This window comes from Hemicordylus capensis, chromosome 6, assembly GCF_027244095.1.
Source record: "Hemicordylus capensis ecotype Gifberg chromosome 6, rHemCap1.1.pri, whole genome shotgun sequence".
NCBI classification, from domain to species: Eukaryota; Metazoa; Chordata; class Lepidosauria; order Squamata; family Cordylidae; genus Hemicordylus; species Hemicordylus capensis.
Window position 1 is genome coordinate 150,948,181 of NC_069662.1, and position 492,113 is coordinate 151,440,293.

Consider the following 492,113-nt stretch of genomic DNA (forward strand, 5'->3'; position numbering starts at 1 on the left):
TGGTTCCCCCCCAGGAATTTTTTCAGTTACTGTCCTTTTAACAAGTCTATCTCTATTAGCGTAGCTTCTCTGGTCTGTATATATATGTGTGTGTGTATGGAGAGATCTTGACAGAGATTCATTGAGAGAAGTCATACAGCCACCAAGAATCCAATTTGTGTTTGGACTTGCTGTGTATGAATTCTCTCAATGAATCCCTATGAAGATCTCTCCAAACACACACACACACATATATACAGACAAGAGAAGCTACTCTGATAGAGATAGACTTGTTAAAAGGACAGTAACTGAAAAAATTCCAGGGGGGGACACCATAAACCCCACCGGCTTGGGGCTGCCTGGGGAGAGTTGTGGTACAACCCACTGTGCCCCCAGACCTACTTTGGGGTGCCCTGGCACCCCCGCAAAGGGGGGAATGGGGCTGCCTCAAATGCCCATTCTTCCCTATGGGAAGAATGCAAAAATTGGAAAAAAAATTCAAAAATTCATTAAAATCACAGAGGTGTCTGATTGCTTTGGGGTTCGGTGGGTGTTTGTCAGCCCTGGGTGCCACCCACCCACGCTGGTCTTGTGCCCCTAGGTACTCTACAAAGGAAGTAATGGGCCAGTTCGAGTTCCCATTATACCCTATGTAGAACCTTTTAGAACCATTTCGAACTTGGTTCAAATTTGAACCGAACCGGGGGGGGCGGTTTCCGAGCAAAACCAAAACCAAACCTACCCACCCTGGCTCAAAGCGAACCAAACAGGCCAAGCTGGTTTTGTGCACATCCCTATTTGCAGATGGATTTCACACCTCCCTTTAGTCTTCTTTTCTTCAAGCTAAACATACCCAGCAACTTCAACCATTTCTCATAGGACTTGGTTCCCTGGCCTCTCACCATCCTTGTGGCCCTTCTCGGAACCAGTTGACACGTATCAATGGCTTATGTACCATACAGCACCCCACCGATCCAAGAATGGGGCACCTTCACTGGCTCTGTCTGATTCCAAGCCACATCCATACTGTCACCAAACTCAGGGAGGCTCTGTGGAGACCAAGAATCATGTCAGCACTGAAGCAATGCCTCCCCATTAGGAATACAAATGCAAATACGACAAATATTTATATACTACTTTTCAACAACAGTTCCCAAAGCAGTTTACATCAATATAAACGAATGAATGAATGAATGAATGAAACTAAAATACAATAAAATTAAATGGCTCCCTGTCCCCAAAAGGCTCACAATCTATAAAAAGAAACATCAGAGAAACACCCAGCAACAACCACTAGAGGAGTGCTGTGGTGGGGATGGAGAGGGCCAGGTGCTCTCCCCCGGCTAAATAAAGAGAACCACCATTTTAAAAAGGTGCCTCTTTGCTCAGTTAGCAAGGGATACTACCTAGCTGGGGGAGATGTGTAGCTTCAAGTGCTGACATGATTCTTAGTGGCCATGGAGCCAATCTGAAGCTTGGAAACAGCATGGACACGGCTTATAATTGGACAGAACCAGTGCAAGCACCATACCTTTGGATCAATGGGGTGCTGTTTTCTTTTAAGAAAATGTGGTGCCTGGAAGGGATCAGAAGAGCTTACACCAGTTCAGTCCTATCATAATGGACACTTGTCCCGTGTGGTTTCTCTCAAAGGCATCCTTTCTGGATTCTTTTGTCCTAGTTGTGACCAGATCTCTTGTTTCCCCTTTTATAAATATTTCAGCTCATTTATGAGGAGCTACAGAGCCAACGTGCCAGTAATGTTTTAATAACTCAGAAGTGCTTACATAACCCCACTCTTTTTAAAACAAAAAGCAAATTAGGCAATTAGCTCAGCTGGCTGGGTGCCTCTCTGCTCCTGTAGCCAGCCAGAGTACAAATGCCGAGTATGAAGCAGGATTATAAAATGATAAAGGCGGCGGAAATTTTTACAGTCCTGGTTGAAGATAATAGATATGTTTTGATGAGAGGCAAAGTAGAGGTTTCATTGTTTTCCTAGAGATCAGGTTCACACTCGTATTGTTCATCTTAAATGGGCTTTCAGCACCAAAATTAACCATCTGTGTAGTGGATCACTTAGATCAGTAGTTTTCTGTTTTCAGAATTACAGGCCGATTAGCTTAACATCCATTCCAGGCAAATTGATGGAAAGCATCCTCAGGGATAAGATTTTAAAGCACATAGAACCTCCAGCACATAGAACCAGGCTACTCTGTTGAGGAGCGGGTGAGGAACCGTGGGCAGGGAGGTGGAGTGGCTGTGGTCTATAAGAATAACCTTTCCCTTATCAGGATCCCTGTTAGAGTGTCGGACCATATCGAATGTGTGTAATTAAGTCTGGGGACCAGGGATAGAGGGATAGACTGGGACTTCTGTTGGTGTACCAAACTGGCCCACTGCTCAACAGAGTCCCTAACTGAGCTGACGGACTTGGTCTCAGACTTGGGGTTGGAGTCCCTCAGGCTTGTGGTGTGGTGGGACTTCAATGTTCACTTTGTGACCAATTTGTCCAGGGTGGCTCAGGAGTTCATAGTTGCCATGACAACTATGGGCCTATCCAAGTGGTCTCGGGGCTGACACACATTGCTGGTCACACGCTTGATTTGGTGTTTCACTCTGATCACAGGGACACAGGAAGCTGCCATATACTGAGTCAGACCATTGGTCTATCTAGCTCAGTATTGTCTTTACAGACTGGCAGTGGCTTCTCCAAGGTTGCAGGCTGGAATCTCTCTCTCAGCCCTATCTTGGAGAAGCCAGGGAGGGAACTTGAAACTTTCTGCTCTGTCCAGAGCAGCTCCATCCCCTGAGAGGAATATCTTACAGTGCTCATACTTCTAGTCTCCCTTTCATATGCAACCAGGGCTGACCTTGCTTAGCTAAGGGGACAAGTCATGCTTGCTACCACAAGACCAGCTCTCCTCTCCTGGGTGGTGTTCCGTGGGTGGGGAATCCTGTGATCTCCCCATTGTCATGGACGGATCACCATCTGGTTAAGATTGGACTCACAATCACTTCCCTCCTTCGCAGGGGCGAGGGACCTATTAGGATGATCTGCCCGGGAAGGTTATTGGATCCAATAGGATTTCAAGAAGCCTTGAGGGGATTTAGTGTCGGCTCTGCTGGTGATCCTGTTGATGCCGTGGTGGAGAATTGGAACAACAAACTCACTGGGGCAGTAGACATGATTGCTCCTAAGCGTCCTCTCCAGCCCACTTCAAAATTGGCCCCTTGGTATACAGAAGAACTACAGGGGCTGAAGCGAGGAGGTAGGCAACTGGAGCACAAGTGGAGAAAGACTTGGCTTGAATCTGGCAGATTGCAACATAAAGCTCATTTGAAGACCTATGCTCAGGCGATACGTGCGGCAAAGAAGCAATTCTTTTCTGCCTGTATTGCATCCGCAAGTTCACGTCCGGCGGAGTTGTTCAGGGTTGTGAGAGGGCTAGTGAGTGCCCCTCCTCCCTTGAATCAGAATCTGGAATCATTGATGATTACCTGCTGTGATGTGTTTAATGAATTCTTTGTGGGGGAAATCTCTCGTATTAGGGCCGATTTAGACTCCATCTCCACAATTACTTCAGTGTCTGATGTGGAGATATCCAGCGACTCCTCTTGTGTGATTAGGTTGGATCAGTTCCAGTTTGTGACTCCTGAGGATGTGGACAAGCTGATTGGAATGGTGCAGCCTACCACCTGTTCTCTTGACCCTTGCCCAACATGGCTTATATTATCTGGAAGGGGGGTTGTTGTACAAGGCCTGGTAGAGATTATAAATGCATCTCTGAGGGAAGGTAGGATGCCTCCTTGTCTTTAGGAGGAAATTATTAGACAGCTTCTGACGAAGCCTACCTTGGATCCCTCGCACTTGAGCAACTACAGGCCTGTCTCCAACCTTCCGTGGCTGGGCAAGGTAATTGAGAGGGTGGTGACCTCCCAGCTCCAGACAGTCTTGGATGAAACTGCTTATCTAGACCCATTCAAACTGGCTTTTGGGCTGGCTATGGGGTGGAGACTGCCTTGGTCAGCCTGATGGATGATCTCCAATTGGGAATGGACAGAGGAAGTGTGACTCTGTTGGTCCTTCTGGACCTCTCTGTGGCTTTCGATACTATTGACCATAGTATCCTTCTGGAGTGTCTGAGGGGGTTGGGAATTGGAGGCACTGCTCTGCAGTGGTTCCGCTCCTACCTCTAGGGCAGGTTCCAGAGGGTGTCCCTTGGAGACTGCCGTTCTTCAAAATCTGAACTCTTTTATGGTGTGCCTCAGGGCTCCATTTTGTCTCCAATGTTGTTCAACATCTACATAAAACCGCTGGGAGAGATCATCAGAAGATTTGGTGCAGGGTGCTATCAGTATGCTGATGACACCCAGAGGATTATGGGAAGTGTTATAGCACACATAGGGGCAGCCCTTTCATGGAGCAAGGTGAGGCAGTAATCTTAGGTGGCTGGTTATTGGAGTGACAGAGGAAGATTGCAATGTCCCTTTCCATCACCACTGGAGCAGTTCTTTGGGACAGAGCTGGCTATTGCAAACTTTGCACCAAGTGTCTGAGGAGGAGAGCTGGTCTTCTGCTAGCAAGCATGAATTGTACCCTTTGCTAAGCAGGGTCCACCCTGGTTTTCATTTGAATGGGAGACTGCATGTGTGAGTGCTGTAAGATATTCCCCTTCCGGAATGGGGCAGCTCTAGGGAAAGCATCTGCATGTCTGGGTGCAGAAGGTTCCAACCTCCCTCTTTGGCAAGATAGGTCTGAGCGAGACTCTTGCCTGCACCCTTGAGAAGCCGTTGCCAGTCTGTGTAGACAATGCTGAGCTAGATGGACCAAGGGTCTGACTCAGTATAAAGCAGCTTCTTCCTATGTCTTCCCTCTTTGCAATGCTTGCAAGAAGCTCAATTTCAGACCAGAGTCTCTCCCAGCTCTATCTGGAGATTGCAGGGATTGAATCTGGGACCTCCCACATACAAAGAAGATGCTCTGTTACTGACCTACGGTCTCATCTCCTTCAATTTGCGGAGGTGTAGAGTTTCTTTAGTTAATTTGTGTCTCCCTCCCATCTACAATCCCAGGCACATATGGACATTAATAAACAATTAAACTTCATGGGATTGTACATATGGCTGCATCAAGGATCTTCTTTGTGCAGTGTTTGATCAACATGTAGGAGGACATTTGTGTATCAGTAAAATACTGCACAAAAGCAATCACAATGCAAATTGCACAATTACATGAAGATTGATTTTTGGAAGAATTTTTTTCACAATGCATCTGTAATAGGGGTGGGGGAGAGACAAGCAGAGTAAAACAACTGTAAATGGTGGCAAACTGTACATGCTGCAATTCCAGCATTAATTGTAGAAATCTTCCTACTTAAACTGAAAGTAAGCGGGTGGGGGGAGGGGGATGAAATTCAGGCCAGAGTGTACCATGGGAACCTTAAAGTAACAGAATGAGGGAAATTGTGTTTGTTTCTTCATTCATTCATTCATTCATTCATTCCTTACATTTTTATACGAAGCATGTCAGCTTTTGAACGTGAGAGACTGAACACCAGGAGCAGGGCCTTATCAGGGGTGGCCACATAGTACTTGTATTCAAAACACACTTGTTCAGCCCATCTACATTAAAAAGTGAGCGCAATATAAACTGTGGCAAAGAAAATGTGTCATGACTAAGTCCCATTGAAATTAAAGGGACTTAAATTAATCACAATTTCAATTTTAATGCTTCAACAATATGTATTTTAAAATAACCACAACAGGGGGAAAAAGCAAACCAAATTTGCCTCAGAGTAAGACATCAAAACACTGCTTGCTTTTGCTTATTTTTCCCTACTAAAATGTACAGCACAGTACCGGGAGTTCTTTCAAGTCCATACTCATAATGATTTAAAAGACACACAAACACACACACACACACACACCAAAATCCGCTTGACAAAGAGAAAAAATGAATAACAGTAAAAATGAAAAGACATTTTAAAAGGGGGGGAAAGAAAATGCAGAGTCAGAGCATACGGCTTGCCAGTATGAATGGAATTAGAGTAATCATTTGGATAGGTTAGAGGCCAAAGATAAAAGCATAATAGATTCCCAGAAAAAATTAGATTACTGTAAGCTATTAGAAATTAAAAACCTGTATAAATCACACTGGTACAATAAATGGTATTTGGATAATAGCATTTGACTGATTAAATTAGATTTCAGTTTGTGGAAAGCTTCTGGAAGAAAGAGAAATGCAGTCGAATTAAATAAACCTTGATTCCTACCTCCATTCCTCCAGTACAAACAATTCCTGTTGTTAAAAGTAAAGTGTGCCTTCAAGTCAGGGTTGACTCCTGGTGACCACAGAGCCCTGTGGTTGTCTTTGGTAGAATACAGCAGTGGCGGCCCATGGACGTGCCTTGGTGGGGGGGGGGGCAAGAGGCAGCTTTAAGAGGAAAGTAATTTGGGACTCACCTCTGCCACCGCAGCATTGCGGCTCCGAATATTGTTCAGGTGCCGCTGCAGCGGAGGTGAGTCCCGAATTACTTTACTCTTAAAGCTGCGTCCCCCTGCCCGCCCCAGAGGTGCGTTCGTGCGCCACCACTGCAATACAGGAGGGGCTTACCGTTGCCATTTCCCACGCAGTATGGGAGGATGCCTTTCAGCATCTTCCTAGATCGCATAGTCTAGGAAACATACCAGTGGGGGATTCGAACTGGCAACCTCTGGCTTGCTAGTCACGTCGTTTCCCGCTGCGCCAGCCATGCATAATTTATGAAGGCTTTGCACAAGTAATGATGCATGTTTTGTTACTTTGTTAGTGCTAACTATCCTTGTAAAGATTATCAAGGATTGAGCCAGATGCAGTACAAAATGAATAGTAGATCACATGACATAACTGTCCACGAATTGTTCCACTTTAGGCAGCAAAAAGAGTTGAGGATTGAATGGTTTACAGACAGACAGACAGATGTTTATCAATATCATATATCTAGATTGTATATCTATATCATATATCAATTTATATATCAATTTCTGGGGGGGAAACTGGAAATGTTATAATCTTTATGCAGATATGTCGGTTTCACATAAATCTGAAGGGGAGAAACCGTAAGGGGGGAGGAAAAACCCTCCACAACTGCCCCGATGTGACTCAGTGGAACAGAATGTTCATGGACTCTGAGGGCAGTTAACAGCCAGCCAGATGGGCAGAGCTAATGTAACTCAGTGGCTGTGGGGAAGGGCTTCAACAAAAAGCACAAGCAGTTTCTCAGCCTTAAGAATGCTTCCTCAAGACAGACAAAACCTCTTTTGCTTCTGAGGGGGAAAGTGTCTAAAATGTTCAACATGCTCAGGCCTATAGGCTCAGGGAACACATACCAGAGATGCACTGCAACATTTGCTGAGAGTCCAAACTTGTATGAAATAAAACCACAGACAATGACATACAAGCCACAGAAAGAAAATTCCGTGTTGCCCTGCAGAGAGTGTGGGCCAATGTGTCTAACCTTCACAGAACCACTACAGGGCTCTAGCCCCTGGTGGCGCAGTGGTAAAACTGCCGCCCTGTAACCAGAAGGTTACAAGTTCGATCCTGACCAGGGGCTCAAGGTTGACTCAGCCTTTCATCCTTCCGAGGTCGGTAAAATGAGTACCCAGAATGTTGGGGGCAATATGCTAAATCATTGTAAACAGCTTAGAGAGCTCCAGCTATAGAGCGGTATATAAATGTAAGTGCTATTGCTATTGCTAGAGTGGGGGCTGCCCATCCTAGCCGGCCTAATGCCAAGACTCTGCCATAGCAGCAGCACCCAGTAGCCATTCCAGTGATTCCAGGGAGCTTAGCCTGGCAGTGTAGATCGACCCAAGGCAGATCTCCCTGAGCCGTTCAGTCTCTAGAGCAGGCCTGCTCAACTTAGGCCACCCAGCTGTTTTTGGACTACAACTCCCATAATTCTCAGCTACAGCAGCCAATAGCCAGGGATTATGGGAATTGTAGGCCAACATCTGCAGGAGGGCTGAATTTGGGCAGGCCTGCTCTAGAGAGTTACCCTGTCCGACCTAAGGCCAAACACTTACCTGAAGGCTCACCTGCCTCAGATGTTATTCCCAACTGCACTATACCTGCCACAATGTGACCAAGAAATGGTTGAAACTGCTTGCTCACTATTCACTATCAGTCCAGTCCAGAGTAGGTGAAAAAGGATGCTCACCAAAAACCAATCAGGTGAGCGCCCCCCAAATTCCTACCCGACCCCAAAAGGTGACCAGTTCGAGCCCAGACTGTACTTTAGGGAGGGAGGGCGGGTGACTTCTCAGAGCGGACTGAAGATAGGCGGCATTGAAGCCAGCTGCCCAGCTCTGCCCCTGGCACGGGCCTTCTGGCCAATGAGAAGCCAGGATGCCTCGTGCTTCTTGCAGGGGGCTGGGCAAACTGGCCACGCAGCCCAACAGGGCTTCAAGCAGCGTGATTCTTACTATACTTTGCCCACATGGAGGCACCGTAAAGATTTTCTCAGTCACCCAAATGTTATGTGCAGTCTCTGAATAAGCTGGGCTCTCATTTGAGCTTTGTCCATTGCAGGAAACTAAAGTCAAGGGTGCCTGCATATGTGAGATTTAAAGTGTACTAGATCAGTTTCAAATGTGACTGTGGCCCAATTCAGACATTATGCTGCAAGAGTGTACAGATGTCTGTACATTCATACATGTGTTTGTGTGAATGCCTGTGTGGTGTTTTTGGTTAATCCATTCATTGACCCAAGCCAGCTTTTGAATGGTGCTTTATTACTTATATTCCAGTCTTGGAGTAGAGGCAGAGCTAACAAATAGCCAGCAGCAAGAGCACTGAAAGCTTTTAAACCATTAATGACAAATATAAAAACAATATAAAACAGTTAGCATTCATAAAACAGGTAAAAAAATCTCATGTACAATGGAGAGGTCTAGTTACGGTTGCTGCCAACTCGTTTGGTGGCAACTCAGGACAGGGCCTTCTCTGAGGCTGCCCCAGGGCTTTGGAATACATTCCCTGCTGAAATAAGAGCATCTCCTTCTCTGATTGTTTTTAGGAGGACCCTGAAGACATACCCATTTTCCAAGGCTTTTAAATGAAATTGAAATTTTAATATGTTTTTACTCATATTGAAGCATATTAAGGTAGCAAGTCATAATTAGATTAAGGTAGATAAGTCATGCTTGTGGTAGCAAGCATGACTTATTCCCTTAGCTAAGCAGGGTCCACCCTGGTTACATATGAATGGGAGACTAGAAGTGTGAGCACTGTAAGATATTCCCCTCAGGGGGTGCTGCTGCTCTGGGAAGAGCGGAAGATTCCAAGTTTCTTCCCTGGCATCTCCAAGATAGGGCTGAGAGAAATTCCTGCCTGCAACCTTGGAGAAGCTGCTTCTGTTTTCAGTCTGTGAAAACAATACTGAGCTAGATAGAGCAATGATCTGACTCAGTATATGACAGTTTCCTATGTTCCTATCAAGATGTTTTACCTGTTTTATGAATTTTAACTGTTTTAAATTGTTTTTGTATTTGTTATATTTTAACTTGTACACCGTCTTGTCCTTGCATACTACAACTCTTTCCCCGGGATTCGTTTTAAAAGTAAACCTGGATACAGGCCCTCCTGTATCCAGGAGGATACATGGTATCCTGCATGGTACAGATATGCGTTCAGCATCATATGTAAATGACTGTACCTGTGCACAAATCTGTACCTGTGTACACTGTACACTCATTGTAAGAATGTTGAACATAATGTGTGAATGGGCCTTATATAAAACCAACTTGGCCAGAAAAGGCATTCAGATTACAGATATTTCTCTTCCGTGTCCTGTTCCACCGCAACAATGAGCTAATAATTGTAGGACTACCATGAGAGGGCATGGATGAGGATTTCAGGGTCAAACAAGATGCTACTTTAAGCATCTGATTGGTTCTTGTGTGCTTGATTTTATTATTTGCTAAAGAGCAGTTGTGGGGGTGGGGGTAGACCTGATTCAAACTGGAACCAAAGAGAGGGTGTCTTTAATCCTCTGCACCCAGAATTGTACGAATTCAAATTACTCCCCATGGTTGCTATTTAGGGGGGGGAAACTCCAAGCAACAAAGCAAGCACAGCAGGGTGCTTAAATGTGCTTAAAATAATGTGTATGTTGACCTTCGCAACATGTGGAAATACCCACAATCCTTTTCTTCTGTGTACAATCCTTCTTTTGATGAGATAGTAAACATTTCCTTTTAGTAAGCTGCTTATACTTAAATAAAATAATTGGAGGGGAATAGCATAGTCGATCTACCCCCCTCCCCCCCCCAAAAATACTTCTTCATTTGTAATCTCATTAAGTCACATGAACAGCTGCACCAAGTTGTTATGGCAACTGGAATTTTGAAAGTAAATTAAATTTTGCTACAAGGTGTTATTAAGATCAGGTATGGATGGCCTTGCATAATAATAGGGCCTCATTGTTCAGAGAGGATACTTATTTTCCTCACACAGCTGTGTGACATTCGGTCACTGCTTCAAAATGTCACTTGGTGCTTCTGAATGTTTCAGTGATGCTTCTATAGAATTTCTTTATAAAAGTTCTAAAGTGTTTGGGGTTTTTTTTTCCATTCAAGAAAATGGCAGTCCTAAAATTATTATTTCTCTTGATACTTAATCCAGGAGATCTCCATGGAGAGGAGAGCTGATCTTGTAGTGACAAGCATGAATTGTCCCCTTTGCTAAGCAGGGTAAGCCCTGGCTTGCATTTGGATGGGTGACTACATGTAAGCACTATCTGCAGTTACTCTCTTTAGGGCAGGGCAGCTAAGCTTCAGCCATTCTGCAGATGTTTGTTTGTTCGATTTATATACCGCCCTTCCAAAATGGCTCAGGGTGGTTTACAAGAGAATAAAAACAATTAAAACCAGTTGACAATTAAAATCAAAACTATAAAAACAGAATAAAACCAATTAAACATTCAGACAGCTAAAAACCCTGGAAAACCAGGGCAAGCATTTAAAACAATTTAAAACAGTGTACAGCAGTTTAAAAACCCTGGAAGACCAGGCCAAACAGAAAGGTTTTAAGGGCTCTCTTGAAAGACAGTAATGAAGTGAGTAACGACAGTAATGAAATGAGGAGAGCTGGTCCTGTGGTAGCAAGCATGACTCGTCCCCTTAGCTAAGCAGGGTCCACCCTGGTTGCATATGAATGGGAGACTTGATGTGTAGGGCACTGTAAGATATTTCCCTTAGGGGATGGAGCCGCTCTGGGAAGAGCATCTAGGTTCCATGTTCCCTCCCTGACAGCATCTCCAAGATAAGGCTGAGAGAGATTCCTGACTGCAACCTTGGAGAAGCTGCTGCCAGTCTGTGTAGACAATACTGAGCTAGATGGACAAATGGTCTGATTCAGTATATGGCAGCTTCCTTTGTTCCTATGTTGAACTCAAATGATGGATTGGGATTTCTGCCAGGAGTGCATTCCATAGCCCCGGAGCAACTACAAAGAAGGCCCACCTCTGAGTTGCCACCAGATGAATTGGTGGTAACTGGAGACTGACCTTCTCAGATGACCTTAACGTGTGATGGGGATCATGCAGAAGAAGGCGCTTTCTAAGATGTTGGCCAAAAACTCCCATAATCCCTGGCTATTGGACACTGTGGCTGGGGATTATGGGAGTTATAGTCCAAAAAACAGCTGGGGGGGCCAAGCTGAGTAGGCCTGCTTTAGGGGATGCGGCTGTGGCTGAGTGATAGAGCATCTGCATGGCATGCAGAAGTTTCCAGGCTCAATCCCCGTCATCTTCAGGCAGGGTTGGGAAAGATTCCTGCCTGGAAGATGTCCAGAGAGTCTCTGCCAGTCCATGTAGGCAATACTGACCTTGAGGGATCAAGACTCTGAGCTCGAGGGACCAATGGTCTCACTCGGTATAAGGCAGCTTCTTATAGTCTTATGATCAAAGCGTCATCCTGTCTTGACAGCAGAAACTAGAGCCGAATCAAAACTTTTGGGTCGAACTTGTTGCCTCAATTCAGTTCAATTCTTTATTATGATCAATTGACAAGCAGGAGACAGGAAAAGACAACATTCAAATCATAGATGTTACAGAGCATCAACTTGTTGGCTCAAGATGGGAAGCTTGGGGAATTCTCCACCTCCCACAAAGCTGCACCTCGTCACCTTTTCTGCACCCATTCTCAGGACCACCTAGACAACATCTATCTATATTATTAATTCTCCAAGATGGGCCATGCATGGGGATGTGGTAGAAAGGAGGCGATTGGCTGACAGAGTTTGCAAGCAGAAGCACCTGATTGGGCAGTGGGGATTCCATATGCAGATAGGGAGGATGAGCTTGTGGCACTGTGGTGATTGGGCAGTGGGGATTCCCTATGCAGATAAGGAGGAGGAACCTATGATGGTTAAGGTCAGTTGGAATGCAATTGTTATGTTCTTGATTGTAGAGGAGAGGAATGTACATATATAAAAGGATAGCAGGCAGGGGTCTGAAAAAATACGGGTTGTGAGGGTGGAAGGAGCCCCTTCAGGAGAAGGAGGCTGCTGTTGTGTGGATTAGATGAGGAAACAAGACGAACAAAATCTGTTAACTCAGGGAGGGAGGGAGGGAGAGAAAAAATATGAAGGGAGGGGAAAGAAAGAGTGGGGAAGAGTGAGTGGAGGAGAGAGAAAGGGAGGAAAAGAAGGGAAGGGAAGAGAGACGGAAGGAAGGGTGAAGGACAGGCCTGAACCTGTCAGCAGCCTGAGGGGAATGAGCAGCCATGGCAGCTCCAGTAGCAAGGAAGGGCCCAGTCAACCACTGCTGCTGTTTGGGGCTACTGAGGCCATTGTCAGAGGGAGGCAGGCAGGCAAGGGATGGGCCCGGGCCTTTCAGCGGCCTGAGGGGAACGAGCGGCCATGGTGGTGGCAGCAGCAAGGGACTGCCCGGTCAACCACTGCTACTGATCCTGGGGGGCAGCAATGCTGCAGCCACGACCAAGAAGGGTGAGGGGGATGGAAGCAATGGGATGGAGGAGGAGCAGAGTGCAGCTCAGGTGAGGGTGGGAAGATCTCTGAGGTGTGGGGAGCAATCAAGTACTAGCGCGCAGATGCTCTGGAGCGTGCAAGAGTGCCAGCATCAAAGCGGAGAGAAATAATGGTGGCGGTCAGGATGCAGAGGTGGAGGGCCGGCAGGCGAAGCCCCTCTGGCCAGAAGAGGTGGGTGGACGGTGGGCGAAGCCCTGTCGGTCAGGGAGATGAGGCGGTGGTTGGGAGAAATAATGGTGGCGGCAAGGAGGTGGGCAGACAGTGGGCAAAGCCCTACCAGCCAGGAAGAGGAGATGGGAGGCGGCGGCGGGATGGCCTGGCCCTGGCCCACCTAATATGTGAATGCCAATGGGGAGAGCTGGTGGGGGGAGAGCGAGCGAGTGTGCTTCATGGGGAGAGCAAGCTGTGTGGGGAGAGCGAGTGAGCGAGCGAGCTGCGGGGGGAGAGAAGCGAGTGTGCTTCGTGGGGAGAGTGAGCTGTGTGGGGAGAGCGAGTGAGCAAGCTGCGGGGAGAGAGCGAGTGAGCTGTGGGGGGGGGGAGGGAGTGAGCGAGCGAGAGAGCTGCGGGTGGAGAACGAGCGAGAGCACTGCCGGGGGATGCCACAGGCTCAGTGCACAACTGTATAGATGCTCTGTGCAGGGTCAGCTAGTTGTTTCTTATATCCCGTAGCTGCTTTCATTCAGGCATCTTCTGGGTAGAAAGTTGAACTTGCACTAAAAAAGAGTCATCTTCATTCAACACCAAAGTAAATCAGAGCCCATTCTCGTGATCGCTGGAGAGGGCTTGAGGGCGGGTGGCAGGGAAGACAGCAGAAGCTCGTCTTCCCTGCAGACAATCCGGCAGGTCATGGTGTGTGGATTGTGCGCCCAGATGATCCGCTGCTGCCCCAGGCAGCACGGTGGTGTGGGGTCAGGAAGAAATGCTCCTGGCCTCCAGAAATCCCACAGTGCATGTGCATGGTCCATTGTGCGGATCACCCTGGTGAGGGCTGGAAGCCCACTGCTGTGCCATCGCTGGCTGGGAGCAGCTGGTGCTCGCACACAAGCAGTTAACCTAAGTTAAGGGTGCACTCATGCCCTTAAACCCAACTAAATGGCAGACTCTGTGGGTGGGTTTGCCACCTCTCAGCTTCCACTGGTTCTCACATACAGCCAAGCATGGGCTTAGCAGCCCTAGCCTGGTCTTGGCTGCTTGTGAGAACAGCCTCAAAAGGACATTGGGGTAGACCACATTCTGTCTTTGTGAAAAGCTAGCATGCCAGGGAAAATATTATAGTTTAGCCATACTCATGTAGTTTTCTACATTCCAGGCATTTCTTTTTATTGGAGAGCATTCAAAGATGTTATTTCTCTATCAACATTCTGAAGTGGAATAGGGGAGAAGGGACTGGTGACATTTCTGAATGTGCTTTTGTCTACTGACTGACCTCATCCACACAATCATTAGAATCTAGGTTTAATGTGAGTTACTTACATTAGCATGATTGTGTGAACCCATACCAAGGTGGGAATCTCAGATTCATCTTGGGGCATAAACCACCTTGGCATGAGTTCACGCAATCACATGAATAACAGTAACACACATTAAAACTAGATTTGAATGATTGTATGATCAAGGTCAGTGGAAGAAGGCTATAGCATATAGTACATTTAGTAATTGGAAGAAGGCTATAGCATATAGTACATTTACTTGAAAGAAATAACAGGTTTAGCTCTAGGATTTCAATAACAATAGGATTTTAATATCAATAAGTGTCCACTGCTTGACATGTTCAGCATGTTCATTTCTACAAATTGTTGATCCTCCCTCCCTCCCTCCCTCCCTTGTTGTTAAAACAGAGAAGACTGAGGTGGACTTCAAAGCAGCAAGGATAGATGCTTGGGCAGATTTTTAATTATCAAAAAGGTATGGCAGAGTGCCTGCAGATCTCTGGAATGCAAAGCCATAGGCTTCTGCCAAGATCCTTTCATGTAACTTTGCCATTGTTGGGTTTTTCCCCCTAAGGATGTGCAAACTGATTCATCCATGAATCGATTTGGGTTGAATTGGGGGTGATTCAATGATTCTCCCTTGAATCGAATCATCCTGAAAGAAAGGAGCCAGATTCGGGGTAGAATAGAATCTGGGAAAATAGGCATCAAACTGGTGCTTCTTTCTGGTAGAGCTGGTTTACCAATTGAGATCAGTGGGTAGATCAGCCCACTGCTCTGGACTTAGCACGTCAGCCCTCCTTGAGAGTAGGGATGTGCGAGCCAGCTTGGAAGGTCAGCGGAAAACCAGGATTAGGAAGATCAGCCTTCCGCTCCTGATTTAGCATGTCTGCCCGCCTTGGAGAGTAAGGATGCATGAACCAGCTTGGAATCGAGCTGGCTTGCACTTGAGCCAGCTCAGCTCGAAGGCTCACCCTCAAACGGAACTGGAGGGGAGTCAGTCCAAAGGCAAGTCGAGCCAATGTCAAGCCAATGGGGCTCATTGGACTGGGGACTATTGGCAGTTCTTTTTAAAACAACCCTTTATTTTTGAATTTTGCTCTCTCTTTGTACTTTTAGATAACATAATCAAGTCAATTTAACACAAAAAATGGAAAAGAAATGAACGAAATGATGGATGGAGAATATCATTCCAGTGTACAGCTCGGAATGTAACATCTGAGAAAATAATAGTGATGCCAAAAAAAAAAAAAAAAATACAAGGAATGCTGCAATTTACCCCTTCAGACACCTCATTTGCATGTAATGTGAAACCATGGGTCCATGGGTCCATTCCACTCCCCACCACACCCTGCACTCTCAGCAAGATAACAGGGAGGAGGTGGCTCTTGCATGAAGGACGACCTGCACAACCAGTCACAGCCAGAGAGAGGGAGGAGCTTTCTCCCTCAGCTCCGGTCACAGGGAATGCAGCCTGCGGTTCCAAATCTGGATGTAATGCAGGCTGCGATCAACCTTGGGTTGGGGTGATAAAATGCACTACAACCTGAGGGTTCAGCCTGGAGTTCCAAAAAGAAAAGCTTGGGTCACTTGCCTCATGGAACCAGAATTTCCTGCATTCAGACATACAAGTTTGGCAACCTCTGGCTGCTTAAACTCTGGTTTCACATTACATGCAAATGTGGCCAATGTGTCTATTAGGTATTAGTAGAATTCAGCCTTATTAGCTTCCCACAGAATGTTTCAAAAGCATCTGTAAATGTCAAAAAATAACACACACACACACACCAAAAGCTCTGGAGAACATGGGTCAGCCATGAGCCAAGATATTTTTCTGTAGCAAGTAGACCTCCAGTAAGTAGCCCTCCAGTATTTAGTTTATTGTTTATTCCAGCAACTAGTTTTTAGGGTACTGATATGATTCCACACCTCTGACATCTGCAATTTAGCTGCAGTCAGTGGGAGATTCTCTCACATCACCCTTATGAACTCTCTGTGCAGGCCTAGATACAGAGGAAGCTAAGAGGACAGGTGCTAGGGTTGGTCCATTCTATCCCAATACACTCTCTAGGGATGTGCAAGGAACTGTTTGGCACTCCATTCTAAGAGCGCTGAACCAGTCCCATCGAGTGGCATTTGAGCCAGTTCAAAGGTGTGTGTGTGGGGGGATAACTTTAAGGGCAGGGGAGGGTGCTCTTACCCCTCCTACCATGTTTCCACCACCGGCATGTGCATACGCACACCGGGAATTTCTGGTCACTTATGGTCTAAGGAAGTAACGGGGCAGCGGGGAGGTACACTGCCACCCTGCCAGATCATTTGAATACACAGTGTTGTCAGGAGAAACATGGTGGGAGGGGTAAGAGCACCATCCCCTGCCCTTTAAGTTATCCACCACCCCCACCTTCAGACATTTCCATGTACATCCCTAACACTCACTCAAACAGAGTTACAGATTTAGCTTAGTCGTATAAGAATTCCACTGTGGGCAGCTTCATACAACCACTGACAAGTCCAATGCCCCATGCTTGGGAAAATGTCAATAACTGAGAGCATGAGCTCCCAGTATGTTGTGGGAACCCATTCAAGTTCAGTTCCCAAACCATTCTCCCACCATTCTCCCAACTTTCTCCACCCAACTTCATCCAAGTGAGTGGAGAATGTCAGGCAAAAGTCGGTAGAATGTCAGGCAGACAGCCCAGGAACTACTTAGGTGCGTTCACATGACATACCCAATATTTCCTGATGTTTTCCTGGGCACTGGACATGCCAGCACTTGTGTGAAGTGTATTATATCAAGTAAAATGTGGGTCAGCTACACCCTCATAAGAGATCAGAAGTCTTAAAAATAAGTTTAGACTTCATCCACGCACCACAAATAATCAAGTTATAGGAGTTAACGATGCAATATTTTGATTTTGCAGAATATATAGTCTTGGCAGGGGGTGAATGAGCTTTTCTAACAAGGTCACCAGAATCATTTGAATATTTCTAGCAGCTATTGCACTTACACCTAGAGAAGGAAATAGATGAAGCTATTTAGGGCAGCCTAATGAGAATGAAAATGTATGCCTTCTTTACTAACTGTTTCAAAAGCGAACCCCTGGAATCCATTCCGTGAGGCCAAGAGAGGACAATTATGAAACAGTGGCAGCGTTGATATTTTTAGACAATTCTGGTTTGTCAGATATTATTTTAAAACTTGATGCAAGCATTGCCTTGATAAAAGGCGGTGGTGGCAGGGAGGGGACCAACACACTTGAATTTATTGTCGCTAGAGGCTATGCAGTTTTGGACTTTCCACAATCTCAGTTTATCAGCAGGGTGAAGGAATATTATGTTGCTAAATTGGAATTTAAAAAGGAACATATTATGCCTTAATGACAATGGGCATTACTGGCTACTTTCTAATCATTTTTAAAATATATGCATATTTCTGGTTTAAGTCCTTTCATTTGGAAATGTTCATATATACGAGATACGTTTCCTTCCAACCTCATCTAATGCCATACGATGGGACAGCCCATTAGCTGTTGTGTTGTGCAGGCTGACATCTCTTATCTACTGAGAGGTGTCAGAACGTTGAGACAGTTAGGCAGTGCGATCCAGCGTCCATGGTACTTTGGGCTGTGAACTCTTCAGATCGTATAAGCGAAGGTGTCGTGTCTGTATGTGTGCAAAGAAGATTTGTTGGAGAAAAGATCTGAGCTGATGGGCATGTCCTTAGAAAGAGCAAAGGCCTCTACAATACACCTCAGCAAACTGAATCAGTGGCTGGCTTCCTAACAAAATGTTTGCTGGAGAATGTCATGTTGGTGCACAGTGGTCGCAATTCCAACTTGTGCGAAGTTCAGCGATTGTGTTCCAGACTAGTGTTGCACTACCTCAAGCATACTTGTGCAACAATTCTGCAACTGTGGTACACCTCCTCTGCTTTAAAGGGAACTGTTTCACAAGAGCACTAGAGCGCAAGAGTGCAATTTCTCAAATTCCCAGTTGTTGTGCAACTATGCAATCTCCTTTCTTGCACAAGTGCTTCATTAGGGTTCTAGCCAAATTCTCCTGGTATCTAATCTTCAAGGGTGATGGGAACCTGGGAATCTGGCAGCTATGTACCTTGCGCCTTGCAACTCCAGGGCTTTTCTCAGGCAACTATTGGCTTGATCTTTCCTAAACTGCAGCAGCAGCACCCAGATAATGGCCAGTGAGGGGTATTGCCTCTCATCTATCTGGATAAACCAAGGAATCTAGGAAGCCTTTAGTAGCTAATGCTTGAGGTTTGGTGCCTCCGTCTGAGTAACTTGTCAGACCAGGCAGATACTCTAGAGATCTCCTAGATAACTTCACCTCAGACTGCTGGAAACCTGCCTGCCTGCCTGAATCCGGCTACATCTCCTGATTTTGGAACCAGGAGTATTCCTGTATGCAGCTCTTGGCTGGCATGCCAAAGTATATGGGAGGGATTTTGAACACTCCAAGCCACCACACTGAAGTCCATTGTCAGTAAAGCACTCTGAGAACAATAACTCAATGAGTAGGTCTGCCCTTGAGACTGGGAGCTCAACAGTGGAACCAGAATCGGCATTGCTTTGCTTTGTTTTGCTTTTTACTTTACTTTACTTTCCAGCTGTCCAAGACCCGCCCCCCTCCCATATGTTCTGAGACAGATCTAAATTAGGAATCTGCTCCTTTAAATTCCTCCTACCCCTCAGCTGAGGGTCGGGGCTTGAGCATTAAGTCACCCTGCCTTGCTGTTGAGGAATCGAGGTGCTGTGTTGAGCCCAGCCCCGCTATAGAAGTTACATCCATCCCCCTGGGAGCTTGTACTGGGAGCTGTCCCAGGTCCTGCACAGCCTACTCCACTGCTGGGCTCTCATCACATCTCAAAGTCTCCTTCATGCCTTGTCCAGAATCTGCATGTCTCCCATTTGCCTTGCAGCTTGGTTACAGGACTGAAACTGCCTTAGTCTACCTAATGGATGGCCTGTGTGGTGGACAGACAGTGGGATAGACAGTCCTGTTGATTCTCCTGGATCCTTCAGAGACATTAGATATCATCAACCATGGTAGCCTGGTGGTACATGTCATGGACGTAGGACTTCTTTTGCCACTAAGCCAGTCCTTTCTCTGGGATTGATCCCATAATGTGGTGCTGGGGGACTTCTGTTCCACACGTCTATGGGATGTATCAGGAGTGGCGCACCTAGGTAATTTTGGCACCTGGACTGCCCCCACTGAGAGGCCCCCCCATAAAAAAGAAATCGTGGGGGGGGCTTCCTGCCACCACCCCACCACTGCCCTGCTGCACCAAACCTTCAATATTTTCCATAATTTTAGCCACCATGTGTGGGTGGAGCTTCCCTCCCATGGTGGCGGCAGCAGCAGTGAAGACCAGTAGACCACCACGGACCTTCAGCGGACCTTCACTGCAGACCTTCAGTGGAGACCAGTAAGACCAGTGGAGACCAGTGGGACCTGGCAGTGGAGACCAGTGGAGTGGGCAGTGGAGCTTCCCTCCCATGGTGGCGGCAGCGGCAGTGGCAGAGGCAGTGGAACAGCCACTGGGCCTGTCCATCCTGCCCCGCGGCCCTTGAGAACTGTGAGGTGCTCCAGCATGCCTGCGAGGTTGGAATAGATCACCGCAAGCCCGTGATGCCACCATGAGGTGGGGGGAGGCCTGCTCAGCTCACCCCAGCCACACACATAGCGGTTAAAATTATGGAAAATATTGGAGGTTCAGCATGGCAGGGCAGAGGCAGGGTGGGCACGGAGTGGCAGCAGAAGGCCCCCCTGGACATTTGGAGCCTCCACAGACCTTGGAGGCCACTGGCTGGGTCCCCAAAATCCAGGGGTCAGAGTGCCTCTGTGTGTCAGGGATCCATCTTGTCCCCCTGTGCTATTTAACAGGACAGGACATTGCTGAGTAAGATGATGTGGAGGTTTGGGCTGAAGTGTCACCAATAGGCTGAGGACACCCAGTTCTACCTCTAGTTCCTAACGCTGAATCCTAGGAAGGCAGTGGAAAACTTAACTGGTGCTTGGAGATGGGAGACAATGAGGCACTTCACATGACTGGTGTAGGGCGCCAGACAGGGTTTGTGCGGGGACAGTGGGCTTAGCCCGCTCTCCCCACATATGAGCAATCACTTGCTGCTGGGCAGCTGCATCAGCTGCTCAGACAACCAGCTGCTCCGGTCGGGTGCTCCTGCGCCCGGCCGCAGCTCCATTTGGAGCTCTGGGGGAAGGGCGAAGGGGAGTGCCTCCAAACCCCAGGAAGTGGTGCCTTCCTTGGGTCCCCTCTCCCCCCGCCCCGAGTGTGTCAGGCAGCCACGGCTGACACACGATCAAAAGAATGAGGTTAACAGAGTGCTCGCTGCGTTAACCTCATTTAGGGGTAGGGTTTTTTTAGGCGGGCTAGCTGCCAGAGAACCACCAGGCTTGCCCACGGACCTGGTAGTTCTCATGATTGCTCAAAACCAGGCTGGGCTCCAGTAGCCCGGTTTTGAGCAATCGCAGAGGCGTAACTATGGGGGGGCGGGGGGCACGTGCCCCGGGCGCCATCTTTTCTGGTCACGTGGGGGGCGCCGCCATGACCATTTTTAAAATTTTTTTTTAATTTTTTGTTAATACAAATGTTTCCTGCTCAGTGCAGCAGCGCTGCAGCAGTCAAGGGAACGTGTCAGTGCCCCCTTCCCCACAAGCGGTCCCTTCCGTGCCGCCTGCGCCCCCCCCCCATTGCTTTGCTGGCGCCTGGTGGCCAGTCAGTGGCCTGGCTTGGCGGCGGCGGGCGCTTGTGAGGAAAAACCTAAGTATAATGTAGTATGTTGGGGGGGCGGTGGGGGGGGCGTGGTGGGGGGCGCCATTTCAGTGCTTGCCCCGTGCGCCGTTTTCCCTAGTTACGCCTCTGAGCAATCGTGTCAATAGCTTCCCTGTGGTTTGAAATGGAGGTGTCCCTTTCATTTTAGATAGGGTTATGCTTCCCGTGAAAATTAAAATGCACTGGATCTGAATTTGCCCCTGGGTGCCCAGGTGAATGCTATGTCCAAGAGTGTTTTTCTGAAGGGGAAAGACTGTTACTCAGTGGGAAAGCATCTGCTTTGCATGCAGAAGGTCCTGAGTTTCATCCCTGGCATCTCTAGCTAGGTCTGGGATCAGTTCTTGTCATTAATATCATGTTTGTTTGTTTGACTTATTGATTGATATACCACCCCTCCAAAATGGCGCCGATTTGATGGGAATCTGAGCTTCCTGCACAACATATGTCCCCACAGAGCATGTCGTGTGAACTGAGGAAAATGCTAGCAACCTCTGGTTGGCAACATGACAATCTGAGATCAATCTGACATTTCTAATCATGGTCTGAAGTTGGTTTGATGTTCTTGGGCTGACACGTTGACACTCGGAATTCTCTCACATTTCCCTGTTTCATACAACACGTTTTGCAGGAACACACATGCAGCAGGAATCTCAGATTCCTGCTACATGAACATTACATTAACTGTGAGAACGAGGCCAGTATTTTGTAGCCAAAACAATAGCAGACTCCCGTTTTATTTTGTGGTGTAGGGCAAAGATGTGCCTTAGTAGATAAATATTTGCAGTAACCCAAGAACCTGTTTGGCTCAAGTGAAACAATTTTCAGCGGCATTAATTTCTGTATCTTTGTTCGCTTATGCATTTAACTACTGAAATCAGATGAAAAGGGAAATGTTTCTTCTCTCTCTCTCTCTCCCACAAATGTAATTGATGCACTACCAATAAACTCTTCTGTTCCTGGCTGTTATGTTCCATAGCTAGATGAGTGTTCAATAAATGGAGCAACAGAATGCTATTAGTATTAAGTGGCTAATAAAGAAAGAGTTATAGAAGCATGTTAATAATCTTGGTGCATGGTGAGGGGGCTGTGGGAGCAGAGGAGGAATGGATGTTCCTTATTAGCAAGCGGGCTAAAACATGACTTCCAAGAATATTGGATTGTTTCACAGAAGTAAGAGCCTCACTGTGGTTGACGCTTTACTGGGAAATGGATAGAGTGATCAGTGGCTTAATTAGCCTGAACGTCATCTATCTGAACTGCTTACAACTACAGAAGAAATTAGAGCCCAGAGTAGAAGGCGCTCCAAATGGATTGGCAAGGGATTTCTGGGATGACACGGCACACGTGCTGTTTTTCTGCCTAAGATGCTAGCAAAGTGGGGATTCAGACAACCCCTTGTGCCTAGTCTGCAATCGGTTACATGTTACTGTGGCAAGTAACATGTGAGAGCCAGCATAGCTTAGTGGTTAGAGTGTTGGACTAGGACCAGGAAGACTGGCATTTGATCCCCATTCAACAATGAAACTCAGTGGGTGACTCTGGGCCAGTCATGTGTCTCTCAGACTAACCTACTTCATAGGGTTGTTGTGAGGATAAAAATAACCATGTGCACCTCTCTGAACTCCTCAGAGGAAGAGCAGGATATAAATGTAAAAAAAGAAAAGGTAAAAGTAAATACAGCAGAGTCACTAGTTGCTGCCACAGGATAGGGGTTTATGTTGTTACAGATGGTTTTAAACGAGGTTTAGACAAAATCATGGAGGATAGGGCTATCAATGGCCAGAGCTGACCTTACTAGGGCAGGGCAAGCAAGACCAGGGGTGTATCTAGGGTGGGGCAGGCAGGGCACGTGCTCCGGGCGCCACTTGAAGGGGGCGACATGTTGTAAAACTTAAAAAAAAAATAAAAAATGGCTGCCGAAAACAAAATGGCCACCGTGCATGCTCAAATGGCCTCTGTGAGGCCCTAGGTCATGCCAGGCCTTGCAGAGGCCATTTGAGCATGTGCGGTGGCCATTTTGTTTTCAGTGGCCCTTTTAAAAAAAAAAGATTATTTTTAAAATTGGCCACCGCACATGCTCAAATGGTACCTGTGAGGCCCTAGAGGCCAGTGGGGTGAGGAGGAAACTTTGCAAAAAAACCCAAAAAACCCCACAGACTTTAGGAAGCCCCCCAAAGTGGCTACAGGTTAAATATTTTTTTTAATTGTACACATATTCAGATTGGCACTATGTACAGAGAATCAGGGCTTGTGAATACTGAGCTGACGCTTATGAGCTAGGATTGTATTCATTTGCTCTTACTTTGCTTCTTGTGATAAGTGAGTTAAATGTGATGTCTTGCTAATATGGCTATTAATGGTGAATTTGTCTTTGAATCAGTGTGAAATCCTTAATATTAAGGCCCACTGGGAGTTTCTTGCTCTCTTTCTCTCATTTTAACTGTCTTTCTGAAAGACTAGAATATATTCCAAGCAGTGACACAGTTTACTCTGCATATCCTTTAATTATTTTCAGAGTATCTGGGGAAAGCCAAATTCTCCATTTATTTTTAAAACTTATGTAATAGTGATGCTACGATGCATAGTAGAGAATTAGACAGGCACTTCTGTTTAGTTTTCCAAGTACACCTCCACATAGTATTTGGGTATTTCATGAGCCCCAGCATACTGAAATTTGTAGTTTTCCAGCATTTTTTTGGTCTGGCTACATCCACTGTTAAATAGTTTTTGAAATATTAAAAGATTAAGGAGCCTGACTTGTATTTTTCAGCCGATATTATGGTAAAGTTATCTCAAAGATGAGTGTCAGATGCTTGGACAGGGGGCGCAATTTCAGTGCTTGCCCTAGGCGCTATTTTCCCTAGATATGCCTCTGAGCAAGACAGCCACCCCAGGCCCCCACATGGCTGATTTGCCCCAAGCCCTGTCCCCACCAGGGAAATCTAAGGACAGTCCTGTCAATGGCTATAAACCTTAGTAGCTACAAACAAATACAGATACGACAAACATTTATATACCACTTTTCAACAAAGTTCCCAAAGCAGTTTAGATACAAACAAACATACATACATACATACATACAGCTGGCTCCCTGTCCCCAAAGGGCTCACAATCTAAAAAGAAACATAAGATAGACACCCGCAACAGCCACTGGAGGGATCCTGTGCTGGGAATGGAGAGGGCCAGTTGCTTTCCCCCTGCTCAATCAAGAGAATCATTACTTTTAAAAGACGCCTCTTTGCTCATTTAGCAGGGAGTCAATATATTCTTATGTTCTGGCTACTGTCGCTGTTTCTGTGAGGTGTGAAGCTGCAAATGTCCAGCAACTAAATGTCCAGCAAATGGCTTAGGTCCGAGTTATCTCAGAGAGCGCCTTCTTCTTCATGATCCCCACCGCACATTAAGGTCATCTGAGGAGGCCCATCTCCAGTTGCCACCGGTTCGTCTGGTGGCGATGCAGAGGCGGGCTTTCTCTGGAGCTGCTCCTGGGCTGTGGAAGGCACTCCCGGCAGAAATTCGCAATTTGAGATCATTACTGGCCTTCAGGAGAGCCCTTCAGACCTGTTTGGCCTGGCCTTCCAGGGTTTTTAAATGACTGACAAACTGTTTTAAATTGCTTTAAATTGGTGCCCTGATTTCCAGGGTTTTTAGCTGTTTACCGTAATTGGTTTTATTGTGTTTTAAGAGTTTGATTTTAATTGTTAACTTGTTTTAATTGTTTAATCATGCTGTAAACCGCCCGGAGCCATTGTGGAAGGGCAGTATAAAAATCAAACAAACAAACAATTGGGTGAGGGGTGTTTGATACCCACCTCAGCCCAACGTTCTTAACCAACATTTGAAGTTGGCTTGATAATGTCAGGCTCAGGTGGGTAACAGGCATTGTCCACCTGACATTTCTGACTTCTCAAGTCACAGAAACAGCCACAGGAGTGGAGTAGGCACATCCAGTGGCAACCAGTGGCTCTCCCATGCTTACTTACTTGCCACTGTGACATGTGAAGCAACCCCATGTGATATGAAATTCATAAGGAACTGAGCTGTCCTCTTTGATGGACTTTGATGTGCTATTAAAGGTAAAGTGTGCTGTCAAGTCGATTTCGACTCCTGGCGCCCACAGGGCCCTGTTGTTGTCTTTGGTAGAATACAGGAGGGGTTTACCATTGCCTCCTCCCACGCAGCCTGAGATGATGCCTTGCAGCATCTTCCTAGATTGCTGCTGCCTGATATAGTACCACCGGGGATTCGAACCGGCAACCTTGTGCTTGTTAGTCAAGCATTTCCCAGCTGCACCACTTAAGGTGTAGGTCAATGCTATTACCTGTCATGAATTGCTCTTCAGTCTACCTTGCTTAGCTGGGCTGCAGAAGCAGAGGGGTGGGCTGTGGAGGCCTGACCCCTTCAGGACAATTCAGGCTTCTTAAATGTTCTGCTTTCAGTAACGTCTGCATTTTAAAAAAAAATTGAAGCCTCTAGGTTAGTGGCTCCCAACCAAAGTTCCTCCAGATGTTGCTGAACTACAACTGCCAGCATCCCCAGCCTGTAGCATTCTTTAAATATCTGAAAGATGTCACATGGAACAGGGCAAGGACTGGTTATCTGCTGCCCCAGAGGGTAGAAGTCTAGAGCTTATGAACTTAAGTTAAAGGCTAGTAGACCTGAGATGAACCATAGGAGAAATTTTTTAATAGTATGAGTTGCAGGAGGAGAGTGGGCTGTCCCTTGCTGGAGATCTTCAAGCAGAGATCTTGGGGAGGAGAGCTGCTGGTCTTGTGGTAGCAAGCATGAATTGTCCCCTTAGCTAAGCAGGGTCTACCCTGGTTTGTACTGCAATGGGAGACTCCATGTGTGAACACTGTAAGACATTGCCTTTAGGGATGAGTCTGCTCTGGGAAAAGCATCTGCATGCTTGCATGCAGAAGTTCCCTCCCTGGCATCTCCAAGATAGGGCCAAGAGAGACTGCAGAGAAGCTGCTGCCAGTCTGTGTAGACAATACTGAGCTAGCTGGACCAATGGTCTGACTCGGTAGAAGGCAGCTTCCTATGTTCATATAATATACAGAGGCTAGGCAGCCATTTCTGAGGATGCTGCAACTCTGGATTTCCTGCACTGGGAAAGTTGGTCTGCATGGCCCCACACCGCCCCAACTCTACATAACTGGAAACTGGTATGATAGTCAGTATGATATAATGGTTAGAGTGCTGTACCAACACAGGGGAGACCCGAATTCAAATCCCTATTCAGCCATGAAATTGACATGGGCCAGCCTAACCTATGTCACACTGGTTGTTGTGAGGCTAAACTTAACCATATGCACCACTCTGGGCTCCTTGGAGGAAGCGCTGAATATAAGTGTAAAATCCATCAATAATTCTATTCCCTATTAATATGTGACTAATTGTTATTGTGTGACTAACTTCTGGTGAGAATGCAGATTTGGGTAAGTATCTGAAGGCACATTTGGCCAGAATACATATTCCATTTGAAGCAATAAAACACAGTTTAATTCAATCATCCTCACTAAAGTGCACCTTTGTTATGTATCTGAATGTGCATTTGAGTGATGCCATCATTTTCCAATCCACCAAGTGTGTACAATCCTTGGTGGATCAGGGCACCTATTTCTGCAAAAGCATGGTTGTGGAATAATTCTTCTTCTTCTTCTTCTTCTTCTTCTTCTTCTTCTTCTTCTTCTTCTTCTTCTTCTTCTTCTTCTTCTTCTTCTTCTTCCTCTACCTTTTCCTCAATTGATATTTATTTATATACCGCTCTTCAACCAAAGTTCTCAAAGTGGTTTACACAGAAAAATTAATAATACATAATTAAGATGGTCTCCTGTCCCCAAAAGGTTCACAATCTAAAAAGCAACGTAAGGTAGACACCAGCAACAGCCACTGGAGAGATGCTGTGCTGGGGTTGGATAGGGCCAGTTGCTCTCCCCCTGCTCAATAAAGAGAATCACCACTTTAAAAGGTGTCTCTTTGTTCAGTTAGCAGGGGTAAAAATCTTGCCATGACTGAGTCCTACACATGAGCTCTAATGGTTATTTCTGCAACAAAATCAACTGCAAAACTTAAATCAAATGCGAGAATTATCATTCACACCCAGAATTATTTTTAAAGCCGATAAAAAAGACCAAACACTTTTTGTCATTTTTGCAAAAATATTCCATTTGACACCACTTACATTTCCATCAGGAGCAAATTCTCGACAATGCCAAACAGAGCAGAACATGTTGACATTCTCTGAATATTTATAAAAGGGAAACTTGAGCAAATAAGGCCCACCAATATATGTGGGACCCGAGATGAGCAAGATTGACATAATGTGATTGATTCACTTGTCAGAGGTCTGCCTTGGCTCTGGAAAATGAGAACTTTGTCTTAAGTCCATTACCAAAACAAGTATTTCTTATACAAAATCCTCTTACATTCTGTATGATTTTTTTTTAAAGGCAATCTATCACAGAAATTGATTGTGGTATGCTCTGGAATACATCTGTATGGTAACTCCCCATGCGATTGATTTAGTACTACTTTGGTGAAGTAGAAGCATAAAAAGATGGGGATAGAGCTCATACTTTGCATGCAGAAGGTCCCAGATTCAATCCCTGGCATCTCCAGGTAGAGCTGGAGAAGACCCCTGTCTGAAACCCTGGAGGGCTGCGGCCAGTCAGAGTAGACAAGACGGAGCTACTTGGACCAGTGGTCTACCTCAGGACAAAGCAGCTTCCTTAGGGAGACAGGAACCTGCCTTATACAGAGTCAGACCATTGGTCCATCTTTCCCAGTATTGTCTACCCAGATGCCAGTGGCATCTCCAAGGTTGCTGGCAGGAATCTCTCTCAGGCCTATCTTGGGGAGGGAACTTCTTCATGCAAACATGCAGGTGCTCTTCCCAGAGCGGCCCCACACCCTAAGGCAGGGGTGGGGAACCTTGGCCCTCCAGTTGTTTTTGAACTACAACAACTCCCACCATCCCCAGCCACAATAATCGTGGCTGGAGATGATGGGAGTTGTAGTTCAAAAACAGCTGGAGGGCCAAGGTTCCCCACCCCTGCCCTAAGGGGAATATCTTATACTGCTCACACATGCAGGGGTCATTAACATGACTGGGCAGGCCGGGGAGCAGGCAAGCAGGGGGAAGGCGGCGTGAATCCTACCGTCCCCGCAGACGATCCAGTTGCTGAGAATACGGACGCCAGGCAGTGTGGAGCTCCTGAGGACAGGATGACATGTCCCAGCCTCCAGGTATCCCACAATGTACCGCATGCCGAGTGTGATGCATTGGAGGATTCTCCCAAAAGAGTTCCCATCTCTGTGTCTCCTCCAGCTAAATGCAGCCTGAGAAAACACACAATTCAGGAGCCTGGGTTAATGGAGCACTGGTGTCTTTAACCCAGGTTAAAAGCCCAGCTAAAAAAGCAGTCTAGGTGGCACTGCCCCGCCGAGATCAGGCCCGATTCCGGAGGTTCTCACGTGCAGCCTAACCCAAGCTGGACTTCCCCAGCCTGGGTTAGGTTGCAGGTGAGAATAGCCTTGTAGTCTCCCATTTGATGCAAACCAGGGCAAACCCTGCTTAGCAAAGGGGAGAATTCATTCTTGCTCAGTTCAATTCCATTCAGTCATTGGCCAGAACAATATATGCATACAGTAACAATAAACTAATCCAGGTATTCATAAACCTCATGAAATCTAACTGTACAGGTATACAGGTACTCTCTTACAACGAATTCTAATGGCAACAAGGCAAAACTTAGCGATTGCATAAGTGATTTTGTTATTGCTGTCTGATAAAAGAAAGGGAAAATAGTGCCGTCAAGTCAGAGTCAACTCCTGGTGACCACAGAGCCATGTGGTTTTCTTGGTAGAATACAGGAGGAATTTACTATTGCCATCTCCCGCGCAGTTTGAGACAATGTCTTTCAGCACCTTCCTATATCACTGCTGCCTGATATAGGTATCTCTCATATTCTGTGAAACACACCAGCGGGGGGTTGAACCAACAGCCTCCTACTCTCTAGACAGGTTGCTTCCCCGCTGTGCTATTAGGTGGCTTGATAAAAGATAACTGATATAGAATTCATCCAGGCAATTCATCTTTGCTACCACAAGACCAGCTCTCCTCTCGTACCTATGAAGAATACCTCAGGATATATCTCTTAGGGTTTTGTAGATTTAGATAGATAGGTCTTTCCAGCTGATAGCTAAATTGAACTTCCGTGTTAGGAGATAGTATACCAGATGCTAGGAACATCCAACTGGGAAGGGTCTTCGTGCTGTGCTATTCTATAGCTAACTCAGTGGGAATTCCATCTCACCTTAATAAACTACAAAGGCATTTGCATCCAGTAAAGATTTTGCGTAGAGCGACACTTAGAAGAATCTCAGCAGGTTGATTGACACCCGATGCATTTGCTTAAGTTTCATCCATCATGCAAATGCCCTTAGGGTATATCTTCACTAGACTTTTTACCTCCACTTAATTGACTGCCAAATAACTCAGACACTCCTCAAATATTTGAGCCAGGATACACAACATTTTATCATTCACCCTGGGGATCAGCCGGGAGCAAACACTTGAGTAATAACCAGGCCAGCCTTTACAAAGGGCAAAACTACTTAGCAAGCGGTTAACCTGAGGCCAAGCTGAACTGCAGACAAACAGAGATTTATGCAATTCTCAGGCTGAGAATGTCGGAGCGAGTGTCAGAAATATGAACGGAAGCCAACCCACTTGGCTGTGATTTATCCTTCTTTCGCACCTCTTGCAGACTCCCTTATGTAATAAGGTGACTTTGACACCTGCATACACAGCCTTCATTTGCACTCATAAATTACAACAGGATTTTTAACGCAGGTGTTTATCGGTGTAAGTGCTCTCAAAAGAGGAACATCCACAGCTCACCAATGAACAGAGCTGGCCCATGAGATTTTGCTCTCAGAAGCACCAAATAATGCTCCGCCCTCAGGGGTAACTCTAGAGTTCTATTTATTATGGCTGGGAATGATGGGAGTTGTAGTTCAGCAACTGCTGGAGGGCCAGCTTTGTCCACACCTGCACTAGAACAACTAGTTTGAAGGATCAAAGAGGTGGCACAAAATGTTATTGGGGAGTGAGGATTTTGCTGTACATTACATACTTCTAGAGGTAAGGTAATTGACATTGATAGGTTACTTACCTTACTAATGTCTTGCTACTCTCCCTGCCCACCCTTCTCTCTCCTTTCTCTTGTTTTCTATCAAAATCAAATCCACAATCCCACAGTCCTACCTTAGATATATGAATGCCTAAATCAGGGTAATTAGTATCTGTGGTTAGATAGCAACGGTTAGATAGCAACTCCCTCTCTCCACTGGCATGGGTGCTCTTCCGCAAGGATGCAGTGATTTTCTTTGATCTCCCCTTGCTCCAAAAGTGCTCTTTGACTCAAAGAAACCTGTCTCTGAGGGATGCATAGCCCTCAAGGACATGTTTCTGTCATCAAAGTGTGCTTCCAAAGCACACGCACAACATTAGTCAGAATGTCATTCACTGAGTCCGAGTTCAACACTTTTAGGTTTGCTAATGAATTCTAACTTGGTTTGACTATATTTTTGTAGGGGGTCTTTTCCTGTCCTTTTCTTAGTAAAAGTCCATCCTGAATGAAGGCCCAGTAGCAAAACTGTGGATCAAGGAAGACAAATGTGACCCTTTTGAAATGAACCAGCTTTGAACCATAAGAACATAAGAACAGCCCTGCTGGACCAGGCCCAAGGCCATCTAGTCCAGCATCCTGTTTCTCACAGTGGCCCACCAGATGCTGCTGGAAGCCACAGGTAGGAGTTAAGGGCATGCCCTCTCTCCTGCTGTTACTCCCTGCAACTGGTACTCAGAGGCATCCTGCCTTTGAGGCTGGAGGTGGACTTTAGCCATCCAACTAGTAGCCATTGATAGACCTCTCCTCCATAAAGTTATCCAAACCCCTCTTAAAGCCATCCAGGTTGTTGGCTGTCACCATATCTTGTGGCAGAGATGTTGTTGATTAAACCACATCTCGTGGTTTAATCAACCAGCTTTGATGAAAGCTTATTTGAAAATTTTCTATTTATTTCTTTATTACTTCAGTTGTCAAGTTGCTGGGAAACGGGTGCTTTTTATTGGTTTGCACATTTTATGGCTTGTGAAAGAATCATCTTTGATCTTTCACAGTTTCCAGGTTTATTGTTATGGTAAAGTCTGTTTATTGCCTTTTAGCATATTTCTAAAAGTCAGAGGTAGGTGGGTAATCTAATCCATACAAGTCACCTTTCTCTTGCTTTCCCTCCCTGTCTCTCTTTAAGACAACCTTCAGCTATAATTGGTGTTTAAGTCCAGTTTTGGTGAAGTACTATGATAAAGCCGCCACAAAAAGGTTAGACAGAACAATTACACAATCAACACTAAGATAATTGTACACAGATATTCCTTCTCTCATTATATTATCATAATGACCCTGTGAGGTAGGCTGGGCTGAGACGTTGACCAATTTCACACAGAATGTAGTTCCTGAGATTACCGCAAGCAGGTCTTGTGGTAGCAAGCATGAATTGTTCCCTTTGCTAAGCAGGGCCCACCCTGGTTTGCATTTGAATGGGAGACTCCATGGGAGCACTTTAAGATATTCCCGTCAGGGGATGGGGCTGTTCTGGGAAGAGCATCTGCCTGCTTGCAGGCAGAAGGTTCCAAGTTCCCTCCCAGGCAGCATCTCCAAGAAAAGGCTGAGAGAGACTCCTGCCTGCAACCTTGGAGAAGCCGCTGCCAGTCTGTGTGTAGACTATACTGAGTGAGATGGACCAATGGTAGAAGGCAGCTTCTTATGTTTCTACACATGAGTCCTACTTTTATTTTGTTTGTTTGTTTGTTTGTTTGTTTGTTTGAAATATTTCTATACCTCCCCAAACTTGCGTCTCTGGGCGTTTTACAATTGGGACAAAGCCCCACTGAGTTCAGTAGGACTTACCTCGAGTCCGCATTCATAAAGTTGTAGTGTACATCTGCATTTCTAGGCACACTTTCCTGGAAAGAAACCTCAATGACTACAAGGAATACAGGTCTATCAATGGCTACTAGTCTGGTGGCTATAGGCCACCTTCAGCCTCAGAGGGACGATACCTCTCAATACCAGTTGCGGGGGAGCAACCACAGGAGAGAGAACATGCCCTCACCTCTTGCCTGTGAGTGTCCCAGAAGCATCTGGTGAGCCACTGTGTGAAACAGGATGCTGGACTAGATAGACCTTGGGTGTGATCCAGCTGGGCTGTTCTTATAATTGAATATCAGACTGCAATTGACTTTATTACCCTCCTTCCTGTCTTCTGTCACAAGGAGTATCCGCCACCCTTTGTGGGTGTCAATCCGAAATGCTCTGGTTGAGCAACTGAGGAGCAAGCTCTGTAGGATTAGGTATCCTTGACTTCTTGTGGCAGAACCCCCCAAATCATCGCATCTATCTACGGAGAGGTGTGGCTTCTGGGGTGGGTGTGGCTATGGGGACTGACATCAAGAAGACATGCACCTCTGAATTTGTGACTACACTACTGTTTATAACTGAGTGAGGAACCCCAGCTCTCCCCTGCCCCAGCACAACATTCAAACTACTGCACTTCAGCTGTTTTTGATAAGATGTCTGATATTTAACACAAAGTGATGGTATCACTTCTAGACAAATGTATTATCAGATCAATCCCATGCAGCACACACTTGACTTTCCTGGAAAGAAACCTCAATGAATACAGCAAACATGTGCAGGATTGTGTTGCTATAATAGATTCCCTGTATTTTAAATAGGAAAAATACAACAGAACAAGATAATCCTATCCAAAAGAGATAGCTCCCTTTGAAAGGGATGCCGAGTCTTTCATTTGTTCGATATCTTCCAGAAATGCCACACCCTTTAAAGAAAACCGATTTCCCATATCTATCAAACACAGGATTTTCTCCCCTGTGCTGCTAAGAAATATAATTCCATTATCCAGCCATGTCTATCCAGAAGGAACTTCCCTTCCCTTGCGGTGAAATTTAAAATGGATGTTTCGTCACTTTAAGACAGATATTTTTGCAGCTAGAATACCTTGCATGGTCAGAACTGTTTTCATATTTCTGTGCTTTTATTATCATGTATTTCTATGACATTTTTGTAAAGCGTCTTGGGAACATGGTTGAAGGTGATATATATAAATGTGCCACATAAAAAAAAAGTCAAAACCCATAAAGCAGAAAAAGCACAAAGGAGCACAGAAGAGCATATTAGCATAAATAAATCACTCCTGACAAAATGGCCTGTTACCCCTGGACATCTTAGCTCATGTGGGGAAGTGGCTGGGCAACGGCTCAGCAGGCAGAAAGTCCCAGGTTCAGTTCCTGATGTCTCCAGGTAGGGGTAGGAGAAATGTCTTCCTGAAAGCCTGGGGAGTTGCTGCCAGTCAGAGTAGACAATACTGAGCCAGTGGTCTGACTTGGTAGATGGCAGCTTCCAATGTCTCGTTCTTTTTACTAGAATGCTGGCTTTCATCTGGAAAAGGGCAAAGGAAGCCATTATCAGCTCCTCGGAGGAAGGACGGGATTTAATAAGATGGAATCAAACACCAAGCCATCTAATGGCGCAGCGGGGAAATGACTTGCCTAGCAAGAGGTTGCTGGTTCAAATCCCCGCTAGTAATCCCCGCTAGGGAGACTATGGGAAACACCTATATCAGGCAGCGGCAATATAGAACGATGCTGAAAGGCAACATCTCACACTGCGTGGGAGGAGGCAATGGTAACCCCCTCCTGTATTCTACCAAAATAAAACAACATGGTTCTGTGGTCGCCAGGAATCGACACTGACTTGAGGGCACAACTTTACCTTTACCTTTAATCAAACACTATTGTTCCAACTTCCAGTTAAATTCCTGCATGAAATGATGGGGTGGAGGGGTAGACTAGAAGACCTTGAAGTTCCCTTCCAACTCTAATATTAGGAACAAGGAACATAGGAAGCTACCTTCTACCGAGTCAGACCGTTGGTCCATCTAGCTCAGTATTGTCTACCCAGACTGGCAGCAGCTTCTCTAAAGTTACAGGCAGGAGTCTCTCTCAGCCCTATCTTGGAGATGCTGCCAGGGAGGGAAGTTGGAACCTTCTGCATGCAGATGCTCTTCCCAGAGAGGCCCCATCCCCTAAGGGGAATATCTTACAGTGCTCACAAGTTATCTCCCATTCAAATGCAAACCAGAGTGGGCCCTGCTTAGCAAAGAGGACAATTCAGGCTTGCTAGCACAAGGCCAGCTCACAGAAAGATTCTGTGATTCTGTGAAATGAAACTACTACTACGTACTGAATTAAAATCAAATTAAAGATGGTATTGTGTGTACAAGAATGGAAAACAAAGTTGCCCATCCAAGAATTTGGTCCCCTCACTTCTCAGTTTGTTGAATTCTGGCATTTATTACTGCTGTGCAGCAAGGAATGCCACAATTCAATGAAAAAGGCCTGCACACCATTGCTACCATTTGCATCAGTATAGATCTTCCCAAAGAGTCATTTCCTCCCCCCACCTTTTTCAAATAAAGTGCTTAAAAGGATGATTAATGCAGTTGTGAAATGAGCTAGATTAATTAAGTCAGTTATGTCAAGATAATACAGCATTTTTTCAGTGCATTTGACAGCATAATTTAGACTCTGTTCGTTCCCAGATGAAAAAAGAAGACAGTGAGGTATATACTTTTGACAGTGGATTAGTATGTATTTTAAGAAAATTAACAGTGACTATGACTGAACAGTGAAGATTGCACCAGCAGCTACAATCGTGGACTAGGATAATGAGTGCTTTGCTTTGCAGGTGGAAGTTTCATGGGTCCAGAATGTCCCAACACAAGCCCCGGGGAGATGTAACACTGAACCAGTGGTGTAGTGATGTTGGCAGTGGCCTGTGGCCTTCTGTCACCAGTTGCCAGCCACTGGCCTCCACTTCTCTCTGAAGCAGGCTGCATCCCTTTGCAAGCCACAGAGCATTTTAATTACTGTCTCTCCCTGATTTATGAACACCCAATTTACAAACGACCCATACTTACAAACACAGCTCCATAACATATTAAATTTATGAAGTCCTCAACTTACAAACGCCAACCCGCACTTACAAACAAGCTGTCCCTCATAGAACTATATGTATTCTGAGTTATGAGCATCCAAGTTAGAACACAACCTATTTGTAAGTTGGGGACTGCCTGTACCTCACTGCCCCATTGCAAACCCATCCCAGGGTAACGGGCTGGGAAGTGATGACATTATACCATAGCCAGGCCACAGAAGCCAACAGAGGCCAGTGGCAAGTGGCGGGGCTGGCAGGTGGGGAGCCTGAGACGGCAGAAGTGGTTAGTGGGGCTGAGGCAAATGGGGCCTGCATCAGCTTCTCCCCCCCACCCGCAGTGTTTCCCTCCCCCTATGGGGTCACCAGAGGCCCATGTGCACAGCATGCAGCCACTCAGTGGTAGATCCACCCCTGCACTGAACCAAGGTTAGTGTTCCTTAACCATGGTTATGCATTACATCTTGCGATCTAAGCAGGGTGGAGGATTGACTACAAACCAGAACTTGGCCAAGTTGCAACACAGGCCACAATGGCGGACATGCCATTCAGTCAGACTATAAGTGGAGGACCAGAGGCAATTGGCATGGCTGGGGCCAGGCTGACTGTCAGACACCAGAAGGGTTACGGTTCAGGCCTCTGTGTATGTGCGGAGGCCATTTTCATTACCTCTGCGCATGCGGACTTCCGGGCTGTAGCAGGCCCAGGCTGATCTTCAGGAGGCCGGCAGGGGGTTTGGAGGAGCCCCTGCTGCCGCTTCCACCACCAATGTCTCTGACACCACCTGCAAGGCCAAGGTACTAAGTACCCTTTCTCTGGAGCCCCCCCCCATCTTAGTATAGGGAATTCCCCTTTACAAGTGTATCCCCCAAACTGATTGAAACCAGTTCTTCTAGAACCAGGGCTGGTGTGGTTCAAACTCGGACCGGCCAAACAGGTTCGCACATCCCTACTTCCCAGTCATAGTCCAACACTGTAATCACTACACCACATCATTCTTGATGCTCGCTATGCAACAGACATTCCCTTAGGACTAAGACCGGCCTTTTCTCTTTGTGAAGTGCCATGTTCAGAAAGGAAAAGAGTTAATCTGCAGCACCACTCTGCAAAAACACAGTAATAATACCCAGACCTCAACATATATATATGTGGTAACTGTGGCTAAATCATAGCATAGCTACAGCGTATTTGGATTGGCCTTTAATGAGCGAGAGTTAACATAAACGGCCTATCCAGAGAGTTCAAAGCAGGGCTACCTAGTAAACTTGAGCACTCAGATGTACGAACAGCTGTAATCTATAGCCGCACGGCCCATTCCATTACAGTCTTGTGTTACAGTTTCATAATCTGGAATGGTTTACAGATGTAGCTTTAATGTGGTAAGTGTGTGGAGTTTATACGTGTGCATTAGAGCACATTAACGGCAACTAATATAATGATACGAGTGAAGCCGCTGCTACAACATATCACAGAAAGTACACCTGTGTGTATAATTTTGTTTTAATGGAGTTCCATATGATTTATTGTGCTTTGCAGAAGTTAAAATATCCGAGGCCATTTCAAAAGCTTCTGCCTCTTTTGAAAAGAAACCCAAACTATTTTATGTCAGTGCACGGCCGTGACGGGATGGATCTAGCTGGAAGGAAGGAAGGTTGTCTGGTCCAAAGAAATGGTCTTGGATCTCTTGACCAGTGTTTAAATCCCAGATGGTCCATCAAGTCAGGACCAGGTCAGATGGCACTTTCTATAGTCCCCTTACACATGGGGAGGAGAAAGAGGGAGTGCATCTTCTGTTCCTGCCCACCTGAGACATCTCTGGGTGTCCCTGCAGAAAACTAACAATCTAATATAGGGGTACACAAACCAGGCTTTCTAGCTGTTGCTGACCCACAACTCCCATCACCCCCAGCGACAATAAATTACAGCTGGGAATGATGGGAGTTGTAGTTTAGCAGCAGCTGGAGAGCCAAGGTTGACTAAAGGTAAAGTGTGCCATTGGGTCAGTGTTGACTCCTGGCAACCACAGAGCCCTGTGTTTGTCTTTGGTAGAATACAGGAGGGGTTTACCATTGCCATCTCCCATGCAGGAAGGAAATTTAGCTAGGCCAAGATCATGGTTGTCAGCAATGGTGAAAAGTCCATCCGTCTCATGCTGCAGGAATGCTAGCAAATGGACACACAAGTAAGGTCAACATAAAGGTAAAGTGTGCTTTTAATAGTCTTCACTAGGAAGACTATTGGTCACTTGGTTGTGCCATTGAGATGGTGTGTCAACTCCTAGCGACCACAGAGCCATGTGGAACCAGTTAGAGCAGAACTGCACAACTTCAGCCCTCCAGCTATTGTTGGACTATAACTCCCATCATCCCTGACTCTTGGCCCTATAGCTACAGTCCCCACCATCCCTAGCAAACCTGTCCTCCTTTCAGACAATGCCCCCCAAATTACAACCAAGCTACAACACAAATCCAAGCACTTAAACAAACATAATTCCCTGACATGTCTGCCCCACTATCGCCCTAAACTGGTCCCTATCCTTCCTACTTACTCCTAGGAAAGGAGGTCCCATTTCCTTAACTAGGAAAGCTGTTGGACTCCCTTCCCCCTCAGCAGCTTCTGAACAAGCCCTCTGAGAGGCCTCCAGGGAAGAATTGACTCCAGAGCAGAAACTCTTCAAACTCCTCTGTTGGCTGTTGTCCAGTAAACTCTGCCCCTCACTCTGGATTGGTCTTTTAGTTTTAATTTTCCCAGGCTTTCTTCCTTTTTAGGAAAGGCCCAGCCTCCAACTAGTTACTCTAGTGATGTCTAGTCCTCCTCTAAAGCTTACTATCACTACACCCTGGCCAAGCTTGGTGTACTGGGAAACCAGAGGTCCCTTCACCTCCGGTTTCCTAACCTGAGCATCCAAATTTGGGGAACTGGAGTTTATGGGGGGTGGGGGAAAGTGACCCATGGTTTCCTTTGCCAAACTCCACTCTGAACCCTCGGTCAGTGGAGTTTCACCACCACAAACTTCATTTCTGCAGTGCCAGCACTATGTTCGAAAGCTGGCACAGGAGTTTGGGCCCCATGAAAGTGGAGTTCAGAGAGCAAGCTCCTCTATCACTCTGGCCTGACTGGCTGTGTGAGCTGTCCTTCTGTCAAGAAGAAAGCCCACAAAGCCCGCTCCCCTGCCTCTCTGCAGGCTCACTGATTTCAGAGAGGCCCATCTCCCCATGTCAAAATGTGGATGGGAGACCGAGGAAAGAGAGGTGCTGAACCTACATCTGAACCCGGCCCCCCTCTCTGGATGATGCTGACTAGGGGTTTGCACAAAACCAGGTTGCCGGGTTTGATTCGAGTCCAGACCAGATGTGAATTGGACCAGACATGTTCGGCTTCGTGCACCCCCAAACACCACATGGTTCAGTTCAGGTTTGGGGGAATTATAATTATAATTTTTTAAAACTTAAAAAATAAAGATAATATTACTCACCACCATTTCCAAAGGTTTCGCCTCCCCCCGCTGGCTTCCATTAAGTTCCGAAAAGCCCATTTGGATGGTTTTCGAACCATTTCGAGCCTCACGTCCTTGGCCACGGCCATTTTGATGCCCACTGTGCATGCACAACAGGCTGAAGACCATCCAAACTGGGCTTTTTGGAACTTAATGGAGAGGGGAATCTCTGGAGACACCTCCCCACGCACCCATGGCTGCAGTCAAGCCCCTGGAGCAGCGGCGGTGAGTATTCTTTCTTTCTTTTTCAAGTTAATTTAATGATGATGATGAAGATGAACCCCCAAACCTGAAGCAGGGGTTGTTCAATCCATGATCAGGACAAACAGGGATTCAGTTTGGGGGTGGTATGGTATCGAACCACCAAACTGGCCCTGTTCAATGTCAAACGGGTTCAATACCAAGCCTGTTCGCACATACCTAATGTTGACCAAGGATCACAGAACATGCAAGGGCTCTATAGATGAATGAGTACTCCCTTGGAACCCAATAAACAAAATAATATTACACATGGGGACCCAAAGTTATGGAAGGTAAGACAAGCAATGGGCATGAGGGATACAGAAATGCCAAAGGCAGGAAGTACATGAAAGGAGAAACTAGGAAAGCAAGGTTAAAAATCACATTGAGTACAGGACTAGAAGGCATTCTGTTCTGTTGGCAAGAAGGGAGCGAAAGAGCAAACCTGATCTCAGAACTGAGGTTGCCATCTCAAACATATGCCCAAGGCCAATCTAGTCCAGCATCCTGTTTCCCACAGTGGCCCAACAGATGCAACTGGGAAGCCCACAGGCAGAAGCTGACGGCATCTCCTCTCTCCTGTTCTTGCTGCCCTACAACTGGTATTCAGAGGCATTCTGCTTCTGAACCTGGAGGTAGAGAAGAGGGCTATAATATGTGTGAGTCAGATATTTATTGTGTTTTATATAATAACTAGCTGACCCTGCAGAGAGCATTTGTGCAGTCTTGCACTGAGCCTGTGGCATCCCACCCCCACAACTCTCTTGCTCGCTCTCACTGTCCCCCAACTCTCTTGCTTGCTCTTGCCACCCCCCACAACGCTCTCACTCACTCTCGCCACCACCCACAACTCTCTCGTTTGCTCCCGCCGCCCCCACAATGCTCTCATTCACTCTCTCCACCCCCGCAACTCTCTCGCTCACTCTTGCTGCCCCCACAACTCTCTCACTCACTCTCGCTCACTCTCGTTGCCCCGCAACTCTCTCACCCACTCTTGCCACCCCCTACAACGCTCTCGCTCGCTCTCGCCACCCCCACAACATTCTCGCTCGCTCTTGCCGTCCCCGTAACTCTCTTGCCCTCTCTCACTACCCCACAACTCTCTTGCCTGCTCTAACCACCCCCACAACTCTCTTGCTCGCTCTCGCCACCCCCACAACGCTCTCACTCGCTCTCGCCACCCACACAACTCTCTCACTTGCTCTTGCTGCCCCCACAATGCTCTTGCTTTCTGTCACCACCCCCTGCAACTTTCTTGCTCGCTCTTGCTACCCCTGCAACTCTCTCTCCCGCTCTCGCTGCCCCCACAACTCTCTCGCTTGCTCTCACTGCCGCCACAATGCTCTCGCTGTGCCCCACAATGCTCTCGCCCCCCCACAACTCTCTCGCTTGCTCTCGCCTCCCCCACAACTCTCTCGCTCGCTCTTGCCGCCCCCACAGCACTCTCACATGCTCTCGCCACCCCCACAGCTCTCTTGCTCGCTCTCACCACCCCCTACAACTATCACACTCACTCTCGCCACCCCCCACAACTCTCTCACTCGCTCTTGCCACCCCTACAACCCCATGGCGCAGCTCAGCCAACCGCCTGCCGCCCCAACAGCCAACTGTCCAGTTCCTGAAGCCGCCCCCAGCCTCTGAGCTCCCTGCTGCTTCACAGTGCCCCCGAACCAACTGTCAAACTGCTTTCCAGCCGCCCCGCAAAACTCCCTGCTGCTCCGGAACTCTCTCCCCCTCTGTCAGCCAATCGCCTCCTTTCTACCACGTCGCCACGCATGGCCTGTCTTGGAGAATTAATAATATAGATGCTCGCCAAGTCGTTGGGACACACTGAGCTAAAAGCTTTGGAGAAAGCTCCACTTATAATTATAATAGCCATGATTAAAGGAGAAAATTGGGTGTATTGGCTAAGAAACCATAAATCAAACTGAAACCAATGATGTGGTCACCAATAGCATGCTGTCTCTTTAAAATGATAGGAGATACCTTTTCTATGGTTCTCATTTATAGGTACTTCCGTGTTTCAAAAATTACACATGGGACTATTTTGGCAATTAACTACTTTAAAATGCCTTTCTGGATCTCTTTTTAAAGACAGAGGTGGAACAGAAACTCTACTGCAGAGCAAAGGTGCATAAAGTCAAACACATTTTGAGTGATTTCTGCGTTTGCCGCACTGTAGAACTTATTTGATTTTTACCTCTTTCAAAGCGATTTCTTCTTGTTCACTTTTAAATGCTTGTTAAAATGTAGTCTTTAATTGCCCGTGAAATGCTTTTAAAATGTTGACTTGTTTTTAGCAATAAATTACTGCTTCCAAATAATCAAACTGTTAATTAGGAAGGCACGTGGGGGAGGGGGAGAACACTTTTCAGTGGTCCCAAATCTCGCTGCATCACTTGGCAGAGGCAGAAGGCTGGAATAAATTGGTTAAAAGAAGAAATGTGGCTAAAAAGCGATTGACACTGAGGTAGAACCAGAGAAAACACTGAAGACAGGAGTCCAATTCAGACGTTAGGTGAAAGACATGTGTTTGTGTGAATGACTGTACCTGTGTTCATTTAAAAAGTGAACCTGGATACAGACCCTTTGAAAGCATGGTAAAGATATGAAGTGTACTTCTGTACCTGTGTTCAATGTAACATGTGAATGACTGTACCTGTGTACAGATCTGTACCTGTATACACTCATTGTACAAATATTCAAGATAATGGTGTGAATGGGCCTAGGGCCACCACAGAAAATGGTAGCCCTCTGTGTGAAATTCACTGCCCTTTTCTGATAAGGTTTAGGCAGCCATGTTAGACCCATCAGGAGAGGAAGGAGGCCAGAGGCAGCCTGGGTTCTGCCGCCATGGCCCCCTAGCCCCGCCCCTTGCGTCTGATGACGGATGCAGGGAGCATTTAGCAATCCCCCCCTGCATCTGACATCAGACATGGGGGCGTAGTTTAGCTCCCAAACAGGGCCATGCATCTGGGAGTTAAATCGGCCAGTACTGAGTTCACAGTACGGCCGTAGCAACTCCCCAAGAAACTCTCCCTGAAAACGTAGCGCGAGCTAATCTAACTCCCAAACAGAGGCGTGCAGCTCTGTTCGGGAGCTAAATCAGCCCACCCCCACCCCCCCACATCTGATGTCAGATGTGGGGGGCATGTCTGGTGCACGAGATACAGCCTCTGAGGGGCAGCGGCTGGGGTTCTTTGAACCTGTCTGCTCAATGGTGGCCCCACCCCCGAGACCCATTCACATGTTATGTTCAAACTCATATAATGAGTGTACTGTGTACACACCTACAGATCCGTACGCAGGTACAGTCATTCACATGTTATGCTGAATCCAGGTACAGAAATACACTTCCTATCTGTACCTTGTATTTGAGGGCCTATCTCCAGGTTCACTTTTAAAATGAATACAGGTATAATCATTCACACAAACAGGTGTACAGACATCTGTATACTTGTACAGCATAATATCTGAAATGGGCTTTTGTCTTCCTAGAGAGGAGGCAGAACCCCCAAATGGGAAGGGTTTAGACGCCAGTTTTCTGGCATCTGTACCTTCCAGGGTCAATTTGAGATGGGACCTACATCCCTAGAGTCCAGGCCAGTATAAAATTTCTGTGCTGCTGCAAAGCTGTTGAATAGTGTCCTGGGTATCTGGGGACCCCTGTAAGTCTTCATTCAAAACAATTACGACTTACGACAATTACGACCTTATTATTAGCAGCTGAAATAATGTGCAACATTCTGTGCACCTTACAACAGAACGTTCATGCAGTTGTGAAAGAGCACCATTGGATTCACACCTCTCACTGGTCTCTCAGGTTGAGGCGGTGGCCAGGGGTGCTTTCTGTCAGCTTCGGCTGATACGCCAGCTGCGCATGTTTCTCGAGATCAATGACCTCAAAACTGTGGTACATCTGTTGGTAACCTCCAGACTTGACTTCTGTAATGAGCTCTACGTGGGGCTGCCTTTGTACGTAGTCCGGAAACTCCAGTTGGTTCAGAACGCGCAGCCAGGTTGGTCTCTGGGTCATTTCGGAGAGACCATGTTACTCCTTTATTGATGAAGTTACACTGGCTGCCAATAGGTTCCCGGACAAAATACAAAGTGCTAGTAATAACATACAAAGCCCTAAACGGCTTAGGCCCTGGGTATCTAAGAGAGATGATGATGATGATGATGATGATGATGATGATGATGATGATGATATCGATTTCTACACCGCCCTTCCAAAAATAGCTCAGGGCGGTTTACAAAGAAAAACAATAAATAAATAAGATGGCTCCCTGTCCCCAAAGGGCCCACATTCTAAAACGAAACATCAGATAGACACCAGCAGCAGTCACTGGAAGTACTGTGCTGGGTGTGGATAGGGCCAGTTACTCTCCCCCTGCTAAATAAAGAGAATCACCATGGTAAAAGGTGCCTCTTTGCCTAGTTAGCAGGGGTAAATGAGCCCCACCGCCCACTGAGGTCATCTGAGGAGGTCCATCTCCAGTTACCGCCAACTCATTTGGTGGCTACACAGAGACGGGCCTTCTCGGTCGCTGCCCCAAGATTGTGCAATGTGCTCTCTGCTGAGATACGATCCTCCTCATCTCTGGCAATTTTCAAAAAACACCTGATAACCCACTTTTTCACCCAAGCTTTCTCAGCTTCCTAAATTTTTGGGGTTTTAATATCTGATTTATTTTAAAATTAAAAACCCGATTTTGGGGTTTTTAATCACTGTAATTGTTTAATTGTTGTTTTAAAATGTTTTAAAATTGTTAATTGTTATATTGTTTCTAATTTGCTTTAGCTCTTTACTGTTTTAGTGGTTTGTTTTAATTGTAAACTGCCCTAATCCATTTTGGAAGGGTGTTATACAAATCAAATCAAATCAAATCAATCAATCAATCAATAATGTGTGAACAACATCTGTATAATGTGTGAACAACAACTGTGCATATTGTACATACAACAACTGTGCATATTGTATACACATACAGAGCTGAATGCATGTACAATTATAGTCAGAATATGCATTCAGATCTGTATGTGTGCACAATATGCACAGATTCTACATACACTGAACATAATAAAGGAATAGGGAGAATATGTTGTTAGGGCTTCTGGTAAGCATGTGTGAGCTGGCTCAATTTGAACTGCAGTTCGAATTGAACCAGCCCGGTTTGACCAGCTCAAGTTCAAACTCAACCAGCCCCCCAAATGGGTGGTGCCAGTCTGAGTTTGAACTGATTTACTGGATCTACTAGTAAACGGCAGGAGGGCTTCCCTAAGGCTAGAGAGGGGCAGGAGGGGAGTCAGGGGTACATAACCCAATTTTGGGTGGTGGTGGTGGCGGCTGTCCCCAACCCCTCCGGCCTTCCCCAGAGTAGCCTGGACAGGCTCATTCTAGTGACCTCCGCGCATGCGCATGCAGAACCAAAACAGAATTGTTAAATTGAACCTTTCTTTTTTTGGAAATGAAGCTCTAACACAAGATACAAGTCCCCATGTGGGACACACCAGACAGAGTTCTTTGGGGTGAAGAACTCTTGAAAAAAGAAATGACTACATCCTTATCTATGGTTGTGATTGATCCACCACCTGTTCCATAGCAGTGGTGGCAGCCACAGAACAAAGGCTTTGGCCATCAAGGGCTTCGAATAACTTTTGATATGAGCTTGTCTAGTTTTCTTGCCTTGCATTTTTTATTCCATCCAAAATCATTCCTGGCACCCAAGGTGGTGATGATGACTGTGATGAATGAAGCTGAATGCTGACAAATGGCAGGTAATTAAGAACAGAAGGGGGAAATCTGAATTTCTCACACATACTCAGTTTCAAATGAAGTGTGGCCATCTAGGGTGATGTAACTGGCTCTTTTTTTTTTTTTTTTTTGGCAGAAAACTGGTATGTAAAGATTTTTAAAATTCACTGCAATATTAAAGATAAAAAGGTGAGGGAGACTAAAGTTACAAATGCTGCTGATTGATTGATCGATCGATTGATTTCTACGGCTGGTCTATGGCTTAGTTTACATCAAGGTCAAACAGAAGCAGACTGAATCCTGCCATCTTCTACCTAGAGTCAGGGGCGTAGCTAGAACCAAGTGGATGGGTTCAAAGAACCTGGGGCCCCAAGCTCCTGAGGGTCCCCAGCTCCACCCCTTCCTATTTTCTTCAATATCTCCCTCACTCCAAGGGGCTGCCGAGGAGAGGGGCAAACATGGGGCCCCTCTCCCCTTACTACGCCCCTGCCTAGAGTTCATTCTAGCTGGCTGGATTCTGTGGAAACCATCCACACTCTTGCAAAATCTTGCAATTTTGTGGCCCTTCTACATTGCCCTCCAGTGACTGTTGCTGGTGTCTATCTTATGTTTCTTTTTAGATTGTGAGCCCTTTGGGGATAGGGATCCATCTTATTTATTTATTTTTTCTCTGTGTAAACTGCCCTGAGCCATTTTTGGAAGGGCGGTATAGAAATCGAATGAATGAATGAATGAATGAATGAATGAATGAATATCCTTAATTAAAATTAAGGGGGACACGATGCACCAGGGTAAGGGAGACATTGGCACTGCCATTGCCCGCACTGCACATGGAAGTATGCATGGAAGTGCTGTGTACACTTCCAGCCTCAGAGGCAAGATGCCACTGAATGCCAGTTGCAGTGGAGCAACAGCAGGAGAGAGGGCATGTGCTCACCTCTTGCCTGGCTGTGGGCTTCTCGGAGACCTCTGGTGGGCCACTGTGGGAAACAGGATGCTGGACTACATGGGCCTGATCCAGCAGGGCTGTTGTTATGTTCTTATGAAGTAGTGCCACCACTGTCATGGCTGGCAGCTCTTCAAGCTGTGTCCTCAGAGGCACTGTTAGGTACAGATCTGGGGACCCAAGTCCATGTGCCCACTCTCCTCAAAGGTCCCATGATGTTCCCCAGGGGAAAAGAGGTAAAATTTTAGATTTCCAGAATGACTTTGTCTAGAATCCTGAAACTTGGCACAGATTTAAGACAGGTCATTGGGACTCTGTGTATTAATTTTGAATCAGATTAGTCAATCCGTTGATTTTTAATGGGTTTTTGAATTCTTAATGTCCGTCCCCCCCCAAAAAAAATTCCTATATTTGGCTTGTTTGATGGCAGAAAATTACAAAGAACTTCCGGAACTGAATCCCCCTCCCCTTGATTCTGCCCTTTGCCTTCATAAAAAAAAGTGCATGCCCCCCTTTTTGCCCAACACTTTACATTTCCAGAATGGCTGGGCTTAGAGTTCTGAAATTGGGCATACATTATTTCAAGGATATTGGTCAATGTTGTGATTTTTAATTAATTTTTCCCTACTGCAGTTAAGCTGCCAGAAAGCGTTATCTCCATCCACAGAGCACTTCACACCTAGTGAAAGTAGAGCTAACTGTTACAGCCGAATAAACAAGCAACAATTCATTCATTCATTCATTCATTCATTTACAAATGCACCATGCTCAAGTTAGTTTGTGATCCAAAAGGTCTGCATAAGAACTGTGAAGCAAGGGGCATGTGCTGTGGTTTTAATTATTTTTCCTTTCAAATGCACTATATGTCCAAGTTTATTTTAAGAACATAAGAACATCAGCTGGATCAGGCCCAAGGCCCATCTAGTCCAGCATCCTTCCCAGAGTAGGCTTCAAACTGACACGCAAGTATGCTTCAAACTGCACCTTAGCACCACCTGGATGTTCTTGCCCCTCTCAGCCTTCTTAGTGCTGCCACCACCCTGGTAGCTTATCTTCAGGCAGCCACAGATCACCTTGGGGAAGAAGGCTCGAAGGACGGGCAGGGCAGGACTCTGAGAAGTGGCCAGCCACGTCCCACTCATTTAACTGCTGTGCCAAACCGCAGCCACAAGCTCGCCCCTCAGAAGGGACTAGTGGGCCCTGAAAGCCAGTCACGGCTGACTTCAGTGGGTAGGGGAAGAAGCCACTAACCCACGGCAAAGAAGCACTTCCCGGCTTAGAGGATATCATGCTTAGCATGTCATGCTGAAAGGTCATGAATCTGGCTTGTGGTAGCAAGCATGATTTGTCCACTTAGCTAAGCAGGGTCTGTCCTGGTTGCATATGAATGGGAGACTTGATGTGTGAGCACTTGTGGAACCCTCTGCCACAGGATGTGGTGACAGCCAACAACCTGGATGGCTTTAAGAGGGGTTTGGATGACTTCATGGAGGAGATGTCTATCAATGGCTACTAGTCAGAGGGCTGTGGGCCACCTCCAGCCTCAAGGGTGTGCCTCTGAGTACCAGTTGCAGGGGAATAATGGCAGGAGGGCACGCCCTCAACTCCTGCCTGTGGCTTCCAGTGGCATCTGGTGGGCCACTGTGCGAAACAGGATGCTGGACTAGATGGGCCTTGAGCCTGATCCAGCAGAGCTGTTCTTATGTTCTTATGTTCACTATAAAATATTCCCCTTAGGGAATGGAGCCGCTCTGGGAAGAGCAGAAGGTTTCAGGTTCCCTCCCTGGCTTCTCCAAGATAGGACAAGATTTATTTTTATTTTTTATAGGACAAGATTTTTTTATTGAACCAACGAACTACCAAAGCATACAGTACGTTGACAAAGCACAATTATATACAAAGTGGTTGATTGTACATCATATATCTACAAAGATTTACACACAAGGATTTGGAAACCCACAAGGTTATGAAGTATATGCAGATAGGGCTGAGAGAGATTTTTGCCTGCGACTTTGGAGAAGCCGCTGCCAGTCTGTGTAGACAATACTGAGCTAGATGGACCTATGGTCTGACTCAGTATATGGCAGCTTCCTATGTTCCTATGTTCCTGTTATTTGTGCAACAAAATAAGGAAATGGAAGCCTAGAACATGCCAAAGATATCCCTTATATTTTATTTGTCAACACTGGCATGTCAAAGAACAAGAGAAAACAGTTGGATATTTCCCAGCCCAACCTGGAGATGCCAGGGATTGAACCTCTGGACTTCCTTCTGCATGCAAAACATGTTTCCTTACTGCGTGACAGTCCTTACCCTAGTCTGAGGTCAGAACAAGGAAGTGAGGGCATTCTCCCTCATTAAGCCCAGGGAGTATACTCCTATCTGAACACCACCTAATTCTGTGCTGGATTGAATGAATGAATGAATGAATAACTAGAGTGCAAAAGGCATAGTAATCCTTTTGAATACATTCCATTCATTTCATTTGAGCCTTTGCAAGAGATGTTCCCTGTGAGCTATTGATTGATTGATTCTATATCCTGTACTTCAGCAAGCCTGGCAGGGTATAGAATAAAAAATGGCTTACAACCAGGCCAACACTAAGATATTAGAGATACATGGTTGTCAGTATGGCAATGGCAGCAGCAGCAGCAGCAGTAGTAGTAGTAGTAGTAGTTTATTTTCGGTCACTGACCAGAAAAATATAGCTACATAAAAGCCAGAAAAAACATTAAAAAGAGAAGAAAAAAACTCAGGACAGATTATAGTAATAGCTGTCTTCACTAGATAGTACTGTTTGACCATTCATAACATGGCCTTACAAATTCTACTGGCAATTAGGCAGAACATGGTGACTATATAAGAAATCTTGTCATCGTGATCCAATAAAAGATGACATACATAGAAATCATCAGAACAGCACAGGAAAAAATGACAAATGTGGGGTATGTTATGCACTACGAATGTCCCTGTAAAAACTACAATATGCACACATGCGCAGTTGTTTTGATAGCACCTGAGTTGCAGGGACAGAATCTCTCTGCAAATAGGACTTTGTTAAATCAGCCTTTGAGCACAACAGTGTGCAAAACATTAAACCGAGCCTGAGTAAATACCCTGCAATACTTTGCGATTGTGATCTGACTGATGTATCTAACAGGGCATGTACTTGAGATTTGGTTACCTAACACTGCTCTTGGGATAAGGGCAAAGGCAGCTCAAGACCACTGTGAACCTGAGGTGGGTAACAAATGCTGCCCTGTGCACATATTCTACACCCCACCCCATTTTAAACCATGGGGCAGGAAGGCATCTTGTTGCCTCCCTGGTGCCCCATAACCTGCTGCCTGAGGCGACAGTCTCACATTGCCTTGTGGATAGACTGCCTTTGCTGTACGGCGGTCCCTTCTTGACCCCGGCAATGGGTGAGATAGTCCAGATTCTAAGCTCTTCTCTACCGAAGCAGGGCTGTGAAGGAGCTGCAGAAGGACTTGGAGGCAGAAGGATGTGGCGGCAAGTTTTGGGGGGTTGTTTTTTCAAATTTAAATTGTTTTTATGCTTACCACCTCTTGGGGAGTTGTCCCGGGCAGTGGGGGTACACGGAGGTTTCCCCTCCCCTGCTGTCCTCCCTTATTTAAGAAATCAGCCCTTCGGCCGCTCTTCAGCCGCCCTTTGGCCTCTCCCCCTTGGCACGGTAGCCATTTTGGAGGCAGCAGGCACGGCACAGGCACGGCGGCCTCCAAAATAGCCATGGTACTGAGGGGGAAAGGCCGAAGAGTGGCCAAAGGGCTGATTTCTTAAATAAGGGAGGACCGGGGGGGAGCATAGTGGTTAGAGTGCTGGACTAGAACTGGGAAGAGCCAAGTTCAAATCCTCATTCAGCCATAGGAAAATAGGAAACTGCCATATACTGAGTCAGACCATTGGTCTATCTAGCTCGGTATTGTCTTCACAGACTGGCAGCGGCTTTTCCAAGGTTGCAGGCAGGAGTCTCTCTCAGCCCTGTCTTGGGGAAAGCCAGGGAGGGAACTTGGAAGCTTCTGCTCTTCCCAGAGTGGCTCCATCCCCTGAGGGGAATATCTTACAGTGCTCACACATCAAGTCTCCCATTCAGATGCAACCAGGGCAGACCCTGCTTAGCTATGGGGACAAGTCATGCTTGCTACCACAAGACCAGCTCTCCTCTCCTGGAGAGCCATGAAACTCACTGGGCGACTCTAGGCCAGCCACGTATCTCTCAGCCTAACCTACCTCACAGGGTTGTTGTGAGGATAAAAATAATCATGTGCACCACTCTGAGCTCCTTGGAGAAAGAGCGGGATATAAATGTAAAATAAATAAAATAAATAAATTTCCAAAAGACTGCTCATGAGTAACTTAGTGTAGATGTGAGCCAGTGATTGTGGCAGCCTGTTTCCCTAACTGCAACACTTAAATTTTTGTTTTTATGTATATATGTGAATGCACGCACACATATACTAACTCCATGTACCTGAGCTGAAATTTGTGACAGATGAATATGCTTGTTTTAAAAAACTGCGAACTCCTGTCCTACCTGACTGAAGCTAAGACAATAGAGAAAGAAAGCAGTGAAATCCACTTTTTTCATTTTCACTGGGGCTGCAAGATACGGCTATGAAATGAGTGAGTGGTTTTCCCCCCACCTTCCCTTGCAGCTCTCGAGCTGAGCAGTAATTAATATGAAAAATTAGCTTTCTTGAGCAATGTCTTGTTACAGCCATTTTGTGTCTCTGTCTCCGTGTGCTTCATTTTACAGTCAATGTCTTTCATTGTTTCTAGAACAGAACTTCACGCTGGGAGTGAAGACAAGGAAAGGTAAGGTTCAGGCCTTTTAACGACGCTGCACAATACTAAACTACGCTCTGTTTTGCTTTGTCAACCTCATGCTTCCGTAATGAGAGGGAAAACACACACACAGGACTGGTACATTCTGAACCATGGGTGCAGATAACAGGCCAAGATTTCAGAATCGAATTGTTCAACACTGAATGCTTCATCGGGGTTTCTGCCAGCCTCCCCCTGCAAACTGCCTTTGAAACAGCAAGAGAGTATCCTCCTATCTTTATGTTGATCAAGCATGATGATCAAACAAACTGATTTGTCCCGCAGGCCTGGAGAAACAACAGCTTTGGGGAGGCAAGGTTAACTATTTACTAAGAAGAAACTAAGCAGGAGGTCAATAGCAAAGGCCGGAGTTTCAAAGCAATTTAATCCTCTGCATTTCACCCTGTTGCCTTTGTCTCAAAGAGATTCAGGATCAAAATCAAGCAAAGAGTTCCCAGGTCATTGTTTGTCTCCTCCCTGCTGTATTGACTTCATATGTCATTCTACAATTCATTCAGAGTTCACACGCAGTCTAGGAGGGCTTGTAACTCAGTGATAGAGTACATGCTTTGAATACAGATGGTTCGGGGTTTAATCCCCACATTTCCATTTTAAGGTGAAGTCAGGGAGCAGGGCTGGGAAAGACCTTAGAGAATTGCTGCCAGGCTGGGCAGACCATCAGGCTTCTAGGACTGATGGTCAGACTCGGCACAAACCTGGAAGGTGTAAGGGGGTTGGTGTGACTGCTGCCAAAATCAGCAGCCCCATGCCATCTCTTTCTTCTTCCCTTGGTAACATGTAGAGAAACAAAACGGTCTGACTCTAGAACCTGTTTAGGGAAGCAAACGGGTCGCAAAGAACATGATTAGGGGAGTGAGGATTTTGCAATACATGAAATACATACAGTATTTATCTCACGGGCTCGCGACGATCTTGACGTCATGGGCTTGTGATGATCTATTCGAACTGTGCAGGCATGCCTTGCAGTTTTCAAGGGCCACTGGGCTGGATGGACAGGCCCAGCAGCCGCTCTGCCCACCGCCATGGCACAGGGGTGGGGGGCGGGAGGCCGGCTCGGCTCACCCCACACACCCCGGCTGTGCACATGGCAGCTAAAATTACAGAAGAGCGGTAGTTTGGTGTGGTGGGGCAGTGGCAGAGCAGGGTGGCAGCAGGAGGCCCCCCGGTCATTTGGAGGGCCCCCCTGGACCTTGGAGGCCATGGACCAGGGCTCCAAGGTCTGGGGATAAGACCGCCTCTGGTCCAAGTCCAGGGCAGCCCAACAGGGACAAGCTCCTGACTTCCTCCCATCTTGGAGCTGGGAAGCAGAAGAAGAGTTGACCCCCATAGTTGCACTGGGCCTTGGAGGACCTCCATAGCTCGGCAGAATAACACAGTCAAAATCCGCCCCCCTCTCATCTCTCAATCTCTCTTTTTCTCTATCTGGGGAGAGTCAAGGGCAAGCCTAAATTTGGGCTGGCTACAATACAAGCCAAAATGTATAAGATTCCAGCACAAAGGTATCTCTGCAGTTTAAGGTATGTGTTAAAGAGTCTTGTGTTTGTTTGTGTGTCTGTGTATTCAAACTGTATGTATAAATAGGAAAATCTTGAAGAATCTGACATGAAAATGAATGAGTAGAACTGTCAGCTACTTAAAGGTTGGGTTTTTTTTAGTTGATTCACGGTCTGCCTTTTAATTGATTAATTGACTGGTTCATAGAGTAAATGAAATACATTTGCATGTTGCCTTATCCTTGCCGATTAATCAGTGGCCCTACCAATTAATCCGATTAAAGCTCACAGGCCCATTAATCAGACCCATCAAAGTGCCTGCCTCTATCACGCTGTTTGTCTTCTTCTCTGGAAGGAATCTCTTGGTCACTGACCCAGGGACTGGAGCTGTATATTCTGCTTCCTGAGTCTGCTCTGTAAGATGAGGTGAGAGACATCCCAGCTACATACACACGCAATCCTGTTCAGGTGGCCTGATCCAGTCTGAACATGCTTGACTGAGATTCATATTTTAATCAAGTGAATTCCCCAAGACATTTGCCATAAGCAGTTTGCTCTCCTCAGAACTTCAATTAAAGCCCAGCCAAACCGTTTTATGTGAAGGGGGCTGGGGGTAGGGAAAGAACCATAAAACATATAATGAGCCTAATGAAGATGCATTGCTGCTCTTTGGGGGATTTACATCAACAGTTTTCTACAATTTGTTGAGGCATGTGGAGCTGAAATGACAGCAGATTCCCTCCGGAGAAATTGCTCGAAATCAGGCAATCCTTCTGGGCAACAGATGAAGAGAAATGGGAGGCCAGCCAATTATCTCTAGATTCTCCACAACCCAGTCTGCTAGGCTTATGTTATGTTTGAAAGACACCGGAGTGCCCTTTGAGGATTCATTCCTACCCAGAACTAAAGATTTGTGTATTTACAAATATCTGTTAGCCATCTTTCCAAGGCTCAGGGTAGCTTACACTAACTGATAAGACAGGTCAAAAGTTAAACCACAGATGAATATAAGAAGCCGCCTTATCCTGAATCAGGTCATTGGTCCACCTAGCTCAGAATTGTCCACTCTGACTGGAGGCAGCTCTCCAGAGTTTCAGACAGGAGTCACAGGAACATAGGAAGCTGCCTTACCCTGCATCTGATCATTGGTCCATCTAGCTCCGTATTGCCTTGTCTACCGTGACTGGCAGTGGCTCTCCAAGGTTGCAGGGAAGAGTTTCTTCTAGGCCTGGAGATGCTGCCAAGGATTTAATTGGAACCTTCTGCATGCAAAGAAGATGCTTTTCCACTGAGCTGTGGCCTCATCCCCTAAGGTGAATATTTTCTAATTTAGAAAAAAGACGACTGCGGGGAGACATGATAGAGGTCTATAAAATCATGCATGGTGTGGAGAAAGTGGATAGAGAGAAATTCTTCTCCCTCTCACATAGCACTAGAACCAGGGGTCATTCCATGAAATTGATTGCCAGGAAATCTAGGACCCCCAAACGGAAGTACTTTTTCACACAACGCATAATCCACTTGTGGAATTCTCTGCCACGAGATGTGGAGACAGCCAACAACCTGGACGGCTTTAAGAGGGATTTGGATAACTTCATGGAGGAGAGGTCTATCAATGGCAACTAGTCGGAGGGCTAAAGGCTACCTCCAGCCTCAAAGGCAGGATGCCTCTGAGTACCAGTAACAGGGGGAGTAACAGCAGGGGAGTAACAGCAGGAGAGAGGGTATGCCCTCAGCTCCTGCCTGTAGGCTGCCAGCGGCATCTGGTGGGCCACTGTGCTAAACAGGATGCTGGACTAGATGGGCCTTGGGCCTGATCCAGCAGGACTGTTCTTATGTTCTTATGCACCGACATGTAATCTTCCATCTAAATTCATGCTAGTTACCAGAAGACCAGCTCCCCTCCCCAAGACCTACCTGAAAATGCAGGGATCGGAAGCTGGGATCTTCTACATGGAACATATGCTCCACGACTGGAGTATGGACTATAGCCCTAAATAGCTTAAGCCCAGGGTATTTAAGAGAATGTCTTATTCGCCATGAACCCCACCACCCACTGAGATCATCTGTCTTCAGTTGCCATCAGCTCGTCTGGCAGCTAGTCGGGGACAGGCCTTCTCTGTTGCTGTCCCAAGGCTTTGGAACACTCTTCCTGTTGAAATAAGAGCTTCTCCATCTCTGACAACTTTTAAAAGGGCAGTTAAGACACATCTGTTCACCCAGGCTTTAATAAGATTTACAGCTTTAGTAGTTTTTAACATTGGTTTAAATTTAAAATCATTGTAATGTTTTAAACCTTTTTATTTTGTCTTGTTTTATTGTAAGCTGCCCAGAGATGTAAGTTTTGGGTGGTATACAAATATGTCAAAATATAAAAATAATGATAGACTGTTCCTTCCCCCACCCTGCAAATGAATCTGACATCTACTGAGTCAGACCAGTAGTCCATCTCGGTGAGTACTGTCTTCATTGACTGAGTGACAGCAGCTTTCTATGGTTTCAGGCAGGGGTCTTTCCTATGGAGATGCCAGGGGTGGAACCTGGGGCCTTCTACATAGAGAGTATGTTCTCTGCCACTGAGCTATGGACCCATCCCTTCCCTGCTACCTTGGCAGATGTAAGGGCACTAACCTCATCTGTACATTGGCACTAACTGTAATTATGTTTGCCTGAGTGCTTCCTAGGGCTGATAATAATCTGGCCCAACCTGTTTCATTGGCATGCCTGGCTAGAGGTTGCTGACTCATGGAAGATAGGCAGATTCTGCACAAATGTCAACAATTCCCAATGTGTCCTTACTGTTGTTGCCCACAGCGAAGATTCATCCAGCATCTGGGCATTTCCTTCAAGTTGACTGATCTTTTCAGGCTTGGTGGTGTTAGTCCTTCAAAATATGGCTCAAGGACATTCAGTACTTGACTGAATGGCAGTCCTTGACATTCAGCTTGCACTGGCTTGGTGATGGAGCCCAATAAGCTATGCTGCCAGTCTTCTGCTCAGGTACTGAGCAGGATCTATTGCCAGGGATTCTCAACGTTGGGTCCCCAGATGTTACTGGACTTCAACTCCCATAAATCTCAACCTGGGGATTATGGGAGTTGAAGTCCAATAACATCTGGGGACCCAACATTGAGAATCCCTGGATTAGACAGATGTATATGGGGATGGGGCTCCCCTATAGGACCTCATAGTTGCTTTGAGGAGAAGGGCCGGCCCACATCCATGGACTGAGTGATGGCCCTGTCCCCAGGCAGATGGGGAAGAGTGACATGACCCATTGGTGGCTTGGACTTACCTTCCTCCCATTTTCCCCAGCAGGCAGGATTAGTGGGAGGCAAGGGTCACTACTGACTTCACTCACCTCCTCTTTTGCTGTTCACCATTCCTCCTGCTGCACTTGCTGTATTGGAAAAGGAAAGGGAAACAAAGCTGGAAAGGAAGTGGAGGAGACAGAGCGGTGAACTATTGGCTAGAGTGTTGCTCCTAGACACTCTAGCCCAGGCCTGCTCAACTTTGCCCCCCCCCCGCCGCCCCGCTGTTTTTGGATTAGAACTCCCATAATCCCCAGCTACAGTGGCCAATAGCCAGGGATTATGGAAGTTATAGGCCAACATCTGCAGGTGAGCTGAAGTTGAGCAGCCCTGCTCTAGCTCATGGACTGAGTGTTGCCCATGGACACTCTAGCCCATACCACTCACTGTGCACAGTAAGAGGTAGCCCATATCCTAGCAGTGTCACTACCACAGTGTCATACCACCATGTCACTACCACAGTGAGTGGTAACCTATACCTCTCACTGTGGGTGATTGTTGCCACATCACTGTGGGCAATAGTAAGGACACATAGGGAATAGCGACACTCTAGCCTACAACTCTCCTCTTCTCCACACTTACTCCTCTTCTCCATTCCCCTCTTCTTTTGCAAATCTAGCAAGTGGGGACAGGGGGAGGGACGGCCCTTTGGTGCTGGTGCACTGTTGGGGAAAGGGGGAACTTTGCACTACACGCCTCTGGGTAAGCGGACTGGTACTTGGCACTCTGTTTCAGTCACTGGAAGGTCTTGGGCCACTCTCATAACAAACAGTGACAGTTCTTTGGATCACTATCATAGCCTACAGGAAAAGGGAAAATGTAGGAAAACGAAACTTTTGTCAAAAGGAAGGCAGTCCATACTTTGACAGGGACAAGAAGAGTGCATGAGTCAGCTGACAAAAGGAAATGTATGATGAAGCAAGATCCGTTATCAACAATCATCGATCCACTCTGCAGGTGAGAATGGACCACTAAGCCTAATAATTGCTAGTGCTATTGTTGAGTAGCAAAAGCAGACACGGCAGCTAGTGCTGAGTCAATATTAGCAGACTAAATGGAATTTAGAGCCGCAGGAGGTAAAAAAAAAAAATGCAGTGTCTAAAACAGGCCTACGGGGACCTTGGTACTATTTCTTTTTATCCCCCCCCCCCCACTTTTGGTCTCTCCAGCCATCTCTTCCACATAGTAAACAAGGGAACAGAAAAAGGACACAGCCGGCTCCTCTTGCCCTACGAGAACAACAAGGTACCAAGTGTCTGGCATGACCACGTGGTCCCCACAGACAGTTGTGAATGGCGGCTAACAGGAAATAGCTTTGTTTTCGAAAACAGAATAGCTCATGGTCCTATTGCTTTGGTCCCCGGGACAGAAATAGTTCTCAGCTGATGTAATGTGCTTCATTTCCATTCATCTCTATCCAGTCCTACAACAGATTTTGTTAACCCCTTCCTGGACCACTGCTGCTTTGAAACCTTCCCCTCAAATGTAATCATGTTGTGGAAATACTTCACGCTCCCATCCTGTAGGCAAGGAGGAGGCTTTGTGTGAGCCCAGCAAAATGGCAACAGCACACTTAAAGAACTGTGAATCCTGCAAAGGCTGGGTCAAAATGGTGGGGTTATACAGTAGCCTGAAGCCCCAGCTCTACCTGGTTCTCAGGAAGAAGGCACCCAGTCGAAAGGAGGCACCTGAGCTGTGGCCTCCTCTCCTCCTGAGGTATGTCCTGAGGAGGTATGTCCTGAACAGCAGAGTGAGCCAAGCTCTATCTCTGCTCCTGGTCCCGGGGACAATGGAGACCATTCTAGGGACAGGATCAGAGCTCCACTAGGGGACACCAGGTCCTAAGACTCCAGAGCTCCCCTGAGGGGCTGACTAAAGGAGTGGTGACAATTCTCATTGCTCAGGGTCTTGAAGGATGTAGGGGCTTTCATCAGGACACATAGGGAATAAGGACACACAGGGAATAAGGACCCATCAGGGCTGGGGGTCTTGGCTGTGGCATGCTCCTCTGAGAGGGTCTCCTTTGGGCTGGGTTCTAGGAGAATCCTGGTAGCATCCCTGTGGACATCCACACCTACAGTATTAATGTGCAATGTGGCTATATGCACAGACGAGTCACATTATAATTGTCTCCTTTGGGTGAGTGTATTTACTAGACCTCAGCTTTAAGAGTCAGTTCACATTTAATGGTGCAGCAGGGAAATGACTTGACTACCAAGCCAGAGGTTGCCAGTTCGAATCCCTGCTGGTAAGTTTCCCAGACTATGGGAAGGAATCACCTATAGCGGGCAGCAGTGATATATGAAGATGCTGAAAGGCATCATCTCATACTGCACAGATGACGACAATGGTAAATCCCTACCAAAGACAACCAAGGGGCTCTGTGGTCGCCAGGAGTCAACACCGACTTGACGGCACACTTTACCTTTCACATAAAATACTTTCTTCTACATGTGAGCAGTCCTACCATCCCTGACTATCTATTTGCATGGGTCATGTAATATGTTCAACGGGCAAGTCTGGTTATAACTGACAATATGTCTCATGGTCCTGCATTTAAAAAATGCAGTTCTGGTCATTTTAACCACCCAATGTCAAACACCCAGTGACATGGGGATTACTCGAATGGAGATGGAGACCTTGTGCAGTTGGGTCTGTCATTATTTACTTATCATATTTCTTACCTGCCTTTCCTCCAGGGAGCACAGGGCAGTGTACAGGATTCTCCCCACCTCCACCATTGCATCTCCATAACAACTATGAGAGGTAGGTTAAGTTATGTCCTGTCTTGCTATCAGGAACCTGGAAGACAAGGCCAGGGGTGGAGAGCTGGTCTTGCATTAGTGAGCATGGAGTTTTTCTTTTGCTAATCAGGGTTCATCTTGGTTTTCATTTGGATGGGTAGCTACATGTGAGCACTGTCTGCTGTATGATGTTCCCCTTAGGAGATGGGGCCGTAGTTCAGTGGTGGACCATCTGCTTTACATACAGAAGGTCCCAGGTTCACTCCTTGGCATCTCCAGGTAGGGCTGGGAAAGACTCCAGCCTAGGACCTTAGAAAGCCATTGTCTGTCAGTGTAGACAATACTGGGCTAGATGGACCAATGTTTTGACTAAGCATAAGGCAGATTTTTCAAGGCAAGGCATCAGGGGGTTACAGAATACTGGATAGCTCCCAGTGTCCAACTTATTTCAGCAAGGGCTAGAGCTGAAATGAGGTCTTAAATACCTCCAAACTTGGACTATCCCTCCCAGGCTCCACCTCTCTATCTAGAGAGCAGAGAGGTTTAAAGGAGCAGTCTCTGGTCTGGAGTCTAATCCTCTTCTTCTGCTTCATCAAATGAATCAAATCTTTCTTGGCCCATTGCATGTGTATGGGCTTGGAGGAATGCAAGGTACTTGGTGTAGAAGAGGCCAGTTCAGTGGAGGGCTTGGGCTCAGGCTCATTGAGTGCCAGTTCTAGGGATGTGGACAAATTGATTTTTGTTATTCGACTGGAGTTCAAATTGAATCAGCTTGATTCAATTCAAGCACGAATCTGCTGCCCTCAAATCTGGGTCAATTTGTTTTGAATTTGATTTGATTTAAATTTGAATTGATTCAGCCACATTTGTAAGGGCTAGGAGGCACCAAAATGGGTTGGATGGAAGGGCCCCATGGCTGCCAACTGCCACCCAGACCCCAAAGGAATCGGGCAAAGGGGTGAATTTTCAGGATGTGTTGTGGATTCTCAGTTGTGAAATGACCTATGAAGAAGTCATTTCACAACCGAGAATCTATTAAAAAACAAAAATCCTTAAAATTCACCCCTGGCAGTGATGGCAGAAGCTCTGAGAGGACAAATTAGAGATCGCTGGGGACAAAACGGAGGCTCGAATCGCTGAATCGATTCAAGTTCTAATCGAAGGTTTATTTGATTCAAAGTCAAATCTGGTAATCAACCTCAAGGGAGGTTTGGTTTGAGGTCGATTGCCCAGATTTGAGTCAAATCAATTCGGCCATGAATCAATCCGCACATCCCTAGCCAGTTCCAGGATCTCACAGCAGGTAGGCTTATGCGCCAGACTGATGATAGGGCTGGGGGCTCTGCCCCATTCTGCCTGCAGCTGCAGCTGCCTGTACCACAACCCATGTAATACTGTAGCGTCCCTTAACCCCCAGCAGTGGCTTTTTGAAAGGGTTGTCATTGGAACAAAGGAAACTGCCTTCTACCGAGTCAGACCACTCGTCTTTCTAGCTCAGTATTACCTACACTGATTGGCAGCAGTTCTCCAGTGTTTCAGGCAGGAGGCTTTCTCAGTGCTACCTGGAGATTTCAGGGATTGAACCTAGGATCTTCTGCATGCAAAACAGATGCTCTTAGCCATTATATTTTGGAACCAACATTTAGCAACAGAAAGACGCAATCCTTTTCTATTGATGTGCTAACTGTATTAAAATAATTTTTAAAAATGTTTTAAATTAAACACAATTCCTAGTCTCTTTGCTGCCTTATTTGTATTATTAATCTTATACATCATTTTATACCACTTTTCAGAGTGTTAATTTATCTTTCTTCATATCTCATTTATCCTCACAATGATATTGTGGAGGTGTTTAGGTACAGCAATTGCTAACAGAGGTAATTCAGTAGGAGTCCAGAGGTTATTTTTGGCTCTAGTGGCAGCTTCCCTTTCAGGACAAATGCCGTTCAGAGGTTTTTGTTGATACCATACCAGGGGGAAATGACTTCAAATCTTACCCGGTGGGTCCAGCCTTTTTGTTCAAGCCCTCCTTCCCCTTCTTTGCCCCTGAGTTCCATTTCCATTAGCTCTGCCCACCTGGTTGTCTGTTAAGTGCCCTCTTGAGTTTGTGAACATTCCACTCCATTGAGTTACATTGGGGCAGTTTGGCCAGGGCCTGGGGTGGGGGTGGGGTTGCCTATTAGGTATTTTCCAACCTTTATGAGAGGTTGCCCTGCAATGCAACTCCTTCCTGGCTGTTTACAAATTGAAAGAGGGGAGAATATGACATGGGAGGCATTTTTAGCATCCACCCTATCTCTGCTATAATGTGTGGGGTTTGGTCTTTATTAGCCCTAATCCTCCTGACTGTTGTATCTTTTATACAAATTGTATCTTTTATACAGCTCTCTTGCACTCCTGCAGTCTTTGAGTGCACAGGGTTAAGTATGGCCATTCCTAATTTCAAAATTAGCCTGACTGGATAGTGGCTATTAAAAGCATCAAGCTAGTAATTTTGGTTGTATTGATTAGTTTAATGACATCTTTAGTGGGGGGGGGGGATATCTTGAAAACTACAATATCAGTTAATATGAAATATCACCGTCCATAGCACAGCAGTGGCTAATATTTCACTAAGGTCCAATTACTCCTTCAGAAATAAGGAAGTGAGGAGATAACTCTCTTTGTGGGATTTTCTTTAAATTGACCCACAATTTAAGGGGGTCATTTTTAAATAAATGAGCAAGGCTCGTATGAAATCTCTCAATCACAATGCGGCACACACTGAAATCCCAAGACAAGTGTAGCGGTGGCACACTCTGATGATGTCATCATGCTGCACCTCAGTGCTCAGTTGAACTGGGTGATGCAGTGCCTTTATATGGCATTTCATATTGTTCTGGAAGAAAATTATTGTGTTTTGACAAACTGTTTAGTTTATTGGACCAGCATTACTTTGAGTGACTGGATTTGGACTGAATGGCAATGTTTGCCTATGTTGTCTTCAGTCTGGATTATATTTGTAGCACATGATCGTTATTTTATTGGAGGGCTTTAGTGTTTGCATTTTTAACAATATTAAGAATTTCAAAATTTGTGTGTGTGTTGTTGTTTTTTTGGAAGACATTTTAACTGAAAAATAACACACACACACAAATTAATTATGTGCAACACAGGTACTGGAGATACAAAAGCAAACTGCTGTGTTTAACCCTAAATATTTACTTGTCTTTAATTGAATGGCAGTTCTCTCAGTTAAATATGTCATTGTTCATCAAGTGAGCTTTAACTTATTAATTCAATTAAATCTGCGTAATTGTGCATATAACTAGAACAAGCATTTTGAAGGGAAAGGATATTTTCATGGGCTGACATGCAGAGCAAGGAGGCACCAGTGCAGCAAGAGGGCATCTTGACAGAACTTCCCAACCAATTGCACCAGTTCAGTGGGGCAGTGGCAATTCTTGACACCCTTCCCTTCCCCTGAAAAATATGTCCCTGGGGGTTGAATGGCCCTTGGGGCACATTTTCAAGTGGCACAGAGGGCTTCCTGGGTGCAGTTTGGGGACTTCTGTAAGGCTGCTCTCTTGCCGCACCTTCCTTTCTTTGAGCTGTATGCCAACTTAGATGATGTAAGTATATGTTGTAGCTATTTGAAAAGAGGTATCCTCCTGCCTCTCCTGCAGAGGAGAGAATGCCTCTTTTAAGATGGCACTTGCCACCTGCAGTTTTGAGAAATATTTATATTAAAAATAACTAAGACTTCTAATGCGCTGCCCAATTAATTGAGGATGGCTTTCTTAGTCAATTTAAAAAGATTTTAAATTGATCAGTCTAACCCATGAATCAATTAAAGGCTGCAGCCCTAATGACCAGGCTTCTCTCTCAATGTAGCAATTAGCTTTTACATGTCAGAATGCATTGTTATTTTCCTATTTTGAAACAGGTAGTGCCAACGTCTGCTCTTAGAACAGCTGTTCAGTCTGCAATTAAAGGTAAAGTGTATCTTTTTTATTATGACTTATTTTCAGATGAATCGTATAATACATAGCAGGTGAATTCCTTAGCTCATGTCTTTTTTCTTGTAACTTTATTATTTCCTTCCTCTTCTCCATCCCATAATTATTTTATCATTCATGTATCGTTGGTCCCAACACTTCCCCCCAACTCAGTAATATTGATATTGGCTTGTAAATCTGTTCTGGGCTGTCCCACTTCATGGGACCCACATTATCAAATGCTCCTTCATGGTGGGGGGTGGGATTACCCACACATTGGGCCAGTTCAAATTATACTTTACCCCTCCAAAGTGGCCCACATGATTCAGAAGGGGGACCCACTGAGACTATCCTGATCCTGATCCTTCTCCCTTTCCCAGACATCCTTCCAGTGAAGGGGCTGGAGGAGGCAGAGTTCATTCAAACTGCTTCTCTATTTACAAGCCAAATACTAGTATAAACTGGCATTTAGATTACGTTGTAGGGCATGTTTCAGAAATGTGGGACAAACAACAACAACAACATTGTGCAACCAGACAGGGAACCTCTCCTTGGGTTTTGGAGAAACATTTGGGACAACCCTGTTGATTATAACAAGAATGCAGAATGGATTTTTAAAAGCTGAGGGGAAATTGGATGGAACCAAAATGGATGACTTTATAATAACACCCCAACTGGTTGAAAACCAAGAAAAAAAGATTAAGACTTGGACAGCACTGGGAATGGATGAAGTACATGGCTTTTGGCTCAAACATCTGACCAGCTTACATAAAAGATTAGCCTAGCAACTGAATGATATTCTTGAAGGTGGAGAACTTGATGACTGGATGAAAACTGGCAAGACTTGTCTTCTTCAGAAAGACTATGAAAAAGGCACAGTACCAAGTAACTATAGGCCAATAACTTGCCTTCTAACAATGTTCAAGCTCATGACAGCAATTTTAGCAGATGCTGTGCAAGACCACCTAGAAAGGAATAGTATGTTACCAATAGAACAGAAGGGAAACTGTCGGAAAACAAGAGACACGAAAGATCAGCTTCTTATTGACAAAATGGTTTTGGAAAATAGTAAATGAAGGAAGACGAATCTAAATGTAGCTTGGATTGACTATAAGAAAGCATTCCACATTACCACATAACTGGGTTTTAAAATGCCTTGATATGACTGGAGTGAATGATAACATTAAAAACTTTGTAAAAAAAAAAAGACAATGAACACACGGAAGACTCATTTGCTAGTCAACAGAGAAGAAGTGGGAGAAGTTAACACCCAGAGAGGAATATTTCAAGGAGACTCATTGTTTGTTGCCTTTACTTTTTGTAATCTCCCTAATTCCACTATCCATTATCTTGAACAAAACAAACCATGGATACCAAACTTCATAAATATCAGTTGAGCTTTCCTACCTTCTTTATATAGATGATCTAAAGCTTTACAAAAAGTCACCATCCAAAATTTAGTCATTGCTCAATATGGTTAGAATTTATAGCCATGATGTTGCAATGGAGTTTGGACTGGACAAATGTGCTATATTAGCAATAAATCGAGGAAAAATGACAACTAGTGAAGGAATTGAGATGCCAAATGGAAACAGCATAAAAAATCTGTCACCTGAGGAAAGTTATAAGTATTTGGGCATCCTCCAAAGTGACAAGATCAAATATGCTGAAGTGAAGACCAAAGTTAGTAAGGAATATATCGGGTGAGTAAGAAAGACACTGAAATCCAAACTTAATGTTTGTAACACTATCAAAGCAATCAACACATGGGCAATTCCTGTAATTCGATATACAGCAGGTATTGTTGATTGGACACAAGCAGAACTGAATGCACTGGATTGGAAAACCAGGAAAATAATGACCACCAATCATGCCCTGCACCCAAAATATGATGTTGATAGGCTGTACCTGCCAAGAAATGAAGGTGGACATGGAATGTTGCAACTCAGCCTGTTAAAGGAGAAAAATGAGCATTGGCGGAATACATCAATGAAAGCCAAGAAGAAATGCTACAGGAAGTGAGTAAGTCAGGACTGTTGAAAATAAAGAAATCAGATGATGAATATTAAAAAAAGCAGATGAGGAATCGATGAGAAAACTGGCACAACAAACTATTGCACAGTCAATTCTTTAATGACATACAATCGAAAATCAACAATAGCACAACATGGCAATGGTTAAAGAAGGGGACACTGAAGAAAGAAATGGAAGGTCTCATTTTTGCAGCCCAGGAACAATCACTATGAACAAATGCTATAAAAGCATTTTATAGTACAAATACTACAATGACAGTACGAATACTACAATGCTATCTTTAATTTCTCCTTAGTTATCCTAGAACCTTGGAAAGGGCCTGATAATTAAAGTACAATATCCAGTCAATAACATCTGATGGCTGTGTGTAAATAGCATCATCATCATCATCATCATCATCATCATCGGATACCAAACATCTAAAACATCAAGTAACATCAAGTAAAAATAACAAAAACAGAAGGAATAGAACTGCCCAATGGAAGCAAGATCAAGAACCTGGAAGAGAAAGAACATTACAAATACTTGGGCATTCTCCAGGCTGATAACATCGCACACACTGAAGTTAAAAGAAAAATTGGAAGTGAATACATCAGGAGAGTTAGAAAAATCCTCAAGTCCAAACTCAATGGCGGGAACACCATACAAGTCATAAACACCTGGGCTATACCTGTTATCAGATACACTGCAGGAATAACAGACTGGACCCAGGCAGTGCTAGAGACGCTAGATCGTAAGACCAGGAAAATCATGACCATCAATCATGCTCTGCACCCCCACAGTGATGTAGATAGGCTATACCTCCCTTGCAGCTCAGGTGGAAGAGGAATGCTGCAAGTCCATCAAACAGAAGAGGAGGAGAAAAGAGGCCTTGAAGAATATATAAGGGACAGTGAAGAAGATGCACTTCAAATGGTCAAGAACGAGAAACTATTCAACACCAATGAAACAAAACAGGCCTACAAGAAAGAACAAGTAAAGAACCGAGCAGAAAAATGGAAAAATAAACCACTGCATGGTCAATATTTGCACAATATAAGTGGAAAATCAGACATCACCAAGACCTGGCAGTGGCTTAAGAATGGCAACTTGAAGAAAGAAACAGAGGGTTTAATACTGGCTGCACAAGAACAGGCACTAAGAACAAATGCAATAAGAGCAAAAGTAGAAAAATCAACCACAAACAGGAAGTGCCGCCTTTGTAAAGAAGCAGATGAAACCGTGGACCACCTAATCAGCTGTTGTAAAAAGATTGCACAGACTGACTACAAACAAAGGCATGACAAAGTAGCAGGGATGATACACTGGAACATCTGCAAAAAATACAAGCTACCTGTAGCCAAGAATTGGTGGGACCATAAAATCGAAAAAGTTGAAGAAAACGATGATGTAAAAATATTATGGGACTTCCGACTACAAACAGACAAACATCTGCCACACAATACACCAGATATAACTGTAGTTGAGAAGAAAGAAAAACTAGTGAAAATAATCGACATAGCAATACCAGGGTATAGCAGAATAGAAGAAAAAGAAATAGAAAAAATCACCAAATACAAAGATCTACAAATTGAAATTGAAAGGCTGTGGCAGAAAAAGACCAAAATAATCCCAGTGGTAATTGGCGCCCTGGGTGCAGTTCCAAAAGACCTTGAAGAGCACCTCAACACCATAGGGGCCACAGAAATCACCATCAACCAATTACAAAAAGCAGCTTTACTGGGAACAGCCTATATTCTGCGATGATATCTATAACAACAGCAACAACATTGACAAAATTCTGGCATCCCAGGTCCTTGGGAAGGACTCGAAGTCTGTATAAAACAAACCAGTCAATAACACCTGTCTGACTGTGTAAAATAATAATAAATAATAATAATTGGAGACCAAACATCTAAAACATCAAGTAAAATCAACCATCTGCTGTACATGGATGATCTGAAGTTGTATGGAAAGTCCCAGTCAGAAATTGAATCACTGCTAAACACTGTCCGTATATTCAGTAGCGATATAGCAATGGAGTTTGGACTAGACAAGTGTGCTGCATTAATAATGAACAGAGGGAAAATAACAAAAACAGAAGGAATAGAACTGCCCAATGGAAGCAACATCAAGGAAGCAACACCTGGGCTATACCTGTTATCAGATACACTGCAGGAATAACAGACTGGACCCAGGCAGAGCTAGATACGCTAGATCGTAAGACCAGGAAAATCATGACTATCAACCATGCTCTGCACCCCCGCAGTGATGTAGATAGGCTATACCTCCCTCATAGCTCAGGTGAAAGAGGAATGCTGCAAGTCCATCAAACAGTAGAGGAGGAGAAAAGAGGCCTTGAAGAATATATCAAGGACAGTGAAGAAGATGCACTTAATATGGTCAATAATGCGGAACTATTCAACACCAATGAAACAAAGCAGGCCTACAAAATTACAAAAAGCAGCTTTACTGGGAATAGCCTATATTCTGCAACGATATCTATAACAACAGCAACAACATTTACAATAAAATTCAGCCATCCAAGGTCCTTGGGAAGGACTCGATGTCTGTATAAAACAAACCAATCAATAACACCTGTCTGACTGTGTAAACAACAACAACAATAACAGCAACAAATAAATAAATAAACTTTGCTAGCTGCCCCATAACAATTTTATTGTGAACTGTCCAGAGACATATGTTTTGAGTGGTATACAAGTGTGTTAAATAAATACAATGGTTTAAAAAAAAATCCAACAAAAACACATGAAGTGAGAGAAACACATTTCAATAGAAAATTCAAAACCTTTATTTTTTAAAAATCAATTTTTAAAAGCCTGAGTGTACAGAAAAGTCTTCACCTGGCATCTAAAAGAACCAAGTGGCACCACCTGAGGCTTTTCAGCAGCATCGGAGGCAACTGGCAACAGTGAGTGGGGACTAAGGAGACCAACTGGCAGCAACAGCAGTGATGGGCAGGGGCCACGGGGGCCAATGGCAGGTGGGCAGGGGCAACCGGTGATGATGGTGCTGAGATGACAGTGGCAGTGAGTGGGGGCTACAGAAGCCAGTGGCAGAGAGGTGGGGGCTATGGAAAGTAGCCACCAAGAAATGTAGACACGGGCTACCACCAATCGCTAAAGGAACATACTGGGAGAACATCAGGACATCCAGGAAAATCAGATGATGGGTGTGTGCCAACATGTCCTTCTTAATCACATGGGCTGGTTCTTGTTCAAACTGGCCTATAGGCAACTAGCATATCCGGGAGACTCCTTGGATTAGAAGAGGGGTTCTTAGCACTGGGTCCCCCGATCTTGTTGACAGCTCCTGTCATCTCCAGCCACAATGGCCTAAGCCCATTGTGGCTGGGGATCAGTGTTCCCTCTAAGGCGTGCACATGTGCATGTGCTCACACATTTAAAAATGTCCGCTTAGTTAATTTTGGATCCCGCTCAGGCTGAATCAGGAAGGCCCCACTCTAAATGCACGTGTGCACACGCTGCCGTGTGATACTGCTGCCCAGAACAAAACTCATTCTACACACAGATGAAAAGAATTAGAGAGAACACTGCTGAGGATGATGGGAGTTGTAGGCCAACAGCATCTGGGTAACCAATGTTGGAAATCCCTAGGCTAGAACCCCTCTCCCTGATACTTAGCTTTCTGTGAAGGCGATGTGTTGCAGTCCAAAGTGATACCACCTCATCATCTCAATGAGAACTCAGCTTTTGCCTTTATAGGAAGTGAGACTGCTTCACTATTCTCGACCAGGGTATGTTTCAATTTAGTTCATCCATAGGAATTTGAAATAGCTTTTTGAAATCAGATGGCAAGATGGGGCACAGGGATGTGGTAGCAAGCCCTATAATGAGATATTGATTAGCTCAGCCTCCTCTAATCATAACCTTTGCAATAAATCATAAGGTGTTTTGTAATTAGGAAATCCATACTAAATAACAAAGGGACCGTTAGATTTGTCGCCTGGCCAAGAATGGAATAATGCTCATCAAGAGAGGCAATTTCAGAGGCTTTGCATGTATTTCTTTGAAGGCTCTGCGTTCTTCACTTGCCAATGTCTAAACATCATATGTAACAAATATTCCAGCATTGTATATGCCTCATACAGTCATTCATTGGGGCCTTTGGGGAGGGAGGGAGTCAACAGAAAGCACCCCACCATGTCAGCAACCATGTGTGCATGATGGGGTATCACCAAGCTCCTGGCAATGGAGAACATCCTCTCATTCTGGATGCTGGTTGGCAAGCACAAGAGGAACCATCTGGCAAACTCCACCAAGTCCAGCCAGACTTGGAGACGGGTTGCCCAAAACTGCATCAGCTCTGTCTCCCAGCTTGATACAGGCCCCTACAGTTAATGCAGCACATACTTCTCAGCACTACTACAGGGTTCGGTGGGCTCCCCCCATCCCCCTGGCAAGGAACCCCTCCACGAACCACCGGGTGGAATGTGGAGGCAGAACTGCTGACTCCCATGGACCTGCCAAGGACACCACTCTGCTGGACTTGGAAGCGGTGGTGGTGATGTTGCCAGGGGTGGGCTGCATGCTAGCAGTAGGCGCTCCAGCACCCTCCTCCTGGTTGCACCCCAGCCTCCTCTCCTCAGCTTGCCTCACCTCTGCAACCTGGAGGTCCCTCCACCTGGACAGTCAATAACACCTGCCTGACTGTGTAGATAGATAGATAGATAGATAGATAGATAGATAGATAGATAGATAGATAGATAGATTCAAACATGAATCAGACCTTTTATTCTAGGTGTGATTCGTTTTGAGTTTGAATCACCGATTTGAGCTCAGATCGATTCAATTCAAATCAATTTGCACATCCCTAATTTTGATATCTGTATATTTTCACTTCCCCACTCCCAAGGCTGATCTTAAGGTGCACAGTAGTGCACCTAGGTAATTTTGAGCCTGGACCTAAAGGCCTTTAGAGCATCCCCCCACCCCCGCTGCAAGTTAGGCATCATTTTTGAACATGTAGTTTCTTGAGGGCACAAACCACACCACCCAGGACAGACTAAACAGGTGGGGGGGGGGGTGGCAGGGGGTGTGGAGGCCTTGGACTTCAGCCCCGAAGTCCAGGGGTAAGAGCTCCTCTTAAAGTGCATTTAACAAAATCCATGTCAATGTCATTTTGAAGCAGTTAGGTCTGGATCATGCCAGTTTCACTCAAGAGATGCACTGAGGAATGACTTCTACATTTTTCTGGTGCATCTGGACAGAACGTTCCCCCTGTAGAATTGCCCTACAATGCCATGACATTGCATCCTATCCCTGGTCCATTACTGGGGAGGGGGTTTGTGGGAGTCACCATTCCGCCCCCGCCCCCCAGTAACGCACCAGGAAATGGATGCAATATTGTGATGTTGCTTCCTTATGAGGGGGTATTGTGGGGCAATTCTACAAGGAAAAGGACAGTGAGGCTATTCACACATGCATGCAAAACTGGGCCAGGGGAGCCCAGCCTGGTTGTGCATGTATGTGTGAACCAGCGGGAGCAGAGGGATCCCAATGATGCACCATGCTCTTGCGCTGTGCATCATGGTGTTTCCAGGGTCCTTCCTGCTGCAGGGGATCATCTGGGCGGGCACAAGGAGCATGCCCAGCACAGGAGGAGCAGTCATCTGTGGGGAAGGTAAGTCTAACCCGCCTCCCCCGTAGCCAGCTCTGGAACCCTTCTCACTGCTCATGAGAAGAGGTTCAGTGTTTAAAGATTCACCACAGCAGCTAACTGAAAGGGAGACAATTTTCATGCAGAAGATGAATGCTGGTTTCAGGTAAGGTCCCCCACCTACTGCACTGATGCATCAAATTGATCCAATATAGCAGCTCAGTTCCATAGGGACATAGGAAGCTGCCATATGCTGAGTCAGACCATTGGTCTATCTAGCTCAGTATTGTCTACACAGACTGGCAGTGGCTTCTTGCTCAGGAATCTCGCTCAGGAATCTCTCAGCCCTATCTTGGAGAAGCCAGGGAGGGAACTTGGAATCTTCTACTCTTCCCAGAGCATCTCCATCCCCTGAGGGGAATACCTTAAAGGGCTCACATGTAGTCTCCCATTCATATGCAAGCAGAGTAGACCCTGCTTAGCTAAGGGGACAAGTCATGCTTGCTACCACAAGACCAGCTCTCATCATCACGATGCAATAATTCCTCTTAAAACTTCATTATCAAACTCATCATCAAACATGATGCAATAATTACCAGTATTGGGTCAGAACCGATACCAATAATTTCCTTTACACATAGCCCTAGCAAGGAAGTTTGATCCAGAAATTTGGAATTTTGATAGTATTACAAATGGCACCTGAATTCTGCCTAAGCAGAAATGGAATAATTGGAAATGGGATTGCTGGTGTCGGCGATGTTAGCATTATAACAACATAGGAAGTGGTGGTTGTTGATTAGTTCTAATTATGGGGGTGTATTCTCCTTTGGGATGAGGCACATAACTCCTATTAATGGTAATGTGAACCACATTTGAGTGCATCTGGAGAGGAATGTTCCCAATGGAATTTATATGAATATGTCCCTCAGGAATAATACATTTGACAACTGCACCTATCAGAAGCTTAAAAAGCTAGCATGCCCAGTAATTAAGAAAGCACAACAGGCAAATTCCCATTTCAGAAGTCTGGCTTTTATTGTTACACATGTTCTTGGGAGCAAAGTCTTCTCAGCAGTTCCTCAGGTCATAAATGTTTAATTTTTAATCTATTTTTATCAGTTCTGTGTTAGGAAGTAGCTCCCACCCCAAAAGAATTTTTATAACTGCTTTTTATGTCTCTGAAGTTTCACAGTAATGGTGGCTAGTATTGAATTTTTTACACTATATTTACCCTTTTTTAAAAGAGAGAGAGAGAAAAAAGAAACAATATATATTTTTGAGGATGGATTCCCTTGTTCTTCAGAGTGGCTTCACACACTGGGAAGATACAATAGCTGTGAATCGCTGGTGTTTCCCACAGCAAAGATTTGGATGATTTACCCATGTCTTTATACACCAGTATACATTAGCTTAGGATCTCCAGCACATTCATATTTAGGGAGCACAGAGGAAGCTGCCTTATACTGAATGAGACCCTTGGTCCATCTAGCTGAGTATTGTCTACACTGACTGGCAGCAGCTCTCCAAGGTTTCAGGCAGGAGGATTCCCAGCCCTACATCTCCAGGTAGGGCTGGCATTGAACTTGAGACATTCTGCTTGTAAAGGAGATGCTCTTCCACTGAGTGATGTCATGGAGCCAGTGGGGGCTGAGGGGCTTGGGGGCTTCCTGGCCCTCAAAGTCCCAGGATGCCCTACACAAATATGTGGGGCATTCTGGAGAGACCCCCGAGGTTGGGAGGCTGGCTGCAGCCTGCTGGCCGGGGATCTACTTGTGTGTCGCTGCGCGCCGCCGCAGCACACAAGCAAAAGAACATGGTTAACTGAGTGCTCAACCTCATTTAAGGGTAGAGGGAATTACACGGCCTGGCTGCCTTGGAACCAGCGGGCTTGCCCACGAGTCTGGTGGTTCCCACGATCACTAGAAAGCAGGCTAGGCTCCCTTAGCCTGCTTTCTAGTGATCACAAGAATAGCTTCAATGAATCTCCCCTCCTCCTACCTTGACCTTTGCAAACATATGGCCGCTGATTGGGAGTATAACGTGGCTATACACATGTCTGTCACACCCTGGCTGGGGGCTCCTCTCATGCTGTTTCGGGTTGTGAGAAGAACAGCTTTACAGAGAAACTGTGAGATAACAACAACAACAACAACTAAATAAATGAGAACAACTTTAGGGGAGGAGAGCTGGTCTTGTGGTAGCAAGCATGACTTGTCCCCTTAGCTAAGCAGGGTCTGCCCTGGTTGCATCTGAATGGGAGACTTGATGGGTGAGCACTGGAAGAGATTCCCCTCAGGGGATGGAGCCACTCTGGGAAGAGCATATAGGTTCCAAGTTCCTTCCCTGGCATCTCCAAGATAGGGCTGAGAGAGATTCCTGCCTGCAACCTTGGAGAAGCCGCTGCCAGTCTGTGAAGACAATAGTGAGCTAGATAGACCAATGGTCTGACTCAGTATATGGCAGCTTCCTATGTAACTTTATTTGTTAGCTGCCCCGTAATAAATTGTTCTCTGGGCAGCTCACAACAGAAGATTAAAACATACCATAAAAATGCACATTAGATCATAACAGATTTTTAAAAGGTGAAAAGGAAATCGGTGAGGAACAAAGGATCTGACTCAGTACAAGACAGCGATACGCACAGGGGCGGAGCTATAATTGAGTGGCCATGTGCCAACAGAGGTGGAAATGGAGTTCCAGTGCATTGATCTTTTGCACCAACTATCCTAATGACCACTAGGGTCATTGGGAGTAGAAATAGTGAGTAAGGGTCTCCATAGCTGTTCTACCTGTCTCTATTTATTGTTGAATTTATTGTTGAATTTACTACTCTACTCTACTCTACTCTACACTATGACCCCTGATATGACTCTTCAGGTATTTCCTGCTGAGAGTCAGAATCCCTTCCTTTCCTCTTAGAGAGCAGATGGAAACATCTCTCTCTCCCCCTACCTATTCATTATGTAGTTCTTTAGATTAAGGATTAGGTCTTTCCTATCCAAAGGTGTACTTCACCGATAAATACTTAGTATTTAGTTCTACAAGAATTTCCATGTGTTTTCTCTAAATAGCTGCAACAACTAAACCATCCTCTGCATTCTACTCTGTAAGTGGAGTGGGTAGCTTCTTTAGTGCTCTGCTAATTAATCTGGGGGTAAAAATTACAACCCCAACAACCACAGCCGGGGGGGGGTGGCGGTGGGGGCTGCCCTTAAGAACTTGGGCCATTTGTCCCTCACTGGACATGTGCATGCAGTTCCCCATCTATCCAGGAAGAGGTGTGTGAAAGCCTGTTTCTATCCAGATCTCCTCCTAGCTGGATCCAGTTGTTTGTTCATGTTTAGCATGGGTCTCTCTTTCACATTGCTCTTTATAGTCAATGGTCTGTTTGAAGAGATTTAGTATTATCCTGGGGTAAACAGAGAGTTTATCTTGCCAGTCCTTTATCAGAGTCACAAAGGATGACATCATTTATTTCTGTTGAAGCCCTCTACAGTATTTAGTGGATTCAGGAAACCTAAACAATAGGTATCTCAGAAGGTATTTATCTTCTGTGGATCAAACGACTGTCTTCTCTTTTCCCTGACTGGCAACATTGTGTGACATATTTGTTAGCTAATTTCAGCATGAATGCAAAATAAACACTTGTTGAAAAATGAAAAATACAATATAGGGAATGGAAAATAAATGTGGGTGGTCTAACCCACATTTAGACCAGGAGAGGAGAGCTCGTCTTGTGGTAGCAAGCATGACATGTCCCCATTGCTAAGCAGGGTCTGCCCTGGTTGCATATAAATGGGAGACTAGAAGTGTGAGCACTGTAAGATATTCCCCTCAGGGGATGAAGCCGCTCTGGGAAGAGCAGAAGGTTTCAAGTTCCCTCCCTAGCTTCTCTAAGATAGGGCTGAGAGAGATTCCTGCCGGCAACCTTGGAGAAGCCGCTGCCAGTCTGTGAAGACAATATTGAGCTAGATAGACCTATGGTCTGACTCAGTATATGGCAGTTTCCTATGTTCCTAACCTACTGATGCACCTTTTAGGAACAGAAGAACAGAGGAAGCTGCCATATACTGAGTCAGACCCTTAGTCTATCTACCTCAGTATTGTCTACACAGACTGGCAGCAGCTTCTCCAAGGTTGCAGGCAGGAGTCTCTCTCAGCCCTGTCTTGGAGATGCTTCCAGGGAGGGAACCAAGCATGCAGGTGCTTTTCCCAGAGGGGCCCCATCCCCTGAAGGGAATATCTTATAGTGCTCATACATGTATCCTCCCATTCAAATGCAAGCCAGGGCAGACCCTGCTTAGCAAAGGGGCCAGTTCATGCTTGCTCCCACAAGACCAGCTCTCCACCCTTTGCTTGCTGATTAAAACAAGGAAAGGGAAAGGGGAGGTTAATTGTCTCCATGGTGGAACAATGGTGGTGAGCAAGAAGAGATCTCCTGGCTTTTCCAGCAGGCATTTGAGCTGGGTTTATGTGAGCTCTTTGGTTTGCATTTTTTTCTGCAGAGATGGTTTCTGGTTTTTTGATTACCTGTAGTTTGGCAGTGTGTGTGTGTTTTCTTTGTTTGTTATTCCTTCTGCCATTGATATTGTTAGCTACCTTGTGGGTTCCTGGACTAAATATAAAGTCCTTTGCCAAGATTAAATATATAAAGTTGTAAATAAATAAAATGATTTTCAAGGCGTACACAAGTATGGACCTGCAACAAAACGTTGCTGTATATCCCTGGTGTGCTTGTGTTACCTGAGCCTGCACCTAAGCACGGTGAGGGTTTTAGACTGTTTATTTAGAAAAACAGAAGGGGTTGTTGTGATTGTCTTGTGGGAATATTCTTCAAGAAGCTGAGAGAAGTCCTCCTTCCCCGCTTTTCACCAGTGAGTTCCATTATCTCCACCCACCTGCTTATCTGTTAATTGCACTCTGAGCCCACAAACATTCCATCCCATTGACTTACATGGGAGCAGTTGAGTACTTTTCCCCCCCTTTAGATTTTTTCTTCTCTCTCTCTCTCGCTCTCTCTCTCTCTTTCTGAACACTGACATATTTGCAAGCCACGCTTCCGGTACCTCCTCCCACTTGCTATCAGGCACTCCAACGATGTGTCCATAAGGATCATAATGTTTCCAGCCCTTTTGGAAATAACATATATAGATATTGATACATGCACACTGGCCCAATAACAGGAACCCTGATCCAAAACCATTCCTCCCTATAAGATTTTGGTAGTGCAGGTGTTCATTGACATTTGTGTCCAAGAAATGGAGGGCAGGGGGGAAGGTTAGCAATTTACTTCTGGTCAACTGGAAATTCTTGCCTTACATCTCGCAGTGAAACACACCATATGGGCCTCCCATTAGCATCTGACTCCTATTCTTTGCCACAATGGCCGCCCATTTGTGTTGGCAAAATACTAGTATCCCTTTCCCAATTAAAGGCCTTCAACTCCCCCCGCCCTCTCTCAATCAGGATCACAGAATGAACAATAGAACTGCAACACCTCACAATCTTATATTTGTTCCTCCCTTGAGTATGCACAGCTGGATGCAGTGCATTAGCTTCCGAAAAGGTGCTAGAAAATATTGGCTGTATGAGCGAGGCATGCCAACGCTCTATACAATGACACAACAGGCCCTCTTCTTTTAAAAACCAGTTTCCAAGGTTAGGCATTTAATAACGGCTCCGAGAGCGCGTTCAGCAATCTCGCCTGCTTTGTTCCTCGTCCTTGGTAAAATGGCCTCGTTGCTAAGAATGGCTGTCGCCCCCTGAGCTCCGCACATCCTTATTTAAGCATGCATTGTCTGTATAATAGAATAAAAGATTCCCTTCATGTGCATTTCTATGCGCTGTTACTTTGCATCCACGGCTCCACACCTGGGAGCAGCCAGAAAGCCTGCCTTTCTTGCAAATTATGAGCACACTGGGCAACCTCCCTGCTGAAATCAAAGGTAAATGTACCCACCAATTTCCAACAGAATGACATTAATTCCCATCTGACTCCATGATAGTGAGAAATGCAAGGTGCCTGGAAAGGAGTTATGGGTGGGGAGACATGAAAACTTCCGGATAAAAGCCATTACATTAAACTTAATTCTGATTTCTGCCATTGTATTGTTTCATGGGAGCATAGGAAGCGGCCTAGTCAGACCATTGGTCCATCTAGCTCAGAACCAGGGATTCTCAATGTTGGGTCCCCAGCTGTTTTTGGACTTCAACTCCCATAATCCCCAACCAAAGGCCACTGGGGATTATGGGAGATGAAATCCAAAAACAGCTGGGGACCCAACGTTGAGAATCCCTGGTCTACACAGACTGGCAGCAGCTTCTCTAAGGTTGTAGGCAGGAGTCTCTCTCAGTCTCAGCCCTATCTTGGAGATGCCAGGGAGGGAACCTGGAAGCTTCTGCATGCAAGCAAGCAAGCAGAGGCTCTTCCCAGAGGGGCCCCCATCCCCGAAGGGGAATATCTTACAGCAAACAGTTCTCACGTGTAGCCACACATCCAAAGGCAAACCAAGGCTAACCCTGCTTAGCAAAGGGGGCAATTCATGCTTGCTACCACAAGACCAGCTCTCATCCCTGAGGCCTCAAACTCACCACCTTGGGTGTATGGTTGTGTTTCATAAAACCATTTCAAGGACCGCTGGGATGTTCCCATCAACCTAGATTAAATTGGCTTGTATGAAGTCAGTCTTGTGTCCAGAATGCCAGACACTGGGCCTTGGAAACATAGCCTCATATGGTGATGGAGTTGTTGCTCAGTCGCAAAGCATCAGCTCTGCACGCGGGAGGTCCCAGGTTCCATCCCTGGCATCTCCAGGTCAGGCTGGGAAAGTCTCCTGAATGAAACCCTGGAGAGCTGCTGCCAGTCAGTGTAGACCAGGCCTGCTCAACCTAGCCCCCTCCCCAGCTGCTTTTGGACTACAACCCCCATAATCCCCAGCCGTAGTGGCCAATAGCCAGGGATTACATGAGTTAATGGCAAACCCCTCCTGTATTCTCCCAAAGAAACCACAGGGCTCTGTGGGTGCCAGGAGTCAAAATCGACTTGACGGCCCACTTTACCTTTAGGCCAACATCTGCAGGAGGGCCGAAGTTGAGCATCCCTGGTGTAGACAGTATTGAGCTTCATGAATAAATGGTTTGACTCGATATACGGCAGCCTCCTGTGTCCCTAATTAATAAATAAGATTGTCAAAGTTGTGCTGATCATTCAGCAGCAGCAAGATTGACATTTGCATACAAATGGAAAGACATCCATTGCCCGAGTAAAGAGGACTGGATACTTAAAGTGTTAGAGTTGGCAGAAATGGCAAAACTAACAGCATTATTAAGAAATAAATTTGAAGCATTTAAAAAAGGAGTGGGACCCTCTTCTTATTTACCTAAAAACATATTATAAAATGGATTTCTATCAGCCTTTTGAGTGGTAACAAAAATGTTTTTAAAATGCCCTAGAGCTGACTTTCGTATGATTTATCGGGGGGAGAACAATTAAATTACAGACAAGACTTGGGTATTGTAACTGATACTTGTTCTAATGATGAGATGGAAGTCCTCATGTTTTTTGCTTGTTTTGTTTGTTTGTTTGTTTGTTTGTTTGTTTTGTTTGTGGTTTTTTTTTTCTTTTTGTGTGTGCGTGTGTGTATCTTATGTTGTGAAAAATTGAATAAAAAGTATATTTTTAAAAAAAAGTTGTGCTGATCATCTGTTGGGGTGTCTGTTGAACCATTCACGAACTGCCCCCTGCTAACTGAGCAAAGGGGCACCTTTAAAAAGTGATCCTCTACAGTGAGCCGGGGGGAGAGCAACTGGCTCTATCCATCCCCAGCACAGCATCCCTCCAGTGGCTGTTGCTGGTGTCAGTCTTATGTTTCTGTTTTAGACTGTGAGCCCTTTGGGGACAGGAGTTGTTGTTGGAGGCGGTGGCAGGAGTCAGCCCAAACCAGCGCGTTCGGCCAGCTCTTCAGCCCGTTTGGGCCTTTCCCCTCCAGTGTAGCGGCCATTTTGGAGGTCGCCATGCCTGAGCAATTGGCCTCTGTGTGGCCTGGGTCAGCTCCTCCAAAGGGAGTAAGGTGTGTGTGTGTGTGTGTGTGTGTGTATATATATATATATATGTGTGTGTGTGTGTGTGTGTGTGTGTGTGTGTCCATGAAACCCCACCCCCACCCCACCGACCGAACTGGGAGTGGTGATGAAGGGCTGCTGGACAGAACTGGCTCGGTCTGGTTCGAGTTCGGTTTGGATTTGAACCAATCCGGGCCAGATGGTTCCATGCACATCCCTAACTGCAGGTTCAATGGACCTACTGTTTGCATCCAGTCCCCCTTCACACTCCCAGACTATCACAATCTGTAGTCTGGGAGACTGCAAAGGGGGGAGGAACTGGCTGTGAGGGCTTCCTCCAATGAAGGAAGACAGCCACGGCAGCCAACTGCATAGGAGAGAGGGATGAGCTTCCTTCCCTTAACTCCAGTTTGTGCAGCTTGCACAAACCAGACATCACATTGAAGCCTCCAGACCCTCAGTTTGCTAAGTATACCTTACTTCCAGCTGAAGGTTCATTCTGAAGTTTGGGGGAGGAATTGGAACGTGGTTGTGGTTCCGATAATTCAGAGGTCATGGTTGGTGAACCTGAGGTGAGGAAATAGGAAGCTGCCATATATTGAGATGCTCTTCTTCACATGACCTCAGGCAAGCTTGGGGAACACAGGCTCTCTAAGACAGATTGCTGCTGATGCACATCTGTATAGGTTCCTTGGCTGCAGGTTTCCTGCAGGTATCCTGCGAGGTATCCAGGTGGGGATGCGTCATCTCTAAGCTGTCAATTTCTAATAGACAAGGGATGAAAACAACTATCTCTCTTTTCTACCACTTAAACCTTACCTGCCATTTAAACCTTACCTGTATTACCAATACAGCCCGGCTTACTAATAGGAACATAGGAAGCTGCCATATACTGAATCAGACCATATGCCGTGGCTTCTCCAAGGTTGCAGGCAGGAATCTCTCTCAACCTTTGTTGGAGATATCAGGGAAGGACCTTGGAACCTAGATGCTCTTCCCAGAGCAGCTCCATCCCCTAAGGGGAATATCTTACAGTGCTCACACATCAAGTCTCCCATTCATATGCAACCAGGGCAGACCCTGCTTAGCAATGGGGACAAGTCATGCTTGCTACCACAAGACCAGCTCTCCTCTCCACAAGTCCAGCCCTTCCCATGACATCCGAAGGCAGCCTTCCTCTCCTCACCAGCAGGTGTTGCTGTTGCCATTACTGCTGCCACTCTAGGCAGATGGATCTTGGAAACTTCAAAGGCAACATATGTTGTTGACAGCACTGAGGGAACAGTACTGTATAAAGTCTTTTCCCTAGCCTCCTGCTGGTTGTCCTTGTTCAGCAAGTCTGCGTCATTGACCACAAAGAACTAGACCAGGGGTGCACAACTTCAGACCTCCAGCTGCTGTTGGACTACAACTCCCACCATCTCCAGCCACAGTGACCAGTAACTGGGAACCATGGGAGCTGTAGGCCAGCATCTCCAGGAGGGCCACAGTTTGAGATCTCCAAAGTATGGGAGGTTCATTCAACAGTATTTCTTTTGCCTTTTGTGTCCCATACATTGGTTGGGATCTTCTGCTGAACTGGCATCATCACTCTGTCCCCATTTGCCCTCGCACTTATGTCAGGGGGGAACCAAGAAGGCGTTGTAATGTCAGGTATGAGGTAATTTCCCCACATCTAATGAACTTCATTTGACCTAGCTTAAGCAGACCTAAATCAACCATTTACTCCATGAGACTTGGACCGTGTGAAGCGCTTGGATTCTTTCTTGTGCCCATATGTTTTCGTTTTATAAGGAAGCTTACAGCCTATAATGAGCCAAAAGAAAGAGGTAACGGCGGTGGAGCGGGGGGGAAGAAATCCCAAGCCATTCTAAGCCATATTGCCGCAACAGTAAATTTTTCAATCAACATTTATTTAAGAAATATGTAGACACTTCAGATGATGGGTGTACGCCAGTTATTAAAGTTGTCATCTGTTGACAAATGGGTTGTAATTATGGTATTTGCAGGAGCATTACACATATGTTGCTCTGACATTTCCAGTTTATATATAGATAGAGTGAGTGTGAGAGAGAGATGAATCTATATTCTGAAAGCAGAGCTGCATCTGTAGATTCAAATCAGCCCACAGCAGCCTCCAAGGGGGCTTATTTAAATAATAATGGGTTAATATGCCTTATGAATAACTATGAGGTAATAAAGAGAAGATGTTGGATTCTCCCTGAACAAAGGAGGCCTCTCGCAGGGGTACCTTTGGCGCTGGCATGAACCAGCCAAATTTGGGGAGGTGCCACATGGTAGTGGCCGCCATCCAGGTATCCTCTCACAGCCATCTCTGTCTCAGGAAATATCACCCCAGCAGTTCTGTTATTTACGAGCTTTCATTTACTGTGCCTACAGGAGCTTTCCCAAGAAGATTTTAACGAGCGTAACAAATAGTCCAAAGCTAAACCAAAGAGATGAAAAAGTTTCAGGCCTTGGATTATCAACTGATACATAGCCCTGCCCCACCGTGAAAGCTTGGAGTAGGGAAGCTAAAAACAAACAAACATGGGAAATGATGTAATCCTTATATCACCCAGGTAATCCCTGCCTTCCTATCTCACAGGGAAATAATGTAAGGGCTGGTGCCTGTGGTGATGTCAATCACTTAACAGAGCTGTTCTCACGAGCATTAATTAATTAATTTAATTAGTTGCTTCAATCAATTAATTAAATTGACTCAATTAATTGATTGAGGAGCCTCCTACCCAAGTTCGGTAGCTGAGCACACTCCTGTTTTCTGTGAATAACAAGCAAGGTAGGAAGAGAGAAAAGAAGGAGCTGGTGTGTGGAGGGCTTTTTCATCCTACCTGGTTAGATAGCTGGGTACAGTTGCTGGGTAGGATGGAGCCCTCCAGTTCAGCTGCTGCATAGCAGAAGATCACTCCCGACCCCTCCTACCTTGCTTTTTACTCACAGACATTGAGAAAATAGGAGCATGTGCAGCTCCTGAACTTAGGTAGGAGGCTTCTCCTCAGAGGCGTATCTAGGAAAAATAGTGCCTAGGGCAAGCACTGAAATTGCACCCCCTGTCCAAACATCTGACACCCATCTTTCAGATAGGTTTACCATAATATCAGCTGAAAAATACAAGTCAAGCTCATTAATCTTTTAATATTTCAAAAAATATTTCGCAGTGGACGTAGCCAGACCAAAAAATGCTGGGAAACTACAAATTTCAGTATGCTGGGGCTCATTAAATACCCAAATACTATGTGGAGGTGTACTTGGGAAACTAAACAGAAGTGCCTATCTAATTCTCTACTATGCATTGTAGCATCGCTATTACATAAGTTTTAAAAATAAATGGAGAATTTGGGTTTTCCCAGATACTCTGAAAATAATTAAAGGATATGCAGAGTAAACTGTGTCACTGCTAGGAATACATTCTAGTATTTCAGAAAGACAGTTAAAATGACAGAAAGAGAGCAAGAAACTCCCAGTGGGCCTTAATACTAAGGATTTCACACTGAGTCAAAGACAAACTCACCATTAATAGCCATATTATTAAGACATCACATTTAACTCACTTATCACAAGAAGCAAAGTAAGAGCAAATGAATATAATCCTAACTCATAAGCTTCAGCTCAGTATTCACAAGCACCCTGATTCTCTGTACATAGCGCCAATCTGAATATGTGTACAGTGATTTATATATATATTTTAAAAAAAATTACCTGTAGCCCCTTTGGGGGGGCTTCCCAAAGGCCGTGTGAGCATCTGCAAAGGTTCCTCCTCCCCCTGCTGGCTTCTAGGGCCTCACAGGGACCATTTGAGCATGTGTGGTGGCCATTTTTTAATTTTTTTTAAAAAAAAATGGCCACTGAAAACAAAATGGCCACTGCGCATGCCCAAATGGTCTCCGTGAGGCCTGGCATGGCCTAGGGCCTCACAGAGGCCATTTGAGCATGCACGGTGGCCATTTTGTTTTTGGCAGCCATTTTTTAAAAAAATATTTTTAAAAATGGTGCCCCCTCCCCTTCAAGTGGCGCCCAGGGCACATGCCCTGCCTGCCTTACCCTAGATACACCCCTGATTTTCCTACTTAATTAATGATTGTGAGATCCAGCCTATAGGCTGTTGAGTATGTTCTTATGGTAGAAGAGTGGCCCTGCACTGCCCCTTCTCCATTATGTAGATAATGAGGACATTCACTCAATCAGAACTGTATTCTACCTGGGTTTGGGAACTGTGTGTGCTTCAAATTTTCAGTTGTGTGGCAGCAAGTTAGGGGGAAATCTACCCAGGTTTTCCCCCTAACTTGCCTCCACACAATCATTTCTACCCAGGTTTTCCTCTTACCTAGCTTCCACATAACCAGAAACTGGGAGCACAAATGGCTCCCAAACCCGAGTAGAACAGTTTTTTATTGGGTGCAAACAGTTTTTTATTGGGTTCTTCGTTGGGTGCAAACCCTCCATGTGGACACACATGTGCATAACTGCTCTATTCACATTGTTATGCATGCAGACCATGTGCTCCACCACTGAGCCATTCTTGGTCTCTCAGTATTGATAGACTCTCTCTCTCTCTCCTTAGCGCTCCAGTTATCCCCCAGAGTTCACATTTCAGTGAGTCAGCATCCCTATTCAGACATTACACTTAACACTTGTCCAATGAGTGTATAGTGTACACAGGTACAGATGGGTGCACTGACCCTCTTTAGACACTAGCAAAGTAACCATGAGTGCCACATGGAGTGCTGAAAGAGGGGAGGGAGTCTGTGTTGTCACTCACCCCCTCCTACCACTTATGGTTACAGTGCCATTTGTGTGAAGGGAGAAGCACCGTAACCCTGATGGCCAGTGCTTCTGTGAGCGGCAACCTGGATCGCCCAAGGTTGCCGCTCATGGAAGCACTGGATCCACGGTTTCATGTTATATGCAGATTCAGCATTATGTTGAACACTTGTACAACACATGTACAATGTACACAGCAGGAAATCTACTGGACAGGAAGTCTACTGCTGTATGTGTTTTCAACATAATGTGTGAATAACTTTACCTGTGTACACCGTACATTTGAACTAGCATGGAACATAATGTGTGAATAAGGCTAGGCACAGATCTGTACAGCAGGTATAGTTGTTCACACAAATATATGTGTGCACAGACACTGGTACACTCACACACCTTCTATATATATATAATTCTCTAAGGCATACCTGTGGTTAATCCCGTGTGTGGCAGCAATCACGAGAGTTCGTGAGCAGAAGCACCGTGGTGATTGGACAGTGGAGATTCCATATGCAGATAGGCAGGAGGCGCCTGTGAGATCAGAAACACCATGGTGGTTGGGCAGTGGGGATTCCATATGCAGATAGGGAGGAGGAGCCTGTGGCACCATGGTGATTGGGCAGTGGGGATTCCATATGCAGATAGGGAGGAGGAGCCTGCAATGGTTAGGAACAGTTGGAATGCAACTGTTACTGGTCAGAGGATGTTCTTGATTTTAGAGGAATGGAATCTATATATACAAAAGGATAGTGGGCAGGGCTTTGTGAAGAGAGGTATTCTGAGGGAGGAAAGAGCCCCTTCAGGAGAAAGAGGCTGCTGTTGTGTGAATTAGATGAGGAAACAAGATGAACAAGAGCTGTTAACTCAGGTAGGGAGAAGGGGGAGGAGGAAAGGAAAACAGGAGAAGAGCAAGTGGAGGAGAGAGAAAGAGAGAAAAAGAAGGGAGGGAAAGAGAGAAAGAAGGAAGGACGAGGGACGGGCCCAAGCCTGGCAGTGGCCTGAGGGGAATGAGCAACCGTGGCGGTGCCTATTGGCAGCAAGGAAGGGCCCAGTGAACCACTGCTGCTCTTTGGGGCTACCGAAGCCATTGGAGAAGGGAGGCAGGCAGGCAAGGGATGTGCCTGCGCCTGTCAGCAGCCTGAGGGGAATAAGCAGCCATGGCAGTAGGGGCAGCAAGGAAGGGCCCAATCAACCTGATGCTGCTCCTCCTGTGGGGAGGAGCAGGAACGGGGCTCGGGTGCAGGTGTGGTGGTCTCTGGGCATAGGGGGCTGCAGCTTGGCCAATAGGCACCAGCAACACTGCAGCCGTGACCAAGAGTGGTGAGGGGGATGGAAGCAATGGGATGAAGGAGTAGGAGTAGGAGCAGGAGTGTGGCTCAGGTGAGGGTGAAGAGAACTCTGAGGTGAGGAGGGCTGTGGCAGGGGGTGAGAGGAGCAGTCAAGTACTAGTGTGCAGATGCTCTGCACAGGTTAAGCTGGTAATGTATTAATACTGCTACTGTCTTTCATGGAAGCTGGCCTATCATTATCTAAACCGTAGGCCTACATTTCACCTTATACTACACCAGTGGGTAGGCAACCTTTCATAGGAACATAGGCAGCTGCCATATACTGATTCAGACCATAGGTCCATCTTGCTCAGAATTGTCTACCCAGACTGGCAGTGGCTTCTCCAAGGTTGCAGGCAGGAATCTCTCTCAGCCCTATCTTGGAGAAGCCAGGGAAGGAACTTGGAACCTTGTATTCTTCCCAGAGCGTATCCATCCCCTGAGGGGAATATCTTTCAGTGCTCACACTTCTAGTCTCCCATTCATATGCAACCCTGCTTAGCTAAGAGGACAAGTCATACTTGCTACCACAACACCAGCTCTCTCACTTATTCTGGCTATTGTTGAACTAGGACTACCATCATCCTCAACTCCCATCATCATCAATTGTGGCTGGGGATGATGGGAGTTGTAGTTCAATACCCCTGCATGGCATTCTTGTATAGCTGGAATACAGAGGAGATATCACAAAGTCCTTCTTCCCTGTCCATTTGGATGAAGCAATGTAGCGCTATCACACATGAGTGTCTTAAAAGCGTGACTGGAAGCTTAGATATTTACAGTAGAAATAGTTTCAGTGCTTCCAGACTCTTCTTTCCCCCACCTCCCGACTCTCCACTTTAATGGTTCCCTTTTCATTATCTGGACAAATGGTTTCAATGAATACTATGGCTTTGAAATACAATCCGCTCCACTTATACTGCTCTGGCTTAATTTAGCCAGCTGTTGGGGCCATCCGAAAGCTAGAATTTATTCCCGCTTTCATTAGATTCCATGAAACAAGTTATCTGACTAAAAGCAATCTAAACACGGGGTATTAATAATGTCCAATAAAAGGTGTTTTCATAAGCAACCCTTCACATATTTTATAACCGACTATAGCGATGTCATGAGCTACAGTGCAAACCCGCTTCTTGCGACATGCCATGCACAGATCCAATTTTAAAGCGATCATTTACAAGCATTAATGTTGGCTGTTAAAACAATCTTGCGTCACTCGACTTGAGCTTGCCCGTGCTTTGAGCTGTGGCTCAGAATGGAGGATAAATTGGATTAGACTTCCCTTGATTGACAAACTCTTGGAACATATTGAAAACTCATTTTAGTGGTGACCAGCTCAGATTTATCATGTTTCGGTGACAAAAAATAAATAAATCATAACCACTCATGGTTTTCCACCAGCTTTTTAGAAAATGAATTTAAATTAGAGGTACAATTCTGTCTTCACTGTTCCTTCTTCCCCAAGATCAAAGGAAGTGAAAAGAAGTACTAGTAACTTTATATATACAGATGTTCAGTCCTGGGTCCTATTCCTTTTTATTGTAGACTCCTGGAATGTCTTCTGTGGAACCATTCATCTATGTATTTTCATTCCACTTTATTGAACTATAAAAGTAGCTAATCAAGAAATGCAACACCTATTATCTAGAGTGTTTTTATAGGTGTGCTTGGCTTGAACGAACACAATAATTTAGTTCCTATATTCTTCCCAACTGGTGTTGGATCTCATAAATTAAATGGCATCTGGCCTACATAAGGAGTTTCATGGGACGTTTCTAAGGGAAAGGAAATACCAAAGAATGCAACTTCACATATACATGTTTCTTAGGCACACAACTCCCTCTGGCATCTCAAGGCTAATCACTACTGCAGTCTGCTAACTGGCAGCCTGCATTAAAAAGTTGGCACTACCGAGTTTTCTAGAATGTGAAATGTTACTCCCCTCTGGTTAAGGTTGCCAATATTCAATTTTTGGTTAAAAACACAGACACACACACACCAAAAAAACCCTGGTATCTGAGTGAGACCTCCTGGGGGAAGACCACATAGCAGATCCAAGGCGGAGGCAGGAGTTGAGTCTATTACTGTATTTACTCTGAATTTAAGACTCCCCCCTTAAAAAGTAAAGGTTAAATGCAGGTTATAACTGTTGAGGGGTGTGAGGAGAAGCATTAAAATCCTCACACACCAGAGTATGCTCTGGTGGTAAAGACGTTCAGCCCAAGAGATTATCTAGAGACATTAGGATGAGTTCAAAAAACAAATAAAGATTTATTAAGAAACTAAAACATCACATACTAAGAGAGAGAGATTGAACAACATACCCAAACAGGCACTAGCCTTCAACAACTGAACTGTTCTAACTAAGAGCATAGGACGCTGCCTTATACCGAGTCAGACAATTGGTTCATGTAGCTCAGTATTGTTTACACAGACTGGCAGTGGCTTCTCCAAGGTTGCAGACAGGAATCTCTCTCAACCCTACATTGGAGGTGCCAGGGAGGAAAGTTGGAACCCAGGAGTGTACCTATAATTGAGCAGGTGGGTTCAAAGAACCTGGGGGCCCCAACTCCTGAGGGGCCCCCAGCTCCACCCCTACCTATTTTCTTCATTATCTCTCTCACTTCCATTGGAGCTAGGATCCTGGCAGCATCCGCTCTCAGCTGCAATGTCTCATAGTGACCACTGGGGGGCGTGTTTAGGGTCATGGATAAAAGTCCTGGACTCCTTCCCTCTTTGTTCTTCCAGTGTTAGTCTCCATTTTGTCTCTCCAGAGATTGTTTTGGTCTCTCTCTTCAGCCATGAGCTACAGCTGAAATTAATCTGCAGGCTCTTTCACATTTGTTTGTAACCTTTTCATTAAATACATCCTTGTAGTTCTTCAGTACTAAAGAACTGTCTGTGCTGTGCTGCTTTCTCATCAAAGTGGTTTTGCTTTGCAATTTAGGGACTAAACTGCCATTCTTCCCCTACAACTTCAAGGGGCCTCCAGGGAGAGGGGTGAACACAGGCCCCATCTCCCCTAGCTATGCCCCTGTTGGAACCTTCCGAATGCAAGCATGCAGATGTTCTCCCCAGAGAGGCCCCACCCCCCACCCCTAAGTGGAATATCTTACAGTGCTCAGACATGTAGTCTCCCATTCAAAGCAGGGTGGACCCTGCTTAGCAAAGGGTACAATTCATGATTGCTACCACAAGATCACCTCTGACTTCAACTGACCAAGACAGAGCTATTAACATCTCATCCTGTCTGTAGTGGCCAGAAGAGGATACTTGCTAAGAGCAATGCTTTAGAATTCTCAATTCTAAGAATAACTGCATTTACTCCAAAGGAACAGGACTCTGCATTTAAGATGAACTCCTGATTTCTTATATTAAAAAACTTGGGAAACACCTAATCTTGGATTCAGGTAAATACAGTATTTTGGCACGGATCCTAGCTGGAGCTCAGTAGGGTTTGGTGGATCTGCAGCAAAACTCAGAGGCTGACATCCTTTCAGACTGAGGGCAGAAATCTGACTTCCCGAAAATCTTCGTGGGTGTGCCACTCAAACCAGTCCAAGTCCAGTTTCCAAGGCTTCCATCAGCCATTCTCCACCCATTGGTAACCTATATGTGAAATTTAACAGAGAACGTTGGGCAAAAGTTGAGAAGAAGACTCAGGAACTGGACTTGGGCAAGTTCAGATGGCACATACTGTTGAGATCACTCCCTCCCTGGGAACTGGACCTCTTGGCAATCATGTGAAGCTGCCCTAAATTAAATTAATCAGTAGCACTGCTCTGGAGTTACTCTAAAGAGCTAATCAATTTCAATAGCACTGCTCAAGAGTATCTCAGTCTAGATGTCAGCCAGTGACCTTTTGGAGGATCTAGGGATAGGGACATAGGAACATAGGAAGCTCCTTTATACTGAGTCAGACCATTGGAACATCTAGCTCAGGAATGTCCACACTGACTGTCAGTGGCCCTCCAAGGTTTCAGGCAGGAGCCTTTCCCAGCCCTACCTGCAGGGGATTGCCAGGGACTGAACCTGGGACCTTCTGCAGGCAAGCAGATGCTCTTCCATTGAGTTACAGTCTCATCACCTAAGGGGACTATCTTACAGTGCTCACATGTCGTCTCCCATCCAAATGCATACCAAGGTGGACCCTGCTTAGTAAGGGGACAATTCATTCTTGATACCGCAAGATCAGCTCTTCTCTCAGTGCAGCATCTCTGTTCGCTAAGATGTGTAGCTGAAAATTGGCCTGGCCCCTTCTTTATCTGGCAACTGGCTCTAAGGACAAACAGCTAGATTGTTTTTTGGTTTTTCCCCCTGATCATTGGCAACCTAGCTATTTCTCAGTTTCATGTGCTGTATTTTCTTTAGTGCAGGAGTTCCCAGATCTGTGGTCCTCCAGATGTTCCTGAACTACTACTCCCATCATACACAGCCACAATAAATTATGGCTGGGGTGATGGGGCTTGTCGTTAAGCAACATCTCTCCCCTTCCCTTCTGTGTTAACAAGCTCAGGTTACATTGGAAGCAAGGAGAGGAGGAGGGAGGTGTGGGGTTTGGGATCTGTGGGGAGGAAAGGAAGGGAAAGCCAAGATTTCTCCCTCCCTGTTTCTCTCCCCATGGTGAGGGGGTGGAGGAAGCAAGCATGGGCAGTGGGGGCAAAGATCTGTCCAAACTGCAACACACTATGATGCATCAAATATGGGGCAAGGCTCCCTACAATGGAAAAATATGGCTACTTTCCTGCTGCGCATTTACAATGTTGTAGGTCAAAAACACAGCAACAAAATTCGAATCAAGGCATGGGAAATATGGACGGCATCCCCCTGAAAATGCAGCGACACCGATGTGGAAACATGGGCGATCCGGAGGGGCACTTAGCAGACACGTTGCGAGTACGTTGCAGCGTGTAATCTGGAAAATGCCCTGGAGAACCAAGGCTGCCTGCTAGGGATGTGCACGGAACCCGTTCGGCGCTCCTTTTCTGGAGCCGTTTCGAAATGCCGACGCTCCAGACGCTTCGGAGGCGGGGGTAGTTGCTTTAAGGCGTGGGGAGAGTGTCCTTACCTCCCCTGCCGTGTTTCCCCCACTGGTGCTGCTGACAAAACCACTGACTGGAAGTGCACGATGGGCATGCATGATGTGTACATGTGAGCCGGCCACTTTCAGTATTGCGTGGACTGGGGCAGCAAGAAGGTACTCAGCCACCCGGCGTCAGCGGTTTTGGCAGCAGCACTGGTGGGGGAAATGCAGCGGGGGAGGTAAGGACACCCTCCCCATGCCTTAAAGCAAACCCCCCCACCACCTCCCAGGAGTGCACGGAATCGGTTCTGTGCACATCCCTACTGCCTGCCCCTGAAGTAAGTCTTGTTTGTAAATGTTAACTGAAATGGCAAATCACACAGCCGGGCTGCAGACATAAAGCTGCTAATGTAGTGCGGCTGTTTTAAAGATTTTTAGACATAAATGTCTTGTGCCTGATGGATAATAAGTTAATTAAAAACACTATCCAGTTACTAAATTGTTAGATTATGAGCCTTCAGGGACCAGAACCTTTCTCTTTGTTTTCCACCAAAATTGCTGTTATCTAGCCTGAGCCTTTGGGACAGGCTTGCTATAAAGCAGAACAAATGAGTGAATAATAAATACAGGAAGGTAGCCAATGCTCACTGCCTGGGTTTCTGTTGCCCAATCCACTTCAGAACATCTTCAGCATCTATTCATTGGTAGGGGTTCCCAGTTGTTGACTACAACTCCCATCATCCCCAGCTGTGATGGCCTTTGGCTGGGGATGATGCAAGCTGTAGTCAACAGCATCTGTGAATCCCTGTTGCATGGTACCCTGGTCCTGAGCTACCACCATGAAAACAGTGGGGGTTCACTTCAGGCTGTAGAATTGTGTAAAGCATACGTGCTTCACTCTGGATACATCTTGGAGCTCTAGAAGGGCCCCCTATTGCCCTCAGACCCATTTAGGGTGTTCCAATAAGCTCTGGGCTGAATCTTTTGACCCTCCAAAGCAAAGTATGCCAATATGCAGTCCAAAATGATATAATCCAGAATGCTAGCACCTATAATATGAAACTGCATTATACTGAATCAGGCCATTGGTCCATCTAGGTAGTGTCTGGACTCCTGGTCCATCAGTATTATTTACACAGTAGCAGCTCTCCATGGTTTTAAACAAGGCTCTCTTCTGAACCCTAGCTAGAGGTGCCAGGGATTAAATCTTGGCCCTTGTGCATTATTATTTATTATTTTATTATTTATTCAATTTCTATACCGCCCTTCCAGAAATGGTTCAGGGCAGTTTACACAAAGGAATAATAAATAAATAAGATGGATCCCTGTCCCCAAAGGGCTCACAATCTAAAAAGAAACATAAGATAGACCAGTGGCTCTCAACGTTGGGTCTCCAGATGTTATTGGACTTCAACTCCCATAATCCCCAGTCCTAGTGGCCTTTGGATGGGGGTTATGGGAGTTGAAGTCCAATAACATCTGGGGACCCAACGTTGAGAGCCCCTGAGATAGACACTAGCAACAGTCACTGGAGGTACTGTGCTGGGGGTGGATAGGGCCTGTTACTCTCCCCCTGCTAAATAAAGAGGAGAGCTGGTCTTGTGGTAGCAAGCATGACTTGTCCCCCTAGCTAAGCAGGGTCCACCCTGGTTGCATTTGAATGAGAGACCACATGTGAGCACTGTAAGATATTCCCCTAAGGGGATGGATCCACTCTGGGAAGAGCAGAAGGTTTCAAGTTCCCTCTGTGGCTTCTCCAAGATAGGGCTGAGAGAGATTCCTGCCTGCAGCCTTGGAGAAGCTGCTGCCAGTCTGTGTAGACAATACTGTGCTAGATAGACCAATGGTCGGACTCAGTATACGGCAGCTTCCTATGTTCCTATGTTCTAAAGAGAATCACCACGTTAAAAGGTGCCTCTTTGCCAAGTTAGCAGGGGTTAGCAGGGTGCATCAAAACATATGCTCTACCACTGGATGATGACCACTCTGTTGCCTCTTATAATTGTTATTATATATTCTGTTTTAAGGGAGAAAAGTTGTCAAAAGTGGTTTACATAGCAAAAGGCAGGAGAAGATGGTTCCCTGTCCCAGAGGGGTTCACAATCTATAAAGAAACACAAGGGAGAGTCAGGCAGCAGCCGCTGGGAGAGACGTGATGCTCTTTAAATGGTTCTTTCAGTATAGCTCGAGGCTTTACCGTATATAATACGATTATCAAATGAATCATTTGTAAGCTTATTTCAGCATTTCCACAAAGGGGCTCTGCAACAGTCTGTCTAAAGGGATTGTAAAACTGATACTCCTGCTCAAATATGTTGTCTTTTTGAGCACCAAGGTGACTCTGAACATTCTCTCTCCCTCCCTCTCTCCCTCTCTCTCACTCGCACACAAACACACACACACACATCGGCAAAGAATAAAAGGGTATTGTGTAATTAATGTAGATAACTTCAACATTTTTGGTAAATGACAGCAAGCACCGTTCGAAGCAGACAGATGAAGAACAATGGGGAAATGCTGGAAACAGGAAATCTCTGCTAGAGACATTACTCTTGGTGGAGCTGATGATCCAGGTGCGGTCACATATTGACCAGGAAAGAGCTGTAAGCATTGTTGGAGAGAGAATAGGCAAATCCCAAAGCATTCATTCCCAGTATGCAGCTGTGGCATACAAGACAAACAAAGATTGTTCCAGCATCGAAGAGATACAATAGAAATCAAAAGGCAATCCATGTATGGTGGCTTCTAAGAATAACATTCTTTCATTTCATTTTTTTTTTAAACCATCCTAATGTCCCATTCAGATTTCTATGATTTATAAAGGTTTGCAGTATCTACAAAAGATCAGAAGCACACTGAAGCTTCAAAGACAGAAGAACAAGATGTTGAAATTTTGATTCAGTAACCTTCTAGGACATGGGGGGGGGGGGGCATTAGGTAACTCAGGACTTACTAATAGCTCAGGTTTATTGGAAGCATATCTCTGGGCTTTGGAGCTCAGTAGGGATGCGCAGAAACAGTTCTGTTCAAACCCAGTTTGAATAGAACTGGGCTGGTTCGACTGGTCCAATCTTGAACTGGACTGGCACCCAATAAAGGGGTGCCAGTCCAGGTTTGAACCAAACCAACCCCAGTCCTCATTGAAAAGGTTCAGAACTGGTTCTGCGGTATGAGGGGGTGTGATTATTAAGGGGAATCTGGTGAGGATTCCCCTTTACAAGCAAAGGGGGGAGCCCTGCCTTTAAAATGCTTCTTCTAATGGCAGCCAGGGGGCAGTGAGAAGGCACCTTACCATCACTGGCAGTGTCGAGGGCGGCTCCTCTAAAGTCCAGACTAGATCTGGTGCTCCAGCATAGCGCAGCTCTGGAAGCCGGAACCAGGCTCCACTGGAGCACCAAATCTGGTCCAGAATTTGAGAATTTTAGAGAAGCCTCCACTGGTGGTAAGGTGCCCTCCCTACACACACCCGGCCACCATGAAAAGAAGCATTTTAAAGGCAAGTTCCCCCCACTTTGCTTGTAAAGGGGAATCCTCACTGGATTCCCCTTTACAAGCATACCTCTCAAACTGAATTGAACCGGTTCAAAACCAGTTCAGCCTGGTTCAACCCTTGAACAGAACCAGGAGCCAGTTCGACTCAAACCAGCTCACGGACCGGTGGTCTGGTTCGAATTCAGTTTGAATTCAAATCAGACTGCTGGAATCGGTTCTGTGCACACTCCTAGTACTTCACTTCTGCCTCCCGTACTTTCCAGCCAAAACTGATTGGTTGGCTGTGTTAATGGAACTCAAAAGCTGACAGGAGGCAAAGATGTGCCATTGCTAATCTCTTTTTCTGTGAGTGCTCAGAGTTGCTGTAAATTCCTCACCCATTAATTTATTTCCAGTTCCTTCCCTCACAAAACAGCCTCTCTTTCTCCCCTCTTGTCCTGCAGCAAAATCATCCTGGAATTCTGGGATTTTGGTGTTAAATCCCTTACCCTGTCCATGTACATTTTTAGAAGCTGACATTTCTCAACTGGTCCCACATCCCCAAGCCACCATTATGTGATTGGCTCTTGTATCAATCCAAGCTGCTGTTTCATGCTGTAGCTTCCAAGGCTCTGGAGGAAGGAGGAGGAGGAGGAGGAGGAGGAGGAGGAAGAGGAGGAGGAGAAGAAGAAGAAGAAGAAGAAGAAGAACTTCCAGTATTCTGTCCAACTGATGAAATGTGGTTAGCCTACCAGCCATCTCTCTGTCTTTGAGGATCAAGCAATAGCTCAGTGGCAGTACATTTACTTAGCATGCAGAAGGTCCCCGATTCAATCCCTGGCATCTCCAAATAGGGCTAAACAAAATTCCTGCATTAAGCGCTGGAGAGCTGCTGCCAGTCAGAGTAGGCAGTACTCAGTTTTATTACCAGATGCTTCATACAAACGATGGGCAGGGGAGATCGGTGCCTTAATGTGGGCTTCTGGGAGGCATCTGGCTGACCACTTTAGGAAACAGGATATTGGAAGAGAGGGACCTTTGGTCTCATCCAGCAGGGCTTTCTTCCATTCTTAGGCAAGGAATGCATTAAGGGGGAGGGGAGGAGAATTCTCACAACCATAACTGTCCAGCACAAATTCTTTCTATCTATCTATCTATCTATCTATCTATCTATCTATCTATCTATCTATTATTTCTTGTTTACATAGTCAGACTGGTGTTATTGACTGGTTTGTTTTATCCAGACATTGAGTCCTTCCCAAGGACCTGGGATCGCTGAATTTTGTCCTCTCTAATAAAACGCATGGTGTCCGTCCGTGCCTGGCCTGTTCTGGGCATGCGTGCAGCGCATGCCCAGAACAGAGCAAGGGAGGCACGAACAGCAGGACCCGGCGGCCATGTTGGGGCCAGGAGAAGGAGAAGTGGCCACCGCCCACGCTGGGAGGAGAGTGCGGGCGAGGCGGCAGCGGAGCCGTGGCCACGGCCAGAGGTGGCGGTGGCCGCAGCGGGGCAACTGGCGGCGGGAGTGCGGGTGAGGTGGCGGTGGGGCCAGAAGCGGCCGCCACAAACAAAGGAGAGAGGCGCCAGGGGAAGAGGCGGCGGGGAAGCCAGCCAAGGTGGCGGCGGAGCCGCCGCTGAGGCCTGGCGCCACCGGTAAAGCCGGGTGGGGGGGAAACCTTGGGGCCCTAGCCCGATCCCACCATTCCTGTCGCCTCCCCATATTACTAAGGGCCAAATTGGCCCTAAAAAATGCCGCCGCGGACGACGACGCCGAACCGCCCTCCCAGCTGCCCGATCCCACCATTTCTACAGGAAAGAGGAGCTCGCTAGCAGAGCTCCTCTCTCTGCAAAAGCTCTTCTCAAACTGGCGCTTTGAGCGGAAAGGACACCCTTTCCGCTCAAAGCGCCAGTTTGAGAAGAGCCTTTGCAGAGAGAGAAGCTCTGCTAGCGAGCTCCTCTTTCCTGTAGAAATGGTGGGATCGGGCAGCTGGGAGGGCGGTTCGGCGGCGGGGGCCGAAGGCATTACTAGCGCCCGTTTTTCAACGGGCTAAAATTCACTTGTTATCAATATTTTTGTTGTTATAGATATTGTCGCAAAATATAGGCTGTTCCCAGTAAAGTTGCTTTTTGTAATTGGCTGATGGTGATTTCTGTGGCCTCTATGGTGTTGAGGTGCTCTTCAAGTTGTTTTGGAATAGCACCTAGGGCGCCAATTACTACTGGGATTGTTTTGGTCTTCTTCTGCCACAGCCTTTCAATTTCAATTTGTAGATCTTTGTATTTTGTTATTTTTTTCTGTTTCTTTTTCTTCTATTCTGCTGTCACCTGGCATTGCTATGTTGATTATTTTAACTTGTTTTTCTTTCTTTCTTCTTCTTATTATTATTATTTGCCATGCATGTGTATGTGAATTGAGAGCATGAATGAGAACTGAAGGCAGTGATGTATGGAATATCTGCAGCACTCAAGCTCAGCCCAGTATCTGCCGTCAGCAGAGCAAGCTATGTACAGAAAAAGATTTCATAGTAATTGGAAAAACAGGAAATAATGAAAAGGGCACCCCCAGGAAATGGATTTCCTCAAGGAAGGGAAATGTTGTGGGGTGTGGAGGAACAGTTTCTAAAACAACTGTTTGAACTTATGCCAAGGAAGGGTGGGGGAGAGATGAGTTCTCAGCTCAAGATGAGAATGAATGGATGTTAAAGGAATCAGAGACAATTTATTCACCACACAGGATAATTAAAGGATTCAGTTAATGTTTCAGGCAAAATTAAATGGTGTGCATTTCAGTGTGTGTGCAAAAGAGAGAGAGAGAGAGAGAGAGAGAGAGAGAGAGAGAGAGAGAGAGAGAGAGAGAGAGAGAATGGTAATTTTGCAATTGGCTGATTTCTGCTCACAGTAGTCCTTAGATATTTTTTGTCCTATCATAAAAAATTGATATGTACACTCTTCCACATGCGCCATAAACAATGACGCATTGACCTTCTGAAAGTTTAGTTAGAGGCAGAGGCAGGCAATAGGTTTACAAGAGATGAAGGTGATGGCATAGAGCCATCGGTAGCAATGTGTAACTCGTTTCTTTTGCTCCTCTGCTGTCACTGGCCAATACGGCCAATTTAGAGGAAATTTTTGTCTTGGTGTATTCTGTAACAAAAAAGAATCTTACACTACCTTATACTTCCTCCCGTGTCTCAAAAGGTCAGGCACTTGTACTGTGCTTTGATAGCCTGCAGATTTATTTAAATATTTGAAGTGGCCCTTAGCTGGCCACTGTCAGCTCTAAATTAAATCTAATTTAATATCCAGCAAGAAAGGGAAGATCAGATGTTGAATTCTCAGATTTAGTACTAGCTGCAGGGTTTGAGGATGCTGGGAGAGGCATTCTTGGGAAAGGCATACTCCACATGGTAACAAGGTGAGCATTGAAAATGGATCATTCTGAACCAGGGGCATTCCAAGACAGTTTGCAGCCTGCAGTGAAGGACAATACAATGACCCCATCTGTGGCTGGGTGTGCCTTTGGTGGTGGAGAGCTACTGCTTGCTACCTCCTGCACCCCTCCTCGTGCTGGCACCTGAAGCTACTGCCTCATCTTGCCTCATGGAAGGGCCGCTCTCTTCTGAAATTCTTATGTACTTCATGCAAGTTGAGAATGGCAGCACCATAGAGGTGGTGGATTATTTACCGGCCGAGGGACACCTAGAAATGGGACCCAACCAGCATGCGGAGAGGCTGTAGCTCAGTGGTAGAGCACATGTTTTGCATGCAGAAGTTCTCAGTTTCAGTCTCTGGAATGTCTAGGTAGGGTGAGAGAAAGACTCCTGTATGAGACAGTGGACAGCCACTGCCAGCCACTGCAGACCACGGCTGCACAACTTTGGCCCTCTTGCAGATGCTGGACTGCAAATCCCATTATCCCTGACTATTGGCCACCGTGGCTGGGGATGATGGCAGTCTTGGTCCACCAACAGCTGGACAGCTAAAGTTTTGCAGCCCTGGCTGAGAGAAGACTGATCTAGATGGTGTGATTTGGTGTGAGGCAGGTCCGTATGTTCATATGGAAAAACGTGCTCTTGCAACCCTCTGGGACTGACTTCATCAGGCCTTAATGCGCTCCATACCTAGATCAGCTAATAACTATGGCTGGGGTTTCCTCTTAAAGAAGTAAGATCTGGGCAGCAAGCCAAATCGCTGCACCTTTTCTACACTGCTTCCACCCATGCTCTCTGGTCCATTACGATATACTTTGTACTCCATCTGGATGTGACAGAATACCATAATTAACATCGCTAACAGCCTACATAATATCTAAGGTTAGAAACAAATTATTCTAATTTAGACATTATCCAAACAAGACACATATTTCTGTTGCACGCTTATTTCCCGAAGTTGTTGCGTGCATCCCAGAAAAATACACTGATTTCTAAAAATAAACCTCCATTAATGACAGAGGCATAAATTTGATTTTCAATGGCAGCCTCATTTCCATTAAAGGCTGTACCACTTAAGGAATATATCTAAAATTAGATAATTTATGGATTCCTTAACTTTCATTTGCATACTACTGTAACATGAATTTTAAAATATGTTTCTTCCTGGGTCTTGTACTCATAATGATAGGGGCTTACATCCTGTGCAGTGAGCTGTGCATCCAAGGTGGAGGTGGACTTGCTGCTTCAGTGGCACTCACCAGCCCATTGGTACTCCTACTGACAGCAGGTGAGGCTCCATGCAAATGATCCTGTGTGTCATCCACTGTAGTGCCCAACTCCCATAATTCTCAATGGAACTAGAGCACAGCTTCATTCACACAGAGCCTCACCCACCATTCCTAGGAGTGCCGAAGGGCTGGTGAGAGCTGTGGAAGAAGCAAGCTCACGTCCCTCTTGGATGCATGATTCACTGCACAGTATGTAAGCCCCTATCCTTATCATGAGAGGAGAGCTGGTCTTGTGGTAGCAAGCATGACTTGTCCCCTCAGTTAAGCAGGGTCCACCCTGGTTGCATATGAATGGGAGACTAGAAGTGTGAGCACTGGAAGATCTTCCCCTCAGGGGATGGAGCCACTCTGGGAAGAGCATCTAGGTTCCAGGTTCCCTCCTTGGCTTCTCCAAGATAGGGCTGAGAGAGATTCCTGCCTGCAGCCTTGGAGAAGCTGCTGCCAGTCTGTGAAGACTATACTGAGCTAGATAGACCAATGGTCTGACTCAGTATATGGCAGTTTCCTATGTTCCCATTAGTAAGCCGAGCTGTATTGGTAATACAGGTAAGGTTTAAATGGCAGGTAAGGTTTAAGTGGTAGAAAAGAGAGGCAGCTGTTTTCATCCCTTGTCTATTAGAAATGGACAGCTTAGAGATGACGCATCCCCACCTGGATACCTCGCAGGATACCTGCAGGAAACCTGCAGCCTAGGAACCTATACAGATGTGGATCAGCAGCAATCTGCCTCAGAGACCCTGTGTTCCCCAAGCTTGCCTGAGGTCCTCTGTGATGAAGAGCATCTCATGAGCCTTCCAAAGAAGAGGTGGCCAATACCTGACTCTGACCCAGAGTTCAGGGGCTCAGATTCACTCACTAAGGAATCTGATTCCAAAGTTCTGCCATTTGAACATTCAGAAAGCACACAGTGAAAAGGTGACTTCGCCACTTCAGAATGCATGTGAGGCATTACTTGCCTAAAAGTACCCCCACTTTTCAAAATCTCCTTGTACCCAGAAAACTAGCTTACCTCCTCACTCTGTAGAGCTGTATAGCATGCCAGTTCAGTCGGGATTAATTAGCATGATAACCAATTAAACCTTCAAGTGATGAATCAGCAAGGTAAATTTTAATCAGTGGGACTGAACTAAAGTGAAGCCATTCTAAATCCAGTGGTCTCCAAAATGATCTGTGTATCACCTTTAATTCTGAGAAATGAGTATGTTTTGGACCTCTCTCAAAACACCCGATCTCAGGGACACCCGGTGGAACTGACCAGGGGTAAGTGCAGGACAAACAAAAATTACTGTCACAGTTAGCAGCCAGGATTTGCTGCCATGAGATGATAGCCATAAGCCTAAAGGGCTTTCTAAAAGGATTCAACAACTTCATAGAGCTGAGGTATATCCTTGATGATCAGCCACGATCGCTAACTAGAACCTTCCTATTCAGAGGCAATACACAGTATGATTGAGATAGGGTTGCCATGTCCCCCGGAATTTAGAGTAGCCCCTGGATTTTGGCTCCTCCACCCGACTTCTAAATTCCACCTGGATTTACATGGATTTCAAATGCACTGCCCGGATTACCTGGATTTTACTCTGGATCCGATCACATGGGAGGTTAGAGAAGATGGGGAATGTATACAAATCTGCCTAAATAAATAAATAAATGCAAATTAGTTGCCTCATAATTTGCCTAATATGCAAATTAGGCCACCCGGATTTGGGAAGCTTGAATACGGCAACCCTAGTTTGAGAACACCAAATACTGGCTGAGCAGGGATCCACTGATAAAAGAATGCCCCGGTGCAGTGAGAGAGCAGCCTAACAGTTCTTCGGTACTTCCCAACTAACTATACCAGTGCAGTGGGCAAGAGGCAATTGCTGAAGTTGTACCCTGCCCCAAGAAGCCCTCTGTGCCACCTGAAAATATGTCCCCAAGGGCTGTGAAACCCTCAGGGACATATTTTCAGGTGGCACAGAGGGCTTCATGGGGAAGGGAAGGGTGTCACAAATTGTCACTTCCCTTCAGCACTGATGCAATTAGTTGAGGAGTTCTGTTAGGCTGCTCTCTCGCTGCACTGGTGCATCTTTGCTCTGTATATCAGTCACTGAGCACAAATAAGGTAGAGTTTGCCCTACTTATGAGCTTCCTGGAGATTTCCTGCAGATCACCACTGGAAACAGGACGGGCTGGTTTAAAGCACTACTTTAAAGTGGTATTAGGACCATGTAGAGGAGAGTTTGGACAGACCACCACCCATGCATTAAGGAATGGTGTGCTGGAGGAACACTGTTCACAGTGCACTGATGTAGTTATCACATGTGGCGGGCCAATCGGGCAAAGTATTGTCCAAACTGACCCAGGATGCTGAGCTTAATTTCAACCATTGTGGCTCATCTTATATTTTTTTTTCTGAAAGAGTTGGAAACATTATTATTCTTATGGATGCATGACTTGGGCACCTGAAGGTGAGAGGGAGACTTGGGGGTAAACTTCAGATATGTTCACTTCACAAAAATCTGTAAGAGAAAAGTAAAGGGGGTGGGGAGAGGAACTTCCCCAATGTAACTCAATGGAGAGGAATGTTCATGGATTCAGAGGGCACTTAACAGACAACCAGGTGGGTAGAACTCAGTGGTGAGGGAGGAGGGAAGCAGGCTTGAACAAAAAGAGTGAGAAGTCTCACTGCTTGAAGAATACTCCCTCAAGATAGTCACAACAGGATGAAAAGGAGCTGGGATGGAACACCAGTAGTCTCACTCCCAAACGCCACCTGCCCCCAGAAAGCAGAAAAATAAAATTTGCATATGAAGCAGGGACTCCTATCTTTGTTGCTAAGTTTTGTTTTTTCAACATGCTAAGACATAGGCTCAGGTAATACATGCTCACCAGGGATATACTGCAACATTTTCTTGCAGGTCCATGCTTGTCTTTATGTAATGTCAGGAATGAAATGAATGGGAATTATTCCATTTGCAGGCCGTCTGCCAATAAACATTTGGTACTGTACTTATTCGTAGCCCGTAGCTGGTTGGTCTGTTTCGTTGGTAACATGAAGTTTTCTTGATAGACAGTACTGTGCCATTCCATTACAGGACAAGGAGATAGTTATCAACCAATCATAGTTTAATAAAGTTTAATTAGAAATTAATGTATGTGATTCTGATCTTCAATATGCACGGCTATTTAGTTTTATTCATACAGCCCATTGGCTTATTAATTAAATACCCATAAAAGCCTCAGTTGTGAATTTTGGAGACCCGGATATTATTTATATCCAGATGCTGGTCAGTCAAGCCCGTAAATGCCCACAGATATGAATTTTGCTAGATGTATTTGGTTCATCTTTGATTCAAAGGAGGCTGTACATGAAAACCCTGCTCCAAATCCCATCTCAGCCCCTTCTCTGCAAATTGCTACAAGATAAAATGAAATGACTGCTTTTGTCTATATATTTAATTGAAAATGCAGAAACAACAGCAGCCGAAGAACTTCAAAATGTTTCCAGGTGCCCTGTTTTCATCAAAGTCAGTGCATGAAGCTTCTATTCTCTTTGTGTCTAATCTTCACTGATTGGATATGTGCAAAAAAGAAAAGAAAAATCCCCAACATCCACTCTTGCTCTTCTCAGACTTGTTTGGTGGCATGCTCATTGATGGTTCTTTCTTGAGGAAACAAAATAATACATATCCTTGTTTGTTGTTGTTTAAAAATAGAATTCAAAGTCAATAGCAATAACAGAGTTTGGGAAATAATTAGGAAGAGAAATGGCAACCCTCTCCACTCACAGCACTGGTTCATTTGGATTGGTAGAAAGGCAGCATGTGTGTGTGTGTGTGTGTGTGTGTGTGTGTGTGTGTGTATATATATATGGGATGGCTGAATTTTATTATCAATGTTGTTGCTGTTATTATTATAGATATCATCGCAGAATATAGGCTATTCCCAGTAAAGTTGCTTTTTGTAATTGACTGCTGGTGATTTCTGTGGCCCCTATGGTGCTGAGGTGCTCTTCAGGTTGTTTTGGAATTGCACCTGGGGTGCCACTGACCACTGGGATTATTTTGGTCTTCTTCTGCCACAGCCTTTCAATTTCTATTTGTAGAACTTTTTATTTGTGATTTTTTCTATTTCCTTTTCTTCTATTCTGCTATACCCTGGTATTGCTATGTTGATTATTTTGACTTGTTTTTCTTTCTTCTCGACTACAGTTATATCTGGTGTATTGTGTGGCAGATGTTTGTCTGTTTGCAGTCAGACGTCCCATAATATTTTTGCATCTTCATTTTCTACAACTTTTAAAATTTTATGGTCCCACCAATCTTTGGCTACAGGTAGCTTGTATTTTTTGCAGATTTTCCAGTGTATCATCCCTGCTACCTTGTCATGCCTTTGTTTGTAGTCAGTCTGTGCGATCTTTTTACAACAGCTGATTAGGTGGTCCACGGTTTCATCTGCTTCTTTACAAAGGCGGCACTTGCTGTTTGTCGTTGATTTTTCAACTTTTGCTCTTATTGCATTTGTTCTTAGTGCTTGTTCTTGTGCAGCCAGTATTAAACCCTCAGTTTCTTTCTTCAAGTTGCCATTCTTAAGCCATTGCCAGGACTTGGTGATGTCTGATTTTCCACTTATATTGTGGGTAAATTTCCACTTATATTGTGGGAAACCATGCAGTGGCTTATTTTTCCATTTTTCTGCTCGGTTCTTGACTTATTCTTTCTTCTAGGCCTGCTTTGTTTCATTGGCGTTGAATAGTTTCTCATTATTGACCATTTTAAGTGCATCTTCTTCACTGTCCTTGATATATTCTTCAAGGCCTCTTTTCTCCTCCTCTACTGTTTGATGGACTTGCAGCATTCCTCTTCCACCTGAGCTGCGAGGGAGGTATAGCCTACCTACATCACTGCGGGGGTGTAGCGCATGATTGATGGTCATGATTTTCCTGGTCTTACGATCTAGCGTCTCTAGCTCTGCCTGGGTCCAGTCTATTTTTCCTGCAGTGTATCTGATAACAGGTATCGCCCAGGTGTTTATGGCTTGTATGGTGTTCCCACCATTGAGTTTGGACTTGAGGATTTTTCTAACTCTCCTGATGTATTCACTTCCCATTTTTCTTTTAATTTCAGTGTGTGCGATGTTATCAGCCTGGAGAATGCCCAAGTATTTGTAATGTTCTTTCTCTTCCAGGTTCTTGATCTTGCTTCCTTTGGGCAGTTCTATTCCTTCTGTTTTGTTATTTTCCCTTTGTTCATTATTAATGCAGCACACTTGTCTAGTCCAAACTCCATTGCTATATCGCTACTGAATATACAGACAGTGTTTAGCAGTGATTCAATTTCTGACTGGGACTTTCCATACAACTTAAGAACGTCCATGTACAGCAGATGGTTTATTTTACTTGATGTTTTAGATGTTTGGTATCCGAGGCCTATTTTGTTTAGTATTTGTGAAAGTGGAGTCATGGCGATTACAAACAACAGAGGAGATAGTGAGTCCCCGTGGAAAATGCCTCTTCTAATGCTCACCTGTCCAAGTGTCTCGCTTGTAGTCAATCCATGCAACACTTATATTTGTTTTTCTTCTCTTGCAATTTTCTAAAATCATTTTGTCAATCAGCAGCTGGTCTTTTGTGCCTCTGGCATTCGGGCAATTTCCTTTCTGTTCAACTGGAAGCTGTTTGTTAGTTAATAAGTGTTGCATCACTTCATCTGCTATTATTCCAGTTAATAATTTGAACATGGTTGGCAGGCAGGTTATCAGTCTATAATTACCTGGATCTGCACCTTTTGCTGGGTCTTTCATTATGAGATGAGTTTTCCCAGTTGTTAGCCATTGTTCAATATCACCTCCTTGCAAAATGAGATTGAACTGTTTTGATAGTTGTTTATGTTAGGTGTTTAAGCCAAAAGCCATGCAGTTCATCGTCGCCTGGTGCAGTCCAATTTTTAATTTTCTTTGCTCTTTCACTTATTAATTCTGGTGTTATTATTAGATCTCGCATTTGTTGGTTACATTTTTCAACCTCTTTCACCCAGGCTACTTTTTTATTATAGTCTATTGGATTGTCCCATAATTTCCCCCAGAATTGCACTGTTTCTTCTTTATTTGGTGTTTCTACGTTTCTTGTAGTTTCTCCTTCAATAAATAATATTTGGCATAGGGTTTGTTGATGGGCAGTCAAGCCTATGGTGCCACCAGCCGGACAGCCCTGAGCTGGTGCAGTGCAATAGCCTTAAAAAAACACAACATGTCAACAGCAGCATCGGTGGTGTGGAAACCACCCACAGGTCACTGTGTGGAATGTGGCCCATGGATACTAGAAACATCATTGCATATCATTCTTGTTTTCATACATATATACTGCTTTCCAGTGTTAAATTGTTAGCATGGGCAAACATGAATCTGAGACCCTGTGGAGAGGAAAGCTACTGGGTTTAAAAGAATCCTTTATTGATTGTAAAGAAAAGCAACTGAAGGTATGTGATGTTTTATTATTTTTATTTATTTTAAATAAAATTTTATTTATTTAAAATATGTATATCCTGCCCCTCCAGTACAATACTGCTGCTCGGTGTGGCTCACAATAGTCAAACAATAAAAGTAATATACAATTTAACACAATAAAACAAATAAAACACAGAAGTCATTCACACAGTCAAAAACTAGGTTCTACCTGGGCTTGGGAGCTGTGTGTGCTCCCAAATTCCAGTTGTGTGGAAACAAGGTAGGAGGAAAACCTGGGTAGTTGTTCCTCCAACCTTGCTTCCACGGCTTTTCCTCTTACCTTGCTTCCATACAATAAAGAATTGAGAGCACACAAAGCTCCCAAACCCGGGAAGAACACAGATTTTGATTGTGTGAATGACCTCTCTATGTAGAATAAAAAGCATTAAAACAAACTGAATTAAGATTAAAAACCCATCAGGCTATGGGGACGTGATAGGAGGTCCGTCTCCAGTTACTGCCAACTCATTTGGTGGCTACACAGAGACAGGCCTTCTCGGTCGCTGCCCCGAGATTGTGGAATGCGCTCCCTGCTGAGATACGATCCTCCCCATCTCTGGCAATTTTCAAAAAAACACCTGAAAACCCATCTTTTCACTCAAGCTTTCTCAGCTTCCTAAATTTGGGGGGTTTTAATAACTGGTTTATTTTAAAATTAAAAACCCCATTTCGGGATTTTGATCACTGTAATTGTTTAATTGTTTTAAAATGTTTTTAAATTGTTAATTGTTATGTTGTTTTTTCATTTGTTTTAGTTCTTTACTGTTTTAGCGGTTTGTTTTAATTGTAAACCGCCCTGAGCCATTTTGGAAGGGCGGTATACAAATCAAATCAAATCAAATCAATCAATCAATAATATGGAAAATAAAAGAATGGGTGAGGAAAGAATAAGCTCTCCCTTCGTACTGCCTCCTCTGTTGCTTCTCTGCTCATGGTCTCCCTCACCTGAAACAGCTTTTCCTATCCTAAAATGGCCACCAGGCTGGTGTTACACACATTTCAGTGTGTAGCCTACAGTTTGGGCTTCTGTGATTGGGCAAAACAGGCACATTGGAGATCTTTTCTCCTTGCACCCTTTGTACTTTCTCCACTAATTTACTCTCGAGGCAAAATAGCTGACATAGCACTTCATGCTCCAAAAAGCACACTGGAGAAACCTATCTTCCAGCATAGATCTGCACCATTGCCTTCTCCCTGCAATGCAAATATATAAATTTATTTGTTCTCCTCAACGTGCTCAAAAAAACTGTTTCTGTTTCAGGTAGCATTGTTCCCAAGCCCATTAAATCATTTCAGCTTGAGACGACTGATGTGTTATATTTTTCTAGTGCCCTACATTGTCAGTGTTATTCACTGTGGGAGAGAGCTAAAAATAAACATGTACTTTAGCTCCTAGATAGTGTGTTGATTCTGTTCTTCAACAAGGAAAACAGAGAGAACTGTGACAAAGTGGAGTTTTTCATTCTCCCTCCCTGCCAGGTGAAAGCAATAAAAGAATAATCAGGAAGATGCTTTGTAAACCAAAGGTGCTCATCTGTGTTATTATTTTAAAATAATACTGATGAAATTGCTTTATGGTGGCAGCAGCTGACAAACAGCTAGACTTGAGGAAGATACTTCTGTTTAATATTAGAGTTGCCACAGAATCTCACCTGGAGCAAAAATTGAGATCAACTTGCAGTTTCCTCCTAGGCAAAACATCTGAGGAATGTGAAAAGTGTTGGAGATGAACTTCCAGTGCATCGACCTTTTGCACCAACTGTCCTAATGACCACTAGAGGCATTGGGAGTAGAGACAGTGAGTCAGGGTCTCCCTATCTGTCCCTGCTCTATGACCCCTGAACTGACTCTGCAGCACTTCCTGTGCTGAGTCACAATCCTTCCTTTCCTCCTAGAGAGCAGATGGAAACATCTCTCTCCCTCTCCTTACCTATCCATTATGTAGTCCTTTAGATTAGAGATAGGTCTTTCCTATCTAGGTGTATTTTACCAATAAATATTTAGTGTTTAGTCATACAAGGATCTCCATGTGTTTTTTCTAAATAGCTTCAATATCCAAACCATCCTCTGCTACCTACTCTGTAACTGGAGTGTGTGCTCATTCCATAGTGCTCTGCTGTTTTACTTATTGTGGGTAAAAATCAACAACCGCTAACAAAAAAACCTCTAACTTTTTAAAAAAAGAGTTTTAACAAGATCAATGGAATTGCTCATTTGTATATTTTGAAGCTGCCACAAAGTCGGTTCCACCTAAACCAAAATTCAAGGTGACTTTGTAATTCAAGGTGAATTTGTAGCTTCAACTTATGTGAAACCTCTGAAGATCCACTTGTGGTACACTCTGCCACAGGATGTGGTGACAGCCAACAACCTGGATGGCTTTAAGAGGGGTTTGGATGACTTCATGGAGGAGAGGTCTATTATCGGCTACTAGCCAGAGGGCTGTGGGCCACCTCCAGCCTCAAGGGCAGGGTGCCTCTGAGTACCAGTTGCAGGGGAGTAATGGCAGGAAAGAGGGCACACCCTCAACTCCTGTCTGTGGCTTCCAGTGGCATCTGGTGGGCCACTGTGCGAAACAGGATGCTGGACTAGATGGGCCATGGGCCTGATCCAGCAGGGCTGTTCTTATGTTCTTATGTTCTAATAATCTCAATGGAAGCCTAAAGAGTTTCTATAAGACATGTGGCATTTCTTTGGGAGGGTTAGGAGGAAAAACAGAACCTAACAGAACCTCCCAACTAACTACATCAGTGCAGTGGAGAGGTGGCAGTTTTTGATGCCCTCACTTTTTTCTAGGAAGCCCTCTGTGCCATCTGAAAATACATCCCCAAGGGTTGCACAACCCTCAGCGACATATTTTCGGGTGGCACAGAGGGCTTCCTGGGGAAGAGGAGGGTATAAAAATGTCTGCTTCCCCACTGCACCAGTGCAGTTAGTTAGGAAGTTCTGTTGGGTGCTCTCTTGCTGGACTGGTGCATTCTTGTTCTATATGTCAGCCCCAAATACGTCATACGTCAGATTGATTTTATGGTGTTTTCTGCTATCCTCTCTAATAAAACGCTTGGTGTCCTTCCATGGACGGACACCAAGCGTGCGTTCGTGCCTGCCTGTTCTGGGCATGTGCGAAGCGCATGCCCAGAACAGAGCAAGGGAGCCACGAACAGCAGGACCCGGCGACCATCTTGGGTGGCCAGAAACGGCCGCCCCGAAGAAGCCGGGAATGCGGGGGAGGGGGAGACTGGCAGCAAGGCATCAGCATTAGCGGCGGCAAGGGCATTAGCGGCAGCATTAGCGGCGGCAAGGGACCGAACGGCAGGACCCGTCGACCATCTTGGGCGGCCAGAAACGGCTGCCCCGAAGAAGCCGGGAATGCGGGGGAGGGGGAGACTGGCCGAGGCGGCAGCAGAACCGCCGCCTCGGCCATGAGCTGCGGCAGGACGAGACGGCCAGAAGCAGCCGAACCAAATAAGCCGGGGGCAATGGTGGCGGGGGAAACAAAGAAAACAAAACAGAGAACGGGGAAGCCGGGCGAGGGGGCGGCGAAGCCGCCACCGAGGCCTGGCTGCACCGCAGCTCCCGCACACCCTGCTGCCCAAAATCACCTTCCCCACTCACCCCCCCCCCCCCGCCCTCCCTGCTGCCCAAAACCACCTTCCCCACTCCCCCCCAAAGGATTCAGGGCCAAAATCGCCCATGAGAAGGCCGCCGCCCCCGACTACCGCCCTCCTGCCCACCCAGCTGCTCAAACCCACCTTACCCGCTCCAGCCCGCATCAATCGGGCGGAAAAAAAAAATCCACAAAGAAGAAGTGAGGAGCTCACAAAAAGAGCTCCTCCCTGTGCTAAGCCAATGCCCAAACTGCCGCAATGGACGCCTATTGCGTCCTTCGCGTCCATAGCAACAGTATGGGCAGCAGCATAGCACAGGGAGGAACTCTTTTCACGAGCTCCACACTTCTTCTTTGTGGTTTCCCCCCCCCACCCAATTGATGCCGGGAATGTGAGGCGGGGGCGGGAGCGGCCCGGACCAGACCGGCAGCGTGGCCACGGAGGCGCTGGCGAGGGGGGAGGGCAAGAGGGGGTGGGGGTGGGCCCGGAGCACTTACTAGCGCCCGTTATTTAACGGGCCTGAAAACACTAGTATGTTATAAGTGAGCTGTATGGTTAGTTGTATTGGGCTGAGATACATATAATATTCAGCAATCTTACAACCTTTGGTCTAAATAGAGAGTTAAGATGCTGTATATTTTTCACTTGTGCTCTAAAAAGTATGGAAATGGCAAGTTAAGGTGTCCATGAGCTGGTCTTGTGAGCTGATCTTATGGTAGCAAGCATGAATTGTCCTCTTTATTAAGCAGGGTCCACCCTGCTTGCATTTGAATGGGAGACTATGTGTGAGCCCTTTAAGATATTCCCCTTAGGGGATGGGGCCTCTCTGGGAAGATTACCTGTATGCTTGCATGCAGAAGGTTCCAAGTTCCGCGCTTGCTTCTCCAAGGCAGGGCTGAGAGAGACTCCTGTCTGAAACCTTGGAGAAGCCACTGCCAGTCTGTGTAGACAGTACTGAGCTAGATGGACCAATGGTCTGAATCGGTATATGGCAGCTTCCTATGTCCCTAACCACCGCATCATATAAGCTGTAAAGACTTTGTTTAGTCTGATATATTTATATGCTGGTTTAGAAATGAAGCTCCATGGACCCACACTTTCCCGTGGTCTTTCAGCTGGACATTGGGCTGGGGAGGGATGCAGCCAGGCTGAAATTCAAAGGTGCAACTAACCCTAAATGTGCTCTCCGCTCTGTTTTTATATTAATGGGTTGTGTCTAAAGGTTCTCTTCTTCTAGAGATGGAGTCCTTGCTCCAGAGAAATATTCTGTTTGTTTAAAAGATTTTGGCTACAAGCCACTAAGGCTCTCCACACGAGGAATGTGGAGAGCCTAAAAGGGTTTTGCAGGGAAAGCGGGCTTGACCCGCTCTCCCCGCAGACAAGCAGGGAGTCCGCCCTGGGTGGCCGGATTGGCCGCCCACACAATTACCGGCTCCATCACAGAGCCGGTTAGGGCGGTAGGGTTCAGGCGCCTCTTGGTCTCCGGAGGTCCCAGCTTGCCCCACACAAGTGCACAGGGCATTCTGGGGACCCCCCTGCGGAACTGCAGCACAGTGACACATGGTCAGGGAAATGGGCTTAGCAGAGCATGCACTCTGCTAATCTTGTTTGGGGGGCGTTTAAGCGGGCTCGCCCCCAAGAGCTGCATGGCTCCCATTGCAGCACACGGACAGCTGAAACTGGGCTGAGCCCCCTTAGCCTGGTTTCGGCTGGTTGTGAGAATATCCTCACTATCTTCCTCTAACAGTGAATCAATCTTGCCTCTCCCTGCTCACCTGTCTGCGCAGGCATTACGATTGCTGCAAAACTTCACCTTCTCCACCTGGGAAAGGAAATACCTAGCTTTCTATTTCCTGAGACACGAGGAAGTCACACCATTTTGTGTCACGGCCCATCCTCAGTTAGGTAGAAAGGGCCCTTTCACACTTGAGGAACACAGGAAGGAGTTGGTCCTGACTGTTTAGTTATGCTGCCACCAACCCTTGCGTCAAACCTTGCGGGGTTTGTTACGGAGCACCATTAAAGCCATGGCCAGGTGGAAATAGTTAAAGAGGAGATCCCACAAGATGAGTCCTCACTCAGTAAACTAATCAGAGCTTACCCTAACACACTTAGGGTAAGTGTGTTAGGTACTTAGTTAGGCTTATGAGGAGAACTAAAGGAAAACAAATATGACCATACAGGACAAATTCACTTCCCCTCAGTAGGGATTATAAAGGGCTACCAATAGTCAAACAGGCCTCAGGGCTCATCCCAGACATGACTGACTTCTCTCAGAAAGGCTTTTCTCTCCTCTGAGTTAATTGCCAGAATCACCTCCGAAAGGTAACCGCCAAAAGACAACCATTCCCCACCTCAGTTCTGTTTGGAGGACGGAACTTGACTCTTCATTGACAGCTCTCACTTTTCTGGGATTACAAAATCCCTGCTCTTACGTATTGCTATCTCGGGCACCTGCTTCCTGCATGGCACTTCTTTTTTTAGCCCAAGAAGCAGTAGCAATCCAAGCCCCTGTGGTGCCGAGGCAGGGGAGCCATATGCCACCTGCTCTCATGGTGGGCAAAGCACCGCAGAATTGCTTTCTCCACCCCTCTGTCCTTCCTTCTCTGTCCTTCCTTCCCTCCTTGCCCAGACAACAATGCCCTTCCCTTTCCTCTCTTTCCTTCCCCTCTTCTTGCCCAGCCCACTGCATCTCTCTTTCTCTCTTCCTAAGGGCCCTGTCAGATGCAGCACAGAGCCATTGGAAGCTTCTAACCAAGCTTCCGAAAACAAGCAGAGAATTCCCTCCCCAGATGATGGACAACAGCATGGTGCGGTTTGCTGCTGGCTGGTTTCTTTGGCCCCTTCCTGCGCCATGCGCCCAACCCCCTGAGAATCAAGTCTGGGGGTCGGTTTGGACGCAACGCAATGGAAAATTCAGCTGCGCTTAAAACAAATAAGCCAACTACGCAGCTTGGTTTCAAAGCTCGGTTTGCTTGGCCAAACTGAACCGTGGTTGAATTAGGGAGGCGAATTCAGACGGAAAAACAGAGAATATTCTAAATAATTCAATCAAGCTGCTGCATTGCATCTGAGATGCAATGAGAGCCAGCGTGGTGTAGTGGTTAGAGTGATGGACTAGGACCGGGGAGACCCGAGTTCAAATCCCCATTCAGCTTTGAAACTAGCTGGGTGACTCTGGGCCAGTCACTTCTCTCTCAGCCTAACCTACTTCACAGGGTTGTTGTGAAAGAGAAACTCAAGTATGTAGTATACCGCTCTGGGCTCCTTGGAGGAAGAGCGGGATATAAATGTAATAATAATAATAATAATAATAATAATCTGAACTGGAACAAGCTCTTGCCCTCTTCCTTCCTTTCTTCTTCCTTCCTTCTCACTCCCAGAGAGAGAGAGAGAGAGAGAGAGAGAGAAAGTGCCCAGCCCATCATGTCCCCAATTCCATACTTATTTCCCTACACCCAACAGCAGCATGAGCCGGAGCTGTTCTCTCTTTTCTCCACCACCCCCTCCTCTGCTCCTGCTCCAGTTTTGAAGAGCAATGGAAGGGGGCTGAAGATGGGAGTGTTTTCAGCTGAAGAGTAGAGTGCTATCCTACAACATCTCCACAAAGACCCTCTAGGCTAGCATTCTGCTGGCCTTATTGTACTTCTTTCTGCTCCCTTCACTGGCCTCTGCCTTTTTGCAGAGTGGGAGCGGAGTGGAGGAGGGCCATTTTGGAGTGAATAAATGAGAAAGGCAAGAAAGCCATAACCATCTTTGATTTGCTGATATGCCAGGGACAGACATTCATATATTTAAAAAGTCCACAACACAGGTGAGATCTCTAGCTTGATATTATTGTTTTTTGGTTTTTTTTGTTTGTTTGTTTGCAAATGCATCTAGACCAGTCGCGGTTCGTGAACTCTCCTCTGGGGGGGGAGTGGCTTCTTTAAGGTAAACGGAGCCGGTGCTCCGTGCTGCTCAGCAGCCCCCATGGCGGGGAATCGCCTCTGCCACTCACCTGGCCACTGGCAGGGGCCCGCCTCCGTGGGAGCCAGGTGAGTGGCGGAGGCAATTCCCCACCACGGGGGCTGCTGGGTGGCACAGAGCACCAGCTCCATTTACTTTAAAGAAGCCGCCCCCCACCCCACCCTGGGAGGCGCATTCACAAGCCACGCCTGATCTAGACTTCCTTTTGGAAAGAAGAGACATACATTTTTAAAACTAATAATATTCTCCATTGCTGCCCCTGGACTTTGTAGTCCAGTCCCTGTTGAAATAAGACCCTCCCCATCTCTAGCAACTTTTAAAAAGGCATTGAAGACACATTTATTCACCCAGGCTTTTAATTAGATTTTGAATTTTAATATTTTAATGTTGGGTTTTAAATTATTTTAATGTTAATGATTTTAATGTTTAAATGATTTTAATTGTAAAATGCCCAGAAACGCAAGTTTGGGGCAGTATAGAAATATGTTAATCAAACAAACAAGCAGATGAATAAATGAATGAATGAGTGAGTGAATATGCAACAAAGAGTGATGGAGAAGTGAGCAAGAACCAAACTAGACATGAACTGCGACTGGAACTCCCTGACCACATTTGCACGTAACACGAAACTGGAGGTCTCTTCACCTTCGGTTTCACAAACTGCACGTCTGAATGCGGGCAACCACAGCTAAAGCAAAAAGGTGGACCTACGGTTCCCCTCCCCGAACAGAGAATTGTACCTTTGTTTTGCACAAGGTTTTGTCCCCTCTAACTCTGGTTTAGCATTACACTCACCACAATTAGCATGTCCTCCAACCAACTCCTCCTTTGCTCCAGCTGCTATTGGCTGTGCAGGCTGTTCTTCATGAAAAAGGAAGAACAGCCAGGCCCACCACCACTCTGCAGTCTCGCTGACTGCAGAGAGGACTCTCTTCAGTATGTCCAAATGCAGATGGGAGAGCGGGAAGAGGAGGCCATGGCACCGCGAGTCAATTGGATCCGCAGTTCCACGTTACACCCAAAGGCGGCCCCTGTGTCTTTTTCTTTTTCAAAAAGCAGCTGCAGAGGGCTCAGTTCGGATCAGGGCTCTATTGCGAGGGAGAGGGATTTAAGCCACAAAGGGATTGATGCTTTCGTCCCAGACCAGTTCCCTGATCTAAATAGCTCCCTGAACCTGCTCTTAGTCATAGTGGGGGGAAATTATGAGCCCATAAGTGTTTCCTTCTGTGACTAATTTGGGGGGTGATTTGTATCAAGGCCACAGCAGAGGGGCTCCCATCTCCACCTCCCCATTCCTAATAGAAACCCCACTGCAGGTCCTGCTTGAAAAGGGGAAAGAAGACTACAGGAGTTCCAAACCCAAAATTCCCATGCCATCTCTCCAGTTGAACTGTAAAGGCCCAATGGCACACTGGGCTTGCAAGGGGGGTTCTTGTCACTCACAGGCTTCCTTGGTCTTAAACTCTCTGAACAGATTGGGTAAGTTACTGCCCCATTTTAGAGATGAGGGAATCTGAGGTTCAATGAATAATAGCTGCCAACTTTGTGGGTTTCTTGGAAGGAAGGACACGATAATGATAGTAAAAACACATATCAAAGTGAGGCTATATCCACCAATTGCTCCTTGTCCTGTTCTGTTTGGTTTTTAATCCTCCCTCATTTTCTCTCATTTGTCCCTCTTTAGTCCTAAGCAGCTTTTTTGTTTTCTCCCAACACAAATGTCCAAAGAACAGCTCAAGAACAAAAAGAGAGAGATGAGTTAGGTTTCTTGGCCCTATCAATCCCCAGCATAGCATCCCTCCAATGCTTGTTGCTGGTGTCTATCTTATGTTTCTTTTTTGAGATTGTGAGCCCTTTGGAGACAGGCAGCCATCTTATTTATTTATTAAATCTATGTAAACCACTTTGGGAACTTTTGTTGAAAAGCAGCATACAAATATTATTTGTTGTTTCCAAGTAATCAGGAAAAAACTCAGCTGGTACTGTTCCTGTGCCTTGAACAGAGACTTGATCTGCAGAAATCAGCAGGTATGGCATAAAGCTATAAGTGTATGAGCATAACTTATATAGGAGCACAGGAACCTGCTGTCCGCTGAGTCAAACCATTGGTCCATCTAGCTCAGTAGTGTCTACTTTGACAGTCAGCAGCTCTCCAAGGTTTCAGGCAGGAGTGTCTCCCAGCTAGAGTTGCCATGCCCCCTGGAATTTTGGGTTTCACCCGGATTTTAAGCATCTCATCCAGATTGCTTAGCCCACCCAGATTCACTCAGATTTTAGCTTTCATTTTTTAAAAAAGAAGAAGCTCTAGCCCTTGTAGAAGCAGAGTTATGCAGAGTTATGCAGTAAAACGTGCAGTCACTATTTTGCTCAAAAATCATTTTCAAGCCAGTTTACATAATATGCAAATTAGGCACCCAGATTTGGAAAGCCAGAATATGGCAGCCCTACTCCCAGCCCTATTTGGAGGTGCCAGAGATTGAACCTGGGACCTTCTGCATGTAAGATAGATGCTCTACCTCTGAGCTACAGCCCCATCCCCAATCCACAGCATAAAGACGTAAGTGTTTTCATCCATCTGCAAGAGACATATGGCAGAATCAGGCATTTCCTTGAGTGGAGATCTGCTGTCAGGGAAGGGATCAACTTGAAGGCTAGATGTAGCTTCACAAGCAGGTCCACTAGGGAAAGGAAGCATTCCAGTCTGTCATTCACTGCAGAGAAATTCAGGCATTTATGTATAGGCAGATCTACTCGCAAGTAAGCATGCTAGTCTGCTGTTACAAGAGGTAGATACTGGGACAATGCCTCTCTCAGGAGTTCTCAAACATGGGTCCCTCAATGTTCTTGAACTATAACTCTCATCATTCCCAGCCCCAATGTCCAAAGACCATGGGGCTGAGGATGATGGGAGTTTCTAGTCCAACAAGATCTGGGGATCCAAGTCTGAGAACCCCTGGCCTACCCACATATCCCTGCAAAGAATTTTTGCAGGGAAGTTAGTGGTGGTCTTTATTTTTATTTTTTAATGCACCCATTTATTAAGACATTTTCTTACTTCACTATAAATTATTACAGGGAGGGGGAAAATCTAACACCTAAAATGACCTCCCTGTAATATGTACACCATAGTACTTAATGTTGCTTTAATGAGGCATTGACTTTCCTGGAAGAAAACCCAAAAGCAGAACCGAATTCAAGGACACTTCACCGGGCCAGGTGTGCCCCACACCAGCTGATTCCAATGCTGATGTAGCTGTATCTACTAAACTAACGGCTACATCAGTAACCACTTATGTGGGCTAACCCTGCTATATCTAAAAATGCCACAAACCTCATTAAATTGTTCAAGATGTTCTTAAAATGCCATTTAAATACACTCTTCTCCACCTAGATGACTATGGAAAGGAAAACCCACGAAGAAGGATCCACATCAAAGGTGGATGTTATACAGGCTACTTTTTTGTTGTTGTTTGGTTTTATTTTTAGTCTCCATTCCCTAAACATTACAGAGAGAGGCTACCTTCTGCTTAGAACACTCTCTTGACAATTCACCTAGAATTCCAGCTCTTATGTACCAGCTTCCCGCAGCGCACAGGAAAGGTTGCTGTGACAGCTGTGTAGAAAAATAATTACTACAGCATTTCCCACTAGTGTTTCTAATGTGAGAGAAAGAGAAGTTGTTAGTGGGGGGGAGGGGGAGACACACAAGGCAAGGGAAAAGAAACACAAAAGTGTGTGTGTGTGTGAGAGAGAGAGAGAGAGAGAGAGAGAGAGAACTCTGATTTGTGAATACTGTAACATAACGTTACCCCTGCTAACTTGGTAAGGAGGCACCTTTTAACGTGGTGATTCTCTTTATTTAGCAGGAGGAGAGCAAGTGGACCTATCCACCCCCAGCACAATACCCCTTCAGTGACTGTTGCTGGTGTCTGTCTTATCTTTCTTTCTTAAATTGTGAGCCCTTTGGGGACAGGGAGCCATCTTATTTGTTTATAATTTCTCTTAAATTGCCCTGAGCCATTTTTGGAAGGGTGGTGTAGAAATCGAATAAATAATAATAAAGAAATCATAGTAACAACAACAACAACACCTAGGGTGCCAATTACCATAGAAAAAGACCAAAATAATCCCAGTGGTCATTGGCGCCCTAGGTGCAATTCCAAAACAACTTGAAGAGCACCTCAGCACCATAGGGGCCACAGAAATCACCATCAGCCAATTACAAAAAGCAGCTTTACTGGGAACAGCCTATATTCTGCGACGATATCTATAATAACCAACAGTATTGATGATAGAATTCAGCCATCCCAGGTCCTTGGGAAGGACTCGATGTCTGGATAAAACAAACCAGTCAATAACACCTGTCTGAAAGTGTAAACAAGAAATAATAATAATAATAAATAACAATAATGATTAATAATGAAAAACATGTAATGCATAATATTAATAACAGTGCATTCAAATTATGCACCAATATCCTTGTAATTACAGAATGATGATGCTTGACATTGATCATGATACCTACCTAGTATTATATAGAGCAGTCTTTCTCAGATATTATGTAGCCATACTCAAGGAAGCTAGCTTACTAGATCCTGCAGACCAAGAGACACATACATGTGCGGGCACACGCACACATTCCTGTAGGAATCTCATTAATCCCATTAATTCCATGGACCTGCCTGTCCAGCTGCTAAGTGCACCCACCCTGCACTGTTTTACTTATCGGCTTCCAGCATTCTCCTTTGACAGAGATCTTTGCAAGCCCTCAAAAGTACCCAGAAATGGAGTCTGTCTGTTTAGCTGTTGTGCTATTGTGTTACATGAGCCTGTGACTGGGCATGGCGAAAAAACAAAAACAAGCACTATAGAGTCCTTGCTGTAAATTGGGTCACTCTTCATGTGCAAGTTTTATTTTATTTTATGTTCTTCTGGGTTTGAGGGGGCAGAGGAGCTCAGTCCCAGCTCCTTTTCATTCAGCCCTAAACATTAACGTTAAGAAGCAGGGCTCTTCATTTTTGTGTAATTGCTACAGAGTGGGCTACAGCATGTTTCTTGATATGGTTATCCGGACCTCTAAAATGTTCCCATAAAGTTGAGGAGTTGTGAGGAAATTTCCTCAAAACGTGCCCAGCAGCACCTGGGAGGGCAATACTTCATAATATCAACTCCTTCCCCTTCAGAAACAGAGCAGGGTTACCTTACTGGTGAGGGGGCTACAGAATTTCAGCATCTTATTCTTTGGAGACGATTAGACATTTTTCCTCCTCAGAAGTAGAAGTACTTGTGACTGTCTTGAGTATTCTTCAAGATAAGAAATTACTCATTCTTCCCCCCAAATCCACCTTTCCTGCCCACCACCGAGTTCCACTAGCTCTGCCAACCTGCTTGTCTGTTAAACTGCACCATGGGCATGAACATTACATCCCATTGACTAACATGGGACCATTGAGGGCGGGGGGTGGCCACCTTAGGTTTTCTCTTCATATTTTGTTCAACACTGTCATATCTGTGGGTCACCACAAGTCTGCCACAACCTCCCACTTACCAGCAGGTGTTCTGGTTATCCAACTATAAAGATCCCAAATTTCAGCACTTTCAAAAAATATATATACACACACATGCGCTCGCTCGCTGTCTCGTTACATTTTTAGAGAAAGGAAGGATAAAAATGGTGCAAGAAAGAAGCTGTAAATTGCTTATTAAAGCTAAAGTGTGCTGTCAAGTTGGTTTTGACTCCTGGTAACCACAGAGCCCTGTGGTTGTCTTTGGTAGAATACAGGAGGGGTTTACCATTGCCTCCTCCCGTGCAGTATGAGATGATGCCTTTCAGCACCTTCCTATATCACTGCTGCCCGATATAGGTGTTTCCCATAGTCTGGGAAACATACCAGTGGGAATTTGAAATGGCAACCTCTGGCTTGATAATCAAGTCATTTCCCCACGGCGCCATTGGGGTGTGCAGATCGATAAACCGTCAAATTGATTCGGGTCAAATCAGGGGTGATTCATAGATTTGAGGGCCCAATAGAGGGTTAAGGAGAATCACAAGTGTGTGACAGCCAACAACCTGGACGGCTTTAAGAGGGGTTTGGATAACTTCATGGAGGAGAGGTCTGTCAACGGCTACTAGTCGGAGGGCTATAGGCCACCTCCAGCCTCAAAGGTAGGATGCCTCTGAGTACCTGTTGCAGGCGAGTAACAGCAGGAGAGAGGGCATGCCCTCAACTCCTGCCTCTAGGCTTCCAGCAGCATCTGGTGGGCCACTGTGTGAAACAGCATGCTGGACTAAGTGGGCCTTGGGCCTGATCCAGCAGGGCTGTTGCCAGAACCTAAGGGGTATACTCGTGAGTCAAATGGGCCGTAAGCCAGAATTTGGCTTTTTTAAAGTCAAATCTGGCCACTTATGTTCTTATGTTCACCCCCAATTTGACCGAAATCAATTAGAACATCATTTTGAGCCCCATTTTGCTGGGAAAACAGACCTCAAACTGGTGTTTCTTTCCATGGAGAGCTGGTATACCAATTGGGATCAGCGGGAAGACCAACCCTCTGCTCTGGACTTGTCATGTCAGTCTGCCTCGAAGGACAGGTCTACCCAGGTAGACCTGTCCTCTGAGGTGAGCTGACACAAAGTCTGGAGCGGAAGGCTGGTCTATCTGCCTATCCCAAAGGGTAGACCAGCTCTCCCTGGAAAAACAGGAGAGCTGGGCTACCAATTGCAATTAGTTGGTATACCAACCCTCTGCTCTGGCCTTGGCACATTAGCCTGCCTCAGGCTTACCCATCAATCCCAGTTGGTAGACAAGCTCTCCCCAGGAAAAAAAAAAGCACCATCCAGCAAAATGGGCTTCAAAATGGTGCATGAATCACTGAAACGATTTGGTTGATTTGGGGCTGATTCATCGAGGCAGCCAGCCATGCTGGCTGCTTCCGACAAATCAATCTGGGGGGGTCTACAATTGGATCCAACCTTGAATAGAATTGCAGATTTTGATCTGCACACCCCTATTGCTTATGTAATGTATGAAGTACTGCCCTTTGTCATCCCAAAACGATTGCCCATTAATAATGCCACATGACAGAGTTCTAGTATTATCATATGTGGATTATGAAGCTCCACATAAAAGAAGTGTGCACATTAGACTACAACTGCTACCAGTCCACTTGACAAAACCAACTTAATGTGTCTCTTATATTTTCTGCCAAAACCCACAGAATACTTGTTAAATGAACCTTACTTCATTTGTTCATATAACCGCACTATTTCTCTTTTGAAAAACAATGCTGGTGCCTAAAATGGAAAAAATAAAGAGATTAAAGTATGACATCGAAGCAGATTGAGTTTATCCCACCAGCGGCACTTAAAAGCCTTTCTTTGTTCAGTATCAGTGTGCTAGTTTCGGGTAGACACATTCCCTACGTATGAGGACAGGCAACATTCCCATGATTATAAATATGGCTAAAGGCAGGATCTTGTCATAATAAACACAAGAAACCTCTAATCTAAGTTATCTCTCTATACGCAGAAGATGGCCACAGCCCGGATGGCAATTAGCACACTGTGGTGTCTCCCAGCAATCCACAGCTTCCATTCGCCTCCCACATAAATGAAGTCATAATAAACAGCTGTGATATTTTATACACACAGCAAGCTGTGATAACATCAGTGCTTAGTGGTTACGTACGCTTTTTTTTACTCTCAGTCTTCTTCACATGTGTCAAGTCATTCATCCACCTGGCAACTCTGCACGGTGGGAATGATGTAGTCCAGTTTTTGAGGACTGAAAAATAAAATGAAGCATTGTCCATGGGTCCAATTTCCATTTGAGTCAGTGATAGGGGTGTGCATGGAAACGGCTGGTCCGGTCGAGTTCGGGTCCGAACCAGACCCAAACCAGACCGGGCCAGTTCGGTCCAGCACCCCTTTGAACACCCCCTAGTTCAGTTCTGTCCAGGGGTGTGTGTGGATTATTATTATTTTTAAATATATATATATATATACATCCCTATTTATTATTATTATTATTATTATTATTATTATTATTATTATTATTATTATTATTATTATTACATTTATATCCCGCTCTTCCTCCAAGGAGCCCAGAGCGGTGTACTACATATTTGAGTTTCTCTTTCACAACAACCCTGTGAAGTAGGTTAGGCTGAGAGAGAAGTGACTGGCCCAGAGTCACCCAGCTAGTTTCAAAGCTGAATGGGGATTTGAACTCGGGTCTCCCCGGTCCTAGTCCAGCACTTTAACCACTACACCACGCTGGGTCTCATCCCTCTGCGGGTGGGGTTCCTCCAAAGCGGCAGTGGGTCCACAGAGGTTCCCCCTCTCCCCACCAGCCTCCCTCCCTCCCTTCGACCGTTCCTCAGGCCCGTCTGGGCCTTCCCCCCACCCCCAGCATGGTGGCCATTTTGGAGGCTACCATGCCTACACAATGGGCCTCTGCATGGCCTGAATTTGTGTGTGTATTCTCACACATGAAAAAAATCTCTGTTGAGGTACCTGAATAGAAGGTTTCAGACAGAAAGGATATGCTTGTTTATAAAGGTTGGAAAAGGCATTGTTACATCAAATGAAGAGGAAGTCCATCTTCCATATCCAGTACAGATGGTGTACATCTCTTGTTTCTTTTTAGATTGTGAGCATTTGGGGATGGAGAGCCATTTTGTTTGTTTGTTTATATCTATGTAAACCGCTTTGGGCACTTTTGCTGAAAAGTGGTATATAAATATTCATCATCGGAATCATCGTATGTGGTGTTAGAAATTTCTGGTAAACAAGACTTGTATGGCTAATTGAAATGAAACACAGTAACAATATATGTGGTGTGTGTGTCTGCCACAGATAAATATTACTTTAGTGGATGACTGCCATCTTTTAATTTTTTTAGTAGGTCTACAGACTTAGGGTAAGTGCCATGTGAATCACGTAATGCGTTGGAAGCTAGTTTGGCTAGTGGATGTACCAAATTGGAAGCAGGCACTGTCTTCCCTAATGGCCGACAAATCTGAGACAAAACGTTTATGGGGCATATGGGAGCAAACACATGTGCTTCGCAGAGCTTGTGATATTTGGAACAGGTGTGGAGATGCTTATGATCATTACATAATTTCCAGTTTGCATAACCAATATTGAAAAGCTCATAATAAAAATAGAAATTAATGTTTTGTTTTTCCACATTGTCTGCACCAAGTGTCCTACAAAAATCATTGGGCCCTCAGGATAGGACAGGGGGAAAATCTAAAGTAATGTGTTATTGAGATGAAACTAATTTGTGTCTATGGTGGGGGGGAAGACTCCCAGTTTAAATTTGCTTGGGTTGAGGGATTTAAAAAAATATATTTTTTAAAAAATTTCTGGAATACATCGTTATAACAAAGAGACAGAAACAGGAGCAAGTGATCTAATACAAATATCTAATAACATGAACAATATTTATGAAACAATATATAAACTGCATTGCTCAAAGAAATCTCAGTTTAAAATAACAGATCTCTTCTTCTTCTTCTTCTTCTTCTTCTTCTTCTTCTTCTTCTTCTTCTTCTTTCAGAACCTTGGAAGCTACAGCATGAAACAGCAGCTTGGAGAGATGCAAGAGCCCTATTTGTTCAGCCCTATTTGGAGATGCCAGGGATTGAAACTGGGACCTTCTGCATGCTAAGTAAATGTACTGCCACTGACCTATTGCTTGATCCTCAAAGATTACTGGTAGGCTAATCACATTTCATCGGTTGGACAGAATACTGGAAGTTCTTCTTCTTCTTCTTCTTCTTCTTCTTCTTCTTCTTCTTCTTCTTCTTCTTCTTCTTCTTCTTCTTCTTCTTCTTCTTAATTCAATTCAGCCAAGGATATTAAAGGCATAAAAGTACTAAATCTCACAGTTTGGTGATGTCAAATAATGTGGTCAACCAGCAGACTCTGGCCTAGCCTATACCCTTTTCCAGGGCCTCAGGTGTACAGGGCAGGGGCTGTAGCACCCTGGATTCTGCTTCACTCTCCTCTGAGCTCTCCTGCTTCTCATTTGAGTCCTTGGGAGCAAGGGAATAGTCCTCCTCCCTGGCTGTCTTGGTTGGCTGTCTTCTAAGTGCTTCCCAGAAGGCTTGACAATAGCCCTGCCTCTCATGAGAATTCTTGTTGGGCTGTAAAAAGAGGAAGCACTGCTCATTCTGGTCTTGTTGCTGTGGCAGCCCTGCGGTATTCTGATGTGAGGTGCATCTCCTCTTTGGTGCAGGCTGACAGCCCCAGTTCACTAGCTTTGTCTGCAGTGCAAGTCCTGGACTGTGGACAAGAATGAAGATATTTTATCTGAATGATGAAATTTTTGTCAAATTTTGAATTTGTTTCTGCTCTAATTTCTTGGCTGTTCTGCGTTGGCTTCCTTTAAAATGTTGATGTATCACTGTTGTTCCAGTAATAAAATCTACTTCCCTATGAACTTTAACATCTGCCCTGTGAGGATTATGGAGTGGTTCACACATGTCATTTCTTCTATATAGAGAACATCCCTATTGCTGGGGTGGGTGGGTGGGTGTGTATATCATAACATGTGAAACATGGGCACATTTTTATTAGCCTTCTTTTGAGTAGGCTTATGAGATCACCCAGCATTTCGTGTGTGTCCCAATCCGTGTGTGTATCTCACCTCCATCAACTTTGCAATGCCTGGACCAATATGAACCAAACTGGGTACAGTTGTAGGTAGGGATGTGCACAAAACTGGTTTGCCCGGTTTGGTTTGAATTTGAACTGGGTTCGAACCAGGAGGGGGAGATTCCGTTTTGGTTTTGCTTGGGGGGGAAAAAACCCCGGTTCGGTTGGAATTCAAACCGGTTCAAACTGGTTCAAAACGAACCACCCCCAGTTTGGTTCAAATTTGAACGTGCAGCTCAAACCTGTTGGCTGGTTTGGTTCAAATTTGAACCATTGAACAGAACCGGTTCAAATTTGAACCAGTTCAAATTTGAACCAGTTTGCACATCCCTAGTTGTAGGGACACATGATAGGGATGGCTCAATGGCTTTGTTTGTGATGATGTGATCCACCCCAATTCAAGATGGTGTATAAACATTGTGGACTGCCTAACTGATTTGAACCAAATTTGGTACATTTGTAGTGACTGACACACAGGGACATCTCAATAGCATGGTTTGAGATGATCTCATCCACACCAATTCAAGACAGCAGACAAGTGAACAACTGAGGTGTAATTGGGCTAGCTTGTGAATCACCTAACCAATTTGATCCAAATTGGCTATAGGTGTAGGGACACATAGGGTCAGCTCAAGGGCATAGTTTGTAATGATATCATCTACCCTGATTCAAGATGGTGGACACACAACTTTTAAGGTGCAAGTGGGAACCAATTTAAACCAAATTTGGTACAACTGTAAGGATAGTGCAAAGACAGTAGGCAGTCTAGTTCTTACTAGAACAACTTGTTTTATATTTTATTCCATCTACTTCTACACAAACTCATTTTAAAAAATCCAGTCCCTGAATTGGATCCAACCCAAATCCGTTGGCTGCCAATTCAGGACTAAATTGACACGGATCAACCTCTATGCTGGTCTGGTTCAGATTCCAAAGCTTCATGCAGCCCTAAAAGGTAAGTAGGTAGGAAGGTAGGTAGGTAGAGTAGATAGGCAGGTAGATCAGCACTTCAACAAGCCAAGGTATCTCCATTTCAATCCCCACCCCACAATATGCAGAATATTCCAACCTGCCTTACAAAGATTCCATAAAAATTACTGTGCTAATTTCTGACCTTTGAACACTGACTGAATAAATTATATATGTACTGTATAAATTATCTGTATTATCAAGGAGAATGGATACTTCGCTCCCATGCTGCTTAGGATACAACAGATGGGAACAGAGACCCTCACCTCACCCTCCAAACCTCATCCTTTGTGTTTTTATCACAGGTGTAAAATATGCTAAAAATGCCTGCTATCATGTTTTGCTCTGCGTTTAGAAGTTACACTCTCACATTTTTTAAGAATCTTATAATCAGACTCAACCAAAAGCACTGATCATGGCTTGTGAAGAAAACTTGTGAACAGGAAATAGTGAAAAGCTAAATTATTAATACAGTTTCATTTGCTAGGTGTTTTTAGTACAGCTGAGTGAGTCTTGTTTCAAGCTGCTAATCACATAAGACCATTAGAAGCTGTAATATTCTTTGGGGGATGTGAAGATTTATCAGCCCTTGAAGAATGGAAGAGAAGCCCAGTCTGATTAAGGGATACTACTAGTAACATGCCTCAAGCTTCTCTGTATATCTTGGCCAAGCGCAAGCAGGATGTTTTTACTCATATTTTATACTGCAGTAGCTCCATTCAATTTACAACCATATGCTGAATATATTAAAACCATTAGGTCTTCAAAAACTACCTCCAAAATGCTGATGTCTCCCTTCCCCTTCTTTTGCCTTTCTGATGTATTTTCCCACTGCAAATGGTGTCATTCACTTTTGCCCAGTCAGCTACCCATTCTCACTCGCCCTCCCCACCGCTCACTCTCTCACCTCCTCCTTGCCGCTTGCTTGCTCACTCCTCGCTTACTCGCCCACTCACCCCCTCCCTCCCACTCGCCCGCTCCCACTGCTCATTCACCCGCTCCCAGTTGCTCACTCACCCACCCACCCCCACCCACTCACCCACTCCTCGCTGCTCACTCATCCACTCTCCCGCTCCCCTGCTCCCTGCCACTTGCTCGCCTGTCCACTCCCCGCCACTCGCTCACTCACTTACCCACTTGCATGCTCCCCACCCACTCCCCACCACTCACTCACTAGCCCCCTCCCTGCCTCTCACTTGCTCACCCCCTTCCCACAGCTCACTCGATCTCTCACTCCCTGTTTGCTCTGTCACTCATCCCCTCCCTGCCACACGCTCGCTCACTCACCTCTCCCCACTGCTCATCCCTCCCCTCCACTTGCCTCCTCACTGCTGCTCACCCCCTGCTGCTCGCCCCATCCCCATTGCTCACCCCTTCCTGCCACTTGCTCACTCACCCCCTCCCTGCTCACTCGCTTGCCCCCTCCCTGCTCATTCACACGCCCCCTCCTCACCCGCTCACTCACTCACCTCCTATTACTCCTCTTCCCAATCTGCATATGGAATCCCCACTGCCCAATCACCATGGTGCTTCTGTTCTGTTACCTTCGACTGGTAAAGCACTGTGTGGGTGGGGCTTGCCACATACGACTTTAGTGTATTATATAGAAATATGAACTTTATATACAGGTGAAACTCGGAAAATTAGAATATCGTGCAAAAGTCCATTAATTTCAGTAATGCAAATTAAAAGGTGAAACTGATATATGAGACAGACGCATTACATGCAAAGCGAGATAAGTCAAGCCTTAATTTGTTATAATTGTGATGATCATGGCGTACAGCTCATGAGAACCCCAAATCCACAATCTCAGAAAATTAGAATATTACATGGAACCAAGAAGACAAGGATTGAAGAATAGAACAATATCGGACCTCTGAAAAGTATACAGTGTACTGTTGTAGATTGGCCAGCAAACTCGCCTGACCTGACCCCATAGAGAATCTATGGGGCATTGCCAAGAGAAGGATGAGAGACATGAGACCAAACAATGCACAATTGCTGAAGGCCGCTAATGAAGCATCCTGGTCTTCCATAATACCTGATCAGTGGCACAGGCTGATAGCATCCATGCCACGCCGCATTGAGGCAGTAATTGCTGCAAAAGGGGCCCAAACCAAGTACTGAATACATATGCATGCTTATACTTTTCAGAGGTCCGATATTGTTCTATTCTTCAATCCTTGTCTTCTTGGTTCCATGTAATATTCTAATTTTCTGAGATTGTGGATTTGGGGTTTTCATGAGCTGTACGCCATGATCATCACAATTATAACAAATTAAGGCTTGACTTATCTCGCTTTGCATGTAATGCATCTGTCTCATATATCAGTTTCACCTTTTAATTTGCATTACTGAAATTAATGGACTTTTGCACGATATTCTAATTTTCCGAGTTTCACCTGTACAGCAGAATGGAATAGGCTTCTCTTTCTAGCAATGGACCATAGGGTGCTTTTTCACAGAGGTTTTATGGGGCCCAAGATATAGTCATTTTCTCTGAAGCCCCTTCCCTCTGAAAATATTCCCTAAGGGCTTGGTGGGTCTAAAGAGCAGTTTGGGAATGGGGTACACCCAATCCTCTTAGGAACAAAGGAAGTACCTTACACCAAGTCAGAACATTGGTCCATCTAGCTCAGTATTGCCTATACTGACTATCAGAGACTCTCCAAGTTTCCAGACAAGAGTCTCTCCCAGCCCTACCTGGTGATATCAGGGAGTGAAACTGGGACCTTTTGCATGCAACAGATGCTCTACCACTGAGCTATGGCTCCATCCCCTAAAGGGTTGTTTTTTTTTACAGCCGACAGCATTAGCATGTAGTCACCCATCCAAATATAAACCAGGAGGGCCTGCTTAGCAAGGGGGACAATTCATGCTTGCTAGGGGTGTGCACAAAACCAGTTTGCCTGGTTTGGTTCAAATATGAACCAGACTCGAACTGGACCAGGCATATACGACTTTGGTGCTGGGGGGTGTTTGGTCCAGTGCCGGACCGTCGAACCGAACAGGTTTGAGGTTGAACCTGTTCGACCTCAAACCTGTTTGCACACCCCTAGATGATGCCTGCAAAAAGGAAGCTGCCGCATAGTGTCGCTTGTAAGAATGGACAGTGAGGCTTTTTGTTATGGCCAGTACTGTGCTGGGGCAGCAGGGGGCAGTAGAAGAGCAATGGATGGGCAGGTAAGAACTGCCTCCCTCTGTTTAAAGCACCACCACCCTGGGCTGAAACGTTTCAGCTGGGGGAACTCAACTCGTTTTGGTGCCTTGAATTAGAGGTGCCAACACAATTTGTGCACACTCCTAATAAATTCCTGTTTCAAGGCCTCTCAAGGAGGAGACTAGCTCTCCTCCTTGAGAGACTTTGCATGAACAGACTCATTCATGGCACTACTAGTCAGGACACGGCCCACTCTGTACAGAGGCAGAGAGGCATAGGACGTTATCCTTGGTATACCAAGGATTGATGATATTCAGTTTATATACCGTTCTTCCTAAAATGGCTCAAGACGGTCTACTGTACATTAAAATCAACAAAACATAATAATAAACCATTTAAACCAGATTGAATCTCATTAAAATTAAAATTAAAACTAGATATCCTCAAAAGCCAGGTGGAAAGGATAGCTATTTAAGGCTCTCCTGAAGACCTCCAAGGAGAAGTTACAAGCATGTCCTTATTTCCATTGCTGAAATCTTGGCAGGTATGAATTTGGCCTTAGCTCACCTCTTGCTAGCACACAGCACTTCTCAAGTTCATCATATACATTAGACAGAACTCCAGGAACTCCAGCTGAATTGCTTACGTAACCCATTTGCAATTATGATGGATGGTGAAGAGACAGTTGCAGCAAACAGGAAACGAGTAACATTATGACACTTGAGCTGTTTGATTATTGCATGTTTCTGAGTGTGTGTGCATACCGCAAAGAGACATAATGCAGAGCTTTTATTCCTAATCAGCACAGGGTTTGTGGGTTGTTGTTTTTTTGCTGTAATTGAGCGAAAGAGTGGATTTTGGCAAGCTCTAATTCATAAAAGCAAAGCAGGAAATGGCTTCAGTGTCAGCTGAAGTGCCATTTACCTTATATGTCTGCATGAACCCGAGCACATGCAGTTGACACTCCAGCAAAGTCATTACAGTCCCCTGGAAGTTTTTCACACAGGAAGTTTTTCACACAGTTTTTCACAACTCGCATCTCCTCTGGCATTCATATATTGGCCAGACTTACCCCGAAGTCCCTGCAAGTTATCAGGGAGCAGTCCACACACAATTCTGGTTTTTCACTGCACATTACAGTGTAGCCCGATTGATATCCGAGCCTGGTAAAAAAAAAATCCACTATTTGCATCAGTTTTGGGGGACCAGTGGTTCTGCACCCCCCTCCCTCCGATCCCCTGTCCGCTTTTGGACATGTAGGTTGTTGGAAGTGAAGGACTTTGTGCTGTCTCATATTCTCAATGACAGAGGGGGACAGACTAGTGAGTCAGAGAGCTAGAGAGGTCAAGACATTGGCCATCCCTTCTCTACTGCTCTGACACTATCCCTTTGGTATGTAGATTGCTACTCTTAGGGACTAACTTCCTTCCTTCCTGCCCGCCACTTCCTCTTCCTCCTTTCCTTTCCCCTTTCTTCTCCCTTGCAACATGCAAGCTCCTCTCTCCCTGCACCATGTGTGCAGAGATGCATCCATGTGCATCCAGCTAGCTAGCTGGATTAGAGATCCTATCTCTCCACTTTCCTATCTAGAATGGAGTTCTCCAATAAAGACTCCTTATATTGATTTGAAACTATGAACTGGCTCCAAGTTTCTTTTGCTCTCAGCAAACACGCATGCCTGGGCAGACTCTGCTGTGTTTTGCCTCTGCGCACTCTGCTATATTAGAAGTGTATCTCTTACCAGAGAGAATTCCCAACACAGGTGAGCTGCCTCTCTGCATTCAGTGAGACTGCAGAGAGGTGGGGGAGCTGGCTGTGCGGGCTTCCTTCTTGACAGAAAGACAGCCCACACAGCCAATCAGGCCTGAATGAGGGAGGAGCTTCCTCCCTCAACTCCGGCTCCATGGGGATGAAACTGTGTGCCAGTTTCCTCTGGCCATTGATTTACTGTATAGGTTTCCACTAGCAAAAACACTACTGGTAGCATTCCCAACAGTCCTGTATTATACGGGAAGTCCCATATCTCAGGCAAAAATCTCTTGTCCCAGACGGGATGCTGTTTTCCCCATCTTATTGGCAGAGCCTGAGGCTCTTCCTCATCCCTCATTGTATTTGCATTGAGCCCTTTGAAGTCTGTGAAGTCCATAGTATAATGTAAAAGAAACAACAAAGTTCCCCAAAGAAGCCCCAGTTGCTTGGCAAACTTGCAGGAGCCATTGCCTGGTTTTATTTACATCTTGCAAGTTGCTAATTGTTTACTTATCAAATGTAAAAAGACTTAACAGACTCCTGCTAACTGACTCACCACTTCCGGCAGATAAAAAAGCCTTTCACTGAGGTTTTCAGTGGGGAAGGTGCGGGGATGTAATGTGTGTCTAAACCTGGGGGATTCTCTTAATTTGTCACCTGACACTTGCTCTATGTCTATGGGGTATGATCTGTGTGAACAAGAAGCTTTGTGAAATGATGGGGTTTGTTTTGATGTTGTTTTTACAAATGCATTGCTGCTGCTGCTACCACTACTATGGATATTTATATATTATTATTATTATTTCTTGTTTACACAGTCAGACTGGTGTTTTTGACTGGTTTGTTTTATCCAGACATCGAGTCCTTCCCAAGGACCTGGGATGGCTGAATTTTATTATTATTATTATTATTATTATTATTATTATTATTATTATTATTTTACATTTATATCCCACTCTTCCTCCAAGGAGCCCAAAGCAGTGTACTACATACTTGAGTTTCTCCTCACAACAACCCGGTGAAGTAGGTTAGGCTGAGAGAGAAGTGACTGGCCCAGAGTCACCTAGCTAGTATCATGGCTGAATGGGGATTTGAACTCGGGTCTCCCCGGTCCTAGTCCAGCATTCTAACCACTTCACCACGCTGGCTCTTCAACAAAATTCTCAAAGTGGTTTACAGAGAAAAATTAAAAAATACATAAATAAGATGGCTCCCTGTCCCCAAAGGGCTCACAATCTAAAAAGAATAAGAAGGCAGACACCAGCAACAGACACAGGAGGGATGCTGTGCTGGGGCTGGATACAGCCGGTTGCTCTCCCCTGGCTAAATCTTAGAGAATCACCGCTTTAAAAGGTGCCTCTTTGCTCAGTTAGCAGGGGTAGGCTAATTAGCAGGGGAAGCCTGCTACTCAGGCTTCTAGGATGATCCCACCCACATATGACCTCACCCCCAAGTCACCCCCCACCTGCCACACACACTTGTGTCCCATATTCAAGCAATGGAATTTTGGCAACCCTACCTACTTCCTTTCCAGGTAAGGATCTCCCAAGCTCTCCCCCACCCCCCGTAGAACAGCTGCAGTTGCGGAGATCTGAAAATGTAATTCTGTCCCCAACGGCCACATTGTTCATAGCTTGCTTTTCTAAAGTGCATGGAATGAGAATGCAAGAGGGAGCTTATTCCAGGTGTGCATGTGTCATTTTAGGTACGCAATAAGCGGAAACACTATTTTAAAGGAATTTTTAATTACAGAGGGCAGTAGCCACTTAACAGTGAAGATTAGGCCCACACTAGACAAGATCGCCTTGCACATGCTAGATTATTATATATATATATATAGTTCTGAGTATCTGGGGAGAGGGGCAAGGATCCAAATTGACATGGGGGAGGTGCAGGTATTATTTAGTTAGCAGAGACTGGTAGCTTCTGAACATGGAAGCTCCAGCTTGAAGTTTCAGTCTTGGGACTGGGCTCACCTCTGACCATTTAGATTTTTCGTAAATGCATGTTTCTGCTGTAGTTTTCTTTTTTTCTTCCCTTCCCACCCTTTCCCTTCTCCGATTTCAAATGGCACAGCAATGACCAGAATGGTCCTGGCATACACTCACACCCAAACCTATTTTATTCCTTTTACTCAAGCCGATATTTTCATATCCCTGCCACCAAGAACACGGCAACGGATTTCAAAAGCAAACAAACAGTGCGAGTCAGTGCACAACTTCTCGTGAGATTTCCTGGCATCTGCTGACTTTTGTGGGGGCGGGGGGAGTTGGAAGGGGAAAAAACCCTTGGAAAGCATAATACGACTTGAAAACAAGTTACACGCGTAACTCAGCAGGCAACAGAGAGTTCCATATATGGAATAACCTTCAAAACGTCCAGCCAAATTCTTTAGGTCAAGGCAACCCAGAGTTCCATTGCTATGATGTATCCAGAAAGTACAATTCGGCAGTTTCCAGTCTGTACAGCTGGAATATGCAAAAGAGGCTGCGTATAATAGTGCTCCTTTGCAGTTCTACATCATGAAAAATCAAAGCATGTTCTTCCTGCCATGGGCAGTTAGGGAAAGCAGAGAGAGTTGGTTACAGGATCAGCATGCATTTGCTTTCGCTCTCTCCCCCATGCCCCCCCCTTTTCAAACCCTTTATTGGTTCAGATATCTTTCTCGCTTTGAGCAAATTATTTTCTGAATGCAGTCGTCTTTGGGAACAGCCATTGGCACAGCAGCAGAGGCACTGTATACATACCGATCTTGTTATTTCTCATCTACTTTGGGCCCGACCCACCAGGAATTTATCTTTTGCTAACCACAGAGACTTTACAAATTCACCACACCATTTTGAGTGAAATATTTCCTGTTCACGGTTATATTTGTGGCACCAGGTTGTTCATACATAAACAGGAAGATACCTGTTTCTTATATTTGCAGTTGACAAGATTGGTAAACGTCTTTTTAGGGGGCAGGTCTGTAGCTCAGAGGCAGAGCATCTGCTTTGCATGCAGAAGGGCCTAGGTTCAATCCCTGGCAGCATTTGCAGGTAGGGCTGGGAAAGACTCCTGCCTGAAACCTTGGAGAGCTGCTGCCAGTCAGAGTAGACAGTACTGAACTAGATGGACCAATGAACTGACTCGGTATAAGGCAGCTTCCTCTGTTCCTATTTTCTATGACTGTACAGAGGTGGCAGGTAGCTCAAAAATGGGAGGGGGGGCACAAGCCCCATTCACCCTGAAAAGCTATTCCAATTGCACTGTTTTCATGGCCCCATTCACACCAAGCTCCACCTACCTACTTAACCCCAGCTCTGCCCATGGAAGCCCATGCTCTTAGCTATGATAGCTAAATGAATTTCTATGTTCAGAAGTGGCATATCTCTGAATACCAGATGTTGGAGACAAACAAGGGGAATTATGTTACCGTTATGATCTACTTATAATCACCCCAAGGACATTTGGCTGACCGCTTGCTGGAAAAAGAATGCTGGAAATAAGTAACTTGCTCAAGATCAGAAATTTCATAGGGGAAAGACCTGTTTTGCACACAGAAGGTCCCAAGATCAATCTCTTGACTCTCCAGGTAGGGCTGAGAAAGACTCCTTCTAGAAATCTGAGAGAGCCAGACCGTGTAGACTGTACCAACCCAGATGGACCACTGGTCTGACTCATTACAAGGCAGCTTCCTATATTCCTAGTACAAGACTGCCCTGCTCAATGTGAGGACCAGGGCAAGGAGTCAAATGGTTAAGCAAGGCAGATCAGGTCTTATCTGGTTTTGTTGATCAGGTAAGCCTTGGTCAGGTCAGGTCCAGGAAGGGTCAATATTGAGGTTAGGGCAGCTGGAGTGAGAGGAGAAGCTGGCAACATCCCAGGTTGAGCATCCACTCAAAAGACTGGGATGTTGTTTCAGCAACAGCTCCCTCAGACTGAAGCATTAATAATACAGAGACCCAGAACTCCTGCCTCAGGCTCCTCCCCTATCGTCCAGGGACTACAAAGGCCAGGACCTATTCCACAGGTCTCCAGTGAATGGTGTTGAGGCTCTCAGGGGCAGGCAAACTTGGCCCTCCAGCTTTTGTTTAACAACTCCCGTCTTCAGGGATGATGGGAGTTGTAGTTCAACAACAGCTGGAGGGCCAAGTTTGCCCACCCGTGTTCCAGGGAGTCCACTGAATCTGAGGACAAGGGCAATGGTGTATCCTTTGTACATGGCTGAGGTGGTAGATCCAAAGGGGTATGAGGCCCACTCTGTTGCCTCGTCTCCTGAACTCTTCATATCCAACCCTGGCAATGGTGACTGCAGGGTCAGATTCATGAGAAAGACAGAGGTGGGCTTGGAGACTCAAACACCCAACTGCTCTTTGACTCCACTTTTGCTGCTGCAATATCCATTTTACGGAAGGCAGACTGCTGAGGCTGAGAGATGAATGACTTGCTCAAGAGACCACAGATGAATATGCAGGTTAGGAATAGTTGTGGGAGGGGGGAAGCCCTCTTCTCTAAGAGCTGATGCATGTATATATTCACAGACACACATACAGGCAAAACATGTACGTACCTGTGATCTCAACCTCAAGAGGGTGACACCCCCCCCCCAAAAAAAACCCTACAAAAGCAAGCAGAGTCAGAGAAGGGGCATCCAGTTCTCAGCATAGCTGCTTTAAATCCACCCACACAAATCCACATGTGCCACAATTTCCTGTGAGGGCAAGATCTGAAAACAAGAGAAGAGAGGCAGGAAGCTGGCTCTACTGCTTCACTGAAAGGTCCGCCAGGGAGTTATTCACGCATGGCTTCCTGCCGCGGGGTATCAGAAGAGCTTAAATTCTTTAATTCAGATGTTTAATTTGGGGGATTAAATGGACCATTCACATAGGGTCAGCTCCTCTCCGCAATCCCTGCAGATCTTTTTCCTGTTTGTGTCCCCACAGCTTGCTCTGGGTTTTTTCTCCAACCAACCACATGCCCAGAAGAGGAGGAGAGAGATCTTTTTTGGTTGCGGGGTGGGGGTTAGTTTGACAGTTCGTTATGGAAGAACAGTTTGCCAAGCAGCCGGATCAAACAACAGAACGCTTAACTGAAGAACCTGCCTAAGCTGACCCATATCTGACTGCCTTCATCACCTCATCTTCCCACGCCCACCCCAGACCATTTAAGAGGCCATGTAAGTTTAAAGTAGAAATAATTGCTTTCTCTCTGTGATGAAGAAAAATGCAGGCTCGGGGTATCAGCTCAAACACAAAAAGCTCAGGTTATATCGAACCTGTCGTTTCCATTCTGCATATGTAACATCCATGCTTGCTTTTAACTCAGAAATGTCTCCCTCCATTGAATTTCACCACTCTGCCACAACCCCTTCCCAACAAGCACTCCCCATTGCAAATCAATCAGAGCAGACCATACCCAACACACCCTTCATTGAGTTTTGAAAAAAGCTGAATTACTGGCAATGGCCACTCCAAACATCAGGGGAGAAGTGGTGAGGCATACCAGAAAGCTCATTAAAAAAAGAAAAAAAGCTGCTGCAAATAGACGATTTTTTACCCGAGACATAATTCGGGCCAAGCTAGAATGCGCAGCAGTAATTCAGGGAAAAGTGGAGTTGGGTGTGTACTGGTCCCTGATAGCTCACACAGGGGTGGATTAATGCATAGGCAATAGAGGCACTTGCCTACGGTGGCAAATTTTGAGGGGCGGCAAAATTTTGGGAGTGGTGTGCAAGTAAAGGGCTTGGGTGGGGAAAAGTTAAATCTTCCTTTTCTACCTTTTAAAATCCTCCACTGCGCATCAGGATGGTGGAAGGATGGTGAGGGCATGGCGAGATGGTGGCAAGAACTTCTCTCATGGGCCTGCCTGCCTCTCAAATGACAGGTCAGGCTGTTTTGGGCCCATTTGGGGGCTCTCTTTGCATGGGAAAAGGATTTTTTTAAAAACCCACCACAAAGCCCTTTACTTATAAAGGGGAATCCTTGCCGGATTCCCCTGTACAAGAATAGCCACTGAGCCCCTCAAGCCAGGGTGGCAAAGTTTTGGTTGCCTACAGGCAGCAAAAAGCTTCATCCACCCCTGAGCTCACAGGGACTTCGGGGTTAATCCAGCTGAAATGTGGACTCGCAGCCTCCATTCCGGTGGGGATGCGATCTAAAAGCCATGTGTGTAAAAGCTCCAGGAGAAGGCAAAGGAGAAGATGAGGCACTCATGGTGCTCAAAGATGTTTGACAGTGGACAGCAAGCTCCACAGACTAGATGGTGCTGCAGTAGCTGCAATCCAGCTCAATTCTTGCCCAGCACTGTCTGACTCAAGGTAGATGAGATGGAAAGATAGCAGCACAAGCCCCCCATGTACCACCACTGGATCCAATGCAGAATGCCTCTATTCTCCCATCGTCAATATAAAGGAAAACAAAAGGCACAAAATATCATCAGGAGCAGGCCCGGTTAGAAGCCACTTATCATGTGGGGGGAAGGCAGGAGCCTACCTGCTTTCCCCCACACACACGATCCGAGCCCACAGAGGGCTCTGCCACTTGTTTACCCAGATGAGCAGCATGGCGGCAACGGGCATGGCGAGTGGGAGTTGGGGGAAAGATAGCTGGGCTACCAGATATCCCACAATGCACTACTCAAGCAGCACAGTGCAATGGGATATCTCCTGGCTGCCAGACCGCTGCTTCCCCTGGCCTCTATGCCCAAAATGGCTTCTGGCAGCCCAGGAGGCATTGCCGGCAGCCCAAGCACCCACAAGACTAGGCAGTGAGGAGGAGGCTCTCACGCATCCTCCTACCTCACATTTAGCTCGGGTTTCAAACCAGGGCTACTGGGGGGTGGACTGCCAGGATCAGGAGCGATCCTGCCACTGGTCCCCGTACAGATCCCTGGGGGACCCCACTTCCTACTTCTCTCCATTGTGAAAACTCTCCATTGATTCCTACCCTCTGTTTCCAATCCACACATGAACCTGTCCCCTTATCCCATGACTACCAACTTTACTCAAGAGCCTTTGGTGGGGAACTGTGTCAAAAGCTTTTTGGAAGTCCTAGTATACTATGTCAACCGGATCACCTTGGTCCACATGCCTGTTGACACTCTCAAAGAATTCCAAAAGATTAGTGAGGCAAGACTTGCCCTTGCAGAAGCCATGCAGTTTCTCCTTCAGCAAGGCCTGTTCTTCTATGTGTTTAACAATGTTGTCCTTAAGTATGCTTTCCATCACTTTACCCAGCACAGAAGTTAAGCTAACAGGCCTGTAGTTTCCCAGATCCCCACTTGATCCCTTTTTGAAAATTGGAGTTACATTAACTTAACTACTGTCCAGTCCTCTGGTACAGAGCCTAATTGTATAGACAAGTGGTTACATATTTTTGCTATGAGATCAACAGTTTCATTGAATTCCTTCAGAACTTGTGGGTAGATGCCACCTGGCCCTGGCAATTTGTTAAGTTTTAGTTTTTCAAGACAGTTTAGAACATCCTCTCTGGTCACCTCAAATTGGCCCAGTTCTTCAGACTCTGAGCCTGAGAAACTCAGTTCCAGGATGGATATATGGTCAGTATACTCCACCATGAAGAACCACCTTGGGATTGTTTTAATGAAAGGCAGTATACAAATTTAACAATAGATAAATAAATCAAAATAAAATGAAGAGAGATTGAAATAACTCATCCAGCTTCTCTGCAATCTCCTTATCCTCCTTAATCTTTTTCACACCCTCATCATTTAAGGGTTCAACTGCCTCCTTGGCAGATTTTCTCCTTCTGTTATATTTAAAGAGGTTTTTGTTATTCCCCTTGACACTTCTAGCTATATGCTCCTTAAACTCTCTTTTTGTATCCCTTATTGTCTCCTTGTATTTCCTTTGCCAAAATTTATGTTCCTTCCTGTTCTCTTCATTTGGGCAGGACATCCATTTTCTGAAGGAAGTCTTCCCTTTTATAGCTTCCCTGACTCTACTTGTTAGCCGCGCTGGTGTCCTCCTGAACTTGGTGGTACCTTTCCTCCTTCTTGGTATGCATTCCAACTGAGCTTCTATTATTGTGGTTTTAAATATGTTCCATGCTTTCTGGAGTGATTTGACCCTCCTGACTTTACCTTTCTGCTTCCTTTTTACCAGCGTCTTCATTTTTGACAAGTTTCCTCTTCTGAAATCCAACACATCTTCACCAATGAATATAACACTCTTCTGCAACTGAATATTTCAAATTTTCTGAGGATTTTCTTCCACTCTACATAGGCTTCTAAATCTCATGGAGCATGATTTTGGGCAGCAAAGTCTGTGTGTACAGACAATGAAAATGAACTGGTGTGCATTGTAGCGACACCTACTATGTGCATGAAGTGCACTTATACCATGGTAAAGTTCTGTATTTTTGTTTTTAAAAGCCCTAATGCTTACCAAAAGATGCATCCCATCCGTTCACTGAGGTTCAAATGAGGCTCATAATGCAGATTCACATCTCCATCCACAGCAGCAGCTTATGTGAACATTGTCTGTTTCCGGACATGGATCTCCCTTGTTCGCCTGCAGTGTTTGAGATTACCATAAAATCCTCCAAGTATCTCTGAGCAATGAAGGATTCCCACTAATGGCTTTGCATGTGGCTCTAAAAAGGTGTGAATGTGTCAGACCACTTTGGAAAAAGATCCAAAGAACTGAATGCTTAAGAAAGAAGCATCCGACTTCAATTTTCTGGCTGGAGAGGAAAAGCACAACCAATAAATCCTGCTGCAAGGTTTATGGGGACTTTGTACTGCAAGCAACCTCAAAGCTGGGAAATAAAGTTTGCTTCAGGATTAAGCCTCTAATCTTTGATTCTCATTAGACCAATAAAGTGGCTGATGGATACTGTGCTTGCACTATTAAATCCTGCATCTCAGCATTTCTTGCTGCATTCCCTAGAGGAGCCAAAGAAAAAGGAAAAAAGAAAGAGCATTTAGCCTGCATCAGAGAAGTTTTACTATAAACTTATATGGACCAAATTATTATTCCAAAAACTCAATGAAGTTTTAAATGTCACTACTCTGATGCTCCGGAACTCTGCTGAAGCCTGTCTCGAGGTTTCTCTAGCACATCTCACGTCTTCAATGAGTACCAGTTTGTTTCCGAGTTCCATCAAAAGGACTGGTACAGACCATGAAAGCTCTATATCAGCAGTCTTCACTACTTTTCAAGGAGGGGACACTTTGGAAAAAATCTTCAGTGCAAGGGCCATTGCCCACTGTACTGGCCTCCACACTGAATTGCGCTTTTGTCAGTGCTGGGAGGGCCATTTAAGAGAGTTAGAGCTCTCTCTTAAGAGCTGTATGGGCAAAGCATTGGGAAGGGCTACATTTGCCAGCACTTGGTGCATGCCTTCCAAGATGGTGCAGGGGCTCAAGAGGGCACCATTGTTGGGATTTTGCCATGGACATTGTCTCAGTTATTTGTGTGGGGCATGCTTGTATATATTTGGATGTGTGTGTACTGGCTTGGGGGTGGATTCACTGGCCACATTTGCACGTAAGATGAAACCGGAGTTGAAGGGGCCAGAGGTTCCACAGGTGTTATATCCAAATGCGTGCAACTGAGGTCCCACACGGCCATATACCTGTGGTTAAAATTTTCTGCCTCTGATCTGAACTCTTGGGTTGTAGTGAGTTCCATCACTGCAACCCGAGGTTGGAGGCAGCCAGCTTTCCTGTGTCCCCTTCAACCTAAATTCAAACAGAAAGGTTCTCCCTCTCTCTGCATAACAGACTGTTAGTCTGGTTATTGCTTTCTTAGCCTATGTTTAGTAAGTAATAAATGTCAAACTCTTGTTTCTCAGTTAAAGTTGTCTTCCTGTTCAATTACTAATAAAGGACAAGTAAGAAAAATGGTGAAAGGCATCATCTCATACTGTGTGGGATATGTAAATGGTAAACCCCTCCTGTATTCTACCAAAGACAACCACAGGGCTCTGTAATCTCCAGGAGTCGACACTGACTCGACAGCACAATTCACTTTGATTACTCTGCAACATTCATTTCCCTTCAAGGAGCCCCACCAGCAGTGGACAAAGTGCAGGATTGCATGGTGAGAAAGGTCATCTCTGCCTGGTGCCAGGAGGATTAGGGGTGTGCACAAAACTGGCTGGCCTGGTTTGGTTCGAGGCCAAACCAGCCTTGAACCCAATCAGGCCAGTTTGGTCCAACCCCCCCACCCCCGGCTTGGTTCGGGTTCAGGAGGTTTGCGAACCACAAACAAGTGTTTGTTTGTTTTAAAAAAAAGTTTACCTTTTACTCCCCTCGGGGGACTTCCTGGAGGCGGCAGGGGGGTGGTCCGTGGAGGTTCCCCCTCCCACCGCCAGCCTTCTAAATCACCCCTCAGCCCATTTTGGGCACTCTTTGCCCAGTTTTTGGCCTTCACCCAGCAGCCCAGCGGCCATGTTGGGGGCTATGCGCAGGTGCCCAGCCCCCAACATGGCCACCAGTCACTGGGTGAAGGCCGACAACTGGCTGAAGGGTGTCCAAAATGGGGCGAGGGTGATTTAGAAGGCTGGCAGGGGGAGGGGGAGCCTCCGCGGACCACCACCACCTTGCTGTCTCCAGGAACTCCCCCGAGGGGAGTAGAAGGTGTATGTGTATATATATATATATTACACACGTTTGTGGTCCATGAACCCCTGAACTTTGGGGAAGGTTTGGTCTGGGTCCAGACTGAACTGGGGGGTGGGTAGGTTCAAGGGTCGAACCATCGAACCCCCGAACCAAAACTTCGAACCTCAACCCCCTGAACCTGTTTGCACATCCCTAAGGAGGACTGTGAAGAGTATTCAGCTTTGGCTAAAGCTTCACACAGGCCCAGAAGCAATAACAATTAGTCAAGGAGCTACACATAGGGTTGATGGGGGCCACCGCTGGCCCCCAGACCTTACAATGAAGAACATTGCTCTAAATGTTCTGGGACTAAGAAGTGGTGATCAAATAATAAGATCCTATGGCCGAACTTGACAGAGTTTCCAGCTACTGCTGGCCATCTTGGCTCTTCTCTGGTGTGCTCTTGATATCTTCTCTGGTTGTTGGCGGCATTTCTCAGTGCTCAATAACCTGGCCACGAGTCCACTATGAGAAGAGGAATAAGCATGTATTCTAATGGATGCACTCATTTACAGTAACTGAGAGCCAAAGGACGTAATACATAATGTACGCACTGCAAACCTCTAGGGACCAGGCTGAATATCTGTGATTTGCCACTTCCCACATCCCCATCCCTAAGTAACGGGGGCCATACTCTTGCCCTTCCCTTTAAAAGCCCATGTCTCTCTCCTATTGGTGTTTCACTTTTGTATATATAACACATTTTCTTCCTGGTGAAAACAAGCTACTGCTCATTTGTTTTCCGTTTGGGCTGACACCCAAGTCAGTTTCACTTTGATCACATCCTAGGCCTGCCTGCTGTCAGAGGAAACAGTACACATTACCCTTTCTATTCAGGGGGCTCAAGAGCACCCATTATACATAAAACTCCATTGACAGAGATATGAGAAATGCCTGCAATGTTAGGAAGCAGACGGTGCCGCTCCTTGTGTGGTTTACGTCATGCACAGCACTTTATTAACTGCTTCCAAAGTTCAGAAACACGCAGATCCTTTTCTCAGGGTCCCACTTAAGAAGCCCGGCTTGATTTGGCAGTACATCCTGTGCTTTTCCTTCCCCTTGCCGTCTTCAAAAATGTGTTCTCATGGTGAAAGTGGTTCCATAACTTATTTCTCCTAGGGACACTGCTCACTTAAGGGAACAAAAATGAATGGGAAAGTTCTCGTGATCCACTTCTGGGTAGGAGGAGTGGCCAGGTTTAGGTATGGGAGCCCTGCATGCTTCTGATTGCTGGACCTGTCCTGAGAGTTCTACAAGCAAAGGAGGAGGAGGAGAATATGGTCATCTGTGAGCTGGGGGTGGAGGCAGGCAGCAGTGAGGAGCCCAGAACTTGTACCCAGCTCCAGAGTGACGGTGGAGGGAAAGCACCCTCCCCTCCTCCCACCTCCATACCCAGCTCACAGATGAGCATTTCCCCATCCTTCTGCCATGATTGCAGAATTCTCACAATCACCAATCAGGTGACAGGGCTATGGAAATGGAAGTAGCCCTACAGAGATGCCAAAAGACAAGAGCCTGACTGTTCTATAGCCTTTCCCCACACTGCAGGAGCTTGAGGGGAGGGTGTGATTTTCACTGCTCTCTCCTCTCTCCAGATGGAGTTTTTCACTCCAGGGTGCTTTCCAGGTTAACCCCTACAACAGTGTCACAATGTATCTGTGACGTGTGCTTCCGTACTTCCCGTGTTGCAACATCACAGTCCCAACGCTGTCCGCAGGGTGCCATTCACATTTTGGATGCCTTGTTTCAGATTTTATTGCTGCGATTTAGGGCTATAATGTTGTACGTCCATTGCAAAAAAGTAGCTATATTTTCCGTTGTAGATTCTGGGGATCATTTTCAATTCAATCCTGCCAAGCCAAAGCATCTAACCACGATTGTAGCGGGTAATCTGAAAAGCTCCCAGGAATATGTTCCTGACAGTTGCACAACCCTCAGGGACAGATTTTTGGAGTTAAAAACTCCATCTGAAGGAAAAGAGAGAAACAAAAATTGTGCCTGCCCCCTCTCTGTGCCTGCTGGTGCTTCAGGGGAAAACTTTAGAGCAGTTTCCACAGGGCAACTTCCATTTTTGTAGCCCTGTGGAGAATGTCAGCCAGTGGTACTAGAGGAACTTCTCATGGGCACTTACAGAAAAGCAGGCACACTGGCTGGACAGGCAAGTTGGTCCCCTATCCTGCCCATCTGACTGAGCAAGCTCTGGAGCATTATTTCCTTCCAGGATTGTGGGATTTGTCATTTTCTCTGGGAAGAGAGGCAAGCAGGCAGATTGGCCAGCCTGCCTCTCTGGCAAGGCTTACCCACCCCCACCCTTCACAAAGGGCTTTTCTTTTCTTTTTTGCTCGTAAAGGGAGAAGAAACTGGGAGGGGATGGGCAAGTCAGGACAACTATGTTTCATCAGGTTGTTAATGGTGACCAGACAGTTAAAGACAACACTAATTTAAACAGCAGTATAAAAGGCCTAGGAAAATAAAAAGATCTTTGCCTGGAGCAGGCAAGACAACAAGATGGGTGCCTGGCAAGCCTTCCTGAGGAGAGAGTTTCAGGAACAGGTCCCCAGAATGGAAAAGGCCCTTTCCCTGAGTGCCACCCTCTTCTCCTCAAATGGCAATGTCATGGACCAGCCACAGGCCATATTTTTCAACCCCACCAAGTGAACAGAACTGCTCAAAGCTCTATGGCTAGAGGCATGAAGTGGGGGCGGGTTGAGGGAAATAGATGTGTGAAGTCAAGATAACTGCTTGCTTAGAGACATGGCTGTAAATATCTCTGTGACTACCTAATTGTCTCTGAAGTAGCTGGCTGGTTTCTCCCCTTTGATATGTTTATTGCTCTTGATGTATATCAGAATAGCCCGGGTCAAGCTCGTTCCTTCATCGGAATTCACACCCTCCCTTTTTCTTTCTTCTTACCTTCCTTCCATCCCTGTTCTGTTTAATGGCAAAAAGATCACTCAAAAAGGAGATACAAGCGGCATTTTTCTGCTCAATGATATTTTGTTGTTATTGTTGTGGCACACTGGAGCTACCAGAGGGAGGGCCTCTGAGGGGTATAGACTGTGGTCGACAATATAGAAGAGGGGTACAAAGCAGGAGAGTGCTGGAAAAGTATAGGACCAGAAAGAGAGAATCCCTGCAGGAAGCAAGGGGGGAGATGAGTGTAGAATCCAAGGGAAAGAGTTGTGGTATGCAAGGACCAGGCAGTGGAGTGGAATCAGGAATATTAATAGTTTAATGAAACAGATATTATATACAGAGAAGCAAATGCAGACTGCTTTTTCAGTGCTCTTGCTGCTGGCTGTTAGTCTACTCCCAGACTGGAATACGAGTAACTAAAGCCCCATTCAAAAGCTGGCCTGGATTGAGGAATGGATTGACCAAAAACACCACAATGAGCCTCCTCACTTTGCCAAGCTGCAGGCTCTGGAGGGGCCCCCCCACTTTTTTGGAAGCTGCATACCCCGAAGCATCAAAGCATTGACAGCCCAGTGGTTGCCCTGGGACAATATGCAAAACAGACTCTGTTTTAATCTATCTTCATCTCCCCCACACACACTTTTTCAAAAAATTCCCTCATTATTTTCCCCATTTGGTTCTGGGTAGTTGGACTGTGAGCTGTGGCTAACAGTAATCATAAGCATAACGGCTTTTTATTATACACTTTCCTCTATTTCTTCTAAATAAATGCATGAAGGAATTTAGTGTTTGCTTCTTCCATTTCTCTCCACAATATGAACACAAGTGAAGCTGTTTCAGACCTCTAGTGTTTACGCAGAGCATGTGCAGACTGCTCTAGAAGATCTGGAGCACAACAGTGGTGGCACTCACAGGAGGACATCCAGGGATATAACCATGGCATTCTGTGGGTCAAGGTTATGTAGCATCTGGCTCTCTTTTGTGCTATTTTTGCTCACAGGAGGACATCCCGAGGCAGTCAGGATTTGCTCCGACGGATGAAAACCGTATTGCATGAGCCAGCCTTAATGGCTCAGTCTTCTGAGATATAGTCCGCCGTGCTAAGATGAGATAAATGGGGTTTTATCGCTTAATCTGATCCTCCTCTTCTTCTTGTGAGACTGGATAATAAATCAATGGGAATTTACCTGAGTCTGGATCCTGAACAAGAATTTGACAAGAACATTTCTTTCATTGCTTCTGTTTAAATCACTGTGGTGTATTACAGGAGTATTTTCAACGGTGCCTTTGACTGACCTCACAAAGCTTTTCAGCTGAATTCCCTTGTCAGATTCTGTTGTAATGAGCTTTTATAGAATCATTTCTTTCACGACTTGTTGCTTCTCCCCAATCTTCTTCCTTTTCTCCCCAGCCCCTGCCAAATCAGATGCTCTCCCTGGATTGTGGGCATGTTGCTAGGCAACCGCAATACCTTTCTTGTCCTCTCCTCTCGCTCCTGATACCTTTCAGTGGCTTTGGGTCAATGTTACTTCCCACTAAGCAGACCTGGCTGGATTATTCAGCAGGGGCAGGAGAGAGATTCAGCTTGCATCCAATGTGAGGATGCGGGCTAATGGCTAAGCACGAGGGGGACATCACCGGGGCAATGTGCCGTGGATGCACATCATACAGTGCGGTTATACAGGTTGGAAGAGAGTTAAAATGAGAGCTGATCTATGTGGGGTTGGGGGAAGGTGGAGCAAGTGATGGCAGGCATTGAGACCTTGAGGAACCACACTGTGTTAATCAAGGTCTAGATCTGAGACATAAACAGCTTCAAGGTAAAGTAAAGTGTGCGGTCGAGTCGGTGTCGACTCCTGGTAACCACAAAGCCCTGTGGTTTTTCTTTGGTAGAATACAGGAGGGGTTTACCATTGCCGCCTCCTGCACAGTATGAGTTGATGTCTTTCAGCACCTTCCTATATCACTGCTGCCCGATATAGGTATTTCCCAAAGTCTGGGAAACATACCAGTGGGGATTCGAACCGGCAACCTCTGGCATGCTAGTCAAGTCATTTCCCTGCTGTGCCATTAGGTGGCTGGGTATTTAAGAGAACATCTTAGGGACAAACATAGGAAGCTGCCATATACTGAGTCAGACCATTGGTCTATCTAGCTCAGTTTTGTCTGCCCAGACTGGCAACGGCTTCTCCAAGGTTGCAGGCAGGAATCTCTCTCAGCCCTATCTTGGAGATGCTGCCAGGAAGGGAAATTGGAACCTTCTGCTCTTCCCAGAGTGGCTTAATCCCCTGAGGGGAATCTCTTGCAGTGCTCACACATCAGGTCTCCCATTCATATGCACCCAGGGCAGACCCTGCTTAGCTAAGGGGACAAGTCATGCTTGCTACCACAAAACCAGCTCTCCTGCCAGGAGCCGGTCTCTTCTTCGCCATGAGCCCCATCGCCCATTGAGATGATCCGGAGAGGTCCATCTGCAGCTGCCACCAGCTCGTCTGGTGGCTCTGCAGGGGGTGGGTCTTCTCTGTGGCTGCCCCCAGACTCTGGAATGTGCTCCCTGCTGAGATCAGAGCCTCCCCATCTCTGACAGCTTTAAAAAGAATCCTTAAAGGACTTACCTTTTCACCCGAGCTTTTTAATTTAATTGTGGTTTTAAATTGTTCTCAGGTTTTTCATTTTTGTGTTTTAACTTTTTGTGGTGTTGTGAGCCGCCCGGAGATGGAAGTGTGGGGTGGCACACAAATTTGATAAATAAAATAAAATAAATATAAGCTACATTGGCCAGCTCCTAGAGATTTGGGAGAGAATATGAAATGGGGTGAGGAAAGCCTGTTGAAGAAGGAAGCACAAAATAGGGATTGCTCCCTTGGCTCAAGGGGGAGGTGGTTGTACAAAGGAGCTGCTACTACTTGTATACCACTTTTTGATGAAAAAAATTATCAAAAGTAGTTTACACTGATTGAGGAGGAGGGGGAAGAAGGGGAGGGGGAGGCAGTGGTGGTTCTCTGTCCCTAAAGGGATCATGGTCCAAGAAAGGATACACCAGCATAGAAGTGATGTTTTGGCCCATGCTGTTCTTTCACTCATCTCGTCTGCAGATGGCAAGTATCAGAAGGCCATGTGAGGAGGTACTGTCTGACCACCTCATTAGCAACGCATCAGCATGATCTTCTCCTGAATCAAATTAGGAACATAGGAAACTGCCTCATACTGAGTCAGGCCATTGGTCCATCTAACTCAGTATTGTCTACACTGACTGGCAGCAGCTCCCCAAGGTTACAGGCAGGTATATTTCCCAGCCCTCGCTGGAGATGCCAGAGAGTAAACCTAGGACTTTCTGTATGCATAGTAGATGTCCTACTACTGAACTGTGGCCCAATCCCCTACCGGGAATATCTTACAGCAGACAGCTCATATGTAGTCACCCATCCAAATGCAAACCAGGGTGGACCCTGCTTAGCAAAAGAGACAATTCTTGCTCACTTTTGCAAGACCAGCTCTTCTATCTGGTTTTCATGTTGGCCCTGGTTTTCAGACAGTTTCTCCCCTATTTCCGGTTTAGCAGTGACGTACTGATTGAGGCGCATGCAAGCTTCAGGACCCCCAAGGTAGCATTCTCAGAAATGTTACCTGTTCCACGTGCAAGTACAGTGAGACAGGCAGAGCTGAGGGGTTTCAATGCGTGGATGAGACGTTGGTGCCGGGAGGAGGGGTTTAGATTTGTTAGGCACTGGGACACATTTTGGGGCAAGCAAGGCCTGTACAAAAGGGACGGGCTGCACTTGAACCAAGATGGAACCAGACTGCTGGCGCTTAAAATCAAAAAGGTTGCAGAGCAGCTTTTAAAATGACACCTGGGGAACAGCCGATGGGAGCTGGGCAGTATCCCGTTTGGCAAAAGCAATCCTTTAAAGTGTGAGGCTGCAAAGAATTCAGATAAAACAGAAGAGGACAGAGCATAACCTGTGAGTCTGTGCCAGCAGGTCAAAGAGTCAAAAGAATAGCATACATCAGGGGAGAGATTCAGCGTATAGGTGCTTATATGCCAATGCCAGAAGCCTCCGAGCCAAGATGGGTGAGCTGGAGTGCTTGGTTGCTAACGCAGAAATAGATATAGTGGGCATAACAGAAACATGGTGGAACAGTGAGAACCGGTGGGACACTGTTATCCCTGGGTATAAACTCTATAGAAAGGACAGGGAGGGGCGCCTTGGAGGAGGGGTAGCACTGTATGTTAAAGAAGGGATAGAATCTAACAAGCTAGAAAACCTAGGTGGACTGGAGTCCTCCACAGAAACCCTGTGGGTGACTATACAAGGCCGGAAAGGGAACGTGCTACTGGGGATGTGCTATCGCCCTCCGGATCATAATGCCGACAGTGACTCTGGCAAAAGAAATGCAAGGTGACAATAAGGGAGCCAACAACCATGATGGCTTTAAGAGGGGTTTGGATGACTTCATGGAGGAGAGGTCTATCAATAGCTACTAGTTGGAGGGCTGTGGGCCACCTCCAGCCTCAAAGGCAGGATGCCTCTGAGTACCAGTTGCAGGGGAGTAATGGCAGGTGAGAGGGCATGCCCTCAACTCCTGTCTGTGGCTTCCAGCGGCATCTGGTGGGCCACTGTACGAAACAGGATACTGGACTAGATGGACCTTGGGCCTGATCCAGTAGGGCTGTTCTTATGTTCTTCCAGGTTCAGTTTGTCACCCCCAGAAAGGTTGAGAGGTTAAACATTACGATACGGAGTCAACGTAAGGTGCTGTGCTTTTGTTCCCCAGACACCAGCCCACATGTCAGGAAACAAGGGAAGGTTTGACATGAGAAGGCTTGTGAAACAATACAATTGGTCATTTAATTAAAAACTACCCGATCCTGATAGAAATGAGTCATCAACAAGGTTGCAGTTATAAGCAGAAAAATCAGATCATTTTATATTCTTTTGTTTTAGCAGCAGGTAATAAAGTAGCAGAAATGTTGGCTATTGAAGCCATAAAATATGGGGAACCACAAAGGATATTTTGTTAATTACTGACATTTCTCATTTTTACTGTAGTCTTCAGCATAACAAATTCCATACAACTCTCGTCTCAAATATCCTTTGTAACAACCCCACAACCCTGTGGAGAAGGTTATGCGGATGCTGGACCAGATGTTCTGATGCAAATCTGGGTCTGGGGTCTCCAGAACTCCACTGAGCAACTGAAAAGCACATCTGAAGGCAAGTAGCAGTAGGTGTGGGGGACGACGACGGCGGGGGGGCTGCTTCTCCCCACACCCTTTCCCTACCATTCACTTTTCTCCTCCAGATCACACCATCGCCTCCTCCCGCCCAACCACAGACACAGCACTTTTTAGATGATTGGAAGACCTGAGTTAAAAGTTAAAAGGAGTTTTAAAAAATAAAAAGAAAGAAAGAAATTGCAACACACACCCCAAACCCAACTGAAACGGGGCGAGGGGGGGCAGGTTCAAGCGGGTGCCAAACTGAATTGGCCCAGTCCGGGTCCAGTTAGGACTCAAACTGAACCGGACCAGCCGGTTCTGTGCACACCCTTACTTCCAGCCTCAGAGGCAGGATGCATCTGAATACCAGTTGCAGGGGAGTAATGGCAGGAGAGAGGATATGCCCTCAACTCCTGCCTGTAGGCTTCCAGTATCATCTGGTGGGCCAATGTGTAAAACAGGATGGTTTCACACCATCGGCCTGCTGGATCAGCCTTGGGCCTGGTACAGCAGAGCTGTTCTTACGTTTATGTTTGAGTTGCCAAAAGTAAGTTCCCACCAAATATCTATAGTTTGGCCCTGAGGGGAGTGGATTGGAATAGAGGAGAGCACAAAAATGACACCAGGGTCCAAAACAATTTGTAGACCAGGAGTTCTCAAACTTTGCCCCCCAGATGTTGTTGGCCTACAACTCCCATCATCTTCAGTGGACTAGCAGAAAACAAAGCCATGCTGGAGCCTGGCCCTGCTACTAAGACTGTTCCTCCTGCCCTCTGGTTTGCCTGCTTATCCAGCTTACCACAAGAGAGCCAGTATGAACTCCTGGTAACTGCTAACGGTGTAAAGAGGCACCTTTTAAAAGTGGTGATTCTCTTTATTTAGCAGGGGGAGAGCAACTGGCCACATCCAGCCCCGGAACAGCATCGCCCCAGTGGGCATCCTTATCTCCAAGGACAGAGTGGTGAGAGGGCCCAAGGCAACAGGCATGGGTGGCAGCCAAGGAGAGACGAAGGAAAGACTGCCAACGGGCAGGGACTCAGCACCAGTGGAGGAGGAGCAGAGCCCTGAAAAGACTGAAGGGGATAACATCAGCATGTGGGGATGTGTGTGGATCAGTAGAGGAGCCTGACCGCCAGTGGCCCCACTCACCCCGCCCCCTGCGTCTGACATCAGACATGGGGGGCGTGGTCTGGCTCCCAAATGGAGCCTCGCAGCTCCGTTTGGGAGTTGGGAGGGAGGGAGTCAGGCCAGCGCAGCGCTGGCCGCTTAACTCCCACAGGGGCCATGCAGCCCCTTCAGGGGTTAGACTTCTCCTGGTGCTGCGTTCGCAGCACAGCCAGGAGCAGCTATCCCCTCCCTTAAAGGCAGGGAAGAGCCGCTCCTGGCTGCGCCACGAATGCAGCGGCCCTTTAACTCTCGAATGGGGGACTGCGCGACCCCCGCTCGGGAGGTAAACCGGCACCCCCACGTTTGACGTCAGATGCGGGGGGAGTGTCGGGGCCATGAAGCGTGGCCCCTGATTGGGTGTGGCCCGGGTTCTTTGAACCCGTTGGCCCAATGGCAGCTCCGCCCCTGGTGGGGATAACATCAGCGGCATGCCTCCTGAAGTGAGGGGGTCTGAGCAGGAGGAGGGAGAAGGGGGAGAGGCATTGGCAACAGCTGTAAGGGGTAATCAATTACAGGTAATAAAGAAGGGCCTTGGCCCCATAACTGGGGGCGGGAGATGCATAGCCTGTGAGGAGGCATATAAGGAGCCAGCCAGGGATGAGAAGGAGCCAGGGATGAGAAGAAGAGTGTCTGCAGCCCCCATAGAAGGGCAGACACAAGGAACAAACAGCCTGGGATAGAGGAGGCACAGGGTAAAACTCAACCCCCTCCCTGTCCCTGCTCTGAGGCCGGACCCAGTAAGCCTAGCCAGGCTGGTTAAGGAGACAGGGACGTGTAGCCGGACACTTTCTTTTTAGATTGTAAGCCCTTTGGGACAGGGAGCCATCTGAATGAATGAATGAATGAATGAATTTGCTGTGTAAACTGCTTTGAGAACTTTTGTTGAAAAGCGGTGTATAAATATTCATAGTAGTAGTAGTAGTTGACCAGGAGTCCCCAACAGTGGGTCCCCAGATGATGTTGGACTACAATTCCTATCAGCCCCAGTTGCAATGACCGTTGACCATTGTGGCTGGAGATTATGGGAATTGTAGTACAACAACACGTGGAACCCATCACTGGAAACTCCTGCCTAGACATGATGTTTGGCAATGTCCATTCAGTTTGCTTTGCGACTGATCATGGGTTTGACTCTGGGTCATCCATCTTAAAATGGTGCAGCCATTTTTGGGGTGGCTTCCTTTGTAAAACTAATTGCTTGCACAAGTGGTTCACTCACAACAAAACATTGGAAAGGTTAATCACAGAAGACCACAGTAGTTACCTCCCTGTAGGATTGTCCATGGAGCTATTTCCATGTAGGTTGATTGGCAGAGTTGAGTTCCCAAAATTGGGTCTCCACCAAATGTCTAGTTTGGCCTTGATGAGAGCAGACCATGCAGATGGAGCCCTCTGGTCTGGGGACAGACCCCCGAGCAGGTCTGTGGCTGGAGCCAGGGACAATATCTGCGGTTTGGGGAGGAAACAAACCAGCACAAAAACTGTCCCCCTAAGTTGAGGTCAAGAGGGAAACGGACCTGAAACAAGGGGTGGGGCAGGGGGGAGTCTATTCCTCCGCCCCCCGATCAGCTGACAGGCCCACTTCCATATTTTAAAAAATCCGCATATTGAGTGCACCCCAGGGCTGAGCCAAAATGCTCTCCATTTCACCAGCACATTTGCAAGTGATGAAGGGCGAGAGTGGGTGTGTGGATGTCAGTGATTTTTCAGGAATAGGGAGCAAACTCTGGAGGTAAGGGCAAACTTTCCATTTGCCATGTAGCATCCCTCCTGGTAGCCAGGGCTGAGAAGCTTTTCCTGATGAGGAGTCCAGAATCCTCCACTCCTACAAATGACACTACATAGCATTGTTCTGAGTGGCTTTCTGGAGAAAATGGGAACTCCAAGCCACGAAAGGGGGAATGCTGTTTTCTCTCTCCCAGAATGCCCCTCAGAACAATGCTATGTGAAGACTTGTTATCTCTTGGAGAGGCATTGTGGGAGGGAAATGGTGGCTGCCCAGAGGACTGTTGCTGCCATCGTGGCAAAAGGTGAAGAGGCAGCAAAAAAAATGTAGGCCAGTTTTGTTCCCCTCTCCCACCCCCACACCCAAATTCATCCAAAAGTTCTCTTTGGAGAACTTTTGACCCAACCTTACAATGGAGGTAGCTGCTGCAGTCCTCCATAAATAGCTCTTCCAGCATTACACTCAGGGGCAGCCCTTCCATGAGGCAAGGTGAGGCGTTTGTCTCAAGCAGCAGATTATTGGAGCATCAGTAGTGGGGTGAGATGCCTTCCTATTCCACACATTTTAAAAAAGGAAAGAGGGGGAGAAGGGCGTGCATAACAGGAGAACATGTGGTACACCTCAGGTGCATAGAGGACTTGTGTCATCACTGATTACATGGTTCACATGAGTAACCACTTGTTTGAGTGATTATATTTGCACAGGAAACCCCAATTCATTAATATCTGCATGGTCTTAAGCCAATATTCTCTCCACTATAGGCACTGTTTGAACAAAGCAGACTATGACATGTGGTGAATGAGGGAACTGGTGTATGGCTCACAGAGAGAGAAAATCCAGCATGGCCCATAATCCATTCCTACAGAAATACATACACCTACAGAAAAAGAAATAAACATCCCTCTAAATCTCAAGATTCTTAGGATTCCGTCTACAACATCAAGGATCCTACAGGGAGATGAAAGATTTATAGAAAGACTGCAATAATTAAAGCTATAGAATACTGATTATAGCCTTGAACTATAATAGCACTGAAAGAAATTTATCAAGAACATGACAATCCCCCTTTAATCAGGGTCTTGATGGAGAAAGCCTGTGAAGCATAACTGATATTCTGAGATCAATATTCCAAGTATACTGCAACTGAGCAAGATAACTTGGTATGGTTTTGGGGGGAAATGATTGCTCACCTCCCCAAATTTTCATGTGATAATTATAAATCAATAGCAAATAAAGATTTGGTTCTGAAAGTAGATGCACAGTCCTCATTGCTACCAAACGTTCCACTCTCCCACTATCCCAGGCTTTTCAACTTTTGGTCCCCAGATGTTGATGGACTACAACTTCCATCATCCCCTGATGAGATGGACTCCAGCCATTGTGGCTACAGATAATGGGGTTTGTTGTCCATCATCTGGGGACCCAAAATTGTGAACCCTTAATGTAGATCAGGGTTTCATGGTTACGTTTTCCACTTCTTATCCTGGACATTGTCCATTGACATTCTCCATGGCACCTACAGTAGGTAAGGAAGGCGGCAGATGACAGGACTACAGAGGTAATGGGATGGCAGAGACATGATTGCCTTTTTCCTTACTTCAAAGAGAAATTTAAACGGCAATATCTAGTGTCCAAGATAAGGTTGTAGCAACCTTATTTTTGGTTCAAGTCCTGGAGGCTGTTTAGACAGCAGGCTTTATCGCAGGGTTACTGCGAGTTTGGGTCATAAAGAATACTCCGATGCAAAAAGAGGATTTGTTAAACCCTGGACATAAATCGGGCTAGGTTCCAATATGGAGGGGAAAACCCGAATCATGTGTGAAGTGCTCTCTGAAATATCACAGACTTTGGGGTAAATCTGGCCAATATGTGAATGCTCCCCCACCCTCCCAAAGTCACGGTAAAGTCGCCGTCTGAAAAAATCCCTGGCTGCCCCTACCAAATGGATGCCTGGTGGAGGGGATAACTAACACTATATATTTGGGCAAGTTGCATGAATTTGCCAGTCCAAGATGAAATGTATGCTCTCATAATGCTTCAGAGTGTGTGTGTGTGTGTGTGTGTGTGTGTGTGAAAGAGAGAGAAGCCTCATCCAGTCATTCTAAATAGGAGACTGTGCTCACTTACAGCCTCCGAAAATGGGGTGGAAGTCCCACCTGGCACCTCAATAACTCGCCCCTGCAAGGTAGGTCAGTCATGCTTTCAGACGTTTTCTGAAGTGGTGGAGGCTGTAAGCGTGATAGTGGTACTTCCATGTTCAGCAGACTCAGGAACCCACGTCAGCAAATCACAGAAGCTTAGAAGCCCTCTTTGGCCACGCTCACAATTACAAGGGAGGGATGGGGAGGTCCCACCCCACCACTATCACTCACCCCCTTGCAACCAACAAACACTCTTACGGCACTGTTTGTCTGAAGGGGAACCACCATAGGCATCTTCAACAGCCATTCTATGAGCTGCAACCTGGATTGACCTACAGCCTCCTTTTTATAAAATTCGAATGAAGCTATTGAGACTAGAGAGACTGAGGATTTAATCCATCTGTTTTATTCTTTTCTGAGCAGCTCAGTTATAGAAGTCTCTTCCTCCAGTTCCCCAAGACGACAGATGAAGACAACCAAGAATGAAAAAAGGTCCCTTCGAAATGCCAATTCATGAAGAAGCATGAGGTGGGGTGCTGCTGTTTAGACGTAGCTGTCCTTTTAGCAGGAAGATTCTTTCACTTGATACCCAGCGGGAGTGAAATATGTGTGTGTCTGAGGAAAGACTGGTGCTTGTACTGATAGAGGCAGGTTATTTAACTATAAATGAAAAGTGAGTTACAGATTATAATGCTTTTGTTACTGAAGTGGTTGATCAAAAATGACATTCAAGGGGGAATATTTATACTTGAAACATACAACCGTTTTCAGAACTCCATGTCAAATAAGGCCTCCTTCCAGGGGCGTAACTATAATACGGCAAGGGGAGACAGTTGTCTGGGGGCCCACTGTCTTGCCCCCCTCCAAGGAAAGTCACATGACTGACTCCCCCAGCTGTGCACCCGCCCGGGCTGCCTTCAGTTGTATTCATCCTCCAAAACTGATGTGGGTGTTAAGACCTGGAGCTACTAGAACAGCATGTCTTTCTCTAGTACCATTAAATGACTTGCATCATCCACAATTTACAAAACCTTTAAAAAAATAATTTAGGATGATGTTCTATTGTGGCACATAGGTGTGTGTGTGTGTGTGTGTGTGTGTGTGTGTGTGTGTGTACTTCAGTGAGGGGGGGCCCATTTTAAAATCTTGTCTCTTGGCCCACTCCAACCTTGCTATGCCCCTGCCTCCTTCATAAGTTGCCATAGCAGTGCAGGAGCTACTTTCTCCAAAATGACAAATACAAATATGAATACGACGAATATTTATATACCGCTTTTCAACCCAAGTTCCCAAAGTGGTTTACAAGGACAGAAATAAATAAAGATGGCTCCCTGTCCCCAAAGGGCTCACAATCTAAAAAAGAAACATAAGGTAGACACCAGCAACGGCCACTGGAGGGATGCTGTGCTGGGGATGGATAGGGCCAGTTGCTCTCCCCCAGCTCAAAAAAGAGCATCGCCACTTTTAAAATGTGCCTCTTGTCTTCGCTCAGTTAGCAGGGGGCCTTCTGCTAATTACAAACATAAAGTTCCAGAAGGTCAGTTTGGATGATACCCTCTACAAGCCCGCCCGGCATGCCATTTAAAAGCAAGAGCATTAATGGAGTTCAATGCCATGTACTCATATTCATTCATTCATCCATTCATTCAGTTTCTATACCGCCCTTCCAGAAATGGCTCAGGGTGGTTCACACAGAGAAATAATAAATAAATAAGATGGATCCCTGTCCCCAAAGGGCTCACAGTCTAAAAAGAAACATAAGATAGACACCAGCAACAGTCACTGGAGGTACAGTGCTGGGGGTGGATAGGGCCAGTTACTCTCCCCCTGCTAAATAAAGAGAATCACCATGGTAAAAGGTGCTTCTTTGCCAAGTTAGCAGGGGTATGGGGTTGGGGGGGACATCCAAACCAGGTAATCAGGGATGCTTCAGACATTTTGTCCCCCACATAAATATGTGGAGTGGAATAGCACACCAGACTGGGAGAGGAGCTGGTCTTGTGGTAGTGAACATGAATGATCCCCTTTGCTAAGCAGCATCTGCCTTGGTTTGCATGTGGATGGGAGATGAAAGCTGAGGGATGAAATATATTTCTGGCAGGGGGTGGGGTCCATAGCTCAGTGGAGGAGTATCTGCATGCTTGCATGCAGAAGGCCCCAGGCTCAATCCCTGGCATCTCTAGGTAGGGCTGGGAGAGACTCCTGCCTATAAGTCTTTCCCAGCCCTCCCTGGAGATGCCTAGGATTGAACCTGGGACCTTCTGCATGCAAAGCAGATGCTCTAGCACTGAGCTACGGCCTCATCCCCTAAGGGGAATCTCTTGCAGCAGGCAGGGCTCACATGTGGCCGCCCATCCAAATGCACACCAGGGCAGACCCTGCTTAGCAAAAGGGATGATTCATGCTCACTACTACAAGATCAACTCTTCTCCCTGGTTCCCGTATTAACATGGTAAAAGTCAACACAAGATTACGTTTCTCTGTCGTTGCCTGGTGGGCGTTCCCCCCCCCCGAAGATGCCCTCATGTGGTAAAATCTGGTACTAGTGCAGCATGGAGACAGTATTTGGTCTCTCTGACTTGGCAAATGCCAGACCTTCCCATGTGAGAAGGATGCAATTGGAAAATGATGGGGAAATGTCTTTACATTGTCATTTTATTTGTTTGTTTGTTTGTTCGGTTTTTAGACCGCCCTTACAAAATAGCTCAGGGCGGTTCACAAACATCAAAGACCCTTTAAAACAATTTAAGAGCATTGGAAGGCCAGGCCGAACAGGTAGGTCTTTAAGGTTCTCCTGAATTCCAATAAAGAATTCAAATTACGGCTGTCTGCAGGGAGCACATTCCACAGTCCAGGAGCGGCTACAGAGAAGGCCCGCCTCTGGGTCGCCACCAGATGATTTTACCATCTCAAAAATTCCATATGCAAATGGAGTGTGTGCTAACACCTCTGTTGTTCCTTTATATGTCCTGCCTTCCATCCCTTTGCTGATATTATTCCACACCACACACACATTAATCCTTTGCTCCACCTTAACACATCTCATCTCAGTGACCTGACATCTCATCTCAGTGCCTATACTTACTATCTTTTGCGTTCATCAAATCTTCTGCTCTTCTAAAAATTTGAATTGCATCATAATCTTAGTGTTTGAATCAGAAAACTATGTGAAAGCATTAGAGAATACCAAAAGAGGCTGGGAACTGCACACTATGACCACACCTTCAGTATTTTCATTCCTTCCAAGCCTTTCCTCAGTTATTCTCGGACAAACCGAACATGAGAAGTTCAAGCCACACAATGTGCGATTATGAATCACATCCTGCCTCTAAGCTGCTTTCCTCCCTCGAAAGTAAAAACCAAAGAGGACCACAAATCTTTGTGAATGGCGTTAATTACAGACTCACAGCAAACTTATGGAAACATTAGAGGATGAAGGAGAGAGTTAACAGCTAATTCAACAAACTAGTAAAACTTGAATGTGTGTTTTTAAGACCATTTATTCCCATTGATTTATTCCCATTGTGATGGGCACTTGTGGGGTTTTGATTAACTAAGGGCATATCCACTTGGAATTTTCTGCCCTTCTCCAGTAGCTAGCTAGCATTGCAGGAGGGAATGATCCATCTGGAAAGAAGGAATGCAGCTGTGCACATTACATAGCCTATAATGAGCTTGCAATGGCCTACACATAAGAAACATGGAAGTACTCACGGCCAACATGGGCTGAACCACTTGGTATGCATGTACCACCGAGCTAAGTGCTGAAACAGTGCATCTTGGTCCCCTATGTACAAATGGGATTAAACTTGCTTAAATTCAAGTAAACCAGTTTTAATTCAAATCAAATCAATCTTTATTGCAGTCTTTGACTGGCCTAAAGTAGTTTACATTCGAGCAGTATTGAAATGGCATTAAAACAGACTATGTCCAGAACTGTGAGTAAAGAAACTAAATTTTATACAGTTACTGTTAAAACTATGGTAAACTATCTTAAAACTGCAGTTAAAATGGATAGAATTAGCATAACAAAGGTAAAATGGGTGGAACTATATAGAAACTTTAAGTGGTCAAAATCTTACAATCTTGGCATCTTTAATCTTAAAACCCATAAAGCTGTAAATACTATAAAATGTTATATAGCTATAAAATGCTGTGGGAAATGCAAAGGCTGAACTTTAAGACCACGCACTTCTCGGCCTTTTGGCTAAGATCAAGTGTAGTGCCAGTTTTAATTGAGATGTAAACTGGATCAACTCTCAAGTTCTGCAGTGTGACATCTTTGCAGATCAGACTGCCATGGCGCATCGAAAGGGACAAATCACACACTTGTGCTGAGAACTGACCACATGACTAGCCGTTTGGCAAACATGTGTCAGGTTCAGAATGAATTGCAAGTATATGTAACTCTTTGGGGCCAATCAAGGGCTCTGTGAAAGTATCCTCAAGCAGGGGTGTAGCTATGAATGAGCGGATGGGTTCAAAGAACCCGGGCCGCCCAGGTCCACCCCTCCCTATTTTCTTCATTATCTCCCTCACTTCAAGGGGCCGCCGGGGAGAGAGGTGAACACTGGCTCCCGCTCCCCTAGCTATGCCCATGTCATCAAGGTTATACATAATGTTTAAAAGCAAAATATGTGCTTCTTTTAGGGGCTGTTTTACAAGAGCATAGCGGTCTCTTTAAAAGAAAAGCAAGATGTATATGATTCAAATAGAAGTAAGAAGGCATGACAGCCAACAGAACAGTTAAAATGATACAACTCTGGCTATTGATTTGGGCTGGGCCACATAAATGTTTCTGGCTGGTTTTTTTAATATAGTCCATTCAAACTCTTGACTTTGCTATATGAGAAATCAGTTTGGTGATGGTTTCTACACACCCTCCAAATTCTCAGCTAGCTTGCTGTAAACGTGGTGATCACAGTGACCACTGAATGTTTGGCATCTTCAGACAACTCATTTCGCAAAGGATTTCGCTGGTGTTGATATAGGTTGGGTTCCCGTGTAATATAGCAGTAAGTAAGTACGGAAAAGCCACTGGTTTCTGCTGGGTGTGCACTTCCACTGCTGCCGCCATTTCCATGTGATCAGAACCCGGGAATGCCGGGTGGAGAATGTTGGGTCCCTTCCATCAACCTATTTATAAGCAACATTTGTACCTAGCTGGACAAAGTCAGTCTCAGGTGGGTCGCCAACATTCTCCACCCAACATTTCTGAGTTCTAATGGAAATTCCCTGCTGGATCAGACCCAAGGCCTATCTTGTTTCACACAGTGGCCCAACAGATGACTCTGGGAAGCCCAAAGGCAAGAGGTGAGAGCATGCCCTCTCTCCTGCTGTTGCTCCCCAGCAACTGGTATTTAGAGGCATCTTGCCTCTGAAGCTGGAGGTGCCATATAGCCCTCAGACAAGTAGCCATTGATAGACCTCTCCTCCATGAATTTATCTAAACCCCTCTTAAAGCCATCCAGGCTGTTGGCTGTCACCACATCTTATGGCAGGCAATTCCATTGTGTGAAAAAGTACTTCCTTTTGTCGGTCCTAAATTTCTTGGCAGTTTCATGGGATGACCCCTAGTGTTATGCAAGAGGAAGAAAAATTTATCTCTGTCCACTTTCTCCACACCATGCATGATTTTATAGACCTCTATCATGTCTCTCCCGAGTCGTCTTGTTTCTAAACTAAACTGAAAAGCCCCAGCTGCTGTAGCCTTGCCTTGTAAGGAAGGTGCTCTAGACCCCAATCATCTTGGCAGGTGCCGGATTGTGTGCCAGACAGGAACCAGCGGCTCTTATTTATTTATATTTATTTATTTATCATATTTTTACACTGCCCAAAACTTACATCTCTGGGCAGTTTACAACAAGATTAAAAAGCAAAACATTAATTAAAAACAAAAACAAAAACAAATTTAAAAGCAAGCAATTTAAAACACAATTTACAATTTTAAAACAATATACTAAAAACAACATTTAAAACAATCAAAACAATATCAATTAAAAGCCTGGGTGAAGAAATGCATCTTTAAGGACTTTTTAAAGGATGTCAGAGATGGGGAGGCTCTTATTTCACTAGGGGGCAAATTCCAAAGCCTCAGGGCAGCAACGGAGAAGGCCCGTCCCTGAGTAGCCACCAAACGAGCCAGTGGCAATTGCAGACGGACCTCTCCTGATGATCTCAATGGGCTGTGGCTCTTCCATGCTTGGAACCATTACCTGGGAACCTAGCCATACTGAGAACCTTTGGGTTGTTTCTATACACACCTGCTAAACACAGTATCCTGTAAATAAGCCTACATGTTCTTCAGTCTCCTAAGTCCTCAATTCATCTCAGTGGACTTTGAGCAACACTCTGCAGAATCAGTGTTTGTTAAGCTGCACCTTTAGCCACTGCGAGATCCATGTGTTCTGCACTTTGCCCATTTGACAATGCATCTCTGCCATGACAGCATCCTACATTCATTAATAAAAAGTGACTGAATAAAAAAACTTATGATGCACATGTGCTCCGCGGTGATGATGAAGCTGTCAGGAACAACTAAGCAAAGGGAAGGAACCTATTTCATCATCAACCAGCCAACTGAGCCTCCTGGGGCAATAAGAAAACTGTTAGCAAACCACTTAGTTAACAAGCGAGGTGCAGGAAGAGCCAGGGGGCTTCCACACACACCCGCTTCTTTGTTCTGTTCTATTTTCTACCCAGGCTTATATTCTTCCATATACTTATGTGTAGTATAAACTAGAGACAATTAAATCTCTACCAAAAAGTCACTGGCCATGAGTTTGGGATTAAAATTACCGATATTTTGCAGTATGTTGGCTGCCTTGTAATAGACCATTTGCACAGTTTAACAAGAGCACTCTTGCACAAGATGCAAGAATTGTGCACACACTTTTGTGCAATAGCCAGCCTTTGGAACTAATGGTCATCTATTGTGCGACTGCATTTTTGCAATTAAGAACATAAGAAAAGCCCTGCTGGATCAGGCCCAAGGCTCATCTTGTCCACACAGTAGCCCAGCAGATGCCTCTGGGAAGCCCACAGGCAAGAGCTGAGGACATGTCTTCTCTCCTGCTGGTACTCCCCTGCAACTGGTATATAGAGGCATCTTGTAGGCGTGTGTACAGAACCGGCTGGCCCGGTTCAGTTCGAGTGCAAACTGCACTTGAACCTGACCAGACCAATTTGGCCGAGCCCCCCTTCAACCCCCCGCCCAGTTCGGTTCAGTCCAAGGGGGTTCACACATCTTTTTATAAAAAAAAGTTTCAAAAAATATTTATTACCTTTAGGCCCTTTGGGGGGCTTCCTAAAGGCCGTGTGTGTGTCCACAAAGGTTCCCCCTCCCCCCGCCAGCCTCGTTCATCACTGCTGCAGCCCGTTTAAGTCTTTTTTCAGCCCGTTCGGGCCTTGGTAAGCTGGCGTGGCAGCTATTTCCCCCGCCGTCATATGCAAATAGCCTCTGCAAGGCCTGGCACGATCCAGGGTTTGAGCAGTGGTGGGGGAAATGTCCACCGCGCCAGCTTACCTAGGCCTGAACGGACCAAAAAAAGACTTAAACTGCCTGCAGCAGTAATAAATAAGGGTGGCAGGGGGAGGGGGAACTTCAAGCCCCCCCCCCCGGAGGCCTTTAGGAAGCTCACCAAAGGAGCTAGAGGTAATAAATATTTTTTTGAATTTATTTATTTTTTTAATTGTGAACTGCCCGGGGAGGGGGTTTGGTCCTGGTCCGAATGGAACGGGGGGGTTGGTTCAACCCCCGAACCATCAAACCAAACCCCCGAACTCCTGACCAGTTCGTACATCCCTAGCATCTTGCCTCTGAGGCTGGAGGTGGCCTATAGCCTTCGGACTACTAACCATTGATAGACATGTACTCCATGAATTTATCTAAACCCCTCTTAAAGCAATCCAGGCTGTTGGCTGTCCTCACATCTTGCAGCAGACAATTCCATTCTGTTGTGTGGGAAAGTACTTCCTTTTGTCGGTCCTAAATTTCTTGGCAATCATTTTCATGGGTTGACCCCTCGTTCTAGTGTTATGCGAGAGGGAGAAAAAATTATTTCTATCAACACACAATTCTTGTGTGTTGCTCAAGAACGCTCTTTCACAAGTTGCAAAAATGGCACAAACTCATTTGTGAAATAGACAACCATTGGAGTGAATGGCTATCAACTGTACAATTGCATTCATGCAATGCTTGCATCTTGCATAAGAATGCTCTTTCACAGCTGTACAGAAGGTCCATTGCACGGCAAACAGAATGCTGTGCATGTCAGTCAGCATTTCACCCCTAGCGATGGGGGGGGGGGATACCATAGTGCAAATGATCACCCTTTTCCAGATTCTGCTCAGCACTCTTACTCCACTTTGCTGCTGCTTCAGTACTATTTCATTTCATTTTGCTTCACTTTAATTCATGTTTGTCCTTTCTTTCTGATGATTTTCCTTCTTCCTCAATTAGTAGCATGGTTGATCCTATCCAATCAGAATCCTCCTGTGAACAGCATGGCATCGTGACACTACATCATCTGAAGTCACCAGAGATCAGTAGATAAAGTCTCAGCCAATCAACAATGCCAGGTATGTGATGATATCACTGAAAAGCAAATGAGATGAGATTGAGGGCAAGCGATGGCAATTTAAATGGGCAGGCAAACCTTTGTGCACAGAGCGCTGAAAAATCACAGAAAACCAGGAAGGTAATTTTCAACATTATTGGAAATGTTCAGGAGCAATGGTGAATTGTTTCAGCTAAGCCCTAGATACAATGTAGATGCATTATTTATTGGATAGAGGTGCTTGTACTTTGAAGTACTAGATAAGGAACACCAAAACATGTTGGATCATTGCTCTTGAAATAATGCTCCAAAGGGGAGGGATAACTCTAGCTGCAGAAACCCCAGATTTTAGATCCCTTCATTCTTGATTCAGCAATGTGGAATACACAACTGAAAACATGAGAAGCATGTTCTTTTCCTTGGGTGCCTATAAGAACATGTGATACAGGAGGAGCTACTGAAGCACAGGAAAGGAAGGTGGTGGGTCCAGTGGCACCCCTTCCAGTGTTTCAAATCACATGTGATGCTGCCTCAGGAGCACCAATATGCTCACAGGTTTTGCACATGGAGTTGGTTAGGGATATAGGAAGCTGCCATATACCAAGTCAGACCATTGGTCCATCTAGCTCAGTATTGTCTACATAGACTGGCAGCGGCTTCTCCAAGGTTACAGGCAGGAGTCTCTCTCAGCCCCATCTTGGAGATGCCAGGGAGGGAACTTGAAACCTTCTGCATGCAAGCATGCAGGTGCTCTCCCCTTCCCAGGGTGACCCCTCCCCCTAAGGTCAATATCTTGCAGTGCTCACATGTGTAGTCTGTCCCCCATTCATATGCAACCAGGGTAGAACCTACTTAGCAAAGAGGACAGTTCATGCTTGCTACCACAAGACCAGCTCTTCTCCCATAATAATATTATATATCAGGGTTTCTTAACCTTGGGCCCCCAGATGTTGTTGGACTACAACTCCCAGAATCTTCAGCTGCAGTGGCTTTTGCTTGGGGATTATGGGAGTTGTAGTCCAACAACATCGGGGGGCCCAAGGTTAAAAACCGTGTTATATATTCCAATTATATATTAAATTAAATGCATGCGAGGGGCTTTGCAGTGCTGTCAGTCCCACAGGCCTGCCCTCTGTCAGGCATTATTAGAATGAGTTCAGACATGACAGCGACTTTTAAATGGGCTGCACAGCACCCCACCCCACCCCACCCCACCCGTTCTGACCATTCAAAAGATCAATGGGCTCAGAGGACCCACCGCTCAGCTCAGAGGCCACTTGCTGGCCATTTAACTGGGGTCCAACAGGAATGTCAGGATATGTTGGATTTCTGATGCGGCATGACTCAACCCAAACATTTGGGGGGCATGTCAGCCCTCCCCAAAATCCCTATGTTGGGTTGGAGAGGATCAGATCTGACATTTTAGGGGCTGCAGAGGCCTAATGAATGCTTACTTCAAAAGAGATGGCTGTTTCCCCTGTGTTCATAGTTCTGCTTTGATTATGCTGAGGCATCAAGCCAATGGAAAACATTTGCAACGTGTGCTTTTAAAATACTAGGCTTCTGAACCATGTAATCTTGAATGTATCCCCAAGCAGGACTTTGCACCTTCTCAAGTCTTGCCTTTGCTTAGCTACTAGGAATCGAATGCCACCCACTCCCACACCCACCCACAACCCCACGGATGTAGGAACACCAGAGGCGAAAATGGAGCTATGGCTGCATGTCCAGATTGGTGTATTACTCTCCAGTCAGTAGTAGCTGGTGCGGGCACCGCCAGTAGGGGGTGGTGGTGAGAGGCACCTTTAAGCATCAATTAGAAGATGCTTACCTCCACTAATGGCACAGCGGGGAAGCAACCTGCCTACAGAGCAGGAGGCTGTTGGTTCAAATCCCCACTGGCGTGTTTCCCAGAATATGGGAAACTCCTATATTGGGCAGCAGTGATATAGGAAGGTGCTGAAAGGCATCATCTCATATTGTGCGGGAGAAGGCAATGGTAAACCACTCCTGTATCCTACCAAGAAAACCACAGGGCTCTGTGGTTGCCAGGAGTCCACACCGACTCGATGGCACAACCTTTCCTTTCCTTCCCCTCCACTCCAGCAGCACCGCTCCGCTCAGCAGTTCCCGTGGTGGGGGATCTGCTCTGCCACTCACCTGGCTTCTGCTGAGCCAATCCCCTGCCAGCAGCCAGGTGAGTGCTGCTGGAGGTGAGGCAAGCACCATCTAATGTGTGCTTCAAGGTGCCTCTTGCTATCTGTCCACGCCCCCAGCATCTCCCGCACCGTCCGCTACTGCATCCGGTCTTAGGTCTGGTGTGATAGCCCTTAAGTGCATCTCATTAAACATCTAAATATCTGTTCCAGAAAGGGGGAAATCTGCTAACCAGCCACACATCCCCTGAGTGTTTGAAGGAACAAAGTAGCATCTAAATGAAAACACATTGTTGATTTGGAGATGTCAGTATTGATTTAGAGCAGAACTTTATTCTGGGCTGTCAAGATCCAGGCTAAACTCCCTTTTGCTTCTCCCCCCCCCCCGCCCACATTGTGTCCAGCGTTCCCATCAGTGTGGGATTGGGGCACAAGCTAAGCAAGCAACAGCTTAGAGGCAGAGCCTCATTTGATGCGGGACCTCTGGATAATAATGAATAATAAAGATAATAAAGAATAAAATAAACAATTTTCAAGTTTTAGGCAATGTATTTTCATTTAAAGATATTTCTAATGCAAGCAGACTTCTTTCAAGAACACTGTTTTTGTTTTATCACTTCTTTCATCGCATCTTTGCCGAGTAAAAATGAAGCTTTATCATTTCTGTTTTCACTGTCCTTTTTGTTAGAATAATATTTTTTGTAATGCTGCAGGGCTTTTTAAGTTTGGCGTAGTTAGGGACTCAGCACGCCATAATCCACCCTATATATGTGAGTAAGATCTTCCCCCACTCTCATCTGTCTCTAGTTTTCACACATACTGTGTACAGCACAAGCCATATATTGCTACATGACATCTGCTAATTATTTTTTTAATACATAATGCATGTCCTATTATTAGATGTGTTGCCCAGCTGTAGGTGTTCAGATAAATTGATTCACCAGCTGGCAGTCTCTGAATACTGTATTCCTTGGAAACAGTCCAGGTTTGGAGTGTGTGTGTGTGTGTGTGTGTGTAAATTTCTATAGGTCTGATGTATTTATAAAAAGGTGTAAGAAGCCATGGATTTTTTAGCGGGGGGGTGGGATCTCCCCTTAGTACAGCCATCCATTCAGAACAGCCCTGATTATAAAAACACAGCAAATACATTAAGTAAGAAATATATGAAAGAAACATTTGAAAGGATCAGGAGAGGCTGTAGCTAAGATGGGGATGGGTTATAGCTTAGTGGTAAAACACATGTTTTGCATGCAGACGGTTCAACCTCCAGGAGGCTTTTCAAACAGCAGGTTTTACTGCAGGTTTACCGCGATGCTCAAAAAGAGGATTTTTTTTAAAATCCAGGACAGAAATTGGGCTAGGCTCCAATACAGAGGGGAAAACCTGAATCGTGCATGAGGTGCTCTCTGAAATATCACATGGACTTCGGAGTAAATCTGGCAGATATGTGAATGCACACCCACCCTCCCAAAATAATGTTGTGATAGGGTTGCCATCTGAAAAAGCTCCAGGTAAGGCTAGAAAAGCCCCCTCCTTGAGACCCTGGAGAAATACTGCCAACCAGTGCAGAAGATACCACACTGATAGGAGTTGAGTTCAGAAGTGCAGGATAACCACAGTTATAGCTGGCCGAGGTTGTAACTGCCGTATGTCCACAGTTATGGGCCAAAGCTAACTCACCAAACTCCAGTTGGAACCTTCGGTTATCTCTAAGTTTTGCCCGACAACTGAGGTTTTGCCGCTAAAGCGTTATGCCCAAATGCTGACCGCAGTTATAACCGCGGGTTCATGCCTATTCCAAACTCCAGTCATAGAGGCAGTGGAGATGTGCCTCAGCAGTCAGGCAATAGGGAGGGGCTCCCCTCCCCTTCAGCCGGTGTTTGGCTGGCCACAGTTTGGTGAATGTCTGCGGCACGATTTGGAGTTAAGAACTGAAACCTCGGCCATGCTGAACTCCAGTTAACTTGTACATCTGAACTGGGCCCTAGTCTCTTTCGGTATAAAGCAGTTCTCATTAATGTTTTAAAATGGCTGCAACATAAGATCTTAAAAAAAAACAAAAAAAAAACCCTTTCAACTTTAAAAAAAATGTTGTAGAGTAACAAAAGCACTTTTGGTCACAACTGAACTGTCCATACTATCCATCATTAGTGTAGATAGCATTCCACACAGTTGATGTGATTTCATGTACCATGTGTTTTTATTTGATGTTTTAATGTTGTGTTGTGAGTCGCCAAGAGAACAATTTGTTATGGGGTGGCTAACAAACAAAGTTTTTTTTTAAAAAAAAACAACCCAAACCCTCTTTAGCTAATGTGTCCATTCTGTGACGTACACGTCTGTTTTTCAACGACTGTAATTTACCTCACATAACAATTATGTAGGCTCACATAACAGATCTGTAAGAGATCTGCCTGTGCTGCTGCACAAAGTAAGAACAACACCAACACCTACACACTGCTGCATTGGGGAGGGTCCCCCAGAATACAATTGGTCAAAATCAGACAACATATCCAAATGCCCCCCCCCAAGTCCCCCAGGGCCCACACATTGGGTGGGACAATGGTGCCATTTGGGTTCAGTTGTCTTTCACTTGCTTTGAGTTTGCAGCTGGGGCGGGGGGGGGGGGGCTCCCAGAATTCACAAGTGTAATTTCAATGGGATTTGATGACCCATCTGAATGCCCCTTAGCCCCGCCAGGGTATGCTCCAGCAGCAGTTCAGATCTGCTGTCATCCCCGCTTCACCGAGTAGCAGTGAACCAATCATTACCATCATTCTGTATTTCTGTTGATAGTGAAATATTAGCAACCTGCTTTTCACTTTGGTCACAGTAGTAGGGGAAAGTGTTGATAATGCACAACGGTGTTCCTAAAGGGTTGTTGACATATGTTATGCCTTATAAAGACTCATTTGCCTCTCATTGGTCTGCCTAGGTCAGCATTTTCCACACTGACAGCAGTTCTCTAGGTTTTCAGAGAGTGACCTTTTTGAGCTCTACCTAGAGATGTCAGGGGTTGAACCTGGAAGTCTGTTCATGTAAAGCATGCACTTCACCACTGACCGATGGCTTCATCCCCCAAACCAGCACAAATATGTACCCAAAGCTGCCTTTTATTGAGTTAGAACATTGGTCCGTATTGTACACGCTGACTAGAAACAGCACCCTCAGATTTCAGGCAGGGGTCTTTCCTAACCCTACCCGCAGATGCCAGGGACTGAAGCCAGCGTCTTTGATATGCAAAGCAGATAGCCCACCCCTAGACGGCAGCTCCTTCCTTCTGCCATTCCGTCCATGCATTACTTCTCAAATTCCTTTCAGTGTTTAAGGTTCTAGAGAGTAAAGTCACAGCCGAAGTGATTAGTTGCATTTTCTTTTGAAAGGTTCAACCCTTGTCTTTAATGTATAGGTTGCAGCTTATAGTACTTTCTGAGCTGATTTGGGGTGTGTGCGTGTGAAAGAGAGCGGGGAGGAGGGAGGGAGGGAGGGAGGCTTTGAATGTAATATGGAACTGCGGGTCCAATGGACCTGTGGTTCTGCACCCCACTCCCGCTCTCCCTCTCTGCAGTCTTGTTGACTGCAGAGAGGAGGGGGAACTGGCTGCTGGGGCTTCCTTGTTTCATGAAGGACAGCCCCAGCAGCCAATAGCAGCCGGAGCGAGGGAGGAGCTTCCTCCCTCAAATCTGGTTGCAGAAGGGAGAAACTGCAGTGCCAGTATTCGGATGTAATGCTGGCACCATGGAACTGGAAGTTCGGGCAACGGACCTCATTAAAAACCGGGGGAAATTGCAGATCCATTTCCTAAATCTAAACTGCGTTAGAATCATCATCAATTTTATTACGGCCATTGGCCAGCAGAAATAGGAGTAACAAATATACTCAATACAATGATCAATAAACAATGCTAAAACACAATAAAACAGAATACAATCACTCATAATACATTACTTAAAAACAACAGAGAGCTCTCGCAATTAAGCACGTAATAGGGACCTTAGCCTGATTGCAATGTAGAAAAATTTAGCTACAGTTGTTGTAATCCCGGGGCTTGAATCCGAGAGGCAGTAATATGTATAAAAGAGCTCACACCTTCCAGGAAATTTGAGTAACAGTGGGGAAATAAGTTCTTCTCTAGCATCCCGATATAAAGAGCAATATAGCAGTACATGGGTGACAGTTTCCAGAAGACCGACGTCACAAGGGCAGAAAACCTCAACAGGATGATCTTTAGCAAATCTCCGTTCCAAAAGAGAAGAGGGCAACACATCTGCGTTAGAATGTAGTTTCTGAAACCAGAGGAGCAGGGATCTCCGGTTTTGTGTTACGTGTGAATGGGGTGGGGGGGTAGAGATTGTTTTGCTTCATAGGGATATATTATTATTATATTGATATATTATTATCAATAATATATTTGCATAAACAGCTTGAATTTTCCCCTCAAACTTCTTGCTTGGGTTTACACAGGTTCTGCAAGCATGTTCTCTGAAGGCATAGACTCTTTAGCAGATACTTGCAATCAAGCTTTGTTAGCATTGATGATGATGATGATGATGATTAATAATGGTTTACACAGAAAAGTAAATAAAATGGCTCCCTATCCACAAAAGACTCACAATCTAAAAAGAAACACAAAGTAGACACCAGTGGACACCAGTAACGGCCACTGGAAGGACGTTGTGCTGGAGCTGGACAGGGCCAGTTGCTCTCCCCCTGTTAAATAGAAGACAATTGCCACTTTAAAAGGTGCCTCTTTGCTCCGTTAGCTGGGGTATGTTTATGACTGATATTGCTTTGATTCTGGAAAGAATGGAACTGATCGGTTTTTATTAACCTTTGCTTTTTGATATCACACAGGCACAAAATAAGAAATCATCCTAAATATACATGTTTGAAGCAAACCTCCATTGCATATAGTGGGACTTGCTTCCAATTAAAAGAATTTAGGATTTGAATGTGAGCTACATGGCCCGTTATGACAAATTTTGAAGCGTTTTATAGGAGTGTGTGAATCATTTAGGGGACTGTCGTGTGAGGATGTTCTGGCAAGCAAGGGCAATTTCTGACACAGAGTGTGGGCAGCCATTTTGCAGCTACTCTCTGCAACACTTTTCATATTTAGAAACAATGCACTTGGCTTACATAGGGACAGTCAGGATGCCATCTGTTGGCTGATGTGCTGCAGAATAATGGCATTAGCAGGGGGAAACTTAATAGCTTGAGATTAGTGTGGTATAGAGGAACTGCATCAGGCACTTTAAAGGCTTGTGCTACATAGAAGGGGGAAGGAAAATAAGCGGATTCAGATGCAGCCTAGAGGACAATAGGTCCCATCAATTGCCCCCTAAAGTCTAGGAATGGGGAAACCTCCCCACCATTTCTGCAGATATCTCCATCTTCCTACACACTGGCATCCCATGTTCAAAATATTCCTTTGCAAAAGCAGACATATGGCATTCACAATGCAATCCGATTCATTGGTGGACACTCCATGTGTGTTATTATCAGCAGCTGGCTTCATTGGGGCCGTAGCTCAGTGGTCGGGCATCTGTTTTGCTTGCAGAAGGTCCCATCTTCAATCCCTGGCAGCATCTCCATGTAGGGCTGGGAAAGACTCTTGCCTGAAGCCTTGGAGAACTGCTGCCGATATAAAGCAGTTTCCTATGCTCCACTGGCCATATAGTCCTAAAACACACACTAGGGACATAGGCAGCTGCCATATACCGAGTCAGACCACTGGTCCATTGAGCTCAGTATTGTCTACACATATGGGCAGCGGCTTCTCCAAGGTTAAAGGCAGGGGTCTCTCTCAGCCCTATCTTGAAGATGCCAGGTAGAGATGTGCGAACCGTTTCACCCCCAAACCTGTTCGATGTTGAACCGGTTCAGTTCGACAGTTTGGGGTCGAACCGCTCGGGGGGGGTCATGATTAAAAAAAATAAAAATACCTTCAGCCCCATTGGGGGGCTTCCTCTAGGCCATGGGGGGGGGGTCCATGAAGGTTCCCCCTCCCCCCTCCTGCCTCGGTAATCACCGCTGTGGCCTGTTCTGCCACTTTATTAGGCCATTTTCAACACCACCATGCATGCACAAATGCGAGGCCTGGCATGGCCCAGGGCCTCTCAGAGGCCATTTGCACATGCATGGTGGCCATTAAAAAAAACAAAACAAAACATCAGAAGCAGAAAATCATGACTCTTCACCTTTCCCTAATGATGTCAGTGATAAAGCACCCAGTTATTTTTACAGATTGGATCAATCATCAGGGATGTGCACAAACCAAGGTTCATGCACAGGTTCAGCGCCGAACTGGTCTGGAGGAGATCTGAACTGGTTCAGCGGCACTGGTGGGTGGGGGAGCAGTGAGTGGGATCATTACAGATGAGGAGAGCAGATTCTTACCTTCTCTCCACCACCCTATGCAGCTTCCTACCGCAGTGGTGCTCCTCCCAATAACCCACATGTGGCACCAGCACCTGCTTTCCTACGCGTGATAGGACTCCGGATCTAATGGAACTTTTGCTGGAGGCCCGGTCTACCCGCCGGGAAGAAGCCGGGTAGACCGGGCCTCCGGCGATCGGAGGCCCGGTCTACCCGGCTTCGGCAGGTAGACCAGGCCTCCGGCGAAAGTTCCATTAAGTCCTATCCATTAGTTCCATTAAGTCCTAGCGTGCGCCCAAGGCCCCAGTTGGGCCTGAGACTTTGGCAAGAGAGGAGCTCTGTTCGCGAGCTCCTCTCTTTTTTTGGCAAACAATGTGGTGAGCACTCGGGGGGGTGGCAGGTGGGAGGGAGGTGGGCGGGAGGGTGGCAGTAGCTTTCCTTTGCCCCTAATCCGCTCGTGGGGGGGCGGCGGAGGCGGCTGGGGCGGCTGGTTTCCAGTGCCCCAATTATACAATAGAATACGGGCGCTGGAGGGGGCAAAGAGGCGGGGGGGTAAGCAAGCCCTCCCTGCCCTAAAAGGAAGGCCCCCCTTCGGTGCTGGTCCGGACTGCTCCGGACCATGCACATCCCTAATTGGCGGGGTACCCATCCCCATGGCTTTCCTCCACTGAGCAATGCTGGCTTGTTACAGAGACTCAATGGCATGGCAATCTCGTGAGAAAGCAATCTGTGGGTGAAGGTGATGTTTTGCCATCAGGCATCAGTTGAGTTTTTGCTTGTCAATTCTTTCCCCTCCCCTCTGATGATCCTTCTCATGAGTTGTAAGGGGGTGTCCCCATGGCCTGGCACTCTCTTGAGCCTGGATTGGAATGCTGCTTCTCTCCCGCTACCACTTCTGAGCACTCCAACTGGAGCAATGCTGACCCTGGTGAAAGGTTCTGCTCATGAGTGAGCCTAGAGAGTGCAAACATCCCCATGGAGAAGGGGCTGGAGCCACCTTCCCCAACCTTTCAGTGGAAAAAAGAGAGAATTTGGCTGTTTGAGAATCCCTGCTTGGGGCTGCCTTTTAAACATGACCATCGACACACTTCCCCTGCAAAATGTTCCCCTTAGATGTTGCCACCTGGAGTATTTGTGCTTGTGAACATACATAATTATTGCTACCTTTTCAGGGAGCAAAGCACTTAGTGCCCGTTCAGTCATCCCATCCCCTTTCCCTCCTGCTTGCCAGGTGCAGGGAGCAAGGGACAGGGTGGGAAGAGGGGATGCCTCTTTATGACTGTGCCACTTGACAGGCTAGCAAACCTGTCAAGCAACGTGGCGGCATCCCTGTTGCTGGGCACCTCCATAGCTGTGAAGGTGACAGGAGGGGCAGGGCTGCTGTTCAGAGAGGTGGCCAGTGAGAGCCACAGAGTGCACAGAACAGTCAAGACCCTGGGTGCATTTGCGCCGTCGCCGGTATGATTGCAGTCTGGTAATTAGCACAGAACTGTGCTTATGGCAGCGTCTGGGTCTGGCGGCCAAACCAAAGGTCTCAGCGGCGAACCTTTGTGCAAACAAGGCAAACTGCAGGTTGCTTTTGGCCTGAAATCACAGATGTACTGGAGTTCCAACCTTTGCTCTGTTTAACTCCAGTTTGGTGTTACGTCTGAACCCGGCCAGGAAGTATGGCCAGACTGCACAACTCTGGCCCTCCAGCTACTGTTGGACTACAATGACCATAAACCCCAGCCACAGTGGCCAATAGCCAGGGATGACGGGAGTCCAGCAGCATCTGGAGGGCTGAAGTTGTGCAGAATAAGAAGTACACAAGTACGTAATGAGTGAAATACTAAAAGGATGTACAATGTAGCAAAATGATACCACTTGAATAACAAATACTGAATCCACTCAGTGTGAAGGATAAAATTGTAACATGAAAAATATTTGTGTTTGTACAGTGTATTTTTTTTTCATATTTCCATTTTAGTCCACACTGAGTGGATTCAGTATTGTTATTCATGTGGTGTCATTTGCTCCATTGTACATTCCTTTAGTATTTCACTTTAGAGAGTACTCGTTACATCCTTGTGTGCTTCTAAGCTCTGAAGTAAGGCATCAGAGCCTGACTGGAGGAGCACTGGTCTTGTGGTCGCAAGCATGAATTGTCCCCTTTGCTAAGCAGGGTCCACCCTGGTTTTCATTTGAATGGGAGACTACATGTGTGAGCACTGTAAGATATTCCCATTAGTGGATGGGGCCAAAGCTCAGTGGTAGAGCAGAAGGTTTCAAGCTCCCTCTCTGGCATCTTCAAGACAGGGCTAAGGGAGACTGCTGCCAGCTTGTGTAGACAATACTGAGCTAGATGAACCAATTGTCTGACTCAGTATGAGGCAACTTCCTATGTTCCTATGACTGATGAGTGCCCCATTTGAGACTCCAGGGCGTTATAGCAGTCTAATCCAGTAGGCAGGGCTATATGCGTATAGTTCCATTCAGTAAACTATAATGACACAAATGGGCTTCCTGGGAAAGGAAAGAGTCCTCCTTTGCATCTTTCTGGGAGGGGAAACAGGACTGGAATTTACTCCCTGCCAAAGAACTGACTGGTGCAAATGCAGTTTATTTGATAGTGCTGCCTGTGCAGCCATAAGTTTAGATGGGAGAACGTGTGTGTGTGTGTGTGTGTGTAAAATTCAGCCTGCAAAATGTGCCTTCTCTTTTAAAAAAACAAACAAAACAGTATGTCTTCAGAAAAGAGGTTGCATGTCTAACCTTCTCGCTTTCTGAATCAGTCAGCCATGGTGGTGGTGGTGGTGGTGATAAGGGATTTGTCTTCTAGGTCTGATTCCATTTCCTTTTTTGATCTCCAAACCCATCAGGTTAGCAGTTGCGGCTGGACAACGTAGAAATAGCATGGATTTTTTTAAAGGGAGGGGCGGGTTTGTACAATGTGGGTGCTTTTTTTGTGTGTCTTTTGAAGCTCATTAATTTTCTCTGTCTATGTGGATGCTTAACCCTGAGAGGTATGACTTGTCAACGGCGAGAGAAGAGCAGAAAACCCATGTGGCACCTGCCCCATGCATTTCCTTCCAATCAGCCCCATCTCCTTCCAGCCCCAGAGAAACAGTCCAGTTAAGTCTTACGAGTAAATTAGGCCCTCGCTGAGACCTTGATGCTCTAAGTAACACTGAGGACAGGCTAACGTGACATAATAGGGTTGCCATGGAAACAGGGATGTTCACCAGCAGCAGCATGACCATGGATCATTAATGCAGTGCTCCACTAAATGCAACCGAGTCCCTCTTCCCCATTATGCTGCAGCTATGATTTTTAAGAAGGTGCTGCCCTCTTTAGCTAGAGGCAAGGCAAGTGACATTACAAAAGAATCTGCCAGCAGCACCTATTCTAGGTCCGCAGTCCAAAGGAAAACAAAATCACCCACAGCTTTCTCCTGGATTGCTCTAATTTGTGCCAGAAGCAGGACTAATTGGCGGAACGCCACCTGGCACCATCTTCCTCTGAAGCCTTCCTGGAGCTCTGCAGTATCAGACACTTCCAAAAGCTGGGAGAATCTGATTGGTTTAGAAGCACATCTGGTGCTTGGAGGAAGCAAATTCAATGTCAACAATTATTCCAGGGGGTGCATACATGCACACATACATCACACAGAGAGTAAGAGCAAAATTGCACATTATAAGGAAACAAAATATGAGCTTGCCACTGATAATGGCGTCCCCATGTTATCACCCTCCAGCTCTGTGACATGGACATAAGCCTGATACCGTGTCACAACATTGCCAGAATGAGTGTTTCCCCACCCATATTCCATAGGAAGCTGCCTTATATCGAGTCAGACCTTTGTTCCATCAAGCTCAGTGTTGCCTATACAGATTGGCAACAGCATCTCCAAGGTTGCAGCCAGGAGTCTTTCTCAGCCCTATCTTGGAGAAACCAGGGAAGGAACTTGGAACCTTCTGCATACAAGCCTGCAGATGCTCTTTCCAGAGCGGCCCCATCCCCTAAGGGGAAGCTCTTGGAGTGCTCACATTTCATCTCCCATTCAAATGCAAGCCAGAGTGGACCCTGCTCAGCAAAGGGACAATTCATACTTACTACCACAAGACCAGCTCTTCTCCCTGATTCCACACCAACGGCTACCGCTAGTGATCATAACGGCTGCCGTTATGTGATTATAACTCATAATCTTAAGACACCAGGAGGGGAAATTTGACAAGGATGTTCATGTAACAAATAAGCCAGCCCTGACTGTCTGTGACTTTGTTAGGTGTTAGCAGAGAACCAGTGTGGTGTAGTGGTTAGAATGTTGGACTATGATCAAGTCGATCTAGGTTCAAATTGCCAGTGGGTGAACTTTGGCCCTTCACTCTTAGTGTAAGGGTTGCTGTGGGGATATAAAGGCAAGGCTATGCTGCCTGAGCTCCTTGGAGGAAAAGAAGAAGAACAATGTGATAAATAATATTCTCTAGTTGGTTCCTTTTCTGTCCCAGCTAGTCCTTCAGGGTGGGTAAAAACATTCAAAAATAAAATGCAGACAGTGGAAACAAAAATATGCAATTAAAACTTGCTTAATCCTGGCAGTTGCACATTCAATGAACGTTGACCCATAAGTCAACCAAACAAAACAAGTGGAGGCAAATGAAGTCCTAGAAGAAAATGATTCACTGAGATAGTGGATGTTTTGCAAGTCAGCTAAGTGAGGGGTACAGGCATACCCCTCATGGGGTACATTTGCACCCCAGCAGTATTTCAACCATGGAGGCCAAACCACGTATGCTTGTGACCTGTTAGGAACATAGGAAGCTGCCGTTTACCAAGTCAGAGCATTGGTCTATCTAGCTCAGTATTGTCTACACAGACTAGCAGCAGCTTCTCCAAGGTTGCAGGCAGGAATCTCTCTCAGACCTATCTTGGAGAAGCCAGGGAGGGAACTTGGAACTTCTGCTCTTCCCAGAGTGGCTCCATCCCTTAAGGGGAATATCTTGCAGTGCTCACACATCAAGTCTCCCATTCATATGTAACCAGGGTGAACCCTTCTTAACTAAGGGGACAAGTCATGCTTGCCACCACAAGACCAGCTCTCTTCTTTGCAGCTTTTGTTTACTGGTGTGTCAGTGGCAATGTCCAAAATGAACAAAAGTAAAGAATTAAAAACCAACAATTGAGGTACCTTTTGAACCTCTTGGTGTACAGAAATACCCCGTGACAGCCAGTGACATAGCCTTGCGAATCTTTATGCTGGATGTGCAGCAGGGGGAACTCCAGTATTAGTCTTTCATCTCCCCACGGCTAAGGGGCAGAGAACACGAGTCTGATGTTTGCCCAATGGATTATTTTGTCCCCTTTTGTCCCCTTAAAAGACTGTGATCCGTGCTATCTCTTGGGGCTGGAAGAAAGGGGGAGGAAGGCTCAGGGGCAGCCCAACATATTGCAGTGCCTGAAGCAAAGCTCAGAATGCTGCTTTGCTCCACACTCTTGGTGGTGATGACCAGCCTCCTTACAAAACCAACCCCGCAAGTGTGAAAGTGGTGCAGGTGATGGGGAAAGGGAAGGTTGCCAGCAGCCGCCTTTTCTCTCCTCATACTTCTGGCAAGCTTTGCATAGAGTGTGAGGAGAGGCACCTCTTGCAATGTTTTCATGAGTCGGATCGGTCCCAGAGAGCTGCTCCGATGGCGATGGTGGGGAGAATCTTGCAGCCCTCTTGATGCGCTCATAATCTGCCGCCTGAAGCAGCTGCCTCACCATGCCCCATGGATGGGCTACTCCTGGGAGGGAGGGCAGGAGAGAGAGGGAAGGAGGGAGGGAGGGAGGGAGGGAGAGAGAGAACGAGGGATAGAGGGAGAGGGGAGGGAGAGAGAGAAGGAGGGATAGAGGGAGAGGGAAGGGAGGGAGGAGGGAGGGAGGGAGAACATAAGAACAGTCCTGCTGGATCAGGCCCAAGGCCCATCTAGTCCAGCATCCTGTTTCACACAGTGGCCCACCAGATGCTGCTGGAAGCCACAGACAGGAGTTGAGGGTGTGCCCTCTCTCCTGCCATTAAGAGGAGAGGAAGGGAGACTTGCATAGGACAGTTGTAATTGCCCATTTGAGTTCTCAGCTCTTGCGACCAATTGCCAGAAAGGCTGGTCAACCAAGCTGCATTACAAGTGCCGTTGCCTGTTTGGTTCTGGCCATGTTATCACATCTCTTCAGGCTGGAATCCTGCAACCTCCAGCATTTGTATTCCACTTGGTTAGCAGCTGACCGCATAACTCTCCTAGCTCAGGCTTGGACATGCAACAGAGAATGATAAGACAGGATTCTATGATGGCAAAGTGGACTGGTGCGGAGGGGAAGAGATTACCTTTGGAATGGTGTCCACATTAATAATTCCTGCCAGTACAGCAACAGTTCAGTAGAAGAGCTTTTAGCCCAGCCCGCCTCTTTCTACTTGCATAGAGATGCTGATTTTTTTTAAGATGATATAAACATTGTGAACTCCTCCCACTTGCGGCCTGCAGTCCATTCTACCACAGCAGGTCTCAGCCGCACAGTTCACAGGGTTAGCTTTCTATTTTAAACTCATTTTCGGCATGAGCTCGAGACTAGAAAGTACTTCATATGCATTTCTCCCACTAGAACGACAATGCCATTTGTATGCATTTTAAAAACAGTTGTTTCTAAACTATTATTCCAGGGGACATGATTTCCTCGAAGGGTTATCACTGCCTTCCTCACCAGGCTCAGACAAAATTGTTCTAGCTGGTGTCACGCGAATTCAGAAGAACATACTGGCACCTAGTGGACAATGGTGGTATGACGTGGACAATGCTTTGCTGCTTTGAGCTTTAATTATAAGGAAGAAGCACTATCTACTTGTGGGGTGTCTCGTGAAATCCAGGCTTGACCCAAGAGATGTGGGTGTCTGGAATGAAGAATCAAAGCAGCACCTTCCTACCACTAAGGAACACTGTGTGGCGGAGATTGTACGGGTTTCTGCAGTATAGTGGCGATCACGTTTGCCTACCAGGCACATGGTCCCCTGTTTGACACCAGGCAGAAATAGCCAGTTTCTGAAGAGGGGCCATAGGTCAGTGCTAGAACACGGCATGTTTTACATGCAGAAGGTTACACATTCAATCCTGGACAACTCCAAGAATGGCTTGGAGAGCTGCTTGCAGTCAGGGTGGACAATACTGAGCTTGGTGGGCTTGGCTGGGAGTCACTATACATTGGCTTCATACGCCCATATCTGTCTTGCCTAAGGCCACTTCCATAAGGCCATGAAGTAAGAGATATTCCGCATTTTTTTTCCACACGTGCTCATCTAACTCCCGTACACATGCTGCTGCAGACTTCCGAGTTGCTTCCTGCTAATTAACAGGAGTTGCACCCCTGCGGACTAAGCAAAGAGGCATCTTTCAAAGTGGTGATTCTCTTATATTTAGCAGGGGGAGAGCAACTGGCCGTATCCATCCCCAGCATAGCATCCCTCCAGTGGCTGTTGCTGGTATGTTCCTTATGTTTCTTTTTAGCTTGTGAGTCCTTTGGGGACAGGGGACCATTTTCTTGATGGATTATTTATTTTTCTATATAAACCGGTATGAGAGCTTTGGTGGATGAGCGGAATATAAATATTGTAGTTGTAGTATCTCAATCTTGCTCTGTGCACATAGATTAAGCAGGGACCTCATGCATGCAGGTGCTCTTCCCAGACCGGCCCCATCCCCGAAGGGGAATATCTTACAGTGCTCACACATGCAGTCTCCCATTCAAATGCAAACCAGGGCAAGCCTGCTTAAGAACATAAGAACAGCTGGATCAGGCCCAAGGCCAATCTAGTCCAGCATCCTGTTTCACACAGTGGCCCACCAGATGCCACTGGAAGCCTACAGGCAGGAGTTGAGGACATGCCCTCTCTCCTGTTGTTACTCACCTGCAACTGGTACCCAGAGACATCCTGCCTCTGAGGCTGGAGGTGGCCTATAACCCTCCAACTAGTAACCGATGATAGACCTCTCTTCCATGAAGTTATCCAAACCCCTCTTAAAGCCATCCAAGTTGTAGCAAAGAGGACAATGCATGCTTGCTATCACAAGGCCAGCTCCTGGCCTTGTGGTAGCAGGGTCCGCCCTGGTTGCATATGAATGGGAGACTACATGTGTGAGCACTGTAAGATATTCCCCTCAGGGGATGGAGCCGCTTTGGGAAAAGCAGAAGGCTCCAAGGTCCCTCTCTGGCTTCTCTAAGAAAGGTCTGAGAGAGATTCCTGCCTGCAGCCTTGGAGAAGCCGCTGCCAGTCTGTGGAGACCATACTGAGCCAGCTAGACCAATGGTCTGACTCAGTATATAGCAGCTTCCTATGTTCCTATGAAGCTGGATACTCTGCATAGGGCCCCTTGGTACCATGTGGAGGTGACCATTCTTACTATGCTGCCCACAGGGCAAGGGGCATTCTTTAAGGAAAACGGAGCCCTCTTAAGCCTCTTAGAAGGTGTGCACAGAGTGCTGGGAAGTGTAGTCCTTCCCAGTGCTTCCCTCCTAGGGCTCTGAAGAGAGGGCTCCATCTCTCTTAGAGGGCCTTCCCAACACTGAGAAAAGAGCAGTACCGTGAAGAGGCCAGCACATTGGGAAATAGCTCTCACATTGAAGGGGTTGGGTTTGTTACATGAGCAAAGAGACACTGTTTTAAAGTGCTGATTTTCTTCATTTAGCAGGGGAAGAGCAACTGGCCCTATCCATCCCCAACACAGCATCCCTCTAGTGGCTGTTGCTGGTGTCTGTCTTCTATTTCTTTTTTAGCATACCCCGCTTTGGAACTTTTGTTGTAAAGCGGTATATAAATATTCATCATAAATAAACATTTGCTGTATTCATAGTTTAGTTGTGTTTTGTTTTGTTTTTTGTTTGTTTGTTTTTACCAAAGTAGCCCTCTCTTGAAAAATAGTGAAGATCACAGCCTTAGGGGATGGGCTATAACTCAGTGACAGAACATCTGCTCTGCATTCAGAAGATCCCAGGTTCAATCCCTGGCATCTCCAAACAGGGCTGAGAAAGTCTCTTGGGGAGTTGCTGCCAGTCAGTGTAAATAATACTGAGCTAAATGGGCCAATGGTCAGACTCAGTACAAGGCAGCTTCCAATAACCTCAGTGCATACGTTGCACTCAAGATGCCGCACAATCTGTTGTACTTCAGCACACAGCTGAATGCTACAAAGAAGCAAAGCTCCAACATCCATGGCTCACAAACATGGGGAACATTTTCCATTCCAAATATTTTGAAATTTGCTCTGCTTTTGACAAACCTTTCTACTTGCTTATTACTGACTGACTGGTTGACTAACTACTCTTATTTAGATACTGCTTTGCAAGGGGAAAGACTCTCCAAATTGTCTACAGACATCCCCAACCTGCGGCCCTCCAGATGTTGCTGAACTACAACTCCCGGCATACCCAGCCACAATAAATTGTGGCTAAGGATGCTGGGAGTTATAGTTCGGCAACATCTGGAGGGCCTCAGGTTGGGGAAGCCTGGTCTACACAGACAAGGAGTAATACAAAGATGGCTCCCTGTCCCCCTACGGCAATTTTCTTCACTGTAAGTCCCGGGAGCTAGTGGTGGCCCCCACCGTAGCCTAAGTGTGGTTCCCTGACTCATTGTTTATTGGGCCTGGGTGAAGCTTTGGCCAAAGCTGAATACTCTGCACAGTCTCCCTGGCACCATGCGGAAGTGATCGTTTTCACCATGCAGTGATGCACGTGCCCAGGCAGGGCAAGGGATGCAGAGCCCATTTGAGCCCCTGCACCATCTTGGAAGGAGAACTGGGAAGTTTAGCCCTTCCCAGAGGAACACAGGAACATAGGAAGCTGCCATATACTGAGTCAGACCATTGGTCCATCTAGTTCAGTCTTGTCTTCACAGACTGGCAGCGGCTTCTTCAAGGTTGCAGGCAGGAATCTCTTTCAGCCCTATCTTGGAGAAGCAGGGAGGGAACTTGAAACCTTCTGTTCTTCCCAGAGTGGCTCCATCCTCTGAGGGGAATATCTTGCAGTGCTCACACTTCTAGTCTCCCATTCATATGCAACCAGGGCAGACCCTGCTTAGCTATGGGGACAAGTCATGCTTGCTACCACAAGACCAGCTCAGAGTTCGAGAGCGAGAGGACTCTACCACTCTTAAAGCCCCAACCCCCGGACCGAGAAACGTGCAGTGCTGTGTGGAAATCAGCACAGTGGGAAATGCCTCTCACACTGATGGGTGTCCTGCCAAAGCAACCTCCCCTTGAAAAACAATGAAGTTCATCACCCGAAGGGCCCACAGCCCCAAAGGGAAACACCAGGTAGAGACCAGCCACAGCCCCTGGAAGAGAACTGGGCTGATGTTGAACAGGGCCAGTGAGAACCTGCTGTCAGTTGGTTTCCTAGGCAACTGTCTTGTATGGAATCATGGCACTGGCCTCCCAAGTCCAGTCAGAGGAGCTCTTACCCCTGGACTTTGGGGCCAAAGTCTAGGGCCTCCACACCCCCTGGGGCCCCCCAAATCCTCTTTAGTCTATCCTGGGTGGTGTGGTCACGGTGCCATGCCATGGGTCTGCACTGTGCCGGGGGGCTGAGTGAGATTGTGACCTGTGCCGGGTACTTTAGAGACTGGGGGGAGTGTTAAGTTGCATGTTGAAATGTTTCTGCTAATGCATATTTGCATAAATGGACCTGTTTTATATTCTTAGCCTTGTGAGTTCAGTTGTTGTTTGTGCCCTTAAAAACCCACATGTTTAAAATACTGTGTGTGTCATGGTATGTGTGTGTATGGGAGGGGGGCCTCCTCCAGCACGGAGGAGGGGCTTCCAAAGGCCTTTCGGTCCAGGCTCCAAAATTTACCTAGGTGCACCTCCGGTATTGACTATTCTGATTGACAAGGGGTTTGTGAAGGTCTTTGAAGCAGAAAGGTGCACAGAATGTGGTTCAGAATCCGAATCGGGGCACATCCATTTGAAACGGAGGGATTACACATTCCGACTCGGTATAAGCCCTTCCTATAGAGAGCTTCCTACGTTCTTCGGCTGAGATTTTGCATGGGTGCACTCAACAATTTGGCAACTGCACTTAGGGCTGACGGGGGCTGCCACTGGCCCCCAGGCCTTGCAATGAGGAACGCTGCCCTAAGGGGAGTATCTTCCAGTGCTCCCGTGCAGTCTCCCATCCAAATGCAGGCCATGGCGGGCCCCGCTTAGCAAAGGGGGCCATTCATGCCAGCGACCACAAGACCAGCTCTCCCCCACCCATGCCCACCGGTTTCCATGCTGACTATGCATAAGTGTTTCCGTGCTTTCTATGACAGCAGCCGCCGCGGCCGCCTGTGGAGAATCTTTGCATCAGGCCTCACTTAATTCCATTTCACGTTTGATTACACCGGCTTTTACTGTACTTACATATAGCAGGTGCCTGATTTATCATGTTCTATTGAGAGGAAAGTTCCTCCTCCTTTCAGCTTTAAGTAGCACTTACTGCTACAAGTCCCCGGCTCCTTACAGATGGAAGCACCCTGTCAGATCTAAGATTACATGATGGATTTGCCTCGAGTAACCTTTGCCTTAATAAATCCTTGGCAACCATAAGCTACGTGCCGCACTCCAGACCGGATCCTCTGTGGCTGAGTGACACAATCGTGTTGAAGCCACTGGCGGGGAGAGGGAAACAGTGGTCTACGCATGAAGACTTTACATTGTATGGCATCAACATAATGGCCAGAGGCTTTCATCATGTCATCTGGAAGCTATGCAAGCTTGGGAAAACAGAAACGTTTCGCATGTCTCAGCCACCCTTCGTAGAATCTAAATATTTAACTCGACTTCATTATGGAATGATTCACTGATTGATTCATTCGTTGCAGTGTTTGGGGAGCAAACTCATGGGACATAAACCAGAGCCTGCTGAAATGTCATGGTACGGAACCCTTTTGCCTCCGCTAGCTGGAAGGTTGTACTGTTTATCCAGAAAGGCTGACCTTGGTGATATGTCTCTTTCACCATTGGCCATTCCAATAAAAGGGGTCACTATATTTGCTCTGCGTCCATCATTTTCTGGCCCCAATCCAAACCCCATCGCAAAATCTACAGAGCCCAAAGGGTGACAGGAAGCATTTTTAGCAGGCTCTGTATTCAAGAATCCTAAAAAGGCCAATCTAATTATAGAAAGAAATCCAGTCTAATCAGCTGTCTTTATATTAATATAGCATCTGGAGGATTGCTTTTTTCCCCACAAGAACCTGCTCATATACTAAGATCATCTTCAGATGTCTTTCTCCAGGTGCCCTCACCTTCAGAGGTCAGGCATGTGACCTAGGAACACCAGGAGCTGCCTTATACCGAGTCAGACCATTGGGCCATTTAGCCTAGTATTGTCTAGCCTAGTATTATCAAGCCTAGTATTGTCTACACTAACTGGCAGCAACTTCTTCAAGGTTTCAAGCAAAAGTCTCTCCCAGCCCTACCTGGAGATGTCAGGGATTGACCCTGAGCCCTTCTCCATGCAAGTAGATGCTCTACTACAGAGATACAGTCGCATCCCCTAAGGGGAATATCTTACACTGTTGTCATCTCCCATCCCAATACAAACCAAGGCAGACCCTAATTTGCAAAGGGAACCATTCATGTCTCCTTGTCCTCCAAGTGGGCTGGTTCCAGATCAAAGGTTGTTTCATAGCCTGGGAACACCACGTAGCAAACACTAGATTGTTTTATTCCACATGTGTGAGCCTGCAAGGATGAGAGGGAAGAGAGCTGGTCTTGTGGTAGCAAGCATGATTTGTCCCCTTAAGCTAAGCAGGATCTGCCCTGGTTACATATGAAAGGGAGACTAGAAGTGTGAGCGCTGTTAAGATATTCCCCTCAGGGGATGGAGCCACTCTGGGAAGAGCATCTAGGCTCCAAGTTCCTTCCCTGGCACCTCCAATGTAGGGCTGAGAGAGATTCCTGCCTGCAACCTTGGAGAAGCCGCTGCCAGTCTGTGTAGACAATACTGAGCGAGATGGACCTATGGTCTGACTCAGTATATGGCAGCTTCCTATGTTCCTAAGGATGAAGCAGCAATCCCAGTTTATTAACTAATTAAGCTACAGTGGGTATCTGCACCTGAAGCTGAATGCAGCTTACTGGCCATGTATCGTGGGCTGACTGGTGCCTGAGGAGGGCCTGTTTCTTTAGCCCCTGGCAGGAATCGGTGCTAAAAAATGGAAACCCAAATGATCAGGGGGTGAGTGCAGCACCTTCCCTACAAGGTAAAGCTACAGAATTTGGAGCATTTCTGTTGAAATTTGTAATTACTAACAAAGGAAGCTACCCACTCCAGTTACAGAGTAGAGTGCAGAGTTTTGTTGCTGCCATTATCTAAAGAAAAGGCATGGAGATGGTTGTACAATCTAAACTAAATAGGTTTATTGATGAAGCTTCTCCCAGTGTTCCTAGTTGTCATTAGGATAGTTGGTGCAAAAGGTCAATGCACTGGAACTCCATCTCCAATGATTTCAGCTTAGGCGGGGGAAGATGCCCAAGCAGGAACATGACAGAGGTTTACAAAATGAAGCATGATGCAGAGAACATGGAGACAGAGATTTTCTGGCTCAACTATGCTTGAACTCAGAATCATCCACAGAAACTGATTGAAAGGTGATTCAGGGCAGAGAAAAGGAAGTATCTCTGCACACAATTTATTTATGACATTCGCTGCCACAAGACCTGCTGATGGCCCCTAGCTTAGATGGCTTTAAAGGGGATTTGGCAAATGAATAGAGATCTAGCAGAGGCAAGACTGGTCTTCAGGACCTCAGAAGTTGGAAGTGAAGGACTCAGCGCTGTCTCATGTCTCAGTGACAAAGGGGGACAAATTAGTGAGTCATAGGGCTAGAGGGGTCAAGACATTGATCATCCCTTCTCTACTGCTCTCACACTATCCCTTTGGTATGTAGATTGCTACTCTCAGGGACTTCCGTCCTTCCTGCTTCTTCCTCCTCTCTTTCTTCTCCCTTGCAACACACACGCTCCTCTCTCCCTGCACCATGTGTGCAAAGATGCAGAAACCATCCCTCTGCATCCAACTAGATAGATAGATTAGAGAGCCTATCTCTCCACTTTCCTATCTAGAATGGAGTTCACCAATAAAGACTCCTGTTATTGATTTGAAACTATGAACTGGCTCCAAGTTTCTTTTACTCTCAGCATACACACTTGCTTAGGCAGACTCCGCTGTGTTTTGCCTCTGCACACTGCTGTAATAGAAGGGTATCTCTTACCAGAGAGAATTCCCAACATCAGAGAGGTCACCAAGTGCAAGCTGACATGACACCAGCCAGAGGCAGACTTAGCCCTTGTGTATCTTTGAGCCCAAACCATTGCTGAATCTCTGCCTCCATGCTAAGATGTCCAGGTACACATCACTAAAAAAGAGGCCATGCATCACCCACAAAAGGGACAAAGAGAAAATTAGTGTCAAAAACATTTATTTTTATTTATTGATTTATTTGATTTCTATACCACCCTTCCAAAAATACCTCAGGGTGGATTACACAGAGAAATAATAAATAAATAAGATGGATCCCTGTCCCCAGAGGGCTCACAGTCTAACATAAGATCGACACCAGCAACAGTCACTGGAGGTACTGTCCTGGGGGTGGATAGGGCCAGTTACTCTCCCCCGGCTAAATAAAGAGAATCACCACAGTAAAAGGTGCCTCTTTGCCAAGTTAGCAAGGGTAATATTTCTTATTATTATTATTATTATTATTATTATTATTATTATTATTATTAATTCAATTTCTATACCGCCCTTCCAAAAATGGCTCAGGGCGGTTTACACAGAGAAATAATAAATAAATAAGATGGCTCCCTGTCCCCAAAGGGCTCACAATCTAAAAAGAAACACAAGACAGACACCAGCAACAGTCACGGGAGGTCCTGTGCTGGGGGTGGATAGGGCCAGTTACTCTCCCCCTGCTCGATAAAGAGAATCACCACGGTAAAAGGTGCCTAATATGACAAAGATTTGCATAAAAGTTGCATATGTTGATTTATATGCATGAAGGTAAATTTGGAAATAAGACCATTTGATACAGCTCACCACTGTAGGGAAGCCTATGGCCAGGTGACCAAGGCCTCCCCAGTCCTAGCCCAACATTCTAGCCACTACACAACACTACTTATGTAGCCATTGTAGTGTGCCTACTAACTAGGAACATGGGAAGCTACCTTATACCAAGTCAGACCATTGCTCCATGTAGCTCAGTACTGTCTACACAGACGGGCAGAGGCGTCTCCAAGGTTACAGGCAGGAGTCTCTCCCAGACTTATCTTGGAGATGCTGCCAGGGAGGGAACTTGATACCTTCTGCATGCAAGCAGGCAGGTGCTCTTCCCAGAGTGGCCCCATCTCCTAAGGGGAAATATCTTACAGTGCTCACACATGTAGTCTCCCATCCAAATACAAACCAGGGTGGACCCTGCTTAGCAAAGAGGACAATTCCCGCTATTTGTTTGTTTGTTTGTTACATATATATCCCGCTCTTCTTCCACCGAGCCCAGAGCAGTGTACATGGTTATGTTTATCCTCACAACAACCCTGTGAGGTAGGTTAGGCCGAGGGATACATGACTGGCCCAGAGTCACCCTAGGAGCTTCATGGCTGAATGGGGATTTGAACCCGGGTCTTCCTGGTCCTAGTCCAACACTCTAACCACTACACCCTCTTGGGTGACACTGACCCTCTTATGTTTAGACAGCAAGAACAGGGTTTTTATTGCGGCCGTGGAAGCCTGGTGCACTGTGTGTGCAAGGACCATCCACTGGGCAGGTAGAATATTTGGATTTCAGACAGTTTCATCCTACAGATTTAAAAAAAACAGGCACCTCTCTCCTTTTCCTCAACATTCACAGCTGACGGTAATCAATCCACCCCTTTCAGCAGAGTATGCCATAGGCGGGCTCACAAAACAGTTGAGCCAGAATCCTTGCACTGGAGATGAATGAGTCCCATTGATGTCAATGAGGATTCATTTGTCTTCATTCTAAGCATTCCAGTTTCGCTGGCAGAAAGGATCGCAGCCCTGGGGCCTTTTCAAAACACGAGCTCACCGAGAGGAAACATTCCAAAGAACTCCTGTGACCTCAGCCAAGGACGAGAGCGGCGAAGGGTTTGGAAGTTGCTTCAGCCAGTGGGTTGCCATTTCCACCTGCAAACTTTGGCTGGATGTGTTCCAAAGGACGGGAGTTTTGCTTCCAAGGTTCTTGGGGGACCTTTCTGGCTTCTAAGAGTCCTGCAGGGAGACAGGCTGTTTGCAGCATCAGGAGAATGATGTCAGCCTGAGCAGATATTTTGCAAGTCCTGATCTGAACCCATCAAAGGATACAAAGCTCATCTGGGCTTGCTGAGACTTACTTAAGGAGTCTCTCCCTTCATTGCTGGTGAAGGCAGGGCAGTTTCTATCTGGAGGATTGGACAGAGGCTTCTGGACTGAAAGCAGCCCCAGACTTTGCTTATGTATGTATGATTCCATTTCTCTCTCACCCTTCCTCCAGGGAGCTCCCTGAGTCAGCATGGTCTAGTGGTCAGAATGCCAGACTAGGACTGGGGTGGCCTGAGTTCAAATCCCATCAAGCCATAGAACTCAATGGGTGACTCCCGGCCAGTCACTTCTCTTCCCTCACATACCTCACAGGATTGTTGCAGGAATAAACATAATCATGTACACCACCCTGGGCTCCTTGGAAGAAGAACGGCAACAGTTCTGTGAGCTAGGTCAGGCTGGAAACAGGTCCAATGGACCTGCAGTTCTGCTCTCCTCTCCCACCCTCCGCTGTTCCATCCGCATTCGGATGAAGAAGATGGGAGGCTCTCTGCAGTCAGGGAGACTGCAGAGAGGAGGAGAAACTGGCTGTGTGGGCTTCCTTCTTGCATGAAGGACAGCCCACACAGCCAATCACAACTGGAGAGAGGGAGGAACTTCCTCCCTCAACTCCAGTTTCAGCCAGTCACCTGCAGTTCTGCATTAGGGTGTACTGCAGGTGGCTGGGAACTTCAGGTATGAGTGGTGAAACTCACTACCACCCAAGGTTTCAAACTGGAGTTTGGTGAGAAAAACTTCAGGACACTCTCTGTACGGAACTGGGGTTTCATGTATTTGGACCTCCAGCAGAGGTCAGGCAGCCGAGAGTCTGTTCATAGAGCCTAACTGGGAGGGTTATACCATAAACCTGAGGGCAAAGTCTTCCTTTGAAGAGGAGAGCTGGTCTTGCAGAAGCAAGCATGAATTGTTCCCCTTGCTAAACAGGGTCTGCCCTGGTTTGCATTTGAATGTGATTGCATTGAATGTGAGCGCTGTCTGCTGTGCAATATTCCCCTTTGTGGATGGGGCCATAGCTCAGTGGTAGAGCATCTACTTCGGATGCAGAAGGTCCCAGGTTCAATTCCTGGCATCTCCAGGTAGGGCTGGGGGAAACCACTGCGTGAAACCTTGGAGAACCACTGCTAGTCAGAGTGGGCAACACTGAGCTAGATAGACCAATGGTTTGTCTCAGAGTAAGGCAACTTCCTATCTTCCTATGCTTCACCTTCCCTCAGAGGCAGTTCCAGCATGAACTGAGAGTCCTCCTGTCTAGGTGAGTTCTCTATGAGCCCTGCAACTCCTTCCCCAAGCTCTGGATGAGTGGAGGTCTCAGAATAGAAATCACCCTATCTTGTAATGAAAGGACTCTCTGTAAACTCTGAGAACTGGGTTGATGTCCTGCTTTTCTGTCACAAGAGGAAGTGAATGCTCACCATGATAGAGTGCAGGTATTGCATGCAGAGGGCCCCAAATTCAACCCCTGCCATCTCCAGTTAAGAGGACTGCTGAGAGCAGAGCTGTGAGTTTCCTCTGCATGAACTGGAGAAAGCCATTGAAGGTCACAGCAATGGGTTAAAGGGAGTGATGATATGACTCAGTATAAAGGATTTTCCTATGTTCATATTGGATCACAGCTTCTTAATCTATGCACCCAGAAGCCCGAGGAGGAGGATCCATCAGCCACTTTACAAATTTGCTATTGCAGGTAACTGTGTAATGCTGGAGTACCCACAACAAACATGATTGCTGTGTAGAGCTTTCACACAACGCCTAATCAACTTGTGGAATTCTCTGCCACGAGATGTAGTGACAGTCAACAACCTGGATGGCTTTAAGAGGGGTTTGGATAACTTCATGGAGGAGAGGTCTATCATCGGCTACTAGTCAGAGGGCTACAGGCTGCCTCCAGCCTCAAAGGCAGGATGCCTCTGAGTACCTGTTGCCGGGGAGTAACAGCAGGAGAGAAGGCATGCCCTCAACTCCTGCCTGTGGCTTCCAGTAGCATCTGGTGGGCCACTGTGTGAAACAGGATGCTGGACTAGATGGGCTTTGGGCCTGATCCAGCAGGGCTGTTCTTATGTTCTTATTAGTGTTCTGAGTTGGTGTGCATAAAGGATTCCTACATGAGTGACACATTGAAAAAAAGAGGACAGGATTTGTATCCAGAAGTTTAAAATGCGTTATCTAGGTTGAAGGGAAACTCCTCCCAAATTGGGTCTGCTGCTACCATTGAAGGGTTTGGAGCTCCATGCGCACAACAGAGCAAATGATCACATGCTACTGAGCTCTATGCACCCAGTGGAGCATACACAAGGCTTTGAATTACAGAAGACCTGTCTTCTGGGGTAACAGCTAATATCTGTTTTTTTACTTTTTTTATAGCAGTCTTGCAGCAGTGTTATGCAAGGAGAGCACTGCTGGGAAGACTCTGGAGTGCAAACTGAAAGGGACAAGAATAAATGAGGTTATGAGTAAAGCCATTCAACTGTATGTATACTGGAGACAAAGAAATTGGCATGTTGCTAATCTGCATGGCCAAAGCTGCAGGTGCATCTGTGGGCTAGTAAACAGGGGTATACAGTTTTAAATATGTTAATATTAAGCATGCAAGATAAAAACCATACAAACAAAGCTTATATATAATAAAAGAGTCACTCTGACTACCTGAATGAGCAGTCCAAACCTTCTCTGGGAGAAAGCCTCTCCTCTTTACCTTTGTGCCTGAGGCATTAAAAGACTCCTTGAGGAGCTGCAGTGCATCCTAGGACTGTGAGGCTCAAAAGCACGGCCACTTTAAGCCATGCTTGGAGAATACATGAGAGTCCACACCTCTATATAAGGGCTCAATTGAGCACACGGCTTGTTGGAGCAACTTTTCTGTTGCCATGGAGCTGTCCATGGTAGGTCCTGCTTTCAGATCCTGGCTCGGAGGATTTGCTCTCCCCAGAGATTTATCTTGCAGTTGAGTCCCACTTACTGATTCCCACCCTGTCTGCCTCTTGCATTGTCTCAGCCAGTCCTCAGAGCATTTCATTCCGCATCCATTTGGCTACAAAAGAACTTGGTAGTTCACAGAAATGGAGGGAAGCAGAGAAGGCAGGTTATATCGTGCTTGTATTTTAAATCTTTTTAGTCAGATCTGTTTTTATATTCTAGCTTAATATTTTAATTGTGTAATTTTTATAGTTTTGTTTTAATTTTTCTGAGCCACCTTGAGATTGTTTTAATGAAAGGCGGTATACAAATTTAACAATTAAATAAATAAAAATAAATAAAAGGCAGGAGGGGGGAATCTGAGAGGTGAAGAAAAGCTGGGAGAGAGAAAAACGATAAAAAAGAGGAGAGTTTGACATAGCTAGGAGCTGCGGCAGTGTGAGGAATTACATATTGATTTGGAAAAAGCAGCAAAATCTTTGGCTTCAGGCCTCTAGTAAATTGTAGCAGAGGAAGAAAGAACCATTGCAGAAATGGCACATTGGAAAGCGGACTTGTTCCTTAAAAGCAATTAAGTCTTTTTCCCCCTTTCACATTGTCCTTATACATTAGAAATGACAATACAACAAATGTGATTGAGCAGAAAAAGCTGTAATGCAATCCTGCACTTCTGCTGCCAAACAAGGTGTAGGTGACAATATACTTCACAATGGTATAAAAACCAAATCCTTGAGTGAATTACTGTGTCTTAAATCCAATCATGCACCAGTCTCGCTTTATATATAAGCTTTTTGAGCAAACAGCAAGCTGCAACCAGGATATTAGAAGTGACTACTTTTTAATAACATGTCCTTTCTACTTCCCTCCACTGTGAACAGATGGAAGCAAAGCCAGGAGGCATGAGAATGATAATCCTGTAAACACTAATCTCAGATTCAGTTACAATGCAGCAATATACCTGGTGTAAGAGACTCTACTGAAGTTTCTCCAGTTCTTGTTTGAGCAGGGGTGCAGATCCTGTTGGGATGTTGCCATGGACATTGTCTCTGTTCTTTGTGTGGGGCATGCTTGTATATTTGAATGTGTCTGTGTACTGGCTTGGGGGTGGAGTCACTGTGTTTGTCTCCTCCTCACTTGTTTGTTTGTTTGTCTCCTCCTCACAGAGAGGTCCCCTCTCTCTGCATAAGAGACAGTTAGTTTATTATTTTCTTAGCCTGTGTTTAATTCGTAATAAGTATCAAACTCTTGTTTCTCAGTTAAAGTTGCTTCCTGTAATTTCTCTGCAACATTGGGTTATATGGGCCCGTTTGTGAAGCAATAAGTTGTGAGATAACAAAGAGTTTGTAGGCAGGAAAGCTAGACAAAATGACTACTTTTGCATCTGTGGGGGGACATCCTACTGTTGAACTGCTCAGTGAAACAAACTACAGAAAATGGACCTTCAAAGTGAAATTGTTGCTGAATACACATGGACTATCTTATGTTCTGGAGGAACAAAGAACAACAGAGAATAAAGATAAACAACAAGAATGGGATTCTGCAAACTAGCAAGTCATGGGACATATATCTCTGAGAGGTATCTCGGATCACTGCAAGTGATCAGAAATTTTAACATCTAGAAGATTAAAAATATAGCAAAATAGATGTAGGAAAGATTAAAAGAGGTCTTTTAACAAAGAACCATGAATTAAGTTTGTCTTATTCTGCAGTTGAGTAACAAAAGATTCAAAGAGGGAGAGAGTCTTCAGGAGCACATATGCTCATTTTGGGGAACATTTACAGAGTTGGAACTGCAAGAGATAAATATGCAAGAACCAACAAAAATTGGATTTTTGCTTAATACCTTGCCTAAAGAATATGATAATATTGTCATTTTTTTTTGCAAATTAAAGAAAATGTGACTTTGTGCTTTGTGCAGGAATGTTTGCAAGGGTTTAATTTGAAAAAGACAACAGAAAGGGAGGAATCCATTAAAAATCAAGCCTACAAAGTTGCTGATGGTGGGCAATGTTTTATATATGGAAGCACCTTGCATTTGAGGAATGCTTGTTCTAGTGAAGAGCAATGGGGATATTCTCAAGAGAGTAAAGGAAATAAGACTGAATTCCAGAAAAAAATGGACTTTCTAACAAACAAACTTGCCTATGCAAAAGTGAAAGCAATGAAAAGAGTGCTGTGAATGATGAAAAATTGTGTGCTGCAAAAGAAATCATCTTCAGGGTTGATGCAAGTCAAAGCAGAAACAAAATATATTTGGATAGTGGAGCTACTTCACATTTCTTAAATAATTTGCAATATATCTCTGAGATAAGCATGGAACACAAAAATCATATATACCTTGCTAATGGGAAGCAAATTTTTGCAGAAGGAAAAGGGATAGTTTATCTGAAGTGTAATCTTGGCGTAAGTAGAGTAAATGAAGTGTGTGATCCAGGGGCATACTATGTTCCAAGTTTGCAAAACAGTTTAACGAGTGTAAAAATAGCTACAAGGTATCAATGTAGAGTTCTCTTCAGAAGGGACCATTGCTTTATTTTCAAAGAAGGAAAGCTTCTAATGAAAAGTATGTTGGAAAATGATCAACTGTATAAAATGGATTGCAAAAGAGAGCGAGCTAATGTTGCAAGTGAGCATTCACACAAAGATTGCATGAGTCTTTGGCATTGTAGACTTGGGCATCCAAGCAAAGAATGCATTCCAAAATTAGTAAAAGAACAATTGGCAACAAACCTACAAATTAAACCATGCAAATCTGAAGTCAAATGTATTGAATGTGTTAAAGCAAAAGCAACAAGGGGCACATATTCATCAACCACAGAGAGGCAATCTAATGAGGTTTTGGATTCAATTCACAGTTATGTTTGTGGGCCTTTCCCAGTAAAGACACTAGGAAAGAATCTCTGTTTCCTGACTTTCATAGATGAATTTTCTTGCTATAGTTACACTTACCTACTCAAAGAGAAAAAAGAGGTGTTGCTAAAACAAATAATATGTGGATAGAGTAAGTAACAAATCTGGAAGAAAACCTAAGACTTTTTGCATTGATAATGGTGGGGAATATACTGGGAAAGATACTGGGCAATACTTAAAAGAACAAGGAAGTAAAACATGAGAGAACAATACCTTATACTCCAGAGCAAAATGGAGTGGCAGAGAGAAAGAACAATATTGCCTGAAATGTCTAGAAGTATGCTTCTTGACTTAGTTATGGAAAGCAGATACTGGGGAGATGCTGTAATGACTCCAACTTGTTTGCAGACTAGACTTCCAACTAAAACTAAAGGAGTAACACCCTTTGAACTGTGGAATGGGACAAGACCTAACTTAAAGCATATTAGAGCATTTGAATGCAAAGCATATGCATATACAGTATTGCTAAAGAACTAAGCAGAAAATTAGATTGCAGAAGGAAAATTCATAGGTTATGCACTGAATAGCAAGAGCTACAGAAAACTTGATCCTATCACAGACTATTAAACTGTGCAGGACTGTGAATTTTGATGAGAGGCAAAAGTCAGATGCCAATGTGATGTCTGACTGTGTCCTGAATTTCCCAGTAAGTGAAAAGGCTGAACAGCAACCACAGTAACAAAATGAACAAGTAATCATAGACTATGATATAACAGAGATACTCAATCAAGAAGGGGAGATTGAAACAGAACCAGAGAGATCCAATCAAGAAGGGGAGATTGAGATGGAACAAGGATGCTCAAGCAGAGTTAATAAAGGGATTCCACCTAAAAGATTATCACTGGAAGCCAGAAAGGAGAAAAATGCCAGAACCTACAGATTGGCACAAAACTGAAGGCACGTCAGATTCAGAGAGACAGAAACTGTTGAAATTGGATAAGGAAAAGATTGATTCACATCATAAAACAAAACATGGAATTCAAGAATGAGACTTGATTGTCGGCACCTGGAGCAGAGCCCCCTCAGATGATCTCATCAAGTGGGCAGCAACCTTTGGGAGCAGGCAGTCCCTCAGGTATTCTGGGCCCAAACCATCAAGGGCTTTAAAGGTCAAAACGGGCACTTTGAATTGGACCCGGAAACACACTGGTAACCAGTGCTGCTCTTTCAAAATAGGTGTGAAATGATAACATGGGGCAGCTCCAGATAGAATCCTAGCCACCTCATTTTGCACAAGCTGCAGTTTCCGGATATTATTCAAGGGCAGCCCCACATAGAGCGCACTACAGTAATCCAGCCGTGACGTGACTAAGGCATGAGTAACCGTGGCCAGATCTGCCTTCTCGAGAAAGGGACGCAGATGGCGCACTAGCCGAGAGAATGGGATCACATTCTTAATTGATGATGAAGGTACCACAGCAGTGTTCTTGTAGAACCAAGGTAGACAGATCCAGCTATGCATGTTTCTGTTATTTCTGATGTGCATGTTTCTGTTGTAAAGATTGCTTCACACATTATAATATTTCTGCCCAGAGATTAATAGTCTGGGAAATACATATTTACAGGCATTTGTGAAAGGCCTGTATAGGTTTTGCACACCATCAGTGCACTGGACAACCATAGCATGCAGAGGCTGCTTGATTTTTATTTAATTTATATAGTGCCATCTCTGTGCATTGTGCTTTACATAGAATGAGAAGACTGTTCCCTGCCTCAAGGGATTCACAGTCTTTAAAAAAAAAAAAGTCTCAAGGGAACCCAACAAAGAAAGGAAAAGGAAGTGGAGGCAGGAGAAAGCAGTGCTCAGTTCATGCGCTCATGGCACAACCCCTCTGTCATGAACCTGGATCTGGGAGCCTCGCGATGAGTGGGATGAGACAGACAGTTCAGGGGATGGGGCAGAATGAGAAGATCCTATGACCCAGATCCTGGGCAGTCCAAGCCAAGAAAACCAGGAGAACCAGTATCCCCACCACAGCATGAGTACATGGTCCTGCTGTCTTCATCCCTTGTCTTGCATGAGTCCCTCAAGGACTTGCCAGTCCAAGTAGAGGTCGCTCAGCATTGCTGCAGCAGCACATAGAAAATAGGACAAGGCTCCTTTAAAACCACAGAGCCTTCCTCAAAAAAGGGGTGGGGCCAATCCACTGTACCTGGGCAGTCACCCTAAAAACTGGCAGTCTGCTCCAAGCAGCACTGGAGTAGCCTCTCCTGATTTCCTGCTCAAACCATTTCAAGGTCCTCCTGTCTCTGTAACAGGGATTCTCAGAAATTGTTGACTACAACTCCCATTATCCCCAGCTGCAATAGCAGTTGGCTTTATGAGAGTTGTACTCAACAAATTATGGGATTATGGGAGTTGTAGTCAACAATTTCTGGGAATCCCTGTTAAAGGGAACACTGCTTCAGACTGTTTTTAAAAAGTGTCAAGACAGGAACTGGAAGGCCCTAGTTACACATTCCTCTAAGGGGAAGGAGGACCACACAGGTCATTTTTGTGGCCTCCATGGATGCATGGAGGCCCGAACCACACCACCGTCGCGTGGGTGGCCTGTGTTTTAAGAGCAATCTGGCTGGTGATTCAGCTGGGGATCAGGGTAGCGAGTGGCAGCAAGCCCAGTAATAGTCTTAAGCAATCTTTCTCACCATCCCCCCACTCCCACTCCCACTCCATGTAGAACCAGTTCACTTTGAACCAGACTTGGTCTGGTTCAATCACGGACTGAACTGGCCCTGGTTCAATTTACAATCGAACCACCGAACTGGCCCGGTTCGATGGGAACTGATTCTACATCAAATGGTTTGTACACAGCCCTAATTCAAGTTAAATGTGAACCTGGGTACAGGCCCTTCACATGCATGGCACAGATATGAAGTGCTCTTCCTGTAGTATGCTGTACCTGTGCTCAGCATAATGTGTGAATAACTGTACTTGTGTACAGATCTGTATCTGTGTTCACTGTACGTTGTACTGGTATTGAACATAATGTGTGAATAGGGCTCCTGTGAATATAGTACACTCATTTGGGCTTTGAACATAAGAGTTTTGATCAGTGTGCATACTCTAATGCCAACGACTTCACATTCACTGATTGCCAAAAGTGGTAATAGAAGGCATAAGCTTCAGTGCCTGGAATCAGAGAGGCCTCTAAGGGATGCTTTTCAAGGGTAGATTTTTATTGCTTCTCAGAGCAGCAAGGACATCGGAAGCAAAAGCAAAGCAGGCCCTGAAGAGTGTTCTATTCCCAGAATGCCCTGGTGCTGACCAGGGCAGACGGATGGCCATTCAACTCCTTTCAACCCCATGCTCATTCTATCCCCAGTCTCAGTGTCTGCTGATGCTGCTATAGTGCCTTGTTCAGACTCAGAGGCAAAAGTGCACTGCAAATGCATAAACATATCAAAATGAGACTGTATTAATCCCTGTTTTATTACATTGGCACTTCAAGCCGTGACTTGGGAAAGCACGCTAAGCCTGAGGTTTGGTTTCCAGACGGCTGGTTGTACATTAAATATATATCCCTATTTGACCAGGACCACTTACAAATGGTGCAGTTGACTTCGTGTCAACTTTACCTGACCCTTCTGGTGCCCTGTCTCAAAGTTTGGTTGACATAATTCATTCTGAGCCAGGTTATATTACCATTGTCTGGGTTTGGGGAGGGAGAGGTTGCCTGGTGCCATTTGACTCAGAAATTAAAAGGCTGTTTCTCTGATATTAAAACACCAGCTAGCCATAGATATAAGAGGGGGAAATGTATCAGCAAAAAACTAACGTCCTTTAAATATAAAACCCCACCTATATTTATGGGGTTTATCAGTGGCTGCAAATTCAATACAGGCAGTAACGTCTGAGCACTATCTCCTATACAACCAGATCTGGTACCCATAACTGTTAGTCCTCTCTTTTACATTTGTTTTAATCTCATGCTGGTCGCTGACTGAAATAAAGATTTATTATTAACTGTTAGGACATGGTCTCTCATGAAAATGCCCAGTTATTCATGAAGAATTACATGTCTTCCTTTTAATGGCAGCAACATCCATATTCCCTAAAACAGGGGTTCCCAACCTGTGGTCCTCCAGATGTTGATGAACGACAACTCTCGTGGCTGGGGATGATGGGAGTTGTTATTCAGCAACATCCGGAGGACCACAGGTAGGCAAACACCACCACCACCACCACCATCAATGCATCAAACCAATCTGGTGTGTTGGGTCGATTTGATGTTCCCAACCCACTGTGCATTGACCTTTGCTTAAATTTCTCCTCCAGTTTGACATTTCTCTCCTCCAGTTTGATGTTGGCATTTTGTCAGAATTCAAGAAGAAGAAGAAAAGTATTTCAGTATCAATGCCTGTCAATGCACTTACTCAGAATTGCATCCAGTTTTGATTTTTGTTTGTTTGATGCATAGCCTTAAAAACCTGCTATGAAATCTAACTGGGGTTACCTCTCTTAAATAAACAGAGTTTATTCTAGCGTCAACCTGTTGAGGATCTTCCACAGCACCGCATTGGTGGTGGTATGTTTTCTTTCCCCATGCCTGGACTTCTTTCTAAAAAAAAACTGCCACATCTTTTCTCTTTCCTATTTTAACAACTTAAAAAACTGAACTTTGCTCTGCTTTTCCTCCATTAAGATTTCCCTGCGTTTTAAAAAGCGAAGAAAAAGAGTCTATCAACTTGTTTTGAAAGGAGGAGGCAACAGTCTACTGAAGAGAGATTTCACCAAATGTGGGAGCTCCTGGTAATGGATAAGATATCATTACATTCAGTATTACAAGTTCAATGAAAATTCAACATAGAAAGGTCATTTTCTTGAGAGCTGGTTACCCATCTCTTGTTTTAAGAACATAAGAACAGCCCTGCTGGATCAGGCATCCTGCCTCATGCAGCAGCCAACCAGGCGGACTTGGGAAGCCCACAAGTGGGGGAAAGAGGGACACCACCCAGTCCCTTGGTGCTTCCTAGCATCTGGTGTCCAGGGGCATGCCCCCCTCTGATCTTTTAAGCCCATCTCTTAAATGACAAGCTTAAAGAAACATGGAGTTTTGGCCATCTCGTAGGCCTGCTTTGCTATTTAGATGCTCAGTTGAGCACTGCACTACACTAGATCAATTCAGTGTTTTGTGAGGTGCTTAATCATAAGACACTTTGTTCTGGGGTGCTTCTGGACTACTCTGGAACTAGTGGCAAACCTTCTACACCTGATCTTGGGAGAACTTGCTTAGCCTGCCCCCTGAAGAGGTGGTGGCAAAATATTATTTTAAAAATATAATTAGACTACTATCTGCTGAAATTGGCAGGTTTTTTTCTGATAAGTACTACGTGCGGAGTGCATTTGTGATTTCCTTTTGCTTGTCAGTGTGTCTCTGTGTGTTTTAACTCAGAGAGATGGCTGCATTACATTGGCGAGCAGTTCTCTGTGAGCATGCATGCTGTGTAAACAACAACAAAACAGGCTTGGTTGTGGGGTGTTTTTTTTGGCGGGGTGGGGTGGGGTTGCTGTTTTCCTAAATGAAAGCTACATCTGGACTAAAATGAAATCGTTGAGAAAGCTTGAAGAGGAAATTCTAAATATTGTGGGACTTGAGGGGAAATCAAAGGGCTTCTCAACAGGAGAGTGGAGTAGTGAGTCAGGCTTTAAACATATGTTTGATATTAAAGTCAGATGTATCGTCATTTTGCCCATGGAGACTCACTGAAGACGATGGGGCTAATAAGACAGCAGTTCGTATTTATAGAATTGCCAGCACTGCACATTCTCATTTGCCCAAGTCAGTTGACACAGCAAAGAATTCTACATCTGTGGACCAGCTATTCTTCTGGAACCTGTAAATGGAAAACGTGATTTTAAACTTTTAAGGGGTTGGTTTAATTGAGGTGGCCACTTTCTACTGGCATCAGTCAAGGATGTTGCAGACTCTACACCTTTGTGTTTGGCTGGACAACTAGGATAGGTTGTTTCAGACAGGCTATAGTTCTCTGATGAATTGGGCCCACCCACACATGGCTGTCAGCTTCTTTTTCATCTACAGCCCCAACCTGCTCTTTGAAATAATCAACATTTTGGGGAAGAAGGTTCTGGGTCTTGATATTCATATTTTCTTGTCCTGCAAAACTCTTATAGGCAGAATATTCTTATCTACTATACATGCACCAGGAAGTCCAAACAGTGTTGCTTTACTGATTAATGAGCTTACGGATTCATAGACTTCTGCCTGTGTCCATTTCTGTAGGTCTGCAGCCAGCAATTCAGAAACACATAGTATATGGCAGCTTCCTATGTTTCCTGAGTGACACCATTGGTCTATCTAGCTCAGTATTCTCTTCACAGACTGGCAGCGGCTTCTCCAAGGTTGCAGGCAGGAATCTTTCTCAGCCCTCTCTTGGAGAAGCCAGGGAGGGAACTTGAAACCTTCTGTTCTTCCCAGAGCGGCTCCACCCCCTGAAGGGAAGATCTTGCAGTGCTCACACATCAAGTCTCCCATTCAGATGCAACCAGGGCAGACCCTGCTTAGCTATGGGGACAAGTCATGCTTGCTACCACAAGACCAGCTCTCCTCTCCTAAACCAGCTCTCCTCTCCTAACACATATGGGGTATGCTCCGTAACCAAAGTTAACTAGGTTGCTTCAGCAGCGTAGAGGCAAAATCCCAAACTACAGAGCACAACAATGTTAGTTTCTATACATAAGGATTCCCCCCAACTTCCAAAAAGGATCATTCAGTCATGTGAGCCCACCCCCACTTCATTTTTTATCATCCAAGGCACTATTCAGATGACATGTACAACTGTACAGAGCGTACTGTACACTCAGACATGTTTTTGTGTGAATGACTATCTGTGTTTATTTTAAAAGTGAACCTGGGTACAGGAACCCTGCAAATGCATGCTACAGAACTGTAAATGTCCCCTGCTAACTGGGCAAAGAGGCACCTTTTACCATGGTGATTCTCATTATTTAGCAGGGGGAGAGTAGCTGGCCCTATCCACCCACAGCAAAGTACTTCCAGTGACTGTTGCTGGTGTGTGTCTTATGTTTCTTTTTAGAATGTGAGCCCTTTGGGGACAGGGAGCCATCTTATTTGTTTTATTTCTCTTTGTAAACCGCCCTGAGCCATTATTGGAAGGGAGGTATAGAAATCGAATTAATAATAATAAATAATAATAAAGCTTTACCTTTGTTCTAAATGCATGGGAGTGAAAAGCTGTACCTGTGTTCAGTATAACATATGAATGACTGTACCTGTGTACAAATCTGTACCTGTATACGCTGTAGACTTGTATGAGTGTTGAACACAGGTGGAATATTCAGCGAGTGCGAACATAGAGGGAACGCAGAGGGAACCGGATCCAAAAGTTCAGGGTTGGAGGAGGGGCCAGGCTGGCTTTGGGAGCTGTGTGTGCACCTAAAGACTGCTCAGCTCCTGAACTAGGGTAGGGTATCTGCTTCATCTAATGCTGATTGTGGGAACAGCCCTACCGTGTGAACAGGGCTCAGATGGAGGCTCATACGCTGTTTGTGAGAACTAGGCCTATGGTACATCTAATCATGGGTGGGTTGAGAGACACACTCTGAAGCGATCCTCACGATCGCTGCAGGAGTCTACTGCCTTTTGCAGGGAGGAAGCCCGAAAGCGCTTACCTCTCCACAGACGATCACTGCCTCCTCTCTGGGCGGCCGGATCAGCCGCCCACATGGCTGCCAGCTCCGTCATGGAGCCAGCGGGGTTTGCGGGGATCGGGGCCCGCGAGGCCCCCGGAAATTCCAGGATGCTCCATGCAAGAATCCTGGAGAACCCACCATGCCTGGGAGTCTACTCATGCGGTTAATGGAGCGCTTGCTCCGTTAACCTCATTTAAGGGTAGGGTGCTTTAGGCGGACTAGCCGACTTGGGCGCACCGGGCTCACCTGTGAGCCCGGTGGTTCCCACGATGCACGGAAAGTGGGCTAAGCTCCCTTAGCCCGCTTTCTGTGGATTGTGGGAATAGCCTCTCTCTTTCTCTCTCCCTCTCCTGCCCCCTTATCTATTTCTGCACCTGCGTCATTACACTGCCCAGCCTCTCTGTTCTTGAAGAGGAAGGACTTAGCCTGTGATGGTTTCTTAGCATCACATGATTTATTTCTCACCTGATTTGGCTGTTTGGGCTTCAAGGGGTCATAGCCCCTGGCCCTTGGGAGCGATGGATGCCACCCTTCAGAGCAGCAGCAAGGAGGCCGACCCTGTAGCACATTTTTCATTGGTTTGATATGTTCACAAAAAGTGCCCCGCAGATCTGCTCTTGTGCAGGCAAATCCTACACAGGGCTCTTTCCCTTCAAGCCGAGCTGCACGGCACCACCAGAGCGATCTGGGCAGAACCCACCCCCCTCTTAAGTTTCATTGCCGTTTGATGGTCGTCATGCGCCTGTTCTCACAATGCACAATTTTATGACTTGGAGGCAATAATGCGTTTGCTTTTATAGGAATCTCGTTGACCACAGGAGCTGGTCCCCAGAGCAAGGAGGTGGCTGATTCATAGCACTAAACATCCCAGACCATTACAAGCCATCATCAGCTCTCTCCTGCAATGGCCAAAAGAGAGAAAGGCTTCAGGGGATTTGGGGCGAGGGGAGACAAAAGGGAAGCAGTTATTTTGCAGACTGCTGTAAATTCAGTGCTATTGATTCTTCAAGGGCGGCAGGGGGGAGCACCCACACACAAATACACACAGTATGGGTTTCAAGCACGAAAAGCAGTTAAAAATACACAGCCGTGTTCCAAATATATTTTAACCAGTCTAATCTTGCTGGAGGTGTTGCTTTTTCTCATGCTTTTTGGAAATATTTTTGTTAAAACTCATATATTATAAGCATTCCAAGGATGATACAAGAGATAAATTTGTGTCAAGATGGGTACTGTCTCTCCAGTACTGGAATGCGAAAATGCAAAATTCTCTGCACCATATGAACTGTTTTCAACGTTGTGATTTGTGAATTGGGTGTTTTTTAATATTTCAAATAAAACCTCTGTGTGTGTGTGTGTGTGTGTGTGTGTGTGTGTGTGTGTACACACACATTATATGGGAGGAGAGCTGGTCTTGTGGTAAGTTCTGAATATTTAATTGTTGTTTTATGATGTATTTAATTGTTAATTATTGTTTTATGTTTTATAATTTTTGTTTTAATGATTAATTGATTTTAATGATGTTTTAATGTAAACCGCCCTGAGCCTTTTGGAAGGGCAGTATAAAAGTTTTAATAACAAGAAGAAGAAGAAGAAGAAGAAGAAGAAGAAGCATGGCTTGTCCCCTTAGCTAAGCAGGATCCACCCTGGTTGCATATGAATGGGAGACTTGATGTGTGAGCACTGTAAGATATTCCCCCTAGAGGATGGAGCTGCTCTGGGAAGAGCAGAAGTTTTCAAGTTCTCTCCCTGGCAGCTTCTCCAAGATAGGGCTGAGAGAGACTCCTTCCTGCAACCTTGGAGAAGCTGCTGCCAGTTTGTGAAGACAATACTGAGCTAGATAGACCAATGGTGTGTGTGTGTGTGTGTGTGTGTGTGTGTGTGTGTGTGTGTGTATACAGGTGAAACTCGGAAAATTAGAATATCGTGCAAAAGTCCATTAATTTCAGTAATGCAAATTAAAAGGTGAAACTGATATATGAGACAGACGCATTACATGCAAAGCGAGATAAGTCAAGCCTTAATTTGTTATAATTGTGATGATCATGGCGTACAGCTCATGAAAACCCCAAATCCACAATCCCAGAAAATTAGAATATTACATGGAACCAAGAAGACAAGGATTGTAGAATAGAACAATATCGGACCTCTGAAAAGTATAAGCATGCATATGTATTCAGTACTTGGTTTGGGCCCCTTTTGCAGCAATTACTGCCTCAATGCGGCGTGGCATGGATGCTATCAGCCTGTGGCACTGCTGAGGTGTTATGGAAGACCAGGATGCTTCAATAGTGGCCTTCAGCTCTTCTGCATTGTTTGGTCATGTCTCTCATCCTTCTCTTGGCAATGCCCCACAGATTCTCTATGGGGTCAGGTCAGGCGAGTTTGCTGGCCAGTCAAGCACAGTACACTGTATACTTTTCAGAGGTCCGATATTGTTCTATTCTTCAATCCTTGTCTTCTTGGTTCCATGTAATAGTCTAATTTTCTGGGATTGTGGATTTGGGGTTTTCATGAGCTGTACGCCATGATCATCACAATTATAACAAATTAAGGCTTGACTTATCTCGCTTTGCATGTAATGCGTCTGTCTCATATATCAGTTTCACCTTTTAATTTGCATTATTGAAATTAATGGACTTTTGCATGATATTCTAATTTTCCGAGTTTCACCTGTACACACACACACACACACACACACACACACACACACACACACACACACACACATATAAATCCCCACTGCACACTGAGGTCATCTGCAGAGGTCTGTCTTCTGCCGCTGTTGTGTCTGGTGGCAGCTTGGGACCGGTCTTTCTCTGTAGCTGCTCTTGTGCGTTGTGTCCCAGCATCCAGGAAATGCATCTTGCAACCCTGAAAAGGATTAAAATATCCCTGGATGTACCTCAGCCCTTTAGCAGGGTGTATTTATGTGCCTGGGACAGCACGGCCTGACGTTCCAATTCTCGAATTCATTTGTATTGGGAAGAGAGCGAAAGTAGGTCACTGTCACACAGTAAATGAATGAGCCGCATGGTAAAAGAAATCTATACTTTTCACTTGAGGGTAAGACAGGGAGATGATGGAATTGGGGGAGAGCGATTGGATTAATTCTGCCGATGTGCAGGGGCTGGTCATTATTCTTTGGGGGATCAATAGGAATGGAGTTAGGGGCTATTCTGAAGCACATTGTTACTTTCTAGGAGACGGTAGGCTATTTGGGTGGCACCAATCTGTTTTCAGAGGCCTGTAGTTTTATAGTACAGCTCTACATGTGCCTCTCTCTCACACAATAAGAATTCTTAGCATGGAGAATTCTTAGGAAGGTGTTTGGGAAGCTGCCTTATTCAGAGTCAGACCATTGTTCCTTCTAGTTCAGTATGGTCTTCGCTGACCGGCAAAGGCTCTCCAGGTTTCAGGCAGGAGTCTTTCCCAGCCCTACCTGCAGATGCTACCAGCCAGGGATTGAATCTAGGAGGACCCAGATGCTCTGCCACTCCATTCCCTCCAAAACACACCTGGGAACATAGGAAGCTGCCTTATATAGTGCAGAGTCAGACCACTGGCCCATCTAGCTCGGGATGATCTACATTGACTGGCAGGTCTTTCCTGCCCTATCTGGGAATTGAACCGGGGATGTTCTGTGTGCAAGGCATGGATTCTACCACTAGCTATGGCTGTCCTGCAAGACCCAAATGCTTGCATTCTATTTTTCAACAGGAGATGTGCCCAGTAGTGTTTGAATGCTACTGGAGACTGAATTATCCACATTTCTTCCTATGTCCCTCTCCTCCTTCATATACCCCCCTCCCACAGTATGACTGTTCAACACACACCTTTACCAGGGTAACAGTCATCAACCTGTGCATGTTAAATCATCTTTCCCCCCTTTTACGCCTAAATGCATGCGTGTTCTCTCTCTCTCTCTCTCTCTCTCTCTCTCTCTCTCTCTCTCTCTCTCTCTCTCTCTCTCTCTCACACACACACACACACACACACACCCCTGTATTAGTATCTGTTTCTTCAGAAGAGGCTTCAAGACTTTTATTTATTTTAGAGACAATTGTGGCTGGGGCTGGTGGGAGTTGTAGTCCAACTTCATCTGGGGACCTGTATTTGAGAACCCCTGGAAGAATCAGTTTGGTCATTCTTCTTCGCACCTTTCTCAGATTGACAGGATCTTTTGTTTTGTTTTGTTGAGGTGGGGTTCCCGTGCCAAGCATTTTGTGCCTGATGGCTTGTCATTGTATTACCCATATAACCCCTGAGTAGAATTTTGGCTATGTTGGGTATCTGTCTACAGAGTTTGGGTTTCACCTGCAGGACCAGGAAGCCATCCATAGTTGATGTTCATGGCTTGCTTTATAACCAACAGTTACCAGCAAAGAACCGAAGCATAAGTGATCCTGAAACTGGTTAATTCCAAACCACTCTTTGGAAGCCATTGCTGTAGCCTATGCCAGGCATGAGCAGCCTTTCCTGGTTTTGCTCAGTCACCTTTAACGACTACAGGAATCATTAGTAGTAGGAGATATGAATGATGAATGGTTCTCCATTTGCACAGAGACCAATAGAAAAGGCTGGTCAAATGCACTGCCCCAAAGAGGGTAGTAATTAACTTTCTTCCATTCATAGACAGCTGCCCAAATGAGGCCAATGGACCTACACAATAGTGGCTACTGTATGAGGGCTCCAGATATTCCACATCCTCTTGCCTTTGAAATTCCGTTCCCCCTTTTTCCTCACTTGTGGCTTGTCTTGCTGCTCTCTGCTGCCACCCAGCGTCCCTCGGAGCAGCTTGACACAAACACCATTTTGACAGTTTTGCTAAGTAGCCATGGAGAGGGCATACTGAAATCACCAGTAAGAAAGTCACAAATCATTGGCCAGCCCACTCAGCTCGACCTGACGAATGGCCAGCGTGCAGGCAGTGAGGCTCTCATTAATGCTGTGTCAGGGTGGGATGGGAGGGAGAGGAGCAGACAAATCTCCGAGCTGTACTCCTTTGGCACCCCTGTGCCCCTGCCATCCCCCCCCCGCCCTGTTAGGATGAGCCACTCCTGACTGATCATTCCAGCACTGAAAAGCTATCCCCTTGCATGGGTGAACTGTGCTGGTCTTCCTCACCAACTCACTTGCCCTGGGCTTGTAACCCCCTACCTAACCTTTTTCTTTCTGAGATGATATTTCACTTCCAGTGAATTAAATTACTGGGATTTATCTGGAAAATATGTCTGCCATTTTTGTTGGACCTTTTCGTTGACATAAAAAGTTGCAATGTTAAATAATAGATCATAACATGAAGCTGAGTATTTGCATTAAAAGGGGGTGGGGTTGTATGTTCACTGACTATCAGAGTGGTTTGTTAGTTGTGGCTCATTCACTTTCTCTCCTGGCCTTTTCCTCTCGCTATATAGCTTAGTGGAGTTATTATTTGTTGCCGTTTTATTCATTCATTCATTCATTCATTCATTCAATTTTTATACTGCCCTTCCGGAAAGGCTCAGGGTGGTTTACATTAAAACAAAACCAGGTTTTATTGATGCACTGCAGCGATACTATGTTGTGCAGTATCCTTGCACATTTTTGAGGCCATGGGCACGCAGTTGCCCAAGTGTTCTGCCACAAGGGCATCGTGGGTTTAGAATGCATGCAGATTAAGGAATTATGTTGTACATAACATCCCTAGTACATAGTCCGGCTATTCACATGTGCAGGCAAAACCAGGATAACGAAGCCCAGCCGGTTTTGCTGGCGCATATGAACTGGCTCCCGCTTAGGGAGTCTGCCTCTTAGCCTGGTTTTGGGTGCAAAGTTCCTCATCAAAGACTACTGAGAAAACTTAGCAGTTATGGGATAAGGGGACAAGTGGATTGCTAACTGGTTGAAAGACAGGAAACAGAGGGTAGGGATAAATGGAGAGTTTTCACAATGGAGGGAAGTAAGAAGTGGGGTCCCCCAGGGATCTGTACTGGGACTGGTGTTTTTTAATTTATTCATAAATGATCTAGAATTAGGGATAAGCAGCAAGGTGACCACATTTGCAGATGATACCAAACTCTTTCGGGTAATGAAATCCAAAATGGATTGTGATGAGCTCCAAAAGGATCTCTCCAAACTGGGGGAGTGGGCGACAAAGTGGCAAATGCGGTTCAGTGTTGGCAAGTGTAAAGTGATGAACATTGGGACAAAACCCCCCAACTTCAAGTATATGCTGATGGGATCTGAGCTGTCGGTGACGGACCAGGAGAGGGATCTTGGGGTCATGGTGGACAACTTGCTGAAAGTGTCAATGTGTGGCAGCTGTGAAAAAGGCCAGTTCCATGCGAGTGATCATTAGGAAGGGGTTTGAAAATAAAATAGCTAGTATTATAATATCCTTATACAAAACTATGGTGTGGCCACACCTGGAGTACTGCATACAATTCTGGTCACCGCATCGAAAAAAGGTCATTGTAGAATTGGAAAAGGTGCAGAAGAGGGCAACCAAGATGATCAGGGGCCTAAAACACCTTTCTTATGAGGCAAGGCTACAACACCTGGGGCAATTTAGTTTAGAAAAAAGGCGATTGTGGGGAGAAATGATAGAGGTCTATAAAATCATGCATGGTGTGGAGAAAGTGGATAGAGAGAAATTTTTCTCCCTCTCACATAACACTAGAACCAGTGGTCAGCCTATGAAATTGATTGCCGGGAAATCTAGGACCAACAAACGGGAGTACTTTTTCACACAACACATAATCAACTTGTGGAATTCCCTGCCACAAAATGTAGTGACAGCCAACAACCTGGATGGCTTTAAGAGGGGTTTGGATAACTTCATGGAGGAGAGGTCTATCAATGGCTACTAGTCGGAGGGCTTCCTCCAGCCTCAAAGGCAGAATGCCTCTGAGTACCAGTTGCAGGGGAGTAATGGCAGGAGAGAGGGCACGCCCTCAACTCCTGCCTGTGGCTTCCAGTGGCATCTGGTGGGCCACTGTGCGAGACAGGATGCTGGACTAGATGGGCCTTGGGCTTGATCCAGTGGGCTGTTCTTATGTTCTTATTGGTGCGAGGGCACCCAGAAACTTGATTGTGTCTCAGTGCCGCATCCCAGCCACTGACCCTCCACGTGGCAAGCAGTTTCTGGCAGTCGTCTGGGCGCATGATCCGCCACCCAGCAACGAAAAAGATCATCTCTGGGGGAGGTAAGCATTTCCAGGCTTCCTCTCCTCGCCCCTTTGAGCCCCTTCTCCTGATCATGAGGAAGGGCTCAGTATGTACTACTGCTGTGTGGTTTAGCCACAAGTTTATGTAGTCGTCTAGAGCTTTAGTCTATATACCACTGAATTACCCAGGAATAAACAGGAATTCCTCTCTCCCAGCCAATCCAGAGTAAGCAATTCTGCCCTTTGTTCTTAGTCGGTATCCCAGACTTATGGAGAGCAAAATGAGTGTACTCTCTGAACTATTTCATGGTTAGCAAAGCCACAGATCGTTTCTCCTAGCAATCATCTTTCCACAATTCATAACCTTCAATAATTCATCTCCTGGACTCTGATCTCTATTTGAACTGCAACCCTCTACAAGTGCACCTCCAAGAGTGAGTCATCATTGCATGTCCTGGATATAAAAATAAAGCTATTAAAACTATTGAGAAGTTGGATTGTCTTGAATGGCACTTACTGCAATCCCAGGATTGGTAGGCCACCAAGAGCACTGTTGCACAAATGCAAGAACTTGGTGAACTTAATTGTGCGATGGTGCCGCCACTGGAAGTAATGCCGTGGTACCAGCAAGCAACTCCATTTGCATCTTTCTGGTGTCTGAGCAACAGATCTCCTGCACAACTGTGTGCACATTGCCTTAAGACGCATACACAATGCTGAGTAGCATGTCAGCAATAATATTATTATGAATATTTATATGCCACTTTTCAACAACAACAAAAACTCAAAGCAGTTTACAAAGCAGAGGAAAGTTTTTTTTAAAGATAGGAGAAAGAATGAGAAAATTATTGCCTGCCCTAAAGGGCTCGTGAGCATGTGTAACACTACAGATTTGGAAAAAAGAATCGACACTTGCTCTATTTTAATGCTATTGACATAATGGGCACAATTTCCTGTAACACCAGAGTTACTTAGCTTTGAAAGGTACATCTGTGCTGTTAGTTCAGTATTTTCCCTTATATAGCATACAGTCTGAGATATGCTAGTAAGTATGTGGCCACTTCAGTAGTGGAGCATGAGCTTTGCATGGAGATGGTTCCAGTTTCAATCTCCTGACTTCTCCATTTAAAGAGATCTCAAATATTATGACCTCTGGGAACAGATGGGCCAATGGCTTGACTCCATTTAAGGCAGCTTCATATGGGCTGATACATCGAGTTGAAAGCCCTGCTTATCCTCAGACTATCTGGTTGACCCCCATTTCTCATCAGTGAACTGAAAATAACACAGTAGCTCACTGCTGTGTTTTGAGGACAAACAAGAAAAGTCTTCATGAACGTTGCCTGCTCAAAGAGTTTTGTGAATGATGAACACTCCCAAGAGCCAGGGTGGTGTAGCGGATAGAGTGCTGGACCATTCGCTTTCCATGCAGAAGGTCCCAGGTTTGGTCTCCGGCATCTCCAGGTAGGGCTGGAAGAGACCCACTACCTAAAGCCTTGGAGAGCTGCTGCTGGTCAGTGAGACTCACCTGAATGGGGTTTGCGGGGATTGCGGGCGTAGCTTACTCTCCCCGCAGTCGATCATTCTGGCTGCCCACACGACTGCAGGCTCCGTCACAGAGCTGGCAGGGGCTGTGGGGATCAGGGGCCATGTGGCCCCCAGAACTTCCAGGATGCCCCATGCGAGTGTGCGGGGCATTCTGGAGAGACCCCCCAGAGCCGGGAGGCTTCTTTCAGCCTCCCAGTGGGAGTCTCTCCTCATGTTTTGCCATGGCATGGAGCCGCGCCACAGCAACACACGATCAAATTGACGGGGTTAGAGGAGCACTTGCTCCGCTAACCTCATCTAAGGGGTGGGGGAATTAGGAGGGTTTGCTTCCGGGAGCCACGTGGCTCCCGTGGCAGCACATGATCCTCCCAAAGTGGGCTAGGCTCCCTTAGCCCACTTTTGGTGGATCGTGAGAATCTCCTCAGTGTAGACAATACTGAGCTAGATGGATCAATGGGCTGACTCAGCATAAGGTTCCCATGATCCTATGATGTGAGTTCAAGTGAGTTCACTAGGAGGTTTTGGGCCAGTCACTAGCCATGTTCAGGAGCTATGAAAGAGGGGACTCTGTAGGAAAATTGGTATATACGTATTTGTTGTAGTAGTAAATGCCTGGAGGGTCCCTGATAGACAAACCCCACTCCCACTGTGATGTGTTATAACCCCACCTCCACTCTTTGGGGAGATTCTCACGATCAACAAAAATCGGGCTAGCAGAGGCTAGCCTGATTTTTGTTGACTGTAAGAACCACCAGACTCGCAACCGAGCCCGGTGGTTCTTGAGCGGGTAACCCGCTCAAGAACCCCTGCTAAAAAGCAGGTTTGCGGAGTGAGTGCTCCAGCAAACCTGCATTTTACGATCGTGAGTAGCTGCAGCACGCCTTTGCACCGCACCTACTCATGAGTAGACCCCCAGCCGGGGGTCTCCCCAATATGCCCTGCGTGCTCACACGTGGCCCCCGCTCCCCCCACCGCTCCCCCCCAGCCGCGTGGCCCCCGCTCCCCCCACCGGCTCTGTCTCGGAGCTGGCCATCGTGTGGGCGGCCAATCTGGCCGCCCAGGGCTCCCTGCCCACTCGTGAGCGGGGAGAGCGGGCTTAGCCCGCTCTTCCCGCTCACCCGAGGAAACCGGGTCTCACTGATCATGAGACCCGGTCCTTTATGTTTGTTACTTTGGAGGAAGGCTGGCATACAAACGTAACGTAAGCCTTATATATCATATTATTATGAGGCTGTTCTCACGACCAGCCTAACCTAGCCTGGATCAGCCTGGTCTGGTTTAGGCGGGTTGTGAGAAAGGGTGGGATCTCTGCAGATCCTGACACTTCCCGCCCACCTAAACCTTCTAAACAACCCGGCTGTTAGCCAAGGTTAAGGGTACGCTCACACCCTTAATACACCGACAGTGTATTATGTGTCTCCTGGGGCTGAGTTCAACCTGAGGAGACACAGAGATGGGTGCATAGAGTGACCATCTGATGGGCCATCTGATGGGAGAATCTGATGGACCATCTGATGGACCATCTGATGGGAGAATCCCCCAAGGCAACGCGCGAGTCATGAGTTGCATTGTGGAATGCCCGAGGGCCGGAACCCTCTGGTCCTCTCCGTGCTTCACAGAGCAGGGCTGCTCGTGTGGGAGCACGGAGCTCTTTGGAGCCTTCCCCGCCCACCTGGTCTCGGTGATCATGAGAATTGCCGCAATACATAGTAACAATGGAGGAGGGTTCAAATATGCCCCACCTGAGCCCCACTCCCATTCCACATGATAAAGGAAAGATAGCTAGAATCTGGGACGTACCTGGTAGCTATTCTTCCTTGCCTCAGGGCATCTGGTGGGTGGTTATTTACTAGCCTGGATAAACAATCATCAGCTTATGCTCATTCAGACATCTTATATCTTATCCATTCCGATGAACTGAGACTATCCTAGGCAACCCAGCTGGCTTCTGATGCCGCAGTACGACTCGGTCATAAAGAAGAAAGTGAACATTAATATTATTCAGCAGCCAAATAGCAAAGCCATATTTATTTTTCACATCTAGAAGATCGGATGGGTGCAAGGAAATATGTTTTTAATATAAACTTGCAAATGGAATGACGGGTTAATATAGCAGACGGTGCATGCCATCTATTTATTTAGAGTCCTTTCATTCATATTTACAACTTGACACACAAGACTCTTTTTTAAAGAAATTTATGGGCAGCAGCTTGAGTTGCTACAGTGGTGTGGGTCAGGTTTAAATGAACAAGAGGGGAGCATTATAGGACTGTGTAATCTTAAACTGGCAAGAGAGGAGGCTTTTAAGAAAAACAATCACCACTTGCTTATCCATGAACATGCCACAGGCTAGTTCAGGCAGGAATGTTCACCCCTTGACTACAGCTTCCAAATGGTAGTTTGCAGGTAAGAATGAACCATCACCAATACCCAGGCTGTAACGGCCCCCCACCCCCACCCCCACCCCCACCCCCAGCAATCCATTTTGGAAGCTTGCAAAATTGATGGGTGTCCTTTAGCTTCTTTTAGTTCCTTTTGTTGAAGCTCTTTGTGGTTCTGGCTGCAAAATTTGTATTCATAGCCAGACGTGTATTTATAAATACAAAATTTGTATTTATCGTTTGGCATGCATGTATTTTCATTATACATGAGCGACAAATGCCCTTTAGGCCCTGTCCCTGCGATTGAGTATCTTTTATGCACTCTGGAGACCCATATGTTTAACTCGTATTCCTGCGATCCAGGCATTTTGCACTCTGGAGACCCATATGCCTTCATAACTGCCCTGAGCCATTTTGGAAGGGCAGTATACAAATCAAATCAATCAATAATAAATAAATAAATATCCAGGGCCTCTGCTCTCTGCACCCTGGAGTCCCATAGGCTTGGCTCATATCCCTGAGATCTAGTATGCTTAACTCACTGAGGGCCAAACTACACATTACAAATAATGTAATGGGGCCATAGCTCCATTGGGGATGGGGTCATAGTTCAGTGGCAGAGCATCTGCTTTGCACGCATAAGGTCCCGGGTTCAACCCCTGGTGGCATCTCCAGACAGGGGTGGGAAAGTCTCCTGCCTGAAACCTTGGAGGAACTTCTGCCAGTCCCTGCTAACTGAGCAAAGAGACTCCTTTTAAAGTGGTGATTCTCTTATATTTAGCAGGGGGAGAGCAACTGGCCCTATCCAGCCCCTGCACAGCATCCCTCCAGTGGCTGTTGCCGGGGTCTACCTTATGCTTCTGTTTAGATTGTGAGCCCTTTGGGGACAGGGAGCCACCTTATTTATGTATTATTTATTTTTCTATGTAAACCGCTTTGAGAATTGTGTTGAAGAGCGGTATGTAAATATTCGTCATCATAGTAGTAGTAGACGACAATACTGTGCTAGATGGACCAAGGGTCTGTCTCAGTATATGGCAGGTTCCCATTGTTCCTAAGAGGTGTGTGCTTTAAGACTGCAAATGCTGCTGGAAGCTCCCTGCTGTTGTAGTGGAACGCCCTCCAACAATAACACCCCCTAGAGAGGACGTGTCGCTCCGACACATCAGACTGACACAACCACACAGCCCTAGCAAACCTTGCACTGCCTCTCAGAATCCTCCTTCTAGTGTCTTCATGCTCTGCTCTCTCTTTGTTCTAGAGAAGGGCTGAGCCAGCAGCTCACTGTTCAGAATCTTGCTTCTTTGCCAATCAGAATCTGCCACTGTTCAGAATCTTGCAGGAGCCAATCACGGCTTCTGATGGGCTCCTGCAAACCTCACACCATCTTACAAGGTCTGGACATCCCATTTCGATGCTGGAGGTGGGTGAGTGCATAAAGAGAACGTGCCCACAGTTGGGCAAGAGCACTCTTGTACACAAAGTGAGAATTCACATGTGCAGTTGTGCCGTGGGCGACCATGACTCCCAATGGCTGTCTATCGTGCAATTGCGCTTGCATGCTCCTTGTGCTGTGTGCAAGAGAGCTCTTGCCCAACTGCGTGTGTGTTCTGTTCCAAGGCCGATGGAATGCTGTGCAGTCAGTCAGTCAATCAGAATTTGCAGTACTGGCTGGTGGCATGGTGTCTACCTGCCACACCACAAAATTCTCTTTCCTCCCCAGCCTCGCTAACTGTTTTCACTGAACATTTTATAACCTGCCTCCCCTGACTTCTGCAATCCCGCCCGCAAAATTTTGAGGCAGGCTCCAGGCCTGGAGAGAGAAGCAAGCCCAAAGGCCTGGAGAGCCCCCAAGTTATCTAACGTCTGCTCCGATCTAGACTATAGCACAGTCCTCACTCTGGATTGTTACGTCCAGTTCTCCGAGTGCTGAAACATGCCAAGGGAGTATCGCGACTTGGCTTCTGACTTCCGTTGAAGAGGAGATGGCTGGAGACTTATGGTGCCTTCGGTTTATGCTCACCAATGCACAAGCCGAGCAATGGATGGAATTAAAGGAAGCAGAGCATTTGCAGAAGGCAGAAATGGGCTACATTAGGGGTAGGCAAACTCGGCCCTCCAGTTGTTTTTGGATCCCCAGCCACAATTTATGGTGGTTGAGGAAGATGGGAGTTGCAGTTCAACAACAGCTGGAGGGCCAGGTTTGCCAACCCATGAGCTCTGTCAAGTTCCCAGAGAGATGGCCATGCAACCTAAAATACGGTGCTTGCCTTCTGCCTGGCGTATGTACTCCAGGCCCTTCCCAAAGATCAAAGTCTCTCTCACACCCAGCAGCTGCCTCCTAGGTGTTCTTTCTTTACCAGGGATTCCCAACCTTGGGCCATCAGATGTTGTTGGACTACAGCTCCCATCAGCCTTTGGCCCTGATGGCTGGGGATCATGGGAGCTGTAGTCCAGTGACATCTGGGAACCTCTGGCTGAGGGGAAAAGGAGGGGGGCAGGATGGTGTCACCTTCAGCCCCTCCCCTCAGGGGGATACATGAATTCTAAGACTCTACTTAGGATTCCCCCTCATGGCTTCCACTTCCTTTTTCATAGTCATGCAGAGCTATTAACAAAGCACTTAAGAGTCATCCAGTTGGCCTTTGACTAACAAAAGAGGATTGCCAAGCAGACCTTGCACAGTCTGTAACAATACAATTTAGCCTCAATGTTTCCTTCATGGAAATGGGCTTGCAACCCTTCTTAGCCTTCAAAGTATACTGTCCCCTCTACAGATCTGAACCCTGGCTGAAACAGACCAGCAATCACATGCTGGCCTCATTCACACAGTCGTCTGAATTTAGATTTAGGGAGATTGTTCTCACGAGCAACTAAGCCCAGGCTTAGGTAGCCAAGCCTGTGAGCACCGCTGGGATCTTGGCAGTGCTGCAGCACCAAACCCAGTGCCGAAGCCCGGCTTTTAGCCTGGGTTAGAGCATACCGTTAATCCAGTCTATGGGATCGTGTGTCAGCATGGGCTGCTTAAGAACATAAGAACAGCCCTGCTGGATCAGGCCCATGGCCCATCTAGTCCAGCATCCTGTTTCACACAGTGGCCCATCAGATGCCGCTGGAAGCCTACAGGCAGGAGTTGAAGGCATGCCCTCTCTCCTGCTGTTACTCCCCTGCAACTGCTACTCAGAGGCATCCTGCCTTTGAGGCTGGAGGTGGCCTATAGCCCTCTAACTAGTAGCCAATGATAGACCTCTCCTCCATGAAGTTATCCAAACCCCTCTTAAAGCCATCCAGGTTGTTGGCTGTCACCATATCTTGTAGCAGATAATTCCACAAGTTGATTGTGCTTTATGTGAACAAGTACTTCTGTTTGTTGGTCCTAAATTTCTTGGCAATCAATTTCATGGAATGACCCCTGGTTCTAGTATTGACCCCTGGTTCTAGGGAGAAGAATTTCTCTCTATCCACTCTCTCTACACTATGCATGGTTTTATAGACCTCTATCATATCTCCCTGTAGTAGTCTTTTTTCTAAACTAAAAAGCCCCAGGTGTTGTAGCTTTGCCTCATAAGGAAGGTGCTCTAGGCCCCTGATCATCTTGGTTGCCCTCTTCTGCACCTTTCCCACTTCTACAATGTCCTTCTTTAGATGTGGTGACCAGAATTGTACGCAGTACTCCAAGTGTGGCCACACCATAGTCTTGTATAAGGGCATTATAGTATTAGCCGTTTTATTTTCAATCTCCTTCCTAATGATCCCTAGCATGGAATTGGCCTTTTTCACAGCTTCCACACATTGAATCAACACTTTCAACAAGCTGTCCACCACAACCCCAAGATCCCTCTCCTACTTGCAACCTGCACTGACACAGAGATGAGTGCTTAGGGAATCCTCCAATGCACCATGCTCATGCCTCAGCCCCCAGAACACCGCGATGGTCACCACTGTGGAGATCATGTACGTGGTGGCACAGCTGGTGCCAGTCCAGATTTGTGGGGAACCCTGGCTTCCCCCACCCCCACCCACATGATCGTGTAAAAGGCCCCAATTCATGGTACCAACCTTTGCGTAATCGTGTGAACCCATGCCAAGGAGGGAATCTCGGGCTATAAATCACCTTGGCATGGGTTCACACAATCATGTCAATGTTGGTAACCCACATTAAACCTAGATTAGAATGACTGTATTAACTGGGTCATTATCTTACATCAGGGCTGCTCAACTTTGGCCCTCAAAAAGATGTTGGCTTACAACTCCCATAACCCTGGGTACTGGCCACTGTGGGTGGGAATTATGGGAGCTATAGTCCAAAAACATTGGGAGGCCCTAAGCTGAGCAGGCCTGCCTTACATCAGCACCTCAGGCACAGCTTTTTAATCATTTTACACATTCCGTTGTGAGTCATCCAGAGAGATTGAATGAGGTACATACATCGGTGAATTAGCCCCATAAAGGGAGCTTAGGGATCTATAATAGATAGCAAGCAGCCTCAAAGCAACACAAGTTTTGCCTGTACACTGGCCTCAGAACTGCAGCCTAGAGGACTTGCAGTGATTTAATAACGTTTGTTTATCAAAGTGAGCATCCCAGTCTGTAGAGCTGGGGGCTGTGGTCAGCTGATCGTGGCATAGCCAGTCATTACACACTCCACATTACGCAACTGACCATCACCACAGGCTCCGTGTAGCCTTCAGGGGGTGAGGCGAGAAGGTGATTCATGCCTATGTTTTGGAAGAGTCAAGGTTGGAACTAACATTTCCTGATTGCTAAATAAAGGGGGGCAAAACGCTGGCATGCTACAGCTTCAATAATTGTTCTGAGCTCCATCTTAAACAAAGCAAGGTTAATTTAATTTAAAACGGCAGAGAGGAAAATCTCTCTGGAAGGGAGGCAAAGGGAATCAACAGAAGATGTGAACAGAATACAATGTAAGCGGAGTGGAGCCCATGACAATCCCATCCAACCCATGTGAATCCTGGCGTTATTCTTTCTTGCTTGAACAGGATTAAGTTGGCTTACACTGTCATGGCATTTTGCCTTCCAGGCGTCAGGAAAAAAACTTTCTCCTGGATCCCAGCTGTACTGAGAGATGCATACTCTGGACTTGTTATCTAAGCACTGCCAATCAGGATACTGCCCTAATTCATACTGGTTAACTTTTGCAAAGCGAAGGCTGTAGACCTAGGCATACCTGTTTGAAAACAGTCTGCTCCGCTCACTGGGATTTGCTTCTTGGAAAACATGCAGAGAGAGAGGTCAGGCTGCCTCAGAGCAATCCGAAGGCCTGGTTCACACAAACATTTGAATCTAGGTGTCATGTGGGTTGCCAGGATTAGTGTGATACACCAGGGAAGGAATCTCAGATTCATCTCAGGCCATAAACCACCTTAGGCTGCTTCTCACGATGGGCAACTGGGTAGGACAAATGTGCACACTCCTGATTTTGGGTCACTTGCCAGCAACAACCCAGGTAGAAGAAGGAGAAGTGACTGTGTGGGAGGCGGGTGCAGGCTCTGATGGCATTTCTTCCACCTCGATAATGTGCTGCATAAAGGTGTTGAGTAGAACAGCAGCATCGGAGTCTGTGTCCAACTCCCATACAATCACTTCTTCCTCCTCCTCCCTAGGTTTTTGCAGGCAGATGGTCAAAGATCAGGACCACACAAAGCTCCCACAGGGGCGTAACTATAACAGGGCAAGGGGAGACAGTTGTCTGGGGGCCCACTGCCTTGGGGGTCCCCCAGAGGCAAGTCACATGACTGACTCCCCCGGTCGCACACCTGCCCGGGCTTACTATGCTTTTTATCACTATTCAGCCTCATTTAAGTTTTCTTTACTTTATGAGCTGTGCTTCAGTGAGGGGGGTGGGATTTTAAAATCTTGTCTCTGGGCCCACTCCAACCTTGCTACACCCCTGGCTGGGTAGGATGCCTGTCCTACCCAATGATCGATCGTATGAACTACCTGCTTGTAGCTAATGTTGGTAGCCCACATTAAACTAGATTCAAACAATTGTGAGAGCCAGGCCTAAGTAAATTCATCAATGTTTCCACATCTGGCACCATCACTTATTACTGAGAGACCTTGTAATAAAAGTAGGTTAAACATTTAAATATTTGAAACAAGACACTTTTAAAAATACTAACTGCAGCCAACTTGCTCCTAACCTTTTGTATGGCTTCTTGGGGAAGTGCCACTGGGATTAAACTCTGGGTTCCCTGTTTTTTCTCTCTCTCCCTGTTCAGTGCAGTCCCACGACTAAGGCCTACAGACACCGATAACATACTGCCAGCAAGATCCCCCACCACTCATTAAGGTCATCAGGAGGGGTCCGTCTTCGGGTGCCACTAGTTCATCTGGTTGGGTCCTGGGATCAGACCTTCTCAGCTGTCGCCCCTAGGTTGTTGAATGCGTTCCCCGTAGATATGTTATTTATTTATTTACCGTCCTTCCAAAAATGGATAAGAGGATTATCTTCCTTGGAGGCCTGCAGGAGAGTCTTAAAGAGTTAGAGTGCTGGACTAGGACCAGGGAGACCCGAGTTCAAATCCCTATTCAGCCATGAAACTAGCTGGGTGACTCTGGGCCAGTCACTTCTCTCTCAGCCTAACCTACTTCACAGGGTTCTTGTGAAAGAGAAACTTAAGTATGTAGCACACTGCTCTGGGCTCCTTGGAGGAAGAGCGGGATATAAATGTAAAAATAAATTTAAAATAAATAAAATCTTTTTAGCCTGGTATTGATTGATTGATTGATTGATTGACTGATTGTTAAATTTATATACTGCCTTTCATTAAAACAATCCCATGGTGGTTTACAGCAAAATTTAAAAACAAGATTGTAAAAAAGACACAATTAAAATATTAAGCTAAAAATATAAAGCAAATCTGATTAAAAATTTTAAAAAACAAGCATAAAAGCAATACAGAGTACAAAGAGCAGCAGCAGAGACAAAAAAGCCCGGGTAAAAAGCCACAATCTTTATGAAATCTAGATTGAATTTGAATGACTTTTAATCTGGTTTAAATGTTTTCTGATTTTAATTGTTTTATTATGAGTTTTTTTATTTTAGTGTAAACCAACCTGAGCTACTTTACGAAGGGTGGTATATAATCTGAATGGATGGATGCATGGATGGATGGATGGATGGAATATTGAGCTACCCAATAATCTCCAGGGCATCCCTTTCATGAAAAAAGGTGAGGTGGTCACCTCAGGCAGCTGATTAATTTGGGCACCTGCAGAGCAGCAAGATGTGCACACACACCCTGCTGCCACTGCCATGATGAGAGCACCTCTTTGGGACTGATCTGACCCTTGCAAGCTTTGCAAGCAGTGCCTCTCTTCACAATCTTTGCACAAGCAGTGAAGAGGAGACCGGTGGCAGCCTTCCCTCCTCCCTGCCCCTACTCCATTTTCAAAGCTTGCAAGGGTCAGTTTTGAAATGGGGGCTGACCCCCATCAGGGACGTGGGGCAAGGCAGCATTTGTAAAGACTCTTCGATATGTTTAACAATGTTGTCCTTAGGTATGCTTTCCATCAATTTACCCAGCACCGAAGTTAAGCTGACTGGCCTCTAATTTCCTGGACATCCAAGCCTGCGGACCCTCAGTTAGGTGAGTGAAACTCACTACAAACCAAGGGTTCATTCTGAGGTTTGGGGGCGAAATAAGAACAGGTATTGGGTCTGGGAACTGCGGTTCTGATAATTCTGACATCACAGGGGGCTAACCTGAGTTGAGTTGGCTTCAGGTTTCCTGTGATGTCTGAAGTTCGCCTTAATATCTGACTAGAGCTATTGATTCTGAAAGATTAAAATCCTAGTGAATACCACCTTTGATCAGCAGTTAACACCAGTTGAATTCTTGACCTCTTTAGTCAAACCTCCAAAAGAACATTTTACAGTAGGGATGTGCACAAAACCAAAAAGCCCGGTTCGGTTTGAGCCTAACCAGACGAGAGTCGAACCGGGTCTGGTCCATTTCTGTGCACACCCAAACAGCGTCTGGTTTCGCTCAAATTTCAGCCCAGTGTTGTTGTTGTTGTTGTTGTGTGTGTGTGTGTGTGTGTTTGGAGGGGGGGAGCGTCCGAGGCCGTACTGGTAAAGGGGAATCATTTATTAATTCCCCTGTACCAGTACAGGGGAATGGGGTATCAGGGGGCTCAAATAAAAAGAATTGGGGTGGGAGGAAAGTAAAATCTTATTTCAAAATTGCCAGTGGTCACAGGGGTGATTTGGGGTGGTGGAAGGGTCTCCCACCCCCACCAGGGCGGCAAGGCCCGGTTTGGGCCTCTGTGTGTGCACAGAGGTTAAAAAACATGGCCTCCTTGCATGCGCAGAAGCCATTTGCGTGATGTGGTCAAAATGTGGAACCAGTTTGCACATCCCTACTTTACAGTGCTTTTTGGAGATATTCAGAGATGGACTTTGGTGAATCTGAGATGGTGGTGTGGGGAACATAACTGTGAGGCAAACACCCAAATCACTTGAATCGGTGTCCTTATCATGTGAATGTCGGCATCTTTGCAATGTGTTGCAGGATTTTGTAGTGTTTGTGATAAATTTCTGTCCAGGACTGAATAAACTGCTCTGACATCAGAGCAGGACAGAGCAAGTGGAAGAGGCTATATCAGCAAATCTACTGCATGCAAAATATTACAACCTTGTACTCCATGTTAATTAATCTGGAATAATGGATATCCTGTGTTTCTGTATTCAGTCACTGATATGGGTTAGTACAGCAGTTCCCAACCTGTGATATTCCAGATGTTGCTGAACAACTCCCATTCCCCCCAGACCGAATAAATTGGCCAGCTCACTTCTTGGAAAGCCAACTTGCAAATAACGTCAGGATAGCAAGCTGCCGTGAAGCTGCAGCTGATAATTCAGAACAAAGTTTGGAGGGCTGTGTAGGTCCCAGCCTACACACTGAAAACCCTTCCAAATAGAAAATGCATCCCCTGCAACCTTCAGAATGATACCTCTTTGTCAGCTGGAGGGAAAGAATGCTACTGTCCACGGCGAATGGATTGAAGTTTTGAATGGAATGTCCCCGAATGTATGAACACTTTCTTGTTTCATCTTCAACGTGAGACCCAAGTGAAGGTCTCACACAGAATAGAGTTCATTATGTTCAGCAGCTTGTCTCTCCTATCTCCCATTAAAGCAAAGGACCCGCTTTCATGTCTCTTCCTAATGAAGACTTGCTACCTCTTGCTGCTTAATTATTAAAGGCACTGACTATTAAAGAGAGATTCTGTCAGATAGTTGGCTGAATCAGTCAAGGGAGGAAAATTCTCATTATTATTTCTGATCCATCTGGAAGGGAAATGAGAGAAGCAGAAGCTGGGAGGATGGCAGGGCCTGTTGCTAGTCGTTCTGTACCAAGAGTTGGGTTAACAGTCAAAACAGGAGTTCTCAGACTTGGGTCTCCAAATGTTGCTCGACTACAACTCACATCAACCCCTGGAGGAGAGCTGGTCTTGTGGCAGCAGGCATGAATTGTCCCCTTTGATATGCAGGGTCTGACTTGGTTTGCATTTGGGTGGGAGACGACATGTGTGCATTTTCATATTTTAAAGCCTTAGGATGTATGTCGCACATCCCGTGGTACGTGGCGCATCTTACGGGAGTTGTCCAGAGGAAAGAGGAGGAACGGAGTAGGCCTGAGTGGCAGATGGAGGGGCAGCTGCTGAGATCAGACCCGGTTCGACTCTAGTCCGGTTCGAACTAGAACCAGGTTTTCTGGTTTTGTGCACATCCCGTCTGTAAAATGTTCTTTTGGAGGGCTGGCTAGAGGGGTCAAGAATTAAACTGGTGTTAATTGGTTTTCAAAGGTGGTATTCACTGGGATTTTAATCTTTCAGAATCAATAGCTCTATTCAGACATTAAGGCCATCTTCGGACATCACAGGAAACCTGAGGCCAACTAATCTCAGGTTGGCCCCGTGATGTCCAAATTATCGCAACCGAGGTTCCTCAAACCAACCGCTGTACTTATTTTGCCCCCAAACCTCAGAATGAACCCTCGGTTTGTAGTGAGTTTCATTCACTTAACCGAGGGACCGGAGGCCTGGACGTGTTGTCTGGTTTGGGCAGATGGCCCAAACTGGAGTTAAGGGAGGAAGCTCCTCCTGCTGCTCAAAATCTAATGGCTGGTGCAGCTTCCTTACGAGGCAAGGCTACAATACCTGGACTCAGTGTTCCCTCTAAGGTGTGCGCACATACCTGCGCTCATAGGTTTTTTGCTGTTCGTTCAGTTAATCTTAGATCCCGCTCAAGTGGAATCAGGAAGGCCCCCTTCTGAATGCATGTGTGCACACACTGCCTTGATACTCCCACCCAGAACAAAACTCATTCCACACACAGATGAAAAATGTTAGAGAGAACACTGCCTGGACTTTTAAGTTTAGAAAAAATATGACTATGGGGAGACATGATAGAGGTCTATAAAATCATCCATGGTGTGGAGAGATTGGATAGAGAGAAGATTTTCTTTCTCTTGCATAACACTAGAACAAGGAGTCATCCCATGAAAATGATTGCCAAGAAATTTAGGACTGACAAAAGGAAGTACTTTTTCATACAAGACATAATTAGCCTACGGAATTCTCTGCCACAAGATGTGGTGACAGCCAACAGCCTGGATGGTTTTAAGATGGCTTAGATAAATTCATGCAGGACCTGGGAGCTATAGGGCTCCTCCATCCTAAGAGGCAAGATGCCTCTAGATAGCAGTTGCAGGGGAAGAACAGCAGGTGAGAGGAAAGAGATCCCAGATGCATCTGGTGGGCCATTGTGTGAAACAGGATGCTGGACTAGATAGGCCTTCAGCTTGATCCAGCATGGCTGTTCGTATATCCTGGAGTTGGCTGACATGTTTGTTACAGAGTGCTGTGACTGAAGGGGCTGTGATCTGTGAATGTGCCACTCTATGATCACTTGCTCAAAATGGCTTGAATGGGGCTTGCCCACCTCCTTCCCCCTTTTGGCCAATCAGAAGGCAGTTGTGTTGTAATAAGGTTTTCCTTTCTCCTGGCTGTGCAGTCCTTGTAGGACGGTTCTCCCAATTCTCAGTAGATGTCACCAATCCAAGCTCGCTGCTATAGTGTTGGCCCTTGTGCTGGGCTTGCAGAGCCCAATGGAAGCTCTGCTCATCCATTCAGCATGGGGTAAGAACTCTTTCCAGCCCCAAACCATCCCCTTCTGATCATGTGTAAGACCCCAACACATTGAACACATGTACGAGTGTACACAGGCATAGCTCTGAACACAGGTACAGTTATTTACATGTTAAGTTGAAAGCAGTATACTTCCTATCTGTACCATGCATTTGAGGAGTCTGTACCCAGGTTCACTTTAAAAACAAAGGCAGGTATGGTCATTCACACAAAACATGTACAAGTGCACAGACATGTGTACAAACGTACAACATAATGTCTGGACAGGTCTAGCGAGATTGGGAGTTTTTTTGGGGGGAGGGTGATTTACTATTTGCAGCTGATTTTATGCAGTTTCTTTTTAAACGTTTAGTTTAGAAAATACAGCAAAGTCCTGCATGAAATGTACAGTACAGAAATGTACACCTGATTTCACTTCCAACGGATGCTCTGCCTGAACATCATCCATACATGGCACAAATACTGTGCAGCCCGGATTCAGACATGATGAGGCACCCCCGAGAAAGCTGTTGCTTGCGTGAGCATTCCACATGGCTCTTGCCTCTTTGGTCTGCGTCGCACATGCAGCAGAACAAGGGCCCAGAATGGACGTCATCCATCCAGGCTGCACGTGGGGACCACGTTTCTTGCATTTGGCCACGGCAGGCCCACTAACGAGGCTGGACAAGATGGTGGGATGGTGCCAGCAGTGAATGGCCCTCCAGCCGCGTCTGCCAGCCTGCCGCCTCCCCCAATTTCAAACCACACCTGGTGGCAGCACATTGGTCACCCTCCTGGTGGTCCTCCTTTGTCCCACCTCCGGCATTTTCAAAAGCCAGAGAAAAAGAGAGCAGATGGTAGAGTGCAGAGATGGAGAGCAGGACAGTTATATAAGGGAGGTTCTTACAAGCTGGAGCCTCAGGACATCTTGGTTAGGTGGCCGGGATTCTTCATTACAAAGCCCAGGAGGCAGTGGTGGCCTGGGGATGGAGGTCCCGCAGAGCTACATAGGAACATAGGAAACTGCCATATACTGAGTCAGACCATTGGTCTATCTAGCTCAGTATTGTCTCTACACAGACTGGCAGCGGCTTCTCCAAGGTTGCAGGCAGGAATCTCTCTCAGCCCAGAAAGAAACCTTCAAGGAAACGGGACGGAACAGGTGCCCTCATACTAGGGAATTGGAACATTCCCCTTCTTGTAATCAGATTAGTAAACCTGTATGTCATTTATGCAATGCTCCTGCATAGGAATAGGGAGGGAAGATGCGACCAAGAGGTCCATGCAGATGAAACAGTAAATCTCTTCTGGAAAAGTTTGTATGGTTATGTGCAAAAAGACAAGAGTATCTCTTCTAAACAGCAATGGGACAAATTATGGAAATGGACATTGGACGTAACCCACCCACCCCTCCCGATTACCTGATGTGCCTTGTAATCCCCCATCCCTGAGTTACAGTACTACCTGAATATACTTCATAACCTTGTGGGTTTCCAAATCCTTGTGTGTAAATCTTTGTAGATATATCATGTACAAACAACCACTTTGTATATAATTGTGCTTTGGCAACGTACTGTATGCTTTGGTAGTTTGTTGGGTCAATAAAAAAATCTTGTCCTATAAAAAAAAAAAAATCTTGTCCTATCTTGGAGAAGCCAGGGAGGGAACTGGGAACCTTCTGCTCTTCCCAGAGCAGCTCCATCCCCTGAGGGGAATATCTTACAGTGTTCACACTTCTAGTCTCTAGTCTTCATATGCAACCAGGGCAGACCCTGCTTAGCTAAGGGGACCAGTCATGCCTGTTACCACAAGACCAGCTCTCTTCTCCCATAGAAGGGGAGGAACTATATCCCTCAGGCACTGCTCCCTGCACTCTCCAGCCTCCCCTGTGTCACTCCATGCCTGGTACCTGGATGCTCCCGAGATTCACTGCAGCCGCCCAGCTTTCCCCACGCCAGTGCTGGGACAGCTTTCCCAGGATCTCACCACCACCCCCCTACATGGGGCAGTTGCCCTGTGAATGGCTGCCTCCTCCTGGTGGGGAGGGGAATTCTGAAGTGGAATTCTGAAATTTCCAGCACACACAGCCCTGTTGGCTTCCAGCTTTCCTGCTTCTGCTTGTATTTTTTTAAAATGGTTTTTGGTGTTTTATGGTTTGTATTGCTTAACTGATTTTAAGGTTTTAAATGTGATTTTTATGGAGTTTTACTGTATTTCAACTTTTGAAGACCGCCTTGGGATGTCTTACAAAAAGCGGTGTAAAAACTGAACGAACAAATACAATTGTCCCTAAAAGCCTAAGTGCAACTTCCTAAATTGTTTTAATTATGTTAATGGCTTAATGGTTTTATATTGTGAACTGCCCAGGGACTTTTTTTGCATGGGGAGATATATAAATGTACTAACTAACTAAATAAGGCCTGTGCAGAGCCAAAGTCAAATACTTCACACGGCTCCCCGGCACTAGGGATGTGCACGGAACCGATTCAGAGACCCTTTATGGGCCTCCAAACCGGTTCGAACGACTGGTGGTTCCACCGGTTCGAAGGCGGGGGGTTGACTTTAAGGGCGGGGGAGGGTACACTTAGCCCTCCCTCCGCCCCCCCCCTCGCCAGCACCCCATTTGGAAAGGGACCTTTGGGGAGGCAGCATACCTCCCTGCTGCTCCGTTGCCTCCTCGGTCCCAATGTCACCGGAACGCTCATGAGCATGATGTGCGTGTAAGCGCGCCGACGCGTCGGGTACTTCTGGTGATGTTGGGACCGAGGAAGCAACGGGGAGGCAGGGAGGTATGCTGCCGCCCCAATGATCCCTTTTCAAATGGAGCACCGGTAGGGGGGAAGCAGAGGGAGAGGCAAGTGCATCCCCCCACCCTTAAAGTCAACCCACCACCACCTCAACCCGTCCGCCCCCCCCCCACCTTCGAACTTCCCCCGCCTGGTCCCATGCACATCCCTACCCGGCACCATGCAGAGACCATTATACCCACCATGCAACACTGCCCTTTCCACAGTGATGGTGGAGCTCCCTTCAGGGAAATGGAGCCTTCTGGAGCCCCGGCTCCATCTTGGAAGATGTACATGAAGAAGAAGTGCTGGGAAGGGTCTTCTCCCCCTGCGCTTTCCCCATGGAGCTGTGTCAGGAATGTGCTGAGAAGGACTACACTTCCCAGCAGCCCATGCACAACTTCTAAGATGGCACTGGGGCTGATTGACAGGGCTCTGTTTCTCTTAAAGCTTTCCTTCTCCGCCCCAAATACACCCACACATATGTAGCGCTTGGAAAAGCACAGCAACCCCAGAGCAGTGGAGTGGGAAATGGCTCGCACACTGAAAGGTTGTTGTTGTTGTTGTTGTTGTTGTTGTTTTTAAATCAGAGTGGCTCCCACTTTTTAAAATAGTGAACATTGCTGGCTTAGGCATTAAGGCTGCAGTGCCATTTTATTGCTCTTTCCTGGGAGGAAGCCCTGCTGAACTCAGAGGGATTTACTTCCAAATAAAGAAGCAGAGGCTCAAGCTGTTATCACTCCTTCTCCTATCACTCCTGACCTTTGGCCTTGAAGGAAACTAGTAAGCTAATCACATTTTCTTAATAAATATTAATTTAAAAATAGGAAACGGAAATTCATAATTTCAGGGAGCAGGTTAGGAACATAGGAAGCTGCCTTATACTGAGTCAGACCACTGGTCCATCTAGCTCAGTACTGTCTACCCAGACTGGCAGCGGCTTCTCCAAGACTGCAAGCAGGAGTCTCTCTCAGCCCTATCTTGGAGGTCCCAGGGAGGGAACTTGGAACCTTCATGCAAGCATGCTGAGATCAAAGTGCAAAGTGTCCCCCCACACACCTATCTGGGATTAGGGACTACTGCAAGAAAAGTCTTACAAAGGTGCATTTTACTTTAAGACAACAACATTTTTTAAGACAACAAAAATTTTTATTGAACCAACAAACTACCAAAGCATACAGTACATTACCAAAGTACAGTTATATACAGAGTGGTTGTTTGTACATCATATATACAAAGATTTACACACAAGGATTTGGTAACCAACAGTAAAAAGAAAAGTTATAAAGTATGTGCACTGTAACTGGGGGGGGGCGGATTTCAAGGCACATCAGGTAATGGTGGGGGGGGGGCGGGTTACGTCCGATGTCCATTTCCACAATTTGTCCCATTGCTGTTTAGAAGAGATACACTTGCCTTTCTGCACATAACCATACAGACTTTTCCAGAAGAAATTTACTGTCTTATCCACGTGAACCTCTCGGTCACATCTTCCCTCCCTGTTCCTATGCAGGAGCATTGCATAAATGACATACAGGTTTACTAACTTGATTACAAGAAGGGAAATGTTCCAATTCCCTAGTATGAGGGCACCCGTTCCATTCCGTTTCCTTGAGGGCTTCTTTCTGGGACCCCGAAAAGAGGTTCTATTGCTCAAACCCAAGGTTAGTTCTTCCCAAGTCTGTTTTTCCAAATCGGGCCACTCTTAACAGCTTGCTTACTCCCTGCCACACTCTTTTGGCTACCACACACTCTAGGGGCTACGGTTTAGACATCAGCAGTGCAATCTTGTGCATATTTACGCAGCAGCAATTTCTATTGTGTCCCATCATGATGTTTAGGCTTGCGGCCTCAGGGCTGCACCTCAAGCATACTTACTTATTAGGGAGTAAGTCTTAGTGAAGTCACCAGGACTGACTTCTGAGTAGACATGCAGAGGCTCTGTTGGGCCACACAAATATGAGGAATATTTATATACCCACTTTTCAACAAAAGTTCCCAAAGTGGTTTGCATAAATAAATAAGATGGCTCTCTGTCCCCAAAGGGCTCACAATCTAAGCAAACAAACACATAAGTCGATACCAGTAACAGCCGCTGGAGGGATGCTGTGCTGGGGATGGATAGGGCCAGTTGCTCTCCCCCTGCTCAATAAAGAGAATCACCACTTTTAAAAGGTGCCTCTTTGCTCAGTTGAACAAAGGCTGAACTGGTAGTGGTTAGAATGTTGGACTAGGAGTGGGAAGACCTGAGTTCGAATCCTCATTCAGTTATGAAACTCAGTGGGTGACTCTGGGCCAGTCATGCATCTCTCAGCCTAACCTACCTCACAGGGTTGTTGTGATGATAAACATAACCATGTACACTGCTTTAAGCTCCTCAGAGGAAGAGCGGGATATAAATGTAAAAAAAGTAAGAAAAGAAAAGAAAACAAACTCTTAGGCACTATGAGAATAGGGCTCATTTAATTCAATTTATTTTTATTTATTTTGTACATTTATATCCCCCTCTTCCTCAAAGAAGTCCAGAGCGGTGCACAAGGTGATGTTTATCCTCACAACAACCCTGTGAGGTAGGTTAGGCTGAGGGAAGATTGACTGCCCCAGAGTCACCCAGGGAGTTTCATGGCTGAACGGGGATTTGAAATCGCCTCTCCCCGACACTTTAACACACCACACTGGCTCAATGTGGTCCAATGGCACTCCCTTATTAATTCAGTGAGACTGAACTTCTGAGTAGACATTTTGGCTGGATTGAGCTGCTGCAAGCCTGCAACCCACATTCACAAGGGACAACGACGTTCTACGGAACGCACTGCGACTTACTTCTAAGTAGACCTGACTTGTGTGCTATAAAGCGAAACCTCTAAGCACACTTACCAGGGAGTAAGTTATATTGGAGTTACTGCGGCTTACTTCTGAGTAAACCCGTTTGCCGCCGTGCACGGGCAGCAGCTAAGCAGGCAGTATCTCCCAGCGGAGCTCTCTGAGCATGGACGGCCGAGTCTGCAACAGACGCTCGTCGCTTCTCCTCCAGCCCGGCAGGCGCTCCCCAGGACGGCGCCTGCAGTGCAGCCGGCAGCCCCTACGCGGCGCTCGAGGGAGGGACCTGCGCGCCGACTCCGTGGAGTCTTGCGCATGCGTGTCGGCGGAGGGGCCATTGCTTCAAGCTTTTCGTGGTGGTGGCCGCCGGGAAGGTCGCGTGGCTGGACCATGTGGGGCCGCTTTGCCGCTGCGGGGCGGCGGCTGGCGCTGAGGAGCCTCGGCCGGTGAGCAGCCGCTGGTGGGGCCGGGCGGGGAGGGCAAGGCCTAGGCTCGCTCACTTTAACCACGCCGCGCTTCTCCTCGGCACTCTGCACGTGCTCAGAGACCCCTTGTCATCAGCCCTCCCTCATCCCCCGCCTCCGTATCTTTGAGTCAGGAGCTTGGACGGATCGTCGTTTCGGGCCCCAGAGCTTAGGGCTGGAGTCGGGCCGCCCCCACCCTCCCCCTCCCAACAGTCCCTCATTAGCAAGGGATGCCCCTTATCTCAGCCCCAAACTGTCTGCCCCTTATTTATGCTCCCAAACTGTCTTCCTTCTTTTCAGCGAATGAGAAGGTTCTCATCTGAACTGTGGCTCAGATGATCAAGCTAGTTTATTTTCACTAACAATGAAATAAAAGTGGTGATCATGAGCAGTCTTCAAAGAAGCCTATCATCATGCAAAGAAATTCTCTCTTTCAATATGGCAGATGTGGGGTGATCGTTCAGGGCATGCTGCTGACTCACCACCTACTACTACTGCTACTACTTCAAATTCTGTCTCTCCCTCTGTGCTTTTAAAGCAGGCTTCCCCAAACTGCGGCCCTCCAGATGTTGCTGAACTACAACTCCCAGCATCCCTAGACATAATTTTTTGTGGCTGGGTATGCTGAAAGTTGTAGTTCAGCAACATCTGGAGGGCTGCAGTTTGGGGAAGCCTGTTTTAAAGGATCCTGCTGCTGTACACATTTCAACTCCTTTCTCTTCTTTCTCCCTACCAGAGTACTCTCAGGTGGTTCTGCCTCCCCCCCATATTGGGGACACTGACAAAAACATTAACAGCCATCTAAAGTAAAGTGTGCACTGAGTCAGTGTTGACTCCTGGCCATGTGGTTTTCTTTTGGTAGAATACAGGAAGGGTTTACCATTGCCTCCTCCCTCATAGTATGAGATGATGCCTTTCAGCATCTTCCTATATTGTTGCTGCCCGATATATGTACATATGTACTAATGGGGATTCAAACTGGCAACCTCTGGCTTGCTAGTGAAGTCATTTCCCCACTGCTCCATTAAGTGGCTTAACAGCCGTCTAGGATGAGTAATAATTTACCATTACCAAGATCATGACAATCATGTAAATGGTAACTAGTAGGAAGTGTTTGAGTGTGAAGCCAACAACGCTTCTCATTCTAGAAAACAAAATTTCACACCCCGTGGGGCTAACTGTGGTTATACCAATAAGCAGAGGAGAAGCTGTCTAAGCTGTAACTAGTTTTAAGTGGAAAGTGGTTAAAACACACACAGAACAGCACTGCTATTCAGGCTCCCAATTACCCCCACTTACAAACCGCCCACCCATGTAGGTGTCCCTTATTCAGGCAATGGGATGTTGGCAACGCTAGGCTGCAGGGTTTTGTGTGGAGGGAACCTCTGGGCATGTGGAAAGTGCCTTTCTCACTTGCTGTATGTGGGCTAGGAAAAGGGGGAGGCGCTCCCAAATTATGTTTTGAGCCCTGACACCCTCTCTTTCAATGCACAGCCTGTCCCCAAGCATGCCAACATTGCTTTCTTTCTTTGCAAGGTTGCTTCTAAAGTCTGGTCGCTTAGAGGGAGAAAGAAAAAGGCGCTGGGTGATTCGATTTATGCAGGCTGTTGTTTTGTGGCTTTCAGCTCTGCTGCAGCATCAAGATAGTCGCCACCCAAGGGGAGCTGAAGCCTGGCTTGTGTGTGTCTTCCCTCTGCACATGGTGGCCCCTGATAAACCTAGAGAGAACTTCCTGGTGTGTGTGTGTGTTGGGGAAGTTTTGTCCTTGGTGGAGTTATTTCTCTCTAGAAGTCTTGGTGGATGGGTTTTATGAAGCACTGGGGATGGAGATCTTGCTCTTTCCCAACCCCATTGCTTACTACTACTCCAAATATCTCTATACTGCTTTTCAACAAAAGTTCCAAAAAAGGTTCCAACAAAAAGCGGTTTACATAGAGAAATAAAAAATAAACAAAGATGGCTCCCTGTCCCCAAAGGGCTTACAAACAAAAAAAGAAACATAAGATCAGCAACAGCCACTGGAGGGATGCTGTGCTGGGGATGGATAAGGCCAATTGCTCTCCCCCTGCTCAGTAAAGAGCTCAGTAAAGACCATTTTGGAAGGGTGGTATATAAATCAAATACATACATACATACATAATAAAGAGAATCGCCACTTTTCAAAGTTGCCCCTCTGCTCAGTTAGCAGGGGAGACTATTGTTCAGAGACCCTGAGCCACCTCCTTCCAACTCCAGTGTTGCTCACGCTCTTTATGTTTCCATCAGATACTTGTTTGCTTGGTCAGTCATCAGTAGGCACATGATGCACCTACTTCCTCACTCTGGGCTCCTAACTCTGGGTGTTTGCTACATGGATCCTCCATGTTCAGAGGCAGTATACCACTGAATACCAGATGTGGGGGAGAAGTGGTGTTGAAAGGGCTGTTGCCTTCAAGCCCTGCTTGTGGACTTCCTGGAAGCATTTGATTGGATGCTGTGGGAAGCAAGATGCTGGACTATAGACAGAACCTTAGATTTATTCCAGCAGGGCTACTCTCATATCCTTTTGCTGTTGTCTGCATTGAGCTGCATAGTTTATGTAGGTATTGGGTAGATGTGTGTAAATGGCCTTGCTTGGTAGTCATAGGAGCAGACAGCTTTAGCTTCCCAGCTGTTGTTGAACTACAACACCCATCATTCCCAGTCACAATAAGATGATGGGAGTTGTAGTTCCACAGCAGCTGGAGACCCAAGGTTGCATATCCTTGGATTAAATGGTCATTAAGGCTATTCCAGCCCATGATGCTATATGCTGGAAGAAACATGATATCCTCCTTTTTTCTAGGCCTGCACCTAGAAAAAAGCTTCTTCATTCTAGAAGAGCTGGCTCTTAATGTTTTCCCCATCCCCAGCCCACCCCCAAGATCCTCAAGTATGTGGACCTCAGCCCCATTTATGTGATATATTTTTATAAGACTCCAGTAAAAATGACAACAGTTACTTCCAAGAACTTTCTGGCTCACCAGGGAGCAAATTGAATTCAGTGCAGCAAAGATTTTCCACAGGCCACCTGCACCTACCTCAGGGGCCCCCAGGGATCCTGGGTTAAGCACCCCTGCTCTTGAAACATTGCTTTGCCATCTTTCTTCCTAACCCATGCCTTCCTAATCTGAATTTGAGCAAAGAGGCACCTTTTTAAAAGTGGTGATTCTCTTATATTTAGCGGGGGGGGAGCAACTGGCCCTATCCAACCCCAACACAACACCCCTCCAGCGATTGTTTCTGGTGTCTGTCTTAGACTGTGAGCCCTTTGGGGACAGGGGGCCATCTTATTGATTTTTCTGTATAAACTGCTTTGAGCACTTCGTTGAAAAGTGGTATACAAATACCCATAGTAGTAATTTCCAGTTTACCGATAGCACCTGCTTATTCTCATGCATAGCAAGCTGCCTTATACTGAGTCAGACCATTGGTCCATCTGGCTCAGTATTGTCTACACTGACTGGCAGCAGCTTCTCCAAGGTGGTGTAAAGGCAGGAGTCTCTCCCAGCCCTATCTGGAGATGCTGCCAAGGAGGGAACCTGGGACCTCAGGTGCCCTTCCACTGAGCTATGGCCCCGTTCCCTAAGAGGAGCAGACCAAAGGAAGTACTTCTTTACACAACATGTAACCTATGGCATTTGCTGCTGCAGCCAGATGTGATGGCCACCAACCTGAATGGTTTTAAAAGGGGATTGGACAGATTTAAAAATGAAAAACTTATGCAGACTTTTAAAAAATAGGGAGTCTTTTAAAAAACCCTTAGGCAGACACAAACATAACATTGCCATTTTCCAAAAACGATTGTCCTTTGTGCTCTGGTGGCACTGCTTGTCATCGTGTTACTTATTCCATTTTTACCCTGCCTCCCTTCAGAGAGCTCAGGGTGGCCTCTATGGTCTCGCCACCCCTATTTTACCCCAACAGCCACCCTGTGTGGTAGGTTAAGCTGAGGTTCTGTGACTGGCCCAGGGCAACTCAGTCAGTGGTGTGGCTACTCTGGGATTTGAACTCGGGTCTCCCTGATTACAGTCCAGCACTCTAACCGCTACACCATGCTAGCTTTTAGACGACTGTCCTTGGATCTCTGGCATGGGGAATGTGCAGCAAGATCAGCGCCTATGTTTGTCCTTAGAGAAAGTGGCAGAGGGAAACTTGTTTACTGAATGCTTTTATATCCATTATTATTGACTTGAAGCAAACAAATATTGTCTTTTGTCTTTAAGTGTTTATAGTTCGAGATCCTTCAATCAAAGACTGTGGAGGTGGAAAAGCAGTGCTGCTAATGAAAGGGCACTACAGTACAAGGCTGGAGACCACATCCATGGATTCACAGTTAACCAGGTCCTGTCTTTTATTGCTGCCATCTGCAACTGTCACCCTCTACTTGGAGTTGTGGGCTGGGGTTCTCAACCAGTGTTCCCTGTAGTAGAGATTCCCAGGTATTGTTTACTACAACTCCCATCATTCCCAGCTGCAGTGGCCTTTGGCTGGGGATGGTGGGAGTTGTAGTCAACTGCTGGGAATCCCTGTTACAGGGAGCGTTGTTCTCAAACTTGGGTCCCCAGATGATGTTGGACTACAATTCTCGTCAGCTCCAGCCTCGATGACCAAAAGGTGTCACCCACTATCTAGTTACGGGTTTCTGGGGCTGTTCTCTAAGGTCGGGGTTCTCAAATGTGATGTTGGACTCCCATGAGTTGACTCCCAGATGATGTTGGATTCACATGAGTTGTTGTCTAACATCAACTTTGTTGTTAACATCAATGTTAACATCAACTTTGAGAATCCCTGCTCTGAAGCATCTGAAGACATTGGACCAGATGGGAGGTCTTTGTGCTTTTTACGTTCAGGAAGCCCTGAGGTCAGCATGCAGTTAGGTGTGTGCATGGAATGTTTGGCGTGGTTCAGTCCGAATTTGGGTCAAATTCAGACTGAACTGTGCCAAAGTGAACTGGTTCGGTCGAACCAATTGACTGGGCCAGTTGGTTTGACGAACCAGCTTGAACTGGTTTGCAGTTGAACCACTTGAACAAGTCACGAACTGGTTCTGCACATCCCTACATGCAACTGGCATCTTTCAGTAGGTTCTGGGACATGCTTCAGGCTGTGCAGTTAGCTCCTATAGAAGCCTGTTGGCCTTCACTGTGTGTTGCATGAACTGAGAGTGCACCACAGAGGATGCCCCGCACTGCCCTGTGGCTGAATAATGCAGGGGGAGATTGACAGCATGAAAGCAGACGCTCAGAGAAGCTTGTCAGCTATTCCTGGTCTTCTCCTTGAAGAACCTCAATGAGCTTCCAGTGAACCCTGAGTCCTCTGGAACAGTTTGGAAACAGCTGGCTTAAATGCCCCACCCCAGTGCTGGGATCTAGAGACCCTTCAAAGCTGGAAGAGAGATTAATGCAGCTTCCAAACATCTCCAAAGCCTGGTGTGAACTGAGGCTGGCTCTCTCCTGGGTCCTCTATGCAAGCCAGAGAACTCAGGGAGGGATAGAGTTGAGGATGACCACTTAACCACCGTGGCCAATAGCCGGGGGCGATGGGAGTTGTAGTCCAGCGTCTGCAGGAGGACCTAAGTTGTGCAGCCCTGCCTTACATAATCCCTGTCTACCAAGGCCAGCCAAGTGTTGTGGACCCCTGGGCTGGCCAAGGAGGAGCCAGAAGGGTCTCTTGCGTGGCCTGTGTTCTGATTCCTGGAGTAACATTTACAGCTAATGGAAAAGTACTGAAGTTGCTGGCAGTTCTGGTTTGAACTGATTGTGTACATTTAACAGCAGCTCTTGCTATGAGCTCTTTTCCTGGGGCGAGTAATTGTTCTTTCCATGTGAGTTGCTTACCGGATGCATACAGTTCGAGCCACTCTGTGAACACAGGCACACTTTTATTAGGCTGGGGGGGGGGGGGGCGGGATTGTTTATCCCAGGAAGGTCAATTTTAAGAGTTTTCTTTTGGAATGTTTTTCCCCACTTAAAGTTGATGCCTCCCTTGGAGGACTTGTTCAAAAATGTAGTTTAAGAAGTTTGCCAAGAGCTATTGCAGTGTGACTTTTGGTGCATGTCTGTGATGTTTAGGTCAAAATTTGGTTTCTTGTGGTTGCGTTTGCAGTGTTTGCTAAAACAGATTCATCCCATTAGCCAGTCTTATGATTGAACCTTCTGTGTGCAGAGCGTCTGCTCTGGCCCTCCCAGAGGTTTGTAGATCTTTATCTCCAATCACAAAATGCTTAGCGTTGATTTTCCTCTTAATTTCCCTTGTTTTGGTGGGCTTAATGCTGCAGGCTCCATAAATACTGTTTTATTGGATGCATCTGTTAGTGAATGGAGCATCTGTTAGCAAACATTAGCACAAGTTTATTAATAGCCTGGTCACCCCTCAGTGGTAAGGTTGGTCTCCAAGCACCTTGGTAGGAAAGCTTTTCTGAACTAGAAGAAAATGGTGGTTCTGTTTCCTTGCCGGCTGTCAGTGTGCCCCACATGACTAACATGGACATAATAAAAACTTAGCATGGACTCGTAACTTTGCTTGACTTATAGACAAGGCTATTAACAGGAAAGTGTGTATTTTTGTCTCAACACAGGTGACAGCTGTACCTGAGTTATTTCTAAGTACTGTTCAGCTCAGTCATGAAAAGACTGGGGCCAAGTATTTGCATGTGGCAAAAGAAGATTCCAATAATCTGTTCAGGTATATTTATTTACTTATTTATTCATCACATTTGTACACCGCCCCAAACCTTCAACTCTGGGAGGTGTACAATAACATAAAAGAAGTTAAAACACACAAAAATTAAAAACCTTAAAACAATTTAAAATTGCACTCAAATTAAATAGCTTGGGTGAAGAATAAGTATTTAGGTACTTTATAAAAGCTGTCAGAGATGGGAAAACTCTTAATCCAGCAGGGAGTGCATTCCTGGGTCTTGGGGAGACAGAGGTGTGTGTGTGGCCCTGTGTGGCTACCAGACAAGAGCTGGTGGCAACTGCAGACGAACCTCTCCGGATGATCTCAATGGGCGATGGGACTCATGGTGAAGAAGGCGTTCTCTTAAATGACAGCACTTCTAAGAATATGGCACTCTTAAGGATCTCTTGTTTTCTAAGCTTCTTGGTCTATGGGCCACCATGACCCTTGTAAACCTCTTGAGGACTTCTATGTGTCCTTTCTCTTCCTGTCTCGGCTGAATGGTGGGATACACATGCGATCAGTTTTGCTTGGTTTCAAGATAGTTTAACTTCTGAATAATAGTCTGTGAGTTAGGCCCACACATTTTGGCCATCAGTTCCATCTCAGGATGAATCCTCATAGTGCTTTTTGGCAACATCTGCCTCCCTAGAGGTGGAGGACAGGTGATAACCACAAAAAGCTTGTGAACATCCCCCAACCTGGAGGGGTGGGGTGTTCAAGGGAGTGCTGGACCGAATTGGTCTGGTTCGAGTTCAGTTCAGACTTGAACCAAACCGTGCCAACCAGTTTCATGCACATCCCTAACCTCAAGTAATGAGGCATTGTGCCTATGGGGAAAGGGGGATTAGGTTCCTGGAATGAATGAAAAGGGCAAAAAACGTCCAAAATAGAGTTGCCATGCCCCTCGGAATTTTGGGTTTCACCCAGATTTTAAGCATCTCACCCAGATTGCTTAGTCCACCCAGATTGTAGCTTGCTTTCTTTCTTTCTTTCTTTCTTTCTTTCTTTCTTTCTTTCTTTCTTTCTTTCTTTCTTTCTTTTAAAAAGCTAAGCTCTAGCCCTTGTAGAAGCAGAGTTATGCAGCAAAACGGGCAGTCACTATTCTGCTCAAAAATTATTTTCAAGCCAAATTACATAATATGCAAATTAGGCACCCGGATTTGGAAAGCCAGAATATGGCAGCCCTACTCCCAGCCCTATTTGGAGGTGCCAGGGATTGAACCTGGGACCTTCTGCATGTAAGATAGATGCTCTACCTCTGAGCTACAGCCCCATCCCCAATCCACAGCATAGAGACATAAGTGTTTTCACCCATCCACAGGAGACATGGGAGAGTCAGGCATTTCCTTGAGCAAAGATCTGCTGTCAGGGAAGGGATCAACTTGAAGGCTAGATGTAGCTTCAGAAGCAGGTCCACTAGGGGAAAGAAGCATGTGCAAATTAGGCACCCATATTTGGAAAGCCAGAATATGGCAACCCGAGTCCAAAACAAGGTGGAAAACGGGTGAAAAAACACCTTGCTCTGTGAGGTCTCCTTGTGTCATTCTTGAGCCATGCAATGCCCTCAAGCAGCGAAATCCCCCCACCCCCAACCATGAAAAAGCATGGAAAAAATGCCTTTTAAAAAACCAGCAGTGATCCACAAAATAGCTCCAGCTTACAAGTTGCTTAGAAATGCCTACAAAATTGTGGCAGGAAGTGACCGCAGGGTCACTTCCGGCCCTCTAGGAACTGGGGATACATGGGCTTTAACCCTTTAGTATCCGTGGAGAATGAAAGCATATGTCAATTAGACACCCGGAGATAGGCAAAAATGTGGATGGTGAGTCTGCAAATAGTGAGACCCTGTCTAAATAGTTGTAGTAGTAGTTCTGTATAGGAAACAGCTTTATACTGAGTTGGACCATTGGTCTATCTAGCTCAGTATTAACTCTACTGGCTAGAAGTGGCTCTCCAAGGTTTCAGACAGGAGTCTTTCTCAGTCCTACCTGAGATGCCGCCAGGGATTGAACCTGGGACCTTTTGCGTGCAGAACAAATGCTCTGTCTCTGAGCTACAGGCCCATCCCCATTCTGGCCCTGTCAAACTGATCTATCCTCCTTTACCTCTTTCCTCCACTCCCTTTCCTTTCCTTGCCTGTGGGTCACTTTGGGAGACTATTTTTGATATAGTTCTAGCATCACTTCACTCATTTGTGATATAGATCAGCTTTTAGCCTGTCTATGCATAGGTCGGAGTAAAACATGCTCCAGGGCTTTAGCAATGACAGCTTAGATGCCCTACGCAAAAGAATGTTGATTAAAACCCGATGAAACATTTGCTGCGCTCTGAGTTTGGCAAGTTTCTGGGGGTAGGGAGGAAACCACGCTGTTGTGAGCACCTTCCAGGCAGGCAACCGGGGCTTATTTCCTGGTGCAGAGTTACAGGAAGTACTGTCTGGGGCATTGGTTTGGCCCTGCCTTCCTTAGGGACTGGGCCTGTAACACAAATGCATGTGCTTAGCATGCTGAAAGGCCCAGGTTCAATCCCTGACATCTCCAGGTAGGGTTGGGAAAGACTCCTGTCTGAAACCTTGGAGAGGTTAGTTGCTGCTAGTTAAAAGTAGACAATACTGGGTTTGATGGACTGGTGGTCCAACTTGATGCAAGGCAACTTCCTATGTAACCCCATTCAGGGTTGACTCCAGTTGCTGAGGCCTGAGATCTGCAAAGTCTGGTTGTCGCAGCAGCAGATCAGAGGCTCTGGCAACACAGGAGAATTCTCTCCAAAATCCTGGGTCTGACCTGTGTTGTCACTACACGGATAGCAAATGATCCCTCTCTGTAGGATGACATTTTATTTCTAAACTCTAAACTAAGAGCCGTCTCCCCATTCCCCTTGACAGTGTTCAGTTCCGTACCACCCCCCTGGACGATACGGGTGTTCCCCATATTCTTGAGCACACTGTGCTCTGTGGTTCTCAGAAGTATCCTGTCAGAGACCCCTTCTTCAAAATGCTGAACAGATCACTCTCCACATTCATGAATGCGTTTACAGGTGCGTACAAGACAATAAAGAGCCTCCTGGGTTTTTACTGTGTGAACAGCAATATGTGTGATGAAATCCACAGTGTGTGTGTATTAACTGTGGTTGAACTGGGGCAGATGCACAGAATTAGCCTTCTGAAACATACTAAGACATCGACTGCTTGCCTTATTGGGCACTGAAATCTTTGGTGTAATGTTGAGGCCTTGGGAAAACTAGGATTTCCGGTAAACGAAATGCAGCCCTGTTTTGACATCCAGCCCTTTGGGACCCTTGTATTTTATGTATTTTATTTTTACATTTATATCCCGCTTTTCCTCCAAGGAACCCAGAGTGGTGTATGTGGTTATGTTTATCCTCACAACAACCCTGTGAGGTAGGTTGGGCTGAGAGATACATGACTGGCCCAGAGTTACCCAGTGAGTTTCATGGCTGAACGGGGATTTGAACTCTGGTCTCCCCGGTCCTAGTCCAACACTCGAACCACTACATCACTCTGGCTCTTGTAGAAAGCCATTCGTTCCTGCCTTAATGTCCAGTCAGTACACTCTTAGCTGTTCACTAATTAAAGTAAACTGACTCAGAAATGCAGGAGGATACTATTGCGGCAGCTTCTGGAAAGCTTTATTTAACTGTTTGCTTGGAGTTGGACTGAGATACAAGAGCCCTTTGGCCCAGAGTTGTGAAGACTATGCACCCCCTTTTTTAAATTTGAGGGACTATATTTAGTGGTGGGTCACATCCTTTTGTAGGTCCTAGATAAATCCCAGCATATTCTCCAATTAAAGCAGGGGTCCCAAGCTTGAATACCCAGATGTTGCTGGACTTCAGCTCCTAGGGACGATGGGAGTTGTAGTCCATCAACATCTGGCGAGCCAAGCTTGAGAATTTGAAGTTAAAGCATCTTGGGTAGTAGACCTGAGAAAGGCTCCTTTCCTAAGATCCCAAAGGGATGCTTGCAAACAGCATAGATAATATGGGCCTGGATGGTCCAGTGATTTGGTTGGTCATATGGGAGTTTCATACTGATAGCCAAAGACTTTTAGGGCCCAGAAGAATAAAAGCTCTAGTACACCTATAATTACAAATCAGTAATAGATGAGCCCCTGGTGGCGCAGTGGTAAAACTGCCGCCCTGTAACCAGAAGGTTACAAGTTCGATCCTGACCAGGGGCTCAAGGTTGACTCAGCCTTCCATCCTTCCGAGGTCGGTAAAATGAGTACCCAGAATGTTGGGGGCAATATGCTAAATCACTGTAAACCGCTTAGAGAGCTCCGGCTATAGAGCGGTATATAAATGTAAGTGCTATTGCTATTGCTAATACCTTGCAAGGTTCTGTCCATTAGTAGAGGTGTGAAACTCGGGAGCAAAACAGGTGGTGGTGGGGGGACACATTTCCCCCCAGAAAAAAATAAAAAGTTCATTTCCACTTTGTTCCCACCCTCCAGATTTCTCTCAGTTTCTTCCCCCCCCCCCCCAGGCCTTCACATCTCTATCCATGAGCGAGATGAAAATTGTAAAGTGCTGCACATAATACATGCACTATAGGAAGCATTAATATATGTGCATGTTTAAAAATGTATTTTCCATGCAGCTAGCGACTACACCCTGTACCCATTTTCCACCCAAAATCCTAAGGATTTTCAGAATCTTCTGTCTGTGTACCTGGATGCCGTGTTCTTCCCGTGTTTGAGACATCTGGATTTCTGGTAAGTCTTCCACATTTGGGTGCAGATATGCCCGTGATGGTTAAATCCCAAGGACGGTCAACAAGCATTGGCTGTGTCTTCATTTCATGCAGGCAGGAAGGCTGGAGGTTAGAGCACGAGAATCCAACGGACCCTCAGACACCATTAACCTTCAAAGGGATTGTATTTAACGAAATGAAGGGAGCATTTGTAAGTTCTTTTTCATGGCTTTGTTTGTTTTTGCTTATGGGAGCATACATTGTTAAACAAACTCAAAATTCACATTTTTGAACCTTTCCCATTACCCAGTGATGAGCTCTCAGATGGAACTGGATGGAATAGAAATGATTGAAGGGTAATCTTTTGAAAGCCTGGATTATCGGCACAGCGTTGCCAAGGCTTAGTTCTCACTGAGGTGCTAAATTTGTATCTGGGTTGTACAGCTACAGGTGGGGATCATATGACTGAGTTCCCCTCCATCCCCCAAAAGTGTCCGGTACACAGAAAACTAGTATATCATAAGGGGCAGGGTGTTAAAATGATGGTAGCTCAGTGAGAGACCATCCGCTTTGCATGCAGAAGGTACTAGGTTCAGTCCTGGCATCTCCAGGTAGGGCAGGGAAGAACTCCTGCCTGAAACCATGGAGAGCAGCTGCCAGTCAGTGTTGACAGTGCTAAGCTAGATGGACCAAGGGTCTGACTTGGTATATGGCAGAGTTTTATGTGCTTATAAGTAGGAATGATTTTCCCCACAGGGTGGAGATTTGGTGTTGCAGTAGGGAACGGGAATTGTCCCCTTTGTTAAGCAAGGTTCATCTTGGTTTGCATTTGGATGGTTGACTTCCTGGGATTCTCTCTGCCACAAGATATTCCCCCTGGGCTGTAGCTCAGTGGTAGCTCATCTGCTTGCATGCAGACAGTCCCAGTTTCAGTCCTGGCGTCTCCAGGTAGGGCTGGAAAAGTCACCTTCCCGAAAGACTTAGAGAGCCATTGCCAGTCAGTATAGAGAGCACTAAGCTAGATGGACGCAGCAGACGGCAGCTTTTGATGTTTGCTCAATCTGTGAGTCTCTGTCTGCAGTCCGAAGTGATACAGCCCAGACAGAGCTTAACGACTTCAATTGGAATTAGGCGTGAGTTCTGTACCCAGGTTGGAACTAAGTTACAGAACTCAGTTTATTTTAAATAGGCAGGCTAGAATAAACTGAGAACGGCGGGTTTGGATGTTAGCCCTGATCTCTGTTTCCTATAACCGAGAACGAAAGTGGACGCTTGTGGGAGCAGGGATTGCCTGCGCTCTCAAGACTCAGAGATGTCACATGGAGGCCGGCTTTAACTTTAGGCGAGGAGCTGGTCTTGCAGTAAAGAAAGGGAAGATTGTGCTGTCGAGTCAGTGTCGACTCCTGGCGCCCACAGAGCCATGTAGTTTTCTTGGTTGAATCCAGGAATGGCTTACCATTGCCTTCTCCCACGCAGTATGAGATGATGCCTTTCAGCACCTTCCTATATCGCTGCTGTCTGATATAGTAGTTTCCCATATTCTGGGAATCACACCAGCGGGGATTCGAACTAACAGCCTCCTGCTCTCTAGGAAGGTTGCCTCCTCGTTTTGCAGTAGGGAGCATGAATTGTCCCCTTTGCTAAGCAGGATATGCCTTGGTTTGCATTTGGATGGTAGACTACATGGGAGTGTTGTAAAATATTCTCTTTAGCAGGGTGGGGCCCTAAGAGCAGAAGGTCCTACATTCAATCCTTGGCTGCATTTCCAGGTAGGGCTGGGAAAGATGCCTGCCTGAAGCCTTGGAGAGCCACCGTGAGTCAGCGTAGACAATACTGCGGTAGACAGACCAATGGTCTGACTCGGTAAAAGGCAGCTTCCCGTATTCCTAACTGAGGCATTCCTTGTGACATCTAAACCAACCCTGTATTTAAGCTTCCTAAGCATGATTTGCCATAAAACTGGAATTTTGCTTGGATTGACCCTTTTATTAAAAAAAAATTATTTAAACCTGCATCCCCCCCCCCCCCCGCAATGAGGCAATGGTATGCCAGACATGTTCAGTAGTGTGACTCACCTGAGTCATACATTAAGGATTGTTTGGGTGTTACTTCTGTCAGCTTTGCATTTAGTAGTGATGACCTTGCATGGGTTGCTGAATCTCATAAGGGTATTTCTCTTAAGACAGACAATGAGAGAGTTTTCTCCCAGCACCTTCAGAACAAAATTCTCCCGGATCACACGTATGCAGTCGTGTCCGGGGGTGACCCACTGAAGATCCCCGATCTTTCCTGGGAACAGCTGAAACAGTTCCATGCCACGCATTATCATCCCAGCAATGCAAGGTACCAGGAATGCATTTTTAAAAAAACCTATTGCAGTGCTCACTGTAATGACCTTGGATTTGAACAGTGAAATGCAAACTCTGTTTTGGGAGCCAGCAAGGCAATCAGTGTGCTAACTTAAATGCATGGCATGCACACAAACTCTTTATGCTTCTGTTTCTGTTGAGTGGAAAGAGAGAGAGAGACGGTAGGTCATTGGCTAATCAGCTGCTTTGCATGCAGAAGGCCCCGAGTTCAACCCTGAGCATCTCCAGGTAGGCCTGGGAAAGATTCCCATCCAAAACACCAGAGAGCAGCTGCCAGTCGGCGTAGATGAATCTGACATATAAGAACAGCCCAGCTGGATGAGGCTCAGGGCCTATCTAGTCCAGCATCCCGTTCATACAGTAGCCCACCAGATGCCTCCAGGAAGCCCACAAGCAAGAGATGAGGGCATGCCCCCTCTCCTGCTGTTGCTCCCCAGCAACTGGTATTCAGAGGCATTGTGCCTCTGAGTCTGGAGATGGCCTGTAGCCACCAGACTAGTAGCCATTGATAGACCTGTCCTCCATGAATTTGTCTAAGCCCCTTTTAAAGCCACTCAAGCTGGTGGCCATCACCACATCCAGTGGCAAAGTATTCCACAGATTAATTATGTGCTGTGTGAAACAGTACTTGCTTTTGTTGGTCCTAAATTTCCCAACCTTCAGTTTCATGGGGTGACCCCTGGTTCCAGTGTTGTGAGAGAGGGAGAAAAAATTCTCTCTGTCTACCCTCTCCACTGCATGCATAGTTTTATACACTTTGATCATGTCTCCCCTTAGTTGCCTCTTTTCCAAGGTAAATAGCCCCAGATACTGTAGCCTTGCCTCTTAAGGAAGCTGCTCCAGGCCCCTGATCATCTTGGTTGCCCTCTTCTGCGCCTTTTCCAGTTCTACAATGTCCTTCTTTAGATGTGGTGACCAAAACTGTATGCATTACTCCAGATGTGGCCACACCATAGATTTGTATAAGGGCATTATAATATTAACATTTTTATATTCATTCCCCTTCCTAATGACTCTTAGCATGGAATTAGCCCTTTTCACAGCTGCTGTGCACTAAGTCAACCCTTTCAATGAGCTGTCCACCACAGACGCCATCTGTGTATATGTGAAGCTGGGGTTTTTCTCCCTAATGTGAATCACTTTACACTTGCTTACATTGAACTGCATTTGCCATTTTGTCACCCATTCACCCAGTTTGGAGAGATCTCTCTGGAGGTCCTCACAATCTTTTTTGTATCTTACTGCCGTAAATAGGTTAGTGTCATTTGCAAATCTGGCCACTTCGCTGCTTACCCCAACTTCTAGATTGTTTATGAATAAGTTAAAGAGCCCTGGTCCCAGTACTGACCCCTGTGGAACCCCACTTCCTATAGTAAAAACTGTCCATTTATTCTTACTCCTCTGTTTCCTGACCTTCAGCCAGTTACTGATCCACACATGAACCTGTCCTTTTATCCCATGACTGCTGAAAGCCTCAAGAGCATATATAGTGATGAAAATATGCAATATTTGGGATCTCATAATAATGTTGGTGAAATGGAAAGTTAACTGTTGCCCACTTCTTCAGTGTTCTGGAGCTATGCAGAATTATGGATATATTTCCTTTTCTAAACGCATCCTATTAGTAAGTTTCAGATAAACTTCAAGGCAGGTTAAACATGGGTCCCCACATGTTGTTGGACTACAACTCCCATCATCCCATTCTGCCTAATACATGCAAGCATGCTTTTTTGAATCCAGGTTTTTGCATGTTGAAAAAGCTGTTACTCTTGAATCAAATTACAGGTTCTTCACTTATGGTAACTTTCCACTGGAGCAACACTTGAAGCAAATCCAAGAGGAAGCATTGAGTAAATTTCAGAAAATTGAACCAAATACTGCTGTCCCACCGCAAAAACTCTGGGATCATCCCGTGAGTATTTATGTATCTGATGTTTGTTCTCTCTCACTTGTGCTTTCAACTGTAGGACGTATTGTCCTTTAATAGTTATCTGCAGGATATGTTTCAGTACAGGAGAACCTTGTTATTTGCAGGGGTACCATTCCTTGCCTACTACCGCAAGTAACGGAACCGCAAGGAACAAGGCATTATTCCTATGGAGAAAGAGGGGATAGGTTCCAGGCTGGAGGGGAAATGGCCAAAACCAGCCAAAAAACCCCTAAACCTTTAATTTGGCATGCTCCACAGGGTCTCCATGTGCCCAGGAATGCCCCCCAAAGGATGCAATGATTCCCCAAACTGCAAAAAATCGTGGGCAAAAGTCCATTTTTAAAAAGGTGCTATTAGAGCCTTACCTTGGTGGAAACCATGGCTTATTCCAGAATAGGAAAGGTCCCAGCTTCTGTCTCTGATCTCTCCAGTTGAAACTGTTTTGTAGCAGCAAAGGTAAAATGTGCTGTTGAGTCGGTGTCGACTCCTGGTGACCACAGAGCCTTGTGGTTTTCTTTGGTAGAATACAGGAGGGGTTTACCATTGCCTCCTCCCGTGCAGTATGAGATGGTGCCTTTCAGCATCTTCCTGTATCGCTGCTGCCCAATATAGGTGCCCCCCCACCCCGCGCGCCATAGTCTGGGATTGGTGATGGAAAAGGCCTCTGCTTGAGACCCTGGAGAGCTGCTGGCTGTCAGAGTAAACACTATTAGGCATGTGAGCCAGTGGCCTGACTTGGTACAAGACAACTCCGTGTGTTCTGTTTTGGCACTTTCCTCTGAAGTACCTGCCTGCTAGTACTGTACATGCAATAAATCAGAAATATCCATATTCCTGGGTATATTCCTCCCACATATTTTTGAAAGGGGCGAAAACGACTTGTATTTTACTGATTCGCTTGGTTTTCTCGTTTTCAGAGGGAACACCATGTGGCGTGTGGTACAGATGCATTTGCCACAGACCCTAAGAAGCAGACAGTGGTCAGCGTTGGCTACCTCCTGGCAGAGTATGTGGATGGGGAAACGATGAGTTAAGAAAAAGTAGCATCCTTCATGTCTCCTGCTGAGGATTGAGTTGGGAGCTCTTCCAGCAATGAGGGATCTTCATGTGTGTCACCGTACCCCTGTTCAGTGACTATGTTGTACCTGTGTTCAGATTTGCTTGTGCACTTGTACATGTTTTTGAGTGAAGGATTGCACCCTGCTCTCTGTTTAAAAGCAAACCTGGGTACCAGCCCCTCAAATGCAGGATAATAGTTGGGAAGCTGGTTTTGTGGTAGCAAGCATGAATTGTCCCTTTTGCTATGCAGAGCCCGCCTTGGTTTGCATTTGAATGGGAGATCACATGGGAGCAGTGTTCTCTCTGCGAGGGATTCCCAGGTTTTCACTACAACTCCCAGCATCCCCAGCTGCAAGAGCCTTTGGCTGAGGATTCTGGGAGTTGACGTCAACACCATCTGGGAATCTCTGTTAGAGGGAACACTACGTGTTAGCCCTATAAGAGATTCCCCTTAGGGGGATGGGGCTGCTCTGGGAAGAGCACCTGCATGCTTGCATGCACAAGATTCCCTGGCATCACCAAGATAGGGCTGGGAGAGACTCCCACCTGCAACCTTGGAAAAGCCATTGCCAGTCTGTGTAGACAATACTGAGCGAGATGGACCAATGGCCTGACTCAGTATAAGGCTGCTTCCTGTGTACCCTGGTGTTGACTTTCAGTTGATTCCTTTAGCAAGGGGGAAAGTATTGCTTTTTAAAATCAAAAGCACCAGAGTCTCGGGATATTGCAAAGATGGACACATTAGTGTGGCATAAGGTCATAGGCAAAGGCCATTCATCTAATCACATGGGTCAGCAACCTTGGCTCTCCAGCTGTTTTTAAACTACAACTCCCATCATTCCCAACCATAATTTATTGTGACTGGGGATGATGGGAGTTGAAGTTCAATGACAGCTGAAGTGCCAAGCTTGCCTACCCCTTGAGCCGAGAGAGACTCCTGCCTGCTGGGGATGTGCACAGAACCGATTCAAAGAACCAGTGGTTCCGCTGGTGCGAAGGCGGTTGGAGTCTCTCTTTAAGAGCAGGGGAGGGTGCACTTCCCCCTCCCGCCGCTTTCCCCCTGCCGGCGTCATGTGTTTTTCAAAGCCCATCGGGGCGGCAGCATACCTCTCTGCTGCCCCGTTGCCCCTGAATTCCGGATATGACCGGATGTCACCTGCACACATGCCGTGCACCGCTCAGGTGACTTCCAATCATATCCGGAATATAGGGGTCATGGGGCATCAGGGAGTTACGCTGCCGCCCCGATTGGCTTTGAAAAACATGGACTCCGGCGGGGGGAAATCAGCAGGAGGGGTAAGTGCACCCTCCCCCGCTCTTAAAGATAGACTGCCACTGCCTTCGAGACTCCCCACCGCGGTTCCATGCACATCCCTACTACCTGCAACCCTGGAGATGCCGCTGCCAGTCTGTGTAGACAATATTGAGCTAGATGGACCTATGGTCTGACAGCTTCTGCTTTTGTAGCCTTACCTTGATGGAGACCATGGCTCATTCCAGAATCGGAAAGGTCCCGGCTTCTAACACTTATAACTGTAACTGCATAGAGATCTATGCCTGTGCACACTGCACACAGATTGTACATGTGTTGGACATAACATATGGATAGGGCTCTAGTGTAACTGCCATCTCCACCTGAGCTGCGTATCCCACTGCAGGTTCTTAAAAGGTTAATTCTGGACCCCAAGAGCACAGAAGAGTGAGTTTGCAACTGTCATGGTGATGTTGTGCCTTTGATGGAATCCTGCTGTTCACTTTATCTCCTTTTCAGTAAGGATGAGCTCAGACAGGGGAGAGTAAGCCTCCAGAGGGCTAACAAGGGTTGAATTCACACTGTGACTTTTGTGTGGTGGCGGATGTGAAGCTACTACTGCCTGTCATCTGTTTTGGCATGCTCAGTCCTGCCAGTGATTTGCAAAAGGGTTACAAGTTCTGATTAGCTTCATTCCAGTCGAAAGACTTTCCCTAATGTGGTGCAGGTGATGAACAAAACTGCATGTTGGTGGTGACTCATGAGCAGACCTTTTCTGTGGAGGCTCCAAGAATGTGAGTGCTCCCTATAACGGATTCCCAGATGTTGTTGACTACAACTCCCAGCATCCCCAGCTGTAGTGGCCTTAGATTGGGTATAATGGGAGTTATAGTCAACTATATCTGGGAATCCTGATTATAGGGAACCCTAGAGAGAGTTCCCTGGCCTGGGAGATCCATTTTCCCTCCTCAATATTTCTCAGTATTTTGTTGTCTCTGTTTGGCTTATCAGCAACTTTCTGTTTGTTTATTTTCTGGCTCTCCTGTTGTTTTGGTTTCTCTGCTGCTCTTAAAATTTTGTTTTTTATGTTTATTTTATTGCCTTTTCTTATTCTTGTGAATTGCCCTGGACTTTCTGTTGATTGGAAAAGTGGAATATAGATTCCCTAAACAAAATGAAATGTGAAGTGAGTTCTCTTGCATGTTTAAAAAGAGGGGGGCAAGTATATGCACCTAACTAGATCATGTAGGTCAGGACAAGGGTGATGATTGCATTTCCCCAGGGTTTTGTTATATTCATTGTGAGTCTGTGTGTGTTGAATCCCTTTCTTTCTTTGTTTTAATTAGCATCACCGATACTTTTGAAACCTTCACACTGAACCTGTTGTCTTCACTCTTGGTTGGTGGCCCAAATTCTGCCTTTTATAAAGCTTTAATCGAGTCTGGTCTGGGTACAGACTTTTCACCAGATACTGGGTAAGTGTGTTGCTCTTCCCATCACCTAGAGCAGAGGTGTCCAACTGTAGCCTGCCAGCTGTTGCTGGACTACAACTCCCATCATCCCCAGTCACAGTGGCCAGTAGCCGGGGATGATGGGAACTGAAGGCCAAAATCAGCTGGCGGGCCACAGTTGGACACCCCTGACATAGAGGCAATGCTGATGTGTTCCTTCCTTAACAAAATACACATGGAAAGCATTGCCCAGGTACCTTGTTGAAGGCATCTAAACTGCTTTCCCATAGGGATCCCTCAAGACTTCAGCTGTGAAGCAGCTGCTATGTCAGGCTTCCCCTGTGTGAAAATTCTGTTTCAAGCACTGTTCCCTCTAAGGCGTGCACACGTGCACATTTTCTGATGTCAGCTCAGTTAATTTTAGATCCCACTCAGGTTGAATCAGGAAGGTTCTCACTCTGAATGCATATGCACGCACACTGCCTTGATACTGCCACCCAGAACAAAACTCATTCCTCAAACAGATGAAAAAAAATTATAGAGAGAACACTGGCTTCAAGTCAGGTCTACCCTCCCCTCCTCCCCTTCTGGTCCCACAACTTGAATTTATTTTGTCATTGATAATTACTTAATAGGAGGTCCATTCGCATATTATTTTCAGCATTCGTACAATGAGAATACAGTGTACACAGGTATAGTCATTCACATGTCATACTGAATCCAGGTTCACTTCTGTCTGTACCATGAATCTGAAGGGTCTGTATCCAGGTTCACTTTTAAAATGAACACAGGTGCAGTCATTCACACAAACACATGTGCAAGTGTACAAATATTTGTACACTCGTACAGCATAATGTCTGAATCGGGCCAGGGTCAAACCTCATTCTGCTTGTTAAGCTTCAGGCCCTATTCATTTGTTTGGAACTGAGATAAGTAGAAAATTTGGGGGGAGTCATGAGGGTATTGAGGTGGTGGAACATAACAAATAACTGAAATCAAGAGTCCTTGCAGAACTCCTCCTCATCCTTCATCAGAATAGTGCCTTCTTTCCCCTAAATTCTTGTGGTAAATGCACTAAAAGTGTGTTTCAGTGTCTTGAATTTAAAAGCTAATTTGTATCCAAACTTTCATTTTGGATGCTGAAGTTTTTCTTCCAGTGACCATGCTATCAATTCCTGTGTTCCTGGGCTTACTTTTTACCCTAGTGTCCTCTTCTGGGCTTTGCACTGCTTTTCTTTAGGGATGTGCTGGAAATGCGGTTCGAGCAGCAGTTTGGGTCCTGGTTGAGAGCGAGAGCTCTAAGAAGGAGAGGAGGTCCTTACCTGCTTTCCGCCACCCCATGCAGCTTCGTGATGGGGTGGTGCACAGTCTCATATCTCAGAAAGAAGGGTACTTAGAGGGAGGGTGTGTGAGTGAGTGTGCCTAGAGCAGGCCTGCTCAACTTCGGCCCTCCTGCAGATATTGGCCTACAACTCCCATAATCCCTGGCTATTGGCCCCTGTGGCTGGGGCTTATGGGAGTTGTAGTCCAAAAACAGCTGGGGGGCCTAAGTTGAGCAGGCCTGGCCTAGAGGGACTGTTTGTGCACGTACGTGTGTGGGATGGGAAGGGAAGGAGTGTACTAGAAGGACTCTGTGTGTGTGTTTTGCATCTATAGTGACACATAATAATGCACATGTGCACACACTGCCTTGATGCTGCCGCCCAGAAGAAAACCTAGTCTGCTCACTGATTTAAAATAAAATAAAATTAGAGGGAACAGTGCCCAGGAGGCAATGCTGCAAGGAGTGAAAATGTTTGCATTCCTCTCTTTGTGTTTCCTAGGTTTAATGGCTCCACAAAAGAAGCTTATTTCAGCGTAGGCCTTCAAGGGATTGCTGAGGAAAAGATTGAAACTGTGAAGCAAATTATTGCTAGAACCATTGATGAAGTTATTGAGTAAGTAAGCATTCTGAGTCACCCCACGCCATCACAAACTATTTAAATAGTGGGAAGTATTTTTTTTCCCCCTTTTCCTTTTTGAAATATGTGGGAATGGCACAAAATGTGGAATCTGAAAAAGTAATCCCATGGCGTGGTTGTTTTCAGAGCATGTTCTTTATTTAGAAATGTGTGCCCTACCTTTGGGTTAAATTGTCTCCAGGGCAACTTGGAGCATTACAAGAATAAAAAACAGCTGAAATTGTAGCTGAAATTGAAAAAGCAGCTGAAATTGGCGTCAGCGCAGTTACATTCTAAACCTTGCAGAGGCACATCTTTAAAAAAAAAGTTTAAAAAGCTTGAGTGTGCAAATCCGGTTTTGCCTGGTGCGAGCATGTTTGGTGAATAATGCCAGGCACTGCAACAGAAAAGGTCCTGCCTCTGATAGCCACCTGTCTAACGTCCAAAGTAGGCAGCCCCTGAACAAGAGCCTCAGCTGATTATCTTCGTACACATTTAGGTTTGTCCATATTTGTTACGGTTGCCTGGGTGCCTGTCCACTGGTCATGAGCGTTTTATAATCCAGTTTCTGCAAGGTTGTGCATCTTCTACACTCTCAGAATTCTGTGCCACAAAAAGCCAGATGATGCGACCTGAACAAATTGTGTGTGAAGGCAGCAGATTTGAGCCGCCTTGATTAATTGTGCCTACTTCCCCTGAGGAGTGAGAAGGAGGTATTGGGGGTATTTGAGTCCAATCCCCCACAACTGTTAGAAATCCTGCACAATCACCCTTCCTCTTCTCCATGCACTTTCAACCGCCTTAAGGGCTAGCGCATTAGGAAAAAGAAAACTGTAAATTAAGATTATTAGGAGGCAGAATTATATGGTTGGTACCGGTTTATGATGGCAGAATACTCACTGCCTTGAGCATGTGAAACTGTTCCTTGTCTTTTAAAAAATTATTGTATGCTATGCTTTTTATTACAGTTGAATATAAGATAAGATCTTAAAATATTAGTTGTTTTGTATTAGTGTTACAATATTAATTGTAACTATTAAATCTTACAACATTTGAACAATAACACAAATAGCTTAGAGACCTTAAAGTAAACACAAAGGAACAATAGTGCAGATAACAAATGCTAATGGCTGTGTACGTCAAACCAAATGACCATTATAGAATTTACAAAACTAATCAGCATAAAGACCAATCTCTCTGTAATCCATAATGGAACCATCCATCAAATCACATCAAACTATTTGTTCCTGCCTTTTTACATTGCCACAGTGTGCTTTTTCCCAATTGTTTTGCATTGTAATTTGCTGTGCTCTTGGAACAGAGTTAATAGCTTGGTTTGTTTTTCTCCCCAGAAATGGATTTGAGGAAGAAAGGATTGAAGCACTCCTCCACAAGATTGAAATCCAGATGAAGCATCAGTCAACTAGCTTTGGGCTTGCCTTAACATCAGTAAGCCTCTTTTTCAAGTGAATAGATATCTTGTTCAAATGAAAGTCTCTCTTGTTCAGAATTATGATAATTCTTAGACAGGCTTTGTTGTTCAGCCTTACCACAGCCCGGTGAATAGGTTGGTGGTAGTCTTGTGTAATCGGTGGAGAGTAAGAACACACATCTGGATGTGGGTCCAGTTAACTTTTAGAGCAACCCTTCCATATTCAGAAGAATCCTATTGTACAGCCCTCTTCAGGTGATAACACTTCAGGATAAACAAGGATGCCTGCAAGACTGAATGCTCCCCTCTACTAAAAAGGAATCCCTTGACTGTGAAAAGCTAGGACCCCAGGCAGGAAGGTGCTATTCTAACCTGCTTCCTAGTATGTTTTGTTTTCTGTATGCAGGCAACTTGCATGGAGGGGCTTTCAATAATGTACTCCCTCAGTCCTGAAGTGGTGCAGCCTCAGCAGAGCTATATATAAGAGCCCTGCTGGATCAGGCCCACGGCCTATCTAGTCCAGCATCCTGTTTCCCACAGTGGCCCACCAGATGCTTCTGGGAGCCCACAGGCAGGAGATGAAGGCATGCCCTCTCTCCTGCTGTTGCTCCCCTGTAGCCATCAAGACTAGCAGCCATTGATAGACCTGTCCTTGATGAAATTATCTTGTTGCATGCACGCAAACATGTTTGTGCCAGCACAGCACTAGTGCAGAACACAGGCTCCAGATTTAATGCCGTCGGCGAGTGCAGTGGCCTTGTGCTAGGCTCAGTGTCGTTGCACAAGCACAGCCTTAGGAGATCGGTGGTTACTGTGCTAGAGGGGTAGTTCTGTGCATGTGTGTGTGTGTGTGTGTGTGTGTGTGTGTGTGTGTGTGTGTGTGTGTGTCTTTATTCCCATTACTCTCTGTGCCCGAAAGTACCTGGCCTCCTGCTGGAATCACGAAGGCGACCCTGTTGACCTCCTGAAGATTGCTGACAAAGTGACTCGGTTCAGGCAGTGCCTCGAAGAGGATCCCCAGTTCCTTCAGCAAAAAGTGAAACAGTACTTCAAGGTAGGAATCACGCCTGTGCCGGACCTCTCAACTGCTGGCTTTCTGAAGCTCGGAATATAAAGGATATTCTCCTAGGAAAGGCAGAAATGGGGCATAGCAGAAATGTTCTCAAGGGAATGTAGGAAGTAGGGATGTGCATGAACCAGCTTGAGCAGCCATGGCTTGGGTTGGGATCAGTTACTTTAAAAACCAGGTAAGCAGTAGGGATGTGCATGGACCGTTTCGTACACATCTGGGGGAGCGGAGAGTGGTCACTTTAACTGGAGGAAGGCAGGTCTTACCTGATGCTCTGTTGCTCTCCCTCCCGCCGCCCCATTGCGGTGCTTGTTTTATCAAGCAGCTGGGCTGTCTGCTTGAAAAGGCCATGCTGCTCTGGTTGCATCGTATTGCTTTCATAGGGAAAGAAATGGCATCTGGGCATGTGCGGACGCCATCTTGAGTGGTCTGCAGCACCATGCAGATCACTCAAGATGGCGTCCGCACATGCCAAACGCCATTTCATTCCGACACTGCCCAAAGGCTGCTGGGAGCAGGGAACTGATGCAGCCGGAGCAGCGTGGCCTTTCCAAGCAGACAGCCCGGCTGCTTAAAACAAACCGTGCCACGCTGGGGCGGCGGCGGGAGGCAGAGGAGCAATGGAGAGGCAGGTGAGACCTGCCTTCCTCCAGTTAAAGTGACCGCTCCCCCAGATGTGCATGAAATGGTTTGTGCACAGAACTACTGCTTACCTGGCTTTTAAAGGAACCGGTCCCCATCCCGCCTAACCGGTTTGGATGCAGGCACCCGAGCCAGTTCAGTGCTTCCCTAAGGAGGTGTTGAACCAGGTCGGGCACATCCCTAGTAGGAAGTAGGGGTGTGTCCGAACCGGTCTGGAAGCCATTGTAAAGGCCTCCGGACTTTCCAGACCGGTTCGGATCTGGCTGGTCCGGGTCCGGGTGGGGGGGTTCCTTTAAGGGCGGGGAGGGTTTACTTACCCCCCCGCCACTTGCCCCCGTCCAGCGCGCGTATTTAATGTAATAATTGGGGCAGCAGGATACTTCCCTGCTGCCCCTTGTCCCTCTGCAATGCCCCAGCTTTGACTCACAGTTTTGAAAATAAATTACTGCTGCCCAGTGCCAATAATGAAGTTGAAGAAGAAGCCAGCCTCCACTTCGGCGCCTCTCCGCCCAGCGGCTCCCCCAGGAGCCGCCGCCGCCTCCCAGCAGCCACTGAGAGCCGCTCTGCCATGGAGGACGTGCTGCGGCAACCCTCACTTCCGGCTACCATGCGACTTTCCCCCACATACAGAGTGGCTGCATTCTGCCACTCTGTATGTGGGGGAAAGTCGCATGGTAGCCGGAAGTGAGGGTTGCCGCGGCGCGTCCTCCATGGCAGAGCGGCTCTCAGTGGCTGCTGGGAGGCGGCGGCGGCTCCTGGGGGAGCCGCTGGGCGGAGAGGCGCCGAAGTGGAGGCTGGCTTCTTCTTCAACTTCATTATTGGCACTGGGCAGCAGTAATTTATTTTCAAAACTGTGAGTCAAAGCTGGGGCATTGCAGAGGGACAAGGGGCAGCAGGGAAGTATCCTGCTGCCCCAATTATTACATTAAATATGCGCGCTGGACGGGGGCAAGTGGCGGGGGGGTAAGTAAACCCTCCCCGCCCTTAAAGGAACCCACCCCACAGTGCCGGACCGCAGCTCTGCGGTTCCGTGCACACCCCTAGTAGGAAGCTGCCTTATACTGAGTCAAGACTGTTGGTCCATCCAGCTCAGTATAATCTCTACATACTGGCAGTGGCTTCTTTCAGGCAGGAGGCTCTCCCAGCCCTACCAAGAGATGTCAGGGAGGGAACTTGGAACCTTCTGCATGCAAGCAGATGCTCTACCACTGAACTGGAGCCCCATGAGACGGGGCTCACCCATCCAAAATGCAAACCAAGGCAGACCCTGCTTAGCAAAGGGGGCCAGTTATGCTTGCCACCACAAGACCATCCTCCTGTGCCCGCATTCTGATCATCCACGGTTATATATATATATGGAAATAGATTCCATTTGTATCACAGCACATGATGTTTCTGTTTGGGCGAGACTGGTACTGTGTAGCATGCTGCTTCCTGACCCAGTTGTCTTAAGATGCATCCTGGGAGAAAGAGAGAAGAGTAGGGAGAGGAACATGGGCCACTCTTGGTGCTCAAGGCGGCCTGCATTGCACTGTGAATGGCTACTCTGCCTTGGTTTCCTTCTTGTGTTATGTTGGTGGTATGACTCGATCTGCTAAGCCTAGATGGGAACCTGCTGGTTATTTATCTGCACTTACCTTGCCCAAATACCCAGAAGTGTTTTTCAGAGCTAGGCACAGCGTCCTTCCATCAGCAGTCTTGCAGGGCACGTTTACTAAAACTCCGTTGGATGGTCGGATGTGCCCTTGCAGCCTAGGAGCAGTTGAATCTGTTCAGCATGTTTAGTTATGCCATTCCTTTTATATTGATTGTTGTGACAGATTTAGAACTCCGTTGCTATTACATTTTCCTGGCTGAGAAGATGAATTTCATGTTGCGCTCTTGCTCTCAGATAACGAGCTTGCGTTCACTCACAATGCAGCCAAATTCCGTGTGGCGGCGGTTCATACCCATCAACAGCTAACAGCTGTTAACCAGTAGCTATATGGTTAACTGTAGAGAAGCCTTTTTGGTGCCGGGGAGGTGGGGTTTATTATAGTAATGTATTATTGCTCTGTGTCTGATCTATCTGGTCGTAATAAACGGATTGATTGGCGGCATGGGACCTGTTACAGCTCCGTTGGTTCCTCTGCTGCTGGGCTACTGAAAGAAGCCCCGGGCCACGTGCAGAGAACCTCTTCCCCACGCCAGTGTTGAGGCTTGACACTGGCTTGCGGAAGAGCTGCTGCAAGGTTTCTTTCCACATGGCTGGCGATTCCCCATATGCCAGGCCTAGGAAGGAACGATGCAGCAGTTTCCATACTGTGGCAGCATAGAAGGGGGCCTTTTGTCTCTGTTACAACTAGAGATGCGAAGGCCTGGAAAAGAGTGGGGGTGGGGGGACCTGGTTTTCCCTTTTTCTGGGGGGAAAGGTTTTTCCTCTGATGGTGGCCAGCAGGGACTCCTAGGAAAGAAAATGGTTTTTTTCCTGATACGATACAATATTGTATCGGGTTTTCCCCAGGCCTTCACATTTCTAGTTACAGCTAGATTCTGGCTGTAAGGTGTTGCCCCATAGTGCATCGATTTATGTTCCCTCCCCCTCCTCTTGCATGTAAAGTTGGGCTCTGGAAACCAATTTGCTTTGGTAGTGAGGTAATGGGCACAGCAGTTAAAGGATATTTGGAGGAAAGAGATGTAATCCTTGTGCTGATTGGTTGTCTTCTTCCTCGGCATGGCTCTGGGCAAAAGGACAACCCTCACAGGCTGACTCTGTCCATGAGTCCTGATGGGGCTTTCTATGACAAGCAAGCGGCTCTGGAAGCAGCAAAGCTGAAAGAGAAGGCTGAGGCTCTTTCCGAAGACGAGAGGAAGCAAACTTATGAAAAAGGTTGGCGTTTTCTACACATTTTGGCTCTGTCTAAATAAAATTGTGTAGGACTTGGTTCAGACGCAGTGTGGGTCAGCACACACGCTTGCAGCAGAAAGCTGTTTCAGTGTGCAGTGGATGTTTGAAGGCTTCCTTTCCTTAGGGCCTTGTCCTCAGTTCTCCAGTAAAACATACTAAGCCGCCTCACTGGTCTGTCTAGCCAAGGATTTTCTACTCTGACTGGCAACAGCTCCCCAAAGTGTCAGAGAGAGAGAGAGAGAGAGAGAGAGAGAGAGAGAGAGAGAGAGAGAGAGAGTGAGTTATTTATTGAAAATATTTATACCCCGCCCCTCCAGTATGCTACTGCTCGGGGAAGCTCACAACATTAATAAAATAGATATAATGTAAAGTAAAAACTTAAAGCCTCTCTAAAAAGATGTGTCTTAAATTGTTTTTTAAAAACACTGATGGAGGGTGCATGGCGAAGTTGTTCTGGGAGGGCGTTCCACAGCCAAGGGGCCACAACTGAAAAGGCCCTGTCTCTAGTCCCTGCCAACTGGATCTCTTCCAGCTCTGCTATCAAATATCCTTTTAGCTGTGGAATTTGGGGGCTGAACCTGGAATTTCAGCATGCAAAGTACACACTCTTCAATGGAGCTAGCAATAGCAATAGCACTTACATTTATATACTGCTTTATAGCTGGAGCTCTCTAAGCGGTTTACAATGATTTAGCATATTGCCCCCAACATTCTGGGTACTCATTTTACCGACCTCGGAAGGATGGAAGGCTTAGTCAACCTTGAGCCCCTGGTCAGGATCGAACTTGTAACCTTCTGGTTACAGGGCGGCAGTTTTACCACTGCGCCACCAGGGGCTAGAGCCCTGTAGTGGTTCTGTGAAAGTTAGACACATTGGCCCACACTCTCTGCAGGGCAACACGGGCAGTTCAACACCGTCTGTGCCCCTGCATGGGTCTAAAACACTGCCCGTGGAGTTGTGAAACAGGGCTGTTTTGCTCTGACTTAATGTTGTACAATCACAGTTATGTTGTGCAGCTGCAATTGCACAGTTCTTAACCCTTATATATTTGCTATAATATAGCCAATGCTGCAACCAGAGTTAGACAAGTGAAACATATTTGCATAACCATTATGCATACAGAATGCTTTTATTCATAAGTGCGTTATTTTATTGTGCTTTTATTTTTATCGCATGCCATTCTGGTAGCTCTTTGGAAATGGCTTCTAAAGGGCTTCTAAATCCTTGAAGATCCTGATCAGATTCTTACCATGGCCGCAGAACTCTGCTCTGTTTTTCTTGCCTGAGGACTTGACTAACTGGAAAGCTTTGCCAGAAATGTCAAACAAAGACTCAACATTGTGCTTGTTTGCTAGGCTTGGAATTGATAGATCTGCAAAGCAAACCTCAAGACACATCCTGCCTTCCAGCCTTGAAAGTTTCGGATATTGAGCCTAAAATGACGTTTACGGAGCTGGAGACGTCACTTACAGGTTAGAATGAACAAAGACATAACAAAAATAAAATGCTGAGGTTGTGTGAAATGGAAAATGTGGAGTCTGCCTAGGCATTGATCTGTATCAGTATAGAAAACTAGTTATTTGGTTTGTAATACCAAAAATGTATTCCAAACCAAGAAAAACAGAAGCTGGACAAGGGTCAAACAGGGATTTTGGTATCGGAGTATCAAGAACCTTGTGTTGTAACGACAGCTCCTTCTAGGGCTTCAGGCTGCTGATCCAGCATTGAATTAAAGCCATATGAAAATGAAAGCAGATCTCAGTATAATTACAATGTAAAGTACAAACAGGTTCATAGAGGCTATAAGACTGTTCCATTCACTGCACAGAATGACATGGTAGACTGGGGTGGTAGAATTCTGGACTGTACCATTTCAGACTGTAAGTGTGGGGGCTGTCATATTTTGAATGCTTCCCCAATATATATTTTTAAAAGCTGTCTGCATGCAATAAATGTATAAGGAACTTTAGTATAGTCCTCTTTTCCATATGCTGGTTTGCCACATATGAAAAAGTGTGTGTGTGTGTGAGAGAGAGAGAGAGAGAGAGAGAGAGAGAGAGATTTAATTGTGGGAGTCCAGTCCCTTGCCAACCACGAGGGTTCAATTCCTGGAAAACTTCACTGTTGGAGAGCCATTGAAATAAATGGGAAACGGGGTTAGGGGAATCACGGTCGGAAAAAGACCAAAATAAACCCCAGATAAAACTAGAAAAAAATCTCCTGACCACTGAAAAAACCCCAAATTTCCAAAAAAAAATCTCACCAAAACGCAGATACTCAGGTTGCGGTTTGTGAGGCCTGCCACAATTTCCCAGATGCCGATACTCAAATCCGCGATTGGAAAACCCACGATTGGCGAGGGACGACCATATTCAAATATATATGGCCCCCATTGCCATATATTCATTGCCACAGCCTGAAATGGTGCATCTTGGAATTGTATCAGCACAGAAAAAGAAGCGCTGTCCTATTTGGGCATGGTCCAGAGGGACCTGTACTAAGAAGACATCAGGGCTTAGAAGCCCTGGTAAACTACAGTTCTCAGGGATCTTTGTGCTCAAAACTTCTGGCTGGTTAGACTTCTAGCATCGTGTTGAATGCCTAAGGAAGTATTCCCTCCTTCGCTGCCCTCTCCGCCAGTTGCTGCTATTGGAAGGCAAGTTTTTGGGAAAGGGAAGAGGGCAGGGCCAGAATGGGGCTAAACTGGCTTCTGAGCACAGTCAAAATTTGAAGGAATTTTGGTTGGATTGTATTAAGATCAGCATTTCTAATCTGTGCAGGATTAATAACTCTGCACCCAAACTCTGAAATTCAGCAATATCACTAGTCTCAATTAAGGGAACTGCAACTTGGTTTAGGGAGTGCTTCTGGCCAAGGTGTGGTTTTGTCCCTTTCAGCCGTGGGTTCTTACTGTTTTCTGAACTCCCTGTTCTGTAGCCGAGGGTGTCCCTGTCCAGTACTGTGCTCAGCCCACGAACGGCATGGTGTACTTCAGAGCAGTTTCCAGTCTGAATACCCTCCCGGAGGAACTCAGACCATATGTTCCTCTGTTCTGCAATGTCATAACCAAGTAAGTGAGGGTTTGTATTTTAGACCATCCAGCCAACCTTGGGAAGAGAGCAGAATACCTTTGATTCTTCCAGCAGCTCTTTCTATATAAAGAGGAGGTGAAAACTTAGATCAGGCGCAAAAGCAGTTTCTGGGAAATGCAGGGAAATTGCTGGGATTTGGAGCTGATTGAAATGCATATTGTGGATCTTGTTTGTTTTCATGGCATGACTGTCATGGTGACCAAAGTTGGGTTGTATCGCATGGGCAAGAGTGGAGCTAGTATTTTCTGGGTGGTCTGCTCCTGGGGCAAGCAGATTCAATTATGCAAATATAAGTGGCACAGAATATGCAAAGGTACTTCATTTGCATAGTGTTAGAGATTTGCAGAATTCCCTTTTGTGTGCCATTTGAATTGCGTTGGCAGAGCGTCTACAGGACTTGCCATTATGCAAAGGAGCCCAGTGGAAACCAAACTGTGCTCTCTCTGCCTTGCAGAATGGGATGTGGAGCTCTCAGTTACCGAGAACAAGCTCAAGAAATAGACCTAAAAACTGGCGGCCTTTCTGTCAGCCCGCACATCACTGCAGATGACTCCCATCTGGACATGTATGAGCAGGTAAGTTGATCACCAGTCGTCTTGCACTGCGGTTTGTGTGGGGCTGGAAGAGTGCAGGGGAAGAGCACCTGCTTTGCATGCAGAAGGTCCCAGGTTGCCTCCCTGGCCTCTCCAAGTGGGGTTGGAGTCTGGATGTCAGCCAGTGATCTGCTGATGTAGCTTTTTTCTCTTTCCGTGGCCAAGGCTGTCCAGCAGCTATGTAGGAAGAGGGAATGGGGGGTATATTCACTAGAGGGAGAAGAGGGCAGGGCTGGGCAAAGTTGGCTCTTCAACTCTGGTTGAAGTACAGCTTCGACAATAAGTTGGTATTGAGCTAGGGTATCAAGCCTCCTCCAGTTACCATATTTGTTTGGGTATCGAGGTTGCAAGTCTGTCATTGCAAGAGTTACTGGCGGGTGGGGTGGGGTGGCTGCCATGAACGAATATCTCACATGGAGTTATTTAGAGATCTGATTTTTTTTCCCGTCCTTAGGGTGTTCTCTTCTCTTCTCTGTGCCTGGATAGAAATCTGCCTGACCTGATGCACCTATGGACTGAAATATTCAACCAGTACAGTATATTTTGGGACATAATTCCGTTCTTTATTGCAGAGCTTAACCTCCCTAGAAGGGATCCCAAGGGGTGTTTTAAAAAACAAAAAACAAAACACAGGTCAAAACAGCCTGGATGGCTTTAAGATGGGTTTAGGTAAGCATGGAGGACAGGTCAACCAAGGGCTACGAGTCGGAGGGCTATTGGCCACTTCCAGCCTCGGTGGCAAGATGCCTCTAAATACCAGCTGCAGGGGAGCAACAGCAGGAGAGGGGACATGCCCTCAGCTCTTGCCTGTGGGCTTCTCAGAGGCATCTGCGGAGGTCATTGTATGAAACAGGATGTCGGACCTGATGAGTTGTGGCCCTGATCCAGCAGGGTTGTTCTTATTAGGGATGTGCACAGAACCGGCGGGGGGGGGAGTAATTTTAAGGGTGGGAGGGTGCACTTAAACGCCCCCGCCACGTTTCTCCCACCGGCGCTCTCTTAAAAACCAGTCTGGCAAGGCAGCGGCATACCTCTCTGCTGCCCAGTCCGTTCCTTGGACTGGAAGTAGCACACACGCCCGATGTGCATGGGCTCATGCCCGCGTTAGTTCCGGTCACTTCTGGTCTGAGGAGCGGACAGAGCGACGGGGAGGTATGCTGCCACCCCAGCAGACCAGTTTTTAAGTGAGTGCCAGTGGTGTGGGGGGGGTGTATGTGCACCCTCCCCCGCCCTTAAAGTTATCCCCCACCCCCGCCTTCAAACAGCCCGGTGTTCAAGCCTGTTCAGAGGCCCATAAAAAGGCTTCTGAACAGGTTCGTGCACATCCCTAGTTCTTATGTTTGTAGAGCAATACTGCACTCCTGTGCCATATCTATTTGAATTCAAATCAGTTTGTATAGGAATAACGCCAGCATAATTGTCTAGAGGTGACTCTCCCACCAATCAGTGGCCCTGAGCTGCCACCACATGTGATGTCCTCTAAATGAGACACTGCAACTTAGCATGTGGGAGTTCCCAAAGTCCCCGAAAGTCTGAAAAAAATCACAGTTTAAAAAACAAAACAAAAAACAAACCAGCCACAAAATGGCCTCCACCAAATGACAGCCTGAAGTCATTTCTGGCCACCCGCAGCTATGTGGAATTAACCCCTTTTCTGCTGTTTTCCCCTCACGTATACCGAGGTTGAGTGTCAGTAACCCCACCCATGGATATGCGAAACCGTTGATGCAGGATCCACCTATAGGGAGGCCCACCGGTAACTCCCACATGCTTTGATATTCAATAATTACATTCCAGCTTAGCTGCCTTTACAATCTCATGGTGGACTCTAATAGCCACCACACAAAACTTGGCAACCTTGTAGGTGATGTCTGCCTTCTTGTCCACTAAAAGAAAGGAGTAGTCCAGCATCAACTGGGGGCCCAAGGCTGAGAACCACTGGTCTGAGTCTTTCGGGGCTTTACTCCCATGACTTCTTTGTAAAGTGGGGCTTTTTTCCTTCTCTTACCCTCTCTTCTCGCTTTCTAGCCCCCATTTTGAAGATGAGGAACACTTCAAAGTCTTGGTCAAGATGACGGCTCAGGAGCTGTCGAATGGCATCCCTGATTCTGGGCACCTCTACGCCTCCATTCGAGCGAGCAGAACCCTGACGCCTGCAGGGGAGTTGCAGGAGATGTTTAATGGCATGGAGCAGGTGAAGTGGAAAGGGAGGAGGCTTTTTTTGCTGACTACTGAAGGCCCTTCTGATTCATGGGGGCTTAAGCTGCTGGTTTCTTCTGGGGAGCTGTCTCAAGGTCACTGGCCAGTCTACGCTGGCACTAATTTGACTGCATCTTTAATTCCCCCTAACATCCTGCTAGTGATCGTGGCAGTTCCTGGTACAGGAGGAGATTTAAATTAGAGTTTGGTGTCACATGTGGGGCTGCACAACTTTGGCCCTCCGGCTTTTTTTGGACTATAACTCCCATCACCCCCAGCCACGATGGCCAGTAGTCAGGGATTATGGGAGTTGTAGTCTAACACGTGCAGGTGGGCTGAAGTTGTGCATTCCTGGTGTAATGGTTAGTGTCTTGGACTTCGACGGGGTGAGCCTGGGTTAAAATCCGGCTTGGGGCATGAATCTCACTGAGTGAACTTTGGCTAGTCTGCCTTGCCTCACAGGGCTGATGTGAGGATAAAGGGCAGCCTCATTGTTCTTCCGCCACCCTGAGCTCTTTGGAGGAAGAGTGAGAGATCAATGTGGATAGCCATAATGCACAGGGGAATGTGATGGCAAACACTTTCAGCATCAGCCTTAGGGCTGTGCATGGACCGTTCAATGTAGAACCAGTTCTTACCAAACTGGGGCGGTTGAATTGTGGACCGAACTGGGACCAGTTTGGTTCGCGATCGAACTGAACCGAGCCCAGTTCAGGCGGACTGCTTCTACATCGAAGGGTGGGGATGGGTGGTAAGATCTTACCAGCTGGCGCTGCCACTCACCCCCTTCCTGTTGCTGCCGAAGCACATGCAGTTCCGTATTTACCAAGCCACCATGCAGGTAGCTGGGTAAATACAGATCTCCACATGCTACGTTCAGCAGCGCCAAGGAGAGGACAAGTGGCACTGCTGGAAGCCCGACAGTGAGGCAGGAGGGGAAAGCATAGAGCGCCCCCAGCCCAGGAACATTTGGTCCCCACCACCTCCTTCAGTTATAGCTAGGCCCCTGGATCTGGGTGTGTTTTACTACCACTACTATTACTACTACTATGGATATTTATATACCACCCTTCAACCAAAGTTCTCAAAGTGGTTTACATAGAAAAATAAAAAATACATAAGTAAGATGGTCCCCCGTCCCCAAAAGACTCACAGTCTAAAAAGAAACATAAGGTTGACACCAGCCACAGCCACGGGAGGGATGCTGTGCTGGGGTTGAATGGTTTTACTGTTTGCTTTTTACCCATTCTGTTCAGGTGAAGCTGATGAAGCGAATTGCCGAGATGTCGGATATTAGGCCAGTGTTGCGAAAATTGCCCCGCATCAAGAAACACCTATTAAATAGTGACAATTTGCGGTGAGACTGTTAACGTTTCTCTGATGCAGCCCTTGCATATTATTACCCCAGGATGTTCTTGGCTGGAGTTGATTGTTGTTGATTTCCAGATGTTGTTGACTACAAGTTGCATAATCCCCAAGCAAAAGCCACTGCAACTGGGGATTCTGGGAGTTGTAGTCAACAACATCTGGGAATCCCTCTTAGAGGGAACAGTGGTAGCATCCCAGATAAAAGGGTAAATAATCTCTGACCACTTCTCAAGCATTGAGAATAGCGGGTGTTTGAATGAGGATCGTGTGTGTTAGCAGTGTACAATTTAACACAGAATGTCAAGCAGATAAAGATTATTTGGAGGCAGAAGATTACAAGCAACTTGTTTCTTGCAAATGTCCCTGGCTGTCAGCCACTAGATGCATTTTGTTTTTGAATAGATGCTCGGTGAACGCCACACCTCAGCAGATGTCCAGTGCTGCAAAAGCCATAGAAAAGTTTATCAAGGGTATTGCCAGGAGTAAAAAGGAACGGAAGCCTATCCGTCCACATGTGATTGAGGTAAAGGGGGAGACTAAATTAACACACCGTATAAAATATTTTGATTGCCAGTTTGTTTTCTGTTCTTATGCAAATGAGAAACATAATTGACTTGTACATTTGGTAGCTTCCAGATATACAAATATTGCACACATTATGTTAAACTAGTGTATGTCTGACTGCCTTTTTACTAAGTTTTTGCTTCTCTGTGTTCCAAACAATACACTTCATATACCATCACTTTTGGTGGTTCAACCTGAAAATAAGAGAATTTGCACTGCAATTTATTACAGTTGCATGCATGTAGTTGTGATGGATGCTTCATTTATATAGGAAGCTGCCATATACTGAGTCAGACCGTTGGTCCATCTAACTCACTATTGTCCACACAGACTGGCAAAAGCTTCTCCAAGATTGCAGGCAAGAATCTCTCTCAGCCCTATCTTGGAGATGCCAGGGAGGGAACGTGTAACTTCCTTCATGCAAGCATGCAGATGCCCTTCCAGAGCAGCCCCATCTCTTAAGGGGAATATCTTACAGTGCTCACATATAGTCTCCCACAAATACAAGCCAGGGCAGACCTGCTTAGCAGAGGGGACAATTCATGCTTGCTACCACAAGACCAGCTCTCCTCCCCTCTAGAGGATTTTAAAATATTAAGCACCCATGGACAGGTAGGGAGAAGAGTGTTTAACTCCCTCCTGAAGTTGCTATTAGTCCTGCTGAGGGGAAAAATATGAGTACCTGCATAGGGCCTCTGTTTTACTTAGAGCAGCTAGTAATTTCTGGGGGGATGGGCATCTGCTCTGCATGCAGAAGGTCCCAGGTTCAGTACCTGGCATCTCCAAGTAGGGCTGGTAAAAATCCATCCGAAATCATGAAGGGCTGCTGCCGGTCAGTGTAGACCAAACTGAGCTAGAGGGACCAGTGGTCTGACTCCGTATAAGGCAGATTCCTGTGTTCCAAAAATGGTGCCTGTTTCAGGGGTGGAAGGGAAGTTTTTATGGATCTCCTACAGCTCATTTAAGGTCTGTATGTGGGGCAGGGGTTGCACGGAACTGCTCCAGGTGGTTCGGTTCGAGTTCGAAGTGGACTCGAACTGAATCGTCCAACGGTTCGGTTCATGCCCTAGAACCGGTTGAACCAGTTCGGCCCAGTTTGGGATGCTTGCATAAGGGGGTTCCCCTTTACAAGCATTGGGGGAACCCTAAGAGGTTGAAAATGTAGGGGAGGAATGGCAGTTCAGTCCCCAAATAGCAGAGCAAAACCAGTTTGCTGAGAAAGCAGCAAAGCAAGAGGTCTTGAGAACGTTCTTTAGTATTGAAGAACTACAAGAATTTATTTAAAGAAAAGGTTACAAACACATGTGAAAAAGCCTGCAGCTTAATTTCAGCTGTAGCTCAAGGCTGAAGAGAGAGAGACCAAAACAAATAGCTATCTCTGGAGAGACAAAATGGAGACTAACACTAGAATTACAAAATGGGGAGGAGTCCGGTACTTTTATCCATGAACCTAACTGCCCCCCCCGCCCGCCCCCATTACACACACGCACACACCAGTGCTCACTACGAGACATTGCAGCCGAGAGCTGATGCTGCCAGGGTCCTAACCCCAACAGAAAAATGGTGAGTGGGTGGGAGGCCCTTAGGCCCCACCGGCACTCTCCCGATCAGCACAGACTGGCGGAGGCCTGAACTGGGCCCCCACCAACTGATGCCAATGTGGGGGAGCGCTGGGGGAATGCCTAGAGGAGCCACCACTGGCCTGCTGCCCCAAGGTGACCTCCCGCCCACCTGCCTGCCGTTTTTCAACCTCTCAGGGTTCCCCTGATGCTTGTAAAGGGAAATCCTCACTAGATTCCCCTTTGCAAGCATCCTGAACTGTTTCGTCTTTTAACTCGGATCGGCCCTTTTTGAAGGGCTAGTTTGGTTCCAGCTTGAACCGGTCAAACCTGGTTCACACACCCTGAACGTGGGGTAAATATTAGGAGATTCAGTCGATGGATCTCACTTCTCTTTCTGCCATCACCATCACCTATGTTGTAATCCCCTTTGATACTGTCTGCACTGGGGTATCCGCAGCATTCATATTTGCTGAAGGTTATCTTGGGATTGCCCCTGACATGAGTGATGGCAAAGCACTGAGGCAGGGTGGTGGTTGGGGGCAAGAAATGCAGAGAAGACCGCTCAATTAACCAGGGAAACTGACTGGAGCTCTCGATGATTGTATTTCAAGAAAACCTCAGACCTCAAAACTGCTGGCAGTGAGGCCCTGACTTGCTCCCAGATCACCAGGAAGCTGATTACGGTGAGTAAGGTTATTTGGTTTAGGTTATCATTGCCAGTTTCTTGCCTTTAGATCAGGCATCCCCAAACTGCAGCCCTCCAGATGTTGCTGAACTACAACTCCCAGCATCCCTGGACACAATTTTTTGTGGTTGGGTATGCTGGAAGTTGTAGTTCAGCAACATCTGGAGGGCTGCAGTTTGGGGATACCTGCTTTAGATTAACTTTCCCTGCAAACACTACTCCTTTCGCACCATAGACAGTGGACTGAGCTTTATTCTGTGTTGCTCTTCCATAGTCCAGTACTCTGGGGCGCTCTCTGGTCCACTCACTAGGAGGCAGGTTCTTTGAAGACTTGCTGGGGTCTCAGAGCCAGTCTCTTTCCTGCCCCTTCTGTGAATGGATGCAGATTCACAATCTGGCCAAAGCGTTCTTTTATAGAGGTTTATCAACAGAACCCAGCTGTTAATAAATTCATCCTACCACTACATACCAAGGCAGCCCTACATAGAGTGCATTGCAGTAGTCCAATCTAGAGGTTACCAGCTGGTGTACCACTTTCAGGTCATTATCCTCCAGGAACAGGCAGAGTTTCGAATCAGTCACAGCTGGTAAAAAATGCTCCTGGCCACAGCTTCAACCTGAGGCACCATGGTGAGATCCAGATCCAAGAATACTCCCAAGCTACGAACCTGTTCTTTCTGGGAGAGTGTAACCTTGTCCAGAACTGCATGTTCTATCCTGTCTTGCAAATTATGACTCTCAACATTGAGCATCTCCGTTCTCCTTGGATTCAGTCAGCTTCAGTTTATTATCCCTCATCCAGCCCATTACTGCCTGTAGGCAGCCATTTAAGGGGCAGATGTCATTTCCTGATATTGATGATAGGGAGAAATAGATTTGGGTGTCATCCCGCATATTGATAACATCCAGCACCAAATCCCGTGATGACCTCACCTAACGGTTTCATGTTGATGTTAAAAAGCATTGGTGATAGAATGAAGCCCTGAGGGACTCCATATAGTAGCTCCTGTTTTTGAAGAGCAATTCTCACCAAGCTCCACCATCTGAAATCTACTTGAGACATAGGAGCAGAACCACTTTAAAACAGTGCATCCCTCAGGTGATCCGGAAGGATACCATGGTTGATGGTATTGAAAGCTGCTGAGAGATCCAAAAGAACAAGCAGAGTCACGCTCCCTCAGTCAGTTCCCTGGCGAAGGGCATCTGTGAGGCCAAACAAGGCTGTCTTATCCTCATAGCCCGCCCTAAAGTCAGTTTGAAATGGGTCTAGATAATCAGTTTCCTTCAAAACCACTTGAAGTCGGTCAGCCACCACCCTCCCAATCATCTTGTCTGACCATAGGAGGTTGGAGACTTGTGGCCTATAATTATCCATCACCAGGGGATCCAGAGCGGGCTTCTTAAGAAGAGGTCTAACCATTGCCTCATTCAGACAAGGTGGCCCTCCCTCAGTGAGGTAGTAATGGTATCAACTAGGCTTGCTCCAACAACCTCCCTGTAAGATGTCCTCAGCCATGTTGGACAAGGATCCACAGAACAGGTGGGAGGTTGTACCATTCCAAGCAGCTTGTCCACATCCTCAGGAGTCACACACTGAAACTGATTCAATCTAATCTTGCAAGAGGGATTGCTGGACACCTCCCTAACTGGCCCAGCAGAAATATTGAAGCCCGAATGCAAGAGAGTCAAAGAACTCATTTGATGCATCACAGTGAGATGTTTCTGCCCACCCTGCCTTGCTCAAAATGGGAGCCAGTGGATCTAATGGGATCACTTACCCATGGATTTTTTCCAATAGAATTCTTGTCTTTTGACATCCATTCAACCAGGTCTCCTAACCAACCTTTCAGACTCTAATGCTTTTGTTGTCCTATTGAATTCTAACCTTAAGCTTTAGTATTCTTTTTTTTTAATGAGAGAGATGAGAAATTCTTAATTCTTACTTTTTCTTCTCTCTCCTTCCCTTTTGGATGATTTAAGCTCTGCAAATGATCTAATTGGGCATTTGTAACAACCTTGCTCTTTTCCATTCTGTCAAAAAAGCTGGTGCAGAGTTGACCATTAAGAGTCCTGGACATTTAGAAAGCTCCTTGTGAGAAGAGGGTCCTGTTTGAGTGGGGAAAGTTGTCCTGCTCTGCTGGGCATTAGCTACTCAAACACGATGTGATTTTCCCTCCAGGATCCCACTTTCCAGCCATGTCAGATGAAAACCCATTTTCTGCTTCCCTTTCCTGTGAATTATATTGGCGAATGTGTTCGGACCGTTCCCTTCACGGCCCCAGACCACACAAGGTAGGAGAACATCAGGAGGTCAGTTCCAGATATATTTGGAAACACTTCAGAGAATGGCAGAACAGATCGAGTTGCAAGCAAAGGGGGACATATCACTGGCTGATATCCAGGCTAAATTAGTAAATGGGAGTCCCATTAAAATGAATGGGACCAATTGGTCATGTCTGACTTGTCCTATTACTTTCAATGGGCCTTCCACTGAGTCATGGCAAAGTCGTCCTATTAATTTCAATGGGACTTCTGCCAAGCAATTTAGCCAGGATGTCAAGCTCTGGTTGTGACAGTGCTGAGAACTGGGGCTGTGCATGGACCGGTCCAGAGCCCATTCTAAGGGCCTCCGGACCGGTCCGGACCTGGGGCCGGTGGATCTTTAAGGGTGGGGGAGGGTGTACTTACCCCTCCCATCGCTTTTGCCCCTCCAGCGCTCCCCGATTTGTAAGCATTTGGGCGGCAGGGTACCTTCCTGCCGCCTCTACCCCTGTTCTCGTCACAAGGCTTCAGAAGCCTTACTGCATGTGCGCATGTCACGTCCTGTGTTGCGGTTGTGTGCGCACGTGCAGTGAAGCTTTTGAAGCCTTTTGACAAGGAACAGAGGTAGGGGCGGCAGGAAGGTACCCTGCCGCCCCAAATGCTTACAAAACAGGGAGTGCTGGAGGGGCAAAAGCGGCGGGAGGGGTAATTACACCCTCCCCTGCCCTTAAAGATCCACCCTCCCCAGTGCTGGACTGCGGAGGTGCGGTTCTGTGCACACCCCTACTGAGAACTACCAAATGGAGGGGGGGTGGTTTAACCTATACCTTGTGGCTTTTGTGCCGTTTTGTTTGTTTAAGCAGCAAATTTCATCCTAGTCTCAGAGAATCTGAAAAACCATATGGAGGAAATGGATTTATACTATTGAGAGTTATTTAATAGATCATAATAAGAAATCTTACTGAAGCTCAATGTTTTTTCATTCAGATTTGCCATTCTCCTACAGCAGGGGTTCCCACCCTCAGGTCCCCAGCTCTTGTTCGACTATGACTCCCATCATCTCCTGCCATGCAACCACCATGGCAGGGGATAATGGGAGTTGTAGTCCAACTACCTCTGGGGTCCTGAGGTTGGGCACCCCTGTCCTACAGCTTTCATCTTTGGTCACCAAGCGTGGCCATGGAGATATTGGCGTTTCCAGGGCAAGCCCTTTTGTTAGTTGTTTCTTCTTTCTTTCAGCCTTCGCATCCTTGCCCGGTTAATGACTGCTAAATTTCTGCATACGGAAATTAGAGAGAAAGGGGGTGCTTATGGAGGTGGTGCTCGGCTGATGCTCAATGGCATCCTCAGCTTTTACTCTTACAGGTAACAATTGGATGGAATGCGGGGAGCAAATATGTGACATTACTGACTGTACGTTCTTTCCCTGACAGTCTGTTTTTCTGTAGACTGGCATTCTCTGTTCTTCTTAGAGTGCCCGATGACTAGGCTTGGAAATGGAAGTTTTGCCAAATATGGGAAGGGTAGCTTATCACTAGTTCTGTATAGGAGCACTCAGAACCACTGCTTTGAAATGGCAGAAAAGTTACATTTTAAAAAAGCACAGAGAGAGGGTGCTGGTGGGAGAGTCCCATAGCAGTACTTGCTTGCAGTGGAGGCCAGGATGTGAGTGTTGTGGGGCTTGTTTGGATGGGGCTCTGCTGAATGCACACATCTAGTGCCTAGGATAGTGTTTTTCAAGATTTTGAACTCCAGGGAACCCCTTCCTTATTGATGGTTCTGCTGAAGAACCCCCAAACAATTCTGGGGAGTGCTGAAGTGCACAGTCAGTTCTTAGTGACAAGAACGTCGCCTTCATCATGAGCCCCATCGCCCACCGAGATCATCTGGAGAGGTCCATCTGCAGTTGCCATCAGCTCGTCTGGTAGCTACTCAGAGACGGGCCTTCTCTGTGTCTGCCTCGAGACTCTGCAGTGCACTCCCTGCTGAAATAAGAGCCTCCCCATCTCTGACAGCTTTTAGAAAGTCTCTAAAGACACATTTATTCACCCACAGTTTTTAACTAGACTTGTGGTTTGCAGTTGTTTTAAGGTTTTAATTTCTGTTTTGATTCATTTTATGTTGCTGTAAACCGCCCAGAGATGGGGGTTTGGGGTGGTGTACAAATCGAATAAAATTAATAATAATGCGGAATGTTGGTCTGTCCTATTGCCCTGCATGAACTGACAATGCACTTTAGAACATGCCAAACATTTCTTTGTAGTAGCATGTCATACAAGGAGATTGTGGGTTGTGGATAAGCTGTTTACCAGGTAGCTTGCAGCCAGGATGGATCTTCACCATAGCAGAACCCCGGGGAGGGCTTCCTCGGAGCACAGTTCTAGAATTGTTAGGAAACACTTGTGGAAATTAGATTCCCCTCTGCTTCCCCTCAAGTTGGTCTTGTGGTAGAAGCATGAATTGTCCCCTTTGCTAAGCAGGGTCCAGCCTGTTTGTATTTGAATGGGAGACAACATTGAAAGGGAAGCCACTCTGGGAAGAACATCTGCGTGCAGAAGGTTCCAAGTTCCCTCCCTGGCATCTCCAAGATAGCGCTGAGAGAGACTCCCGCCTGCAACCTTGGAAAAGCCGCTGCCAGTCTGTGTAGACAATACTGAGCGAGATGGACCGATGGGCTGACTCAGTATAAGGCTCCTTCCTGTGTACCCTGGTGTTGACTTTCAGTTGATTCCTTCAGCAAGGGGGAAAGTATTGCTTTTTAAAATCAAAAGCACCAGAGTCTTGGGATATTGCAAAGATGGACACATTAGTGTGGCATAAGGTCATAGGCAAAGGCCGTTCATCTAATCACATGGGTCAGCAACCTTGGCTCTCCAGCTGTTTTTAAACTACAACTCCCATCATTCCCAGCCATAATATATTGTGACTGGGGATGATGGGAGTTGAAGTTCAGTGACAGCTGGAGAGCCAAGCTTGCCTACCCCTGATTTAGTCCATCACTTGAGCCCATCAGCCTCCAGAAATTGCTTGCTTAGGTTACTGTTCCATTGCTGGGTGTCTGCTGGTTTGCATGTATGGAGGTAAACCTGGAGAGTAACCATAGAACGGGGGAAAGTTATTTTTTAGTGGTGAAGTGTCAAACGTGCTGGCTATATAAAGTAGTCATCAACTACCTTGAATTTCAGGGATCCGAATTCTCTGGGTACTCTGGCTACCTTTGAAAAAGCTGCCGAATGGGCGAGGGCAGGCAAATTCACACAACAAGACATTGATGAAGCCAAGCTTGCTGTGTTTGCAGCTGTAGATGCTCCTGTTGCTCCATCTGACAAAGGTATGTTGTCTTACACCTACATAGCTCAGTGGAAGAGCTCTAAAGACTCCGATTCATAACAGTTGTTACTCCTACTTTGTAGGGATGGATAACTTCTTGTATGGGATCTCTGATGCGATGAAGCAGAGGTATCGGGAGCATCTTTTTGCAGTGTCCAGGGATCAACTGATCGATGCAGCCGACAAGTGAGTTTGTGTGCCTGGCTGAGAAGCGCAGGAATTCTGGAAACCTTTGCAAAATGGACAAGGGGAGAACGAGCATTTGCCACATGGCCCGTTTACTAGGATGTAAAGCTGGTTTAGTGCCATTTGAGAATTGAATCAGATTTCTCCTTCAAACCATCCCCCAAAATAATTAAGTGGAATCATGCCTGAGTGCATTCTGGTAGTTGCAGTTGAACTCTGGTGAAACTCGTAAGCCCAGAGTAAAATGTCGTTTCAGCTGCGGACTGGAGTAGCTGGACTCATACAAATGAACCACTTGTTTGGAACAGCAGTGGACAATGTATGGAAGAGTCTTCCCAACATTAAATGCAAGGAAGTCCCAAAGGCTTCAGATATAATGCTGAAAGTTGACATACAGAGCAAGGACCCACCAGTGCCACAAGAGAGCAGCCTAATAGAACTTCTCAACTAATTGCACCTGCATGGCAGAGAAGCAGCAATTTTTGATGCCTTCCCCAGGAAGCTCTCTGTGCCACCCAAAAATAGGTACCCGAGGGCTGAAGAACTCTCAGGGACATATTTTTCAGTGGCACAGGTGGCTTTATGGGGAAGGTGTTGGATTTCCACTTCCCTGCTGCACTGGTGTAGTTAGTTCTGTTAGGCTGCTCTCTCGCTGCATCTGTGCATTCTTGCTCTGTATGTCAGCTACTGTCTGAGCCGCCCTGCCTTTAGTGCCTAAAGGGGTGTGTAAGTGTCCAGCTGGCTGGGAAGGAAGCCTGACAGTGCTGCCTGTTGAGGAGCAGTGGAGAAGTCGAGCTCTACCCTTCTTTTTAGTCTATCCTTCACTTAATGTTCATTTTGGTGGAAAGGATGGCAAATATCCACTCCTTCCCTGACCCCATTCCCTTTTTGCAGTAGCTACAGCAGCAAGGGATATTGTGTGTGACCTTGCTTTTAAAGTGGCAGGATGTGATGTATAGCAGCATAACTAGCTGAAAGCCCAAGGGCTATAAAATAATTAAGTTTAGGAGCTCCAAGCCAGCCATTCTACATAGTATAGGGTCGGAATGTCCATCCTTTGTGGTAGGTGACAATTGTGTGCTGTTAAAGTATATAGAGGCTCCTGTGAGTCCAAATTGCCCACCCAGCCAGAGACTCCTCACTGCATGAGTCACTGCTCCATTCTTGCCTCTTTGAGAACATGAAAAGATCCCTGCAGGATCCTATCCAAGGCCTTTCTAGTTCAGCATCCTGTTTCCCAATGGCCAATCAGATGCCTCCTGGGAAGCTCCCAAGGAAGACACCAAAGAAAATAGCTCTCTCCTCCTGTTGCTTTGCTCCCTAGCAGCAACTGGTGCCTTCCAGTCAGCTTCCACTGGGGATTTTGGTTGGGCACCCTTACTGTGTTGCAGTGACCTTGTATTGGGCATGCTTAGGATGGGCTCTTCTGACTGTGGGTAGTGCTTTGACATCTCCCCCCTCCCCGGCCCAGTTTTAGGTTGTAACTGCGAAACATGCCTCAGCTGTCACATTTGGGAGAAACTGCACTGAGGCTTTAAAAAATCTCCATTCTCTGAACAGATTACACCTCCACATGCAAAGGCATAGAACAGACTTAACAATACACGATTTGTCTCTTTCAGATACCTTGCTGCTGGGAAGAGCACAAGAGGACTGGCTATTCTTGGGCCAGAGAACACAGACACTGCCAAAGACCCTTCATGGGTTATACGATAACGTGTGTTGGCAGCAGGGTAGAGAAGAAATCCAAGCAATCCATGCGACAAGCCCATATCGCTTTGGCGCTGCCTCCTCTACAAAACTGCGGCAACAATAAGGCGGCATTGTGGTGTGTCGCCTTGTTTGTGCCTGCAACAACGTTTATGGAAGAAAGATGGCACCAGCCAATGTCTGCCTTTCATTAAGCTAGCAGTTTCTCAAACTGAAGCTCCTGATTATGGTCCCAAAGCAGCCACAGCCATTGGATCACACCTGACACTTTAATAGTCTCTCAGTATTTTGTAGAAACTCAGGATTGAGCCTTCAGCTTGTCTACCTTCAATCATGTTCTTTTTTTTTTTTAAGGTAACTATGACATTGAAATTATTCTTTGCTCTTCCTTGAATGTTTTGTGCCATTAAATATTTCAGCCTCTGATTTAGTATCCTTGGTGGTTTGTCATGGAGCTTTTGATCCACATAGAGTAGGTCTCTGGCTGACGGCATTGTGTGTGTGACAGGAAGTCCCTGATTTTCCCTTACGTTGTGGGTTGGGGTCAGAAGGCACTGATGGAGGCAGTGTTTGGAATGTGACCAGATAATGGGAACACCTTTCCACAATTCACAGTGAGGACACATCTATCCAATTCTCTAAGGCAGGGACTCTCAACGTTGGCTCCTCAGATGTTATTGGACTTCAACTCCCATAATCCCCAACCAAAGGCCACTGGGAGGATCCCTGCTCTAGAGAATCCCTGCTCTAGAGAATCCCTGCTCTAAGGCATACCTGTGGCTAATCCCATGCATGGCAGCTCTCATGAGAGTTCGCGAGCAGCTGCGAGACAGCCACAGGTACACCAGTGGGGAGGAAAGGGAAAGCAGACTGGGAGGGGGGAGAATGGACTGGGGAAGGAGAGACAGGGAGGACTAGGGGCGCAGTTGCTCTGCACCAGGTCAGCTAATTTTTAGATATATTTTCTTCATCCCCATCCATTTTACCACACATGTCTGCTGTTTTAAACTTTCCCTCTGAGGATTCTCGCCATAGGAGGAAAGGCTGCTCTTCTGTTTGATGTTAAGTGTTCTCAAATCACAACAGCATGTGGTTCCAAAGACCAGGCCCACAATGCAGCTGGCGCTGATTTGATAATCTCACCATGAAATTAGTGTAACCTCAAGTGGGAGGGGACTCTTTTTAGCATTTGTAAATAACTGCACTATATTGGTACTGGTAGAATGAATTGCTAAGGACATTTCCAGTTATAGCCATTTATCCCATTAGACCTGATTGTTATCCCATCATACTAAAAGGAGCCCCAGTTATTTTGGCCTCAGGTTTCAGGGAGTAGTATTGCCCCATAAGCAACACTTTTCAAAGTCAGTCTACACCTACAGACAAGGCAACTGATAGAACAAATGAATCCAGACTCTGTAATATTGTATATTTTTATTCCACCTGGGTATACAGAAGATTCCTTTGACACAAAACTAAGCTTCTATCATATTTGCTCGTGTAAACACTACCTCTGGTAAAAGTACAAGAGATGAATAACATCACACTGAGTGCATAGAACCGGTTTGCACAGGTTATTTGTAAGGAACACATTTGGTAATTGGGTTTCTTTAAGTTAGGCATGAGGGTTTGTGTGTGGATTGTAAGTTTGTTTTTCTTTAGAAGCCTAAGACAATACCAGGTAGAGAACTTCTGTGATGGTTGCTTTTTTCACATAAAGTGCTGGTACAATAACTTAGATGTTACAAAAAGAAGCTGTAACGCGCATTCTAAAGCATTGACGAGACACAATGGAAAGCTATGACAACTTTTAACAATGTGACAACTGGGGATTGTCAACTCAAGCCTCGACTGAACTTGGTCTGTGCACATGCTCTAACTGGCCTGAATCAGAAATGTCATAGCTGGTCTTGTATTTGGCCAGAATTTTCATCAGGGGACGTAGCTTGAGCCACCACTGTTCCTTGGCGATTCGGTGCCTGTTGAAGACCAAAAGAGGGTGGGGGAGAGAAATGCCGTCAAGTTTAAGTGGATAGAAGCTTGATCCAAGCATGATCTTCAAGCATCTGAAGTTGTTACTAGACGTGAAGCAAAGAAGCAGTTACTGTCTTCAGATTACCCTTTGCCTGCTGCAGCTCTTCTACAGAGAGGGACAGGTCCATGCTCACTCTCCCGGTAAAAGTAATTACAGTCGTTTATACTGGGAGCTGTGAACTCAATACTCACTGGCCTATACAGTGTACATGTGCAATTTGTGAGCAGGTAGTTGTGCAACTGCAAGAATGGCACAAAATTACTCGTGGACATTCATTTCATGCAGTTCCTGTGACTACACAATTGCATGCTTGCAACACACATGTTCCGTGGTATTTGGGTCACTGTACTCCTTCTGTGAAAAGCGTTGCACGTTCTGTTTTTATTTCCCCTCATGAAAGCTGTTTAATGCAAGTCTACCTACTGTGTATCTTCCTATCAGACTGGATGGGCCCAATGGTCTGACATATCTACTGTGGTCAAAGTCTTGGGAAGAGGCCTTGCCCAGGCACTGATGTCAAAATGACAAGGGGCTACAAACAGAAGAACAGCCCTGCTGCATCAGGCCCAAGGCCTGCCTAGTCCAACATCCTGTTCCACACAGTGGTCCACCAGAAGCCTCCAAGAAGCCCACAGGCTGGGAGTGAGGGCTTGCCTGCTCTCCTGGAACTGCCTGAACTAGGGACCAATTTATATATGCAGAAAATACGCAGTGAGCTCTATCCCCTCACTTAAGGCCTGCCACTTTCCCAATGGTGCAGTTTACTATTATTTATTAGAAACATTCAATATACCGCCCACTCTGAAGACACACTCCTTACTAGCACCTTGGCAAAGACTGAACTGGTTGACTGTAAGAGATATTTTTCATCAGAGATGTATTCTGCATCCATAGCGAATCTTAGCCAATGGCAGCTTCTAATTTTTACCAGGCACTTAAGATGTAGTAGTAGTTTTTCTAATTTCTACGGCAATCTGATGTCAAGAGTCTTTTACATACACAAAATCAGTCTCGTCTTTCAGCTGGGCCACAGGCTGGAACAGAAGAGTCCTCCGGCGCATTCCCAAGAGACAGACAGATTCCTCAGTGTTGGCAAATATCTTTCCTTTAAAAAACACACACACAACCCATAACACTTATTTTAGATATGCAATAGCAATATAGCTCTATAGATCAACAGCAGAGTACTGTATGAAAAAACAGTGATTTCCTGACAGGACTTAGTCTAGTATGGTTACTGAAATATTACAATAAAGAATGGATGAATGTGAATTAGTGACTGGAACAGTGTTAGAACACACAATTTTGTTGTGTGTTTCGTCTTGGTAATTCGAATGCGAGAGATCATGGATACTTAGGCCACTGGCCCATTTTTTTTTGTTTTGTTAGAATATTCTGTCAATACAGGTAGCCCTCGTTATCCGTGGATGGGCAATATATACACCTGATCTTATCTGCGGTACGCGGTTTCAGGTATCCGCAGTTTTTGGAAGTGCTGTTCTGCCCTTACGTGCCCGTGGGTTTTGAGAGGAGATTGGAGGATGGTGGAGTGCTTTGGTCTTTGGGGTTTTTGTACTTCTAAAAGCCATATCGGGTAGCATTTGGAAGCCTTGAGTACCTTAAGGGACTTAGCCTTGAGAAACCTTAGGGAGCCTTATTGGAGGCATTTTCTGGAGCCTCTTGCAACATTGTGCTGCCCTTGTAAGATGCGAATTGTCACTTTTGTACATTTTTGTTGATGACATTTTATTTAATTTTTAAAAATCAAATTAAAAATTTGATAATTACAGAACTATATTGAATTTAAATTACAATTAAAAATCCAATCTACATTAAAAATTGATTTTAATTATCCATTGAAAATTGATGCTCACACACTCCTCTGTGTGTGTTTACTTGAAATAGATTTCATGTACTGCTGCCTCTTTGGCCAACCTACCAAACAAACAGGCCAGGGGCTTGTGCTGCTAAGTGCTGGACTTCAACTGTGGGGTGAGGAAGCTCCATGCTTATGCATTACTGGATGAGCTAGAGAGTGGGGAAGCTGAGGTGGCCAAAGCACTGCACAGTGCTCCGTCCTTATTTCTGCTTTTACCCTGTCACATTCAGTGATTTTTCATTCATTTTCCTGAGCTCTGGATTCCCATTGATTTAAGGTTTCATTATCCACAGTTGTAGGCCAGAATGGAACCCCCATGAATAACGAGGGTCACCTGTACTGCAGTAAAAACTGTACCTCAAAGTAGTTAAAATTGCAAAGGAATAACACACATTACCTTCCTCTGTGATCCAGGCAGCCACCAAGAAAAGACAAGAAAGGGAAAAATACTTGTAACTATGGCACTGTGATTTCCTTCCTATACTTCTACAAATCAGGGACTTGTTTTGTCGAATTCCAATATTGGTCACGAATTCTATCCACTTTGGCAGAAAAGCATTTTCAAATGCCAGAGAGTCGCGTATCAGCTGTCAGGATCAAATTTATGGCAGCCTGCAGCCCGATTCTATTGGGCGGAGTTGGGGGAGGACTTCTCTCCAAGTCTGTTTGCTTAGGACGATCGCTCTAATTCTCCTGAATTAGAACTATCATCCCAGGTAAGCAAAAGTGAAAAGGTAAAAAGAAACTGGAGAACTATGGGGCTTTTTATTTGCCTCTGTAGGAACTACATGAGTGTGGCCTGATATACAGAACAGTGAGGAACTACGGATGAATGCTTATACCTGTAAACAAGGAGTGGTTGATAAGGGCAAGTACACTGAAACAGCAGCACATGATCTCAGTCTTAAGCTTAGTCTTATCTAGCGGTCCCACTGATTCATTTTTTTAAAAGCCACAGCTTTGAACAATGTCATTATGGATATGGCCTAAATGGTTAATTGCAGCTTGTAGATTTATATTTTCTTTTAAGTAATTTCTACCTTGAGGAAGTTCAGATGACCAGGTGGGAAGGTTTGTTTAACTCACCTTCCTCCCCAGACAAGTGCTGGTGTTTTGCTGGGAGCATGGACCACGCTCCCAGATGATCATGCGGTGTCCTGCAGCTCTAGGCTCCCATCTCTATGTCTGCTGGGGCTAAACATAGCCCCAGTGAACACATGATGCCAGAGTCCGGGTTAAGGGCTCGCTCAAGCCCTTAACCCTGGCTAAGAGCTGGGTTTGGAAGCGGGGCTGGGCAGCACAGATCCTGACACTTCTCATGCACAGCCTAACCCAGGCTGGTCGTCCCTAGCCTGGATTAGGCTGCACGTGAGAACAGCCTCGTCTTTGGGCTTAAAGTGGGCCCACAGAGACTAGAACAATGCCATCTAAAAGCAATGAGCGCTGTTCAGGGTTACGTGTCCATAATGCTGCGCTGTGAGGATACTGCAGAGATCAAAGGAGGCACTGAGGTTGCACAAAAGTGAGGCAGTTACGAAAATAGCATCATTGCCCTGTTTATGCAACCCCAATGCTTCCTTTGATTTCTGTGGTATGGACACACAACGCTGCACAGGTGGTCAGCCAATTCAACCATCTTAAACCATTCAAATCCATGAAAACTTTACGATAGAAACAAAAATTTGCAGCAGAAATAAAAAATATGTTCCCTCAAGACTCCAATGGCTATAACATGCTTCCCAAAGACTAGCAGTGAGTCAACACGGCAGATGTGAGAAGGAAAAGTATTGCCCAACTGAGGTGCCATTACTGGAAGAGCCTGCTTCTAGTGGGTGTCAACCGCACTTCTAACCAAGAAGGCTCCTGCAGCAGCGTCCCATCCAAATCTCTTAGGAACTTGCACAGAGAAAGACTCTTCTCCCTGCTTGTTGAGAACCGCACAAAGAAGTAGGAGAATTCACAGATAAGGAAATTATCCATTCTCAAATACCTGCGACTCACACCATTTACAGGCTTTAAAGGATCAAAAACAGCACTCCGTTTCACCCTGAAATGAGCCAACAGCCAGTAACATTCTTGTAATACTGGTGTAATATGGTCCTGGGGACTATCACCAAATTGTAAATATGTCAAAATTCAAATGTTATTGAAGGTCCTCAAGGCCTTTAAATCTTCACTCCACTTCTAATGGCTCTCCATCTCACTGATACAGAGTTCTGTAGCTGCGCAGTTCTGATGATGAAGCAAATTCTAATTGCTTTCTGCAAATGCATACTGCCCCAGTGGCCAGTTTGTTGACTGAAGAACCTGGATTTGGGGGGGCAAGACAGAATTCCCAGGACCCAGCCTTCGGGATTACCAGAAAGCTAGAAGACAGACACACGGGACAACCATGGCCCGTATCAGAGATGTACAGATTTGGCCCTCCATCTGTTGTTGGACTACAATTCTCATCACCATCATCCCCGTGGCCAATAGTCAGGGATGATGGGAGTTGTAGTCCAACAACTCGAGGACTAAAGTTGTATAGCCCTGGCCTAATAGATTTATTTCACAGTTGTGACGATCTAAATGAAGGAACACCATCTGGGCGGACTGCATTACAGAAGCACTATAGTGTTACTGTAGTGTGTTACACATTCCTTTGGCTGTATGTCAATGCATCACAAACCTGTCAATCGTCTGTGGATGCTAGCATCTGATACGCTAAACAAAATAGGGCAATGCAAGATGCCACCAAGATGTGCTCACCTCTTCGATAGCATTCTTTCAGTTTATTAGAGATCCACAGCACAGCTTTTGCAGAAATTTTTGTCCCAAAGTTTCTGTCAAATGGAGAAGGGGCACCACCCTGTGAAATTCAACATTTAGTTAAAATAGTGAATTGAGATTGCAGGTTTTAGAGTGGAATCTGTTATTATGAGCTACAAACCATGCACAAGATATACCGTCTCATGATGCATTTAGGTCTAGACCTTGTCATGTGCGCCTAAACATACATAATAACTAGTGATCCAGGAGAAAAAGCTGCATCCAGCCAGTGCAATGGGGCCCAGATGAAAATCTACAAGTAGCTAACTGCTTCTGCACACAAATCTCCCATACGGGATCAGGATGATTACTTGAACAATTACTTTGTTGACAACAACATCTCTCATGCACCCTAACATATCTGTCCAACAGTTCATTCTTAGTTCCTTTTTATAGATGGAAAACAAGCCAAGGGCTAGCAGTTTGGTCCAGGCAGCCAGGAAGTTTATATCTGGCCAGGGACTGAAACTGAACTGATTGTCACACGCTCACTCACTCGCCCCATTTCAGTTTATTAGCCTTTTGATTCCAGTGCCAATATCCACATTTTTACTAACATTGCCAATGAACTGACATTACGTGCAATCAAATTCTTACTTTAGCACAGCTGCTTTGGGCAATTCTGTAGCATATGAATAAGCAAACAGGATATCACATAGTTGGGTAAACAATGGGGCTGCTTCCTACATCAGTGTCACTGGCATAAATCTTTTTATCTAGCTCTGGAACAGCAGCAGTGCCTGAGAATTGGAATTCAGTCCTCTCTGGTGATTAGTACTGTTAGCACAACAGCACTAACCCTCCAGTGTAGTCCCGAATGCTGGATGAAGAAACTGAGAACTGGGGAAGACCACGTGCACTGTGCTGCATGTGGTTCCCGGTCTAGCAGGAGACAAGCACACAGAAGACAGCTTCTACAGGAGGGCCTCGAAATCTGTGGATTTGTTATCCACAGGTTCGCATATCTGCAGTCGGGTAAAAGACACCTGACCTCAGCATATGTGGGGGGGAAAGTGGGGGGGGACAAGTCAACCTTGCATATCCATGGGTCAGGGTGGCCAGAAATGACTGTGGAGATAATTTCCGGCCGCCATTTTGTGTTTTGGAGCCTCAAAATGGCCCCGTTTTTAAGAAAAGAAAAATAGATGTTTTTTGGCCAATTTGGGGGCATTCCGGGGTGACTCAGGTGGAGCAGCAAAGCATGGCAGGGAGCTTTCACACACACACACACACACACACACACACACACACACACACACAGCTGATTTTTGGTAATTTTAGATGGTTTTCCTGATGAACATAACCCTCATCATCCAATAGACCCCAATGACTTGATATTCAGAGTTTCCGTATCTGCGGCTGCAACCGGGAACGGAACACCCGTGAATATTGACGTCCTCCTGTATATGCAAATTTTCTTCATTTTTGTATTTATATCCTGCTTTTCTTCTGAGGAGCCCAGAGCAGTGTTCATGGTTATGTTTATCCTCACAACAACCCTTTGAGGTAGGTTAGGTCAGGGTAACTATTCTAAGCCTCCAGTTCCAACATGCAGGTAAGCCCTGCTTACCTGCTGCATGTGACCCAACACGTTCTTTCTGCAGTCAAAGACTCCTTTGCCTTCCTCAGAATAGAGCTGGTAAATGAAGTCTGTCGTATAATTGTCATTGCAGTTTTCATTCCTGTAGAGCACAATAAACATAGTTCTAAAAATTCAAAGGGGACTTCAGATTCCCCCCCCCCCAATAAAGATCCTTTCAGTTGAGTAACACTCTTGATAAAGGTAAGAGCACTGCTGAAGAGAATTTATCAGTACAAAAATTTGTAGCTCAAAAGTGTAAGCAGGATTTAGTGCAAAAAAAAATAAATGGTTTCTAGCTGATATGTGTAGATATGGAAATGGGCATATGAGCATATCTAGGCACTTTGTATAGCTTATTGCTCCATCTAGCCCAGGATTGTATTTAATCTGACTGCAACTAGTTTTCACTGCCTCAAACAGAAGCCTTCATCAGTCTTGCTATCGATGATCCTGTAACAGGAAATGCCAAAGATTGAATCTGTGCAGTCACTCAACGATGACCCTTCTCAAGGAAGACGTCCTCTCTACTTCCTAAAAAAATTCTTTGACATGTCTCCTCACCCTACAAAGTACTGGCTGACATCCAGACCAATGTTTGCTGATGTGACAGAGTTCTCTGTTGTGTCTCGCAGGGGAAGAGTGATTTTCAGCAATCCTCCTGAAAATATATCTCTTAACTCTCAGGGACATACCTTTTAATGACACAGGTTGCTACAGAATGCCATAGATACTGAGAATAAGATCACCCTTCTTTCCTTTAGTCATTTGAGTCAATTCTGGCCTGGAAAATGATGGCCTTCTTACCTGGAAACGCTTACTTTAATGTTTGTGTTTTTCAGGATGTATTTCCTGATGTGGTTAGCTATCTGGTAGCTTTCTGTTCCTCAGACTTAAGGATTAGAGAAGGAATTTATATCTACAAGAAAGGGGTTAATTATATATCTGTGTTGTAATAATATATGAAAAGGAGGAACAATTTTATGCAACAAATTTTCTATTATGAGAGGACTGGAACCTTGACATAGTTCTCTAAGTTGTATTTTTTGCTTGAACATGAGAAATTTAATGATACAAGAGTTTAAACTCCCAGAGAGAAAATCAGGTTGCTTTTCAACACCTGACCAGACCGCAAGTTTGTAAGCATGATGGTGGAAGGATTGGATTGAAGCATATGGGCCTCGTAATTACTTTTCATGTTAACCTTTTGTAACACATTCTAATTTGATGTCTTATACTTTGCCCACATTTTATATGCTATACTAGGAGCTATATAAGTAAACTAGTATTTGTATAGAAAAATTTCTTTTGAGTTCTTATTTTGTATTGTCAGTACAATACTCTAGTGAACACAAACTTAAATGGTGGCATATTCTCTAAAATTTGAGCTTCGCACACTCTCCAGTTTTCTGATATAGCTTAAGGCCAATCTAGATTCTGAGGTGTGAGAAGTTAGAGGTAGTCCATGACACGAGGAAATGGGAGATACAGGGGTGTAGCTATAATTGAGTGGGTGGTTTCAAAGAACCCGGACCCCACCCCAGCTTCGGAGGACCCCCAGCTCCACCCCTCCCTATTTTCTTCATTATCTCCCTCACTCCGAGGAGCCGCCAGAGAGAGGGGTGAACACTGGCTCCCTCTCCTCCTAGTTACGCCCCCTGGGGAGATAGCAGAAAATCACGCCCTCCCTCGCATGATGGAAAATCTTGGTGTATTGATGAAGCATGAATCTAGATGTCAGCCATTGTTTCCAAGGATTTGCTTTTCAGGCCGGTGTGCTTCAGTGAACTGGTAACTTACCTCAGTACCAAACCACGCTGAATGCCAGTTTTCATCTTTGCAGTCAGATGCTCCACATTGGCCTATGAACAATAAGCATTTTTTTCCTTCAAAGTACATAAGCTTTCCCATTGCTAAATCTTTGCCTTGAAAATATCTTAAGGAGCATTCATTCTGTTATCAAACATTGCCGCCTTTGAAACTCAAGCCTATGCCCCAGTTTCATAGCCTTCCAGAATAACCTATATAAAGTTGGGATAGGTGGCTTCTTCGCATACAGGAGAACCCCCATGCTTGGGACTTCAAGCTCTGCCCGTATGTGGCACAATAAAGCCACCATGCTCACTAAATGGCTTTATGCAAGCCACTCCTTTTCCCCATCTCAACCATCTCCTCACATAGAGCCAATCACACTGGCCTCTCTTACAGGCGTATGTGAGCTGCTTTGAACACTTGAAATCAGTGTCCCCTCTAACAGAGAACAGAGCAGGCTCCAAGGAAAGAGCCTTTTTGTGGGCATTTGGGCAAGACAAATCAGTGGGTTTGAGCAACCTTTAGGGACACATTCCTGGCAGTGAACAAGGCTTTTGCGAAGAGGGGAGAGAAACAAACAAACATCGCCCTCCAATCCTCTTCCCCACATGCTGCACTGCAAGCTTAACACAGCTAGTTTACCAGCTCCACCCTGATAAGGCTGCTGAGAAGGTCAGCCAGGATATCCAACCATGATAAGATACTTTTTAAGGTGGTAGCTCTCTTATATTAACTGGACTGGGGAGGTGGGGGAAGCCAGCTGTCCCTATTCAGCCCAGCATTATGTCCCTTTCAGTGCCTCCTGCTGGTGTTCCTTTGTGTTTCTTTTTAGACTGTTAACAACAACAGCAGCACTACCCTTCACATCCTAAGACCCCAGGGCAGTTAACAAGATCTCCTTTGAAGACCTTTTTTTGCGTATAACTGAAAAAAGGAAATTAATCCAAAGGGTTTCTATAAAAGCAAATGTTTCGACCTTAACATGTCATCATTAGTGCTCGATGTTTCACTGTTTGAACCAATATTCTTATATAGTAAGCTCTTCCAGCCAAACACCTGAAATTAATAATACACAGTGGGGTGTGTGTGTGTGTATGTGTGTATAAAGAAGATAACAGAAACTTTCCTAACTCAGCGCTGACAAGGAGAAAGGGAGGGCAAAGAAGAGGTTCAGCAATACAGCCTTTAATGGCCAATATACTTCAAAATTTCTCTCAATTCCTCCTTCCCATTAATCTCACGTTTCAGTTTATCTATTTGCAATGCTTCCCTGGTTCTTCTTTTAAGTATGCAGTGTTCTAGATCCAGAGTGCACACTTTAAGTGGCACTGTTTTTCCATTATGCTTATCTCTCATATGTATTGATCAAGATAAAAATCAATTATAAAAGTTCAGTAAAAACAATAAATAAAACAAACATAGCTATGTCCTAAAAAGAAAGCCGGGGGCCATGGCCAAAAACCTGGATTAAAAAAAGGGGGGAGCAGTCTTCAGTTTCCTCTGAAATCCTGGGGGAAAGGGAGCTGTGTGGATCTCAACTATGTAAACTGCTTTTGTTGTTATTTTAAAGGGAAATGTTCTAAACAAACAATATAATTAAATATTATTCTTAATACTATTAAGTATAAATATTAATAATAATATTAATAATTACTTTCCTGTTAATCATAACAGTACAATGCTCTTTGATGGAGAAGGCTCACACGTGTACTGTAGCTCTAATCCATCAGTCAATGGAAATCAGTTGATATAACTGCAGACTAGTCCACAGACACTGAATATACATACTAATTGACAAGATACAGATGTAGGTTCTGGATACCTGGAGCTCCCGAATATCAAACTTCTCTTCGAAGATGTATGCAGCATCAGCTCCCGCAGCAAGGCCCCCCATATTTGCCAGGTACCCACAGTAGCCACCCATCGTCTCGATGATGAACACACGCCGCTTTGTCCCACTCGCTGATAGTTTGATTCTGTCGCAGGTCTAGCAAGGACAGTCCATTAGTAACTTGCAAATCAAAGGCTCGTCACATCTGAATGACAATGTTAAAGTCATCTGGGCTATAACTTCTCTGTCTGTCACATTGACAACTGTAATGTATCACAAAAATGAAAACCTGTTCTTTCAAAACACATCTTTCTTGGCTGTCCATAATATTAATATTAATATTAAACATGTGGATCTTGCTTATTCCATGGCACAACAGCACCTGGATTTTATGGGGTAAAGGTAAAGTGTGCCATCAAGTCAATTTTGACTCCTGGCGACCACAGAGCCCTGTGGTTTTCTTTTGGTAGAACAAAGGAGGGGTTTACCATTGTCTCCTCCTGCGCAGTATGAGATGATGCCTTTCAGCATCTTCCTATATCGCTGCTGCCCAATATAGGTGTTTCCCATGGTCTGGGAAACATACCAGCGGAAATTCGAACCGGCAACCTTCTGCTTATTAGTCAAGCATTTCTCTGCTGTGCCACAAAAATGAAAACCTATTCTTTCAAAACACATCTTTCTTGGCCTAACCATAATATTAAACAAGTGAATCTTGCTTATTCCGTGGCACAACAGCACCTGGAGTTCATGGGCTAATCTTTGAAAAATCAGATATGGGGGATTGTGTAAATCTCAGGGGTCAAATTAAGTGCCCTTCAGAGTCTAAGGCCACAATTCTGATTCATTCCTAGGGTGTTAACCGCACAAATGAAAAGGCTTCTGAAAACCAGAAACATTTATAGAATTTGTCTCTGCTGGATTCTGACACAACCTTTGAGGTCCTGCTGCACCAGATGCATCAAAATGGCAAAAATCGTTAATTTGGGGGAAAACATGAACAAAAAATATTCCCTTAATAAAGAGGACCTTAATTTTTTAAAAAAATTAGGATGCATGCACAAAATCCATTATGACATCTCACAATTCCTGCTGGAATTAAAAAGAACTGGAGGCCAACATATCAAAATAACAATGAAACTACACAAAGGGAATCCACTCGTTCCAATTGAAATCATCTCTTCTCTTCTCTTCTCCTAAAGACTGCAGATTTCTCAACATAGACGATATTTGATATTATGAAAGGCTTTGCTCTCTTACCTCTACAATGGCATTCAGGGCAGTGTCAGCACCGATACTGAAGTCAGTGCCAGGCACATTGTTGCTAATAGTAGCAGGCAACACACAGATAGGTATGCAAAATTCCTCAAAGCGGGACCGTGCTTCAGCTAACTGCAGGCAGCTCTCAAAGGCCTGAAGCAGTGCACAAGGAATGGTAAGCAACAGGCTTTGTGTCCATGCTTTGTACAATTTCTAGGCATTCTGCTAGTGGCTCCTTGTGTGTGGCAATGGAGAGTTTGGCTTTCCAATGGTGCAAAGGCCCCACAGTTCATGATTTTACAAAGGGGTGGTTGTTGTTTTTTCAATTTAATTCATAAGAGGTCACTGGATTTGCACTGGTGCAGAAGAATATCAAGAGGAGTGAGAAGTAGGGTGAAGTAAGTGAAAAGCAGAAAAACAGAGCTTAGCTGAGAAATGTGGCAAGTGGACTTGGTGGGAAAATAATTCTTCTCATACCCAACTGTACTGAAAGCTAAGGTACATTCTGAAATGTTGAGAAATATGCCCACAGCTAGGAGAGGTTGCCAGTAGCCTCGAATCCACAGATGCTGACACGACTTAATAGCTAAACATAATTTGTGGTCATCACTGACTGACCCCTTGCTGTTCGCAAGTTCTCTGCACATATCAAAGAAACTAAAAACAGAATGTTCATACATACAGAAGAACAAGCTAAACTGTAGAAGAGTCAGCATGGCTTCAGCAAGGGGAGTCTTGCCTCATCATCCTTGAGAAATCTTTGAGCATCAACAAGCACATAGATAGGCAAGACCCAGTAGAAATTATATATTTGGCCTTCCAAAAAGCTTTTGACAATGTCCATCACCAAAAGCTCTTGTGCCATTCTTAGCAGTCATAAGACAAGAGAATGGTCCCTGTTATGTTAAAACGAAAAGCAGCAGAGGAATAGACAGACAAACCACACAATGGATAGAAGCTCTAGGATCCAACTACTAGTTGAAACCCAGCTGAGTAGAAAGACACTTTTTGAAGTGGTTATCTAAATATATATTTCTCTTAGGCATACCCATCGCTAATTCCATGAGTGCCAGCTCTTGTGAGTTTGTGAGCAGCTGCCGGATAGCGATGGGGATGGGTGGGAGGGAAGAAAATGGCATCGGTGGCCAGGTCAGGGGCCCGGTGTGTGGGGAAAGATGTTGGCGGGAAGAAAAAACTGGTGTGGGCGGGCAGAGGAGGTGGCGGCAGGCAGGCGGGCAGAGGAGGTGGCAGCAAACTAGAGGCATAGATGCTCTGCGCCCAGCCCAGCTAGTTCTCTTATATTTTTCTCTCTCATTTCACATTTAGTGACTGAAGAGCTTCAAAAGCATCACCCCCAAATCAATGAATGAACAATAAAATGGAAAATTGCCCTCAATGTATGTGTCAAGTGATGCACATTGGGAGTAAAAAAAATAATCATAATTTCACATATACGCTAATTGAGATTGGTTATTACTTAGAAAAGAGATATTGGGGTCGTGATGAATAACTCAGTGAAAATGTTGACTAAGGGTACAGAACCTCTGGAAAAAGGCAAATTCTGTGCTAGGGATTATTAGGAAAAGGATTGAAAATAAAAATGGCCAGTAAGGTCTCACTGAAAGTTTATCTTTTGAAAAAAGGGGCCCTGGTCTCTTGAATGATCAGGTGGTGGCAGTGACTGAGTTTAGAAGGTTAAATGCTAACATATTACAAAACTCTACATAAACAAGATTTCCCTAAAATAACATGGAGTTTTTGTTAAATAAAAAATTCAAAATACACTTCAGATGCTATCAAAAGGTATTTGCAATGTTGAAGCTGGGTATTCATCCAGAAACAGTGTCTAGTTTTTCAAACTTCCTGTTTTCAGGGAATTATTTCTATGCGAACTTGTTTGCTGAGGACCCCTTGTGCATCTGCCATGGGATGCATGTAGATGGTAGAGGATTCTGGGGCATCTTTTGGAAACACAAGTCAGTTCACATGAGATGCAAGCCAAGCCGGTTAGGAACTGAGCGTGCTCTTTAGCATACACCCTATACTTCCCAGTGGTTGCGGAAGATTATCAGTGGCAAGCAAGTTGTATTTCAGGAAAAAGTGGTCTGCCATTATTGAAAACGACTTGACTGAAGCATAACAAACTCAAAAGCTAGTCACAATATTCCCCTAGTACTAAAGACATTAAGATAGTACAAGTACTCTATTAAAAGAAATCCAGAAACTATCATCTACCTACAGTCTACTCACTTAGCGGTATCTAAGTTTTAAGTATAATTTAAGAAAGGAAGAAGAAAAAGACTACTCTAGGTGAAAACATCTACAGATTCCAATGGGATTAAATGCGGTAAGAAAACCCATGAAGCAGAGATCAAGAAAAGAAAGCAGCATGCAAGAAAGCATAACTCACCTTAGTTTGGCTGTAAAAACTGAAATGCAGAACTTTATGTACCAGAGCCAGGAACAAGAGCCATGTACAGAACTATCTGAACATCAGCAAGGAAACGGAAGCTCTTTTGAGCTTTTCAGCTGTTGTCTCTTTTTACATCTAAAAAAAGGAGGCTGAGGTCTATGAACATTTATGCTACAACCACTGTGCCACAGGATTCTTTAAAGATGTACATTTCACTGTAATTCTTAAGAAAAGATCCAGACTGGAATCCATGCCCAGCAGCTGGGCACTTCCAGTGGAATTTTTACCATTTAAAACTTGAATAGCAGAATTCCATGCCAAGTTACAGAATATTTTTGAGACTCCCCTAGTTTGCCACAAGGAATGGAGAATTTGAGTTACCAGTAACAAAGTAACTAGGGATGTGCGGACCGGTCCGGAGGTTCGGGGGGTCTGGAGAGTAACCAAATCGCTGGACACATTCACAAATTTATTTAAAAATTTAAAATAAATGTAAAGTCCCTTTAGTCCCTTTGGGGGGCTTCCTGTATACCGCGGGGGTGGGATGTCTGCAAGGGTTCCCCTCCCACCCCCCCGCCGGCCTCTGAAGTCACCGCAGCGGCCGGGGAAATGGATCATTTTTGGCCCATTCGGGCCTCTGTAGTACACGGCAGTGGCCATTTGGGCTGCAGCCGCACATGCGCAAAGGACCCCTGCGAGCCATGGCATGACCCAGGGCCTTACAGAGGTCATTTGCTCATGCAAGGCAGCCATTTTGGAAAAACAAGATGGCTGCCACGCATGCGCAAATGACCTCTGTGAGGCCCTGGGTCATGCCAGGGCTTGCAGAGGTCACTTATGCATCCATGGCAGCGGCCAAAATGGCCATCACCGCACACTAAAGAAGCCCAAACAGGCCAAAAATGATCAGTTTCCCAGGCAACAGCGGTTACTTCAGAGGCCAGCGGGGGGGAGGGGAACCCTCACGGACCACCACCACCACCACCCCCCCGCGGCATACAGGAAGCCCCCCAAAGGGGCTAAAAGTACTTTAAATTAATTTTTTTTTAAAAAAAAATCATGAATGTGTCCGGACCTGGAGGGGGTCGATGGGGGCCAGATCAGATTTGGCCGGTCTGGTTAGAGTCCAGTCTGGACTCAAACCAAACCAGGCCAGCTGGTTCTGTGCACACCACTAAAAGTCACTACTTATATCAAATTTCAGTTACCCGTATCAAAGACATTACTCGTATCAAATTTGAGTTACCCGTATCAAAGTATCCTGGGGCATGCAGAATCTGTTATGCAGTTCTTTCTCAGTGATGCACTAACTCAGGAGTTCCCAACCTGTGGTACTCCAGATGTTGCTGCACAACAGATTTATTGTGGCTGGGGATTCTGGGAGTTGGAGTTCAGCTGCAGCTGGAGTACCACAAGTTGGGAACTCCTGCGCCAATTATTACTTCAGAAAATGTTAAAACGTTTTGTATTGTATTTTGTATTTTACATTGTATTTTTTGTTTGTTTTATGTATTTTTAATTGTGTGTTTCATTGTGAGCCGCCCAGAGAACAATTTTTTAGGGGTGGCTAACAAACAAATTTGTTAGTATTATTAAAATCCATCATGCCTAAATCCAAGCTGAATAAGCAGCTAAGGGTCAAAACGTGTTAGCAGGAATGCACCCTAAGAAGGAGTTTCTGAACAGACGCATCTCTTTTTCACCAAAAACAGTAATGTGGCGGGTGGAGGGAGGCAAATCCCAGTCAGGACTGTAGTGTATGGGGATGTTAATTCTTTCCCTTCAGATAAGTTTTCCAGGGAAAATCTCCGACACCCTCCCCCCCGCAAAACTGAGATTTGCCCCTGAAATAAAATAGGCAATTCAGGGGCATATTGTTGTGCTGATCTGGCAATTTTCTGCAGGAAAATGGTGCAAAGGAGAAGAGTTAACCTCCCTGTGTGCCACTATGTGAGATCACCCTTCACCACACAGCTACTTTTGGAGAGGAAAGGGCACTTTCAGTTGGAAGCAGGCCTCTTCAGCATCTGTTCTGTCCCTTTGTATATTTCTGAGGGGTTCCCCTCCTCCCCTCTCTTTGAAATAGTCTCTGAACTAGTGTCTTAATTAAATGGTACAATGGCCATTAATTTAAGGCATACAGGTTGGAAGTTTGATCAAAATATGGTGGCATTTTCTATCTTTGAGAATGATGTAAAAAGCTAGTGTTGTGGTTAACTAAAACCATTCACCTGCGCTGCTGTCATGTTACTTCAGATACCAAGCTAAGTCTGTCCTGTTCACCTGAGTTTTTAAAATGGAACTTTATTCTTGCTAATGCCTATTTTCTTTTAGGCTATTTGATCTGTTAGAGTGCATATTTTTATATTGCTCAAGACTGCATTTTATAAAACAGTAAACAAGTATGGTTAATATTTGTAAGCTGCCTTGAAGACTAAAATCGGTGCAAAGATGGGACAAAACAGCAGCCTTGCTGATTCAGGCCCCCACAAGGCCTATCTAGTCCAGCATCCTGTTTCATGCAGTGGCCCACCAGATGCCCCTGGGAAGCCCACAGGCAAGAGATGAAGGCATGCTCGCTCGCTCTCCTGCTGTTGCTCCCCTGCAGCTGGTATTCAGAGGCATTCTGCCTCTGTGCCTGCAAGCAGCCTATAGCCATATATAGACCTGTCCTCCATGAATTTGTCTAAGCCCCTTTTAAAGCCATCCAAGCTGGTGTCCACCACCTGTGACAGAGAATTCAATTGATTAAATATGTGCAGGGTGAAAAAGTACTGTACTTCCTTTTGTCAGTCCTAAATTTACTGGCAATCTGTTTTGTGAGATGACCAATCAGACAGAAGATAAACTTCTTCATGAATGAATGAATGAAGTAACTCATATAAGTGTCGTTTTCAAGTTATTTTCAACATTACCAAAGATTGGCTAATCAAATAACCATCTCTGTATGTTTCCAGCTAGTTCCTGCTGCTTGTTTCCTGGTTCTGGTTCAAGAAAGTCTCCAGCCATGTTCAACAGGTTAGTGTTAGTGGAACATGCAAACAGGATAGGAGAAACTTACATCAGTTATAGTGTTCAGAGCAGTGTCTGCACCAATGCTGAAATCAGAACCTGGTACATTGTTGGATACGGTTGCAGGAACCATAACCATGGGAATACATAACTCGTCATATTTCTCCCGGGCAGCGGAGAGTTCCAAAAGTCCCAGGTAGGCCTGATGGGCACATTGTAAGGTATGCAAAATTAGAGGGGACAAAAAGAGGAAAAGGCTTTAACAGCAGCAATATGAATAGGGATTTGGCTACCAACACACACACACACACACACAGGAGACAGGTGATAGTTTTGGTCAGAGTGTGATCATGTTTTGAAAGAGGGATTACTGCTCATCGTGTATGCTCAGCTCACTTACACCTCTGGTAAACAGGTTTTTGTTGTTGTTGTTGTGGGTTTTTTACATTCCTTCAAAAACCTTTTGACCAGAGGTGGCAGTAGGGCAACACAAATGTGTATGCAATCCATGGAAAGCAAAGCTTCTCTCATTTTCAATAATGTATCTTCCTCCAGCCACAGAGGAACACTAGGGAAGACTGGTCACAAAATATAACAATACGTATACAGAGACAAATTAAGTACCTTGAACAACATTGTAATTACTTTTAAGTATTTCTGTAAATTCTGCATAATAATACTATAAAGCACCACATCTCTTACCTTTCCCATTCATAAATGGATAATATCTGTTTTTCAACAACAGCTGAGTAATATATAGGTATATGGAACTCATGTTCACTAAAGTTGACGTTTAAACACCGAATGAGTATTCCTGAACAGTGGCTTAAAGATGTGGGAATTCTTATGGGATACATTCCATTTAAAGACATAACAAAACTCAATATACATTTCTAAGTGTGGAACTACACATACTAATACGCAACATATAAAACAACTTGTTTTGGGTCCACTTTGGTGCATTTCCCCATCCCCCCTCCACATCATTGGCTGCTGGACCTCAAGGAGGCTGCCATTTTTAGCTCCACTGAAACAACTGGGCAAGTGCACAGCAGCTGTGTTTGCAGATTGTATCCACAGTCAGTAGAGCTGATTCTGCAACTGCAGACATGTCCAGTCTTTGTGTATCTTTCACAGAATCCCTACTACAAAGTTATGCCTGTAGTCACAGAACAGGAGGTGCTAGAATTAGGACATCAGGCATTCGGAGAAGCAGGGGACAGGAAGCACAAACACTTTGTGCTTTCTGTTCCTCTCATGGCCAGATGTGCAATTGTCTTCTCCTCCAAAACATTTCACTAGGCTTGAGCCCAAAATGTTTCGGAGGCCATTATAGAGGCCTCCAAAATGTTTCGGCTACCGGGGCCGTTTCGGAGTTCCAGGGGTGGCAGGGGTGTTCCCTTAAGGGTGGGGGAGGGTGCACCTTACCCCACCCGCCGCATTTCCCCCGCCAGTGCTCCGTTAGATCAAAGCTCCTCGGGGCAGCAGCGTACCTCCCTGCCGCCCTCGTCAGCCGCAAGTGGCTGGAAGCACCGGGTGCGCATGCGCCCATCACGTGTGCACGGCAGACGGGCACATGTGCGCCCAGTACTTCCGGCCGATGAGGGCAACGGGGCGGCAGGGAGGTACACTGCCGTCTTGAGGGGTTTTGATCCAATGGAGCGCTGGTGGGGGAGATGCAGTGGGAGGGGTAAGTGCACCCTCCCCCACCCTTAAGGGAACACTCCTGCCACCTCTGGAACGGTTCTGGGCACATCCCTACATTTCACTACTGAGGTTATGGAGAAGCACAGAAACAGGGTGCATGTAGCACTCACTCTTTCTGTTGCTCCCCATACCTCCAAACCGCCACCCTTAGCCAAGATGGTAATCTACAACCCACCATTTCCATTGTTGCAGTGATGCTATCAGAACGTCAGCAAACCCAGTTCTTACGTAAGCAGTTTCGAAATGAGGGTTGCTAATGCAGAGTTCTGTGCAATTCAGCTCCAGCAGTTCTGGTTTTGAAAGGGGTCATACTTTCAGTGTGATCCTCTGCTCTTGCGTAGAGAAGCCAGCAGCACACAGGTTCTGCTGCCAATCTCCCAGTGTCACTGCAAGAGTGGTGGTGGTGGTGGGAGATCCCGCATTCCTTTCTTTCAATGTCAGGATTCCACACCACCATCACCGCCGCAATCTTCTCCATCTATGCTGTACCAATTGTTTCAGCCCTGCCACAAACACTGGAACACAAGATGGTGCCTTAAACTGAGGCGGACCAATGGTCCATCTGGCACAGAATTGTTCAATATAATTAAAGTCAGTGTCTCTCTAGGGTTTGAGAAAGGGTGTTTTCTGAATCCTACATGATATAGGCTTGGAGATTCTGCATGCCAAGCATGTGCTCTACCACTGAGCTATGAGCCATCCCCATATCTTTCTAGCTAAGGCCCCTTTCCAGGTAGGTGTTTTGCATGCAGAAGCGAATTTTTCTGGGCAGGGGTGGGTCGAAAACAGATTCAGCAGCCACCAACCCATTTCGTTCCCATTTAGGAAGGCTGCCAATACAAACCTGATGTTCTAATACCAGTATTGGCCAGCTAGTGGCTGGTTGGCTCAAGTTTTCCTGCAAAGGATGTTAACTAGTAACAACCCCTGCTAACTGAGCAAAGAGGCACCTTCTAAAAATGGTGATTCTCTTTATTTAGCAGGGGGAGAGCAACTGGCAGTATCCATCCCCAGCACAACATCCCTCCAGTGGCTGTTGCTGGAATCTGCCTTATGTTTCTTTTTAGATTGTGAGCCCTTTGAGGACAGGGGGCCATCTTATTTATGTATTTATTTTTCTATATAAACTTCTTTGAGAACTTTGGTTGGAGCGGTATATAAATATTAGTAGTAGTAGAACTATAACTTTGTGGTACATGTAATATCTTGCACTGTAGCAGCTATAGCTAAGAACGGGATTCATCTGCAATGAGAACTGGAATTGTCTTAAAGTGAGTCCAGGTACAATTCTTCTAATTGGCACACTACTCTTTCAATGAGACTTTTAACAGGGTGGAGCCTGGAGAACTGAATGGATAGGTTCGGATCACAAAGCCTTACTGTGCTTTACATCTGAAACTTAGCATTCTCCCTTTACAGTACAACTTATTTTAGTTGTTAGAGCTCAGCTTTCTACCGAGTAAAATTTACGGGAGAATAAATTAAAGTGACATACCTCAAATCCACCAATAACTAGGAGGGCACTGATGTTATAAGCACGCATCTGTTCTGCAATCTTCTCCAAAATTTTTGCAGGGAGTGTACTAAAATATTTCCAAAACGAAAGGCTCTTAGCAATGCACTCGGGGTACATTCTTAAAACAAGTCTTAATTTTTCACATTACTGGAAGTACTTTTCAAAATCTTCATTTTATAAAACTTGCTGAGGATTAAATCCAATAACTAATGTAGTATGCGTTAACATCACACTTTATATCTTGTTATAATGTACTCAACTATAGTGCCCGATGTGTTCCACAGTGCAAGGCAGGTGGTTCTGAATCGCCTGTGCCGCTGCAGGCATCCAAATAGGGACAGGGTTGTGTCCCTACTACTTACAGTTGCTCGATTTCATGTTGCAACACGAACTGTATTATTCTCAACACAAGTCATGTCGTAATGTGCAATCGCACACCGGTAGTAGCAGAACAGCCATGTTGTGCAGGGTGTGTGTCCACGCGCACACACTAGGTCAGACCAAAAGGGCCCATCTGCTAATAGCAGTTGAGTTACTTTCCATTATTTGTACATTCATGCCCTGATCTGTATGTGTGCATGTGTTTCTAAATTTATTTCAATGGAGTAATTTGAACATTTTAGGCTGGGGGCCCTGGTGGGGCAAGGAAACCATCTTCTCATTCCTTTTCCTATGCAAATGACTTTGAGATTTATTGTATGGAAGGAATACATAAATACTAATAAAAAATTGTCCAAGCAAGTGTAGGAAGTAGCTAAATTATCTTCCTGTTTCATGCCAGCTCCTCACTTTGCTACTGGAGTGCCATAGGTCCAGACCACCCAAGTGTCAACCAGATGACATAAATGATCAACCCTCTGTCTCCAGCAATGGTGTAATGGTTTTCCCTTCACCTGCTATCACATCAAGTCTGTGTGTACGTCTACACCATAAATTACTGATATATATTTCAACAACTATTCTTTCAATTTGCTGGAAGAGATACAATATACAATATTTTTACGTTACCGCTTTGTGCCAAGAATCGACCCGCCTTGGCCAGTCCAACCTCCAACATCTCCCCAGCTGATTTCTTTGATCTATAATTTGAAACCAAAATGAGGAAGATTAAGTGATTTTCCAATTATGCATCACTTGGAATATAAACAGTTGGATGTTTCTTCAGTAGATCAGCCTCACCAAGCATCAAACCTTGAGCAGTGTCCAGACCAACACTCTTGTTGCATTTATTTCAAGTCAATTTTGTCCCCCCAGTGTCTCAGTTCTATTCTTGTATTTTCTGTACATATGGACTGCCTCCTCCCAGAATTGTGGACTTGGGTTTTGTTTTGTTTTTTAATTGAAGAGAACTATCTCAAAACAGTGGGCATCAGCTGGTAACCTCCAGGCTTGACTACTGCAATGCACTCTACATGGGGCTGCCTTCAGAAGTTCAGAAACTTCAGTTAGTTCAAAATGCAGCAGCCAAACTGGGATAACCCAGAGAGACCATATTAAGCCTGTTTAAAAACAGTTGCACTGACTGCTGATATGTTTCCGGGCAAAATACAAAGTGCTGGTTATTACCTTTAAAGCCCTGAATGGCTAGGGTCTGGGCTACCTTAGAGAGTGCCTTCTTCTGTATGATCCCCATCGCACACTGAGGTCATCTGGAGAGGTCCGTCTCCGGTTACCACCAGTCCATCTGGAGGCGACTCAGAACTGGGCCTTCTCTATAGCTGCTCCTGGCCTTTAAGAGAGCCCTGAAAACATACTTGTTTGGCCTGGCCTTCCAAGGTTTTTAAATGGTTTTGAATTGTTTTAAAATTGTTTCTATATTGTTTTATATTGTTTTAAGCAGTGTGTTTGTTTCTATGTCTTTTTAAGCTTGTTATGCACCGCCCAGAGCCTTTGTATAGGGTGGTCTATAAATGTAAATAAATAAATAAATAAATGAGAACCTCAAATTTCCACAACGGAACCAAGTTACAACTGTGATTTAATGACTTTTCATCATATCGTTATCTAGCCTTATCTCCTGGTATTTCATACTCCTACAATTATTTCAGGACAGGCGAGTTGCCAAATCCAGCCTCCTGCCAAGGTCACCTAAAAGCTGCCTTCAGAACAACTATGTGGAGTTTGATATGGACAATTTCTCATGAAGTAACCAGGAACCAAACACTTTTAAATATAAATAAATACACACACACACAATTAATCATAGCCTCCTTGAGAAGATTGGGGGGGGGGGGTTAGAAGTACAATGTGAAAAGCACCTGCAATGCAAATAAAGAAGGTCCACTTTCTAGAAGAAAGAATATTTTTTGAGGAAAAAAATGAATACATTTATAAGCAGCCCTGCAAATAGCTACTAGCCTAGAGAATTATTTCTCTAGCGATCTGATAGGGTGCAGTTGTGCTGGAGAGGGAGGTGCAGCATACCCCTAGATCACATAACAACTTGATTAATTAGATTACAAGTTGTTGTCTTTTGTATTACAAGTTGCATGTGTTTGGCATTCTGGAGAAACGAATATTGGCTTCTCTCTAAATTCTACAAAATTTTTGCCCAAGGTAGAACCACCACTCTACCATATTTTCTGTTTTTCTTTTTTCTTTTTTAACTTTAGGTGAAATTTCAGTGAAAACTCTACCTCTGCTTGGCTTTAATCCTATTTTAGTACAAATTTTTATTTTAAAAACAAGAATTGTGTAAGCCACTTTGGGGGCCTGGTATTAAAACCTGACGGCCAGTTTTGATTTTTTTAAAGTACTTCCCATAGTACTATGTTAAAAGACAGTATTTGGAATACACTAACCTGCCCCCTAGAAAAGCCTTCAAAACCATCAGTGACAGCAAACATTTTGTGTCCTTCTGTTATACCGGTTCTTACTGCAGATCGGACCGCGGCATTCATCCCAGCTGCTGGAGCCCCTACATTTAAAATAGCGACATTGAAGTTACTCTGAAAGAGAAGAGAAAATATCCTTAGGTATATAAAAGCACATGGGATAGGAACAGTAGTATGATTTTTTCAAACCTGACAACCAATTGTGGACTCAAAGATATGTCAGCAGCCCACTCATTTTAGTTCAATAATATACTTACTCCAGATTTTAAGTAGGCAAATGTTAAAAAAGACAATAAAACCACTGGATAATTTTGAATTCCACTGCTCTACGTTTCTCTCTGAATGTTGTTCCCAATAGGGATTGCTTTGAAGAACCGGGGAAACTACTAACAACAACATTGTGCAGTAACTCTGAATGTTTAGTTCACTTTTTAAAAAAAATCAAAACTGACAAATACCTACAAATCTATAAAAAGAATACATGGCATGCCACTTACCTTCCAAAAGCATCACATTTTTATAAAACATAATGCACTGTGAACCAAGTAGCAGGTAACCCAAACACAGACTACTGCTCCAAGTTTGCATTGCACACATGAAGCCTGAAGGAATCAGTCTCAGCAGCATATCCAGATTAAAATGCCATGCATTGTATATAACCTAATTTAAAAAAAAACAAAAAAAAACCAAAGAACAACCTCCTGCATTAGCTTAGTGGAAAAAAACGTTCTCAGAATAGAGGATGCATTAAAAAAAAACCAATCATGATTTGCATGCAAAGTGTCTTTTGCAGTGTCATTTCCTTGGCCGTTGGAACCAATGCATGCAATGCTGCATGCCATTTGGCATTGGCTTAGAAATAATTACTTACTTATTGCCATAATACCTCAAGAAAAACTTATTTTTCCTGACCAAACATGGGCTAGAGCCCATTTTAGGGACTACTCTGTGGGGGGGGGGCGGTGAAGAAATGTTTTTTCTCGCCTCCACTGAGTCTGCCCAATGTAGGCCAGCAGAACTGTTTCATGTACCAAAGTCACTGCTTCACACAGGCCCCCACATGATGGGGGAAGAACCATCAGCAGCCCATTGTGACCAGATTGCTTATCACTTCACAGATAAAGTCGCTCGCATCCATGCCGATTTGGACTCCAGGATTTTCACAGTTCCAGGAGATGTGCCTCGGCAGCCATCTAGTCCAACTGTGATGGATTCTTTTCAGTTAGTGCAGCCTGAGGAAGTGGACAAGATCCTAGGCAGTGTGTGGGCAACTTCATACACACTGGACCCTTGCCCTTCATGGCTAGTAAATCTGCCAGGGAAGTAACAGGTAGGTGGTTGGTAAAGGTAAAGTTGTGCCGTCAAGTTGGTGTTGACTCCTGGTGACCAGAGCCCTGTGGTTGTCTTTGGTAGAATACAGGAGAGGTTTACTATTACCACCTCCCTCACAGTCTGAGATGATGCCTTTCAGCATCTTCCTAGATTGCTGCCGCCTGATATAGGTGTTTCCCATAGTCTGGGAAACATACCAGTGGGGATTCGAACCAGCAACCTCTTGCTCCCCAGGCGAGTTACTTCCCCACTGCGCCATTAGTTGGCTCAAGTAGTTGGAGCCAATTATTATTTCATTAAGGGCAAGTTGCCATTGAGCCTCAAGCAGAGGTGGTAAATCCACTGTTTAAAAAGCCCTCCCTTGATAACTATCAGCCTGCTTCAAATCTTCCTTTCTTAAGTAAGGTGATAGAGAGTGTGGTGTCTGTGCAGCTGCAAAGTGTATTGGATGGTATGGATTATCTAGACCCTTTTCAATCTGGCTTCTGCCCTGGGGCTTGGTACTGAAACTTGATTGCCCTGGTGGATGGACTACACCAGGAACTAGAAAGGGGGAGTGTGTCCCTGTTGGTTCTGCTGGATCTCTCAGCGGCATTTGATACAATCAACCATGGTATCCTTCTGGAACGCCTCTCAGGTATAGGGATTGGGGTGTGTTTGTGTGCATTTGAATGGTCCCAGTGCTGGGAGCCTTCTGCTCTCCATTGGTCAGTAGAAAGGCCAAACAGGATAGGATGAAGCAACCAGTTCTGGACAGGGTTGTACTTCCCTTGAAAGAGCAAGTGTGCAACTTTGGAGTGTTGCTGGACCCAGCTCCGCTTTGGGATGCTCAGGTGGAGGTGGTGGCCAGGAGTGCCTTTACACAGTTTTGGTTAGTGGGCCAGCTGAGTCCCTTTCTCGAGAAGAGAGATCTGGTCATTATTACTCATGCCTAAATCATGCTGGATTACAGCATTGTGCTTTACATGGGGCTGCCCTTGAAGAATATTCGGGAACTTCAGTTGGTGCTGAATCCAGCTGCCAGGGTTCTCTCTGGAACTGCTTGCTCAGAGCACATTTCATCTTTTTTGAAAGAGCTGCGCTGGCTGCCAATATGTTTCCAGATCCAATTCAAGGTGCTGGTTATTAACCTTTTAGCCTTTAACAGTTTGGGCCCTGGATACCTAAGGAAGGACCGCCTACTCGCAAGGGTTTCTGCCCACCCAACAAGCTCCTTAGGAGGGCCTTTGCTGTGTGTGCTAATGTTGAGCAAAGTGAAGATGTTGTGCACGTAGGACAGGGCCTTCTCTGTTGTTGCCCCCAGGCTCTGGAATGCTCTCCCAGTGAATGCCCACTCTGACATCTGTGGCTGCTTTTGAAGAGCATGTAAAAACCATTTTATTTGTTTAAGCTTTTACCGCTTAGGGGCTGCCAGGTCTCTCAGCTCTCTTGTTTCTCTTGTTTCTGGTGGTGGTGGTTTATGTGTGTGCTCTATGATTTTTATTGTTTAACTGATTTTAAGGTTTTATGTGTGATTCTTATGGAATTTCATTGTATTTTAACTTTTGTAAACTGCCTTAGGATGCTTTATGAAAGGTGGTATAAAAACTGAACAAACAAACAAACAAACATTTGGAAGTGCCCATGGGCTCTATCATCTGACAATAAATATCTTCAACGTTACAAGGTTGCCATCACATCACCAAGTTTTTCATCTGCTTTTCTACATTTGAGGTGCACTTCTTAAGCACCCTTGATGAATGCATGAAATGAATCTTCTGCAGTCACTGCATGACAAAGTTCAAACAATGCAAGTATTAAAATAATATGTTTTCTCTAGCCAACAACAATCTATTCCTAAGAATTCTGTGTTGCATTAAAACAATTTATGAATGTGACAGGTTTTGGTTTTTGCACACAGATGATATTTAATTTTCCTGGTCTACGGCCACCAAGAAGGCACTATATCTATTTAGCAACTCTGTATTCATAACAAAAGGTATAGCTCTGCTGTGCTAACAGGAACTATCACAATGAAATGTCTTTTCTGGTATGCACAGGTTCTCATGTACTAATGCGAACAGCTGAGACTTTGAATCCAGATCTAAACACTTCTCGGTGTCCAGGAAATGGACATGCAATTCTGGTTCCTTCGAGTCCAAAACGTATGCAGCTCTTCAAAGAGCTACCTTCTTCTTAGTGCAGTAATTACTAAATGTAGTTATATGGCCTGTGTACAAAGAATGCTGGACAGAACAATCAAGCTCCCTTTTTTGCTTTCAGATAAATTGCCATCACGAACTAGATGTCAAATTCCTGGCAAGCTGAGAAGCAAAACAAAGGGAAGGTGAGCATATGGAATGATGCAGCCATTTTCAGATTCTGAGTAGTTCATGAATCTTCTTTCAACTGAGAAAACCTGACTGCTGTTCCTCTTATGATATTTTTAATGCAACACCCCAGATCTTGTACTCTGTGAAGGTGGGGTGGCGTGTGTGTGTGTGTGTGTGTGTGTGTGTGTGTGTGTGTGTGTAGAGAGAAACACACATGTCTGACTTATCCTTAACTGAGAAAGGTCCCCCACATTTTTTTAAAATTTATGCAATTGGATCATGAATGGTCCAGATGTCAATCTCAAGGCTAAATTACATGTTACAGCCACCATGGAAAAATCACTTTTAAAATCAACCTACTTAAGTGTTGGTTAAGATAGGTCAAGCCACTATGGAACAGCTGATCTCATGTGCCTGGAGTATTTTATATATTTTTGTCCATGTTCGCAGAAGTGTCTGACAGGAAAAGTTTGCATTGGTATGGAGAAATCTGCCCCACTTGCATACTAAATAAACCTGGATGAAGAGCTCACCATATGGTAACAGTCAACACAGAACAATGATTAGGAGTCTCTATGTGGCTGTCGCACATGGACAAAGGGTGATTAATTATGGTCTGAGTGAAGAAATTGAATTAGAGTTCTGTGTGGGTCTAGCTGTATCAGGATGCAGAACTCTGGCATGCGGATGGAATGCTCACCCAAGCCCTCCCTCACCAAGAGCTGTTGCAGCCCTTGGCTTATCTCCAAACAAAAGATAAGGCAGTAAACGTCTGGGCTGTGCCACTTCAGAATGCAGGGCAGGGTCACATGACAATGCCCAACAGCCTGATCTTCCTGGCATCTAACTCTCTATGTGCACAGAACCTTTCCCCCCCAATATATGGAAAAGCATTCAATCACACAAACCCCCAGATTCAGTCTGCAATGGTACAGCCAGAAACAGTTTTCCAGTGTTTATACTTATTGACTTTTTATAACATAATTAAAGCAACTAACAATAATCAATAAAAATATCACAGGGCAACAACACTTCGCAATACAAATGGAGGCCATGTGCATGCCAGCGTTGTGTGCAGAGGCAGCTAGGAGACGCCCCGCCAGCTCGTGAAGATATCTGGGAGGAGCACCAGGATTATGGAAGTGGCAGAGAGTGGGAGGAGCAGGGGGTATGGACCTACTCTCCTCCTTGTTAAAGAGGCAGTGGAAGCCCTCATTTTAAAGGGATTGTGCTGGCAATTCAGACTCTGAATGGCATTTTGGCACATCCCTAGTACCCAGCAGCATCCAAAACCATAGCAAATGCCTTTAAAATGCCTTTGAGTGATTTTGTGCTTTGGAGCTCAAAAGATTTGCAAAGGTTCGATCTGCTCATTCTTCTTGATGACTTTTGGCAAATTCACAGGATTTTTTTTAGCAGTTTGGTTATCATTACCTCCTTTATTTTTAGGTCTTTTTGTGGTCACAGATCCCCTGACCCCATTTCCCATAGGGATGGGCCCGGACCAGTCCAGAGGCCATTGTAAATGCCTCCGGAGCGGTCCGGACCTGGGTGGTCCAGTTCGGGTGGGGGGTAGCTTTAAGAGTGGCGGGAGGGTTTACTTACCCCTCCCGCCGCTTTCCAGCTCTGGCGCCGTAATTGTAGGAGTAATTGGGGCGGCAGGATACCTCCCTGCTGCCCCTTCCCCCTGTTGCTGTAAAAAACTCCCAGGAGTCCTTTGCGCGCACTCGCACGTCACAGAGACATCATGCACGCGCTTCACGTCTCTGTGACGTGAGCGCGCAAAGGACTCCTGGGAGTTTTTTACAGCAACAGGGGGAAGGGGCAGCAGGGAGGTATCCTGCCGCCCCAATTACTCCTACAATTACGGCGCCAGAGCGGGAAAGTGGTGGGAGGGATAAGTAAACCCTCCCGCCGCTCTTAAAGCTACCCCCCACCCCAGCGCCGGACCGCAGTTTGGCGGTTCCGTGCACACCCCAAATTTCCCATAGACTTTAATGCCTCGCCAACTGCAAATCTGACAACGGCAAGGTTTTGTCAGAATGGAACCCTAGCAGTTGGCAAGGGATGACTGTAATCTAGTGCAGGAATGGCTGGAATTCTCATTAGCCTGCCAGTTTATCAAGAGAGAAGAGAGCAAAATAGCACATCTGCCCATGCTCACTCCACCGTTTTAAGTCACAGAATGCCACCCCTACTAAAGAGTCTGGTAGTATAACAGGCCAGGTCTGGCACAGAGCCCCTTCTGCCACTTGTTGCACGTAAAATGAGGAGGCCTCACAGCAAGGGGGTATTGTCCAAGAACCATGTCTGCCTATGCCAAGGCATATCAAAACGATGGAATTGAACATGAGGTGTATACAGTATTTCAACTGATTTCATCACTTGAAATACATGTTCATTTTCTTCTGCTTTTTTACCACCTATAAAAACTATAATAAAATTGGCACGTTTACATTTTCTAGAGGATTCTTAAACTTCACAGAGCTGACTCTCATGCATTCTAACCGGGCTTTACAAAGTCAGGCTTGGCATAAATCAAGATTGTGGCTAAACTGAAGAAAAGGGATTGAGCATTTGAGCCCGGAGCCAAGAAGTGCATAGTTTTAGGGTACACATCTAGCAAGTCTTATTGCCATGCAAAAATAATAATATAGCCTGCAAGCTTAACAAGCAAAATCTTGCTAAGGGCAATCATTTTGCAATTTTTTTTTGTTTTTTGTTTTTACATACACTACATGAGATACCATCCTGTTAAAGAAAACAGAAGAATGAAAAGTAACACTGCGGCTACAGACTTTTTCTACTTATCTAGCCATTAAACAAAATGAGTACATGCTTTTTTCTCAATATACATACTAGCACACTAACTTTAAGTTGATCCTCTACTGTCACTGTTCAGGAGTTTTAAACAAATCAGGCAACTGCAGTAATGTAAGTGTGATGAAAAGACACATGGGGACCCATTTTAATGAAATCTGCTTGCCACTGTGGTCCATGTATTTGCATTCCAAGTATCTACTGTGCCCCAATTTGCAAGTATAGGGCCAATCCATGTCACTGGAGCAATGCCGGAGCACCAGCTGGTTCCAGATGGCTTCAACAATGTATGAATTCAGGCCTATAAATTGCATTTTAACTGGAAGCCTGGCAGGTGTGCAAGTTCATTTGTTATGAAATAAAATATATATATACGTCATGAATATCAAAGCTCAACATATCACTGGTTATCATTGCTATCAGAGAGGCTAAGGTCTTTAAGAAAGGATCCTTTCATAATGAAGACCTGGCAGTACTTAAAGCAATCTAGTGTACAGTAGAACCTACACATTCACAGATCCACCATCTGCGGTTTCACATATCCACGGTGGGGTGATTGACACCAAGCCTTGGCATACACAATTAAAAACCAACAAAAAAGTTGTTAACTCCGCATATTCGCAGGTCTGAGGCAGCCGGAAATGACCGCAGAGGTAATTTCCTGCCACCATTTTATGGCTCGTTTCCATGGAAAAAATGGGGGAAATTCACTGGAAAAAACTCAAAAATTGGCGATTTCATACTTCAGGAGGCATTGCTGGAGGCCTGCAGAGCATGGTGGAGCACTTTATTTTGCTCATTCAATCCTTTTTTAAAACCAATTTTTGGGCCTCCGGGAACCTAACCCCCACAATCCCATTGCCCCAATAATCCAGTATTCGTGGTTTCCATTTCTACGGTAATAGTGGAGAACTATTACCGTGTATACTGTGGAACCCCCACGAATACTGAGGTTCTTCAGTATTGGCAAAAATTACATCACTGCCTATCATGCTTCAACTTGCTCTAAAACCCATGGTCAACCACACAGTAGCGAGTTTCTATGGAGATTGCTTTTCAAAATCCTGAATATTTTGCTCCCTTATATTTTGCTACGCAAGCAAGCAACAATGCAAGCCACAACTAGTATGGGCAGAAGGAATGATCAGACAACTCAGTGCTTATACAAGATGTACCTTGGGAAGCTCAGCAGCTAGCCTTTTGGTAGACAATAGCTTGTAGGTATTCAAGTTGTTCTCAAAACTCCTGTAGAAGAAAACAATGTTTTCAAAAACATTTTTAACACACTGATGCCATTTCAATATACCATTAAAATATGAGACTGGGTCTTTTTGTGTCTTAAAAAAACAAAGAGCATTTAACAGCTATGAACAATTACTTTAGCCATTCTTAAAGCTTTTATAGAAATTAAAAACAATTTTTAAAACAAGCTTTCTACCAAGACCTGGAAGGCCTTGGAAGGACTTGCTTGCCATTTCCTTTTGGACGGGCCTTGCATGAAAAGCATCCTAACTCTGTTTGCAGCTTTATAGCACAAAAATGATTACTGAACACTGAAAAGCAAAATGAACCCACAGCACTTTCACTACAAGTAGCATGCAAAAGAAAAAAAAAGGGGGGGGGGAAGGGCAAGTAAATTCCTGCTGTGTCTTAAAAGACTCTTGCAACTACCCGCAATGCATTCAGCACTGATGCCAAAGGCCCCTTGACTCTCAGGAATGTTTTTCAGAAGGAAGCTCTAGTAGCAGCAGTGAGAAGGGAGAGGCATGGGGAAACAGCTTGCACTTGTGCTGTTGCAAGAGCACCACCAGGAATGCGAGCCTATGGTTGTTTTTTTAAAAAGTCTCATAGAAAAAATCTTCACATCATTATTGGCTCCTGGGTTCAACAAGAGGATAGGCACTAGAGTGTTTATTTCCCTTTTACAGCACTTATTGTTTTGAACTAAAATAATGATAAAACTGCAAAAATGTAATACAGTGTCAAATAAATAGTGGAGTTCACCATAGAAATAGTGGAGTTCACCATACATGAAACTGTATTTCATTCTGGGCATGTCTATGGCATTCTAATGAAGGTGCAGTCGAAGCTTTGTTGACAATTTCATATATCTGTGAAATATGTGAAGAAGAGTAATCACTTACTTGTAAGGAAAAGAAGCAATGAATCTTTGCACATATTTCATATACATTTTATACTACTAACATCTCACATTCAGGAAAGGCAAAGAACCACCACTGATCTGCCTTTTAAGGGGATATTTCCGGAAGCACATTTGTTTTTCAGCAACTACCCCCACTATTGATATCCCCATACCATTCAAGCAAATTCTGTAATTGTGAAATCAATGCCGAAATTCTAATTTTAAACTCAGCAGAGATAATAACTGACAGCTCTTTTCTTCTCCAGTGGAGGGTTAGCCTACGAACAAAGTATCATAATGCAAGAGTTTTTTAAAAATGCATAGGCATTTGCCATCATGCCCATAGAAAGGGATTATAGTAAAGGAAATATATTTTGTTCGTGTTCTTTAGCCATGAAAGATAACCCCTAAATACAATTAGACAGGGTTCAACGGAAAGCAACACAGTACAGTCGCAGTCAACACAAAAAGGAAGAACAGTACGGCACCTTCCACGGAGTTGCACAGCATCAAGGAATCTTCTGTCATCCATGGCTTTCTGCACATCTTGGGTCTTTTGAAATTTAGAAAGTTACTTACATTAGTAAATCATACCTTCCTCCAGAGTTGGTTCCAAGACCACAAAGTAGTTCAATGAGTGACATGAAATAGGTGACAACAGCTGCAACCCTGCTCAAACATGCCACTTAAACTGAAATTATTCCAATGGAATTTAAGCAGCCTAATTCTGTCCTCAACTCCAGACATTTTAAAATACTTATTAGAGTTTGAGATTCAATGCTGCTGCTGCTGCTGCCTTGGATGTTCAAGTGCAAACAAAAGGTAGGACAGACATTTTCAAATACGCAGGGAACATAGGAAGCTGCCATATACTGAGTCAGACCATTGGTCTATCTAGCTCAGTATTGTCTTCACAGACTGGCAGCGGCTTCTCCCAGGCTGCAGGCAGGAATCTCTCTCAGCCCTATCTGGAGATGCCAGGAAGGGAACTTAGAACCTAGATGCTCTTCCCAGAGTGGCCCCACCAACTAAGGGGAATCTCTTCCAGTGCTCACACTTCTATTCTCCCTTTCATACGTAACCAGGGCAGACCCTGCTTAGCTAAGGGGACAAGTCATACTTGCTACCACAAGACCAGCTCTCCTCTCCAAAAGAAAGAGGAGAGAATGAATGGGAGAGAATGAAGAAGGAAAGAGGAAGCATGGGAGAGATTCATAGTCCTGTGTGATGCATGGTAAGACACGCATACAGAATGACCCAATCTAAAATTACAGTGCAACTTTCACACTTGTGATATGCAAGTCAAGCTAGCAAGAGAACAGCCACACAAATAAGCTCTTTTAAAGCAGCAGTTCCCAACAGGGGGTACTTGCACCTCTAGGAGTACTTGAAGGACTCCCAGGGGGTACTCAGAGTCCCCCTCCTGCCTTCCCATGCTCTAGCCACAGTCATCGTCCATCTGAGGATTGCCAGGTTGAAGCTTACACATCCTCAGCGATGAGTCCACTGCAAAAGGGGAGGGAGGAGAGTGAAGATCCTCCTCATTTGCTCATGACTGGCTAGCTACGTGCTAGAGCTGATGACTAGCAAGCCTCAGAAAATCAGCACTGAGTACTCCTATTGAAATTAATGGGACAAATGAACTTGTCCCATTAATTTCAATAAGACTGCTTACGAGCAACTTAGTGGGGATCTGAACCAGTGACTGTAGTGGTCTGTTTTCCTAACACTTCCATTTGTGTTTTTATGTACGTGTGTGCATACACACACACTTAAATGCTACACTTATAAGAACATAAGAACAGCCCTGATGGATCAGGCCCAAGGCCCATCTAGTCCAGCATCCCATTTCACACAGTGGCCCACCAAATGCCTCTGAGAAGCCCACAGGCAAGACCTGAGAGCATGCCATATTTCCTGCTGTTGTTCCCCTTCAACTGGTATTTGGAGACATCTTGTCTCTGAGGCTGGAAGTGGCCTTTAGCCACCAAACTAGTAGTCATTGATAGACGTGCCCTCCATGAATCTGTCCAAGCCCCTTTTAAAGCCATCCAAGCTAGTGGCCATCACCACATCCCGCGGCAGAGAACTCCACAGATTAATTATGCACTGTGTGTGGAAAAAGTACTTCCTTTGGTTGGTCTAAATTTCCTGGCCTTCAATTTAACGGGTTGACCCCTGGTTCTAGTGTTGTGAGGGAGGGAGAAAAAATTATCTCTGTCCATTCTCTCTACCCCATGCATACTCCAGTCCCTGGTTTATATCCAGATCAAGTTACTCATAAGAAGCCTTATTGAAATTAATGGGACAAGCCTACTTGTCCCATTTATTTTAATGGGAGTACTCATGAGTAATTTAGTCTGGATGTCAGTCAGTGACAGGAGCACACACATTCACAGTCTTTATGGGGTACCTAAGCTGAAGGTTTGTGACTTTCACAAGGGGTAGTCTTGTTTTAAAAAGGTTAGGAACCTGTTTTGAAGCATCTGGATTACAGATAGCATTCCTCCCCTTTTTTGCTGTTAAAGTCTGCTTGGCATTTGCTAAACCCAATTACCACCACTGAAAACATGATTAGTGTTCATTGTGCCCCATGTGCTCTTCTCAGTGTTCTGCTCACGTCACCCCTTGTAACAATAGGCTATTGACTGCCACCAGCCAAAGAGTATTAATGAACTAATACAATGGCCTCCTTTCTTTAACTCACCATCTGCACACACTCCATCAAAGGCAGGCGGACAGCTTGGTTTCCAGACAGGGACACAACACAAGCAGGAGTTTCAGGTGTGGCTTCTAGAAGGGCAAGGACAGCCTCGACTCCCATGCGGCTTGCCTGAAGGGGAGAGAGGGACTGGCAAGGCTATCCACATACAAGGTTTTGAAGATGATACAACCACTTTGATACCAATAAGCATCTACAGAATGTTCTTTTTTGTGTCAGTCTGATAAAACACAGGAAGAGAATACCTTACAATATTATGGCCACAAATATCCATGGCCTGCTTGCGGAACACATAGAAAGCCAAGGACTTATTTAGACCCATCACTTTTACATACAATGCCACAGTTGATCAAGAGTCTATGTATCTATATGGCCTCTGCTTCCATCATACCTGATAACCTCTTTATGCATGCTATACCCTGATCAGCCACTAGTTGTGCTGGAGAGGTGCATTTAGCAGGGAATACTGGAGTTGGGTCACAAGATCCACTTCCCAAAAATCCTGCTTTCAGACTCCATTGCCAGAGATGCGGCCCGTTAGGAAGTCTGCCTGATATTTTCCCCTGTAACATGTATTATTCATTCTCATTAGAGTCCTGTCCTCTCTCCAGGGAGTTTAGGGTGACACTTATAGCTTGCTCTCATTTTATCTTCACCATACCTTGGTTAGGCTAAGATAAAGTGATTGCTCCAAAGCCATCCAGTGAGCTCCATAGCCAATGAGGAATTTGAGCCCTAACCCTAACCCTCTAGCCTTCCCAACATCATCTTTCTTCATTACACCATAGTGGGGGTCAACAATATCTTCAAGGATGGCAATAAGTGTTGCCTAGTTCATCATCTTCATTCAGTACACTGCATAGTGTGTGATGAGAAACTATGCAACATCTATCAAGAACTATGAAACTGAACACTGATGCTGACTGGTTGGATTCACTCACCAATATCCTATCAAAAGCAGAAGGCGTGCCTCCTCTTTGCACGTGGCCAAGGATAGTTACACGAGTATCAAACCCTAGCCGCTTCACCACCAGCTGCAAGAAGGTCAAAGTATAAGTTAAAGAAAGCAAGTAGATTTATGATCGGCAACAGCCAGATTAGTATATCATTGTGCCTAGGCAATGAGTGGAAATCCTAGTTTAAACCTTTAAGAATACCTACAATACATAAAGCTTATGGAGGGATTCAGTTTCTTTGGTAGCAGTTTATTCAAATCTCCTTAACTCTAGAGTAAGCAAATTAATCTTTAGTTTCCCTACACTGTGGAAGACAACAGACAATTGTTTTTTTAAAGAACTGATGGTGGTAACGTTGCAAAACCAGTTTAGCCAGAAGCAATAGAGGAATAAAAACAAACCAGTGTGTATACCATGGACAATAATGGTGCAACTATATTATCTTCAACTCTCTGAAAACCTCTCATTTGTCTTCAATCTGAAATAATGTTGCTCTTTTAATTTAAAAATATACTTTTGGTAGAAATTACTTAATTGTAATGGAAGAAGATTACTTCCACACTAACAAAAGACACACTGATGACACACATCTTATAAAAAGCCAAGATCAAAATATGTACCACTGCAAGGAGGGGTGTAACATCATTTTAAAGTCCAGAGAAGAGGCTAGCCCTTTTCCACCCTGTCTGCCACAACCAAGCCTTCCCTCCCAGTTCCAGATCTAAAGAAACTTTCCTTTCCACTCAGTCAGACCCTGAAGGATTGCAGCCTTGCTTGCACATTCCTGAAGATACTGGCTTACTTCACTGGTCTTCCTTCCCAATTTGTACAAGAACCTCAAACTAGCAGTGGGGATCCAATATCTAACAGTGCAACTCACAAGTCTTTGAGAGAGAAAGAGACTGTGAGGCTATTCACACGATGGGACGAAATCGGGCTAGCAGACGCTAGCCCAATTTCATCCCATCATGTGAACCACCGGGTTCAGCTGCGAGCCTGGTGGTTCCTAAGCGGGTAACCCGCCTAACTACCCCTGCCCTTAAACCAGGTTTGCAGAGCGAGGGCTCCGCAAACCTGGTTTTAAAAACCATGAGTAGCTGCGGTGCGGCTCCGCACCATGGCTACTCATGTGGAGACCCCCGGAGGGGAGGCAAAAAGCCGCCTCCCGGCTCCGGGAGTCTCGCTAGCATGCCATGCACGCTCGTGCAGGGCATGCTGGAGCTTCCAGAGGACAATCGGCCCCCGCTCCCCCCAGCACCCGCCGGCTCCGTAATGGAGTCAGCAGTCATGTGGGCGGCCGCTTTGGCCACCCAGAGCAGACTGTCTGCTCATGTGCTGGGAGAGCAGGCTAAGGCTGCTCTCCCCACTCACCCTCCACAAGCAGGTCTCATTGATCATGAGACCCGCCTCTGTATATCCCTAAAGCAGCCCTTGGGATTGTACATGTTTGGGCCATGCTGCTCCCCTCCCCTACTTTCCTTGCCATGAATGAAAGGGAATGCCCAACTCAGGAGATCCCTCAGTTATGTGAATGAAGGACCTCTCCTAACCATGAATATTAGAACTACTACCAAAGTGTAATATCTGGAGCAAGGGGAGATCCTGCACTGAAGTAACTGCAGGGTCTTCTTGGTTGGCCTTTTGCTTCCAAAGGTAGGTAAAATTGAGGGAGTGGGGGAAGAGCAACTACAGGAAACTGAAGCCAACCCAAACTAACAGCCTACAGGAGGAGAGGAGAGTAGGGGCCAAACAGTCCTCGAGTGTTTACAATCATTTTTAAAGGCGTGGGTGTGTCAGCATCAGAAAGAAGGTTGAGTCAGGATCTGAGGTTGGCCACACCATTTTAGGAACACAGGAGGCTGCCTTCTATGGAGTCAGACCCTTGGTCCATCTAGCTCAGTATTGTCTACACAGACTGGCAGCAGCTTCTCCAAGGTTACAGGCAGGAGTCTCTCTCAATCCTATCTTGGATATCCTAGGGAGGGAATTTGGAACCTTCTGCATGCATGCAAGCAAGCAAGCAAGCAGATGATGCTCTTCCCAGAGTGGCCCCATCCTCTGAGGGGAATATCTTACAGTGCTCACATGTAGTCTCCCATTCAAATGCCAGCCAGGGCAGCACTGCTTAGCAAAGGGGGCAATGCATGCTTGCTGCCACAAGACCAGCTCTCCTGGCAGGGTGTACATTTTCCTCATTCTTGAAGATAGAGAAAAATAAAGAGTCACACTACCAAGGTGATTTTATGGCCTCAGTATTCATGTACACATACAGTTCTCTTACTCATCTTGGAACTATTTCCCAGCTAGCTCACAAGTGATGGGTTGTATCCTTTCTCAGCACTTCTGAGTCACTGTCTGGCTGAAACCCACAATTCAATTTAGCAGTTTGTTCCGACAAGCCTCAGTGATCTTCCTGTCAGAACTGCTGGGTATGTAGCACAGTTAATACCAAACCCCGTTCTTGGAATGGACTTACAAGGCTACTGATAAATAGACCACTGGGGGGCAGGGAGGATATATTTAAGTGGGCAAAAGAGATGATTTTACACGGAGCTTTCAACAGCAATAAGTAGAATTTTTTTAATATCTCCAGAAAAAAGGGGAAAGAAGCTTCACATACCAGCTCCAGCTAAGGAGGGAAATGACAGAGATGTGCAACAGTGAAGCCTGCCCATCATCCTGGCTGGCACCAAGTGATATATTTAACTCTTCCCATCCCAGAATTGCCACCTGCTCACACCCCAGGACAAAGGGTATGATGAACTAGATGTTCTGCCTTTACTTTTCAGGCTGAAAAAAATCAACCATTTGCAAAGCAGGGATGGGCCGAAAGTAGACAGTAGTCCACTGGTGGTCCATTTCTAGTAGATTCCCCAATGCTTGCTGGGTGTTGCCATTTTTGAAGAGCACTTAACTAGGTGGACCTGGAACTGATCCAGCAAAAATACAAGTAATCTCTTCAGTTATCCTGAGTCGACACTCTTGCTTGGCAGTACTTGGCTAACACAACTCAACCTTTATAACAAGTGAAGAAAGTCCACTCCTGTGGAGACAAATGTGCACCAGCTGCCTTCCAGTTTCTAATCAATGTAAGTTTCCAGCTTCTAAACAAATGTGAACTCATTTGAAGCTTTTTAGATGGATCACATTACTGAAACTGAGAGCCAGATGTTGCTTCCACCATTTGAAATCCATGAAAATTTCCAGAACAGCATCTCTAGGGACCAATGTTCAGAGAACAAATAAGTGTACAGGGAGGATCAATGGATGTTTCCCCATATATCCTATGAGCATGTTTCAAGACTCAGTATCAGGAATGTGAAAGCACTTTAAGTATCCATGTTCCTAACCTTAGTGTAAGATGAGATTGTGCGTCAGAGCCATTTTAGAGCTAAAGAAACTAGTATGGCTTCTGCAGTGTGAACGTAACAGCCAGCTGTTATGTACAAGATTATTAGTTGACTTTCCACAAGGACCATTAATTATTACTTATTACTGAACGGAGACAAACACTTAGAAATTGTGTTTCAACCACTCGTACAGGCTCCCTTGACTCAATTGTATCTAGGTCCCAACTGCCATCTAATTTTATTCTCTATGATTGTCTTTCTTCCAGTTTCAGGAAAGTCCTACATCTCACAATCACAAAAGGACATCTCTTACTCGCACATACTTCACATCCATACATAACAGCAGGCTTGATCAAATTCTGTATTCTGGAGGACCATTTAATTATCCTGCCAGTGTCCCAAGTATCAGGAATACATATTCTGGAGCACATGTGCTTAGGCCATTGTGCCACTGCATACAGAAGAGAGAGAACAATATAACAGGCCCCTTTTAAAGGGTGGCTTTCTTGTTTAGTAAAGGTAAAGCGTGCCGTCGGGTCAGTGTCAACTTCTGCTGACCACAGAGCCCTGTGGTTGTCTTTGGTAGAATACAGGAGGGGTTTACCATTGCTTCCTTCCATGCAGTATGAGATGATGCCTTTCAGCATCTTCCTATATAGCTGCTGCCTGATATAGGTGTTGGGAGGATAAATGTTTCTTATCCCAGCCCAGTCCAGCCTTCCTGTCATGTTTTTTTTTTTAGATTGTGAGTCTTTTTGGGAGAGGGAACTGTTTTTCTTGTAAGAGAAGAGCTTCAAGAGCTCCCCCCGCCCTTCTTTTCTGAAAAGCAACATATATATATTTTTAATATTTATCATCATCAGCAAATATAAATTCCATACACACACACACACACACACACACACACACACACACACACAAACATATATATACGCAGAGGCAATTTATATTTGCTGCTGTGTCTGTGCCTGTCCCCTATACATTCCCAAATGCTTTGAGCTATCTGGACCAAACTTGGCAAAGTGACTTCCTAGGACCCTTCGAGTAACATAGGGTACCCAGGAACCCCGAGAACCACCTCACACAGATAGGCAGATATACAACGGGTAGAGCCACAAAATCAATATGGATGCAATAACAAAAGAAACTCGTACCATAAGCCTGAGCAACACTGGGCACTTAAATACAGTATATCATAAATGCCTGGAAACAATTTGCTTCTCTGAGTGAAATTGTGGGTACACAGAATACTACATCTTGACTGACATTTGCAAAGGTCACCAGGGGAGAGATCAATTGCTTTGGGAGCCAGATGCACCCCACAAGCTACCATTCCAGAGAGAGACTGTAAAGACCAACAGCACCTTCAAAAACCTGGAAATATTAGCAACTGACCACCTCATGCTGAAAGCACTTTCAAGTATAGAGCTCTGTACCTCCTGGCACAATGAAGAGAAACTCTACTAAGCATTGCTTTAAGCGGCTTTGAGCGCTGAGATGATAGAGATGTTTTGGCGCTAAATGTACAGGGCCACATTCCTGCACAACCACCCAATTAGGCTTGCACAAACGTCTTCTGAGGCTTAATAAGCATTGCTAAAATATTCTACCCAACTGATACCTGTTCAGATGCTTGCATTCCTAGGGGTGCAAAATCACCCAAACAACAAAATCACCCAAACGAGACTCTTCTGTAGAAGTGGATCTCCACCTCTTTAACTTTTAAATATATGTGTGTTTTACGTGGCTAGGAGCTTTGAGCCACATTTTTAAAAACAGGGTTGTAATCCTACTTAAGGAGACTATACAACTGTTCTAGGACTCCAATATTAAGATGCATTGCAGCCCCTGAAAGAATTAAAATGTATTAAACAGTATCATGAAAATGAGAACAATATTCATAAAGGAATTATAAGGGCTTTCATGGAATGACAGCACTCAGTCACATATATCCTCAGGAGAAGATAGGGTTAACCGTTTGCTACTTACATCCTTAATTTGTTCTGAAGTTATAGCTTTGTTATGGGAATCAATAGCACCTTCTGCTACAATTATAATATTCAGCCTTTTCTTTCTTGCACGGTTCTAAGAGAAGAGAAACACAAGACAGACCATTAAAGTACTCCAAATACGGCAACTGAAGTGAACAGTTGAACATTTGGCTGTATCTAGAAAGTTTTGCAAAGTACTTCAACCACTAATTGTGCTCCAAGAGTTTAGGGGAGGGACACAAGTCTATCTGTGGACCCCTGCCCAATTACTATTAGCAATAGCAATAGCACTTACATTTATATACCATTCTATAGCCGGAGCTCTCTAAGCGGTTTACAATGATTTAGTATATTGCCCCCAACATTCTGGGTACTATTACTCTCTGCAAAATTGCAAAGACAAGTATCCAACACTCGTCAAAAGCACTCCCATGTTGGGTCAGCATGGGCCCATACTTTAAAATGGGAAAACATAGCAAGATGCATCGGCATGATATAAGTGTTGGGAAGGAAATGGAGGAGACCAGTCAATCTTCTAGCAGCCCACCTACTTATGGGCACTAGGAGATATGGTAGTGTGACACCTCTCTGGCGGTCGCTGCACTGGTTACCTATTTCTTCTGGGTCCAATTCAAAGTGCTGGTTCTCACCTTTAAAACCCTTCGGGCCTTAGTACCTGTTACCTTCAGGATCGCCTCTCTCTCCCAGTCCTGTGAGATCTTCTCAGGTTGCCCTTCTTTCGGTCCCTGGTCTTAAAGAGCGCCATAGTACTAGGGCCTGTGGAAGGGCTTTCTCTGTTGCTGCCCCCCTACTCTGGAACTCTCTTCTCCCCCAAATTCGATCTGCCTCCTCCATGTCCAGAGATGCAAGTAACCACTCAGAGACGCAAGTTTTGAATGGTATAAAAATATGGTAAATAAATAAATAAATAAATGTCAGCCTTTAAATCTTTATTGAAGACATTTCTTTTCTGCCAGGCGTTTGCCCTTTAAGTGTTGTATTTTTAAAAAAATCTTAGATGCTGTTCTTGCATCACCCTGAGTCTGTGGATTGGGTGGTATATTAGAATTTTTTTAAAAATTAAATTTAAATAAATAAATAAATAAATAAATAAATGAAATAAAAAAGTAAAGATGCTCACAATGAAGCACTGCCACGTAAACATCAGGTATGGGAGTGGGAGGAGGCATGGGCCATCTGAGTGTGTTTTCAGTGGCGGGGGGGGGGGCTTCACTCTGCACTATCCGCATGGAAAACATTGCCAAAAAGGACTTCTAAAGAATGTCAGGAGGCGTCTGTATTTCACAGGGGGAGAAAATGATACAGAATACATCCCTTGCTTCAGCTAATAACTGTCTCTCCGGACAACTTGCTTGACACGACTGAACATCTCAATAAGGAACCCGATAGGCTTTCAAGCAGCATGGGGCTCCCCAGGAGACCTCTACAATCCACTGCAGTAAAGGATTACCTCAGAAAGCTTCTCACACATGTGATCTTCCCATCCTTCCTCAGGTGGATATTCAGGAATAAAGACCCAATCTGCGCCACAGGCTAAGGCACTAACAAGAGCTAGGTACCTAGGAGAGAGTCGGAAAATCCAAATAAGCACTTGAACTATAAATGCCTGCAATTTTTACGAAATGTGATATTGTTAGATATGCATTAATGAAGGAAAAATACATACCCGCAATGCCGTCCCATCACCTCCAGGACAAAGGTCCTCTGATGGCTATCAAAATGACAAGAAAAATCAGTAACACCAGCACAGCACCTGGAAGTCTCATATTCAACTGACTGGCTTCAGTGAGGCCCTGATATAATAAAAACAGAAATGAAGGGCCAGAGCTAATCCTATTAGATGATAACTTCACACTAGAATGATTACTACTCAATAGAGTAACTTCTGTTAAAAGTCTCTCACACCTACAAGATACTACTGAAATGAATGAACGGCACAGAGACAAACACATTCCCCGCTGCGCCAAGAAGTAGCCATCCCATTATATGAGAAAAATATGATCTCTATTTCCCTTCTAAGCAGCAGATTTTAAAAGAACTTTGTAACTCCAGATCAGCTAAAAATACCATCTCTTGTACCTTTTACAAGAGAGACATGTTTAAAAGTCATTGCATACACTCACACACTACCCCCACCCACCCAGCCAGCCTTGGAATTTTAATTTGTAACTTCCTCCAAGTAGTTCAGAGAAGAGATTTTGCCTCACAATAGCCCTGTGGGATAAATTAGGCTGAGAAATTGCAGCTTGGACCCTTCAAGTAAGCCATCCGGAAATCTGCCTTCCCCACATCCAAGGCCACACTTTAGGTACTGTACCATACTAAATTATGTTATGTAAGAAAGACTGCACATGATTAGTCTTCAACAGATCATCTCATGAGGCCATCTTGCATGGAGCTTCTCTTTCAGAGGTGTGTTGGGTGGTCACTTGACAAAGAGCCTTTTCAGTGGCTGCCTCCACTCTACAGAACTTCCTTCCTCAGGAGAATAGATGGACTCAGTCTTTGGCGGTATTTGGTTGGCTTCCAAGACCTACCAATTCCAGGTGGGTTCCCCCCAGTTTGTTTAAGTCTTCTTTTACTTTTGTTTTCTAGCATATTTCTTGTTCATAGTTTGCTATTTTTACATTTTATTTGCAAGCCACCTTGGATTCCTTTGAATTTTTTTTTCTAAATACAGAAATATTAACTCAAATAGCAATTGCCATTCAGAGATGGTTGCTAACTGAGAAACTGCAAAATGAAGTTTCCATAAACAAATCTGAATCAACTTCCCCCCTGCTTTTTCCAGTGGTAAACATTAGACTACAACAACAATGAAAAGTATTTAATGCTACACCTGACTTAAGAGCAACTGATCCAAGGAAGACATGTTTGTTTTCCTTTCTGACATCTGTGTGCAGTTTTCATACCACTGCATGTGTCTGACGAGGTGAGAAATACCAGTCAAAGTGACAACAGGGCTCAGCTGCTGTTCCAAGGAATTTAGCAACACTTCCCAGAGCTCAAGTTCCCTCTGGGTACATAATGCTGAAGGCTTCAACTCTCTGCAGTTTGTGTTAGACTGACTTCAAAGGGATTCAAATGAACTGGCACTGCAGACAATATCCAAACAAACTTAAGCCGTAACTGGAATGCTTCTAAAAGTGACTCAGTGTATAAGTCTTGGTGAAAGCGTTAATGAGCATTACTACTGCCCAGAAAGACACATGGCTATGGCAACCTTGGAGGACAATCAGCAGCCCCCATGTTGAGGGAGGTAATAACCGTCCCACAAGGATCTCTCTCTCTCTCTCTCTCTCTCTCTCTCGCTAACTGAGCAAACAGACACCTTTTAAATGTGGTGATTCTCTTTACTGAGCAGGGGGAGAGCAACTGGACCTATCCATCCCTAGTACAGCATTCCTCCAATCGCTGTTGCTGGTGTCTGTCTTATGTTTCTTTTTAGATTGTCAGCCCTTTGGGGATAGGGAGCCATTTTATTTATTTATATCTATGTAAACTGCTTTGGGAACTTTTGTTGAAAGCGGTATATGAATATCCATCGTTGTTGGGTTTCTTTGCATTTGTCTGTGTTTTTCGGAGATGGAAGTGAACTGCATCAAATGCTACTTTAGGCAGAACGATATGCATCGTTAGACACAGGGTTGCCAGCAAAAACAGCAATGTATGTTGAATCCCTCCTCCCCTCTCTGTAGCATGTAGTTAGTTGTGGGAACATGATTTGTGAGGTCATCGCTCTGTGGTATTCACTTTGCCTCTGCTTCACATTATTGGCAACTGATGAGGCAATATAACATAGGCAGATTTGCTCAGAAGACCTGTGTGCAAATGACCTATCTTATAACTTTGACAAAAGGTTGAAACCCAACTTTGGTACACTTTAGTGCAGTTTTGTTTTGTTTTTAAATGAAAGCACTATGAATTTTAGCCTTTGATTCAGCTGTCAGTTTGTCATGTTAAAATAGAGGTTCTGTTTTTCCAGTGCACCCACTGAGATCAAAATACCTTTGAGCTGTGGTCATGATGGCATCCACAACTTCAATGATTCTGTGCAAGGCCGAGTCAGTACCGATAGTCATATCTGTGCCGCAGAAGTCATTGTCGATGGAGCCAACCATTCCCACAATATTGAGGTAAGCGTATTTCTTAACAGCCTCTTCTTCAATCTCACCTGCCAAAGAAGAGTCACAAAAGTGTACATGTGTTTAGTAAACATCCCTTTCCATTCTCACTTAAAAGTTACAACAACATAATTTTATAGTTATGCTACGGCATCCACTACAGTGGTATTATGGGTTGCCTGGACATGTGCATAGAGGACTATTCTAATCCCTAAAGTCTCATGGACGCTTTCCAAATTACACGCTACAACAGGGGCAAAATGTTTCAACTTGGCAGAATCGTACTGAAAACCATCCCCGGAAGCTCAAACTACTACAATGGGAAATTGCAGCTATTTTTCTGCAATGGACTTGCAACGTTGTAGCACTATAACGCAAAGATAAAATCCGAAATAAGGCATTGGAAAGGTGAACGGCACCTTGCTGTCAGTGCAGAGACGGTGGTGTCACAACTCAGGAAGTACAGAAGCACAATTTGCAGATCCATAGTGGCACTGTTGTAGGGTTTAATCTGGAAAGCACCATGGAGTCTAAAGTGCCTCCTAGTTCAAACATAGTAGTAACAGCTAGATGACTGTTGTAGTAACAGCTAAATTAATATTTCTATATCTTCCCCCTAGAAGACCAAGAAGGCAGTTTGAAGGTATTTTTGGATCCACAGCTGTATCTGGGTGTGCAGGTGGTTGTTATCCCTCCCGTCTAACCTTTGTCATCCCTCCCGTCACCAATTGCAACTCTACCTGGACTTGACTGACCTGGCTTAAGTGACTCATGCTCTTGTGACTCATGCGTCTAGGCTATGTAACATACTCTATGTGGGACTGCCTCTGAAGACAGTTCAGAAGTGGCAGTTCGTGCAGAACGTAGCTTCTAGCCTGTCCCATCCAAATTCAGGATGGCGAAGAAAGAGCAATCACTGATTTGGAAGCACCACTACTGTAGGGCTGCACTGCGTTGCCACACAGTACCAATAGGCTTGCTGCCAGATTTCTTCTCTTCCTCTCACTGGTCTGATGTCCTTAACAGGGATACTCCTATTATCTTTTCTGGTTTTAGTACTGGAAGGAAACACAGCTACTATCATGCTGTGATGGGCTTTCGCATGCCAGTGGAACACTGCATGATGGTGGTGATCAGTGACGGGCAGGGCCAGACGTGGAACATAATTCTAGGACAGTGAGAGATGGAAAGATGCAGGCAGACTTTGCTTCTTAGATGCCCACCTGGGAACAACCGCTATTTGCCCTAGACAAGCAGAAAGGGGCACATGGCAAGGCCCCATTTCAAACTCTTTACAACTCTGTGTCTACCTGCCATGCTAGAGCATATCAGGGCTTGTAAAGCACACTAATCCTTCTCCCAAGTACTTATTTCCTGGACCAGCAAGACATCTTCCCAGGACCAAGATTTTCATTTGTCCTGTGAAATGGATGTGAAAATATATATCTGTCACGCCGCAATCTAGTATTTTAGAACTATCAAAGAGGAGATGAGAAATGAGATGTTCTTTCTTAAGCATGATTAGTTTGGGAGAAGCTGCCCCTGTTTAATAATTATAGGGGGAGTTATTTGCCCAATTCTGTAAGCCCTCAAGCAGGAGCATCCAAGGCTTCGTTTTTTCACTTCAGTAAGCATCTTAGTAACTTGACAGCCTGGGGCCGAGTTTAAGAAATTCTACAAGGGGATGGACAAAGGCAACTGAAATTAGTACCACCAGCATTTCAGAGCCAATCTACACACTATGCAGTACGAGGTAGTAGAATTCTGGACTGTAGGAACATAGGAGCCTGCCATATACTGAATCAGACCACTGCTCTGTCTAGCTCAGTCTAGTCTTTGCAGACTGGCAGCAGCTTCTCCAAGGTTGCAGGCAGGAATCTCTCTCAGCCCTATCTTGGAGATGCTGCCAGGGAGAGAACTTGGAACCTTCTGATGCTCGTCCCAAAGTGGCTCCATCCCCTGAAGGGAATATCTTCCAGTGCTCACACATCAAGTCTCCCATTTAGATGCAACGAGGGCAGACCCTGCTTAGCTAAGGAGACAAGTCATGCTTGCTACCACAAGACCAGCTCTCCTCTGGTCTTCTACTACATCAGAATGTGGAGGTGGCAGGGCCATAGTTTTCAATGGTCGCCCACGTACGATTCTGTGTAGGAGAAAGTGCAGAAGAAATAACTCACCCCACAACATAAGGCCGATTCACATGCAGTATGGGTAAGAGAGAGAGGGGAGGCTAAACCTTGTGCCTGGCCTGCTATTTGTTCTTGTTCTAGAGCAGCAGTTGCTGCTGCTCAAATGAAAAACTGTAGAAGCCACATATGGCGTTTTTGGTTAATCCATTCCCAGATCCAGGCCAGCTTTTGAATGGTGCTTTAGTTACTTGTATTCCAGTCCTGGAGTAGAGGCAGAGCTAACGAATAGCCAGCAGCAAGAGCACTAAACAGCAGTCTGCACTTGCCTTTCTGTACATACTATCTGTCTCATTAAACCATTAATATTCCTGATGATTCAACTCCACTGTCTTGTGATTGCACAACTCTTTCCTCTGGATTCTACACCATGGCTAGCCCAATGTGCGAGGAGGGGCTGGGACCCCTCCTTGTTGCATGGAATGGCAGCAGTTTCAATGAAGGATTGGAGGAGGACGTAGTGGGAAGAAGGACTTTCCAGCAGGCTGTTTCCCCACTCGAACAGGCAGGCCTTCTAACTGGCCCTTCTGCATCACTTGCCTGGAGCTGAAGCACTCGGAGGCACTTTAGACTCCATGAGACATTGGGGGTTCGAGCTGCCCTCTGTGCACATATCCAGGTGACCATACACATTTAGCAGATGCACGGGAGAGATTTCGCCAACATTCCCAGTTTCTAAACTTCCTTGGTTGGTTTGGTCACCATTTGAAACGAAATACTGAGCTGGAACAACTGCTGCTCTGTTCATATAACTTGACAGTTTAATTGCACCTTGACCACATCCGGAAATGGCATTCTAGCAAAGCGAGACTATTTTTCAAGTTATTATTCACACATGCTCAGGAACACGGCCACTTACCATTGCGCGCCAACTCCTCTAACAGGCCACTCCACTCTTCGCGGAAAAGATTAGCACCTGTTAAACTGCCATCCCCACCAATCACGCAAAGGTTAGTGATTCCACACTTCACCAGATTGCAGGCCGCCTGCAGACGACCTTCCCGAGTTCGAAAAGCTTTGCAGCGTGCACTGCCAATAACTGTCCCTCCCTGAAAGGGGAAAGGATTAAGTTAAAGAAGTTAGCCTTCCAGATAAGCCCTGGGTATGAAACACTTTGGCTGCTAAAGATACTCCAACCTATTCCACCCCTCCTAACAGGGGCATAGCTATAATTGAGCAGATGGGTCCAAAGAACCCGGGGGGGCCAGCTCCACCCCTCCCTATTTTCTCCATTATGTCCCTCGCTCTGAGGAACCACCGAGGAGAGGGGTGAACACAGGGCCCCTCTCCACTAGCTAAGCCCCTGCCTCCCACATATTCAAGCTCAAGTCAAGGACAACTAGAAACTGAGCAACAGGATGCATAACAATTTCTTTCTCCCCTTCACATCTTGGCCAAAACGGGATTGAGAGTTCAGAGTTTCCAACCTTTAATCAAATTAAAATGTCCAGCACCTCCAAGAAGTAGGATTCCAAAGATGTAGAATCCCTCACGAACAAGGAAGGAATAGCTGTTATAATCCAAACAGCTGTTATCAGGTATGCAAAAATACTGGCTACACTCTAAGAGGATTTCCCCTATCAAATGTCTCACCTGAATTCACTATCCAGGCATGTTCTCTATTCAAGCAAGTCCAGTTCTTTTGTTCAGAACCATTGTCAAATCATTGTCAAAATCATTAATGGCCATTCCAGAAGTAATAGTACATCCTGAATGCATTCACACCTTCGTCCCCCAAACACAATATTAAGATTTTCCTGTAACGAGGGTACGTTTTTTGAGTAGAAAAGTGAAAGAAGTTGGACTAACATAGTTCTCTGTGCAGCTCTGATTTGCCCTCCTGCTATCTAGGTTCAACCCCATTTTAACTATGGAAACTCCACTCAGGAGATGTAGGATAAGTGTACCTCAAGCAATATTTTGTCTTTAAACTCCTCTCTGTCTTGTCTTGGCTCTTTTTCACCTGTGTTAATCTACCCACCCACACTGCTTTTGCATGAGAGTGCAGAGAACATTTTATTCTTGCTAGGTGTGTAACTGTGTGCTGTTTGTGTGCAAACCTCTGTTTAGAAGCAAAAAGGGCAGGATGTGAGACTGCCAAGAACCGATAGTTTGCACAAAGAATCTGAAGCAGTTAACCAATTTTTTGCTCTCTCTCAGTTAAGTGTATTTTATGTTTCTCATATATCTCTGTTAAACTCGGGAATCACTTTTTAGTCAATTTAGGAGTTTAGGATTTTTTCATTTAGGATTTTCAACTTAGGATTTTTAAACTCTCTTAACCCCTTAAATTCCTGCTATCTCAACGTTTAAGTCAATTACATGTCATTGCCTTTATTTTATACCTACGATTGTTGCCTAGAATTTAGTTTGTTTCCTTGATGCAACCTCTCTCTTATTCTTTATATGTTAAGTAAATTATTTGATTTAACTAAAGTTAGTGACTCGTGTCTCCACTCAGTCCATCCTGACACACAACCTCTTGCTTTGTTAAAAGTTCCCCAACCTGTGTCGGGGGGAAAACACACTATAACAAGATCTACCAAACTTCTTTGGAAAAATCTTCTCTACTCCCTTTAGCCCAAGGACAACTGGTCAGCAGTGAATCACCACACAGTAGAAGCATGTGGGCGAGCTGTGGCAGACTGCTTATGGCCTGTACATTTTTATGTTGCTATAACCAGACGCACTATTTAGTTAAACTAAGATGTTAACCAAAGCCATACACAAAAGCACACTTTTCTTTTGCCAGGCATGTACAAAGTCAAGAATGCTTGCACATATCAAATTTACTCTAGAGTTCAGTGATGAATTATTCCTTTTCTTCTAGTGATGTAATTAATGAGTAGTGCTAATTGATCATACTCCCACTGCTCTGGTAATAGCACGCCACAACCAAAATTATGGTTGAAAAACACTCCAGATACTTAATTTATTTAAAAGACTTTCATCCAGCTTACTTGGCTTACATATGGCACAACATGGCACAACATATACAGTCACTTGTTTGCCAAAAAATTTTTGATTTTCAATTTATTCAAATAATTAATCAAAGCACCCCTGCTAGTAGAAAGAGATCATCATCAAGGGCAACGTCCTTGAGAAACCACAATACACCAACTACAGTGAGCCACCCAGAGAATAAATGTTATGGGGTGCCTAATGAATAGTTACTTCTTCTATTACTGTAGGAGATAGTGCTATTCCACCCAAGAGTGGAATTCTTTAGTTCTGTTTCATCTAATATTATTGCACCACAGTTTCTCATATGTATTTATTTCAGCTGGAGTTGGTATTTCCTTTCTCCTCACCCTCAGGACTGCTACTGTGTATGCAAACATGATGAGATCAGAAACTTGGAGGAATCAGTGTGTCAGCTGAGTCATGTGAAACAGTGAATCCTTTGAATTAATTTTACAAACGATTTTTTAAAAACCCATCAATCCATTTGCTCAGTCTTTAATCATGTTAATTGTCCTTCACTGAATTTCTGCCACCTGTCAGAAGCAGCAAAAGAAAGTTTCTGTATACCAGAAAAGTGTAACAATAACAGAAAAATGTTATGAAACTTCCTTTTCAGAAAGAGTGCCAGTTGTTGATTTCACAATACTAATTCTTTTTGGAGGCTGGAAAGAAAATCAAAACTGTGCCCAAAGCTTGCCCTTGGAAGTCTGACACTTTTCTGTGGCACTAGGCTCTTCCAGTTTGGAAACATTTCTTGGCACTATTATAGTCATACGTGATGAGAGTCACAGCAGGCAGAGAAAAGGCATGGAATTTGCCTTCAAGAGGAGCACGGCTCAAACCAACACTAAAGCAGTTCTTAAAGCAAGCAGCCAACATAGACACAGTTTATAAAACTGACTCATACTAGGAGGATGGCACAAAAAGCAATAAGCAGAGACATTAAGCTCCAAAGCTCCATCAGTTGCCTTGTACAGAGATATTGCTCCATTTCTCTTCCCAGTGTGCGCATGGGAAGCAGAGAGAACAAGACAGCCTTGGCATGTGTGGGAAACCATATGCATACTGGAAATGCTGAAAAATGGCAGAAGGCAAGAATCCTAAACAGGCACATTTGGAACTTACTTTCAAATAAACATGTTTAGGACTGATGCATAGCACTGTCCAGTACAGGGTAGTCTGCTTAACTGTTTTGCTCGTAACCCTGATTCAAAGATATCTTAAAAACCAGTAAAGAATACTTGTATAAATGGGGGCACATGTGTGTTTAAATTCAGTACCTACCACTTGGAGGATGCTTGAAACACTTTCCCATGAAACTTCAACAATGTTTTCACCTCCATCAACCATACCTTGGTACCCCTGTGAAAAGATAAATACATTTTAGAAGCCGGACAGAAGATTAAAAATATGTTTCAGATAACATGTGAATATATGTTAAGTAGAGTATATGGGGAAATGCTTGACTAACAAGCAGAAGGTTGCTGGTTCGAATCCCTGCTGGTACTATATCGGGCAGCAGGGAAATAGGAAGGTGCTGAAAGGCGTCATCTCATACTATGCAGGAGGAGGCAATGGTGAACCCCTCCTGTATTCTACCAAAAGAAAACCACAGGGCTCTGTGGGCACCAGGAGTCAAAATCGACTTGAAGATAATTTACCTTTAGGAGTATGTTAACTCAAGTAAGACTGGCAGATTAGCATTTTCATGAGTTCACAGACAAGCTAGAAGCCAGAAGATCTGAAATGATTTATGTTTTCATGCTGCATGACCTAGCATTTGACTTTCTGGGATGATTTAAGCTAGATAATGCTACACAGTGTTGTGTAGTGGACAGTGTTGAACTTGGACTGGGGAAACCAGCGTTCAAATCCCTGCTTTAGCATTTCAAAATATGTTTACAGGAACTGATTTCATGTTTGCTGCACTGTGCAGCTTAGAGGGAGAATATTTCCATTTGTGGAACAACTCTAATTTGACCACAAAATGATCTTAAAGCACTCCGATACAGACAGATAACTGAGCAGAAACTTTCAGCATTGACCTTCCTGCAGAACATAAAAATTAGTGGCCACCCAGTTGCCAATGGCAACTAAAACCTGTCTGTTAGCAGTCACACCTTGCCATTGGCCACAGGTAAACACTTCAGTCAATATTCAGTTGGAGATACCCAGCCAAAGCCCATACTCTAACAACAGCAGTCGACTGCCCCCAAATACATGCTGTGTGGTTAAGAGTTTCAGCTGCCCACAAAATGCAGCAGCCATTGCTGGTGGCTGAAATTCTCAAGTCAGATCTCAAGTTTTCATTAATTTCTGCTCATAGATATTCAGACTTTTACAGAACCCTTGGATATATTAGATGATCAAGGAAACTCAGGGATGCCAACTTATCAGAAACAAACATCTTGCCTAAGAAAAACAGTCAGCATTACATAGCAGACTGAAGCACAGGCATTCTTCTTCCCATTCCCTCCACCACAGGAGGCACAGGCCTCTAGTTTTTCCTGTACTGGATTCCACAGAAAGACATGTCATTTTCATTATCTTCTACTTCACAGCTCTTTTGCTTCAAGAACATCTCCGTGGCCTCATGTGGTGCTCCATGACATGGTGCATCTATGCCACTCATGACCCTTCTTGAGTAGGAGCAAGGTTTTCCAAAGTGAAATACTACTGACAGTCACTCTCTGTCAAATATATTTTTCTTCTGGGCTTCCTCCAAATGAATGGAGGAAATCTTAATTGTGTCTTCCCAGTAACTCAGTACTTCAGCAGTTTGAGTGTTCGAAAAATTCCTGTAAGGGAAACATTGCCTACATTGGGCACGATAGCTGAATAATCATTGTGTATTCCCCACTTTGGGGTTGGGGATATTGGGCAACAACTGATATATTTTTAAATAATTAATTGATTGATTAAAATTTTATTATATACTGCCTCCTCCAAAGATTCTAGGCAGTGAACAATACCAAGAACAATTAAAATAAATAAAATATATTATTATTTATTAGTATTAAAGGGCAAACCCCTGGAGAAACAAGTGGGTCTTGAGAAGGGCCTTAAAAGCAGCCAGGGAGGGGGCTGAACGAATCTGGGGAGGGAAGCAGGAGGAGGATATAGTAGCAATACCTTTTGACCAGATATCCCACATATAACTTGATAAGAGGTTTGCTGCAGTATTTTAGGGACATTTTTATTTTGGAGAAGATCTGTTTTTATATAGAGTGCCAACGTCTCAATTGCTCTTATCCATGTTATTGCTTCACTGGTATGCAGTCCCTTTTCTGTATTACTCACAATTATCTGGTTTTACTACACTTCTCAGCACACATTACAGGAAGAACTCTTTAAGCATCCTCCACCAGGAATTGTTCAGGAAGAGAAACAGTTTCATCTTCCCTTCCCCATGCCAAGCAGTAGGAAAATACCACCCACACAAGCCGTACTAAATAAAGATTAGGAACATAGGAAGCTGCCATATACCAAGTCAGATGGTTGGTCTATCTAGCTCAGCATTGTCTTCACAGACAGGCAGTGGCTTCTCCAAGGTGGCAGGCAGGAGTCTCTCCCAGCCCTATCTTAAAGAAGCCAGTGAGGGAACTTGAAACTTTCTGCTCTTCCCAGAGTGGCTCCATCCCCTGAGGGGAATATCTTATAGTTCTCACACTTCTAGTCTCCCATCCATATGCAACCAGGGCAGACCCTGCTTAGCTAAGGGAACAAGTCATGCTTGCTACCACAAGACCAGCTCTCCTCCACAGTTTGCAATAGGAAGAGCATTGGTTGCAGCATAAGAAGACAAGAAACACAATGGGTTACAACTCAAGATGTATTTAGTTCAAATCTAACCTCCTCTATGGCCTCCCTGAGGTTTTGGAATACACACCCTGCTGGAATAACAACTTTGCCAACTCTGACAGCTTTTTAAAAGATTTGAAGACATCTTTTGACCAAGCTTCTAACTAAATTTGCAATTTTTTTAAAGTTAGCATTGTTTTAATTTTTATCACTGTTTTATATTTGTATGCAGGGATGTGCCCGGAGCTTTTCAGCACCACTTACGAGGAGGTGGACAGGTCCTATCTGCCCATCCTCCTAGCCCCCACCAGCCCGCCGTGGTGCTATTGTTACGGAAAGATTTCCGTGCAAGCGGCAGCTTGTGGGGACAGGACGCCAGCATCCCTCGCACAGCATCAGCACATAAATGCTGGCCCCACAAATGGCGCTTAAACATACGCCAATGCCATTTATGTGCTGACTCCACGCAAGGGATGCCGGGCGGGGGGGGGGGGCACATCCCATCATCGTAGTGCGGCATTTTAGAGGGGCAAGCAGCACAAACTGCCGCTTGCTCAGAAGTCTTTCCGTAGCAATAGCATTGTGGCGGGCCGGCGGGGGCTTGGAGGAGGGGCAGGTAGAACCTGCCCGCCTCCTCTTAAGGCAGGGATTCTCAACCTTGGGTCCCCAGATGTTGTTGGACTTCAACTCCCATAATCCCCAGCCCCAGTGGCCTTTGGTTGGGGATTGTGGGAGTTGAAGTCCAACGACATCTGGGGACCCAAGGTTGAGAACCTCTGTCTTAAGGGAACCCTTCGCCGTCCTTGGATGTGCACCAAACAATTTGGTGCACCTCCCTATTTTTATGTTGGATGTTACGATGTAATCACCTGGCGACAGGAGTTGGGGTGGTACATAAACCACAAACAAATATAAGACATAAGGATAACCGTTGCCAGAGGCTCACTAGGTGACTTTAGGCAAACCACTCTCAGCATCGGTCTTTCACCTGCAACAGGGAGATAAAAACAATGACCACACAACCGTGTTGCAAGGATTGTAAGACAGTGAGGGTCATTCACACAAGCAAAAACTGTGTCCTATCCGGGTTTGGGAGCTTTGTGTGTTTCCCATTTTTGGTTGCATGGGTCCAAACAACTAGGTAGGAGGTGGAGGAAGAAATGATGGTTTGTAATCAAGTTAGGTATACCCAGCGTTTCCTCCTGCCTTGAGTCCACACAATCACTTCTCCTTCCTCCTACCTAGTCGTTTGCACCCACACAACCAAGAACTGGGAACACACACAGCTCCCAAACCTAGGTAGCACAGTTTTCGCTTGTGTGAGTGATCTCAGTGTGTGTGGAATACTATGAACACACTAAAAGTAAAGTTGTGCCATGGAGTCAGTTTCAACTACTGGTGACCACAGAGCCCTGTGTTTTTCTTTGGTAGAATACAGGAGGGGTTTACCATTGCCCCCTCCCGTGCAATATGGGATGATGCCAAAAACACCCTAAAGCTGCATATAAATGCTAAGTGTAATGATTAATGCATATAACTCAAGGCACTGTAGATAGAAAAAATCTACAGTGCTCACAAATCTTGCTAAAAGCTCCAAGAAGAATTGCATAATAGTTATTTATATGGCTCTCTGACTAATTAAAGACATTTTAGTTGATTATCACTGTTCTGATCAAATGTAAATATAGCTCATATCACCAAAACCACAGTATTCAGGTCTTTTTGAGATAATTTACAATTTACTAGACCAGAAGTATCCCTCATTGCTGTTAGATAAAAATAATGACCTACCTCACAAGGCTGTTATAAGGATTGTAACAAGATAGCAAGATCATTAACACAAGTGATAACTGTGTCCTATCCAGGTTTGGGAACTGTGTGTGTTTCCAATATTTGGTTGTGTGGGTGTAAATAACTAGGTAGGAGATGGAGGAAGAAATGATCATGTGTAATCAAGTTACACACTTGAGTGCTGTTCCTCATCTTTATTGTTCCATTATAACATCATACCAGAACCAAAATATCCCCTTCACCTCTCAGCCTCACCAGTTAAAGTTCACAATATCGGACCTCTGAAAAGTATACAGTGTACTGTGCTTGATTGGCCAGCAAACTCACCTGACCTGACCCCATAGAGAATCTATGGGGCATTGCCAAGAGAAGGATGAGAGACATGAGACCAAACAATGCAGAAGAGCTGAAGGCAGCTAATGAAGCATCCTGGTCTTCCATAACACCTCAGCAGTGCCACAGGCTGATAGCATCCATGCCACGCCGCATTGAGGCAGTAATTGCTGCAAAAGGGGCCCAAACCAAGTACTGAATACATATGCATGCTTATACTTTTCAGAGGTCCGATATTGTTCTATTCTTCAATCCTTGTCTTCTTGGTTCCATGTAATATTCTAATTTTCTGAGATTGTGGATTTGGGGTTTTCACGAGCTGTACGCCATGATCATCACAATTATAACAAATTAAGGCTTGACTTTAATCGCTTTGCATGTAATGCGTCTGTCTCATATATCAGTTTCACCTTTTAATTTGCATTACTGAAATTAATGGACTTTTGCACGATATTCTAATTTTCCGATTTTCACCTGTAGGTGCAATGATTACATGCCAATCACTAAGTCCTGTATGCCCCTTTCTCTGAAAGAATGCAAGGTTCTAGAACAAGTCTGTTTGATAATGTTCTCTAACGCTCTGTTGCTTTTTTTCCTCTTTCTTATTTGGAATTGCTCTTGGAGCAATGGAATTATTCCTTGCTTGCTGCAAGGCCGTTCAAGTTTAATATGCATTCCTACATGATTTAACTGTACTCCCAGCAGAGGTGATGCAAGCCAATTGTTTGAGACAGTAAAACCTCAGAATACCAGTGTCTACAGAGACAGTTTAAGCACAGAGACAAAAATCTAACAAAAACATGTTGAGAAAAATCAAGAACCGGCTCTATACTAATTACTAGTCAAAGCATGTTAACAGCAACCATTGGCATGGCTACACTCACTTGTAGAGGGCAGGCAATCACCAGCTAAACATTAAAGAAAGCTGCTGTGCTCAAGATGCAAGTTTTCTAGTGGGGAACAGGGAAGTGACTGTTCCTTTGCCATGTCCCTTCATGTTTCCGAACCTACGTGCCATGGCACCAGATTTGCCCAATTATATTCTGGTACCTCTTTGTGCAAAGCCTCTTTGTAGCAAACCTATGCTCCATGAAGGAAAGTTTACTGTAATTTATTATTCAGTTAATGAAGCGACAAAACTATCTCCCAAGATAATAGGATACAATTCTCCCTGTTTACCAAGGATACTTCTAGTCTCATTACTGTAAACCACTGACTTATTTCATTGCTCGTGTGTGTGCACGCACACGCGCCTTTTGAGGAAATTTGGGGGACTTTTTAAAAAACTTTCTGTACATGTACACTAGAGTTGCCATTCTTAAAAGTTTTGTAGCCCCTTCCCTGAATCTCCAGAAACAAAATATAAATGAGTGTGAATGCATGCAGTATTTTCCATAGATGCATTAGGTGGTGTGTACAAAGACAGTGGCGCAGGAGATGAGGGCTTTGGCGCAGACCACTTCACTGCCAGCAGAGGCGCCCACTGACAATAGCCAGCCCTTTTCACTGGTGCGTGGTCCTGAACCTCAGGCGGCTCAACCATTTCATTCACAAGAGACGGTTCCGCATGGAATCCCTCAGGTCTGTCAAGGAGGCCATTGCTCCAGGAGACTTCTTGGCCTCCAGAGACCTGGCGGAGGCCTACCTGCACAGCCCGATCCTGCCCATCCACAGGAGATTCCTAAGGTATCAAAGGTACCAAAGGCACTATCAGTACAAGGCCCTTCCATTCAGTCTCTCCTCTGCACCTCACATCTTCCACAAAAATTCTGTTAGCCCTCGTGGCCCACATGCAGTTGGCTTGGCAAAGATTGCCATTTCACAGATTAATAGCTGGTGAAGTTCCCTTTGAACTGTTCAGTAACATATTGTAAGACAATTATGGTAAACTTGAACACTGTTTTAAAATAAGGTGACCAAACTGAGCTATGGCATCCTTCTTGGGTGTCTAACACAAAAGAGAAGTGAGGGTACTGCTTCCTTGCTGCTCTTCCCACCTCCAAGCCACTTATCCAGAAAGTAAATGTTGCTAAACGTGTCTGAGTGAGTTATTCCACAGTAATCCACTGAGAAATTAAATGTTGTATTGAATTTTTTTTTAAGTACTGAAGACTAAATGAACACAGCATATAGCAATATTCAGCATAAAGCACAAGGGAAGGCAGTGATCCATGGTATAAGAGACAAAATTGTGTTCCTTATACCATGGATCACTGCCTTCCCTCATATTGAGCTCTGTGCTTAATATTTTTAAGCATCAATTGTCTCCTTTGCTAAGCAAGGTCTGCCCTGACCTGCATTTGAATGGGAGACTACATGTGTGAATACTGTAAGATATTCCTCTTAAGGGATGGGGCCGCTCTGGGAATAGCACCTGCAAGCTTGCATGCAGAAGGTCCCAGGTTCAATCCCTAGCATCTTCAGGTAGGATTGGGAAAGACTCTTGCCTGTAACCTTGAAGAAGCCACTGCCAGTCTGCGTAGACAATACTGAGCTAGATGGACCTATGGTCTGACTCAGTATATTATATTTTTATTATTATCATCATCATCATCATCATCATCATCATTATCTATTCGATTTCTATACTGCTCTTCCAAAAATGGCTCAGGGTGGTTTACACTGAGAAATAACAAATAAATAAGATGGATCCCTGTCCCCAAAGGGCTCACAATCTTCACAATCTAAAAAGAAACATGAGATAAACACCAGCAACAGTCACTGGATAGCTTCATTCGGCAGCTTCTTTTGTTTTCAGTAATTTCATATCCACAACATGTTGGAAGGTATGCAAGGTAAAATAAGGTGAACCCCCTTTGTTCATTAATCCATGTTTCCTTACTACATAATTTTATTTGAATAATCTACAACCCCACCACCAAAGCTTCTGTTAGAAATTAAACCATCTCATATTGCATTTCATGTTCTGATTTAATCATATATAACTAACAGGGCTGCTAATAGATTAAAGAAGAGTTCGTCAATAAATAACAGTTTTAGTCATTTCATTGATGAACTAACCCAGCATACATCTGCATGTGAAAAACACAATTTTATTCCTTTAAAAAAAAGGAAAAATATGTAAAGTTTCTTTCAGATTAACTGGAGCATCTTTTAGTCAATCAAAATGGTCTTTCATTTAAGCCAACCTATTAATTAAATCTAATATAAAATGTTCACAGACAAGGGTCTTCTGTCGTTCCAGGGACTCATAGATAAATGCCTGTTTTCGGGTAATCATGTGTGTCTTTAAGCAACAGAGGCTGAAGACAAGTCACACCACCAGAAGCAATTTGTGCACAGCTGATTTGCATTTGCTTAGTTAAAGTAAGTACAACTAATGTGTGATCTCAGCTCCAAATACTCAGCTGACTCATAGCGACTGCCATGCTGACATGGGGGCTACTTTTCCCCACAACTTCAGAGCCTAAATATTTGTCAGAATAAATTAAACTGGGTGGGGAGGGGAAGATCTGAATGAACATGGAGAAGAAGAAAGCCAGAGGAGAACTAGACCTCATTCACTGCAGCAGATCAATATGAAAATTTGAGAGACTTTAACTTGACCCACAGCTCTACACAAAAATGGAAACCTAAATACTATTAGTCAAGTTGTTAAAGCTTTTAAAATCAATTAAATAATTGTTACGGGTTTGACAATCATTGCAGTCCCTTTGCAGTCACTGGAATTCAGGAGCAGGTTCACAACTTACTAAGCTGACAATGCAATCTAAAAGTTATTAATAACAACTTTGGGTGTTAAAAAAAAAGTCAGAGATGGTCCCCCTACCCCCACAGCATCTTTCACTCCCTCTCTCATGTATACTGCTGAGCACACAGCAGTCTCCTCCTACTATAAACCCTCCTCCACAGGTTCAGTGGTGTTCATAGGCAAGAGTCAAGATCAGGCCCCTAATTGCTGAAAGGCAAAAGCTGAAAACCCAGGAAATGATCCCAGCATATCCGCATGGGCCAGTGTAAAGGAGGCTTTTGTGAACTTGAAAGAGTCACTATATTAATACTAAATATTTTTAGAAGCCATGTGAAGCATGAATTGAACAGAAGCTCAATAACATGAAGTAACTTCCGGTACAATCTATTCTATAAAGGGAAAAAAACAAATCAAAAGATACAGCTGTCAGTTTGTTATGAGCAGAAAACTCCAGCTTTAATAAAGAAGAAGAGAGCCACTAACCACATTACAGGATTGGGATAGGGAACTGGCCCCCAGCAGAGCCCCACAATTCCAACAAAATGTCCCCCATTATACACAAATTGTTTTCCCACACATGAACCAAGAGACAGGGAAAGGGCTCTTTTTACTCCCTCCTCCATAGTGTGAATAGTAACTGATGGACCCCTTTCTTCATGATCAGCTGATCATTTGAATACAGATGAAGGGCTCTTCAATACTATAGAGTGCTCATAATTACAGGAGGACTCTGCCAAAGCCTCTACTGCTATTCACCCTGGGGAACAAGGGGTAAAGGGGTCCTTTGCCCATATCGCAACATAGGGAAGACCTTGTTTGATTGAAAATATGGCTTCTTTTAAACATTTCCAACCAGAAGGACTGTATCAGAAGCCAAACCTAAGATAATATTTTATAGATTTATATCCTGGCAGCAACAAGGCAAAGATCTTTTCAGCCACAAGCTTTTTTCCAAGCCGGATGACAAAATACTTGTGAGTGGAAAAGGAAACTACCAACACTTGCAGGCTAACACCACAGCACATAAATATTCAAGTTGCTGTGGCAATACCAGAATGGAGGACAGGGCTCCGTTTGTCTGCATAGCCGTGCGTCTCACAGCACTTGGACAGCTGAGCTATAGGAGCAGACAGACATGGGGAAGCTATGGACAAAGAGCCAGACAGACAACATTCTGTTTATGCACAAAAAAGGAACCACTCTTGATTTATTCCGCAGCCCTACAAATCTACAACCACTTGGATGTGACATTTTCAACAGCTGAAGATTTGATTAGACTGAAGACTTCAAAAGTGCAAAGAGTTTGGGGGGTGCTTACGTGAATTCATACTGAAGTCAATTTTTTTACATTCACATATCGGTGGCGGGAGGGATGCAGCTCCATCATGCATATAGACATACATTCAACTGAGTCACTTCCAACAACAGTACAAAGGTACCACATATTGAACAACTTGGATAACATATAGCACAAAATATTAAAGCTGGCAATCAAGCTTCATGAGATTTTCTTTAAACAAACTGAAATGTTTTTCAGTTTATCAAAACCCTCCCCCCACCCACCACATATGAATACGAAACAAAAATGAAGCATAGTCTCCATACCATCAGGAATGGTGGCTCACACTTTAAAAGATGGCCAGGTAAGCAGAATATGCATAAAAGTACAGACACACAGTGTTGCTTTCAATGGGATGCACATCTCGACGGGACTGCCCTGCCCACCCAAGTACACATTCTGTTGAATGCAATGCAGTGTCTGGGATTTGGATGAGCAATTAATATAGGCGCATGGCTCCAGATTCAGAAAATGATATGAACAGAAGACTGCTTCCGAGCCTGGATCTCCTTAAGTCAGGGCTGGACAACTTTGGCCCTCCATCTGTTTTTGAACTAACTTGCATCACCCCTAGTCACAGTAGCCAATAGTCAGGGATGATGGGGATTGTAGTCTGACATCTGAGGGAGGGCCCAAGTTGTGTAGCTTTGCCTTAGGTGTATCAGATAAGGAAGCAAACCTGAAGGGGTGGGGAGAAGTTAAACTGGCCTTCTCTTTGGCTTGACCCTCTTTGTTCCTTTAAAGGCTCAAGGGACAAAATAAGAGAAAGGAGCAAAATACAACATGGTGGGGTGGGGGGCATGTCTATGCTTGCCTGTATCCTATTCCAGAATTTGATCTCTCTGTATATGTGTGACTGAGAATGGAAAGTTACAATTAAGAAGGTCAAGAGAAGGTCTTTACAGAACTAGAGACTGTCTTATAGCTTCTGCCCACAAACACAAAGCAATCTTGTTTCAGAAACGCCTACATTTTTCTCCTTCTCCTTCATCTTACTTTTTCTTTGAATTCATTTCAAATGTTGTGACAAAGTCTTGAAGTGTTTTAGGTGGTCTCATGTCATAGACACATCTAATTCTTGGGCATTCGGCAAAGGAGCTGTTAGTGAATAGTTTTCTGGTACAGAGGATTGTCCATCACTTTCATCAGCCTCCTCTGTGAGGTCAAAACTGGAGGAAAGATCAAATTCCTCTACACTTGCTCTCCTGAGATCAGATTCCCTTCCCTCTTTTCTCATATGAATGCCTGAAAGTCTCGAACTGTTCCATTTCTTCCCATCATCCAATGACAATCTCCTAGGATTTTGACTTTTAAAAATTGGTCCAGAGTATCGGGAACATCTCTCTTACTTTATAAGGTAGCTATAATTGAACAAAGTCCCCCACCTGAAGTGTTAACTGATTCGCATCCCATTTCTGATCCACCAAATTTATATTTTTGTTGATTCTCCCCTACTCGATCATGAATCTGCATCCTCAGAGTGAGATGGCATAGAAAGCCCTATCAATGGCAACAATATTGTTGAGTAATTTTGGTGGTAGCTTTGTGTCAACAGTTCAAAAGGTGACTTTCGTGTAGTAGAATGAGGAGTAGTTCAATAAAACCCCTACTAACTTGGTAAAGAGGCACCTTTTACCATGGTGATTCTCTTTATTTAGCGGGGGAACGCAACTGGCCCTATCCACCCCCATCACAGTACCTCCAGTGACTGTTGCTGGTATCTATTTTATGTTTCTTGTTATATTGTGAGCCCTTTGGGGACAGAGTTCCATCTTATTTGTTTGTTATTTCTCTGTGTAAACCACCCTGAGCCCTTTTTGGAAGGGCGGTATAGAAATTGAATGAATGAATGAATGAATGAAGAATAAGCAAATAGTTTTTCATGGATTGCCTCCTTCCAGGGTTGTTGTAGCCTTTCAAGGATGGTACAAGGAAATAGTTTTGTGTTTTATTCCATGGTTGTGCAAATATTGCTACATTTCAAAGGAAATAAAACTGTGTCCTATTGTCAGTCACTAGTTTTTTGTTTGTTTTTTTAGCAAGAACTTGAGGTCATTCACACAATCGAAAAGTGTGTTCTACCCAGGTTTGGGAGCTGTGTGTACTCCCAATTTTTGATTGTGTGGAAACAAGGTTAGAGGAAAACCTGGGTAGCTTTTTCTCCTACCTTGCTTCCACACAGTCACTGCTACCCAGGTTTTCCTCTAACCTTGCTTCCACACAATCAAAAATTGGGAGTACACACAGCTTCCAAACCCAGGTAGAACACAGTTTTCGATTGTGTGAATGACCTCCTTCTCTCACAAGAACTGCAGCCATGAACTGGATCACCTTGTTTGTAGTAATGTTGTCATATGAAACTTCTGGCCACCTGGAATAGTAATTCACCATGACTATAACAAAACTTTGGTTTGTGGGATGGCTATCAAAAGGCCACATTATATCCAGAGCAAGTTTTCCCAGGGACCATTGAGATACTCTACTGGAGTCAAGGAGGTGGTAAATGTCTTCTGCAATTTGTCAGATACAGCACAAGCAATACAGTGCCTGATTACATTTTGAATGCATTTGTCCATACCTGGCCACCAGAAACTTTCTCTGATTCACCTTTTAGTCAAGCTCATGCTGAGATGATCTTCGCGGGCAGTTTTGATCTTTTGCTTTAAAGAGGTTGGCAACACCAACTCACTGAGCTTTTTTTTTTTTTTTTTTTTTTTTTAGCATTTTTCCTTTGTATGTGTGCGTGTCGTTTTGCTGTTGCAGTTCCCCTAACCCCTGCCCCTTCCCATTTATAGTGCCTCGCCAACCATGAATTTGCAAACCGCAAGGTTTCCAAGGAACGGAACCATCGCAGTTGGCAAGGGATGACTGTACCTTGTTTTTTCATGGCCAGCCATTAGTTATGTAATGTTTAAGTTCAGTAAGCACTTGATCAGCACTGAGGGCTGCTTTCCATTCAGAAGATGTGATCACACCATGAGTGGATGAAGCAATTTATGCAATTACTATTTGTTTAACAACTATTATTATTTTTATTCCTTCATCCTCTTCTGCAATCTCCTCTTGGCCTGGAAGTGGAAGTCGAGATGAACAACTTGCAGTTGTATTCCAAATACCTGGCATATATTCCACCTGGAAATCAAAGTCCATAAGTCTGGTGATCCGTTTGGCTATTCTGACTTGATCCCCAAGTGGTAAATAAAACAGATAGGGGTATATGGTCTGACCATAGAGTGAATTTTCTGCCCCACAAGTTAGTTCTGAAGTGCCTTACCACCCAGAGACATGCTAGAGTTGCTTTCTCAGTGACAGAATATATCTTCTCTGTTGCAGTAAGGACTCTGGAAGCAAAAGCAACTGCAATTTCACTGTCCTCTGTTTGCTGAGTCAAGACAGCATCCAAATCATATGCAGAAGCATCATTTTATTGTATTTATTGTTAAATTTATATACCGCCTTTCATTAAAACAATAGTGTGCCTGTTGGTGTTAAAAGAAGTGAGAGGAGGACTTTCAGCAATGGCCAATAGACTGAAAACTAGCCTTGCAGGATGTACCACAGTTAAATGCCACATGCTTTTTAAAAGGAAGATTCAATGGAGTAACTTTTGAGGCAAATTGTCTAACCAATTTAGAGTAATACTCAGAGTCCTAAGAATTAGCAAAGGGCATTCTTGTGTGGCTCTGGTGCTTCCTGGATAGCTTTGACCAAGTCTGTTTTGGGATGTACACCACTCTGAGATATTGTATGTCCCTAGTAAATCACCAAGTGAGGGCAAAACTCACACTTCTCTGCAGAGACAGTAAGTTCATGTTGTCTGAGTTTTCATGAGACTTCTGCCAGTTTAGCATCATGCTCCTCAATGGTTTTGCCATAAACTAAAATGTCATCCGTAGTCACAAAAATTGCATGCATCATTCTTTGGAATACTGAAGCTACAGAGGCTAATGCAAAGGGCAGTCTTTTGAATGGAAGAAGGCCCTCTGGAATAATGAAGGCTGTGTATTTGCAAGAATATTTGAGCAGAGGAATTTGATGATAGGCTGAAGACTAGGGGTGTGCATGGAACCATCTGGCCTGGTTCGGTTCGAGGCCAGATTGGTCTGGTCCCCATTGAACTCCCCCCCCCCCCGGTCCGTGAACTTTTTTTTTTTTTTTTTAATTTTTAATGAAAACTACCTGTAGCCCTTGCAGAGGGCATTTGCACATGCACAGTGGCAGCCAAAATGGCCACTGCTCGCCTTTATGGAGGCCCAAAAGGGCCAAAAAGACTACATTTACTCGGCCGTGGCGGTGATGAGGGAGGCCGGCGGGGGGAGAGGGAAAAATAGGAAACTGCCATTTACTGAGTCAGATCATTGGTCTATCTAGCTCAGTATTGTCTTCACAGACTGGAAGCAGCTTCTCCAAGGTTGCAGGCAGGAGTCTCTCTCAGCCCTATCTTGGAGAAGCCAGGGAGGGAACTTGGAACCTTCTGCTTTTCCCAGAGCAGCTTTATCCCCTGAGGGGAATATCTTGCAGTGCTCACACATCAAGTCTCCCATTCAAATGCAACCAGGGTGGACCCTGCTTAGCTACGGGGACAAGTCATGCTTGCTACCACAAGACCAGCTCTCCTCTCCATGAGGGAATCCTCGTGGACACACACACACCCCATGGCTATAGCAAGCCCCCCTAAGGGGCTACAGGTAGTTACTTTTCATTTTATTTTATTTTTAAAAGTCCACAGACCTGCCAGACCAGACCGGCAGTTCGGTTCCAGTCCAGACAGAACCGGGGGTGGGGGTGGGTGGGTGTTGGTTTGATCACGAACCCCCAGACAGAACCATCGGACCACGGACTGCCGGACCGGTTCTGCACATCCCTACTGAAGACAAGTCCAAAGCTGTGAATATAAAGTCCTCTTCCAGAATAAGCAGCATTTCATGGATATTGGGTAATAGACGACCACTCATTATCATGCCTCAAATCCACACACATTAGAAGTGCACCATTTGACTTCTGTACAAGAACAATGGCAGTGACCCATTCTGATGAATCAAAAGGCTCTATGCTGCAGTCTTAAGAGCTTCTCTAAATGGTTGGTGCAATACTATGGGAACGTTCCTAACTTTGTGTTGTACAGGTATTGCATTTGCCTACATCTGAATTTTATATCTGAAATGTATGGCAGTGCCGGGAGGATCAGCAAGAACATCCGAGAAATCAGAAATCATTTCAGCATATGGATGCTCCATCATCTGTGATACAGATTCTGTGCTATTTGAGTCTAACACTATCCACAGATCTTTCTGAAGTTTCCAGCCCAATTTTGAGACTCCTTTCTGTGACACATACATTTTCCCTTCTACAGTACTTCCTTTGTATTCCAGGACATCAATGAAGTATCCATTTATGGCAATAGGGTAACCTCTATATCCCTATAGGTCGATGTCTGAAGGCAGCAGGTGCAGATCTGATGTAGTCAGGAGTTTCTTGTAAAGTAGATGGGAAATGATAGCGTATGGAGAACCAGAATCAGAATAATCATCCGCACTTCATGGTCATTAAGTTTTACGTGAGAATGTGGAGAAGCAGGCTCTGCTCTGACACTTAAAACACTGTCAGGAAGTGGTTCATCTGCTCCATCCTTATCCTATAGTGAATCAGTAATGGAGTGGACAGTAGACTTGCAAACCTTAGCAAAATATCCCCTTTTTTTGCATCTGTTGCAAGTGACCTTCTTGTGCAGCCACTTCCCTGAACAGTGCCATATGAGAAGATTGGGAAGCATTTAGAATGAACAGCCTGGATTTTAGGGAGTTGGTTTGGGGGTAGGGATGTGCATGGACTGCGAAGGCAAGGTCCGATGCCGGGGGTGTGTGTGTCTCGCTTTAAGGGCGGGCGGGAGTTGTACTTACCCCTCCCACTGCTTTTCCCCCTCGGGCGCTCCATTTTTCAGAGAAATTTTCAGGGCAGCAGCGTTCCTCCCTGCCGCCCCTGCCACCCTGTTGACTGGTAAAAGCAGAAGTAACTTCCGCGCATGTGCCCACTGCACAGCGTGCGCACGCAACGTGTGACATGTGCAGCGGGCACGCGTGCGGCAGTGACGGGCACATGCACAGAAGTTACTTCTGCTTTTACCGGTCAAAAGGGGGGCAGAGGCAGCAGGGAGGAACGCTGCCGCCCCGAAAATTTCTCTGAAAAATGGGACGCCGGAGGGGGAAAAGCAGAGGTAAGTACAACCCCCCCCACCCTTAAAGCGAGACACACACACACACACACACACAGAGTTGGACTGTCAGACTGGGCCACTTGTGAAACGGTTTGCAGACCTCTAACATGGCCTGCGGATCAGTTCGTGCACATCACTATTTGGGGGTACCAAAGAGTGATTTGGCATAGTGAAGAGCATCTTCCACCCTCCTAGCCATCTCTTAACTTCTTCAAAGGTATGTTTCCCTTCCAGTAGCAGTTTATCATGGAGTTTGGAGCAGTTTGTTTTCATCACAATCAGATCCCTGATCATTTCATCAGTACAGTTGGCAAACACACTGGCTACACTTAAGGCACACAATGCTGTGACTTATTGATCAACAGATTCACCAGGCAGTTGGGATCTAGAATAGAACTTGCAATGTTCAGCAATCACATTCAAAGTAGGGTTGAAATTATCATCCAAGGCTTGAAGAGCAGCTTCATGAAGGCTGGCATCCCCTTCCAAGTTGGTAGGAAACGGCAAATGAGTATATATTCTTTGGGCCTCAGGGCCCAGGCAGTGCAGCAATAATGACTACATGCTTATGCTTTGCTGGAGTAAAATCAGGGCTGGACAAGAAAAAAGGTGGTGGCGGAATCTGAGCCATCCTGCAGAGGGCATCCAATGAACAATGGAGTCCTGGACTGATACGGAAAGAGTATCTTCAGAGGTTGTGCACGTCAGGAAGCTGGAGAAACTATCAGCAGCAGCAGCAGCATGCAGCAGTTCAGGAATGTAGGCCCAGTAATACAATGAAATGAGGTTGCCGAAACATTTATAAGCTTTGCAGACTCACACGCTTAGCAGATTCAAAATCTCATTGCAAAATATTTTATAGCTGCTTCTCTCATGAACACAAAACAATCTTATGTTTGTTTAACTAAGCTTTATTCGGAAACAACTCCATTTTTCTCCTCCTCCTTTCCCTTCCTTTTTCTTTCTGACTCCACCCCCTACACTCTCTACAGGATTCCCCACAGACACAAATGTCTAATTAAGAAAATAAACATTTGCTAGATAGAATACAACACTGTCTTTGCAGAAAAATAGGGGTTCAGAATGGCACCCTCTCCAAAAATATATGTCGCCCCCGGGAAGCACCCCTCCTCTTAGTCTTGTGGTCAATGCAGGGGCGAGTCAGCTGGACGCTCTGCCCATACCTACCCTTACGTGTAGAGCTGTACAAAGGACAAACAAAAAAGCAACATTTTTCATCCCACATTTTTCAATGGGCATTCCCCCCTTCTCTCCTTGGGAAATGCTAACCGAGACTGACAGTGGAGCGTACATATAACAAATGTGAACACCAACCTCATAGATAAAATATACTTTTGCTTCAACATAGATTCCCATACGCACTACTGCACGGACTGCTGCATTCATACCTGGAGGAAGGAAAGACAGAGAGGCAAGGTTACCAAATATCAACTCGAACCGTCTGTCAATAAACAAACTGAAACTCTTTAGAATGAAGAAAAGTGATTGTGAATGTACACAAAGAAATGTTATGTGCCTAAATTGTATCCTTTGTTGCCATAATGCACAGGTATTAATAAATATTGGAGTGTGTACAATTCATAGGGGGTTTTGTGCCAATGTGAAGCCTCCCCACACGCTCACATGACATCAAGGCATGTGATTGCCTCTGAATACCAGTTACAGGGAAGTAACAGCAGGAGAGAGAGGGCATGCCCTCAACTCCTGCCTGTGGCTTCCGGCGGCATCTGGTGGGCCACTGTATGAAACAGGATGCTGGACTAGATGGGCCTTGGGCCTGATCCAGCAGGGCTGTTCTTATGTTCATAGACGTGCAACTTTTGTGGTTTAATGAACAATCCCTGTTGGGAGAGACATACTACCACAAATAGCTCACTACTTCTGGCTGCTATACTGACCACTTGCACAGACCAGTGCGCAGGAAAGCCCAAATATCTAATTCAAGCCAGTCAGTGTGGTTAGGTAGGTATCCTTATGCCTGCCCCTGAAAGAGCTAGCAACTACTGCCAAAGAGTTATTCAGACCCATTCATCTCAATAGATGCTCAGCTTGATTAGAGAGCAAATTTTTAAGTTGCCTGAAGGTCTCTTATGCACTGAAGATTAGTTGCAATTTTGGACCTGTGGGAAGGCTAAAGCCTATTGGGATATGATATACAATGAATTAAAGAAAATATTTAAAATGACATTTCCTAAGAAGCCAGAAGCCTTCCTGCTGGGGATAACACAAGGAGCTATTTCTACAACCAATTTAACATTTTTTATGTATGCCTCTACGGCAGCTAGAATTACATATGCACAGAAATGGAAGTCTAGTGAACTGCCCTCAAAAGAAGACTGGCTGATAAAAATTTTGGAATATGCGGAGATGGCAAAACTTCCAGCACTATTAAGAGACCAAAATCTGGAATGTTTTAAAGAAGATTGGAAACCATTCTTGTTGTATCTAGAAAATTACTTCCCTACTATGGACTTGACAGCAGGGTTTGATATCTAGTAGAAACCGCAGGTTGGTCAGATTAATTATGTTTGTAAGGGTTTGAACTTAACGTTTTGAATTATTATTATAGCAAGGGTAAACTTTATAGTTGATAAATCACGAAGAAATGTGAGCGGGAAGTCCACTTTTTATGTGTGTATTTGTAATGAATGATAATATTGTTATTGTTAAAATTAATAAAAAATGAATTTGCAAAAAAAAAAAGAAGAAGATTAGTTGCAATTTAGGAATATGGATTCAAAACAGCACACTCTAATCTTAACAAGTAGTACAGTAGCTGAAAACAAACTAGTTTGCTGATGGCGAGTGCAATACAGCAATAAAAATGTTTAAATATTTAAATATTTAGATCCCCCACAAGCCACCTACCCCATGTTCATCATGAATTACAGAGAATTTGAGGGAGGTTTCTTATGTCCTTTGGAGGAGGCAGAAGCATGACACACAAGAGGAGAGGAGAGTTGGCCTTGTGGTAGCAAGCATGACTTGTCCCCTTAGCTAAGCAGGGTCTGCCCTGGTTGCATATGAATGGGAGACTAGAAGTGTGAGCACTGAAAGATATTCCCCTCAGGGGATGGAGCCGCTCTGGGAAGAGCAGAAGGTTTCAAGTTCCCTCCCTGGCTTCTCCAAGATAGGGCTGAGAGAGACTCCTGCCTGCAACCTTGGAGAACCTGCTGCCAGTCTGTGAAGACAACACTGAGCTAGATGGACCAATGGTCTGACTCAGTATATGGCAGCTTCCTATGTGAGTACGATATCATGTTCTTCTCTGGAGTCCTTTTGCACTTGCAGAGGGGTTAGAGAGCAAAATGGAGATTCTCATACTGTGCTGGGCTTTCAAGTGGACAGAAGCAGTAGTAGTATTTGTAGTCCCCAACTGACCAGTACAAATCAGGAATGTTCATTGTTTATAGTGGAGATTACTATTTGTAATTTTTTCCCCCAACAACCGTCTTTCAAAATGATGATATTTTGTTTCTAATACATTTTAAAGCTTGTGCATGTGATTGACTGACAGCGAGCAATAGCATTTATCAGTTCAAATCAATCTATAATTACTTAATATGTGCTAGACCTGCATTTTCTTGTGTCTCCATGTTAGCAGGTATATTTTTAACTGAGGTTTCCCCCCACTTTTATACAATAACTTTAAGTTATATAATATTTTGAAGATTAGCAATGGAGAGTACAGTACTGAGAAATTCTCACTTAAAAGATGTATATAATAATATATGGATGCCAGTTATTGGAACAGATAAATGTTTCACATGAGAGAGAGAGATTATGCATGGCTAAACATAGGCCAATATAATTGCTCACAGTCAGTAGTGTGAAAGTAAAGTAAAGTTGTGTGAACGTAACAGCCAGTTAAGTACAAGATTATTAGTTCTCTTTCCACAGGACCATTAAGAACTTATTAGTGAACGGAGATAACCACCTAGAAATTGTGTTTCAACCACTCCTACAGCCTCCGTTGACTCAACTGTATCTGGGTCCCAACTGCTATATAATTTTATACTCTATCATTGCCTTTCTTCCAGTTTCAGGAACGTCCTACATCTCACAATCACAAAAGGCCATCTCTTACTCACACACACTTCACATCCATACATAGCATCAGGCTTGATCAAATTCTGTATTCTGGAGGGCCATTTAATTATCCTGCCAGAGTCCCAAGTATCAGGCCATTGTGCCACTGCATACAGAAGAGACAGAGCAATATAACAGGCCCCTTTTAAAGGGTGGCTTTCCTGTTTAGTAAAGGTAAAGTGTGCCGTTGAGTCAGTGTCAACTCCTGGCAACCACAGAGCCCTGTGGTTGTTTTTGGTAGAATACAGGAGGGGTTTACCATTGCCATATCCCGCCCAGTATGAGATGATGCCTTTCAGCATCATCTTATATTGCTGCTGCCCAATATAGGTGTTTCCCATAGTCTGGTACAGACTGTGAAAAATAACCACAAGAGGCCTGAAAAAGCAGCTGAACCATTTGTAATGCCTGTCACTTCCTTTTGGGTGCTGGGGTTGTAGAAACAGTAATACAACTTATGCTTTGTCTTTAGAACGTCCCAGATTCAAAACCCTAAAATCCCCACCTAGCAAAGCTTGGCAATGCCCAGCTCATACTAGGCAACGTCTTATGTTCACACCTGTTAGCTCCCCTGTGGCACCCCACCCTAAATGGGGAAAGGCAGTGAGAACGGCTTGTCCTACTGCTGCACTTCAAAACCCCATCCATTCAGGAGAACCGAGCAGGACTTAAATCAGAGGCACTGGATCCAGCAGGGAAAAGACTCCACCAGGAACTGGGTCTCTCATTTGTGAGCTGGTTATCTCTCAGGAAAGAATTTTGCATCTCTAGTAATAATTGAACTGGGAGTCTCCTAATCAAAAGAAGTCTTCCAATACATTTTAAAATATCACCACTGCTATCATCAGGACATGAAAGTGATGGCCTAGTGTCCAACAGTGCATTCTTCCTCAGTCCTCTTTCTACCCACTCACTTCCATAATTTAAACCTGATGCTAAGAACTTGCTTTAGTCCAAACACTCTTCCCTCTAAGGTGTGCGCACGCTCACAAGTTTTTGGATGTCCACTCAGTTCAATTTAGATCCCGCTCAGGTTGAATCAGGAAGGCCCCCTTCTGAATGCAGGCGTGCACAAATGCCTTGATACTGCCACCCAGAACAAAACTCATTCTGCACAGAGGTTTTTTTTTAAAAAAATAGAGGAACCACTGAGTCCAAACTACTTAAGTTATGCCATTTGATGCTACCGCTTTTCCCCAGGCAGTGAAAAAACCAAGAACAGTCTGTATATAGAGCAAGCATTGTGTAGGTAAAGTGAAGCAAGAACATGGGCAGACAATGCTGGACCCAAAGAGATCTCAGTCCTGTTCCCCAAAATTCAGATCAGTTCTTTCCCAACAACATGTGGCTTATTGATATCCAACTCTACTTGCATACACTCTCAGGCAAAACTGACCTTGATACTTGGTATGACTCATGATTCAGATGCTCAGAAGTATCAACTGCCCATTAGCATCCATTGTTCTTCAGCAATCAGGCCATAAGGAAGCCAAAAGAAATTAGTAGTAGTAGTTTTTTGCACAACAAGAGCTGATCTGGTGGTAGCAAGCATGACTTGCCCCCTTTGCTAAGCAGGGTCCACCCTGGTTGCATATGAATGGGAGACTACATGTGTGAGCACTGTAAGATATTCCCCTCAGGGGATGGGGCCGTTCTGGGAAGAGCATCTGTAGGCTTGCATGCAGAAGGTTCCAAGCCAGGGAGGGATTTCCAAAACAGGGCTGAGAGAGACTCCTGCCTGCAACCTTGGAGAAGCCACTGCCAGTCTGCGTACTATAGACAATACTGAGCTAGATGGACCAGTGGTCTGACTGGGTAAAAGCCAGCTTCTTATGTTCCTATGTTCATGACTCAGAGCACTACTTGATCTGTATTAGTCTCCAATAATATTCCCAGTTTTTTTAATTGATTAAATGCAAACTAAGCTGCTTTAATCAAAGCCATTCTATATACCATAAAAAATACCAACAGAAAATACAGTTCTTACTCACCCTTTAAAATTTCCTGCAGCTATGATCATCTAATGCCATGAATAAAGCTGCTTAACTCATCTCTCAAAAGCGAATCCAAAATCCGCCTTTCACAGCTGCGTACCCGTTGCAGTGCACTTGTCCTGCCACCTCTTTTATAATAAGACGTTTAATTATCACCACTTATTTATTTATTATTTATTTATAAACCACTCGATCCAGAGGCTCTGGGCATTGTACAACTAGCCCCGAGCCTCCGAGACTTAGCCCAGACCCTCTTTTCCATACTCAGGGTTCAACAGTAGAGTATCTGTTGAAATGCTGGAGTGAATCTGAGAATCTGTAGAGTGCCTTGCCCACACTTCAGAGGGAAGCAGGGGACAAGGCTTCTTAGACACGGGCTTGGCTTTGCCCTGGGACCTCCCTCTTTATAATCAAGCACAGTTGGGGTTGGATGGTACCAACAGAAGTGGAGAACTGTTATACGTAAGCAGAGCCTTGTTGAATCGGAGCAAAAAGGCTCATCTGGCCCAACATTCTGTTCCCAACAGCAGCCAGTCAAAGGTCTCTGGAGACTGACAAGCATGCCATTAGAGGTTGGGCTTTCCCTTCTCTTTTGTCCCCAGCATCTGCTATTCAGAGATTTCCTACCTCTAAACATGGTGGCTGCAGTTAGCTGTCACAGCATAGGAACATAGGAAGCTGCCTTCTACCGAGTCAGACCGTTGGTCCATCTAGCTCAGTAATGTCTACCCAGACAGGCAGCGGCTTCGCCAAGGCTGCAGACAGGAGTCTCTCTCAGTCCTATCTTGGAGATGCCAGGGAGGGAATTTGGAACCTTCTGCATGCCAGCTTCCCAGAATGGCTCCATCCCCTAAGGGGAATATCTTACAGTATTCACACATGTAGTCTCCCATTCTATGCAACTGGAGCAGACCCTGCTTAGCTAAGAGGGATGTCATGCTTGCTACAAGACCAGCTTTTGTGTTACGCAAAAACTTCTAAACTAGCAAAGTGAAACCAGCTAAACTAGCAGAGGGGACAAGTCAGGCTTGCTGCCACAAGACCAGCTCTTGTGTTATGCACTCCCATTCAAATGCAAACCAGGGTAGCAGTGGTGCACCTAGATAATTTTGGAGCCTGGACCTAAAGGCCTTTGCCCACCCCCCCACCCCCACGTTAAGCATCATTTTTTAACAAATAGGTTCTTGAGGTCACAAACCACACCGCCCAGGATAGACTGAAGAGGATTTGAGGGGGGCAGAGTGTGAAGGCCCTAGACCTCAGCCCTGAAGTCCAGGGCTAAGAGCACCTCTGCAGGGTGGACCCGCTTAGCAAAGGGGACATTATATGTTTGCTACCACCTTAAGTGGCACAGCGGGGAAATGCTTGACTTACAAGCAGAAGGTTGCCGGTTCGAATCCCCGCTGGTACTGTATTGGGCAGCAGCGATATAGGAAGATGCTGAAAGGCATCATCTCACACTGCACGGGAGGAGGCAATGGTAAACCCCTCCTGTATTCTACCAAAGAAAACCACAGGGCTCTGTGGCCGCCAGGAGTCGAAACTGACTTGCCGGCAGACTTTACCACAAGACCAGCTCTCAGATAGCCACTGAAACATGGACCTGTATACATATCAGCATATATATAGCAAAACCCTGGCATCAGATATGCACTGGGGGCGGGGGGAGGGTCTACGTGTGTGAGGACAGATGAAATCAGACATATGACACAGAGATGCCAGTCACAGTACAGTGCTTCCTTATTTCAAAACCTCCCCTTTCAGGTTTTGTTGTTGTTTTTTTAAAAAAAACATAAGTTTTTATTGGCTCCTTGTGCTGAAAGCACATCCACATAGTCAACTGTCAGTATTGAACATCTCTCAATATTACCTTGCTTCTTTATAGAGAACTTAACTATGACATTGTTACCATACCATCCCTTGTCATTTAAATCTGAAAGTCCTGACCAGGCTATAAGAATGTACAAAAATGTGGGGGATGGCATTTCTGCAACTCAAAGGGGCAAATGAAAGGACATGTTAAGCAATGCTTTATTTCATTGTCTTTTGTTTCTTCACTACCAGAACATAAATGCAGATTATATCTCCAAAAATAGAATTATGTTACCATCATTTGGTGGGGGAGAGACCAATGGATGTCCTCAACCATGAATATTGTTTAGTCACTGATGCTTTGATGCAGCAATGCTACACACAACAGATTTTATCAGGAGGTTCAAGGCTAAATCCTACACAAACATGCCCTAATCTAAGTTTGGATCTTTGTCATCTACAAATATATGTGCAAATATCCAAAAACTAAGAGGAAAAATGTTTGGGTTGTAATCCAACAGAGTAATGCAGACATACAAGCCCTCCATTTCAAGAGAATTTAGTTCATGTAGCTGTACACTGAATTGTAGCCTTAACCATAATTTAGCAGTTTTACCACAGTCTCAGACTGACAGATTTTGAGAGTGTGAACAACCCTGCCTTTCTTTGCTTTCACCAACTTCTCATTTGCCAGCAAATTGTAAAGAGGTTTTGTGCGTTGCCCATAGTAGATAGCAAAATACTGGTTTCTATTTCTTCTGTTGGTGAAACACATAATCCGATGCAATTATTTATGTACTTTCGGTTTGGTCTGCTATCAGACCATTGCATCCTCAGTGTGTGCCAAGTTACAACTCCACTATCTGTGCTTAGCAGATGTGTTCTGCTTTTCCTACACTGCAACACCATTGTTTCAATTCCAAAATGTACTACACACATACTTGAACTAATTGGGTTTTCCATACAAAGTCCCAAAAGGACCTGCCACCCTGAACTTGTTGCACTTTTTTAGAAAATGGATGGTTATGCGGGTGGTCTATGATAAAGCTAAATGACAATTCAATAGTGAGTAGATTTTGTTCGCAAATAAAAACTACCCTTCTACCAAAAATCAGATAGTAAAAGAAAAATCTGCTTTTAATGTGCACACACATGTGCACTGCTCCACTTCATCTCCATAGTCTCCTTTGAACTAAAATAGTATCAGTTCATAGGAACATGGGAAGCTGTCATATACCGAGTCAGACCATTGGTCCATCCATCTAGCTCAGTATTGTCTGGCAGTAGCTTTTCCAAGGTTACAGGCAGGAGTCTCTCTTGGCCCTATCTTGGAAATGGCAGGGAGGGGACTTGGACTTGGACTGTGTCATGGCGCAGACTTCTGACTCAGAAGAGTCAGAGGAGGAATGGGAGGATTCACCTGTTAGTGAGGGCTCAGAGGCACAGCAACAGGATTTGGCAGGGAGACCAGACTCTGGAGCTGAAGAATCGGGACTGCTGCTAGACATGAATCCTGATCAGGAGCAGGCTGATCAGGAAGAGGCTGGGATTTCATCTGTCTTGAGAAGACGTCTCAAAAAGAAAGCTCAGTGGGAGACACGCAGGCACAGGAGACCACAAGAGAGGAAGCATAAGTGCTGACGCAGGAAAGCCTGATTGGCTGCTGGTTCTCTTGAGCCATATATCAAGCAGTCTGATTTCCACCGATGCTGTTAGCAACTTTCGCTGACCGCAGACAGTGTTCTATTTTTAATTCTCAACTTTTCCGAGTTCCAGTTTGCCTTCATCCTGTTCTTTCCTGCTTGTTCCATTAATTCCTTGCTCTGGTGTCCTTTGTTCTTTTTCATTCCTTGCTCTGTTTTTTTTCTTTTCAGTTATTACTCAGTTATTGTTAGAGGGGCGTACCTAGTTCAGGGGGACTTTATTCATTTACTATTTTCTTTGTGAGCCTTTTGTTTTCCTTCGTGCAGCTTCACTGCTACTTTCTGTTAACTCACAGGGGGAGTGCTGAAGGGGGTTGTAAATCCTGTTGGGTCAGCAGAGCTAACAGATTTATGACAGACTGCAAGCATGCAGATGCTCGTCCCAGAGAGGCCCCATCCCCTAAGGGGAATGTCTTACAGTGCTCACACATGTAGTTTTCCATTCAAATGCAAAGCAGGGCAGACCCTGCTTAACAAAGGGGGCAATTCACACTTGCAAGCCCCCTAATGACTAGCAAGCCAGAGGTTACCAGTTCGAACCCCCACTGTTGTGTTTCCCAGATTATGGGAAACAGCAGCGATATAGGAAGATGCTGAAAGGCATCATCACATACTGCGCGGGAGATGGCAATGGTAAACCACTCCTGTATTCTACCGAAAACAACCACAGGGCTCTGTGGTTGCCAGGAATCAACACCGACTCAATGGCACGCTTTACCACAAGACCAACTACCACAAGACCATTCAGATTAGTAATCTTGCCAGATACATTGACATGAAACAACCTGACTTTTGCCAGGGAAAGAGGGAACTTTTGCCTGCTTAGGCCAATCCTCAAAAAACTAAACCCTGCAAACAAGACTGTTTTCTACACACTGTGCAGAGCTGGTGTGATGTTAATGACTAGGAGGCTGAGCAGGGTATCGAGAAGTCCCCAGGAATTTCTTTCATCAATTCCATAGATAGATAGATAAGTTTATTACGGTCTCAAACCAGATTCCATAGGTAGCTTTTTGGAAGCCCCTGCCATCTCCTCCTCTCCACCAGCAATATGGGGCTTTTATTTTGGGACACCCAGGATGTGCACATGCCCCTTTCCTACATACATGTGTCTCAGGGTTTTGATCCACCATGTGGAGAAGCCTGTCCCCCGCTTTTTGTACTGCTATGGCGAAAGTCTGAGATGCTATTTGAGGAGCGGCTAGACATGAGTAGCTTGCTACTCAAAGGAGCCTCTACTTGTTGGATATGAAACAGTCACAACTCAGCCATTAGGCTGTATGACAAACCAGGCTAGAACATAACCATGGTACAAGTTTCTGGATCAGGTTTGTCTGCTTTTACTCCTGTCCACTGAAGACTAATAACCGAGATCATTTTCTCTGCTGAATAGACCCATGGAGAACAGGATAATCTTCAAACACACAAGGCCAGAGTGGTGCTTAATATGATACTACTATTAATAATAGCTTTCATGCTTGTGCAGAATTAGGAATACAATTATAAACATTTCCAACATGCACAGAACAGAGACAAAGAGATACAGATCAAATGGGAAAGGAGGGCAGTGAAGGCAACCTTGTTGGCTATGGAAAAATGTTACAGAGGTAGGAAACATGGAAACAATGGATCACCAAGACCTGGGAGGGAATGTTTTTAAATATCTTGTGCAGAGCTCAAGTGTACCTAAAACAAAATTTGCACACAGAAATCTCACTCATTAGAAGTTAAGCCACTTGACAATAGAACTGAGCTTTTTAAAAGCATGGGGGGGGGGGAGTCAAAGAGGATGGTAACACAGAACAGTCATTGTGTAGAATACTCAAGGCAATCATCCTAATGACTAGGGAGCCCCTAAATCATAGGTTGGTGATTCCCAGTGAGTCAAAACCAGTCTGTCAGTTGCCTTGCAGCTCAGTCACCAGGCTTGCAGAGTGGGCAGAAGAGATAAAACAAAGTGTTTATTATGCTATATATGGATTTTGCAGAAACAGGTGGAAAGTCAATCGGGGTACAAAAAGGGTTCAGTGATTTGTGGACTAAAATAGAAATCCCCACACACACACACTAGTCAGAGCACAGTTCATAATGATTGGCTCTCAAATCGTAACCTATGAGGTATAATGGAGACTGTCTGGACAAGGATCTGTATTCCGAGTCCTGCTTAACCACCAAGTTCCCTTGGCCATCACTTGATAAGCATCAAGTCATCTGTGCAAATGCCGGAAAGCAGCACAGGGCCCAGGAAAGAGCCCCATGGCACTCCATTTAGTATCTCCATCCAGGATGAAGTGGAGTCATTGATAGAGTGCTTGCTGGGTACGATTATTCGGCCAGCCGCGAGTCTGCCCAACAGTAGCATCACCGGGCCCACATTTTACCAACTTGTCCATAAGGATATCATGACTTTTCCCAATGTTTTGCTGAAATCAAGACACATTGGCTGATATCCTGGCTAATGCTGTGTGCACGCACAGCAAAAGGACGCACAGCCATGGCAGTAGCATCTTTGCTTCTGACACATAGGTGCTCGTGTGTGGGGGGTAATTTTTTACTTATCTTCCCTTGAGGACCTCCTGGGTCATAAGTGCACATTGCCCAGAGTGCTTCGGCGGGGGTGGGGAGAGGCCAGTGATAATTGTTCCCCCGCCTGCCCCTGAGAGCACTTGTGCTTCAGAAGCCGGGATGCGACTACTGTGGCGAAGCCTCTTTCTGCTGCATGCACCCAGCATTCGGCAGGATGTCAGCCAATGTACTTTGATTTCAGCAAAGGATTTGACAAAGGCTCCCACCGTCTCCGCACTGACAGGAGCAGTTTTGTTTGGTCAGAAGCAAAGATGCTACTGCCATGGCTGTGCGTCCTTTTGCTGTGCGTGCAACTCTTATTGACAGGTTGGTAAAATGTGGGCTGGATGATACCCATTGGGGAGATTTACAGCTAGTTGAGCAACTGTGCCCAGCAAGTCTGCCATTCATGACTCCACATCATCCCGGGTGGAGGTATTATGTGGCGTGCCACCAGACCATCCTGGGCCCTGGGCAATTCAACATTTGCAAAAATGACTTGGAAGACGGAGAAGAGGGGATGCTTATCAAAAGTGCACATGACAAAAGGCTAGGAGGAGATAGGGGAGAAGAGCTGGTCTTGTGGTAGCAAGCATGACTTGTCCCCTTTGCTAACCAGGGTCCACCTGGTTGCATATGGGAAACTACACGTGAGCACTATTAAGATATTCCTTTTAGGGGATGGGGCCACTCTGGGAAGAACACCTGCCTGCTTGCATGCAGAAGGTTCCAAGTTCCCTCCCTGGCATCTCCAAGGTAGGGCTGAGAGAGACTCCTGCCTGAAACCTCAGAGAAGCCGCTGCCAGTCGGTGTAGACAATACTGTGCTAGATGCACCAACGGTCTTGACTTGGTATATGGCAGCTTCCTATTTTCCTAGAGCACACCTCAGAATCAAGATTTAGTCTGATCTGGATAGGCTTAAATACTGGGCCAAAACCAACAAGATGAAGTTCAACAGAGGCAAATGTGAAGTCCTGCACTTGGGGAAGAAAAACAAAAGACACAAGTATGGGATGGGGTGGGGAAGACATGGCTTAGCAGCAGGGCACATGAAAAGGACTTCGGTGTCTTAATGGACATGATGCAGCAGGGCAATGCTTAAGAAGTGAATGCAGTCTTAAGTGGCACTAACAGAAGAACAGTGCCCAGATCACCAAAAGTATCCATTACTCTCCTCTACTGCACGCTGGTCAGATCTCACTTGGAACATGGTGTCCAGTTCTGAGCCCTGCACTTTAAGGAGGGCAAGAAAGATGGTGAGGGGTCTGGAAACCAAGTCCTATGAGGAACAGTCAAAGGAGATGGGTATGTTTAGCCTGGAAACGTTTTCTGTCTGTAACTGCTGTGTGACAGTGCAACAGTCTGCTTCATGCAATGGTAGGCTCTCATTTGCTGAAGGTTTTAATACAGCTGCTGTAGCTGTTTCTGCACCAAGAAAGAGAAGGTTGGACTAGAACAGGGATTCTCACCGTTGGGCCCCCAGATGTTATTGGACTTCCATAATCCCTAGCCCTGGTGGCCTTTGGTTTGGGATTATGGGAGTTGAAGTCCAATAACGTCTGGGGACCAAATATTGAGAATCCTTGGACTAGAAGACCTCCAAAATTCTATGATGCTCTACCAGAAGTAGCCGATACAATCCACAGCTCATTCCAAGATCTGTCCTGTCAGGGGCCTGGAGCACCTTCTTTATGAGGCAAAGCTACAGCATCTGGGGCTCTTTAGTTTGGAAAACAGGCGACTACAGGGAGACATGATCGAGATATATAAAATTATGCATGGAGTAGAATGAGTGGACAGAAATTTTTCTCCCTCTCTCACAACCAGAACCAGGGGTCATCCCATGGAACTGAAGGCCAGGAAATGTAGGACCAACAAAAAGAAGTACTGATTCACACAGTGCGTAATTAATCTATAGGATTCTCTGCCACGGGATGTGGTGATGGCCACCAGCTTGGATGGCTTTAAAAGGGGATTAGACAAATTCATGGAGGACAGTAGGGATGTGCACAGAACCGATCAGCACTCCATTCTAGGACCCGCATTTGAGCTGGTTCGAAGGAGGAGGGTGGGTAGCTTTAAGGGCGGGAAGGGTGCTTTTACCCCTCCCACCGCCTTTCCCCTGCCGGCGCTGTGTATTCAAATGTTCTGAGGGACAGGGTGGCAGCGTACCTCCCTGCCGCCCCATTGCTTCCTTGGACCAGAAGTGACGGGAAGTTCCCGATGCACATGTGCACGCCATGCATGTCACGCACTGGGAACTTCCAGTCACTTCTGCTGAGGTACACTTCCAGTCACTTCAGGGAGGTATGCTGCTGCCCCATCAGACCAATTGAATACACAGTGCCAGCGGGGAAAACATGGAGAGAGGGGTAAGAGCACCCTCCCCTGCCCTTAAAGTTACCACCACCCCACTTTCGGATCAGCAGGCGCTGGTTCCATGCACATCCCTAGAGGACAGATCTATCAATGGCTACTAGTGGGCCACCTCCACTGTGGGCCACCTCCAGCCACAGAGACACAATGCCTCTCAATACCAGTTGCAGGGGAAGTAGCAGGAGGCTAGAGGGCATGCCCTCAGCTCTTGCCTGTGGGCTTCCTAGAGGCATCTGGTGGGCCACTGTGTGTAACAGGATGCTGGACTGGATTGGTTTTGGGCCTGATCTAGCAGGGCTGTTCTTATATACACTTGCTTCTGGGTTTCTTTGCAATCAAATTAGCATTTCTCTTAATGAGGTATTAATTTTGCTGCAATCCCTTTCACCGTGTCTGCACATCAACAAAGACATCGTCCCCTCTTTCAAACAGTAATTACTGACAGGTATATTTACTCAAAACAACGTGCCTAGTGAGCCGCTCGGCATGTACTGGCAACCCAGTCCTATGCATGTTTCCTTGGAAGTAAGTCCTACCAAAGTTAGTGAGACAAGTTTACATCCTTACCCCCTATGGATATTTTCACACACAGAGAGAGATATATATGGTTGAAATAAGGGGGTGGGGCAAGCCTAAATACACACACAGGAAATTGTACATATACATAAGTCTTGTTCACACTCCCACACCCCTCAAATCATACTCTTTGCACACAATATACAGTAGAAGCAAATCAGGAAAGTGTGAAATGGCATCTCATACAAGCACAAACATATCTCAAGTGTGTCTGATCATGATTCAAGGTGTCAATGGACTGAGTGTACAACAGCAAATCACACGTGCTTATGAAAAAAATGGAGCTTCAGTAGAGCACTGCAGGGCATGTTCACAAATGGGCTTTTGCATCTCTTGAGCCTGAAACTCTAGTGTAAAGCCTACACTGGTTAGAATGCACTATCCAATTCAAAGCGGTTCTCTCCTCTTTTTTGTCTTATATGAACAATATCCACAAATTAATATATTTCCCTGACAAGAGATACTTTTAACGACAGCTGTAAAAACTAACCAAACATATTAAGAATTTCCTCTAAAGTTGTGTGTTTGAACACTGAAGGTACAGCCAGTCAGGAAAACTGATGGCTATAAAGATCTGCTTTGTACAAGCTGTTCTTCTCCCCAGCATCTCTTCTTCTCTCTCCCCCTAACCTCAACACACACACACTCTCCAATATTACCTAACTCAAAAAGTTAGCCAAAAGTTACACTGAGTTGTCTCTCAATGACCTTGAAAGATCATGATTCATAGGCAACTCTTACATATCAGCTCTGCTTCCGGGATATTCACACAGAACGTGCTACATATTTTGGCACTGGCTCCTTGCAGGTTACTAAGACAGGACCTGGCTCCACCCCCCACCCCACCCCACCCCACCCCCATCGCCACATTCCTGCAGGAAAACTTTTAAATCTCCCTTCAGACACTCAAAGCCTTAAGCTTGATTCAGGTCTCTCTCACTCTCTCTTTTCTTCTCCTGAGAACAAAAGGGCTTGGCTGAAGTCCCAGTGCCAGAGTCCATAGGGCTTGCAATGCAAACCCCAAGGAAGGATCATGGGTTCATTTCCAGAAGAGGTGTAAATGTTGCAATGGATTGCCCTGTGGCAAGAATGCTTCTCTTTCCTCTCTCTCACACACAGCTGCTGTTGTTCTGATTATATAAGTCCCAGCCATGCAGAAGCAACTGCCAAGGCTCGCCCTCTTGATGATGCAGTTATTTTTGTAGGAAAATTAGGATTTGGGAAAGGAATGCTCCCTTCCTCAGCCACTAGCTTTCTCCCCTCTCTCCTTGCAGACACTGCTCAAAGCAAGTGGGGGGGGATTTGAGCAAAGAAACCAAGTCACGGGGGGGGGGGGCGGGGGAGACCTAAACTGTTTGCCCCAAGCACCAGGGTTGGTGGAACCCTCCATGATAACTCTATTTAGGAGAGGAATGGAGGAGCTAGTGGAACCCTATCACACTATTCATCCTAGCCTATGCATGTCCTAGCCTATGCATGTCATGGCCGAGGCCCTGGTGGCGCAGTGGTAAAACTGCCGCCCTGTAACCAGAAGGTTACAAGTTCGATCCTGACCAGGGGCTCAAGGTTGACTCAGCCTTCCATCCTTCCGAGGTCGGTAAAATGAGTACCCAGAATGTTGGGGGCAATATGCTAAATCATTGTAAACCGCTTAGAGAGCTCCGGCTATAGAGCGGTATATAAATGTAAGTGCTATTGCTATTGCTACACAGGCATAAGCCTCACTGAGTCCAATGAGATTACTTTCAGGTCAACCTGACAGAGACCGACTCTGAACCTGCCCTGAAAATAGCCTCCCCCCGCCCCCATCACAAATATGTGGGGACATATTGAGAGTTCTCACTGGAGAAGAAACTGCCTTTTGCATACACATAAGAAACTCACTTTTCTATGTACAAATCAAAGGGGGGGGAGGGGGGAGCCCAAATTCCAGGACTTCTAAACTCAAATTCAAACCCAGGGTTACTTAACCTTGGGTCCCCAGATGTTGGACTATAACTCCCATCCAGAGGGGCTCTTATTCCTGGGCTTTGGGCCAAAGTCCAGGGTCTACACAGCCCCTGTCCCCCCCCCCATCCTCTTTAGTCTATCCCGGGTGGTGTGGTCACCCAACTGTGCATGATAAAGCCTAATTTGCAGGGCGGGGGTGGGGGCTCCAAAGGCCTTTAGGTCCAGGCTCCAAAATTACCTAGGTACACCTCTGCTCCCATCATCCCCATCCATGGCCTTTAGGGCTGGGGATGATGGGAGTTATAGTCCAACATGGGGAACCAAGGTAAAAAGAAACCCTGGCCCTAACCCAAGAGACTGAGGAAGAGCCTCTCGTTCCCGGCAAAGCAAGGCCGAGCGAGAGAGGATGCGCCGCACGTTGCTCTCGCTGCTTCCAGCAAGCGTGACGCACAGAAGCGCAATCCGCAGCGACCCGCCACGGATCACGTACACACCAGAGGTGGAGCTGCGAAGCCGGGACGGAGGCGGGGCTTACAGCCTGAGCAGATTCTCTAGGAGGAGAGCGAGACGCTGCCTGCGCTGCAACCCTAACCAGTTACCGGGACGCAAGTCCCTCTGAAGTTGGACGAGTCGATATCATCCGTTAGTAAGCCAAGTAACAAAATACGTAGGATCCCTTTATGTAACGCTACACACCGATGAAAAAAGCCCCACGACCCACACCCAGCAGCTTCTGCAGAGGGCAGTCTCTGTATTACTTCCTTAGAACGACGCGCACAGGGAGTGGGCGATTTCCTCCTCCTCCTCCTCCTGCACCTGCGCGGGTGTCTCTGTTACGGAGGGGGGCAAAGTGAGCGTGTGCGCGCGGCCGGGCCGCCTTCTCAGCACGCTAGCAGCGCGGAACGCGATTCCAATTCCACCTGCAGCGAGCCAGCCCGCCGCTGCTTCGCAGGCAGCACTCACTGGCCATCTCCCCGCCCGCACGTCCGCGGCCAAACCGGTTTCCTTTCAGCCCTTTTTGCCGAAGCACTTGTTTTTTGCAGGCAGCCACGAGGGTAGCCGTAAATCGATTCACTTAGTTGTCGGAGCGAGAGGGAAGACAAACCGCGCCGGTTGTTAACGCGCCTATCCACAGGAATGCATTTTAAATGGGGCCTGATCAGGCACAAATTCCAGAAGAGCGATCGACCTGCACTCTGCGCTGCGGCGGGCGAACAAAGAACAGGGACAGGCCCTGGAGTCTGGAAAGCAGGAGCCTGTTAGAGGCGACTCCTTTACAACCCCAGACCCGTCCCAAACTAATAAGGAATTGCAAATATTGAGGGAAATTATAAATGAGAGGCAGGATCCGAGGAAAGATGCCTCTAAAGACCAGATGCAGGGAAGCAACAGCAGGAGAGAGGGCATATCCTCAGCTCTTGCTTGTGGGCTTTCTCAGAGGCATCTGGTGCACCATCCTGTGCAACAGGATGCTGGACTAGATGGGCCTTGGGCCTGATCCAGCAGGGCAGTTCTTTGGTCTGATCAGCCCCGACCACCACTGGATAAGTGTGTGGTTTTCTCAAGCACGCTCCCCGCGCCGCCATTTCTCATTTCCACTTTCAGGGTAGATATTCTAGATCCTTTAACCACTGATTAGTCATTCCTAGTAACCCTTTGAAGGCTCAGTGCACGTGTGCGGATGCAGTATCGGATTAGTTAATCCAGAATTAAGAACTCTACTGTGTGCACGTCCTTCTCTTTTGCTCAACACCCCTGGCAGCCTACAAACTATTTCCTCCTGAGTCATCTTCGGCAATTGGTATGTCTCCAGATTAAGTGGCTTATGGTTTGCAGGATTTATCCATTTAAGGGTACTTTGGGAGATCCCATGTTGACATTCAGCATCAACTAAGAGAAAAAGTGTGTGTCTCATAAAATAAAGGGGAAGGCGAAGGATATCAGGGGCTGGCAGAATTCAAGGCGTGCAACAGAGGCAATTTCCTCTTCCCTCTTGTCTCTGTAGCAGACCTTCCACCATTTCCTCCAGTCCAGTCACAGGATTTGGCGAGCCCACAAAACAAAAGCCTTCGCCCTCTTCCCCTCCCCTCGATCCCCCGGGAGAGAAATGTGAAGGCATCTGAGTGATAATGGAGCTCCCAGCGAGCCTGGCGATGCGTGCCGTGGTCCTCTTAAGAAGAAGGTCACACGTTTGGGAATGTGATGATGGGGGGTGGGAGGAACGAAGAGGGAGCACTTCTGAGCCCGTTTGTAGCGCAGAGGAGGCTCAACTAGTGAGACAGCCCAGCAGAAGATTGTTATTACTTTCGTTTCCAAAGTTACCGCAGTTCTTAGCGGTTTTACTAGCAGGAGGAAGAACGGTCTCCATAGAGAAGCAATCCGTGCCACTGATCCTATAACACCATTTCTCTCCCTCCACCCGCATGGGGGGGGGGGGAAGCCCCACCAGGCAGGCACGCACGCAACCCATCCCATCACCAGCAGCCAGGACAGCCTTCTAGCCTCTTTTCTTACTGTAGCTGATTAATTCGGATTTCCGCTGCTTCTCCTCCCTAGTCCACCATCCTAGGATTTCCCGGGACCCTTCGTCCCCATGGAAACCCCCTCTTGCTCCATCTGAATAAATCTGGCCCACACTGCTCTCATGAACCCTTAGCTGCACAAGGCATACCCTGAACCCTACCCACACGGAACCCCTTCAACTCCCCTTTTAATTCGCCCCGAGGGGCATCTCGGGGGTCTGCTGCGCTACCCACTGGTACGCACCGCCTCTCCTCCCCAGCCCTTACCTTGTGCATCACCGCCGCTGGTCAGCACCCCGATGGCTTTCTCGGCTCCCGAGAGGTTCTCGAAGAACTTCTTGTCGGGCATGTTGTCGGAAGAGATGTGGCTGGCTTTCCGCGAAACTGTTTCGGGTGTAGAAGCCCCCGAACGCGCCGCTGCCTCCTGGAGCGAAGTGGTTCCCCAGCGAGCTGGGCTGTCTTCCTTGGGCGAAAGGGTTATCCGAGGAGCTGCTGTCTCTTCCTTGGGCGAAAGGGTTATCCGAGGAGCTGCGGTCTCTTCCTTGGGCGAAAGGGTTATCCGAGGAGTCGGGGTTTCTTCCTTGGGCGGAGGATCTCCCCGCGGAGCCGGGGTTTCTTCCCTGGGCGGAGCAGCTTCCTGAGAAGCGCCTGCTTCTACTCCTTCCCTGGGCGAGGAAGAGCGTGGAGTCCCTGGCTGCCGGTGCTCCGCGGAACCCTGGGAGGCAGGACGCCGCACTGTGTGTAGGCTGAAAGCTTGTATCTTTATGCTGTAAAACGATTGGTTCCTGTCTACATCAGGGGAGGGGAAACGAAGGAGAAGAAGAAAAATTAAACCTGGCTGGCAGAGGGATGCTTTTCCCGGCCCAACCAACCACAGACCGCTTTCTCTTTCTGTAACTGCGGCGGCGGCTGCACTAGCCTCCTCCTTCGGCCGCTCGCCTATGACAGCTCTACGCAAAGCAGCACTGGCCACGCCCCCTCCCTTGGGCAAGCGGCTTCTCGGCACTTTGACGGGCAAGGAGAGCGAGCCAATGACGGGCAAGGAGAGCGAGGGGGCGGCCGGGTAAGATCTTGGGAGGCTGGGTTAGGTTGTGAGTGATGCTGGGCTAGTAGGTGAAAAGATGCTTGGGTAGAACGCGAGGTTTAGAATGATGCCGGAGTCGGGGTGGGGGGGATTTAATTACCGCACAAGCCTCTTAGGTATGCTTGCTCAGAAGGAAAACGCGCTGAGTTCAGTAGAGTTTACTCCGAAGTAAGCCTTGCAAACAGGGTTCTGACCTTACAGCCCAATCCTGTGCAGAGTGATTTAGAAGCAGAGTCCACTCCGTTCAGGAGGGCTTCTTCTCAAGGAAGGGCACACAAAATTGCAGCTATTGATGATGAAGGAAGGTATGCAGTGGCTTATGCACACCATATCCCCTGCTAACTGAGCGAAGAAGCATCTTTTTAAAGTGCAGATTCTCTTTGTTGAGCGGGGGAGAGCACCTGGCCCTATCCATCCTCAGCACATCATCCCTCCAGTGGCTGTTGCTGGTGTCTAACTTATGTTTCTTTTTTAGATTGTGAGCCCTTTGGGGACAGGGAGCCATTTCATTTATTTATTTATTTATATCTATGTAAACTGCTTTGGGAACTTTGGTTGAAAAGTGGTATATAAATACTCGTCATATTCATAACATCTGAAACAGGATTATTAGCGGTATTCAAAATTAAGCGGTTTCTTCCTTGGTAAAATTCCAATACAATGGGAGTCAGCATCAGAATGGTAAGGCCCAGTCCTACATAGCATGCAGCTGCCTGATCAGTAGTTGATAAGTCTTAAATTGCATGTGATTATTGATCTAACAGTGCTGGAGGAGGGCTGGAAATAGCCAGGGGGAAAAGGCCTAGCCAGGTTGTGAACTAGCCAGGAAAAAAATGGCCTCTCCAGTGCTATTAACAGAGGTGGTATATGCAGAAATGGGCAGGAGATGTTTTTCATAGCATGAAGCTAAACATCATCATCTGCTAATTCGTGCAGATCATAACAATGATGTTATTTATTTTTAAAATGTGTACTTCAACATACAGCCTCCAGTGTGGCTAACAGTATATTATAAACAACAGTACGTCAAGATTAAATAATGTCAGTTTAAAATGCACACATAAACAGCATGTAGTACACACGGCAGTGGCACAGCCGATTGATCAGAAACCTGATTGATTTCTAGAAATCAGACATAGGCAAGCTCAGCAGGCTTCCTCCTCCTCCAGGCCCACTGAAACTACCTTCTGAAAATAAAAACCAAATCATCCAGGTGGGAAGGAAGTTCTGCTAGCTAAAAGGCCTTGCTCCCTGTTATAATCAATCTAGTCCCCAATAAAGATGATATATGCAGAACAGACTCTCTGAGTTCTTCAGTATAAAGCAGGGATTCTCAACATTGGGTCCCCAGATGTTATTGGACTTAAACTCCCATAATCCCCAGCCCCAGCAGCCTTTGGTTGGAAATTATGGGAGTGGAAGTCCAATAACATCTGGGGACCCAACGTTGAGTATCCCTGGTATAAAGGATCTTCTAATCCAAGGCCATTTAGGACACGAAGGTTGTTGCCAGCACTTTGAATTGTGTTCAGAAACAAATTGGGAGGCAGTGCATGATTCCCAGGTCTGGCCTCCTCCCACTAATAATCAGGCAGCTGCATTTTGAATAAACTGAGGTTCTGAACAGTTTTAAAAAGCAGCTGCAAGTAGAACATGTTACAGTAGTCTGGCCTGGAGGTTGCCAAGGAATGTGTCATGGCACCTTTTTTCTAGGAGTGGTCACCCCTGTTAACTGAGCAAAAAGAGGCACCTTTTAAAGTGGCAATTCTGTTATACTCAGCAGGGGGAGAGCAACTGGCCCTATCCAACCCCAACACAGCATCCCTCCAGTGGCTGTTGCTGGTGTCTACATCATGTTTCTTTTTAGATTGCGAGCCCTTTGGGGACAGAGACCCATCTTATTTATGTATTATATATTTTTCTGTGTAAACCGCTTTGGTTGAAGAGTGGAATATAAATATCAATCATTGTAGCCATAGTAGTTTGCAAACCTTCAGGTAAAATGCATTGACTGCAGCTGCTATCTGAGGTTAGGAACATAGGACCATAGGAAACTGCCTTATACTGAGTCAGACCATTGGTCTATCTAGCTCAGTATTGTCTTCACAGACTGGCAGCAGCTTCTCCAAGGTTGCAGGCAGGAATCTCTCTCACCCCACCCCACTACCTGATGTGCCTTGTAATCCCCCATCCCCGAGTTACAGTACTGCCTTCATATACTTTATAACCCTGTGGGTCTCCAAATCCTTGTGTGTAAATCTTTGTAGATATATGATGTACAAACAACTACTTTGTATATAATTGTGCTTTGGCAACATACTGTATGCTTTGGTAGTTTGTTAGTTCAATAAAAAAATCTTGACCTATTATTAAAACAAAACAAAAAAACTTGTCCTATCTTGGAGAAGCCAGGGAGGGAACCTGCAACCTTCTGCTCTTCCCAGAGCAGCATCATCCCCTGAGGGGAATATCTTGCAGTGCTCACACATCAAGTCTCCCATTCAGATGCAACCAGGGCAGACCCTGCTTAGCTATGGGGACAGGTCATGCTTGCTACCACAAGACCAGCTCTCCTCTCCAGGTTCTAGGAACAGAGCAGGGTCAGGGCCTCCAAACTATGCTTGAGCTTTCAGAGAGACTGCAACTGAGTGCCCAGAGTGTTATGGGAAAAACAATCCCACGAACTCCAAGATTAAGTGGAGTCTGGACTTCTGCATCAACATCTTCATCTGGTATGGGTCACTAAAGGTACAGCTGCAGGGGATGGATCTAAAGTTGGCAACCTAAGCAGCAACTGGGCCTAATAGGCAGCAAAATATAGTTTGCTGTCAGCCTGAACCATTTGACAGTGCCAGGGGCAGGGGGTCTGTGCAGCCATCAGAAAGGTGGTGCCTAATAGGATTTTAGCTAGTTAATCTAGTTATATCCTTCTTGGATCATACACCCACAAAAACATTTAAGGCAATTCTCTGTGCAACCATCCCCTGCCCCCACTCTCATGCAAGTGCTAGTCATGAAGAACTGTTGCTCCCTAGAGTGGTTGTTAACATTTTATTACAATGTCTTGATTAGAATCCCAATGTAGATTTTGGATGCCTTTTTTCTTGATAAACTGGTGGGGGGAACCGGCCTGTCTCTTAAAACAAACAAAAAAAACCAAAACCTGAGCTCCCTCTTGTTTACACATTTAACTGAAGAAGTGATAATGAATTAATTATATTAGTCAAAATGAAATATAGCAATTACTGGAACAAACAGATGAAGTGAACAGCCTCCAGACAGCATACTAATAGTTCCATCGCATCTCTTTTTTACTTAGAAATGAGTCCCATTGTGCTCAGTGGGGCTTACTCCCACACATGTGGGCATAGGAGCGGGCTGCACTCCTGCGCCCATGCGCCTGCAAATATGTCTCTGTGAACTCAGTAGGATTTACTTTAGAGTATGTTTAGGCTGGAGTTCTACAGTGTGTTGCTTTTATGTCTTTTGTTGCAGCCCTCTCTCTTCTTCTTGTGATATCTCAATTAAATTTGTGGAGGCCATCCACAGAAATAAGGCTGAAGCCTGTGGAACATAGCATGAGGTCATTCACACAATTAAAATCTGTGTTCAACCTGAGTTTGGGAGCTGTGTGCATGCCACATTTTCGGTTGTGTGGAAGGAAAGGAGGAGGAAAACCTGGGTAGAAGTGATTGTGTGGAAGCAAGGTAGGAGGAAACACTACCCAGATTTTCTTCCCGCTTTGCTTCCACATCAGCAAATCCCTAAAGAAATAGAGGAGTTACCTTCTCCACTGAACCCCCACCATAATTATTCAGGTTTCAAACCTCTCCCCATGGTGGGATGCATCTTGACTCTAGTGTGCATGGACGTAAAATGTCAGTATGCTTATCTTCTGACATCCCCTATCCAGATAATAACTGCCGATGAATTTGTTGGAGCTCCAACCCAAGTAGAACCAGACTGTGAAATTAAATATTCTCAAGAGGGGGGTTTCCCCTGTGCCAGTTTACTAATGCACCCTTGTTCCAGAAGTCAGCACAGTAGAGGCCTTGCAGAGTAAGTGATCAGTAGGACTTTCAGTCTATGCTATGATCATTTGTGTGAGAATTAGGATGTCACTAGTCTCAGTACACATGTATTTTCATCTGTGAAATATTGGTGATAATACAGGAATACTCAGGGACTAGCAGGGCCTAACTGGAACTTGACTTTGAAAGGTCTGTGATCGCCCGTTCATGTCCACAGGGCAGGGGAAATGATATGAGTCTTTGGTTGCGAAAAGCATGGAGTCACTTTGGATTATACGTGTCACTGGATCATAAGACCAACTCACCACACACCGAGGAACCTAAGTGTGCATGTCCTGCCCTTGCCTCCCAACATGCCATCCCATAGCCACATAATTGCATGGGGGCAGTTTGTCCTATGCAAAGCAGAACGGCACACCAGAAGAAGGAGCAGGGTGTACACAATCATGCCCTTTTCACATGGTGGATGAGGCCAGTCAGATGTATTGTCCAAAGTGACCCATTATCTTATTGCAGCTGAGCTGACAGTCGGTTATTGTTTTGTGACCTACTTAAATTGGCTACTGAAATGTGATATGAATACCTCTGTCCATATTGAGCATATGATTGATTGAAGTCATGATTGAAATCATATTGAGCATATGATTTTTTGAAGTTTTTGTATATGTTTTTAACTGGTTTTATGTTATTGTAAACTGCCCAGAGACGAAAGTTTGAGGCGGTGTACAAATTAGATAGATAGATAGATGATTGCTGTTAATATCCTAGAGCCTCTTCTATGAACCTTGGTGAATAGCTGAATTCAGACTAACAAGCTTAACTGACAGGGAATTTTAAGATGTATCCTATTCAGATTTCTCTATTAAGCAAGTCTGATATCGAAAGAACAGCCCCACGTAGATACAGTGGGAATCTGGCTATTAAAGTTAACAGCAATTACAGAATCATATGATCCTATATGAGCACAGAACTGTAATGTATTTGGGGGCTTGTTGTACTGAGGAATAATATATATGGTTTGGAATTTAACATGTGTGAATTTACCTGCCACATCTATTTTATTTATACTCTATTATATTTGTATACTCCCCTAAACTTACATCTCTGGGTGGTTCACAACAACATAAAACAAATTAAAACAAGGATTAAACAGTTTAAACCACAATTCGAATTAAAGGTGGCTCTTATTTCAGAAGGGAGAGCATCCCAAAGTATCGGGGCAGCAACAGAAAAGGTCCATCATTGGCCACCAGACAAGCTGGTGGCATCCAATAACCTTCTCAGGTGGACCATCCTAATAGGCCTCTCACCCCTGCAGAGGTGGGACATGATTGTAAGTCCAACCTTAACAACAGATGGTGATCTGTTCTTTCTTTCTTTCTTTCTTTCTTTCTTCTTTCTTTCTTTCTTTCTTTTAAAACATATCTCTTCCTTTTCCTTTCTGTTAACACCTTTTCCCTCATGGAATTTCTGTTCTTGTATGACTGGATCTTTCAGTTCTCCATAGGTTTTTACTATTACTTTTCAAGCTTTAAACAACTGCTCCTCTCCAAACTTGAACACCCACCTTATCTCTTATATTTTAGATAGGTGGTGTTTTTGGTTAACCCATTCCTTGATCCAGGCCAGCTTTTGAATGGGGCTTTAGTTACTTGTATTCCAGTCTGCGGGTAGAGGAGGGGCTAACAAACAGCCAGCAGCAAGAACACTGAAAAGCAGTCTGCACTTGCCTCTCTGTACATAATATTTATGTCATTACACTATTCATATTCCTGCTTCCACTCCACTGCCTTGTTCTTGCATACCATAACCTTTCCCCCTGGATTCTACAAGGTGCTGATGCTCTATTTGCTACCCTTTCTTTTTTCCAGGGATGTACACAGCGGGGAAATACTGGACTAACAAGCAGAAGGCTGCCATTTCGAATCCCCGCTGGTATGTTTCCCATTCTATGGAAAACACCTCTATTGGGCAGCAGCTATATAGGAAGATGCTGAAAGGCATCATTTCATATTGCGCAGGAGGAGGCAATGGTAAACCCCTACCAAAAAGAAAACCACAGGACTCTGTGGGCGCCAGGAGTTGAAATCAACTTGACGGCACACTTTACCTTTACCTTACAATGTTTCAATGTGGTTGTCCCCCCACACTTTACCATCTTTACATGACTGTTTGTCCCACTTTGCCCCGTCCCCGACCAAAGATTTACCTTCTGACATGGCTGTGCTGCTGTGCGTTTCCTCTCAGAAACTGGCCCGTGGTTCAGTCTGTAATCCTCTTTTTCTCACACAAAGCTTACAACAGTTTCAAGCAGTGAGCTGAAGTTTTTCAGATCAACTGTCATTTTAAACTGTCGCCAACTGTCTCCTAAATGACAATCTGCTCCAACCATGTCACTCTCAGGTTTTGTTTTTTTTTTTTAAAAAAAATACTGTTATTTCTAAGGTTCCTGTTGCCCTAAGTGGGCTCAATTGTCTTGACTTCCCTTTGGGATTTGTTTTATGTGGTAATATTTATGTGATTTTCAGAAAGAGAATGGGGCAAGGGCAAATGGTAATCTCCCTCATCCTATGAAGCATGGTTCCAACACACACACACACACACACACACACACACACACACACACACACACACACACAGAGAGAGAGAGAGAGAGAGAGAGAGAGAGAGAGAGAGAGAGAGAGAGAGAGAGAGAGAGAGAGAGCAGAGGTCTCTATGCACTTGGGGGATACTCACAGACCAGTTTCTAAGCCGGAGAGGAGGGAAAACCACAACAAAGTGATGCCAGAAAGTAAGTTCACAGCTGCATTTTCTTTCAAAATCAAGCAGGCAGTCCTAAGCACTTTGCTTTAAAACACTTTTAACCTAAATATTATTTTTTTTTTTTTTGCTCTCAGTGTGCAGGATGGGGGTGCTGAGGTCTGCAGCACCCTGAGAGGAGTAAAAGAAACACTTTCTGCTGTGATGGATGAAAACCACTTCACACACAGCAGATTGCTTGGACCTCTAAATCAGTCCTTAATTTTTATTTTTGGAACAAGGTGGTGTGTTCGGGTTTTTTTTAGTTACATAAGAAGAGACTTGGTACATCCGGCTCACAGCCTATCTAGTCCAGCATCCCATTTCCCACAGTGGCCCATGAGCTGCATCTGGGAAACCCACAGGCAAGAGATGAAAGCATGGCCCATCTCCTGCTGTGCTTCCCTGCATCTGGTATTCAGAGGCATCCTGACTCTGGACCAGGAGGTAGCCTATAGTCATCAAGACTGGTAGCCATTGTCCTGTCTTCCATAAATCTGTCTAAGCCCCTTTGAAAGCTATTCAAGCTGGTGGCCATCACCACATCCTGAGGCAGAGAATTCCATAGATTAACTATTCACTGCGTTTAAAAAAGTACTTCTTTTTGTCACTCCTAAATTTTCTAACAATCAGTTTCATTGGATAACCCCCAGTTCTAGTGTTGTGAGAGGAGTAAAGCTCTCTCTCCACTTTCTCCACACCATGCATAATTCTATAAACCTCTATCATTTCTCCCTTTAGCTGCCTCTTTTCTAAACGGAAAAGCTCCAAATGTTGTAGTCTTACATTATAAGCAAGGTGCCTCTAGCCCCCGAGTTCTCCAAGAATATGAAAGTGGATAAAAAGCCAAGATTAAAAACCACACTTTTATAAAAAGTTTGACGGGTGTATGTTGTTCAAAGTAACTCTTTAATTATAGTTAAAACTAAATAAAAATTTGGATTTATATTACAGGTTTTAGTAGTGTAAGAGTGCAAAAAGTGATGAAAAGATTCATGGCAAGGTTCAAAGAACTGCTTTTATTATCTTCAATAATATTCACTGAAATATTGTTTTCTACAATATTATATCTTCAGTACAGTATTCAATACAGTATTACATTCACTACAACACTGTCAAATAGGGATGTGCACGAACCGAGGTTCATGCACAGGTTTGGCGCCAAACCGGTTTGGCGCGGCTGGTGGTGGGGGAATGGCAAGCAGGATCTTTAAAAAGGAGGAGAGCAGGTCCTTACCTGCCCCACTACCCCATGCAGCTTCCTGCTGTGACAGCACTCCCCCCCCAGGAACCGTGTGGCACCAATATGCACATGACAGCCACGCATGCGCAGACACCCTATGTGTGGTCAGCAACACCATGCTGACCATGCAAATGGCATCCGTGCATTCGTGGGGTTCTTGGGGGTAGCACCGTCAGAGCAGGAAGGTACATGGGGTGGTGAAGATCAGGTAAGGACCTGCTCTCCTCCTTTTTAAAGGTTCCACTCACTGCTCCCCACCCTCAGCAGCACCAAACCTGTGCACAAACCTCAGTTCGTGCACATACCTATTGCCAAAAGGTAGTGCACGTTATCAGCGTTTGCTGAAACAAATGTGTTCCTGAGGAATATTTATTTGTTTATTTAAAAATTTTCTTGTATACCGTGTCCTCCAAAGACTCTAGGCGGTGAAGAATAACAATAACAATAGCAATAATTTTTTAAAAAATAAAATAAAAATTAAAGGGCAAAAGTCTGGCAAAAAAGGTAGGCCTTAAGAAGGGCCTTAAAAGTCACTAAGGAGGGGGCTGAACGAATTGGGGGGGGTGTTCCAAAGAAGAGGGGTGTCCACAAATAATCACAAATAGCCTAGAGAGCAAAGGAGAACAACCTGCTCCTCTTGCTCTCTGTAAATGGGACCTTTACATAGCACTTTTCTTCTAAATTATTATGATTATGATTATGATTATTAATAATAATAACAATATCCCACTTTTCCTCCAAGGAGCCCAGACATGCTTATGTTTATCCTCACCACAAACCTGCTAGGTAGGTTAGGCTAAGAGACAACTGACTGCCTCAGAGTCACCCAGCAGAGTTTCATGGCTGAAGGGGGATTTGAACTTGAGTTTCCTCGGCCCTTGTCCCACTCTCTTAACTACGACACCACACTGGCTCTCATACTAAATGCTTCTCATATCAGCCACTGATATGATATGTAATCCTTACATATAATCCTTACAACAACTCTGTAAGGGAGGCCAGTATTATTCTCCATATAGAGGCTTGGGGCGGGTAGGGGGGGGGTTGAAGCTGAGAGAGTTCAGACTTGCATAACAAAATCATCATTACTTTGAGTTTGTTTTTTGTTTTGGTTTTTAAGATGGCCTGAGGGGGAAATAGTGATTCCAGACTGCTACATTTTAGGCTAATCAAAAGGAAAGCTTGTGATCTCTATAAGGCAGAGAACAAAATCACAAAGCAATACGTTCTTCTTACAATATGCATGATGTTTGTGGGGAAAATAAACTGGCAGCCAACCCAGTGAGTGGGCGGGAAAGGCAGCATTGGGTGCTTATATATAGCAGCCTGAGACAGCAAAAATTCTTGTTAGGGAAAAGAAATCCTTGTATAATATGTTTACTGGACTCAGGCATGGATTACTATAAATACACAAAAGCATACCCTTGGATAGGATCCAAAGGGCACTTCAGGCTTTCCATGGAAAACTCCAAGGGAGGGGAAAAGTCCCACAACCACTTAAAATTTATTTTCTAACAGACCTGGTTTGGAAACAATCTTTCTTTAGTTAAAATTCATTGCTTTCAGTCCCATGCATGGCTGATATGGCAAATTATTTCTTTGTTATATCAAATTATCCCGCCTAGTATACTTACATTTATATAATTATGTAATTATATACGTTATATAATTATATACTAGCTGGGCTGGGCGCAGAGCATCTGTGCCTCTAGTTTCCCCCACTGCCAATGCCAATTTCTTTCTCAGCCTGCCCGTCGCTGCTTTCTTCCCTGCCTTTCTGCCCGCCCCTGCGGTCGTTTTCTCCCGCCAACCCTCACCATCACCATTTTGTCCTCCCCCCCGCTGCCATTTTGTTTCCCGCCTTGCCTCCAGCGCTACCGCTTTCCTCTTCCCCTGCCGGCAGCATGCTCATGAACTCTCGCAACAGCTGCCACACATGGGATTAGTGACAGGTACACCTAAGACAAATATATATATTAGCTGACCGGGTGCATAGCATCTGCACCCATAGTTCAACTCTTCCCCCTGCTTCAGCCCCTTCTCTCTGACGCCCACCCGGCCCACTTCTCCCCCCCCCCCACTCGCTGTTTCTCCTGCCTCCTGATGCCACCTCCTCTTCCTGGTGGCTTAGCTGCCGTCTGAACCCAGCGGGCACACAGGCCACAGCCACCACCTCACCGCAGCTGGGGCCGCTGCCGCCATTTCCCCTGGCAGCAGCACAATGGCCTCCTGCTGTGCATGAGCTCCCGCCGCCTCAACCTATCAGGTGCCTCTGCCACTCAGCCAATCAGCTGGGCGCTGGGATGCACGTTCTAAAGGCGCACACAGGAGGATTATATAGATAGATATAGAAGATAATTATAAATTAATTATATATATATTATATATATATATATATATATATATATATATATATATATATATATATAATTATATAATTAATTATATAATGCCGTGTATAATTATACAAATTATACACTGCCCAGAGATTTCTATATTAGGCGGTATAGAAATTCAATAAATAAATAAATAAATAAATAAATAAATGATATAGCTTTTCCCCCTCCCCGCCAAGATTGCTTTGGATGTTTGCAAACCATTAAATGCACAGCAGTTGACCAGCCATGAATGGTGCCTCCCCAAGGGTTTAATAAAACTGTTTTGTAGGGGGCGTTTTCCTTCTTGCCTAGGACAGAGTGGTAAAACAGTATTTCTAGTACCTGATAGACTATAGTTCATAGCCTGCCATTTCATTCCAAGCTCTGTAGTCTATGTTATACATACCCACGGAAATTATTTCATATTATCTCAAGTTTGCAAAAAATTCATATATATTTTTTGCAAAAAAAATCATATCTGTTGTCACCTCGCACTTGGGAGTGAGGAGAGGAAAGGCAAGGCCTCAAGCAGATTCTGAAAATCACAACTTTTCAGAAAGGGCAAAGACTGTATGTAAGAACTAAATAAAACATAACTCACTTAGCCCAATGAGTTCCAGATCCTATAAAATGGCTAGCATCTTCTTGAGACCTCCCCCCCGCCCCATTTTCAGTATCCCGTTCCTTTATATTGCTCCTTCTTTTTCTAGCCCAATAGTTTTGTCGAGAAACATTTTGCTCCTCCTCCTGTTTGTTCTGCTCTGTATGGGACTGGCCATCTCTTTTTCTTCCTCCTCCTTCCTTAGCCCTGAATTGCAATCAGTATCTATTCACTGTTGGAAAGTCCTCAAGTCAGAGGCTAATGACTGCTAGGTATCCCTGAGGCTGTTCTCACGCGCAAGGGAAGCCCATCCTGGGTTAGGTAGCGCATGAGGACTGCTGGGATCAGGCCCAGTCCCAACAGGGAAGTGCTGACTAGCCCAGCCGTTAGCTGAGGTTAAGGGGGAGAGCTCTCCCAGGCTACCTGCTCGTGTGCAAGCTCGGGCTGCTTCCAGTACGGCTGCACACAGAGACAGGAGCCTAGAGTGCCCGTCTCCTGGGGAATCCCCAATTGTTACGGTCCAGGCCTGATTTATATACTAAATATGCTCATTAGGTAGCATACAAAATTAGGCCTGGCTCATAGTGTCACCAAGTGATCAAGTTCCTTTATATGGTGACCATGTAGGATCTGGGCGCATGGAAGAAAGGAGATCAAACCAATCCTCAAAGATTCAATGGGCTTTATTGAGTATAAAAGAATAACAACATCAATTCTAGTTGAGCAGAAAGCAGAACACTCTATCAATATTACCAACAGTATTTAAACAGAACATCCTAGCCAGTACCAATATTCAACCAGGTGTTCCTAACTAACATATGTGTGTGCATTAAATCTTCCTAGAGCCTAATACAATTCAGATATAGATGGGGAAAGGGGGGTGTAAGGAAAGCTGAGGGCTGGCATGGTTTGGGGGGGGGATCAGGAATTAGTAGAGGAAAAGGGGAGGGAAGGAGAAGGAGGGGAAAAGATAGAGGGGCCCAAGGCTCGTAAGGAGCAGCATATTACCAGGATCAGAGACTTGAGAGCGGTGGATCTCTTCAGCTGAAGGAGCGAGGCTTCTTGGCTGGAGACAGGAGCGTTTGCAGTTGCTCAGATCACGGCTGAGAGCCAGAGCACCATGGCTGGGGAAGTCTTGACTTCTCACTGCGCACTAGAAGTCACAGACAGCTCCTGTCCATGGACAGAGTTCCTGCTTGTTGCCCAGCGGCTTAGCAGTAAACTCTGGGATCCTTGTGAGCAGCTCTTGCTGTAGGCAAAAGATGCTTGTAGGCACAAGACTGTAGGGATGTGCATGGTCCGAACCGGCACCAAGGGGGGGGTCTACCTTTAAGGGCGGGGGGGTGGAACTTACCACTCCTGCCGCTCTTCCCCCTCTGGCGCTGTAGTTTAAAGTGAAGTTTTTGGGGCGGCAGCGTTCCTCGCTGCCGCCCCTGCCCCCGTCATCGCTTGTTAGTCTCCGTAATAGCAGCATGCATGCGCACGTGGCGGCGCGCGCGCGCGCGCACAGCAGCAACAGGCATGCGCGCCGCCACGCGCGCAGCGTGCTGCTATTACGGAGACTAACAAGCGACGACGGGGGCAGGGGCGGCAGCGAGGAACGCTGCCGCCCCAAAAACTTCACTTTAAACTACAGCGCTGGTGGGGGAAGAGCGGCGGGAGGGGTAAGTTCTAACCCCCCCGCCCTTAAAGGTAGACCCCCCCCCCAGGTGCCAGACCGGTCCAGCTCCGAACTGGTTCGGAGGCCTCCAACATGGCTTCCGGACCGGTTCGTGCGCACCCCTACAAGACTGCCCGTAGGCACAAGACTGCCCGTAGGCACAAGACTGCTTGTAGGCAAAAGACTGCCCATCTGCCATGTCCAGAGACTCCTGCTTATAGTGGTTCCATCCTTTGATGTCCATTTGAGTCTTCTGGATCACAAAAGGTGTCTATTCCTGCTATCCTCTGAATATTGTCTTTTAATTACCAAAATTAGCTCAGGATATTTCGTCAGTACAGAGAGATCTCAATCTCATCTTCTGTTAGCTGCTATCTTGAGGAGGGGGAATTGCTCAAAGCAAATCTGCATCCCAGATTTGCTAGCCTGGTCCCAAAAGGTGTTAAAAGTCAGGAGTTAGTGAGAGAGTTAGTTCTATTTGTGTGAGACAGCAATTACATTATTTCTCGTGTATATCTAGTGTGTATTTATAACAAAAGAATATTCAAAGTAACATCAAAAAGGGGCACATGTGTGAGGCGAGTTAATCAACACATTTAACTAAGGCAGAAGCATCCTGTCAGTGAGGTAAGGGGATTACAGGACAGCAGGTTAATTTCAGCAGTGTGAGACTGGTAGTTAAGCCTGACCCATTGTGTCTCAGTGAGTTTCCACAAACACTGATAACCAATGCTAGATTACCCCTGCCTTTACAAATCATTTACTAAGCATTACCCAGGCAGATCTGGGCATCATGTTCACCTCAAGTTCAGGCTTTTAATTGAACTCTTAATATAAAAAGAAATCAGACACAGGCCTCAATTCCACATACTTCTGAGTTGGTACCTTTAAGTCTAAGTTTGGGGTGCTCATAACACAATGCACTGTGCTAGTCACACAGTGCATTGTGGGATATCCGGAGGCAGGGGCGTAACAAGGCTGGAGTGGGCCCAGAGACAAAATTTTAAAATAGGCCCCTCGCTGATATACACACACACACACTTCACAATATAGAGTCATGTGACTTGCCTTTGGGGGGCCCCTCGAGGTGTGGGGGCCCCCAGGCAGAGGGCATCATCTCAGCCTCTGGAGCTGCATGCTGCACCACACAGCACTGCTCATATGGGAGCGTGGTCCATGCTCCTAAAATAAGAATACACTCGTCTGCAGGGAAGGTGAGTAAAACAAACCTACATACCCACCCGCTGCCTGGGAGTTATTCGCACATGGCTTCATGCTGTGGGGTAAATCTTGAGCGAAGCCACTTTGAATCACATTCACAACACTGAGGGAAGCAGCCCCTTCCCTCTCGGGTTTTGTTTCGGTGCAAGATCACATGTTTTCCTCTGTGTTTTCCTTCTACCCAATGGTGGTGGGAGTACTACAGAGTTACATCTGCATTTGTAAAGAGAGTATTCTTCTTATCATGTTAATTATTCTACATCAGGGCCTCTCCCTAATTGCTCCAGCGATTTCAGAAAAAGTAGCTTAAAACCAGCATTTTAAAACCCCGGAAATACCTCGGGATAAGCTAGAATTCGCAAGACAAACCCTGATTTGTGTGTGGAGTGGGTCCAAGGATCTTGAAGGGACTTCGGGGTAAGTCTGGCTGGTGTGTGACCACACAGACTCTCTTCTGAAGGAGATTCGCAGTAGAAGCCCTGTCTGTAAATCCTCCTGGTTGTGTGAATGACCTCCTTGAGTCCTGGCACTTCCCAGTTAATCTCAGCCTGGAAGAAACCAGAATACACTACCAAGAGCAAGATTATTCTTTTCACTGTTGCACTACAATCTTCTCTCCCTCTTCATCTACCAGGCTGGGCCCAAGTAAACCTGGCTGGCTCATATGTTTCAAATATTCAACTAAGAGAAATCCTAAAAATTAAAGCATACAGCCTCGAAGGGCTAATCAGAAAAACAACAGTAAGAAAAATAGGTAGCAGGAAAAACCAGCTTCAACAATCAAAATAAAAGTATTGGCCACTAAAGGCTCAAGTGAACGTGTGGGACTGCATCTGTGATTCACACTGCGAGCCAGTGTGGTGTAGTGGTTAGAGTGTTGGACTAGGACCAGGGAGACCTGAGTTCGAATCCCCATTCAACCATGAAACTCACTGGGTGACTCTGGACCAGTCATGTGTCTCTCAGCCTAACCTACCTCTCAAGGTTGTTGTGAGGATAAAAATAACCATGTACACCACTCTGGGCTCCTTGGAGGAAGAGCTGGATATAAGTGTAACAAATAAATGAATACATAAATAATTCATTAGAAACACTACATGAGGTGGGGGCCACAAGAGATAGCATGGGGGAAGTAATGAGAAGGAGATCTAGCAATTAGGTTTCTAGGCTGGGTGTGAGAGGGAAGTGTTGCCAAAGGTCTAGTAAGTTTAACATTAATACTGAGACAGCTTTAAAATCAATAATTGAGTAATGATTTGCAATGGAAGAATTTGCTCGGAATCATAAAAAGCGGCACCAACAGAGGTTTCCATCTGTAATTATGTATAATCTTACACGAAATAAATTAGTTCAAAAGTTCCCCAGACCTAAAAAGAACTGCAGCTGTCGTTTCTGGTTTTACAGCTTCATAATAATATCATGAGAGGTTCACTGCTTGGGGCCTGAACGTGCTGTATCTGATTAACTTGCTATATGATAAAGGCTTATAACGTCATGCATGGTGTGGTGGAAGTTGATAGAGAGACATTTCTCTCCCTCTCTCATAATACTAGAAACAGGGGTCATCCCATGAAACCAACTGCCAAGAAATTTAGGACTGACAAAAGGAAGTACCTTTTCACACAATGCATAAACAACCTACAGAATTCTCTGCCACATGATGCTTGGATGGCTTTAAGAAGGATTTAGATGAATTCATGGAGGACAGGTCTATCAATGACGACTACTCTGGTGGCTATAGGCCACCTCCAGCCTCAGAGGCAAGATGCCTCTGAATACCAGTTGCAGGGGAGCAACAACAGGAGAGCCAGGGGCTTTTTAGTTTAGAAAAAAGACGACTGTGGGGAGACATGATAGAGGTCTATAAAATCATGCATGGTGTGGAGAAAGTGGATAGAGAAAAACATTTCTCCCTCTCGCATAACACTAGAACCAGGGGTCATCTCATGAAATTGATTGCTAGGAAATCTAGGACCAACAAACGGAAGTACTTTTTCACACAACGCATAATCAACTTGTGGTATTCTCTGCCACAAGATGTGGTGAAAGCCAACAACCTGGATGGCTTTAAGAGGAGTTTGGATAACTTCATGGGCTTCCTAGAGGCATCTGGTGGGCCACTGTGTGAAACAGGATGCTGGACTAGATTGGCCTTGGGGCTGATCCAGCAGGGCTGTTCTTATGTTCTTATCTGAGAAAGGTCAGAAACCATAAACAATTAAGGAGTCTGGAGGGGAAAACCCATCCACAAACAGCCCCCTTCCCAAATTCACCATTATCGTTTTAAAACAAATATCTGAGATAAAACTGATGGAAATTAATGGGGGGGAACAGGATCCCAAGTCTACTGAAGACTAATGAATTATTTGTCTATATTTAACATGAATACTCAACAACTCCAACCCCTGCCAGTACAAAAATGCCCTAGGCCCAGGATAAACTTGTAACATAGGCCCCACTCCCCCCCCCCGATGAAAAAACTTTTCTATTTTGAATTTCCCCCCTTCAGCTTCTTATTTATGACTTCCAGATTTATATTGCTATGTGCGCTCCCCACTTTCCCAGGGGCAAGAAGTTCTGGGGCCATGCTATCATTGTAATAATATCTGGCTTATTTACAAATATACAGGTTGAGCATCAGATGAAGTGTGCAACATGGACACTCATATACACCAGCAAAAAATTACATCAGATCTCAGAGAGACACTCCTGTACCCTAAGGTGCATTCCATTAATGCTCAGCTCTATCTCTGTTGATTGTCTCTGGCCGCATTCACGTGTAACGCAGGACTGTGGTGCCAATGGACCCGCGTTTCTGCTCCCCACCTTGCTCTCCTGTCCAAATTCGGTCAAAAGGGAGAGCAGGGAGCCTGCAGTCAGTGGGACTGCAGAGAGGAGGGGGAATTGGCTTTGCGGGCTTCCTCCTTTCATGAAGAACAGGATGTGCAGCCAATGACAGCCAGAGAGAAGGAGGAGCTTCCTCCCTCAACTCCGGTTTGAGGGAACACAGCCTGCTATTCCGAATCCGCATGTAATGCAGGCAGTGTTAAACCTTGGGTTAGGGTGGCAAAACTCACTTCATCCCGCGGGTACAAATTGGAGTTTAGAGAGCGGACCCTCAGGTCATTCTCTGCGCAGAAACGGAGGTCCGAGGGGCTGTCCGGCATTTGGATGTAATGATCCAGAAACCTCTGTACAGCATGTATATCCTGTCTCTTTAAGTTTAGGTTGTGTTTGGTTGGGTGTGGCTTAGCTTTCTGTTTTCTAAGTGCAAGCTGCCCAGAGTTTGTTGCAGTCTTGTCTGAATAAAGGAGGCTTCTAAACCAACTTTGCCTTCTGCTCCTTCAGGCCCAAGGTCAGGCCAACAAAGTGTCTAGTTGTGAGTATGCCTAACAACCTTACCTAGGGGAAGATACTACACTCTGGCCCCTTCAATTCCTGTTCTGCATTACATGTGATTGCAATCTCTCTGTCTCTGTCTCCCCCTCTCTCCCCATTCCAGTCTCAGTCTCTGCTTTTTCTCACTCAGAAGCTGCCAGGAAAACTGCATTTTCTTTTCACTGATCACTAAGGTTGCTAACTCTCCAGGATTTGGTTAGAGTCTCTAGGAATTGCCATTGATCTCCAGGTGATGACTGAAAGTAATCTTGGAGATTTAAATGGCTTGATATTGTGAAAAATATAGGGGGAAATATTAGAAAAAAATCTTCAGGAATAGCTTCAGGTAGTTGGCAGTCCTAGATTGCACCCACATCCTTGACGGGTGGGGTGGAGGATGTGTGAAGGGGAGAAGAATGAGTCACCTCCTTCGTGCATTGTACAATCAAGATTGCTGTATATAAATATCTATCAAAATGATTATTTGTTTTTGTCCATTGCTGGAAAACCAATAATCTATACCTATATAAATATATATTTCTCTAAGGTGTATCTGTTGCTAATCCCATGTGTGGCAGCTCTCATGAGAGTTCGCAAGCGAGCTGCCAGCAGGGGGAGATGAAAGCGCCAGGACCGGCGGACAGGCTTGCGGGTGAGGCAGAAAAGGTGGCGAGGGGAAGAAAGCAGTGGCAGGTGGAGGCAGAAAACTGTGGTGGGGGCAGGCAAGAAAACAACAGCAGCGGACGGGCAGGAAAAGAAAACAGGTGGGCGGGAAGGAGGGGGGAGAACTAGAGGCATATACTAGCATATACTAACTCAGTTGTGCCAGGCCCAGCTAGTATATTAATAATTAAATGACAACAAAGAATGAATCACCTTTTATGTCTTCTCCTTCCAGAGAAAACTTTCATTAAAGTCAGGGCTGGCCTTAGAGAGCCTTGGCAGAGAGCAGACTAGGGGGAAACCAGACAGTGTGGTGTGGGGGCTTAATTTTAAAGGGGGTTAAAAGAGTGGACCCTGGGGCGGTTGCCCTGTTTGCCCTGCCCTAAGGGTAGCCCTGATTAAGGGAAGGCATCAGCCATGCAAATCCCCATTCTGCCTAGACAGACCCAGATCTACTTAGAGCCCCTCCTGGAGCAACATTTTTTTTTAGATTTCATTGCTATTTTGTATTGATGTATAAGTGCCCTTAGCCACTCTAGGAGTCAGTTTTTGGTTGAAAAGCAGGACAATAAACAATGAACACATCCCGCCCCCCCTAATCTGTTTTGTACTTTTCTGGAAATAGTTCTTCCATTAGAATTGTCCAAAGATTTACTGTGAACTCCTTGCTAACTTTAAAGCACACAAAGTTAGAGGCTATGTAAAGTTACCTGGGCATTTGTAAAAAATCAGGACCTGGTCCTAGACAAATGAAGTAATGTGTAGAATCAATGCTTGAAAGTTGAAACTCCTGCTAGAGTACTATCAGTGGTGATGCCTTTGATGCTGGTACTTAAAAGCTAAGTTTTACTGAAATTTTGTTCTTGTTCCAAAATGCCACTCCAGATCCTTTTGGTAACAAAAGCACTCAGCTGAGAAAAAACAACAACAAAACCCCTCAAAGAGCAATTTGATAACCATGAAAGAAAACATCTAAGAAGCTTATGCCTAATAATATTTTAAAATAAACATGCAACTCCTTGAAATATCTTTGACTTACTTTACTGGAGATCAGCCAGGAGAAAGGATTTCAAACCCTGTGCCATCATTGCAATGAAAGAAGTCATTGCTTCTGAGATGTAGAAATGAATTAAAACAAAGGCTCTATCTGGCAACAGAATCCTGAATTGATCTGCAGTTTCTGGGATCCATCAATCAGTTACAGCAGCATCAAATGTGAGACAAATGGGAAAGTTCAGTTTACGATGCCACCTGTCTGCTCAAAATCTATTGCAGCCAATAACAATCACAATAATAACTGAAGTATGATTGTGATTAGCCACGTGGAGGATGAGATGACAGATAAGTTAACCAACTCGAGTCCTGCCCCCTAACATACCATCCTCTTTCTTTGTGGCTTCTGCAACCTATAAAAAAGAGGGTGGCTATTCACATGACTGTGCAAGCTGCCAGACAGGTGTGTACGGCGAGGGTAAGGCAGGGTCCCACCTACCTTCCCCCAGACAACTGCTCTTAGCCCTGCTGTGTGCAAGCCGCATGCACACAACACTCCATCTGCTGGCAGCAGCATGGAGCAATAGAGGCCGGGACTCACTATCCCGGCCTCTGAGGATCCCGCCGTCTGCCATGCACAGTGCACTGGGGGATTCCCCCAGGAGAGGGGCACTCTAGGCACCCAACTCTGTGTCAGCACGAGCTGCAAGCAGCCAGTGCTGACACATGATCCCAGCAGCTGGGTTAAGGGCTCATTTGTGCCCTTAGCCTCGGCTAAGAGCCAGGCTTCAGTGCTGGGTTTGGGGCCGCCGGGATGCACGTGGTTCCCAGAGGTCCTCATGGGTGTGGGCTTGGCTGCTTGTGTGAACAGCCCCAACCATATGTATGTTGCCATTTGGCAGGTTCACAGCATATGGTACGGGCACAGAACTGTCTGAGAATTGAAACTACCATTTTAAAAAAAGTTTCCAGGTATCCAGCGCAACCGACCTTACCTCCTCCTCCGAGGATGGAGTCCTCGGTGGAGGTAGGAGTGGGTGACAGACGGGGAGGAGAAGCAGGGGGCACACCAACCGGCAGCAGTCTAGCCCCATCAGCCAAGGGCAGACCGAGCCAGCGGGGGACCCTGGCTGCGAAGCCGTCATATGTGGAGCAGCTCTGAAAGAGAGCTGCAGTGGAGGTGCCCTCTGATGACATCAGCAGTGTGCCTTCAGAGGGGAGGGGAGGGGAGGGGGCCCAAGAGGGAGGGAGGGAGGGAGGCACACGGGACGGCCAAGGTGCAGCTGTAAAAGATGAAGGCTTGTTAAGGGGAATAAAAAAGGGCCTCCCACCAAGGGTGGTGGGAGGTGCAACATTTGCTAGGGGGCATATAAAGGGGATGGTCAGGGATGAGAGGGCTGTCCTGGGTGGTAGGGTCCTGAACCTCCGGAGAGAGGCAGACACCAGGACCAAAAAGCCCCAAAGGAGGTGGACTCGGGTGGCACATAACCCCTTCCCCTTTGTACTCTGAGGCCTAAACTGCCCCAGCCCGTATTCTCAAGCTGCATGCAAGGGGACCTGGCTGGACACCAGTCTTTATAATTGCAAATATATGCTTTAAAATGTGTTGGCAGTGCTTGCTGAAATCTCAGAAGCCAGAGGAGCTGCTGAACAAGATTATCAGAAGTTGGTAGCATGGCTTCAGTGACCTGCAGAATTCCTCAGCAAAACCAGAATCCATTATATAAAATAAGGAAAAGCCTACAGATTTGCTCAGTGTTCCTAATTTATTCAGGATGGAGAATTCCACATTTCATGGTGCAGAATTTAGATTGCTTTGTCTTCCCTTTTCTTGTTAGTGCAGAGTACATACAGACCTGCCCATTTAACAGAACGAGGCACCAGTATAAATTTGTAGTGCCTGGTAGAACAAAGACTGTGATTGGCTGGCAGTTCTAGCACGTCTGCCCCAGTTGTGGCCTTGTATTACCACAACAGCCCTTGCTTTTTTCTCAGTGAGTGCCTTTGCCTGTATGGCAGCCTTCAGAATTCTACTGAGGACAAGTTATCTCAAGCGATTTGTGTAACAGCCTTACCTCATGTTACTGTTTTTCTTTTACGCACTCTTTCACAAAGCTCTGCCTTTCATCTCGGGACATCCTGCCTAAAAGGATGCTTTCATTTTCTGAACATTCAATAGATAATGCATGACATTTTCAATTTCAATTCTCTATCCCTAAGGACTGGAAGCTTATTTTTATGTGAAACCTGAGATATTCAGGAAGCAGAATTCTCCACCATATTGCACAAGCAGGATACTGAATTACATACCTGCCAACATGTCCCTATTTTGCCATTCAGGTAAATGGGGAAAGAGGGACATGGCGGTGGTAGATATGGAAATATGAAATACAACATTACAAATGAGCCATTTTGGAAGGGCGGTATATAAATCAAATAAATAAATAAATAAAATGGAAAATATCAACCTGGGTTGCTTTCCTGTGCTAAAGTAACAAAAATACTGAAGAAGGACTATAGGGCTGTGCTACCTGACTAAATTATTAAGAAAATTTAAATATGCACACATTCCTCCATAAATTATTCCTCATTGACTAGGCAAGGTGCTATGCAGAGCACGAAGGCCCAATCTCTTCCCACTATACATCCTACTTAGCATTCTCTGGTTTCTCAAATTTTATCAGGCAAGGTCAAGCCAACATGTTTGCAAGCTTATTTCTGTAGCTGCAAGGGCTTGAACCTTGCTGGTTTTTTTAACATGAAAACTGATGTTCTCAGTATACTGAAAGGTCTGTGACAGTCTCAAATTCTGAATTAATATGGAGCAATCATGGATGTGTGAACTGCCCACAGAGCCCTAAATATCAGGCAGCAGGGATATAGGAAGATGCTGAAAGGCATCCTCTCATACTGCACAGGAGGAGGCAATGGTAAACCCCTCCAGTATTCTACCAAAGACAACCACAGGGCTCTGTGGTCGCCAGAAGTCGAAACCGACTCGTCGGCATACTTTACCATTACCTTCATAATGCTGGCTATCTATCTATCTATCTATCTATCTATCTTATATACCGCCCTTCCTAAAGTGTCTCAGGGCAGTTTACACACACACACACACACACACACACACACACACACACACACACACACACACAAATTAAAAAACAATTAGAAGCTGATTAAAATTACAACTCAACTAGATATCATTAAAAGCCAGGGTAAAAAGTGTCTTTATAGGCCTTCTCTGTCGCTACATAGAACACTGATCATGATCTTCCAGCTCAGAACACTGACTTGCAACTTTGTGTGCTGATTTTAAAGCACCCTTGACAGGCTTCTGAAGGCCTCTTCAGTTATTTATATATAAATTTGTACTGAGTCACTAATGGCAGTTCAAATGAGAATCTGCAGTGACCCAGCTGGAGGAGAGACGTACTGTCTGCTGAGGTGTCTAGAGAGTACGAGAGTGAGCACTTAGAGCATTGTGCTTGTGACACAGCATCATTTCTGGGAAATCTGAATTATGTCCTGTGCTGCATTTCACAGTGCACTTTTAATATATTTTCACAGAGGAAAACAGAATGGGATACAAGCAGTGAATGTTACAAATTACAGTGAATGTGCGAGCATCATGTCCCACTTCCTCGGATGGCAAGCAACTCCAAAGCAGAGGTTATTCTAGGTGTTCGGAGATCTAGTAAGTGTTCACTCAAAGCAACTATGATTTCCATTTATAAAGCTTTATTTTACTTCCAAGGCATGCAGGTAACTTACTCTTGGAGGTTAGTAGTTTGCAAGAGTTTGCAGTTCAAAATAACCATCTAAGTCCAGGAAATTGATTCTTAAAGGATGTGCATGTAGAAAAGGCGGTTTTTATTATAGATGAGAAAATCTGTGGCTTTATCCAGCTAATGTCTGAGGTTTTCCCAAGAGCTCCTTGGACAGTTTCCATGGCAAACTAAACAAGGGCAGAGCTGCCTGCTTTGGACTGGCTGAGAGCTTACACAATAAAGTGCTCCTGGATAGTTCTATAGCATATAGACTAAGAAACTCTAGACAACTAAATAGACTTGTGGTAGGACTAACACAATAACATAACGTTCCTACTTCCATGCATGCTTTCTACACCCATGATGTTCTCATGGCAACACAAAAGGGAGGAGAGCTGGTCATGTGGGAGCGAGCTTGAATTGCCCATTTTGCTAAGCAGAGTGTGCCTTGGTTTGCATTTGGATGGGTGACTACATGTGAAAACGCAAGCTATTCTCCTTAGGGGAAGAGCATCTGCAGGGTTGCCTGCAAAATATTCCAGTTCACTCCAGGGCATCTCCAGGTCGGGCTAAGAGAGACTCCTGGAGACTCCTCGGAGAGCTGTAGCCACTGCCAGTCTGTGTAGACAAAACTGAGCTCGGTGGACCAATGGTCTGACTCAGTACAAGGCTGCTTCCTAGGTTCCTAAGATTTCCCTTGCAGATGGGGGGTCAGTGGAAGTCTTTCTTAGGATTACTGCACAGACTCTGAGCCAGCTCAAGGCCCAGGGAGAGCACTCTGTGGGCCAAACTGTAGCAGAATTCCCCAGCCCTGGGTTCTAAGTGCAAGAATTGACACCAGCAAATTGAGAGAAAACAGATTTAATTGCCAGGCAATATTGATCTCAGTGGAATCTCTCCCAACCTGAGATAAAGATTACATCGTGATTCCAGCTTTATATCCATCTCAATTACATTCAGTAAATACAATCTTCATTGGTTAGCATCAATTATCCGTCATATTACAATTATTACAATTAGACTACATTCCTCTAGTACAATGGAGCATTTCTACTCTACATGTTGATAAGCAAACTATCTCACTGCTTTCTTTGGACAGATGCTGTGTCCTTGAAAGTGTCAGTTTACACGCTTGGCTAGCTGGAGATATCAGAGAGAGAGCCTCTTGCTGGCAGCCTAGCCAGACCAGTGGAATTTATGACTTATAGCAAGTAACAATTTGCAATTAACAACAGGCAACTTATAGACCCTATTAACCATTTCTTGACCAGCACAAACCTGAGTTCTGCCTCAAATCCATGGATGAAATCACGATGCCTGGTTCTGTCTAAGACTAGGAGTTCAGACTCCACAAGCATGGAACCAAAACAGTAGCTCCACCACCTCGTATACACAAGGGTGCTCACTCCCTTTTCAGTTCTAGAGACTGTTAAGGGAGCAGTGCTGGAGAGCTCATAGCTCAAAGCCCCTTTAAACTCCAGCTAACTTTTATCTGCACTCAGCAGGCCTGATTTGCTCTTAAGATGCTTGTTTGAGCCCATCCATTGTAGTTTGCAGAAGCCCCTTCTGTCTTGCCTAGGAGGTGCTGCCATAGAAAGCTCTCCCTGCTCCTGCAGACTCTCACTGCTATCAGAATCTGCCTTCCTAGAATTTGATATCTGTTGCCTGATATCAGCTAACCAATGCCAGTTGGCTCTGTTCCAGCCAAGCCCTATTCAGATCTTGCTCCCTACAGGTTCTCAGTCTGGCTGATACAGGACTTTGTCATTTGTCGCGCATTTTCAAGTTTTCAGGAAGCCGGTGAGAAACATCAGAGAATGCAACTGTACTAGTAAATCTCAAGGCCAGCTTTCCATAAATGATCAAATTTATTTATTTCGTTCATTAGTTAGTTAGTACATTTGTATACTGCCCTATACAAAAATGTCCCAGGGCAGTTCACAATATAAACCATTAAAACATTAACATGATTAAAACAACTTAAAATACAATAAATCCAAAAATTGAAGCTTTAAAACTATAAAGCCTGAATAAACAGGTATGTTTTCAGGTCCTTCTTAAAAACATTCAGAGAAGGGAAAACACTAATTTCATTAGGAGGCACATTCCAGAGTTCCGGGACGACTTTAGAAAAGGCCTAGTTTTCACCTTCATTTCCATCACTTAACAATGAAAGGTATAAGGTGACACGATTGGCCACACCCACCAAGCAGCTGTCTGCACTCCTGCTTGTCTGCTTTTCCACCCATCATGTTGTCAGTATAGTAGAAATTATATAAAATGTCTCAAATTCTTTTCAATAGGCTACATACATTAGCCCCTTTCCCTTCACACAGGGATTGGTCACTTTATTTCCCATTATTTCCCTATCAAAACAACAGATTTATTTCCTTTGGGGAACATGCTCAATCAAATACATCTTATGCTATTTAAAGATAGTCTTTTGTGCAGTTGACCAAGCCATTTAATCTGCTGCTTATATTGTTTACTTCCAAAAGCAGCCTTCAAGAATGGGGTCATTTAAAAACCAAATATGCCAGTAGCTATCTTCTCTCCAGCACAGACAATGCAAAACGTTGCATGCATTCAAATGCAAAGTCAGCATGAGGCCGACGACAATGCAGAAGTGTGTGGCTCAGCAGATTTCTCAAATCAAGATTAACACTGTCCTCCTAAACTGATATAGCATTCCTTATTCAATAGTGATCTTTCCTTCAAAAAAATTGGCAGCAGTTTTTTGTTAAACGTTCTCACACGTAACAGAAACAGTCCTCTGGTTTAGAGCTCATGGGAAAATGCACTTTTATTTCATTTTTGTAATACTTAAATTTGCTTTAACGCAACTGATTAATTGGCTAAAGGCCAGATAGTAAATTGCATTAAGAAATCCACAACTGGTAAACAATCCTAATTCCATTGGAATGTTGACGGCATGGCTCATACTGCAGGAAGGCCTGTACTTTCCACTTCTTTTTTGTCAGACTTCTGAGCAGGAACGAACCCTTATACTTTAGTTCAAGCTACCACCTAATGGCGCAGTGGGGAAATGACTTGACTAGCAAGCCAGAGGTGCCTGGTTCAAATCCCTGCTGGTATGTTTCCCAGACTATGGGAAACATTTATATTGGGCAGCAGCAATATAAGAAAATGCTAAAAGGCATCCGCTCATACTGCATGGGAGATGGCAATGGTAAACCCCTCCTGTATTCTACCGAAGAAAACCAGATGTCTCTGTGGTCGCCAGGAGTTGACACTGACTCGACAGCACAACTTTACTTTCACTTTCTTTTTTCCTATACATATCAGAGGAATGTTATTTCTAAGTCACACTGATAATTAATACCATAATTAGTATTTGATACTACATAGTCAGGATCTACTGGGTTTTGAAATGGTAGCTTTTACCTCCATGGGCTGGTACCCTTGAGACTGCCCAGAGGAGGAGCAGTGTTACTCTTCTAGGCCCTAGAATGGCTCCATCCCATACTGCCCTAATGATCATCCTGGACCAGTTTTCCTTGTAAGGGATTCCCAGATGTTAACTACAACTCCCAGCACTTTGGAGGGGAATTATGGGAGTTGTAACATCTGGGAATCCCTATTACAAGGAGCATGACTCTGGACCATAAATACTTCCAGGTCAGGCCTGTGTCCTTGCCTGAGCAACAGTTAATTTGGCCTTGTGTTCAAGTGCCTTCTCTGGGTTGGCTCCAGCCTGTGTCTCCTGCTGTGTCTCCAGTTGCCTTAGCTGAACTCTCCCCATGGATGCACGGGTGCAGCCACCATTGCGCAAATAGGTTCAAAGAACCTGGGCCGCCGTGTTTCAGGGGCCACACCTCATGCCTCAGCCATGCCCCTGCATCTGACATCAGATGCAGGGGTGTTATTTCGCTCACAATCTACGAAGACACGAGTTCAAATACCCTTTCAACCAGTTATGTATCTCTCAGCCTGACCTACCTCACAGGGTTGTTGTGAGGATAAAAATAACCATGTACACCACTCTGAGCTCTTTGGAGGAAGAGTGGGATATACATATTAATACACACACACACACACACACACACACACACGTATGTCCTCTAGATACCTGAGTATATCCTCGGCTACATCTGACCTCAGCTCTTCTGGATAGCACTTGTTGCTCTGATAGGGCTGCATATCTTCCTGCTAGAGGAGGCAGAAGAAGTAGAAGCACTGGTAAAAGAATCTGCCCCAGTGCTCCATCAGGCTCTGGATCCTCGTTTTCTTGGTTCCTATTATCTTGGCTGCCTATTGCCCAGCACTAAACATGTATGCTCTTTGCCTAAACTGTATGATTTGGTATTATTATTTATAGAAAAGAGATGCAGCCCTGGCTTGGCCAAGACGCCTCAAGCTAAGTCCAGAGTATGAGAGAATTCAAACTACAATATACATGCACCCCCCTGCTTTGGGATGGCTTTGCATCTGAGAGGAAACAGGCAGCAATACAGCACAGGAGTGGGACTGGTAGCATGCCCATCGCCAAAGCTATGGGCCTTCTTCCAGCTCCTCTCCAGCAATGCCACAGGCCCTTGCTGCCTATGCCACTTATGAGAGCCATGATGTAGGGAGAGCTGTTCTTGTGGTGGCAAGCATGAATTGTCCACTTTGCTAATCAGGATCCACCCTGGTTTGCATGTGCGAGCAGTGTAAGATATTCCCCCAGGAGATGGGGCCACTCTGGGAAGAGCATCTGCATGTATGCATACAGGAGGTTCCAAGTTCCCACCCTGGCATCTCTAAGATAGGGCTGGGAGAAGCTCCTGTCTGCAACCTTGGAGAAGCCACTGCCAGTCTGGGTAGACCAGGAGTGCTCAACTTTGGCCCTCCTGCTGATGTTGGCCTACAACTCCCATAATCCCTGGCTAGTGGCCACTGTGGCTGGGGAGTATGGGAGCTGTAGTCCAAAAACAGCTGGGAGGCCTAAGTTGAGCAGGCCTGGTGTAGACAGTGGTGAGCTAGATGGACCAATGGTCTGACTTGGTATAAGACAGCTTCCTTTGTTCCTAAGACACCCATGGAGTTGAGGCTTAAGCATCATTCTGGTTGTGTTTAAGCTGAATAACATTTATAATAATCTTATTATAATAAGCCTGACCTTGTATCTGACCCAGGGTTCTGTTCTGGGTCGTGCTACAGTGTGACAGAGTAGAACGGAATGCTGGGAGCTGCTTTGTGTCTGTGGATCTATAAATAAATGTAGCCACATTTATGTGTGTGTTGCTAGTTATTTATTTATTATTTTTACAGTGCTTAAAATAAACTAAACACTTAGCAGAGAATGAAAAAGACAGGTCCCTGCCTGCAAGCTCACAAACTAAGAATAGATAAGATACAAGATGAAGGGGGGAGGGAAAAGATGGCAGAAAGAGAGGTCAGAATATGCAAGGTGATGCAAAATTGATAGATTATAAGCATTTTATTAAAATGGACAAGCATTGTTATAAGTAGTTTTGGGGGAATTTGTTGCTGTTGTCTTCAAACTTTTTTGATAAGGCTCACTGAGCTAAATTGTAGAAGAGAAGAAGCAAAGAAAAGAAAAGTCATGAGAAGTTTAGAAGAGTATATAAAAGATGCATGACAGATAATGGGGAGAGAATTCCAGGCGTGGGGAGAAGTGAAAGAGCAGAGAAATAGCACTGAAGTGACCAAACTCTGCTGCACAAATAAATAATTGATCCATACTGTTGATAATGCAGTGCATGTGAATATTCTGATGGCACAGGTTACTGCAATGACCATACCCTATACACAGTTGTTTCACTAGCTGAGTAGCCTGTTCAATCATTACACTCAGGGGCGGCCAAGTTATTGTACCCCCCGAGGTAAGGCACAAAATGCTGCCTTGCTCCATGCCTCTGCCGGGAGCCAGCCTCCTTTGAAAACCATCCCCTGTGAGCTTTGAAAATGCATAGGGGGTGGTAGGAGGGAAGGCTCCTCTCCTCGTACTTTTTACAAGCTTTGCAAAGAGCATGAGCTCCTTGCAAAAACTGCAAGGGTAAAATCAGTCCCCAAGAACTGCTCCGCTGGCACCAGCAGGGGAGGGGCCTGTTGGTGCCGCAGTAGCCTGTTGCCAGAGGCAACTGCCTCCCCTTGCCTCATGAAAGAGCCACCCCTGATGACACTAACCAGCAACAGCGCTAACCAGTGAGGTCACTAACCAGCAGAGGTGTTGCTAGGTATTTAAAAGGTCCAGGACCTGGGCCCACAAGTAGGAAATTGGTATATAAAGAATTGCTACACATGCATGGTTAAGCACCCAGCATTTCTAATCATGGGGATGATCTACGTATGTATATTCTACCTGAATGGGCATGTAGCTCACCTTTGCAGCATGGTGATTTGTAATCAAACCAGTCGGCTGTCATTTTAGCTGTTTGTCTGAATTCACCCTCGTGCTGATGATCTGGCTAAATCTACTCAAAGAAGTCTCTTTGAAATTAGGAGGACAAGTTAGGCAAGCCACCTGTCAGCCAGAGAGCCTGCCAAATTCTCACCATGTACTTAGGCTACTCTTGTGTGCTGAGCTTAAGACGTTGCACTGCGATCAGCTGCTCCCTTGTTTGTTCTTTTCAGATTCCTCTCCCACTCATGACCACATGGTGGCAGCAGGAAAGCTGAGCTTTTCGTTTTGACGGTGATGAAGCACATGAAATCAATTAAAGTTTGTCATAAGAAACACTCCCTGTGTACTGTGCACAATTGTGTTTCTGTCTTTTTAAAGGAGTTAGAGTGAATTTGTTTATAGAATTTTAACCCGAGCCTTCAAACAAGGTGACTTCCCAAGGTGACTAACAATATCAGAAAATAGACAATGACAATAAATAACACATATAGGCCATGCCTTCAAGATGAGCCTAAATGCAGTGAAATAGTTAATCTTGAATAGTTTTAATTGTAAACCGCCCTGAGCCATTTTGGAAGGGCGGTATATAAATCAAATAAGTAAGTAAGTAAATAGTGAGGCCTGTGTGCTTCCCTGTAACAAGTCATGAGAATCCAGGATTTCTGGGCAATCCCAGTTACATTGCTGAAGTTAACCAGCCTTTAACTGGGATTATTAACCAAGATTTGCTCCTGGCTAGAGATCCTGGTTAAATGGCGGTTGACTTCAATGCTTTTAACCAGGATTGCTGAGAAATTCCAGATTCTCATGAGCTGCTCCACAGGAGTGTGTGGGCCTTGCCAATCATGGATAACTATTTAACTGTGACCAGGTGCATCGTGAGAATGCATCCATAAACAATTTAAGTAAAACCAAATTCAGAGCATCAGCTAGGAGTCAATGAAATAGAGTATGTTCCAATGCCTGGGCAACTCAGTCAGCAGGTGATGCCACCATGCTCAGCAGTCAAAATAAGAGTCTTGCTTCAGAAGGCAGGGTTTGGCTTTCACCAAACAAAATGTTTGTGATTGTGTCCAAAAAGTTACATTTTTAATTCATTTGTCTAGAGAAAAGAGAACATTATTCCAGAAACCTTGTGAGTCATCCAGATGTGAACCTGAGCTGGGCAGCTCTTGGGGTGGTCTTGGCAGGACGACTGCTCCTGTGTAGTCACTGTAGTTTTCAACTTTTTCCATTTGTAGACTATCTGTCTGACAGTGGAGGGATGGAGCCCCAAATGCTTAGAAGTGGCCTTGTAACTGTCCAGACAGATGAGCATCAACCACTCTTTTGCGTAGGTCCTCTGGAATTTCTTTTGATCACGGCATGTTGAGTTCTCACTGACTGTCACGGTGCAGACCTAACTTAGGACCTTTTGGACATTTCTATAGGCCAGGATACCCAGACTCAGTCATGCAGCTTTCCTCTGCAGGGTGGTTTACCCAATTAGTTAGGCACCTGATTGTGATTAGCCCATTCATTGTGCTAAGGACATAGGGGTTCACTTACTGTCTCACAGGCGTATCCTGAATTAGACTCATTGTTCCCACTTTGTACATTATTGAATCTCTAGAAACACAGCATTGCTTAATCCATGCCCTTTTATTGCACTTGGAAAAACTAGTTTAATTATGCAAGGGTATCATGTTGTAGAATCCAAGGGAAGGAGTTGTGGTGTGCCAAGGACAAGGCAGTGGAGTGGAATCAGGAATATTAGTAGTTTAATGAAATAGATATTATGTACAGAGAGGCAAGTGCAGACCGGTTTTCTGTGCTTTGGCTGTTTGTTCACCCCGCCTCTCCTCCAGCACTGGAATACAAGTAACTAAAGCCCTATTCAAAAGCTGGCCTCGATCAAGGAATGGATTAACCAAAAACACCACAATGGTAAGACTTTGCAGTGTGATTTTCAATATACTACTTGGGATTCAAAAGCTTTTCCTCAGCATGTAGAAAGGCAGACAAGATGGTTCCCTGTCTCCAAAGGGCTCACAATCTAAAAAGAAACGTAAGGTAGATACCAGCAACAGCCAGTGGAGAGATGCTATGCTGGAGTTGGATAAGTATTGAGTAAAAGATTTCCCATACTCCAAGTATTTGTAAGGTTTCTCTCTAGTGTGGACTCTGATGCCTTACAAGGTTTGAGCTTTCAGCAAAACATTTTCTACACTCAAGACATTTATGTATTTTCTCTCCTGTGCAGATTCTTCTGGGTGCTGGGCAAAACATTTCCCACACTCTAGGCATTCAGAAGGCTTCGCTTCTGTGTAGATTCTTTGGTGATTCACAGTGATGGTCCTATGAGCAAAACATTTCCCACACTCCAAACACTTATAGAGTTTCTCTCCTATATGAACTCTGTGGTGGCTCACAGGATGCGAGTGGTGAGCAAAACAATTCCCATACTCCAAATATTTAAAGGGTTTCTATCCCGTGTGGATTCTTTGGTAGATCACAAAGTCCGATTGCTGGGCAAAACATTTCCCACAATCAGAGTACTTCTTATATGGCTTCTCTGCTGTGTGGACCTTCTAGTGTAGGTCAAGATGCAATTTCCAGCCAAACACTTCCCCACACTCCAAGCACGGAAGGTTTCTCTCCAATGTAGGTTATCTCTGGTGTCTGACAAGCTTTGTTTTCTCAGCAAAACATTTTCCACACTCCAAGCAGAAGCTCTTCAATCTACCTGCTGGAGGAAGAAGACAAAACACCACATACAGTGCTGAGAAAAAGTTTGTGAACACCCCAGAATGGTCTGTATGTTAGTACAATTCTTATTCAAAACATGTTTAGTTCCTAAGTTAAACCCTGATAAGAGACAAAGGCAACCCCGATGAATAAATAACTCAGGCAAAAAGGATATATTTTGAATATTCACCCAACAGAAAGAGTCAGCAACAAACATCCTTGTGTGAAAAAGTATATAAAACCTTCGTTCAGTAACTGATGTCACCTCCTTGAACAGCAATAACTGCAAGTAAATGTTTCATGTAACTGGTGATCAGTCTCTCATATTGGCTTGGAGGAATCTTGGCCCATTCATCCATACAAAACTGTTTCCACTCTGTGACATTTGAGGGCTTCCTTGCATGAACAGCTCACTTCAGATTTTGCCACAACATTTCAATAGAGTTTAGGTCTGGACTTTGACTTGGCCACTCCAAACATGAAAACTCTTCTTCCTCAGAAATTCCATGGTAGACTTACTGGAATGTTTAGGGTCATTGTCTTGCTGCATGACCCACTTTGGGCTCAGTTTCAGCACAAGGACAGATGGCCTGACATTGTCCTCTGGAATTTTCTGATATGCAACTGAATTCATGGTTCCATTAATGATGATGTGAGGGCTTGGCCATAGCTGGCCCTCAGTCTAACCATCCACTGCCACCAAAATAAGATCTTTAGCTTGTGTGGCTGGTTCCACTCTCCATCACTGAACCTTCTTCCCCCGCCCCCCCCAAAACAGTATCAGAACTCAGTGGTAAATAGAATGGGCAGGAAGGCATGAGGTGGGTCTAAAAAATAACAGACAGAGGAGCTCTTCTCACGATCGGCGAGAAAAGCGCTTACCACCTTGCAGATGATCACAGCCAGGGCTCTCCTGCTGTCCACCTGTGCCTTGCCCGGCCGCTCTGGGGGTTGGGTGAAGGGAAGCGACATAGTGCGGCACCTCACTTGTGGAGCCCCAGTAAAGCACCGTGTGAGGGTTTCTGGGATTCCCCCCTCCCTGAGTGTGCCCACCATGGCTGCAAGCAGCGGTGGAAGTCACACAATCCGGTAACTCATTTTTGGGGTGTGCTTGCGCCCAAAACTTGGGTTAAGCGGCAGGTTCCATAAGCCAACTTGCTGCCAATCTGCCACTAGGAGCCACATGGCTCCCATTTGGTGCACACGAGCAGCAGAACTGGGCTGGGCTCCCTTAACCCGGTTTCAGCTGCTTGTGAGAATAGCTTCATGGAGAAGCTTGTGCCTCTCTCCTGAGCCCGCAGCCTGGTCCTTTAAGAAGTCATGCTGAAGTAGAATCTCAAAATATTTATTACAGTCAATGAGCAGGAACAAAAAGATTCAATGCATACTGCACCGATGAAGTAGTGCAAACAAGTAGCTGTTGCATTATTGAAAGGCAAGTAGGTTTAAAAACAAACATGATTGTATATTCCGCTCTATAAACTTATTTAGCACCTACAGTTGGGCCACTGAAAAATAAAATCCTTTTATTTTTCCAATAAATGTAGTAAATTAGAAATGTAATTTTCAAGTCATTGAAGAACCTCCATGGAGTCCTCATAAACCACTTGCCAAGCACAGCGACTTTCCCCGTTTCAAGGAAGCATAACAAAGACATTAAATTGATTAATTTACTTTTTAATGTAGAAGCTGTTTCACAGCCCTTCAGGATCCTGTGAGGCAATTGTGGAGTTGGTCCGTATGTTACATTCATCATGTAGTCATTTTGGTTATTATGTGGAATATGATATTGTATGTGTGATAATTCTGGAGAGCCAGGATATGGAGATCAAAGGCTAGAGTGGAAAGGGTCCTGGAATTCCAAGTCACTGGGTTCTTGGGACTTTAGGAACTGGAGAATATCCTTTCTATGTTCTTTCTATACAACTGTCATGTTTTTAAGCCTTCTTATGCCCTTTAATGCATTTCATACCTTGCACACCATTTTATGCCTTGTACTTTATGATGGTCTATGACTGTAATAAAGATTGATTGATTGGAAAGGGAGCTTATTTTTCAAGGGAGTTAGTTCCGACTAGACTTGATGCAGCTTCTATCAGTTTCAAAATAAACTTCATCTCCCCGCCACCAGAGAGATAGAGAGGCTATTCCCACGAGCAGAAAAATCGGGCTAGGAGAGCCTAGTCCAATTTTTGCTGCTGGTGTAAACCATCGGGCTTGCAGGTGAGCCTGGTGGCTTTCAAGCGGCTAGCCTGCTTAAGTAGCCCACCCCTTAGCCCAGGTTAGCGGAGCAAGCGCTCCGCTAACCCGGGTTAATGGATCGTGAGTTGCTGAAGCATGGCTCCATGCCGCAGCAACTCACAAGGAGACCCCTGACCGGGAGGCTGAAAAGCAGCCTCCTGGCTCGGGGGTCTATCCAGCATGCCCTGCACACTTGCGCAGGGCATACTGGAACTACCGGGAGATGCGCGGTCCCCGAACTCCCCAGCCCCTGCTAGCTCCATGATGGAGCCGGCTGTCGTGTGGGTGGCCGCAGTGGCCACTCAGGCAGGACGCGCTGCTCGTCTGCGGGCAGAGCGCTGCTCTCCTCGCAAACCCTCCCCAGGCTCTTCTCACAGATCGTGAGAAGAGCCTCAGAGAGAGACAGAGATAGAGATATTTTTAAATCTATGTATGGGGTTCGTAATCATGTGGAATTGAAGGAAGCAGGACTGCACACATACAACTTCTGGGTGTATGCACGTAGGACTTATCTTTACAAGAACCCTGGTTTTCAAAATTCCTGTCTGAGTGGAGAGATCCTTTCGTGAAAACAGTTGTACAGATGGGGACTCTTTCAAACTTCATAATTAAATTAACGCATGGTATGCACAGACTCACTCCCACCACTTTAGATGTTTATATGATATCTGAAAAGGGTATTATGTTTTTGAATAGCAAAGACATTGCTCTTTTAACAATTGATTCTTATAAAGGAATTATCCAACTATTCTGGAAGATTAACTAGTGCCCTGCCTAATAACTATGACACAACTAACTGAGCAAAGAGGCACCTTTTTTAAAGTGGTGATTCTCTTATATTTAGCAAGAGGAGAGCAACTGGCCTTATCCAACCCCAGCACAGTACCCCTCCAGTGACTGTTGATGGTGTCTACCTTATGTTTTGTTTTTGTGAGCCCTCTGGGGACAGGGAACCCTTTTATTTATGTTTATTTTTCTGTGTAAAGTGCTTTGAAAACTTTGGTTGAAAAGTGGTATATAGGCACTCCCTGACTTACAAACACTCAACTTATAAACGGCCCATACTGACAAACAAAGCTCCATAACATTATTAAATTAATGAAGTCCCCAACTTACATAGGCCATTGCCAACCTGCACATAGAAACAAGTCATCCCTCATCGGAACAATATCGTTCCGAGTTATGAACATCCAACTTACAAATGAGAACTTTTGTAACGCAATTCGTTTGTAAGTTGGGGACTCGTATGCGTCGTTGTCATAGTAATAAATGAACGGCAGAAAAGACATTTCTATAGAAGTAACAGTATTTCTAGAAGTCAAGGCTTATTGAAAGAAGAGCTCAGTCTAGTTACCTTGTTCAAAACTTCATGCAGCTTTTGGAAACATTCTTTGACTGAGTCATACAAAGGAGGGCCGAGTTCGGGCAGCAGCTGTGAATTAAGTGGAAAGAGACTTTGAACACGGACACTCAGAGACTATTAAGTTGGCAAGCGTGCGTTCTTTGTTACATGTACAAAAGAGTCCGTGTGGTGTAACGGATGATATACTGCAGTTGTAGATTGGAGGTCCAGGTTCAAGGCCCATCTCTGCCAGGAAGCAAATTGGAAGGCCTATGAATCAAATCACTTCACCTCTATTCACACATTCTGTTCAACTCAAATACAATCTCTCATGCACCTGTACAGTGCACTCATGTACAGAGATGTACGAGTGTATGTAAGAGCTATGAACATATTATGTTCACTGCACAGACAGCAGTACCCTTCCTAGCTGGACCAGATGCATTTGGGAGCATCTGTACCCAGGTTCAGTTTAAAAGTGAATGCATGTTCAGTAATTCACACAAAAAACATGTATGTGTGTACAGACACCTATACACAGGTATAATGGTGTCTGAATAGGGCTGTTCTCTTAAGTCTCTCCGATTAGAGGGAAAGCATTGTGAAGTACTTTGTATGCCACAAATACAGTTGCAAACTGACCAGTAAAAAAAACACACAACTTGCCTGACCTGTTCTTGTGCCTTTAACAGCAGCTTGATCAGCAGGTGATGTCTTTACTCTACACTTGAATAGTAGTATCTGTACATTTCAGCTGATGATAAGGCACAGGAGTAGGATCTGTCTGAGAAAATGGCAGCAGTAAATGCTTCTTGTTCTCCTTCTTTCTCAATGCCCTTCCTCACAAGCTAGGGTACCACCACAGCAGGAGCGACTCAAGGTATTGTGGGGCCAAAGTGAGGGTCCAAATGCTGCCTTGCCTCATGCCCCAGGTGGGGGCCAGTCCCCTTTCAGAATCAATCTTTGCAAACTTTGAAGGTGGCACAGATGAGGAGGAGGAGGAGGAAAGAAGGTTCCCCCCAGCTTTTTCTTCACTCCTTATGCTTCTTGAAGGCTTTGCAAGGAGTATGAGAAGAGGACCTCCTTGGAACAGTTGCAATGAGCAGATCAATCTAGCAGAGCTGCTCTTATGGCAGTGGGCGGGGCATCTGGCCACCCTAATGCTGCCCCAATAATCTGCCGCCTGAGTTGGCTGCCTCACTTTGTCTCACAAAAGGACCACCCCTGCACTTCTGCTTCCGAGCTGCTTGATGTCCAGGCCACTGTGAGCTGAGTCTTCCTGGTGGAGTAAGTCCAGCCAGCTATGAAACCGCAGCAATGCAAGTAAGTTTTAATCCTTCAAGACTGTAAAGGGATGCACGGCTGTGTATGTGCAATGCCAGATGTAATCACAAAAGCCAGAGGGGTGGCTGAACAGGATTGTGGAGGGCTTGGTGTGAAGCTGCATTAGCCCTTTCCCCCTTTCAGTGACTAACAGAAATTGAATAAACTATGCAGCATACTATTATTTTTTATTTTATAGTATATTTTAAATATATGTGTATCAGAAACCACCCAGGTTCTCATAGACTGAGACTGGCACCAGCAGTTTGAGAGAAAACAGATTTTATTGCAAGCAATTGACTCAGCGGAATAGTTTCCAAAGTCTGAGCCCCGATTACATTGTGGCTTTGGTTTTTATACTCATATTATTTTACAAACACTGGATACAATCCTCATTGGTTAGCATCACTTAATCGTCATTTTACAATTATTACCAATCAGACAATATTCCTACTAACTATAATTAAGCATCCCTCCTCCTCTTCCTTCTCTGCACATTGATTGCCAACTATTCCACTCTCTGCCAGATGTGTCCTTGAAGGTAATGCTGACCAGCGCCTTGTTATCTATTGATACCAAACCGGGGGCCCCTTTGCCTGCATTCCAGCAGGTTGACAGATTTATTGTGCTGTTAGCAAGTTTCAATTAAAGCGGTTTGCAGACCCCTTAACCATTTCTTGACCACCACAAACCTGGTACTCATTAAGATTTTAGGCTGATTTTGAAATCGTCGACTAGCAAGTCCTGATACATTTTTAGGTGGCCTTTACGCCCTGCAAGAAGGTGCATTCCTGAGTAAGAACACAGTCCTACTTACCAGGTTCTCCATTTCTCTCCAAAGTTCATGCCTTGGAATCCTTGAGAGGCAGGTGTCCCCTCGGGAAATCACAGCAGCATGGGTAGGGAAGCAGCCAGTTGTCAGGAAAACCAGGCATCTGAGCCAGTGCATGTTCTGATGATAGACAGATAGCCTTACTGTCCTTTTTTATTGAATTTCACCCTTCACAATAATGGAAATTGTTGCTGTTCCTATTAAAAGCATGTCAAAGCACATGAATTTGTTTGCTTGGCTTGCTTGCCCATACTTAAAAAGCAATTCTTTTCAACATACAGCAGAGGTGTTGCACCTGAGGAACAACTGTTCTGTGCACGCATCCCATACTTGGTCTCTGAGTACCTTTCAAAGTACCTTTTTATTTAGTGGGGGAGAGCAACTGTTATGGAGAGGGTGTATAGAGAGAAAATTCTCTATCTGAAGTACATCTGTGTACCTTTCAAAGTATCTTTATATTTAGAGGGGACAAGGAACTGGTATGGAGAGGGTGGACAGAGAGAAAATTTTCTCTTGCTTTCACAACACAAGAACCAGGGATCGTCCCATGAAACTGAAGGCCAGGAAATTTAGGCTCAACAAAAGGAAGCACCTTTTCACACAGTGCATAATTAATCTATGCAATTCCCTGCCACAGGAGGTGGTGACAGACACCAGCCTGAATGGCTTTAAGCAGAACCTTGACAAATGCATGACTAACAAGTCTAACAATGGCTACTAGTCTGGTGGCTATAGGCCACCTCCAGCCTCGGAAGCAAAATGCCTCTAAATGCCAGTTGCAGGGGAGCAACAGCAGGAGAGAGGACATGCCCTCACCTCTTGCTTGTGAGCTTCCCAGAGGCATCTGGTGGGCCACTGCGTGAAACAGGATGCTGGACTAGATGGGCCTTGGGCCTGATCCAGCAGGGCTGCTCTTACATGTTAACTGTCTCTATCCATCCTCAGCGCAGTATCCTTCCAGTGGTTGCTGTTGGTGTCCACCTTATATTTCTTTTTCTATTGTAAGCCCTTTGGGTACATCCATCTATCCCCCCCCCCCGCTTTTCTATGTAAACCACAACAATATCTATAATAACAACAAGAACAATATTGACAATAAAATTCTGGCATCCCAGGTCCTTGGGAAGGACTCGATGTCTGGATAAAACAAACCAGTCAATAACACCTGTCTGACTGTGTAAACAACAAATAATAATAATACAATAATTAATATTAATAATAATAATGTATACAAATACAAATGTGTATAAATTGTATATAAATATACAAATTCAAATTTAATACAAATACTGTAAACAAATACAAATGTATTATTTATTATTTAAACAATATGTAATACATATATAAATGCAAATATTATAAGTAAATACAATAAAATGTAGAAATGCATGTCCTTGTTCTCCCAGATTAGTCATCTGCCTCTTAATGCAATGGTACATGCATTTCTGCCTCTTATTGTATTTATTTATAATATTTGTATTTGTATGTGTGGTGCACACATCCATCTAGCCATATATATGTTTGTGTGTGTATGTGTTTTTTTATTTATATTTTTATTTATATTTATGTTTATATATACCTACACACACACCCAAGTCACTGTATCCCTGGTTTCCTCTGCACTACACCAGTGACAGAAAAGCTCTAGTTATGGAATCATTCTGAAAGAGAATATCCTCTTACCTTACTGAGATCTTAAGAAGCTGCTTTGGAAAAGATCTGGAGACCCCATTCTGCAGGCTATCCCACATGCCTTATAAATACTCTTTTCTCCCTAGGTTGCTGACCTGCCCATTTCTAAATAAAATCTGAGGTATTTCCTGCTTTCAGTCTCCCACCTTTTCAGGTAAGTTTGATTTCAGTTCCTAGAATAATATTGTGTGGGTGGAAACAAGACTTCCAAATTATTATATGCCAGCATCTTGAGGAGCCAACAGCCAAGCTTCAGATGTTGGGATAGTGCAATTTCAGATGTAGCAGTATCGCAGCAGCAGCACTAGTAGTAGTTTGTTTATTTTAAAGATTTCACAATATAATATAAAGCATTCAAAATATTCAACTGAAGGTCTGCTGACCATTAATAAACATGAGTCTGATTGTGACAAAATATTAATTGTATTCAATACTAGCAGATTTCCAGAAAGAAAGAAAGAAAGAAAGAAAGAAAGAAAGAAAGAAAGAAAGAAAGAAAGAAAGAAAGAAAGAGAAAAGGAACAGGACTTAGATTAATGACCTGTTTCTTTTCTTTTTCTACTTTTTCTTTTTTCCTTTTATGTTCACTGATTGAGCACATGTTCTGCATGCAGAAGTCTCACTCAGGTTCAATCCCTGGGCATTGCCAGCTGAAATTGAGGTCCCTGGGCATTGTCAGCCAAAAAGGGGGTCTCAGCGGGGCTGAGAGTCCCTATTCCAAGATCCAGGAGGACCACTGGATGGCTCCAGTTAATAATACTGCGAGCCAAATCAGGGATTTTTGTGCCCTAGGCAAAGTTTGACTTTGGTGCCCTCTTAGGCAAGAAGCGCAGAGCTCCAGCTTTAACTTGAGCTCCACAGGCTGCTCATTTGCCGGGACAGGAGAGAGTCCTGGATGGGAGAGAGAGCACAGCTGAGCAAGGCAAGGTTGGCTTTGCTCACTTGCTGTCCCCCCGCCCATGCCCCTCTAGGATGGAGAGCAAATGGACACTTCTAGCAAGATGGATATGGCAGATGTTGCTTGGAGAGGGAAAGGGAGGCCTATACTACGGCGACGAATATTTATATACCACTCTTCAACAAAATTCTCAAAGCGGTTTACATAGAAAAATGTATAAATTATTTTATTATTATTATATAGCGCCCCCCCTTCACCCCAAGAATTGGCACCCTAGGCAACTGCCTAGATCTGCCTAGTGGACAGGCTGGCCCCTGGGCCAGATGGGGGAATGGTGTGACAGCACACGGCAACATCCTCTGCTCATAGCATATCTTTCTCTGTGCTTTACGAAGACTGTGGCTTTCAGTGATAGACATGATCTAGCCAAAGTGAACTGGTTTCTAGTCCCGTTGCTCTTTCTGGGCAAGTCGAACCTATACAGAGTTCTCTAGGGCAAAGAGATGCAAAGGAGGATAAAGCTTGTGCACCTTGAATCATTATGTAGCTGAGGGAACTTTTGGCAAGGACAGCTGGCCCTGCAGGGGGTAGAAAAGCTGCACCGGCTGAAAGTCCCTCTTTTGCTCAACTACTAGTGTTTTGTGAGCAATGCCATCCTTTCTATCTGGTCACCCTATGACTCCCCTGTTGGAATCAATGGGATAGATCCGTTATGCGTTGCTTGGCAGGTCATGCTCCCTCATTATTGTTCTATTTTAAAATGTAGAGAACACAGCATACAGTCTTTGCGCCAGTGTGAGCCTATATTGTATATTCTATTGCCCTGTGTTCCTATCTGTCATTTTAATAATCTGTCCCTGAAGAAGGTAGACAAATTCCAGGGATATGGATAATCAAATAACACAGACAGAGAATTCAAATATATTCTGGCCTCTTTTTCTTTGAAAAAAGTGGAAGTCCTAAGGTCCTAGTTAAATGAGGTTATTATGACTATTAATAGCAATGTTTTCTGAAGTAGCTACACAAGCTGATTTCTTACATAATGTGCAAGTATGCCTTGGGGCCAGGCCTCCTCTGTGGCTGCCCAGGGCTTTGGAATGCACTCCCTATCAAAGCAAGAGCTTCTCCATCTCTGGGTGCTTTTAAAAAGACCCTTAAGATACACTTGTTTTCTCAGGCTTTTCATTAAAATCAATTTTAAATGGCTTAATTGTTTTTATCCTGTGAAATTATTTTTAATGGTTTTTCCATCTTGATTGTTTCCGTTTTGATGGTTTTTGTTCTGTGAATGTGTTTTAATGGTTTTTATTTTTATATCGTAATTTTGGATTGTGTACACTGCCTAGAGTCACCTTAAGTGGCGCAGCGGGGAAATGCTTGACTAACAAGCAGAAGGTTGCCGGTTCGAATCCCCGCTGGTACTATATCAGGCAGCAGCGATATAGGAAGATGCAACATCTCATACTGCGTGGGAGGAGGCAATGGTAAACCCCTCCGGTATTCTACCAAAGAAAACCACAGGGCTCTGTGGGTGCCAGGAATCGAAATCGACTTGACGGCACACTTTACTTACACTGCCTAGAGATGTATATATCAGGCAGTATATCAATATGATTAAATAAATAAAAAGTTAAGGGAGATGGCTAATTGATATAAAAAACATGTGGCTCAGGTGCTGAAAATTCTGAGTTTATCTCAGAGCCAAACTCGATGTGCTGGCTGGTCTGGCAGCAGGTTGTTATGGTCTCTCAGACAGAACAGTATCAGTGGGCCCCTGGGCCATTCCTTGTGACTTCACTGCTTCATTCCTTGTGATTTCACTGCTCAGTCTATTCCTTCTCCTCACTGCTCCTCCTCCTCGCTCCCTCTCAGTGAATGGAGCAGAGGGAGTGTGGTAAGTAGTCTGGGGGTTTTGGCACCCTAGGCAAAGTATGACATTGCCCTCCCGTATTCAGTTACAATTATATTCCATATGGGACTTGGCAGCTGGCACTGGCGGCAGCAAGGAAGCGGATTCTACCTTTCACAATTTGTCAGTTGTCCCACCACTGCCGCCCAGCTCCGCACTGCATGCCCTGCCCCTGGCGCTCAGCTGGCTGGCGCACATGCATGGCGGCCATTTGAGAATTCAATCTGGCTCAGTTTTTACTGGGCTCACTGCCCAAATGGCTGCCGCACATACACATTGGCCAGCTGAGTGGTGGCAGGGGAGTGTGCAATGAGGGACTATGCTCAGAGCAGGCTGGCAGTGGCAGGACACAGTGTTCTCTCTCATTCTTTTCATCTGTGTGCGGAATGAATTTTGTTCTGGGTGGCAGCATCAAGGCAGTGTGTGCACACATGCATTCAGAGGGGGACCTTCCTGATTCAACCTGAGAGGGATCTAAGATTAACTGAGTGAACATCAAAAAAATGTATGAGCACGTACACCTTAGAGGGAACACTGGCGGGACGTCTTACACATCTTACACATTTTCAAAGCTATAAGCTGCTTCCTCACCACTCACTCTATGCGCTGTGGGGGAGGGTGCACCTGCACCTGTATTTCCCCTCCCCAAGATTTGGCATCCTAGGCAACCACATGTAAGATATTCTCCTTAGAGGACGAGGCTGCTCTGAGAAGGGCATCTACCTGCTTCAGTGCAGAAGGTTCCAAGTTCCATCCCTGGCATCTCCAAGATAGGGCTGAGAGAGACTCCTGCCTGAAATCTTGGAGAAGCCGCTGCCAGTCTGTGAAGACAATACAGAGCTAGATGGACCAATGGTCTGACTCAGGAAAAGTCAGCTTCCTATGTTCATAACCACCTAGGTCTGCCTAGTGTATGGGTCGGGCCTATAAGTGGTGGCTATATCTGAGTTTATGTAGAGCTGGTCTTGTGGTAGCAAGCATGACTTGTCCCCTTAGCTAAGCAGGGTCTGCCTTGGTTGCATATGAATGGGAGACTTGATGTGTGAGCACTGTAAGATATTCCCCTCAGGGGATTGAGCCTCTCTGGGAAGAGCAGAAGGTTCCAAGTTCCCTCCCTGGCTTCTCCAAGATAGGGCTGAGAGAGATTCCTGCCTGCAACCTTGGAGAAGCTGCTGCCAGTCTGTGAAGACAATACCGAGCTAGATGGACCAATGGTCTGATTCAGTATATGGCAGCTTCCTATGTTCCTATGTAGCCTTATGCCCATTTTGCTTTTAAAAAGCACACCAATCCCCCCCCCAAAAAAAACCTACTGTGAGCATTTGTCCCCTGAGATGGTACCAATGACCAAATTGTTTCGGCCTGGCTCATGGACTATATCTTCAGTTTTCAGAGGATGCCTGTAGACAGGAGAAATCATGGACACCCCCCACCTCCACCCTCTGAGCAGAAGTTCCTTCCACTTACATGTCAGGATTCCTTGGGCTCCTTCCCATTGTTGGTGCTGGATAAATATTAAATTGTGTTGCTATGAGGTCCCAAATGAAAAGCAAAATTTGTGGAAAACATATTTATTAATGTCTGGAACAAAATTTGGGAACAATAGAGATGGCATCTACATTGCTTTTTCAATATTTCCAGTGTCATATTAGGTTAAGAGAAATAAGACATACACAATCCCCTTAAGGTATGTGAAAAGTATATAAGCATATGATATGATATGATATGATATGATATGATATGATATATGATATGATAGTAGTGTCATTGGAAATTTACTAATAAAATATAAAAATTATTTATATTTTATGAATACATATGATTTTATTAATAAATTCAACACAAATAACTCTACAGTTTCTGTTCCCAGAACAGATTCTGTATATTGTTCTATGTGATTTCTCTCTTTCTTTTCTTCTTGGTTCCTGAAACCTGGGAATGAATTGAGGTTTTTTGGGTGGGTGGGTGGGTGGGTGGGAGGGAGAAAGTATCTTCTGGTAGAAGTCACGTTTATACAAGCGTCTGGTCTACCCAACCCAGTCCTTGAAATATATCTGTTTCCTGGTGTTTCAAGTAAAATAACTGAGCATGTTAATGCATGGATTTGACAGGTGTTCCCTTCGGTTCTGAAAATCTCTTATTGCCAAAGGTGAATTCCTGCTTGCCTGCTCAACCACTCCTTTTCAGCGGCTGTCAAACCAATGCTTTCGCTCATCCAAAAAGGAAACTTGTTCAAAGGAAACCCTTTAAGTGCTTTGTCAAAATTTATAACATTTCTGAAATAATATAAAAATATTGCAATTAAAAATCCTTGTTATCTGAGGCAGGAGTTCCCAACCTTGGGACCCCAGATGTTATCTGACTACAACTCCCATCATCCCCACCCACAATGTGAACTGCGGGTCTGGGACAAATGCTTATCTTTTCCCCAAGCAGGCTCAGAGGTAGGATGCCTCTGAATACCAGTTGCAGGGGAGCAACAGCCCTAGAGAGTAGGCATGCTTTTGTCTCTTGCTTGTGGGCTTCCCAGAGGCACCCGGTGGGCCACTATGGGAAACAGGATGCTGGAGTAGATAGGCCTTGGGCCTGATCCAGCAGGGCTGTTCTTATGTTCTTTTAATCAGCTTCTTGGTCCCTCACTTCAGATGTAAACAAAGTATGAATCCACACATGACAAATGCAATATTGAGTGATGATTTCATCTGCATGTGTGAAACTTTCAGTATAATAAGGTAGTTGTACTGACTTTGTGTGAGAAAGATTAAGCTGAGAGAAAAGCTCTATTGACATTTATGTTGAATATGCATACAGGTGTGTATACATATATATGGCTGACATTCAGAGCAGCGGCATAGTCAGTGGGAGGGTAGCCTGTGTCCCTCCTGCTGGTGGCCCCCATGCATGACGTCCATGTGTGTGATGTCAGAGCAGAACAGAACAATGGGTGTGGCCCGATCGCGCTGTGCGTGACATCCATGTGCGTGACATCACACACAAAGGAGGTGTGGCCCGATAGCCAGAGGAGCTCTCCCGAGTTCATTTCCAGCCAAGCTCATCTCCAGCGAGGGAGAGAAAGGGAAATAAACGGATCCAGCCAGGAAATGACGCAGTTTAGGCTCGCTGTCGGCCTTGAAGAGAGCCCTAAAAACCTATTTGTTTGGCCTGGCCTTCCAAGGCTTGTAAAGTGTTGTTGTTTTTAAAAGTATTTTAATTGGTTTTAAATGGTTTTAATTGTTTTTGAATTTTTTTAAATATTGTTTTTAGTATTGCGTTTGAATTGTGGGTTTTATGTATTTTTAAAAAGTTGTTGTACACTGCCCAGATCCTCTGGACGGGGCGGCTTATAAATGAATGAATGAATGAATGCTGGATGGAAATGTTATCGGGAGGGCTGTGGCAGGCCCTCTGGCTATCAGGTCACACACCCTTTGCACGGGATGTCACATGCAAGGAGGGCACCGGCAGCCCTTTTCATTGGTGGCCTGGGTTCTTTGAACTCTACCATGCAATGGTGGCTCCAGCCCTGATTCAGAGCAAGAAAATGAGAATGAAGAGAGCAGCCTAACAGCATTTCCCAGAGCAAGAAACTGAGAATTTCAGAGCAAGAAACCGAGAATGAAGAGAGCAGCCTAACAGCATTTCCCAACTAACTCCACTAGTGCACCAGAGAAGGGGCAATTTGTGATGCCCTCTCCTTCCAAAGGAGGCCCTCTGTGCCACTCAAAAATTTGTCCCTGAGGGTTGCGCAGCCCTCAGGGACATATTTATGGGTGGCACAGAAGGTGTCCTGGGAAAGGGGAGTGTGTCAAAAATTGCTGCTTCTCTGCCACACGTGTACAGTTAGTTGGCAAGTTCTGTTAGGCTGCTCTCTTGACTCACTGGAGCTTCTTTCCTCTGTAGTGAATAGGGCCATAGTGACATGTCCAAGGCCAGCCAATAAACTTCATGGCTGAGTGGGGATTTGAACCCAGCCCTTTCCTGCCCAAATGCAATCTGCTGATGCAACCTGTAAAGTGATACTTTGCTTTGGTATTGCTACACATTTGAAAAGGGTGGGAAAGCAGAGTGTTAAGAGACAAGTGTTAAGAGGCAGGGTATGATCTCTCCCTTTTTGGAAATAGAAAGCTCTTTATTAATGACCACCCGCTCTTACCTTTCACGCACTAGGAACTCACAAATAATGTCTGGGGATTATTGTACCCATGTTTCAACCTGCATGGAAGTCTTCAGCCTGGCAGGTCTACTTAGCTTAATGGTGGGATGTGCTTGTGTTTCCCAGAACCAGAGGATTTTACCAAAACTGGCATCTGAACTCATGCATTTCATATGAAGTGGAACCCTATAAAAAGGAATAAAAACCTATAAAAAGGAATATGTAATGGAAACCTATAAAAGCTCCTCTCTCCATCCCTCCACCTGCTCTCCCACAGAGAGAGGCCCGAATATGGGCCACAACCGGTCAGAGCAGTCATTTGGGAGGGCAGAGGGATGGGAGAAGGAGCTCCTGTTGCCGCCTCCGCCATCCCCGGGAAGGAGGGAGGGGAGAGGCACTTCTGCTGCTGCCTCCAAAATGGGCTGCAGCTGCTTGCTGCCTGGCTGGACTCTTATGAGGGAGGGAGGAGTCCCCGCTTCTGCTGCCACCGACACCCTCACTACTGCTGTGGCCACCAGCGGTCGGTGGCCGCTCTTCATTCTTCATTCCGCCCCACACAGTGGCGCTTTGAAAAAGGTAATTTTTAAAAAAGATTAAGAACTCCTCCCACCCCCTGTAGCTCTGCTGAAAGGTGAATCTGTCTCTGGAGACAGAGAGGGGCGGCAAGTCGTTCATTGTCTATGAGTGGCAAAAAGCTTCATCCACCCCTGCCCAAAGGGCTCACCACCTAAAAAGAAACATAAGGCAGATACCAGCAACAGCCACTGGAGGGATGCTGTGCTGGGATTGGATAGGGCCAGTTGCTCTGCCTCTGCTCAGTAAAGAAAATCACCACCATGGGCTCCAAATGGCCGAGGCTAGGGGCCTCCAGCCTCCCCATGGCCGCCCCATCATGGGCTTGCAACGATCTCTAAACTGTGCAGGTCTGCCTTGCAGCTGGTTAAAGAAACTGGCCCGAACGGATGGGCAAAGCATCGCTCCTGGTCCCTGCTGCTGGGGGAGGGGGGGAAAGGACTGCTCCTCCCACCCACCCCCCGCAGCCATCCCTCGGCCTTGATAAGAGGTTTTTAAAAAGCAGCAGAGCTTTGGCAGGGCGGGCTCCTCAAAGGAGGTTTCGGGGGCGTCTCATGCACGGAGGAGGGCCCTTGTGTGTTGGGGGGCCTCACGGCTGGGCAGTCCAGGCTCCCAAATTACCTTGGTGCGCCCCTGTTCAGACAGGCTGGGCAATAAAGACAGAGCCATGGGGCATATTGACCCAACAGCAGGCAGAGGCAGATTGAGCCCTGACATACTCCTGAGCCTAGTCCACCCTGCTAAGCTCCACCTCCCTGCTGAGAGAGAAGCGAGCTGAAAGCAGCAGCTTCCTGGCTTGAAGCCTGACACTCCTCCTCCTCTCCAGTTGTTCCTGCCTTGTCTGTTGCTGGCACTGATACCCAGATATTGGTGGAGGTGATGGATCAGGATGGGCTGGTGCTTCTGGGAGCTCAGGCCCGGAGAATGTCATCAGGGAACATCTGAGCTCCTTGGGTGTCATCACAGGGGGCTCTATCTCTGGAGCTTCCACCAGCTCCAGTCCAGTGTTGGAAGCCGAGTTCTGGTCCTTCCTCCTCAGAGCTAACCTCTGGGTTTCCCACAGACTCTGGACTATCACTGGGGCCAGGGACTGGAACCGTCATGGGTCCTGCTTCTTCAGGGCAGGGAGCCAAGCCCAGTGATGGCTCAGCTTCATCCTGGTCAGACTCAGAGTCACTGGTGAGAGCAGGGCACATGACACTGTGTGCCACTCAAAGAATATGTCTCTGAGGATTGTGCAGCCCTCAGGAACATATTTGTGGGTGGCACAGAGGGTTTCATGGAGAAGGGGAGGGTGTCAAAAATGGCCACTTCCCCAATGCACCCACCAGTGTGGTTAGTTGAGGCTACACCGAGACATCAGGTGAGACATTAGGCTGCTGTTTTACTGCACCGGTGCATCCTTGCTCTATATACCAGCAACTGGAGTTACAATGATGCTCTTTCCATTGCACTGGAGCTTTGTTAGTCAGGATGTCTTTGTGACATCATCAGCCATTAACCAATCCCCACCATCAACACAGGAAAGGGATAAAGAACTCTCTCTGAGGGCCAGACTGGATGAGACATTAAGCACATCATCATCATCTCCTCTGTGTGTGCTTCCCCCCCTTTTTAAAATAGCAGCTGTGGGGGGGGGGGGATCCAGATCAGGAATGTGGTGTGGATGGAGGGGTGTTGAACCCTTTGCCCTTGCATTGTTTTCTGAAGCAAATTGCCACTGAAGTGGACTTTTGTGGCTATGGTCAGGAGAGAAGTCCAAAACCAATGCCACCATATTCCTACAGTGTAAGCTAGGCATCTCTTGTAAAACATTCTGGTATCTGCCAGGATGTTTATTCATTCTCAAGATTTCCTTTGCTTTTATAAGAGTGATTCTGTGTAAATAAGCAGAAGGCAAATGCAGATTTCAGCAGGGAAAGTACCCCAAATAGGACATTATGTCCGTTACAGCCCTTGTGGAGAAACCAGTGATTGTAGAAGAGCACACCTCTTGCTTGAAATGTGTGCCATAAGCATAAGTGAAGTCAGGGAAATGAAACTGAAGCTACTCAATGAGTGTAGAGGCAAGACATCCTAGGAAAAGGAAAGTGCAGAAGCGGGAACTTAAATGTACACTGTCCACATTAATGTCCAGTATTTGATAAGTGGAACTGAACAGTAATTCATTGCACTCAAGTTCTTCAGTAATGCTGCAGGTTCCAGGACTAGACAGCTGCCTGAGTTCAGCTGTCATGGTGGGCCCCTAGAAGGTGACCATGAACTGATTCGAAAGGCCTGCCTTTAACATAACAGATTCATTCCTGATCCTGGGGCCATTCCAGATCCTGTCCTGGAGTGGGCTTCAACCCACAGTTCCCGGTGTCCATTGTTGAAGCTGGGGGCTTAGACTTAAACTGATGTTGGAGCTCGTAAATTCCTTGAGCTGGAGGCTGGAATACAGAGAGAAGGGCCAAATTCATACATAATGCAAAACCAGTGTTAAATGGGCAAAGCAGAGGTTGGAACTCCATGACGTCCAAATTTGTGCAACTGTGGTTTCAAGCCCAAAGCAACCTACAGTTTTGCCTCACCAAACTGCAATTTGAACCTTCGGTTTGCAGTAAGGTTTGCTGCCGAGACCTGAGGTTTGGCCCCCACAGCATTACGTCCAAGTGCAGACGCTGCCATCCACTGTTCCCTCTAACAGGGATTCCCAGATGTTGTTCACTACAACTCCCAGCATCCCCAGCTGCAATGGCCTTTGGTTGGGGATTATGGGAGTTGTAGTCAACAACATCTGGGAATCCCAGTTAGAGGGAACACTGCTGCCATCACCATGGTTTTGTGCCAGTTTTGGAACTGTAATAATAGAGAGGGCAGCCTAGACCAACCAGGAAAGCAGTAACTCTATGGACATCATGGCTCTCAATGGCACCTCCCCACCGTCCTCCTTTCTCTTCTCCATTCTGCCTGGCAACAGTGATGCATCTGGACTTTTTAAAGACACAAAACCATCTCAGGATTTGCTGGCTTTTTTGCCACTGTCAAAGGGAACTGCTCCCCCCACCCCCGATATAGGGAGGGAGAAAGACAGGGACAGTGAACATTGGGGAGGCAGTTCCACTCCATTCCAGCCCAACTGGCGGTCGTCCGTGCAGAAACACGGGTGCACACAATACAGCGCAACACCCCAGCCTGCCATTTGCCAATTGCAGAGGCTGCAGCAGCATGTTTTTGTTCTCTTCTGCTCCTGAAGAGGTCTCTGAGCACAGAGACCCACCACAATTTATTAGCCATGAAGTTCAAGCCTCGGAGTTCCTGAAACAAACAGACAGAAAGGAGTTGATTCTGATGGGCTGGCTTATGACTGTATAGCCGTTGTGACAGTCAGATGCATACTAGGGTTGGAAGTTGGCCATGGTCTACAATTAGGGACTCTGCTTATTGTCAGGAAGGCATCTATCACAGTAGTATCTTTTAGAGGTGCATATTTTTGTTTTCTTGTGCTTCATCTTGGCAGCTAACAAGCTGGACATGCCCACCCTTTGGAGTGGACACGGAGTGGTGGGCACACTGTCTTTCAAGGATACCTGTCCAGCCATTATCTTGTTTTCATTAAGAAACCTGCGCTTAGCTTCTAGGGGACTCTAGTTTTTCTTGGAATGTCATTTAAAAATGGTAGACTGACATATGAATATGAATACGCTGAATATTTATATACCACTTTTCAGCAAAAGTTCCCAAAGCGGTTTACATAGATATAAATAAACAAACAAACAAATAATGCACAAGCTTCCTCTTGCCTTGTAACAAAGCATTTGCACAATTTCACAAACTGACTTGCATGATGGATGGCCTTTATTTCCAATGGCTGTCCATTGCGCAAGTCCATTTGCATAATTTTGAGTATTAACAATGCACATAAAAGTTTGCGCAGTATGTCAGCCAATACTTTGTCTTATGGCATTCCAGGTCATAGATGTCCTGGAATAACTCATGAACATAATGCTGCATATTCCGCTGGACAGTGTATGTGTGTGCGTGTTGCTCATCTGAACACAGAGAGTTGAATGAGTGAAATTTCATATTACTTGTACAGTATAAAACCTTGCATAAAACTGAGGAACCAGCAGAGGGAGCCATAATACCTAACAATATGGTCAAAGTATTTTTTGATACTACTAATTGTGCCTGGCAAAGCTGTTGGTCTTCAGGTAAATCTCTGAGTGGAGGGCTATGAATGGTAAGTAGTGGACTCCAGAAAGAGGCAAATTCTTGGAGTTTATATGAGAAGAAATCCCTTTTTACTTGGGCTAACACAATGAGGGAAATTACTCAGAGTCATCCCACTGAAATTAAAAGGGCAAGTTAGACAACTTATAAGAACATAAGAACAGCCGTGCCGGATCAGGCCCATCTAGTCCAGCATCCTGTTTCACACAATGGCCCACCAGATGCCTCCAAGAAGTTCACAGACAAGGGCTGAGGGCATGCCCCCTCTCCTGCTCTTGCTTCCCTGCAACTGGTATTTCATGGCATCTTGCCTCTGAGGCTGGAGGTGGCCTATAGCCCTCTCAGACTAGAAGCCATTGATAGACCTGTCCTCCATGACTTTGTCTAAGCCCCCTTTAAAGCCATCCAAGCTCATGGTCATCATCACCACATCCTTTGGAAGAGAATTCCATCAGTTAATAATGTGCTGTGTGAAGAAGTACTTCCTTCTCTTGGTCCTACATTTCCTGACCTTCAGTTTCATGGGGTGACCCCTGGTTCTAGAGTTGTGAGAAAGGGAGAAAGATTTCTCCCTGTCCTCTCTCTCTACTCCATGCATAATTTTATACACCTCTATCTTGTCTCCCCGTAGTCACCTCTTTTCCAAACAAAAGAGCCCCATGTGCTGTAGCCTTGCCTCAGAAGGAAGCTGTTCCAGGCCCCTGATCATCTTGGTCCTTTTAATTTCAATGGGACTACTTTGAGTAACTTTCCTTATCATGTCAGCCATATCTTACATGCAAGCTCTTCCTCCAAGCAAGTGTTTACCACCTAGATACTAATATGTCTCTTTCTAACCTGTTATGGTTAGTGGGTGACAAACAGAGCAAGGAGGCCTTGGTGTGGGTGAGAGAGAGCAGCCTAATAGAACTCCCCAACCAACTGCACCAGTGCAGCAGGGAAGCAGCATTTTTTGATGCCCTCCCTTTCCCCAGGAAGCCCTCTGGGCCACCAGAAAATATGTCCCTGATGGCTGCTGGTCTTCTGAGTTGGTCTTGTGGCAGCAAGCATGAATGGTCCTTTTTGCTAAGCAGGGTTCACCCTGGTTTGCATGTGAATGGTAGACTACATGTGAGCTAGGGATGTGCACAAAACCGGTTTGCCCGGTTCAGATCGAATTCGAACCGGGTTCAAACCGGGAGGGGGAGGTTCGGTTTTGGTTTTGCTCAAACCCCCCAGTTCAGTTTGAACTAGTTCAAATCTCCCCCCCCCCCGCCCGTTTGGTTTGAATTTGAACCAGCAGCCCGAGCCTAATGGCTGGTTCGGTTCAAATTCGAACTGTCGAACCAAACCAGTTTGAATTTGAACCGGTTTGCACATCCCTAATGTGAGCACTGTAAGATATTCGCTATAGGGTATGGGGCTGCTCTGGGAAGAGCATCTAGGTTCCAGGTTGCCTCCCTGGCAGCATCTCCAAGATAGGGCTGAGAGAGACTCCTGCCTGCAGCCTTGGAGAAGTCACTGCCAGTCTGGGTAGACAATACTGAGCTAGATGGACAAATGGTCTGATTCAGTATATGGCAGTTTCCTATGCCCCTATGCACAACCCTCGGGGGTACATTTTCAGATGGCACAGAGGGCTTCTTGAAGAAGGGGAAGGCATCAAAAATTGCCACTTCCCTGCTGCACTGGTGGAGTTAGTCGGGAAGTTCTGCTAAGCATCTCTCTCGCTGCACTAGTGTATCCTTGCCACGGTAATTGGCCTCCTCATCTCCTCCTCCTTCAATTTGCAGACTTCATTTAACTTTAGCTCTCACTTTAATGCCAAAAGCACTTCCCCCCTTAATTAGTCATGCATTCTTTTTATATTTGCTATTTGCATTTAAAGGCATATTTTAAATTGTCTGTTTTCTTCACTCTTGCTTTTGTTTTTTGGAGCCCTTCCCACCTGGGGAGAGCTTGGCCATCTGGGCCAAGTGGGAAGGGGAATTTCATCACACATAGTGCACAAATGTTTGGTAAAATATATGTTAGCATGGATGGTAAATATGGAAAATAGTCATCCATATCAGCTCAAGCCATAGGTTTTCAAACTTGGGTCCCCAGTTGTTGTTGGACTACAACTCCCATCATCCCCAGCCACAAAGACCAAAGGCTTACTGCTTTATGACTGCTCCTAAAGTCTGTTGCAAGGTATGGCATCTTCTCACTCTTCAAACCTGACCTCTTGCTGGGCTTCAGAAATATTCAGGAAGTGGCTTAGCTTTACTGCTTTCTGAATTCCTCTGAAATCTAGCAAGAGGTCAGGGAGGAGCCTCTACCTGTCTTTTGAAGGAGGAAAATGTAAGTGTGTGTGTGTGTGTGTGTGTGTGTGTGTGTGTGTACAGTTCTGTTTCTTCTGGTTCTGCCATAGGAAATCATGGGAATTTGACCTGGCCCATTATTCCCAATGGGTAGTGCCTAGGAACACCAAAACAGGTTGGGTGGTATGTCATGATGGATGCTACCTATCACCCTACCCACAAACCAATTGGGCAATAGGGCTATTTTAAATGAATTTTTGAATTTTTCAGAGTCAATAGGACAAAGGTTGACCTATTGATGACCTCAAAAAATTCATTAAAAATCGCCCAATTGCCCAATTGCTTTGTGGATTGAATGGTACATAGCACCCATCATGACATACCACCCAACCAGGTTTGGGACCCTAGGCACTAACCAAACAGAATAATTCAAATTCCTATTATTCCCTATGGCAGAACCACTTTGAACCAGTTCAACCCCAGTTTGAATTCGAACTGGACCAGTGGTCAGTTTGATAGAACTGGTACTCAAACTGGGCCCCCCGATTCAAATCTGGTTCAAACTCAAACTGAATTACAGGATCTAGTTTTGTGCACACCCCGTTACTCCCCTGCAACTGGTATTTAGAGGCATCTTGCCTCTGAGGCTGGAGGTGGCCTATAGCCACCAGACTAGTGGCTATAGTCTACATTGATAGACCTGTCCTCCATGAATTTGTCTAAGCCCCTTTTAAAGCCATCCAAGCCAGTGGCCATCACCACATCCCGTGTCAGAGAATGCCATAGATTAATTATGCGCCATGTGAAAAAGAACTTCCTTTTGTCAGTCATAAATCTCTTGGCAATGTTTCATGTCTGTATTTGTGTGTGTGTAGTCTCAACACAGAGCTATCAAATTTCCTTTTTAACGTGACCACTAGAGGGAAGCAACTCTCTGTCCTATAACTGTTGGTAGCATTAAAAGGAAGGGGGAGCAAAGAGAAGAGAAAACCCTAATGCAAAATGGGATTTCTCCCCTTCCTTTAGTAGATACATTAACATTTTTTTCTGCCAAATAACGAACAGACTGGGGAAATTAATGCAAGTTCTCATTGGCTTTTTCTTCCTGTAATGGGGAGAAAGAAATAGTCTCCGAAACATGAGGCACTGCTACAGATCATGGCCAGCCAAGTAAATTGCACATTAGAATAATCACAAGTAATGTGGACATCTCATGCATTCTCCTTTCCTCTGCTTTTGTGTAATCTAACCATTTCTTCAGATGGTTCAAGCAGATGTATGTAAAGAAGCTCTGACTGTGTTCTGCAGTCCTTATTTCTAGGGTGACACTGAAAGGTGAAGTCTTGGTCTCGATCTCTTTCTTACTTGGAGCTGCAAGCATTGACAGCCAGAGACTCACGCATAAGCCATTAATGCTGCTCCACTATTAGTATGGAAGCAGTGCATGGCTCAAGCTGCTTACCTACTGTGTCTTACCGAAGCAGTAAAGGTAAAATGTGCAGTTGAGTCGGTGTCAGCTGCTGGTGACTACAAAACCCTTTGGTCGTCTTTGGTAGAATACAGGAGGGGTTTACCATTGCCTCCCCCCACGCAGTGTGAGATGATGCCTTTCAGCATCTTCCTATATTGCTGCTGCCCGATATAGGTGTTTCCCATAGTCTGGGAAACATACCAGCGGGGATTCGAACCGGCAACCTACGGCTTGCTCGTCCATTCATTTCCCCACTGTGCCATTCGGTGGCAAAAGAGCTATTCAGAAGCATTTGAGAGGTGCAAACTAGAGACATCCAGCAAATGGAAAATGTGGGCATGTTTATCATGGATTTGATTCAAATTCACCTCCAGGGGGTTGCACCAAAATAAATATAAATAAATATAAATAAATATAAATATATCTTCTATTTCTTTTTTAGATTTCAGCCCTTTGGGGGACAGGGAGCCATTTTATTTATTTATTTATTTATTTATTTATTTATTTATTTATTTATATGTAAACCGCTTTGGGAACTTTTGTTGATTTCAACAAAAGTTCTCCCTGTCCCCCAAAGCGCTGAAATCTAAAAAAGAAATAGAAAATGAATACCAGCAACAGCCACTTGATGGCTTCAGTCAGCCACTGGAGGGCCCTGCCACCTTCTGTTGCCTCCTGCTCGCCTCACACTGCCTTCTGTCCTCCTCCTCTTCCCTCTCACTCTCTTCCTTCCTCCTCCTCCTCTTCGCTCCTCCCTTGGCCTCCATTCACTGGTGCTGGGAGAGGGCACCAGGTGCCACCTTCTGCCTCCCTCTCCTCCCTCTCCCTCTTTCTCTCCCTCTCTTCCTTCCGTCCCTTCCTTGCTCTCCAGAATCTAATCCACCATCCTGTTTGTCCCAGTGCTGAGCTAGATGCCTCTGAGAATTCCCCAAATGCAGGACATGAAAGCAATTGCTCTGTCCTGCTCTTGTGTCCCAGCCGCTTGTATTCCATGTCATACCACCTCTGAGTCCATTCCTCTGATGATGGTTAATGGATACTACATAACATCAGCAGCCGCTGGCTAGTCATTCGTTGCTGGACTGTATCGCTTCTGGCTACCAGTAGGAGAATTAATGTTCCTTCACTTTTTTTTTTTTAAAAAAAAAACCCTCCCTGCAAATAGAAAACAAGTATTTCAGGGTGAGGTTTCTAGTAGCTTCCCTAAAGAGCTAGCTTTCAATGTACAGGGAGGGTACAAGATTAGGTACTAAAGAATAGCAAAGCAGCCTCGATCGGACACTTCTTCTTATGGATCCTGCAAACCCTCCTGCATTCAGCTAAAGTCAATGATAAAAACTCTTGTTGGCTACAACCCTGAATTCAGATGAATGTGGTCAAGTCCCAGTAGAAGCAGGCTTTCAGTCCTTGCTCTGTTTAATAGTTCTGGATTGCACCCATTTCTCCAAGTGCATTGGAGCTATACAAAGCTCAAGGAAACCTGAATTCACTTTTAAAAGTGGTTTCTTTAATTACATTGGGCTGGGATTTAATTTAGTTCATTTACAAGTAATTAAATCAGGTCTTAATTTAAACGCAGCTTGTTTTCAATACTAGCCAGATTTTGTTCTCCAAATAAATTAGTCCAGTTGAAGTCATTTTTCTCTGTGGTGGTAATTGACAAATAAATTTAAAAGTACTGATTTAATTTTGTTGTTATCATGGGTTTCAAGAGAATACATGGAAGGGATGGTATCTGGCAGAAATATAGTGTAGTGATCTATTACTTAAGCTGATATCACTAGGATGGGGTGGCCACCCGGAGTCTCCTCAGCATTTGTTAGACTACAGCTCCCAGCATCCCTAGCTTCAGTTGAAGCTGGGGATTCTGGGAGTTGTAGTCAAACCATTGCTCCTTTGTGGTCATTTGATCCCTTTGATTGGTTATTATGTCCTTCTGTCTGCTCTTTTCCTGGTTGTCCACTTTTGGTTTATCTGACATTTACACCCTTGCACCTTAAGGAATGACATTTGCCAGACTAGACACATACTGCCCAGCTCCTGTCAGCTATCCCTCAGGCATCATTTTAAAAGCTGCTCTGCTGCAACCTTTGTGATTTTAAGCACCAGCAATCTGGTTCCATCTTGGTTCAAGTGGAGTCCGTCCCTTTTGTACAGGCTCATATTGTCCCAAAACATCCCCCAGTGCCTAACAAATCTAAACTTCTCCTCCTGGCACCACCATCTCATCCATGCATTGAGACCCCTCAGCAACACCTGCCTCACTGAGAATGCTACCTTGGTTGTCCTGAACTTCAATATGCTACCTAGTGGCCTAAATCTTGCTTCCAGGATGTCTCGACTACATTTTCCAGCATCCTTGGTGCCAACATGCACCACGACCACTGACTCTTCTCAAGCTCTGCCTAAAAGCCTATATAGATGCTTACTTTTCTGAACACCTACAACCTACCTTGATCTTTGCAAAGACACGACTGCTGATGGGGAGTGTGCACGGCTCTCCTACTCTGGTTGGACACTCGTCTGACACTGTTTAGGATCATGAGAATGAGCCCAACATCTTTCCAAAACGTATAATGGCCACTTGAGAATGGTGATCTACCTTTCTTCATTAAGTAGGAACTGTAGCTCACTTGTGAATCCCCTGTCTTGAGGTGCCATTCCTAATGTCTCCAGGGACTGGAAAAAGTGGGGAGGATTCCTGTTTTTGGAAACCCTGGAGAGCCACTGCCAGGCAACGTAGACAACACTGAGCTAGATGGATCCATGGTCTGATTCAGCAGAAGGAGCTTCATATGTTTATTATCAATTGATGGCTGAATAAGGCTCCCTGAATGAGTGGGTTATACATTAAACAGATGAATATTAGCACCTCAACTCAGAGTAAGTCTTCTGCAGAATACTGGGCTGCTCTTGTAGGTTGCAGACTGTGGCCTTCTTCCAAAAGGACAAGGAAATAATTACTTTAAACAATTTCTCCACCAAGTCCTCTTTATTATGCAAAAAATAAAATACCAGGAGGCTATTCACAAGATGGGAGGAAATCCAGCTAGCAGAAGCTAGCCCAATTACCTCCCCTTGTGTGAAACACCGGGCTCGGCTGCGAGCCTGGTGGTACCTAAGCAGGTAACCCACTGAAGAACCCCTGCCCTTAAACCCAGTTTTTAAAACTTGTGTGTTGCCACAGTGTGGCTCTGTGCTGCGGCAAAAGCAGTCTCCCGGCTCGGGGGTCTCTCCAGCATGCCCTGTGCACTCGCGCAGGGCATGCTGGAACTTCCGGGGGCCGCGCGGCCACTGAACTCCCCAGCCCCCGCCAGCTCCATGATGAAGCTGGAGGTCATGTGGGCAGCCACTGCGGCCTCCCAGAGCAGACTGCTGCCTTTCTGCGGGGAGAGTGGGCTAAGCAAACCCCCTAGAGCAGGGATGGGGAACCTTGGCACTCCTGCAGATGTTGGCCTACAATTCCCATAATCCCTAGCTATTGGCCTCTGTGGCTGGGGATTATGGGAGTTGTAGTCCAAAAACAGCTGGAGTGCCAAGGTTCCCCATCCCTGCCCTAGAGGCTCTTCTCACTAATCGTTAGAAGAGCCTCCAGATGTTACAATTTAAAACAAAACCAGTTTCAATGTAAAAACATCATTGTCAGTTGCTTACCAAATCAAATATCATAGCAGTGCTTTGGTAAGCAACTGGTTTGGTAAGCAGTGGTTTGGTAAGCAGCTGACGATGGTGTTTTTACATTGAAACTGGTTTTGTTTTAACTTGTAACATCTGGAATTTTGTTTTTGCATAATAAAGAGGTCTTGGTGGAAGACTTGCTAAGAGCCAATATGCGCACACCATCACCAACTTACCAAATTACTTTACATGTTTATGTCTGCATGATGACATCACAAAGACTTGCATTATCTATGTTCAGCTCTTAACATAACAGCCAGGATTCAGGAGCCATGTGCAACCTTGAGAAATGATCGTGTGGGCAGGCATGAAGTAAGGAGGAGGACCAGGAAGTGATCGTCAGTTTTCAGAAATCCTGGTAAGTCAGTGCAAGCAGCTGACATTGGTGAGCTGGGATCTGATGTAGGGTGGAAGAAGTTAGCTGCTCATAGCAACCTACTGGAATTGCTTAAAGCAGAGAATCACTTCCGGGTCCACTTCCTGGTCCATCACCTGACATTAGTGTCACCCAAATGATCACTTCTTGGTCCACCACCTGACCATCTAGTCTGTAACATCTGGTATTCTTGGAAGCATGCATAGCTCCCAATTCCCAGCTGGTACCTCCTTCTCCTGGGATTGCTATCGTGAGAATGCACAATATACGTGTTCAACCAGAATGGCTGTTCAAAAATATGGGTTATGCACTGGTCATGTTTGCTATGGGAAACATCAGGCTAACAGAACATAATATATACAGAACAATTATATTTGAAGTTGGGGAACAATTATATTTCTGAAGTTGGAGAGCTGCCCCACTTGGTCCCAGTCTGGAGGAAGTTAGTTGTGCCGATGTCCTGTGGAAACCAACGGGGCTCAAGTTAGACTCATTTATCCCATCTATTTCAATAGAAGCTAGAACCGACTAGTTTTCTCAAACTTGGGAAGTACCATTGTACCATGAGAATTAGTGGGACTTACTGTCAACACAACACGGGGAGGTTCAGGCCAGGAAATCTTGTTACCCATTCTGTGCTTTCCATATTGAAACCCCCATTCCTCTTTTTCTGTCTGTTTCTCATTCTTCACAGGACTTTGCACCTCAGGACTCCTCCATCAGGGATTAGTTGATCCTTTAATCACAATTACAATTACTTTGATTCAGTCTTTGTTTAGGCTTCAGAGAAATTGAAATATAACCCATTTACATCTTAATTTTATTGGTATGCTCATTTGAAATGAGATTCAACTGCTCTTCCTTTGTTCTGTATTTACATTTATTGATTTCAGACCTTTATCTTGAGAATAATAATTAATATCAGAATTTTTTGAAAAGCCCTTCTCTAACAGTAAATATTTGAAAAGAAATGATTCATTTCTCTGGCACTTTTTTAAAAAACAAAAAAGCTGTTCTGCAAACAAACTAGTATTTGCAGTAGTGACAGGCAATTAGGAAATGTTTTTGACTGAATGTTCTTACAGTGATTTTCTATTCTTGAGCTAAATGGGGCATAATTAAACACCATATTCCCTTTCTTCAGACTTCTTTGTTTTGGAACACATGGACAGTGGGTGTTGCAAAGATCTGTGATCCCAGAAGCCATTTCTCATTATTTGGGTTGTGATTGAAAAGGCCACGTTTAGGTGCATTCCAGGCTAGCTGCTCAACAGCAGCAAAATGCCTCCATTCAGGCAAGTTGCATTGAAAATGTAAACAGCAGGGGGAGCAGTCTCACAGCAACTAACAACCTGGAAAAACAGCAACTTCCTTACACCGGATATACAACGTCATAGCTCTATATCACAGCGATTAAATTCAAGACACGGCACTGGCAATACGAATGGCACCCTGCTGTCCACGTAGGGACTGCGGTGTCACAGCGCAGGAAGTGTGAAAGCACACTTCCGAGATCCGACGTGACCCAGTTACAGGGTCTAATCTGGAAAGCGCCTTAGAGTAGATCTTTTGAACTTCCTAAAACTGATTCCTCCCATCCCCACAAAAGGCAATCCTGAATCTTGAGGGTCATTTGGGGTGTGCCTTGTGAACTTCTCCCTTCTATGCAAGTATGGGAGGTCCAGGGGCCTTCTCAATAGCTGGCTCTGGAAATCAAAAGGAGATGCAGAGTTCTGAGAGGCAAGGGGAGATATATTAGTGATGGGTGAACTCCCCTGGGCAGGTTGGACCATAGTTTATTCCAAAACCAATTCTGATCAAAATGTACTTCTGTTACAGCCCTGATAGGAACATAGGAAGCTGCCATATACTGAGTCGGACCACTGGTCTATCTAGCTCAGTATTGTCTTCACAGACTGGCAGCGGCTTCTCCAAGGTTGCAGGCAGGAATCCCTCTCATCCCTATCTTGGAGATGCTGCCAGGGAGAGAACTTGGAACCTTCTGCTCCTCCCAGAGCAGCTCCATCCCCTGAGGGGAATATCTTGCAGTGCTCACACTTCTAGTCTCCCATTCATATGCAACCAGGGCAGACCCTGCTTAGCTATGGGGACAAGTCATGCCTGCTACCACAAGACCAGCTCTCCTCCCAGTAGCATCAGTAGCACAGCAGCAGTAGTGGACGGTGCGGGCGCTGCCAGGGGGAGTGGGATGGCGAGAGGTACCTTTAAGCATAAATTAGTAGGTGCTTACTTCTGCTCTGGCCACACCTGAAAGCTGCTCTGAGCAACAGGACATCACCCAACACTCCCTGTATGGGGGATTGGCTCCTCCACTCACCTGGCTGCTGGTGGGTAATTGGCTCAGTGGAAGGCAGGTGAGTGGCAGGGAGGATCCACACTGCAGGGAGCGCTGGGTGGCTGGAGCAGAGGTAAGCACCTACTAATTTATGCTTAAAGGTGTCTCTTGCCACCACCACCCCTGGCAGCACCTTCACCGGCTGCGATTGTATAGCACGTCTCCAGGTATGCCTCTCCCCTCCCGCTACCTGCTGTCTTCCATTACAATCAGTTAAACTCATACAAGTAGGTGCCCTGGACACCCCTACTCATTGACTCCTAAGTCCAGCCCCGGCTCTCTCTGTGTTACGGACATAAGAGAAACGATTGCCTGCCCAGTTTCTAGGTCTGTGCAGTCTAAACAGTGTTGGAGCCAATCGGATCCAACCCAATCCGGCAGGTTGTGTTAGATTAGACATCGGATGTGTCGGTTTGGAAACCTGAAGTTTCCCAACATGTTTGTCAAACTAGTGAGCCACGTCCCAGTTGAGAGGCACTGAGCTGGCCATTTAATTTTGAAACCTAACCGCCATGTACATCGCTGTGGACTCCTCAAAGGGAGAGCGGGATATAAATCAATGGTCTGTGAGCCATCTCTCAGCTGCGAGCCGGCTCTGTGACCATTTAACTTGGTCCAGCAGGAATGTTGTGACTCCAACCATAACTGTTCTACCATAACTGAGTTCTACCATAACTGGAGGCATTTTAGCTGAAGGTTTGACTGTCGAGGGTCCCTCCTGTCTTGGCCGCACTGCTTCTGATAATGCCCAGCAGAGAACACATTGGGTCCAACGTGCCTTTTGAACCGACACAAATGCACAGCCCTACCAGCTTCTCTAAGGAAGGACCCCAAAATATGAAAGAGTCAAGTCTGCCTTGGTTTGATCTCTTGAAATCTTACACAGTGCTCTGGAAAATGCCCGCATGTTGAAAGTGAGCCAGTTCCTAACAAGTCATTTGTATTCTCATTCATTTAATAACTCCTTACATTCGTCTAGGTCAGTTAAAATGAAGACCTTGTTGCAAGTGAGAGATGATGATGAGCTGCAAGCCGTTTAATGTGCCCAATGATTCATGTTTAATTTATTGACTTTTTAACATGCAGCATTTGAGCCTTTATGCTCTGGTTTCCAGTACCACACATGCATGTGTGCGCACATCTGCCTGATGTACAATTGCCTGGGCAAAGAGAGCAGGCCTAGCCATGTGTTAGACTTTCGGGGAGTGTGTTACTTTTTATGCACTTCCTTAATTTAATGCTGTTGGGCTAATGAGACTGTCTGGGTTGAATGGCTCCCTCTCAGTAGCTCTTTGGATTTTATGCCGACATGATGGGCCTTCAATGAGGGTTGGGTGATTTATGTTATAAGGGCAGCTGGCTTCAGGAGTGGAGCTGTGCTTGCATTTTATATTTCTTTAAAACAAAAAAAAAATCATCACACACGCACAAGCAGGCAATTGGGTAAATGGACAATGCGTTGTTTACAGCTGTGAATTATGTATTAGAAGCTCTTGAAAACTCTGACAATTGCAGTTGTGTGTTGTCATATTCCCTCTGCTGTTAGTTCCCCTGCTAACTAAGCAAAGAGGAACCTCTTCAAGTGGTGACACTCCTGTGTTTAGCAGGAGGAGAGCAACTGTCCCTGTCCAACCCCAGCACAGCATCCCTCCAACCCCAGCATTTGCTGGGGTTTCCTTTTATATCGGCAAGACTCTATTTTATATTGTAAATCCTTTTGGTATGCAGAAGGTTGCCGGTTCGAATCCCCGCTGGTACTATATCGGGCAGCAGCATTATAGGAAGATGCTGAAAGGCATCATCTCATACTGCGCAGGAGGAGGCAATGGTAAATCCCTCCTGTATTCTACCAAAAGAAAACCACAGAGCTCTGTGGGCTCCAGGAGTCGAAATTGACTTGACAACACACTTTACACTTTAAAACCGTGTGTACGTGCATATATGTACACAAATTGTACATACAGTGCAATGGAGGCTCCACATTTGGGGCAGAGGGGATATTGCCCTCCCTCCTTGCCAGCCCATATTCTTGCAAGCCCCCTCCACCCCATTCTCATTGCCCTTTGGTTGTCTGAGAGTAAAGGAATCCTGAATTTAGAGTGGTTCACGGTAGGTAACCCTATAATTGCTGGCTGGCTGCCCACTACAGTGAGTTTTGCCATCCTAGAGATGGAATACAGGTGATCACATTGTGACACTTACAGCTTTCTGTGTGTGATCACTTTTTCTTTATCCCTTTTCTCAATGGGCTATGGTGAAATTACACTCATTTCTGCACAGAGGTAAGGGTCAGGATTAGGGTAACAATCAACACATTTTGTTCTCTCCATGGAGTAATCTTTGGAGGACCTTCCTGCCAATTTCCATCTCTATTGCTCCAATAACATTGACAAAATTTTGTAGTAGGTGTTTGTGTTTTTAAAACATGTAAAAGCTTTTAGAATGCCATTGCAAATTTGGCTGCTGCAGGCTGGATGGTCAGCACAATAAAAGCATTAAAATACACTGAAAGGTGAAAGCATTGCACTGCTGTCACCTTTTTTCCCATCTCTATGGGAGTAGACCTTGTCAATAATGACAGTGTGTGTCCCCCTGATGGTGCCAACCACCTCAGCTGGCTCATGTACATAGGAACATAGGAAGCTGCCGGGTACTGAGTCAGACCATGGGTCTATCTAGCTCAGTATTGTCTACACAGACTGGCAGCAGCTTCTCCAAGGTTGCAGGCAGGAATCTCTCTCAGCCCAATCTTGGAGAAGCCAGGGAGGGAACTTGAAACCTTCTGCTCTTCCCAGAGTGGCCTCGTCCCCTAAGGCAGGGTTTCTTAACCTTGGGCCCCCAGATGTTGTTGGAGTACAACTCCCATCATGCTCAGCCACAAAGGCCATGTCTGGGGATGGTGGGAGTTGTAGTCTAACAACATCTGGGGGCCCAAGGTTAAGAAACCCTGTCCTAAGGGGGATATGTTACAATGCTCACACATCAAGTCTCCCTTTCATATGCAACCAAGGCAGACCCTGCATAGCTAAGGGGACAAGTCATGTTTGCTAACACAAGACCAGCTCTCCTCTCCCATGAGTACTACGAGGAGGAGGGCAGGACTATCTCCTTGGGCACTGGTACAGGCTCATGGGGTTCCCTTCCTGAGGCAATGCCTTCGGAGGCTCTTCCTCGGGTTGATTCCTGTAGGGTTGTGTACAAAAATGATTTTGCATTTTGTTTTGAGCTTGAAACACAATGCAGACAGCTGAAACAGCAGTTGACCTGGTTGTTTCAACAAAACAAAACGTTAAACATTTTGAATGTTTCGGCCATAGGCAACAAGGGGGAAACTCTAAACACCCCATTGTTCAAAATGGGCAGCTCCTAGGGATACCAAAGTGGGTTGGGCGGTAGGGCATGATGAGTGCTACCTACCACCCAATCCACAAAAGAGATGGGCAAGCAGGTGATTTTAAACAAATTTTTAACTTTCCCCCCAACTCCCATAGGATCAGAATCCAGTGCCAGAAAGCCAACCAGCAGGGGAAAAACAGGCCTCCAAAATGGCATTTGAAACATCAAAACATTTCGAATCGAAATGGGGTTGTTTTGTTCCGATCTCAAAACAGGCCCTTTATTTAAAGGGCATTTTGTTTCGAGCTTGAAACACTCAAAACAGCCTGTTTTGAGCAGAAAACCTTTGACGTCAAAATGGTTTTCACATCCCTAGATTCCTGCTCCCAGTCTTCCTCATGTCTGTTTCTCTTCAGATGTCTCCTTTGAAAATATGGTGTCTGACTTCTGGGCTGTGACACCTCCTTATATCTCATGGTTGCTGTAAGCACAAAATGGGATAGTTCTTCATTGACTGCCTGGTTGACTGAGCCATTTTTGGAAGAGCAGTATATATATCAAATCAATAAATAAAAAATAAAAATAAAATAACTGTCCCAAGTTTCTTGAAGGAAGGGTGTTATACAAGTAAATTAAATCAATAAGGCCTGGCTGTCCCAGGAAGTATCGGTTATGGGCTTAGCAAGGTTGGAATGAGCCCTTGTACAAAAAGGGAAGATGGGCCTCGGCCTTCCCACCCCAGGCCCCCTGCCTAAGCTATATCTCCTCCTATATCTGTGCTGTGGAAGTACTTCCATGCACACATACCCACGTGCATCTCCCTGACTCAGAAACAGTCTCTAAAAAACATATATGCCTCGGCTTGAAACCAAGATAAATCCTCCAATCAGGAGCCAGCAGCATGCCAGTGTCAAGAAGGTTAGAGGGAGAAAGCAAAGGGTGAGCTGTTGCCCAGCTAGTGGTCCCCCCTCCCGGAGGGACATTTGTACCCCCCTCGTTCAATTACTGCTATGCCCCTGTATGGGACAAACATCTTCCTCTATATTCATTTCTGATTCCTAGCTTCTTGGTGTTTTTCCCCCCAATGCCCTTGAAAAATACAACTTCAGGAAGTTACCAAGCAGCCGTGTTGAGTGGGTTTCATCTGTCGAATAATTGGATTCCCACTCCTGGAAAAAATAGTTCACTGCTTTCCCCACCCCCCTTTCAAGTAAGTTGCAGAGTGAACACTTCAATGGCTGCTTGGGATGTGCCAGTTTTAATTTCCTGATAACAAATAAACCCAGGGTCCCCAAAGAGCAAAGCTAATTCCATGCTCAGATTTATACAACTCCAGCTAAATTATACCCCGTAGTGTGTCTGAAAACACTTAACGCAGAACAGCCTGGTTGACTGCCAGCACATCAAAAACGGTACATTCCCGTATAGCTTTGAGATGTGTCTGGAGAGAGAGAGACCTAGGCCCTTAAGGCTTCGGTTCTTATTAAACCAGCCACTATGTACAAAAAGTTTACTTGTGTAAATTTGATGTTCTGCATAATCCTCTTTATATTTCATGATAACTAGTAGCTTGCAAGGCTTTGAATAAGAAGACTCCTGTGCCTTGGAAATCTGTTTAACTCTGCATGCCCAGACAGAACCTTGTGTGATGATGGTCCCTTTATGAGCCATTTATTTATAATTTAAGTTAGGGCCAGATCCAGCTAAACTTAAGTTGTTTTGCATCTCTTTGATTTCAGTGAGAGAGATAAGCACATGGTTAGCTCTCTAGCATTTTCCATCCGGATCTCTTCTAGAGGATGCTCAAAGCAGAATACAACGAAATCATCTGACAACTAGCATTTAGCTAGCTGTAGAAAAATATATATCTCCAGTAAAACCGCAAAATATATCAGTGTGTATGTAGAACATTTTTGTCCTGCTTCTTTTTTCATAGAGTCCCAAAGAGCATATTGTAGATAATACGTAGTAATGAAAATGAGAGGAGAAACTATAGCTCAGCGGTAGAGCATCTGCTCTCAATGCAGAAGGTCCCAGGTTCAATTCCTGGCATCTCCAAGCAGGGATGGGAAAGAGAAACCTTCTGTCTGAGAAGCTGGAGAGCTGTTGCCAGTTAGTGTAGACAATAGATGCGCATGGAACAGATTTGGCATTTTGTTTCGAGCTCGAAATGAAACACAGAACTGTTTCGAGTTTGTTCTTGCCAAGAGCTTTTCAGCCTGTTGGCTCCATTCTTGCTTGCATGCAATCCCATTCAACAGAGATGGCCGCAGGAAGAGAATTGAAAGCAAGGAAGGAAATTATAGTTTGAGCTGCCCTTTGGTAAGCTGGCAGTATCAAAATTCCATTTTTACATAACCTTCAAATATTCCTGTTTTATAGCTGCTTCCCTTGTAAATACAAAACAATCTTATGTTTGTTCAAAGGTAAAGTTGTGCCATCGAGTCGGTGTCAATTCCTGGTGACCACAGAGCCATGTGGTTTTCTTTGGTAGAATACAGGATGGGGTTACCATTGCCATCTCCCACGCAGTATGAGATGATGCCTTTCAGCATCTTCCTGTATCGCTGCTGCCTGATATAGGTGTTTCCCATAGTCTGGGAAATATACCAGTGGGGATTTGAACCGGCAACCTCTTGCTCACTAATCAAGTTATTTCCCCACTGCGCCATTGTTTAACTAAGCTTTATTCAGAAACAACTCCATTTTTCGCCTTCTCCTTCCCCTCCCTTTTTCATTTTAACTCCACCCCCTACACTATCTGCAGGATTCCCAGAGGGAAAAACTTCCAATCAACAAAACAAAGGACTGCTAGATAAAATACAACACATTCCTCTCCTTTATAAAAATTAGAATTGAATAGATTATAATTTGGAGACAAAGTCTTGAAGCCTTTTAGGTTGTCCCCTAAATGCACACTTCTCCTGATTCTTGGAGTCTCTGTTGCAGGACCTGTTAGGGATTTGTTTCCTGGTACAGAGGATTGTCCATCACTTTCATCAGCCTCCTCTGTGAGGTCAAAACTGGATGCAAGATCAAAGTTCCTGTCCTAAGATCAGACTCCCTTCCCTCTTTTCTCATAATATGCATGCTTGAAAGTCTCAAAGTTTTCAATTTATTCCCATCATCCCATATGACAGAACCTCCTTGGATTTCCAGAATATCGGGAACATCTTTTTTTCACTTTATAAGGCAGTCATACTCAAAGTCCCTCACTTGAAATGTTTGCTGTTTTGTACCCAATTTCTGATCCACATACAATTTATATTTTTGTTGTTTCTCCCTTACATAATCACCAATCTCTGTATCCTCAGGGTGAGATGGCATGGAAAGCCCTATCAGTTGTTGCCATTGGGTACATTTGGTGGTAGCTTTGCTTCTTCTCAGCCTTTCAAAAGTGGACTTTCCTGTAGTAGAATGAGGTGTAGTTTGATAAGCAAATAATATCATGGGTTGCCTCTTTCCAAGGTTGTTGTTGCATAGTAGCCGTTGGTAAACTTTATTTCACTAATCTGTTCATTATTTCCACAAGGAAAGAGTCTTGTTTGTTATCCTATGATTATGCAAATATTGCTTCATTTGAAATTAGGCAAGCTGTGTCCCATTGTCAGTCACTAGTTCTTTAAGAAGACCTTCCCTTGCAAAAACTACAACCATAAACTGGATCACAATGAGGCGGGTCTCACGATCAGTGAGACCCACTATGTCAGGGTTTGCGGGGAGAGCGGGCTAAGCTGGATCAGCCGCCCACACGACTGCTGACTCCATGATGGAGCCGGCAGGGGCTGGGGAGTTCGAGGCCCCCAGAAGCTCCAGTATGCCCTGCGTGAGCGTGCAGGGCACACTGGAGAGACCCCCGAGCCGGGAGGCTGCTTTTCAGCCTCCCGCCAGAGGTGTACTCATGAGTAGCTGCACCACGGAGCCGCACCGCAGCTACTTACAATCCCCGAAACCGGGTTTGCAGAGCACTTGCTCCGCAAACCCGGTTTAAGGGGAGGGCTACTTGAGCAGGTTACCTGCTCAGGAACCACCGGGCTCTCAGCCGAGCCCAGTGGTTCCCATGGTGGTTCCACACTATGTTTTGGAAATCCAAGTAGATTGCTTTATTGATACAAAGACAGTTTCAGCTGAAATTGGGTCAGAGAGAGCCCATGCAGGTGACAGACCTGACCAGATTCAAAGACCCCTTGTGAAAGAGTCCCCTTTCTTATGTTCTTATGTTCAGGATTCTATTGGTTCCTTGGATCACATGGATTGAAAAGCAGCAGTATGGCTTTAAGAGGGGTATGGATAACTTCATGGAGGAGAGGTCTATCATTGGCTACTAGTTGGAGGGCTAAAGGCCACCTCCAGCCTCAAAGGCAGGATGCCTCTGAGTTCCAGTTGCAGGGAAGTGACAGCAGGAGAGAGGGCGTGCCCTCAACTCCTGCCTGTAGGCTTCCAGCGGCATCTGGTGGGCCACTGTGCGAAACAGGATGCTGGCCTAGATGGGCTTCCTTAGACCTGATCCAGCAGGGCTGTTCGTACGTTCTTATGTAAACTTCAGAACACAGTCTTACTTTGTCAAAAGAGGAAATGACAACCTTTGCTTCAAGTTGCTTAAACATTTCAATCAGTTAGCTGGACGGTTACCCGTGTATATTAAACAAGGAAGTTACATCAAGAGATCTTCGCAACTCTGCATGATAGAATGCTCCAGCATTGTGCAAATGACTGCTAAAGCATTATTCAAATCTCTAGGGACCTTTCCCCACATTCTCTTTCAAGCCAAACCCCAAGTTCACCATTCCCTGCCTACAAGTGCTAAGTTGGTTTTCCTGTTTTCTCCTCGCATAGGATTTTTGCTCAAACACTTCCTGCATCAAGCTAGCAAAATGGCTTCGGTTTGGTCAAGCAAGCGAAATGATTTCTACACTGTACATATACATCTCAATCATCCCCCCCCCCCACCTTTTTTCTAAACTAAAAAGGCCCAAACATTGAAGTCTTTCCTCATAGTGGAGTCACTCCAACCCCCTCATCATTTTGTCTGCCCCTTTCTGTACCTTATCTGGTTCTAGGGGTGGGTGGGTGAGTGGAATCCTAGAGGCCAAATTCAGACATACAGCCAGTTGCCACAACTACATGAGTCTGAAAAGAACTGCATCCCAAGGCTTAATAGCCCAAATAAGGCTCTAGAAGTCACACACCCTGATCTTAAAATCCTGCCTCCTGTTTCCAAATGTAGAGGACCTGGCTAAGGTTGGTCAAAGGCAAGGGTAAAGTCACTCTGAATATTCTCACGAATGACCCTTATTTCTTTTCCCCATGTGCCAGTAAAAAAATTTTTTTAAAAAGCTGCTGAGGTTTGACAAGAAAAAAAAAAAGAGCTGCTGAGGTTTGACAAGAATGAAGGCCTACTGAGGCACCATGACCTTGTTGAATAGCGTAGGGCAGAATTTGGGTCTTGGAGAATAATAATGTGCTTCTTTGGGGTAAAACCCTTATTTCTACAGTGGGGATTTTCGTTAAGTAAGGGCTGCGGGCTAATGGAGTCAATTAATAATAACCATCATAATTAGTAAAATGCTGCATCTGTTATGTTCAGCCTTTCATTTCCAAGATCACAAAGCACTTTACAATAGTTCACTAATTAAGCCTTTCAACACCCAGGAGGTTCCCTCTAATCTATGGCAGCCTAAAGTCTCTCGTGTTAAAACAAAGCCATTTGCAAATGAGGAAGGTGAACAGCAAGCTCCAAATAATGAAAAACAGTGATATTTGTCTTAAACTCACTTATAACTCCTGTTACACCAGAGGTCCTTGCATTCTATCAAGGTGAGATCAAATGCTATTCCTTGTACCTTGTGGTTACTAGACAGGAATTTTGTTCTAAATTTTAGTATGGTTTCTTGGAGTATTTTCTTAATGTATGCAAACTTTCCTTTAGAAGCAGCTGCCAGGTCTAGTTTCTGAGAAGCTTGAACATGCTAAGGTAGAGGTGACAGGATATTCTTTAGGAGGAGAGCTGGTCTTGTGGTGAAGGTAAAGTGTGCCATTGGGTCGGTGTCGACTCCTGGCAACCACAGAGTCCTGTGGTTGTCTTTGGTAGAATACAGGAGGGGTTTCCCATTGCCTCCTCCCGTGCAGAATGAGATGATGCCTTTCAGCACCATCCTATATTGCTGCTGCCCGATATTGGTGTTTCCCATAGTGTGGGAAACATATCAGCAGGGATTCGAACCGGCAACCTCATGCTTGCTAGGCAAGTCATTTCCCGCTGTGCCATTAGGTGGTAGTGAGCATGAAATGCCCCCTTTGCTAAGCAGGGTCCATCTTGGTTTGCATTTGGATGGGGACTACTTGTGGGTGCTATTACCCTTAGGAGATGGGGCCCAAACTCAGTGGAAGAGCATCCGACCCAGGTTCACTCCCTGACATTTCCAGGTAGGGCTGGCATAGACTCCTGCCTGAAACCTTGGAAAGCTGCTGCCAGTCAGTGTAGATAATACTGAGCTAGATGAACCAACAGTCTGACTTGGTACAAGGCAGCTTCCTATGTTCCTATCTTTGTTATAAAATGGAAGTTCATGGGAGACCTGGTCTTGTGGTAGCAAGCATGACTTGTCCCCTTAGCTAAGCAGGGTCTGCCCTGGTTGCATATGAATGGGAGACTTGATGTGTGAGCACTGCAAGCTATTCGCTTTAAGGGATGGAGCTGCTCTTGGAAGAGCAGAAGGTTCCAAGTTCCCTCCCTGGCAGCATCTCCAAGATAGGGCTGAGAGAGATTCCTGCCTAGAACCTTGGAGAAGCCACTGCCAGTCTATGTAGACAATACTGAGCTAGATGGACCTATGGTCGTACTCAGTATCTGGCAGCTTCCTATGTTCCTAAGGTAGTGATTTCCAAGCTAAAGGTTTGGCTCAATAAAGTACAGAGAATCCAACTTCTCAGGTTTGAAAATGAACAAACGACTGGTCCTTATGGTTACAGAGATGCATCTGATGATGTGATGGGTTTCAGCAGCAACCATCTTATACACTGCATTATACGGTTATGGAAGAATGGAAAATTAATCTTTTATTTCTATTGTGATACCTTTAGGCTTACCTTTGGCCCCCTTTTTGTACACACATGAAACCACTCACAAGACAAATGACGGGGGGAGATACTTGCAGAACTGAGAATGAATCAATGGATCACCTATTCCCACTATTGATCAACTGCACCCAGGAGGGGAGAGCTGGTCTTGTTGTAGCAAACATGACTTGTCCCCTTAGCTAAGCAGGGTCCACCCTGGTTGCACATGAATGGGGGACTACATGTGTGAGCACTGGAAGATATTCCCCTTAAGGGGTGAAGCCTCTCTGGGAAGAGCAGAAGGTTCCAAGTTCCACACCTGGCATCTCCAAGATATGGCTGAGAGAGACTCCTGCCCTTGGAGAAGCTGCTGCCAGTCTGTGAAGACAATACTGAGCTAGATAGACCAATGGTCTGGCTCAGTATATGGCAGCTTCCTACGTTCCTATCTATCTAATCAACTTTTGAAAACTTACAACCTTCCCCCACCCCATGAAGCTTGTTTTCTTTCTAAACTGTTAATAGTTGGAAAGTTCATAGGGTTTAGTCTAAAAGCTAAACCACAAAATCATTGCTTCTGTCCTAACCACTGCAGAAAGGGGGAAACAACTGCTATCATCTTCTTTTTGACATTCTTTCAAATTGCTGAACATTGCCATGGTCTCTCTCAGCCTCACTCACCCCTTTCTCCAGGCTGGTGATTTTCAAACCTTTTCTAGCTAAATGGGGATCCTATCAACTTTGATTTGTCTACTGAAGAACCTCCTGCATATCTGCCATAAGACCCCTGCACATTGCAGAGGATTCTGGAACATATTCTGGGGCAGGACTATGGTCTGAAGGCACTAGGAATGGGCAAACTATTCCCCAGCTCAACTCAACTCAACTCACAAATTACCTGGTTTTTGTGAGCATTCCTTGTGAGTGTTTGAAAACTTTAGCGATTTTGAAAATACTTACATGGAATGCTTCCCAAACCCCAGATGGCATAATTTTATATTTCATCTTTTCAAACAGCCTCTCCTTACCATTGTGAGGGGGGTAACTAGGGGCAGGAGGAAGCCTGACTCAATATCTGCCTGGCCTCCTGGCTGGCCAGCTCCAGAACGAGAAAAAAATGGCTCCGAGAATATTCAAAACCATTATTTCCTGCCACAGTTGGAGGATGTGTAGTTCTCCAAGGGGAAATGAGAGAGTTTTACTCCATGTTCTTTCTTTTTTTCTTCACTGTTCAAGAAACTATCAGAAGAATGGGACATAAAGACGCAATCAAACTCACAATTAGGGTCTGATTCACATTAGGTAAAAGATTCATCACATGCCAGTTGATGGGAAATAAAATGCAATTGCTAAGAATTGATTGCATGCGGCCCTAATCTTCTGTCATGCTGAATCCTGTACCTACAGTGCAAATCTCCGTTGTAATCATTTTCTGGTAAATGCATTGCCATAATGCCCCTCTATGCAGCCTTGTATTTATTGTAGATTTATGCACCTTTTCACTTCTCTTTTTCTTTCAAGAGATCTGTGGGGGGCGTGGGGGTGAGGATGGAATGATGCCCTTTCCATGTCGCCATGGACTGGAAAAGGTGTTGCCTTTGGCTGAGCTTTCCAGGCTTTTCCCCAGCCTCTGTGCTACGGCTGTCACCTTGCCTTCCTCATCCCTGCTGCTTCTGCTATTCAAGTGATAGCCTGACCATTTTCTTTAAAGGAAAATAAGTGCTTTGCGGTTCTCCAGCTGTCTTCCAGCTTCTGTGTTCCTGATGCCAACCATTCGTATACTTACTTACTACTGCTGTTTATATGCCACTTTTCAGCAAAGAAGTTCTCAAAGTGGTTTACATAGAACAAGAATAAGAAGATGGTTCCCTGTCTCCCAAAAGGTACACAAGGACAATTCACATGATTGACATGAGTGTAGAAGCCACATATCCCAATTGGAAGCTTCATGCGCTGCTGTTCTAAGATTGTGTGCTATATAAGAACACATTGGAGGCTGGGAGTTGGATCGTGAGCTAAGCACTGGCAGGGTAGAATGATTCTTCTTCCTACCTCTTTCAGGAGCTGGGGATGGAATCTGGGTAAGGCTTAAACCCAGCAAGGCTTAGCTCATGATCAAGCTCCCAGCCTCTGAACTTGGTTTTTTAATCTAATAAAGTCAAGTGTGCCATCAAATCGATTTCAACTCCTGGTGCCCAACAAACGGGGACCAACAAACGTAAGTACTTTTTCACACAATGCGTGATCCGGAACTCTCTGCCACAGGACATGGTGACAGCCAACAACCTGGATGGCTTTAAGAGGGGTTTGGATAACTTCATGGAGGAGAGGTCCAACCATGGCTAATAGTCGGAGGGCTGTGGGCTACCTCCAGTCTCAAAAGGCAGGATGGCTCTGAGAATCAGTTGCAGGGGAGTAATGGCAGGAGAGAGGGCACGCCCTCAACTCCCACCTGTGGCTTCCAGCAGCATCTGGTGGGCCACTGTGAGAAACAGGATGCTGGACTAGATGGGCCTTGGGCCTGATCCAGCAGGGCTGTTCTTATATTCTTATGCCCACAAAGCCCTGTGGTTTTTCTTTGGTAGAATACAGGAGGGGTTTACCATACTGCCTCCTCCCGTGCAGTATGAGATGATGTCTTTCAGCATCTGCCTATATCTCTGCTGCCCAATATAGTACCAGCAGGGATTCGAACCGGCAACCTTCTGCTTGTTAGTCAAGCACAATCTTAAAACAGAAGTGTGCATGGCTCCTGAGTTAGGGTGGGCGGCTTCTTGTGCCCTAATGTCAAGCGTGTGAACTGCCCTGAATTCTAAAAAGAAACACAAGGAAGACACCAGCAAGAGCCACTGGAGAGATGCTGTGCTGGGGTAGGAGAGGGCCAGTTGCTCTCCCCTGCTCAATATTAGAGAGTCACCACTTTGAAAGGTGCCTCTTTGCCTAGTTAGCAGGCTGCCAGCATATTTGACCACAAGGCCACACTGACACTTGGAATTGCTGAAAGGCTTATCAAAGTTTGTATTGATTATGGGGAAATCACCAAGTTTCCGTTCATTTGTTCGAAGCTCTGCCCAGAAACGTGGCAACCTAGTGAGGAAGGCTGGCTACAGACTTGTGTTCAGCCCTTGCCCCAGTGGTGGCTGGTGAGGGTGGTGGGGGTGTGTGTTGCCATGATACCTGGTGCCCCTGGTGGCGCAGTGGTAAAACTGCCACCCTGTAACCAGAAGGTTACAAGTTCGATCCTGACCAGGGGCTCAAGGTTGACTCAGCCTTCCATCCTTCAGAGCTCGGTAAAATGAGTACCCAGAATGTTGGGGGCAATATGCTAAATCATTGTAAACTGCTTAGAGAGCTCCGGCTATAGAGCGGTATATAAATGTAAGTGCTATTGCTATTGCTATTGCTATTGCTATTGCTATTGCTATTGCTATTGCTATACCACTGGCACCTGGAAGACGCAGGGAGCAGTGGCACCCTGCCCAACATCCTGCACAGTGGAGGACACACCTACAGTGCTCACTTGGACTCCACATGCATGGAGGTACCTCTCGCTTGAGGATATTATCCTTGTAAGGAGTGAGCCCATAGCTCAGTGGTAGAACATAAGCCTTGCATGCAGAAGGTCACATATTCAATAGGGATGTGCACAGAACTGGCTGGCCCAGTTCAGTACGAGTCCAGACCGTACTCGAACCTGACTGGACCAGTTCGGTCTGGCATTCCCTCGAACCCCCTCCCCCTGAACAGTCGGGGGGGGGTGGGTGTTGGTCTGGGGCTGAACCAAACAGGGAGTGGTTTGGTCCAGTCCCCAAGCCATCAAACTGAACCAGTTTGATGTCAAACCTGTTCGACGTTGAGCCGGTTTGCACACTCCTAATATTCAATCATTGGCACCTCCAGTCGGAAGGACCAAGCAATAGGTGATGGGCAGAACCCCAGAACTCTGGAGAGTTGCTGCCAGAAAGCAGACAACGCTGCACTAGATGGACCAATGGTCTGGCTCAGTACAAGACAGTTCATATGTTCAAATCTGTATACTCTTCCAGAGAAAGAGGGAATTAGTAAAAAGTAGATCTAAAAACAGCATCTTTTTTCCAGCCTGTTCCAAATGGCACATATCCCTGGAACTATAGTTTGGTCCTCTTCCCGGATCAGAATATGTAGTGATCGGCAAAAAGAACTGCCTCATTTGCACATAATGCCAAACTCGAGTTGAATGGGCTCCATTCAACTTCCTGCACGTCTGAATGCATGAAACCATGGTTTTGTGGCAAAAGCGACCTGCGTTTTCCGTCGCCAAACTCCAATTTGAACCTTCAGTTTATAGTGAGTTTCGCCACTCCCAACTGAGGTTTAGGGGCAGCAACGTTGCGTCCGAATGCAGATGCCGCCAGAACCACAGTTTCATGCTGGTTTTGGAAACAATATAATAGAGCAGGTGGCCCAGACCTGCCCAGGAACATGCCCGCTCCATGCCTGTCACACTTCTTGATAGCTGCCTCTCTGAGCACTTGTCCCGCCCCCTGTCTCGGTGATACTTAGGCCACTGCCTGGCAACAGGGACACTGCCATGTCCCATCCAAAGCTTCTAATCCTGTCTAACAGAAAAGTCACATGGGGGGTGCCCACTTTCCACTGTGTCCCTTGTTCTCCCCTCTGGCACTCAGAAGGAAGATGGGACAGGATGGTGAGATGGGCACTATGTGTTTTGTTCACCTGAAATAAATCAATGAAGAAGTATTTTCACAAGCACTTGCAATCTCGGTGACATCATGAAGTGGGCGGCCTGATGAGATTGCTGCAAAAATAACACATGGCCATTGGCAGGGCAGCAATTTCATGGGTGGGGTTCAAAAAGGTGGCCTACACAGGAATTCTCTCATGACACTGCTCTAGTTTTTGTACAATAACATTGGGGAAGGGGCCCCCAGCTCCTTCCCCTTGGGTTAAAGTGTACAGTCTCTAGGCTTACTCATGAGAAGAACTGTCCAGCAGGATCAGCATTGCTTCCAGTTACTGGAGAGATTCCTCCTATGTGATGAAGATGGATGTTGCTCCAGAGCAGAACATTCTCTCATGAGAGTGAAAGGCTGTGGAGATACACATGTGGGCCAGAAGGCAGATGCCACCCAGCCTGGTTGCTCAACACAAGCAAGCTGTGGGGATGGGTACCCCAGCAATGGCTTTCCCTGTCTTGGTGATTGCCATGAAGAAACAACCCAAGCAGGCCTTCTGCCAGTCCGGCTGCCCATTTGAACACATCCATGTTTAATTTTACCTGGCATGGTGATCCTACGCTCTTGAGATCACTGATAATAAGGGCTCTGCTCTCCCACAATTCCCCATGGTGGCAGTTCACTTATGAATTTGAACTTATGAACTGAGGTTGGTCACAACCAGTGTTCCCTGTAACAGGGATGCCCAGATGTTGTTGACTACAATTCCCAGCATCCCTAGCTGCAGTGGCCATTGGCTGGGGATTATGGGAGCAGTAGTCAACAACATCTGGAAATCCCTGTTACAGGGAACACCACAAACTACTTTGTTTCATTTCCCTCATTTTTCTCTTGTTATTTCCAGATGCCCTTCATTTGTGGACTTCCCCCCTGTTATTGTCAAGTTATTATTAGCTCCTCAAAAAAAGCCATTTTGGTTGTTTGTTCTGCTTTCTTGAAGTGGGATAATATTTTCCACTCTCAACTTGATTTTTATTAACACTGACAGCAAAATCCATAAGGACCCTTGAAGGATCCAACGTGCTGTGGGCAGCAGTATTGAAACTTTTCTGTGTTGTGTGTTGAATTTGTCACCCTTCTGCTATGGCCAACTTCAGACGCTTGGCTTCTCAAAATGGAGAATGCTCAGGCTGCTTCTGCCTCAGTATGGTAGTGGTGGTGGTGAGAATATGAGGAAGGAATGGTCGTAGCCCTAGACTACAATGACAAAGGTACAGTAAGCAGCAGTTGTTCCCAAGGTAAAGGAAGTGGATGGACAATGATAGGACAAAGGTTTCTGGCCCTGGCATGGAGGGTACAGGCTGGAATGTGGAGCAGCTTGGGGAGAAGATTGAGCATTACCCACATGGCATGCCTCGCAGGGACTATTTGCTCATGTCCATGAAGGAGAAGGTTTGGGAGAACGATTACGTAGATATGTTTTCCTTGTTGTTCTGTGAGACTGAGTCTAAAGACTCGGACAAATCAGACAGTAGGGAAAGTGAGAAAGTGAAGCAGAAAGTGGTGGATTGGAACTGGTCCAACTGGATGCTGGGTTACTTAGTGTTTGTTTGTTTGTTTGTTTGTTTGTTTGATTTCTATACTGCCTTTCCAAAAATGGCTCAGGGTGGTTTATACAGAGAAATAACCAAACCAAACAAAAAAAGATGGATCCCTGTCCCCAAAGGGCTCACAAAAAAGAAACACAAGATAGATGCCAGCAGCAGTCACTGGAGGTCCTGTGCTGGGGGTGGATAGGGCCAGTTACTCTCCCCCTGCTAAATAAAGAGAATCACCAGGTTAAAAGGTGCCTCTTTGCCAAGTTAGCAGGGATGTGGTGTTACAAAAACAGCTGATGTAGTGAACAGATGTTGTTGAGGTGTTACAAAAACAGCCAGAGCGGGAGTGTCCATGATTAAATACCCTGACGTTATTTATCATGCGTCTTTGGAGTATAGTGAACCCACTTGGGCTCAGAATAACGAGGCATTCAGGATGAGGTTGGTGTTAAACCATGCCCTCTCCTGGGTATCTCATGGGACTCATCAACCCCAGCTTTGGCTACAGCTCATGACTCCCAATCACCAGCGATTATGCATCCGCTTTTTTCTGATAGTGGGCACCTATTGGTGAAGTCGGTCTCAGCACCAGCTAGAGGGCAGGTTTGGGGGCAAGAGGTGCAACTTAGCCCCCTGTGCTGGGAATTTGGGTCATCTGGAGCGTGGTCTTGATGCCAGTGTTGTTTGACACCTATGCTCAACCTGTGGGGGTCTATACCCATTCAGCTCATGTGCCCTGGACAGAGGGGCTTGCACTGGCTTCTGGGAACTGCAGGGTACCGGAAAAGGGTGGTGGTGGTTCCACCCCCTTCTCCTGGTAAAGGGATTAGTTAATATCTCTGCTGCAGTTCTTACAGCGTTATCCTCCTGTTTTGCATGATGCTAGGTATTTACCACCAGTTTGTTTGGTGGCGACTCAGAGGCGGCCCTTCTTTGTAGATGCTCCTGGGCTGTGGAAGGCACTCCCAGCAGAAATCTGCAATCTTAATTCTTTATTGACCTTCAGGAGAGCATTAAAACCTATCTGTTTGGCCTGGCCTTCCAGGGTTTTAATTAGTTTTAATTGTTTTAATGCTCTAACCTGGTTTTCGGGGTTTTAATTGTTCTTATTGTTCAATAGTTTTTAAAAGTTGTTTTAATGGTTAATTGGTATCTGTATTTATATTTCTGTTTTAATTGTTGGTTTTCATGGTTTCTGTTTTAATTGTAAACCGCCCTGAGCCTTTTCAGAAGGGCGGTATAAAATCGAATAAATAAATACATAAATAAATAAAATTTGAGGGATGGGTTTCAGTTTGGTTTTTGTATCACTTATCTAGGCCCCAGGGTGGCACTTGAAGCAAATAATCTGAAGTATGTACTGGGTTTGGAGCACGCTGTGCAGGCTAAAATTGAAAAGAAAGTGTGGGAGGGAAAGGTGTTCGGACCCTTCTATGAGCTGCCAGTGGTGAGTCTTAGGGTATCCCTGTTGAGATTGGTCCCAATGAAGGCCAGTGGAGACTATAGCCTTCTTCATAATCTTTCCTTCCCTATGGGTGGATCAGTGAATGATGCCATGCCTCAACATCTGTGTTCCGTTCACTAGACTTCATTTGATTCAGCTGTTGAGAGATGGTCTGGGCAGGGTGGGGGGAGGGATGGGGTGCTCCGATGGGCATGTTGTATTGAGGCTGCATCTTTGACGGATGCTGCAGGGCTGCCTAAGTGACATATCCCCACACTTGGGCATTGGCGTTCGTCTGCTTGCCGCCACGACAGTCATCCTTTGCGGTGGTGAGTTTTGCAGCCATGCATGAAGGGGTAGTGATCTTGTTTCCGCTTTCAGATCTTTGGCAGCTTCTCATGTTATTTGGGTGCTCATAGGTGGCCACATCTATGTCTTTTGGGCCAGTCATAGAGCACGCCACACCAGCATGGGTACCCAGCTGGGTTGTCCGGGTGCTGCTGAAGTGGACTGGCTTGGCCATTGAGGAATGCCGTGGTGCCGTTTCCTTCTTCTGCTGGATTGGTACACCACGTCACATGGGCCCCAGCACATCATCACTATCCACCTGGGTTGGGGTCAATGATCTTGGCTTGCTGAAAAGCAAGGCTCTCATTTTGTAGGCGGTTGCTGACCTGCATGTTTTGGTGGCCTGTTGGCCGGGACGATGTGTGGCCGGAGGTGAGGGGGGTTACCATGGTACAGCCCTCCAGGGTTTTGCAGCCCAGGGGAGTTGGGAATGGCCCCCTCTTGGGGGGTTTCTTTGCTCACCAACTCTGAGTTTTGTGGCTTGGGTTGTGGTGGGTCAGGTATCCCTCCCCTCAATGTGGGAAAGCCATGTGAGCCAAAGTGGTGTAGTGGTTAGAGTGCTGGACTAGGACCAGGGAGACCCGAGTTCAAATCCCCATTCAGCCATGATACTAGCTGGGTGACTCTGGGCCAGTCACTTCTCTCTCAGCCTAACCTACTTCACAGGGTTGTTGTGAGGAGAAACTCAAGTATGTAGTACACCGCTCTGGGCTCCTTGGAGGAAGAGCGGGATATAAATGCAAAAATAAATAAAATAAGTAAATAAAATAAAAATGTGGTGGGAGGATGTTAGGAGTTTGGCTCCTGACAGCTTCAACACCTGGACGTTCCACCCTTGTGTGCGAGCAGTCCTCTTTAGGAAGTGGTTTCAAACGGGGAGGAGTACCCACACTCTGATTAGTCAAGAATTTCCATTGCAAGTTTAATTTACATTATCAATAAAGTGGCCCTAGTTTACTCCATTTATGTGTGTCTTGTCTTCTTTGGGGTCTGGGTGCAAAGCTCTAATGATGGCTTTCATAACAACATTTGAGAGGCTGAGCTGCATCTCAAAGGCCATTGAAAACAAGCCATTCTGCTGACCGTTCTCTTTTGATAGATGTAATTTTTCCCCTAAATGAGCTTGACATCCATTATGGCAGAAACATATGCTGGTTGTAAGGGGGACTCAGGGCCTCGTGCCAAAATGCCTTTGCGGTTATGTTAGGCATTGAGAACATTGGTAACCCAGCTAGGTCTGTGCTGCTTCCAGCTAGGTCGCAGATGCTGCTTTTTCTCCCACTCTCTTTCACACATCAGGCAACGGCTATTGCCAATTATATATCAAGCAGTGGCCATTTTGTTTTATGTTTGCTCACAGTTCGGCCTCTAATCAAAACAAAGCAACAGGCTGGGAACTGAGGAGAGGAGTTTGCTGTTCTACCTTCATATCCGCAACATAAAACACTTAACGATCAATGTCTACCCTGGGGCATGGCATTTCTCATACAGATCAGCAGAAGCCATGCACCTCCATTTTGGAAGGCTCATCTCCTGAAGGTGGTATATCAATTCTGTATCAATTTTGTGGCAGAAAATAAACGCCGCAAAATAAAGGAGAGTTTCTGAAAGCAGGAAGGTAGGGCACCAAAGGCCATTATTGGAGACAACTTACATTTCATGCTAGCCCACTGGAAATAAAGGATGTAATTTGTTTTTCTTAGAGACCATGTAATTAGAGGCTTGGATTAAAAATTAAGGCCCCAAGCTTTCATGTTTAATTAGGATGGGTTCATATGGAGCGCCAAATCTCAGGTTCAGGGGAGCTGGCAGCGTCCCAGAAATGCACGTGTCCATACTTCTGGTCTCAGGAAGGATATGCTGAGATTGAGCATGTTGTGCTAAACCACTAATCTTGGCATATTCTGCTCTACTTGCTGTATGGAACCTGATGTCTGCCCCTCACTTCAATTCTTAGTTGCAGATGTTGGGTTCTGTACCATTAGTAGGTTAGAATATGCTGAAATTGCTGAGTTCATATGATGTGCCCAATCTCAGTGTGAGGCTGAACTCCAACAGAAGACCCATGCAGACTGACTGAAGGAAGAAGCAGCTAAACTAAGTGCTTGGAAGACAGGACCGAGCAGAACCCTAATGCTGCAACCAGCTACACGTGTGGGAAGAAGCTTAGGAGGAATTCACCTGGAAAGAAGAAGAACAAATGAAGAAAGTGTGCGGCTACAGGAGGAGGGGGGGAAGGTCCTATAAAAGAAGAGAAGAAGGTGGCAGAGAAGGAGGAGGAGGCGAGGTGTGAGACGAGGTGAAGCACAGGGCGACACGAGTTATGAGGCGCAAAGTAAGACACTTAGCTGGTTTTTACCTAAAGATGGGGTCCTGATTCTGTGAATAGAACAGAGAGCCTTTAAAGACTGGAAAACGAAGAAGACTGTGTGAGAGTTGTAAAGCCTTTGATTAATAATGAGCTTTAAGTTGCCCATAACTGTGCCAAATAGTGATCTTTTGCTATGTACCACCCAACTGCTCCTAACCCTATTGATGTGGCCCTCCTCCCTTGAGTGGAAGAGGATGTTACATGCAGTATATCTTGCTGGAGACTGGAAGTTGTGTGTGTGCACATTCCTGGGGCTCTGGCAGTTCTGCCAAACCGGAGGTTTAGTGCTATGAGTGAACCCACCCAAAATGTAAAATGGCATGTGACTAATTGGAGGAATCTTAATGGGTGGGGCTGTGAATTAAAGACATGCCTACTTGTTTGTTCATGATGAGTCTGGGGTGTTACCATAATAGAGTGCACCAAAAGAGCTGCACCACAAAGCAGGAACCCAACAGGTTCAGGAGACTAGGCTAAGGTTGACTTTTTGCCATACACCCCAAATCAAGTAATGGCATGTACTCCAGTGTGAATGTGAAGTGGATGAGAAAAGGGAACCATTTCCTTTGAGTAAAGGGCCTTTCAATCAGCAACATGCATTTGTGTGCATGTTCTAAAGGCAGATTCAGACATTATAAATTCACCTCACTGTAACTGTGTACAGCAGGGTGAAGGGGGAAGAAATTCCACCCCTGCCATCATGTTCCCCGCTGCTCATGCTACAGTGAGGCTTGTTGGAAGAGGGCAGAGCCCTAACCGTGATGACGGGCACTCCCATGATTATGAGAACGGATTGATCCAGTCTCGCAATCATGGGAGCACCCGTGGGCAGGGCTCTGCCTTCTTCAGACAAGCCTTGCTGTCAGCGTGCGTGGTAGGATGCATAGGTGAGTGACACAGCTGGGGTGGGATTTCCTCTCCCTTCACTCCATTGTACACTGCTACAGTGGGGTGAATTTATAACATCTGAAGAGGGCTTGAGAGATCGACACTGCAGTGGCGCTCATTAGACTGGATGACACCTAGTGAAATCACAGGAAACCAAAGAACTATTGAGACGTGTTGGATAGAGTCTTCCAGTGATCGCATGTACTGGAGAACATGGCACAGCTTGCTATCAAATATGTCTATTGAGACAAAATCAGCTATACGCTTGTAGAAGCTCATGCAATGAAGTGAGAGAGAAAGAGGAAGAAAGCTTTGTAGATTAGCTCTTGACTGTGACAGTCACAACTTGAAGGTGAATCAGGTGAATTATTAGGTGTATGTCCTGCTCCGTTATGACCACCCTAGTAGTCTACCCATCAAGAGATCATGGATGGATTATGGTAGATGGCAGATGCTTGCCAATCCATTATACAAAGTTTCCTCTTTCAGAGAGCCTTGACGCTATCATTGCATATGGGCATTCTACAGATGAACTGAACTCTAATTCAGAAACTGGCAACAACTGCAATTCTCATAGTGAACTAGAATCTTATTATTACTGAGACATCAGACAAAAAGACATATTATTTCAGCAAGATGTGGTTTATTTTTCTCTGAAACTCCATAGGCATAATTTGTATATCACAGAAGTAATTTTTTTCATACTCAGGTATATTATTAGAACATTCATTACATAGTGTCTGTATTGATGTTAACTTCTTTAAAATAAATGTGACTTCAAAACAGAATGTTTTCTAGATGCAGATTTCTCCTCCATGAATACACAACAAAAGAAGTTGCCCCTGAAAACACTTTTACTAGGAGCAAAGCCAGGCCCAATCAGCATTTCTTGTGATGCCACTTTGAATTTTTCTTCCATATTGCAGTTTTGTTTGGTTTAAAAAGATTTGATGTTGTCAAAACTGATTTTCTTGACCTTGAAAATCCTTAGTTACACAACACATTCAGTGCTGTTCAACAATTATGAGGCAATGCAAGCTATTTTTAGAGCATTTTGGTAGCCATCTTGGGTCTGGCCTTCATAGCTGAGGACTGGGGAGCTTTAAAAGGCCTGGAGCTGGACACTCTGGCCACATTCACACATAACATGAAACCGGAGTTTGGCAAACCTGCAGTTAATTTTTCTAACTGTGAATCGCATTGCAGACGTTCATCCAACCACAGCCCGGCAACCTCAATTTTTAGGGCATGGGAACCCCTATCTCTTCCTGATCCGCTGAAGCCCAATCTCAACAAGCACCATAGTACTCATGTCACCAGACTGTGGGCAGGGCATCAGAACATCTCCAGGGTGGCAGCCATTGGTCACAATCTTAAAGGGGTGTGCCGAGCATGAACTTTCAGAATGGTTCACCTGCCCTCGGCAGGAAACTGCCTTTAAATCCCTTTAAATGCCACGCAACCCCTTCATTTGAAAGCTATTGCATCACCATCCTTATAAGAGCCCCACAACAAAGAAGTCTCATGCAAGATGCTGGGGATGCTGAGGTGCGCCATTTTTCTGTTGCCCAGGAAAGGGAAGGGAACACAATAATTTCCTAGGAGGGGATGTGTATATGAGGAAGGGCAAAGGATCCTGGGATCTGGCCCACTGTGACCAAGGATGCTCTTGAGATGGCTCACCCCAGCAAAACAGTCCATGAAGACCAAACAACGCTCCTGCCCCCATGATGGCTTGCTGCCAAGCAACTAGCATTCTCATAAGAGGGCCAGTCTACTGGGGAGGACCTTGGGCTCAGCAAGCTTTGGTCTTCCATCGGATTGCACATTCATGAGTTTAGCTATCCAAAAAAGGAAGCACCATTTGTGTGGGCCCCCCGTTCTCTCTGGTTAATGATAGATCTTTTGGATAGTTTTGTTTAGGTGGGCCTTCTCTATGGCTGCCCCTCTTCTTTGGAACAACCCCCCCCCCGATTCATTCAGCACCCTCCCTGTCTGCTTTTAAGGTCCTTCTAAAGACACACCTGTTTTGCCAGGAGTTTACCCTTTCATAATTTTTTAAAAAATGATTGTTGTTGGTATTTCTGTTGTTCACTGCCTAGAGTCTTTGGAGGAGGCAGTATATAAGAGGTTTCAATAGATAGATAGATAGATAGATAATTGAATTCCTCCTCTCCAGTGAAGGCTTTGACGCACCCAAATGAAGTTTTGATGCTTCATGTCTCCGGGCATAGCTGGGTGGGTAGACTGTGGGAAAACCAGGGACAGATCTTAACGCTCTTTCAAATTTCCTGGGTTTGGCCCGGGGTTGTGGCATATGCAGATCGGCTGCCGTGGGGAATTTCAGGAGAGGGTAACCCTGGTTGTCTGTGACCCCAGTAAAGTGGGGTCTCCATTCTGGGCAAAAATAAAGATGGACATGTTCAAATGGGCGGACAGTCTGGCAGACAGCCCACTTTGACTGCTTCTTCACTGGAGTCATTGAGACAGGGAGAGGTGTTGCTGGGGTACCCATCCCGGTGGCTGACATCCCTGTGTTGAGCAACCAGGCTGGGTGGCATCGGCCGTCTGGTCCACATTCATGTCTCCATGGCCTGGCACTCTCATGAGAGAGCAGTCTGTGGGAGAAGGGATGTCCTCCCACATTATTAGTGATTGTGCCCAACACCCATGTCCCCACAGATGGTTCTTCTCATGAGTTGTGAAGAGGTATCCCCATGGTCTTCCCCTCTGACAAGAGAGTGGTCTGCTCAGGAACAGCACCCATCGGTATCACAGAGGAGGGATCTCCCCTGGCATTGTAGGCAATGAGGATCCTGCTGCCTGGCCCTTCTCATGAGTAAGCCTAGGGACTGCACACGTTCACCAAAGGGGAAGGGGCTGGGGCAAAAAAAAAAAAAGTCATCAGCCCTGCTATATGTTGCCTTCCCAGGGACCTAAAGGGGTTGTCCTGTGGTGTAGTGGTTAGAGTGCTGGTCTAGGACTGGGGAGACCCGAGTTCAAATCACCATTCAGCCATGATACTTGCTGGGTGACTCTGGGCCAGTCACTTCTCTCTCAGCCTAACCTACTTCACAGGTTTGTGGTGAGGAGGAACTTAAAATGTTGCGACCACGACTGCATATGCTTGTGAACATACATCTTGATCGCTTCATTTTTGGAAAGCCAAACACATAGTGCCCATCTTGCCAACTTGTCCCCTTTTTCTCCTGACTGCCAGGACGGGGGAAGAGAGGGCATGCTTTCCCCATTGGCACCAGCCCTCACTGGTCTGCCTGGTTGGCTCCTCTCCTGCTGTCAGAGTCCTGGCTGCTGCTTGGGTTTGTCGAACAAATCTCAATGGCTTGCATGCTATTCAGCAAGCAACAGGGCATGCTCTCTGCTTCCAAGCCCCTTTCAAACTCGCTGCCACATCTTGGGGCGCATGCTCACACTTCTGCTGCCGCTCTCATCATTCCCAATGCAAGTGAGAACACACTCCTCAGTCGCCCACGGACCCTCCATGCCATCGCAAAACTGTGCCAGCAGTGACTGTCAGTCAATTGTCAGTCAATTTTATTACAAAGAGATAAAAATCAGAATAACAAATATAGCTAATAAACACAAATGGTGACTGATAATAACACACAATAAAACAGTATACAAGCAACCGAAATAGATTACTTTAAAAACAGTAAAATGGCTCCTAAAATTGGGACCTTAAGTGAGACCTTAATCTCATAGCAAAATAAAAAAAAAATTTGCTACTACTTTTGTAACCTCACAGCCTGTATCCGCAAGGTAATATTGTGTATAAAAATGCTCACACCTTCCGGGAAATCTAACAAACAGGGGGGAAATAAGTTCTTCTCTGACATCACGATACAGAGACCAATATAAGAGAACATGGATAACAATTTCCAGGAGGCCGGAGCCACAAGGGCAGAAAACCGTAGTTGAAGGATCCTTAGCAAATCTCCTTTCCAAAAGAGAGGAGGGCAGCACATTTAAACAGGCCCGAACAAACGCAACCCGAAACTTAGCAAAGTGAAGTGTTGTTAAATAATTAGCACCTCTATCTCCCATGGGTGTGTGTGTGTGTGTGTGTGTGTGTGTGTGTGTGTGTGTGTGTGCGCCAGCAGTGTCTAATGGGGTTCAAAAAAAGTGAGTAGGCCTGTCACTTATTTTGGCAGCTCATTGTGCAGTATGTAAGCCTGGGGCATCACTACGGGTGGTCCATGGGGCACAGGCCCCCAGTGCATTGCTCAGAGCCCCAAATCTCCCCACCCACCTCCCTCTTCCATGACCTCTTCCAGAAAGGAAGTGCAGCCGTGGAGGCACGGCCACAGAGAGTGGGAGATGCTCCTAATTTGGCCTAGCTCTCTGCTGCTTCCACATTCATATGTGTTGTATTATAATATTAGAGATTTCTTTAAAAAATAATGTCATTATTTTTTTGGGGGGTATGATTGAGTTTAATTGCCAAAAGGGGGGCTGTGGGCCTGGCGTCTGGATCTTTTAAATACCTAGCAATGCCCCTGAGTCAACAGGCTTTGAGTAATGAGGACAAATAAAATGATATTTTATTTGGTGGTTCCTATCAGCCATAAGTCACCTAATGGCATAGCGTGGAAATGACTTGACTAGCAAGCCAGAGGTGGCCGGTTCGAATCCTGCTGGTATGTTTCCCAGACTATGGAAAACACCTATATTGGGCAGCAGCAATATAGAGAGGTAATGAAAGGTATCATCTCATACTGTGCAGGAGATGGCACTGGTAAACCCCTCCTGTATTCTACCAAAGACAACCACAGGGCTCTGGGGGCTCCAGGAGTCGACACCAACTCGACAGCACACTTTACCTTTATCAGCCATATGTGTTTCGGCCCTTCTGGGTCTTCCTCAGTGGCACACATGGGGACTTCAACTCGTAGATAGCCTACAATAAAATCATATTCATTACAAAAGAATTGGTATCTGAAAACTGGAACAATACATGGAAACTTCTTCTCTACACACAAAGATTGCATCACACAGTCATCTTGTACCTTGAAAAATTTGCTTTGTATCACCGGGCCTCTATAAGAATTGTTAAAGACGTTTACTGTTTGGGTTCTACAAGAACTATGAAAGACTTTCACAATTATTGACTGTTCCGGTTTTATTTTAAATTTTCTATATGAGAATATTTAGATGCGGAGCAAATGGTACATGCTAGGGATGTGCTATCTGGCTTGCATTGAGCCAGGCTCGACATCGAGCTGGCTTGGTTCGGGTGGTCTGAGTTTGAACTGGACTGCCCCCACCGCCCGGCAGTTCAAAGAACTGGCTCATGGGCCATCTCAGGGGTAATACCCCTGCTAATAATAATAAGAATAATACCCCTGCTAACTTGGCAAAGTGATTCTCTTTATTGAGCAGGGGGAGAGTAACTGGCCCTATCCACCCCAAGCACAGGACCTCCAGTGACTGTTGCTGGTGTCTGTCTTATGTTTCTTTTGAGATTGTGAGCCCTTTGGGGACAGGGATCCCATTTTGTTTATTTGATTTATTTGTTATTTCTCTGTGTCAACTGACCTGAGCCATTTCCGGAAGGGCAGTATAGAAATTGAACAAACAAGCATACTTGTAAAGGGGAATCCGGCTAGGATTCCCCTTTATAAGTGAATGAGGATTCCTAGACTAAGAAGGGGCGGTGGCAGAAGGGAAATATTTACCTTTAGTTTCCCACCAGCAGGGACAGCAGAGGCAGCACTGGCAGAGGTGACCTTGGAGGCAGTTGCTGGGGCTCTTGCACACACACACACACACACACACACACACACACCCCGCCAGCCTCCCAAATGATGGGCCAGGCTGGTTGCGGCTCCACCGGTGGGAAACTAAAGGTAAATATTCCCCTTTTGCTGACACCCTTCTTAATCTAGGGAATCCCCCTTTATTTGTAAAGCAGAATCGTAGCTGGATACCCATTTACAAGTATATCACCTCAGCCGGCCTGCGAGCTGGCTTGGTCAGCTACTACACGCTATTTTAGAATTACAGTTTGTTACATTTTATGGTAATGACTCTTTCTTGAAGTATTAAATGAGTATTTTTTAAATTATTTGGTTCTCTAGTGTAGGTAGGGTTTTTTTGGGGGGGGTACAGTTTTCACTTTTAAAATGAACACAGCTACAGTCATTCACACAAATATGTGTACGAGTGTACAGACATCTGTACACTTGTGTAGCATAATGTCTGAATCAGACTATGGTCTAAGCAACTATATATGTGGAGATCTTGGTGAGGGTCAAATGTAGCCATTTCACGCCCAAATCACGCAAAAGAAAGGCAGACATTTATTTATTTTTATTTATTTATTTACATTTTATATCCCGCTCTTCCTCCAAGGAGCCCAGAGTGATGTACTACATACTTAAGTTTCTCCTCACAACAACCCTGTGAAGTAGGTTAGGCTGAGAGAGAAGTGACTGGCCCAGAGTCACCCAGCAAGTCTCATGGTTGAATGGGGATTTGAACTCGGGTCTCCTCGTTCCTAGTCCAGCACTCTAACCACTACACCACGCTGGCTCCACCTGTTTCACACCTGTCCTCTGTTTTCTGGAGGAACGGGAGCCTCTGAGGCAGCAATTGCTGAAGAACCTTCCGCTGTTTCTGTAGCAGTCGGATTCCGCCTTGAGTTTGGAGCATTCTTCAAGTGGCCTTGAGCAAGTGCTAATTGGAATTTTTCTTGTTTCCCCATTCCTTGGTACTTTATCTCCTGTCATATTAACAACACATCCTGCAGCTCTGCATTTCCAGTGATTGTCGTCTTAATGATGTGAAAATCAATAGCAAATGCTGTGTTTTAAAAGCCATTATTGGCGTGCCGAGCATGGTGCTCTCAGGGAAAGGGTTACTCAGAAAGGCTCTGCTTCAGATAAAGAGAGAGGGATCTGGAGTGGAATCCTTTGTATCGTTTTCTTTATCATTATCTTTTAAAGATAACTGCTGCTGTTAGATCAGGATGAGGTAGCAGTGTGGAAGGGCAAGGCTCCACATGAAGAGCTCCGTTGAATAGTCCAAAGGCTTAGCTAGTCCAGCTATTGAGTCCAACATCCTGTTTCCGACAGTGGCCAACCAGGTGTCTCTGGGAAGGTCACAAGAAGAAGATGAAAACATACACCTCCATTGCTCCCTTGCTTCTCATATTCCGAAGCATATAACTAGTAGCCAGTGATAGATAAGATATTGAAGGAATCGTGATAGCCTTTGTTCATTAGATTACAACCTCACTTAGTAGTATTGGGAGGGGGACATAATTCAGTGGTAGAGCACAAACTTTGCATGCAAGGAGTCCAGTTAAAAGAAATTGAGTAACAGGTGCTGGGAAAGATCCCAGACAGCCACTGCCAGTCATTATTTGGTTTGGTGAACCACTGCATGGACTGAGGATTTCATACATTCATAGGAACCTAGGAAACTGCCTTATACTGAATCAGACTATTGTCCATCTAGTAGGTCTAGTGGAGTGTAACAGAGAAGAAACGGAGGCTTGCTAAGTTTATTGCAAAAAGTTACTAAGGTTTATTACTTAATTATTACCAAATCATAAACAGCAGTCCTACCAAGTGTGAAAAATCATCCAAACAGAAGAATAAGTCTCAAGTGTCCAGTAAGAAATACAAACTGACCAATCAGTCTTATAGAACTGATGATTGACACAAACATTCTAAACGCTACCCCAAGTCTATACACAGATATACATGCAATACATCCTTGGCAAGAGCAGAGACAATAAATCCCAGGAGTAGGTACCTTAGTACACTTCCTATCTGTACCGTGCATTTGAGGGGTCTGTATCCATGTTCGCTTTGGAAGTGAACACAGGTACTGTTAATGGAACTTCCCAGGGGTGTTTGGTCAGCACCCCAATGTTCGGGCTTTGTGGGGGAATTAGCTCTTAAAGGGGGTCAGCTCCACCAGTTTTAATTTGTACAAATGTTTGGACTCAAGAAATGACTGGATTGAGACAAGGCAATTGTTTCAAAATTAAAATAAGAATTTATTTGAGGGAGGGGGGATACAGAAATCTGAATACTCTGGGAGGAGTATCTAGGTTCCTAGTGCCCTCTCTGGCATCTCCAAGATAGGGCTGAGAGAGATTCCTGCCTGCAGCCTAGGAGAAGCTGCTGCCAGTCTGTGTAAACAGTACTGAGCTAGAGAGACCAAAGGTCTGACTTGGTATATGGCAGCTTCCTATGTTGCTATGTAACTGTGTAATTAAAGCAAAAAAATGTTTCTAGATAAATCTACTACTATGAGGCATTTTAGTCTAATAAAAATGCATTTCTAAGTAAACCAAGTGCAATGAGGTGTTTTAGCTTAAAGTCTAATTGTGTAAGTTCCCAGGTGGGCAAGAGAAAGAGGCTTGAGACAGAGATGAGGGTAGCTTGGATTTAAGAAAGAGAGAGATAGTGGGGCAAGCGTTCACCGTCACCTGATCTAGATGACGGGACCTTAGGACTCCGGGGAGGGCTGCAGAAAGTCCTCCAAGACAGCGTGATCCAATCAGGAGGGTTGCAGGGATTAGTAGAGGGAGAGGTGCCCACGAGAAGGGGACCTCCGTGGGGGGCCAGCTAGGCAAGTTGGATGGATCGGCAGAAGGACCGATCCAAAAAATGGCACAAATAACTGAACGCAGCCTGACATGGCCTGTGAACAGTAAATCACCCAAGAATTCAGTAATTGCAAACTCTTTGGGGGGTGCAGGAGGGCATGAAGTTTGCTTGCTGGGATCCTTGTTGGAGTCTCCAGTGAAAGGCATGGGAGAGCACAGGATGGAGTCCCGAGAGACATACCCAAGGGAACGCTAAGGTTACAATGAGCATCCGATGGAGTCCCAAGTGAGAGGCACAAGGGAGCACACTGGTTCACGGAAGTGGGGATACTTCTATCCCAAAACATGCCTTGGGGGCAAATTCCTACTGCCCTACTTGTCTGATTAGAAGTGCTAGGGTGGACCTACATGGAATGCATTGTTGCTGGTCACTCTTTCCTGGGGGTAACAATGTGAGGATCGCCTTCTCTATGCAAGGCTGATTGTGATGAAAATCAGAGTATGCAGGTGCACAAAAGAGTATCTGTGCCTGAAAGGGCTCTCTAGGAATCCTATCAATCCTTTCAATAGATACACCTCTAGATCTCATCTTTGTGATGAGGAGACCATTACTTCACTACCTTATCTACTTTTCTTCATGCTTGGCATAATCGGCTCGTTAGCGTGTCGTTATCTCTTGCTGTGATGATGAGGGGAGTAGAGGCAGTTCAGAGTGGTCTTGGATACCAGTTAACTCGCTATAGTTAACTCACTATAGAGAGGCATGATGCCTTTCAATACCAGTTGCAGGCGAGCAACAGCAGGAGAGAGGGCATGCACATACCTCTTGCCTGTGGGCTCCCCAGAGGCATCTGGTGGGTCACTGTGTGAAACAGGATGCTGGACTAGATGGGCCTTGGGCCTGATCCAGCAGGGCTGTTCTTATGTTTTTATAGCTAACTCTGGAGTCTACTTAGCTGGGACTTCCACATGTGAGAGGAGTGCATCTGATTCCCATTCCAACTTGCTTTGTTTGCAGCCGAATCTAGGGGTGACTAGCCCAGTGCCAAGTGAAGTAACCTGTCATGTGTACCATAAACTGAGAGCTCATGTTGTGGTGCAGCTCTTGAGCATATCCAAAGTGAAATCGCCAAGCCTGGAGATGCATCTGCAAACAGGGAGGCTCCTGGGAGCTGGACGGAATAAGCATAGCTGGTAACAGTACAGGCAGTCACACACACATGTACAAGTGCACAGACATCCTCACACTGGTACAACATAATGAGGCTGTTCTCACAAGCAGCCAAGCCCGTGAGAACTGCTGGGATCTGGATGGATCCCAGTGGTGCCATGGTGCCCAATGCAGCTCTGAAGCCCGGCTCTTAGCTGAGGTTAAGGGCACAAATGCATCCTTTGACAAACAATGAATCCACTCTCATTTGCTACCAGAGAATCTACACTCAGAATACCTCAGAAACAACAAAACCCATTACCCCATGGGCTTGTGGGTATGGGGATGGTTGGCACCCTATGTGCACTACACTACCACTCAGTCTGGGCCACCCCTGTGCCCCCTAAGTGGAGTTATGGGGCTGCTGAAATTCCCATTATTCCCTATGAGGAAAAAAAACGTAAAGACGCACAAAGTTCAGAAATTCTTTAAAAAACATCCCTTTGCCCAATTCCTTTGGAATCTGGATGGTAGCAGGAACCCATTGGGGCACTACCACCCAACCCACTCTTCTGCCCCCAAAGCCCCTTTTCTGCCCCGAATCTGCCCCAAAGACATGCAAACTTCAGAAATTATTTAACACCCCTTTGCCCAATCACTCTGAAACCTGGATGGTAGCAGGCACTCATTGGGGCACTACCACCTGACCCACTGTGGCACTCCTAGGAGGCACCTACAGGCAGAAATGGGCACTGTCTGTCCCCATTGTCCCATAGGGTGGATGCAGCACACATTGAGAACAGCAGAGCTCTGCAAAGAACAAGGTTTCCAAAGGTCACGCACATCCACTGTGTCACGCACCACATCCACTGTGTTCCACCATCCCCCCCGAAATGCAATTGATCTACCCACAACAGTGTGAAACAACAACAATGAAATGCACTGCCCCACACACCCCCTCCCAATGCAGGGTAACAGCAGCAGCCAGAAACAAGCAAGCAAGCAAGTGTGCTATCACAGATGCAGCAGAATAGGGCCAACAATAGCATCAAATGTGCCCTGCCCTCCCTCCCCCAAGCATTTTTCATCCACAAGCAACAGACACAGCTACATCTGTGGCATCTGGCCATAAAAGCGGGTTAAGTAAGGAAGGGTGCAAAACAACAGAGAACAGGGGAACCTCCATGGACCCCCCCCCTCCACTGCCTCAAGCACGTCCCCCAAAGGAGGAAAAGGCAACAAAAATTTCTCTTAAAAAAACCAATGTTGAACCTCCCCGGACCGGACTGGACCAGCGGGGTCCAAGGGTTTTTTTTGGAGCCGAATCTTTCGAGACTTGCAAATGGGCTATTTGTTTTGTGCACAAATCGCCCCAAACAGGCAGATTCGGGTACAGATCGTTCTGTACCCAAAACGTTTCACACATCCCTATTAATCGGCTTCATGGAGGATTGGTCTAGCTGTCTGGGCTATTAGCATGGAAGCAGCAGCTGAAGTTTTAGGGGCAGCATAATTCTGAGTACCAAGTCCTGAGGAGATGTACAACTGAAGGCTTTTGTATGTCCTTCTTGCCTTGCTAATGGGTTTTCTGCTGACATCAGGGCTAGTATAGAAACAGAATATGAATTAGATACATGGTCGGTTGGATCCTTCAGGGTTGTGCTTGTGTTCTGTGAGCATCTCAGTGCATGGATGAAGCTATGGCTCTGGGTGTATATTGTAGCCAAGCATGCAATGCCTAGGAGAAGGCAGTGGGGGCAGGGAGGAGGAAAGGAAAGGTGGAGGAGCAGTTGAGCAGTTGTTGGTGTCTATCCTCCAGTGTCCGTTGCTGGTGTCTATCTTATGTTTCTTTTTAAGATTGTGAGTCCTTTGGAGACAGGAAGCTATTTTATGTACTTACTTACTTACTTATATATAAACAGCTATGGGAATTTTTTTGTTGAAAAGCAGTATATAAATATTCATCGTATTTGTATTCATAGAACAGACCCAGAGCAGCCGAATCAGTGTTTAAAGCAGGGCTGCTCAGCTTCAGCCCTCCTGCAGATGTTGGCCTACAACTCCCATAATCCATGGCTATTGGCCACTGTGGCTAGAAATTATGGGAGTTGTAGTCCAAAAACAGGTGGGGGGGGCCTAAGTTGAGCAGGCCTGGTTTAAAGTGTGAGGGGATTTGTGAGGAGGGGCACCTCTGGAGGTGGGGGATACGACACATTAAATTTGTGTCACTGTCACTGTTGCTTTGCCTTGTACTTGGCCTTGCAGAGGCCATTTGCGCATGTGTGGCGGCCACCATTTTAGGCACCATGCCAAATTACGGAGGCCCGAACGAGCAAAAAAAACTGGCCAAAACGGCCAGAAGGGGTGAGAACGGAGGCCGGTAGGGGGGAGGGGGAACCTCTGTGGACCCCCCGGAACCCCAAGGAACTCCCCCGAAGGGGGGAAAGGTTAAAAACCATTTTTTCACTTTAAAAAATTTGCGAACCCGAACCATCAAACCGAACCAGTTCGATGTTGAACTGGTTTAGGGTCGAATCTGTTTGCACATCCCTAATGCCTTGCACAAGTGCAGTGCTAGGATGTCGGCCAACATATATACATTTGTGTTTTAAAGCACTGTCTCTACCTGGTTGTCTCTGTGTGCATCTTGCTGTTCCTGTTGCAGTCCTCCGTAGTTAACAATATAGGTACTTGTGAAGTACATCCAAAGCACACCTGTTGATAAACTAACCACTAGCAAGAAAGCTACCATTTGGCAATCATGCAATTAGGAGTTCAGATTTCTCTCTGGAGACTTTTTGCACAAACAGATTGTCAATTTCCCCATCTGCAGTCATTTTATTTGAACGAGCCCTTCGTGTTAAACGATTCAAAAGGACTCTGAATATTTCATGAAAAGAATGCATTTTCTTCATTTCCTGTTTTAATAAGAAATGTACCAAATAATTAAGACAAGAGTTTGAAAGTGGAAGAATATTTCTTTCCCCCGCTTTTTCCTCCTTTCTTGTTGCTTCCCGAACAGGGCAGCCATCTGCAGGATGAGATGTTCCCTGCCTTTCATCTGTTTGATGGTTTTGGATAAGACAATTTATGATCGTCTCCTTTAAAAACAGCTTTGATATGCTCATCGGGATATGACACAGTGCAACTTCAAAAACAAGTTCCAATGGAACAGTAGCATTTCGTTAGCATTTCTTTTGCATTTCTGTCCTTTATTTCATGTTCTAATTTGAATATATTTCCAAAAGGGATGAATAGGAGGGCCCCAACATGCCAGCAATGGCTGTGTGTCGTGAAAAGTGTCTGCCCCACTGAATGCCAAACCTGCTTTGTTAAAGCAATTTTGCCCCTCTTGAACAATAGTAATAGATCTGTGAGTCTGCACTGAACCCCAGACTCCCATGGGTAGCACATAAAGAGAAGATGGCTTATGGAAACCTACTGGCTCATCACCTATGGGGGCCAGGGTGCGAAACTAATGAGTGAGCAATACAAGCTGGCTGTTGGGGGAATGATGATGATGATAAGAAAATGGCCCCAGTTGTGACGATGGGAGATGTACTCCCACTGCAGCATATAAGGCAGGCTGATGTTGTAGAGCATCCAGGGCTAGCAAAGACTTCTGCCTGAAGCCCTGAAGAGCCAATGCCAGTCAGAGCAGACAGTGCTGGGCTAGATGAGCCAATGGAGAAGAACTGGTCTTGTGGCAGCAAGCCTGAACTGTCTCCTTTGCTAAGCAGGGTTTTGCATTTGAATGGGAGGCTACATGTGTGAGCACTGTAAGGTATTCCCCTTAGGGGATGGGGATGCTTCTGGGAAGAGTCTCTGCATGCTTGCATGCAGAAGGTCCCAAGTTCCCTTCCTGGCATCTCCAGATAGGGTTGTGAGAGATTCCTGCTGCGACCTTAGAGAAGCCGCTGCCAGTCTGTGTAGAGAATACTCAGCTAGATGGACCAACTCAGTATAAGGTGGCTTCCTATGACTCACTAGACCAGGACTGCTCAACGTCAGCCCTCCTGCAGATGTTGGCCTACAACTCCCATACTCCCTGATGATTGGCCACTATGGCTGGGGATTATGGGAATTGTAGTCCAAAAACAACTGGAGGGGCTAAGCTGAGCAGGCCCGCAGTAAACAATAGCTCCCTATGTTCCTAAGGCTGGTCATCCTAATTATGAAAAGCCATGGTGGATGGGGTCATAGCTCAGAGGTGGAGCATCTGCTTTGCATGCAGAAGGTCCCAGGTTCAGTCCCTGACATCTCCAAGTAGGGATGGGAAAGACTCTTGCCTCAACCCTTGGAGAGTCGCTGCCAGTCACTGGAGACAATACTGAGCTAGGTGGACCAAAGTCTGCCGTGGTTTAAGGCAGCTTCTTATATTCCTGATGGCCAGTGGAGGAAGCTGAAAGACTGGCCCATTGAAGAACAGGAGAAGCAACCTTTCTTTCTTAAACAAGCTGAAACAGCCTAGCAAGAATCGGGTTCAATCCCAGATGGGGTCAGATCGATGCTGGTTACTTGGAATAGTGGCTCTAGGATAAGATGGTGAGTCAGGGTGTGAGGGTAACAACTCTCTTCCCGCCAGCTGTGAAGCTGTGAAGAAGGAGAAGCCTTGAGGGATAACAACTCATGGGGTGAAGGATCAATCAATCAATCAAAGTGGTTGAATCAGACATAAGTTTGCCTTAAGTAACAACCTACTTTAAATAGTAGACATGGCTTACATTATCCACTATTTGGGAACACATTTTACTCTTAGGGCCACAGGGAAACCCCCAGGGCTGGAAAGAGTAGCCCTATTCACACATTACATTCAACATTTGTACAATGAGTGTAGCAGTGTACATAGGTATGGATCTGTACACAGGTACAGATCTGTATACAGGTACAGTTATCCAGACCTTATGTTGAACACAGGCACAGCAGTACACGTCCTATCTGTATCCTGCATTTCAGGGGGCCTGTATTCAGGTTCACTTTTTAAATGAACACTGCAGGTATAGTCATTCACACAAAAACTTGTACAAGTGTACATACATACACACACTCATACAACATGTCTGAATAGGGCTATTGATGCCTTAAACTCTTAAAAACTGGACACAGCTGGATAGACATGATTCTTTTTTCAGAATCATGACCATGATTCCAATCTGCTTCCTGGAGAGGTGACTGATTTCCCTTCTCCTCGCTTTCTCCTGTTCACTAGACAGACTCAAAAGACAAAGAGTAGGAGGTCTGGCTCATCTCAGCTGATAAAACCACACAAGGATAAGATTGTCACATGACACGCTTTCTTCTTTGGCTCCTTAAGACATTTGCAAAACAGAAAGGAGGGGGAGAAAGCAGCATTAATTTAAATCAGATTTTTGAGAAAGATTTAACAAAAAGAGAGCGATCTAATCTGCTTTCTGAAAACAGAAAATCTCATTGTGATGCCTCAGGTTTTAACTAGCATTTATGAACAAGCCTAGCTGCTTAGCAAGAAAATTAACCCTTGCAAAATAAAAAATCCCCAACCCAAACAAAACCAGCATGTTATCAGCGCCATCCCACAGATAGGCACATTAGCCACCGTGGTATCATTGTTCCTTCCCAATGCATATTGAAAACCACACTTCTTACTTTCACAATATGGCCCTTGCTGAGCTCTGCCTAGAGTCACAAGATGGAACACACTAGACACTTTTCCAGACAGCAAAAACCTGTGGGATTTTGATAGCTTTCACAAAAGCTCCAAAATCTTTCTTACTCAAGGTCCACATACTTGCATGAACCCACATATTGGGCTCCTTCCTAGACTGATCTTACTAACTGGCCATATGCCAAGCAGGGACCTTGCATGATTTCCACAGCGTCATCTGCTGGTCAGGTCTTGCATTCTGAGAGAACCTGTCCGTTTTCCCAATTGCCACAAAAGTAGTGACAAGCGGGTTCTTCTCAGAATGCAAGAGCTGGCCAGCAGATGGCACTGCACAAATTACGCAAGATCCCTGCTTGGCATGTGGCCAGAGAGTAAGAATGCTTGAGGAAGCAGCACAGAAACCTATGCGAACATATGGACTGTGAGTAAGATGGTGTTTGGAAATTGTGCATAAGTTTTCAAAATCCCACACTTTACTGCTGTCTGGAAAAGCCCCAGTTTTCATGAACCTCTTGGACAAAGGACCATGTAACTGGCATCTCCCAAAGCTTAAGGTTTAATCTACAATCCCCTCTCTAGAAATGATGGACATGTTTCCCAGTTGTCCTAGTTAGGATTGGAGTACTGCAATGATATCACTCTGATTTGGTCATGCTTAAACCCCCTGCTAACTGAGCAAAGAAGCCCCTTTTAAAAGTGGTTATTCTCTTTATTGAGCAGGGGGAGAGCAACTGGCCCAATCTAACCCCAGCCCAGCATCTCTCCAGTGGCTGTTGCTTGTGTCTATCTAATGTTTCTTTTTAGATTGTGAGCTCTTTGGGGACAGAGAGCCATATCTATCTATCTATCTATCTATCTGTCTGTCTGTCTTTCTATACCACTTTGGGAACTTTTGTTGAAAGGTGGTATATAAATATTAGTAGTAGTAGTAGTAGTAGTAGTAGTAGTAGTAGCCACCTAATGGCACAGCGGGGAAATGGCTTGACTACCAAGCCAGAGGTTGCCAGTTTGAATCCCCACTGGTATGTTTCCCAGACTATGGGGAACACCTATATCGGGCAGCAGCGATACAGGAAGATGCTGAAAGGCATCATCTCATACTGTGCGGGAGTTGGCAATGGTAAACTCCTCCTGTATTCTACCAAAGACAACCACAGGGCTCTGTGATCACCAGGAGTCGACACTGACTTGATGGCACACTGTACCTTTAGTAGCAGTAGTAGTAGTAGTAAATTTTCAGTAGGTGTCAGCCATCTGCCTGCTTCCTTGAAAGCCATTCATAACCCCTGCTGACTTGGCAAAGAGGCACCTTTTAACGTGGTGATTCTCTTTACTGAGCAGGGGGAGAGTAACTGGCCCTATCCACCTCCAGCACTGTACCTCCTGTGACTGTTGCTGGTGTCTATGTTATGTTTCTTTTTAGATTGTGAGCCCTTTGGGGACAGGGATCCATCTTATTTATTTATTATTTCTCTGTGTAAACTGCCCTGAGCCATTTTTGGAAGGGCGGTATAGAAATCGAATGAATGAATGAAAGAATGAATTCAACACACAACACACAATAAGGATTTAAGCAGATATTACAAGACAGTCCAAGCTGCCACCATTCATGTGTCTTTGCTTCCTCTTTTATATTTGCACTGTGTACTACTAACCCTCGCCCAAAAGGACAGCTGCTTTTCACATGAGAAGTGTAATGTGCACACCAGGATCTGATTATTATTATTTTTTTAATCAACCATGGCTGGCAGAATGGTGATACTTAAGAATGGTCAAGTCTGTGCCATTCACATGGTGAACTGATCAACTTTTCTCAAAGCTAATAAACTGTAATAGACTGCAAAGACTAGTTTTAATTAATGTTTTTCAGACACTCAGGGCACAGCTACATGTTCCAAAGCACATGGGGCTATTGCTGAAATGCATTTCCCAGGGCCATCATGGTTTCTTTCTCTCTCTGTTTCCCAGATTTTTTAGAAGTAGCTCATTTTATGTTATGATCCAGTCTGAAATGAGTTAGAAGTAGCTCAATCATTTTTATTTGGGAGAACGTGGATTGCAGAGTGTTTTTAATACAAAACTTTTGCTAAATAGCCAATGACTACCTCTTAATTGGAGTTTAGCTGTTCTCATCTTTTTACAAGTTTGTAAAGTTTCTTTCTCGGCCAATTAGATATTAAAGTTATCTACAGAATGCTCTGTGACTCAGGGAGATGAAGGCCAATCTCCTCTTACATGTTATACTTTAAATTGTAAGAGCTGTGCTCATTAAATGCTAACCAGATGAGTAATTTTCACATTAATAAAACATCATAACAGTCTATGATTTTGATCTATATTGGTGATAAATGTGGGCGGTTTTTATTTCTGTCTCAGCAAGCCCAGTCAGATAGATATGGATAAATAAGATGGTAAAAATAGTGCTAAACAATCTGTCGTTTTCATTTGTAACATGTCGAAATAATGTTTGCTATTCAACAATATATGCTCTTGATTGGGATGAAGCCCCACTGAACACAGATGAACTTGTTTCAAAGTAAACACATTATTGGATCATGCTGGTAATGGGGAAAGTCTATGAATAAGAAAGGAAAGTTTAGCTATAGTGAATGCTGGTTAAGGACTAAGGGTCAGAAGACATTTGGCATGGGAGATCCATGATCAGATTTCCCGACACCTTTTTCATTGCATAAATGTAGCTGTGGAACCTTGACTAGTGACTGAGGCTCCACACTGGTGTTGGTACCATAGGATTTACCAAACACATCCATGGCAGGGGTCTTAACACAGGCCTGCAGGAGGGCTTCTCCTAGGCCAAGAGAAGAGTTGGAGGCTATGCAAACCACAGGGTCTGAACCAGTGTTCCCTGTTACAGGGACACCAAGATGCTGAATAGAACTCCCAGCTTTCCTAGTCAGTGGCCATTGCTGCTGGTACTGCTGGGAGTTGTAGTCAACAACATCTGGGATTCCTGTTACAGGGAACAGTGTTCTGGATGTAGTCCAGGGTATCCATGGAATGGCACTGTTCAGGTTGGGGATTTATCTTCGCAAGGGTTCATTTGGGTGGTGGCCCTTCAAGTAGCCCTATATAGTTGCCTCCCTTTTTGTACAGGAGTACTACTTCCTGACCTATAACCAATGTCTACCCATGTGATGCTTCTGTAGGTCAGTTGTCTATGTTTCTGGGTCATGTAAGACTCCTGTAAGCAGGGGTGTAGCTATAATTGAGCGGGTGGGTTCAAAGAACCCAGGCCCCCAACTCCTGAGGGCCCCCAGCTCTACTCCTTCCTATTTTCTTCATTATCTCCCTCACTCCAATGGGCCTCCAGGGAGAGGGGTGAAGACAGGCCTTAGCACATTTGCCCCCTCTCCCCTAGCTATGCCCCTGCCTGTAGGTCAGCTAGTCACATGACTCTCCTCTAAATAGGCTGCCCACCTGGCTGACTGTGCCATACTCTTCTGGTTGTGTTGTTTCTAGTCTCATGACGGTACCACTTGTGTATCTGTAGCCCATTTCTAGCCTGCCCAATATACATTCAAGGCAGTCTGTCTCATAGAGTGGATTCCAATGGCTGATAAAATGATAGGATTTAGTTTATTGGTTGATTTAATTTCTGTTTCATATCCAAATTCCAAAGACCCACTGAGGTAGGGATGGGTTACAAAGGTAAATGGCTCTCTCTCCCGCTACTTATTTACTACATTTTTATACCGCCTTTCTGCCTTGACAAAGGCACCCAAAGCGGTTTACAATATTAAAACATTTTACAATATTACTTAAACCATCCAGGCATTTCTTCTATTAGGGGTAAGGATTCACCCTTGCACTGAAGCATATACTTTAGACCTTCTGAATATATATATATATAATATATGCTGCCTTTGAACCCCTTTTTGCTCTTTGCAACATCTTATTTTGCGCAAAAATTGTCTCCCATAGTGCTCTTCATGTTGCACATGGTCCTGGCAAATTAAATGTCTCTTGTAGGAAGAGGATTTGTTAGTGTGTAATGTTTTAAAAAATCAAAATAAAAGGATCTCTAGTAAATGCCATACCATATATTCCCACCAGAGGATGCTCAAAACTTACTGAAGACATGCTCTTTCAAGGAAGAGATGCATTTATGTCCATCCAGGATTTCTCTTTGTATATTAAGGATGTTGGTCTGCATGCCAGAGGTGAGGACTTTTGCCCTGAAAAAGTGAACATATCTGATTAGTGGCCGACATACTGTGCAACATTCCATCAGTCACGTAATGGAGTGTTTGTGCAGTTGCACAAGAATGCTCTTGCACAAGACCAGAAAGGACCATTATTTCCAATGGCCTCTATCATGCAATGGTGTTTGCACAAGTCTTCAGCCTTGCCAAAGTGTGCTCTTGTGTAACTATGAAAATGCTCCACTAAATGGCTGGTGGAGCATTGCTCAGAGATAGAGAGGGAGGGACACAACGTGTGTACTGTATGTATCCCAATACAAGATGACTCTGAATTTAAGACAAGCCCCAGGGTCATAGCTATGATTGAGCATATGGGTTCAAAGAACCCGGACCCCCAGCTCCTGAAGGCCCCCCCAGCACCACCCCTACCTATTTTCTTCATGATCTCCCTCACTCCGAGGGGCTGACAAGGAGAGGGGTGAACACAGGCCCCTTCTCCCCTAGCTATACCCTTGACTAGCCCCTTAAAAACAGAGGTTAAATACAGGTTATACCTATATTTACCCCAAAGGAAGATGATTCTGAATTTAAGATGACCCCCTGGTTTCTAACGTAATAGAACTTGGGAAGCCCCTAGTCTTGGATCCAGGTAAATACAGCTAGGAGTGTGCATGAACCGGTCTGGGGCCATGTAAGAGGCCTCCGGACTGGTTCAGAATTCAGCTGGTCTGGCGGTCCGGCGGGGTGTGTGTGTGTGTGGCTTTAAGGGTGGGGGGGTAGTACTTACCCCTCCCACCACTTTTCCCCCTCTGGTACTGCACTGTGGTGCAACGTTTTTGGGGCGGCAGAGTTGCTCCCTAATCAGTGGCGCATATGTCACACGCAACGTGTGAAGTATGTGGCGCATGCGTGGCAGGCGCGTGCACGCCGCGACGGGCACATGGGTGGTGGCCACTTCACCTTATTCCAGACAACGATGGGGGCAGGGGCGGCAGGGAGGAACTCTGCCGCCCCAAAAACTTTGCACCACAGTGCAGCGCCGGAGGGGGGAAAGCGGCGGGAGGGGTAAGTACTACCCCCCCGCCCTTAAAGTCACACTCCCCCCAGTGCCAGACCGTGCCTCCGTGGTTCTGTGCACACTCCTAAATACAGCAAAATCTTGTTATTCACAGAACTGCTATTCGCGGTTCTTTGTATTAGCAGCGTGTCAAATAGACACCCATTTCCAGTATCCATGGATATGATAGGATTAAAAGCCATGTATCCATAGTTCCTAGAGGACCAGAAGTGACCACAGAGGTCACTTACGCCTTCCATTTTGTCTCAAGGAGTCATTTTGTGGCTCATTTCTTCCAAAAAATTGGACTCCCCCCACATTTCTTCATGTTTTTTCCAAGGAATTTCTTCTGGGGGGGCATTCCTGGGCACATGGGGGACCCATGAGCATGCCACAGTAAGTTCTGAGCTGTTTGGGGGCCGTTTGGGGGCATTTTTTGGTTGTTTCTCTTCACCCTGGAACCTAACCCCCTTTCCCCCATAGCTGTAATGCCTCATTACTTGTTACTCACAGTAACTTCTGTTACTCACAGTAGTAGCTGAGGAACGAACCCCCCGTGAGTAATAGGTAATATGCTGTGGTTGTTATTAAGGCTACCATCACCTGATGAATTCAATCAATCGTTGAATTGATCAAACTAATGATTTAATTGGTTTGAAGAACCAATAGTTTGATTGAATAAGCAATCAAAAGGAGCAGCAGTTACACATACTCAAATCATGGTCACAATTGGGACTAAAGACCAAAGGATTAAGCCAATGACATTTACAGAAAAAGTGGTTTTTCAGGAGGGATTTGAAGGGAGAGAATATTGTCTGCGGGGCATTTTTGGAGTGGTAGTGGGGTGAGTGTGGATATAATGCAAGGTATGTATATCAGGCAGCAGCAATATAGGAAGATGCTGAAAGGCATCATCTCATACTGCGTCGGAGGAAGCAATAGTAAAGCCCTCCTGTATTCTACCAAAGAAAACCACAGGGCTCTGTGGTCACCAGGAATCGACACCGACTCAAGAGCAGAACATTACCTTTATGTAAATAGAAATCAAGTAGTAGTGTGGCAATATAGGTCCAATCTGGGAGGGAGGGTAGGTCCCCCTCCCTCCCCCAACACAGGTATTCCAGGAAGGAATTGCAGGCTTTACAAAGTTTGAAAAGAAAGTTTGGCTAAGGAGAGTTCCCCCCTTAAAGGTCATTCACTGAGGCGATTCTCACGATCAGTGGAAAGCGGGCTAAGGGAACTTAGCCCACTTTCCACGTATCGTGAGAACCACCAGACTTGCAGGCGAGCCCAATTTCCCTAAAGTGGGTAACCTGCTTAAATACTTCTTCCCTTAGCTCAGGTTTTCCAATCGTGTATTGCCATGGCGACACATGAGGAGACCCCCGCCGGGAGGCTGCAAGCAGCCTCCCGGGCTTGGGGGTTTCTTCAGCATGCCCCACACGCTCACATGGAGCATCCTGGAACTTCCAGGGGCCTCATGGCCCCCGGTCCCCTCAGCCCCCACTGGCTCCGTGATGGAACCAGCAGTCATGTGGGCAGCTGATTCGGCTGTCCAGGGCTGCAGCCTTGATTGTCTGTGGGGAGAGTGGGCTAAGCCCGCTCTCCCCGCAAGCCCCCTTACGGCGGGTCTCACCGATTGTGAGACTCGCCTCACTGGTTATCATTAACCACATTTTTACCTCAGACCTCAGTGGTCTGTCAATGGTGGCATGGGAAGGAGAGAGGGTACATAGGAATCTGCCCTTGCACTGAGTAAGACCATTGGTCCATCCCGCTCAATATTGTCTACACCCGGGCTGCTCAGCTTCAGCCCTCCTGTAGACATTAGCCTACAACTCCCATAACCCCTGATGACTGGCCACTGTGGTTGGGGATTATGGGAGCTGTAGTCCCAAAACAGCTGGATGGCCAAAGCTGAGCAGTCCTGGTCTACACTAACTGGCAGTGGCTCTCCGAAGCTTCAGGCAGGAGTCTTTCCTAGCCTTATGTGGAGATGCCGCCAGGGATTGAACCTGGGACCTTCTGCATGCAAAACAGATGCTCTACCAGTGAGCTATGGCCCCATCCCCTACTGAGTGTCCTCATCCTCTCTTTGTTCTGCAAGTCAGTGGGGAGTTAACATTACCCATCAAATCTCTCTAGCATTCTTGGTGTTTTTGCATCAGCAGCCTTTGAATATTCGGTGAAATCCAAAAGCATTGTCAGGCCAGTAAGGAAATCGGCTGCAGCTCCGTTAGGCAGACAATCCCATCAATTATAGACATCTCGTCTGCCTGGGCTGTTATATAAATTATCTTGTTTTCCTTTATTAATCCTATGCAAATATGAAACCACAGACTGCTGATCCAGCGCTATGAGAGCCCATCACTTTCCCAAATGTGCAGTAAAACCTACTTTAATTAATTTTATTATCTGCCTCCTAGAAACAGAATGAACAGTTCAGGGTGGGAGGGGGGACGTGTGCATCTCTGGCTGAGTAATAATAAAACTCTGTATTTATAGAGTGATTTCCCTATGTGTTCACAGGCATTCATGTGGCTGAGCTACCTGATTCAGAGGACAGTGTGAGATGCATGCAGGGAAGCAAAGGCAACAAGTTAGGCTCTTGATTTCCTCATTGGTTTGGTATCCTTCACCCTGAAACGGAGAGGTAATGGCCTGCCACCTATGGCATCATTTGGCCATGCTTTAGTCATACTGCAGTTGGATTACTGGACTGCGATCTATGTGGGGCTGCCCTTGAAGAATATCCGGAAACTTCAGTTGGTGCCGAAAGCAACTGCCAGGGTTCTGTCTGGAATTGCTTGCTTGGAGCATATCACACCTTTTTTGAGAGAGCTGCACTGGCTGCCAATTTGTTTCCAGATCCAATTCAGGGTGCTGGTTATTACCTTTAAAGCCCATAAGAGTTTGGGCCCTGGATACCTGAAGGACCACTACACCCAATGGTTTCTGCCCACTCAACAAGGTCATCAGAGGGGTCTTTGTTCTGCACGCTGACATTGAGAGAGGCTAAATTTTTGTGCATATGGGACAGGGCCTTCTCTGTTGTTGCCCTCAGGCTCTGGAATTCTCTCCCAGTTAATGTCTGCTCTTTGACATCTGTGGCTGCTTTTAAAAAACAACTAAAGATTATTTTTATTTGTTCAGGCTTTTATCCCTTAGGGGCTGCCAGGTCTCTCAGCTCTCCTGCTTCTTTGTCTTTTTATGGTGGGATTTTTGGTGTGTGTGTGGTTTTAACTGATTTTAATGTTTTAAATGTGCTCTTTATGGAGATTTGTTGTATTTTAATTTTTGTAAACCACCTTGGGATACATTTTTCTCAAACAAACAAATATTTACTTTCAACAAAAGTTTCAACAAACTTTCAACAAAAGTTTCCAAAGCATTTTACATAGAGAAATAATAAACAAACAGACAGACCGGCAGACAAATAAATAAGATGGCTCCCTGTCCCCATAGGGCTCACAATCTAAAAAGAAACATCAGATAGACACCAGCAACGGTCACTGGAGGTGCTGTGCTGGGGGTGGATAGGGCCAGTTACTCTCCCCCCGCTCAATAAAGAGAATTGCCACGTTAAAAAGGTGCCTCTTTGCTCAGTTAGCAGGGGTCAAACCAACCAGCCAGCAAACAAAGAGACAAAGCCTGAGGTGAGACATGTACCAGGTACTTCCTGACTCTTATAGCCCATTCCCACAATGGAGATGGTATAGCAAGCAGAGGAGGACATGCTAGCCATAATGCATGCTTTCTCTTCTCTTCTCTTCTCTTCTCTCTTTATGCAAAAGTTTACAGTTCTCTCTGTGTGTGTGTGTGTGTGTGTGTGTGTGTGTGTGTGTGTGCTCACGCACGCACCTGTCTGCTTTTTTCCACGTTCAGTGGAGGAGGCTTCCTCTGATTCCTAAGCTGGTACCGATGCTATCAGTCTGCTTGGAATGAGGTCCCTGCCATGCAAAGCTTTTTACCAACCTTGGAAATAGGCTTTAGACCAGTGTCCTTCATCATAAGGCCCAGGGGGAGTGGCCGTCCCCATCAAACCTATATGTAGCTCCCTGACTCATGGCTTATTGGGCCTGTGTGAAGCGTTGGCCAAAGCTGAATGCTCTGCACAGTCCCCTTGGCACCATACAGAGGTGCTTGTCCTCACCATGCGGTACTGTGCTTGCCCTGTGCTGCAGGCTGGAGCTCCTTTAAGGGAAAAGGAGCACTCTCGAGTCCCTGCACCATTTTGGAAGGCGTGCATGGAGTGCTGGGAAGTGTAGCCCTTCCCAATATTTTCCCCATCAAGCGCTTAAAAGAGAGGCTTCTCCCAGCACTCAGGAAAGTGCAGTACTCTGCAGCAGAGGTGCTCTTACCCCTGGACTTCGGGGCTGAAGTCCAGGGCCTCTGCAGCCCCTGGGTCCCCCCAAATTAGTCTGTCGGATGGTGTGGTCTCCCGGCTGAGCACAATGATGCCTAATTTGCAGGGGAACGGAGCCTCCCAAGGCCTTTAGGTCCAGGCTCCAAAATTACCTAGGTGCACCTCTGCTCTGCAGAGGTCAGGACAGAGGGAAATGGCTTTCACATTGAAGGTTTTTTTCCCCTCCCCAAAGTGGCCCCTGCTTGAAAAAAAGTGAAGACCACTGCTTTATACCAAATGGTGTTTTGCGCAATCAAGATCTAAAACATGGGTGCCCAGACTGAAGGCCTCTGGCCACCCCTTTTTTGTGTCTATGGGGAGAGCTTTGGAACTACCTGCACAATACAGCAGCTTGTGGATGTGCAGCCAGTCACAAAAGAGCAGCCTGGGCAAACATTGACATAATGCTTAATAATAAGGGATTTGAGCATTGGAAAGGAAGGGTTGTGCCGTCGAGTCGGTGTTGACGCCTGACGACCGCAGAGCCATGTGGTTTTCTTGGTAGAATACAGGAGTGGTTTACCATTGCCTTCTCCCGCACAATATGAGATGATGCCTTTCAGCACCTTCCTAACATTAGCCCTCTGAATTATGGGGAAACTTTCCTGTGGGAAGGAGAGGAGAGGAACAAGAAAAGCTGCTTTGTGGGAGAAGAAACTGGAGGGAATTTTGTCTGACAGAAAGTAACAGTGGCACTGATCTCTCAAAGAGAGAGATTAAAAATACGATAGTCGTGCCCCCGTTCAGCCAGCCAATTCGATTCGAAGTATTGGCTTAAAGGGTAGGGAGAAAGCACAAACACCTGGAGAGCTACTTTGGGTAAGTCTGTGAGCTATCCGTAGCTCCCAAGGTATCTAATGCCCATCCAGATCTAGAAAACCTTGTGCCTGTTACCTTTAAAGCTGGATCAGCAGAAATCCCTACCTTGCCTGGTTGTAAGTGATGCACATTGGTGATGTCAACCACATGAAACATGGTAAAGGTCTAAAACCTGGGCTCTCATGCGTCAACTATTCTGAATAATATTACTGAATAAATATTAGAAGCAATATCAGCATGGCCCTAGACGTGACAACCCCTTGGGTCACCCAGAGTAATCTCTGGAACCGTATGCACATCTGTTGAGCAATGCCCTCATAACTCATATGGAAGGGAAGTGGGATTTGAAGTAGCAGTTCTAGGAGACGTCTCTCAGGAGGGAACATGCAGCTGTGCTGATGCAATGCATAACTCCTGCAAGCTTAATTAGTCACCCCCTTGACAAGAGCATCTTGTTCTTTGAAGAGAAGGCATTTCCCACTTTGTCCAGGATGTACTTTATCTTCTCTGCACTGGGAATATTGTTACCTTTTCTTTGTTAAAAAACCCTTTGCTGGAAAAGGGCTTAGGTAGCTGGCATGGAGAGCTGGTCTTGTGGCAGCGAGCATGAGTCACCCCTTGCTAAGCAGGGCCTGCCCTGGTTTGCATTTGCATGGGAGACTACATGTGAGTGCTGTGAGAAAGATATTCCACCTTACTTAGATCCGTGGAAGAGCATTTGAGGTCCCAGTTTCACTCCTTGGCATCTCCCGGCAGGGCTGGGAGAGACTTCTGCCAGCCTTGGAGAACTGCTGCCAGCCAGTGTAGGCAATGCTGAGCTAAATGGTCCACTCAGTATAAGGCAGCTTCCTAAGTTCCTATGTTCCATAATCATGCCAGGGAGAGTCATCAGTTAACCAGAGATGCAATCCGTTCCCCCTCTTCATTTACTCACTGCCATAAATTCACCCTCTTTCTCTCCCCCGCAGTTTTTAGAAGTAATGTGAATGCTAATTGAGGCTGAGAAAGTCTGCAATTCCCACACTGTCCCCCAACATGCATTGTGGAATGAGTCTTGTATGCCCAGTGCCATTTTTTATAACATACAATCACAAATTCTCTGATTTAAATCTGGAAGGAGGCCGTTCTAATGGTCTAACAGACAGAATCCCGACAGATTCAAAAGCTGAAGTTCCAGTGCTCCTTCGGTGGCATCAGCCAAATTTCAACAGGTTTGGTGGTATTGACTGATATTGACGCGGATGCTCTCCAGGGTCCAAAGAGAGGTTCTAGCCAGCACCGTTTGCTTCTATAAAAGCCCTATTCAGACATCATGTTGTACGAATGTGCAGCTGTCCGTACGCTCCTCCATGTTTTTGTGTAAATGACTGTATCTGTGTTCATTTTAAAAGTGTTCCTGGGCACAGGCCCTTTAAATTCAAGGAGCAGACAGGAAGTGTACTGCTGTACCTACTTTCAACATTATGAGACCTTTCACGTGATCAGTGAGAAAGGGATAGAGGGTGTGCGGGGAGGAAGGCTTGAAAAGCTTACCACCTCGCAGACCATCATTGGTCTGGGTCTGGGCACAGAGATCACATGCCCAGACGTGCAGCTGCTCCTTCTGGCCGTGCAGAGGGTCGGGGGCCAGGATGTGTCATCCTGGCTTCTGGAACTCCCACAATGTACCGTGTGAGTGTGCAGTGCATTGTGGGTATCCCTCCAGCAACAGGCAAGAGTCCTGCAGTCCGCCGGCCCCGGCTACAAGCAGCTGGTGCTGGCAGAAGATCAAAAGCATGGGGGTAAGGGAGGGTTCATTCCCTTCACCCCATTTAAGAGGCTGGCCTGGGAGGTTTGCCACCATGCCACTGCTGGGAGCCACACTGCTCCTGGCTGTTCTTACCATAAGCCAAGACCTGGCTTGGCTTTCTTAACCCGGTTTCGGCTGATCGTAAGGACAGCCTCATTGTGTGAATCCCTGTACCTGTGTACAGATCTGTAGCTTTGCACCCTTGTATGAGTGTTTATCATCATGTCTGAATAGGGCTAAAGAAATCTGTCAATGCCTTTGTCAGTATCAGAGGTATATGAACGCCAAAGATGCAGTAGGATTGCAGAGAGGAGCTCAGTATGAAACAGAGAAGGAGCAAACGCAAAACTGCACACACACAAATACACAGACCAGATTGTGTATCATGGTGAAAAGCATGTGGACACCCTTATATTGACTCTCCAGTGACGAGCTAGTTATTATCTTCAAGATTCATATGCACAGAAGCAGGCGCATCTAGGCAATCATCTGCAGAAGGAGCTTCTGCACAATCTTCCTACAGTCCTGATGCAAGACAAGCTATCAGCATGTACCTCCACTTAGAGATACGACCACTGCTGTATCATTTGATTAAAAAACCCACTATTGTGTCATAAATGATTTTGAATCATGAATTTCCAAGAAGCATGATGCAAAGTGCAGAACAGGCACATACCGCTGACAATGGAGTTGCCACCAGATAATTGAACTGCAGAAAATATATACATTTAGTGGCAGAAAGTATATATGTTTAGCTGTACTAAAGGGATCGTCACTATGGCTATGCAGAATATTCTTTAATTTTTATATCCACTTTTACCCTAGTGCATTCAATGCAGCAAAATAAAAAGCTGAAAAAATATTACTTACTGAAGGGGTCTCCAACTTGTGGTACTTCAGATGTTGCTGAACTACAACTCCCATCATCTCCAGGCACAATAAATTATAGCTGGCAATGATGGGAGTTGCAGTTCAGCAACATCTAGAGTACTGCAGGTTGGGAACCCCTGACTTACTGAATGTTTGTATTGTTTCACTGTTTCACTGTATTGTTTCACCCTAACCCTTGAAGAGTATGCATCAGGAGAGGAAGAAGGAAGGAATCAAGGAAGGTTTGATTTTGTGGTTTTCTTTTCTGAGCACTGAGTATAATTTGCTTCCTCTGCTATTGCGGCTATAACTATCTGGTTTTGCTGGATCTCAGATTGACAAAGGTAGAACTTGGGAGCCTGCCTGCCTGCCTGCCTTCCATCCTTCCTTGAGTTGTGGTTTGGTTTCTTTGTGAGATAGTGTTGTGGCAAGAAATGGACAGTGGCAACTCAGGGTGTGTGTGTGTGTGTGTGTGTGTGTGTGTGTGTGTGTGTGTGTGTGTGAGAGAGAGAGAGAGAGAGAGAGAGAGAGAGAGAGAGAGAGAGATTTGTGAGATGAGCTCCATGTCTGGCCTTGAGACTAACTTGTGCTTCACTCACCACTCTGGTCTGCATTGCAAGGTGTACTCAGTCAAAATGTGGCTGAAGATGTTCTTGTTGAGCTTATGGCTATGCTTGCTGGCTGCTAAGGGTGCTGCTGTGGCAGTGTTGAAATAAGGAGTCATAATTGTGGGTGAGGGAGCAACTTGTGCCAATGATGTTTATGCAGCACAGGTACTGTGGCAGGCAGTGGATTCTGGGTCAGTTACTCTTTTTTGGCCATTTTTGGACTGTGTTTGAAAAAAATGTGTCTTGTTCTGTGTTGGGAACAACAGATTCCTTTAACTGTGTGCTTCTAATCTGCAGAGTTTTGCAATGCAGGGATGCAAAAGGCATTTCAAATTGCAATGCAAGACTTGTGTACACTCTGTGGTTGCAGCTTGTTTTGGCCCTAGGGAACAATGGGGAACTTGAAACACCCCATTGTTCCCCATGGGTAACTCCTAGGAACCCCAAAGTGGTTTGGGTGGCATAGCATGATGGGTGCTACCTACCACCCAAGCCACAAAAGAAATGGGCAAGTAGGCAATTTTAAAGTAATTTTTAACCTTTCCCCCAAACCCCCATTGGATCCTAAGAGGGTTTTGGGAAAAGGTTAAGTATTTGTTAAACTTTTAACTATTTGTTACCCATCATGCCCTACCACACAACCCACTTTGGTGTCCCTTGGAGCCACCTGTGGAGAACAATGGGGCATTTCAAGTTCCCCATTGTTCCCTAAAACACTCAAAACACTCCAAAATGTTTCATGTTTGTTTCGTCAAAACTGCTGGCTTGGCTGCTGTTTGGAGGAAACGTTTTGAGCATTTTGCATTTTGCTTCATGCTCAAAATGAAATGTAAAATCCATTTTGTGCACATCCCTACTGTAAATGTGTTGAGAAGCTCCCCCTCCCAAGTGTTTGAATAGGGCTAACGTTTGCCTAGTTAGCTTTATTCTTGGAAGAAAGCTAAATAATAAGATAAAAATAATCCCCCTGAGCAAAGAGGCACCTTTTAAACATGGTGATTATTTAGTGAGATAGTGTTGTGGCAAGAAATGGACAGTGGCAGCTCAGGGGTGTGTGTGTGGAGGAGAGCTGGTCTCAGAGGTCTCAGTGGAGGAAAGCTGGTCTTGGGGTAGCAAGCATGACTTGTCCCCTTAGTTAAGCAGGGTCTACCCTGGTTGCATTTGAATGGGAGACTTCATGTGTGAGTATTGTAAGATGCTTCATCCCCTTAGGGGATGAAGCCACTTCCAAGTTCGCTCCCTGGCTTCTCCAAGATAGGGCTGAGAGAGATTCTTGCCTGAAACCTTGGTGAAGCTGCTGCCAGTCCGTGTAGACAATACTGAGCTAGATAGCCCAATGGTCTAACTTAGTATATGGCAGCTTCCTATGTTCCTATTTATATGTTTGTTTGTTTATCACATTTCTATACCTCTTGATATAAATATCTCTAAGCAGTGTACAGTTTAAAAAAAAAACAAAAAAACCACAACACATGCTTCAAAAGTATAAAACAGTGAAAATCCACAAAACTAATAAAACCAGATGACAGGAAAAAACACTTTAATTTTTAAAAAATCTTCTGTTAGAAGCCTGAGAAAGCAGGCTTTTATCTTTATTTAGCAGGGGCAACTGGCCCTAACCATCCCCAGCACAGGATCCCTCCAGTGGCTGTCACTGGTGTCTATCTTATGTTTCTTTTTTAAGAGTGTGAGCACTTTGGAGGCAGGGAGCCATGTTATTTATTTATTTATTTATTTATTTATTTATTTATTTATTTATTTATTTATTTATTTGTAAACTGCTTTGGGAACTTTTGTTGAAAAGCAGTATATAAATGTTTGTCATGTTCATCATGCTATGGGCTTTGGTTAGGCGGATAGGTGACAGGCTCAGGGTCAATCAATGAACTTCATGGCTGGAGAGGGCAACCAAGATGGTCAGGGGCTTAGAGCACCTTTCTTATGAGGCAAGGCTACAACCCCTGGAGCTTTTTAGTTTAGAAAAAAGATGGGGAGACATGATAGAGGTCTGTAAAATCATGCATGGCATGGAGAAAGTGGATAGAGAGAAATTCTTCTCCCTCTCACATAACACTAGAACCAGGCGTCATCCCATGAAATTGATTGCCAGCCAATTGAGGACCAACAAATGAAAGAACTTTTTCACACAATGCATAATCAACTTGTGGAATTCTCTGCCACAAGATGTGGTGACAGCCAACAACCTGGATGGCTTTAAGAGGGGTTTGGATAACTTCATGGAGGAGAGGTCTATCACCAGCTACTAGCTGGAGGGCTATAGGCCACCTCCAGCCTCAAAGGCAGGATGCCTCTGAATACCAGTTGAAGGGGAGTAATAACAGGAGAGAGGGCATGCCCTCAACTCCTGCCTGTAGGCTTCCAGCAGCATCCGGTGCGCCACTGTGTGAAACAGGATGCTGGACTAGATGGGCCTTGGGTCTGATCAAGCAGGGCTGTTCTTGTGTTCTTATATTCTTAACCCAGGTCCCACCCAGTCCTAGTCCAACATTCAAATCTTTATGCCACGTTGGCTCTTTATGAATTTACCCTAGCACTCAGAGAAAAAACACACCCTTAATAACAATAGTGTGAGCACTGTAAGATATTTCCCCTTAGAGGATGGGGCCGCTCTGGGAAGAGCACCTGCATGCTTGCATGCAGAAGGTTCCAGGTACCCTCTCTGGCATCAACAAAATCATCCTGCCTCTCTGAGGGAGGGTAGGATGCCTCCTTGTCTTAAGGAGGCAATTATTAGACCTCTTCTAAAGAAGCATGCACTAGATCCCTCAGAGTTGAGCAATTATAGGCCTGTCTTCAACCTCCCGTGGCTGGGCAAGGTAATTGAGAGGGTGGTGGCCTCTCAGTTCCAGACGGTCTTGGAGGAAACTTATTATCTAGACCCATTTCAAACTGGTTTTCGGGTGGGCTATGGGGTGGAGACTGCCTTGGTCGGCCTGATGGATGATCTCCAATTGGCATTTGACAGAGGAAGTGTGACTCTGTTGGTCCTTTTGGACCTCTCAGCGGCTTTCGATACTATCGACCATAGTATCCTTCTGGAACGTCTGAGGGTGTTGGGGGTGGGAGGCACTGTTTTACAGTGGTTCTGCTCCTACCTCTCGGACAGGTTCGAGATGGTGTCGATTGGAGATTGTTGCTCTTCAAAATCTGATCTTAAGTATGGTGTCCCTCAAGGCTCCATACTCTCTCCAATGCTTTTTAACATCTACATGAAACTGCTGGGAGAGATCATCAGGGGATTTGGAGCTGGGTGTTATCAGTACGCTGATGACACCCAGATCTACTTCTCCATGTCAACCTCTTCAGGTGATGGCATATCCTCCCTAAATGCCTGCCTGGAAACAGTAATGGGCTGCATGAGGGAGAATAAACTGAAGCTGAATCCAGATAAGACGGAGGTACTTATTGTGTGGGGTCAGAATTCCAGAGACGATTTTGATCTACCTGTTCGGGATGGGGTCACACTTCCCCAAAAGGAACAGGTTTGCAGTCTGGGAGTACTCCTGGATCCACACCTCTCTTTGGTTTCTCAGGTTGAGGCGGTGGCCAGGGGTGCTTTCTATCAGCTTCGGCTGATATGCCAGCTGCATCTGTTTCTCGAGATCAATGACCTCAAAACAGTGGTACATCTGTTGGTAACCTCCAGACTTGACTTCTGTAATGCGCTCTACGTGGGGCTGCCTTTGTACGTAGTCCGGAAACTTCAGTTGGTTCAGAATGCGGCAGCCAGGTTGGTCTCTGGGTCATCTCGGAGAGACCACATTACTCCTTTGCTGATGGAGTTACACTGGCTGCCGATAGGTTTCCGGGTAAAATACAAAGTGCTAGTTATAACTATAAAGCCCTAAACGGCTTAGGCCCTGGGTATTTAAGAGAGCATCTTCTTCGCTATGAGCCCCACTGCCCATTGAGGTCATCTGAGGAGGTCCATCTCCAGTTGGCGCCAATCCGTTTGGTGGTCACACAGAGACGGGTTTTCTCGGCTGCTGCCCCGAGATTGTGGAATGCGATCCCTGCTGAGTTACGATCCTCCCCTTCTCTGGCTATTTAAAAAAAAAAAAAAGATTTGAAAATGCTTTTTTTAACCCAAGCCTTCTCAGGTTTTTGATTAAAAAATACTGTTTGTTAATTGTATGGTTTTTAAATTACTGTATTGTTTTAACTTTTATATGTGTTATATGTTTGTTTTAACTTTTTATGTGTTTTAATTGTTGTTAGCCACCCAGAGACATAAGTCTGGGTGGGGTATAAATAAAATAAAATAAAATAAAATAAAATAAAATAGGACTGAGAGAGACTCCTGCCTGAAACCTTGGAGAAGCTGCTGCCAGTCTGTGCAGACAATGCTGAACTCTATGGACCAGTGGTCTGACTCCGTATAAGGCAGTTTCCCCAACTCTCCTATGTCTCTTAAAAGCACGGAGCATATGCTCCCTAACCCCGATCCAGTCCCGTGCCGTGCTCTAAATTAGCTTTGCTTTAGCAACGCATTCCTCTGACCCAGACCTTCTAGCAAGCTGTTCTTGGTGCAGAGCATCTCACGATAACAATCTCCTACGAAAATGATTTATCTGTACTACACAGACTGAAGGAAGCTTTGTGTGCCCCCCCTCCATAGTATTATTAATAGGACAGCTTAATCAGATGTCATTGAATATGCTGGCTAGAATAAAAGTAAGCTTCATAAACATGCATTGGCTGCCGATGTCTTTGTAATCGCTTGAAATTTATTTCCTATTCTCTTCTTAATGCCTTTGAAGGGAAATATTTGAAGCACCAGGGCATCTGAACTTTTCCTACGCTGAAATGCATACACAGATGAGGGCGGGGGTGGGGGGGAGTGGGGGTGGGGGAAAGGAAAGCTGCCAGTCGTGACTGGACTTGTCTTTTGAGGCTGAGAGATAAGGCTCCACAGCAATCGGTCGCCTGAATGGAAGACTTCCTTATAGTGCTTCTGCTTTGGCGAAGAGATGATCTATGGCCCCATAGAAAACAGAGGGCGGTTCTGTGACACCCTGAAGCTATCATTCCACATAGACACCCACTATCCCTGTTTACTAGCAGAGGGGCACCTAGGTAATTTTGGAGCCAGGACCTAATGGCCTTTTGCCCCAGGAAGAGAGCTGGTCTTGCAGCAGCAAGCATGACTTGTCCCCAGAGCTAAGCAGGGTCTGCCCTGGTTGCATATGAAAGGGAGACTAGAAGTGTGGGCACTGTAAAATATTCCCCTCAGGGGATGGAGCCACTCTGGGAAGAGCATCTAGGCTCCAAGTTCCCTCCCTGGCAGCATCTCCAAGATAGGGCTGAGAGAGATTCCTGCCTGCAATCTTGGAGAAGCTGCTGCCAGTCTGTGTAGACAATACTGAGCGAGATGGACCAAGGGTCTGACTCAGTATATGGCAGCTTCCTATGTTCCTACCCCGGCCATCCCTGCTGCTGCAAGATAAGCTGCAAGGCACTATTTCTTGTTATTTCTTCGAGAACATGCTCAGGGAAAGCTGGAAACTCTTTTTGTTGTATTCTGAATAATTCTGAATAAGATACTCCCCACTGACCTGCACATACCCCATTTTGTGTCCTGCCACTTAAAGATGCACTGCATTGGGCCCGGGCTGCGTCTGGGGAGGGGAGGCAAACTGTCCCTCCGGGGGCTAGGGTGGCCGCACTGCCAGCCTGCTCTGGACAGTAGAGTACACGATGCTGAGGGTGGCTGTGGACATGGGCCATGGCTGCCTGCACCTGCGGCACCGGCAGCTAAAGAAGTGGGCCTGAGCCTGGCCTGGCCTGGAGCAGATGAGCCACTTCCCCGTGCCTGCGCAGTGCAACTTGTGAGCATTGTGAGCATGTGATGTCATGTGCTCGGGATGCTCGTGAGTCACACTGTGCAGGAGCGGGGAAGCAGATCGCCTGCAGAAGCCGGCATCCATGGACTGGCCCTCAGCCTCGCCACCACGTATGACAGGAGATCGGTGGTTGGGCAGGCCATGAGGGGCCCCTGGGCTGGCCACAGCCGCCCTCAGCACTGCACACTTGGAGCAGCCACCCTGGGCCTCGGTGGGACATGTTTGGGGCGGCCCTGGTGTGGAGGCCCAGACTTCAGCCCTGAAGCCTAGTCCAAAGGGAGCCCCTGATTACGAGGGACAGACCCCACTTTCTGGAATCTGTCCTGAAAGAGAGGCCCCTTGTAAAGTGGTGATTAGTTTATATTTAGCAGGGGCAGTTCAAGGACCCCGATCCAAGCATAGCACGTAATCAGTAATGATGTTGTGCAATGTCACAAATTGTGCTCACGTACAACTTGCTGTCAATGGGCAACATCATGGGGCATCTTGGCTGGTGACAGGCATTCCATCTTCCCCAGCTTGAGCTGATCCTCAAAAACCAAGGAATAGTGTGGGTGCATAGAGGGCAAGCTGGAAGCAATTTGTGACATCATCATCACCACTACCATCATCATCATCATCATCATCATTTCCCTCCCCCCTCCCCCTCCTCCTCCTTTACTGCTTTTCAGCAAATGTTCTCAAATCAGTTTACATAGAGAGATAAATAATAAATAAGGATGGCTCCCTGTCCCCAAAGGGCTCACAAATTCACAATCTCAAAAGAAACATAAGGCAGATATCAGCAACAGCCACTGGAGGGACGCTGTGCTGGGGTTGGATAGGGACAGTTGCTCTCCCTCTGCTAACTATAAGAGAATCACCACTTTAAAGAGGGCTTCTCTTTTATTTAGCAGGGGTTTGTAATCATGAGAAGTGCAACAAGAGGCATTATTTATTCTCCGTTTTGCTCTCCAATTGGAATTGTCCACATAGTGTCAACAAAGAAAAGCTATTTCCAGGTTGGTGACAAGGATTCTATATGAAAAGAAGCCTACCATGTCAAAAGGAAAACAATTATCAGGGACTCTGGGGCTTGAACCTCAAGGCTGGGACTGCAATCTAGCTTGCTGAGCTAGTGGAAATTGTGTGTCCTCACACCTCAGAATCTTACTCAGGTGGAGAAAGGGACAACAGTGTGCAATGTCAGAGCTTGTGAATGGCAGGCAGTATGATGCCCTGTGATTGGCCAGGATTGACATAAGTGACTGGCATACGAATGCACCAGTGCAGTGAGAGAACAGACTAATAGCATTTCTCAACTAACAGCACCAGTGCAATGAAGAAGTGTCAATTTTTGACACTCTCTCCTTCCCCAGGAAGCCCACTGTGCCACCTGGAAAGATGTCCCTAAGGATTTGCACAGCCCTCAGGGACATATTTCTGGGGAGCACAGAAGATTTCCTAGGGAAGGGGAGGTTGCCAAAAACTTTCTCTCCCCTGCCCCACTGGTGCTGTTAGCTGGAAAATTATATTAGGCTACTCTCTCACTGCCCAGTTGCACCCTTGCTCTATGTGCCAGTCAGTATTAGAGGAGGTCTGCCAGCCACATAATGGTGCAGCGGGGAAATGACTTGACTAGCATGCCAGAGGTTGCCGGTTCGAATCCCCACTGGTATGTTTCCCAGACTATGGGAAACACCTACTGTAGGAAGGTGCAGCAATATAGGAAGGCATCATCTCATACTGCAAGGGAGATGGCAATGGTAAACCCCTCCTGTATTCTACCAAAGACAACCACAGGCTCTGTGGTCGCCAGGAGTCATCACTGACTTGATGGCACACTTTTACTTTATTAGAGGTCTGGAACAAAACAGTACCAGTAATACACCAATCAGCTGATTCTTGCTACTTTTACTTCCCCCTTCTTCCAGATTCTTCACACCATGCAGGCCAAGATTTGGATGCCTTATGGCCTCATTCAGGTCCTGACAACAATTCAGTTTCATTCCCATCACATTTGTAAAAAGCTACATATCCTCTAGACTACAGTCCATGGTAGCCACTCAAACACGATGTAAAAAGGGCGGCCTTCAGTTAGTTTAGCTTGAACTTTTTCTCCTATGGAAGTTTCCTTTCTTGTTCTCCCCCACCTCCTCCACACTGAATTTTAAAAATAGCATTCTCTTTAGCCTTTCTGTGAACTGGAGAAGAGCAAATGACAATAGCACGGTAATTTAGGGGCCAATTTCCCTTAAATACATGTTCTGTTAGATATTGAACCCTTTTGATATTTGGAAGCTTTTGGGACTCGGTTCTCTGAAAGAAGCGGCATAATTTGCTGGATCCTGACAATACCGTTTGGCCTAATAGCCCCTTGATCGTGATTCCTCAATGGCTGGCGCGGTTCTGGCTGATTGGAATGCTCAGTTAGCGACGTTCGTGCAGATGAAGGCCATTCAAAGCGAGACACTGAGGGTTGTACATGGATTTCCATTATGACACCTATTGTCATGACCTTCATAATTTGGCTTGAAAATCCTTCTGAGCCTAAGACACACATACAAGCCATTTATGGGATCATCACATGGTGGCAGTGTAGGGCTGGTGATTGGGTAGGATGCTCCAGTCACTTGCCTAAGACACCAAAAAGCCTGGGAGTACAAAAAGAGACAAAATGTCAATACTCCACCTCCTAAGACCGATTCTCAACCTTGAGAGTCCCCAGATGTTGCTGGACCACAACCCATCATCCTCAATCACAATGGGAGTTGTAATTTAATAACATCTGGGGACCCAAGGTTGGAAACCCCTACTTCGGTGACCTTCACTGTTTTTCAAGTGGGGGGCTTAGGGGGGTGAGAAACCAAAGATCATGGTTTGGCTCAAATTTGAATCAAAGTCGAGCTGACCCACATGCTGCCAAACCGGTTCGGTCGAACCAATCAGCCGGTCCAGTCCATTTGACTGAATTGGTTCGGTGGTTCGGCAGCTAATACTTGTAAGGAGGAATCTGGTGAGAATTTCCCTTTACAAGTAAAGGGGTGGGGGTCCTGGCTACTGTGTCAGGGTGTCGGGAGTGGGGTGGCAAGAGAGTTAGTTAAAGGGTCTTCTTGCCCACGAAGCATACTGCCAGTATTGCTGCTCACCCTCCCCCCCCAGTACAGCCCATAGCCTAAGCTCACACAATCCTCCTTCCTTTGCCCAAGCCACCTGCACAGCGCCTCTGTGGGGAAAGTACTGGGAAGGGCTACACTTCCCAGCACTCTGTGTGCACCTTCCGAGATGGTGCAGGGGCTCAAGAGGGCTTCATTTCCCTTAAAGGAGCCCCCTCGCCCTGGGCAAAGGGTAGCACTGCATGCCGGGAATGGTAGTCACTGCATGCTGCTGGCCCAATCCAGGCCCAATCAGGGTTGATGGGGGCTGCTATTGACCCCTAGCACAGTCCAGGTCTGTGCAACTCCTGACACAGCACAGACCATCATCCATATATGGTGGCCCACCAGATTCTTGACAGCATCTACCTTTTGCAGTCCTAGGCAAAATCCTGTCAAAATCCTTGAGTGCATCTACTTTTTCAGTCCTAGGAGGCAAATCAAGTTCCTGGAGGACCACCATACATGGCTGGTGGGTAGCGGATGGTCAAAACTGTGTGAGATGGCATGGAGGAGCCTGTTTTCCAAGGGAACCAAATCAAGAAACCGGACCAGCCCAAGCTCTTACATGAATTTAAGCAGCCATGTGGCATCATCTACCTCCATCTGCTGCCAATACATGGAGCAATTTTTGTTTTGTCATGAAAGTGGACCTCCTTAAAAATCTGTACAGCCTTAAACATACTGGCTGATGTGCCATGCAAGGCTACATCAGCCCAGCAATGTGGTGGTTATGACAAGTGCACAAATGCAAAAACTGCACAGATGTCATTACTCAAGGGTAAATCTATTGGAAACAATGGGCGTATGCGCATGTAATGTCATTAGTGGAATTTGTGTAACGGGTACGCACAACGGTACTGGGCTGATGTACAACATTACTGGTCTGACGTACCCTTACACAGCATGTCAGCCGGTTTCCTCTCCCCTCCAGATACACGCCCCACCATCACAACTTCCACTTGTCTTAGCAACCGATTAACTTCCTTTTCAGAAAGCCATGCCTTTTGGTCGGAGACAGCTGACAGAAGGAATTCAGAGATGCGACTGATATCTGCAGAAACTTTTAAAATGGCATTTGCTGAAGTGTCATGGGGAAAAACGCTTAGCAGAGCGGTAGGATTTATGAATTGCAGAGGAAAAATGAATGACTCAAAAAGTGAAGTGGAGGAAACCTGGATAGATAGGATTTCTCATGGTGACTGGCAGCTGAAATAGGACTATGATTTTGGAAACATGCAGTGATATCGTGCAATCATCACCTCTTAAGACTATTTATCTGCTATGGTCCGCATTACTCATTAAGAATAAAATCTAATGGGGAAAGGACTGTTTTCTGAGAGGTCATTACAAATGCCAAGTTTTAGCATTTACCGGGAAAAAGTTCAGTGTGGCTGATTCATTAGTAGCAACAGTACAGACTGCACAAATCAGTTTCAAAGTAGTTCCACATTTTAAAAAATGCCAGATCTTTCGAGTGTTGGGATTTAGATGCAGTTCCATAGATGCTGGTTAGGTTATTGTCCCCTTCGAGTATTAACAGACTGCACTTAGGAAGTTCTAGAGCAGCACTTTTCCATTCTCCTTCAACACCCTCGAGTGTGCTTCCAGAATCTCAACCTGTGCAATTTGATCCGTGTCCATATGCAGAGCAAGGTCTAGCATAAATTCCTCAGCGCCACCTGCTGGTCAGCTATTGCATTTCATGAAGAACTATCATTTGCCATAAATAGCACTAAGTTCTTCATGAAATGTCAAGAGCTGGCCAGCAGGTGGCGCTGAGAAAATCATTGTTCTGCAGTTGCATGGTGGTCCTCATCCCTTTCCCAGCTTCAAGTCTGGGAAGAAGCTAGGGGTGGCTGCTGGGATGTTTTGTTACTGAGATGCTGTATCAATACTGCCCCTGGTCTTTTTTCAAGTGGAGAACTGGAAAGGGGCTTGGTGTTGGGCTTCCACTGTTGGGCCATGGTGCCTGGAGCACCTCAGCTGAGAGATGGGAACTTCTCTGTTTCCCTTTCTCACAGAAGGTGGATGGAAGTTTCCTTAGTCCCTTTGTGGCAGATGGACCCACCGCAACCTGGATACACATTGGCCCATCTAGCAAACTCCACATCTCCTCTCTTTCCCATGCAAGGACTTCCTTGGTCCCTGTTCAACAGAGGCACTAGGAGCTGGGTTGGGGGAAGACAACTAAACAGTTAGTTTGGTAACCAAGGCCAACCATATATTGTGGATAGCTGTGTGTGTATAAGAACATAGGAAGCTGCCATATACTGAGTCTGACCATTGGTCCATCTAGCTCAGTATTGTCTACACAGACTGACAGCGGCTTCTCCAAGGTTACAGGCAGGAGTCTCTCTCAGCCCTATCTTGGAGTTGCCAGAGAGGGAACTTGGAAGCTATGCTCTTCCCAATAAGGGGACTATCTTACAGTGTTCTCACATGTAGTCTCCCATTCAAATGCAAAGCAGGGCAGACCCTGCTTAGCAAAGGGGACAATTCATGCTTGCTACCACAAAGCCAGCTCTCCTCCTCCTCTACACCTACACCCACACACACTAAATGAGGTTTCTTCAGTACTCTGCTGACACCTAACATATTTCTACTTCATATCACATTCAGGTGAAGCTGTGTGGAGATGCTGAGCCAGTGCTTGAAATGAAGGATGGACTAGATGAGAACCATACACTGAAGTTCAATACAAATATGATGTTGCCGAGGATGATTCGTCTGATGTCGGCATCAGTATCTAGCTAGTTCTGGACAGATGTGCTCTTTCCCTGACAGACAAAAGTCATAGCTTGGGATGGGGGTAGAATTTTATCTGTCCCTATCTGTGGTAGCTTGAGGAGCAACTTTCTCTGAATTTGTGTGATGTCTGTTGCTTGTCCTCCCCATTTTTTTGTCCAGCATTCTTCTGTTTTTTGTTCTGCTGTATTGTTATACTGAGATGGATTTTTCTCTTGTTTTTTGTAAACTACCTTGAGTTTCTTTTGGAAGAAAGGTAGGGTATACATTTTCCAACCAACCAACCAACCAACCAACCAACCAACCATGACACAAATTATTTGTCATTAGCCGCGACTGCTACAGTATTTGTGACTTGCATAGTCATTTGAGACCTGGGTCCCTTAAGGACTCCCTTCTCCCACATGAACCTGTCTAGATGTCCTCTGATTATTTTCAGAGGCCTTTCTCTGATTTCCATCCTTCTCTGAGTAAAGAGGTAGGTAGACACTTTAGGTATGGCCTTTTCAGTTATGGCCCCTGTCGGGGTCCCTCCCTGATGCCCCTCTCAATTCCAGGGTGGTGATTTGTTTTTATTGTTCTATGACAATTTAGTCTCCAGGTTCTGGGAATTCATTTCAGTTCTTACTGTCCTTCGCTGCCACTATATACATTCTTGTTACCCTGCTCTCGGTACTCAACACCTTTATTTTAAACTAGCTGGCTGGGCACAGAACATTTATGCCCCTAGTTTCCCCTGACTTCTCCCTGACTCTCCCCCACCCCGCCTCCGGCAGCCACCTCCAGCCAGCCAGCCAGCCAGCCACCACCTCCTCCTGCCGTCCACCTCCTCAGGCCAGTGCGGCTTTGGCTATTGGCTGCTGGCCTCCTAACGCCTCCTCTGTGCCCAGGCCAGCGAGGTCCGGCCTCACTGCTTTCCCCCGCCCACCCAAACTGCTGGCTGTCCACGTGTGCAGAACTCTCACGAGAGTTCCGCCACGTATGTGAATTCTGCCACGCATCCCCACTATGAGTCTACGAGAATTAAGTATATAGATTCCTCCCCCTCTGAACCTTCCGTGCCTGGTTACTAGGGTAACCCACACACACTCACGCAGTCACTCACCAGCTCCTATATATGTCCCATCACAGCCCCTTACATCTGAAATCCCCCCCCCGGGGGCTCAATTGGTACCATCTGAGGTCTTTTCAGAATCACACAAAGTCCTTTTTATTTCCCCAGACCTATTAGATTTTTAAGTTTTTGTGCTGTTTCACCTAGCTATCATTTTCATAACTTGTCTGCCCTGTTTATTTTGATTTTTTTGTTTGTTCGATATTTGTTTGTTTAATTATTGAAAGCCTTCAAGCTGAAGAGTGGGGATATGAAATGTTCCAAATAAAAATTTAAAATAAACAGATGTAAGCAAACCAATAAAGATTAACTAAAAACAGATTTAAAAACTCTAACTGCAGACCTTCCCCATTACTTTCTTTTCCCATTTCTCATCCGTACTGTTGTGATGGTTTCTAGATCATGGAAATCTCCCACTTTTCTGATGTACAAGAGTTGAAGCAAGATGGAAAATGCCTAAGTCTCCTCATACTCACTTATTCTGTGTGTGTGTTTCTTCCCTACCAGCATATAAAGTGCAAGATGAGTCATATTCAATTTCCTCTCTGCCAAGGAACTCTTCCTTTATAGTGACCTGATGCAAGAGAAGAGATTGTCAAGCTAAGATCCCATGGTCATTCCAAAGTGCAACAACAGCACACCATATAATGTGATGGATTTTCTTGATGGAGTAAATGGCAGGCATTTAGGTTGATGAATACTGTGGCTCTGAAAGAAGGCTGGATGATCATTTCTTCCTGATATATATGCTTAAACTGGTGAATAATCTCTCTCTCTCTCTCTCTCTCTCTCTCTCTCTCTCTCTCTCTCTCTCCACACACCCCTTTCTCACACACACCAGCAGTAGGTTATGGTGATTCCACCCTTGTCACATGGGTGATCCCATCCAGTCAGGGATTATGTAGTAATTGGGATGATGTCATGATGCTGCATCATTGGTGACGATGTCTCTAGGCATTTGCTGCTCTGCTGATTAATTTTGTTCTTTCTCTCTCCCCCAACTCCCTGCCACCTTAGCTTCTGGCATCTCCTTCTACAGCTAGTTGAGTTGTGTGCATTCAGCTGTTTTCTCTGCAAGGATCAAGGGGGAAATTGTGCTTTTGGATCCATTGCCAATCCATTTGAAATTGATTGGGGCTTGGATTCCATTTTCTGTATTTCACCCTTTCTATATTTTACACTGGATTCCTTTTGTATTCCATGTTGCACTTTGGGATTATTTGAATTAAAACACCTCTTTCTAATTAAGAGATTGATTTTGGACTTTGTGTCTGTGTCAGGACATTGTCTTGTCCTGGTGTGCCCAGGGTCTGGAAGGCAAAGCAAGACAAAGCACAGCCGGTTTTTCAGGACCTGGGAGAGCTCCGAGGGAGCAAGTTGAATTTCAGATGACTCCTTTTATGTCTCTTGGCCCTGACTACCTCTCATCGGCTCCATCCCTCTGTTGCAGAATATAAATCCTTTTTAAAATCTCTGAGAAGAAAGACAGAGCGCAGGATCCCAAGGTACAGCTGTACAAGACCCAGAACCATGGGGACCTCCAGGGACCCCACACCCCAAGATATCACCCAGCCCCCTTTTCTCAAGCTAGATGACACTTGCAGCCTCCAGACTCAGCATCAGAGGTGTCCACAAGTGAGTCCGAGGTATCCTACTTCACCAATAACAGATACCAATATAGCAGGTGAGACCTCATTAACTCTCCAAGCCATGCTTTTGTGGGGAGGAATTATCTCCCTTCAGATCTGGGTGCCAGGGAATATAAACCTGCAGTCTGCAGTCTCCATCAGAGCAACAGCTAATCTGAAGCTCCTCTTGGATCTGGTTAACTGGCTGTAGTCGGGATCCCTGCTCTGATTGGTTCGGACCTTGGCCTGATTGACCTTGCACTACATAGCCTTCTGAATCTGTGCTTGTCTGTCTGACCATGTCTGCCTGGTAACAACTACTACACCACCCATCTGGGGGTGGTGATATGGACCACTCATCTGGTGGAGTGGCAATATGAACCATAGCACTGGTGTCAGTACTGGGGACTTGTGTAACTCTTCCTTGTGAGGATTTGAATCTTGGCTGTCACTTGAAACTGGGGCCAAGACAGACATCAAGCCAGGCCATCTAACTATTCACTACCACATACTTCTCCAAGTCTGATTCCTAGGAGTCCCTGGAGGAAATTGAATATACTCTAGAGAGATAAGAAACTAACATACCTCTCTGTGTTACCCAGGCTTCCTGACTACAAAGAATGGTTCTAGAACACAGGAAGCTGTCATATACCAAGAATTAGACCCTGGGTCTGTCCAGCTCAGTTTTGTCTGCACAGACTGGCAGTGGCTTCTCTAAGGTTGTAGACAGGTGCTTCTCCCAACCGTATCTGGAGATGCCAGGGAGGGAATCTGGGACCTTCTGCATGCAAGAATACAGATGCTCTTCCCAGAGTGGCCCCATCAGGGGAATATTTTACAGTATTCATATATGTAGTCTCCTATTCAAAATAAAGAAGCCACATGGCTAATGAAGAATGCAGCAGAGCAGGGAGAAAGAAGGAGGAAGCGAGAGACCCCTGAGAGAATCCGTTGACCAATCAGAGAAAGCCAGAGTAGAAGGAGAGACAACAAGAGAGGGAATAAAGAGGAAGACCCTGCTTCACTATTTCTACTCCTAATGCCCCTGGTGGTCACTGGGATAGATAGTGCAAACAGATGATGCAATTGGAGCTGGGTCTCCAACACTACCCAGCTCTCATCTCACAGAAGATCACTTCCACTTCCTCCTACCTAGGTTCTTCTCTAGGACATGACCCAAAATCGGGAGTCTGCAGCTCCTGATGCTGGGTAGGATAGTTGTCTTACCACACCAATAGTCATGTAAACAGCCCTCTTCTTTCTGAAACTGCAAAAACCAAGGCGGGTGGGTGTCAAACACCTGCCAGGTGGTAGTGCATGGTTTGTGGGCTCAGCGATGGGTGAAACAATGGTCGGGATGAGCCTGACTCCATACGGAGGAGGCGGTGACTGCTTATGGAGGCTGGGGAGGGCGAGGAAGCTGTCACCTGGCTACAGTGAGGGGAGGTAGTCCCCTCCCCTCTGCAATGCCCCTTCATGATGATGCAGGGAGAGGGGGCGGGGTCTTGGAGTTCAGAGGCTGTCGGGGTATGACAGGAGGGCCTAACGGAGGCCAGGGGAGGGGCCAGAAAGGGAGGCAGCTGATTGCCTGTGCTGCAGGGAGCTATTTAATGAGGAGCAGGCTAGTGGAGATGGAGGGCGGAGGCCTGTCTGGGCTCCCAATGACTAGCAGGGCATCCACTCTCCCTGGCAGATGGAGAAGGAGCAGCGTGTTTGAAACCCCTTTCCCACCCTTCTCAGGCTTCTTTGCCCTTGACTGTGGGAGGGCTGCCAAGGAGAAGCATCACAAGTAGTCCCAAATGTATAGATCTAGGTGTTCCTCTACTAGAAACAGGATGCAGCCATGACAGAGACCTCCAAAACAATATATTTTGCTTGCAATTCTAGACACACTGACTCAGGAGTCAGTCCCATGGAACTCAACAGAATTTCCTTTTGAGCAAACATACCTAGGACTTCACTCTCAGGCTGAAATGTATCCCTGTTTACACGGAAATAAAATCCCATGAAAACCCCGTGGGGTCTCCTTGCGATGCAGATCTTGTGAGTGCCATTTGAGTTCTCTAGAAGTTTGTAGATCTGCTGGAAGGAAGTTAGGTCACAGCAGCAACCCAGCGGCTGGCAGGGAGGCATTTCAACATTGCTTCCCTCATCATATTCCAAACATAGTCACTGCTTTTCCTGGATGTGCTGCTGCAGCATTTGCAAAAGTTCTCGCAATAAAATACCATTTGACTGAAAGATGCTGAATCCAGGTTCTTCAGTAGTAAAACTACAAATGAGTTGAGCTTGGGTCAGTCGAGGATCTGTCACCTAATTTGTTAGATTCTATTGGAGAGACTCAACTGGTTAACCCCAGTGTTGGTCAAAAATACTTACTCTTACAGATAAAATTCTTTTAGTGCTAGGACACAAAGACCCAGAGATTGCCAGATAGGTGGCAGGTTATTATTTGACTGCTACCTGCAACAGAAAGCCTTGGGATTTGTAATGACGTCTGATTGGGGTGTCATAATTTTTATTTTGTGGAAAATATTATATTTGGCGGGGGGGGGCTTTCTATCATCAAGTGTTTGGCTTTTATTTTCTCATTTCATGTTTGCTATGTACTCCTGCAGATGAGTCCATTTGTCACGGCTTGCAGCTAGTGCGGTAAGCTTCTTTTATTGCTCTCCGTTTAGCGAGATGATAGCAACAGGAAAGACAGTGCAAGAATTCTCAAGAGCCAACTCACAGAGGTCCTCCATTGTTCACTTGTTAAAATCCACTAATGGCTGGGTGATTATCGGAGCATTTTTTTTTTTTTTTACAAAGTTATTATTTGCAAGTGAAGCAGGAGAAGAATAAAAAAGGACAGCAGAAAACACCTGTTGCCAGGGTCTCGGGCAGCAACTCTGAAACATGAATAAGAGCTAGATATGATCAAATAGTCCAGGGGTTCAAAAAAGTGGATACTAGTACCCTATGGGGTACTTGAGGGGCTCCAAGGGGGTACTCGGAGCCCTCCTGCCTCCCCATGCTACAGCTGCATTATTTGTTTCCCATCTTCACTGCTGGCTTGAAGCCAACACATCCTTAGCAATGTGTCCACTGCAGAGGGGGAGGGAGGAGGGTGAAGACTCTCTTCTGCTCCGGATTGGTTAGCTACATGCTGAAGCTCAGTGCGTCCATCCCCTCAGCCCGACTGACAGTCATCAGAGAATTAGCACTGAGTTTAAGTGGCGCACCAGGGAAATGCTTGACTATGAAGCAGAATGTTGCCGGTTTGAATCCCCGCTGGTACTATATCGGGCAGCAGCGAAATAGGAAGATGCTGAAAGGCATCATCTCAGACTGCGTGGGAGGAAGCAATAGTAAACACCTCCTGTACTCTACCAAAGAAAACCACAGGGCTCAGTGGGTGTCAGGAATTGAAGCCAACTTGATGGCACAATTTACTTTACCTTTACGTCCATTGAGCCACCTAATGGCGGAGTGGGGAAATGACTTGACTAGCAAGCCAGAGGTTGCCGGTTCGAATCCCTGCTGGTATGTTTCCCAGACTATGGGAAACACCTTTATTGGGCAGCAGTGATATAGGAAGATGCTGAAAGGCATAATCTCATACTGCGTGAGAGGAGGCAATGGTAAACCCCTTCTGTATTCTTCCATAGACAACCACAGGGTTCTGTGGTCGCCAGGAGTCAACAATGACTCGATGGCACACTTTACTAACTTCCATTGTAATTAATTTGTTTTTGATTAAACCAATGTATTCTTTAAAAAAAATTCAATGGGGGTACTCGTGAGTAACTTGGATGTAAGCCAGTGACTGGAGTAGCTGTTTCATAACTGTAACTTTTAAATTTGTACACACACACACACACACACAAACACACACTGAGCTGGAGGTTTGCAACAGAAGGGATACATGTTTAAAAAGGCCTGGAATAGACCATACCCACAATCCAAAGGACTACAGGTGTTCCCATTACAATCAGTACAATGGCATAGAGCTCCTTTTTGCACAACTGAGAGTAATAATGATTTGGGACTGGATTACCTAAGCAAGTGCCTTCTCCAGCATGATCCTCACTACATACTAAGATCATTGAGCAGTCCATCTCTAGCTGTTGCATCTGGCAGCAACTTGATGTCAGGACTTCTTTGCAGACAGTCCTGAGCTGTGGAATGCATTCCCTATAGAAACCTGAGGCTTAACGTCTTTACTGGCCTTTAAATGAGCTCTAAAAACACTTTTTTAGTCTGACTTTTATTACTTTTAAAAATGGTTTTAAATTGTGCTAAT

The 492,113-nt window shown here is 45.5% G+C and overlaps 2 protein-coding genes, 2 long non-coding RNA genes and 2 other non-coding genes across 9 annotated transcripts; 4 read left to right on the forward strand and 2 right to left on the reverse strand.

The window, feature by feature from the left end:
* Positions 1 to 186,064: 186,064 nt before the first annotated feature.
* TRNAP-CGG (transfer RNA proline (anticodon CGG)) lies at positions 186,065 to 186,136 on the forward strand. Its single transcript has one exon. It is a non-coding gene; the product is annotated as a tRNA-Pro (tRNA).
* A 40,577-nt stretch (positions 186,137 to 226,713) lies between these two features.
* Positions 226,714 to 272,285, forward strand: PITRM1 (pitrilysin metallopeptidase 1). 2 transcript variants are annotated; one of them, XM_053264961.1, is made up of 27 exons: positions 226,714 to 226,842; positions 231,105 to 231,222; positions 233,459 to 233,565; positions 236,450 to 236,601; positions 238,184 to 238,298; positions 238,391 to 238,487; positions 240,459 to 240,619; positions 242,431 to 242,557; positions 243,493 to 243,581; positions 246,233 to 246,361; positions 248,161 to 248,274; positions 249,630 to 249,726; positions 250,629 to 250,763; positions 254,151 to 254,289; positions 255,664 to 255,780; positions 257,246 to 257,378; positions 257,855 to 257,975; positions 258,448 to 258,524; positions 260,022 to 260,187; positions 261,449 to 261,549; positions 261,963 to 262,083; positions 264,298 to 264,369; positions 266,551 to 266,663; positions 267,873 to 267,998; positions 269,819 to 269,964; positions 270,047 to 270,149; positions 271,772 to 272,285. In XM_053264961.1, the coding sequence occupies exons 1-27, from the start codon at positions 226,787 to 226,789 to the stop codon at positions 271,863 to 271,865; spliced, it is 3,126 nt and encodes a 1,041-aa protein (XP_053120936.1). In that variant the 5' UTR covers positions 226,714 to 226,786; the 3' UTR covers positions 271,866 to 272,285. The 2 variants fall into 2 exon arrangements, with proteins under 2 accessions (XP_053120936.1, XP_053120937.1); XM_053264962.1 differs by lacking the exons at positions 226,714 to 226,842; positions 231,105 to 231,222; positions 233,459 to 233,565 and having other exon boundaries at positions 236,457 to 236,601; positions 238,228 to 238,298.
* TRNAV-UAC (transfer RNA valine (anticodon UAC)) lies at positions 234,767 to 234,838 on the reverse strand. The gene has a single exon. It is a non-coding gene; the product is annotated as a tRNA-Val (tRNA).
* Positions 272,286 to 273,278: 993 nt separating the features above from the next.
* On the reverse strand, positions 273,279 to 367,933 carry PFKP (phosphofructokinase, platelet). Of its 3 annotated transcripts, XM_053260909.1 has the most exons (24): positions 367,597 to 367,933; positions 360,540 to 361,061; positions 341,998 to 342,071; positions 324,757 to 324,834; positions 321,368 to 321,557; positions 318,204 to 318,369; positions 315,862 to 315,906; positions 315,646 to 315,754; positions 314,173 to 314,268; positions 308,819 to 308,911; positions 307,863 to 307,988; positions 305,644 to 305,708; positions 304,188 to 304,257; positions 296,516 to 296,662; positions 294,723 to 294,793; positions 293,694 to 293,781; positions 290,541 to 290,693; positions 285,067 to 285,219; positions 283,798 to 283,962; positions 281,964 to 282,025; positions 280,155 to 280,266; positions 278,525 to 278,624; positions 274,894 to 274,999; positions 273,279 to 273,838 (listed from the first exon to the last, which is right to left on the reverse strand). In XM_053260909.1, the coding sequence occupies exons 1-24, from the start codon at positions 367,604 to 367,606 to the stop codon at positions 273,700 to 273,702; spliced, it is 2,940 nt and encodes a 979-aa protein (XP_053116884.1). In that variant the 5' UTR covers positions 367,607 to 367,933; the 3' UTR covers positions 273,279 to 273,699. The 3 variants fall into 3 exon arrangements, with proteins under 3 accessions (XP_053116884.1, XP_053116886.1, XP_053116885.1); XM_053260911.1 differs by lacking the exon at positions 290,541 to 290,693 and having other exon boundaries at positions 367,597 to 367,932; XM_053260910.1 differs by lacking the exon at positions 285,067 to 285,219 and having other exon boundaries at positions 367,597 to 367,921.
* Positions 367,766 to 487,348, forward strand: LOC128329528 (uncharacterized). The gene is made up of 5 exons (XR_008309691.1): positions 367,766 to 368,178; positions 377,919 to 378,010; positions 383,894 to 384,020; positions 400,707 to 400,774; positions 484,958 to 487,348. It is a non-coding gene; the product is annotated as an uncharacterized LOC128329528 (long non-coding RNA).
* On the forward strand, positions 378,653 to 380,407 carry LOC128329529 (uncharacterized). Its single transcript, XR_008309692.1, has 3 exons — positions 378,653 to 378,668; positions 378,819 to 378,917; positions 380,216 to 380,407. It is a non-coding gene; the product is annotated as an uncharacterized LOC128329529 (long non-coding RNA).
* Positions 487,349 to 492,113: the final 4,765 nt, after the last annotated feature.

Bases quoted from the DNA above. Each gene is read 5' to 3' on its own strand.
- PFKP (XM_053260909.1), bottom strand. The intron at 321,558-324,756 runs GTAGGTACTGAA...TTCCCCTTTCAG, and splicing joins TTTCAAGCATCCTCCAAGTG to GGAGGGACAGTTATTGGCAG. The intron at 315,755-315,861 runs GTATGTATTTTT...ACTCTCTCCTAG, and splicing joins GTGATGGGACGGCATTGCGG to GTACCTAGCTCTTGTTAGTG.
- PITRM1 (XM_053264961.1), top strand. From the start codon at position 226,787: ATGTGGGGCCGCTTTGCCGCTGCGGGGCGGCGGCTGGCGCTGAGGAGC. The intron at 231,223-233,458 runs GTCCTGTCTTTT...GTCTCAACACAG, and splicing joins ATGGATTCACAGTTAACCAG to GTGACAGCTGTACCTGAGTT. The intron at 238,488-240,458 runs GTAAGTTCTTTT...ATTTCTCTTAAG, and splicing joins ACGAAATGAAGGGAGCATTT to ACAGACAATGAGAGAGTTTT.